Raw genomic sequence first — 576,716 nt, 5'->3', positions numbered from 1 at the left:
GCAGAATCAAATTAGTAATAGGAAAATGTAAGTGGTAAAAAAAACTCCAATGAGAAGGCAAAGATTATTAGGTTGTATTTAAGAAAATAAGACTCAACTGTATCCTATTTACAAGAGACAAACTTTAAATATAAGAATATAGATAGGGAGAAGGTTAAAGATAGGGAGAAGGTTAAAGAATAAATATATACTAAGACATATTAACTCACAGAGACTATACTCATATCAGAAAATTTAGACTTTAAGGCCAAAGATTATTTCATAATGAAAAGAAGAAAATATAATTCTAAAATTATGTGCAGATAGTAACAAAGTTTTAAGTTGTATTAATCAAAAATTGGCAGAAATATTAGAAGAAATAGACAAATTCACAATCAGAGTTTGAGATACGGCAAGTAGAAAAAATTAGTAAAGATATACATAATTTGAACAAATAACCTGACATGATTGACAAGGAAGAAGACATAAATTTTTTAAGTGGCCATGCAACATTAAACAAAAGATAGTTTATACTGAGCTATAAAGATAATCTTTGGAAATATTAAAGGATTGAAAACATAACAAACTATGTTCCCTTGTCATATGGAAATAAGTTATAAATCAATATAAGAAATACAGCTAGAAAATCTCCCCAAATCTGGCAATTTCAAATTTTGAAGCAGTACATTTCAATATAACTCACTGAGCCAAATGGTAAAATCTCAATTGAAATGATAAAATATTCTGAACTGAATAATAATGAAAATATAATATATTGAAATGTATAGGGCATAGAGAAAACAGTCTTTAAAGGGAAAATATAAGCTTTGAATGTATATATTAGAAGGATAGTTGACAATCTATGATCAAACTTTTATTTTAAGGAGTAGAAAAATAACCGCAAACAAGAAAGAGAGAGGAAGGATATGTGAACAGAAAAAGAAAAATAACTGACTTGGAAAGCAAAGGCACAATCAAGAATATTGACAAAGCCAGAAGTCATATGATGACAATTAACGTGTCAACTGGACCGCAGGGTGCCCAGATACTTGGGTAAACATTATTTTGGGTGTGTCTGTGAGGGATGTTTTTGGAAGAGATTAACATTTGAATCAGTAGACTAAATAAAGCAGATTGCCTTTCCCGAAGTGGGTGGGCCTTTAATTTTGTAAAGGCCTTAATAGAACAAAAAGGTTGAATAATAGCGTATCATTTCTCTCTCTGAGTCTTCAAGCTGGGGATATCCTGCCTTCACATTTGAACTCAAACTGGAACTTTCATCATAAGTTCTGTTTCTCAGGTTTTTGGACTAAGACTGGAAATATGACACCAAGTCTCTTTGATCTCCAGGTTTGTAACTGCAAATAATTGGACTTCCCAGCCTCCATAATTGTGTGAGCCATTTTCTACCAGTTCTGTTTCTCTGGAGAACCCTTACTAGATTTTGATACCAAGAGTGGTCTTCTTGGGATTCCTCAGCCTCTGTAATCCTGTAAGCCAATTCCTTATGATAAATCTCTTTATTTACATTCCTTATTTATTCTGTATTACTGGAGAACCCTGTTTCTCAAGTTGCATATTTGAATATTTCTGTAAAATTTTATTAACATCTAGAAAAATTGATCAAGAAATAAAATAATTATTACTAAAAATAAAAAATTTGTCATCACATATTTATGATATATGAAGTTAACTAAAAATATAATAAAGTATATTTTGTACAACATTAAGAATAGGTGTAAAACTTTAAATGAAAAATTATATTGAAAAACATAACTCACCACAAATGACATAAGAAGTAATTGAACCATCTCAAGGCTTTTTATTTATTAAAAGAAACTGAATTCTTCTTGTAAAGAAAACTCCATTAAGAAGACAACCTGACTGGGAAATTCTTCCAAATATTTAAAGAAGAAAAAAGTATCAACCAAACATAAACTCTTTAAGAGATTCCAAAAAGAGACAACAGTTCTTGCTTCATGAGTCCAATATAATCCCAACACCAAAACCTAAAAATAACATTAAAAGGAGGTAAAATTAGAGGCTTATATCTCTTATGAAAATAAATGTGAATTCTTAAACATAAGATTAGCAAATTGAATCCAGTAAATATGAAAAGGGTAATAAATCATGACTGAATAAGGTTTATCCAAGGAATGCAAGGTCAGCTGACATTAAAAAAAAAAATCAAACAATAAAACTCAATTTAATTCATTTCATTAACAGAAAGGGAAAATAATGTCATTGCAATATATATAGAAAAGCATTTGATAAAATTCAACCCATATTCATAAGAAGTACTCACAGAAAACTGGGAGTAGAAAGGAGCATCCTTGACCTGATAAAGAGCACATATAAAAAATATACAGCTAAGCTCATAAGTAGTGTTAAATATTGAATGTCTCCTCTCTCCTTGAGTTTGGGAAAAAGAATGTCCACTATCACCATTTCTACTCTATTCAACATTATTCTGGAGGTTATATCCAGGACAAAAGAGCAAGAGAAAGAAATTAAAGTGTAAATATTAGAAATAAAGAAACAAAATTGCTTTTAAGAAGACATGAATATATATACAGAAAATCCAAAAGAATCTACAAACTGTCATATTTAATATTTGAATTTAGCAAAGCCTTTTCAATATAAAATTATTTGTTATAAAATAAATATACACACTTTTAATATATTTCCAGTACCAAATAGTAAACAAATAGTATCAAAATCATACAAATTTCTAGGAATAAGGAATTTGAAACTAAGGAAGATAAATTATCTGGAATAATATTTAATTTTCATGGAATGCATGAAATTCATTATGCATGTATGAAATCAATGTCTTTAATGTAATTGTTGGAGGAAATCAAAATGTCAGAGTTGGAGGATGCAGAACTCACCTTCCCTTACAAATGTGTCAAAAATATACCTACAAGTGGAACAGTTCTCACTGAAAACTGGAGACTGGCAGAAAGATTCCTGCACAAATGAGGTTGTAAGAGAGATTCACACGGGATCAGGTAGGAAGGAAAGAAAAATGATCAGGTTGGGATCTGCATCTCAGGGAGGGAGCTCAGAGAAAAAGGGAGATTAAATGGGGAGAGATCTTGCTGGGGGTGTGAGCAGTTTGAAAGACATATTGGGCATCCCAGTCCTGGGGTCCTGGATGGGAAAGACAAGCCCCCTTGGCTGACTGGAAGGCTGGTGAGCCTAACAGGAGGACTTTTAGGAACAGCTAACAGTAGGAAGACTAGACTTCATTCAGGAGGAGTGTGTGTACCCTCGCTTGCTCCTGAGGCAAGGTGGAGAGGGGGTAGTAGAACTGTGAGGATCGCTGACTGGTTTTCCTCAAATGCCCCAGTGTGTGTCCCAGTCTGAGCTGAGGGAACACTCCAGTCCCTGTTTCTTCATTTTGCAGCTCTGTGCTGGAGCCAGGGCTGCCATGACTGAGGAAAGAGGGCTCAGCTGTGAGAAACGGAGGTAGCTTAGACCCCAAATGGCATCTGAGCAGGGTGCGGGCAATCCTTACTGGCACTTTCAGAAGAAGCCTCAAAGGCTTTCTCCAGCCAGACTCCCACAACCTGCACCCCATCACGTGCCAAAAGCTCATATAGGTGCTATTTGCTCTAGCACTGTTCCCCTCTGGGGTTAGAGTGTTGGTGCTGGGATGAGAAGAGCTCACGCTTAAAGAAAAAAACACAGGACGCATCTGACCCTCAGGGCTCTGCTCTAGCTACTTGAGACCACCCCACTCATCCCCTTGAGCCTGGTGACAGCCACTGAATGGGGGAAACCCGGCTTAACATCTGGTTCCTACCCTAGCTCACGCGTCTTCAGCCTCACTTGTTACCAAAGTGACTCGCTGCCAGCGTACACTGAGGTAAGCTGTGACTTGGGATCATGTAAAACCCAGCTCTCCCCCTAAAGCCACTCGGCACATGCAGAATGTATAGGATGCTCCCACATGAGATTACGTCAAGATTGCAAAAGATTGTTGTTTCATCTAATTTCAGAGAGACAGAGAAAGTTGAGCAAAATGAGAAGACAGAGGAATTGGTCCCAACTGAAAGCCAAGAGAATACCTATGAAAAAACAACCATTGAAACAGAAACAATTTATTTGGTAAAGAATTAGTAATAAGAATGCTAACTGAGGACTTCCCTGGTGGCTCAGACAGTAAAGCGTCTGTCTACAATGCAGAAGACCTGGGTTCGATCCCTGGGTTGGGAAGATTTCCTGGAGAGGGAAATGGCAACCCACTCCAGTACCCTTGCCTAGAAAGTCCCATGGATGGAGAAGCCTGGTGTCCATGGGGTCGCAAAGAGTCGGACACAACTGAGTGACTTCACATGCTAGCTGAATTAGGGAAAAGATTAGATGAACACAGAATTTTCACAAGGCTAGGAAAAAAAAAAGAACTAGTCTATTTTGGAACTTGAGAACATGATAACTAAAGTGAAAAACACACTAGAAAGAATCAAGAGCAGACTAGGTGATACAGCAGAATACATAAGTGATCTGGAAGACAGAATAACAAAAATCACCCAATCAAAACCATACTGTTGTTTTTCAGTCACCCAGTTGGGTCCAACTCTTTGCAATCCCATGGACTGTAGCAATTAAGGCTTCGCTGTCCCTCACCATCTCCCGGACTTTGCCCAAGTTCATGTCCATTGCATCGGTGATGCCATCCAGCCATCTCATCCTCTGATGCCCTCTTCTCCTTCTGTTCTCAATCTTTTCTAGCACCAGGGTTTTTTCCAATGAGTTGGCTATTCACATCAGGTAACCAAAATATTGGAGCTTCAGCATCAGTCCTTCCAATGAGTATTCAGGGTTGATTTCCTTTAAGACTGACAGGTTTGATCTCCTTGCTGTCAGAGGGACTCTCCAGCACCACACTTCAAACGCATCAGTTCTTTGGTGCTCTGCCTTCTTTACAGTCCAGCTCTCACAGCAATACAGGATTATTGGAAAGATCATAGCTTTGACCATATGGACATTTGTCGGCAAAGTGATGTCTTTGGTTTTCAATTCACTGTCTAGGTTTGTCATAGCTTTCCTGCAAAGAAGCAATGGTCTTCTAATTTTATATGCAGACACTATCTGTATGATTTTAGAGCTTAAGAGGAAATCTGTCACTGCTTCCACCTTTTCTCCCTCTATTTGCCATGAAGTTATGGGGCTGAATGCCATGATCTTTTTTTTTTTTTTTTTTTTTAATATTTAGTCTTAAGCCAGCTTTCTCACTCTCTTCCTTCACCCTCATCAAGAGGCTCTTTAGTTCATCTTCACTTTCTGCCATTAGAATGGTAACGTCGGCCTATGTAAGGTTGTTGATCTTTCTCCTGCCAATCTTGATTTCAGCTTGTAACTCATCCAGCCTGTCATTTCTCATGATTTGCTCAGTGTCTAATTTAAATAAACAGGGTGACAACAAGCAGCCTTGTTGTACTTGCTTCTCAATCCTGAACCAGTCAATTGCTCCATACAGGATACTAACTGTTGCTTCCCGACTCACATGCAGGTTTCTCAGGAGACAGGTAAGATGGTCTGGTATTCCCATCTTTTCGAGAGCTCTCCACAGTTTATGTTCCACATAGTCAAAGATTTAGTGTAGTTGAGGAAACAGAGGTAGATGTTTTCTGGAATCCCCTTGCTTTCTCTGTGATCCAGCAAATGTTGGAAATTTGATCACTGGTTCCTCTGTGCCTTTTCTAAACCCAGCTTGGATGGCTGGAAGTTCTCAGTTCACATTATGCTGAAACCTAGCCTGTAGGATTTTGAGCATCACCTTACTAGCAATGGAGATAAGTGTGACTGTCCGGTGGTTGGAACATTCTTTAACACTGCCCTTCTTGGGAATTAGGATGATTGACCTTTTTCGGTCCTGTGGCCATTGCTGGGTTTTCCAGATTTGCTGACATATTGAGTGCAGCACTCTGATAAAATCTTTTAGAATTTTAAATAGCTCTACTGGAATTCCATCACATCCACTAGCTTTATTGACAGCTGTGTTTCCTAAGGCTCACTTGACTTCACACTCCAGAATGTCTGGCTGTGGGTGACTGACCACACCATCGTGATTATCCAGGTCACTAAGAACTATTTTGTACAGTTCTTCTGGGTATGATTTCCATCTCTTCTTGATCTCTTTTGCTTCTACTAGATCTATAGAGTCTGAAATGCAGTACTTGGGTGCAACCTCAAAATGACAGAATGATCTTGGTGTGTTTCCAAGGCAATCAAAACTATAGAAAAAGACAAATTTAAAAAAAATTAAAACATTTCAATGGCACCCCACTCCAGTACTTTTGCATGGAAAATCCCATGGACGGAGGAGCCTGGTGGGCCGCAGTCCGTGGGGTCGCTAACAGTCGGACACGACTGAGCGACTTCACTTTCACTTTTCACTTTCATGTACTGGATAAGGAAATGGCAACCCACTCCAGTGTTCTTCCTGGAGAATCCCAGGGACAGGGAAGCCTGGTGGGCTGCCGTCTATGGGGTTGCACAGAGTCGGACACAACTGAAGTGACTTAGCAGCAGCAGCAGCGAGAGGTCTGTGGGAAAACATTAAATGTACCAACATTTACATTATAGCTGTCTCAGAAGGAGAAAAGAGAGAAATGGCCAAAAATCTGTTTGAAGAGATTATGGCTGAAATTTTTCCAAAGCTGAAGAAGGATACAGAAACCCAGGTGCAGAAAGTACAGAGGGTCTCAAACAACGGGGACAGAAACAGTCCCACACCAAGACATACCATAATTAAAATGACTATAGTTAAATATTAGGAGGAAATTCTAAAGGCAGCAAGAGAAAAACAGGGTCAGTTGACAAAGGAACCCGCATAAAGTTATCAGCTGAATTTTTTCAGAGCTAGGACACACACAGACAGAAAGTGAGGGGATGGAAAAAGTATTTCATGCAAACAGAAGCAACAAGACTGCAAGGGTAGCAATATTGATATCAGAAAAAATAGACTTTAAGTAAAACAATAACAAAAGACAGAGAATGTCATTATATAATGATAAAGGGATCAACACCAGAAGAGGATATTATACTTATTAACATATATACATTCAACACAGGAACACCTAAATTCATAAATCAAATTAACAGACATAAAGAGAATTGATAACATTACAACTAGTAGGGGAATTTAACACCCGACTTTTATCAATGGACAAGTCATCCATAGAGAAAATCAATATGAGTGGTCCTAAATGATGCAAAAGGCCACTTGGACTTAATAGATTTATCTACAGGACATTCCACTCTAAAACGGCAGAATACCTTTTTTTTTTTTTTAAGTGTGCATGTAACTCTAGGATAAATCAGATTTTAAGCCAAAAAAGCAAGTCTTGAAAAGTTTAACAGGATAGAAATTATGCCAATTAGTTTTTCCAAACACAACACTATGAAACAAGAAATTGGTTAAAGAAAAATGGGAAAAGCACAAACACACGGAGACTAAATAACACGCTACTAAAAAACCCCAATTGATGAACAATGAAGACAGAGAGGATATGAGAAAATACCTTGAGACAAATGAAAATGGAAACACAGTTTTCCAAAATGTATGGTATGCAACAAAAGCAGCTGTAAGAGGGAAGCTTACAGCAATTTAGGCTGACCTAAAGAAACAAGAATAATTTCAAATAAACAATCTATAGGAATTAGAAAAAGAAGAACAAACAAAGCCCAAATTCAGCAGAAGGAAGGAAATAATAAAGATCCAAGAGAAAATAAATAAAATAGAGGCCATAAAAATGGAAAAGATCAAGAAAACCAAGGGTAGATGAAGATAAAGATATTTTTAAAGATAAAATTAATAAATCTTTACCTAGGCTAATCAAGATGAAAAGAGACATGACAAAAATAAATAAGAAATGAAATAAAATATCAACCAATATCACAGAAATATGAAAACTCATAAAAGAATACTACAGTTACATGGCAACAATTGGACAACCTAGATTAAATGGACAAATTTCTAGAAACACAGAAACTTCCAAGGCTGAATCAGGATTAAATAGATAATCTGAACAGACTGTTCACTAGTACTGAAATTGAATTTGTAATAAAAAATGTAATTAAAAAAAAAACTCTCAGCAGACAAAACTCTAGTACTGTATGGCTTTACAGGGGAATTCTATCAAACATATAAAGGAGACCTAATACCTATCCTCAAACTATTCCAAGAAGTTTAAGAAGTTGGAAACCTTAAATGTAATCTATGAGGCCATAATTACCCTGATACCAGAATCATACAAAAATATTACAAAAATGAATATTACAGGCCAATATCTCTGGTGAACATAGATGCAAAAATCCTCAAAATTTTTACCAAAACAAATTCAGCAGTATATAAAAATGATCATACACCATGATCAACTGGAATTTATTCCAAGTATGCAAAATTGTTTAACATTCACAAATCAATCAACATGATATACCACACTAACAAAAAGAAGGATAAAATCACATGATCTCAATAAATGCAGAAAAAGCAATTAACAAAATCCAACATCCATTCATGATAAAAACTCTCATCAAAGTAGGCATAAAGGGAATATATCTCAACATAATAAGGGCCATTTATGATAAACTCAACAGCTATCATCATGCTCAATGGTGAAAAACTGAAAGCCTTTCCTCTACAATCAGGAATAATACAACGATACCCACTCTCACCACTTTCATTTAACAAAGTATAATACTATGTTAAATACTAAGTATTTAACTTCTATCAGAAGTCTCAGCCTTAGCAATAAAGCTAGAAAAGAAATACACATCAAAATTGGAGGAGAAGAAGTAAAATGGTCACTAATTGCAGATCACACAATACTGTATAAAACTATAAAATCACCACCAAAAAACCTGTTAGAATAAATGAATTCAGCAAAGTTGTAGGATAAAAGATTAATACACATAAATCTGTTGCTTTTCTATACAATAATAATGAACTATCAGTAAGAGTAAGCCAGAAAACAGTGCAGTTTAAAATTGTTTAAAAAACTGGAGCCTATTATACAGAGTGAAGTAAGCCAGAAAGAAAAACACCAATACAGTATACTAACGCATATATATGGAATTTAGAAAGATGGTAACAATAACCCTGTATCAGATCAGATCAGATCAGTCGCTGAGTCGTGTCTGACTCTGTGACCCCATGAATCGCAGCACGCCAGGCCTCCCTGTCCATCACCAACTCCCGGAGTTCACCCAGACTCACATCCATCGAGTCAGTGATGCCATCCAGACATCTCATCCTATGTCGTCCCCTTCTCCTCCTGCCCCCAATCCCTCCCAGCATCACAGTCTTTTCCAATGAGTCAACTCTTCGCATGAGGTGGCCAAAGTACTGGAGTTTCAGCTTTAGCATCATTCCTTCCAAAGAAATCCCAGGGCTGATCTCCTTCAGAATGGACTGGTTGGATCTCCTTGCAGTCCAAGGGACTCGCAAGAGTCTTCTCCAATACCACAGTTCAAAAGCATCAATTCTTCGGTGCTCAGCCTTCTTCACAGTCCAACTCTCACATCCATACATGACCACAGGAAAAACCATAGCCTTGACTAGACAAACCTTTGTTGGCAAAGTAATGTCTCTGCTTTTCAATATGCTATCTAGGTTGGTCATGACTTTCTTTCCAAGGAGTAAGCGTCTTTTAATTTCATGGCTGCAGTCACCATCTGCAGTGATTTTGGAGCCCCCCAAAATAAAGTCTGACACTGTTTCCACTGTTTCCCCATCTATTTGCCATGAAGTGGTGGGACCGGATGCCATGATCTTCGTTTTCTGAATGTTGAGCTTTAAGCCAACTTTTTCACTCTCCACTTTCACTTTCATCAAGAGGCTTTTTAGTTCCTCTTCACTTTCTGCCATAACGGTGGTGTCATCTGCATATCTGAGGTTATTGATATTTCTCCTGGCAATCTTGATTCCAGTTTGTGTTTCTTCCAGCCCAGCGTTTGTCATAATGTACTCTGCATATAAGTTAAATAAACAGGGTGACAATATACAGCCTTGATGAACTCCTTTTCCTATTTGGAACCAGTCTGTTGTTCCATGTCCAGTTCTAACTGTTGCTTCCTGACCTGCATACAAATTTCTCAAGAGACAGATCAGGTGGTCTGGTATTCCCATCTCTTTCAGAATTTTCCACAGTTTATTGTGATCGACACAGTCAAAGGCTTTGGCATAGTCAATAAAGCAGAAATAGATGTTTTTCTGGAATCTCTTGCTTTTTCTATGATCCAGCAAATGTTGGCAATTTGATCTCTGGTTCCTCTGCCTTTTCTAAAACCAGCTTGAACAGCAGCAAGTTCATGGTTCACATATTGCTGAAGCCTGGCTTGGAGAATTTTGAGCATTACTCTACCAGCGTGTGAGATGACTGCAATTGTGCGGTAGTTTGAGCATTCTTTGGCATTGCCTTTCTTTAGGATTGGAATGAAAACTGACCTTTTCAGTCCTGTGGCCACTGCTGAGTCTTCCAAATTTGCTTGAATATTGAGTGCAGAACTTTCACAGCATATACGAGACAGCAAAAGAGACACTGATGTATAGAACAGTCTTTTGGACTCCATGGGAGAGGGTGAGGGTGGGATGATTTGGGAGAATGGCATTGAAACATGTATATTATCATATGTGAAACGAATCACCAGTCCAGGTTTGATGCATGATACAGGGTGCTCAGGGCTGGTGCACTGGGATGACCTAGAGGGAGGGGATGGGGATGGAGCTGGGAGGGGGGTTCAGGATGGGGAACACATGTACACCCATGGCGGATTCATGTTGATGTATGACAAAACCAATACAATATTGTAAAGTAATTAGCTTCCAATTAAAATAAATAAATTAAAAAAAATAAAATTGTTTCAAAAATAGCAAAATATCTAGAAATAAACTTAACCAAGGAAGTGAATGACATATCCTCTAAAAACTATAAAACAATGATGATAGAATTTGCAAATGATATAAACAAATAGAAAGATATTTCATGTTATTTACTGGAAGAATTAATATTATTAAAATATCCATACTACCAAAAGCAATCTGGAAATTTAATCCAAATCTAATGAAAATATCCATGACCTTTTTTTTAAGAACTTGAACAAAGTAGCCTAAAATTTGTATGGAATTATAATATACCCCAAATTGCCAAAGCAATCTTGAGAAAAAAGGACAGTGATGGAGGTGTTACATTTCCTGATTTCAGAGTATACATACTATGCATTTATAGTTATCAAAACAGTATGGTGCTGGCAAATAAAGGAGACACAGATCATAGGAACAAGATAGGGAGCCCAGAAATAAGCCCACACAGCTATGGTCAACTAATCTATGACAGGCAAGGAAAGTATATATGATGGAAATAAGACTCTTTCTTCAACAGTTGGTGCTGGGAAAACTTTACAGTTACCTATAACACAGTGAGATTACAACATCTCATACCATATGCAAAATAAATGTAAAATAGGTTAAAGGCCTAAATTTAAAAACTGAAACCATAAAACTCCTAGATGAAGATATAGGTAGAAGATTCTTCGATTAGTATACTTTTATCAGAGTATACAATATACTTTTTGATATATACTTTTTGATCTGTCTTCTGAGGCAAAAGAAATAAAGCAAAAAGAAACAAATGGGGCCTAATTAAACTTAGAAGATTTTGCACAACAAAGAACACAATCAACAAAATAAAAAGACAATTTACCGAATGTGAAAAAATATTTTCAAATAGTATGGACAAAAAAGGGTTAATATCCAAAAATATATAAATAGAACATACAACTCATTATAAAGAAAAGAAATAACCTGATCAAAAATTGGGCATAAGATCATAATAGAAACTTTTCCAAAGAAGACATACAGATGGCTAACATGCGAACTAAAAGATGTTAACATCACTAGTCATCAGAAAAATGAAAATCAAAGCCAAAATGAAACACCACCTCACATTTGTCAGAATGGCTATCATAAAATTCTTCAAATAACAATTGTTGACCAGGGTGTGGGGAAAAGGGACCCTTATACACTGTTGGTGCAGATATAGATTAGTGCAGACACTGTGGAAAACAGTGTGGAAAAGCGTGTGGTAGTTCTATTTTTAGTTTTCTAAAAAAATCATATTTTCCAGCAATTCCACCTCTGGGTATTCTTCTGATGAAAACGAAAACTCTAATTTGAAAAAGATATGTGCACCCCGATCTTCACAGTGGCATTATTTACAATAGCCAAGATACAGAAAACACTTAAGTGTCTATCAAAAGATGAATGGATACAGAAGATGTGAAAGCTGTTATCTATAATGCAATATTATTTAGCCATCAGTTCAGTTGCTCAGTCATGTCCGACTCTTTGCAACCCCATGGACTGCAGCACACCAGGCTTTCCTGTCTATCACCAACTCCCAGAGCTTACTGAAACTCATGTCTATCAAGTTGGTGATGCCATCCAACCATCTCATCCTCTGTTGTCTCCTTCTCCTCCTGCCTTCAATCTTTCCCAGCATCAGGTTTTTTTCCAATGAGTCAGTTCTTCTCATCAGGTGACCAAAGTATTGGAGCTTCAGCTTCAGCTTCCAGTGAATATTCAGGACTGATTTTCTTTGGGATGGACTGGTTGGATCTCCTTGCAGTCCAAGGGACTCTCAAGAGTCTTCTCCAATACCACAGCTTGAAAGCATCAATTCTTTGGCACTCAGCTTTCTTATAGTCCAACTCTCACATCCATACATGACTACTGGAAAAATCATAGCTTTAATTAGATGGATCTTTCTTGGCAAAGTAATGTCTCTGCTTTTTAATATGCTGTCATGTCTAGGTTGGTCATAACTTTTCTTCCAAGGAGCAAGCATCTTTTAATTTCATGGCTGCAGTCACTATCTGCAGTGATTTTGGAGCCCAAATAGATAAAGTCTATCACTGTTTCCATTGTTTCCCCATCCATTTGCCATAAAGTGATGGGACTGGATGCCATGATCTTAGTTTTATTTAGCCATAAAAATTAAATGAAATTCTGCCATTTGCAATAATGAGCCTAGAGAATATTATGCTTAGTGAAATAGACAAAGATAAATACTCTGTTATCACATATCTGGAACTTAAAAAATAAAAGAAACAAATGTATCACAGCAAGAGATTCACAGATACAGTGAATAAACTAGTGAATATCCATAGGGAGAGGGAAGTTGGGAGGGGTAAAATAGGCATATGGGATATGGAATAGATAAGCAACAAGGATACACTGCATATCACAGGAAAATATAGCCATTGTTTTATAATAATGTTTATATGCAGTATAATCTATAAAAACATTAAATCACTTTGCTGTGCACCTCAAAGTAATACAGTATTGTAAATCACCTATGCTGTGCTGTGCTGAGTCGCTCAGTCATGTTAGACCCTGATGACCCCATGGACTGTAGCTGGCCAGGCTCCTCTTTCCATGGGGATTCTTCAGGCAAAAATACTACAGTGGGTTGCCATCCTCCAGGGGATCTTCCCAACCCAGGGATTGAACCCAAGTCTCCTGCATTGCAGGAGGATTCTTTACCATCTGATCTACTAGGGAAGCCCATGAATACTGGAGTGGGTAGTCTATTCCTTCTCCAGGGGATCTTCCTGGACCAGGCACCAAACCAGTGTCTCCTGCATTGCAGGCAGATTATTTACCACCTGAGCTACCAGGGAATTAGAAAAAAAAAAGTCCATTTTCCCCAGGTAGGCAATTTTTAAGGAATAAAACAAAATTTAAGAATTTATGCACTACTAGATATCAAGACTTACTAAAAAGATACTAAGCATGTGATATTTACCCAAGGATAGAAAGTTGTCCAATTGTAAAAAATACAGACTGCAGAAAAGTTCTATCCCCATACGGTCACCTGATTTGCTACAAGGATATTTGCTATTTCCTCTTGCTATTTCAGGAGGAAAAGAATGGTCTTTTCCATAAATGATCATGGAACAATTAGATATGTATATGGAAAAAATAAACTTTGATCCCTTACAAAGAATTCTGTTCAAGGTGGATCAAAGCTCTCAGTATAAATGACAAAATAAAAAGCATGCAGAAGGAAAGTGAAAGTCGCTCAGTTGTATCTGACTCTTTGTGACCCCATGGACTATAGTCTTTCCCTTCTCTAGGGGATCTTCCCAACCCAGGGATTGAACCCAAGGCTCCTACATTGCAGGCGGATTCTTTACCAGCTGAGCCACTAGGGAAGCCCAAGAATACTGGAGTGGGTAGCCTATCCCTTCTCCAGCGAATCTTCCTAACCCAGGAATCAAACCAATGTCTCCTGCATTGCAGGCAGATTCTTTCCCAACTGAGCTATTGTGGTTTTATTAAATAGGATACAAAAAAGCATGAACTGTATAATAAAAGATTGGTAAATTGATAAATTGAACTTCATTAAAATCAAAGACTTCTGTTTTTCAAAATATCATTGAAAGAGGGAAAAGGGAAGCCACACACTGGGAGAAGATATTCATAATACATATATCCAAAATGGCAAGAACCTTGAATACACAAAGAGTATTTTAATCATTAATTAAAAGACAGATAATCTCTTTACAAAATGGACAAAGGCTTTAAATAGGCACTTCATAAAACTGACTTTAGAAAGACAACAAGGGCACAAAATAAAGCTCAACATCATTACTTACCAAGGAAATGCAAACCAAAACCAAATGAGATGCAGTTTCACATATACCTGAATGGCCAAATTAAAAAGACTGTCAATTAGTACCACATATGGACTAGAAAATGAGACAAGTAGAACCTACATGTTTTCTTTGTGAAAATATAATTTAGTACAACAACCTATTTGGAAAACTATTTTGCAGCAGCTAAATCTGTATACCTCATGGCCCAGTAGTTCTCACCATGGTGTATACCCAGGGGAATTGATTGTGTGTATCTACCAAAAGACACATGAAACAATGCATCTTTTAACAGCTTTATTTACAATAGTCTCAAGGTGAAAAGATCTGAATTTTTAAGTAAATTGTAGAACACCCATGTATGAAAAGCAATGAAAAGATGGAATTATTTCCACTCCCTACAATATAATTGAATTCATAATTGCAACACTGAGTAAAAATAGAAAACAATGAGTTTTCTTTATATAAGCATTTACATGATGTTCAAGAATAATCAAAATTAATCTGAGGTGACAGATATCAGAGGAATGATCTAGGGATGGAGTGAGGGAGCAGTTTGTATTGTTGGCAAAAGGGTACATGAAATCCTTTTCAGATGTTGTTAATATCTTGTGTCTTGATCTGGAAGGTATATGCTTATCCAAAATTTTATCCAGCAGTACACATAAGATTTGTGCATTTTACTATATCTCAATGTTAAAAAAAAAGTAAATGGGAAATTCTCAGAAAAACTAATACAAATGGCCAATAAAGGGAAATATGCTCAAATATATAAACAAGGAAATGTATGTTAAAGTAATAGTGAACATCATTAAGACTGCCAAAAAGTTGAAAAGAAGGGAGTACATTGCTGGTAGGAATGTGAATTATCACCATAGCTTAGGATGCAACCTGGCAAGACCTATTAAAACTATAAACACATATACTTTTGACCAAAGATATCATATCTGAGAATCTCTTTCAATGCAATAAAAACTCTAGTTCTTAGTTGATATTTATAAAAGTTACAACAATAAAGGGTAAAGATGGAAATAAAGTTAATGTACAAATAGAGTTACTGATTTTAAAAATTTTGATAATACACATGATGTCATAGTAAATAATTAAATGGGGTTAGTTAGAACTATATAAGTTGACTTGGAGTGATATAGTGAGAAATGGAAGAAAAAGAGACATGGATGTATTTTTATTGCATATTGGCAAAAAAATTAGAACAATTCATATACATGTATATTTGTACGGAATTGTATTTTTATGCATAGTTATACATGTCTCCTGCCTCTTGAGAAACCTGTATGCAAGTCAGGAAGCAACAGTTAGAACTGGACATGGAACAACAGACTGGTTCCAAATAGGAAAAGGAGTACATCAAGGCTGTATATTGTCACCCTGCTTATTTAACTTATATGCAGAGTACATCATGAGAAACGCTGGGCTGGAAGAAGCACAAGCTGGAATCAAGACTGCCGGGAGAAATATCAATAACCTCAGTATGCAGATGACACCACCGTTATGGCAGAAAGTGAAGAGGAACTAAAAAGCCTCTTGATGAAAGTGAAAGAGGAGAACGAAAAAGTTGGCTTAAAGCTCAATATTCAGAAAACTAAGATCATGGTATCCGGTCCCATCACTTCATGGCAAATAGATGCGGAAACAATGTCAGACTTTATTTTGGGGGGCTCCAAAATCACTGCAGATGGTGATTGCAGCCATGAAATTAAAAGATGCTTACTCCTTGGAAGGAAAGTTAATGACCAACCTAGACAGCATATTAAAAAGCCAGAGGGAGGGTAGGGGAGGGAGGAGGGAGAAGGGTTCAGGATGGGGAACGCGGGTATACCTGTGGCGGATTCATTTCGATATTTGGCAAAACTAATACAATATTGTAAAGTTTAAAAATAAAATAAAATTAAAAAAAAAAAAAGCAGAGACATTGCTTTGTCAACAAAGGTCCATCTAGTCAAGGCTATGGTTTTTCAGTGGTTATGTATGGATGTGAGATTTGGACTATAAAGAAAGCTGAGCGCCGAAAGAATTGATGCTTTTGAACTGTGGTGTTGGAGAAGACTCTTGAGAATCCCTTGGACTGCAAGGAGACCCAACCAGTCCATCCTAAAGGAGATCAGTCCTGGGTGTTCATTGGAAGGACTGATGTTGAAGCTGAAACTCCAATACTTTGTCCACCTCATGCGAAGAACTGACTCATTTGAAAAGACCCTGATGCTGGGAAAGATTGAGGGCAGGAGAAGGGGACAACAGAGGATGAGATGGTTGGATGGCATCACCGACTTGATGGACATGGGTTTGGGTAGACTCTGGGATTGGTGATGGACAGGGAGGCCTGGTGTGCTGCGGTTCATGGGGTGGCAAAGAGTTAGACACGACTGAGCGACTGAACTGAACTGTGTTATAAGAACATGGAAAAAAGGAAAAATATACTAGATTTTAAAACATGGATAAGATGGTGAGATGGGTGATGGGGGTTTGGAAATGTTGACTAGGAAGGTAAATAAAACAATAAATAAGAGTGCACAGAAAATTCCCATTGAATGTGGATTGGACTATATTTACACATTTATGTCAAAGTATTTATACATGTACATATGTAAAAAGAAATTTAAAACTGGCATTTACTTATAAAAATTACCATTAATTAAACCCATAATTATTTCACTTGATATAAGTATTTTTTATAAATCTATTGCTGTCATTGTACAACTGTGCATTTTAACAAAATTTTATTTGTAAATACTTCTTTGTATATCTATGAGATCTATATAAAGACCTCATAGATCTTTGTATTTCTATGGTATTTATAATAAATAAAGATTTAGTATGCAATCTTTAATAAATCATAATAAATACACAATTTATTATGAGCCAATAAATTGCTTCATATTTCCTTCTAGAAAATATATCATAATTTACCAATTTTCAAATGCCAAATCACACACATTTTAAAAATCAAGGCTATATTAACATTCTTGTCATAACCGTTTTTGTATATACATTTTCCCTTTGTTTTTTAAAAACAATTTCATTACAGTAGTTTAAATTCAGGCTTCCCTGGTGACTCAGTGGGTAAAGCGTCTGCCTACAATGTGGGAGACCCGGGTTCAATCCCTGAGTTGGGAAGATCCCCTGGAGAAGGAAATGGCAACCCACTCCAGTACTCTTGCCTGGAAAATCCCATGGACGGAGAAGCCTGGTAAATTCCTGGGTATGTGGTTATTAGGTCAAAGGTTATGAACATTTTTATGACTCTTGAAGCATGCTGCCAGATTTTATCCTCAAAGAAGGAAACAATGGATATTAATGGATATTATGGATATTAATGGATATTAATACCAGAAATTTGTATCTCCAATTTTTCAAATTATCCTCTAAAATTTTTTAACATCAAGATATTAAAGGCACATTTTATTGCTTTAGAGATAAAGCTTGATTGTTTTTCAATACTGAGATAATCTTATCATTTCATTTTTGTTGATGCCTTTGAACTACATTTCCCCCTGGACTTTGGCATTGCTCTTTTATAAATTGACATTTAAAATGTATTTTAGATAATTACTCTTTTGAGAGCATATGGGAATTTTATGAAGAATAAAGGGATTTGATTTGTGCGAATGGAGTCTTGCCTGGACATTCAGAGTTAGGGACATATAGAAGACACTGAAAAATTAAGGGGAGAGGGAATTCCGTAAGGAAAAGTGCTCGATAGTTGAGTAGCTACGTTTGGAGATGATTATGTTGCAGCGTATTGTCCTTTGCCTCTCTAGTGTTCAATAATCCTGTAAGACTCAGTTTCAATGTTGCTCCGAGGAGGAGGAGGCTGTTTAGATACTTCCATATTTAAACATCCATGCTCACACAGAACCTAGGAATGTCCCTGTCATCTTCACTTAACATTCTGTTTTATTACATTTGGGTTATTCATCTCCTCATTGAACTTGAAAACTATGAAGACTGAAACTGTCACCTAATAGGGTAGTTAACATGTAGTAGGCTGTCAAAAAATAATGAATGAAGCAATTTATCTCAAGTAGGAAGTAAATGTCTTATATGGGATTGTTGATAATTAAGCTCATTCTTATTAGCAGGAATGAACATGATTGTTCTTTTATTACCCACAAAAATTATAAATTTGGGAGGAATCTCAAATGATACATCCACACAGACAGATAACTATATATATAATTCTTCAGTGAAGGGGTTTTTATACCTTGATGTAATAGTCCATTCCAATGTGTAACCAGTGAAGTAGTATAAGTAATTTGTCAAAAAGTCTGTTGCAGTTGACCATGTGATTCTATGAGAAAATTATATAAAGTAAGCTATTTATCATTTCCTGCTGCTGCTACTGCTAAGTCACTTCAGTTGTGTCCGACTCTGTGCGACCCCATAGACGGCAGCCCACCAGGCGCCCCCGTCCCTGGGATTCTCCAGGCAAGAACACTGGAGTGGGCTGCCATTTCCTTTTCCAATGCATGAAAGTGAAAAGTGAAAGTGAAGTCGCTCAGTCGTGTCCGACTCTTAGCGACTCCATGGACTGCAGCCCACCAGGCTCCTCCGTCCATGGGATTTTCCAGGCAAGAGTACTGGAGTGGGGTGCCATCGCCTTCTCCCTTATCATTTCCTAAAGTGATATAATCCTTTAAATAGTTTGTCTTCATATTTTAGTGGTTTTTAGCCTTATATCTACTATAGCTCTATAACTGATATCCTGGGCCCTAACCAAAAAATTATGAATAGAATATCACTGAGAGAGAGCACATAAACACAGCAATCACCATAGAAGGGATACCAGCTATTTACATATCGGACCTGGAACAAAAACAATAGTAAAAGCTAATGTTTACCCTGTATGTATTAATACATGCATTATATGCCAGGCATTGTTCTAAAGGTTTTATTAATACTTTTAAATCCATTTAATTTTCACAAAACCCTAAGAGGTGTTATAATTATGTGTTGGCACTCCAAAATAGCCTGGTGTGAACATAGTTAAGTCAGGATACTCAATCACATGGAGCTTATGCGATTACAATTACATAGTCAATGTACCAGGAGGGTCAATGCTTGGTCTCAGACTTCCTAAATAGTATAATTTAGGTCTATTTTCCTTCCACTGATCATTTTCAGATATTTGGATTTTAAGTTTTAAACAAAAAAAAGGAGAGCTAACATGATGTTGAAAACTTTTTTCTTAATCCAAGTAAGGTAATTAAAAACCAGTGTCTTTTTTTTTTAATAATAGCAATAGCAAAAAAGGAAAAAAAGAAGTTAAAACCTACAAAAAGCAATGAACAATAACAATAATCTTACATAACATCTATTAACTTTTTTGCTATTACCCAGACACTGTGCCAAGTTTTACATGGATTATCCTGTTTAATCTTCACACAATCCCACAAAGTTAAGTACCATTATTTTCATTTTCCTTTATCCTTTCACAGGAGAAAGTATATTTTCTTAAAAAAATAGGTAGAAAGGCCATGACTTTAGAATAAAATTTAGACTTTTCAATGGAATAAAATTTAGCTTTTTGAAAATGAACAGTGTGTGTGTGTGTATTTTTGGGTTGCTTGTTTTTCTGTAATCTATAAAACTAATCCATGGGATGATGATGTAATAATGGATACCTGTCATTACATGTATAACCAAAGCCATAGAGCGTACAAGACCAAGAGTAAACCCTACAGTTAACTATGGACTCTGGATAACTGTGGTGAGTCAGTGGACATTCATCAGCGGTAACAAGCATAGGGGATGTTGATCATGGGGGCGGCCATGCCTGTGTGGGGGCAGAGAATATATGGGAAATATCTGTACCTTCCACTCAATTTTGCTGTTAACCTAAAGCCTCTCTAAAAAAACTATCAAGTCTTGGGAATTTCCTGGTGTTCCAGTGGCGGCTAATACTGTGCTCCCCATGCAGGCGGCCTGCGTTTGATCCCTGGTCAGGGAAATAGTTCCCACATGGCTTGACTAAGAGTTCACCTGACTCAGCCAAGACCTGGTGCAGCCAAATAAATAAATGAAAATTAAATATTAAAATAAGTAAGTTATAAAATCTTAAAACACAAAAGAAATATCCTTAACCATGGATCAGTATCGGCTAGCCTTGGCCTTAATGCTATATTGCTTGCTCCTAACAAAAAACAGAAAAACTTTAGCAGCTATTTGGAAAACTGAAGCAAGAAATGACTGTAGGTTCCAGAAGAAGAAATGCTCACTTGACATCCTGAAATACAATGTAAAGCCTTGCTGTGTAGTTAAGATATTCTGAGTATAGCAGCAGCCAAAAGACCCACTTGGCAGTGAGTAAATCCATGTAGCTCTTTTAGAGCAAAGACATCAGTAACCCATTGAGCAAAGAGACAGAGTCATGAGAAATGATTTGTTCTAAAATGGTCTCTAGAGCTACAAAAATAAGACAGTCCTCCAGTACATCTGCCCATGTGGCAAGATTGTTAGTCTCTCTCTGAGATTTTTAACCTTATCCATATATATGGCAAACAACCCCATTAGTAGAGTTATCTGTGACTGCAAACTACAACAATACATTATATATGTGCACTAACATATTTGCTGAATTTTAAAGTATGCAGCAATGTGAGAGCTGGAGTAAGGCTGTTGTTTATAATGTATATCATGAAATGGAGAACAGATGATCTAAGAATGAACATTTGTTGGAGTGATCTCTCTGGGCTTAAATATTTATTTTACTTCCTCTACCCCTCCCTTTTTGACAAAGTACTATGTTTTCCAAAATCTACAGTATGAAACCATGGAAAGTTTATGATAAAATCACCTCAAATTGCTACCATAAATTATTACCTCCTACATAGTCTTTTTTCCTGCGATGTGTAATTAATCAAGGAAGCAACTTATTCATTCTAATTAAAAAGTTGGTTCTCAGAGTTTTATTTTAGGTGTGAGAGGGGGTCTTGATTTCTGGGGGAAAAATACATGGTTGTTCAATAGTATATTCTGTATTTTCCCTTCGAGCTTGAGGGTTTTGTATACAAGCCCAAGGAAAGGATGCCCCTTGTCCTATTCCTCAGGGCAAGTGGGAACCCAGCACTATAAAAGTTTAAGGTTGGGAAGGCAGTCTTGAAGGCAACAATGTCTTAATAGGCAGTTTACACAGAAGATTTTTGGGAGACACACTCACAAGAGTTGGTTAAGATCAATTTCTAGAGCTCATTAGAGAGGATGAAGATTTATTTTCTATGTTAACTCCTGCAGGGTGTGGTGAGAATCTCATTGCTTATTTCCTAGGTTTTTAAAAAATTTGTTCTGATAAATTATTTTACCCAGAGCTCATTTATCCTTGTGGTGTGATGATTTATCAGTTTACTCATCCATCTGTCTGTTCATCCTTCTGTCCATGAATCCATCCAACCATCTTCTAACCAACTAATACATCAGTGCATCTGTATTGGGCACCTGCCAGATACATACAGTGTAAGTCTTGACAATCCAAATATGAATTAACTGATCTCTGCCTTTGAAAAATGCCAAGGTCAATATAGGCATGCAATACCATTTGCTTCACTCCTTGAATTAATTTTCTAAAACTGGATCATGATAAGATACTTCAAGGGGTCTATCTTGTTATCAGAATAAAACTAGCCAGTGCACAATTTGAGGTCTTACCTGAATTCATCCTTAATTACTGTTAAAGCCACCCTGTTACCACTTTTCCTTTTCAAGGCCCACACTTTGGCCCAGGCACCTACTTCCCTTATTTATTTTGTCCTTGTATTTTCCTGTCTCCTGAACCTTATTTGCATTGTTCCATTAGTCCTGAATGGGATTTTTCCAATTCCAGGGCTAAGCTCAAATTCTTCCTCCTTGAGGAATTTATTCTATTTTCTTTTTTATAATCCAGCTGTATATTGTACCTCTTTTGAGGGCCTCCAGCTGTATTCTCCTACAACTAATTATCAGAATGTTCTCTTAAAGCATCAACTTGATCCCGTCACTCCATTTTAAACCAAGTAATGATTTTCTGTGGCTCCTGTAAGATGAAGTTCCAGGTTTTCAGCAAGGCATCTGAGATCCTTTATGGTTTGACTCCAGCCCCAGCCAATCAGGATTGTGTGACATTCCTTGAGCATAGCACATTCTCCTGTGTGTGCAATCCTTTGCACAAATTATCTTCTTTTCCTGAATTGCATCCATTTCCCTTTTTTACCTGATAATCTCCTGATTTTCTTTCAGCTTCCAATTTTGATGTCACTTCCTTCAGAAAATCTTCTTGATTCTTGAAGATTGGGTCAGGTGTCTCTTATGTGTTCCTTTAGTGTCTTGCATTTCCCTACAAAGCACATCAGGTACCTTGTCACATTGACATGCAGTAGGTACTAGCAATAGGTATTCAGCGAATGTTTGCTTAGTTGAGAATATTGAGTTGAGCCACCATAATTTCCCTTAGGAAATGTGCAAGCTGGAAATTGACAGTAATGTTCCACCACATGGCCAGACAGCATGCGAGAACTGGTGGGAAGCAGGTGAGCACTGAGGTTAAATATTCCCACCCCAATACACATACACTAAAGTTTCTTATACAACTTGGTCTGAAACATAGTTTCCACAAGGATAGCAATTTTCTGTCTAAAATACAGCAGTTATGGATTCAAAGAGTCAAATCACTAAGAGCTGCAAAACCAATTAGCATATGGGGTTCAAGCAGTTCTTTTTTGATTTCATTTGTTCTTGGGGAGTGGATATATTTCCTTGTACCTCAAGAAACCACTAAACTCTAGGTTAATCAACAGAACTCCTCCTTGTAGGCTATGTAAACAGTGAGCATGGCCCTGGGGAGAGGGTCATTTCTGCAGTATATTCCAGTTCCAGTAATTACTGGAAAAGGTACCCAAGTGTCAACTACAGACTGGCACTTGCCATCTACCTCTGCAAGGATTAAATCATGTGCTGCTGCAGCTGATTTTCAACACCCCCAAAAAGAGTTCAGAATGGAGAGCAGAAATGAGGCACTCTGTGCTGGGGCAGGGTGGGGGTAACTGGCAGAACAGGTCTTTGGATAGTTATTTTCAGGAGCTGATTTTATGAGCCCAACACTTTCATCTCCTCATATTTAGAAGTGAAAGTGAAGTCGCTCAGTCGTGTCCAACTCTTTGCGACCCCATGGACTGCTGCCTCCCAGGCTCCTCCGCCCATGGGATTTTCCAGGCAAGAATACTGGAGTGGGTTGCACTAAAATCCTTCATGGTGATGACTGCTCCTCATGATTAGCAGAATCCTGCAAAAAATATGTGCTTCACTGTATGCATCCCCTCTTCACCAAAATCACATACATACTGACCTTTCTCCTCTGTCTCTTTGGAGAAGTTTCTCAGAGCTATCATAGGTGTTGTTTTCCAGGCTGCTGTCCTCATTTTGCCCCAAATAAAACTTAACTTGCCACTCTCACAGTGTGTGTTTTTTTGTGTTAACACAAGGGAGCCTAGATCATCCAGACAGGCTCTCTGGAAGTCACCCATTGTGGAAATCTGTAGTGAATGTGTCTGAGTTACAAACCAGAATAAACAAACCTAGGGATTCTTCATAATTTGTGTATGTGTGGGGTAGGAGAGAACTGTTATGACTCTCAGGATGTGGTAATTAGTGTCCCATTGGAACTGGTTCACTGGATTTTAAAGGTGATGCCGGTAAATTTCATAATTACAGATTGGGGAAGACTGGGGGCTTCTGAGTCATATATCATTAATTAAGCCATACCAACTTACCCCTTCTTTTTCAAATAATCCATAGTTTTCACATTTAAAAAGTGAATTAATATAAACCCATGGAGCATAGGATCTTAAAAAATTATGCATTGATTTCTCTGTCTCTAAGCAGGTCCTCACTATAGGAGTTGCTTGACTCTTTAAAAATCTTCAAAGGGAAAGGTTCCATAACTACTTTTGGTAGTTCTTTGTCTTCCTTAAAGTAATTTAGTTTATTTCTATAATAGTCCTTCCTGCAACAATTTAAAATCCTGTTTTCTTTTTGCTGGTCTTGACTTACAATGACAGCATTGCTTAGTGTGCTATGATAAATGAAGCAAACTTTCAATTATCTGTGCTAATGGGGTGGGCAAGTGAAGAAGAGCATGGATAAATGAAATTTAGCATAGTCTCCAAACCTCATTTTGGCTATTAGTTTTGACATTTTCTCCAACTAACCTTTCAAAGGGTCTACTGAATTTCAAGCCTTTTCTTTTTTTACCTTCTTATCTGGTGGAGATGATAATGATCATTGAGATCCCCAAAGGAGAAGGAGACAGTGGGAGAGGGAGGAATCAGGGATGTGGATAAATTGGAGGCTACATTCATGCATTTGTAAAAAGGTTTAGGGTTCTGGCTTACCAATCTGCTTTCTCCAATTGCTCTATAACTTCATTTAGCATTGTAAGTCGTGAAATCATTGTGCATGCATGTCATTTAGGATGGGCAAAATGTGCACTTGAACAATATTCTGCACTGAGCAATGGTAATGTATCCAGTCTGAGCTCAAAATCCATGAACAACCAGGTGCTACGTAGGAGAATGCACTCACCGTTTTATAAAAATAAAACAATAAAATAATCAATGCTCCTTAGTAATTAAAAACACAGCCAATTAAAGGCATGTACGTTTCCATAAATGTAAGAACCTTAAGTTTTGCATTTCCTAACTGATAGGATTAAACTTCCAAAGAAAGTGTGAATTAAGGCAAATGTTAACATGGCATCTCCTAAATCCTTTTCTACTTTTACCGCCAGGAACAGAATATAGAAAAGTAAAAACACATAATGAGAGGCCAGTCTCTGCTGGTTTTGTCATTTACCCAAGGAATACCAAGCGTGCTTAGAAACTGTGGAGGAAAAGGGGAGGGGAGGGATAAATTGGGAGACTGGGATTGACATACACACAGTACTATATAGAAAATAGATAACGAATAAGGTATAACACAGAAAACTCTACTCAGTACTCTGTAATGACCAATATGGACCGATATGGGAAAAGAATCTAAAAAAGGAGTAGTTATATGTATATGTATAACTGATTCTGGAGAAGGCAATGGCACCCCACTCCAGTACTCTTGCCTGGAAAATCCCATGGATGGAGGAGCCTGGAAGGCTGCAGTTCACTCTACTGTACACTTGAAACTAACACAATGATGTAAATCAACGATACTACAATAAAAATTAAAAAAAGAAACTGTGGAATATTTAGCAAGATTTCAGGTAGCAAACATGTATAGAGATTATATCTATGTCTATCAGTTTCTAGATCTATATGGTTATTGGTGTTATTCAGTAGCTAAGCTGTGTCTGACTCTGCATCACATGGACTGCAGCACACCAGGCTTCCCTGTCCTTCACTATCTTGAAGTTTGCCCAAATTCATGTCCGTTGAGTTCGTGATACTATCTAACCATGTCATCCTCTATTGCCTATTTCTTTTGTCTTCAACTTTCCCAGCATCAGGGTCTTTTCCAATGAGATGTCTCATCACATTAGGTGGCCAAAGTATTGGAGCTTCATCAGTCCTTCCAAGTGAATAATGATGGTTTATTTCCTTTAAAATAAACAAGTTTGATCTCCTTGCTGTCCACGGGACTCTCAGTCTTCTCTGGGACCACAATTTGAAAGCATTGGTTCTTCAGCACTCAGCCCTTTTTATGGTCCAACTCATCCATACATTACTACTGGAAAAACCATAGCTTTGACTATATGGATCTTTGTCTTTAAGTGGTATCTTTGCTTTTTAATACTGCTGTCTAGGTTTTTCATAGCTTTCCTTCCAAGGAACAAGCGTCTTAATTTCATCACTGCTGTCACTGTCCACAGTGATTTTGGAGACCAAAAAAGTAAAATCTGTCACTGTTTCCACTTTTTCGCCTTCTATTTGCCATGAAGTAATGGGACTGGATACCATGATCTATGTGGATCACAATAAACTGTGGAAAATTCTGAAAGAAATGGGAATACCAGACCACCTGACCTGCCTCTTGAGAAACCTGTATGCAGGTCAGGAAGCAACAGTTAGAACTGGACATGGAACAACAGACTGGTTCCAAAAAGGAAAAGGAGTATGTCAAGGCTGTATATTGTCACCCTGCTTATTTAACTTATATGCAGAGTACACCATGAGAAACACTGGGCTGGAAGAAGCACAAGCTGGAATCAAGACTGCCGGGAGAAATATCAATAACCTCAGATATGTAGATGACACCACCCTTATGGCAGAAAGTGAAGAAGAACTAAAGAGCCTCTTGATGAAAGTGAAAGAGGAGAGTGAAAAAGTTGGCTTAAAGCTCAACATTCAGAAAACTAAGATCATGGCATCTGGTCCCATCACTTCATGGGAAATAGATGGGGAAACAGTGGAAAGAGTGGCTGATTTTATTTTTGGGGGCTCCAAAATCACTGCAGATGGTGATTGCATCCATGAAATTAAAAGATGCTTACTCCTTGGAAGGAAAGTTATGACCAACCTAGACAGCATATTAAAAAGCAGAGACATTGCTTTGTCAACAAAGGCCCATCTAGTCAAGGCTATGGTTTTTCCAGTAGTCATGTATGGATGTGAGAGTTGGGTTGTAAAGGAAGCTGAGCCCCAAAGAATTGATGTTTTTGAACTGTGGTGCTGGAGAAGACTCTTGAGAATCCCTTGGACTGCAAGGATATTCAACCAGTCCATCCTAAAGGAGATCAGTCCTGGGTGCTCTTTGGAAGGACTGATGCTGAAGCTGAAACTCCAATACTCTGGCCACCTGATGTGAAGAGCTGACTCATTTGAAAAGCCCCTGATGCTGGGAAATATTGAAGACAGGAAGAGAAGCGGACGACAGAGGATGAGATAGTTGGATGGCATCACCAACTCAATGGACATGAGTTTGGGTGAAGTCTGGGAGTTGGTGATGGACAGGGAGGCCTGGCGTGCTGTGCTTCATGGGGTTGCAAAGAGTCGGACACAACTGAGTGACTGAATGGGACGGGATGCCATGATGTTAGTGAGACCTAATTTCATCTGGTATATCCGTGCTGTTCAGACTCCCTGATAAGAAACTCCTGACTAGCTTTATCTTTTCAGAGGCTGTCATCTTTAGTGGTCCCATTCCTTAAGTGAGATCTTCCTCTTTATTATCTATAGCAGCCTTTCTAGGATGGTTGCCTTCTTGTCCTCTGTCCCCAGCAAAGAATTTGTTTCCTTCTTTGTTCCTCTGCTTGTTACCTTTCTAGTGGGACCTAGGTTCTATGATGGTGGTCTATTTTCTTTAGACATAGCCTTCTATGTCCAGTCTTCTTTCCAACTGTACCCCTTACTCATCACCCTGGGCTGGGGAAATCCAGGTCTCCACAGGGTTGCCTTTACATGCCTATGACCCTGTAAGGTCAAGCATGTTGCCAAAAATATTATCCCTATTGAACCTCAAGCTCCGCAGTGTTAGGTTTATGGTTACATTTATGGCTGTGCCAATGAAAGTACTTAGGACAATTGAATATTGGAGTCTGGATTGATCTTTATTTACCAGATTTGCTTTGGAGATGGTTGTAAGATACTACATGCTAAAAGATCTCTGTTTTCTTTGTTTTGCATGGTTGACACTGCTTAATAAACATTCATGTGTATTTCTTCTCATCATTACCTACTCACTTATTGAATATCTCACTGAAATTAAATATTTTGTAACCGGCAATTGCAAAAGCTTATGCTTATTTTTATGAAGATTCATTTAAAATATAATTTCTAGAAGTGTTCTGCATTGTAAAAGCTGGAATCCTCTGTCAAAGATAAATGCCTACCTGCTCAACCAAAGATATAGAAAATACAGTGTTTGAAAAATGAGTTTCCATAAGACCACAAGTTACAATGACCCATAAAATACAGTTCTTTGAACGCCATCATGTGCAAAGTCTTCATTCAGTTTCAAATAACTTTCAAAGAGTTTCTGCAGCCCATCCTCTCCTGACAATCAATATATTTAATATTTTTATTTCTCACAGATGAAAATCATTTGTGCAAATCGAGGTTTTATGGTTCAGGCATGTTGGGATGATTTACTGCGGAAAAGAAGCTGTGGTTCATTGCCTTGTGGTTCATGGCTTCTTTCCCTTTTAAGGTGCTGAGGGGTGTGTCTCACTAGAGTCTTAGAACCTCCAGCCAATCAGAAATGGATCTCTGGTTGTACTCTCCTCTTAAGGATGTGAATTTGAGGTCAGAGATGACTCAGTCTAGCTGATTATGTAACAGTGAAGAACAAAATCTAACACCATGTTGGATTTATTTCTTTAACATTTGCTTTCCATTGCTTTTGTTGCTATAAAGACTAAAAGGACGCTGTCTATAGCTATCAGTTCAGTCACTCGGTCATGTCTGACTGGGACCCCATGGACTGCAGCACACCAGGCTTTCTTGTCCTTCACTATCTCCCGGAGCTTGCTCAAACTCATATCCATAGAGTCAGTGATGCCATCCAACTATCTCATCCTCTGTCATACCCTTCTCCTCCTGTCTTCAATATTTCCCAGCATCAGGGTGTTTTCTAAGGAGTCAATTCTTTGCATCAGGTGGCCAAATTATTAGAGTTTCAGCTTCAGCCTCAGTCCTTCCAATGAATATTCAGGACTGATTTCCTTTAGGATGGCCTGGTTGGATCTTCTTGCAGTCCAAGGGACTCTCGAGAGTCTTCTCCAACACCACAATTCAAAAGCATCAATTCTGTGGGGCTCAGCTTTCTTTATAGTCCAACTCTTACATCTGTACATGGCTACTGGAAAAATCATAGCTTTTACTAGATGGACCATTATCAGCAAAGTAATGTTTCTGCTTTTTAATATGCTGTCTAGGTTGGTCATGGCTTTTCTCCCAAGGAGCAATTGCTTTTTAATTTCATGGCTACAGTCACTAACTGCAGTGATTTTGGAGCCCCCAAAATAAAGTCTGTCAATGTTGCCATTGTTTCCCCATCTATTTGCCATGAAGTGATGGGACCAGATGCCATCATCTTAATTTTCTGAATGTTGAGTTTTTAGACAGCTTTTTCACTCTTCTCTTTCAAGTTCCTCAAGAGGCTTTTTAGTTCTTCTTTGCTCTCTGCCATAAGGGTGGTGTCATCTGCATACCGGAGGTTATTGACAATCTTGATTTCAGTTTGTTCTTCATTCAGCCCAGCATTTCTCATGGTGTACTCTGCATAAAATTTAAATAAGCAGCGTGACAATATACAGCCTTGATGTACTCCTTTAACAATCTGGAACCAGTCTGTTGTTCCATGTCCAGTTCTAACTGTTGCTTCTTGACCTGAGTACAGATTTCTCAGGAGACAGGTAAGGTAGCCTGGTATTCCCACATCTTGAAGAATTTTCCACAGTTTGCTGTGATCCACATAGTCAAAGGCTTTGGTGTTGTCAATAAAGTAGAAGTAGATGTTTTTCTGGAATGCTGTTGCTTTTTCATTGATCCAATGAATGTTGGCAATTTGATCTCTGCTTCCTCTGCCTTTTCTAAATCCAGCTTGAACATCTGGAAGTTCACGGTTCAGGTACTGTTGAAGCCTGGCTTGGAGAATTTTTATCAATACTTTGCTAGCGTGTGAGATGACTGCAATTGTGCAGGAGTTTGAGCATTTTTTGGCATTGTCTTTCTTTGGGACTGGAATGAAAACTGACCTTTTCCTGTCCTGTAGCCACTGCTGAGTTTTCCAAATTTGCTGGCATATAGAGTGCAGCACTTTCACAGCAGCATCTTTTAGGATTTGAAATAGCTCAGCTGGAGTAGCTATAAGCATGCATAATGGCCTGTCTCAGGGAACCCTGCACCTTGCCTGAATGTTAGAGTGCCTTTGTTCAGCTCACAGGGAAAGTCCCTGACACTGCCCACCTGTGAACAGCTGGAAGAAAGAAGAAATTAATACTCCCACTCCCCATCGCTGCTCCAAGGCTGGCCAAACCAGAAGACATTTCACAAGACTTATGGCCTTTTAACTTTATTTCCTCACCTCCTCCCCCTCTCTGTTCTATAAAAGAAACTAGCCTCAAGACCCTAATAAGATGGTTCTCTAGGACTCCAGTCTACCATCTTCTTGGGCTATTTGGCATTCTGAATCACGTTGCTATTCCTTGCCTCAACACCTTGTTTCCAGATTTTTGGCATGTTGTGTGGCAAGCAAACGAAACTTGGACTTGTAACAGTGAGAGGTGAGGAAGAGCAGTCTGGAATCTCAGGATTCAACTCCCATCTTATTTTTCACCAACACAGCCCTGCATTTTATGGTTTGTTTTTAAAGTTCATGATTGAATTCAGAGGAAGTTTCCTGTTATTGTCCAGAAGGCACTTTGGGTTTTGAAAATTACATTGTTTTAATTTTTTTTAACTCTAAATGAGCCATTTTTTAACATCTCTAGGGTATTTTAAACTTGCTCCCATACCATAGTCCTCTCTGCTTTAAGACAAAGCCAATGTCCCCTGATTTCCTCTCAGATTTTTCCCAAGAGGTTTTTGTGGGCTCCACAAATATTCTGGTAAATTCCTAGGTGGAATGTTAGCGGAATCTATTTCCACCAAATTTCTTTTGCTCAGAAGCTTCCCATCCAAACGAGCCTTGTCCCAGGTTGGGCTCTCCAGAAACAGATGCTGAGTCAGAGACTGGAGTGAAGCATGTTCAGTTCAGTTCAGTCACTCAGTCATGTCCGACTCTTTGCAACCCCATGAATTGCAGCACGCCAGGCCTCCCTGTCCATCACCAACTCCCGGAGTTCACTCAGACTCACGTCCATCGAGTCAATGATGCCATCCAGCCATCTCATCCTCTGTCGTCCCCTTCTCCTCCTGCCCCCAATCCCTCCCAGCATCAGAGTCTTTTCCAATGAGTCAACTCTTCACATGAGGTGGCCAAAGTACTGGAGTTTCGGCTTTAGCATCATTCCTTCCCAAGAAATCCCAGGGCTGATCTCCTTCAGAATGGACTGGTTGGATCTCCTTGCAGTCCAAGGGACTCTCAAGAGTCTTCTCCAACACCACAGTTCAAAAGCATCAATTCTAAGTGTGGAAGGAAGTAGATATGGGCAGAGGGCAAAGTTGAATTGAAATGCTGGCCAGACCTCTCAGGAGATCTCTGGCATTTCTACTACCAGAGTTGTCTCTTGGGGAGCTTTATGGGGCCTTTATGTGGCTGCCGCAAGCAGTCTTTGGATGTGGTCCACTCTTGGAAGAGCCTGGCCTTGGCTGAGGAGGGTCTCTGCCACTGAGGCAAATCTTGAAGAAGCTGGCAACTAAGAGTCCTTTGCTGATAGCATTCCCAGCGACTAGGACATTGCTTTTCAATGTGTCCCTTTACAATCGTTAGCAGGTGCTTCTCCCTGTCAGTGGTTTGTGATTCTTCCTCAGAATTATCAAATCCCATTAAACTGACAGGTATTATGAAGTGTGTTAGGTGCCCTGGATGTCAGACTGATACAAAACACCTATTCAAGTTCTTGAGCCTAAAGTACTGCCAGTATAGTGACTGTTCAAGAGGTGTGAAGTTTACAACAAATCTCTTTGACGACTTCTCTGAGAACTCGCCATAAGCTCTCTCTGTACCTTCTTTACTCACTTGACCCGTTTCTCCCCACCACTGACAACTACCAGTCTGCTCTCTGTAGAGATCAGGTGTTTTCCTTTCTTTAGATTCCACCTGTAAGTGAGATCACGTGGTGTTTGTCTTCCTCTGACTGGTTGCATTTTGTGTAATACCCTACAGATCCATCCACATTGTCACAAATGGCCAGATTTCATTATTTTTATGGCTAACATTTCTGTGTGTATCTCAGTTTCTTTACTCCTCTGTCCACAGACATTTCTGTTTTGCGTATGTTGGCGATCACACACAATGCAGCAGGGAGCATGGCTGTGCCCATATCTTTTCAGCTTAGAGTTTTCACCTTCTTCTGATGAATATCCAGAACTGGAATTGTTGTATCATGGCGTAGCTCTATTTTTAATTTTTGAGGAACCCCCATACTGTTTTCACAGCAGCTGCACCAGTTTGTATTCCCACCAACATTACACTGGGCTCTCTTTTCTCTACATCCTCACCAGCACATGTTACTTCTTGTCTTTTTGGTGTTCACTGTTCTAACATGTGTGAGCCGATAGGCACAGCATGGTGACTGTAGTTAATAATGCACTACTGCATATTTGAAAGTTACTAAGAAATTAAATCTTAAGAGTTCTCATCACAAGAAAAAAAAATTTGTAACTGTGAATGGTGACATGTTCACTAGACTAATTGTGGTGTCCATTTTGAAATATATACAAATATCAAATCATTATTTTGTATACTTGAAATGAATATAACGTTGTATGTTGATTATATCTGTATTAAAAAATTTAAAAATCACTCTGAATATCAAAACGTGTTTTCATTGCTTCAATATGACACTCTGTTATAGCTGACCCACAGTAGGAGTCACACATGTTCTCATTCATGGAGAAAGCAGGCAGCTCCCCAAAGAGAAAGGGATCCAGCCTACACATCTCCCCAGTGCTTTGTTGGACATGTTTTTCCAGAGGGATTGGTTTGTGTCCCAGCTTGGTGGCCACACCTCTTGGGAAGTTATTATAAGCACTACTCAAAAGTAGAAAGTCAAGAGATTCCTGGAGTAATAGGCAAACTTGGCCTTGGAATATGGAATGAAGCAGGGCAAAGGCTAACAGAGTTTTGCCAAGAGAATGCACTGGTCATAGCAAACACCCTCTTCCAACAACACAAGAGAAAACTCTACACATGAACATCACCAAGTGTTGAATACCAAAATCAGACTGATTATATTCTTTGCAGCCGAAGAAGGAGAAGCTCTATACAGTCAGCAAAAACAAGACTGGGAGCTGACTGTGGCTCAGATCATGAACTCCTTATTGCCAAATTCAGACTGAAATTGAAGAAAGTAGGACAAACCAGTAGACCATTCAGGTATGACCCAAATCAAATCCCTTACAATTACACAGTGGAAGTGACAAATAGATTCAAGGGATTAGACCTGATAGAGTGCCTAAACTATGCCTAAACTATGGACAGAGTCATGATGTTGTATAGGACGCAGGGATCAAGACCATCCCAAAGAAAAAGAAATGCAAAAAGGCAAAATGGTTGTCTGAGGAGGCCTTACACATAGCTGTGAAAAGAAGAGACACAAAAGGCAAAGGAGAAAGGAAAGTTATACCCATTTGAATGCAGAGTTTCAAAGAATAGCAAGGAGAGATAAGAAAGCCTTCCTCAGTGATCAATGCAAAGAAATAGAGGAAAACAATAGACTGGGAAAGACGAGAGATCTCTTCAAGAAAATTAGAGATACCAAGGGAATATTTCATGCAAAGATGGGCTCAATAAAGGTCAGAAATGGTATGGACCTAACAGAAGCAAAAGAGATTAGAAAGAGGTGGCAAGAATATACAGAAGAACTGTACAAAAAAGATCTTCATGACCCACATAATCACGATGGTGTGATCACTCACCTAGAGCCAGACTTCCTGGAATGCAAAGTCAAGTGGGCCTTAGGAAGCATCACTACGAACAAAGCTAGTGAAGGTGATGGAATTCCAGTTGAGCTATTTCAAATCTTAAAAGATGACGGTGAGAAAGTGCTGCACTCAATATGCCAGCAAATTTGGAAAACTTAGCAGTGCCCACAGGACTGAACAAAGTCAGTTTTCATTCCAATCCCAAAGAAAGGAAATGCCAAAGAATGTTCAAACTGCTGCACAATTGTACTCATCTCACATGCTAGCAAAGTATCGCTAAAAATTCTCCAAGGCAGGCTTCAACAGTACCTGAACTGTGAACTTTCAAATGTTCAAGTTGGATTCAGAAAAGGCAGAGGAAGCAGAGATCAAATTGCCAACGTCCGTTGGATCATTGAAAAAGCAACAGCATTCCAGAAAAACATGTACTTCTGCTTTATTGACTATGCCAAAGCCTTTGACTGTGTGGATCACAACAAACTATGGAAATTTCTTTAAGAGATGGGAACACCAGACCACCTTACCTGCCTCCTGAGAAATCTATATGTAGGTTAAGAATCAACAATTAGAACTGGACATGGAACAACAGACTGGTTCAAAGTTGGGAAAGGAGTATGTCAAGGCTGTATATTGTCACCCTGCTTATTTAACTTTTATGCAGAATATATCATGTGAAATGCTAAGCTGAATGAAGCACAAGCTGGAATCAAGATTGCAGGGAGAAATACCAATAACCTCATTTACCCAGATTACACCACCCTTATGGCAGAAAGTGAAGAAGAACTAAAGAGCCTCTTGATGAAAGTGAAAGAGGAGAGTGAAAAAGCTGGCTGAAAAACTCAAATGTTCAGAAAACTAAGATCATGGCATTTGGTGTTATCCCTTCATGGCAAATAGGTGGAGAAACAGTGGAGATGATAACAGACTTTATTTTTGGGGGCTCCAAAATCACTGCAGATGGTGACTGCAGCCATGAAATTATAAGACGCTTGCTCCTTGGAACAGAAGCAATGAAAAAATCTAGTTCAGCTCAGTTCAGTCACTCAGTCATGTCTGACTCTTTGCAACCCCATAAATTGCAGCACACCAGGCCTCCCTGTCCAGCACCAACTCCCGGAGTTCACCCAGACTCACGTCCATCGTGTCAGTGATGTCATCCAGCCATCTCATCCTCTGTCATCCCCTTATCCTCCTGCCCTCAATCCCTCCCAGCATCAGAGTTTTTTCCAATGAGTCAACTCTTCGCATGAGGTGGCCAAAGTACTGGAGTTTCAGCTTTAGCATCAGTCCTTCCAAAGAAATCCCAGGGCTGATCTCCTTTAGGATGGACTGGTTGGATCTCCTTGCAGTCCAAGGGACTCTCAAGAGTCTTCTCCAACACCACAGTTCAAAAGCATCAATTCTTCGGCACTCAGCCTTCTTCACAGTCCAACTCTCACACCCATACATGACCACAGGAAAAACCATAGCCTTGACTAGACAGACTTTTGTTGGCAAAGTAACGTCTCTGCTTTTGAAAATGCTATCTAGGTTGGTCCTAACTTTCCTTCCAAGGAGTAAGTGCCTTTTAATTTCATGGCTGCAGTCACCATCTGCAGTGATTTTGGAGCCCCCCCAAAAAAAGTCTGACACTGTTTCCACTGTTTCCCCATCTATTTCTCATGAAGTGATGGGACCGGATGCCATGATCTTCGTTTTCTGAATGTTGAGCTTTAAGCCAACTTTTTCACCCTCCACTTTCACTTTCATCAAGAGGATTTTTAGTTCCTCTTCACTTTCTGCCATAACGGTGGTGTCATCTGCATATCTGAGGTTATTGATATTTCTCCCAGCAATCTTGATTCCAGCTTGTGTTTCTTCCAGTCCAGCGTTTGTCATGATGTACTCTGCATAGAAGTTATATAAGCAGGGTGACAATATACAGTCTTGACATACTCCTTTTCCTATTTGGAACCAGTATGTTGTTCCATGTCCAGTTCTAACTCTTGCTTCCTGACCTGCGTACAAATTTCTCAAGAGGCAGGTCAGGTGGTCTGGTATTCCTATGTCTTTCAGAATTTTCCACAGTTTATTGTGATTCACACAGTCAAAGGTTTTGGCGTAGTCAATAAAGCAGAAATAGATGTTTTTCTGGAACTCTCTTGCTTTTTCCATGATCCAGTGGATGTTGGCAATTTGATCTCTGGTTTCTCTGCCTTTTCTAAAACCAGCTTGAACATCTGGAAGTTCACGGTTCACATATTGCTGAATCCTGGCTTAGAGAATTTTGAGCATTACTTTACTAGTGTGAAAAATCTAGACAGGATATTAAAAAGCAGAGAGATTACTTTGCTGACAAAAGTGATCTGTGGTGTTGGAGAAGACTTGAGATTCCTTGGACTTCAAGGAGATCAATCCAGTCAGTCCTAAAGGAAATCAATCGTGAATATTCATTGGACTGATGCTGAAGCTGATACTCCATTACTTTTGGCCATCTGATGGGAAGAACTTACTCTTTGGAAAGACCCTGTTGCTGGGAAAGATTGAAAGCAGGAGGAGAAGTTGGACGACAGAAGATGAGATGGTTGGATGGCATCAGTGACTCGATGGATATGTGTTTGGGTCAGCTTGGGAGTTGGTGATGGACAGGAAGCCTGTCGTGTTGCAGTCCATGGGGTCCCAAAGAGTTGAATACAACTGAGCGACTGAACTGAAAAGTTTCATTATTATTTTTGGATTAGAAAGTGTCCACAGATTGAAAAATAAAGTTTGTGAATCCAGAAAGATATATGTAAAATTAGAACATTTTTCACTTAGAGCAATAAAATAAGTTTTTCCCTCTCTATGATTGAGTTGCTAAATATGGAATCTGAACAAGTATTGGTTGGATGATCCAATCAACTGATAAGACTGATGATCTAATCAGCTGTGTCCAACTCTTTTTCAACCCCATGGACTGTAGCCATCAGGCTCCTCATTTCATGGAATTCTCCAGGCACGACTACTGCAGTGGGTAGCCGTTCCCTTCTCCAGGGGATCTTCCCAACCCAGGGATTGAACCTGAGTCTCTGGCATTGCAGGAAAACTTTTACCATCCGAGCCACCAGGAAAGCACTCTCATCAGCTAGTGACCTGCAACCATTATGGCCTGATTTTGCCGTGCTTGTCATATTCTTGGGACAGTGCAATGCTGGTGACATTCCTCAACTCCTTTCCAACAGATACCTTTTATTTATTTATTATTTATTATTTTATTTTTTGACCATGCTGCAAGGCATGTGGGATCTTAGTTCCCCAGTCAGGGGTTGCATCTCTGCCCCCTGCAGTGGAAGCATCAGTCTTTAACACTGGATGCCCAACAGACACCTTTTACACTGAGCCATTGAAAGCCCATTCGGAAATGGTGAAAACCTTTTTCAAAGATGCTTCCCCAAAAGGGAAAATATATTTTGTAAAATATTTTAATAATATTTATAAGGATTTGTATTAATAACATTGTCAAATGTTATTCCACTTTTTGTTTGGAATATTTTCTTAAAAGACCAAGGTTATGTTGATTATATTTTGAGTTCTGAACCTCTCAATCTCCTGCACTGTGTCATTCCGAGGGTCATTCTATTTTAACATGTTCTATAACATATAACAATTTGGAGAAGGCAATGGCGCCCCACTCCAGTACTCTTGCCTGGAAAATCCCACGGACGGAGGAGCCTAGAAGGCTGCAGTCCATGGGGTTGCTGAGGGTCGGGCACGACTGAGCAACTTCACTTTCACTTTTCACTTTCCTGCATTGGAGAAGGAAATGGCAACCCACTCAGGTGTTCTTGCCTGGAGAATCCCAGGGCCAGGGGAGCCTGGTGGGCTGCCGTCTATGGGGTCGCACAGAGTCGGACACGACTGAAGCGACTTAGCATAACATATAACATATTTAAAAAGGCCATATATTCTAAATATTTTACTCAGTGGGTTTTCACAAAATGAAAATACCCAGTGGAACTAGCACTGGATCAAGAAACAAAATTTTCAATACCTAGGAAACTACCTCACCACACCCTGAGGCGCATGCCCCCTTCCACTCTCTAACTATTCATCAAAGAGTAAACACTATTCTGACTTCTGTAGCACAGAATCGTTGTGTTGAGGTTGGGACACTTTGTATCATCAGAATTTTGTTTATAGGTGGTTGTGTTGATTTCAACCTTGTCGTTGCCCATATCCTGCATATAGATAGGAAATTACTGGAGGAAGGGCTACCCAAACTGAACTGCTCCAACCGCGTGATGTACTCTGGGCAGTGATTACAGGTCGACAATGGAAACTGGGAGGCAGTGGGCACCATGGTAGAAGGACTAGAAAAATAAGACAGGCAGAGGTCAAAGAAAACGCTTCCTGTCTTCACACCTCTGCTTTGGAAAATCTCTAGGGAACAGAGTTCTCATTTCTCTTTGCAACTTTTCTCTGGAGACCTATGTACGGTTTTCACTGTTGACTTCGCCATTTGTGCTTGTAAAGATCAAGTGTTATTTTTAGTACCAGACAACTTGGTGAGTATTAAAGACATAAATACTGAGATTTATAAGAACATTCTGCTTATACGAGTATTTTATTTTCGTGCATTTTCAGGGAATGTCTTTCTCAGGGCTGAATAGGACCGTATTTTCAATTCACCAGCACATAGTAGTTACTAACAAGAGGTACAAAGATCAGTCAAAGCATAGGCTTGCATTATTGATGAGAGGGTAGAGGGTGAGCAGAAACTGATGTCTTCAGGGGTGGGTTTCTAGTGACTAGTAAGAACTACTGAGGAAAAATAAAACACTGAGGAACTTCCAGAAATACCCATCAGCACTCATATGCTAAGGGTTGAGGCAGTTCTTTATTTCCCTCTTTAAGGAACATCAGTCATGAGCACCCCTTACTGAAGATGAGAGAAGGCAGTGGCGGTGTGTATTATCCTGAGAGCAGGACCTTTTCTAATTCCCAGCATTATTCTTGGAAGGTCTGCTTCCTGGAAGAGGATGGCTCAAAGAAACACCTTAATAGCCCTGGGTGCTTCCTTTTCTTTTATTTGAAACAGACCCCACCCTTCCAAATGCAACAGTGATTTCAGTTGTAAGAACATGTGACACGTGACTTACTAAGGCATCTTAAGGGCCTTAGTTGCTTTTCTTTCTGATCTACTTTTATATGGTCCCCTGGTAGCTCAGCTGGTAAAGAATCTGACTGCAATTCAGGAGACTGTGGTGTGATTCCTGGGTCGGGAAGTTCCCCTGGAGAAGGGACAGGCTACCCACTTCAATATTCTTGGGCTTCCCTTGTGCTCAGCTGGTAAAGAATCTGCCCACAATGCAGGAGACCTGGGTTGGATCCCGGGGTTGGGAAGATCCCCTGGAGGAGGACATGGCCACCCACTCTAGTATCCTTGCCTGGAGAATCCTCATGAATAGAGGAACCTGGTGGGCTGCAGTCCATGAAGTCACAAAGAGTCGGACACGACTGAGTGACTAAGCACAGCACAGTGTTATTTCCGACAGAGTTAGCACTTGAACTGGAGTCAAGAGAGACGCAGAGCTAGGCAAGCCTGGAGAGTCACTAATCTGTTCCCCTGCACACGCCAGAGCAGCCGCACCTGCCAGCTGGAAGGGGTTTGTATATCCTGTGAAGTCTTGGTAGTCAGTAGGCTGGGAATAAAAGACCCCTAAGTGTTAGGTCTGGGGCTCTCCTTTCAGGTTCATTCTGAGCCCTAGGAATCTCACTGAGACCCACATAAAAAGAATTCTCTGAAGTCCGTCCTTATTTACAGCTTCCTTTCTGCCATGCTTTCTTCTCCAGTCTCAGTTCTCTTTGCCTTCTGATTTTGATCTCTGTGTCATTTTCCCCCTATTTGTCTCCCTCTCAAATTCCTCTCTTATGCTCAGTAGGTTTCTTTTGACTTCTGCTCTGATTCTGTTCATCTGGTATTCAATTTAGCTCCCACTTTGTGCAACTGGGTCTACCAAGGTGAAACTTTGATGAATCCTGGTTTCTATGTTCTAGTTATTTTCAAGAAGGACAGCTCAAGCTGTGGTTTGGTGCAGGCCTCTCCCTCTGCCTTTACTGCCCCTCCTCACTTCTTTCATTTTTCCATCCATGCCAACTTAATTCATTTATAATGAGAAATACAAATGTCGAATTTATTGCAGTGCTTGTATTGTTAGACTGCTTTAATTTTTTCCCTATAGGTAAAAGAAATCTTGCTTAGCAAACATGGCATCTAATGTAGGGTAGTCAATCATTATTTGATTGTTTAATCATCTTCAAAACAGGAAAATACTTTCCATCCCATGCTTGTGCTTAGGACTGTGTCTGCCATGTTAGGTGATACCAGTATTATATGTGGGAAATTCTCCTTCTCCAGGCTCCAATGCAGGCAGCTTATATGGCTAAAAGTTTGGCCTTTAAAGTGCTTTTAACTTCTCAGTATCTCCTTCCTTTCTGCTTTCTTTTTCTGCTGCTTTAATATTTCATTTCTACACTTCTCTTTTTCCTTAATTTTCCTATCTTTTGTTTCTTTTAAAAAATGATTACTCTGTTTATTTACTGGAGCATAATTGCTTTACAATGTTGCATTTCCCAATGGACTGAGTATGTTTGCATATATCTCCTCCCTCCTGAGCCTCTTTCCCAGCCTCACATCCAATCCCACCCATCTGGGTCACCACAGAGCACCAGGCTGAGCCCCCGGTGCTGTACAGCAGGCCCCATTAGCAATTTGCTTCACACATGGTCATGCATATATGTCAATCCTAATCTCCCAATTTGTCCCACCCTCCCTTTCCCCCACTGTGTCCACATGTTTGTTCTTTACCTCCGTCTCTATTCCTACTCTGCAAATAGGTTCATCTGTACCATTTGTTTTTCTAGATTCCACATATATGTGTTAATATAGTAATATAACATTTGTTTTTCTCTGACTTATTTCACTTTGTATGACAGTCTCTAGGTTCATCTACATCTTTACAAATGCCCCTATTTCATTCCTTTTCATGGCTGAGTAATATTCAGAAGGAAATGGCAACACACTTCAGTATTCTTGCCCGGAAAATTCCATGGACAGGAGCCTGGTGGGCTACAGTCCATGGGGTCACAAAGAGTCAGACACGACTGAGTGACTCAACAACAACAAACCACATCTTCTTTACCCATTCATCAATTTATGGACATTTAGGTTGCTTCCATGTCCTGACTATTGTAAGTAGTGCTGCAATTAGCATGAGTGTACAAGTGGCTTTCTCCATTATGTTTTTCTCAGGGCATATGCCCAGTAGTGGGATTGCTGGGGCATATGGTAGTTCTCTGTCTAGGTTTTGAAAGAAACTCCATACTGTTTTCCATAATGGCTGTATCAGTTTACATCCCAACAACAGTTCAAGAGGGCAGATGAAGCAACTGACAAGGGATTAATCTCTAAAATACATAAACAGCTCATGCAACTCAATATCAAAACAATCAATGACCCAATTAAAATATGGGCAGAAGATCTAAATAGACATTTCTTGAAAGAAGACATACAGATGGCCAAGAGACACATGAAAAGATGTTCAACATCACTAATTATTAGAGAAAAGCAAATCAAAACTACAATGAGGGATCACCTCACACTGGTCAGAATGGCCATCGTAAAAAAAAAATTAAAAAAAAAAGAAAATCTACAAGAAATCAATGCCGGAGAGGATGTGGAGAAAAGGGAACCATACCTTTTGTTTCTTTCCCCAGAAAGCACTCTCTCTTGTGGCATCCTATGCCTTCCTGCATGCTCCTGTCATTAAGTATATCTCTCTGTCCTCCTGGCCTCTGCTTCTATTCATTTACCACAGAAAACAAGATCATCATTGGTGACTAAAGACAGATACCTGCAAAATTCATGTATCTTTACACTCCCTGGAAATAGGAAAGCACAATCACCATTCATTCTTATTTCTCTAGCTTCAGCAATGTGGTAGGGACCAAGGCACACCAAAGGTTTTTGGACAACCTCAACTATTAATAATCGTCAATCATGGTAGTGACCCATGAAAATACTACTTTGGCGCTTTTGATGCATTATATTTATAGTGAGTGTTATGTCATAATATTTACCTTAACAATTTTGTTGTTTATCTATCTTACCAGGTTGGGTGGAGTGGGAGTGGCTCATCTTAGAATCTGTTCTGAATTAGTTACTTTAGGACTTCTTAGCAGTATTTTTCTCTCTGTGTGTATGCTTTTCCTGAGTAAATGAGTAAATATGTGAGGGAATTATCAAACTTGATGGGAAAATGAACCCAAGAAGAATTGAAGATAGGTAAAGATATCATTTTCTTTTGCTTTTAGTGGTCAAAATTCCACATATTCATTAACTAAAATGACGGCACTAGAAATGAATGAAATTAGAATTAAAGTGGGATAAAGTAAGAGTATTTCTAAAGAAAATCTTTTTGTTTTCATTTTTTGACAATGTGAATGAACTCCACTTATTCGCTTACAGCACATTACCACGTAGAACTCCTACCAAAACTGTTTTAATGAACAGCAAAGACTCATTTGTAAGTAGTTATTTTTTTCTCCAATGATATTGTGAAAATATGTTTTTTTCTTGGTTTGCTCTTCCCTGTACAATTTGGCTTATACTGATTTTCTCAGATCCTTGCTACTCAAAGTACTTTTGTGCACTGGGAGCAAAGAACAAGCAGTGTGTGAAAGTCACTCAGTTGTGTCTGACTCTTTGTGACCCCATGGACTATACAGTCCATGGGATTCTCCAGGCCAGAATTCTGCAGTGGGTAGCCGTTTCCTCCAGGGGATCTTCCCAAACCAGGGATTGAACCCAGGTCTCCTGCACTGCAGGCAGATTCTTTACCAGCTGAGCCACCAGGGAAGCCCCGAAGGACCGGCAGGGAGTCAGTAAAAACGCAGACACTCAGGGCCCCACCCCAGAGCTGTTGGAATGCATTTAACAAAATCCCCAGATGATTCCTATGAACATTAACACTGAGAAATATTGACCTAGAAGATCGTTCTCCCCAAATTAAAGAGCTAACTTTAGTTTATTTTCAATGAGATTATCTGAAATTCTGAATTAACAGAGTCAAAATTAATCAACTTTTATTAGATTTCACTTCTAGTGTTTATAGACTGAATTTTATCATTTGATTTTACTTAAAATTTTATTGTCTAATAGCTTATTTCATAGGCTCATATTATCTACTTTAGAGAAAAACATCTATTAAAACCTGGAGTCATCTTCTTTCAATGCTCTTTCAATCTATTCAGCATAGATGGGCTATAGCCTTAAAATTCTGTTTGAAGGAGCATTTCCTTTTCTGGAGCATTGCATTCTTTCCTCTAATGGTGTACTGGACAATTTCCTCAGTAGCAACCTATGTTTCATGTTTATTCTCTGAATTAAGAACTCTCAACAAACTTAGAGAAGTCTCCTGATATATGTTAAACTGACAATATTTGGAACCTAGTTGATGAGTTAGAGATTTCTCAAATTCTATAAAACATTCAAAGGTTAAGTTTCAGCTTTTGGTTCAAATAGGAGGAAATTCGCAGAATGTCAGGGCAAACCTCTACTTATGTTATACACTTTGCTTTTCTCCATTATCTTTGTGCTTCAAACAACAGCTCTAAGTGGCCTAAACATGTGCAAGCCAAAAACTATAAGGCCAAATAAAAACAGTACAAGTCACATTTCCCTGATATCACTTTAAAAGGAAAATTTATTGATCTATCTGAGAATCCATATTTTCTTTTAAAGACAGATAATACTGTAGCTATCTGAATGGCATCCTTTATCCTTTGCCACTTTATTAAAAAATAATTTTAGACAGTAATTTGTTTGCAGATGACTCTCAAATGATTGTAAAACTAAGATATAAAGTCTCTGGAGGCAGTATTTTTCTCTGATGTATCTTCTAGCACCTAGGACAGTGCCCCACAGAAGGTTTATGATGAACTCTTGCTGATAGGATGAATACATGAATTACAAGATTAAAAAGAGGAAAAATGTAAAGTCTCTTCAGAATTAAACAATTTAGATTCATTTCTTACTGGAGCATTTTGCCAAAAATATATCTTTGAGTAAGAGTCTCCCTGGAAACAAGATCTTATCTAAACAACTAAATAAGGGAAGCCAAAGATAATTGTGATTCTTGAAAGGACTGTGTAGGAATGGTCCCAACAATACTCTCAGTGTACCTACAGCTCATTATTTCACAGCTTTTATCTATGATGGTATCACAGCTAAAGTGCTTTTCTTTTAAAGCACCTCCTCTTCCTATCACTTGACTTCTGGTAACAAAATTGTTCAGAGGAACTTCCTTTCTACTTCACACTCATCACCTTCCTGGACCTGAGACAGAGCCATTTTTTTCCTTTTAAGCTTGACTTTGATGCCCTTCTCTTTATATGGCTGGCTGGTGATATGGCTCTCTGATAAATTTATCTGATAGGCTTATGACCCCCAATTTACCTCCTTTTTCCTTATGGAAGAACATACTCTATGCTAATGGTAGGGTGGGTAGACAGGCAGGTAGGGAATAATGGCATGGTTATTTTCCCTCTTGGGGGCTTTGTGGTCAGAATAACTTCTATCCTCTCCAATTTCATGTGTATGTCCTATATCCCCCTGCACCCCCACAGAAGATACCTGGCCTTCCTACAGCCCTGTTGAGTTCCATAGCATTTCAACAGGGCTCATTATTTTTAAAATATATTTTATAATTTTAAAAGAAAAAGCCAACTCTGTTGTTTTCTACTTAATTTTACTGCTAAAAATGTGATGAGCAATTCCACATGTTTTGTGGACTGGCCCAGGAAACTTAATTCCTCCAGGGAAATACATTACATTAAAAAGCCATGATTTGCTAGTGAACTTTCATAAGCTGGGAACTGTAATATACAATAAAGTAGGCTTACAATCCAAAATCATAAAAGATCTTGAAAGGATTATTTAATGATTATAATTCCTTAAGCATTGTAAAAGCAAACAATTATCCATCCGATTGGTAAAAACAATGTGTAGTCTTTATCATAAGAGGTGCATTCACAAGCAAAGTGTGTATGTAGAGCTAACATATTAAGGATGGCCAACGGATGTGGGCTCTATAGTCAGAATCCCACTTCTCTTACTTACAAGTTCTTTGTGATCAGCAGGTTACTTTTCCTGTTGGTGTCCCAGTTTTCTCATCTATAGTAAGAGACATAATAATATGACTTATTTCTAGAATTTTTGTAAAGACTAAATAAAATACTGTATGTATAGTATTAAGATACTGTACGTACAGTGATTATCATGCATTAAAGTGAAAGTGAAAGTGAAGTCGCTCAGTCGTGTCCAATTCTTTGCGACCCCATGGACACCAGGCTCCTCCATCCCTGGGATTTTCTAGGCAAGAGTACTGGAGTGTGTTGCCATTTCCTTCTGCAGGGAACGCACCGACCCAGGGATCGAACCCAGGTCTGCCACATTGTAGACAGACGCTTTACTGTCTGAGCCACTAGGGAAGTCTTAGAGCAGTGCTAATAGACTTTTTGTCCTTGTTCAGTTACTTAATTGTGTATGACTTTGTGATCCCATGAACTGCAGCATGCCAGGCTCCTCTGTCCTTCACTATCTCCTGGAGTTTGCTCAAATTCATGTTCATTGAGTAGATGATTTTATGTTTATCTTTGAAAATTCAACTGCCTTTGAATGAATCTAAAACTCAATGGCAAGTTAAGACATTCTGAGAGTTTTACATCATGTGCTCTATTAAAAACATGGTATAAGAGTGAGTTGATTAGCTGGAGAGGGAGCTTAGCTCACTTTGGCATCCACATTTTGTGTGCTTCACCCTTTTCCATTTGATCCCAGATGCAAATGATGGCTCTGGAAAGGAAGCCAGGTACTTCTGTTGGTGACAGTATTGGAAAATTTGAAGATACATGGACATGTTCTATATAAGAGCTAATAGTCTATTTGCTATATTTGTTATTCCTTAAAAATATAAGCTGCTAATATCATTATTTTGAAAATAAAATTCAAGTCAAATAGTTCACAATATATGACTATACTACATCAGTGGCGGATCAAATATTACAATTCAGACATTTTTGTTCATGTTACAGAGGCAGATTCCAATGACAGCTGAGCGCTTCAAGGCACAGAACTAGCTGAGACATAATTCAGGCAAATATGCCTGTTTGAGCCAGGCCTGTAATAAGAGGGTGCATCAAAAGAAGGAATCACATTGTTTCCCCCCCCCAACCCCGACAGTGAGAATTTAACATAAAGAATTGTTAATTAATGATTGAAGAATTGACAAGGCTAAAAGACAACCTGAAGTTATCTCCAAGGTAACAACTGCAGGGAGCAGCCATCAACCCTGAGGCTGAGAGAGGTTGAGAACATAAAGGGAGGAGTCTGAGCTGTTACAACTTAAAGCTTGGAGGAGGGGGCTGGTCAGAGGAGGGACCCTGTGGACCTGGGACCTGAATGACTAAAGAGAAAATACAAGCTGCTGCTGGTGTCTCTGAGCGGGCAAATAAAATTGGGGGAAAAAAAACCCAACAACCCGCAAACTAGGTTTGCTATTAATTGGGATTAACTGCCAGTGTGAAGCAGACGCATGGTTGATCAATGCTGTCAGGAACAGAAAGCCCATGGAGAGTGAGCAGGAAGCAGGAGACTCTCTCCCTTTCTCCAGGCCTGTAGTCTCCTCCAGCAGCCCTATTGGAAGAGTCTAACAGAGCCAGCCGGATAAGGCAATGGCACCCCACTCCAGTACTCTTGCCTGGAGAATCCCATGGATGGAGGAGCCTGGTAGGCTGCAGTCCATGGGGTCGCTGAGGGTTAGACATGACTGAGCGACTTCACTTTCACTTTTCACTTTCATGCATTGGAGAAGGAAATGGCAACCCACTCCAGTGTTCTTGCCTGGAGAATCCCAGGGACAGGGGAGCCTGGTGGGCTGCCGTCTATAGGATCGCACAGAGTTGGACACGACTGAAGTGACGCAGCAGCAGCAGCAGCAGCAACAGAGCCAGCCAGCAAAACAGAAATGCAGGCTGCAGAGTCCTAGTCTCAGCATCACAAAGCAGAGAAGAGAAGGGCGGGTTTGAAGCTGATGGACCATAGCATGGGGTCTGCAGGGTAGTGACTTGAATAGTCGGAGGAACAAGGCAGGATCAGTGGTCCCATGAGATCGATCTGTCCTTCCTAGGGCAAATGGGGTACTATCAGATAGGATAGCCTAGTGGGGGGGGGGCGTGAGTCATAAGTGATGCTGAGGCAGTCTTGGGGGCATGTCCCTAGAACTTAATGTTTTGGCTGCTGGTCTTGCGGCAGTATGCCATAGCCTGCTAAGTGTTAGGCTGAAGCTGTTGCAATTATTGTTGCCCTTGTCAAAATGACTCAGAAGCTGCTGCAGATCTGAGGCTGTAAAAGAGGATCATCAAGTGACTACTGTGGTGGTGAAGGAGCCAATGTAAGGAAAGAGGATTGAGAACCCAAGTTAGTGCTTAAAATACCCCATGGAGACAAAAGCCAATACTCCCATAAGCAGACAGGAAATACTTGTTTTGAGTTTGCAGCAAGTGAGTTGTGAGAGAAACAGAGAGAGAGGATGGGAGAGAGTGCTTTTTACTATTGTGTCTATTGACTAAAAAAGGTAAGTGGTCCTCAGGACACTATAGAACTGATCATGGAAAACTCACATTCATTCAGTCTCCCAAGATTCTCGACCAATTGGAGAGTCCATGATGAGGGATGATGTGGTCCCAGAGCAAGTCAGTCCTTAATTGCCTTAAGCTGGCATTCATGCTCTATAATTTGACCCTTTCTCATGTCTCTAGGGCTGCCCACTCCCATTCCCTGCCAACATTCCCTGTCAATCAGCCATGGAACACTGCCGATAATACTGGCGCTGTATCTCTCCCAGACCAATTAAGCAAGACTATTTGGAGATGGGACAGGGTCACTGGCATTTTTTAAAAGTTCCCCATGAAATTCTAATGTCAGCCAAACTAATGAACTATGTGTTTGAGAATCTAATGCCCCAACTAATCTGTTTTTCAATTTAATTTCCCAGGCAATATTCTTGGTGCTGGAGACACAAATGAGACAAGATAAATATCTTAGGATTCAATAGGAGAGATCAAGATATATATATATATATATATATATATATATATATGATTTAATTTGGTAAGTTTTATGAATAATTAGCTATTGAAAAGGATGATAATTAATTCTACCTGGGTATGTCCGAAGAGAAAAGATGTGGAAACCCTCGCATCACAAAGGAAAATATGCATCTAGAATGTAGAAGATTAGTCTATAACTGAGTTAATTCTTGGAGGATGAATAGGCTTTTAACAGAGCTTAGAGTATGAAACAGCATGCCTTGTTCAGTCATGATGAATAGTCTATATGACTAGAAAATTGGGTGAATTGGGTGAAAAGTTGGAGATGAGACAGAAAAGGAGAGTGAAAACCACATTGTAAATCATTTTGAATTCAATGTCAATTGAACATCCATGAGAATCCTAGTACTCAGCTAGGTTCTGAAGGTACAAAAATGAATAGAAATCAGTGCCTATTTTTAAGATGCTCTCAGTTATATGGATGAGTCAAGTACAAGGGGCAGCAGGGCAGGAAGAGAGAACTATATGGACAAAAACACAGGCTTGACCACGCCTGTGATCTCAGTGATAATGGGTGATAGAGACGGAATCTTACAAGCCAGAGTGAATGAGGTTGGAAAGCACTCTGCACTGTGTTTATTTATTATTTTTAACATTTCTTATTGGAGTGTAGTTGTTGAATAGTATGAAAGTTCTGTGAAAAACTAATACGAGACCTACCCTATGGCCCAGCAATCCCACTACTGGTCACAGGCTCAGATAAAATTGTAATTCAAAAAGATACATGCACTCTAATGTTCATCGTAGTAGCGTTTACAATAGCCAAGACACGGAAGCAACCTACATGTCCACCAACAGAGGCATGGGTAAGAAGGTGTGTACTGTATTGAGGAGTTTGGATTTTATGCTGTGACTTGACAAGGGAGTGCGAGGATTTTAAAGTGAAGATTGACATGGTTCGTATCTGATTTATAATTGATAATTTAGGTTGCACCACACAATTTTTGACTTTGCAGAAAGGTGGAAAGGAGACATTAGAGAACAAAAGACCAGGTAAATACTATATAAAGTAGTCCAGATAAGAGATTTTCTGACTTAAGGCAGCTAGGTTTTGTCATGAATGGGTTGAATTTTATGGGCTTAGGAAGATAGGGAAGGGGAATTTTTTTTCTTTGCATACTTTTTGGTGAGAAGAAAGAGGATACCTGGAGTCTGAGGTTTCTGGGTTATCCAGGTGGAGCAGGGGACAGTTGAGAATACACCTCTAGAGCATAGACTAATATAGCCTGGAAATGGCTACATGGTGTCAGCAGCTTGTGGGGGCTGGATGAAGCTAAGTAAACAGTCAGACATGAACTGACTCTTGGGGAAAGTCAACATTTAGAGATGAACAAAAGAAAGATGCAGAAGGAGACTAGGAAAAATGGGAGGGCATCAGGAGGGATGACTATTTCAGAGGTCTCATTTCTCTCTAGATATTAACATTAGGGAGAAGATCCTTCCAAGAGGAATGGATTGAGCAACAGTGTCAATTTTTGACTGAAAAGAAGTCAAATAGGATAAAAAACTGAGGAAAAAACACTTTCAGACAAAATTCCATGAACAAAGGGACCATACGTGTCTTTGATACATATTAGGTACCTAATGTTTGTGGAATGAATGAAGGGATTTATATTTTGGATTTACCTTAAGGGAGATTACTGCTACTGTTCTCCAATTTTCTCTTGCTTGTATATAAGATAACCTATATTTCAAACTATAACCCATATTAGATACGAATATTTCTCTGATTTTCAAAGAAAGGAGATAGAATTAACCTAAAAGGAATATAGCCACATTTTTCTAGTTAAAAATTGGCATTATTTTGCACAAAAAAGGATCTTCCTCTCATTTTCAGATAAATGATATATTAGGTATTAAACAATAGAAGATGAACTAGCACATATTTAATTTCCTTGGTCATTAACAGTATGTTCCTTTTGACCTTTACAAGTTAAATTCAAAAGTGAATTCAATTTTCTGACTAAAGGCTATTAAGGTTCCGAAGCAAGGATTTAGGTTGGATTCAGAAAGATTTTAATGAGTTGGAAGTGGGTCAAAAAACATTTACTACTCATTTTCAAAACTGCTCCTATTTATCATGACTTTTTCTCTCTTTTCATAGTGTGTCCTCTATCAAAATTAAATCCTATTAGGTGATCAACTGCTATATTAATTTGAAATGAGCCAAATGTCTTTCAAGGGACCTAATGAAATAATTTGTAGACTATTTAAAAAATACATCACTTGAAAGGAATTTGACTTAATTTTTTTTCAGTGAAGAAGTTTCAAAACTGCTGCAAACCTAAATATTATTTTACATCTTATTTGTACTCTTCTAACTTTCCATTTATATTCACATTCACTAGGATGATGTTTAGTTTTAGATTCTCTTTGAGGGAGAGGTTTATGAAGGTGATTAACAGATTATGTGAAATTTTAGTTGGTTAATATAAACCAATTCAGAATAATTCTGTTTTTGAGCATTGCATGTACACATAGATGACTCATTATAGATTGGTAAGGAATGCAGATGGCATGGTTTTATTAGTGGTTTGAGCTACTACCTTAGCTTAGTTTTTCCAGAAACAGCCTCAGAGAAGAAGATTTGGGGCCAGGTGATTTATGAAGGAGGTACTTTCAGGAGAAAGTAGAGAGACAGGGCAGGGAAGGAGGCAGGCCAAGCAAGGGTGGGGGTTCAGGCAGGGTCCTTCTTGGCCTCACCTTGAACCCAAAGGACAGATCTGGGGCATTTGAATACTCTGAGTGCCTTATCCTAGGCAAAAAACCTGGACTGTCTAGTTTGGTATCAACTAGACATTTGCTTAGTGCTATGGGCTTCTCTAGTGGGTTCAAATAGTAAAGAATCTGCCTGCAGTGCAGGAGACCTAGATTTCTTCATTGGGTTGGGAAGATCCCCTGGAGAAGGGACTGCCTACCCACTTCCCTGGGTAGATACAATGGACAGAGGAGCCTCACAGGCCCACGGGGTCGCAGAGTCAGACACGCCGGAGTGACTGACACATTTTACACAATGAAGGTGGAGGAAGACAGGGGAGCACACTCCCAGAACTTTCTTCTACTTTATTTGGCAAAGCAGCGCTTTCAGTAGCCTGAGGACAGACCCTGAAGGAGAGTCTGTGGCACTGGCCATTGAAGTCAAAATAGGTAAGGGTAGGCTGTGAGGGCTGAGTAGGGGGTAAGAAATGATAGAAGTGGTATGCAGTGATCTCAGCGATGCAAAAACAATATGCTTTATATAGTCAAAACCTAATTTGTTTGAAGATATTACAACTTTTACATTCCTTTAATTTCACTGTAGTTCTTGATTCAAAAGTCCATACCAACAAGGTTTTATGTAACTACTTAGAGCGGGTTGGTTGCTGAGTTAAAAATGTCCACTCTTTTTTATAGATAAAACCAGGTGGAAATGCATTTAGAGACATGCTAGCTGGCTAAAGGAAATGTTCTTTATTGCTCTATTTGTTGTTTGGAGAGGCTCTTTTCTGATCCTAGAACAAACTATTCCACATGACATTCTTCGATATTAGAAATAGGTACCTGATTCACCAAGGTATCTTCCACATCACATTTGACAAATGACTATTTTTCTCATTAAGCAGGTTTTTTTTTTTTTTTTTTACAGATCCACATGAAATTTGTTTTGCTTTTGTTATGGGGAGTCACTTTTCTCATCTTAGTTTGGCAAAGATTTTTTTTTTGGTCCAAGGATAAAGAAACCATATAAAAGCATATGATGATGTTTTTTTAGCTCAAAAGCACTTCACAAAAATCTCTAAGTCATTAGTTTTTCTTTCCTGAGCGTATGAGAAGTTAGTTGGTACAAAAGTTCCTTCATGGTTTGCAGTAACTGCTGGGAAGATTAAGAAAAGTAGTTTGAAACATATGCTTGCTTTGCTTTTGCAAAGAGTGATGTTCTAAGCTCCATTGTCCTCTGGAAAGATTCAGATTTTGATGGAAGAAAATATGACAGAGATCTTAAGACCGTAACTACTACTTCTTGTAGATTCAAATATTTCATTATAGTGTTGACAAACCACAGACAATAGGCAATCCAGGTCAGAGTTTACGCCCTGCCTTCTCTTTTGTAGGGGACTGAGAGAGGAAGATGCCTCAAACTGAGGGTGAGAGGGTAATCCAATCTCTGTTCGTCCATCTTGGCTGCAGGTGGAAATTGAATCTTTGTCTTTTGAAAGTGGATTTGATTTTTAAAAACAGCCCATAGAGGGGATCCAACCAAGATGGCAGAATAGCAGGACAGGAAACTCACCTCCTCCCATAAATACATCAAAGATACATCTTCAAAAAGAAAAATTCTCACAGAACATGTATAGAATATCAGCAGAAGACCTCACATACCTGAAAGGACAGGAAAGGTCTCTATGTAACTTGATGGGACAATAGGAAAAAAATGAAAGTGGAAGCAGGATGAGACCTGTGCCCCTGGGAGGGAGCTAAAAAAGAAGAAAAGTTTACAGCCTGGAAAGCCCCCTCACTGGTGTGAAGATCATGCAAGACAGAAAAGAAGTATCACAGGATCAGAGGAGAGCACAACAACTCTTTGTGACGGGCAGAATGGGGAAAGACCTGCGCAGAGAGTCCGTGCCAGCACCTGGTTCCTCCAGCCTGAGATGTGCAACTGCTGGTGTGGGTAGGGGCTTGGTGACGGAACTCAGGGTTCAGAGGACTGACGCAGGGAGAGGACTGCTGCTGGCTGTAAGGAGACAGTTGAAGGGACTGGAATATGGTACTGCAGCAACCAGAGGTGTTTGTCAAAGAAGCCCTGGGCCCACCATAGAAGCAAAGCTCCATCATTAAGAGCACCTAAAGGGAGGGGTGAAGCCACCATTACAGCCTTTGCTCTGTGAATTGGCCCCTGCCTCCACCAGCTTTGGGAGGACAATCCTAGCTGCCACTTTGGCCGGTTCCTCCTTGGGCAGGCTTTGTAAATTTAGTGCCTTCAGGACATCTGAATGGACATTAGGACCCGTGTGGCCATAGCAGCTGTGGGCTTTGTGAGCATGTGCATGTTGGGGCTGCGCTGAGCCACCTCCAAAGCTCCTAGAGCAGGTCCGGGCATGCAACTACTACAGTCTTAGGACCTGACTTCTGCGGATTTGCACTGATGACTTTGTGAAAACAATGCCTGAGGGATACCAGGGCTGATTATCAGCATTCCCAAGGTTGAGAAAGGGTCAAGGGCAGTGCAAACAACAGTGCAGTTTGTGAGCCCACGCAACAGGTGATAGGTGACAAAACAGTACAGTCAACGGTGAACAGCTCTGGCAGAGAAATGCTCAGTGGCTCTTCTCCCAGTGGAAGAGCTCCAATCCCGCCAGTTTCACACCACAGATCAGAAACACAGCACAAAAATGGATCTCAAGGGCTAGGGAACAGACCTTGTCCCTGACAGGACTGTGAGAACCAACCAGCAAAGAAGAAGCCCTGCTCATTTCAGTGCAGGCTCTGGCCACCACAATACCAATTACACCACCTATCAAGGGGGACATGGCCAGCATACGCTGAGAAGAGAGGTGGCGGGCATCCATAATAAAAACAGCCCTTGTGCCAAAAATATTAAACCCACACAGGCTATATGGGGATGTTCCCACATAAAGATAGCCCTCCAAGACCACAGTAGATAATTGTTTCTCCTAAACTCATAGAACAAGAGAAATAAAAGTAAAATGAAGAAGCAGAGGAACCATTCCCAATTAAAAGATCAAGAAAATTCCCCTGAACAAGTGAACAATGAAACAGACCTCCTCAGTCTAACAGACACCACTTTAAAAAGGAGAGAATGAAAATACTGAAATTAAGAAAGACTATCAACAGAAATGCAAATTACTCTTAAAAAGAGCTAGAAACTATAAAGAGGACCCAAGAAAAATTAGAAAATTCATTTGCAGAGATGAAAGCTGAACTAAAGGCAATGAATAGCAGGATGAATAATGCAGAAGAACGAATAAGTGATCTGAAAGACAGAATAATGGAAATCACCCAATCAGAACAGCAGATACAATACCAAACCAAAAAAAAGAGAAAACAATATAAGAAACCTATGGGATAATATAAAGTGTGCCAATCTATGCATAACAGGGATTCCAGAAGGAGAAGAAAGAGAAAAGGGGATTGAAAATATAATTGAAGAAATTATGACTGAAAAGTTCCCAATTAAGGAAGGAAAATGATATCCAGGTACAGGAAGACAGAGCATCCCAAATAGATAAACTCAAATATACCTACACCAAGACATATAATAATAAAAATGGCAATAAAGGCAGCAAGAGGAAAACAAAGAATTAATTATGAGGGAACCACCATAAGGTTATCAGCTGATTTCTCTACAGAAAGATTGCAGGCCAAAAGGGAGTGACAAGATATATTCGGAGTCCTGAAAGAGAAAAGCCTATAACCTGAGATATTCTACCCAGCAAGATTACAATTTAGAATAGAAGGAAAGATAAAGAGTTTTTCAGAAAAGCAAAAGCTAAAAGAATACAGCACTACTAAGTCTATTCTACGGAGAAGGCAATGGCAATCTACTCCAGTACTCTTGCCTGGAAAATCCCATGGATGGAGGAGCCTGGCAGGCTGCAGTCCATGGGGTCGCGAAGAGTAGGACATGACTGAGCATGTCCCTTTCACTTTTCACTTTCATGCATTGGAGAAGGAAGTGGCAACCCACTCCAGTGTTCTTGCCTAGAGAATCCCAGAGGCAGGGGAGCCTGGTGGGCTGCCGTCCATGGGGTCACACAGAGTTGGACATGACTGAAGCAACTTAGCAGCAGCAGCAACAACAAGCCTATTCTAAGGTAACTATTGAAAAGTCTTCTCTAGATAGAAAAAGAGTAAGACTCTAGCAAATAGAAAACCACAACTGGAAAGTAAATCACTTAAATATGCCAGTACACAGATCAAAAAAAATATAAAAAATAAACTTATGTGAAAGTGATGATAACCACAATGAGCAGCAAGAGGATGAACATCAAGATGTAAAATATAAAATAATAAAATGTGGGTGAAAAGAGTAAGAAAATGTAGTTTTTTTCCCCTAGAATGTGTTTGAGCCTATATGACTACCAGTCTAAGGCAAGAAGATATAAGAAGGTGTTACTACACTTGAAAAATAGGTTAACCACAAACCAAAAATATACAATAGATTCACAAAAACCAAAAACAATAGAACATAAGCATAATACAAAAGAAAACTTTCAAACCACAAAAGGAAAAAGAAAAAGAAAGGAACAAAGAAGAAATATAAAATCAGAGGGAAAAAAAAAAGGTTTGAAATAGAAATAAATACATATCTAACAATAATTTCCTTAAATGTCAATGGGCTAAATACTCCAATCAAAAGACACACAGTGGCAGGTTAGATAAAAGAAAAAGAGCCTACAATATGCTGCCTATAAGAGATCCACTTTAGGGCAAAAGGTACATATAGATTGCAAGTGAGGGGATGGAAAAAGATATTTCATGCAAACATAAATGATAAGAAAGCAGGGATCACAATACTCATATAAGACAAAATGGAGTTCTAAACAAAGGCTGTAAAGAATTAGAGGAGGGTCAATACAAGGAAAGGATATTACACACATCAACATATATGTTCCCAATATAGGACTGCTCAAATACATAAAATAAATACTAACAGACATAAAAGGAGAAACTGGTAGGAATACAATAATAGTAGGAGACTTTAACAATCCGCTAACATCAGTGGACAGATCTTTAAAACAGAAAATCAATAAGGCAACAGAGATCCTAAATGATACAATAGTACAGCTAGACTTACTTGATATTTTCAGGACATTACATGGCACAAAAGTAGAATACACATTTTTTCAATTGTACATGAAATATTCTCTAGGACTGACAACATAGAGGGCACAAAACAACCCTCAAAAATTTAAGAGTATAATAATTATTTCAAGCATCTTTCCTGACCACAAGGTTATGAAATTAAAGATCAACCACAGAAAAAGAAATTAAAAAATAACAACAACAACAACAATTACATGGAGACTAAACAACATGCTACTAAAAAAGCCAGTGGGTCAATGGTGAATCAAAGAAGAAATTTAAAAATACAAAAAACCTCGAATAGCCAAAGCGATCTTGAGAAAGAAGAATGGAACTGGAGGAATCAACCTACCCGACTTCAGGCTCTACTACAAAGCCACAGTTATCAAGACAGTATGGTACTGGCACAAAGACAGAAATATTGATCAATGGAATAAAATAGAAAGCCCAGAGATAAATCCACGCACATATGGACACCTTATCTTTGACAAAGGAGGCAAGAATATACAATGGATTAAAGACAATCTCTTTAACAAGTGGTGCTGGGAAATCTGGTCAACCACTTGTAAAAGAATGAAACTGGACCACTTTCTAACACCATACACAAAAATAAACTCAAAATGGATTAAAGATCTAAACGTAAGACCAGAAACTATAAAACTCCTAGAGGAGAACATAGGCAAAACACTCTCCGACATACATCACAGCAGGATCCTCTATGACCCACCTCCCAGAATATTGGAAATAAAAGCAAAAATAAACAAATGGGACCTAATTAACCTTAAAAGCTTCTGCACATCAAAGGAAACTATTAGCAAGGTGAAAAGACAGCCTTCAGAATGGGAGAAAATAATAGCAAATGAAGCAACTGACAAACAACTAATCTCAAAAATATACAAGCAACTCCTACAGCTCAACTCCAGAAAAATAAATGACCCAATCAAAAAATGGGCCAAAGATCTAAATAGACATTTCTCCAAAGAAGACATACAGATGGCTAACAAACACATGAAAAGATGCTCAACATCACTCATTATCAGAGAAATGCAAATCAAAACCAATATGAGGTACCATTTCACACCAGTCAGAACGGCTGCGATCCAAAAGTCTACAAATAATAAATGCTGGAGAGGATGTGGAGAAAAGGGAACCCTCTTACACTGTTGGTGGGAATGCAAACTAGTACAGCCACTATGGAGAACAGTGTGGAGATTCCTTAAAAAACTGGAAATAGAACTGCCTTATGATCCAGCAACCCCACTGCTGGGCATACACACTGAGGAAACCAGAAGGGAAAGAGACACGTGTACCCCAATGTTCATCGCAGCACTGTTTATAATAGCCAAGACATGGAAGCAACCTAGATGTCCATCAGCAGATGAATGGATAAGAAAGCTGTGGTACATATACACAATGGAGTATTACTCAGCCATTAAAAAGAATACATTTGAATCAGTTCTAATGAGGTGGATGAAACTGGAGCCTATTATACAGAGTGAAGTAAGCCAGAAGGAAAAACATAAATACAATATACTAACGCATATATATGGAATTTAGAAAGATGGTAACAATAACCTGGTGTACGAGACAGCAAAAGAGACACTGATGTATAGAACAGTCTTATGGACTCTGTGGGAGAGGGAGAGGGTGGGAAGATTTGGGAGAATGGCAATGAAACATGTAAAATATCATGTAGGAAACGAGTTGCCAGTCCAGGTTCGATGCACGATGCTGGATGCTTGGGGCTGGTGCACTGGGACGGCCCAGAGGGATGGTATGGGGAGGGAGGAGGGAGGAGGGTTCGGGATGGGGAACACATGTATACCTGTGGTGGATTCATTTTGATATTTGGCAAAACTAATACAATTATGTAAAGTTTAAAAATAAAATAAAATTAGAAAAAAAAAAAATACCTTGAGGCAAATGACAATGAAAACGCACCATACTAAATCTATGGGAGGCAGCCCAAGCAGTTCTTAGAGGGAAGTTCATAGCAAAATAGGCCTTCTTTAAGAAATAAGGAAAATCTCAAATAAATAATCTAACCCACCACATAAAAGAATTAGAAAAATAACAACCAAAATTTAAAATCAGCAGAAGGTAGGAGATAATAAAGATCAGACAGGAAATAGATATTTTAAAAATCAATGGAAAAAAAAATCAATAAAATTAAGAGCTGGTTATTTGATAGGGTAAACAAAATTGAGAAAGCTCTGGCCAGGCTTATTAAGAAGAAAAGAGAGAAAACACAAATAAATAAAATAAAAAATGAAGGAGAAGAAATCACAACTGACAGTACAGAAATGCAAAATGAACAGAAGAGAATACCGTGAACAATTATATGGCAACAGATTTGACAGCCAAGGAAAGATGGACAAGTTTCTAGAAACATACGGCCCATCAAAACTGAATCAAAAGTAAACAGGTAACTTGAACAGACCAGTCACTGGAAGTGAAGTACAATCTGTAATTTAAAATATAACTCCACACAGACAAAAGCCCAGGACCAGAGGGTGTTCCAGGAAATTTTACAGACGTAGAAAGAAGAAGAAGAACTTAAACTGATCCTACTCAAACTCTTCCCAAAGGTTAGAGGAGGAAACATCTCCGAAGACATTATCACCTCAATACCAAAATCAAAAACACTTCCAAAAAAGAAAATTGCAGGCCAATATCTTTGATGAATGAATATAGATACAATAATTCTCAATATTAGCAAACTGAATCCAACAACACATTAAAAAAGTTCATACACCATGACCAAGTTGGATTCACCCAGGGTCACATGGATGTTTCAACATATGCAAATCAATCAGTGTGATACACCACATGAACAAAAGAAAAGATACAATCATCTTAATAGCATTTGATAAGATCAGCCCTGGGAATTCTTTGGAAGGAATGATGCTAAAGCTGAAACTCCAGTACTTTGGCCACCTCATGTGAAGAGTTGACTCATTGGAAAAGACTCTGATGCTGGGAGGGATTGGGGGCAGGAGGAGAAGGGGACGACAGAGGATGAGATGGCTGGATGGCATCACCGACTCGATGGACATGAGTTTGAGTGAACTCCTGGAGATGGTGATGGACAGGGAGGCCTGGCGTGCTGCGATTTATGGGGTCGCAAAGAGTCGGACACGACTGAGCAACTGAACTGAACTGAAGATTCAACATCTGTTCATGATAAAAAACTATTTAAAAAGTGGGTATAGAGGGAATGTATCTCAACATAATAAAAGCTACTTATGACAAATGCACAGTCAATATAATACTCAACAGTGTAAAGCTGAAAGCCTTTCCACTGAAACCAGAAACAAGACAAGAATTACCACTCTAGTGACTTCTATTTAACATACTGCTAAAAGTCTTAGTCACAAAAATCAGACAAGACAAAGAAATAAAAGGTATTCAAATCGGTAGGGAAGAGATTGTATATAGAAATGGGTTGCATTTCTTTACACTGACAAGGAAATATCAGAAAATGGGCACACACAAGACCCGTTTAAAAATTACATCAGAAAAGACAAAATACTCAGGAATAAACCTTGCCAAAGAGGTGAGACTTATATGCTGAGAACAATAAAACATTCATAAATGAAACTGAAGATGATTCAAAGAAATGGAAAGATACTCCATGCTCTTAGAAGAATTAGTATTTTTAAAATGGCCATACTACCCAGAGAAATCTGCAGATACCATGCATTACCTATTCAAATTTGCATGACATTTTTCACAGGACTAGAGTATATAATCCAAAAATTTATATAAAAGCATGAGAGACCCCAAATTGCCAAGGCAATTCCGAGGAAAAAGAACAAAGGAAGAGGCATAAACCCCCCAGACTTCAGGCCGTACTACAAAGCTACAGGAGTCAAATGTGTGGATTGGCACAAAAATAGGCATAAAAAGGATGAATGGATAGAGAGCCCAGAAAGAAACCCATATACCTATGGAAAATTAAATCTTCAGCAAAGGAGGCAAGAATATACAATGAGAAAAAGAATCTCTTCCGCAAGTGATGTCGGGAATGGCGGACAACCACATGTAAATCAGTGAAGCTAGGACACACCCGCATATCAGACCCCAAATTAAACTCAAATGGCTTCAACTCTTCAAGACAAAACACCATAAAGCTCCTAGGAGAAACATTGTCTGACATAAATCGTACCAATGTTTTCTTATGTCAATCTCCCAAAGCAATAAAAATAAGCAAATGGGACCTAACCAAATTTAAAAGCTTTTGCAAGGTGAAGGAAATCATAAATAAGACAAAAAGACAACCTACAGGCTGGGAGAAAAAATTGCAAATGATGCAGACTGGCAAGGGATTGATTCCCCAAATATACAGAGAGCCCATACAATTCAGTATCAGAAGAAAGCAATCAAAAAATGAGCAGAAGACGTAAATAAGACATTTCTCCAAAGAAGACATACAAACAGCTAGCGGGCTTATGAAACTATGTAGAAATGCAAATCAAAACAATAATGAGCTGCCACCTCACACCAGTCGGTATGTGCTGTGCTATGCTCTGCTCAGTTGCTTCAGTCGTGTCTGACTCTTTACGACCCCATGGACTGTAGCCCACCAGGCTCCTCTTTCCATGGGATTCTCTAGGCAAGAATACTGGAGTGGGTTGCCATTTCCTTCTCCACCAGTCAGTATGGTCATCATTAAAATGTCTACAAATAATAAATGATAGAGAAGGTGCAGAGAAAAGAGAACTCTCTTATACTGTTGGTAGGAATGCAAAGTGGTACAGCTACTATGGAAAATGGTATGGAGGTTCCTCAAAAAACTATAAAGAGTTGCCATATGATCCAGTAATACCACACCTGAGCATATACTCAGACAAAACCATAATTCAAAAAAATACTTGTACTCCTATGTTCATAGTAGCACTACTCACAATAACCAAGACATGGAAACAACATAACGTCCTTGACAGATGAATGGATAAAGATATGGTATATACATGCATATATATGTCAACATGTGTGTGTGTGTGTACACACCCACATATCAAACACAAAATTATGATAGGATATTATTACACATTCACACACAACAGAATATTACCCAGTCATAAAAAAGAATGAAATAATGCTTTTTGCAGTAACATGAATGGACCTAGAGAGTGATATTATTATTAAGTGAGGTAAGTCAGAAAGAGAAAGACAAATATGGTATGAGATCATTTATGTGTGGAATCCAAAATATAACACATACGAACATATCTGCAAAACAAACATAGACAGATATAGAGAATGGAGGTGTGGTTGCCAAGTAAGAGGGTAAATGGAGGGGAGGATTGGGAGTCTGTGACTAGCGGATGCAAACTATTATATATATGATGGATAACAACAAGGTCCTACTGTAATACACAGGGAACTATATTCAATATCTTATTGAATATTGAATAGGTCATAATGGAAAAGAATATGAAAAGAATATATGTATGTAATAACTGAGTCCAGGCAAGAATGTTGGAGTGTGTTGCCATTTCCTTCTCCAGGGGATCTTCCCAGCCCAAGGATTGAACCTGCATGCATTCCTTGCATTTGTGGGTGAATTCTTTACCACTGAACCACCAGGGAAGCCCAGTTTAAGCTTACTTGGACCAGTAAGGTTTATTTCTTCTTTGTTTACTATTTTTTCCACATCCTCAGATATTAGGAAAAATGACTCTAAAAACACTTATACATATACTCTTCCTATTGCCAAAAATGTAATGCAGAGTAAGGTCTAAATGGATAGGGCACAATGGAGTTGATTGCAAAGCAGCAGAGGAAGCAGGGAGAAAAATTTCCTGGACACTTGAAATGAGTGGTTCACCCACACTAGGAGACATCACTTAACTTCAAATTTGTTATCAAAGCAAAAGAAAACGTATTTTGATTTCTCTCTTCCTTTGCCATCAATCTCAGATCACTTTGACTTGAATGGGCCACAAGCTAGAAGAAACGTGGCTCAGTTTATCCCCACCAATTCTGTCCTTTTTTTCCCAAATTCCCATCAGGAATCATGAATTTCAGAGGATGATATTCCATGTGAAACTAAACACTGGAAAAATGAGGTCCAGAAGTGACGTGACGACTGAAGAATGTATGACGTAATGGAAATGAACTTAGACGTCACCCCTTGCCTTGCCACTGGACTGCTATATTTCCTATCATTGTGCTTTCAGTGTGGAGTGAAAATGATGTTAGAAGGAACAGCAGCTATTCTGTCCTCTGAAACCATGGTGGCTGCCAGGCTGAGGTCACCATTCCACTTCTGTCTCACTCTTCATTCCTTTTGATCTCACTATCTTCTCACTAGTTTGAATGGACATGCTTTGGGTCCTGCAGTATCTACATCTGTGGCCAAACTGCAGTTTGACAGGAGGCAAATCATTGTTCCTGTTGAGTTATCCATTTTCATCACTTAAAAGCAAGGGAGTTGGTCCTTGTCTTCCTTACCTCCTAAGAATTTGAGGAGGAGGAATAAGGAAGTGTGTACAGAATGTTCTAGACATGCAGGGTACAGGTACTACATATCACAGGTTATCTACCTATCTCACAGGGATGTTATAAGCTAAGCGAGATCATATGTGAAATATATTGAGTTCCATGGAACGTAAGCAGCATATGCATTGGAGCTGTTATGATTTATGTTCTATGTAGCTATGACAGTATATTACTTAATATGTTTATTCATTTCTTTATTAATTCTATACCAGACTCTACATGGGCAGTGATTCAATAGTGGGAAAAAAGATTGCATTTTTTAAAATTCCCAAGGAAGTATACAGTTATCCAATAAATATTGCAGGTCCTGTCTACATACCACCACTGAGCTGTCTATTGTGATTTATATTTTCATTTCAATGAGGAGGGAGGTGGAAGGGATGGTAATGAAGGGAGAGAACAAAGAGAATATGATGTCAGAGAGGTTTATATTCAAGTAATTCTAGCTCTCCTAACACTCAGCATGCTGAAAGAGCCTCCAAGTATTAAGACATTAAAATGTCTTTTTGGGAATAACTGATCAGTAGAATGGACTTGAATTTCTCTGTTTGCTACAGGATAAAAAGTTTTTATTAAAAAACAAAACAAAAAATACTTTCACGGAAATCTGTTTTAAGAAATATAGGTCATCCAGATCAACCCCCTCCATAGACCATTCACATTTCAAAGCACCATGAAAAATGTCTGCTTACTGCTTGTTTAGAGTATTATAATTAGCATATTATTTAGACAGGCTAACAGAAAACAACACAGATTAATTTGAGCAACACAGTCTTTAGGAGGGGAAGCCAGGTGGCCCACACAGTATAAGAAAGACCTAAACCAGCAGACTTTGAGGAAGGCAGGAACATCCGCTTCCGCCATCTGAAGAGCAGGAATTCAGGGCTCTCTCCTTTGGTTGGAGCCATCACTCAAATCAGTATCTGTGTTCTGCTCAAGATTCAACTCCGTGTGAGAAAGTATAATTAAATTAGTTTGGATCAAGTGCCCATCTTGGTGGTGGTGGTGAAGGGTTCAGTACATTGGCAGCCCTGCCAAAAAACATGGACCTTTCCCCAAAAGGAAAGGCCGTCGGTGGACCAAAATCCAAGACATCTACTACTTCAAAACTATACTATATACTAAATTGGTTTTTTGAGAGGCTAGTCTGCCAACTTCTCAGTCTGCTAGCTTTCTGATTAAAATCATTATTCCTTGTTCCAAGAACTCATCTCCCAATTTATCGGCCTGTTGTGAGATTTAACTTCTCTCTCAGCTCCTGACTATCAAACATCCCATATCCAAACCCTACTCAGAAAAACAAAGGGCCTCAGTCAACAAGATTCAACCCTCCTAGAAGGCATAAACGCGCCGGCTGCGATGGACCATGCAGAAGCATGGCTGAGAGGAGCTATCCCTCGCCCAAGGTCAGGGGCGGTGACCGAGAGTGCCAGGATGTGAAGGCGCAGGAGCGGCTGAGAGGAGCTACCCCTCGTCCAAGGAGCGGCGGCTGCGTGTGCATGGGATAGCCCTAGAGGAGCTATTCCATGTTCAAGATCAGGAGGGGTGGTCCTGAGGAGATACCCCCGGCCAAAGGTAAGGAGCAGAGGCTGCGCTTTGCTGGAGCAGCCATGAAGAGATACCCCACGTCCAAGGTAAGATAAACCCAAGTAAGACGGTAGGTGTTCCAAGAGGGCATCAGAGGGCAGACACACTGAAACCATAATCACAGAAGACTAGCCAATCTAATCACACGGACCACAGCCTCGTCTAACTCGATGAAACTAAGCCATGCTCTGTGGGGCCACCCAAGATGGGCAGGTCATGGTGGAGAGGTCTCGCAGAATGTGGTCCACTGGAGAAGGGAATGGCAAACCACTTTAGTATTCTTGCCTTGAGAACCCCATAAACAGTATGAAAAGGCAAAATGATAGGATACTGAAAGAGGAACTCCCCAGGTCGGTAAGTGCCCAACATGCTACTGGAGATCAGTGGAGAAATAACTCCAGAAAGAATGAAGGGATGGGGCCAAAGCAAAAACAATACTCAGTTGTGGATTTGACTGGTGATAGAAGCAAGGTCCGATCCTGTAAGAGCAATATTGCATACGAACCTGGAATATTAGGTCCATGAATCAAGGCAAATTGGAAGTGGTCAAACAGGTAATGGCAACAGTGAACATAGACATTCTAGGAATCAGCGAACTAAAATGGACTGGAATGGGTGAATTTAACTCAGATGATTATTATATCTACTACCGTGGGCAGGAATCCCTTAGGAGAAATGGAGTAGCCATCACAGTCAACAAGAGTCCAAAATTCAATACTTGGGTGCAATCTCAAAAACGACAGAATGATCTCTGTTCGTTTCCAAGGCAAACCATTCAATATCACAGTAATCCAAGCCTATGCCCCAACCAGTAATGCTGAAGAAGCTGAAGTTGAATGGACACCCCAAAAAGATGTCCTTTTCATTATAGGGGACTGGAATGCAAAAGTAGGAAGTTAAGAAACATCTGGAGTAACAGGCAAATTTGGCCTTGGAGTACGGAATGAAGCAGGGCAAAGGCTAATAGAGTTTTGCCAAGAAAATGCACTGGTCATAGCAAACACCCTCTTCCAACAACACTAGAGAAGACTCTACACATGGACATCATCAGATGCTCAACACCGAAATCAGACTGATTATATTCTTTGCGGCCAAAGATGGAGAAGCTCTATACAGTCAGCAAAAACAAGACCAGGAGCTAACTGTGGCTCAGATCACGAACTCATTGCCAAATTCAGAGTTAAATTGAAGAAAGTAGGGAAAACCACTAGACCATTCAGGTATGACCTAAATCAAATCCCTTATGATTATACAATGGAAGTGAGAAATAGATTTAAGGGACTAGATCTGATAGATAGAGTGCCTGATGAACTGTGGATAGAGGTTCGTGACACTGTAGAGGAGACAGATATCAAGACCATCCCCAAGAAAAAGAAATGCAAAAAAGCAAAATGGCTGTATGAGGAGGCCTTACAAATAGCTGTGAAAAGAAGAGAAGTGAAAAGCAAAGGAGAAAAGGAAATATAAGCATCTGAATGCAGAGTTCCAAAGAATAGCAAGAAGAGATAAGAAAGCCTTCCTCAGCGATCAATGCAAAGAAATAGAGGAAAACAACAGAATGGGAAAGACTAGAGCTCTCTTCAAGAAAATCAGAGATACCAAGGGAACATTTCATGCAAAGATGGGCTCGATAAAAGACAGAAGCAGAAGATATTAAGAAGAGGTGGCAAGAATACACAGAAGAACTGTACAAAAAAGATCTTCACGACCCAGATAATCATGATAGTGTGATCACTCACCTAGAGCCCGACATCCTGGAACGTGAGGTCAAGGGGGCCTTAGAAAGCATCACTACGAACAAAGCTAGTGGAGGGGATGGAATTCCAGTTGAGCTATTTCAAATCCTGAAAGATGATGCTGTGAAGGTGCTGCACTCAATATGCCAGCAAATTTGGAAAACCCAGCAGTGGCCACAGGACTGGAAAATGTCAGTTTTCATTCCAATCCCAACGAAAGGCAATGCCAAAGAATGCTCAAACTACTGCACAATTGCACTCATCTCACATGCTAGTAAAGTAATGCTCAAAATTCTCCAAGCCAGACTTCAGCAATACATGAACTGTGAACTTCCAGATGTCCAAGCTGGCTTTAGAAAAGGCAGAGGAACCAGAGATCAAACTGCCAACATCTGCTGGATCATGAAAAAGCAAGAGAGTTTCAGAAAAACATCTATTTCTGCTTTATTGACTACGCTAAAGCCTTTGACTGTGTGGATCACACTAAACTGTGGAAAATTCTGAAAGAGATAGGCATACCAGACCACCTGACCTGCCTCTTGAGAAACCTATATGCAGGTCTGGAAGCAACAGTTAGAACTGGACATGGAACAACATACTGGTTCCAAATAGGAAAAGGAATACATCAAGGCTGTATATTGTCACCCTGCTTATTTAACTTAAATGCAGAGTACATCATGAGAAACACTGGGCTGGAAGAAGCACAAGCTAGAATCAAGATTGCTGGGAGAAATATCAATAACCTCAGATATGCATATGACACCACCCTTATGGCAGAAAGTGAAGAGGAACTAAAAAACCTCTTGATGAAAGTGAAAGAGGAGAGTGAAAAAGTTGGCTTAAAGGTCAACATTCATAAAATGAAGATAATGGCATCAGGTCCCATCACTTCATGGGAAATAGATGGGGAAACAGTGGAAACAGTGTCAGACTTTATTTTTTGGGGCTCCCAAATCACTGCAGATGGTGATTGCAGTCATGAAATTAAAAGATGCTTACTCCTTGGAAGGAAAGTTATGACCAACCTAGAGAGCATATTCAAAAGCAGAGACATTACTTTGCCAACAAAGGTTCGTCTAGTCAAGGCTATGGTTTTTCCTGTGGTCAGGTATGGATGTGAGAGTTGGACTGTGAAGAAGGCTGAGCACCAAAGAATTGATGCTCTTGAACTATGGTGTTGGAAGAGACTCTTGAGAGTCCCTTTGACTGCAAGGAGATCCAACCAGTCCATTCTAAAGGAGATCAGTCCTGGGTGTTCATTGGAAGGACTGATGTTAAAGCTGAAACCCTAATACTTTGGACACCTTATGCAAAGAGTTTACTCATTGGAAAAGACCCTGATGCTAGGAGGGATTAGGGGCAGGAGGAGAAGGGGACGACAGAGGATGAGATGGCTGGATGGCATCACCGACTCGATGAACATGAGTATGAGTAAACTCTGGGAGTTGGTGCTGGACAGGGAGACCTGGCGTGCTGCGATTCTTGGGGTCACAAAGAGTCAGACATGACTGAGCGACTGAACTGAAGCTGATTTGGAAAAATATGCAATAGAGGAATAGATGGTTGGATGGCGTCAGCAACTCAGTGGACAACATGAGTTTCAGCAAACTCTGGGAGATAGTGAAGGTCAGGGAAGCCTGGTGTGCTGCAGTCCATGGGATCACAAGGAGTCAGAAATGACTAAGTGACTGAACAACAACATTTTATAGTGCATTGGAGTCCTGACAGATTTTATACTTGCATAAAATCTTTAAATTTATGTAAGGGGATACAAGGGGTGATGTGGTCTATATACCTGGGTTTGCCTTGGTATGGCCACTAACTAGCAGTTGTACCTGGGTAGGGACCTTAATCTCTTAGGGTCTCAGTTTTCAGAATTGAAAATGAGGGCATTTATAGATCTATCACTTTTTCCATATATTTTTGTTCTTGCCATTGATCTGAGTTATAGGATTATTAATTATTTACCCCAGTTTTCTGGGCTCCAAAATCACTGCAGATGGTGACTGCAGCTATGAAATTAAAAGACGCTTACTCCTTGGAAGGAAAGTTATGACCAACCTAGAGAGCATATTCAAAAGCAGAGACATTACTTTGCCAACAAAGGTTCGTCTAGTCAAGGCTATGGTTTTTCCTGTGGTCATGTATGGATGTGAGAGTTGGACTGTGAAGAAGGCTGAGCACCGAAGAATTGATGCTTTTGAACTGTGGTGTTGGAGAAGACTCTTGAGAGTGCCTTGGACTGCAAGGAGATCCAACCAGTCCATTCTGAAGGAGATCAGCCCTGGGATTTCTTGGGAAGGAAAGATGCTAAAGCTGAAACTCCAGTACTTTGGCCACCTCATGCGAAGAGTTGACTCATTGGAAAAGACTCTGATGCTGGGAGGGATTGGGAGCAGGAGGAGAAGGGGATGACAGAGGATGAGATGGCTGGGTGGCATCACTGACTTGATGGACGTGAGTCTGAGTGAACTCCAGGAGTTGGTGATGGACAGGGAGGCTTGGTGTGCTGCGATTCATGGGGTCGCAAAGAGTCGGACACGACTGAGCGACTGATCTGATAGCACCCTATCACATTCTTCTAAGCAAGATGCCTTTCTAGTTTTATTTTATTTTCTACTTTATCCTTAATCTCCATTCTTTTCATTCCATATATAACCAATCCAATTATTTCAATACATATTCTGGTATATGTAAATATACAGCGTTTTTGCTATGTGTTTGTATATGTGTTCATATACAAATTCATTATATATACATATTTAAGCTGGTTATAAATAGTATTAGCTGTTTGTACTTATCATCAGTAATTAGCTACTGATCTTTCTGTTTTTTAATAGTGTTTTCATGCAACATTATGGTTTTTAAAGCTATCCACATTGACCCAGGTATGTCTAATGCATTGTTTCTAACTGCTTTATAGCATTTATTATATGTGCCACTAGTGAAATGACTGAGCGACTTCACTTTCACTTTTCACTTTCATGCATTGTAGAAGGAAATGGCAACCCACTCCAGTGTTGTTGCCTGGAGAATCCCAGGGATGGGGGAGCCTGGTGGGCTGCTGTCTCTGGGGTCGCACAGAGTCAGACACGACTGAAGCGACTTAGCAGCAGCAGCAGCAGCAGCAGTGAAACCAGTAGTGAGACCATGAGTGTACCACTAGTGATAAACACACAAAGCATTACTAAATCCCACTAGCAAACTGCTTGCTTTTACCTGTCAAGAATTTCTGTGGAATATTCCTATGGTAGTAAGATTAAGATATAAAATTTATAATTTCACTAAATATAGTAAAACCACTTTTCCATCAGTTTAGGCATAAAATCTCTTTGTCTATATTCTCTTAAGGCATTATCCAACTTTACAAATACATGTACATACAGAAATATTGACATATGTTTATATACATATTTGTATATATACATATTTTGCCCACAATCAGCAAGACATTCACCTATACTTTCTCCTATTTGCTTTATCATTTTAAGTTTCATACTCAAATCTTTAGTCCATTGAAATACATCTTTGCTTTTCTTTATTTGGTTGTTTTTGGCTGTGCTGGGTCTTTGTTGCAGTGTGGGCTTTCCTTTAGTTGCCACAAGCAGGAGCTAACTTCTAGTTGCGGTGTTCAGGCTTCTCTCACTGCAGTGGCTTCTCTCATTGCAGAGGATGGGCTCTAGGGTACACCAGGCTTCAGTAGTTTCAGTACATGGGCGCAGCAGTTGTGGCTCCTGGGCTCTCAAGCACAGGCTCGACAGCTGCAGCACATAGGCCAAGTTGATCTGTGGCATGTGGGATCCTCCGAATCAGCGATCAAGCCCTTGTCTCCCGCACTGGCAGGTGGATTCTTCACCACTGAGCCACTTGGAAGCCCATAAATCTTTGTGTTTCACTTTTACTTTCTCCATGTAAACTAATTTTTCCAGATCATCTATTAAATAAGCCTTATTTCATCTTTTCTCACATATTTTGGTGTCAACTTTATATTAGTATAGCAAATAATATATAAATATTAGCTTACTTCAAGCACTCTGCTTTGTTCCATTGATCAGTCTGTTTATTTTTATACCTATACCACATTGCCTCAAATTATTGCAGCGTGTGGCATACCTTAATATCTGAGAGATTAAGTCCCTGTTCTTTGTTTCCCTTTTTCCCAAAATTGACCAAAACTGACTAGCTATTCATATGGAAAAAGAAAAATATGACCTATTGTCAAAAGTTAACTCCAGACAAATAAGGGCTTAGAAATAATTTTAAAACTTGGCTAGATATCTATGAGCATAAACACAGAATGGATGGATTACTGAGATCTTCCTAGTGAAACTGGAAATCCAGAGGCTATACAATAGAAGATAGAAATATTTGACTATGTAGAAAATTAAAACTTTTTTAATGGCAAAACATCCCATAGAATATCAATAGACAATGATGGAACAAGAAAAATACATTTGTAACTCAGATAAAAAAAAGTATTAATTTCTATATTATTCAAAGGTAAACCACTCAACTAAAAATATGGATAATTCAGAAAATGACAATTTAAATGGCCAAATATGAACAGAAGTACACAAGATGACAGAGAACTTCATATTAAAGAACTATTAAATGAAATAGTCTCCTCATTGGACATGGATATAGAGGAAAGGACAGTATGATAAATATTGGTGGTGAGACTGTTAAGATGTATAGCATTTTGGTAAAGAAATTAGTTAATATCTACTAAAACTAAAAATACACTGTCTCTTGGTCAACTAACATTTGACAAAAGAGCAAAGAATATTCAAAAGAGCAAAGACAGTCTTCAATAAATGGTGCTGGGAGAAATTGGACATTCACATGCAAAAGAATGAAAACTTGATCCCTATATTACCTCACTCAGAGAAATTAAATCAGAATCAAAGATTTAAAGGTAAGATCTGAAACCATGAAACTATTAGAAGAAAATAAAGGAAAAAATCTTCCTCATGAGGTCTTGGTAGTGAATTTTTGGAAAACATACCTGACGGCCTCTTCAATAAGTGGTGCTGCAAAAGCTGGACAGCCATGTGTAAAAGAATGAAACTAGAACAGTTCCCAACACCACACACAATAAAATGAACTCAAAATGATTAAAGGCTTAAATGTAAGGCCAGAAACTATAAAGTGCTTAGCAGAAAACATAGGCAGTATACTCTTTGACCTAAATCACAGTAAGATCTTCTTTGACCCACTTCCTAGAATAATGGAAATAAAAACAAAAGTAAACAAATGGGACCTAATTAAACTTAGAAGTTTTGTACAGCAAAGAATAACAAACAAGATTAAGAGACAACCCTCAGAATGGGAGAAAATAATTGCAAACAAAGCAACTAACAGAGGATTAATCTCCAAAATATATAAGCAGCTCATACAGCTCAATATTAGAAAACCAAACAGCCCAGTCAAAAAATGAGCAGATCTAAACAGACATTTCTTCAAAGAAGACACAGAGATGGCCAAGAAACACATGAAAAGATGCTCAACCTTATTATTAGAGAAATGCAAAGAAAAAGTACAAGGACCTCACAGCAGTAACAATGGCCATCATCAAAAAAATCTACAAACAGTGAACACTGGAGAGGAGGTAGAGAAAAGGGAACCCGACTGCATGGTTAGTGGGAATGTAAATTGATACAGATACAGCCACTATGGAGAATACTATGGAGATTCCTTAAAAAACTAGGAATAAATATATTGCATAACCCAGTAATATGGTATATACTGGGCATATACCCTGAGAAAATCATAACTGAAAAAGACATGTATCCCAATACTCATAGCAGCACTATTTTCAATATCTAGGACATGGAAGCAACCTAGATGCCCATCAATGGATGAATGGATAAAGATGTGATACATATGTACAATGGAATATAACTTGGCCATAAAAAGAATACATTTGAGTCAGTTCTAGTGAGATAGATGAACCTAGAGCCTGTTAAAAGAGTGAGGTAAGTCAGAAAAAGGAAAACAAAAGTCATATATTAACATACATACGTTGGAGGCCCAAGAGGGAGGTGTTATATGTATAATTATGATTGACTTGCAATGTTGTATGGCAGAAACCAACACAACATTGTAAAGCAATTTTCCTCCAATTACAAAATAAATTAAAAAAAAAACACACCTGAAACACAAGTAATAAAATAAAAAACGAACAACTAGGACTATATCAAACTAAAAAGCTTGCACAGAAAAAGAAATCAATAGAGTGAAAATGCAACCTACAGAATGGAAAAAAAGTATTTGCAAACCATATATCTGGTAAGGGACAATATCCAAAATATATACAGCTCATACAATAGCAAAAATTTCCCCACATAATCCTTTTAGAAATGGGCAGAGGCTCTGAACAGACATTTTCCAAAGAAGATATATTAGTGGCCAATAGGTACATGAGAAGTTATTCAACATCACCCGTACTTAGGGAAATGCAAATTCAAACAACAATAAGGTATCACTTTATGTTTGTAAGAACAGCTATTATCAAAATGACAAGACATAGCAAATGTTGGGTGGATGCAGAGCAAAGGGAACCCTGGGCATTGCGATAAGATTACAAATTGGCATAGACACGTTGGAAAACAATATAGAGGATCCTAAACAAATTAAAATAGTATCATATGATACAGCAATCTCAATTCTGAGAAAGTAATAAAACAATAAAGAAAACAATAAAGATACCAACTCAGAAAAATATCTGTACCCCTCTGTTCGTAGAAGCTTTATTTATAATAGCCAAGATATGGCAACAAGCTGTCTGTTGATGGATGAATAGATAAAGTTGTGATTTATACATACAATGGAATATTATTCAGCCTTAAAATGAGAAAATTCTACAATCTGTGACAACATGGATGAACCTCAAAGACATTATGCTAAATGAAATAAGTCAGACAAAGACAAAAACTGCCTGATCTCATTTACATGTGGAATCTATAAAACAACCCCAAAACTCAGAACACCAAACTCTTAAAAAAGAGATCAGATTTGTGGTTATCAGAAGTAAGGGTGGTGTTAGGGGGAGTTGAAAGTGATCAAAACATATCAAGTTCTAGTTACAAGATAAATAAGTACTAGGAATATAGTAATATTCAGCATAATGACTATAGCTAACACTGCTGTATGATATATAGTGAAGCTGTTAACAGAGTAGAACTGAGTTCTCATCACAAGGAGAAATCTTTTCCTTTCCTTTTATTGTACATACATGAGATGAATGTTAACTAAATCTATCGTGATAGCCACTTTAAAACATGTCAATCAAACCATCATGCTTTACACTTTAAACTTAAAATGTGATGCATGTCAATTATTTCTCAATAAAACTGGAAAAATACATATTCTCTTCTACTCAATGATTCTATTCCCAAAACCTCTATTATAGAAATAAAAACATAAATCTTGTCCACAAAAATAAAAGTACACATTTGTATGAATCTACAAATTACAAGGACATTTATTGCAGCATTCTTTATACTGACCAAAAACTAAGCAAAGAATATGACTAAAGAGATGAACATAATTATGGTTCAAGCTCTATATAATACTTAAAGCCATGAAAATCAGAACATATATGTTATGTGTAGGACATATGATTACGGGAAAAAATACAATGTTAGCTTGAAATTGAGGATCACAGTGGAGCAAAATATCCATGATATGACACCTATATAAAATTATATATGTATACCTATGCATAAGTAACACAACAATGAATGATTTTAGAATATTATAGGTGAGTATCACAGGGTGGTGAAATTTCAAATATCTTTACATTTTTAGATATTATTCAAATTGTTTTTACAGTGACTATGTTTGTATAATCAGAAGAAGATAAAAATATTTTCATTATGGGAAGAAGTTTACAAAAATGCAAAACAAATACAAAATAAAATTGAAAATTATTTATGAAGATTTATTCTTCTGTGTCATATTAGGAAAAGTTTCTCAAGCTTACAAATAATTCCTACTGACATCTTTATTTCCATTAAGTTGAATTCAGGAAAAATTCTTTGCAGATTTTATATCTTTATAATATTACATTGTATTTTAAATTTATTTCTAATTTTTTAATCCTTAAGAGTTTAAACTTTTTCTCTATAAAGGTCTTTTTTACCTTTTATTAGGATGGTTCCTAAATGCATTATTATTTTTATTGCTATTTAAAATGTTTTCTTCTTTTCTATTTTATTTTGAGGTATAGAAGAATCTTTTTCACATCAATAAGTTGATCTTATAGTTATGCTGATTTATGAATTCACATTTATTTTTAAATTAAAGCTATTATATTAGGGTGAAATACAGCATAAAAAGTACTATCATATGCAACTGACAAGGGGTTAATATCCAAAATATACAAACAACTCATACAACTCAATATAAGAAAAAAAACAAGCAACCCGATCAAAAAATGGATAGAAGACCTAAATAGACATTTCTCCAAAGAGGACAGACAGATGCCAATAAACAGGTGAAAAAACACTCAACATCACTAATTTTGACTTTTGGTTTCACTGAGTATTCCTCTTCAGAAAGTCTGTTTTTCTCGGCTGTGATCTACTATTATAATACTGGAACCCTCCTGGTATCATTGTAGTGGACAGGGGTGGGTGAGTGTTCCGGAATACTCCAAGTAAGTTTCCGTCTTTCGGTGAGCCATAGTGTCGGGTTTGTGACCTTCACCAGCAGTTCTTCTGGTGTAACTCCCCCACTCCTCTTAGGTCAGAGAGGGAGACCGGAGAGGACCGGAGTGAAAGGAACATCCTTCCCACTACAAATATTGCACAGGCTCTGGTAAAGTATTTCTTTTTTTTTTTTTTAAAGTATAATAGGCTTTTTATTATAAGTTTATCCTCAGTCCACCATGTTTCACATATTAAATTTACTTTTTTTTCTTAAATTTTATTTTATTTTTAAACTTTACATAATTGTATTAGTTTTGCCAAATATCAAAATTCTTCCTGGAAAGTAGGCCTTTATTTTAAATAGAAAAGTCTCTGGGCATATTTACCAAGGATTACCAAGGTTAGGTCCACGATTCAAGGTAAACTGGAAGTGGTCAAATAGGAGATGGCAAGAATGAACATTGACATTTCAGGAGTCAGTGAATTAAAATGGACTGGAATGGGTGAATTTAATTCAGATGACCATTGTATCTGTTACTGTGGGCAAGAATCCCTTAGAAGAAATGGAGTAGCTCTTCTAGTTAAAAAAAAAAAAAAAAGAGTCCAAAATGCAGTACTTGAGTTCAGTCTCAAAAACAACAGAATGATCTGTTTGTTTCCAAGGCAAATCATTCAATGTCACAGTAACCAAAGTCTATGCCCCAACCAGCAATGCTGAGGAAGCTGAAGACCTATGAAGACCTACAAGACCTTCTAGAACTAACACCTGAAAAAGATGTCATTTTCATCATAGGGGACTGGAATGTAAAACTAAAAAGTCAAGAGATACTTGGAGTAACAGGCAAGTTTGGCCTTGGAGTACAGAATGAAGCAGGGCAAAGGCTAACAGAGTTTTGCCAAGAGAACACACTGATCATAGCAAACACCCTCTTCCAACAACACAAGAGAATACTCAACACATAGACATCGCCAAATGATCAATACTGAAATGAGACTGATTATATTCTTTGCAGCTAAAGATGGAGAAGCTCTATACAGTCAGCAAAAACAAGACCGGGAGCTGGCTGTGGCTCAGATCATGAACTCCTTATTGCCAAATTCAGACTTAAATTGAAAAAAGTAGGGAAAACCACTAGACCATTCAGGTATGACCTAAATTAAATCCCTTAAGATTATACAGTGGAAGTGAGAAATAGATTCAAGGGATTAGATCTGAGAAACAGAGTGCCTGAAGAACTGTGGATGGAGGTTTCTGACATTGTACAGGAGGCAGTGATCAAGACCATCCTGAAGAAAAGGAAACACAAAAAGGCAAAATGGTTGTCTGAGGAGACCTTAAAAATAGCTGAGAAAAGAAGAGAAACTAAAGGCAAAGGAAAGATATATGCATCTGAATGCAGAGCTCCAAAGAACAGCAAGGAGAGATAAGAAAGCCTTCCTCAGTGATCAATGCAAAGAAAGAGAGGAAAACAACAGAATGGGAAAGACGAAAGATCTCTTCAAGAAAATTAGAGATACCAAGGGAACATTTCATGCAAAGATGGGCACAATAAAGGACAGAAATGGTATAGACCAAGCACAAGAGACTAGAAAGAGGTGGCAAGAATACCCAGAAGAATTGTACAAAACAATCTTTATAACCCAGATAACCACAACGGTGTGATCATGCACCTGGAGCCAGACATCCTGGAACGGGAAGTCAAGTGGGCCCTAGGAAGCATCTCTACAAACAAAGCTAGTGGAGGTGATGGAATTCCAGTTGAGCTATTTCAAATCCAAAAAGATGATTCTGTGAAAGTGCTACACTCCCTATGGCAGCAAATTTGGAAAACTCAGCAGTGGCCACAGGACTGAAAAGGTCAGTTTTCATTCCAATCCCAAAGAAGGGAAATGTCAAAGAATGTTCAAAAGTTAGTCAAGTTACTTAGTTGTGTCCAACTCTCTGCGACCCCGTGGACTGTAGCCTACCATGTTCCTCTGTCCATGGGATTTTCCAGGCAAGAATACTGGAGTAGATTGCCATTTCCTTCTCCAGGAGATCTTCCCTACCCAGGGATTGAACCTGGGTCTCCCACATTGTAGGCAGACGCTTTTACCATCTGAAACCACCACACAATTGCATTCATCTCACACACTAGCAAAGCAATGCTCAAAATTCTCCAAGCCAGACTTCAACAGTATGTGAACCATGAACTTCCAGATGTTCAAGTGTATTTAGAAAAGATAGAGGAAGCAGAGATCAAATTGCCAACATCCGTGGAATAACTGAAAAAGCAAGAGCATTCCAGAAAAATATCTATTTCTGCTTTATTGACTATGCCAAAGCCTTTGACTGTGTGGATCACAGTAAACTGTGGAAAATTCTTCAAGAGATAGGAATACCAGACCACCTAACCTGCCTGCTGAGGAATCTGTATGCAGGTCAAGAAGCAACAGTTAGAACTGGACATGGAACAATGGACTGGTTTCAAATTGGGAAAGGAGTACGTCAAGGCTGTATATTGTCATCCTGCTTATTTAACTTCTATGCAGAGAACATCATGAGAAACGCTGGGCTGGAAGAACACAAGCTGGAATCAAGATTGCTGGGAGAAATATCAATAACCTCAGGTACACAGATGACACCACCTTTATGGCAGAAAGCGAAGAATTAAAGGGTCTCTTGATGAAAGTGAAAGAGGAGGGTGAAAAAGTTGGCTTAAAACTCAACATTCAGAAAACTAAGATCATGACATCCCGTCCCATCACTTCATGGCAAACAGACGGGGAAAGAGTGAAAAGAGTGAGAGACTTTATTTTTCTGGGCTCCAAAATCACTGCAGATGTGACTGCAGCCATGGAATTAAAAGACGCTTGCTCCTTGGAAGGAAAGCTATGACAAATCTAGACAACATATTAAAAAGCAGAGACATTGCTTTGCCAACAAGGTCCATCTAGTCAGTTATGGCTTTTCCCATTACTCGTATATGGATGTGAGAGGTGGACTATATAGAAAGCTGAGCACCAAAAAATTGATGTTTTTGAACTGTGGTGTTGGAGAAGACTCTTGAGAGTCCCTTGGACTGCAAGGAGATCCAACCAGTCCATCCTAAAGGAGATCAGTCCTGAATATTCATTGAAAGGACTTAGGCTCAAACCGAAACTCCAATACTTTGGCCACCTGATGCGAAGAACTGACTCATTCGACCAAACCCTGATGTTGGGACAGATTGAAGGCAGGAAGAGAAAAGGATGACAGAGGACAAGATGGTTGGATGGAATCACCAGCTCTATGGACATGAGTTTGAGCAAGCTCTGGGAGTTGGTGATGGACAGGGAAGCCTGGCGTGCTGCAGTCCATGGGGTCGCAAAGAGTCAGACACGACTGAGTGACTGAACTGACTCCTCATCTTGACTCCTCCTAGAGCCACAGTGGGAACTTCCTTGGATCTTTACCCTGAGAACCTCATGGGGTTCCTGAAGATAAGGACAAAATGACCCTTGGATTTTCACTTTTAATACATATTCATCTCCCAGAAAGTAATCAAAATTGTCATTGAAGTATTCCTACCATTGTGTGGCTTCCAAGGCTTCTGAGCAGATGTTGGCTGTAACTCTCTGGGTTTGTCTATATTTCCAGAGTTTGAGATGGTAGTTAGTCCTGCAGACTCAGTTCTGATTTGTTCAAGAAAAGTTATTGATTTTCTTTTTGCTCAGCTTGTTTTTGTGAGAAAAGGACTTGCATATTGAAGCTGAAACAAAATTCAGCTCACTGCTTACATCTTTGTTTAATGCGTCCACCCATTTCATTGTTTTCAGCTTTTCTATATTCTCCTCTTAGTATGTCTCTCATGTTGGATGCATTGCTGGATAGTGCCCTTTTTAGTGCAATCTAAAAGTCTTCATCTGTGTAGTTAAAAATTACATGTGAAGTGAAGTGAAGTGAAGTTGCTCAGTCATGTCCGACTCTTTGCGACCCCATGGATGGTAGCCTACCAGGCTCCGCAGTCCATGAGATTCTCCAGGCAAGAACACTCTTGGAGTGGGCTGCCATTTGCTTCTCCAGGGGATCTTCCCAACCCAGGGATTGAACCTGGGTCTCCCGCATTGCAGATAGACGCTTTACGTCTGAGCCACCAGGGAAGTCAGACAAAGCAAAACGGCCATCAAAAATCACAACACAGAACACAGAGTTAAAACACACACATATAAACCTGGCAGTCCTCATCGCACACTCCTTAAATACAATACAGTCCCTCAGAAAACCTCCTATAGAGACACAGAACTTCAGCAAAAGGAGGAAAGGAAGCCAGGTTGAAAGAAGAAGGGGGAGGAGGCGGGAGAGGGGGTGAAAGGGGGGGCCTTACAGATGTCTCCTGCCACTTACAGATACCCAGGCGTTACGGGACTTTTCCCTGGGCCTCCAGAGAAGGGAGGACTGGAACTCGGCCCAACCAGAAATCAGACCAGACCAGTAATATGTATTGTAGTTACTGCTAAAGTACACATTTTTCAACTTAAATATCTTGTATTTTCTGTTTGCTTCTTGTATGTTTCTTTTCCTGTATTCTATCTATTGCATTTTCCTGACTTTAAAGTTATGCCTTTGTTTTTAGTTTTTGGGAGACTCCTCTTAAGCTATAAAAGCTCACACCTAAATTTCTGTTCCTTATTCATTTTGAAGTTTCTTTATCCTATCTTCCTCCTGAACCACATGAATACTTCTGCGCCCCTACAGCCACTCTCATTCTTCATTAGCAACGCTCTGTACTCTTCCTTAATACTGTATGTTGGTATTTCTCCGGGTTTAAGTTCAGGTGAAAGAGCCATCAACCATGCTACTTGCCACTGTATTAAGTGCTGAAAAATCGTTGCTCTAACATTTCATGGGTCAAAGTCCCAACTGCTACTCCATGTTTCACTTGGTAGGGGCAGTAAGGATGTACTTTGTCTTATGAAATGAGAATCATACAATTTGTGTCCATAAATTGACCTTAGAGATCATTTAGTATAATTATTGAGCATATAAAAAGTTGAGCATATAAAAAGTCATTTTCTTGTGGCTTTCTAAGCTGGTTGCTCCCATTGTCTTCATGTTGTGCAAAGGAATACAGTTAATTACAAAACTTAGCTACTCTACACAGTATGTTTAGCATTACTCTCACCTCTAAATGAGCTTCTAGAAAATTTCAGATAAAAGACAAGTGTCACTTTAGTGTAATAAGGGATACCTGACTTAGTTTAGTTGCATGCTTTTCAGAGAAATCAATGTAAAACTAGGTAGATGAGGTGACTGTGGTCCAGCTCATGTAACATTGTAGAAGAAGAGCCAAGGCTGGGTCCTGGGCTCTGACACCTGTTCCAGTGCCTAGTCCCTGCAACCTTAATGGCTCCTATTTAGATTCTATTTTGTGTCGGTGCATATGAGGAAATAGCTACATGTGCGTACATGAAAATTCCGTATCACAATACAATGCTGTGTTAGAAGGAGAAAGTAATTTTCATTATAAGCCACTCCTTTCTGTTGTTCAAAGCCTTCTGAAATAATCTCTTTTAGATATAAATTATCCTATCCTTGAAAAATGTCTGGTCAAAGCCCAGAGGTAATTTTACTTTGAAGAATTTGGGCTGACTCTTTTGAGATACATAAGATTACTGGACAGTTAGAGAAGAAAGGAATTAGTGAAGACTCACTCTTCTTAGCTTTTATTCAATGCCCAACTTGCTGAATTCTTAACTGTCTTCAAATTATTCATTTAATTGGAAGAAAAGCACAAAATAGTTGACTAGTTAAAATTTTAGGCCAGTTAACTTTTAATTAATGGAAAATACCAATAAGCACCATGATCCTTATTTTTCTTGCCTTTAAAACAAAAATGACACTAGCTGAAACATATACACACACTAACAGGACCACCCACAGAAAGTTGTATGTAGGTAAGTTGTTTGAACACTGTAATGTCAGTTTTCAAAATGAAGTTTCTTTATGAAATAAAGCTCAAACTCAGTATTTATTGCTATTTCCTATTTCTTGCTAAAACTTAGCTAGGCATTTTTGCACTGATTGAAAGGGATAGAGACCTGTCCTAACAAGCCAAGCAATGGGGGCTTTTGGGGAGAATGCATGTGGTCTGAAGCTAGAAGAGGAAACCCACTGAAAACTGAACTGCTTTTTCTTGATTTCACTCACTGAGTTTTAGTTTCTCTCTAGGTGTCTTTTTTGCTCTTTTCTTTATTCTGGCAGATTCTTTTGTTTATTTAAATCTTTCACTCCCTCCTGACTTCAATGTGTCATTGCAGACTCTCTGGCCTTCCTATATATACATCATGAGTATTCATCTCCACATGATCCTTGGGGAACAGAAAACATCCACCCACAGGTCGCAGTGATGTTCACCTTGATGCACTTGGTTTCAGGTGGATGCAGTGAGGTCATGTAATACAAGCTATGGCTGCAGAGTTCCTCACATCTCCAGCACAAATAGGTACTTATGTACATATTTAACCAGGAATGACAAATGGATATATATACATTACCATGTCCAGCTTGTCATCATAAATTACAGTTATTGGGGACCTCAGTAAATTACTCCAAGATGTCAAAAGTGATACTATATATAGGGTACAACTGTGTAAGATAGTTTCCCAAGATACTTATTATTAATCTCTTAGCTGGATATTACTTCAGTATTTTAGGTAATTCACACACATTTCATGAATTGTGACATATACAGTGGCTACACATCATCATATCTCAGGAGCTTCTATTTCTAGTTTTATTGAGGTGAGGGAAAAGGGGATAGAGAATACATGGACTTTTTAAAAAACGGAAAAGTAAACTCAAATTGTCAAGTTTTTTTGCTTTGATCAATGCATATATACAAAGGTAGAAATATTTGGTGGTTACCTTTGGGACCACGGGTTCCTCCCCAGACTATTTTTAGCAGACTTTTCTTTGCAATATCCTTTTCTTCACTAAGTGTTTTCAGTTGACTGTATTTGAATCCCTAGGAAAAGGCAGCCTGAACAGCGAGTTTATCCTTGGTACAATTATGACCTTTCACGGCAATTCATGGATCATGCTGTTCCAAGCAGGTTGTAGGAAATGGAGAAAATTTATTCCAAAAGCTAGTTCTTTGAAAAGATAAAAAATACTGACAAACCTTTGGCCCCACTCATCAAGAGATAAAGGAGAGGAACCAAATCAACAAAATCTGAAAAAGTTACAATTGACACCACAGAAATACAAAAAACCTTAAGAGACTACTACAAGCAACTCTGTGTCAATAAAATGGACAATCTAGAATAAATGGATAAGTTCTTAGAAAGGTACAATTTCCCAAGTCTGAACCAGGAAGAACTAGAAAATATGAACAGACCAATTGCAACTGCTGAAATTGAATATACAGTTTAAAATCTCCCACCAAACCAAAGTCCAAGAGCAGATGGCTTCACAAGTGAATTCTATCAAACATTTAGAGAAGAGTTAACACCAATTCTTCTGAAACTGTTCCAAGAAATTGCAGATAAAGGAACACTTTCAAATTCATTCTATGAGGCCACTATTACCCTGACATCAAAACCAGACAAAGATACTACAAAAAAGAAAATTATAGGCTAATATCACTGATGGTAAAGTGTCTGTCTGCAATGCGGGAGACCCTGGGTTGGGAAGATCTCCTGGAGAAGGAAATGGCAACCCACTCCAATATTCTTGCCTGGAGAATCTCACAGATGGAGGGGCCTGGTGGGCTACAGTCCATGGGGTGGCAGAGTCAGACACCACTGAGCGACTTCACTTTCACTGTCATCACTGATGAACATAGACTAAAAAATCCAACAAAATACTAGCAAACTGAATGCAATACATTATATACAATACAGTGTGTTAAAAGGATATCATGATCAAATTGGATTTATTGAATGGATACAAAGATATTTCAATAGCTGCAAATCAATCAGTGTAATACACCACATTAACACAATGAAAAATAAAAGACATATGATCATCTCAGCAGATTATAAAAAGTTTTTAATAAAATTCAACATCTATTTATGATAAAAACTCTCCAGAAAGTAGACATAGAGGGAACCTACCTCAATATAATGAAGGTCATATATGACAAACTTGTAGCTAACATCATACTCAATGGTGAAAAGCTGAAAGTCCCCTTCTTCTCCTCCTGCCCCCAATCCCTCCCAGCATCAGAGTCTTTTCCAATGAGTCAACTCTTCGCATGAGGTGGTCAAAGTATTGGAGTTTCAGCTTTAGCATCAGTCCTTCCAATGAACACCCAGGACTGATCTCCTTTAGGATGGACTGGTTGAATCTCCTTGCAGCAGTCCAAGGGACTCTCAAGAGTCTTCTCCAACACCACAGTTCAAAAGCATCAATTCTTCAGTGCTGAGCTTTCTTCACAGTCCAACTCTCACATCCATACATGACCACTGGAAAAGCCATAGCCTTAACTAGATGGACCTTTGTTGGCAAAGTAACGTCTCTGCTTTTGAATATGCTACCTAGGTTGGTCATAACTTTTCTTCCAAGGAGTAAGCATCTTTTAATTTCATGGCTGCAGTCACCATCTGCAGTGATTTTGGAGCCCAGAAAAATAAAGTCTGACACTGTTTCCACTGTTTCCCCATTTATTTCCCATGATGGGACCGGATGCCATGATCTTCATTTTCTGAATGTTGAGTTTTAAGCCAACTTTGTCACTCTCCTCTTTCACTTTCATCAAGAGGCTTTTTAGTTCCTCTTCACTTTCTGCCATAAGAGTGGTGTCATCTGCATATCTCAGGTTATTGATATTTCTCCCAGCAATCTTGATTCCAGCTTGTGCTTCTTCCAGCCCAGCGTTTCTCATGATGTACTCTGCATATAAGTTAAATAAGCAGGGTGACAATACACATATAATAAAATATTACTCGGACATAAAAAAGAAGGAAATAATTAAATCTGGCACAAACAGACATACCTAGAGGTTATCATACTAAGTGAAGTAAGATAGAAAAAGACAAATATCTTATGTCACATGTGGTATCTAAAAAAATTTTACAAATAAACTTATTTACAAAACAGATGCCAGTCCAGGTTCAGTGCACGATGCTGGATGCTTGGGGCTGGTGCGCTGGGAAGGCCCAGGGGGATGGTATGGGGAGGTTGGGAGGGAGGAGGGTTCAGGATCGGGAGCATGTTTTTTAAATTTAAAAAAAAAAAAAAAAAAAAAGATACATTTATTACAAAAAAAAAAAACAAAACAAAACAGCAAGTTGACTCACAGACTCAGAAAACAAATTTATGGTACCGAAGGGGAAAGGGGGACTAGAGGAAGGGATAAATTAGGATGTTGGGATTAACAAATACATAATACTAAATATAAAATAAACATGGACCTACTGTATAGCACAGAGAACTATACTCAGTATTTATATATAATAATTTATAAAAAGCTATATATATATAGACAGAGAGAGAGAGAGAGAGAGGCTTCCCAGGTGGTGCTAGTGGTAAAGAACCCACCTGCCAGTAGAGGAGATTGTAAGAGACATGGGTATAATTGTTAGGTTGGGAAGATGCCCTGGAGGAGGGCACGGCAACTGACCCCAGTATTCTTGCCTGGAAATCCCATGGACAGAGGAGCCTGCTGGGCTACAGGTCATGGGTTGCAAAGAGTAAGACATGACTTAGCAAAAAAACCCAAAAAACCAAAAAAAAAAAAAAAAAAACCCACAGGAAAGCCTACTTATAAGTTATCAGAATGCAGGTAACCAAGAAGAGAAAAAGTAACGTGATCAATGACAATAATTTGAAAATGAATAAATACATTAGATCAGATTAGTCGCTCAGTCGTGTCCGACTTTTTGCGACCCCATGAATCACAGCATGCCAGGCCTCCCTGTCCAACACCAACTCCTGGAGTTCACTGAGACTCACGTCCATCGAGTCAGTAATGCCATCCAGCCATCTCATCCTCTGTCGTCCCCTCATCCTCCTGCCCCCAATCCCTCCCAGCATCAGAGTCTTTTCCAATGAGTCAACTCTTTGAATTACTTTGCTGTAAGAATCGGATATGACTTAAATTACTTAGCACACACACATATTGTTGTTGTTGTTCAGTCGTTCAGTTGTGGCCGACCCTTTTCGACCCCATGGACTACAGCACACCAGGCTTCCCTGTCCTTCACATCTCCTGGAGTTTGCTCAAATTCATGTCCATTAAGTCAGTGATGCCATCCAACCATCTCATCTTCTGTTGCCCCCTTCTCCTCCTGTCTTTAGTCTTTCTCAGCATCAGGGTCTTTTCCAATGAGTTGGCTCTTCACATCAGGTGGCCAAAGTATTGGAGCTTCAACCTCAGTATCAGTCCTTTTACTGAATATTCAGGATTGATTTCCTTTGGGATCGACTGGTTTCATTTCCTTGCAGTCCCAGGGACTCTCAAGAGTCTTCTCCAGCACCACAGTTTGAAGGCATCAGTTCTTCAGCACTCAGTTTTGTTACTGTCCAGCTCTCACATCTGTACATGACTACTGGAAAAAAAAATGTAGCTTTGGCTATATGGAACTTTGTCAGCAGTATCTCTGCTTTTTAATATGCTGTTGAGGTTTGCCATTGCTTTTCTTCCAAGGAACAGGCGTCTTTCAATTTCATGGCTGCAATCACTGTCTGCAGTAATTTTGGCGCCCAAGAAAACAGTCTGTCACTCTTTCCATTGTTTCCCCATCTATTTGCCATGGAGTGATGGGACCAGATGCCATAATCTTCATTTTCTGAATGTTGAGTTTTAAGCCAGCTTTTTCACTCTCCTCTTTCACTTTCATCAAGAGGTTCTTTAGTAGTTCTTTCTATCAGATATCTGAGGTTATTGATATTTCTCCCCACAACCTTGATTCCAGCTTGGGCTTCATCTATCCTGGCATTTTACATGATGTACTCTGCATATAAGTTAAATAAGCAGGGCGACAAGATATACTCCTTTCCCAATTTTGAACCAGTCCATTGACCTGCATACAGGTTTGGCAGGAGGTAGGTAAGGTGGTCTGGTATTCCCATCTCTTTAAGAATTTTCCAGTTTGTTGTGGTATACACAGTCAAAGGCTTTTAGCATAGTCAATGAAGCAGAAGTATATGCTTTTCTGGAATTCTCTAGATATTATTTCTATGATTCAATGGATGTTGACAATTTGATCTCTGGTTCCTCTGCCTTTTCTAATTCAGCTTGTACTTCTGGAAGTTCTTAGTTCACATACTGTTGAAGCCTAGCTTGAACAATTTTGAGCATTACTTAGACAGCATGTGACATGCATGCAACATGTGGTAGTTTGAGCATTCTTTGGCATTGCCTTTCTTTGGGATTGGAATGAAAGCTGACCTTTTCCAGTCCTGTGGTCACAGCTGAGTTCTCCAAATATGCTGGCATATTGAGTGCAGCACTTTCACAGCATCATCTTTTAGGATATGAAACAGCTCAGCTGGAATTCCATCACCTCAACTATCTTTGTTTGTAGTGATGCTTTCTAAGGCCCAGTTGACTTCACATTCCAGATGTCTGGCTCTAGGTGAGTGATCACGCCATCATGGCTATTTGTTTGTTTGTTTTTTGTATAATTCGTCTATGTATTCTTACCACCTCTTCTTAATATCTTCTTCTTATAATCATATATATATATGTGTGTGTGTGTGTGTGTGTGTGTGTATAATTGAACTACTCTGCTATACACTGGAAAATAACCTGATATTGTAAATCAACTATACTTCTATAATTTAAGGTAAGTCTGTCCTCACCACTCTGGTCTTTAAAGTCCCAAAACTGCATAAGAAGTAGGAAAAGTAGAAAGATTCAGCAAGAGGCCAAGCTCCTTCTGGAATAGTGGCATCTATGGATGGATAGGTAGGGATCAGGGATCCAGATGATCAAGTCCCACTCTACTCTCTACTTGCTTTCAAGTTCCTGCAGGCTGTCTGATTAACCAAGTGGTTCATGGGAAAACCATTAATAGTCTGGTTTGCAAAAGCTCTACTGAAGTGCTGATCTTGTGTTTATGTGCATGCATCTGGTATTTGTGAATCTTCTGCAACAGCAGAGGCTCTGACCAGAGCACATTTCCTTAGCAGGAAGATTCACTGTGGTGTAATGGAAAAAAGCCTGGAATAAGAATTGAGGCATTAGAACCTGGATTTGTCCTCATGAGCTGTTTGAACTTTGGCCTTTATGGGACTGGGTTCTTCATCTGAAAAATGCAGGTGCTTTTTAAAAATTATTAAACAGTGAAACACCCACCCGACTTTTCCTTAAAATGAAATCGTAAATAGAAATTTAGTATGTTCAACATTTTATGCTGAGTGGCAATACTCATCAAGCTTTCTTTTCACTCTTAGAGAAGTCCCTGAACATCTACTGCAGAGTCTTAGGACTCAGAAAAGAGTCACATATGATCAGATTATCTTAGTGCTTCCTGGGCTGTGCTCCCAAAGATTCTAATTCAGAAGTGTTGGGGGAATTGCCTAGGAATCTGAATTTTTCATGTCCCTCCCTCACCAAGTGATTCTGACATGGGTCAGGATTTTTGAGGGTCTCTTGGTCTGTTACTTTTGTGAAATTTCACTTAGATAATCTGTACTTATAAAGATTAAAACAGTACCTTACTTCAAAGGGGTTTTTTTTTGTGAAAATCACACGAGACAATGTATGCAAAATTATGAATTTTAAAAAGACATCTGTTGAAAGGTGATTTAAATACCTGACAGACTATAGAATACTATACTCTACTAAAAATAGCTTCATGTAAAAATGCAATCCAGATAGTGTAAGAAGGAAGCTTTAATTCCAAAACTTCTATATGAAGATCTTCTAGAAAGAACAACTCTATTTGGGTGGTGGTTTTTTCTAACAACAACAAAAAAAGTTATATGTACTATCTGAGTAATTAAAGTGAAACAGTTCTTAAAAGAATAGCACTTTTTACAAGTTTTCTTTTAGGAATTTCTGTGTAACAGGGGTATATAAAGAGACTCTTAGCTATTAAATTGATGCTCATTCCAAACAGACCTTTAATTTGACAAGAGGTAGAGGGTCTCTGGCTAATTTTCACTGCATATAAAGAGCATTCCTTTTTTTTTTTTGGATGAAAACACACTTGTACACATTCGAAGAAGTTCAGCTCTGGGATATATTATGTTCAGTTTGACACTAAAACACTTATTCATTTCAAAAGTCTTCAGACTGTATTCCCACATCTCTAACATAAGAACCCAGGGACTTCCCTGGTGGTCCAATGGTTAAGAGCATGCTTCTGCTGCAAGTGGTATGGCTTCGACTCCTGGTCTGGGAACTAACATCCCACATGCCCCATGACCAAAAAATTAAAAACAAGCAACCAGATCACCTCTAGGTCCTTCAACCTAAGTGTAAGCCTTTGCAGTGTGTAAAGAGCACTCTGGAGGGGATAAATTACTTCAAGACATCCATATAAGAGGGTGAGGCTATTGTTTAAGTCTTCAATTTTTGCAGTAGCTGATATTTCTTAAGATTCTGTAGAATTTCCTTATTTAACTAACAGTGACTGTCCATTAGCCTGGGCTTCCCTGGTGGCTCAGTGATAAAGAATCCACCTGCCAATGCAGGAAACTCAGGTTCAATTCCTGGGTCAAGAAGATCTCCTGGAGAAGAAAACAGCAACTCACTCCTGTATTCTTGCCTGGAAAATCCAATGGAAAGAGGAGCCTAGGGGGCTACAGTCCATGGGGTCTCAGAGAGTCAAACATGACCTAGCAACTTAACAATTCGTTAGCCTATAACCAGGAAAGCAACAGTTCATTAGCCTAGAACTGGAAGGTACGCTTAGCCTTTGCTTCTGACACAGGCTCCTCTCAGACCTAGTGAAGAGTAGAATTGGAATGATTGATATTTTCAAAGTGGGTCTTTCTGAAGCAAGATACAGCATATCTTGCTGCAATATATAGACCATTTGCAGCAAGAGCCATCTGAACTTTCATCACATTATCATGCCAAGTTTCTCTTTCCAATGAAAATTTCCTTTTGATTGAATTGTTATAAAATATAGGCTTTCTTATAGCTTTATAGTTATGGAGAATAATAAAAGCATGCAAATAAGTTGGGCCATATTATATTTCCAAATAGAATCAAATGAAAACGCTTTCAGGAATTTAGTCAATATGCCTTCCTGAGCCCTCACTGCTTTATACACATGCAAACATGTATTTCTCTACAGTTTCCCACTGACACCATGTGATGCATGCTGAGGGCTCAGTTATTTCTCCTCAACTCCAGAATTTCTTTGTAGATGAAGGGGAAAGCTATTTCAAAGGAAGTAGAATAGAAAAGTGTGGAGTATTAAAAAGTTGCTCTTGAAAGAATTTATGATAAATCAATAACTCTTTCTATCTCTGGCATATCCTGATGTACGGCTTTCAGTAGATTTTTTATAATTGCCTTTGAATATCTTCTGTGTTTCCTCCTACAGCCTGGACATCTTCCTTGCACCTGTGTTTTCTCTTAACAACTGGCATAGAAAATGTTTTCCTTTGGTTGTGTGACAGCTGGTAACCTTAACTTTTCACCTCATTGTATTCTTCTGAGCTCATTGTTTTGATTACCCCACTCTTCTAAATATGGTACAGATATGTATCATACCATGGGTCCTCTGCAGAGTTCTTCAGGCCTAATCAGTAATATGACCAAGTGAATGAGCACATACATGATGAATACTCGATGATGACAAAATGTCCCATTCATGTATCTCATACATGTTATCATAGGAATTCTAGCAGAAAGTTTCAATCTGAAATCTTGAATTATGACTTTTTATAGCTGACTATCTTAGGGATTCTGTTAGCAAAAACAAGCTCACTCAAGCCAGCATGAATAAAGGGGTTGTCTCACATCTTCTCACTGCAAACTAGGAAGTTAGATTATTCCTCTTTTCCCCTCTTCTTGTCACTGTGGATGTAATGTCTTCAGCTAGTGTCTCTAGTTGTCGATTCCCAGAAGAGAGAACCAGATGGGCTCAGGTGTTATGTAATCTCAGTGTTGGAAATTGGTGGGGAGCAGAAAATATAAGAAGAGGCATGGAAACTGGGCAGAAATGATAGTTCTGGTAAATACCAATGCTACTTACTGAATTTTGGTTGTAATATCTACTATACATCTTTTTTTTTTCCTAATATACTTCCTAATATACTAATATATTAAAGCATTTTAATAACCAGATGAATTCAGTTCACTAGGATCCTTGTTCTGTTATTATTACTATTATTATTTTCTGATGCTATGCTGATCTTGTGCCAAACTGCCCCCATATTGTTCCCTTCTCTTGCTCTGGTCCCTGTGGTCCCATTGCCTGCTTCCTACAGTAGTTAGGATTAGCTAATAAATGGTACCCACAAGACCAGGGTAGGTGGAAGGGAGATGCATGGGTCTTCTTTCCTCTTTTCCCTACTTCGGCATCATTTTTTTGGTGTTAGCACCTTCTCGGTGTCCCCAGCTCCTATGGGCCTCAGTGGTTCCAGCTCCCTCTCTGCCCCAGCCTCTGGCTCTCATAAGGCCTCTCTCCCTTTGTCTTTCAGCTTTAAGGGTAGATGTTGCTTCCTGCCATTGCAAATCAAGTTGCCCTCACTGTCTGCACCCTCTCTGATTCTCATCTTCCACCTCACCTATGTAATTAGGCCTTGTTCTTAAATTCCCTCTGGTTTAAATAATGAACAGTGGTTTCTGTTTTATTATCTATCCCCTCCCACTCTCAGTGTTAGTAGTTTGCATTAATATGGTACGTATGATGACTGCATGCCTGGGTGCTCAGTTGTTAAGCTGTGCCCAACTCTTTTCAACCCCATGGACTGTAGCCCGCCAGGCTCCTCTGTCCATGGGGTTCTCCAGGCAGGAATACTGGAGTGGGCTGCATGCCCTCCTGCAGGGGATCGTCCCAGCTCAGGGACTGAACCTGCATCCCCTGCGTCTTCTGCACTGTTGGGTGGACTCTTCACCTCGCAGTCACCTGAGAACTCACATTTGATAAGACTGATGAACAGGCAGTGATTTATTATTATTAACTAAGTCCATAGCTTACTTTAGGGCTCACTCTTCATATTATGCATTCTAAATGCTTTGATAAATATATAATGATATATATCCACCAATATAGTATCATAGAGGAATCTTCTGTGTTCCACCTATTTATCCTTCACTTCTTTCTTCCTTCTCCATCCTGCTGGTAACTCCAGGCTTTTTACTATCGCTATAGTTCACCTTTCAGAATGCCATATAGTTGGAATATACAGCATTTTCAGACTGGCTTCTTTTTACGTAGTAAATATACATTTAAGTTTCTTCCCTATATTTTTGTGGCTTGATAGCTAATTTTTTTATTTCTGAATAAATCTCCATTCATACCACCTTAGCTGCCTCCAAAGAAACCTCTGTGAAGGTCAAGAAGCAATAGTTAGTACTGGACATGGAACAATGGATTAGTGGTTCAAAATTGGGAAAGGAGTACATCAAAGCTGTATATTGTCACCCTGATTATTTAACTTCTATGCAGAATACAACATGCAAAATGCCAGGCTGGATGAAGCAGAAGCTGGAATCAAGATTGTCAGCAGAAACATCAATACCTCAGATATGCAGATGACACCACCCTAATGGAAGAAAGTGAAGAGGAACTAAAGAGCTTCTTGATGAAGGTGAAAGAGGAGATTGAAAAAGCTGGCTTAAAACTCAACATTCAAAAAATGAAGATGGTGGCATCCAGTCCCATCACTTCACGGCAAATAAATGGGGAATCAATGGAAACAATGACAGACTTTATTTTGGGGGGCTCTAAAATCACTGCAGATGGTGACTGCAGCCATGAAATTAAAAAAAAAAAATTTGCTCCTTGGAAGAAAAGCTATGACCAACCTAGATAGCATATTAAAAACCAGAGACATTACCTTGCCAACAAATGTCTGTCTAGTCAAAGCTATGGTTTTTCCAGTAGTCATGTATGGATGTGAGAGTTGGACTATCAAGAAAGCTGAGCACCGAAGAATTGATGCTTTTGAACGGTGGTGTTGGAGAAGACTCTTGAGAATCCCTTGGACTGCAAGGAGATCAAACCAGGCAATCCTAAAGGAAATCAGTCCTGAATATTCATTGGAAGGACTGATGCTAAAGCTCCAATACTCTGGCTACCTGATGTGAAGAACTGACTCATTGGAAAAGACCCTGATGCTGGGAAAGATTGAAGGCAGGAGTAGGGGATGACAGAGAACGAGATGATTGGATGGCATCACCGACATGATAGACATGAGTTTGAGCAAATTCCAGGAGATGTGAAGGACAGGGAAGCCTGGCATGCTGCAGTCCATGGGGTCACAAAGAGTCAGACACAACTGAGTGACTGAACAACAGCAGAGCTCCTCATGGACTTCCCCGGTAGCCCAGTGAGTGGCACAGAATATACCTGCCAGTGAAAGAGACATGGGCTTGATCTCTGGGTTGGGAAGACCCCCTGGAGGAAGAAATGGCAGCCCACTCCAGTAATCTTGCCTGGGAAATCCCATGGACAGAGGAGCCTGGTGGGCTGCAGTCCATGGGGTCACAAAGAGTTGAACATGTCTTTGGAACTAAACACCAACAATGCTCCATTATATGGATACACTTCAGCTTGTTTATCTATTTACATATTGAAAGATATCTTGGTTGCTTTTGAGTTTGGCACTTATGAATAAAAGTGCTATAAACATTTGGGTACAGACTTTTGTGGACATGTAAATTTTTGACTCACCTGAGTATCTAATTTCTGGGTGATATGGTAAGAGTGTATTTAGTTTGGTAAGAAATTCTCAGGCTATCTTCCAAAGTTGGTGTGCCATTTCACATTCCCACCAGCAATAAATGAGAGTTCCTTTTTGCTCCATGTCCTTGCCAGCTTTTCAGGGTTTCAAATTTTAGCTGTTTTAACCACATTTTTTGTTTGTTTGTTTGGCTATCAGTGTTAACTTAATCTTTTTTTCTTTTGTGGCATAAAAAATTTAGCTCAATGGCTATGTCATGTCTGTTGGTAAGATGCTTTGTTAATTATTACTATTTCTTAAGGACTTATATGTTTTGAAACATCTGTTATGTATTTGCTTCTTTTGGGTCTCATTGCTTCTTTGGTCACAGTTAGTTTTGTGTTTCATTTCTTAATTGGTAGTAAAATCCAGAAATCAAGGATGCGTGTTTGTGTGTGTGTGTACATTTCCTTGTGTGTTGTAGTGTGCACCAACATATCCACATCCAAGGCAAGAGAACAAGACATATTTCCTATATTTTCTGTGACAACTATCCTGATCCATGCTTTCTTTGTTAAATATGTAGACCAGTAAGCCTAAATCATTATTTTCTATGGCAGTCTATAGCTCACAAAAGAGGAACAAGGTTGTATTTTTCCATTATGATTTTGGAAAATATTCTAGGGCTTAACCTATTTTTGCTGCATCTCTCATGTTCATTTCCAATACTCCAACCTCAGTTCTAGCCTCCTTATCACTTGGTTCACACCAGTAATCCTCCAAGTGACATTTCTGTGGCACATTCTCATTCATTTACTCCACGACTACATACAAGGTCATAACAAATCTACTACAGGTCAACATTATGCTAATCATTGGGGATAGAGAGACCAGTGAGATACGACCTCTGCCATCTAAAATATTATATTGTAATATTATATTGCCATACAGTAGGAGAGAAAATTAGGTAATGACATAATCAGAACAGAATTTAGTAGGTCAGACAATACAGATATCACACAATAACAACATACTTACTCATGAATATGCCCAGGTAATTAGTTCTGGATGGAAGTTATTGGTTACTATGCCAATAACTCCAACAAGAAAAAAATGAAGAGGACCTTGACCTTAATGTTAAAGGCTTTGCCCATGACCTCCTCATGGGCAAAGCCTTTAAGATCATCTGGGAATTTAGCCACATAAAGTACCGTGTGGATCTTGGTCATTCAAAAATCCTTCAGTGGATTCAAACTTACTTTTAAACTAAAACCAAATGCCTTAGCTTGAAAATTAAGGCCATTCATGTCTAGACCTTTGCCTCCCTCTCCAACCCTGTCATATTTTACTTCTGCAAACCTTTTGTACATATAGTCAAACTAGGCTGTTCTCTGTCTTCTGCAGAACCCCATGTCATACTCTGCTCATATCATTCAACCTATAAAATTCCCTCCTCACCTCTACCTGTCAAAAATTTTACCTACTGTTCCAGTTCAAATAACAGGATACTTGTAAATATACTGGGATCTCTCCAAACACATTCAATCTCCTGATTTCCTCAATCATTTATAACACATATATTTTTCTCTTTGTGTCTTACCAGAATGTGAATCTTTGCATTATTTGCATAGTTATCTAGTGTTCTTTAATAGATTAGAGGTCTCTTGAGGGGTTTTTTGACCCATAAAGAATATAGCACAGGGCTGTGACCATAACATGATCTCAAGAAATATTTGTTGAAGGAGTGAGAGCTTGAGTTCTCCCTCTCTGTGAATGTCAGCTGAGTCTTTAGATGTGCAGTTTGAGAAGCTTTAACTCTTAGGGAAGCATAAATCTCATTGTCTTTCCAACCGAGAGGTTCAGATTTAACTGAGCAATAAAAAACATACTCTCTGTTCTACAGAAAAAAAGCAAGTGTCTGTTTAGAACATTGCTTGTTCTTCTTACAAGTTTCCATTAAGGTAGTATATAACACTATAAATATCTTGCATCTGGACCTGCAATAGAGCTATAGTTGTTTTCCCCTCTGGCTCTGACTGTTCTAGCCTGTGTCTAGAAATTTTGGGTTGTATGCAGGGGCAAGTCAGAAGTCTTCCCTGTAAAGGGGATAGCAGAGAGAGGTTCATCTCTAGGGGTATCCATAGAAAGGGAACATCAAGCGTGTGGAGTCACCACATGGAAATGGCAAAACCATACCCACATGCGTGTGCATGATCAACCAACCCACAAAACTGTTCCTCATATCTCTAAAAATATGAGTTGTTAGTGAACAGTCTAGGTGTGTGGTAAAACACTAGGCTCTTTTGCATCTATGATTACTTTGAAATAAACAGGCTACCAAATTTGTCAGCAAAGAGATGGCTTGATGAGAGTAGTGTTGGGGAGAGGTGGTCAGTGTACTGATGAGTGCAGAGAAGGGGTCCTTGCCAAGAAGCTTATGTTTGAAGCGCAAGGTAATAGGGAGGCCTTGAAGAAGGAAGGAAAACTAATAAGAGCAGTACTTTAGGAAGTTTGCACAGCAGTGTTTCCCCCAACCCAGAGAAGTTGACAGGAGAGTTGGACCTTTGCAAAGAGGGCTTGTGTTTGCAATGAGCTCAGAGGTTGCCCTCTGGTCCTCACCTCTGTGTTCTCTGGAGAATGTTGTAGCCCTGCCCTGTCTGGCTTTTTTTGGTGTGTCCTCTGCCCTTCCAGTTTGGAGGTCCACTCAGCTCTGAAGGTGGGGGTGAAGGTGTCAGAAGCACACATGTAGCAGTTGATCCCTAAGAGGGAATCTGGTCAAATGAAGAGGCAGGACTCAAGGACTCAACCTTGGGGGAGAGAAAGGAAAAGGAGTCAGCAAAGAATCAGAGGCCTTTTTAACAGATCCTGAGATGAACACTGGATCAGGCTATACAACCAGCAAAACCAAGTGAGTTTCAAGAAGAAAGGACTCTTCTTTGGGATCAAGGGCAGTGAGTCTGTGAAGCATCTAGGAAACCTGTACTATGACCCTGGTTAAAATGAATTACTCTCTCATCTCTGCATACCCTGAACAGCTCTTATTTTTGGAGGCTCAGATATATAATTGAGTCCATGACCTTTTGTACACGTTACTTAATTATAGGTTTATGAAATAAATATCTTTATCATCATCGTTATTTTCTGGTTGACTGCAGATGAGGAAACTAAACTCAGAAAGGTGAAATAACCTATTTAGGTTTATGCAGCTGGTCAGTCGACCTGGGATTAAAACTCAGGTCTGTTTGTGTCCAGCGTCTGAGTTTTCAGTACTAGTGGTTATTGGTGGCACTCGAGTTTTGGTTTGTGTGTCTGCCACCCCCCAAAATTAAGACCCTTTTTCAACTGCTTCTTTGATCTTCACCACCTCATGCACACAGTAAACATACAATGCAGATTAAATGGGTAAGAGAGAAATGGAATGAAAAAGAACAGGCTGTCAGCACTGGTGACAGTGACATAGTAATCGGTACCTCATGAAATCAGACTGCAAAGGAGTTACCTCTGACCTAAGCTAGATTTGCTATTCCCTCTCCTGGGTAGTCTGGATGCATGTCCAGATTCCCATTTCCATTTATCTGACTGGGCTAAGAGTTACCCTGCAGTCATCCCATAACCATAATTGTTAAGGGTCAGGTTCTAAAACTAGAAATAACGTTTGACTCACTGGCCCTTACCATGTCCTGAACATGCTGTCTAACAACACTTATTTGCATAGAATTTTCTATTTTTTTTTTAATAGCCTACAAAGGCTAATCTTGGTAAGAGAAAACTCAAGGACCACTGAGTGAAATTGAAGTACTTTTGCTCACTTTGAATATAACATTGGATTTGCCCTTCCTTGTCATCTGAAAAAGAGGTTACCTACATGACTCATCAATGGAACAGCAACAAAATTGAGTGAAGAAGGACTGCAGATCCTTGGATAAACACGATCTACAAAAGATCTGAGTGACCCTATTTAGAGATAGCCCTTTGCAAATTAGAGTTGGATTTTCCCCTAGATGAATGAATGTTAAATTGGTGTGGTATACTGCCTTTTTGGAGAAGGCAATGGCACCCCACTCCAGTACTCTTGCCTGGAAAATCCCATGGATGGAGGAGCCTGGTGGGCTGCAGTCCATGGGGTCGCTAAGAGTCGGACACGACTGAATGACTTCACCTTCACTTTTTACTTTCATGCATTGGAGAAGGAAATGGCAACCCACTCCAGTGTTCTTGCCTGGTGGATCCCAGGGACAGGGGAGCCTGGTGGGCTGCCGTCTCTGGGGTCGCACAGAGTCGGACACGACTGAAGCAACAGCAGCAGCAGCAGCAGCAACTGCCTTTTTATTTAAAAATGTGTGTATGCTGGAAGTTTGCATTTGAATGAAACACAGGGATCACTAGATTCACATTGGCTCACACAGATGAGAAAACTGAAATTAGCCAACTGGTTTTAAAAATCCCAAAACTAAGAAGGTGGGGAGTACACCAGGACACTTGCCCTATCCCGTTTCTGGTTACCATGGCAAACTGCCACCCAGCAACCCTGTGGCCTCGTCCTCTCAACTCCCTGGAGACAAAATTCTGAGCTTTTCAAACGTTTTTTATCTGGGGCCATACAATTTATTTTAGAATGTTAATCCCAGCACCCACTTTTTGATGCATATATTATACAATAATTAGGGGGACTTTTTAAAAGAGTCACGTTAATTCAGCAACTTAAGAAATGTTTACTGAACTTCTGCCATGTGCCTGCCAGGCACTGTGCTGAAACCAAGGGACACAATGGTGAGCAAGGTGTGGGCCCTCGACTCCAGATGCCTCAATGAGAGTAAAACTGGCTTCGTGTTCTGCTATTTGGGAGCTTAACCTTGGGTTAATTACCTAACCTCTTGGATTTTCAATTTTCCTTATCGTACAAGGGAATGATATCTCATAGGGCTTTGTATAAAAGTACACATGAAAATCCTAACATACAGGAGCTCAGCAAATGGAGCTATTATTAGAGGCTCATTTTATAAGCAAGGAAGCTATGGTCCAGGAAGGCCGAGCTATTTGTGGAAGGTCACACAGTTGTGGGCCATCTGATTCATCATCCGGCCCTGATTAAATGGCCGGGACTTTCTGAGCATGCTCAGCAAAGAACCCTTCATTTACATTTTGCTGAATAATATCTCATGCAACAATTGCTTTCTCTGGTATTTTGTTACACTGAAATCTGTTTGAATGTTGAAGTGGATTACAAAATAGCCAATGATTATTTAGCAGGTGTTAAGGGGGATAAAAGCGATATTCTTGACTTGAGTTCTTCAGTCTCTTATAATGAAAGAAATCTCAGAGGTCATTCAGATAAATACTTTGTATGTATAGGTACTAGCTTTCTTAAAACCTGTCTGGTGTTAATTTTCAAGGATACTTATTAAGTATCAGATAATCATCTTATCAAAGCATGCTTAGTGTGAAAGAGCTCTCCAGTTTAGAAAACCATACATTTTCAAATACTGTTTCCTTTTCAGACCATCATGGTAGGTTTGTTTCTGTGTAAATTAAGTTGAAGAGGTTACCTGGTGGCCATGCAGTAGTTCAAATAGTTTAAGAAAGGTTTAAATTTCAGGGCAAACACAATTTTAATAAGTAGTCATATGTTCTGCTATCCTATACCACATTTCATTTTACCCAAAAAAAAAAAAAAAAAATGTTGTTACCTTTTTCGGGACTGAATTTGAGTGAGCTCACTCTGGGACCAAGGTTGGGAAGGGTCATCCTCAGGAATGGACCTCCACCTCTCTTCTGCTCCTCAGCCACCATCTCTTCCCCAGGGTGTCTCGGGATCTCTGGGAGCTTGTTATAAATGTAGATTCATCCAGACCAACTAAAGCTGATCCTCTGGGGGAGGTGCAGGGTGGGTTTGAGAAAACACAACTTTAACAAGCTCTCCAGGTGGCTTTACCTCCTAATAAAGTTTGAGAACAACTTCAGGTGTGTCTGTTTATTGTCTCACTCTGGCTCCTGTGTGAAAACGGTGGTTCTCAAACCAGGTTGCCTGGAAGAACCACCTGCCAGAGCCACCCCTAGTGATCCTGGAATAGCTGGCTTGGGATGGAGCCCAGCCATCGTTGTTTTCTCCAGGGGATTCTCACATGAAGTTGAGAACTACAGCAGTCCTTCTGGGCTCCCCCCGCCCCCAGGCCTCTCTCACACCCTCCCTCGCTCCCAGTACTGTGCTTTCTTCCACCACTTTCCAATTTGCTGCTTCCTTTACTTGCTTTGTACATCCCTCATTCCTGACAGATGGGATTCACAGACCGCTTGGCCTATGAAAAAGAATACTGTAAAACATGGAAAGCAGGAAGTCACTCCATATTTAACATCCGTATTGCTTACTTGTAACCTCCAGGAAGGTTGTGTTCTACGCACCATCCTATAATCCAAATGGTGCCCTTTGCACCCGGCTCTGCGATTCTGATTATGAGGTGACACGCCTTAAAAATAAAACTGCAGAAAAAAGGAAGGATTGATCCTATTGCTGCTGATGTTTCCATTTGCTATTGTGACATGGGGGAGTGCTGGGACACTTTTCATTGGGCCATATGCTATATTGCCTGTAACCTTTGGAGACCCAGTTTGAAGACTAAAGTTGTTCCACTTCTTTCATTCCATGACATGTGGAGATTTACTTCCTCTTCCGGATCTTAGCGATCGTTGTTTTGTGCATTATCTTCATTTATAAATATTTATTGGATGCAGGCCCTACTGGGATGAGAATGACCTACAACCACATGCAACAATATGGATGATTCTTCCTAACATAATGCTGAACAAAAGAATTAGACCCAAAAGCAAACGTACTGTATGATTTATGTAAAGTAAAAGCAAGCACAAAACTAATCTATGCTGTGATAAATCAGGATTATCATTACCCACTGGGATGTATTGACCAGTAGAGGCACAATAGGGGGCTTCACTGGATCGTGTTCTATTTCTTAATCTAGGTAATGTGCTGCTTTTGATTTATGGTAATTTATTGAGCTTTTAACTTATGATGTGGGCATGATTTGTAGCTATTTTATATTCCGATAAAAGTTTAGAAACAATGTGAAAAAGTATTTATTTCATGGGCACTGCAGGACACTAGGGATTTGATGGCAAATCAGTCAGACTTGTACCCTGCCCTCCGAGTATTTTTTTACAGTCATGTGGAGAATGCAGGAATGTTAGAGCAAATAAGGTTTAGGGAGAAAATGAGAGCTAAGGGGTTTGAAGTGTGAACAGGAGTTGGCTAGTATAAATGGTAAGGGAAGGACAGATGTTTACAGTAGCAAGAGCATATGACCATGGTTCAGAGGATGAGCAAGCATGGAGGGATGGAGGAGCAGAATGACTTGGTGGGATGGGAATATAGTGAATAAAGGAAAGCAATGGAGGATGAGACTAGATAGATACACTGGGGCCAGAGCAGACCTTTATAAATAATTTAAGGGGCTGTATGCCAAAGCCTTTGACTATGTGGATCACAACAAACTGGAAAATTTGTGAAGAAATGGGAATACGAGGCCAACTGACCTGCCTCCTGAGAAATCTGTATGCAGGTCCAGAAGGAACAGTTAGAACTGGACATGGAACAACAGACTGATTCCAAATCGGGAAAGGAGTACATCAAGGGTGTATATTGTCACCCTGCTTATTTAACTTATATACAGAGTACACCATGAGAAATGCCGGACTGGAAGAAGCACAAGCTGGAATCAAGATTTATGGGAGAAATATCAATAACCTCAGATATGCAGATGACACCACCCTTATGGCAGAAAGTGAAGAGGAACTAAAGAGCCTCTTGATGAGTGTGAAAGAGGAGAGTGAAAAAGTTGGCTTAAAATCCAACATTCAGAAAACAAAGATCATGGCATCCGGTCCCATCACTTCATGGCTAATAGATGGGGAAACAATGGAAACAGTGTCAGACTTTATTTTTTTGGGCTCCAAAATCACTGCAGATGGTGACTGCACCCATGAAATTAAAAGACGTTTGCTCTTTGGAAGAAAAGCTATGACCAACCTATATTGGAGTATAGTTGATTACTCCAACTATATGCTGGAATGTTAGGAAAGACAAGGCAAATAGAGAAGAGGGTGGCAGAGGATGGATGGTTAGATAGCATCATTGACTTAATGGACATGAACTTGAGCAAACTCTGGGAGATAGTGGAGGCCTGAGAAGCCTGGCATGCTGCAGTCTGTGGGATCACAAAGAGTCAGACAAGACCTAGGGACTGAACAACAACAATAGTTGATTAACTATGTCGTGTTAGTTTCAGGCACACATCAAAGTGATTAAGCGATGCATATACACCTATCTCGGAGAAGGCACTGGTGACCCACTCCAGTACTCTTGCCTGGAAAATTCCATGGACGGAGGAGCCTGGTGGGCTGCAGTCCATGAGATCGCTAAGAGTCAGACATGACTGAACGACTTCACTTTCACTTTTCAGTTTCATGCATTGGAGAAGGAACTGGCAACCCACTCCAGTGTTCTTGCCTGGAGAATCCCAGGGACGGGGGAGCCTGGTGGGCTGCGGTCTATGGGGTCACACAGAGTCGGACACGACTGACGTGACTTAGCAGCAGCAGCATACACCTATCTATTCTTTCTCAACTTCTTTCTCATTTGGGTTACCACAGAACTCCCTGTTCTGTACAGTATGTCCTTGTTGCTTATTTTTAACATGGTAGTGCAGTGCAGCCGTGTGTACACGTGTTAATTCTAGCTGGGAACTCTCTTACAAAGCTGAGCTTTCTGGTCAGCTTCCAGTCCTCCCTAAGGGTGAGGGCTATTTCAAAACAATGGCATTAATGGTGAAATGAAAAGAAGTTGTTAGATCCATCCATGGGGCAGCGTAAGGCAAGTCTCTTAACCTGAGATTTCTCAGCTTCTTTCCCTGTAAAATGATGATGACTAGCAAGCCCCACCGACCCCAGGGAAGACGAGAAGGTAAAGTGAAATCCTAACTGTCATCACCCTATACCTAGATGCAAGGAGTTACCCTTACTATTTCACCCTAGTAGGTCTTAGAGAGCCTTTCCCAGTGTTTCCTTCAGGACTCTTGTTGCTGCTGCTGCTGCTGCTAAGTTGCTTCAGTCGTGTCCGACTCTGTGTGACCCCAGAGACGGCAGCCCACCAGGCTCCCCCGTCCCTGGGATTCTCCAGGCAATAACACTGGAGTGGGTTGCCATTTCCTTCTCCAATGCATGAAAGTGGAAAGTGAAAAGTGAAATTGAAGTCGCTCAGTCGTGTCCGACCCTCAGCGACCCCATGAACTGCAGCCCACCAGGCTCCTCTGTCCATGGGATTTTCCAGGCAAGAGTACTGGAATGGGGTGCCATTGCCTTCTCTGCAGGACTCTTGTTAGATGATATCAAATGCCTATGTTTTGGCTTCATGTTCCTAGGAAAGGTGTTGCTGATATGTGTGTGTGGGTTGCTCAGTCATGACTGATTCTTTCTGACTCCATGGACTCTAGCCCACCAGGCTCCTCTGTCTATGGGATTCTTCAGTCAAGAATACTGAAGTGGGTTGCCATTTCCTCCTCCAGGGGATCTTGCTGGCCCAGGGATCGGACCTACATCTCCTGCACTGGCAGGTAGATTCTTTACAAACTGCACCGCCTGTGTTTCTGATATTCCTGGAAAAAGGACTGGAATCACCCATCCTCATTTTTACCCTTGAGGTGGATCTTTCTGTCCCTGTCTTGGTCATGTTGGCATTTTGGTTCATTCTGTGTTCTGACAAGCTGCTTCTGAAGCATGTGAACCTCCTGGATCTTCTGGAAGCATGTTTTAGTTCTACAAGTGGCCCCACCATCCCACAGGTGGCATGTGCAGCCTTGGGCAGGAACCAGAAAATGGAAAAACCTCCACCTCACAGACTAAAAGACAAAATCACTGCTCTCCAACTGCCTGCTTCCTGCTCACCAGTGAAGAAATCATAGGTGTCACATTATAACTACTATCACAAGGACAGAATGAACTAGGTTCATTTCCAGGGCAAACCATTCAACATCACAGTAATCCAAGTCTATGCCCCAACCACGAATGCTGAAGAAGCTGAAGTTGAATGCTTCTGTGAAGACCTACAAGACCTTCTAGAATTAAAACCAAAAAAGATGTCTTTTCATCATGGTGGACTGGAATGCCAAAGTAGAAAGTCAAGAGATACCCTGAAAAACAGGAAAGTTTGGGCTTATAGAACAAAATGAAGCAGGGCACAGGCCAACAGAGTTTTGTCAAGAGAACACTAGTCACAGCAAACACCCCCCTTTCAACAAAAGAGAAGACTCTACACATGGACATCACCAGAAGGCCAACACTGAAATTAGATTGATTATATTCTTTGCAGCTGAAGATGGAGCAGCTCTATACAAGTCTGGGAGCTGATTTGGCTCAGATTATTAGCTATTTATTGCAAAATTCAGACTTAAGTTGAAGAAAGTAGGGAAAACCACTAAGCAATTCACATATGACCTAAATCAGATCCTTTATGATTATATAGTGGAGGTGATGAACAGATTCAAGGGATTAGACATGGTAGAGTGCCTGAAGAACTATGGACAGAGATTCATATCATTGTACAGGAGGTGGTGACCAAAACCATCCCAAAGAAAAACAAATGCAAGAAGGCAGTGTGATTGTCTGAGGAGGCCTTACAAATAGCTGAGAAAAGAAGAGAAGTAAAAGGCAAAGGAGAAAAGGCAAGGTATATACAACTGAATGCAGAGCTCCAGAGAAGAGCAAGGAGAGATGGGAAAGCCTTCTTAAGTGGACAAAGAAACAGAGGGAAAAAAATAGGATGCGAAAGACTAGCAATCTCTTCAAGACAATTGGAGATGCAAAGGGAACATACCATGCAATTATGGGCACAATAAAAGACAGAAACAGTATGGACCTAACAGAAGCAGAAAGGATTAGAAAGAAGTGGCAAGAATACACAGAAGAATTATTCAAAAAAGATCTTCATGACCCAGATAACCACCATGGTGTGATCACTCATCCAGAGCCATACATCCTAAAGTGTGAAGTCAAGTGGTCCTTAGGAAGCGTTACTAAGAACAAAGTTAGTGGAGGTGATGAAATTCAGCTGAACTATTACAAGTCCTAAAAGATGATGCTGTTAAAGTGCAGCATTCAATATGCCAGCAAATTTGGAAACCTCAGCAGTGGTCACAGGACTGGAAAAGGTCAGTTTTCATTCCAGTCCCAAAGAAAGGCCATGCCAAATAATGTTTAAACTACCATGCAATAGGGCTCATTTTGCATGCTAGGAAGGTAATGCTCAAAATCCTTCAAGCTAGGCTTCAACAGTACTTGAACTGAGAAATTCCAGATAAACAAACTGGATTTAGAAAAAGCAGAGGAGCCAGAGATCAAACTGCCAACATCCACTGAATCATAGAAAAAGCAAGCAAATTCCAGAAATACATCTGCTTTATTAACTACACTAAAACCTTTGACTTTATGGATCACAACAAACTGTGGGAAATTCTTAAAGATATGGGAATACAAGACCACATTACTTGTCTCCTGAGAAACCTGTATGCAGGTCAAGAAGTAACAGTAGAACTGAACATGAAACATGGACTGGTTCAAATTTGGGAAAGGAGTACGTCAAGGCTGTATATTGCCACCTGCTATTTAACTTATATGCAGAGTACATGATGTGAAATACCAGGGTGGATGACTCACAAGCTGGAATCAAGATTGTTGGGAGAAACATCAATAACTTCAGATATGCAGATGATGTAACTCTAATGGCAGAAAGCAAAGAAGAACTAAAGAACTTCTTGATGAACGTGAAAGAGGAGAGTGAAAAAGCTGACTTAAAACTCAACATTCAAAAAACTAAGATGATGGCAACTGGTCCCATCACTTCATGGCAAATAAAAGGGGAAAAAGTGGAAGCAGTGACATATTTTATTTTCTTGGGCTCCAAAATCACTGCAGATGGTGACTGCAGCCATGAAATTAAAATACACGTGCTCCTTGGGGAAAAAAGCTATGACAAACCTAGACAGTGTATTAAAAGGCAGAGACATTACTTTTCTGACAAAGGTCCATATAGTCAAAGCTATCATTTTCCCAGGAGTTATTTATGGATTTGAGAGTTGAACTGGAAAGAAAGCTGAGCACTGAAGAATTGATGCTTTCAAATTACAGTGCTGGAGAAGACTCTTGAGAGTCCCTTGGACAGCAAAGAGATCAAACCAGTCAATCCTAAAGGAAATCAACTCTGAATATTCATTGGAAGAACTGATGCTGAAGCTGAAGCTCCAATACTTTGGCCACCTGATGTGAAGAGCTGACTCACTAGAAAAGACTGATGCTGGGAAAGATTGAGAGCAGGAGGAGAAGGGGACGACAGAGGATGAGATGGCTGGATGGCATCACTGGCTCAATGGACATGAGTTTGAGAATCTCTGGAAGACAGTGAAGGACAGGGAAGCTCGGTGTGCTGCAGTCCTTGCAGTTACAAGGAGACAGACACAACTTAGTAACCGAACAACAGTAACAATGTCTAAGAAGATACGTGAAAATCCTTTTAATATGCAGGTTTGAAAACTGCTCCAGTATGAAAGTTTGGATTTATGTAATCATGTTTTATTCACAATTTAAACCATAAATCACAAAGTTATATGTTACTTGTATGGCTAACTACTGTTTCTAAGTATCGTTTGGTGTGTGGTATTTTTGAATGGAGTATCTGTCTTAACTATGTATCCTCCCTAGTTTCAGAAGAACATTTGGAAACATTATTTACCACTATGAAAGTTCATCATTTAAGAAAAATGTTTGTTATTTTTAAATATTTTTAGTCTGTGCTGTGTGACATGTGAGATCTTAGTTTCCCAACCGTGGGTCAAACCTATGATCCCTGCATTGGGAGTGTGGAATCTTGACCACTGGACTGCCAGGGAAGTCCCCATGATTTTTAATATTAGACAAAACATGAACAACTATATCATAAATATTAGTCACAATAATCAATTTGTATAGTTCTAAGATACAATAAATAACTTGAGATATGTTGAATTCATAGTATTACATGGTATTATAAAACAATTGAGCACTGAAGAATCGATGTTTTTGAATTCTGGTGTTGGAGAAGACCCTTAAGAGTCCCTGGGACTGCAAGGAGATCAAAGAAGTCAATCTTAAAGGAAATCAACCCTGAATATTCATTGGAAGGACTGATGCTGAAGCTGAAGCTCCAATACTTTGGCCACCTGATGCAAAGAGCCGACTCATTAGAAAAGACCATGATGCTGGGAAAGATTGAAGGCAGGTGGAGAAGGGGATGACAGAGGATGAGATGGATGGATGGCATCACTGACTCAATGGACGTGAGTTTGAGCAAGTTCTGGGAGATAGTGAAGGACAGAGAAGCCTGGTGTGCTGCAGTCCATGGGGTTGCGAAGAGTCAGACATGACTGAGCAACTGTACAACAGAAAACAGTTAATCTGACTGAAGTATTTATTACACATTTAATTTACTTTTAGTATATGTGCATCCAGCTACATTCCTAAGTACTGAACTTGCATAGTGATCTTTAATCCCAGAGCTTCTGGATATAGTTGAGATATATTATTTTAGATTCCAGATACATTATTTTCTTTCTCATGTCTGTCTTCCAACGCACCCTTTCATTCCCTGTGCTGTGCTTTGCTTAGTTGCTCAGTCGTGTCCGATTCTTTGTGACCCCATGGACTGTCACCTACCAGGCTCCTCTGTCCATGGGGATTCTCCAGGCAAGAATATTGGAGTGGCTTGCCATGCCCTCCTCCAGGGGATCTTCCCAGCCCAGGACTCGAACCCAGGTCTCCCGCATTGCAGGTGGATTCTTTACCATCTGAGCCACCAGGGAAGTGCAAGAATACTGGAGTGGGTAGCCTGTCCCTTCTCCAGAGGATCTTCCTGACCCAGGAATTGAACTGGGATCTCCTGCATTTCAGGTGGATTCTTTACCAGCTGAGCTACCAGGGAAGCCCAATTCTTTCCTTACTTGGGCCTAGACTATTTTTTAATCCATCCACTAAGATTTTTATTTCACTGATTATTTATGTTTGGTTGCTTTTCAAACCTGCTTGTCTTGTCTTTGTTTCTCTGAACACTGAAAACCATCTCAGGTTGCTTTTTACCTGTAACTCTTAGGTTGTGAACTATGCTGTTTGTTGAGGTTCTTTTCTGGGGTGGTTGTTCCCATCTGTAATGTTTGACTCTTCCATGCAAACTCCACTACATGCCCTGCCTAGGTGACTCAACATTCCGTGGGTCCCAGTTTCCCCCAACACTGACTTTCTCGTACCTTCCTCTTATCAGTTTTGCCTTCTCCTCTTCCTCCAGATGGAGAAGGCAATGGCACCCTACTCCAGTACTCTTGCCTGGAGAGTCCCATGGACAGAGGAGCCTGGTGGGCTGCAGTCCATGGGGTCGCTATGAGTCGGACACGACTGAGCAACTTCACTTTCACTTTTCACTTTCATGCATTGGAGAAGGAAATGGCAACCCACTCCAGTGTTCTTGCCTGGAGAATGCCAGGGACGGGGGAGCCTGGTGGGCTGCCGTCTATGGGGTCGCACAGAATCAGACATGACTGAAGCGACTTAGCAGCTACCTCCAGAAATGCCTGCTGTCACTGATTTCCGAACAAGTGTACAAGTGAGCTGTATTCTTCTATTTGCGTTTCATCCACAGAGTTGTGGATAAGAAAAAGCCATAGTTGAAAGCTTTAGTTAAGAACATTTTAAAACACTATCATGAAGAACATGAATTATGGGTATTAATTAAAAATATAAACATTTATTACATATTAGGTGCCAGACCCCTTCTGGTTATTGGAGACACAGAGCTGAGCAGAGCTTATCTAGGTAGGAGATTGACAAGCAAACAATTATTACATGATTTGATAAACACTATTAGAGAATCATGACAAAGTGTTCTGGGAGAACAAGTGATAACGATTACAGCAGCCGTCGGTGGATACTTTGTGCCAGGGACTGTGCTAAACATTTAACTTTGTAGTGACTGAACACCACACACACACACACACACACACACACACACACACAAATAACCCTGCGAGGCAGCTGACAGTGACACACACATGTTTATATGCTTGTTTTACAAAGGAGAAAACAGGGGTCATCCTATGAACAGGAGTTATACCCCTAATAACTGGCAGAACTGTTTGTCTTTTTTTTCCCAAGCATATCTTTGACTCTGAGACACTCCTTGTCAGGAGAAATTGGAGAGACTGCAAAGAGGAGTCAGCGACTGATCTGAGTCCTGGATAGGTAGATGGTAGCCAGCCGGGAACGTTCTTGGAAGAGAGAAGTCGTAACAGCATGTGGAGGATCTGGGAGTGGGGGGCTGCTTGCTGAAATGCGGACATAGAGAATGTGGAAGCACTGTGGGAACGGGGTAGAAGATGAGTCTGGAAAGGTAGACTGGGGACCAGATGCTGAGGATATCACAGCCACTATTGTCTCTATCAGTGACCAGCTCCAGCACATCCTTGGGATTGGAGGGAAATTAGGGATTAGGGGAGGGGTTAGGGTGACGGGTAAAGTATACAACTGGTGTGTATTTCAATAAGGAAAACCTAAAATTAAGATCCTGGCTGCTGCTGCTGCTAAGTTGCTTCAGTTGTGTCTGACTCTGTGCGACCCCATATACAGCAGCCCACCAGGCTCCCCATCCCTGGGATTCTCCAGGTGAGAACACAGGAGTGGGTTGCTATTTCCTTTTCCAATGCATGAAAGTGAAAAGTGAAAGTGAAGTCGCTCAGTCCTGTCCGACTCTTCGCGACCCCATGGACTGCAGCCTACCAGGCTCCTCCGTCCATGGGATTTTCCAGGTGAGAGTACTGGAGTGGGGTGCCATCACCTTCCCCACATTGCATATAAATTCCCAGCTCCCGTTTGCCGTGTGTATAAAAGCACCACGGAGCTACCGTCCAAGGAGCGGGTGCAGCCACCATCCTGATGCTGTCTTTAGCCTCACCGCGCCGTCCTTCCCTCACTGCAGAGCATCTGTTGCGGTTTATTACTGGACTCCACCTCAGCGGTTTCAACTACCAAACTTTTTTTTTTTTTAATGGTGTGCTGTGGTTGAAACTTTGCAAAGAAGAAAACAAAATTCCCCCTCTTTCAACTGTGTTCTGGAGAGCATATGCTCTATTTAATGACTTCAGACAATCAAATTAAGAACACAATAATAGTAACTGGTGATGTTTACAGGAGGGACAGTGACCTAGGGCTTTTTGCCCTCTGGTTGGCACGTGGTCATCACATAGGTAGAAATGTCTCTCTGGTAATGAACATCACTCAGGGAATGTGCTACATTTGGGCCTTTTTTTTCCAACGATACAGAGAGAGTTTTACCAATCTGCAGGACAAATAATTTTTTGAGGCATTTTTTTCTGTATTCACAACAACATTCCTTTGCTTTACTAGTGGATATTGTAGAGAAAGTGTAGACATGAAGTGTTGTTACTTACTGTGGCCCTTTTCCTGTATAAAAATTTCCTTCTCAGGTACATGCACAGTGACTAAATAGAAATGCTCTGAGTGATTTGAGCACATTATTTTATTTGAAATCCCAATTAAAGTGTCTTATAATTATCACAGGTTTAGCTGAACTGTGTTCTTGGCTTGTGCTGTCAGCCGTTCTTTTTATTTCAGTGCTGGATCATCACTAAATTCTTGTATTTATTTCCATTTTGCCAATTAGCTTAAGTTGTTAGTGCAAATTTATATGTCCTGGTTCTTCTAAGTCCTTGCCAATTACTTTGGAACATTGAACACTTAACTGCACTTGCTCTGGGGTACTAGCAATGAAACAGTAATTAACTGAGATATTTGCCTCTTTTCCTTAAAAGCTGGAGAATAGGATTATACTCCAATAAACAAGCTTAGAGCAACATGATGGTAACTCTTTTGATAACAAGTTTTTAATCATCGTTTACATGCAATTTTTTTTGCATTAGTTAAACACTACAGAAATGAAAACAAACCAAATTAGGGTTTGTCAGATATAATAAAATGCTCACAGATCAAATCTGGCTTGGCTCAGCAATGCTCTACAATTTACATGACGTTTTAAATAAATCATAAAATGTTAATCATGCAGAAATCTTGACCTAATCCAAATAATCGGATTCAGTTCTGCTATAGATGGGAAGCCAGTGGGATTTTCATTTCTAATTACATTTTTATGTAATTTTTTACATTTTTTATCTTTTAAAAATCCATTTATGGTTATTGAGACTTTGAAATAATTTTTAAAGTACTACTTTAAAATTAAACTCTTTCATCACCTTCAACAATTTGGTCATTTTCCAGTGGAGAAAAGCAAAATGGGGATTAAATGATTTCAAATGTTGTGTTAATAGTTAAGCTGAATTTCAGACACACTGAGGGACAATCAATAGATTGGCAACTTTTGCTGAGTCTCTACTGATGCATCTAGATAAGGATGCTGCTAAGGATCTGAAAAGATACTAAGGAACATGTGTGTGTATTGAAATGTATATATGTATAAAAACATATACATCTATATGTATATATGTATACACACATACACACACAACCCACTGTAATTTTATAAACTGCTTACTTCCTACGGATCTAGGACTTTAGAAGCATAAAATCCAGAGATAATATATGAAAGGATTATTTTGTGTTGCGTGACCTTCAGATACTTGGCTTGGGGTAAAGACTGATGCAGATGAGAGATCTGAGTTGGGAAGTTCTGAAAGTGACACAGAAGAAGAGATGCTCTGTCTAAACAAAGGTGTAGTGTTAAATGGGAGGACCAACCACTTACTCCAACACTTCTTAAAAGTCTTTGGTCTACTGGGAGATCATTTTTTAAAAGTCAATATACAGTCAATTGGATAAATTAAAAACATTTAGCGAAAATACTTTATAACCATTTCCTAGATAGTATGTGGGTTTCATAAAGTCAGAGATTCTTATGAAGCATTTTACAACTTTCTCCTAAATTCAATGCCATTGGTTCTGTAGTGGGAGATGTCACTGTCCACAGATGACAGTCTTTAGTTGGAGCTTCTTGCTTTCAGATCTAGGTTTCAGGGCAATAGGAATTTGCACAACCAGGGAAAACTAGCTTGTTTTAGGCTTCCAAATCCCCAAGGAAGTATATTTCTTCTTGCTGTGAAACCTCTCCATGTAGCTTACATTTTACGTTTTTCTCTTTTAAGATCCAAGTGTCTATTTCCTATGAAGTTTATTACATCTCTGAAAGTAAGACTTAATACTACTATTCGTATATGGACATGTCATGACAAGACACAAAGATTTCAACTTCATTTATATCAAAACCTAAGCTCTTCCTTAGAAGGTAATGGTTCATTAGGACATCCGTATCTTTGTTTCTCTTTCAATTCAGTTCAGTTCAGTCGCTCAGTCGTGTCCGACTCTTTGTGACCCCATGAATCGCAGCACGCCAGGCCTCCCTGTCCATCACCAACTCCCGGAGTTCACTCAGACTCACGTCCATCGAGTCAGTGATGCCATCCAGCCATCTCATCCTCTGTCATCCCCTTCTCGTCCTGCCCCCAATCCCTCCCAGCATTAGAGTCTTTTCCAATGAGTCAACTCTTTGCATGAGGTGGCCAAAGTACTGGAGTTTCAGCTTTAGCATCATTCCTTCCAAAGAACACCCAGGACTGATCTCCTTCAGAATGGACTGGTTGGATCTCCTTGCAGTCCAAGGGACTCTCAAGTAGAGGTTTCAAATTTCCCCTTCAACCTCTGAATGAGTATCAAGAACCGTTTTCCCACTCCATCTTAATATAATGCAGAATCAAGTGGATCATCAGATGTTCATTTCTAATAGACATTTCTTTCTTGGCATATCCCAAACTGAACTTCTGATCTCCAACCTTCAGCTCACATGCCCCATGACCCTCCCCTCATACAACTTGCTCTTGCCTCCATCTTCCTAATATCATTTGATGACCACACCATCCTTCTTAGTCACTTAGTAAAAAAACTTTGGTGCAATTCCCCACCCTGCCTTAATCACCCCATCCTGGTCTACTTTTCCCTCTTACCACACTCCACTTTTTCTTTTACTCACAGCACGTACCATTTTCTAATACACTGTAATGATGTACTCATGTATAATGTGTATCATCTAGTATCAATAGTATCTAGACAGATACTATTCTCTCCAGATTAGAATATAAGATTCACAAAGGCATGAGGACAAGAATCTTTGACCCAAGGGCCTAAAATAGTGCCTTTCTAGATGAAACTCAGGAAATATTTGTGAGTAAGTGACAAAATAAGCTATGAACAAATTCCGAAAGAGATTCTTGAGTTAGCTATTTTTATTGCCTAGATGTAGCTAAACGTACCCAATATCAAGGAATCTCCTGCTGACTCTCTAATTTAGAACAGTCCCAGAATTGCTAGGATTTGACTTTCAAAGTAAGACTGAGCTGGGTTAGGTTGGTTTCTAGAGACACCCTGAAAGTGAAATTAATGTGAAAGATGGGAAGAATGATCTCTAATCTTACTGATATCTGATTTTCGATAGATAATTTGTACATAACTTTTTTAGAACTGAAGGGTGTAGGCAAAGACATTGACTATGGTCTTGAGAAAAACCCAGCTTATATTTTGCTGTTCTTGCAATTTAGCATGATCACTTTATTTAAAGAGCCTAGCTTTAATTCTGACAACACTCTCAGTAAATTTGGATGATTAAATTCTTTCTATTTAAACTGACTCAACCTAGCTGGGCGCTTAGATAGTTTTGTACTTATTTCTGTCCTCAATCAAGAAAATACATTTAATTAGTTTTCTTTCAAAAATTTCCGAGAATAGGGAAAAAGCAATAATAAGAATAAAAAGTTCAGAATATATTTCATTTTCTTCTCAGATAATTAAGATAAAAGGCTATTGTTGACCAGATAAATTGTGTAGATAATTTGTGAGATATAAAAGTTGAATTTTTATAGTTATTACTATTTTGGTTTTTTTCCAGAAGGACTGGCTTTTATTTAATGTACTTGATTAAAATATCTGAATCCTACTTAGTTGTGAGTAATATCAATTCGATGGAATTTTGACTAGCAGACATCAGGTGATTTACCTACCCAGAGGTTCCTTACCACATAGTTAGTCAATGTCAGAGCCATCCATGGAACCCAGGACTGAGGACTGCCAGGTCAGAACTTTTTCCCAATGTATATGCAGATTGCTTTATATATTTCTTTCCTTCTTGATTTAAGCTTCATTTTATTACTGCTGTTACCACTGGAATATAACTTCTGTTGTGTTTAAGACCAAAAGGTAACTAAAAAGCCAGGCTAGTGTGGAATGGCATACACTCTGCCTTGGGGTATAAACTTGCCCTTTTGGCACCTGATCAATCCTTTTACATATGTAATCAGTTAAATGCGATTTTCTGATTCTTCCAAATTTTTCATAAACAGCACATGCTATTTTACAATGGAAACTTAATTTTAAAAAACATTATTGAAGTAAAAATATTTTTCATGTGTAATAACAAAGTAAATATATCAATACAGTAAATATAATAATCTAGACTAAAGTAGATTCCAATTTATTTGTATCTTTAAGGAATAAATTATGTCATGTTTAGAAAGTTGTTTATTACTTTTCATGTTTAGGAAAAAAAGCATACTAAAGTAAGCTTTGTGAGTACTCATCCTTTCTTTTTCTGATTCCTTTTGTATAAATAGTACTTATCTAAATATATCTGCTTGTTCTTCAAATATTTAAAACAAACTTTTCAAGGATTGGATATATGGGAAATAGGGAAACAGTGGAAACAGTGTCAGACTTTATTTTTTTGGGCTCCAAAATCACTGCAGATGGTGACTGCAGCGATGAAATTAAAAGATGCTTACTTCTTGGAAGGGAAGTTATGACCAACCTAGAGAGCATATTCAAAAGCAGAGACATTACTTTGCCAACAAAGGTCCATCTAGTCAAGGCTATGGTTTTTCCAGTGGTCATGTATGGATGTGAGAGTTGGACTGTGAAGAAAGCTGAGCGCCAAAGAATTGATGCTTTTGAACTGTGGTGTTGGAGAAGACTCCAGAGAGTCCCTTGGACTGCAAGGAGATCCAACAGGTCCATTCTAAAGGAGATCAGCCCTGGGTGTTCTTTGGAAGGAATGATGCTAAAGCTGAAACTCCAGTACTTTGGCCACCTCATGCGAAGAGTTGACTCATTGGAAAAGACCCTGATGCTGGGAGGGATTAGGGGCAGAAGGAGAAGGGGACGACAGAGGATGAGATGGCTGGATGGCATCACCGACTTGATGGACATGAGTTTGAGTAGACTCCAGGAGTTGGTGATGGACAGGGAGCCTGGTGTGCTGTGATTCATGGGGTCACAAAGAGTCGGACAGGACTGAGCGACTGAACTGAACTGAACAGTTTACTGTATTCACTTTTCCATTTGTGGTTAAATGTAATCTATGGTAGTTACACTTGACTTACCCAGTCAGGCACGGCTTTTCTTGATACTGTCTCTATGTACAATCAAAGGACAGCAGAGGTTTAAACTATATTTAGGTTCTCTAGTGGTTTTCATTTTAATTTTCCAGAAGCTGAATTTTGAGCTTAAATTAGCTGGCTACCTTGGAACTTGACCTGACCTTCCAGTTTAGTTTTGTGGAAGAGAGCCTTCTTATTATATAGAGAGAATTCCTACCAGGCAGCAATTTGTATCTAAGAACTATCATGTTTCAAATACCATTAGGAGAAGCCTTTAGCAGTACTGATCCATTTGGATAAATCTGGAAGAGAAGACAGAAATCTGTAAATCATTATCAGAAATGGAGTCTACAGATTGGTTGAAGGAGGAAAAAAAAAAAAAAAGACCAAAAGAGGAAGGAACTGATATTCTGGATAAGACAGTATGGGAGAGCGAAAAATGCACTAAACTGCTAAGGTATCCTGCTACCTCTCGAAAGGAATATGGTATGGGGTAAAATGGCCTTGGATGGAGAATAAGTGGAATTAAAGCTCCTCAGTCCAGGGGGCCTGGATTGATGAGTCCAACAGTCACGGAGAGGAGAGATGACAGTTGACCTGGAATCAAGTTGACCTTGGTTCCAGAACTTGGTGGGTGCCGACTACAAGGACATAGCTTAAAGATGGAATTTCTTGCATCCAGAATTTGTCTTGAGGGGGAGTCAGGATATGATACATACATAGTATGAGGAAACATCGGAATCTGTTCAGCCTAAACAGAGGAGCAAACATAAATTTAGATCTCATCAGTTAGTCCCTGGAGGGACATAGCACCAGAGGGTGTAGGGGAGGTAAACTGACTTTGATATACTAAGTAATCCCTGGGTTTTTCCTGTCTAGACATTTTCTATGTAGTGAGTATTAAAACGTGTTCATGATGGCATGTTATTTGTACTTTGTCTATGGTCAGTCCCTCCTGCTCTGTTCCTCTCTTCTTCATGAGATTCTGCTTGATTCTTTTGAGGAGGGACCACGTACTGTCCATTGTTTTATACCTCCACTATTGTTTTATACCACTAACAATGCAGCCCCATTGCCACCCATGATCCAGTATCCCCAACCTCTCTAGCCTGCCCCATTTTCATCTCCTTGGATTTATCATGATCTAACATGCTATATCATGTACTATATATTATGTCTAAGTTAATATCTGTTTCCTCTTCTGGAATGTAAACCCCACGAGGACTGATTGTTGTCTCTTCTCTTAGTTGTTTTCCAAAAGCCTAGAAAAGTGCCCCGGGGGTTAGGAAGTACTGAGTAACTAAATGTTGTTTAAACTGTTGCGTTCCTTGTTAAATATCTTGGTTAGTGGCATGTATCTTATGATTATGCTATTCTCCTCTTGTAAGTAGAGCTGCAAAGCTTAAATCAGCAGAGTCTCTCCTATTTTTCTGTAAGGTGGGAGCAATTATAATAGATGTTGACCTGAAAGGAGAGACAGGGCATCAGTTAAGGTGGGACTGACCCTGGGACCTGGAGAGACAGATGCTCAATGAAGAGCACTTCTGCTGCAGCCTATCCTGATTCTAAGAGGCTCAGGACTGCCTTCAGTGCCCGGAGTTCCTACCTAGGCCAGCTTGGCTCTAGGTTCGTTCTGTCACTAATTTACCAGGTGACATTGAACAAGTCACTGTCTTGGTCTCACTGTCTATAATATGGGAATAATAATAGTCTGCTATTTTTGTTTCACAGTTTTTCGAGTTAACCCTGTATACGACATGTTTAAATAGTTTTAAAAGTTTGCTGTTATTTTAGTCTCTCAGTCACATCTAACTCTTTTGTGACCCCATGGACTGTAGCCTGTCCATGGGATTCTCCATGGAGTGGACTGCCATTCCCTTCTCCAGCTTAAGATGCTATATATTTGTAAAAACATTTGTTATTATTACTATTACTGTTATTATTATTGAAGTTTTTATTTTTTAAAATACTTTCCCTAAGATATCATATCTCTACGTACAGAATAAGATTTGAAGGTACAATATACAATTTGTTTAGGTGATATTATTTGTTTAATATCCATATGAGATATTTCCCGGTTTTGAATATCAATCATTTTTGTAAGGCATGATTTTTTTTGGTATTTTCTTCATTTTGATAAGAATATAAGTTACTCTGTAGACAATCAGACAACGAAGTTTGGTTCTTTGTGATTTTGGCTGAGAAGGTGGTGGATTTGAAGTGGAGGTTATAAGGCAGGCTCGTGAGGAAGGCTGAGGTGGCTCGTGAGTGCACATGAGGATTACCTGTGTCAGGAGCCAGCTCATCAGGCGCATGGGTCATAAAACGAGGGCAGGAGGGACACGGTGTTCCCAGTGACAGTAGTAAATCCGTTTCAAATAAAGTGAAATGTTTGCTTAAACTTTCCTATGTTCTGTCAGACCTCTGGCACTGAGAACCAACTCAATATAGAAATTAGCTCACCCAGAGGCTGCAGGGCAGAAAGACTCAAAGGACAGACTGTTGCATCAAAATTGTGTTTAGAAACACAAAGTTCTCATGAAATATATGGTGTGTTGCTTTTTAGAACTTTCTAGTTTGAACAGATTTACCATTTCTTATATTACTGCTCTTTAAGTATAACATTTGCAACAAAGTACTTACCTGATGAATATATATATATATATATATATATATATATATATATTCAGGTCTTTGACAAATCTATGCTCTTTAAAATTTTTATTAAAATTATACAAGGAAAATTACTTAGCATCCCAAGAGGAATTGACTGTACTGATTCTCATGGATATTTCATTAAAAAAAAAATTATGTGGACTCTTTTCAACTCCGGTTTCTCCAGTGAAGATTGTTTCAAATAAAGCTGTCTGATATAGAAAGACATGGTTGCTAGGGAGCCAGAGTCACGACGGCTGATGTTACTAGGGAGGATACAGAGGTGAGTCCCTGATTATAGAAGAGAACCATTTTTCATTCTCCTTGAAAGTGAGTCTTCTTTATACACAGATGACAAGCTCACTAACTCGGTAGGAGTAATACTTCAGAAAGAAATATGAAATTTTAATATGTTTCCTCAGAGTAACGTAAATCTAAAGCTATTTCTTCAGGATGAATACAGTTTATGCCCACCTGTACCTTAATGGATGGTGGAAATGCTTTTGGCAGTTCCACGTGGTGCAAATCTTTTGGCAAGCTCTCTAAGGCCTTGCTACCTGAGTGGAATGAGGAATCTCTGTCTAATATTTCTTCCATCTTCATATTGGTTGAGTATAGGCCAATAAACATTTATTGAAATCTACTATGTGCTAGGCATTTTATGAGGGACTTTTATCCCATTTTCTCATTTAATCCTATAATCCTGATGCAAGTTATTATCATTTCAGTAAACACTAGGAAATATTAATATTCTTTGTCAGTTAAATGGTAGGATCTGAACCCCATTTGGTGTCATGAAGTTCTCTCTTTTCAAATGTCTCATGTTAAGGAAGAACAGGAAGGATGAGATGGTTGCATGATATCACTGACTCTATAGACATGAGTTTGAGCAAGCTGTAGGAGTTGGTGATGGGCAGAGGAGCCTGGTGTAATGCAGCCCATGGGGTTGCAGCCCACTCCACATAGAGTCAGACATGACTGAGTGGCTGAACTGAACTGAAAGAAGAATAAATACATAAGTATATTCATGTACTTTTTCTGTTAGTTTTACCAGAGTTTTTAAAAATTTATATGTGGGAATGTTTAGTGAAAGACTTTCAGGAGATTATCCTGACTATTGAAAACAAAATGTGGTGAGCAGTGCTTAGTTTTACCATTTGATAGTGCCTTGTTGTTTGGGCTCCCTGTGGGATATTAATAAACACAATAGAACTCAACTTAAAAAAACAAACAACTTAGTGAGTAGATTCTTTGTATAGAATATTGTGTGAGGAAGGGTAAGACTATCATTATGAGGCTTTCACTATAATGCTGTGAGAATATTACCAGATGGTAAAAGGAAAGCACCCTGAGTAGAAATCTTAAATGCTCCTGCAATAATTGAGCTTTGCAAAGAGGGAGTCCTATCAATGATATGTTACTCTGCAACTTTAGATACCTTCAGTCTTCAACGCGCTAGAACTTTTTCATGGAGTCACAAGGTCAAAGCCAAAGAGTGTCTGCAACTTCTTCCAAGATGATGGAATTTTCACTTATGGAAGCTGAAGGAAGGCAGATGGGATCGACTGCTACCCTTTAAGAAAAGGTTGTGAGTGTTTGGGTTCACAGGTGACCACGGCATGAGCCAAGCTGAAGACTAGAAAGGGCACCCTGCTAGCCTGAGAAGCCACATCTTATAGCCCAGAATATCTTTTAGAAAGCAAAAGTGGATTAAAAAAAGAGAAAGCAATGTTCTTGGAGAGCAAGCTGTGTGGCCTGAGTGAGATTTATGGAGGTAATTATTGTGTCTGGGTCTTCAAAAGTGCTGGAAAATTTTATGACCACCACCAGGTCCTTGTAGCCTGGCCAGTGGAGACTGAAGAGAAAGGTTATTCAATGTTTCTGAATATGGGTTTATTGCCCATGGGAATTAAAATTGAGAGTCTTTCCCATGTAGTGCTTTTTCTTATGCTATATTATTTTTAAAAGTAGTTTTTTAAAAAAAGAGAAAGGTCTCTTCCTCTGAAATACCTCTTTGTTGATTACTATTAGGGGCAGGATATTTGATTAGATAGACGAGAGCACGTACAGCAAATGCCACCCTACTTGAGTAGAGGTTGCTAAGAAACATAGTGTTTGGGAACTACTACCTTAATGGTTATCTACAAATTTAACACCACCAATTTCTTATCTCACAGAGGGCGTGGGCAAACTAAATGACTCCAATTTTAGAGATCGTGGCACTGTGCATTAGGCATCAGCTTTTGCAGCAGACCTGGGCCTTGGACGTGGACTGAGATAAGAGATATACGTGAAAGACAAGACTTGTTTGTCAAACCACTGGCTGCTCATAAAACATGACAATCAGATAGAGTGGTACGAGTCTTAAACATAGGAAAGAGGAGGCTGTATTCTTCCACACACTCTGTGATTTTTTATCTATAAGCCGGCTTTCCAGGAAAAACCTTATGAACAGTTGTAATAAGATGACGTATCAATGCAAGTTGTTAAGGGAAACAGCAATGTTAAAATCATCTGTAGGACTGCATTGTTCATAAATGAGCCAGTTGGTTTTGAAGCATTTGATTGATCCAGTGAGTCAGAATAGCCAAAATATTTGTATATATTACCTGTATTGATATAACTAGGGATTATATATATATGCAATTCACAAAGCATTCAGATATTAGTAGAAAGTCTTGAATGTAGTCTAATGTTGGCCTCTCTATAATTCAGAAAAAGATACATTCAATTTACTACTAATGTATCTGCTGAATCCTTATTTTATGTCAGGCATTGCAGATGTGATTATGGACTAGATATGGGGAAAATTGTACTTCTACAAAGAAGAATATTTGCTGAAGCCAACATTGCTATTGAGACAGATTGTGGCATACAAAACAGGACTATTTGACCTTGGTTGTCATGTCAGTCAAAACTGACTGTTCTAGAGGATATTGGTCCATCATAGCAAAGACCAAAAAGACCTGCATATTTTAGGTTATAATCACATGAAATTTAAAAAATCTGCTTCATAAACATTTAAAGTCTTCTTTGTTCTTTAGACATACACAAATGATCGCTGCTACATTTCTACTCTTTCCCCTATTTTAACAGGCAGTGGCCACAATTGATTCAGCACTACTTCACCAGACTAGGCAAAAGTCTATTTGCCTTGCATGATATTATTAACAAATTAAATCTGAGAAATGACTTAAATTTTAATGCTTCACATTTAAAAGTTCATCTGTGCTAATACTTAAATAACACAACACCCTATCTTTCAGACTCAGATTCCATACCTTGGTCTTCTTTGGTTTTAGGCTTTTGTTGGAAGCTCTAAATTTATTTAATCTTTCTCTTTTCCAGAAAGGTGAGAGTATTGCTCTAAATTTTGTTCCACTGAAAAAATTGTGCAAATCTTACTTCAGATTCATTCACTGAGGTATTTATTTTACTAGGTTAGATCAAGACTTAGTCACAAAGGCAAATAATATAAAGTAATATTACCTATAATATTCTTTTAGTATATTTGAGGAGAAGGCAATGGCACCCCACTCCAGTGCTCTTGCCTGGAAAACCCCATGGATGCAGGAGCCTGGTAGGCTGCAGTCCATGGGGTCACGAAGAGTCGGACCTGACTGAGCGACTTCACTTTCACTTTTCACCTCCATGCATTGGAGAAGCAAATGGCAACCCACTCCAGTGTTCTGCCTGGAGAATCCCAGGGACGGGGGAGCCTGGTGGGCTGCCGTCTATGGGGTCGCACAGAGTCAGACACGACTGAAGCGACTTAGTAGCAGCAGTATATTTGATAGAAGTGTAGAGTGACCACATCATCAAATGTACGCCTATAAAGAAATTTGTCTCATTTCATTTCTCACTGATTTGAATTACTTCTTTCCCCAAATCACTGAAGATGAAGCAATCCTTCTAGGATTTCTATATAAATATAGGCAGTTTTTCACTTTGCATATATCAGATGAACCAGTAGACTGTAAATACATTTTCCTTTCCAATTTTCCCCTACTTTATATTGGAATATATTGTTGCCAAACTGCCTCCCTCCATTTTTGTGAAGGTCTCTATGTATATGCTTGCTGTCTCCCCACACTCAGACACAGACACACAGGTACACTCACTTTGCCTCATGAGAAGAGACAGTGTGAGAAAAAAATTCAAGACCATAACACTATTCTTTCCATCAAATGGGTAAGTTTCTAAACCTCAAAGAACTTTAGTTTCTTTATTTACAAAATGGAGTCAATCAAACCTACCTTTTTGGCGTTTTATGAAGATTAAATGAATATGCAAAACAAATAGATTCTGACAAATTATGGGCAATAAAAATGTATCTCTTTTCTTCTTATTGCTAATTGTTGAATGCATTAGCAAGGCAAAATACGCTACTCTTTACTTTTTTCCGCTAAGATCCAGGAGACAAGGTAAGATTATATTTTACTTTTCAAAATGTATAAAGTTGCCAATCAGAAGAAGTAAGATTTAGTACTAGGTGAAATAATTTAGTATTAGGAGATAAACAATAATGATATTGTTTCATGTATTTCCTTAGAAGAAATATATTCATATGAAATTTTATTAACCATAGAAACTATTCTATAGTTTGACAAATTATTTCAATGAATTAGGCTGTTTTTAAATTTTGTGTGCTTTTTTTTTGGAAAAGCTTGTATACACTCCAACCATTTTTTTCACCATGCCAATTCAATTTACAATTATGCCAGAAGGACATCGTGAAGAGTTTAACAACACAATGCTCAGATGTAGCAGTTCACACCTAATCTTTTAAAGATTCTTTAAGGTTTAGGCATTTGTGATAGATAGTATCCAGCAATGGCCACTACCAATTTCTTCCTTCTCTGAATATGTATGTTGCCCCTCATGTCAAGTTCAGTTCAATTCAGTCGCTCAGTCGTGTCCAGCTCTTTGCGACCCCATGGATCGCAGCACGCCAGGCCTCCCTGTCCACCACCAACTCCCGGAGTTCACCCAAACTCATGTCCATCAAGTCAGTCATGCTATCCTGCCATCTCATCCTCTGTCCCCTTCTCTTCCTGCCCCTAATCCCTCCCAGCATCAGAGTCTTTTCCAATGAGTCAACTCTTCTCATGAGGTGGCCAAATATTGGAGTTTAAGCTTTAGCATCAGTCCTTCCAATGAACACCCAGGACTGATCTCCTTTAGAATGGACTGGTTGGATCTCCTTGCAGTCCAAGGGACTCTCAAGAGTCTTCTCCAACACCATAGTTCAAAAGCATCAATTCTTCAGTGCTCAGCTTTCTTCACAGTCCAACTCTCACATCCATACATGACGACTGGAAAAACCATAGCCTTGACTAGACGGATATTTGTTGGCAAAGTAGTGTCTCTGCTTTTGAATATGCTATCTAGGTTGGTCATAACTTCCCTTCCAAGGAGTAAACGTCTTTTAATTTCATGGCTGCAGTCACCATCTGCAGTGATTTTGGAGCCCAAAAATATAAAGTCTGATACTGTTTCCCCATCTATTTCCCATGAAGTGATGGGACCAGATGGAGTCTAATTTCCATAACCTTGTGTCTGGGCTGGCCTTAGTGACCAGTGTAACCAACAAAGTGGGTCAGGAGTGATGCTCTATAGCCTCTGAGTCCATGCTATCTGAAGTTTCATATCTTCTTTGTTGATCTTTTGGGATATTTCCTCACAGGATCAATCAGCCTTGCTGTAAGAAGTCCAAGACACATAGAGAAGACTTGCAGGAGCTCCCGCTGACAGCCGAGCTTAGCCCCAGTTGCTAGCCATTATTAGTGACCAGCAATGGGAATAAGCCATCTTGGATGTCTAGCCCAGCAAGGATTCACATGACTCTAGTCCCAGCAGCCACTGGACTACAACCACACAAGAAAACACAAGTTAGAACCAGTCAACCTACAGAACCATAAGAGAAAATAGTAAATTGTTGTTTTAAGCCACCACATGCTGGGTAGTTTGCAAAAATATAGACAACCAGAGCAGCATTATAAGCAGAAAATGTGATTCTCAAACAAACATGTTCATATAAAGATGGGGCATCTGTTATGTTAAACCTCAAAATATTAAGCAATTTGTGCCCTTAATTAGGCTTCAAATCCTGTTTCTGATTTCAGTGTCATCAGACTTTAAGAAATATTGTGAGTGTATGGTGTTAGATTTGAGGGGGAGAATTGAAATATAGCATTTTGGAGCTCTGAGCTTCATATGTATCCATCCATTCATTTAAATATTGATTATGCAAAGCAATATGCCAGGTGCTGTGGGGGATAAAGGCATGAGTCAGAAAGCTGTACCCATATTAGCATTTTGGAAGACCCTCCCTTTTCCCTCTGAAGACAATTAACACAGTGTTCAAGTTGCCTGCTGGGTTTTCATTTGGTGTTCTCTTGAGTTTTCTGTCTTCCATTTTTTGGGGCCATTTCCTACCCAGATTGTTTGTTTTTTGAGTGTTTGGAAATTATAAAAAGAAAACAAAGACTCTTAATTTGAAAGAAAACCAGTTACATATCTAAGGACTTGATAATATTTAAAAAACAAGCAAACTAGTAATACTAATAAGCAAGCTAGAATTTTGGATTTTTATTTCTCGCTCCAATTTCTATTGATCCCATAATATTATAGTTCTCTCAGTGAGATTTAAGTTCATAATCTGGTATAAATGACAGGATGGATAACAGAATTCCTATGTAGCCCAGATGCTTTAAATGTGATAAACCAACTATTAATCGCTTTCAAGTGCTGTGACTTTGCTAAGAACAGGAGATTTGAAGGGAGAAAAACTGAACTCTGACAGTATTCTTTCTTTACTTTAGGTAATTCTGAAAATACTCTAAGCCTGTTGCATTTTCTATAAAGTGAGTGTAAAAGGGGTCTTGATATCCAAAGCTATTGTGAGATTAGCTGCAGTTATGTATATAAAGTACTTGAAAGACTCTAGTGTATAGTAAGAGAATCAACGTTTTTCTGAGATCATGGTCATGGGAATTATATTTTCTATGGTGTAAAAAAATGGTGATGCTGAGAGTTCAATGCGATTTTATTTAGGTTCCTCAGGCAGTGGGGCAATTAAAAATTATCTGGATCTACTTACTTTTGGGGCTTCCCTGGTGGCTCAGTGGTAAAGAACATGGCTGCCAATGCAGGAGACATAAGAGATGTTGGTTAAATCCCTGGGTCAGGGACAATCCCCTGGAGAAGGAAACAGCAACCTACTCGTCTTGCCTGGAGAAGTCTTGTTTTGTCTTGTCCATGGTAAATCCCATGGACAGGGGAGCCTGGCAGGGGGCTACAGTTCATAGGGTTGCAGGGGAATCAGGCAAGACTTAGTGATGAAACATTTACTTTTTCCAAGTAGTTTTAAGTTTTTAAAGGATCATTTAGAAAGCAGTGCAAACTTTCTTTAAATGAAATCCCACATAGGTGGACCATTTGTTTGGTTGAAATTGGGACGGGGACTAGTCTCCCTTTCTGCGGGGGTTCTCATGACAAAAACCTAATGGTTTAGTAAAGTTTACTTTAAAAACAACTGCACTAGTTATTTTTCCTACGCTGGCAGCTCTATTTCTTCCTAGTCCTGCTCTGCCATATGTTGTAAGCACTTGAAACTGTATATTATCCTAAATGTCCTGTGTCATTTCTTGCTTTCCTATAGGGGTTACAATTTCTTACTCTTGTCTGCCTAGGTCTAATCTGTACTATTGCAATACAGGTTCAGCCTCCTTGCACCAGCTCGGAGGTGAAAGTATATAAAGGGAATATTATTAAGGTTATAAAAACAAAAACTTTAAGATGCATTAATTTGCTATTGCAAATGTTTTACCCCAATTGCAAAATGAAATCAAGTATGTTTCACCGTAATTGCTTAAGCCAGCTGAGCAACATTTTCATCCCATAGCTTGAAGTTTTATAATTTGGGATTTCTCCAAATACACTCTAGGGAAGTTGGTAAAGGCAGCTGGTGAACACAGATGTTATTTCATTAACATATTTAGCCAAATCTTGATAAATCATAATATACATTTCGTTAAACCGGGAAATTCCTTTCCTTGAGTACCTTTTCTGACTTCCAGAGATTTTCAGGGTTGGTGACCTGTATTCATGAGATTTACCTGGTTTTAGTTCTTTTTACAGTGACCACTTAAGTCCAGTCCAAATTTCATAGACCTTTGATTTGCTCCTGGGTTCTCATGCCACTCAAGGCTGTGCCTCTGCTGTCACTGTGAGGCTGGGTGTCCCTTATATTAAGCACAGTGGGGAGGTCTGAGAGCCTGCTGTTGAACCTGTAAAGTGTGAATAAGAACATCTCTTATGTATACCAATATAGGGAGGAGCTTAATGTTTGCATGAACACAGAAGTACTTGAGTAGCAGGTGACAGCTTTTTTAATTAAGCAAAAATCAAATTATAAAAATAAAATGTTTATTTTAAAATTTGAAACAACAGAGATACATGTAGATAAAAGGGGGGATCTCCCATTGTTTGTTCATTTTGTTCAAGCATTCTGTAAGTTTCTACTTTTTTGTTTGTTTCTATATTTATTTTTTTATCAGCATTCTTAGACAGAAAGGAGAGAAAATGAGGCAGAGGCAATATAGCAACTTTGTTTTTATTAATGTTTTATGATATATCTTTACCCAGGCTTTCATTTTCAAACTTCCTCTTTCTTCTGTTATAATTAATAAAGTTGGAATTTTTAAAAGGTAGTCTAAAATTTTTTTGTCCTTTAACTACAACATGTAATGTATTGAGGTTTAGTATTTCAAATTGTTTCAAATATTTCAAATTGTCCTGTGTTTTTAGAACTGATTAATTTTTTTTATTATTCCCTTCTCCTACTTTGGAAGTTGTATATTCTGTTTCCTTTCTTTTAGTGGTTTCCCTAGAAATTATAATGTGACTAATTAACACATCAAAGTCTAATGGAAAAACTTTACCTCTCTCCTAGACAATATAAATCTTAAAAAACCTCTAATTCCATTTACTCGCCTTCTGATTTGTATGATTTTGCTAGGAATTATAATTGTATATTTTTATACTTCCTGATATATTACTACCATTATTGATTTTATATTGTCAAAACTCAGGTTTACTCAAAAACTTATTCATTTCTTTGCTATTTATTCCTTCTTATATCTCAGGCTTTCCATTGGGATCACTTTTCTTACACCTGAGGAATATCCTCTAGAATTTTACTACATAAGGTCTGCTAATGACTTTCTGAATTTTTGTTTATAAGGAAATTCCACTGTTTTTCCATTTTTAAAAGTGATATTTTCTCTGCATATAGAATTCTAGATAGACAGTCACTTGTTTTCAGCACACTGAATGTATCATTCCATTGGCTTTGGTTTCACTGAATCTGTTGAGAAACAAAATGTCAGCCTGTTCCTTTATTGAAGGAATCCTCTCCCCTCCTCTTCTGCCAAGCCCTGGTTTCTTTTTACACCATCCGTCTTTGGTGTTGTGCTGGTTTACTATTAATATAAAGTGAGATTTCTTTGATGGGGACTGATTAGGTTCCTTAAATCTGTGGATTGATGTCTCACCATTTCTGGAATATTTTCAGGCATTGTCTTCCTAAATATTGTATCTGCATCATTCTGTCCTTTCTTCCATCTGAAGCTTTGACAGAAAATTTGATAACATGCTAACTCTATGTGCAATCAGTATTAACTTTCATTTTTTCACTACTTTCTTCATATTACTTTGTAGATAGTTTTCTTCTAATCTATTTTAGAGTTCTTAATTTTTTCTTCAGCTGTGTTTAGTTTGCTCACAAACACATCAGTTGAGTTCTTAAATTTAAGTACATGTATTTGTTATTTCTAAAGTATCTCTGTTTTTAGGTTCGTGGGTCATTTTTAATAGTGTTCACAGGTTAATTCTTCTCTTTAATAGGCATTTCATAATTTAGTGCTAACTATTCAAATATTTGAAAACTCATTTTGTTTTAGCTTTTCAGTTGTTTTCATAATGCCTTGATTTGATGTGTACACATAAGTTTTAATCCTGAGTTGCTTGTTTTCTCTGGGAAATTATTTACAGGAATTTTTGAGTCCCTGGATGATGACGAGCTCCTCTAAATATCTGGGGGGGTAGTTTTGCTTGTTTCTGTCCTATACCTGAGAGAATTATGTCTAGGAAAACTTTAAAATGAATTTATAGTCTGAAGTCTCTGAACACACAAATGATATGGATTTGAGCTACAAATGTATATAAAAGCTCATTTAAAATTATGACATCTCAGGGAAAATGTATCCTTTTTCTTTCCTTAATATCAAAGCAAATTTTCCTGTCGCTTCCTGAAGGTGGGGAGGGAGGAATGAGCTTATTTTTTATTCATTCTCACTGAGCATTTGGCCAACTGGAGTCCCAGATTATTGGTTGGCAAGACTCTCTTATAGACGCTCTAACTTGGGTTAACCTTTGTTTTCAATCCCTACTATGCTATAAGGCTGTAAAATTGCAATTCAAGTTTTTAAGTTTAGAAAATGCCCAGTGGTAAAAGTAACTTAGTTGTCTGCTAATCTTAGGATTCTCTTTTCCACTTAGCTTTTTATTAGCAATAATTTACTATTTTTGTTATATCATAAATATTTTTAATATGACATTTTCATATTTAATCCAGTATTTTTAGTTGTTTTCAGGAATATATTAATAATCAATCCTTCCAAATCCCTAAGCACCATAACATATGAAGCAGAAATCTCCATTTCTGTCTATATCAAGTATGGCTATCATTCAGTCATATGGAGACTTTGAGACTCCATATGTGGAATCATATGGAGACTCTTTCTTTGTTACTAATAATGATTGGGTTATATACCATTTTATTTGTAGGTGCCATCATTTCAACTGCATTATAAATGCCTTAAGACAACTTTGTTGTGATCTGCAGGGTTCCCAAATAATGGGGTTACATTACTGGTCCCCAGAATATATTGGCTGATTGAAAGACTAGGGTACACTTTCTTCATTCAAGGAATATTCTGATTTTTATCCATCAGTATGGCAGCACTGATCCGCTGGCAGTAAGTCATGCTCTTTAAGTTCTTTTCTCCATCAATACTGATTAATTTATGCTGATCTATCTCTACTCTCTGAGCAGGAATATTTGTCTCCAGGGCCTTGAATTCATGAAGACAGAGGAGGCTAGGAAATACACAGGCAGACTTCTTCTAAGTGTGTGTAATATAGCAATGACAGAGATGGTTAATTTTCTTCCAATATCTACTTCTGCGTTTCTCCCATTATAATAAGATTGTTTTAGCTAGATACATGACTTTCTAGGGCTTCCCTGTTGGCTCAGATGGTAAAGAATCTGCCAGTAATACGGGAGACTGGGCTTTGATCCCTGGGTGGGAAGATTCCCTGGACAAGGGAATGGCTATCCACTCCAGTATTCTTGCCTGGAGAATTCCATGGACAGAGGAGCGCGGTGGGGTCACAGTCAGACATGACTGAGTGACTAACACTTTCACTTACATTTTCCTAGAATAATAGAATATACTGGCCAGCTTTCTTTGTAGGAAGCATGACATATAACTATGTTCTGGTCAAAGGGGTGTAAAAATAAATACCTGTGATGGCTTCCGGGACCCTTCCATATGAGACAATTGGCATGGACTCAATGAGCCTTCTTATCTCTTTTCCCTAACATGCTGCCTGTACTTTATATGATGGCTGTAATTCCATCTCAGTCCATGAGTGAAGACCATGACCAAAGGATGACAGAGTGGAAAGGTAGAAGGAATCTGGGTCCCTCTGGGCTTTGTGGAATAAGGCTGCCTCACCATCCCTCTGAAATGTTTACCTCTTTTTCCCTGAGAGACAAATTAACTTCTAGTTTATTTAAACCATTATTAGTTTAGGTTTCTGTTATTCACATCTGAACACTATCTGAACTAACCTAGTGAGTAACCATTTAATAAGAGAAATGATGTAGTCAGGGGTTTGTTTATAAATATCTGGGATCCATGACATAACATCTAGTTACACTAATTAATGGCTTTTGTCAATCCTTAGAGGTGGGATTGGATAGTAAATAGCATAACCTAAATATATGATATCTATTTTATGTGGTGTGCTGCAAATCATGGGGTCGCAAAGAGTCGGACACAACTGAGCAACTGAATTGAACTGAACTGAACTTCATAGCTTTCAATACGTTTCGAGTTCCATTTTTCTATAATGTCTATACCAGGGCTTAGAATTGGTAGGTTTTTCAACTCGTTGGAAGATAGACTGAATGGCAAAATTCCTCTTGATTCCAGAAAAAGATAACCTCCAAATGATTCACTTATGGAAACAGAAGCAAAAGAAGTAAGTAAAATAAAAGCAAACGGAAGCAGTCACCACACATCATAACCAAGGTGGTTTATTTCCAGGTTTGCCACTGTTTTTCAACATTAGGAAACTTTCCAGTGTGATTCATCCTATCAGTAAATTAAAAGTGTGTGTATGAAGGAAATCAATCAGAAGATACTGAAAAATTGTTCCTACTGGTAAAATCTCTTAGCAATATAGAAACAAAATCTTTTAACCATAAATAGTGTATTTCTAGAAGACGTAAAGCATCAGATCAGATCAGATCAGTCGCTCAGTCGTGTCCGACTCTTTGCGACCTTGACTAGATGAACCTTTGTTGGCAAAGTAATGTCTCTGCTTTTGAACATGCTATCTAGGTTGGTCGTAACTTTCCTTCCAAGGAGTAAACGTCTTTTAATTTCATGGCTGCAGTCACCATCTGCAGTGATTTTGGAGCCAAGAAAAACGAAGTCTGACACTGTTTCCCCATCTATTTCCCATGAAGTGGTGGGACCGGATGCCATGATCTTCGTTTTCTGAATGTTGAGCTGACGTAAAGCATAGGCTTTACTTAATGGTAAAATACTCACATCAGAGCCAAGCGTGAGGTAAAATATTCACTAAAACTGGTAGCACTCCACATTAGATGAGAAATCCTGTTCAATTCAATTAATTAAAAATTTTATATTATGTAGAAATCATATACATTTATCTTTTATCATACTATTTATAGTATACAATGGATATATTATTTCATAGTACTTATATAATACATGATTATATAAATAATACACAAATATTTCTCTGTATATAATATCATATATATATAATAAATATAAATGTAATACTCTTGATGCAAAAGAAATTACTAGACCATGGGGACTCTAACAGAATCTCCAAATAATGCATATAAACATAAGAATTTAATATATATAATAAAGGTGAGTTTGAGGAATGCCTTCCTAAATAAGGCAGAAAATCTAGAATCTAAAAAGGAAAAATAACAGAGATTTGATTTTTATAAGCCCAAAGAAACCGACAAAAAAAAAACCTGAGTATGTTAAAGGGTAAACAAATTTAAAAGGCAAGAAGTAGATTAGAATAAAAAATGTATGTAAGTGCATATAATAAAAATATTGCTTTAGCAAAAACCTGTATATATAAAAAAATTTTTAAAAAGCCAATAAAAATTTAAATTGCCCAATAAAAAGACAGGCAAAGCCTATGAAATAAAAATAAGTGAATGAACTTTTGAAATAACACTAACTCTGCTATAAAAATCAAGGAAATGAAATTAGAACTATTGTGATAAACATATATTGCCCCCAAATAAGAGAAGGGTAAAAAAAGGCTTGGTGAATTAGTCAGGAAATGCTGACTGAAAACACTCTTTGTTGGGAAATAAATTGGTTAAGCCTCTTTGAAGGTCCTTTGAACATTTTTATCAAAATTAAAAAATAAATTTAACATGAGCCAAATTTTAACCTTTATACATATAGGGACAGACTTATCTACTTAGATAATCACCTAATCAAAGTTTGTAATTAAGAATGATTGAGATTTTCCTAAATGTAATTTAATAGTGGAATGGTTAATATCCCAGAAAGTCAAAGTTTTTCCCTGAGAAACAACACAAACTTAAATTGGGAATTACTAAAATTCAGTGTGACACTGTTGAGACCTTTCTAATTCATGGTGAAAGAGAAGTGAAGAACTTTAAAAAAGGAAACATTTTTTTGGTTATTTGATCTTAGAGGAAGGCAAAACATTTCTTCTTTTATGAAGAAATAAATTTATTGATGTCCTTTGGGAAGGACATATGATCTATGAGAGGCAGTGAGAGAAGAGCCTAGGGAAAGTGAAAGGGGATATTTACTTGGTAACCTACATATTTTTGTCTTATTTGAATTTCCTTAAAAAACTACACCCTTGTGGCAGAAAGTGACAGGAGCTAAAAAGCCTCTTGATGAAAGTGAAAGTGGAGAATGAAAAAGTTGGCTTAAAGCTCAACATTCAGAAAATGAAGATCATGGCATCTGGTTTCATCACTTCATGGGAAATAGATGGGGAAACAGTGTCAGACTTTATTTTTGGGGTTCCAAAATCACTGCAGATGGTGACTGTAGCCAGGAAATTAAAAGACGCTTATTCCTTGGAAGGAAAGTTATGGCCAACCTAGATAGCATATTCAAAAGCAGAGACATTACTTTGCCAACAAAGGTCCATTTAGTCAAGGCTATGGTTTTTCCAGTGCTCATGTATGGATGTGAGAGTTGGACTGTGAAGAAAGCTGAGTGGCGAAGAATTGATGCTTTTGAACTGTGGTGTTAGAAAAGACTCTTGAGAGTCCCTTGGACTGCAAGGAGGTCCAACCAGTCCATTCTAAAGGAGATCAGTCCTGGGTGTTCATTGGAAGGACTGATGCTAAAGCTGAAACTCCAATACTTTGGCCACCTCATGCGAAGAGTTGACTCATTGGAAAAGACTCTGATGCTGGGAGGGACTGGGGCCAGAGGAAAAGGTTGGGGGCGGGAGGTGAAGGGGACAACAGAGGATGAGATGGCTGGATGGCATCACCGACTTAATAGACATGAGTTTGAGTGAACTCTGGGAGTTGGTGATGGACAGGGAGGCCTGGCGTGCTGCTATTCATAGGGTCGCAGAGTCGGACACAACTAAGTGACTGAACTGAACTGAACTGAATGGATTTTAAAACAATTACAAAGACCCAAGATTCTTCTTTCTAGTTGGGGTTACTCCTGTATGAAATGCTTCATTTGCAAGTCCTATAACATTCCACATAGCCATTTTAAGGAAACCCCGATTGATCATTAGGAATTAAGTATACATACAAAATAGTTCTGCAGGGATAAAAATGGTATAAAATTTTAGCTATTGTTACAATACATGTATATTGTTATAATAAATGTATATGTGGACAGTGGTTTCACATATGGTAGGTATATACGTTCTAACAATGCCATTTGTTTGGAAGTAAATACAATTTTTAGATAGTGAAGACTTGGGCATAGAGAGTGCATTTCTATTTCTTTTGAGATAATCTTAAAGAGCTTGAAAATTAGAGAAAAAAAAATTCAGTGAAAATTGGTACTGGAGTTGTTTCTAGAGCGTTTCATGTTCTGCTAGCTCTAAAAATCCCCTTTCACCTATTACCTGTTCCATGTGTTTTCATGGGTTAGGAAGAGGTGACTTCATCGAGTCCTTCTCAAGGAATCCTGTATCTTACTTGTAGCCACTGGAATGCCTATCATGCTTTCACTACTTAGTAGAAGCACATATTTGTCACATGAATAGGAATGATGGTGATTTTTTAATTTTGACATCATCAATATCCTAGAAAGTCAAGTTTTTCACTTGAGAAATAATGCAGAATTAAATTGGGAATTGATAATACCCAGTGTGATACTGTTGAGACCTCTCTAATTTATGATGAAAGAGAGGTGAAGAACTTTAAAATAAGGGAAAATGTTCTAGGTTATTTGACGTTAAGTAAATGTGAAAGTGTTAGTCACTCAGTTGTGTTTGACTCTTCACAACCCCAAGGACTGCAGCCCACCAGGCTCCTCTGTCCATGGGATTCTCCAGGCAGGAATACTGGAGTGAGTAGCCATTCCCTTCTCCAGGGTATTATCTCAACCCAGGGATCGAACCCTGGTCTCCCTCAATGCAGCCAGATTCTTTATCATCTGAGTCACCAGTGAAGTCCTTCCTATTTGATATCAGAGGAAGGCAAAACGTTTCTCCTTTTATGGTTGGAGAAAACGAATGAAACAAGTGTACCAATTATATTTTCATTAGTTATTGCTGACATATTCAACTTCATATTGATTCTATTTACGAAACCTGATTTTCTCTTTTGTGACTCAATTAAAAGCTCTGCCAGTGGACCGTGGGTCAAGCAACAGAGTGAGAGACAAGTTAGTGTGCAGAGTGCTTATCAACTGCAGAAGACCTAAATTTTCAAAGTACTGTTGAAATGCCAAGATCTATGGAAACTGCAGCCAGAGAGGCGGCACTAAAGTTTACTGTAAAGTCCCAAGGTAGGAAGAGGTTCACTGAGGAAAGGCCTCAATAAAGTAGAGGAAACTGAAAGCTTAGCAAGCAAAAATGCACATCTGGGTAATATGATTAATCTGGGATTTCAGAGGACGAGTGTGTGAAAGAATGAAATGCAGCCTTAGAGAAGAAACCAAGAGCAAGGGACGTCATGAAGCAAAAGTTCCACTCTTACTTTGTGTCTTGTTTCATTTCTTGGTACATCAAGAGCAACCTTCTGTTCTGGTTCTATCTACAGCTCTTTCTACTACATCCAGTTCCTATTTTTTTCTTGGGAAGAGGAAGCCTTTTCTCGAAAACAGCACTAAAGCAAGTCAACAATATAATCTCTAAGGATAGAAACATGAGGGGTAGTAAGGAGATTGGTAATTAAACATGTTGATCAGCCAAGAGTGGTAAGTGATTAGCCAGAGTATATTTGGAGGTAGAATGTGGTTAAGAAAACTTCTTTTCTGGAATTGGGTGAAATACAACTTTAAAAGCCACATCAACCAATATCAGACTAAATTGGAATTGTATACTAATTGAAATGCAAATATTTCTGGTGCTGATTCTACGTATGTAGAAGTGATTTTCCTTATTGAGAATAATGGCTGCTTAAATAATCATCTGTGCTTCTGTTTGGATAGTTTGATTGTTAGGAAGCCATTAAAGATATCCCTGGCTATGTTCGATGTAAAGCTTGGGTTCAGATTATATTTGGCATTCTCTTTTGACAATCTTTGTCAAAAGCATTTCTTCCACCTTAATTTCCATTGTGGGTGTTTGAACCTAATTACTTAGTTAATTCATTAACAGGTTCATCGTAAATTTACTGAGAGTACATTCTGTACCAGACACTATGCTGTGGCTAGAGTGGTGAATAAGGTAATAATGGTTCCTGTCATTATAGAGTTTTCAACTGAGTGGATTTTAGTAGAACTGGACAATGTCCCCTTATTGGGATTTTTAGATAAATTTTTATACTCTGTATAAAATTAATGCACAGACTTAATGCAAAGTATTAAGGAAATTAATGCAAAGGAAAAGATAAGAATGCACAGGATAGACGAAAAAATGGTATCTCTTACTCCCATATCTTACAGATAACAACTGCTAAAGTTCTGATATACTGCTTTTGTATTATTTTTCTAAGATGTGGAGATCTGTGTATTAATGCCTTTATACTTTTACCTATTTGTCATCTATTAATCTTTCTATCCCTCAACATGAATATACAGGTGCCTGAGCACACACAGACACATATACAACCATTTTGTTAACTGAATAAAATTAAAAGACTACAAAGAGTATTCTTTGCTTAGTAAACATTTTATATAAATTTAAATTATAAGGGCTGCCCTTGTGGCTTAGCTAGAAAAGAAACTGCTTGCAATGCGAGAGACCTGGGTTCGATCCCTGGGTTGGGAAGATCCCTAGAGAAGGGAACAGCTACCCACTCCAGTATTCTGGCCTAGAGAATTCCATGGACTGTATAGTCCATGGGGTTGCAAAGAGTTGGACACGACTGAGCAACTTTCATTTTCAAACTATAATAATGTATTTCTTTTTGAAAAAAGATTCACATTCAGCTTCTAAAAATGCTTGGGGCTGGTGCACTGGGACGACCCAGAGAGATGGTATGGGGAGGGAGGAGGGAGGTGGGTTCAGGATGGGGAACACATGTACACCTGTGGCGGATTCATTTTGATATATGGCAAAACCAATACAATGTTGCAAAGTTAAAAAATTAAATTAAATTAAAAAAAATAAAAATGAGTAATCTAAATAAAAACTTCAATTGTCCACTGAAATCAAATCTTTCTACATTCAACCTATTTTTTTCTCTTTATCTTTCTTTATTGAACTATAATTGACATACATTAGTTTCAGATGTACAACATAATGATTTGACATTTGTATAAGGATATTCATACCTAGTAGTTCTCAACCTGTAAGCTTTAGGCTCTATACAGAGGTTTCTGAGAATAACATATGCATGGGGTTCACCTCAGACATTCTGATTAACCTGGGCTAGAGAGGGGGCCTGGCAACAGTGTTTCTAGAAGTTCCCTACATGATTCCAAGGTGCAGCCAGAGTTTTAAAAAGTCCCACTACCCAGGCTGTACCCTAGATATCCCACATCAGGTAAATCAGAATCTTTGGATGAAGCCCAAACACACGTTTTTTTTGTTGTTGTTGTTGTTTTATTAAAAGTGCTCAGGTGATTCCTATGTTCCCTGGTGATTCCTATGTTACTCAAAATTGAAAACCAATGGTTGAGAACCACCAAGTTGCTTGACTTAAGGCTTAAGCATGTCAACTGGTCTTTTTCAAAAAAACATTCTTCCTGAACCAAAATCAGTTCGAGATAATCACTGTAATAAACCAGTAAAGAATTCTAAGCTTTATCCACTCTGATAGTACCTTATTCAAGGAATTTCTCCTCAATTTTTCTATAAATGCAAAAGAAGCAGAAGAAAGATATGGAAATCACAAGAGAAATATTTCAAAATACTTTTAGCACAGTAATCCATACCATGCTGCTGTATCAGGCTCTAATTCACAGTGAAGAACAAAACTGAAAGCAGAATTGACTTTGGTTGAGGCTATAATGTTAAGGGGAGCACAGCTTAGAAGGTAATCATAGCATCTTCCAGTGAATTCTAGGGCAACAAATATAATAATTAAAGTAATTTTCCCGTGACTCTTTAACAGTTCAAGATGCCAATGTAAACCATATTCTTATATCAGTTTCAAAGAATGCTAGAAAATACATTTAAAATAGTGAATTTAAGAGAATTTCTGCTCAGAGACCAACTAAAACATATAGTTAAATTGCACATATTTTATGTATAAGATATATATCTTTTGTATTTAAATTTTTTTCAAATATTCTAATGATCACGTGAAAAAGACATCCCCCCTCCCATCTTTTTTTTTTCATTACTTACCCTAAGGAAAGAAGGCCCCAGGAATCAAACTCCACACTTTTCACAATTACAAATGGCAACTAATGGGAGAAATCTGGGATACTACACTTCTTTAGGCTTCCACACACGTCTGTTTGAAACACTTAAAACAGATACAAAATTTGTATTAACAGCACTGTGGCATTTCTCTGCCACATCACTTTTAGTACCCATATTAAACAAGCACAGCAAAATTCATATTTACCACATAGACAAATGTATATCTATCTTTCAGTTCAATATATATCTATCTGACTTTCAGTTCAGTATATATTTGCATTATAGCTCCATTACGGGCTTCAGGGGTGGCTCAGTGGTAAAAGAATCCACCTGCAATGCAGGCAGGCGACAGAGAGGAGACCAGGACTAGATCCTTGGGTGGTGACTATCTCTTGGAGAAGGAAACAGCAACCCAATCCCAGTATTCTTGACCAGAGAATTCCATGGACAGAGGAACCTGACGGGCTATATATAGTCTATGGTGTGGTAAAAGAGACAGCACTTAGGGACTAAAGAACAACAATAACAAGTTTATTGCTCAAGAAGTTCCATTCAGCAGAAGAAAAATACGGAAGAATTAAATCTATGAGTTTTGCCTTTCACCATATGACTGCTACTCTTCACCGGAAAAAAGTCAGCTGTTCCAAGAGAGTCACTTCACACCTGCACTGGGCCTCCCGGAAGGTGAAAGCGAAGTGGAGGCAGCCAATCAGCGGCCGAAGAGGGCGAGCTCCAGCTCCGCCCCAACCACTCGAGCAGGCGCAGAACTTGGGGTGAGCAGGCTGCAAGTCCTGCCTGGCTGGAGAGCCGTCATATCCGCACAGCCATCCAGACCAGAGGCATCGTCCAGCCTGTAAGGGCGCAGGGCCCTGAAGCTCAGCCTTGTGTCAGCCTCCTGAGGCTCTCCTCCTGCCCTGGTGCTCTCCGACCACCCGTCCAACCTATTTCTGACCCACGTGACCCAAGGGCCCACAGGAGGAAGGTGAGCTTGATTTTTCTTGACCAAAATTCACTCCTTTGCCTGCTCTTGGATTCCCCATTATTTGAACAAGGGAGGGTACATGAGAGGAAAAGAGACAAAGTCTTCAGTTCAGTTCAGTTGCTCAGTTTTTTCTGACTCTTTGAGACCCCATGGCCTGCAGCACGCCAGGCTTCCCTGTCTGTCACCAACTCCTGGAGTTTGCACAGACTCATGTCCGTCGAGTCAGTGATGCCATTCAACCATCTCATCCTCTGTCGTCCCCTTCTCCTCTCGCCTTCAATCTTTCCCAGCATCAGGGTCTTTTCAAATGAGTCTGTTCTTCGCACCAGGTGGCCAAAGTACTGGAGTTTCAGCTTCAACAACAGTCCTTCCAATGAATATTCAGGACTGATTTCCTTTAGGATGGACCTGTTTGATTTCCTTGCAGTCCAAGGGACTCTCAAGAGTCTTCTCCAACACCACAGTTCAAAAGCATCAATTCTTTGGTGCTCAACTTTCTTTATAGTCCAACTCTCACATGCATACATGACTATGGGAAAAACCATATCCTTGACTAGACCGACCTTTGTTGGAAAAGTAGTATCTCTGCTTTTTTTGTCTGGTGGTTCTATGGTGGGATTAATGGTGACCTCCTCCAAGAGGGCTTATGCCATGCCCAGGTCTGCTGCACCCAGAGCCGCTGCGGCAGGCCACTGCTGAGTCGTCCCTTCCCAGGAGACACTCAAACACAGTTTGGCTCAGTGTCTGTGGGGTCTCTGGGTCCTGGTGTGCATAAGGTTTGTTTGAGCTCTCTGGCAGGTAAGTTTGATTCTAAATTCGATTTCACCCCTCCTACCATCTTGCTGGGGCTTCTCCTTTGCCCTTGGGATCTTGGCAGGATCCAACATACTCCAGTTGACAGTCACTCAGCTGTGAATTGTAGTTTTGGAGTTCTTGCAGGAGAAGGGAGTGCATGTCCTACGCCACCGTATTTCTGGGATGGCTTAACACTAAGACAATGTCTTAGCACTGTTTTTTATTTTTAAGAGTCAGTTTGCGTTGTATGTGGAGAAGGCAATGGCACCCCACTCCAGTACTCTTGCCTGGAAAATCCCATGGATGGAGGAGCCTGGTAGGCTGCAGTCCATGGGGTCGCTAAGAATCGGACACGACTGAGCGACTTCACTTTCAGTTTTCACTTTCATGCGTTGGAGAAGGAAATGGCAACCCACACCAGTGTTCTTGCCTGGAGAATCTCAGGGACGGAGGGGGGGCCTGGTGGGCTGCCATCTATGGGGTCGCACAGAGTGGGACACAACTGAAGTGAGTTAGCAGCAGCAGCGGCAGCGTTGCATGCACACGCACACACACAGAGTTGTGCTCCATCTAGACTGTTTCCTCAAACAGATGTTTCTCTAACTTCTTCACATGTCCTTCCTTACTGCACCAAGAGTTCTCACTGTCTCTCGGATGGGGCACATCCTTCATTCCACTTAGCCCTCTGGAATCTTGAACATGCTGGCCTCGCTATGAAGTTGAAGTACCAGCTGCTCCTTACAACTGTCCTTGATCCTTACCTTACTAACTCAGATGGCTCCAGCCCATTGCCTGCTGTCAGACTGAGCAGCAGTTTGCGGTCTCCCCAGATTCCAAGAGCCTCTGTCAGGACTGTCACTTAATTTCAGTTTATTTCGGGCTTGGGGCACATGAGTGATGCCAGTGTCTCCATTTTGTGGCTGTTCTATTCCTCTATGAATGTTTCTTTTTGGAGCCTTTGAGAGAGGGTTTGAAGGGAAGGGAAAATGCCACTACACTCTCTGTGAATTTGCCTAATCCTCTCTCTTAAAGGGGCTCTTTTATCCACTTTTGCACTTTAGACTTCACTTAAGTAGGTTAGAGGTGGTGGTGGGGGTGATAGTGAGCTTCTGGACCTGCTCTTCTCTTTTCACCCAACCTCCATAGATGGGTCTAGCATCTTTCTTTAGAATGTGCAGTTATTTATAACCCATTGTTCTCAGTTTTGGAGCTTCAGCCAAAATTCTAAGACAACAGGAAGAGTCCTATTGAAATTCTTATTTTATACATGTGTATATGACACTCACACACACACACAACACAGTCGATTTCACATGGCTTGCCCAGTGCTTTCTTACTTTTCTAAACTTAAAATTATATCATGTGCATTTCATCTTGTCATTGCATCTCTTTGGAAGTGTTTCATATTATTTCATCTAATAAAAGTGTCATAATTTATTTCCCTTTTTAATTGTTTAAAATATTGTTTTTTTTCTATTTGATTATAGCAGTAATACTCATTAAAGATATTTATAAAATACAGAAAAGTACCAAGAAGACAACAATGTCATTTGTAATTGCTTGAAAAAGAACTGCCTATATTTTTATATGTTCCCTTCTAGGTTTTCTCCCTCTGCATATATATAATTAGTTATATGGATACATAGAAGTAGCTGTATCTCTGTGTGTATGTGTGTGTGTGTGTATATATATATATATATGCGTATCTATCTATATGCATTTTTAATCTCAACACATATTATCATACATCTACATTTAAAAATGAATGAGGTTTCTACTGTATACAGTTTTATATCCTGTTTTCACTTTCAATTATATTTTACTCTTTCTTCATATTTGGAGTATTTTAAAAACCTAACTTTTTATTACCATAAAATCACATGCATCAATAATAGAGAATTTAGAAAATATAGATTAGCCAAAAAGAAAGTAGTCATAATAATATTAACTTTTGTTATTTAACCATTTTGAATCTGTCAAACAGCTTTTAGATAGGAAAAGGAGCTCATAGTAATATGACTAGTCAGATCTCACTAGCGCTTCTGTGGAGTTTTCTCTCTGGTCCCCACCCTCTCTGGTTATTTGTGGGCACTCCTCGCGTTTCAATGCTAGCCATTCTGCTGCTGCCACTGCGTGCATCTGTGGGTCGGTAGCCACTGTATGTGGATGAGAGCATCTGGGAGGCTGTGGCCGGAGCTCCTGGTGGGTGGGGTGTGCTGTCAGCTAGCATGCTTTAGGCTCTGGAACCATGACTTTCTGCCCACCTGGGAGCTCAATCCAGGTTGTTTTCAGTGAGCTCCCTCCCTCCCTCGGATTCTCTCCAGGGCCCTTATAGATCTGCCCTAAAATCTGTCCTTGTACTATCGTTCTTCCATCTCCCATGGTCTGAGAGTTTTGTCTGCATATATACGGAATTTAATTGTAGATATAATTCAAAAACGTACTCCTCCCCAGGGACTGCAGCAGCCCTGCTATAATTCATTAGAGTTGTTAGCAGGGGAAGTTGACACTGGCAGTATGTGGTTACACACACATGCATACACTTTTATAATTATGAGATAATTTTGATAAAATGCATGAAATTGTATACGATGTGCTTTTCTTGGTGTGTTTATCATGAAATCCTTTATGTATTTAAATATTTTTTATCTGTATATGTCTGTGTACATGGTGGTTTCAAAGACGGGTCTATGGATACTCCAACACTCCTAGTCAAGAGGTGCAGCTTAATTACCCTAAACTTTCAATGCTGTTGATCTCAGTGACTTGCTCCTAGTGGTAGGACATCAGTTATAATGTTAGACTATAACAAACTGTGCGTCTATCTCAAGCTCACCCCTCCACCGATCTCTTGAATCTGACTTGAATAAACTGGAGAGAAAAAAAATGATTACTGTTTTAAGCTGCTTGCTGCTGCTGCTAAGTTGCCTCAGTCGTGTCTGACTCTGTGCAACCCCATAGATGGCAGTCCACCAGGCTCCCCCGTCCCTGGGATTCTCCAGGCAAGAACACTGGAGTGGGTTGCCATTTCCTTCTCAAATATTAATAACCTCAGATATGCAGATAACACCACCCTTATGGCAGAAAGTGAAGAGGAACTAAAAAGCCTCTTGATGAAAGTGAAAGTGGAGAGTGAAAAAGTTGGCTTAAAGCTCAACATTCAGAAAACGAAGATTATGGCATCTGGTCCCATCATTCCATGGGAAATAGATGGGGAAACAGTGGAAACAGTGTCGGACTTTCTTTTTGGGGGCTCCAAAATCACTGCAGACGGTGACTGCAGCCATGAAATTAAAAGGCACTTTACTCCTTGGAAGGAAAGTTATGACCAACCTAGAGAGCATATTCGAAAGCAGAGACATTCCTTTGCCAACAAAGGTCCGTCTAGTCAAGGCTATGGTTTTTCCTGTGGTCATGTATGGATGTGAGAATTGGACTGTGAAGAAAGCTGAGCGCCAAAGAACTGATGCTTTTGAACTGTGGTGTTGGAGAAGACTCTTGAGAGTCCCTTGGACTGCAAGGAGATCCAACCAGTCCATTCTGAAGGAGATCAGCCCTGGGTTTTCTTTGGAAGGAATGATGCTAAAGCTGAAACTCCAGTACTTTGGCCACCTCATGTGAAGAGTTGACTCATTGGAAAAGACTGTGATGCTGGGAGGGATTGGGGGCAGGAGGAGAAGGGGAAGACAGAGGATGAGATGGCTGGATGGCATCACTGACTCGATGGACGTGAGTCTGAGTGAACTCTGGGAGTTGGTGATGGACAGGGAGGCCTGGCGTGCTGTGATTCATGGGATCGCAAAGAGTGGGACATGACTGAAGGACTGAACTGAACTGAAGGGTAGGAAAGAAGAGAGAACTTAAATATACAAACACAGGAGAGGAAACAACACACTGTTGCAGTCCTCTTTGTAACTGGTCATGAGACTGAAAGTTAGCAATTAAGCCTTTTCTCTTCCACTGTTCATTTCAGGTGTCTTTTAAAAAATTTAGCCAATATCTTAGATGTTCAAGGTTCTTTACCTGGTGTGGTGTCTCAAATCTTCATTCTTGAGAAATCTGAGCCTTTGTTTGCTTTTCCTACATAGATGCAACGGTCTTCCAATTCATTTCTTCAGTGAGCAAATCAGACCAGGAAACGCTCCAGGGCATTCTTTGAGTTCCGTCAATATTTCTTACTTTTCCTGTTTGTGCAGCAGCAGTTCTAATCCCGCTTGACAATCAAGATCAATCTCAAAAGGCAACACCGTAATTCCCTTTATCGCCTGTTTGCTTAGTGCATGAAGAGCTTGAATTGGGGGGCTGGTATTGTCAGCTTACCGATTAATGACTCCCTTGTTGGATCTTCTGAAGCATTCCAACCTTGGTTACTAGGACAACCAAACCAGTAGCACCCAGAGTTTCATGGATGGAAAGCTACATTTTGAGAATGCCTCTGTTTTGTGCACGGACTTTTGAAATCTAGGGATTTTTCCCCCCTTTTTGATTAATTGATCATAGACACCTCTCCATGATAGCTGAGGCAAAAATAAAAGTGTGCACGTTCAGTTGTACCTGACTCTTTTGTTACGCCTATAGACTGTAGACCTCCAGGCTCCTCTGTCAATGGGATTTTTTTTCAGACAAGAATACTGGAGTGGGTTGCCATTTTGCCCTCCAGGGGATCTTCCCCACCTAGGGATTGAACCCATATCTCCTGCATTGGCAGGCAGATTCTTTACCACTGAGCCACCTGATAAGAGATAAAAATCCAAGTAGAAATTAGTAATGGGGCTCCAAAGCTCATTTGTGCTTTCAGAACCTAATCAAATCTAGTTCTATACATCCATTTCCATTTGTTGATGGAGCACTTTGGAGCACATCTGACTTCATAGTGAAGTGAAATTGTTCAGTTGTGTCCGACTGTTTGTGACCCTATGGACTGTAGCCCTGTAGCCCGCCAGGCTCCTCTGTCCATGGGATTTTCCAGGCAAGAATACTGCAGTGGGTTGCCATTTTCTTCTCCAGGGGGTCTTCCCAACTCAGGGATTGAACTTGGGTCTTCCACATTGCAGACAGACTCTTTACCCTCTAAACCACGAGGGAATAGGTGAATTAATACATAAATTCTTAATGTGACATTTCTTGTCCCATGGTCACATGTTTAGTTGTAGACTAGTACCAGAGACAAGCCAGGATCTATCATTCAAAATAAGCACAGACACTTGAAAAAAGGGTAATTGCTTTACCCACAAATCTTAACAATTTCTGCTGTGATTCTCCTATTGGGCTGGCTGCCAACCTAACCATTAGATTTCCTGGGTAAAAAGCAAACTAGTGAAGCTGCTTCCAGAAGTGTCTGGTCATCTGAAGAGCCTTCTTTTCCTCTGGGATCGTACTTGAAACTGACACCCTTTAATATGTCTTGTAAATGCTCAGATAGCATACTAAAAAGCAGTTATGTTTTCTCTCCTAAAACAAAAATGGCCCAAGTGCCATGACCTTTTGTAGTGGATAAAAAATATTGTATCTTATCATCTATTTTGGTGGAAGAGCCCAGGTTGCCTGGAAATGTCTTTTAAAGAAGTTAATATTAGGCTTCTATAGTTTTGTTTTTAAGCTTCTTTATTTTATCTTTTGTCTTAATCTTTTTGCTTTTATTTTGTTTTTATCTCCTATTTTCTGAAAAATGTATATTTTACTCAGGTATATTTTAGTAAGGCCTAAGGGTCTTACTATTTCCCATGAACTAGAATGTCTGTAAGATAATGAGACAATCCACTTCTCTAAAGGGAGTCCAGCTTATCTCTTACCAAGACTCATAAGATATGGGATTCCCCATATACTAGAGTCTCAGGAAAATGACAAATGTCCACTGCAATAATGAGTGATCCCCATAAGGTCCAAATTTGCAATTAAGGAAGATTAACAACTCAATTGAATGAGACTGAGCAATACATGAAATTAAAAGACGCTTACTCCTTGGAAGGAAAGTTATGACCAACCTAGACAGCATATTCAAAAGCAGAGACATTACTTTGCCAACAAAGGTCTGTCTAGTCAAGGCTATGGTTTTTCCAGTGGTCATGTATGGATGTTAGAGTTGGACTATAAAGAAAGCTGAGTGCTGAAGAATTGATGCTATTGAACTGTGGTGTTGGAGAAGACTCTTGAGAGTCCCTTGGACTGCAAGGAGGTCCAACCAGTCCATCCTAAAGGAGATCAGCCCTGGGATTTCTTTGGAAGGACTGATGCTGAAACTCCAATACTTTGGCCACCTGATGCGAAGAGCTGACTCATTTAAAAAGACCCTGATGCTGGGAAAGATTGAGAGCAGGAGGAGAAGGGGATGACAGAGGATGAAATGGTTGGATGGTGACACCGACTCAATGGACATGGGTTTGGGTGAACTCTGGAAGTTGGTGATGGACAGGGAGGCCTGGTGTGCTGCAGTTCATGGGGTTGCAAAGAGTCAGACACGACTGAGCGACTGAACTGAACTGAGCAATACAAGTATTATACTTGACAACCAGGCTCTTGAAGACCATTAGTTAAGTGCATCTTTCGAACATAAAACTCCATGGACTCCTTCTAGTCAGTTTTACCGCACCTTGATCCTATGAGCAAAACGTCCTTCAAAATTTTTAGTTTGTGTTGTCTTAATGTGGAAAATGTGAATTTTTTTCATGGATATATTCAAATTTTCTGAACAGCACTGAGCTCCTGTGGTTATTTGTCCTGGGGAAAAAATGAATAAATAGGATTGAACCATAATGGGCAAGAAGCACCCACTATACCAAAGCTATCATGCTTTTCTCCCCTTTTTAAAAACAGAAAAGGGGATAGTTCCAATGTGCAGAGGTGGGGAAATGCTACCAGAATTGTTAGTTTGTCCAGCCTTTGTTAAAAATCACCTGCTTTTTCCTGTTCATTCACCAAATCGTCCATCTTTTTCTAATTTTCCCAACATAGTCATTTGGAATTTATCTCTCTTTATACATATTTCCCTGAAGACATTCCAAGGATAATTACATAAGCATAGCTTTTAATTACTAAGAGATAACACTTAGGGAATGCCATATTTAAAACATTTTTAATTCCAATTAAGTGACAATTTTACTACAGGTCACAGGCATTTCAATTTATTAATAATATCATATGGGTGAATATTAGATCAGTTCATATTATGCTTATAAGATACATACTGCACATGTCTATGATTATTTTTGTAAATGAAATTTCTGGATCAGAGGGAGTACATGTTCATAAGTCTGTCTTGAACAGACTTGCCCCCAAGAAAAAGATGAATTAATTTGTAATTCTATCAATAAGTGTACAAAGAACTTATTTCTTTATACCTTTGCTAACCTTAGATATTACAAGTAAACACAGTTTTTGACATTTTGTTAGATAAAAAATATTGTATCCATTAAAAAATGCACAAATCACATATTTTTATAGGTTTCTTGTAATAATTTTTGCCATTTTTTAAATTGAAGTTTTTGTTTTCTTGATTTCTTTCTTTCTTTTTTTTTCCCCTCAGTCAGGTTTATTTTCCTCTAATGAGACAGTTTCAGCATTTCAAAGTTGGGCATTCTACACTCTTACAAACTTCAGTTATTAGCATCAGGAACATAAAAACATTGCAAGACCTCAAAACACAAATAAATACCAAATAAAACCACACACGATATACAGTAAACAAAAATATCAAGCATAATAATGCTATCAGGAATTAAGAATATTAAGCATATAATTGCCATTTATACCTAAAATATTTTCTCCAGTTTTTTTTTTTTATTCAATTTTAATTTAAAAAAAATTATACATGTGTTCCCCATCCTGAACCCTCCTCCCTCCTCCCTCCCCATACCATCCCTCTGGGTCGTCCCAGTGCACCAGCCCCAAGCATCCAGCATCGTGCATTGAACCTGGACTGGCATCTCGTTTCATACATGACATTTCACATGTTTCAATGCCATTTTCCCAAATCTTCCCACCCTCTCCCTCTCCCACAGAGTCCATAAGCCTGTTCTATACATCAGTGTCTCTTTTGCTGTCTCGTATACAGGGTTATCGTTACCATCTTTCTAAATTCCATATATATGCGTTAGTATACTGTATTGGTGTTTGTCCTTCTGGCTTACTTCACTCTGTATAATAGGCTCCAGTTTCATCCACCTCATTAGAACTGATTCAAATGTATGTAGCTTAAGGTAGAAGAAATACAAGTTTTAAGTATTGTTGTTGTTCTTCAGTCTCTAATTTGTGTCTGACTCTTTTGCGACCCCATGGACTGTAGCCCTCCAAGCTCTTCGTCCATGGAATGTCCCAGACAAGAATACTGGAGTGGGTTGCCATTTCCTTCTCCAGGGATTCTTCTCATCCTAGGGATAAAAACTTCACCTCCTGCATTGGCAGGTGAATTCTTTACCACTGACCCACCAGGGAAGCTCAGTTTTAATTATATATGTGATAAATTTTATCCAACTCAAGGCTTGTACCTGGACTTTCTCTGTACTTTACATTTCAGTCATGCTCAATCTTACTTCAGTTTGATGTATGTTATTCCCTTCTCTAATTTAATAGAGGCCATGCTTTCAGGAAATTTCCAATAACATGATGCTTTGTTATAATTCTTCCACACCTTGAGTGTATCTTTTCCTTTTTTCCCCAAGGAAGGATCTCTTCAAATTTTCCATTATTTAGAGTTTATAATTACCTGTTCTTGAATAAAAGAGATTAATTCAAGCTCAATGTTTGTCATTAAGCCACTTAGCTACTTGTGTTTAGATGTCTTTTGTTGGGTCTTCAGCTAGTATTTGGATGATGTACACAGTTATAAATTACCGAGTATTGAGCAGAGCTCCTGTGCTATACAGTAGGTCCTTATTAGTTCTCTCTTTTATATATAGGAGTGTGTATATGTCAGTCCCCCAAATTTAAATCTGACAGATGTTACAGATTACTGAAGTTGTTGTTCATTAATAGGAGAAAAGGAGATGAGTGTCAGAGAGGGATGAGCAGAAGTGGGGCATTCTCTTGAGTGCTGGCAAGGAAATTTGATGTGAACATTTATCAGTATTCAGAATATTACTGTTGCAACTTTACATCTCTGTGGTGTGTGGGCAGGCACAGTGTTCTCAGAAGAAAGAACATGTATGACGGCCAATAGATAGGAGCGCCCCAAGTAAGCACGTTGTGTGAATGGACTGCATATAGAAAAGGACTAGAGGAAATGAGGCTGAGGATAAGGCTGAGGGATTCATCATGTATATACCTGCCTGTGGAGTTTAACGTTATCTCAAAGGATACTGAAATGTTTAAAGCACGTGTGGAAACATGCTGGGACAGAAAGGTCACTTTGGCAATAATTTGATTGGAGCAGGAGGAGCTTCCTGATGGAGAGAATGCATAGGAAGTCATTTCAATGGTCCCAGCAGGAGAAAGGGAGCATCCTTTGCCTGTTTCATTTACTATTATTTTCTCCATTCTGAGGGTTGTCTTTTCACCTTGTTTATTGTTTCCGGTGCTATGCAAAAGCTTTTAGGTTTAATTAGATCCCACTTGTTTATTTTTGCTTTTATTTCCATTACTCTAGGGGGTGGGTCATAGAGCATCTTGCTGTGATTTGTGTCATAGAGTATTCTGCCTGTGTTTTCCTCTAAGAGTTTTATACATCCTTTGAGATAAAGTTAAAATCCATAGACAGTAAGACCCTGGAGAGAAAATGAAAAGACTTTGTGACTGGAATATAAGACAAGGAAAAAAGGGAGGAATTCAGATGATTCTTACGCATTTGGTTCAGATTATAGAGTCAGTGAGTGTGACTTTCACTAAAATAAACTGGTCTGTTTGTACTGCAGTATGGTGTGATAATGAACTCATTTTTGGTATTTCCTTAATGATTTTAGATAGAAATCACTATCAGAAATTTTCTACATAGGCAATTTTAAGTTTAGTGGAACAAACAAACTTAAAATGTTGCCAAGAATAAAATGAATTAAATTTTTTAACATATATGTATGCAGCCTATCTCTGGTGGCTCAGCAGTAAAGAATCCGCCTTCAATGCAGGAGATGCAGATTCGATCCTGATTCGATTGGGAAGATCCCCTGGAGTAGGAAATAGCAACCCACTCCAGTATTCTTGCGTGGGAAATCTCATGGACAGGAGAGCCTGGCAGACTACAGTGCATGGGGTTGAAAAAGAGTCAGACACGACTTAGTGACTAAAAACAAGCAAACAAACAAAATTGCCTATTTCAACTATTTGGATTGTGATATATTGCTGTTAAGGCTAATAAAATGGGAGAAAATAACCAGCAAGATCAGTATTCAAATCAGGTTTGAGTTGGCAGCATGAGGGAGTGAGAAGGAGCTTATACTTTGGAAGACAGGAAATTAATATCCTTGAATGGAGTTTGCTCATTAACAGTGGAATTTGGGGCAAGGCACTTAGTCATTTGCTTCCTCAGTTCCCTATTTGTAAAAGATAGATAATATCACCTTTCAAATTTTTTCAGAGTCTTAAGCTTTGAACTAGATAGCTGATATGAAATTGCTTCCATATGCTGGTTTCATACCTGGAATGTTAAGAAACAAAGTTATTAGGTATTTACTGAAAATCGGCATTAGCACAGACATTTTCTAGTGAATTGCCCTATGAGGTAAATAAGACAAGGCATGTGTGCATTTTAATGCTACCTTTGACAAAAAATATATATTTAATCCATTTTTTAAAACATAATGATTTAGAGGCTAGGACATTGCAAATGTAAATTATGACACATTAAAAATGAAATCGAGCTAAAATGGCAGTACTTAGCACCAGGGAGGATATTTTGGTGATCAATTTTTTGATTACCATTTTCCTTTATTAAAAATACAAGAAAGAGAAAAGAAAATGGTTTTGCCTTCAATATTAATATAAGTTTCAACTCCTGGCTGTGGTTACACCATATATATCACAGCCAAACTTCTTACAGAAGTAAATACGGAGCATTTCATATTCTTTCAAATAAGTTCACATAATTAAGAAAGTGTTTTTTAAATGAAATAGAATTATCTCATTTACTCTGCTGTATTTACATATGTCTTTCATGAAGAGCTATTTGGCAGTAAATCTAGTTGTTCTTTAAATAAACATACCAAAATACTTCTTCAGAGTCTAAAGTTCTGCTAAGAGGAAAAAAATCCACACCAGTGTTGCCTCTGTAAAGATATTATCACTGCTCTTTTTTTTGGTCTAGAGACAAAATATTGGAGAAAATGGAATTTTACCAAAAGCAAGTTATGAATTCCCCTTCTACAGAATCTTATCCTTCAGTATTTTATGAACCAAAAAAAGTTAATAGATTATTTTTTTAAAGTACTTATTTGCTCGAAGTATGTCAGAATAAAGAAACTGATAATTATTTACCTAGTTTCAATCCTAGGTAAGCTCTCCTTGGGCAGAAGTCCAAATGAAAGGCTTATCCATTGCAGCTTGTGTTTGTCAGATGAAGCCCTACACATTTAAAACTCAAAACTTACAGGCCCCACATCTGATTGATAGGTGTTTTTAGCTAGTGTCCATTCAGCACCGTGGCTTTCATTACCAAGTTGACATTTTGGGGTGTGTTATCTTTCAGAGATTCTATTTTAACTCTGTTGTAAAAAATGAGGGGGGAGATATTTTAACAGTTGAATAATGTTGAGAATCACTTTCCAACTTGTATCTGAGTGTTGAGCATATTCGTGTTGATGCCAGGGCCTCAGTCCAGTTCAGAACTGATCTTTGCAGTCAGGCTACTTGGGTTCAAATCCTGGCTTGGCCTCATAGTATCTGTGACTTGAAACACTTTGCCTTCCTTTGCTGTGCCTTTCAGTTCAGTTCAGTTCAGTCACTCAGTCGTGTCCGACTCTTTGCAACCCCATGAATCACAGCACGTCAGGCCTCCCTGTCCATCACTAACTCCCGGAGTTCACTCAAACTCACATCCATCAAGTTGGTGCTGCCACCCAGCCATCTCATCCTCTGTCGTTCCCTTCTCCTCCTGCCCCCAATCCCTCCCAGCATCAGGGTCTTTTCCAATGAGTCAACTCTTCGCATCAGGTGGCCAAAGGATTGGAGTTTCAGCTTCAGCATCAGTCCTTCCAATGAACACCCAGAACTGATCTTCTTTAGGATGGACTGGTTGGATCTCCTTGCAGTCCAAGGGACTCTCAAGAGTCTTCTCCAACACGACAGTTCAAAAGCATCAATTCTTTGGCACTCAGCCTTCTTCACAGTCCAACTCTCACATCCATACATGACCACTGGAAAAACCATAGCCTTGACTAGACATTTGTTGGCAAAGTAATGTCTCTGTTTTTGAATATGCTGTCTAGGTTGGTCATAACTTTCCTTCCAAGGAGTAAGCGTCTTTTAATTTCATGACTGCAATCACCATCTGCAGTGATTTTGGAGCCCCCAAAAATAAAGTCTGACACTGTTTCCACTGTTTCCCCACCTATTTGCCATGAAGTGATGGGACCAGTGCCTTAGTTTCCCTAATTAAAAAAATGGGAAAAATAATAGGACCTATTTCATCGCTGTTGAGAGCATTACATTGGTAAACACATAAAGTATTCTTGACACCTAGTTCATGCTCAGTAATGAAAAGCTATTGTTGTTATTATGAACTCAGAATTGTTATTATAATACGAAGATAATAAACAATGAAAAGGAAAAGATTAGGCTCTTCAACTGGTACTCTTGACATTGTGGGCTTCCCTTCTGGCTCAGGCAGGCAGCGGGTAAAACATCTGGCTGCAGTGCCAGAGATCTGGGTTCAGTTCTTGGGTTGGGAAGATCCTTTGGAGAAGGGAACAGCAACCTATTCCTGTATTCTTGCCTGGAGAATCCCATGGACAGAGGAGCCTGGTGGGCTACAGTCCATGGGGTCACAAAGAGTTGGACACGACTGAGTGACTTTCACTCTCATTTTTCACTTGACATTGCAGGGATTTGGGGAAGGAGGAATATATCAGAAGGGGGCTCTGCACCCAGAGACGCCCCCTCTTCCTAATGCCTGTGATCAATCTTGGAATATCAAGAGAAGGGGGAGTGTATCATTACATCCCTAAAATGCTGGTGACCTAATCGGAACCTTCAGTTCTCTTCTTATTGGTAAAATTCATTCCCAAATAAATCCCTTCTCTCCTCCCTGCCCCCGCAAACTTGCAAAACCCACATGCCTCATTTGAGAAATACATGTGCCAAGTTTGAAATTTTAAAATTCAGACTCCTCTAATTTTTTTGCATACACATAAATTCTGGCAAATTTCAGTGCTGGTTAAAAAAACACGTTTTTGCTTGTTGGAATGCTATTATCGCTCCAAACGATTGAACAGATTTCTTCAGCCTTTCTGAATGTAGTTCATTTCTGAGAAGACAATAAGGATGAAGAATTTCTTCCTCAAGGGTCATGTTGGGGGAGGCTTAGAAAGTACTAAGTTGCTGCATATAATACCCAGAAAAAGTTTCCTCTCATCTTTAGCTGGTTATTTCACGTATTTCTCTCTTTTTTTTTTTCAAACTTCCCAGTGAGACAACATAGCCTTGACAAAATGAAAGATGAGTTTCAGTTGCAATCTATAATCCTCACATAACCCATTATGATGGATAGTCTGTTGGCAAGTCTGGTGGGCTGTAGTATCTACTTTTTCAATCCCATGCTCATCTAGGTCTTGCTATGAAGTGATTTTGTAGAAGTGCTTAATATCTGCGATCAGTTGACTTTAAGTAAAAAAGATGATCCTTGATAATGTGGGTGAGGCTTATCAAATTGGTTGAAAGACCTAAGAGCAAAACTGAGATGTCCTAAAGAAGAAATTCCATCTGAGATCTGCTTTGTCAGCTCCTGCACCAGTTTCCAGCCTATCGGCCTGCTCTACTAATTTTGAACTTTGCTCCCATCTCATAACACAATAACTTGACATTAATAAATCTCTTTATCTACCTACTTACCTACCTATGTTTCTTTATATTTATCTGTCTATCACTGGCTCTATCCCTTTCTCTGGTGGAACCCTGACTGATAAAATCTTCATCTCAATTGTGATATAAAATGCAAAGTACCCATTTCACTGGCCCAAGACTTTTTATTTCAATTGCTTAAACAATTTATTTTAAAAAGCATTTAAGCAACTGATATAGCTGTTTTTTAATGTTTTATTGAAATATTTTACACACATATACACAGAGAACACAAATCCAATTGAACACATTTGTGTAATCAACTCTCAGATCAAGAAACAACATAATCTGCACACAAGAAGATGCCTTGGTGCTCCTTATCATCATGCCCCACAATCCTCCTTCCACATTAGCTGAAAGGTGGATCCTTAGGAAATGAAGCCACGAGAAGACTCTGAAGTCCCTGTGTATACTCTCTCAAGTCCGGCCTCCTTCCAGCTCCCTGTTACAGCCTCTCTTCCCTTAGTCAGTCTGAGGGCTCAGTCCCATTGCTCACTTGGACAGCATTACTCATATCTAAATATACACATTCTCCAAATCCCTTAGGTTATAAAAATTTTCATGGCAATTGGTTTAGTGATGTGGAAAAAAAGAAATGGATAAGAGAAATGGAAAACCCTTTCAAATAGCTTGACTGCTGTGCTGATGAGAACAAAATTAGATTAACCTGGCTGTTAAGGGTTTGCACATGGATAAAATATATGTATTTGTGTCACAGTTATGGGCTTCCCAGGTGGCGCTAGTGGTAAAGAACCCTCCTGGTAATGCAGGAAACATAAAAGATTTGGGTTCAATCCTTGGATCGGGAAGACCCCTGGAGGAGGGCATGGCAACCCAGTCCAGTATGCTTGCCTGGAGGACCCCATGGACAAAGAAGCCTGGCAGCTACAGACCATAGGGTTGCAAAGTCTGACATGACTGAATCGACTTAGCATGACTTAGCATGCATGCATATCACAGTTTATACAGGTTCATATCTTATCTCTTCTAATACGTTGCAAACTCCTTAAGATATCTTCCCAGTAGAGCTTAGCGATGCCCCGACACTGCCTAGGGCAGATGCTCAGCCAGCACCTGTTACATGGATTAAAAACAATAATCGTTATTCAGTTTTTAGTACAGACCCATTAAAATTAGAGCAGATTATGCATTTTGAGGATGGCCATTGTTTATCCTCCAAAAGAAATTTAGATTTCCTAATGGTTTCTTAATCTACTAAAGCAGGAATACATGGAACAAATCTAAATAAAGCCTTGATAGATCAACACCTGGGATGCTGCAAAATACTCCGATTTTGTCCTCTTGAGAAACAAGATCAACAGAAGTAATCAAGGGGATGGTTTTCCTTATAGTAAATGATCAAGGAAACTGTGAAAGACCTATAACAAGGATGTGAACAAATACTATGAAATTCTTGATGTCATTTCTTCTTTTAGTTATCAACCTTTCCTTTCCCTGGTGGCTCAAACTGTAAAGGACGGGCCTGCAGAAGACCTGGGTTTGATCTCTGGGTCAGGAAGATCCCCTGGAGGAGGAAATGGCAACCCACTCCAATATTTCTTGCCTGGAGAATCCCCATGGACAGAGGAGCCTGATGGGCTACCGTCCAGAGTGTCACAAAGAGTCGGACATGACTGAGCAACTTCCACTTTCTTTTTTTTTTTTTTTTAATTTTATTTTTAAACTTTAGAATATTGTATTAGTTTTGCCCAACATCGAAATGAATCTGGCACAGGTATACCCATGGCTCCCCGTCCTGAACCCGCCTCCCTCCTCCCTCCCCATACCCTCCCTCTGGGCTGTCCCAGTGCACCAGCCCCAAGCATCCAGCATCGTGCATCGAACCTGGACTGGCAGCTCGTCTCATACATGATATTACACATGTTTCAATGCCATTCTCCCAAGTCTCCCCACCCTCTCCCTCTCCCACAGAGTCCACAAGACTGATCTATACATCAGTGTCTCTCCACTTTCACTTTTCACTGTCTTTCCCAACAGAACTCCTTGAAAAGCGTATCCATTCTGTTTGGACCTAATTTCTCTTCTCCTTACTCCCTCAAGCCCTCCTCAACCTACTTTTTGCCTGTACCAAACCTACCAAGACTCACCTCGAGGGGCCACAGAGCTCAGGCCTCCTAGGACAGGACCATTTGACGAAACTGGCCACTCCCTCTTTTGTGAAATTCTTGGCGTGGCTTCCAGGACACACTCTGGAGAATGCTCTTCTGCCTACTCCTATGGGAGGTTTGTGTTGATCCCCCCTGAGCTCCCAGACACCTTGTGCCCAGAACCAGGTCTTGCCTCTTCTCTCTGTCTGCACCCTCTCTTCAGTCTCATTTCCTGCATCACCTTCTGTGTGTTGATGACTCTCAGGTCTAGAGTCTCGGGTTCCGCTCTGGCAAGGCTCCCAGTTCTAGCTACCTGGTCAACATCTTTAAAAGATCTCTACAGTGCACTGTCAATGGTAACACGTCCAAACTGGCCTCTGTCTTCTCCCAAACTTCCCCTGATCTTTCACCACAAGCTTGTTTCTCATGTGTTTTTTCTAATTTCAGGCCAGAATCTCATCTTTGATTTTGGTCTTTCACACTCTGCTTCCAATCCCTCAACAAATGCTATGGTTCTCTCTTAAAATTGTTTTCAGAACTTAACATGACTTTCCACCACTAACATCACCTGTTACATGCATGCATGTGCTCAGTGGCCAAGTTGTTTCCAACTCTTTGCAAACCCCATGGACTATAGCCAGGCTCCTCTGTCCAGGAATTCTTCAGGCAAGAATACTGGAGTGGGTTGCTATTCTCTTCTCCAGGGGATCTTCCCAGCCCAGGGATCGAACCCAGGTCTCCTGTATTGGCAGCTATGTTCTTTACTACTGAGCCAAGCCACCAGGGAAGCCCCATATCTCACAGAGATAGTTAACAATTGTCTCCTGACATAGCCTATCTGCTATAGTTTCTCCTGCGTCTGGTCTTTTCTCAGTAGAGCAGCAAGAGTGATCCTGTTGAAAAGTATGTCAGATCATGTTACTCATCTGCTAAAAACCTTCTGCTGGCTTTCCAACACACTCAGAGCGAAATCTAAAGTCCTTCTTATCTAGGCCTGCAAGAGCTAATGTGATCTGGCAACCTCATTTCTTACCACTCTTTTCTTCTCCTGCTCGCCATACTGGCCTTCCTGCATATGCTCAAAGTTCCTGCATTTGCTGTTTCCTCTGCCTAAAACACCCTTCCACAGATAGCAGGCCCTCGTTTTCATCCAATGAGCTTCTCCTGTGGACTTTCTATCTCTATTATATTTGAAATTGCAGCCACCTCCACACTCTTTGTCTCACTTTCCTGCGTAATTTTTGTCCAAAGTACTTATGAACACGTTGTGTATTATATATTTTGCTTATTTAAGATGTAGAATGAACGTTCTAGGAAGGCAAAGGGCTTGTGTGTGTGTGTGTGTGTGTGTTTTCTCCAATAAATCCTATCACCTTGAAATTTAAGTACTCAAATTATTTGTTGAACGATTTTGCTTCTTCCCTTCTCTCCTCTCCTCTTCCCCCGTTCCCTTCGCCTCTCTTCCCCTTTTCTCTTGCCATTTCTGCTAGATGTATTCTTTTGATGATCTCCCCAGTTGCACGGCTTTAGTTACCACAAGGAGTATAATCCCAAACTTAAAAAAACTTATTGCAATGTAAAATATATTTAGAGCCATCTGCTCCTATTGAGAAAAAGAGCTAAGCAACATAGAACTAAAATGTTGTTTCAAATAGTTGGTAATTACCATATGGGACTTATTTCTACTACCAACAAGTTTACTCAGTATCTTACCATTTCTGCTTGGATTATTAGAATAGCCTCTTAGTAACTCGTGTGAACTCATGTGTGAATGCTTCTAACTCATGTGTGAACTGTGTGTAACTTCTGTGTGAAAGCCTCTGCTTTTCAGTCATCAGAGTAATCATATCACACATATTTAAACATATTTCATTCGTTTCCTGGGAAATAGGAGGAGGATAAAAGTGATAATGATGATAAAGGTGTAGAATCATGTATTTTGAAAAACCAGATGAATTTGTTCTTTCACTCAAAGTCAAATATATGTTTCTGTATGAATTAACTAACCCTAAGGAGACATTTCAAAGAATGCCTGGATTATATGTGTATATAATATTTCCATTTCTTGAATGACTCTGCTTAGTTGAGTCAGAAGACCTATATTGCAACTAGAACTTTTAAACATTTGGTTCTTTTAAAGATAGTAGAGTTAAAGCTAGGGGCTTCCCTGGTGGCTCAGACAGTAAAGAATCTGCCTGCAATGTAGGACACCCCAGTTCTATACCTGGATTGAGAAGATCCCCTGGAGAAGGGAATGGCTATCCTGAGGAACATGATGTGTTCCTGTAATGCTGTGGATTATTGCTCATCATTGGGCCCCAATTTGGGTTGGGTCGGCATCTTCTTTGCTAAGAAAGTCATCCACAAAATCCATTTTAGATAGATCCATTTCTTTGTTAAGTTACATGGTATTTGAGTGGTGCAGAGTGTGGATCAGTTTTCTTGTAGGAAACACAGAAGTAGAAGTGTTTTCCAAATCTTTCTTTACTTGAGTGACATTCTTCACTGGTCCAAACTTCTTTGGCTAATTGATTTTGCAAACAAGACCTTAGCCAACCTTCAGAGCAGCTGTTTCTGGAATAACGGAGACTGGCAAGGGAGGGAATAACTGTGGCTTTAACAGGCATGCATTCGCTTTCCACCACATTCTAAATTGCCGTCTCTGAAAGGATTGCTTTTGATGACCAAATGCATCTTGTTTTCTCTTTGTTAAAAAAAAAAAGAAAGAACCTACAGCCCTGTTTTTTAGATGATGATAACACAAAGGAGTCACTGGAAAAATTGGCAAGAGTGAACTGGGTTCCTAATAGGCTGGCCACTGTGACCTGGGGTATTTTTATGAGAAACCCAGTAATGCCCGTTTCATTTTGGAATAGATTCCTTTTCCCCAGTGGCACCCCAGGAGCCTCACCGTCTGTTTCAATTATAAATCCCCTGTCTTTTCATCACAGGCTCAGGGCTATAACTGACTTCTGGCAATGTATGATCAAGCCTAAAGGCATTTAGGGAGCGAATTGTACCATTTGTTGAACATGTAAAAGTCTCTGATACTTGGCGATGAAATTAAAATGTCATTTAGTAAATTAATATGTTAATGGCCAGGAAATCACTTAAGAGGGATAAGCAGTGTCTTCCAACCCTGGAATTTTAGAGCTGGGAGGAAACTTCGGGATCATTTAGTTTAACTCTTGATTTTACCTATGAGGCCAAGGGAGATTAAGTAGTTGGTTTAAGGTCATATCTGACTTAAATAGGTTATCACCTAATTCCCTTCAATTGCCTATTTTGTGACCCACAGTTTTGTTCTCACTGTAATAAGGCTTTGGTGAAAGAGCAAAATTGTAAACCAGACCAAAGATCTTATGTGCTTATTTTCATTTGTTGACAGTCTTCTTTTTACTAGCACCATAGGGCAAGTATAATCGCATACTAGGCTTGGGCTAGGGGACAACTGTGAAAGTGGAGAGGCATCTTTGCTTGTAATTCAGTTGCTAAGTCGCATCTGACTCTTTGCGACCTGATGGACTGCAATGTGCCAGGCTTTGCCATCCTTCACCATCTCCTGGAGCTTGCTCAAACTCATGTCCACTGAGTCAGTGATGCCATCCAACCATCTCATCCTCTGTCGTCGCCTTCTCCTCCTGCCTTCAACTTTCCCAGCATCAGGGTCTTTTCCAATGATTTGGCTCTTCACATCAGGTGGCCAAAGTTTTGGGGCTTCAGGTTCAACCTCAGTCCTTCCAATGAACACCCAGGACTGGTCTCCTTTAGGATGGACTGGTTGGATCTCCTTGCAGTCCAAGGGACTCTCAAGAGTCTTCTCCAACACCACAGTTCAAAAGCATTAATTCTTCTTTATGGTCCAGCTCTCACATCCATACATGACTGGAAAAGCCATAGCTTTCACTATATGGACCTTTGTTGATAAGGTAATGTCTCTGCTTTTTAAAATGCTGTTTAGGTTTGTCATAGCTTTTGTTCCAGGGAGCAGGCATCTTTTAATTTCATGGCTGCAGTCACCACCTGCAGTGATTTTGGAGCCCAAGGAAATAAAGTCTGGCACTCTTTCCATTGTTTCCCCATCTATTTGCCATGAAGTGATGGGACCGGATGCCATGATCTTCGTTTTTTGAATGTTGAATTTTAAGCCAGATTTTTCGCTTTCCTCTTTCTCTTTCATCAAGACACTCTTTAGTTCCTATTTGCTTTCTGCCATAAGGGAAGTGTCATCTGCATTTCTGAGGTTATTGATATTTCTCCCAGCAATCTTAATTCCAGCTTGTGTTTCATCCGGCCTGGCATTTCACATGAGGTACTCTCAATAGAAGTTAAATAAGCAGGGTGACAATATACAGCATTAGCATTCTCCTTTCCCAATTTGGAGCCAGTTTGTTGTTCCATATCCAGTTCTAATTGTTGCTTCTTGACCTGCATACAGATTTCTCAGGAGGCAGGTAAGATGGTCTCTGGTATTCTCATCTCTCTATAAGAATTTTCCACAGTTTGTTGTGACCCACACAATCAAAGGATTTAGCTAAGTTGATGAAGCAGAAGTAGATGTTTTCTGGAATTCTCTTGCTTACTCTATGATCCAACATATGTTGGGAATTTGAGAGACATATGAGTCAATATTATTTCGGGGTGTTATTGTTGATGGCTGAGTGAAACAGGATGGTTATCAAATTATCTTTCATAGAAATAGCTACAAGTAGATAACAGTTTTGGGGTCTAATAGTCGAAGACACAAGGGTGTTTTGGATTGTTGTTTTAGTTAGTGTGAACACACTGCATCACTGTCAAGCATTCCTCAGTGTCTCATATTCTGGATTTTCAGTTATTTTTGGTTATTGGGCAGCCACTATCCGAAAGCACGAACCTGAAAAACAAACTTAGAAGACCCTTTGGAATGCCCAGAGAGACGGAATTTAACATTTATGGCTGAGACACTGAAGTTTTGTAGAAAGACTTGCTAGAAAGTGAGAGTTTTTGTTAGGCCTTCAGAATTGTCTGATGCAGAATCAGTCTATTAAAATGGTCCCTGTGGAGAATGGATGAACCCAGAGATACTGCAATATGCTATTGAAGATCGTGGGGACCCTAGAAATGTTTTAGGATTTGAATTTCCCTTTAGTTGGCAATGAGGCAGGCTCTGTACTATCTTCTAGAATAAACATTTTTTCCCCTAACTAGTCCTGAACATTCACATTTGATTATGTGATACTCATATCTTAATTATCAGGGTATCAACAGTGTCTGCCTCATGGTAGATACTCAAGTATTTTTCAGGTGAATGTAAAAGGATTATGAATTGGATTTAATTCAGAGAAGGACAGGAAGCCAGTGAAGGGTTGCAACTTGAGTGTGGTTGTGTATTCAAGGCTGGACAAAATACGCCAGCTGTCTAGATCCTATCACCCAGAGGTTCATGGGAGTTGCTTGTTCCTTTATTTTTTTCCATCCAGTTTAGGGAGAAAAAGAAAAATTACCCACCCATCTGTAAAATAATGATCAACAGCCTTCTGTGGTGGCCTGTGACTGTTCTGATATATGTAAGGACTATAAAGAAAGTGAAATTGTTAACAGTCAACAAATACCAATTTCTAATAATTTGATATTAGTATTAACATCTAATAAGTTAATAGATTTAATTTTTCTCAGCAAGCATTTGTCTATACCTTGCTATTTGTGAAATGTGTGGCTTCCATAGATATAGAAGACCCCAGATATTCCATGTAAAGAAGTTCAAATTATAGTCTCTATTAAACTTTATTTTAAATTGAAGATTTATTTGAAAAGAGACAAGCAAACCTGACTTCTTAGTACTTTCACCAACTGTATATAAAGCAATAAATTGGCTCATTGTTACTATTGTACTTTGAGCAATTCTTCCTAACTGACTGATTACATTAATATGATATTTGGAAATACCTTGGCTCCAGTATTTTTTTTTTTTTTTTTGTATTTCTTTTCCATGGGGATGGTCTTGATCCCTATCTCCTGTACAATGTCATGAACCTCAGTCCATAGTTCATCAGGCACTCTATCTATCAGATCTAGTCCCTTAAATCTATTTCTCACTTCCACTGTATAATCATAAGGGATTTGATTTAGGTCATACCTGAATGGTCTAGTGGTTTTTCCTACTTTCTGCAATTTAACTCTGAATTTGGCAATAAGGAGTTCATGATCTGAGGCATAGTCAGCTCCTGGTCTTATTTTTGTTGACTGTATAGAGCTTCTCCATCTTTGGCTGCAAAGAATATAATCAATCTGATTTTGGTGTTGACCATCTGGTGATGTCCATGTGTAGAGTCTTCTCTTGTGTTGTTGGAAGAGGGTATTTGCTAGGACCAATGCATTTTCTTGGCAAAACTGTATTAATCTTTGCCCTGCTTCATTCTGTATTCCAAGGCTAAATTTGCCTATTACTCCAGGTGTTTCTTGACTTCCTACTTTTGCATTCCAGTCCTCTATAATGAAAAGGACATGTTTTTTTGGGTGTTAGTTACAAAAGGTCTTGTAGATCTTCATAGAACTGTTCAACTTCAGCTTCTTCAGCGTTACTGGTTGGGGCATAGACTTGGATTACTGTGATATTGAATGGTTTGCCTTGGAAACGAACAGAGATCATTCTGTCATTTTTGAGATTGCATCCAAGTACTGCATTTTGGATTCTTTGTTGACCATGATGGCTACTCTGTTTCTTTTGAGGGATTCCTGCCCACAGTAGTAGATATAATGGTCATCTGAGTTAAATTCACCCATTCTAGTCCATTTTAGTTTGCTGATTCCTAGAATGTCGACATTCACTCTTGCCATCTCTTGTTTGACCACTCCCAATTTGCCTTGATTCATGGACCTGACATTCCAGGTTCCTATGCAATATTGCTCTTTACAGCATTGGACCTTGCTTCTATCACTAGTCACATCCACAACTGGGTATTGTTTTTGCTTTGGCTCCATCCCTTCATTCTTTCTGGAGTTATTTCTCCACTGATTTCCAGTAGCATATTGGGCATCTACTGACCTGGGGAGTTCCTCTTTCAGTATCCTGTCATTTTGCCTTTTCATACTGTTCATGGGGTTCTCTGGAGAAGGCAATGGCACCCCACTCCAGTACTCTAGCCTGGAAAATCCCATGGACAGAGGAGCCTGGTGGGCTGTAGTCCATGGGGTCGCTATGAGTCGGACACTACTGAGTGACTTCACCTTCACTTTCATGCATTGGAGAAGGAAATGGCAACCCACTCCAGTGTTCTTGCCTGGAGAATCCCAGGGACGGGGGAGCCTGGTGGGCTGCCATCTATGGGGTCGCACAGAGTCGGACAGGACTGAAGCGACTTTAGTTCTCAAGGCAAGAATACTGAAGTGGTTTGCCATCTTTTACAAATAGCTGTGAAAAGAAGAGAAGTGAAAAGCAAAGTAGAAAATAAAAGATATAAGCATCTAATGCAGAGTTCCAAAGAATAAGAAGAAGAGATAAGAAAGCCTTCCTCAGCGATCAATGCAAAGAAATAGAGGAAAACAACAGAATGGGAAGGACTAGAGATCTCTTCAAGAAAATTAGAGATACCAAGGGGACATTTCATGCAAAGATGGGCTCAATAAAGGACAGAAATGGTATGGACCTAACAGAAGCAGAAGATATTAAGAAGAGGTGGCAGAAGCAGAAGATATTAAGAAGAGGTGGCAAGAATACACAGAAGAACTGTACAAAAAAGATCTTCACAATCCAGATAATCACAATGGTGTGATCACTCACCTAGAGCCAGACATCCTGGAATGTGAAGTCAAGCGGCCTTAGGAAGCATCACTACGAACAAAGCTAGTGAAGGTGATGGAATTCCAGTTGAGCTATTTCAAATCCTGAAAGATGATGCTGTGAAGGTGCTGCACTCAATATGCCAGCAAATTTGGAAAACTCAGCAGTGGCCACAGGACTGGAAAAGGTCAGTTTTCATTCCAATCCCAAAGAAAGGCAATGCCAAAGAATGCTCAAACTACCACACAATTGCACTCATCTCACATGCTAGTAAAGTAATGCTCAAAATTCTCCAAGCCAGGTTTCAGCAATACATGAACTGTGAACTTCTAGATGTTGAAGCTGGTTTTAGAAAAGGCAGAGGAACCAGAGATGAAATTGCCAACATCTGCTGGATCATCAAAAAAGCAAGAGAGTTCCAGAAAAGCATCTATTTCTGCTTTATTGACTATGCCAAAGCCTTTGACTGTGTGGATCACAATAAACTGTGGAAAATTCTGAAAGAGATGGGAATACCAGACCACCTGACCTGCCTCTTGAGAAACCTATATGCAGGTCAGGAAGCAACAGTTAGAACTGGACATAGAACAACAGACTGGTTCCAAATAGGAAAAGGAGTACGTCAAGGCTGTTTATGGTCATCCTGCTTATTTAATTTATATGCAGAGTACATCATGAGAAATGCTGGGCTGGAAGAAGCACAAGCTGGAATCAAGATTGCTAGGAGAAATATCAATAACCTCAGATATGCAGATGACACCACCCTTATGGCAGAAAGTGAAGAGGAACTTAAAAGCCTCTTGATGAAAGTGAAAGAGTAGAGTGAAAAAGTTGGCTTAAAGCTCAACATTCAGAAAACTAAGATCATGGCATCCTGTCCCATCACTTCATGGGAAGTAGATGGGGAAACAGTGGATCAGTGTCAGACTTTATTTTTTTGGGCTCCAAAATCACTGCAGATGGTGACTGCAGCCATGAAATTAAAAGACATTTACTTCTTGGAAGAAAAGTTATGACCAACCTAGATAGCATATTGAAGAGCAGAGAGAATACTTTGCCAACAAAGGTCCGTCTAGTCAAGGCTATGGTTTTTCCATTGGTCATGTATGGATGTGACAGTTGGACTGTGAAGAAAGCTGAGTGCCGAAGAATTGATACTTTTGAAGTGTGGTGTTGGAGAAGACTCTTGAGAGTCCCTTGGACTGCAAGGAGATCCAACCAGTCCATTGTGAAGGAGATCAGCCCTGGGATTTCTTTGGAAGGAATGATGCTAAAGCTGAAACTCCAGTACTTTGGCCACCTCATGCAAAGAGTTGACTCATTGGAAAAGACTCTGATGCTGGGAGGGATTGAGGGCAGGAGGAGAAGGGGACGACAGAGGATGAGATGGCTGGATGGCATCACTGACTCTATGAATGTGAGTCTGAGTGAACTCAGAGAGTTGGTGATGGACAGGGAGGCCTGGCGTGCTGCAATTCATGGGGTCGCAAAGAGTCGGACATGACTGAGCGACTGGACTGAACTGAACTGGCTCCAAGTATGTTAGTTTCAGTGTTTTTGAAGGATTTCATGTAGCATATAAATGCAGGATTCAATGTATATAATTTATGTCATATAACGGGGCTTTCCTGGTGGCTTAGATGGTGAAGAATCCGCCTGAAGTAAAGGAGACCCAGGTTGGATCCCTGGGTTGGGAAGATCTCCTAGAGAAGGAAATGGTTACCCACTCCAGTACTTTTTCCTAGAGAATTCCATCGATAGGGGAGCCTGGTGGGCTATGGTCCCAGGGGTCACAAAAAATCAGACACGACTGAGTGACTAACACACACAATGTAAATGAATTCAGCATTTAAAGAGTTGATTTTTTGAAACATCTGATCTCACTAGAAGGAAGTGCTGATAATGTTAAAAGGGTTTTCAAAGTGGAGAGGTATCAAGTTCAGTAACACCTCATTAGCTGCGAGTGCTTTGTCTGCAGAGAAGAGAAATTAATGATATCTCCACATCTTGTAACATTTGTCTTCCTAGTTCAGCAGCACAAAGATCCTATTCCTATAATGAAATTTTCAGTAAATGTATCTTTTCCTGGGCCGCAATTTTTAATCTTCTGTTAAAAATCTAATGTTCTGAAAGTGAAAATGTTAGTCTCTCAGTCATGCCTAACTCTTTGCGACCCCACGGACTGCAGTTCACCATGTTCCTCTATCCATAGAATTCTCCAGGCAAGAATAATAGAGTGGTTAGCCATTCCCTTCTCCAGATCTTCCTGACTTAGAGATTGAACTTGGGTCTCTCGGATTGTAGGCAGATTCTTTATTATCTGAGCCACTAGGGAAGCCCAATCTTTTGTTCAGATCAGATCAGATCATTCGCTCAGTCGTGTCCGACTCTTTGCGACCCCATGAATCGCAGCACGCCAGGCCTCCCTGTCCATCACCAACTCTCTGAGTTCACTCAGACTCATTTCCATCAAGTCAGTGATGCCATCCAGCCATCTCATCCTCTGTTGTCCCCTTCTCCTCCTGCCCCCAATCCCTCCCAGCATCAGAATCTTTTCCAATGAGTCAACTCTTCTCATGAGGTGGCCAAAGTACTGGAGTTTCAGCTTTAGCATCATTCCTTCCCAAGAAATCCCAGGGCTGATTTCCTTCAGAATGGACTGGTTAGATCTCCTTGCAGTCCAAGGGACTCTCAAGAGTCTTCTCCAACACCACAGTTCAAAAGCATCAATTGTTCGGCGCTCAGCCTTCTTCACAGTCCAACTCTCACATCCATACATGACCATAGGAAAAACCATAGCCTTGACTAGACGAACCTTTGTTGGCAAAGTAATGTCTCTGCTTTTGAATATGCTATCTAGGTTGGTCATAACTTTCCTTCCAAGGAGTAAGCGTCTTTCAATTTCATGGCTGCAGTCACCATCTGTAGTGATTTTGGAGCCCAGAAAAATAAAGTCTGACACTGATCCACTGTTTCCCCATCTATTTCCCATGAAGTGGTGGGACCGGATGCCATGATCTTCGTTTTCTGAATGTTGAGCTGTAAGCCAAGTTTTTCACTCTCCACTCTCACTTTCATCAAGAGGCTTTTGAGTTCCTCTTCCCTTTCTGCCATAAGGGTGGTGTCATCTGCATATCTGAGGTTATTGATATTTCTCTGTTAGGGGGGTTCATTTCAAAATTGAAAATTAGGAGTCATGTTGAAATATTGCCAGGTCTACATGGTTGGTTATTGAGGAGTATAGATGGAGGGTATTGAGTGAGCAGAGTCAACTGGGCTGGGTAAGGAGGTTGGGGGATGAGGGTAGTCACTGGGAATCTAAGGATACAAAGGGTCTTTTTGAAAACAAACAAATCAAAGTATTCTGTCTAGTAAAACTAATGATTTATGTATGGCAAAAACTAAACAGATGTGGTGCTGAACTTTTCAAATCCTTGGAAAACTTCTGAAATAGCTATGGGTATAAAAATTTTTTGAGGAATGTCCTTAAAAAGAAAAAAAAAAAAAAAACTAGAAAAAAATTTAAACTAAACAACCATTATATGGATAGACAGGAGGGTGAACCAGCACAGTTTCTTGGATCCTCTCCCAAATGAATCCCCAAATTCCAGAAAAGATACAGGGAGATTTATGGAACTGGTAGGTAGCATCAGACACTAAGCTAAATTCTTCAATAAACCTGTGGGGAGGCAGAAGATAGTCGGGTCTTGGCATGAAGGTGAAAAATGCTGGTGGGAGAGACAGTCAGGGCTCTTAAGGAGGAGAGAGAATTTTCTGGCTGTGCCCTTTGCTGTTCTTCATGTTGCCTTGGGCAAGGCACTGTCCTGCCGTGTTCTAACTGTGGGACAGGAGAGCCACCATGCAAGTCGGGCAGAGGCGACATCAAGGCCATGGCAGTGCTTGGGCCTGGCTGGGTGCGGTGTGGGCTTCACGGGTTGGCGGCGGAGGCACATTTCCTGTTTGCCACACCAGCCAACTGCCTGTGACTGTGCAACCGTAAGAAAAGCTGCAGCTGCCACGCAGATAGTTTCAAAAATTTGAAGAGAAGAATCATAAAAATTGACTGGTGTACCTCAAATGTACTATTAATTAAAAATATACACAGGTACATTTATTAACGTATATAATAATACAAGTTGAGGGCTTTTCCTTTCAGTATAGGTTTCTAAATTGAAGTTCTATTGTCTTTGTAACATAAACCACATGACTATGAATATCTGTCATTTCAAATTTTGATTCTTTAAATTGGAATTAAAATTGTAAGACATCTGAGAAGCATTCTGAAAGAGACTCCTGGATTTTTGTGATAATCCCCCTTATGAAAAATAGTTATATTCCCTATGTTTACTTTGTGTGAAGTATTTTTGAGTAAAACTCCAAATTATTGATCTGTATTCCCCAGTCTTATTTTCATAGGAGTAAGTTTTTCTTTTTTCTGTCGTCATTTGCATTTCATTGACTTACATATTATTTAACTAGGCTGTGATCAGTAATGACAGCAACTGACATAAGTAGGTTGGGCACAAATCTAGCTAATCGGAGTTACTGTCTTCAGTGCTGAGAGTAACGGTTCATGGGCACGAGAGTAGCCTACTAGTTTGGAGGATTCATCATGTTGTTGCGTTTTCAGAGGAAATAGATGGAGTTAGTTTTTTCAGTTTTTTTGTTTAAGTATTGGCTTTTATATTAGCCAATTTATGTGCTGGTCTCAAGAAAATAAAAGATGAATGCATAGTAAAAAATAATAAGGCTAAAGTGGAGAACAAGCGTTAATTAAAAAAAGGCAACACACAGAAAACCTGTAACAAGAAGTAAAAATAATGGAATATATAAAATAAAAATATAGAATGTAAACTTAATATCGTGAGGGGGGTAAGGAAGAATAGTAAATACAGAAAAAAGAATTGTGTAAAATAAACAAATGGAGATATTAGATATAAAATATTTGTTAATATAAACAAAAGATGATTAATAGACTGTATACAGATTAATTAATACAGTGTCGCTCAGTCGTGTCCGACTTATAGCGATCCCATGGACTGCAGCCTACCAGGCTCCTCCAGCCATGGGATTTTCTAGGCAAGAGTACTGGAGTGGCTTGCCATTGCCTTCTCCGAGATACTTAAAGTATTGATAAAGAATGAAGAGATAGTAGAATAAGAGAAAAGCTAACAAATGAGGAAGATAAAATTTTCCACATATATCAAATGAAAGAAGAATAAATAAAAGGGAAACTAATTGAAAAATAATGACCCTTATTTTCTTAGAAATAAAGCAAGTCATAAAACGTTGGATAGAAAAGGCACTTAGAGTGCTAAGCAGAAAAGATGTGGGAAAAAAATCTCTACATATTATAGTAAACTTTTATACCATGAAACAAACAATATTTCCAGAGAAACACAGCAGATCACCTGCTGCTGCTAAGTTGTGTCTGAGTCTGTGCTACCCCATAGACGGCAGCCCACAAGGCTCCCACGTCCCTGGGATTCTCCAGGCAAGAACACTGGAGTGGGTTGGCATTTCCTTCTCCAGTGCATGAAAGTGAAAAGTAAAAGTGAAATCACTCAGTCGTGTCCGACTCTTCGTGACCCCATGGACTGCAGCCCACAAGGCTCCTCTGGCCACGGGATTCTCTAGGCAAGAATACTGGAGTGGGTTGCCATTTCCTTCTCCAGCAGATCATCTACAAAGTCATAAGAATCACATTGACATCAAGCTTCTCAACAGCATTATTGGAAACAGGAGCAACATCTTGAAGGAGAGGCATTTGGAATTTCAAACTTCTACAACCAAATCAACTATTATTTAACTATTAAGCTGAAATTAACATATCCTCAGACATGTATGGTTTTAGGTTGTTTTAGGAGGTGATTCACCTCCTAGAGATACTTAAAGGCTTAGTTCAGTTCAGTTGCTTAGTCATGGCCAACTCTTTGTGACCCCATGGACTGAAGCACTCCAGGCCTCCCTGTCCATCACCAACTCCCGGAGCCCACCCAAACATGTCTATTGAGTTGGTGATGCCATCAAGCTATCTCATCCTCTGTTGTCCCCTTCTCCTCCTCCCCACAATCCTTCCCAGCATCAGGGTCTTTTCAAATGAGTCAACTCTTCGCATGAGGTGGCCAAAGTATTGGAGTTTCAGCTTTAGCATCATTCCTTCCAAAGAAATCCCAGGGCTGATCTCCTTCAGAATGGACTGGTTGGATCTCCTTGCAGTCCAAGGGACTCTCAAGAGTCTTCTCCAACACCACAGTTCAAAAGCATCAATTCTCTGGCACTCAGCCTTCTTCACAGTCCAACTCTCACATCCATACATGACCACAGGAAAAACCATAGCCTTGACTAGACGGACCTTTGTTGGCAAAGTAATGTCTCTGCTTTTGAATATGCTATCTAGGTTGGTCATAACTTTCCTTCCAAGGAGTAAGCGTCTTTTAATTTCATGGCTGCAGTTACCATCTGTAGTGGTTTTGGAGCCCAGAAAAATGAAGTCTGACAGTGTTTCCACTGTTTCCCCATCTATTTCCCATGGAGTGTTGGGACAGGATGCCATGATCTTCGTTTTCTGAATGTTGAGCTTTAAGCTAACTTTTTCACTCTCCACTTTCACCTTCATAAAGAGGCTTTTTAGTTCCTCTTCACTTTCTGCCATAAGGGTGATGTCATCTGCATATCTGAGGTTATTGATATTTCTCCCGGCAATCTTGATTCCAGTTTGTGTTTCTTCCAGTCCAGTGTTTCTCATGATGTACTCGGCATATAAGTTAAATAAGCAGGGTGACAATATACAGCCTTGACGAACTCCTTTTCCTATTTGGAACCAGTCTGTTGTTCCATGTCCAGTTCTAACTGCTGCTTCCTCACCTGCATACAGATTTCTCAACAGGCAGATCAGGTGGTCTGGTATTCCCATCTCTTTCAGAATTTTCCACAGTTTATTGTGATCCACACAGTCAAAGGCTTTGGCATAGTCAATAAAGCAGAAATAGATGCTTTTCTGGAACTCTCTTGCTTTTTCGATGATCCAACGGATGTTGGCAATTTGATCTCTGGTTCCTCTGCCTTTTCCAAAACCAGCTTGAACATCAGGAAGTTCACGGTTCACATATTGCTGAAGCCTGGCTTGGAGAATTTTGAGCATTACTTTACTAGCATGTGAGATGAGTGCAATTGTGCGGTAGTTTGAGCATTCTTTGGCATTGCCTTTCTTTGGGATTGGAATGAAAACTGACCTTTTCCAGTCCTGTGGCCACTGCTGAGTTTTCCAAATTTTCTGGCATATTGAGTGCAGCACCTTCACAGCATCATCTTTCAGGATTTGGAGTAGTTCAACTGGAATTCCATCACTTCCACTAGCTTTGTTCATAGTGATGCTTTCTAAGGCCCCCTTGACTTCCCATTCCAGGATATCTGGCTCTAGATGAGTGATCACACCATCATGATTATCTGGGTCATGAAGATCTTTTTTGTGCAGTTCTTCTGTGTATTCTTGCCATCTCTTCTTAATATCTTCTGCTTCTGTTAGGTCCATACCATTTCTGTCCTTTATCGAGGCCATCTTTGCATGAAATGTTCCTTTGGTATCTCTGATTTTCTTGAAGAGATCCCTAGTCTTTCCCATTCTGTTGTTTTCCTCTATTTCTTTGCATTGATTGCTGAAGAAGGCTTTCTTATCTCTTCTTGCTATTCTTTGGAACTCTGCATTCAGATGTTTATATCTTCCCTTTTCTCCTTTGTAGGGAAATGAGTATGTTATTGGGAATAGGTCAGAAGCAGGTCTGAGGTTGTAGAAGTTTTTCTCTTGTTTGTGCCTAAGACATTTATTTATAAACATCAGCAAAACTGAGGAGAAAAAACTTAATGAGTTTTATATAATGAGTGCCCTTCAGAAGAATAAAAATAGGATAGGATATATAACTATTAACACAGGAGAAGAAAATTTGATTTACCCATTGGAAAGTAATAAATAGAAAAATAAATGAAGTAAAATTCTTGTGAAATAAAAAAATAATGGTATAAATAAAACCTAATTTATTAGTAATTACAGTAAATACACATGGGTTAAAATCACAATTCACCATTCAAAAACAAAGATTCAGATTAATTTATCAAAATATACCAAAATCTAGGAATATATTGCCTAAAAAGAAAAAAAAATTAAAACAATAGGGTGCATAAAAAGGTGAATATGAATAAAAAGAAAGTTGGGTAGCAATTTTAGAAATGGCAAATATTATTTAAAGATTAAAATGTAAAAGGAAATAAAAGGAATGTTAATGCAGAAGATATAATAATAAAGATGTATACATCTGTTAATATAGCCTCAAAGTACAAAAAGCAAGAAAGTGAAAAATAAAGATATGGTTACAATAATAATTATGTTTGGGTAGTTAACTGATCCAGAATTGGAAAAATATCATAGAAGATTGCAATAATAGTATCATATTCTATGTGAATTTACATATATACATATAATTTTCACCTCCCCGAAAGAGAATACTTTGTTTCTGAGCACACATGACTCATTCACAAATATCAACTGAGTGCTGATCAAAAAATTAAGCTTAATGCATTCCTGAAAGTTAATCCTACAGAACAAAGTTTAAAATTTATAACAAAAAGATAGCTAAAATGTTTAGTGTATTTGAAATGATAAACATACTTTATATGTTACGTTATATTAGCTCTTGATGCAAGAAGAAAATCATTTAGAGAATTATTAATTTAGCTGTTAAAAAAGCACATATCAAAATTTGTGGGATGGAGTTAGATCATTCTCAGAAGTTATTTCTGACAGCAGATATATTTATCAAAAAGCAAACAGCAATGACAGCAAAGAAACAAAAGCAAAGGAGCTAAATATTCAACTCAAACAGCTTTATAATGAGCACCAAAGTAAATTCAGAGAAACAGAGAAGCAATAGACAAGGGAAGAAATCAATAAAATGGGAATAGCAAAAACAATACTACCATAAAAGTTATAAAAAGGAAACAAGGTTTTTAAAAAAAGATTGATAAAATATGTTGTGAAAACCAGTCAGGAGAAAGATAAATTGCAAATTTATAATATGGAAAATAATTAGTTATAATTTATATTTAGAAAATATATAATTATTTTCTAATTTATCATTAGAAAATAATTTTAAAACAGAAGTTTTAAAAATTGGGAATCAGTGTATAGAACACTGAACTATGAATTATGAAAACTGACTGTGTGTGTAATTCAGAAATCCTAGATAAAGTATATAAAATATATGACTTTATGATTTTCATATGCAATTTAAGAATTTTATGTTTTGAAAAACTTAGAGAGATGTTTGCCTTGGTTGGACATGCCAAAGAATTTTTTCACTTTGATCAAAAACCATGGTAATTTGGCAAGCCTGCTTTGGGGAGTGATGTAGTTCAGCCTTAGGGTCATATCCTTAATCTCTCAGGGTTTACAAGAGAAGACAGATGGCCTTACTATGTTAAAGCAGCTCCTAGTTAAATACTGTCTCCAGAGGATACTAAGCAGTGATGATAAATAAATGAGAAAGTGAATTATATTATTATGGAACAAATCACAAACAAAAGCTCCAATGTCCTTGATGGGCAAAAACTCATCATCAAGGAAGCAATGTTAATTCAGAGTAACCCGATCATGTATGGTTATCTCATGCTTAGTGGGCTGTGTTGTTTTGTTAATTTTTAAGTAGACTCAGGAAAATGTGTGTGGGCACTCAACTTGAGAGCAGTGTTGATTTTCTGTGGGACCCTGTGAACCACGCTTTCCTGAATCCATCTCATCCTTTAGTCACACGATTTACTCTGTCGTTTCAAGCCCTCTAGCTTTGATACTCAGAGTTCTGAGTGACTTTCTCCAGGTAGCAGTAGCTTGGCTTGACTACCAAGGATTTCTCTGTGGAAGTGGTAAAATGTATAATTTCCTCAGTACTTTTTTATGCTTTAGAGAATTGAAGGGGATATTTTATACCAGGGTAAAATGGTAACATTTCTGAAAAAGATTGGCATTTAGTACTTCTTTCTAGATAGCATATTCAAAAGCAGAGACATTACTTTGCCAACAAAGGTTCATCTAGTCAAGGCTTTGGTTTTTCCTGTGGTCATGTATGGATGTGAGAGTTGGACTGTGAAGAAGGCTGAGGGCCGAAGAATTGATGCTTTTGAAGTGTGGTGTTGGAGAAGACTCTTGAGAGTCCCTTGAACTGCAAGGAGATCCAACCAGTCCATTCTGAAGGAGATCAGCCCTGGGATTTCTTTGGAAGGAATGATGCTAAAGCTGAAACTCCAGTACTTTGGCCACCTCATGCGAAGAGTTGACTCATTAGAAAAGACTCTGATGCTGGGAGGGATTGGGGGCAGGAGGAGAAGGGGACGACAGAGGATGAGATGGCTGGATGGCATCACTGACTCGATGGACATGAGTGTGAGTGAACTCCGGGAGTTGGTGATGGACAGGGAGGCCTGGCGCAATTCATGGGGTTGCAAAGAGTCAGACACGACTTAACTGAACTGAACTTCTTTCTGTCCTTATTATTCAGAAGCAAAGGAAAGCTTTAGTCTTGGATCAGAGAATGGAGGGGTTCGAGCTTGTGCCCTAGAGGACGTTATTTCCCCCTCAAAGCCGTCACTGGGGCTGCTTTATAGGGCTCTTTCCAGCAGGGAGGGGCGAGGGCGGGGTTCTTGCAGGTCAGGTGGGGCAGCTGTGTTCCTGCTGCAGCTCCCAGTGCAGGCACAGGGTCTCTGAACACTGGCCCGCTACTTCTGTCTTGGTTGCAGAACTTCTGCACACAGCCCCAGAGCCAAGGTGTCAGCACCCACAGGTGGGACTCGGGTAGAGGCAGAGCACAGCGGCCAGGTAGAGAAAGACCTCTTAAAAGGAACAATTCCTCTCCCTCCCTGCCAAAGCTCATTGTGATAGTTTCATAAGCACTTCTCACCTTGAGAGTACAGCTGAAGTACCATTTCCACCTTCCTAAGACTGGAACAAGAAAAGGTCTAAAATGATGTAGCTATTTGTACTCTCCCCTTTTCTGTTCAGTTAGACCAGTGCAATTGCAAGGGCGAGAAAAGATACATACTATAGCTAAATGCAATCTGCTTCCACAAAATGCCTCAGATCTTACAAGAACCACAGACTTTCCGTTAATGCCCTGGCTAAAGTTGCAGACTTGTAATATAAAGAGTGGGTCAGGTGTGAGTATTGTCAGCATTGTACTGGTGACAGAATTTGTGAGGCATAAAAAGAAAAATCAGCTTTAGAACGTTTCAAGTGTTTCGGCTGAACAGACATAAACAAAAAGATTGGCATTCTTATAGCTGTAACTTATGTTTTCAGAAGTCCCTTCCTATCCCTGGGGAAAAAAAGAGTTCATAATGTATTTATGAAAAACAAAATTAGCTGTTCATAAAAATCAAAGGCAATATGTTTTGCTTATATCAACTGGTAAAATTAATACATTTTTTCCTATAATAGTTCATTTGGTCTGACATGATTTTGAATATTGGAACAAAATGTCAAGAAGAGTTATAAATTGAAATAAGAGATAAAATTCTTCAAGTGAATTATTTTCTCTGTAGAGTCATAGGAATCAATTATTTATTATTCAGAAGAAATGTTACACTTCTAACTTATACAGGGGCTTTCCATCTTTACTTATTGATTCACCTATAGGGCATGCCCCTATTGTAAACATCAAGGTACATTGTTATTATTGCTGGCACTACCTATTAATAACTGGATATTGGAGCTGTGCTTCCAGTGACATGCTTAATCTGCTTTTGATTAAACCGAGCCTTCAAATCTTCTTAGATAATATTGCCTTGAATCATACTTTTGAATATTCGGAGCAACAAACTTTCTCTTCTTCCTCTCATGTTCTTTTAAATGTGTCCCTGTTTTGTAAAAATGACTGGTGATGTATTAAAACTGCCTCATGGTCAATCTTGCAGACATCAGTGTTCTCTTCCCCGAACAGGTAGTGATGGAACAGGCAGCTTCCTACATACAAGACAGCACTTGGTAGGATTATTCAATTTTCAAACTTGCTGCTGCTACCAAGGCTGTTAATTGGTGCCAGCTATGACAGCTTGTAGCATGATTGGACTCTTGTTCAACACAAATAATCATTAGCTGCTAATGATTTTAAATCACTGTGAACAAGGCAGAAATTGACCCTATGACCTAAATGTTCCAGGGGATACTCAGGAGTTATGTGGTCTCCTGAAATGCATAAAGTTAGTTGTCTGGATTGAGAGCTGAATTTTTTTTTTTTTTTTTTTTTTGAAATTCAGGCAAGGCTTTATTGGGACCCCTGCTGCAGGAGGGAGAAGCTAGAACAAACACCAGGTTCCCTTGCTTGCTCCCTCCCCGTGGGGTGTGGTGAGCTGTTTCCTTGAATAGGGCGAGGGTAGGGGTGTGTCCGGGGTCAGGCTGGAGGGGCCTTAGGTGTTTTGCCCAGCCCCGCGGTGATGTGTGAGAGGAGCATGTTCCGTGCCTCGCTTTTGCTCCTGACACCATGTTTTTGCTCCAAGTCCTTCAGAAGTGGCTGTTGGGCTTTTTGGACTCTTGGTATCTTTTGTTTCTAATTTTCCCCAACTGCACATGCACGCAGTTATTTTTAGTTCCATACAGTTTCTTTGTATTTTGTTGCTAGAAGAGAGGTGTGTTCAGGTGTTAGCATTATGGCTCTGCAGTCAAGGGTCCCATATCCCTGCCTGTTTCATTCCACCCTGTTTTTATTTTTTTGTTAGGCACGGAAGTAGTTTCCTTAAATAAGTAATGTATGATATTGAGGTCTCAATTTAGTTAATTTAAAAAATGAATGTTTAATCTGATGTTGTATGTTATGTGTGTAAAATTAGTTGCATACAAAAAAGCCACATAGGAAATGAAGTAATTCTTGCAGATTTTGTTTGCATGTTTTTAAGCTTTAGGAATGTCACTTTTATTTTTCTTTCCATCATGATTACCATCGTTAGTTCTCCCATAATCTCTAGATAATGGGTCACTTAAGATTTGCTTGGCTGAAAAAGGAATGAATCAATGGAAAAAGAAAGATGACTCCATCAAGTCATTTTGAAAGATTAACAAAAGGATGAATTGGTGGTGTAGTTTTTCAAATATATTTTGGATATATTTACTGTTTTGTAAACAGATACTGGGGTTACACATGCTAACAGAAGCAGAAGACATTAAGAAGAGGTGGCAAGAATACACAGAAGAACTATGCAAAAAAGATCTTCATGACCCAAATAATCACGATGGTGTGATCACTCATCTAGAGCCAGATATCCTGGAATGGGAAGTCAAGGGGGCCTTAGAAAGCATCACTGTGAACAAAGCTAGTGGAGGTGATGGAGTTCCAGTTGAGCTATTTCAAATCCTAAAAGATGATGCTGTGAAAGTGCTGCACTCAATATGCCAGCAAATTTGGAAAACTCAGCATTGGCTACAAGACTGGAAAAGGTCAGTTTTCATTCCAATCCCAAAGAAAGGCAATGCCAAAGAATGCTCAAACTACTGCACAATTGCACTCATCTCACATGCTAGCAAAGCAATGCTCAGCGTGAACCATGAACTTCCAGATGTCCAAGCTGGATTTAGAAAACGCATAGGAACCAGAGATCAAATTGCCAACTGTTGGATCATCAAAAAAGCAAGAGAGTTCCAGAAAACATCTATTTCTGCTTTATTGACTATGCCAAAGCCTTTGACTGTGTGGATCATAACAAACTGGAAAATTCTGAAAGAGATGGGAATACCAGACCACCTGACTTGCCTCCTGAGAAATCTGTATGTGGGTCAGGAAGCAACAGAACTGGATATGAAACAACAGACTGGCTCCAAATCAGGAAAGATGTATGTCAAGCCTCTATATTGTCACCCTGCTTATTTAACTTATATGCAGAGTACATCATGAGAAATGCTAGACTGGATGAAGCACAAACTGGAATCAAGATTGCTGGGAGAAATATCAATAACCTCAGATATGGAGATGTCACCACCCTTATGGCAGAAAGCGAAGAACTAAAGAGCCTCTTGATGAAAGTGAAAGAGGAGGGTGAAAAAGTTGGCTTAAAACTCAACATTCAGAAAATGAAGATCATGGCATCTGGTCCCATCACTTCATGGGAAATAGATGGGGTAACAGTGGAAACAGTGTCAGACTTTATTTTTTTGGGCTCCAAAATCACTGCAGATGGTGACTGCAGCCATGTAATTAAAAGATGCTTGCTCCTTGGAAGAAAAGCTATGACCAACCTAGACAGCATATTAAAAAGCAGAGACATTACTTTACTGACAAAGGTTTGTCTAGTCAAAGCTATGGTTTTACCAGTAGTCATGTATGGATGGGAGAGTTGGACTATAAAGAAATCTGAGCAGTGAAGAATTGATGTTTTTGAACTGTGGTATTGGATAAGACTCTTGAGAGTCCCTTGGTCTGGAAGGAGATCCAACCAGTGCATCCTAAAGGAAATCAGTCCTGAATATTCATTGGAAGGACTGATGCTGAAGCTGAAACTTCAATACTTTGGCCACCTAATGTGAAGAATTGACTCATTTGAAAAGACCCTGATGCTGGGAAAGATTGAGGGCAGGAGGAGAAGGGGACAACAGAGGATGAGATGGTTGGATGGCATCACCGACTCAATGAACATGAGTTTGAGTAAGCTCCAGGAATTGGTAATGGACAGGGAAGCCTGGAGTGCTGCAGGCCATGGGTCGCAAAGAGTCAGACAGGACTGAGCGACTGAACTGAAACGGTTACTGAATTTATATGTATTACTATATCTAGAGACAGACCTAAGAATGATCTTAAACCATACTAGAATTAAATAAAGATTTAACAAAAAATTTTAATGTAGCATAGGGGATATGAGAAATAAGAATGTAAGAAATATAAAAGTGTAATAATGAATAAAGTATTTGAGACCTCCCAATGGTATTGCTAAATAACTTATTATAGCATTACTCTATGCTTTAACTTCTAAACAGAGCGTTAGAGCATATGAATTGGTATGGGTTGGGAGTAGAGTTTTGGGTTGTAATTTTATTTGCTACTTGCTTATGAAAAGTGAAAGTGTTAGTGGCTCAGTTGTGTACGACTCTTTGTGACCCCATGGACTGTAGCCCACCAGGCTCCTCTCTCTGTGGAATTCTCCCGGCAAGAATATTGGACTAGGTAGCCATTCGCTTTTGCAGGAGGTCTTCTTGACCCATGGATTGAACCCCGGTCTCCTGCATTGCAGGCAGATTCTTTACCATCTGAGCCATCAGGGAAGCCCCACGTGTTGCATAACAGCATCTAAAACAGTCAGTGCACAGAACCCCTCAAAGGTGGGCGATTATTGCCACTCTCCCAGTGGTGACACTGAAGACACAGAGTTGTCATCACACTTGTCAATAGCCAGTGAGTGGTATTCACAGACACCAAACATGACATATTTTCCAAAATAGAGTTTTACTTTTAAACAAGCACAATTGCTACTTTTTTTTTAAGATTCCCTATAAACTTGTATGCATTTCTTAAGAGATTATTATATATGGGATTGATTAAACAATTATTAGTCTCATCTGGCAGATAATGTGGAACAAATCAAAATGGAATGACTTAGAAATCTGCCTGGTTTCTTTTGGAATGACAGTGTAGGGAGAGTTACAGATGGGAAGTAGGAATTCTCAAGTTTTTCAGAATTGAATTCAGTGACGTCCATATTCTTAGATGAAGGTGAGGTTTAGAATTTTTATGGTAACATTGCGTGTTCTCAGTGTGTGTTTTATTCTAACTGGCTCAACCAACTTGTAACTTTTCCATACCAACTGGGTAAATTTTATGACAAGAAGATGCTTAGTTTAGCAGTAAAAACTTTTATTTATTGGTTGTCTGCCATGTCCCAAGAATTCGGCTAGGTACTTTCACATATATTATCTCATTTTCACAAAACACATTCCAAATTGATGGAGAAATTAAAAGCCAAATGTAAATGCATCTCAACTCTCAAGAAGCATGGGGTTGGTTCTTGGCAAAGTTGTCTCTATTTATCTCTGGTCCTTCCAGTCTCCCTTTTTTTGCATCCTTTCCTAAATCCTTGCCCCATGAATACCTGCTCTAAAGAAAGAATATGATATTGGCCATTTGCATCTTATGAATATTTAAGAAACATCGATGACAAAAACCCAAGAAGTTTTAATGTTAATATATAAATAAGAACAATAGCTTATTTTAGGATAAAGCCCTGGGTGCTCCTGAGGGCATTAGAATCTGGAATTCTCTGAGATCCTGAGACTGACAGTCACAGATCTTAAGACTGCTGTTGGGTCTGGGGAAAGAAATCAGAGTTTCCTCAGTTGAGGGTAAAATCATAGAACCATGATCCCAGAAAGGTTCTGCAGAGGAACTTTATTATTATTTATCACAAGCCCCAGGACCCAAAGTATCAATGTCTAAATTAGAGGGACAATCAAAGAGCAAAAGCACTTCCAGATTTTTTTTTCTTTTATCATTAAGAAACTCTAAATATGTGTATTCTTGAGTGTGTGTACACGTGCTTGTGTGTGTGTGTGTTCTAATGTCTATATGCCCACATCTTTGAGCTTATGTTTGTGCAATGGTGTGTACACGCATGATTTCTCAGAAAGAAACATCATGCACAATGCAGAACACCATGCTGGTTTGTCACTGAGTGATCATACCGCAGCGAAACAGAAAGAAATTTTATTAAACTTTATCCCTTTTGCAGATAAATCTACATCAGGTTAGATTCATAGGAGAAAAATGAAGCAACAGATGAAGTTATGGTTGTGAAAGACAGAGGATGGAAAACAAAGGAAAGAATCATTCTAAAATTGTCAGCTTCAAGCCAGGGAAATTTAATCAGAGCCATAAAAAAGTCTAAGATGTGACAAAGCCAGGAGTCTAACTGGATAACCGGGTGCTTGAAAAATCTAGCTGGACCATCTTTCTATCTGTAAATTGAGGATAATCTTTGGAGAGAAACGTGGGCCTCTGGCTGCTTAGATTCTTCTTCTAGGCTCAGCACTATAATCCAGGTCAATTAAAGGAAATTGGCAGAGGTTCTGTGGTGAAAACAAAAGCAGGTTTTTAATGCAACATGTGCTGTAGGTTAAATAATGAGCCCCTGGCTTCTTGGGACAGGATGTACCACTGGATGTGTACTGGGTTCATTACAAAGAGAGCTTGAAGCGTCCACCAGGGTTACAATCAACAGTTATTAAATCCATTTCCGACTGAGACTACAGCTCGCTCAGGTTCTTCACAGGCCTCCTTCCTGAACTGACCTGATTCTCCTGCCATGAAGGTATGGTGTGACTTGCAAAGCTTCGCTCAGGATAGTAACAGTACCTTCTTTTCATGATAGTCTTTTCCTCTAGGGCTGGGCGTTTTTCCCATCTGGCTCTTATGTGACTCTTGAGAAATCGAATCCTGTCCTGGCTCTGTGTAAATCACCCTAATGTTTTTGTGTTTCATTATTATTCTTTAATATTTATGGATGTGACATCATAATCATTGTGTGCCCTCTGCCAACTTCTGTAACCTCATTTTGACAGTCTGTGCCCACAGGGCTGTAGATGCTCTGTGACAAAAAAAGGTGCAGCTTTGAGAGCACACTTCAGTGAGGTATCTTAGTGATAGCTTGCGAATTATAATTATCGTGTTTTCTCTACATTTTGTTGGGTGGCTTCAATCTTTTTATTTCAGCTTTTCTGCATATTATTTATTTATTCATATATTTGCCTCTTCAGACCACATCATCAAATTTTACTTTGTGTAACTACCTCTGAAAAGAAAATATCCGTCATTTTCCCCAGTAATTAAATGGGGCTATTTCATTGCTAATTTACTATCTGGTAAAATCTCAGAGTTTTCTTGAGCATTATTCTCAAACCTAGCCCATACGACATGTTATCACAGATATTTAAAGTTTTGTGATGAACCTAATGAGATCTCATGATAGTTTTGGTGATACCATATTAAAAATCCCTGCAGTATAATTAAGTCCCACCATCCTGCTTTTAATTGAGGGGAGGAAATTCTGAACTGTAAAGTCAACAGCTGCAACCACTTTACGAAAATGTTAAGACAGTTAGCAAAGCCAAAACAGATACAGATTACTATTATGTAAATTTTAAATTTACGCACACATTCACATATGCACACATGCACAATAATATACACATCTGCAGGAGATGAGACTTTGCCTTGAAATGAAGATATAAGTTACTGAAATTTACATCTACGTTAACATCAAGTCATGTATAAATCAGCACCTTCTGCTTGGCCCTCTCCCCTTTCCTCTGCTACACAGGTCCATGGGAACTCACCCTTCATTAGTATTCTCACTTCTGATTGACACTGGAAGTCTTGCCCTGCCCCGTCACAATTCCTGGAACTTCTTTCCCCCATGTTTGAAGTCACAAGGCTATAAAACCTGCTCTAGAGTGTGGTAGGGCAGCAGTAGCCCACCTACCCTTAAGTCCAAACCACTAGATATGGAACCAGCTTCTGAAACCTGGTTCTCTCTCTACTCGTGCACCAGAAACATGCTCCATAACAGCCAGGGATGTATTCTGCCTTAGATCCTCTAGGTCTCCAGAGGTTTTCATCTGTTGGTGAAATAAAATAATAATAAAGTAAAATAATAAGTAATGAAGTCTCTGGATATAATTTTTAATTGAGATTTTTGAAATGAATGTAGATTCACATGCAGTTAAAAGTCAGGGCTTCCCAGGTGGCTCAGTGGTAAAGAATCCGCCTGTCAATGCAGGAGATGCAGGTTCGATCCCTGGCTCAGGAAGATACCCTGGAGGAGGAAATGGCAACCCACTCTAGTATTCTTGCCTGGAGAATCCCATATACAAAGGAGCCTGGTGGACTATCGTCCATGGGGTTGCAAAGAGTCGGATACGACTCTAAATGTAGATTCACATACAGTTATAAGTTATAAATAATACAGAGAGATCCTTTGTACACTTTGACCAGTTTCCCCCATAGTAACATTTGTAAAACTACAGTATAAAATTACAATCAGGGTATTGATATTGTAATAAGCCACCAATCTTAGATTTCCTTAGTTTTTTTTTTACTCATATGTGTGCATTAAGTTCTATAAATTGATCACCTGTGCAGGTGTGTGTATCCATCCATGGTTTAGAGATTGACTCTTCTTGTCCTTTTACAATCATCTCCACCACCTTCTTCGTCATACCTCATTTCCTAACTCCTGGCAACCACTAAACTATCCTCCATTTCTAAAATTTTGTTTTTTCAAAACTGTTATATACATTGAATGATACAATATGAAACCTTTGAGGACTGGAAATTTTTATTCTATTCATAATATTCCCTGGAGATTCATCTTTATGGTACTGTAGCAAGAATGTGTTCCTTTTTGTTTCTGAGTAGTATTCCATTGTATGTATTTACAGTAGTTTGTTTAACTCTTCATTTATTGAAGAGCATCTGGGCTGTCTTTAGTTTTGACTGTTACAAATAAAGCTACTATGAACATTTATGTAAAAGTTTTTGTTAACATACGTTACATTTCTCTGGGATAGAAGTTCAGTAATGCAATTACTGTGTTATATAGTAAATGCATCTTGATTTTTAAAGAAACTGTCAAGTTGTCTTCTAAGGGGCCAGACCATCTTACCAGCCATGTATGAGTGATCCCATTTCTCCAATATCATCATATCCTTGCCAGCAATTGGTTTTGTCAACTATTTTGTTTTAGCCTTTCTCATAGGTATATATAGATACTTCACCGTGGCATTAATTTACATTTCCCTAGAGGCTGTGGATAGTAAATATCTTTTCTTGTATTTATTTACCACCTGTGTACCTTCAGTGAAATGTCTGTTCGTGTATTTTGCCCACTTTTTAATTGGATTTTTTGTTTCTTTACTGTTGAATTTTGGGACTTCTTTAGATACTAGTTCTTTGTCAGATTACGTCGTTTTCAAATAATTCCTCCCAGTCTATAGCTTGTCTTTTCTACCTCTTCATGTTTACTTTCACAGAGAAAAAGTATTAAATTTCTGGACATCATTGTAACAGTGCTGCGAACAAGGCCAGAGGGAAAACATTGGTGTCTATTATTTAAAGACCATCATTAAGATGTAAATGAAACCACAAAGTCTATAATAGTCCCATATCTAGTTCAGTATAAAGATAATAACAGCCAGTGGCAAAATACAATATTTGAGGGCCTGTTGTGATAAATAACTCTCTATGAATTCATGTATTCATTCACTGAATAAATATTAAGTGAGGCTTATGTGTTAGGCCCTATGCTGGTGATGCAGTAGTAACATACTGCAAGGATGGAAAACCAGAGCTGAGGTGAGAAGTCCACAGTAATGGGATATTGTATAATGAAAGTGTTTAACAGAGGAACTGAAATGCATTTTCAGAAGTAATGCCTGGGTTGAGAGTTGAAGGATGAGTAAGAGTTAACTGGGTGAGGAGCAGAGGAGAAAGATCCTCAGTGGGCCTGAGATGGGGAGCTGGATTGTACTCAGAGGGGCACCTCAAGTGCAGAGACCCTCCAGTGGGAGGGGGCACTGAATGCTGAGGAGTGAACAGGGCAGCTGTCGGGTATAGCGAGTGAGAGGACAAGATGGGGCTGGCCTTGGTCTCCATTCCAAAGGTGGTTCAAAGGCTTGATGACATTTACAAGGTAGAAGCGAGCAACGAGATCAAACCTGCATTCTGAAAATAATACCTCCACATTGTATATAATGGAGGGCACAGGCATTGACTCTCGTCACAAAGTTAAGAGGCTTCTGTGGTTGTCCCCATGGATTCCAGTGGTGGTTTGAACTGAGATGCTTCCAATGTGCTCTTGTTAAAATTTTCTAAGATTTCACAACCAGCCTCGGACAGAGGAATTTCAGACAAGATTTGGACTGCATTTGTTCTGAGGATTTGGTGGACTGTTTTCGAACACACAGTGAATGGACCGCTGCAGGGGCAGTTGCTTCTTTAAGAAAAGACAAAGACAATTTACTCACCCTTGAGGGCTGAAGCTAGAGCTCTGAATGCTTTGTCTGGTGGCTGAGGGCTAGGTGACACTATTCTAACCAATTTTGCGATATTTTGGTTCAACCAATCCTAAACCATTCTGTAGATCTAGGACCCCAAATACAAATGTACCAAATAGCTCTCCTAAGACCTAGTGGTAAGAAGAGCAGTATGCTAAAAAAAAGGGGGGGCAGGGGACGGGGGCGGGGAGGGGAGAAAGGATAAGAAAACGTAAGATAATAAGAGAAAAAAAAAAGGAAGTGAGTCAGGGAAATATAGAGTCTGTGACAAATAAGAATGAGGAAAGAAAGGCGTACATGTAGGGAGTGCCATTCCATGATTAGTTGGCATATTCTCACCAGCAGAGGTTCCTACGTGTGTTGTTCCCTTTTTCCAGGCATGATTGGTGGTGGGGTTGCTATTTTGTGGAAGAAGAGTGTAGCAACCCTAAGAGCTAAATTGGAGCCATCTATGGGGTAGTCTTAGTTGCTGGAAAGGGTCCATGTAAAAAGCAGCAATTTTGTTATAGAAGCTGTGAGAGGGGTGGGGCAGGAGTGGGTGTAGGTACATCTGTAATATAAACCAAGGACAAAATTTTACTCTAAATTCAGAGTCAGGTTTCCAAGTCTACTTGAAACATTTGGTGTCTGTGCTTGTTTATACTTGGCAAATCATAGTTTCCTCTGCGTGTATGTTTTAATAAAGAGCTTGAAGAGAAAAGAAATACTTCTAAAGCTTTTGGATGACAAATAGAGCTTCCAAACCTTTTTTTTTTTTTTAATAACCTAAGTGTAAGTGATTCAAAAGCATGTAGATGGAATCTCTCAAAATATTAAGCAAAAGAAAAATATGTAACTAGCACAAATGTATTTTTCTTACCAAACATTTCAGAATTTCTCATTAATATGCAAAAGGTCTGTGCCCCAGTCATGTTTACCTGTCTCAAGGTTAAAAGGGAAAGGAAGGACATCTCTATGAACTAAGAGGCAAATGAAATCTAATTTACTTTGGATATAGGTTAATAAATATGTATCCTGGATGTCAAATTAGTTCTAGTAACTTAATCACTGCTAAGTATAGTTGCTCACAGAGAAACTATCTAGTTACTCAGTGAGTTCAGATAAACTCATTTTGATATTGTTGGCTTTTAGAAAAACTACTTTTTTCCCCCCATTATTCTTTCAGCAACCATATTCACATTCTAATTTTAGCATATGGGAAAGGGGGGCCATGCTGGTGGTTTGGGCCTTGGGGCAGTAGGGGCAGCTGGCATCACGAGAAGAGAAGTCCAGGAATGCTCAGGACGGCCCTGAAGAAGTAAGCGCAGTTGTTGATGGCTGTCTCGGGCAGCGTCACCACAGCTTTGCCTCCATGAAAATGACCCCTCCTTTTTTGTGCTTGGAAAACTCAGGAAGAATTGCTTATGTTCCACCTCAGATAACTGCATTTTGCACACTTCCTTTTGATATTCTACTGAGGCAGATCCAGTTGCAAACTGTGCCCTGAAAGACATCCACAGACTAGTACTTGCCAAGTGGTCACGCGCATTAGCTATTCCATCTGTAGGCTGTTGTCAGATCATACTCCCTCTTTTGTCCCTTTGAATGAAAGAAAGAGAAAAATATCAGAAAGATCAGAAAATCTCAGGAAAGAAAAGGATGAACCAGTTATATTTTCTACGTCATTTTACCTATCTCTTTGAGACAATGTTAGATTAGGAATGATTTTATTGTTTGAACTCAGATTGCTTTTTTTTTTTTTTATAATACTGTTTCACCTTGGGAGTTCTTGTCTATTTTGTGAAGAGCCATCTCCATTGGGGGAATTTTCTGAAAGCACAGAATCCTCTCTTTCTTAGTTGCTGCCAAATTTTCAAAAAAGATGATTGTGTTGTGCTGCCCAAAGAGTCAGGTGAATACATTTACCTCACAGAAACTTTATCCATATGGGGGAACTTCGTGGATAAAGGATCCCAAGAGTTGATTCTCTATACAGTTGGAAATCACTCAGATGAGCTTGAGGAAAACGAGAGCCAACTGGGTGGGCCAGACAATGAGAAAGGGATGGAGAGACTCAGGGAAGTAACTGTACTAGATAAGGCTGAAGAGCCTGCCCGACGTCTGTGTTGTGAAGGAAGTCCCAAAGGACTCTCCATTTATCAAAGCAGTAAGGAATGTGTTGTTGCTAGGCACCAGCATCATGGAGAAGCTCCACGGTGGCTCTGCTCCATAGGCCAGAGTTGGACAGTAGGAGTTGCCTTAACAGAACTGGACTCTCTGACAACAAGGAAGAAAGGATCCTAAAATAATGACTACAATGTCCTACACCTGCTTTCCATTGCTGGGGCGTTCAGATCTGCCCTGAGCCACCACCATGGAGTAGAAAGGAATCCCTCTATTCTGTTGGACTATTACATGCAAAATGGTGAGAACCTTTGTTGATACCCTCCAAACCTGAAGTGAAAGCTGCTTTCCTCCCTTCTGTGCAGTGATTAAATTACTGTTTTTGTAGTAGTAAATCAAGAACAATTTTACCTCTCATTTGGACTTTTGAAGTTAGCTTCTGTTTTGAATTGTAAGATCTAGATTTGGTTTTATCCATTACTTTTAGAAGGCTTCCCAGAAGCTATAACCTGAAGTGTGTACCTATATTCTGCTGCTGCTACTGCTGCTAAGTCGCTTCAGTTGTATCCCACTCTGTGCGACCCCATAGACGGCAGCCCACCAGGCTCCCCCGTCCCTGGGATTCTCCAGGCAAGAACACTGGAGTGGGTTGCCATTTCCTTCTCCAATGCATGAAAGTGATAAGTGAAAGTAAAGTCGCTCAGTCGTGTCTGACTCCTAGCGACCCCATGGGCTGCAGCCCACCAGGCTCCTCCATCCATGGGATTTTCCAGGCAAGAGTGCTGGAGTGGGGTGCCATTGCCTTCTCCGACCTATATTCTAAAGGTTGCTAAACCCCAGATAAATGGGGAAAGGCATTAGTATTTACCAAATATCTATAGTATGTCTGCCATTATGGTTGACCTGTCCTTATTCATTTACTTTTCACACCCATCATGTATTTTAATTATTATTTTTATGTAATTATTCCCATTATATAAAAAATGTGAAAGATAAAGTGACCTGACCAAAGTCAGCTCATGAACTGCCAGTAATCAAGGATAGAATCCAATCAAGGATAGAATACATGTTCTAAATCTAAGTTTAAAGCTCTTTCCACAGCTAATTTGACTGCACTTTATGACTAAAGCCCAATTTCTCTTCTTGACATGTTTTTAAGGTCTTAAAATTATATCATGCTTACCTGTAATATTGTGATTTTACAGAGAATTAGACATTGTTAAAATATTATTTCATTTTCCAAAAATCACAGAGAAATTTCTGAGATAATTTCAGAAAAATTATCTCACTTTTTTGCCTCTGAAAGCCATAGACTATATCATTATTCTTTTTAATTCTCTGGTCTCAATTTGGATAATATTTCACTTGTAAGAATGATAATTTTATAAAATACAATTGTGGTTTGTATATGTAAACGTGTAAGTTTGTGCTTGTGTGTGTATTTAATTTGTGTGACATATATCATTGCCTCCTGGAAGTGAATTAATGACTGTTAGAGTGGTTTGGAAATATTTCATGTGTTTTGGGGATGATTCTCTGTCTACCTCACCAGTGGTTTTAAAGGGTGCCAGGGTGATTGGCTTCCCTGGTAGCTCAGAAGTTAAAGCATCTGCCTGCAATGCAGGAGAGCTGGGATCGATCCCTGGATTGGGAAGATCCCCGGGATGAAGGAAATGGCAACCCAGTCCAGTATTCTTGCCTGGAAAATCCCATGGACAGAGGAGCCTGATGGGCTATACTCCACAAGGTAGCAAAGAGTTGGACACAACTGAGCGACTTCACTTTCTTGGAGAAGGAAATGCCAACCCACTCCAGTGTTCTTGCCTGGAGAATCCTAGGGATGGGGGAGCCTGGTGGGCTTCCGTCTATGGGGTTGCACAGAGTTGGACACGACTGAAGCGACTTAGCAGCAGCAGTAGCAGGGTGATGGGATAAAGTGGTAGTTTCCCTAAATAGATAAGAAACCAATGACCCTGAATGTCCCAGATAGTGACTATAAAGGATGATATATTCTCTGTACGTTAGATACAGTTGTGTAGTGCATGTGTGTGTGCTCAGTCATGTCTGACCCTTTGTGACTCCATGGACTGTAGACCACCAGGCTCCTCTCTTCGTGGGATTCTCCAGGCAAGAATACTCGAATGGGTTGCCATTTCCTCCTCCAGGGGATCTTCCTGACCCAGGGATCAAACCCATGTCCCTTGTGTCTCCTGCATTGGCAGACAGGTTCTTTACCACTGAGGCACCTGGGAAGCCCTAGCTATAGTTGACCCTGCTAATATGTATAATTATCAAAGGAATGACTTTAGGAAGTAAGTCCTTCTGCTTTATCATTTTAGTTAGAAGAAACCCTTTGAAAGAACTAGCAGAGTATAATAGCCTAGCATAGCATGGAGAGATAAATAAATGATGCCAGACAGCATTAAAAAATACTTGAATGCATCTCCTTAAGTCAACAGCAGAATTTGTAACACACATCTCAATTTTCTCTCTACTCTGGAGAGGAAAACCAGGGAGTGCAATATATCATTTATGTCAGTACAACAAGAACAATTCTTACTGGTTCAGGGTCTGGAGCAGTGACTCAAAGGTTTATGGGACTGCTGTTCATCTCTGAGCATATTCTGCTTATTGTTTCTGATGCTTCATTTTGGAATCTTAGGGTCAGTGTGTTTTCATGTGGAAAACCCTAGACTGCCCAATAGAGTCTGTTTTGACACTGACTCAAGAGAGTTCCCTGGTGGCTCAGACGGTAAAGCATCTACCTACAAAGCTGGAGACCCGGGTTCAATCCCTGAGTTGGGAAGATCTCCTGGAGAAGGAAATGACAACCCACTCCAGTCTCCAGTATTCTTGCCCGGAAAATCCCATGGATGGAGGAGCCTGGGAGGCTACAGTCCATGGGGTCGCAAAGAGTCGGACACAACTGAGCGACTTCACTTCACTTCAAGAGAGTTACAAAAGAACCCAATTCAGTGCTTGCACAAATGGTTAATCTTACTTAACACTGCAGTAGTTCTATAAGCACAAACCCTTTGGTTTAGTTATGAAATTACACCCAATGACTATTACACCCAATGAAAGTTCTGATGACCTGCAGTTAAACTACTGGAGCGATAATAATTCGTCCTTATGTGTTTATTTTATAATTTCTAAGGTGTTCCGTTTCATTTGAGGTCTTGAATGTTTAATATGACTAATTGCTGCTTGCTCTGGAAATAAGCTTGTTCTTTGATAAATTGTGTGAGTGTTCAGGCATATAAATTGAAAAGATTTAGATTTCTTGACACTGCATAGAGCATGTAAGTTGATGAAGGGAACCTCATGATTACATGCCAAACAGGTTCTTCAACATTATATATTTCCAGAAAGACTGCTGAAAATTAACATAGAGTTAGGAAAGGTAACTTCCTTTCATTGCAAGGTTTTTGTTTTAAGCTAGAAACTGTTGAACCATCCTTGAACAGGCGAAAAAGTCTTAAAGGTTTACCTAACATATAATGCAGACACATACACGTACAACCAGCCATTAAATATTATGTGTTTTCTGAAACATGTGAGAAGGCCAAGAGTAGACCTTGGAATAACTATAGATGGTGGTGGGCGGGGGAATAGAACAACAATGCCACCAATTACCTTCATCAGCCATGTCATCTTATTATGTAACTCATAGAGATAATGTGGATGTAATTTGATAGATTGGCTTTGGTTTATCTCTCGAGACAGATGTTATCATCTGAACTGAACCCGGTACATCATACATTCATAAAAGCCAGATGGGTGACATGCCTGCAGTGAGTTTAGTGCCTGTCTATAAAGACCAGATGGGTGCCGCTTCACAGAAAGGTTTATGTCGATCAGCTGTGGCTGCCTTCCAGAGAGTGAGGAAATGCTCTCCATTCTCCAGAGGGTTTCTCCATTCTTTGTTCTCTATTGTAATTGTCTGCAGAACCTTTCAGGACCAAGACTTCTCATTGATAGAATCATATGCATCCTGTGTCGAAAGACAGTTGTGCTTTTGGTACATAAAGAAGACAAGGCCCTCGGTAACCACTCTAGCCAGAGAAAATAAACCAGTCCTTGCAAGATGATTTTATGCTGGCCTTTTCTCTCACTTACAAATGGCTTTGAGTCCTATAGATGTAGCTGAAAATATGCAAATGTACAAGAGACTTCTTGGATGGAAAACACCCAAAATCTAGTCTCTTCACTTATATTAACACACAGGATTCCAGAACCTTGTGGTGAGTGAAAATCAAGCCAATGTTGAATGGAGACTGATTTGATATTCCATCTCTATGTGGTTTCCTCATAAAACATTTATTTTTTGTGACTTGTTCTCTTTGTGACTGGTGCTGACTTGGTGACTAAATTGTTCATGCTTGGTTTCTTCAATTTTCAGTCTTATAAATAGTTTGCTCATGGTATAATATTATGATGTTTAAATCTTGGATATATAACCAACTCTTGAAATTCAAGAGAAAGCCATCGCAAGGCTTCATAAATATTCAGATGTATAAATATCACAAGAACAAATTATTTTCCCCATGAAACTTTTTATATTCTAAGACCCATGACTTTCTTAGATCATTTTGCATTCTCTTTCATTTCTTCTACTAGCAATATCAATTCTTTCTCATGTGAGGATGTTTTTCTTCACAGGATGGATTTGTATCATCTTCTGATTTTTACTGTGTAATGGCAACAAGTAAAGATAACAGATCTTCCAGCTTGCAGCATGTTCAACCCAAATTCTTCAGGGTTACTCACTATGGGTAAAACAATGGATATTGTATCTGTGAATGCTATGCCAACTCTGTTACCTAACCCAGGGTATCTGTGCATGGCAAAACCCTTAAGGATTTGGAGATACGTGAGATACATGACTATTTATTGTGCCTAGCAGAGTAAAGAAGCATTTGATACAGGAGACGGAAAGTATGGATTCCTTGCCAGCACTGGGGTCTTTGTTGTCTTCAGATTTCTCCAAGTATTTCTATGTAGCTTCTCTTCACATAAAGCTTGAAAAACACTTAGCTAGACAATGAATTGAAGGTTCCCTCAACTTTCAGGTGTCTGGAGCCAAGGATTCAGAGGATTTAAATTGTTTGGTGAGAAAGCTAAGAGAAAAGAAGGCCATAAGGCACAACCAGTTCACACTGCTCACGGGCCAACAAGCCAAAGAGATGGTTCATCAAACATCCCCCACACTTGGCTCTTCCAGCTTTCAAAGCAGTAGGGTTTCTTCACAGGTATTATGGGGTTGTTGAAAAGTGAACATGGCTCTATTGCTGTTCCCCATCAGAAAGTAGAACTGACAGCCTGAATAGTAATTCCTCAGGAGTCTTGGACTCCTGAGTCTGCTGTGGTCTAAAGAGTGACAGGCTGGAGCCCCAGCACCACCATGTTGGCAGGACCCTGTTTATCTGTAGTGCTCAGGGTGAAGCAGGAGAGATGAATGAGATCTCTGGGAATATGGGAATCTGATCTCCTTAAAGATCATTTACAGTTAGAAATAAAGTACTGTGAAAATTAGAAATTGCCATGTCCACTGTTACAGACGTTTTTTTTCAATTAAAAGGAATCAGCATTATAAATAAAATAATAGATCTTTTAAGATCATTTATAAAGTGTTGTTACTAATTGCACTAATACCTGTTGCTATTATAATCCAGTTGCTTTGGGAAATTTTATAATTAATAGTAAGTCCTTAATTGGAGTGATAACATTTTCTGTGTTACATTTAATGTTACTTTTAATGAGACTGCTGCTTCAAAAATTTATAACAGATTTGGCTACACTGGAAAGGACTCAGAGTTATATAATAAGAGGGTTTGAAATGAATTTTGGGACGAATTGAAACTAGGGTTTTATGTTTGTTTTTTGTTTTGTTGTAGTTCGAGGAAGATAAACTGTGATTATATTAATATTTATTATTCAAATATCTAGATTAAAGTGATACTATTTGGAAAGCATCATATTTTGTCTGTAATAATCTGAATATTTACATCCCAAAGTAGACTCTGAAAGATGGTTCTAAAGTACCAGAACTATAGAGATAATTCTTGTAATAGCAAGATTAAAATAGGTACTTGCTTTTTCTTGCTTGATTTGCATCAGTTTTTATTTCTCTAGACTGTGTATAAACTTAAGGAAAGCAAATACTCATTTTTGGGGGCCAATTCTTATTCGATCTTACTGGATTTTAACCACACAGTCAGAACAAAACCAAACTTTAACGACTTGTTTACATTTGGTTTACACATTTCTAGACTTTTCCAAATGGTCTAAATAATTTTTGGTAGTTTACTTTTGTAACTGAAGCAGATGTATGACATTGACAGAAACACTAAAGAAAGGTTTCAGTTTATTAATTAGAATGTTTATGACTTCTTCAAGGCTGGTATCTAAATGCAAGGTAAGGCACTGGTCTGTGAATTCGTCTCTGTTTTCAAGATAGAGCTGCTATGGACATTTAAGCAAGATTTAACTGAAAGAGAAAGTTCTCTGGCTAAATCAAAGCATTATAACATTTTAGTGAGGTTTACATTTTGTTTCACTTTCCAAACTTGCAAATGAGTTCCCCCAAGCATGAAAGGCAGAAATAAGAAGCTTGGGAAGAATTCAGTCCCTGTATTACGAAGCTCAGTCCCTGATTTCTGTATAACCACCCCATTCCATTTTGATTTATTTCCAAAGTTTGATTGGGATTTCTTTTGTGGTCATCTGCAACTAAAAATGTTGAACTGATAACAAACAACTGTTAAGTTTTCCTTCCAATAGTTAGGCGACAGATAACCCATTCTGACTTAATCGAATGCAGGGAACTTGAAGATGGAACCAAGGCAATTCCTTTTCCATAGTTTTGTTCCAAGAAGATCAGTCAAGATTGAACTTGAAATAGATCACTGGCACTTTCCAAAGTGGTCTCAGAAAATGGTCCCTAATAGGGTCAGTCACTCACTCTCTGACCAGATCTGGTCTAGATCACTTCCATCAGAGAGGTAGAGAGATAATGAAAGATGATCTAGGCTAGATCTCCAGTGTAGTTACAGCAGTTTTCTCTTTCATCTTTGGTAGTGTGACAGCCGTGGTTAAAGTCAAGTTGGTGTTACCATTTGTACTACTCCTTCCTCAAGGAAAGCTCCCTGGTAAGCAAGGTGTGCTGAAAGACAGAACAAGACGCAGTAGGCACTTTTGAAGGTCCCTGGCCACCCAACACTTTTCTATAATATGTGCTCCATTTCTTGCCAATCTTAGTACTTAACACTTTGCTCAGCCTGAAAATGAATGCTTTGTCAGTTTAATAAAACTTTAAGTTAAATCTTTAAAACTGATAGGAAATATATAGCAGATAAGAACTTAGTTACTGGAGAATAAAAATATAAAGAGAGAGAGATGACCTTGAGCCATAACAGATGCAAGTTTCCATGTATAATACTCATTGAATATGACCTTGGAAAACATTAGTGATTTCTAATTTTGTGCTCCCAGGTGAAATGATACTAGATTTGAGAGGAATCCTGCAGCAAAACCACCCTCAAAGATACACAATGTGAGGAAAATTGGTCTGAGCTTTCAGTACATCCTCATTAGAGATCTTACAGTGATGGCTTTATAAAAGTATTTAAAATTAACATGGAAGAATTAGAAAATGTTTATATTCTTTTTGATGGATTAATGCAACTTCTGAGAAAACCAATAAATCTAAAAAAATTCATGAATATGGTTCTTAGATCTATAACTCTCTTTATTTCAGGTTCTAGAGGATCAAGTCTGTGATAAAACTGGGGTGCTCAGGTATTATTGATAGGCATAACCCCAGAGCAGGTCCAAGGCAAAAAGGCAAGTGAGACGAGAAGAAGGAATGTAAACATGAAAAGATACATAACCAGGCTGGCCTCAGCTTTGTAAGAAACCTAACTGATGAACTTGGTTCACAGAGCTTTCCAAGCAGGTCCTGCCTCAGAGCAAGCCTTTGTGGCAGGGGTCCACATACTTTCTCTATAAAGGGTCGGATAGTAAACAGTATTTCAGACTTTGCAGGGCACATATCTCTGTGACAATTATTCTACTCTGTTTTGTTGTGAAGATTATCATAGACAATAAGTAAATGAATGGGCATGGCTATGAATGGGCAGGTTCCAATAAAGCTTTATTTACAAAAAGAGGAGGCAGGCCAGATTGGCTGTTTAACTATAGTTTGACAGCCTCTGTCTTGGAAAAGGGAGACGAATTTACTTGACCTTTCTTTCTCTTTTAAAAAATGTGCTTATTTGGCTGTGGGCACTCTGGTTTTGGTAGTTGCAGCATATGGGCTTCGTTGCTCCGAGGCACATGGGATCTTAGTTCCCTGACAAGGGATCGAACCTGCATCCCTCGCATTGCAAGGCAGATTCTTAACCACTGGACCAGCAGTCTCTGACCTTTCTTGTTTCTTCTTTCTCATTGGTCAAAGTTTACTTCACTTCAGTTGCTCAGTTGTGTCTGACTCTTTGCGACCCAGGGCACTACAGCACGCCAGGCCTCCCTGTCTATCATGAACTCCCAGAGCCCACCCAAACCCACGTCCATTGAGTCGGTGATGCCATCCAACCATCTCATCCTCTGTCATCCCCTTCTCCTCCTGCTCTCAATCTTTCTCAGCATCAGGGGCTTTTCAAATGAGTCAGCTCTTTGCATCAAGTGGCCAAAGTATCACTTCATGGGGTGGTAATACTTCTGGACTCTGTTACCTGCCCCGCCAGGTGGTCACTGAGGAAACAGACATCAGACATCACAGTGTGGTGCATCATTTGGCGTTGGAAATGGAGGAGGAGGAGTTACAGCCTTTGCGAGTCCATTCAGACTGTACTGCTTCCACCAGTCACTGTGGCTGCCTCCCCATTGGCAGAGGCTCAGATGCTGATGCTGAGGGGATAAGGGCCCGTGGTGGAAGCTCAGGCTGCCCACTTGAACACCCAGCCATGGCCTGGGGGCTGGGACTCTGGTGGGGCTGATCCAAGCTGAGGAACCACCGAAACCAAGCCTGGCAATGTATCCTAGTCAAATAAGAATGAAAGGTCTCCATAAAGGAGACAGAAGTGAGAAGAGATGATTGAAGTGTATCCGACCTATGCATTTTGCTTTAGTTTGTTAAAGTACCACCACTGTAAAACTGATGGTGCTTCCCTCATTTTTAAATATTTGATCATCTTTTTAAAAACTTCATTTTTAATTGAAGGATAGTTGCTTTATACTATTGTGTTGGTTTCTGCCATATGACAACATGAATCAGCTATAACTATACATACACCCTGTCCCTCGTGACTGAGCCTTAGATGATTACTGAGAAAATTGGGATATAGCCAACATTTGAAGATAATATCCATGAAGACTTCAGTTGTCCTCCCATATGCCCTAGGAGGCTCCTGTAATCAGCAGAATAGGTAGCTGAGGAGATGGCTACAGGAGGTCTGGCCCTATATGTCACAACAGTAGGCGTGACCCAGTTATAGGTGTCAGATAGTCTGGGTTCAAATCCTGGTTTTGTCTCATGGAGGAAGGTGACTCAGGGAAAGTTACCTAATCCCTCTGTGACCCCATTTCCTTGTTTATAAAATAGGAAAACAATACCTAATGCCGTGAGGCTTAAGAACGTAGTAAGTTAACTGACAACCATAATGCTTGGCACACAAAGGCATTCAGTGAGTGGAAAGGATCAGCTACTTTTGTGTAGACTTCATAAAGCTACTGTTATATTCCGCGTGAGCCTCTTGAGAGGAAGCTTCCTGTGGATGACGTATTTGGTTTACTGTTCCCTTATTTATCATGCATTTTTCTTGTAAACATTCATCATGAGTGACTGCAACTCTGAGCTTCAGTTTTTCTGTTCATCAAAGGAGTTTTTTTTATACCTAACTTCATACTTTTATTGGGAGCATAAGTGATTTAATATGCATGTGTATGAAGTACCTAGCACAGTGTTTGACATATAGTAGGAGTCAGCTCAATGATAGTTACTATTGTTACAATTATTATAATTCAGAATTCCTCTCATACAATAAATAAATCATTCACTGTTTAGGGTCTGTTGTTTCTCCATAGCCTCTTCCTATAAAGAAGCATAGTGGGTCGTGAACAAAGTAGCTGTATCGGTGAATTTATTATGCTTCTATTTTAATCATTATTAGAGTTGTCTGATAACATCAGTCCTGCCAGGAGCATTGTGCTCTGTGGTGGGCTAAACACCAGTTGGAAATGATGCCACTGTGACCTGTAGATGCTGGGATTGTGGGAAAGGAGAGTGGAAGCTCCCTTGTTTTGAACACCAGCTACTTCCCAGTCACTCCGCTGGTTTGCTTTACATATAGTTAATCACCAGCACAGTCCTATGGGTGTGTGTGTGCGCTAAGTCGCTTCAGTCATGTCTGACTCTTTGCACCTCTGTAGTCTGTAGCCCGCCAGGCTCCTCTGTCCATGGGGTTCCCCAGAAAAGAATGCTGGGGTGAGTTGCCATGCGCTTCCCCAGGGGCTGTTCCCATCTCAGGGACTGAACCTGTATCTCTTATGTCTCCTACATTGGCAGGCAAGTTCTTTACCACTAGTGCTACCTGGGAATCACCAACACAGCCCTATGGGTGGGTGTTCTTATTATCATTCCCAGTTTCCTGATGCCTGGAGAGTCCATGGAGCTTCCCCAAAGCTATAGGGCTATCCTGTGACCCAGCCAAGACCCCAGATTGTCTGGTGCCAAAGCCCTTGTCTTTCAGCTATTCTCCTGCTAAATTTCTGTGTGAGAATAGAAATGACATCTCCAGTTCTTCCTGGGCTATAAACTCAGCTTGTGACTTTGAACAAACCATATCCATTTCTAGGCCTCAGTTTCCTAATCTTTAAAATGAGGTGGTTGTACAAAATGAAGTGGTTGTATTTAAATTCCCTTCAGATCTACAATTCTGTGCATAGTGATTAGAAGAAATGTACATAATAATGATAAGTGTGTCTGTGGCGGATGGGGGGCAGATATTGCTGGAGATGGGACAGGCAAGGTATGCACCCCTCCCTTTCATCCTTGCCCCTGTAGCTAAAGGTGCAGATGCCCTCAGCAAGCTGTTGCCTTTCAAACGTGAGCTGGATCCGTCGCTCCAGTATCTCTGTCTCTCCAAGTGAGACCCCCTCTAGTGGCCTATGAGTCTCCCGCTGCTCTTCCTGTCCCCTTTGTCTCTCTGACCCCATCACTCTGGCCCTTGCTCACTCCTCTCCACCAGGTTGGCCTCCTTGCTGTCCCTGAAACACACCATGCATGCTCCTGGCACAGACCATCTCACCTGCTGCTTTCCCGCCTGGATACCCTCAAGACTTGGCCCCAGGACTTGCCTGGTGGTCCAGTGGTTAAGAATCCACCTTCCAGTGCAGGGGATGTGGGTTAGATCTCTGGTCCAAAAACGAAGATCCCACGTGCCGCAGGACAACTAAGCCTACGCAGCACAACTACTGAGCCTGCACACTGCAACAGAAGGTCCCGTGTGCTGCAGTTAAGACCCAGCACAGCCAAATGAATAAAACTAAAGCTGGGACAGTGTTGTTTAAAAAAATGTACCGGACCCCCACCTCCTCGGGGTCGTTGATGTGATGGCGCTTGTCCCGTGAGGGCTTCCTAGGCCACTTGTTTAAAATCACAGACCCCTTCTCCTCCAGCACTCCAGCTACCAGTCCCTTGTTTCATTGTCTGCATAGCACTTATGTCGTTCATTTAATGAATGACACTTGGATTTCGTTATTTGTATCAGTTGCCTGTCTCTCCTCCTGTAGAGTAGGCAAAGATGTCTCTATTGGTTGCCGTTGGATCCCCTATGCCTTGAACAATCCTAGCACATTTTTACATGAGGGGAAATTAGAAATAAGGCCATATAGCATTATATATAGTTTATTTCAAGTGTGTGTGTGTGTATATATATATATATATATATATATATAAAATTATACATATGACCCGGAGAAGGCAATGGCAACCCACTCCAGTACTCTTGTCCAACACATCCCATGAACAGAGAAGCCTGGTAGGCTGCAGTCCATGGGGTCGCTAGGAGTTGGACATGACTGAGTGACTTCACTTTCACTTTTCACTTTCATGTATTGGAGAAGGAAATGGCAACCGACTCCAGTATTCTTGCCTGGAGAATCCCAGGGGCGGGGAGCCTGGTGGGCTGCTGCCTATGGGGTCGCACAGAGTCGGACACGACTGAAATGACTTAGCAGCAGCAGCAGCATACATAGGACTTAGTGACTGAATAACTGAACAACAACAATACATGTGACTTGTAGACATCATTTAAAAATTCATCGTTGCTGTTATTCAGTTGCTAAATCGGGGCTGACACTTTGCAACCCCATGGACTGCAGCAGGCCAGGTATCCCTGCCCTTCACTACCTCCTGGAGTTTGCTGAAACACATGTCCATTGAATCAGTGTTAAACATTCATATTCATTAAGAAGGAGTTAGTTAACTTTTAATTTTATATAATATCTACCTTAATTTACTACCAATCTGTAATGTGTATCCAAAATTTGAGGGAAGGATGAAAGGCTTTAAAAATTAAGAATTCCCTGCAGATTTCAATTTTTCTAGCAACAACGCTCAAGACTAATAATTTATGTACAAATAAGTGATTAAAATTTTGAGTTTACGTATTCAGTGAAAGTTGTATATTGTGGCTATCAAAATCATTAAAACATCTTTAAATGAATTAACATATATTATAAATTAACTTCATATTACAAAAAGAAAATATCATCAAAAATTTTGGAGGTTAAAGTGCATTGAAATGATGCTGATTTGTTGCCAGGACCAGGACTCAGAAGCTACCTTGTTATGATTTCGAGTAGAATTACTGACTATTTTAAAAATTACTGTGTCTCAAACTTTAATATGTAGATTAATCACCCCAGATCTTATTAAAATGCAGATTCTAATTCAAAAGGTCAGGGGCAGGACCTGAGATTTCTTCATACCTAGAGGACAGAAAGGTGATACTGATGCTGGTCCTTAGACCATCTGAAGTGGAACCAAATTCCTAGTGAATCTGCCTCCTCCTTATAATATCATTATGAGGTCAGGTGAACTTGAAGTAGAAGAGACATTTTCTCCAGAAGAAGCTTCGTTGAGCCATTGACCAACTGGTGTCACTTAGTGCTGGAACTTAACGCTGTCCTGGTGGCTCAGATGGTAAAGAATCCACCTGCGATGAGGGAGACCTGGGTTCAAACCCTGGGTTTTTTCCCTGGGCTGGGAAGATTCCCCTGGAGGAGGGCATGGCAACCCACTTCAGTATTCTTACCTGGAGAATCCCATGGACAGAGGTGCCTGGCAGGCTACAGTCCATGGGATCACAAAAAGCTGGACATGACTGAGCGACTAAGCACAGTGCTGGAATGAAATAGACACTTGCTATTACAGATATCACATCAGCTGGGAGAGGACCAGATCTCAGGCTTAAGGTGTATCTGACACCTAAAGGGATGCAGTGAGGCATCCTGACCCTTCTCTATGAGTAGAACTAATTTCATTCTCATATCCCAGCCTCAAACTGGGTTTTCAAAACTCTAATATTTAAAAACGCATTCTCTTATTTTCTAATAACACAGCAGAGATGGGAAGAGAACTGAACGCTTTAATCCCTAAAATATGCAGTGAAATTGAATAAGGGGTTGCGGAGGGGAAGAACAACCACAAATTTAATATTTAACCACAGCAAACTTAGAAATTGCACAGAAAATAACAGGCTTGCCTCTTTTTGCCCCTGTTCTCATTTGGCACGGCTCAGGGAACCTTGGGGAAGAGGGTGTATTCAAGTGACTTGATGCATGTGAGGCTTAGTTTTGCAGGTGGAGTGCAGCACAAGGGTGGAGTGACCTATCTTACTACAGTAATTCTGCTGGATAAACACCGGCCCCTGGGCCCCTCCCTGGAAGCAGTTCTGTTTGTTTGAAGTGGTCATACCAGAGCTTCTTTGGTAGTGATTATTGACAGTACCCAGAAACCTTTTCTCAGCTTGACTGTGGATTGGCTGGAAAATATATGTTCAGGAAACTCCATTGCTGACATTCTGAAGGGGGTTGCTCTTTCAAGTACATCTCCATACTACTCTGAAGCTTGTTGAAAAAGAAGAAGGCTGAAAAATCCTTGAAGAGTTTCTTGTTTGTTTGAATTCAGCTAGAAATTCTTTTTGAAAATGTTTTAATTTATTTAAAAAATGGAAGTGTAACTGCTTCACTGTATTATGCTAGTTTCTGCTGTACAACATGAATCAGCCGTATGTGTACATACATCCCCTGTCTCTTGAGCTTCCCTCCTGCCCCTCATCCCACCGCTCTAGGTCACCACAGAACACTGAGCTGAGCTCCTTGTGCTCACAGCAGCCTCCCACGAGCTCTGTTTTACATATGGCAGTGTATATATTACAGTCCTACTCCCAATTATTCCACCCTCTCCTTCCTCCTCTGTGCCCACAAGTCCATTCTCTATGTCTGTGTCTCTATTCCTGCCCTGCCGAAAGGTTCGTTTGTACCATTTTTTCTAGATTCTGTATAAATGCTTTGCTGCTGCTGCTAAGTCACGTCAGTCATGTCCGACTCTGTGCGACCCCATAGACGGCAGTCCACCAAGCTCCCCAGTCCCTGGGATTCTCCAGGCAAGAACACTGGAGTGGGTTGCCATTTCCTTCTCCAATGCACGAAAGTGAAAAGTGAAAGTGAAGTTGCTCAGTTGTGTCCGACTCTTAGCGACCCATGGACTGCAGCCCACCAGGCTCCTCCACCCATGAGATTTCCCAGGCAAGAGCACTGGAGTGGGTTGCCATTGCCTTCTCCGATATATGCATTAATATACGATATTTGTTTTTCTCTTTTTAACTTACTTCAGCTGAGAACTTTAATCAAGTTACTCTCTATCTTGACTTCCTCTTGATTTCTAGGACATGCTTTTGAGCCAGTCAAAAGCAATTAACCAAGTTGTTATGGTCACGAGAGGTAAGATGTGATGTCCCTATCTGCTTCTGGATTGGGTGGCACAAATGTCATCCTGAGTTACTCTCTTCACTGTCTCAAATCCCTCCCTTCTCTCTGCCCAGTGAATAGAGGGAAATGGTCTCCACTTGCTAGTGTAGCCAGAATGACATTCAACAGCTTGGGGCTTTCTGTGAGAATACAGGAATCTCAGACTTTCCCACCTCTGCAGTCATGAAGCCAGCTCCTCATTCAGAAGATCCCTGAGATCTAACTTTTATTTGCTGTCTTAAGCAACCTCAGAGCCAAGACAAGTTAGGTCCTCTGTATTTTCACATGCAACACTCACCAAGTGATGAATGTGACATTATAGTTTTTCCTCAGTAGAGCCAATCCTGGGTCAGTGTTAAACATTACACAGTTTGGTATATTTCTTCAAGTAGTTTTATTTTTCTAGGGTCATAACAAGTAAGCCAACAGTGTCTTGTTCTCATCCATTTTCTCCTGAGTATATAGGTTTTCTACTTGTTTACTGTGAAGAACCAGGACTGCAGGAGGATTTATGATTTTGATACCCTAAACAATGTTACTATCTTCCTATGGAATTTTTTTTCTGAGTTTGGTCAAATAGTAATAATTATAATAATAATAATTAATACTTACTGGGTTTTCCTGGTGGTTCAGACAGTAAATAATCTGCCTGCAATGTGGGAGATCAGGAAGATCCCCTGGAGGAGGGCATGGCAACCCATTCCAGCATTCTTGCCTAGAGAATTTTATGGATGGAGGAGTCCCATGTGGTCACAAAGAGGCAGACATGACTGACTAAGCACACAACACTAATGCAACATTGGAGGGATTTTAAGTTTATTAAATCATTTAAACATTAAAGCCTCTCTGTAATGCAGATTCTATTTTAAATCCACTTTCTAGATGAGAAAGCTGAGTCACAGAGAAATTGAGTAACTAGTCCAAGGTCACACAGCTAGTACTAGTCCTAGAGCTAGGATCTGAACCAGGCAACCTAGTACCTTAGTACATTCTCTTACCCTCTGAGTTATAACATTTTATTACCAACTAAAACAGACTCATGTATTATAACTATTGCTGCTGCTGCTGCTAAGTCGCTTCAGTCATGTCCGACTCTGTGCGACCCCATAGACGGCAGCCCATCAGGCTCCCCCGTTCCTGGGATTCTCCAGGCAAGAACACTGGAGTGGGTTGCCATTTCCTTCTCCAATAACTATTGCTACTTTCTATTAATTACTTTATTCTTTCCTGAGTCTTATTTGGTTATATAAGTTCTGTGATTAAGTGGTCTAATTGAGTGATTTTTCAGATATACCAACTGCCTTAATTTTTTTAATTTATATTTTATTGAAGAATAATTGCTTTACAGAATTTTGCTGTTTTCTGTCAAACCTCAACATAATCAGCCATAGATATACATCTATCCCCTCCCTTTTGAAACTTCCTCCCATCTCCCTCCCCATCCCACCCCTATAGGTTGATAAAGAGCCCTTGTTTGAGTTTCCTGAGTCATACAGCAAATTCCTGATGGCTATCTATTTTACTTATGGTAATGTAAGTTTCCATGTTACTCTTTCCATACATCTCACCCTCTCCTCCCCTCTCCGCATGTCCATATGTCTCTTCTCTATGTCTGTTTCTCCGTTGCTGCCCTGTAAATAAATTCTTCAGTACCATTTTTCTAGATCCCATATATATGAATTCGAATATGGTATTTATCATTCTCTTTCTGACTCACTTCACTCTGTATAATAGGTTCTGTGTTCATCCACCTCATTAGAACGGACTCAAATGCATTCCTTTTTATGGCTGTGTAATATTCCATTCTGTATCTGTACCACAACTTCTTTATCCATTCATCTGTCGATGAACATCTAGGTTGCTTCCAAGTTCTAGCTATTGTAACTAGTGCTGCAGTGAACAATGGGACACATGTGTCTGTTTCAATTTTGGTTTCCTCAGGGTATATGCCTAGGAGTGGGAATACTGGGTCATATGGTGGTTTTATTCCTAGTGTTTTAAGGAATCTCCATACCATCTTCCTTAGTGGCTGTATCAATTTACATTCCCACCAATAGTCCAAGAGCATTCCCTTTTCTCCACACCCTCTCCAGCATTTATTGTTTGTATACTTTTTGATGAGGGCCATTCTGACTGGTGTGAGGTGATATCTCATTGTAGCTTTGATTTGCATTTCTCTAATAATGAGCGATGTTGAGCATCTTTTCATGCTTGTTTGTTAGTCATCTGTATGTCTTCTTTGGAGAAATGTCTGTTTAGGTCTTTTTCCCACTTTTTGATTGGGTTGTTTGTTTTTCTGGCATTGAGTTGTATGAGCTGCTTGTATATTTTGGAAATTAATCCTTTGTCACTTGTTTCAGTTCCTATTATTTTCTCCCATTCTGAGAGTTGTCTTTTCATCTTGCTTATAGTTTCCTTTGCTGTGCAAAGGCTTTTAAGTTTAATCAGGTCCCACTTGTTTACTTTTGTATTTATTTCCATTACTCTAGGGGGTGGGTCATAGGGGATCTTGATTTATCGAATGTTCTGCCTATGTTTTCCTCTAAGGGTTTTATAGTTTCTGGTGCAACATTTAGGTCTTTAATCTGTTTTGAGTTTATCTTTGTGTATGGTGTTAGGAAGTGTTCTAATTTCATTCTTTTACATGTAGCTGTCCAGTTTTCCCAGCACCATTTATTGAAGAGGCTGTCTTTGCCCCATTGTATATTCTTGCCTCCTTCATCAAAAATAAGGTACCCATAGGGGCATAGGTTTATTTCTGAGCTTTCTATCTTGTTCCATTGGTCTGTATTTCTGTTTTTGTGCCAGTACCATACTGTCTTGATGACTGTGGCTTTGTAGTATAATCTGAAGTCAGGAAGGTCGATTCTTCCAGCTCCATTCTTCTTTCTCAAGACTGCTTTGGCTATTCTGGGTCTTTTGTGCATCCATATGAATTGTGAAATTTTTTCTTCTAGTTCTGTGAAAAATGCCATTGATAATTTGATAGGGATCTCATTAAATCTGTAGATTCCATTTGGTAGTATAGTCATTTTCACAATATTGATTCTTCCTACTCAGGAACATGGAATATCTCTCCATCTGTTTATGTCATCTTTGATTATTTTTATTAGTTTCTTATAATTTTCTGTGTACAGTTGTTTTGTCTCCTTAGGTAAGTTTTTTCCTAGATATTTAATTCTTTTTGTTGCAATGGTGAATGGGATTGATTCCTTAATTTCTCTTTCTGATTTTTCATTGTTAGTATATAGAAATGCACGTGATTTCTGTGTATTGATTTTGTATCCTGCAACCTTGCTAAATACACTGATTAGCTCTAGTAATTTTCTGATACCATCTTTAGGATTTTCTATGTTCAGTATCATGTCATCTGCAAACAGTGAGAGCTTTACTTCTTCTTTTTTTTGATCTGGATTCCTTTTATTTCTTTTTCTTCTCTGATTGCTGTAGCTAGGGCTTCCAGAACTGTTGACTAGTACTGGTGAAAGTGGACACCCTTGTCCTGATCTTAAGGGGAATGCTTTAAGTTTTTCACCATTGAGAATAATGTTTGCTGTAGGCTTATCATATATCAGATCAGATCAGATCAGTCGCTCAGTTGGGTCCGACTCTTTGCGACCCCATAAATTGCAGCACGCCAGGCCTCCCTGTCCATCACCGACTCCCGGAGTTCACTCAGACTCACGTCCATCAAGTCAGTGATGCCATCCAGTCATCTCATCCTCTGTCGTCCCCTTCTCCTCTTGCCCCCAGTCCCTTCCAGCATCAGAGTCTTTTCCAATGAGCCATCTCTTCACATGAGGTGGCCAAAGTACTGGGGTTCGGCTTTAGCATCATGCCTTCCAAAGAAATCCCAGGGCTGATCTCCTTCAAAATGGACTGGTTGGATCTCCTTGCAGTCCAAGGGACTCTCAAGAGTCTTCTCCAACACCACAGTTCAAAAGCATCAATTCTTCGGCGCTCAGCCTTCTTCACAGTCCAACTCTCACATCCATACATGACCACAGGAAAAACCATAGCCATGACTAGACGAAACTTTGCTGGCAAAGTAATGTCTCTGCTTTTGAATATGCTATCTAGGTTGGTTGTAACTTTCCTCCCAAGAAGTAAGCATCTTTTAATTTCATGGCTGCAGTCACCATCTGCAGTGATTTTGGAGCCCAGAAAAATAAAGTCTGACACTGTTTCCACTGTTTCCCCATCTATTTCCCATGGAGTGATGGGACCGGATGACATGATCTTTGTTTTCTGAATGTTGAGCTTTAAGCCAACTTTTTCACTCTCCACTTTCACTTTCATCAAGAGCCGTTTTAGTTCCTCTTCACTTTCTGCCATCAGGGTGGTGTCATCTGCATATCTGAGGTTATTGATATTTCTCCCAGCAATCTGGATTCCAGCTTGTGTTTCTTCCAGTCCAGCATTTCTCATGATGTACTCTGCATATAAGTTAAATAAACAGGGTGACAATATACAGCCTTGATGTACTCCTTTTCCTATTTGGAAGCAGTCTGTTGTTCCATGTCCAGTTCTAACTGTTGCTTCCTGACCTGCATACAAATTTCTCAAGAGGCAGATCAGGTGGTCTGGTATTCCCATCTCTTTCAGAATTTTCCACAGTTTATTGTGATCCACACAGTCAAAGGCTTTGGCATGATCAATAAAGCAGAAATAGATGCTTTTCTGGAACTCTCTTGCTTTTTCGATGATCCAGCAGATGTTGGCAATTTGATTTCTGGTTCCTCTGCCTTTTCTAAAACCAGCCTGAACATCAGGAAGTTCACGGTTCACATATTGCTGAAGCCTGGCTTGGAGAATTTTGAGCATTACTTTATTAGCATGTGAGATGAGTGCAATTGTGTGGTAGTTTGAGCATTCTTTGGCATTGCCCTTCTTTGGGATTGGAATGAAAACTGACCTTTTCCAGTCCTGTGGCCACTGCTGAGTTTTCCAAATTTGCTGGCATATTGAGTGCAGCACTTTCACAGCATCATCTTTCAGAATTTGGAATAGCTCAACTGGATTCTATCACCTCCACTAGCTTTGTTTGTAGTGATGCTTTCCAAGGCACACTGGACTTCACATTCCAGGATGTCTGGCTCTAGGTGAGTGATCACACCATTGTGATTATCTGGGTCGTGAAGATCTTTTTTTGTACAGTTCTTCTGTGTATTCTTGCCATCTCTTCTTAATATCTTCTGCTTCTATTAGGTCCATACCATTTCTGTCCTTTATCAAGCCCATCTTTGCATGAAATGTTCCTTTGGTATCTCTGATTTTCTTGAAGACATCCCTAGTCTTTCCCATTCTGTTGTTTTCCTCTATTTCTTTGCATTGATCTCTGAAGAAGGCTTTCTTATCTCTTCTTGCTATTCTTTGGAACTCTGCATTCAGATGCTTATATCTTTCCTTTTCGCTTCTTCTTTTCACAGCTATTTGTAAGGCCTCCCCAGACTTTGCTATGTTGAGGTTGGTTCCTTGAATGCCCATTTTTTGAAGAGTTTTAATCATAAATGGGTGCTGAATTTTGTCAAAGGCTTTTTCTGCATCTATTGAGATTATCATATGGTTTTTGTCTTTTAATTTGTTAATGTGGTGTATCACATTGATTGATTTGCATATATTGAAGAATCCTTGCATCCAAATAAACCCAACTTGATCATGGTGTATGAGATTTTTGATGTGTTGCTGAATTCTGTTTGCTAAAATTTTGTTGAGGATTTTTGCATCTATTTCATCAGTGATATTGGCTTATAGTTTTCTTTTTTGTGTTGTCTCTGTCTGGTTTTGGTATCAGGGTGACAGTGGCCTTGTAGAATGAATTTGGAAGTGTTCCTTCCTCTGCAATTTTTTTGGAAAGACTTTTAGAAAGATAGACATTAGCTCTTCTCTAAATGTTTGACAGAATTTTCCTGTGAAACCATCTTGTCCTTGGCTTTTGTTTTTGGGGAGATTTTTGATCACTGCTTCAATTCCAGTGCTTGTAATTGGGCGCTCATAATTTCTATTTCTTCCTGGTTCAGTCTTGGAAGACTGAACTTTTCTAAGAATTCTGTCTATTTCTTCCAGGTTATCTATTTTATTGTCATGTAGTTGCTCATAATAGTCTCATATAATCCTTTGTATATCTGTTTTTTTTCTTGATGAGTCTGGCTAAAGGTTTGTCAATTTTGTTTATCTTCTCAAAGAACCAGCTTTTAGTTTTATTAATCTTTACTAATGTTTCTTTCATTTCTTTTTCATTTACTTCTGCTCAGATCTTCATCATTTCTTTCCTTCTACTAATTTTGGGGTTTTTTGGTTCTTCTTTCTCCAGTTGTTTTAGGTGTAAAGTTAGGTTGTCCATTCAGTGTTTTTCTTGTTTCTTGAGGTAGGATTGTGTTGCTATAAACTTCCCTCTTAGAATTGCTTTTGATGCATCCCATAGGTTTTGAGTTGTCCTGTTTTCACTGTCATTTGTTTCTAAAATTTTTTTGATTGCCCTTTTGATTTCTTTAGTAACGTGTTGGTTATTTAGAAATGTGTTGTTTAATCTCCATATGTTTGTGTTTCTTACCATTGTTTTCTTGTAATTGACATCTACTCTCATAGCATTGTGGTCAGAGAAAATGCTTGATATGATTTCAGTTTTCTTAAATTTACTGAGGTTTGATTTGTCACCCAAGATATGGTCTATCCTGGAGAATGTTCCATGTGCATTTGAGAAGATGATGTATTTTTCTGCATTTGGATGGAATGTCCTGAAGATATCAATGAGATCCGTCTCATCTAAGACTTATGTAAGTCTTATTTAAGACTTACATAAGTCTTAAGTCTGCATCATTTAAGACTTCTGTTTCCTTATTGTCTGTTTTGATGATCTGTCCATTGGTGTGAGTGGGGTATTAAAGACTCCTACTATTATTGAGTTACTGTCAATTTCTCCTTTTACATCTGTTAGTGTTTGTCTTATGTATTGAGGTGCTCCTATGTTGGGTGCATAGATATTTACAATTCTTAAGTCTTCCTCTTGGATTGATCCTTTGATCATTATGTAGTGTCCGTCCTTATCTCTTGTAATCTTCTTTAAGGTCTATTTTGCCTGATATGAGGATTGCTACTCCAGCTTTCTTTTGCTTCTCATTTGCATGGAATATATTTTTCTATCCTCTCACTTTCAGTCTATGTGTCTTTAGCTCTGAAGTGAGTTTCTTGTAGACAACACATATATGGGTCTTGTTTTTGTATCCATTCAGCCAGTTTGTGTCTTTTGGTTGGAGCATTTAATCCGTGTACATTTAAACTAATTATTGATATATATGTGCCTATTGCCATTTTCTTAATTGTTTGTGGTTGATTTTGTAGGTCTTTCTTCTTATGTTGTATTTATTGACTATGTAAGTCCCTTTAATATTTGTTGTAAGGCTGGTTTGGTGGTATCGAATTTTCTTAATTTTGTTTGTCTGAAAAGCTGTTTATTTCTCCATCAATTTTGAATGAGATCCTTGCTGGGTATAGTAATCTTGGTTGTAGATTTTTCCCTTTCAGTACTTAGAATGTATCCTGCCATTCCCTTTTGGCCTGCAGAGTTTCTGCTGAAAGATCAGCTGTTAAGCTTATGGGGTTTCCCTTGTTTGTTACTTGTTTCTTCTCCCTTGCTGCTTTTAATATTCTTTCTTTTATTTAGTCTTTGTTAGTTTGATTAGTATATGTCTTGACATGTTTCTCCTTGGGTTTATATTATATGGGACTCTTTGTGCCTCTTGGACTTAATTGACTGTTTCCTTTTCCATGTTGGGGAAATTTTCAACTATAATCTCTTCGAAAATTTTCTCATACCTTTTCTTTTTCTCTTCTTCTTTTGGGACCCCTATAATTCGAATGCTGGTGTATTTGATATGGTCCCAGAGGTCTCTGAGACTGTCCTCAGCTCTTTCATTCTTTTTACTTTATTCTACTCTTCAGAAGTTATTTCCATCATTTGATCTTCCAGCTCATTGATTCGTTCTTCTGTTTCAGATATTCTGCTATTGATTTTTTCTAGAGTATTTTTAATTTCAGTAATTGTGTTGTTTGTATGTTTCGTTCTTCTAGGTCTGTGTTAATTGATTCTTGTACTTTCTCCATTTTGTTTTCAAGGTTTTTGGTCATCTTTACTATCATTATTCTGGATTTTTTTTCAGGTAGTTTACCTATTTCCTCTTCATTTATTTTGACTTCTGTGTTTCTAGTCTTCCTTCATTTGTGCAGTATTTCTCTGCCTTTTCATTATTTTTTTTAAAGTTACTGTGTTCGAGGTCTCCTTTTCCCAGGCTTCAAGGAAAGTTGAATTCTTTCCTTGAAGAAGGTTGAATTCTTTCTTCCTTTTGGTTTCTGCCTTCCGAAGGTTGGGCCAGTGGTTTGTGTGAGATTTGTGCTGAGTTTTTGTTTGTTTGTTTTTCCTCTGATGGGCAAGAGAAGGAAATGGAAACCCACTCCAGTATTCCTGCCTGGAGAATCCGATAAACAGAGGAGCCTGGCAGGCTACAGTCCATGGGGTTGCAAGAGTTGGACAGGACTTAGTGCACTGTCTGTCTCTCTGATGGGCAAAGCTGTGTGAGGTAGTAATCCTGTGTGCTGATGATTGGGTTTGTATTTTTGTTTTGTTTTTTTTTTGTTTAGGGGAAGTGTTCTGCACAGGGTGCTACTGGTGGTTGGGTGATGCTGGGTCTTGTATTCAAGTGGTCTCCTTTGTGTGAGTCCTCACTATCTGACACTCCCTAGGGTTAGCTCTCTGGTAGTCTAGGGTCTTGGAGTCAGTTCTCCTACTCCAAAGGCTCAGGGCTTGATTTCTGGTCAGGAACAAAGATTCCATAAGTGGTTTGTTATGGCATTAAGAGAGATTAAAACAAATATCCAAAAACAAGAAACCAAAGATGAACCCCAGATAAATGGCAGCTACAAAATCAGGCAAATAATAAAAATAATGGAATATACCTATATACATATACACCCATGAGCAAAGTCAAAATAGTCCAACAAAAATACAGTAGATTGACTTGGCGAACAAAGGAAATCAAAACTTATATTTACCAGTTAAGAAAAAAACTAACTTAAGCACAAACTGGAAACTAAAACTAAAGCAAAGTGCCCAGTGGATAATAAAACGATGAAAACAAATCTAACAAATATATTGAGAGGAAAGGAAAGAAAGAAAAGAAAGAATAGACATGCAAAGTTACCCAGAGGTAGATGAAGAAGATTTATATACATTAAAGATTAACTGCAAGGGGAAAAGAACTGTAGGAAAGACAAACAAAGGAAATGTATAAAATATATAATTGGCTTAAAAAAATTAAAATTATAAAGGAGAGAAAAGAAAAAAGAAAAACAGAAGAAGAGAGAAAAAAGGGGGAAAAAAAAAAAGGAAAGCTCCACAGAACTCCTAAGGCCCAACATAGAGGCAGAGGTTTATAACAACAATAAAAAGTGTGACTGAATATACACATATATGTATACACCCATAAGCAAAATTGAAACAGCCTGACAAAAGTAAAGTACGATAGATTGACTGGGTGAACAAATGAAACCAAGAATTATATCTACCAGAACAAAGCTGACTAAAGCAGAAACTGGAAAACAAAATTAAAGCAAAGTGCCAACTGGGGAATAAAGCAATGACAATAAAACTAACAAATATGTTGCGAGGAAAGGAGAGAATTAAAAGAAAGAATAGATGTGCAAAGTTAAACAGAGGTAGATAAAGATTTATATACATTAAAGATTAACTGAAAGGGGAAAAGAGCAGTAGGAAAAGCAAACAAAGGATAAATGTAGAAAAAATAATAATAGGTATAAAAAATTAAAGTTAAAAAAAGAGGAAAAATCCACAGAACTGCAGAAGCCCAATGTAGAGGCAGAGGTTTATGTGACTGAGGCAAAAAAAGCTCAAAAGCTTAATTGGATTTCTTAGTGCCAATAAAATCAACAACTACAACAGAGGTGGAAAGAAAGGAAAAGATAAAAGAAAAAAAATCCAAAAGAATCTATAGAACAAGTCAAAAAATAAGAATAATAAGTGTTTTTCTTGAGTCACTGCCGTCGGAGTCCTTTCCCTCCCTGGGAGTCAGTCCACCTTACCTCCCTAGGATGCCCTCCAACACTGTGCTGATCTCTGGACCTGCAGTGGGGGCAGCTCAGGTTCTAATCTGGTCCTACTCCTGTGTGTTCTTGCCTCCAATGTCCACAACTATCAGAACTAGTGCATTTTCTTTTGTAGGTGCTCTCAATGGCCTTTTATATATTTCATAGACACAGTCTGCTTAGTTGATTTAATCTGCAGCTGTACAGCTGATGGGAAGGTTTTGGATCTTCTTCCTTAGCCACACTGCCCCTGGGTTTCAATTGCGGTTTTATTTCCATCTCTACATGTGGGTTGTCCACTGGGGTTTAGTTTCCGAGGCTGCCCTGGAGGGCTTGGGTTTGCCCCTGTGAGGGCCAGGTGGAGGTGGTGCTTGGGGTCACAGGAGTTCTGGCAGCACCAGGTATTCAGGGGAGCTGGCGGCTAGGGAGCAGGAAATACAGTGGTCTAGAAGGGGATGGCAACCTGTATTGGCCAATATACTCCAGTATTCTTGCCTGGAGAACCCCCTTTCTGACAGAGAAGTCTGGCAGGCCCCAGTCTACAGGGTCACAGAGTCGGACACGACCGAAGCAACCCTGCGTGCATAGATGCGAAACTTTTTTTGCCTGTGGCAGCTCTGCCCCAGTGAGAATCTAGCGTGAAGGTGTTGCAGCTGCTTGGCTTTTGGGGGCCCTGGTGGCGACAAGTGTGCAGGGACACGCACTGCCTCTGCCTCAGGAGTTATGGCTCTAGCAGAGTCTTTTTTCCAGTGTCTTGTAGCTGGCGACCAGAAAGCCTCTTTGGCCAGTCTTTCTCCATAGCACTACTGGTTCAGGCACTTAGAGGACTCCCTTCCCTGGAGTCTTTCTCTGTTGTTCAGAACATCAGGCACATAGAGGGGCCCCCCTGGCTTGGGTCCTACTCTGTAGTTTGGTGCGTCAGTCACTGAAAGGAGCTCCCTGGGTGGGGTCCTGCTCTGTAGTTGAGTGCATCAGGCATTTGATGGACCGGCCTCTCTATTGCTCAGCTGCCCGAGCTGGCGTGTTGGGGGAGAGAGGCTATGGTGATGGCTCCACCCACTAGCATGACTCAGCAGTGTTGCCTTGCTTCCATGGCTGCCTGGTTTTCCTCCACCAGCATTTCCCACCACAATCTCCTCCCTGACATCACCTCAATCCATCTCTCCACAGTCAACAGCAGCCCTTGCCCTAGGATTGCTCCGCAATCCCTAAACTCCAGCTCTCAGCCACTGTGCCTTCCCAGAGACTAGCTTTTCTGTCCGTGGTATGTATGGCTGCAAGGACTATCTGATTCTCATTCCATTTACTCTGCCACAGGTCAGCTGTTTCACTGTCAGCCTTAAATGTTTCTCCTCTGACTCAGACAGTTGCCCCACTGTGGGGATTGGACCCCTGCTTCAGTTTCCCCGCCCACTGAGGGCAGGTCCAATCCTAATAACACTCCTGTTTTTCCTCCTAGTTCCTTCATCCTACCGAGTTCTGCGTGGTTCTATATGTTCTTTTCCTCTGGTCGGGTCCTCCTGTCTGCTCTGAGCTGGTGTTCTACATGCACTTCTGTGTCTGAAGGTGTGTTCCTGATGTATCCGTGGAGAGAGAGGCACTCCACGTCCACCTCCTCCTCCACCATCTTGTTCTCTCTCTGCCTTATCTTTTTGATACATTTAGATTTTGGTATTGATGTTGTCTCAGATTTTCCCATAATTCTTAATTTAAAAAATGTCTCAGTGAAAATACTTTTATTTCTTAACTTGCTAACAGATTTCATGACCACACAATGACAAATATAGTAATCTTAAAGACGACCATAAAAAACTTATCCCGGTGTGTTTTAGCTTTTGAAAGTAGTCAAATCATGCAAAATGGGCAAGATGTGAATTGAAGACTACCACTTTACAAGTCTTAAAAGCAATCTGTGTATTAGAAATCCCATTTTCCTTTTATAGGTAGGCAGTGGGCACACAAGCCTCATATGACTTAGGAATATATTTGCTTAATGACTTACCAGATCAAGCACCAGTTCTGGTTTGTGATCACGGCCCTGTCTATTGCTATGTAGATGATGGATTGTAATAAGTGTGTTCAAGGACATGGGATCATATCTGCAGAGAAATTCAGAGAATATCTTCTATAGAGTGTTGAAGAAAGAGAAAGCTAAGAGAAAGCTTTCTAGCTAAAAGAAAGCTAATTTTTCGTGAAGGTATTACTTCATCTTTCTATATATTAATCTATGTAAAATTATACAATCAATTCTTTTATCATATTTCTTTCAAACCTACTACATGAATCTTGGAATATAAGTAGATATCATTGGATGATAGCTGTTTGATTTCACTTCATAGCCTTGAGTTTCTTTCATTTTCATCAAGGCAACATATTGAATGAATGTATTTTACAAACAGGAGTTGTTGAATTCCAGTGTGTGTGTGTGTGTGTGTAGTACATCTAGGAACAAACATGTTTCAGGGTGGACCCTCGACATTGCAAGTTTCAGTCAGAATTATTTTTTTAAGACTTTAGTTATCAACCTACAAAACATGGCCTTATAATGTAAATGCTGACATAACCTTTAGATATACCTGGCTATAAATCAAGGTACTGTAAAGCACCATATTTGAAAAGTCAAGCAAGATAAAGTACTGAGTTAATGTTCATTGGGAGAAAGAGAACACTCAACTAGTTAAATACTTCCAGTTTCAGCTTCGAATGAAATATAGGCCCTTTTGCGTCTTTAGTAACAAAATCAAATGTATTAAAATGATTCTCATATACAAGTGAAATGAATGTCAAAAAAGATTCTCTATGGGGAAAAGAAAGATACTTCAATTAGGGCTTTACTGTTTTCCAGTCCATAACCAAATCTATAGATGCATTCAGTTACTTCCCTAAGGAGTTAAATTTCTGTCCTGCAGGTTTTGCTGGAGGTTGAAAAGGGATTCAGTCCTTCCTGAGTGCTGAGGAAGACCAAAGAGCACGAGCTGTCAAATGGGATATCGTGCCAGCAGAATTCTCATTGAACACTTGATGTCATATGTCATCTGACACTGGCTTTTCATTCAGGTCATTTCAGGATAAGGTAGGACTGCAAACACAGAACCAACTTAGTGGGTGTATTGCTACCAAGTTTCAGGGGTTTGGCTGGCATTCCAGAGTTTATTTGAATTAATCTTCATTCTCACTGGCCTGCGGAGCTCAGGCTTTTCAGCCAACGCTTTCATTGCTTCCTGATTGTGCTGATATCAGAAACACCACAAGAAAAGCACTTGAGAGATTTTTAAAGGAATAGTTTGCTTCAGAGAAGGATGAACTTTCTGCCAGAAGGTACAAAGACTATCTGTTTATTGTTTATTTGGGACACATGGCAACTAGCCTCCTGTTTACTAAAGCCAGTCTTGTGGGTGTGCTGACAATTTATTTCTGGGGACTATTTAGAATTTACACTTTCTCCAGTAGGTTGCAAAGAATTTTCATTGATTGATTCAACAGGTAGAATTTACCAACAGATACAATCAATTCTATCTGTGAATCTGTAGAAATTCTAGTTGTATTTTTGAACCTAATAGATGATGATTGAACTGAGAAAGTATTAAGCTAAATAAAAACACCATATTTTTCTGAGTTTTAAGGTCTTAGGGTTAAAAGACATTATGAATTATATGATGATCCTCACACTGCCATATATTCTCACAGTTTCCAGTGAAGACACTTGGAGTCTTTCCTGAAAATAATTTCTATACACTTATAAAATCCTGTTTATGCTTTAGTAATGTTATGGATGGACATGAGTCTGAGTGAACTCCGGGAGTTGGTGATGGACAGGGAGGCCTGGCGTGCTGCGATTCATGGGGTCACAAAGAGTCGGACACGACTAAGCAATTGAACTGAACTGAATGTTATGGAAAACATGTGTTCTGTTCAAACCTCTCTGAGTAAGTGTGCCACTTTTGATTGGGTTTTGTTTGAGGTTTTGAGTGTACATATAAATATAATAAAACTAAGTGGGTGGGAGGGAGGTTCAGGATGGGGAACACATGTATACCCATGACTGAATCATGTGAATGTATGGCAAAAACCATCACAATATTGTAAAGTAATTAGCCTCCAATTAAAAAAAAAAATAGGAAAGGAAGAACTATCTTGATTAATGGCAGGGTGAATAGAAGCACTCATATTGTTGGGCTTTCTTCAAAGATACATTTGGTCCAGTGGTTAAGACTTTACCTTCCAATGCAGGTGATGCAAATTCAATCCCTGGTCAGACAGCTAAGGTCCCACATGCTTTGCTGCCAGAAAACCAAAATATAAAACAGAAGCAATACTGTAACAAATTCAGTATTTTAAAAATAGGCCCAAATTAAAAAAAAAAAAAAAATCTTAACAAAAGGAAAAGGTGTGAGAACACAGTTTAATACGGAAGTCTAGATGAGGCCTCTGGCTTCCTCTGAAGGAAGTCTCAGTCCCTATGGCTGTCACCCGTGCAGTGCGACAAAGGCTGGCCGACCATGCCTACCTGTGCCGGGGAGAAGGGTGGGGAGCAGCACGTGCAGCCCCTCTCCACTCTGGGCTGTTTATCCACTGCCAGGCTTGACTGACCTTCTGAAGCCAAAATTTAAAGAGAAAGTGGGAGTGATGTGCTCTGAGTAGACACAGGAAATGAGAGAGGGAAGCAGGACACGCCAGGTCTTTCTCAAAACACAGTAACACTACCCTCTGTTAAAATAGGCTCCAGAGATGCGGGCTTCCGTCCAATCAGATGAGAACGTTCTCCGTCCGTGGGGCGGTGGGAGGGGTTAAAGCAGGGGCTGCTGTCTGCTTCCCTAGGAGCAGAGATGGCCGTGCAGGGCAAGGGGTGGGGTGTTCTTCTTCCCCAACACCACACATCCCTCCTGACAGTGATTCCCACCCTCGATGACTCCCCAAACTTGCTTGAATACCCTCAGAAGCTGAACGTTGCCTCTAGGAACCCGTTGTGATTGACGAACATGGTAAGAAGTTCTCATACAGAGCTCAACCCGCCCCATGTCTTCCATTAGATCCTTTATTGAGTTTTTGGAACGGCAAGGAGCAGGTCTAATCGTGCAACTGATTTTCAGTTATTTGAGTCTGTTATCTCTCTGCACACCCCTGTCCTTCAAACACCACATCTAACCATGAAATCCAAATGCATTCCGTTGAAAAAAATTATTTATTTTAATTGGAGGCTAATTACTTTACAATGTTGTGGTGGTTTTTGCCATACATTGACATGAATTAGCCATGGGTGTGCATGTGTTCCCCATCCTGAACACCCCTCCCACCTCCCTCCCCATCCCATTCCTCTTAGCATCAGTTTGCTTCCCCCTCCTCCTCCTCAGGACTGGGAAGTTCAGGTGAGAGCCTGTGGGACAGGTGGCATTGACCGGCAGGGCCCCTGGCACATGAGCGGAGCGGGGGCAGTGGCTCTTCTCTCCTCTCCCTGAGTGGTGGTGAGGGCTCCTGCCCGCCTCTGCCTGTCTGCTTTTGCCTATGCTCTCAAAAGTGAAACGCTGCACCGTCGGGAGGACTGGTGCAGAGAGTTAAGACACGTAGAGCCAAGAAAATAAAGAGTCAGATGTCCCGGCAGCTTTCAGTGCGTCCTGATTCTCACCACCCCCAGAGCAACCATGAAAGTAGGAGGGACCAGATGAAGACATTTAGAAATTGGTTCCGCTCCACAGCGATCCGGAGCAGGCTGGGACTCGGCTGCTTTGAGGTGGCTTGAGAGCCTCCTCTCTGGTGTCAGAACATTCACGTGGCAATGCCGCTCCCTTTTGAAACCTCTCTGACTCACCCTAACCTTGAGGTAGGGAGACGGAAATTTTTCTTTAAAAAAAAAAAACAACACATTGAACCTACAATCGAATGAAACCAAATTCCATGGAAATCCAACAGAAGTGTGTAATCAGCATAGCCATGGCCAACTTCTGGTCTTGAGTACGGATCCCTGTCGGAGGGAAGTGTGTGGGTGTTTGTGTCGGGTCTGCAGTGAGACCTGCGCTAGTGAGCTGAGAATTCCATTTTACTTAGAAGTTGCAAGGGGAGAAAGAAAGTGCACTTAGGGTGCAGTGTTCAAAAAGCAAAAGGAAACAAAACAAGATCCATACAATGGGAAGGCCCACACTTTTCAAACTGTACCAGCTGTTGGAGAGTTGATTACATGAACTTAGACCTTTCTCTGAGATGGGTCTAAGGTAACATGAACGTATGTTATTGCATGGTTGCAAATGTAGCGACTATTCTGGTGCATGGCGACTTAAAAACATTCATAGAAAAGCACAAGTGTGACATGAAATGTGGGCAAAGAGCCAGACATGACTGAAGCGACTTAGCACGCACAATGTGAAAAGTGTAGGAAGCAAACTTATTATGCCTGCTTGCCTGCTAAGTCACTTCAGTTGTGTCCGACTCTCTGTGACCCTGTGGACTGTAGCCTGCCAGGCTCCTCTGTCCATGGGGATTCTCCAGGCAAGAATACTGGAGTGGGTTGTCTTGCCCTCCTCCAGTGAATTTTCCTGACCCAGAGATCGAACCCATGTCTCAGGCATCTCTTATGTCTCCTGCATTGGCAGGTGGGTTTTTTGTTGTTTTTTTAAATACCACTAGCGCCAGCTGGGGAAACTTACTCTAGCCACCTGCATATGACTTGGCAAAGAGTGAGCCCCTGGAATCACCTTGTAGAAATCTAAAATCTTCCAAGTTGTTTAGTGACCTTGGGAATTCATTAAGAGCATCAGGGTCTCTCATGAGGTAAGTGTTGAGTGGCTAAGGTTGAAGGAGCAGTAGATTAAACTTTATTTCCTTCTCATTACATCACACAAATGTCTGTGTTCCTAGCCAAATACATTATGGCAAAAAAATAAAAGGAAACTCTAAATAATGATTGATAATATGCCAAGCAACTTCAGAACTTTGTTGACATTTGCTCTCTTGAATTGTATCTTAATGACTATATAACATGTAACTCTAAAGAAATGTAACCTAAAAAAAAAAAAACAAAAAAACCTCACCACATACTAGAATAAATAAATATTTATTATTTCCTTTGAAGCCGTCATTCTGGAATGCTAGCTCTTAACCCAATAATTCTGAAGTTATTCAAAACTATTTTTGTATTGTCTTTCTGCAAGCATCTTCAGTTCCGTGTACTTTATTTTGAATGGCTTACGGTGGGCCTTACAGTCTGGCACATACATCTTGTCTAGCATCCTTGTTTTATGGAGAAAGTTGATCTGGAAATTTCAAGTGATTTGTCCCAAGTCACATAAAGCTGGGACCAGAACCAAGATCTGTTTTCCAGGAGAGCATTTTTGCCACAGCATCCTTCTGCCTTTTTCCTTCGTGGGTGGACTTAATTTTTTGGAAAAAAAAAATTTTAAGTTATTCACAGCCAAATCTAGTGAATAAGATGGATGATCAACTCAGTGCAATGCGGTAAACCTTCATTGGGTACCCACTATATACAAGGTATCCTAACAAGTGCTGCAAAAGAGACAAAAGACTTTAAGGCATAGGACTTGATCTTAAATTAACTGTAATAAGAGAATTAAAAAAATAGCTGTTATTACAGTAGAATTGAGAGGAGAGTTATTTCCTTGAGTTCCTGATTTTGTATTATATGCCTTCAATCAATAGGCAAAGCCCCTACTTTGGTTAAGTACCTGTTTGTCGTGACCTTCTTTCAAATTCACAATGACAGGATTGGAGTGAACAAAATTGTTAGCTTATGAAAGGATTATGAGTCTTTAAAATGAAAATGTGACCTAACATTTTAGGGAAGGGTGCAATTATTATTTTCTGTAAAAAAATAAAACTGTTAGAATTTTCAGAATATTTGTGTACTGCCAAGTTGCTATGTGGATACTTTTGGGGAAATGAAATCAACATATCCAATCTGTGGTGACAGACCTTTAATCAATCCTGTGCTATTCTGGAGTCTTTCAAAATATGGTCAGCACTTAATTCTGCTGCCTTTTAAAATACTGAAGTAAAGATAATAAATACCTTGCTAATCTATGCTCTCAATTAATTTATATGATGGTAACATAACTTGCCTAGAAACGTAGGATCAGCTTCATCTTTTCTTAATGTTTATGTAATAAAAACAAATACTTTTTTATAAGAATATCTTGCTGCTGTTGCTCAGTTGCTTCAGTCATGTCTGACTCTTTGCGACCCTATGGACTCTAGCCCACCAGACTCCTGTGTCCAAGGGATTCTCCAGGCAAGAATATCTTACTATTGATTTATCATAGATAACAGTTTTGAGTTAGTGTTCTAGTAATAATTTTCACTTGGAAGGTTAACACTTGTTGAACATACATTAAATGTCTGGCACATTTCATAAAACTTTTTTTGTTACTTTTTATTAGAGTGTAGTTGTTTTACAATGTTGTGTTAGTTTCTACTGTACCGCAAAGTGAATCAGTTATATGTACACATATATCCTCTCTTTTTTGGATTTCCTTCCCATTTAGGTCACCACAGAACACTGAGTAGAGTTCCCTGTGCTATCCAGCAGGTTCTCACTGGTTATTTATTTTATACACAGTATCAGTAGTGTACTTTGCACTTTTTATGAAAAGATGGCACAATAAAGGACAGAAATGGTATGCACCTAACAGAAGCAGAAGATATTAAGAAGAGGTGACAAGACTACACAGACGAACTATATGAAAAAGATCTTTACAACCTAGATAATCAAAATGGTGTGATCACTCACCTAGAGCCAGACATCCTGGAATGTGAAGTCAAGTGGGCCTTAGAAAGCATCACTACGAACAAAGCTAGCGGAGGTGATAGAATTCCAGTTGAGCTGTTTCAAATCCTGAAAGGTGATGCTGTGAAAGTGCTGCACTCAATATGCCAGCACATTTGGAAAACTCAGCAGTGGCCACAGACTGGAAAAGGTCAGTTTTCATTCTAATCCCAAAGAAAGGCAATGCCAAAGAATGCTCAAATTTCTGCACAATTGCACTCATCTCACATGCTGGTAAAGTAATACTCAAAATTCTCCCAGCCAGACTTCAACAGTACCTGAACTATGAGCTTCCAGATGTCCAAGCTGGATTTAGAAAAGGCAGAGGAACCAGAGATCGAATTGCCAACATCCACTGGATCATCGAAAAAGCAAGAGAGTTCCAGAAAAACATCTACTTCTGCTTTATTGACTATGCCAAAGCCTTTGACAGTGTGGATCACAATAAACTGTGGAAAATTCTGAAAGAGATGGGAATACCAGACCACCTGACCTGCCTCCTGAGAAATCTGTATGCAGGTCAAGAAGCAACAGTTAGAACTGGACATGGAACAACAGACTGGTTCCAAAACAGGAAAGGAGTATGTCAAGGCTGTATATTGTCACCTTACTTATTTAACTTGTATGCAGAGTAGATCATGAGAAATGCTGGACTGGATGAAGCACAAGCTGGAATCAAGATTGATGGGAGAAATATCAATAACCTCAGATATGCAGATGACACCACCCTTAAGGCAGAAAGTGAAGAAGCACTTAAGGGCCTCTTGATGATAGTGAAAGAGGAGAGTTAAAAGGTTGGCTTAAAGCTCAACATTCAGAAAACTAAGATCATGGCATCCTGTCCCATCACTTCATGGCAAATAGATGGGGAAACAGTAGAAATAGTGACAGGCTTTACTTTTTTGGGCTCCAAAATCACTTCAGTTGGTGACTGCAGCTATGAAATTAAAAGATGCTTGCTTCTTGGAAAAAAGTTATGACCAACCTAGACAGCTTATTAAAAAGCAGAAACATTACTTTGCCAACAAAGGTCCATTTAGTCAAGGCTATGATTTTTCCATTAGTCATGTATGCATGTGCAACTTGGACTGTAAAGAAAACTGAGCGCCAAAGAATTGATGCTTTTGAACTGTGGTGTTGGAGAAGACTCTTGAGAGTCCCTTGGACTGCAAGGAGATCCAACCAGTCCATTCTGAAGGAGATCAGTCCTGAATATTCATTGGAAGGACTGATGCTGAAGCTGAGAGTCCTGTTCTTTGGCCACCTGATGGGAAGAACTGACTCATTTGAAAGACCCTGATGCTGGGAAAAATTGCAGGCAGGAGGAGAAGGGGATGACAGAAAATGAGATGGTTGGATGACATCACCAACTCAATGCACATGAGTTTGAGTAAACTCCGGGAATTGGTGATGGACAGGGAGGGCCAGCGTGCTGCAGTCAATGGGGTCGGAGATCGTTGGACATCACTGAGTGACTGAACTGAACTGACTGATCAGTAGTGTGTATGTGTTAATCCCAATCTCCTAATTCTTCCCACTCCGTCCCCACCACTGCCTTACCCCTTGTCATCCATATGTTTGTTCTCTACATCTGTGTCTCTATTTCTGCTTTGCATATAAGATCATCTATACCATTTTTATAAAGTGTTAATTGTTTCACTTAGACATTTAATCCTATTAATAAATTCCTGAGTTAATTGTTACAAATTCAATAAGGAAACCAACACTCAGTCTAACTAAACACATTACCAAAATTCATAGATTGAGGAAGTAACTGTGCTAAGATTCAAACTCAGATCTGTGGATTGCTAAACTGCATTCTTTTTATTGCATTGTCTGTACTTGGTTCTTTAAGTCATAGTGCTATGTGACTTCCCCTATTATAATCAAGGACATATACTACGAGATATCTGGCCTTTAGGGAGGACAGAGTTTGGAGTAAGTGGTTGCTGCTGCTGCTGCTGCTAAGTCACTTCAGTTGTGTCCGACTCTGTGCGACCCCGTAGATGGCAGCCCACCAGGCTCCCCCGTCCCTGGGATTCTCCAGGCAAGAACACTGGAGTGGGTTGTCATTTCCTTCTCCAATGCATGAAAGTGAGAAGTGAAAGTGAAGTTGCTCAGTCATGTCCGACTCTTAGTGACCCCATGAACTGCAGCCCACCAGGCTCCTCTGTCCCTGGGATTTTCCAGGCAAGAGTACTGGAGTGGGGTGCCATTGCCTTCTCCAGGAGTAAGTGGTTGAGAAACAATAATTGGCTAGATGGTATATGAATTCTGAAACCTAGCCCTTGCCCTGCCACACTTTCCTAAACAAATTCTGATGGATATATATGCATAGAAGATCAGGTCTGGCACTTTATCAACATCTGTACTTTTTTTTGCACGTTATGTTGTTCATTTTCTTGGAGATCAAGCAAGGCCTTGTGGAGAATCTCTGAACTCTTGCATAGGCCAGGTGCTGCCCAAATCACCTTTTCCCTCTGCTTTCTGTTGTTCCCCCTTGTCTTCTAAGGGAAAATGGAGTAGAGAGGAAGGCACTTTTTCTTAAATGAGGGCAAGACCTGGTTCTATTTCACCAGGCTCTGCCGTCCCTGGGATTCTCCAGGCAAGAACACTGGAGTGGGTTACCATTTCCTTTTCCAATGCATGAAAGTGAAAAGTGAAAGTAAAGTTGCTCAGTCGTGTCTGACTCTTAGTGACCCCATGGACTGCAGCCTACTAGGCTCCTCCACCCATGGGATTTTCCAGGCAAGAGTACTAGAGTGGGGTGCCATTGCCTTCTCTAATGTAGGGAAGAAGCAAATCCAAAGACACACTTGTTTTTGTTCTTTCTATAAAAGTAAGTCCTGGAGCTCTGTGTCCCTTAATCCTTACCTTCTAGCACACTAAAGGTTTTACTCATATCCAACCTTGAGACAGGGAGGCCTGGTGTGCTGCGATTCATGGGGTTGCAAAGAGTTGGACACGACTGAGCAACTGAACTGCACTGAACTGAACCTTGAGATAATTATTAGCCCAGGGGCCAATGAATATTCTTGTCTTTTGAAACAGCCACAATGGATAGATTAAGGAGAGTGGAAAGGGAAGTAGGGTAGTACAGAGGTGGGTGGGGAAGCTGTTATTTTCCCTTGCTATCAGGGAGCAGTTTGCATTGACACATGGACAAACCCAATTCATGATGCTGTCTTTACTCATCCAGGGCACTCATCTGAGTTAACTTGCCTCAATCTACTTTAGCATTGGATGAAATCATTTCAATAGAAACAGGATAAAAGAAATGTACCATTATCACTTCTGACCATACCCTTTATGCATTGCTGTGGAAATGGCTTTATGTGCAATTGGAGATTGAATATCTTCAGAGACATCACTCATAAAACACCTGCAACAAATCTTTTCTAAATATGTGGTTAATGGAAACAATAATTATGGTAATTCCAACTTTCTTCCTCCCAAACCTGTCACTAAGGCCATGTCAAACTTCTAAACACATACATCAAAACTAACTGATTAGCCCATAAGGATAGTTTCTGATCTGTATGGTATAATCAGGGCTTTAAATGCATGTGGTTCTATGAAGTTAGGTCCTTGTGTTGTTTTCTGTATATTGTTCTCATCATAAGTATGTGTAAACAGTCCTAAAAATATCTTGATAATTTGAAATATTATGGAATACAACACCCATCTGAGCCCCAAGAAATAAATATAGTATTTTATTACCACAGAAATGATTTTACTTCTTATATTTTACTTCCTGTTGGTATAATATTCAAGAGTGTGTTTAATATTTTTATTTTGCGAAATCTAAGTGTGGCATATGCTATGACTTGACTGTCCAAAAGCTATAGTCTCTCTCTGGCTAACAAAATCCCAAGTTTTTTAGGTAGGCCATGTACCATCTCCAGGAAATGAATCATAATTGGACCAGTTATTAAAATCCTTTCTGGTTTATCACATTCTTGCTTTCTCAAACTTCCTTGTGAGGGAAGCCATAGGACAAGTGTTGGCCCATGAGGCACATGAAGAATTCTGAGGGGCTATCTTTCCCCTCTTCAGTTAAAACGTAGTAACCCTTCTCCACCTGCTGCCTTCTTCCTTTTCGTTTGAGACACTGAAATGAGTATGTGGTTCCTTCTGAAGATGAACATCTACTCACTGTGGATGGCAGAGCAGGAGGGCTGAGCTGGTGCATTTGACGTGGAACTACAGTCCTCCAGAAAAAGAGATCCATCCCTGTTAGTGAGAGTGGGGGTGCAGACAATGGTGATATGCTTACGTATACCATACAGAGGATGCCTGAGGGACTAAGAACAGGAAAAGGGATACCCGTCTCAGAATTCCAACAGATGGAGCAGGTAGCTCAGGAGTTATTCAGATCAAGGTAGGTAGGGGAAAAAAAACCTTGTAAGGAAGAATCCAAGAGAATAGCAGCATGTGCAAAGGTGGAGCAATGGCAGAGAATGTGACGCGGTTGCTGAATTCTGGTCGGTAGTTTAGGAAAGATGCAGCAAGTGCCAAAGGGTCAGTGGTATGGTTAGAGAGGGGATATCATCCTGATCCTAAGAAGACTTGTATGCTAGACTGAGGATTTTGCACTCTATTCTGATGATAGAGTACTATGACAGATATTATATATTATTACATATTATGCATTATATTCTAGAAGTTCCAGAACTTGGAAACAAAAGAGATAAGATGGGATGAAGGAGAACACAAAGAATGTTTTGAGTTTTAAATTTTCTAATAAAAATGTCCACACTTCATTGACTGTGTCTTAGGGCTAGTGATGTTTTAGGAGAAAGTCCTACTGGTATCCATGGGAAATTTTCATACAGACAGATTAGAGGGTCATGTATCTGGGTATGAAACCCATGAAATGGGATCTTAAGCCAAAGTGTCCATATAAGCCAAGAGCAGGGCCTTTTCTGAGAAACAGCAGCTTCCCGCTAGATCCAGGCAAATTTCACAGTGCATGTCAGGCATCTAACAAGGAGGCCCTTCTGGATCCTCTCAGTTGCTGACTCTGTTTTCAAGGGCCATTGATAAGCAGGAATAGCGTAACCACAGGAATGCCTTCTGATAACAGTAGAGTAGGCTGCTGCATTCCTGAGCCATAGCTGATGTCTCTCCATCTACTGCCAAGCTGTAGAAAAAGAGTCAAATGCATCACATCTAAAGACTGACCTATTTGGGTTGGCCACTCTTAGGGAAAGAGTTGTGGTGCATGCATATGAATGTGTATATGAAAGGGCCAGGATAGGAGAAAGAGAGAGAGAGAGAGAAGACAGATCAGGAGCCAGCCAGGCAGAGGCACAGATCCTTCCCTTAGGTAGAGGTGTGGCACTGCAGTAAATGCCCTGTCTCCCACCCTCCAGAAAATATCATTTGACTGGTTGGTCACCCCTGCATCAGAAGTGGAGTCTGTCGATGCTTGCCTTCTAGTACTTTGCCTCCAGCATTTGGAAAGAGTCATGGTAAAGCTGCTCGCTAAGCACCTGGGCTCCTCCTGTTCCATCCTCCTCCTTGCCACTTCTCTGGAACCAAACTACCTATGGTTACATGAGCATAGGCCTGCTTTGCACATGCCCTCCCCTATTCCTCCTTCCTTTTCTGCTTGGCAGAATTCTATTTATCTTTCAAGCCAGCTCATCAGTCACTCTGTGCAAGAAAGAGATTCCCTCTTCCCCCAGAACAACATGTATATGAGAGCATTTCCCTGATAGATATGCTGAACATTTTTTCATAGCTTGTTGGTAGTTTTTATATCATCTTTGGAGCAATGTCTATTCATGTCCTTAGCCCTTTATTGAATTGAATGGTTTCCTTTTTATTGTTGAGATGAAGAAGTTCTTTGTATGTTCTGGATGTTAACTCATCATCAGATATACAACTTGCACGTATTTTCTCCCATTCCATAGTCTGTGTATTCTGTTGGTTGATTGTGTCCTTTGATGCACAGAAGGCTTAATCTTGATATAGTCCCACTTGTCTGTGTTTGATTTTGTTGTCTGTGCTTTTAGAGACACATCCAAGAAAACATTGCCAAATGCGATATCACAAAACCCTTCTTGTGTGTTTTCTTGTAGAACTTTTACTGTTTCAGGTCTTACATTCAGGCATTCTATTCATTTTGAGTTAATTTTTATATATGGAATAAGGTAAGGATCCACATTCATTCTTTGATATGTGGATATCCAGTTTTCCTACCAACATTTGTTAAGGATACTGTTCTTTCCCACTGAGTGGGCTTGTCATATTCTTGTCATGTATTATTTGACAATATACATTAGTGTTTATTTCTGGGTTCCCTATTCTATTCCATTGGTCTATATGTCTGTCTTTATGCCAGTACCATACTATTCTGAATACTATAGTTTTGTAATATGTTTTAAAACACAGGAAATTTGAGACTTCAAACTGTTCTTTTTCAACTTTTTTTTTTTTTTTTTTTTTTACTATTTAGGGCCCCTTTGAGATTCCATATGGATTTTAAGATGGGTTTCTCTCTTTCAACCAAAAAAAAAAAAAAATGTCATTGAATTAGGGATTGCATTGAATATATAGATCACTTTGGGAACTGTAATGACTGAACTGTGTCTTCCCCAAATTCGTGTATTATAGCCCTAACTCCCATTGTAACTGAACTTGGAGTTAAGGCCTTTAAAGAGGACAAATTAGATCAGATGAGATCAGTCGCTTAGTCATGTCCGACTCTTTGCAACCCCATGAATTGCAGCATGCCAGGCCTCCCTGTCCATCAACAACTCCTGGAGTTCACTCACACTCACGTCCATCGAGTCGGTGATGCCATCTAGCCATCTCATCCTCTGTCGTCCCCTTCTCCTCTTGCCCCCAATCCCTCCCAGCATCAGAGTCTTTTCCAATGAGTCAATTCTTTGCGTAAGGTGGCCAAAGTACTGGAGTTTCAGCTTTAGCATCATTCCTTCCAAAGAAATCCCAGGGCTGATCTCCTTCAGAATGGACTGGTTGGATCTCCTTGCAGTCCAAGGGACTCTCAAGAGTCTTCTCCAACACCACACTTTAAAAGCATCAATTCTTCGATCAGCTTTCTTCACAGTCCATCTCTCATATCCATACATGACCACAGGAAAAACCATAGCCTTGACTAGCTGGACCTTTCTTTGTTGGCAAAGTAATGTCTCTGCTTTTGAATATGCTATCTAGGTTGGTCATAACTTTCCTTCCAAAGAGTAAGCGTCTTTTAATTTCATGGCTGTAGTCACCATCTGTAGTGATTTTGGAGCCCAGAAAAATAAAGTCTGACACTGTTTCCCCATTTATTTGCCATGAAGTGATGGGACCGGATCCCATGATCTTCATTTTCTGAATGTTGAGCTTTAAGCCAACTTTTTCACTCTCCACTTTCACTTTCATCAAGAGTCTTTTTAGTTCCTCTTCACTTTCTGCCATAAGGATGGTGTCATCTGCATATCTGAGGTTATTGATATTTCTCCCGGCAGTCTGAATTCCAGCTTGTGCTTCTTCCAGTCCAGTGTTTCTCATGATGTACTCTGCATATAAGTTAAATAAACAGGGTGACAATATACAGCCTTGACAAACTCCTTTTCCTATTTGGAAGCAGTCTGTTGTTCCATGTCCAGTTCTAACTGTTGCTTCCTGACCTGCATACAAATTTCTCAAGAGGCAAGTCAGGTGGTCTGGTATTCCCATCTCTTTCAGTTTATTGTGATCCACACAGTCAAAGGCTTTGGCATAGTCAATAAAGCAGAAATAGATGTTTTCTGGAACTTTCTTGCTTTTTTCATGATCCAGCGGATGTTGGCAATTTGATATCTGGTACCTCTGCATTTTCTAAAACCAGCTTGAACATCAGGAATTTCAAGGTTCACATACTGCTGAAGCTTGGCTTGGAGAATTTTGAGCATTACTTTACTAGCATGTGAGATGAGTGCAATTGTGCGGTAGTTTGGGCATTCTTTGGCATTGCCTTTCTTTGGGATCGGAATGAAAACTGACCTTTTCCAGTCCTGTGGCCACTGCTGAGTTTTCCAAATTTGCTAGCATATTGAGTGCAGCACTTTCACAGCATCATCTTTCAGGATTTGGAATAGCTCAACTGGAATTCCATCACCTCCACTAGCTTTGTTCGTAGTGATGCTTTCTAAGGCCCACTTGACTTCACATTCCAGGATGTCTGGCTCTAGGTCAGTGATCACACCATTGTGATTATCTAGGTCGTGAAGATCTTTTTTGTACAGGTCTTCTGTGTATTCTTGCCATCTCTTCTTAATATCTTCTGCTTCTGTTAGGTCCATACCATTTCTGTCCTTTATCGAGGCCATCTTTGCATGAAATGTTCCTTTGGTATCTCTGATTTTCTTAAAGAGATCCCTAGTCTTTCCCATTCTGTTGTTTTCCTCTATTTTTTGCATTGATCGCTGAAGAATGCTTTCTTATCTCTTCTTGCTATTCTTTGGAACTCTGCATTCTGATGCTTATATCTTTCCTTTTCTCCTTTGCTTTTCGCTTCTCTTCTTTTAACGGCTATTTGTAAGGCCTCCCCAGACAGCCATTTTGCTTTTTTGCATTTCTTTTCCATGGGGATGGTCTTGATCCCTGTCTCCTGTACAGTGTCATGAACCTCATTCCATAGTTCATCAGGCACTCTATCTATCAGATCTAGGCCCTTAAATCTATCTCTCACTTCCACTGTATAATCATAAGGGATTTGATTTAGGTCATACCTGAATAGTCTAGTGGTTTTCCCTACTTTCTTCAATTTAAGTCTGAATTTGGCAATAAGGAGTTCATGGTCTGAGCCACAGTCAGCTCCTGGTCTTGTTTTTGCTGACTGTATAGAGCTTCTCCATCTTTGGCTGCAAAGAATATAATCAATCTGATTTTGGTGTTGAGCATCTGGTGATATCCATGTATAGAGTCTTCTCTTGTGTTGTTGGAAGAGGGTGTTTGCTATGACCAGTGCATTTTCTTGGCAAAACTCTATTAACCTTTGCCCTGCTTCATTCCGTACTCAAGGCCAAATTTGCCTGTTACTCCAGGTGTTTCTTGACTTCCAACTTTTGCATTCGAGTCCCCTATAATGAAAAGGACATCTTTTTTGGGTGTTAGTTCTAAAAGGTCTTGTAGGTCTTCATAGAACCGTTCAACTTCAGCTTCTTCAGCATTACTGGTTGGGGCATAAACTTGGATTACTGTGATATTGAATGCTTTGCCTTGGAAACAAACAGAGATCATTCTGTGGTTTTTGAGATTGCATCCAAGTACTGCATTTCGGACTCTTTCATGGACCATGATGGCCACTCCATTTCTTCTGAGGGATTCCTGCCCGCAGTAGTAGATATAATGGTCATCTGAGTTAAATTCACCCATTCCAGTCCATTTCAGTTCGCTGATTCCTAGAATGTCGACATTCACTCTTGCCATCTCTTTTTTGACCACTTCCAATTTCCCTTGATTCATGGACCTGACATTCCAGGTTCCTATTCAATATTGCTCTTTACAGCATTGGACCTTGCTTCTATCACCAGTCACATCCACAGCTGGGTATTGTTTTTGCTTTGGCTTCATTCCTTCATTCTTTCTGGAGTTATTTCTCCACTGATCTCCAGTAGCATATTAGGCACCTACTGACCTGGGAAGTTTCTCTTTAAGTATCCTATCATTTTGCCTTTTCACACTGTTCATGGGGTTCTCAAGGCAAGAATACTGAAGTGGTTTGCCATTCCCTTCTCCAGTGGACCACATTCTGTCAGATCTCTCCACCATGATCCGCCGGTCTTGGGTTGCCCAACGGGCATGGCTTAGTTTCATTGAGTTAGACAAGGCTGTGGTCCTAGTGTGATTAGATTGACTAGTTTTCTGTGAATATGGTTTCAGTGTGTTTGCCCTCTGATGCCCTCTTGCAACACCTACCGTCTTACTTGGGTTTCTCTTACCTTGGGTGTGGGGTATCTCTTCACGGCTGCTCCAGCAAAGCGCAGCCATTGCTCCTTACCTTGGATGAGGGGTATCTCCTCACTGCCGCCCTTCCTGACCTTCAACGTGGGATAGCTCCTCTAGGCCCTCCTGTGCCTGCTCAGCAAAGGTTAAATGAGATGACAGTGGTGAAGTCCTACTCAGATATGACTAATGTCCTTTAAAGAAAGGATGTACAGTCTACGAAAAAGGCCATTTGAGGACACAGCAAGAAGGTGGCCATCTGCAAGCCAAGGAGAGAGGCCTTGAGAAACCAAACCTGCTGACACCTTCATCTTGGACTTCCAGCCTCCAAAACTGGGGGAAAATAAATTTTTGTTGTTTAAGTCACATAGTCTGTGTTACTTTGTTATGGCAGCCCCACCAAACTGATACAAGTAGTATTGACATCTTAACAATGTTAAGTATTCTAGCCTGTAAACAAAGACTATCTTTCTATTTGTTTGTGTCTTTATTTCTTTCAGCAATGCTTTGTAGTTTTTAGTGTACAGATCTTTTATTTCTTTAGTTAAGTTTATTGCACAGTATTTTACTCTTTTTGATGCTATTATAAAAGATCTCATTTTATTAGTTTCCTTTTAGGGATTATTCATTGTTAGTATAAAGAAACACGATTTGTGAGTGTTGATTTTGTATTCTGCAACTTTGCTGAATTTGTTTATTATTTCTAACAGGTTTTTAAAATAGAATCTTCAAGATTTTCTGTGTCTTAAATCTTGCCATCTGTGAAGAGATAATTTCATTTATTTCTTTCCAATATGGATACCTTTTATTTCTTTTTTTCCCCCAAAAAATTGCTGTGGAAAGGGCTTCCTGTACTGTGTTGAGTAGAAGTGGTGAGAGCAGACCTTATTTATGTTTTCACAAGTTTCTCTGTTGCTAGGCTGGATCAAGGGCTCTTAAGAGTAGGAATGAATCTTTTTTTATGTGTATAGCTTAAGTGTCTGGCATTGACTAGTATATATTCCATGGATTTTCCTAGTGAAAATTAAAGAATGCATGGATTTTGGGAGAAAATAAGTTATTTTGAGACTGCCTCAGAAATATCTTTATAGTGATTTTATGAATACAAATATAACAATTGGTTTAAAACATTCCATAAAATAAAGAGCGCTTAGTTCAAGTCACACAGGTGATCTAGGTTAGCATCAATGGTGATGTCGTATTGACAGTAAGTTTTCTTCATATATCCTGATGAGAATGATGCATCACCTCGGTGGTCTTTGGTCTTCCTCCTCCAAACCCCAGGCTAATCATGAGAAAAACCTTAGACACATTCTAATTGAGGAACATTCTATAGACGATCTGACCACTGCTCCTCAAAACTCTAAGTAATCATCAAAATCAAGGAAATTCTGAGAACCTATCACAGCCAAGAAATAAGGAGACATAGCAAAATATCATGACAACAACAACAAAAAGGATCCTGGAACAGAGAAAGGTGTTTGAGAAAACTGGGTAAGTCTGCACAAAGTATAAACTTTATCCATAAATGCTGGTTCACTAGTTGTAAAAATGGTGCATGCAAATGTAAGGTATTGATAATATGGGAAACTGACTGGAAGATCTATGGGTACTCTACTTTTTTTTACAACTTTCCTGTAATTCCTAAATTCCTCTTAAAAAACCCGTTAAAAGGGTACATCTCATGTTAAGTGCTCTTACCTCAATAATAGTAAAAAAGAGGAGTTCAAGTAAGCTGTTGGAACACGAGAAGATCAGAAGGCTTGAAAAGAGAAGATCCTGAATGTAAAAAATTTGAATAATTAGCTGTAAGTTTATGTTTCTTCAAAGAAATGTAGATTACTGTCATCATTCTCATAGGCTCTCTCCCATTCTCCCCCCGCCCCTCTCTCTCTCACACACACACACACACACCATAGTTTGTCTACACAGAAGTGTGTGCAAGGAGCAAATGCTGTTGACATGCATGGGTAAAAGCAACCGACTGAGGGAGAGAGCAGGGAGCAGGACAAAGCGTGACGCGAGAGAAATATCATTAAGGTGCCAGAGCACCTTGCCTCCAACTGGAGTGAATAGTGACCTAGGTTAGGATACTGGCCTGATTTATTCTATTTTTTTTATTAAATGAAAAATATATAAATTAATATTTGCATAAGATCTTTTGAAGTGGCACAGGGCAGGGAGACCTTTCCTTTGGCCTGGTTGATTGCACTATCATATAAGCTTGATTAAATCAGAGAGCTTCTTTCTGGTGTACTGCTGTAATCCTAATACTTGGGACAATGTCTGGCATACAGCAGGCACTCAATAAAGGCTTACTCACAAATGAATAGATAACAGGCATCTGTGTGACACTGTGCTGATGACAAGAAGCTCCATGGTCATACTTGTGTCTCTTGAGAACTCTTGAACCCAGCTCTGTTTGAGTGCAGATGTCATGTTCTTTCAGGCCTGTCATGTAGCTTTAATCCCTTTTCTTCCACATTAAAAAATTTTTTTAAAATATTTTTAATTTGAGAATTATTGCTTTACAGTGTTGCATTGATTTCTGCCATACAACAATGTGAATCAGCCATAAGAATCCCCTTTTTGTGTCCTTAATGCTTTGTAAGTAACAGATAGCCTATAAGCTTTTGTTCAGTGAATGCCTTCTTTTCAAAATGTTATGTCTGAGCATTTAGTAGGTAATTTGTTTCAGCCTTTTTTCATCACCCCCACAGCAAGTGTTTGTAGCTATAGTATTCTGAAATATTTCCTCATAATGATTGATGAACAAATGGTTTTGGTTAAAAGTGGTGTGCTATGCTTAAGTCACTCAGTTGTGTCTGACTCTTTGTGACCCCATGGACTGTAGCTGGCCAGGCTCCTCTGTCCATGGGCATTCTCCAGGCAGGAACACTGGAGTGGGTTGCCATGCCTTCCTCCAGGAGACCTTCCCAAACAGGGATCAAACCCAGGTCTCCCACACTGCAGGCAGATTCTTTACTGTCTGAGCGACCAGGGGAGCTCAAATGGTTGTTCAGTATAAATCAGTTAGGCCAACCGAGTCTTCTTGAAGTGAAGTGTTAGTTGCTCAGTCATATCCAACTCTTTGTGGCCCCCTGGACTGTGACCCCGTGGACTGTTCAGTATAAATCAATTAGGCCAACCGAGTCTTCTTGAAGTGAAGTGTTAGTTGCTCAGTCATATCCAACTCTTTGTGACCCCGTGGACTGTAGCCTGTCCATGTATGATAGTTCAAAGAAATGAATAGCTGTAGATGGAAATACACTCACATAGCTAAGAGCAGTAGTGAGCCTAATCAACAATTTTGGCTATATGAGTATATTTCCATCTGAAGCTATTCATTACTTTGAACTGTCCTACTCACTCCACACTTTATTATATATGAGTAAGTGAGTGAGTGAAGTCGTCCAGTCGTGTCCGACTCTTTGTGACCCCATGGACTGTAGCCTAACCAGGTTCCTCTGTCCATGGAATTTTCCAGGCGAGAATACTGGAGTGGGTTGCCATTTCCTGGGACTTAGCATATTTATAAGTCCCTGGTGGCTTAGTTGGCAAAGAATCTACCTGTAATGCAAGAGATTGAGGTTCAGTCCCTGGGTTGGGAAGATTCCCTGGAGAAGGGAATAACAACCCACTCTGGTATTCTTGCCTGGAGAATTCCATGGACATAGGAGCCTGATGGGCTACAGTCCATGAGGTTACAAAGAGTTGGACATGACTGAGCGACTTTCACTAGTATATATAATATGAGCCTGTATATAATAGGTGCTTCCCTAGTGGCTCATATGGTAAAGAATCTGATCACAATGCAAGAGACCTGGGTTTGATCCTTGGGTCAGAAAGATGCCCTGGAGAAGGGAACAGCAAACCACTCCAATATTCTTGCCTGGGAAATCCTATGGACAGAAGAGCTTGGAAGGCCACAGTCCATGAAGTCACAAAGAGTCAGACATGACTGAGTAACTAACACTTTCTTTCACTTTGTATGTAATATGTATGTCTAAAATATACATATGTGTGTGCTTATACATATATACACACACACACACATATATATATATACATACACACATACATGTGTGTATATATATGTATATGTACACACACACACACACAGGCTTCCCTGGTGGCTCAGATGGTAAAGAATCACATGCATATCTATGTGTATATACATAGATTTATTTATATATATATGATATATAAATAAACTAGGTTTTAATCCCTGGAAAGAAGATCCTCTGGAGGAGGGCATGGCAACCTACTCCATTATTCTTGCCTGCAGAATTCCATGGACAGAGGAGCCTTTCAGGCTACAGTCCATAGGGTCACAGAGAGTCGGACATGACTGAGCTACTAACACCTCCATGTCTCACTTTATTGGACCAGTGGGCTGTCATTCCTTCAGGAGATTATACGATTGTAAATTGATTTTGTTTTGGTTTTGTGTGGATGTGTGCTAAAGCTCAAGGAATGAGCTTTGTATGTATAAAGACAATAGACAGAGCTGCTGTAAAGTCTACATTCTTGGTCTGAAAGATGGGCCTGGGGCCACTTTGAGAAAGGAAAAGAGCTAGTAGGGGGCAGAACAGATTTTAGCAGGGACTCCAGTCTCCTCAGACAGATCACTTGCCAGTGGCTCTGGTTCCCCAGATACTGTGGCTCTGGAAACAAGGCATGCCGTTGCCTGGGACTTTGATGTTTCCATAGAGGGCGTCAGGAACCGGTTGTGTCAGGGTGCCTGAGGCGGGGGTGGGAACACAGGAACATGAGCAGACATGTTCCAAGTACTCAGAAGAAACCATCATGAGATACTGAGGAATAACTGGAGGTAGGGTGAGGGTGTGCTAAGTCCTACAGTTATGAAGATAGGGGCATAGAGCTGCTGTGATTTGGATGGTAATGTGACTAAGACTTCATATAGGAAGGATGCCTGGAAGTACTCAGTTTACAGGGATAGCAACCAAACTGTGGTTAGTATACACAAAATTGAATATGGAAATAAGGAAATGGCCAAGTAGGAAAGCAACAAACACCAGGCTCCTTTGACACAAGGAGAAGAAACTCTTGTGGAGTAAGAAGTGAGGCATTGCCGTATTCCTGGCTGGTTTTGGCTTACTGAAAGTTAAAGGGGTGGGTGTGAAGCTTGTCCCTTCATTTTCTTGTTTCGTAGCTGATAACCAGCATTAGCAAGACTGTTTTGTCATAGATTTCAGTTCTAAGGAAACAGCAACCACCATTATTTTAGAATAGTGATGGTTTCTATTGGTTAGGAGTACAAGCAAATTGTGGATGGCTCTGTTACCCTTCTTTTTCAAGTGGACATGGAGAAAAGTTGTCTTGAATTTGTCTTCTTCCCAGACCTTACAAACCAAGCACCGTGACTGGCTGGTGGTCACTTACAGCCCAGGCCAAGAGGTTTGAGAAAAGAAGCTTTAGTGAGAGGCATAGGACCGAAAGGAAAAACAAAACAGACATTTAGTACATTTAAAGAATTATTTCTCATTATTTTGAAATCCTCTTTGAATGGAAAGTATGATAGATGAACCGAGCTTTAGGGAAGTGAAGTAGTCTTCAACTTAGAGCTTTATAAAGCCTCAATTTTTGCAGTGAAAATTTTAGACACTTTAATCAAACTGACTCACTTATCACTAAGCTAAAAGTAACAACTTTAATAATTTTCTGATTATTTCTGACGTCTTTGTTCTGATAAAATATTTCATTCGTGGCTTCCAATGACTTTTTCCCTTCTCCGCTGAAGTGTTCCAAAATAAAGATCTTTGTCACATCTTTATGTAGTTCCCATCGCTTTACATGTAGAGTAGGAGCTTGGGGTATGCGTCTGCCTATCATCATAGGTCTGTTTGCACATGGTAGGAACTCTGTAACTGAGGAAGTAGCAGTGCTTGCCTCATAGACGGCAAAATTCTGTTGCAGTTTTCTCTTTTCTTTTCAATGTTTGATATCTATGCACCTTTGAAATACAGTAATTGAATTTTATTAGTGGAAATACTAGGATACAGTCAACAAACTTTGGAATCGCTTAAATTTAGCTAACTAAGTCACAAGTAATTGCCTTGAAAATCAAGAATACTTTTTCTGTCACTCAACTTCTAGAATAGGTAAAGCAGCCTCCATAAGATTTTGTATTTTTAATTCCAGGAATGTAAAGAGACTAAAATAGAAGCAGCAGTAACCATGGAGCACATCTTTTAGTACTTAACTAAGGGAAGTTGGATACTATTTTGAAAAAAAAAAAAAAAAAAAACTGCATCAAAAGTGTTTAAAAAAAAAAGTGCCCATTGGCATTGTTGTATGGTCCTTGACTTGTTATCTCAGCTCTCCTGCTCACAGTGCATTGACAAGGAAATGTTTTTCCAAATTTCTATATCACTCTCAAAATAGTCCTGGAAACAAGTTAATCATGATTTTGGGATAAAACTGAAATTCGTTTTACTCTTGAGGACCAGGAGAGAACAGATGAAACCCAGAAAGTGTAATGTGCTTCCTTTATGGCTGGGAGTCCAATACCGAGCCAATCGTGTTTTGGCATCTGAAATTAAACTCTATTGTTCCTATTTGTAATACTGTTTTCTCTCCTATACTGCCTCTGTGCCTTGAATAAATGAGGGCTCTCACAGCTGAACTGATTACTATGGTTACAGGCAATCTGTGTTACATCTCCTGGAAGTGAAAAAAAAGAGGGTAGTTTAAGGTAAACATTACCCTTCTTTTATGGAGAACAGTTCTTTCGGGACTGCACCCCCGACTCAGGCTCCCACTGAAAACTCGGGAGGGATGTTTGAAGGTCCAGGCTTTAGTTCACCCTCATGCCCCACTCACAGATGGACACCCCTGATGCCCCCTGTTATTTTTGCCAGACGACCGGCTAGCTTGATTTCTGGTGTTTGGAAGTTGGGAGCAGGTTTAGAGTTACAGATAGAAAGAAATCTGTGAGTCCCATAAAGTTATATTTATTATTATAACATGTTTGGTAAGCACTGGTATTGTCATTGGCGCCAGACAGTGAGCCCTAAGACTTCGATGTTGCAATAGCTTGCAGTTAACAGCAGTGGTGCTGACAGAAGGCATGCCTTTCTCCCCAGACCCAAGGGGCGATGGGTCTTCAGGCTTTATTGGGTGAAGGGCTGGTCTGCAGTCAGGTTTATTTAGTTGAGTCCATCTCCCTAGCATCGATTGAGCCCACTGTTTGCCAAGCGCTCTCCTAGGTTCTGGAAATACAAAGATGAATTGGTCTCTGCCCTCTTGGGGAGTTGAGTCACAATCAGTATCTTTCCAAGGATGAGAGACTTAACCTATGAAATAAGACTCCTTTAGACATTTTATTTAGATTTTCCAAAGAATTTGACTGTGGCTGAGATTTAATTTTTTGTTAAGAGAAAGGATTCAGGTGTGAGAAATGATTGTTTCTAGATGTTTCAGTGATTTAGAGGCTGGAACTAGAATCTTATTTCTTTCTCTATATGTTTTTCTATATATTTTAAACTGTACCTCATGTGTCCTTGTGTCTTCTTTTAGTTCGTTTTTCCCTTATGTTCTTCTTTTATCCTCATGACAATGTATTTGTAGATGATTTTTTAACCACCTATGTCTCTGGCCCTTATTTTAAGATAATTCCCTTGGTAATTACAACTCTGTTGAACCTGGAATTGAAACAGGGAAGTTAATGTTGTAATTCATTACTAGTGTGTTCATGCTTTTCTTTGCATAAGAAAGATATTCACAGCATGAACTAAGCTGACTGGTTCACTCTCTGAAGAGGTTTTTTTTTTTCTTGGTTACAAATCCAGCTTTTGAACAAAGGTTGCTATTTTGTACAAAGCACATTTTAAACCTGATTTTGTTGTTGTGCAGGAAGCGATCCAAAGAAAGCTCAGGGTTTTAGATAAACTGGTCAGTACCAGATCTTGATGGAGATGTATTCATTCTCTTTCTGTTGTTTTAGAGTGGTTTGGTCAGACCTGCAGCAATATGTCAATCTCCAGGCTGGAACATGGGCAGGAAACCTTGCTGTCCTGACAGTAAAGGAAGAGAAGCCATTGAGAACTGTACACATATTCCAACAATTCAGCTTCCATTTCAGAACTCAGAGATTTAAAAAAAAAGAACTAGGAGAATTTTAATACGATGTAGTGTTCTCAACATTCATGCCAGTTGCTTTGCTTTGCCCTGGTGGGATAGTTTTTATTTTGTCCAAAATAACACATTGTTCAATATTGAGACTGCTCAGATAGGTTTGCCTCTTTGGTTTCAGAAGGGTCCTTCTGCCTTTCTGCCTTTTCAGTTCATCCTGCTATTATACAGGTTACTTTACTTTCTGGAAGCATGTAAAAAGTGTAAGTGCTGAGTAAAACTGGCCTGCTTTTTTTCATTCTTTCTTTCTTTTTTTTTGCCATTTTAGGTTGCAGTGACTGGGCTCCTCTGTTTGCTTGTGACAGTAATACACCTACTAACTTAGAATTGGACATGAGCCAGAGTACGAAGGGGGTGGACCCATTCATGGAAGGGAGAAAAATCTGAATTGTGAGAGTTTTGGCTGAATTATTAAAAGTGCATTCTTTTTGCAAAACCACTCTGGATTGCAATATTTATAGCTGTAACATGTTGCTATGTTAGTCTCCTTACTCATTGAGGATAATTATTGTGAAAGGTGTTAATCAACTTCAGAAAGGGAAATACTGGAAGCTAGTAGGCCTCTCAGGGCTTTATGAAGCAGGCAGTTGTGCCTTTGAGACCCCGCCTTCACACACACACACACACACACACACACACACACACACACACTCTGTTCTATCAAGCCTCAGGCAGTTGTGCCTTTGACACCCCACCTTCACACACACACACACATACACACATACTGTTCTATCAAGCCTCTCTGAAGCAACCCTGTATGAAATTTATTCCTGGCAGGCCAAAGGAACAGGAAATAATTGTCAGGGTTTCACCTCCAAGGAAGCTTTAAAGAGATGTTCAGCTTCCTTGGAAAACATTCTCAGAGAGTTTAATGGAAATGATAGAAGATTAGGCATGATGACTTGGTATTGAGACATTTCATGTAGAATGAATAATAATGTAGCATTTAACAAGCACCAAACAAAGAAGACTCTTGAGAGTCCCTTGGACTGCAAGGAGATCCAACCAGTCCATTTGGAAGGAGATCAGCCCTGGGATTTCTTGGGAAGGAATGATGCTAAAGCTGAAACTCCAGTACTTTGGCCACCTCATGTGAAGAGTTGACTCACTGGAAAAGACTCAGATGCTGGGAGGGATTGGGGGCAGGAGGAGAAGGGGATGACAAAGGATGAGATGGCTGGATGGCATCACTGACTCGATGGACGTGAGTGTGATGAACTCCGGGACTTGGTGATGGACGGGGAGGCCTGGTGTGCTGCGATTCATGGGGTCGCAAAGAGTCGGACACGACTGAGCGACTGAACTGAACTGAAACAACAATACAAGAGTAATATATATTAAGAGCTTTAAGTTGTTACCCATAGTACAGCTTCCAAAATGGACTCTTGAACTGTGTCCTACCTATTTTTTAAAATTAAAATAGAAATAGTGCATCTCTTCATCCTTATTTCATTGCTCAGGCCAAGAGGACTTAGATGCCTTTTCCAAATATGGAGTTCTTTCCAACACTCTGACAAACAAATTGAGGGAGATTATGGGTTTGGTGTGCTGGCTAGGCAACCAGCTGCATCCTCTATGGGTTCTCTTAAATAGTTTGTTTTTCTTCAGAGTTTTTATTTCTGACTCTCAATTTGTAATGTGGACATTGGCTAGGTACCCCAAGATTCAGAGTAGGTAGCTGAAATACTCCCAAACAGGTAAACATGAAAAGAAGTCTGAGTTGTTTTGTTTATTGGTTGGAAAGGGAATTGTTTTATGTTTTCCACCAAACATGTCTCCACCCTCATTCACCTGCCTCAGAGTAACTGTGAAGAGTGACATGTAATAGAATGCTCCCCATGCATTGAAATCTTTGTCTTTAAACTTAACAAAAAGCTACTGCAAACTAGGCTTTTTCTTCCTCATCCTGTATATTTACTCTTTCTTTATTCTTTACTTTCTGGCTTCCCTTACCTCTGTAATCCTTTACCTCTGTAAGAGGATGACATGGTTGGATGGTATCGCCGACTCAATGGGCGTATCTTGAGCAAACTCCAGGAGACAGCGAGGGACAGGGAAGCCTGGCGTGCTGCAGTCCACAGGGTCTCAAAGAGTCGGACACCACTTAGCGACTGAACAACAATAACAGCCTCAGCAGTCATTTATAAAACCAGAATCCCATTTAATTATTGACAGTGTCATTTTGACAAAAGTACAGAGCCCTATATTTTAGGCAGCTATTCTTAAGCTATTTTTAAGAGCTAAGTCTCCAAGAAATTACATTCATAGAAGAAACATGGTGCTGTTAAATGATACTTAGACTCCAGTCCATAGGTATAAATTCTAGAATTACTTCCAATGGGTGTCTGACAAGATGGTAAACTTTCCCAGGCCTCCATTTTCTCATTGTGACAGATAAGAATGTTATAATAGATGTTTATCCATTTTTAAAACCCTAATATTCTATGGTTTGGGAATTTATCATCCATCAGTTCAGTTCAGTCGCTCAGTCATGTCTGACTCTTTGCGACCCCATGAATCACAGCACACCAGGCCTCCCTGTCCATCACCAACTCCCGGAGTTCACTCAAATTCATGTCCATCGAGTCGGTGATGCCGTCAGCCATCTCATCCTCTGTTGTCCCCTTCTCCTCCTGCCCCAATCCCTCCCAGCATCAGAGTCTTTTTCCAATGAGTCAACTCTTCGCATGAGGTGGCCAAAGTACTGGAGTTTCAGCTTTAGCATCAGTCCTTCCAATGAACACCCAGGGCTGATCTCCTTTAGAATGGACTGGTTGGATCTCCTTGCAGTCCAAGGGACTCTCAAGAGTCTTCTCCAACACCACAGTTCAAAAGCATCAATTCTTCGGCGCTCAGCTTTCTTCACAGTCCAACTCTCACATCCATACATGACCACAGGAAAAACCGTAGCCTTGACTAGACGGACGTTTGTTGGCAAAGTAGTGTCTCTGCTTTTGAATATGCTATCTAGGTTGGTCATAACTTTCCTTCCAAGGAGTAAATGTCTTTTAATTTCATGGCTGCAATCGCCATCTGCAGTGATTTTGGAGCCCGAAAAAATAAAGTCTGACACTGTTTCCACTGTTTCCCCATCTATTTCCCATAAAGTGATGGGACCAGATGCCATGATCTTACTTTTCTGAATGTTGAGCTTTAAGCCAACCTTTTCACTCTCCTCTTTCACTTTCATCAAGAGGCTTTTTAGTTCCTCTTCACTTTCTGCCATAAGGGTGGTGTCATCTGTATATCTGAGGTTATTGATATTTCTCCTGGGAATCTTCATTCCAGCTTGTGCTTCTTCCAGCCCAGTGTTTCTCATGATGTGCTTTGCATATAAGTTAAATAAGCAGGGTGACAATATACAGCCTTGACGTACTCCTTTTCCTATTTGGAACGAGTCTGTTGTTCCATGTCCAGTTCTAACTGTTGCTTCCTGACCTGCATATAGATTTCTCAAGAGGCAGGTCAGGTGGTCTGGTATGCCCATCTCTTTCAGAATTTTCCACAGTTTATTGTGATCCACACAGGCAAAGGCTTTGGCATAGTCAATAAAGCAAAAATAGATGTTTTTCTGAAACTCTCTTGCTTTTTCGATGATCCAGCGGATGTTGGCAATTTGATCTCTGGCTCCTCTGCCTTTTCTGAAACCAGCTTGAACATCTGGAATTTCACAGTTCACATATTGCTGAAGTGCTAACTTTATATTAACTAGGTTATTAGAGGGGCTTCCCTGGTAGCTCAGCTGGTAAGAATCTACCTGAAATGCAGGAGACCCTGGTTTGATTCCTGGGTTGTGAAGATACCCTGGAGAAGGAAATGGCTACCCACTCCAGTATTCTTGGGCTTCCCTGGTAGCTCAGATGGTAAAGAATCTGCCTGCAATGCAGGAGACCTGGGTTCAATCCCTGGGTTGGGAAGATCCCCTGGAGGAGAGCGTGGCAACCCACTGCAGTATTCCTGCCTGGAGAATCCACATGGACAGAGGGGCCTGGTGGGCTACAGTCCGGGAGACTGCAGAGAGTCAGACATGACTGAGAGACTGAACTGGACTCTTTGGGCTTAGTGCAAGTGCAGGAATCTTTAGTTGTGGCCCGTGGGATCTAGTTCCCTGGCCAAGGACCAAACCCTTGGATTGGAAGCATGGAGTCTTAACCACTGGGCCACTAGCAAAGTCCCATTATAAACTTTTTTAAAAGAAAAAAATAAGAGGTATAATTATTAAAAGAGAACATTACTAAAAGAACTCTCAAAGGATGATAGTAAGATAAATTTTCTGTATTTTCTAGAATAAAATCCCGTGAGTGATTACAATATTGGGGAAAAAGTCTGATTTAGTTAAAAGTTCATAGTCCTATTCAAAAAGTGTTGATTTAGAACCTACAGTATTCCAGGAACTCTGGCAGTTGCTTTATTTTTCACCTAGTTTAATCCCCACAGTGATACCATAAAAAATACTATTTTCTTTTCAGATGATGAAAGCAAGCCTCAGTAAGCTAGAGCTTCCTTGCCCAAGAATTTAAGGCTCCTGGCTCCACATTTCAAGGAAAAAAGCATCATCTGAATCCTGTTTTCCCCTAGTAATTAAATTATTCAGTTCTCACAGTCACTAATAGTATGCTAACCAAGTGTTGTCTATGGGAACATTTACATTAAAAAGACAAATGATTTGGAAGTAATGTATCCAAACAGCCAGCTCATGCATTGCAATTATGTAATTTGTATATAAATGGATTTGCTTAGGTAAGCATTCTCCTTATGGGTTTGCCCTGCCATAGTAATTTGCTTAGCTAGCCCTTTTTTCAGGAGATAGCTCAAAGGTAAACATCAACCCATGTCTCAGCAATTATCTAATTAATGAAGTCCCTATCAATTTAGATTTATCTTCTTGCCATTATATGAATATACTATAATTATTATAGTTTGATGTAGTTATACTAGAAGAGATCAGTTTGTCTTGGGTTTTGAAGGTTGTGTAACACTACATCTGTGTCTTGGAAAGTGGTAAACATTATGGAAAACACATTTGCTCATTTTTCGTGGTTCAAAATAAGGTAGCACTTTTGGTATTAAACTGTTTACATCAAAAAGTTAATAAAGCTTTACAATTTTTAATACCCTTTAACACTCAGAGAATTAAGCAATCAATGCTGAAGTTCCTGTTTTAATATCCGAAAGAAGGGACCTCAGATTGGTTGAAAAGCAAGCCACACTTTTTGCCTCGCTTTAAACCTGTTTGATTGATTAATGAAATCTTTTCAAAGAGAGGAAGGTCTTGCTGTGTAGTTCCTTGGACCATGCCTGGAGGAAGTAAAGCTTAGAGGGAGCGGTTTCTTTGGAAGAAAGATGAGACTTTTATTAGCACTGTGTCTACAGTTCAACATCTTCTTGCTTGCAGGAACCCACATGCTGGGAAGGCCTGGATGGGGACATGCAGTGTCATAGGCTCAGTGTCCAGTGAGAGGGGAATGGTCCTTTCCCCTTCATCCTCATGCAGAGAGGCATGGACCAAAACCATGATGCATAGATCAGGCTGCAATTTAAAAAGCTAAACAGATACCTAATTAAGCATGAGTTAATGGAACCAAATTCATGTTCATTGACACACTGTAATTGTAGCTAATTTCCATGCCAGTGAGAACACTGATCTCAAGCAAATTCTAGCCACTGAAGATCAGGTCTGCTCTTATTCTGGATGGAAATGAAACATATCCATCTAAAAACCCAGCTAAGGGGCTTACCTTCCATGTTCTCAAATCTCACTCTGATACTTCACGGAGTGTCTTCTTCATAAAAGTTTGATGTTCTACACATACATTTCTCTGTCCCCAAAGACTGCAGGAAAGAAAAAAGAACCAAGACATAGGTTACTTTCATTGAAACCTTGACGGGAAAGATGAGAAGGTATACTACTCTTTCAGGTTATTTCAAAGGAATAAAAAGAAAGGAAGAAAACAAAAACACATACCTTTAGGTCAAGTCATTCTGTTCTCCTGTATAAATCTCTGATTATGACCTTGCTGATCTATCCTATTTCCCAGGAAACACCTGCCTCTCCAGTTGGCCCTTTGTTGCTTAATGACAGTGCGTCAAGGGGAAATCGCATTTCCTCAGTGTTAGATGTTTCTTTGTTAAGAGCTGTATCACATTCAGGCATTTTTCTTTCCTTTCTTTGATGGATGAAAAATGCAGGATGATGAGAAAGCCCTGACTGACATCACCAGATTACCTTTGAATTATAATGCATTCCATTCAGATCACTAAGGCTTGAATATGCCTTAGGCTCAGAGACCTAATTGGAGTTTTCTTTTGCAGTTCCATTTTCCTCCGAAGGGTTACAGAATTACAGCTAATAGGTGGAGAAAGGGTATTCCAGAACATTATATTTAATTTGGTGGGATTGTCCATTTTGTAATATCCGTGTCTCAGTCCCTTTATGCACTTCCTGTGTTGATGCTTCAATTGCCTTCCTTTTTTAAGGTGCATAATTCCATTATCAAATATGCTTTCTTTCCCCTGTAATGTCTTTTCCATTGGAGTTGTAGGAAATTGTTCTCATTTTGGTTTTTAAAATAAATAATCAGTGACTTTTTGGTAATAATACTTATGATTACCTTTTGAAATGTAGTAAAATTTTGAAAGTGGTTCCCCACCAAAATTCTTAAGACCATGGGAATAAAGGTTTATAACCAGTAGGTTCCTTTTCATGCCTTTATTTCCCCAACTTTCAGTTAACATTTGAAGTTTCCTTGCTTATATTTGGTAATCAGGTTGCTCATAGCTTGACCCTTCCTGTTCTCCCTCTACTCTAGGTTCTGTGGTTATCATGTTTCCACACCCAGAAATCAGAAATTGTTCTGATGTGAAGCAGTAACTTGCAGAAATTCCAAGGGGATGAAAAGCCCAAGTGAGAATTAGTGTATCTAGGTCAATACAATGTAACAAATAGTTTTTTAAAATGAGGCAAAAATATTTTCCACAAAAACAAATTGAGGCAAAATGTCAGAGGGGTCAAAATAGAACATTCATGACTTGGCCTGGAAAACACAAAGAAGACCTAAGGAGTGAATCTTGAACCTAAACTCCTTTGACCAAGATTCAAGCAGTCAGGAGACCTAAACTGCTTGAACCCTGGTTAACTGATTAATTCTTAACCCTGCTGAGTACTGGTGAAAGCTGTAAAAATGACGGACCTGAGCCCTGAACTCATGGAACTTACAGTCTATTGGGGGAACATAGTATGATTCAAGTAATTACAGTTACTTACATTCAAGTGTGAACAGGGCCACAATGGAAATGAGTGGCTTTTACATTTTTTAATCATTGAAAAAGTTATGAAGAATGTTCTGTGACATGTAAAAATTATATAAAATTCCAAGTTTCATTTAAAAATTTTATTTAAGTATAGTTACTTTACAGTGTCGTGTTAGTTTCTACTGTGCAACAAAGTAAATCAGCTATACATATACATATATCCCCTCTTTTTTGGATTTCCTTCCCATTTAGGTCACCGCAGAGCACTGAGTTGAGTTCCCTGTGCTATACAGTAGCTTCTCATTAATTTTCTATTTTATACATTTATCAATAGTGTGCATGTCAATCCCAATATCCCAATTCATCTCACCCTCCCCTTACCCCCTTAGTATCCATACATTTGTTCTCTATATCTTTGTCTCTATTTCAGTGTCCGTAATTATAGTTTTATTGGCACACAGTCACACTCACTTGCTTGTGTATTGTCTAGGGCTACTTTTTCACTACAATCACAGAGTTGAAGAGTTGTGACTGAGCCCATACTGAATACAAAGCCTAAGATATTTACTATCTGACCTTTTACAGAAAAACTTTACAGACTCTGGTTCTGAGGGAATGAGTTTTAAAGTTTATTTTGTTCCCTTGGTAAAGGAAAGCATTGGTTGTAGCACTTCTAAAAAGAGTACTTAGAAGTTGTAGACCTTCTTTCTGTAGAAATTGCAATTATTACTGGGACTGAATAAATGGAAATACAAGAAAATCAAGGGAGTTTTACAGAGAAAGCTGTTTTTTTCAGAAGAGAAGCCAAGACTGTGTGTTTGTATTATTTTAATGAATTTTCTGTTTTTCTCCTAAACTATTCCTTTCTAGCTCATAATATATTTATATATATTTGATTGAGAATAATTTTGTCTTTTTTTCTCACTTACCAGGTTCAAATTACAGGAAATGAAATTGGTTGGCAGCTGGTGTATATTACAGTTTCACTGAATCATTATTTTATTTAAATAAGAACATGTTTATGCTGTGTGTTGATTTTAATTTAATGAAGGGAAACTATGAGAAAACTGGAGAAAATGATGGAAAAGTGAAGAGTAAGATGATGAAGACATGGGTTTTGGAGTCGTGGGATTAAGGAACTATAAGCACGTTGTCAAACCTCTTTTAACTTTAGTTCCATTACTCTAAAACCAGTATATCAGTACCTCTTTTATATTGTTATGAGGATTAGGTCAGATTATACATCCAAAATGTTTGACATAGTGCCTAATCAGATCAGATCAGATCAGTCGCTCGGTCGTGTATGACTCTTTGTGACCCCATGAATCGCAGCACACCAGGCCTCCCTGTCCATCACCAACTCTTAAATGTGTAATTTTTTATTACTATTATTATTATTTTTAAGCTTCTTGAAGTAAGGAACGCGCTATATTTGTCTTTAAGATACTATGGGCTGTCATATAGTAGGGGCTCACATTTGTTTGGTAAATATATAAGATGTAGATATCCTCACATTTCAAAACTTCTGTAAAACAATTTTTTTTTTAAATACTAGTATTTGAATTCTAAGTAACAGGAGTAATATTACTTTAGTTCATGGCAATATTTGTGGAGAAATAATATATTAGAGGGGTCATATGTTAAAATAATGCATTAGAGAGGTTAGAGAAAATGTAAAAAGTGAGTTAAAATCCACATTACAGTCAAATAAATACAGAATTAATGCTTAGACAAGTCAAATCAGTGATGCAGAGAAAAGTTGTGAGAGGCCCCCTGGTGCATGTTTTTATGCAAAGAAATGAGAATGGTGAGGTCAAGATAATAAACATAAAAGCACATCTGTAAATGGATAATCCCTGAAGTAGAGAACAAAACAAATGGGAATGAAACACTAATCAAAGATGTACTGTAAGAAAATTTTTCTGAACTGAAGAAATTCTGTTTAGCTTGCTTTTTTCTGTTTCTTGATTCTTTCTGTAGCAATCATATCTTTGCATACCTTTGTACAATTAAACAAAATTCCTGGGGCTTCATGTGGATTATTAGTAATGCAGGAAGAGGAGAGCATTTATAATTTGGAATAGTCAAGATGCTTTTAAATCTTATTTGTGTAAAAGCCAAGCAAAGTTTAAACACAGATGTCTAAAACCTCATCTAGGTTGATTTACAAATTTGAACTAAAGTACTAGATAATGCATTGATTTATTAAACATTGTGATGAAAGTTTGTGTCCCATAAAGGAACCTAAAATATTAGCCATGGAGGTGATCAGTTATTTAGGCTTAGTGAAGTGAAAGAAGCTTAGTCGTGTCTGACTCTTTGCAACCCCATGGACTGTCCATGGAATTCTCCAGGCCAGAATACTGGAGTGGGTAGCCTCTCCCTTCTCCAGGGGATCTTCCCAACCCAGGGATCGAACCCAGGTCTCCTGCATTGCAGGCAGATTCTTTACCAACTGAGCTATGAGGGAAGCCCTATTTAGACTTAATAACATATATAAGTTCAATAATGTATATATTTATTAGCACTCTTTCTGGCTTGGGAAAGAGTAGACTATAAATGTAAATAACATCAAATTCTTGCTATCAAAGAAACTGGTAACCTGGTTGAAGGGGAAAACTATGCAGAAAAAATAAAGAAATGGACAAAGAAAAGATCATTAAAAGTATAAAGCATGGTTTGACTAAGGAATCAAGAAGCTTCAAATTTTCATATTAGACCATGGGTTATATAAAAGGGGCAATTTCAAAGTATGCGTCAGAATTATGATTGATTTGAAATCAGGTTCTAGATGTTGGAAATCACTTTCCTAGAGCTGTTTTAAGCATCATCACAGTGGCACAAGTTGTTTTTGGATCTTTCTACCTGTCTCGAAATGGAGCCATTTGATCTGCCTCTCCTCTCACATTCTACCTCTCTGGGCCTGCTCTTCCTCCTCTTCCTTCTTATCATAATAAGAGCTGTCATTTGTTAGACATTTTAAAAGTGACAGTTAATATTCGCACATGATGTAGTCTGTGCCAGATACTGTCTCAGTGTATTACTTAGTAATCAACATGCGTTATTCAGCAAACTTCCTAACGCATTTATGAGGTAGATACTATCTTTATTCCCCTTTTACAGTTAGGGGGCCTGAAGCAAAGGGAATTTGAGTAGTTTGTCCAAGGTTACAACTTTTAAATGTCAGGGCTGGGATTTGAATCCATGATCTATCCTCAACTCTGGGTGCTCTTAATTGCTATGCTACACTGACTGTGACAAAACCCTACAGTTGGTGTTATAATTATTTTCAAAAGATCTGCAAGAACCTTCCAGGACATTATTATCTTCATTTTCATATGATAAAACTGAAGATTAATTAACTCGTCCAAAGTCACAGTTAGGGCTCAAACCCAGGTTTGAATGAAAACAGATACCTGTTTTCATTACACAGCACTATCTCTATGGGCTTTCCAGGTGGCACTGGCAGTAAAGAACCTCACCTGCCATTGCAGGAGACTCAGGAGTCTTGGGTTCAATCCCTGGGTCAGGAAGATCCTCTGAAGGAGGGCATGGCAACCCACTCCAGTCTTCTTGCCTAGAGAATCCCTTGGACAGAGGAGCCTGATGGGCTACAGTCCTTAGGGTTGCAAAGAGTCAGACATGACTGAAGACACTTAGCACGTACATACTGTCTCTTATGGAATTTTAGATAAGATATCCTCTAAGAAAAATTTTCAGTCTGAACCAAAAAAAATTCATATACTATGAATATGTAATACATTTTAGATAGATGATTTTACTTTTAGAAGGCCTGTTTTTAAACAGATTTCAAAAGTAGATTTTTAGGGGGATAGGAATACATCTAAATGCTTAGTCACAAAGCCTTTTATTTATAAATACAGGATTGGAAAAGTTACATATTGCTTAGTTTTCTCTCAGAAATATTGAGGACAATAAAAAAGTCATCTCAATAAAAGCATGCTAAACTTATAATCTATAGCAATTTTAGAGCAAATTAACTGTTAGATTTCTTATGATTATACTTTGTTATCAGGTATTAGAATGACATACACAAATATAGGAAATTAGCATTTACATCACTATATCAAGTCTAACAAATTCATTTATTGCTAAATGTGTTTTCCAGGAAGAATACAGAGTTGGATCAAAAAGATAATTGGACCAGTGTTCTTGAATGTGGTTTAGATGGTATGTAGAAGAAGCCTTCATGTAGACTTGAAGCTAATGACCTAGTAAGGTATGTGCTTTGAGTTTTCCCAGAGACATGAAGTATTTTTAAGCTGTCTCTATTCTCATTTGGATGCTTCTTATATCACAGACTACCAGTTTGTATGACAGCTGCAGCAGCTGCTGCTAAGTCACTTAGGCATGTCCGACTCTGTGCAACCCCATAGACGGAAGCCCACCAGGCTCCTCTGTCCCTGGGGTTCTGCAGGCAAGAACACTGGAGTGGGTTGCCATTTCCTTCTCCAATGCCTGGAAGTGAAAAGTGAAAGGGAAGTCACTCAGTCGTGTCAGACTCTTCGCGACCCCATGGACTGCAGCCTACCAGGCTCCTCCGTCCATGGGATTTTCCAGGCAAGAGGACTGGAGTGGGGTGTCATTGCCTTCTCTGGTATGAGAACTAGCTGACACTACAATATCTGTGGCAAGCTGGGTGAAGCCAACTGGTCTACCATATATAATCGTCTTCTAGCTTCACATTTCTTGTCATCATTTTTATGACTGATCTATCTTATAAAGATTATCCTCCCATTTGGTTTATTCATCTTGGCTATTCGTGTGATTCTGAATAAATTTTTCAGTTTCAGCCCTTTGTATGCATAAACTTAAGAAAGCAACAGACTGCCTTCACTTATTTTGTATCTTTGAATAGTAATTTGAATTAACACACTATTTTGGTGAATTGTCAGGTAAAAATTTTAACAAAAAGATATTTTTAAGAAAGCATACAAGTTTCAGTCAACTGAAGTTCTCTTTGGGTAAAAGCTGACTCAAAATGTTTAAAGTTCCTATCTTGAAAGAAGCATATAAAGGCAGGAAATTTAAGGCCACCTAGTGATTTTTAATATCACAGGGAAAAGTTTTATTTACTTTTGGTATCTTTTTCCCTTTAGAAAAGTAGATTTAAAATGCTAATAAAGACCACTCCAACTTCCTTTGAAAATGAAAAAGGAGCTCAGTTGAGTTCAGTTAAGTCGCTCAGTCATGTCCGAGTCTTTGCGACCCCATGAATCGCAGCACGCCAAGCCTCCCTGTCCATCACCAACTCCCAGAGTTCACTCAGACTCACGTCCATCGAGTCAGTGATGCCATCCAGCCACCTCATCCTCTGTCGTCCCCTCCTCCTCCTGTCCCCAATCTCTCCCAGCATCAGAGTCTTTTCCAACGAGTCACCTCTTCGTGTGAGGTGGCCAAAGTACTGGAGTTTCAGCTTTAGCATCATTCCTTCCAAAGAAATCCCAGGGCTGATCTCCTACAGAATGGACTGGTTGGATCTCCTTGCAGTCCAAGGGACTCGCAAGAGTCTTCTCCAACACCACAGTTCAAAAGCATCAATTTTTTGGTGCTCAGCTTTCTTCACAGTCCAACTCTCACATCCATACATGACCACTGGAAAAACCATAGCCCTGACTAGATGGACCTTTGTTGGCAAAATAATGTCTCTGCTTTTGAATATGCTATCTAGGTTGGTCATAACTTTCCTTCCCAGGAGTAAGCATCTTTTAATTTCATGGCTGCAGTCACCATCTGCAGTGATTTTGGAGCCCCCAAAAAATAAAGTCTGTCACTGTTTCCACTGTTTCTCAGTCTATTTCCCGTGAAGTGATGGGACCAGATGCCATGATCTTTGTCTTCTGAATGTTGAGCTTTAAGCCAACTTTTTCACTCTCTACTTTCACTTTCATCAAGAGACTTTTTAGTTCCTCTTCACTTTCTGCCATAAGGGTGGTGTCATCGGCATATCTGAGGTGATTGATATTTCTCCTGGCAATCTTCATTCCAGCTTGTGCTTCTTCCAGCCCAGTGTTTCTCATGATGTACTCTGAATGTAAGTTAAAGAAGCAGGGTGATGATATACAGCCTTGACGTACTCCTTTTCCTATTTGGAACGAGTCTGTTGTTCCATGTCCAGTTCTAACTGTTGCTTCCTGAGCTGCATATAGGTTTCTCAATAGGCAGGTCAGGTGGTCTGGTACGCCCATCTCTCTCAGAACTTTCCACAGTTTGTTGTGATCTACACAGTCAAAGGCTTTGGCATAGTCAATAACGCAGAAGTAGATGTTTTTCTGAAACTCTCTTGCTTTTTCCATGATCCAGCAGATGTTGGCAATTTGATCTCTGGTTCCTCTGCCTTTTCTAAAACCAGTTTGAACATCTGGAAGTTCACGGTTCACATATTGCTGAAGCAGGCAGGAATCCCTTAGAAGAAATGGAGTAGCCATCATGGTCAACAAGAGAGTCCGAAATGCAGTACTTGGATGCAATCTCAAAATGACAGAATGATCTCTGTTTGTTTCCAAGGCAAACCATTCAATAACACAGTAATCCACCTCTAGCCCCAACCAGTAACACTGAGGAAGCTGAAGTTGAATGGTTCTATGAAGACCTACAAGACCTTTTAGAACTAACACCCAAAAAAGATGTCCTTTTCATTATAGGGGACTGGAATGCAAAAGTAGGAAGTCAAGAAACACCTGGAGTAACAGGCAAATTTGGCCTTGGAATATGGAATGAAGCAGGGTAAAGATTAATAGAGTTTTGCCAAGAAAATGCATTGGTCATAGAAAACACCCTCTTCCAACAACACAGGAGAGGACTCTACACATGGACATCACCAGATGGTCAACACCGAAATCAGATTGATTATATTCTTTGCAGCCAAAGATGGAGAAGCTCTATACAGTCAACAAAAACAAGACCAGGAGCTGACTGTGGCTCAGATCATGAACTCCTTATTGCCAAATTCAGACTGAAATTGAAGAAAGTAGGGAAAACCACTGGACCATTCAGGTATGACCTAAATCAAATTCCTTATGATTATACAGCGGAAGTGAGAAATAGATTTAAGGGCCTAGATCTGATAGATAGAGTGCCTGATGAACTATGGACGGAGGTTCGTGACATTGTACAGGAGACAGGGATCAAGACCATCCCCATGGAAAAGAAAAAGGAGCTAGGGGTGCAGTATTCACTTAATGATGGGTGTATGAAAATGGCAGCATCCTAGGGAGGGAGTGCCATGGTGTACATATTTTTAAATGAGGATATTAAAGGTTTTTTCTTGACATACTCAAGACAACATATATAGAGAAGAGTTATAACAGTTGCAATTGGGTAAAAAGATAGAACTGGTCTGTTGGAGTATTGTTTTCACATATTTTGATATTTTTCCCTGAGAGGGCTCAAATAAATGATCAATTAAATATATGTCAAATCTCGCTTTTGAAAAAGCTGTGCATATTTTTATTTATCAGATGGTAATTTTCAAAGATTTTTTTTTTTTTTAATGTGCTTGAAAGTGAAAGTGAAAGTGAAGTCGCTCAGTCGTGTTGGACTCTTTGTGACCCCATGGACTGTAGCCTACCAGGTTCCACCATCCATGGGATTTTCCAGGCAAGAGTACTGGAGTGGGTTGCCATTTCCTTCTCCAGGAGATCTTCCTGACCCAGGGATTGAACCCGGGTCTCCCACATGGTAGGCATTGTAGGCAGACGCTTTACCGTCTGAGCCACCAGGGAAGATCTTATGTGCTTACTCTTCTCTGAAAACTCTACTTTATCTTCTTTCTTCCTTTCCTAGTATCCCAACTCTGCCATTGGCCTTATTTTCTCAGTCTTCAGTCATTTCAGTTGTTTGTGGTGCACAGAACACCGTGTTGCCCCCTGACCCCTCCATCCAACACAACACACAAGTGTCCAGACTGGACCTTTAGTTACTCAGAGTTCCTTCCCTAGAGCTCTACAGAGTTGCTCACAGCCGTTCGGGTAAAGTCTCTTGAGATCTATGTTATCTGAGCTGACCATCTCTTGTAATGTTTAAGAGTTTAAAACAAGTCAAGAGAAAAATTGAATTAAGATTCCTCTCTATACTAAGAAGTAAAAAGTAAAATGCCTTCCATATTCTTAAATTCTGTCTGAAAGCTTTTCTTTGAGAACTTGCTCTTAATTTCACTATACCTAAAAATTCCCTTAAGACCAACTCGTAGTTGTTAAGTTTAAATTTAAAAAAGATGATGACATAGTCCCCTTTTAAAAAAAATCAGGATATATTAAAAACAAAGTATTTAGGGGACTTCCTAGTGGTCCAGTGATTAAAACTCCTCACTTCCAATGCAGGGGGTGCAGGCTTGATCCCTGATCGGGGAACAAAGATCCCACATGCTGCGTGCCGGGGCCAAAAAATTTTTTTAAGTAAAATTTAAAAACATAACAAAACAAAACAGATCTCTGCACAAAATTGTAGTCTCACTTTGTCCTGTAATATGTGCCACATCCATTCTTGAGATGGTTTATTCAGTTTTAGAATAAAACTAAAACTGATACATGAGATGCTAACATTGATGGATGAGGTTAAAATTTCTGTGAGCCTTGGATGAGGGGCTCACAGAAGCCTACTTACGCTGGAGGAAACAGGAAATGGGGAAGAACTCCACCAGCAGGACAGTGCCCTGCTTATTCTTATGCACATTCACAATTTGTGATTGGAGGAGTGGCCAGATCCAGAGAGAGCTGTCGCCTGTTGTCCCATCCCTTCCTTTTACAGCAGATTATTTTAAAGGCTTAAACTTGCATTGTGGCAAAGTTCATTAATTGTTAATTCTAGCTGAATAGTTTTCTGCTTGACCCAGGGGTAAGCACATTAGAAGGGAAATGTGGCAGGGCATTAAAAGAAGAGCATCACCATTCTTTTAATTTACGTGGGTGTAATAATTATACACCTTGAGGGGAGAATTGGCAGAATATTAATATATCGCTTTGTGAGTTCAATTTCCTTACTTCTGTACGAGGTATACTCTTTCACCTTTGCAAAATTCAGTGTGACATCACCTTTCATCCTTAGCTTTCCTTTGGGATGTAATCATTAGCAGTTGAGAAAACTTTCACACAGTTTGCAAGTGGAAGAAAATCATTTAAGTAAGTTTAAGTACTCATTTTCACTAAATATTAAGAAAAAATGTCATCTCAGTACAAAGGGCTGTGTTTTAAATATTATCAATGAATGTTCATCTGTTGGCTAGAGAGATTCTTCCTGGCACGAGTCCATGCTTGTCTTCGTGAGTGAAAAGAGAACATTTTGTATTCTACCTGCCAGGTGAGAATCTGAGTCATACCTTCCAAACTGCTGTTTTTGGAGGCAGGGAGCCAAAGAGAAATTTAAACTGTAGCAGTCTTCCTTCTCAATATAATGCATAAAATATTGACAGAGCGTGTAAAATGGATGGTTTTTAATTTCCAGATCTGGTTATAATGTTCTAATGAACAATCTAGGAGAACACAAGTTAATTTAGAACGTAACTCTTAGAGGAGTGTGCTATGCCCCAGGGCTTTGGCTTAGGAGAGACCTTTGGTAATATTTAGCATTTCTCCATTAAGACTTTTAAGTAGCACAATCTAGGTAGCTTTAGGTTAGGATGTTTCATTTCCTTAGAATAGTTTTTCTCTTATTAGCATTTCCAGTTTTTTGAATATTTATAGAATATGATTGGATTAATAAAAGGTTTTCTAGGAGACAGCTCAACTCATTAATAGGATTTTTAGTATCAGAATTAGCATTTATAATATTATATTTTGAAACAATTGATGAATGAGTTAAATAGAGTGTGCATTTTTAAACTAATGTTTTGATTATGGTTCTGAAATTGAAAACTTCACATTTTTTGAAATAATAATGGGTTTGGTGATTCTGTTGTTTGAATTATTTCCTACTCTTACCCATGCTATGATCAAATTTTAACAGTTAAAAATATTCATATTGTTGTTCACCATTGGCGGTCTTAGATTCAGTAAACTGTTTAAATATTCACCTTTCTTGTGTTCCAATGTGGGGGTTTTCTAATACCACCAAGCAATTCACTGAATTCTGACACTGTCTACCCAGGGATGGGGTCAGAATCCACAGGTAAGGGCTCAGTCCTACAGCACTGACCCCCTGCCCCATTCCCCTGCCCCAATTTCAGCCACTGTTTTAAGTCCAGGTTGTCATCTCTGCTTCTGACTGACCAGTTACAGACTGGAGTTTCCAAGGACTCTGGCTCCTTGGGTTGGTTAATTTGCTAGAGTGGCTCACAGAACTTAGAGCAGTGGTCCTCAACCATTTTGACATCAGGGTCCAGTTTTGTGGAAGACAGTTTTTCCCTGGACTGGTGAGAGGGATGATTTCAGGATGATTCAGTCTCATTCCATTTATTGTGCACTTTCTTTCTATTATTATTACATTGTGATATGTAATGAAATAATGATACAATTCACCCTAATGCAGAATTGGATCATCAGGCATTAGCTTTTCATAAGGAGCATGCAACCTAGATCCTTCACTTGTATAGTTATAGCAGGGTTCCCGCTGCTATGAGAATCTAATGCTTCAGCTGATCTGATAGGAGGCGGAGCTTAGGTGGTGCTGCGTGATGGGGAGTGATGGGGAGTGGCTGTAAATACAGATTCACTAGCTTGCCACTAGCTTCACTAGCTCGCCACTCACCTCTTGGTGTGTGGCCTGGTTCATAAAATGCCAGGGACCATTATGAGAGTTAGGGACCCCTGACTAGAGACACATTTTACAACTAGATTACTGATAAAACTCAGGAACAGCTGGAAGGAAGATATGCCTTAGGCAAGGTCAGAGGAAAGGTCACAGAGCTTCCCTGCCCCCAGCCCCTCCACATGTCACCGACCTGGAAGATCTCTGAACCCCCATCCTTTTGGGTTTTGATGGAGTCTTCATAAACATGGTTGATTAAATCGTTGGCCATTGGTGACTGAACTCCATCTCTAGCCCCTTCTCTTCTACCCAGAGTTGGGGGTGGGATCATGGGAGTGGTTCTGACCCTCTAATAGCAGGGTTGGCTCCCTTGACAACCAGCCCCTATCCTTAGGAGGTCTCCAAAAGCTGCCTCATTAACATAACAGAGACACCTTTTTCCTCATTTCAAGATCAGGATGAAGACCTAATACACAGTATTTTTTTAATGGTCTGAAAATGGCTTTATGGTATTTTACATATTAAAAATAAGCTCCTGATTTTTGTCCTTAAAAAATAATATTCTGGTTAATCCCTTTTGAATTCATAGCATGGATCCTAATAGCACAAAATTATTTTAGAAATTTGATATTAAATGACTTCCTTTGGTTTTTTGTTTATTTTTTCTTTAATTTTTATTTTATATTGCATTATAGTTGATTAAAAATATTTGAGTTTCAGGTTTACAGCAAAGAGATTCAGTTATACATATACATGTATCTGTTCTTTTTAAAATTCTTTTTCTATTTAGGTTATTACAGAGTATTGAGTGGAGTTCCCTATGGATACATATTAATATAAATCACAGTGTCCCAGGTACTCTGGCCCACAATTGTTTAATCCTTTTTAGAAATCTTATTTCAACTCAAACATTACAGTCCAGTAATAATAGAAGTAATGTTTTCCATTGCCTATATCAATGATAGACAGTTTTTATTAAGTTCTGTATTTCTTGCCTTACTTAAATAAGCTTCTCATTGCCAATAGCTGCAGACCAGATATTAGCTTGTCCTTCAAAGACTTCTATTACATGACCTCACACTGCCCTTATGAACTTAACTCTCCTAATTATTCTATGGGAAACATACTTTCCACCAAGCAAGCTAATCACTTCCCCTACAATACCCTCTGTACATCTGTACTGGAGAGCCTTTTTTACATTTTCTCTAGCCTCTTTCCCTTTGCTGCTGCTGCTGCTAAGTCGCTTCAGTTGTGTCCGACTCTGTGCGACCCCATAGACGGCAGCCCACCAGGCTCCCCCGTCCCTGGGATTCTCCAGGCAAGAACACTGGAGTGGGTACATATTACCCACTCCAGTAATAAGTTCATTACCTTATTGTTGTTCAGTCATTAAGTTGTGTCCCACTCTTTGTGACCCCATGAACTGCAGCATGCCTGGCTTCCCTGTCCTTCACCATATCCCTGAGTTTGCCCAAGTTCATGTCCAATGAGACGGTGATACTGTCCAACTATTGCATCCTTTGTCACCATCTTATCATTTTGCCTTCTGTTTTTCCCAGCATAAGAGTCTTTTCCAGTGAGTCAGTTGTTCAAATCAGGTGGCTAAAGTGTTGGAGCTTTAGCTTTAGCATCAATCCTTCCAATAAATATTCAGGGTTGATTTCCTTTAGGATTGACTGGTTTGATCTCCTTGATGTCCAAGGGACTGAAAAGAGTCTTGTTCAGCACCTCAGTTTGAAAGCATGGATTGTTCAGTGCTCAGCCTTCTTTATGGTCAACTCTCATGTCCATACATGACTACTGGAAAGACCATAGCTTTGACTATTTGGACTTTTGTCAGCAAAGTGATGTTTCTACTTTTTAATAGGCTGTCTAGGTTTTGTTACTGCTTTTCTTCCAAGAAGCAAGTGTCTCCTAATTTCATGGCTGCAGTCTTCATCCACAGTGATTTTGGAGCCCAAGAAGAGAAAATCTATCACTGCTTCCACTTTTTCCACTTGTATTTGCTGTGAAATGATGGGACTGGCTGCCATGATCTTAGTTTTTTGAATGTTGAGTCTTAACATGTTTTCATTTTCCATTTTCACCCTCATCAAGAGGCTCCTTAGGTTCCTCTTTGCTTTCTGCCCTTGGAATGCTATCATCTGCATATCTGAGGTTGTTGCTATTTCTCCCAGCAGCCTTAATTCCAGCTTGTAACTCATCCATGCTGGCATTTTTCATGACGTTCTCTACATATAAGTTAAATAAACAGGGTGACAATATACAGCCTTGACGTACTCCTTTCCCAGTTTTAAGCCAGTCAGTTGTTCCATGTAAGGTTCTAACTGTTGCTTCTTGCCCTGCATACAGGTTTCACCGGAGACAGGTAATATGGTTGGGTATTCTCATCTCTTTAAGAGTTTTCTAGTTTGTTGTGATCCACACAATTAAAGGCTTTAGCATAGTCAATAAAGTAGAAGTAGGTGTTTTTCTGGAATTCCCTTGCTTTCTCTATAATCCAGTGAATGTTGGCAATTTGATCTCTGGTTCCTCTGCCTTTTCTAAAACCAGCTTGTACATCTGGAAGTTCTCGATTTGAGTACTGCTGAAGCCTAGCTTGAAGGATTTTGAGTATTGACCTTACTAGTAGGTGAAATGAGCACAATTATCCAGTTGTTTGAACATTCTTTAGCCCTGCCCTTCTTTGGGATTGGAATGAAAACTGACCTTTTCCAGACCTGTGGCCACTGCTGGATTTTCCAAATTTGTTGGCATATTGAGTGCAGCACTTTCACAGCATCATCTTTTAGGATTTGAAATAGCTCAACTGGAATTCCATCACCTCCAGTAGCTTTGTTCATAGTGATGCTTCTTAAGGCCCACTTGACTTCCCATTCCAGGATGTCTGGCTCTAGGTGAGTGACCTCACCATCATGGTTATTCAGGTCATTAAGACATTTTTAATATAGTTCTTCTATGTATTCTTGCCACCTCTTAATTTCTTCTGCCTCTGTTAGATCCTTACCATTTCTGTCCTTTCTCATGCCCATCCTTGAATAAAATGTTCCTTTGATATCCCCAATTTTATGGAAGAGATCTCTAGTCTTTCCCGTTTTGTTATTTTCATCTATTTCTTTGCATTTTTCATTGAAGAAGGCCTTCTTACCCTAATTTAAGAATCTCCACATAAATTCTCATAGCTCTTACACTCTCCTAAATTTGGATTTCAGTAGCATTCACTGTTTATTAGATACTGGTGGCTCAGAGGTTAAAGCGTCTGCCTCCAATGTGGGAGACCTGGGTTCAGTCCCTGGGTTGGGAAGATCCCCTGGAGAAGGAAATGGTAACCCACTCCAGTATTCTTGCCTGGAGAATCCCATGGACGGAGAAGCCTGGTAGGCTACAGTCCATGGGTTTGCAAAGAGTCGGACATGACTAAGCGACTTCACTATTCACCAGGCAAATGCATGAAAACTTTAAATGTGTTTATTTTATTTTATTGGAATGTAATAAGCTTAAGGGCAAAAATGGTCTTATCTGTCTTATTCATATACTGCATGTAATACCTACTCCATAGATGGTACTCAATGTTTACTGAAAAATAGTGAAGGAAGAATGGAAAGAAAGTAGGGAGGAAATGAAAGAAGAAGGAAGGGAGAGAGAAAGAGGTTGATTTATCTCCTGTACCAACAGAAATGTAAGTTTTTGAAAGATAATAGATATGTCTTTGGGTGAAAAAGAAACCATAAATTGGAGAATTGGAAATGCTTACATACATTCATTCAATGAGTATCTGTTAAGTGACTTCTTTTATGTGTCCATGAGGGACTTTTGCTCTTTTTGATCACAGAAAGCATATGACAGCTCTTAGCCTCATCATCCTCAGCATTTGGAAAAATAGCAGTCTTCTCTCATCAAGTTTTTTGGGAATATCTGCTTTCTATGTTTTCCATCTCTATATATGCATAAAAACAAATATTTTCTTTCATCTAATAAATAGATAATGATTATGGATGGGTCATTGTTAAAATAAGAACACAGATAAATAAAGCTTCAGAATAACTTTAATCTTTCTGATGATAAATACCTACTCTTTTAGTTCCAGAAAACAGCAATCTAAACCTCTTCCAAAGTATATTTATAAAGAATGTGTACTCTTATTTTTTGGCTGTGTTTTGTGGCATGTGGGATCTTAGTTCCCAGACCAGGGACCAAACCCACGCCCCCTGCAATAGAAACGTGGAGTCTTAACCACGGAACCCCAGGGAAATCCCAAGGATGTATATGTACTGTTATGTTAATGGGCTGGTTGTCTGTGTGCCTTCATTCCACATATATTTTCTTCCTCCATGGCCAGTGCACAAGGAAACAGGGCATGTATTCAGTTTTTGGTTTAATGTCATCTATTGCCAAAGTAGTGATGGATGTCCTAGTCAACTCTGCCTGTAAAAAAAGAGAATGGGTAGGTTGCTCTGGAATCTTTTCTACCAACACTGTATACCATATCCTATCAGTTAATATATACTTCATAGATTGTAATTAAACCCTTAGGCATTATGGTGACCAGCTTAGCAGCTGTGTGGTGGGTCCTTCCATCTTTCTGCACTGCTGGCCTGGCCAGGTGGACCAGCTCCTCTCCCTGCTGCTGAAGCCCCAGGCATCACATTCTACACATCAGTGGCAGAAAATTAAGAACAGTTTCTTCCTTGACATTAAAAAATATTAAAAATAAAGTCCTTCCCGCAAAGTGCTTTAATATTCTTCATGTTTTCTATTAATTTTATTCCCTCTACAAATAGAATCTAGGACTTTTGTGGACAGAGACATTCTGTTTTGTTCACTATGATTACCTTTTGTGTCTGCCATGTAGGTGCTCAGTAAATGTTCATGGAATGAATGGCTGAATATATGTATGCATGTCTTACTGGCTAAACTAGATTGCATGCTATTGCCAAATCCAGTCATAGACAAGGACGATGAGACCCTGTGATTGACTGTGATCCTTCAGAGTTTATCTGAGTTAAATGGGGAAGGGTAAACTCCAGGACAAATGGGGACCCTGGCAGCATGAAAAGGAGGCAAGTGGGTTGATAATTCACATGGTCTTCCCTAAATGTCAGAGCTGGAGATTGGGCGGGGCAGGGGGAGGGCAGGGGGAAGAAGTCAAAGTCAGCATTTGCAGTAGATTTTCAGTAAAGTAGGGTTACTAGAGACAGAAGCAAAATATGAGCTAAAAAGTAATGAAAACATAGACAATAAATGAAACAACATTGGATGCAGTAAGGTGATTGAGTCATGCAACTTGAGATTGCCCAACTGCTTTTATATTGTTATGTATTCTGTCTCCTTAAGGCCCAGTGTAGTGTTATATGCATGCTGCTGCTGCTAAGTCACTTCAGTCGTGTCTGACTCTGTGCGACCCCACAGACTGCAGCCTACCAGGCTCCGCCGTCCCTGGGATTCTCCAGGCAACAACACTGGAGTGGGTTGCCATTTCCTTCTCCAATGCATGAAAGTGGAAAGTGAAAGTGAAGTTGCTCAGTCGTGTCTGACTCTTAGTGACCCCATGGACTGCAGCCCACCAGGCTCCTCCGTCCATGGGATTTTCCGGGCAACAGTACTGGAGTGGGGTGCCATTGCCTTCTCCCGTTACATGCATACATATATTTAATTATACTTTATGGTAGAACTTTGTTTTGCTTGTCCCATTTTTTAGATATCAGGATTGCTAAATCATGTCATTTGGAATAGTATCCAAAGTTGTTGAAGACATAAAGTATCTCAGATATTTTAGTTTTATTTCTCTACATTAAATTTTATCTTTCTGGATTTAGGCCTGAATATCCTGTAGAAAACTTTAAATTTGGATTCTGCTACCTACTGGATATGCTGCAGTTTGCTGATAGAGATTCTTTTTGGAAATATTTGGACAGCTAACCAACAATCTTAGGTTGGATGGTGAGTCCTTCCCCAAACTCCATGTCATTGACCTTGTATTCTGTCTTGTATACCTCCCTCATGAGAATACTAAATACTTTAAAATTGCTAAGTAATTTTCTAGAAAATGGTAGTCAGAGACTTTGGCAACATCCAGATTCATCAATCCACCAAAAAGGAGGAGGAGGAGGAGAAAGAGGAAGTGGAGAAAGAGGAGAAGGAGTAGAAAGTTTCTCATCTTGAAATCTGTAGTTGTCTCTAGAGATCATTTTTTTTTTCAAATAATAAATGCTTTCAATAATCAGTCCTAGAATCTTTTTCATGTTTGATAAATACACCTAGATACGAATTTTCAAAATTTACTTTCTCCTCTTTGAATTTCAAATCTGTATTTGTCTGTTTCCTATTACCATGCATTCGTTTCATTCTCCATGATTTCTCAAAGGTTTCAAATTTCAATTCTTTGAGAACTTGTTGGTACTCTTTTAGAATATTTGGAAAGATGTCAAACACATTTCAAGGGACTAATTTTTCTTCCTTACTTTGGGCTTTAGGGCCTTTGCACCAATATTCTGCTTCCAACAATTTGAGAATTATGTTCCCTGGCAACTAAGCTAGAACCCAATGTGGACCAAGCAGTCCCACCCTCACTACCATGCATTACTAGGGCTCTGTCACTTCCGTCTGAAGATTTCTTCCTTGAACAGAATAAAATAGATGATATCCTGTGTGATGAGACATACGGGCTTCAGAGTGTGCCTGCCTTCGTCTGAGTCCTGGGTCTGCCACTTACTGGCCCTGTGATCTCTCTGAGTCTGTGTAATGGAGTAATGGGCTTCCCTGGTGGCTCAGGTGGTAAAGAATCTGCCTGCAATGTGGGAGACCTGGGTTCAATCCCTGGGTCAGAAAGATAGGGAATGGCTACCCACTCCAATATTCTTGCCTGAAGGATTTCCACGGACAGAGGATCAATCCTGGTGAGCTACCATCTATGAAGTCACAAAGAGTCAGACATGACTGAGCAACTAAATTTGGGGGGAGGTTTCCAACATATTTTAGGGATGCAGTGGTGCCGGGAAATTAAATATTCTGCCAAGGATCAAGGACTTACTTGCATGTGACATTTCATATTTGTTATATTTTGTGTATGGAACTTGCTATTAGATTCTACCACAGTCCTTTTAACACTCATGACAAAGGATGAATATAGCAATTTAGAGGGTGTGTAACCCCTAAAGAGCCAGTAAACTTATCTGAGCTTTGACCTTTGATTCCCGTAAGCACTTGGAAATTGTCAGTGTTTTTTTTTTTTTCTGTGAATTTTACCTCAGACGCCCTTTGGTGTGTCTAATATTTCAGGCACTACCCTTTGAGGCTTGCATTTTTCTCCTCCCATTCATCCCCTCCCTTTATAAACATGGAGTGTGGATCCTAGCTGTGTCTAAATGGGCTCGCTCCTTGTTGAGAGGTGTTAGATCCACTGATCTCCTGGATCTTGAAATCATCTGTGGCCCACTGTGTTCAAGTCCATGCTGCATGTTGTTTTATTTCCCTGTAGGGTTTGCCCAGCTGTGAACTCTGCCTCCTAACCTTGGAGATAGACAGTGAAATCTTTGTATCGTATTAGATGATGTGTTTATCAGTCTTTTTAGGGTAAGTGGTAAAAATAAACATGTCAGAATAATTTATGTACAAGGAGGTTTATTGCAGGTTTATTTGTGATGGTGAGAAATTGAAAACACACTATCAACCAGAAAATGGTTGACTCAATTATGGTACATTCATAAGATGGAATATGAGGTAGACATTAAAATAAATGAGGTATTAATATATTTGTATATATTTGTGTAAAAATGTTCTATTGAGTTGGCCAAAAAGAATATCATATGGAAAAATCTAAATAAGCTTTTTGGTTCAATCCAATATAATGTTAAGAGAAAATCAAAGGATATTTTATATAATATGACTTATTCTTTTGTATACAAACATATGTGCGTGTGTGCAAAATCAAAAAGGTCTACAAATTGTTTATTCTGGAGCAGTGGAGGCTGGGGGCATGTGAAGAATAAAACTATCACTTTTTAAAATAGACTTCTTTGATGTTTGAGTGATTCACAATAAGCATGAAATTTTATAATTCAAATATATAAAACTTATCAAGTAAAAACTGAGTTTTTACTTTATCTGCATTAATTATGTCATTTATTGATTTTTTAAAAAAAGTAAAAAAAAAATGAGAAATATTTCACATCTAGCCCTCCTCCCATCTGTAATCCTGGATCAGATGATAAAAATTAATGCAATGACCCTGGAATCATCGACTCAATTTGATACAAATTTGTACTTTAATATGCAAGATTAAAATAGTAACTAAATAATTTAATAACTGATGTTATCAATTTGTGTGAAATAAAGCTTTTTAAAAGAAAAATAAGGGGAAAATCTTTTCTTATACTATAGTTAATGTTTAAAGGGATATTTGTTTGAAGGGAAATATCTGAGAACCCAGTTGTATAACAAAAGACTCCATGGGCAAGGTATAAATTAAATATTGGAAAAGGGTATGGAAAAACCTGGTGCCTGGTATATCATTGCTGGGCTTACAAATGTTTTTTTTGTTATTATTTTAATAAAGGTAATCCTGGGTTGCCTAAGGACAAAGACGGAATATTTTAACTGTGTGTGTGTGTGTGTGTTAGGGGAAAGAAAGGAGGAGAGGGAGCGAAGGAAGCAGAGAGAGGAGAGAGAGTGAGAATCAACTAGAGAGAGAGACTGAAAAGGAATTGTCCTTACCTCTCTAAGTTCAGTTCTCCTTGCTTGTGGCCCTGTAGCCCTGTATTCTGGTATAAAGTTAGAAAAGGCAAGCTCTTACAAAACCTAGAATATGGAAAACGGTAAAATTTATCAAAAAGTAAAAACATGAGGCTTCCAATTTTCATCTAGCATGTAAGAAGCTTGGAAGTTGTTACTCTGCTCTCACAATAAGCAAATGGCTGAACAACCTGAAAAATTGACAACTTTCCTTAGATCCATAAGAGAAATGAGGTCACAGGAGAGACTGACAGGTGAACACACAGAATTACAGCTTACGAAAGCAGAAACCCATGAACTGAAGTCCCCTTGGACACCAGTGACTGGGTAGGAAAATCACAGCTGTAATTGGTGTCTCAGTGTGGACAATTTGAGAGTCAAATGCTCCAGGGAACCCAGCCATGGAGGTAGGAAGGCACTCATGCTCTTGAGAGTTCTGCTTCCTGGAGGTCTCCCAGGTTCTCAGAGTAAATATTTTTAAGAGAAATCCCCTTGTGATTCTGGCAGAGAGGAGAGAAGAGGAACCATTTTGAAATATGCCAGAAAATTCTTGTCCTCTTTAATAAGGGCTACCATTTGGAGAAACTAATTAACAAGAGATTAACCTACTGGGATTTAATCAGCACCTAACTGATATGGGGGGATGAAAATATCAACTCCAGCACCCTCTAGTCTTCCATGAGCAAGAAGGGAAATATCCAGTGTCGCCCAAGGCTAGCCATGCTTTCTCATCTAAAGGGGATCGGATGGGCACAACTGAAAAGTGCTTGTGAACTGCAGAGTCTAGAGGCACAGGCTTACCGAGACTGGAGCCTAATCATAGGAGTACAGAACACTTCCCCTTACCCTGAAACTGCAGTCAGTCGATTCAGTCACTCAGGCATGTCTGACTGCAGCCATGTAATTAAAAGACGCCTGTTCCTTGGAGGAAAATCTATGACCCACCTAGATAGCATAATAAAAGGCAGAGACATTAGTTTGCCAACAAAGGCCTGTCTAGTCAAAGCTGTGGTTTTTCCTGTAGTCATGTATGAATGTGAGAGATGGACTGTAAAAGAAGCTGAGCCCTGAAGAATTGATGCTTTTGACCTGTGGTGTTGGAGAAGACTCTTGAGAGTCCTTTGGACTGCAAGGATATCCAACCAGTCAATCCTAAAGGCACTCAGTCCTGAAAATTCATTAGAAGAATTGATGCTGAAGCTGAAACTCCAATACTTTGGCCACTTGATGGAAAGAACTGACTCATTTGAAAAGACCCTGATGCTGGGAAAGATTGAAGGTGGGCAGAGAAGGGGACGACAGAGGATGAGATGGTTGGATTGGCATCACCAACTCAATGGACATGCATTTGAGTAAGCTCCAGGAGTTGGTGATGGACAGGGAAGCCTGGCGTTTTGCAATCCATGGGATCACAAAGAATTGGACATGACTGAGCAACTGAACAGAACTGAACTGATCTGAAGGGGATTGATTCCATCTGAAGGTGGTGGTTTAGTCGCTAAGTCATATCCGAGTCTTGTGACCTCATGGGCTGTAGTCCCCAGGATCCTCTCTCTCTGTTACTTTCCAGGCAAGAATACTGGGGTGCTGTTGCCATTTCCTTCTCCAGGGGGTATTTCTGACCCAGGAATTGAACCCAGGTCTTCTGCATTGCAGTCAGATTCTTTACTGACTGAGCTATGAGGGAATGCCTTTGATTCTAGGACCCTCCACAAATACCAAAATTCTCAGATACTCAGGTCCCTTATGAAAAATGATATAGTATTTGCGTATAACATATACACACCTGCAGTCCTCCCATATACTTTAAATAATCTCTAGATTACTTATAAAATTAAATACAATGTAATGCATAGATAATTGCCCATGCACAGCAAATTCAAGTTTTGCTTTTTAGAACTTCCTGGAATTATAAAAAACACAATTCAACCCAAGTAGATTGCATTTTGGATGCAAAACCTGTGGATACAGAGGGCTGGTTTTATGAAAGACCTTTTTGTAGCAGTTGTTTTTACCCAACACATCATGCCTGATTTCAGGGAAAAATTACAAGATATACTAAAAGGCAAAATGACACAGTTGAAAGAGAAAGAGCAAACGTTGAAATCAGACACATTATGACAGCTGGAATTATCAGGAAATGAATTTAAAATATTTATGATAAGTATCCTAAAGATCCTAATGAATAAATTAAACTGCCTTCAGGAACAGATGGGCAGTGTAAGCAGAAAGTTGGAAATGCTAAGAAAAAAAAACAAAAACGAAAATCCTAGAGATCAAAACCACTATTACAGAAATGAAGAACGCCTTTGATAGGCTTGTTAGTAGACTTGACACAGCTGAACAAACACTCTCTTATCATGAGACTATCTCAGTGAAAGCCTTTAAAATATATAAGCCATAGAAAAGAGAATAACCACTGAAAAAAACACCCAGAATATCCAAAGACTGCAAGACATTTACAAAAAGTGTGATATATTTGTAAGGGGATTACTATAAGGAGAAGAAAGAGAGAAAAAATATAAGTATTTGAAGCAATAATGAATGATGATTTCCCCCAAATTAGAGTCAGACATCAACCCACAGACTCAGGAAGTCAGATAATCACAAGCAAGACAAATGCAAAGAAAGCTATAATTAGGCATATATTTTCAAACTATGGAAAGGCAAAGTTAAAGGAAAAAAATACTGAAAGTATCCAGAGTGAGGGAAACACCTAACTTACAGAGGAACAAAGATAAGAATTACATCTTTGACTCTTCTTAAAAACCTCATGAGCAAGAAAGTGGAATCAAATATCTGATGCTGAGAGAGAAAACAAAACAAGCAAACATAAGCAACCTAGGTTTCTATACCCTGTGAAAATCTCCTTTTAGAAAAGAAGAAATACTTTGCCAGACAAACCAAAACTGAAATAATTTGTTGCCTGTAGGACCAATTTGTGAGAAACATTAAAACATTAAAACATTCTCTCTTTAGAGAGAAGAAAAATGATATGGGTCAGAAACTCAGATTTACACACAGAAAAAAAAATCAGGAATTTGTATCCATCTGGTATTCCATGTTGGAAACCATCGGTCAGAAACCTTTTTCTGTAAAGGGCCAAAGAGTAAATGTGTTAGGTTTTGTGGACCAAATGATCTCCATTTCAACTTTTCAATTCTGCCATTATAGCGTGAAAGTAGCCATGAACAATACACAAATGAATGAGCATGGCTGTGTTCCAGTGAAATGTATTTAGAAAAACAGACTGTGACCGTATTTAGCATGTGGACCATAGTCTATCAACCCTTGCTGTAGACACATCATTCTCTACATTCTCTGTTAATAATTCTATTAAGCCGTTTTCTTTCCACATCTGTAAGTTTCATGTTTCTCATTTTAATACTAGATTTATTTAATAAGTCTAACACTTTTGGCACTAATAGAATCCTAGAGTTTAGCTTTGGAAACCAAGCATGCCCATAACTACTGTCAAGGGGAAAAGAGAGAATGTTCACAGAACTAGTGATCTCCCTGTCTCTCTCTACTGACCAGAGACCATCCTGAAGCATGAAATTCTGTTTGTGTTTCTTTTATTAAAACTGTCTTTGAAAGTGGTGGTTAAACAAAGGAGGCTTTGAACACTGAGACATCAGAATGACTGCTCTCTCTTGTAAAACATAACCTATGATCCCTAAGAAAGAAAGATCACTGGAGAAGGACTAAGTGAGGGTTAGAGAAAAACTTCTACTTTTCTTGATTGATCTAACAGATAACAGTTTGTTCAAAAATAATACCACAGTTGACTGTATGCTTATGTATATATGTGTATGCTCATGTGTAAGTGAAATGAATGAATGATGATAATATGAGACAGGAGGAATTATTTTGTTATTATAAGGCACTTGCATTGCCTGTGAAGTGGTATAGTGTTATTTGTTAGTGATCTGGATTCGTTGTAAATGTATATTACAAACTCTAGGGAAAGCATTATAAGAGAAATATAATTAAGATGCTAAAAAGAAGAGAAAACGAAGTCGTATAATGTGATCATTCAAAACCACAAAGAGCAAATAAGAATGGGAGACAAAACAGAAACAAAAAAACAAAGGCATCAAATAGAAAACAGCTGCAAATATGGTAGCTACCCTTCCAGCTCTATCAGTGATCACTTAGAACATCACTGGTCTCACTGCACCAGTTAAAAGATGGATCCAAAAGTGGATCCAAAAATAAGGCCCAACTCTATCTTGTCTATAAGAAATTCACTTTAAATATAAACATGTATATATTGAAAGTAAATGGGTAGATAAAGACACATCATGCTACCACTAACTATGGGAAAGAAGGAATAGCTATACTAATTTTAGACTGAACAGACTTCAGAGTAAGGGAAGCTTCCTGGAATAAAAAGGGATATTACATAATGCTAAAGGGGTCAATTCTCCAAGAAGACAAAATGACCCTTAATATGTATGTTTCTAACAACACAGCCTCAAACAATAGGGGGCAAAAACTAATAGGTGTACCAGTTGGAATAGATGAGTCCACTACTATAGCTGGAGGTTTCAGTATCCCTCTAAATCAGTAAACACACAGTTGGACTCAGAACACTATCAGTCAACTGACTATAATTGACATCTATAGACTAGTTCATCCATCAGTAGCAGAATACACATTTTTTTCCAACTCACATGGAACATTCATCACAATAACCCACATTTGGGGCCATAAAAAACACCTTAACAAATTTAAGAGAATAGCAATCATAGAATATACACTCATGCCACAGTGAAATTAAACTAGAAATCAATAACAGGAAGATAACGGGAAACCTCCCAAATATGTGGAGATTAAACAATACACTTCTAAATAGAATCTACCATACTACTGGGCATATACCCTGAGAAAACCACAATTCTAAATGACAAATGTATCCCAGTGTTTATTGCAACACTACTGACAATAGCCAGGACATGGAAGCAGCCTAGATGTCCACTGACAGATGAATGGATAAAGAAGATGTGGTACATATATACAATGGAATATGACTCAGCCATACAAAAGAATGAATAAGAATCAGTTCGAGTGAGGTGGATGAACCTTGAGCTGGTTATACAGAGTGAAGTAAGTCAGAAAAACAAATATCGTATTTTAACACATCTATATAGAATCTAGAAAAATGGTATTGATGAACCTATTTGCAGGGAAGGAATGGAGATGCAGATATAGAGTGTGGACTCATGGACACAGTAGGGGAAGGAGAGCATGGGATGAATGGAGAAGTAAAATTGACATATATATATATATATATATATATATATATATACACATGTACATACACGCACACACACACACACATATATACATATCATGTGTAAAATAGATAACTGGTGAGAAGTTCCTATATAACACAGGGGGACCTACTTGGTGCTCTGTGATTACCTAGAGGAGTGTGATGGGAGGAGGGGAAGGAGGCTCAAGTGGAGAGGGTATATGTGTAGTTATGGTTGACTCACATTGTTGTACAGCAGAAACCAATAGAACATTGTAAAGACATTTTCCTCGAATTAAAAATAAATTTAAAAATAGCATAAGAGGAAATCTCAAGATAGAATAAATTTTAAAATAAATGAAAACGCAACATCAAAATTTGTAGGATATAGCAAAACAACACTTAGAGGGAGAATTTATAACAGTGAATGCTTATATTAGAAAAGAAGAAAAAACTAAAATTGATAATCATAGTTTGACCTTAAAAGCTGGAAAAAGGAAAGTTAAATCCAAAGCAAGCAGAAGAGAAACTATTAATATTAGTGCAGAGATTGATGAAAACTTAAATAGGAAATCAATATAGAAAAGCAACAAAACCAAAGGTTTTGAAAAGACCAACAAAATGGGTAAGCCTCCTTATCCAAGCTAAGAAAAAAGGAGAGGACAAAAATTGTGTCCGAAATGAAAGAGGGATGTCATTACAGAGCCCATGGACATTAAAAGAATCATAAAGGAATAATATGAAGAGCTGTATGCCCACAAATTTGGTAACTTAGGTGAAATGGGCTAATTCCTGAAAAGACACAATCTGCTGAATCTCACACAGAAAAAATAAGCAATCTGAATAGACCTGTCCCTATTAAAGCATCTCATCAATAATTAATAACCTTGTGTAACAGAAAGCACCAGACCCAGCTGGGATCACTGATGAATTCTATCAAACATTTAAGGAAAAAAATTTTATCATGTGTCTGCATTTTCTTTCAGAAGATAGAAGCTGAGGGGAATGTTTCCTAACTAATTTTATGAGGTCAGTGTTGCCTTAATACCAAAAACCAGGCAGAAGCATAAGAATACCAGAGCCCCTTCTCTTTCTTAAATGTAGATGCAAAAAAATCCTTGGCTAAATATTAGCAAATTCAAAGCAGAAATATGTAAAAGAATTATACGCCATGACCAAGTTGGCCATAATTGGTTATGTATACCTTGATTATGACCAAGTTGGACATAATCAAGGTATACTAGGCTGTTTCAACATTTGATAATCCAATTAATGTTGATTTTAATTTCAATAGGCTAAAGAAAAAAGTTACATGACTATTTAAAAAATGCAGAAAAGTCACATGATAAAATCATTCTTGATTAAACCTCCTAATAAACTAGAAACATAAGGGAACTTCTTCAACTTGATAAAGATATCTGCATAAAAACTAATAGCTAAACATGATACTTAATGGGAGAAGCTTGAAGCTTTTCTAAGATCAAGAGCAAAGCAAGGATGTCCTTTCTCACCATCACTTTTCAGTATCATAATGGTAGTCCTACCTAAAGCAACAAGAACTTTAAATGAAATAAAATGTATACATATTGGGAAGGAAGAAATGATACTTTGTTCACAGATGACATGATCTTCTACATAGAAAATCTGAAAGAATCAATAAAAAATTTCTGGAACTAAAATATGCCTTTGGCCACCTCATGCAAAGAGTTGACTCATTGGAAAAGACTCTGATACTGGGAGGGATTGGGGGCAGGAGGAGAAGGGGACGACAGAGGATGAGATGGCTGGATGGCATCACTGACTGGATGGACCTGAGTCTGGGTGAACTCCGGGAGTTGGTGATGGACAGGGAGGCCTGGCATGCTGCAATTCATGGGGTCCAAAGAGTTGGACATGACTGAGTGACTGAACTGAACTGAAAAAATGATTATAGCAAGATTGTAGGATACAAGATTAATATATACAAGTCAGTCACTTTTGTATACAATAGCAATGAACAAGGGAAATTGGAAAACAAAAACTCAATAATACTTAAATTAGCACTCCCAAATGTAATACTTAGTTATAAATCTTAAAAAAAAAAAAAAGGCACATGATCTGTATAAGGAAAACAAAAAACTCTGAAGAAAAGTATCTAAGAAGAACTGAAAAATGGAGAACTATCCTAGGTTCATGGATAGGAAGACTCAATATTATTATATATTAGATTTTTCCAATTTGACCTATAGATTTGATGCAATCCCAATCAAAATCCCAGCCAGTTATCTATGAATATCATAAATGGATTCTAAAGTTTATATGGAGAGTCAAAAGTCCCAGAATAGGCAGCACATTATTGGAGAAGAACAGAATTGTTGGACTGATGAAACCAGATTTCAGACTTGCTATAAAGGTAAAATAATCAAAACAGTATGTTATTGTCAAGAGAGACCAGAAATAGAGCTTTTAATATAGTTCTCTGATTTTTGACAAAGGAGTAAACAGTACAAAAGAGCCAAAATACTGAGCATTCACATGCAAATAAATGAATTTTAACCTGGACCATACATCCTCAAAAAAATTAACTCAAAGTAGTCCACAGATCTAAATGAAAAGCACAAACCTATAAAACTTCGAGAAGATAATCTTGGAGGAAACCTAGATGACCTTGGGTATAGTGAGGACATTTCAGATCCAACATCAACAGCATGATTTCATGAAATAAATCATTGGTAAGCTGAATTTTGTTAAAACTTTAAAAATCTGTTCTATGAAAGACAGTGTCAAGAGAATAAAACAAGCCACAAACTAGGAGCAAATATTTGCAAAAGACATATAAAGGACTGCTATCCAAAATATATGAAAGAATATTAAAACAACTGGCTCAGATGGTAAAGTGTCTGCCTGCAATGCAGGAGACCTGGGTTCGATTCCTGGGTCGGGAAGATCCCCTGGAGAAGGAAATGGCAATCCACTCCAGCACTCTTGCCTGGAAAATCCCATGGACACAGGAGCCTGATAGGCTACAGTCCATGGGGTCGCAAAGAGTCGGACACGACTGAGCAACTAGTATTTATATTTATTTATAAGGAAACAACACAGTTTATAAATGGGCCAAAGACCTTCACGGATATCTCACCAAAGAAGATATATAGATGGCAAATAAGCACATGAAAAGATGCTCCACGTTGAATGTTATCAGGGAAATAAAAACAATGAGATACCATTACATACCTACTGTGCTGTGTTTAGTCGCTCAGTCGTGTCCAACTCTTTGGGGCTCCATGGACTGTTCCAGAGGATCAGACTCCTCTGTCCATGGGGATTCTCCAGGCAAGAATACTGGAGTGGGTTGCCATGTTCTCCTCCAGGGGATCTTCCCAACCCTGGGATCGAACCTGGGTCTCCCGCATTGCAGGATTCTGTACCATCTGAGCCACCAGGGAAGCCCACATACCTACTAAAACAGTGAAAATCCAGAACACTGACATCAAGTGCTGGGAAGGTTGTAGAGCAACAGAAGCTCTTGCTCATTACTGGTGAGAATACAGAATGCTATAGCCAATTTTAGAAGATAGTTTGGCAGTTTCTTACAAACGAAACATACTCTTACCATGTCATCCATTCATCTCACTCCTTGGTATTTACTCAAAGGATTTTAAAACTTTTTTAGGTCTGCACAAAAACATGCACACATGTTTATAGCAGCTTTATTTTTATGTGTCAAAGCTTGGAAGCAACCAAGATACCCTTCAGTAGGTGAATGGGTTAATAAATTGTGGTACATCCAGACCACAGAATAGTATTCAGCACTAAGAAGAAATGAGCTATCAGGTCATGAAAAGATATGGTGTGTGTTAGTCATTCAGTCGTGTCTGACTCTTTGTGACCCCATAGACTGTAGCCCACGAGGCTCCTCTCTCCATGGAATCCTCCAGGCAAGAATACTGGAGTGGGTTGCCATTCGCTTCTCCAGGGGATCTTCCTGATCCAGGGATCAAACCCTGGTCTCCTGCATTACCAATAGATTCTTTACCGTCTGAGCTACCAGGGAAGCCCCTGCAAAGATATGGAGAGAACATAAATGCATATTACTAAGTGAAAGAAGTCAATCTGAAAAGGCTATATATACAGAAGGATTCCATATGTATGACATTCCGGACAAGGGAAAACTATGAAGACAGTAAAAAAGATTAGTACTTGCCAAAAGCTGAGAGTAAAGAAGAGATAAAGTGGAACACACAGGATTTTTAGGGCAGTGAAACTCATCTGTATGATGCTATTAGATTCAGGTTATTATACCCTTCTCAAAACTGACAGCCTGCACAACACCAAGGGGGAACTGTAATAAGCTGTGGGCTTTGAGTAATAGTGATGTGTCATGTAGGTTCATCAGTTCTAACAAATGTAGCACTTCAGTGGAGACTGATAATGGTGAGGAGGTTGTGTATATGGGAAATCTCTGTACCTACTGCTCAGATTTGCTATGAATCTAAACCTGCTATATAAAATAAAGCCTATTTTAAAAAGTATAAACCTTGAGAATTGGAAAATTATTTGGTTATTTATTTTTCATTGAAGAAAAGATACTGGTAAAGTATCTTTAATTATACAGCCTCAATGAATGAATGGGAGAGACACAAAGGAACTTTTAGGTCTTCCAATCCAAATTTCTATCCATTAAAAATTGTTTCTATAATGTTTTTGATCATCACATTTCTATTTAAGCATTTCTTGAAGCAGGCAGTTCTTTATTTCATTTTCAGGCAGAATGTTCCCTAGCATGGACTAGTCCATGGGAAAAATAATGCCTATTCCAATCTCTGACATCAACTAGTAGGGTGAATTCTGGAAAGTCATTTAAGCTCTCCGTGCTTCATATTCTTCATCTGTATGGTGAGGCAATTAGTTCAGAGGCCAACAGTATCCTGCAATATCTTTAAAGAGCTATTTGAACTCCCATTCTGTGGATTTTATTTGGGGTAGGGATGTGGTGCGGGGCTTTCCATGCGGTGCTAGTGGTAAAGAACCTGCCTGTCAATGCAGGTGATGTAAGAAATGTGGGTTCAATTCCTGGGTCAGGAAGATTCCCTGCAGGTGGGCATGGTAACCCACTCCAGTATTCTTGTCCATGGGATTCTCGGCAAACCCCATAGACAGAGGAGCCTGGTGGGCTACCATCCATAGGGTGGCAAAGAGTTGTATGCATGCAGGGATATGGTGTAGCAGAGTAAACATGAGTTTTGGAGTGAGTAAACCTGGGTGTGAATATTGACTAATATTTTCTGGATGGGTTATCTTGGACAGATTACTTGATCTCTCAGTGTAACTTCTCATATTTTTAAATTAGAGATAATACCTAACTTGGAGAATTATTCTTATTGAAACATTATACTTATCGAAACATTGCTCTTAAAACACTTAGCATTATAGTTAGCAGATGATAGGTGTTCAACAAATGTTAATTCCTTCTTCCCTTCTCTTTATTTAAAACAGAAAATATTTGGATTAACATGAATCAAAAGTAAATGCTTACTAAACATTAAAAATATGGATTTGATGATTGCTGTTAAATGGGTAAAATTTGATCAAAGTTGTTTGGATAATTGTGCTTGAATCCAGAAAGACTAGGTTGTGTTGGAAATTTATTTCTCTGCTCTAATTAATAATTATTGCAATATAGAAGGGCTTCCCAGGTGGTGCTAGTGGTAAAGAACCCGCCTGCCAATGCAGGAGACATAAGAGACATGCATTCAATCTCTGGGTCAGGAAGATCCCCTGGAGGAGGAAATGGCGACCCACTCCAACATTTTTGCCTGGAGAATCCCATGGACAGAGGAGCCTGGTGGGCTATCGTCCATGGGGTCGCAAAGGGTTGGGCACACTGAATCAAGCAACTTAGCACACAGTATAGAATGTTAAATAATAATAATAATAATGTCATGGTATAACAATGTATATAACACTAACTAGTAATGTGGTATAATTGCAATGCAAAGCCTTTCTCATGGTCTATTCAAGTTATCGTTCTATAAGAATGCGTTTCTCAAAACAGTTCTGGAGGAAAGGGATCCCAATTCATCTTTGTACCCCCAACACACACCATAGTAGTAGACGTATATTTGGATCATTAAATACTTTAAGTTAAACATTAAATACAATTTATACCTTCAGAAACTTTAGAAGGAATGACTAACTGCTCCATACTGAATCCACTGATGGAACATATAAATTATTTCAGATCAGAAATTGGGGTCCAAAAGATTAAGAAAGCTTGCCAAATTAAAAAAATGGCATTCTTTATAAAATGAAGATTGTTGACTTATTAATGAATTAGATGACTCAGCTCTTCCGCTCCCTTCAATGTCCTTGAAACACAGCATAGAACACCGAAACCAACACAAGGAAAATAAATGAGCTCAAATGTAGGTCATATGAGGAAGTAATATAGCTCTAGATGTACTGTTAATGGCTACAGACTATGAGGTCACAAAGTGTTGGACATGACTTAGCAATTTAATAAAGAGACAAAACAAACATAAAAAATATTTAGACATAGCAAGGGAGGAGTAGAAGAAAGAAAATTACCTGAGATTAAATAACATTTTACCAACTAAATTATTTTAAAAAATAGAGTGAGTTGAGTAAAAGAATAGAGCCAACACTCAAGAACACGTGAGAAAAAAAGGAATATAGGGGGAAAATGGAGGGGACGGACTCACACTGTTTTCTGAGAAACAGAAAAGTGTTATGGAGTAAAATATCAAAGCTGGATTCATACCCCATGTAATTTACTGGAAAGTCTCTTCCGGAGTCATGCTGCACTCTACTGAGCATGGCATTCACCCAGAGATTCCAGACCTCTGAGATGTGCCTTTGTACCCATGTCACATTTGTACATTGCTTGTCAAAATTCTTCCATCGGCTGGTGATGAATGAGAATCAGAGCTAAATATAAATAGCCATGTAATAGTGCTCGCTACATTAAAAAGGCATTTCAGCTCAACATTCAAAACCAAAGGAAACTATGTTGGCAAATTTTTTTTTTTTTTTTTTACAAAATGAACATCTGTAAAATTAGGAAATTTGGCTGCCTTGAAGAAAACTGGTAAAAATTAACTTTCTGTGAATTTCCGTGGGACCAGGCTGAGAGAACTGTGTTCTTTGCAGACACATTGCAAAATTAATTCCTTCATAAGCAGTCTTAAAATCCTCATTGAAAAAGAAATAAATCCCTAATCATTGAAAAAGAGGAAATAAATGTGGGAAGTAGTAAGTTTGGGGGTAATTACTAGTTTCTTATATTAAAAGATTTCAAGATTATCCAGATGTTTGCACAGTTCCCCAGAGAAAACTGAAGGCCATTTCCTGCCAGGATGAAATAAATTATATGTTGTATATGTAACATTCATTCTGTCATTAAAAAAAAAAAAATCCCCAAGTTTATTCAATAACAATGAAACGTTGTTAATTCTTGGAAGATAGAAAAAGCCACCTGGGGCCTTTTGTAGTTAATTTATTTCACACAGAAGACTCCATTCATGGCTTACCTGACTTCTCTGCAATGCCTTTTCTTGCCCCTTAGGGCAGCTTTATGGGACTTCTGTTCTCCTAATCCAGCCAGTCTACATGGACTAGGTAGAGTGTTGGATTCAGATGGAAACTGGATCCCAAAAGCCAAACATTTGGGTAAAATCAGAAGGAAAATGAAATGGCATACAAAGAGTGACATTCAGATTTCATTCCAAGAAGCCTTATTCTTTAAAGAATTTCAGAAAATAATTTTGTAAGCATGTAACACTTGCTTCCAACAATGTATATGGAAAAGGTTTAGAGGCCAGCACATGACCCTTTTCCCTCCACATCTCATTAGACTTTAATGAGGTGATTATAACAGAGGAGATTGTCCTACATTTTGAAGCAGAGTCAGTGCTTCAAAATCCCTGTATAAGTAAGAATTTGAATAAAAATATGAAATTAAAGAAGCGTGAGTACATGTCCCTATAGCAAGGGCAAAATTCTCCCCAACAAATCACAGCGGTGATGTATATGTTACATTTACATATATTTACACCAAACATTTTATAGCTTACTTGTTATTGTTTTGAAAAAGGTAGTCTCACAATTTATACCCTCTGTTGTATATAATAATGTAATGAAATAAAAAAATAATATTAAAGATGGTGTTCAGGTCAAAATAAATATGTGGACTCAGTCTCAGGAAAGTGAAAACACTGGCCTAAACACAGTAAGCAGCCTGCTCTGGGACCTGACATAAAGGTGTGTTGACTATTTAAAGGTTCCAAATACGGTAACATTTTCTGAAATTCTCTACACAGTGTCTTTTTTTTTTGCTACCTAACTGAGAAAACTTAACGACTGTCAACAAACATTCTCAGAGTAAACCAAACCTTTTTAACATCTCTCTCATAGAAAAAAAGGAAAAATTAAAAATAATAGAAGAAAGAGAAAGAAAAGGGGAAAAAATTAAAAGCACACAAATTTTTACATGACAAGTTAGTCTGCAAATGTAATATAACTATACACATGTAATACCTGTGTGGCTCTATTCTTTAAAATGGCACAAAGCCAGGCTCAAGTGAAAACAAGCCTTCCTTCCCAGTCCCACCCACTTAAGAGACTTGGTGCATTTAGCGCTTGTAATGGTGCCTGTAAGAAATAAGTATGTTACCTTCATTTTAAAGACTAAGAATGATGGTAAATGTGTGGCTCTGAGACTCAAGGACAGTAGCTCCAACTTGAAGGCTTAGCCTCTTTATTTGAGACCTAGCGTTTCCCTTGAGATTTTGCTTAAGCAGAGTGATAGAAAGTAAATAGGAGAAAAGAGTGAGAAATTACTAGACATGCCAGCATGCCCAAGAGATTCACTCTCCACTGAGTGCAGTTTCTGCCTTCCCCACTCTGATTATTAGCATCTTTTCCTCCTGTCTTCTGCTTTGAAATGTTATTGGGATGCAGAAAGTGTAAGAAAGACAGGAATAGAAGTGCATCCAATTCACAAGTAGGGGAAAAGGCAGAAAGCTGAGAATGACTGAGGCTTTCCTTATGTTCATAACAAAGTGGGGGGATAAAAGGAAAGATTTCTGGGCTTTTAGCTGCTGTTGGTTCACTTGACAGCTCTCAATGCTTAACCTCAGTTTCTGTCACCTCTAAAACAAATGGAAATAGTCCCTTTCACAACATAAATAATATAAACACAGTGTGACATTAGAAAAATTATATTAATGACATCTCAAGATGTAATATTTCATGATTACACAAAATAGGCTCTATGCCTTCAGATATGTAAACATCTGTACGTGAAGCTGAAAAAGAATGGAGTAAATGATGTGTAGAGCCAACTGAAAATGTGTAGAGTCATGAAAGTTTGAAGTGTTTTAATCTATATTTGCACTATCCGGTAAATTCTAGGAGGAGGGTTAGTCTTGGAAAACAACAACAAAAAAGTCAGTCATTCAGGGAGTTGCCTGATCCTGACCCACTTCACAAAATAGTAGCTTCTATATATAGTACATTGAAGTTACACATTTTTCAGATTGAATAAAATTGTAAAATGGTTCCACCAGCATTTCACCCAACAAACTTTAATTTCACATGGAGTTTGCTTTTGATTCCTCCCCAAAGCTACCATTCTGCCTCTGGATGCTCACCTGCCCCTTCCTCTGATTCAAGGGTCTGGGGTCACCATTCGGCACAGGCAAACAGGGATCAAAATTCAGAGAACGTGACGTGAGTTAAATATGATGTCATATCAGTACAATCCCAGTTGCAATATTACTGAAATGTGAAGATAGTTTTTACATCTTTATGGAGTCAAGCAATGCATGACATCGTACTGGTTTTTATTATTTCATATTTCAGAATCCCAAAACCTGAAACCATCGATGTAACGTTGATTTTTATGTTAACTTTAAAATAGACCTATAGAATGTATTTATGGATTCTGAAAATTATTTTCTGAGAAACAGTTCAATCATAGGAGGAGATAATAAAATTTCATTCATTATTTTAGTGCGTTTCTGCTTTTCACAGAAATACACGGTAGATTTGGTATCCTATATTTGCTGTGTAGATTACAATGCTAATTAACATTTTTACATAATCATATATCAGTGAATTTATTCTTTGCCTTCTCTAAAATTAGAAGATAAATGTGAATGAATAAACATATATAAAATTATGTCTTTGAAGTTATTGAAAAAGAAAGTACCCTGTAGCACCTAAATTAATACTGTCACTTAAGGTTCTATTTGACTTGTAAAACTCCTTACTCACTGTCTATGATGCCGTAAAATCCCTGAGATCTTACTCATATTACTCATTGGATGCTGGTTTCATGTGACTGAATACTGTACAGGATGGAAACTCATACGTGATTTCCTTGGTAGCCATTCTAATAGATTTCATCATGATGACTCATTCTGGCACTGTGTGGCTATAATAAGTAATTCCATGGGAAGCCTAATGTAATGCAGTAGTAATTGAAGTCCTCTAAGCAGAAAAACATCCTGGCTGTGTCAAGATGCAGAAGGTAGTTGTCCATCATGGACTTAAAAATATAGTGTGATGTAAAAATGCAGAGAAAGCATGTGTGTAGAAGGACTTAGAAAGACACAAAGGACAGGTTAATCTTAAATCTCTTCAGAAGTTTGATTACTTGATTTCCACATAGAAAATGCTAGTGATAACAGCTACCATTTAGTGACTACTTAGGTGTTGAAGTGTTGTGCGTAATTATCTTGTTGGATTTTAGGAACAACCTTGAGACAAAGGTATTTAGTGCTTATTTTACAAAGACAAGGAAATGATACTCAGAGAGGTTAATTGATTTGTTCATAATCACACTCTTAGTGAGAGGCAGAACTGACATTAAAAAACCAGGCTTTCTGAACCCAAAGTCTTTCTCTCTCCCAAGCCACTATACTTCTATGAAGACCATGATTTCCTAGCATATGTCTAGTCCTCATTCAGAAAACCTTATGCTTGTAAATACTTTGGGGACATTTCTTCATGAGTTGTGATCACTTGGTGGTAGAAAAATGTGATTGCTCTGATTCAAAGGCAGTTAAAAACACACAGGCCATTAGCCTTGAAAAGAGATCTCTTCTAATCAGGCAGAGATGAGCCCAACTCAGGAGTATAATTTCCAAAGCCCAAACAAACGACCCTCTATCAAAGAAATAGAAAATTTGACAGAGTTTTGGGGGAGAAGGGGAAAGGAGAGTGAACTGGAGATTGAGGATTGAGGAAATAGGGAGTTGGAGACATGAGGTGAAATCTAAGACTTTAAGCTTCATTTATTACTTGTGAATCGTTTGAGAAAATGAGCCATGTTTTATTCTGTTTCTCTAGCCTCTAACCCAGTGCCTGGCAAACTAATCTTATCCCATTATTATTTGCTGAGTTTAATAGAGAGATTTTCTGGTCTTTTTATTGGAAATGATCTAGGAAGAAGGAAATAAAAGAGAATCTGAAAATCCTAGTTACTTGGGTTAGGTGTAAGACTTGGCTGGTAGTACTTTTCAGGATAAGGGCAAAATAAAAGAAGACTGGAAAAATAGAGTACAAATAGCAAAATAATAAAGTGACGCTATAATACACAGCAAGACTTTGAAATCAGGTAGAATTTCTCTTCTTCTGATAACCAGACAACCATGGGACCTTGTATAAATTATTTAATCTAGGTCTCATTTTCTCATCTCTAACGTGGGAACTGATAATTCATTCCATCAAGGCATCCATGCAGGCATTCATGCAGTTATTTAGAGGGTAGTTTAGGAATGAGATAATGCATGCAATATAGTACACTGCCTGAAACATGCAAAGCACTCAAAAATAATGGCTACTTTGTAATCATAATCCTCACTGCATCTCTGTGATATAGGTATTATCTCCACTTTAACAGATTAAATAATGCTGATTTAATTTGAGAGAATGATTACATTTCCCAAGATCATGCAACCAATAAGTGACGGTGGTTTTGTCGTAGGCTCTTGACCACCATACTATATTAATTATTTGTAAAGACAAACTTCAAAGCCTTTACAATAAGAGACAAGCCTGGCCTTGTTGTCTACTGAGCTACTGGCCATCGTACCCATTCATTCATGTAGTTTTAGTTAGCCCTGGTAGAAATTACTGAAAAAATATTTCAAATTTAGGAATAAACTTATTCAGACTTTGCATGTTTTATTGCGTGGTTCTTAAGTTCTTTCCTTGTGTTTCCCTTGCCTGCTAGAAAGAGGCTTAGACTTTGGCAAGAAACTGGCTTATCACCAGCCCCACATTATATGAATTTCTCTCCTTGCTTGCCAAGGCATTGGTTGATCCTTTGCTTTATTTGAGGCAGTTTAGTTTAATTTTTCATTATGACAGGTTTTCATCTCCAATTCTTTATTTAGAGCATGGTTCTCAAAACTTTTTCATTCTGTAATCCCTTTGAGGGTTTCCACAACCCTGAAACATACCTGGAACCACTTTGCTATCAAAATAAAAGTGTGGAAGAATTCAGCTGTTGGGAGGAGAAGCAGGTGACGTTTTTACTTTTCTGGACCCTGAAGAAGGGAGGGAGGCACTCAGGGGAAAGGTGGGAAGGGACTGGAATGTAGGGTGGGCAGGAAATCAGGCCTTCTGGTTCCAGAGTAAAAGAAGGAGGAGGAGGAGGGGGTGATGCAGAGGAAGAGGTTTTGCTGCAAATCTAAAGCCGCCCTTGCTGAACAGATGTTAGGTTTGCTGCAGCTCTGGTCCTGTGACTCTCTCGGAATATCCCTGGGGAAAGATGACATCCGTTCTGAAAAATACTGATTATAGAACAAGCAGCTTTTTCTGCCTTTGTCTCCATTCCCTGCCTTCCATTCAAAACCCTTTCCTCCCCCAACTCTCCCTTCTCTCCTCTCATCTGTGGCCTACCCTGGCCTCTCTGGTCCTCACTCATAGACTCCTACTCGGAGAAATCCAGCCATTCAGTCTATTTGATATACTTGTCTTTGGTTTTTAAAGTGGCCTCACTGAGAGCCCCACGGCCTCCCACAGCTAACACTGGCCTCCAACACAGAAAGCCTCCCTCATGGATTTAGCTTCCCTCTTTCAGACCGAGAAGCCAGAAGTACTGCTGAGGTTTTTATTTTTTCTTGGTGTGCAAAATTTAGCTCCCAGCAAATCAGAGGCGGCTTTCTCTTTCACTTGCTGCCTTTATTCATACCTGGCTTTCCTGAATTGATCTCATTGCAGCTGTTTTTCTAACTTCCTCCTTCAGTTTCAGTGAAAATAAACTACTTCCTGACTCCAGTGCCTGGCCATAGAGTAATGTCATTCTGAGAGAGTGGTTTAACTATAAACTCGAGAGGAAGTGAATTTTCAGTATTGTTGGCCTATTGAGTAAGGCATGTTTTTTGTTTTTCTTTGGAGATGAAGAACTTAATGAGCTTTTAAGGGCATCGGGTTCAGGTTTTGCCCCCATATGAAGATTGTGAGTGGTCACCGAAGGTTCAGCTGCCACCAAGCCTGAACATGATTGCGGCTGGCCCCCTGCCACTTGTTCACTCCAGTATCCTCCCCGATGTCTGGTTCTCATCTGGTCCTTCCTAAGGCCATTTGCTTTGTGATATGTCACTGGGATTTCTGTCATCACTTAATCAATAGCTTCCCACTCTAGTGGCAGCTATGAGCTCACGTTCAGTGAGTCTACATTACGATGAATCACCATTGTATCCACTTGACTGTCTTTTCATGTCTATATACAATTTGCAACTGTTTTTCCTGCTCATTGCAAAACTGTCTGTGGATCTGCAACACCCTCCATTTCTATCTACTTATATTGACTGCTTAGATATTACCATTTTTGATACCATCCTTTCCCTCTGCCCTTGTATGGTAAAGCATACTCTGAGTCTTCCGACTAAATCATCTATCCATATCCTTGTAGGGAACAAGACCAAAGCTCTTTTTTCCTCTTCGAACTTAACTTTTATCTTTCTTGGACAAAAGGAATGTATGATGTGAGAAACTCCTTATTCTTTGCCTGAAATTTAGTCTTTTTTTATTCCTCTTCCTTTCACTTTTCTCTTTTTACTTCCTTCAAAAAATTACTTCTAGCAATTTCCATCCTTATATGTACACATTAATCTTACAATGCAATCTAAAATCTTATAGGTAATTTTAAAATCTAAGTAAAAGGCAAAAGATTCATTCTATCTGAAGAGAAACCAGAGTAACCAACACAATACTGCAAAGTAATTATACTCCAATTAAAAATAAACTTAAAAATAAAGAGGAAAAAATAAAATCCAAGTTTTTAGTGACATAAACTAAGAAATTCAATATTAAGTGTATAAATAAAAATCATCATTAAATTAAATAATGTAAATAAATCATCATTAAAAAAATAACACAATTTACCATCTATAAACATCATGCCACAATTTGCATGATGTTTCCACTGAAAAATTATTTCCACTCATTTTCCAGTCACTGAGTTATCCTTAAAACTGATCAATATGCCAAGATTCTAGCCGACTTGTTTGGCATAAACCTTTCATGTGTGAATAGGTGATATATTCTCTAAAATATCAAACTAATACATTGTTAAGTGTACCTGGATGTTCTTTAACAGATGGAGTTAGGTACATAGAATATACAAATCACTCATTTTTCTCTTTATCCCTGAGATGATGCAGATTCTTGCCTCTGCCATTTCAAGATTACACAAAATGTGGTGCTTGTGATTTTACCACAAAGGCTTTTCCTGCCAAGGGCAGCTTGTGGGGACTTACTGATGTCCCCACAACATCTGAAGTGACAGCAGAAGCAGTAGAGGTTGAATATGATAATAAATATTTTTTGGATTAAACATGTTTGCATTCCCCCATGATATCTGGCTTTAAAATACGAAACACAAAGAAAACAGCTCTAATTTTTTTCTACAGGGGTTAAGAGCCTCTCTAGCAGATTTTCTCTTTTTTGTTCTGAATTCCCTTTATTGTTGCCTTAATCTTTTCTAAAGCAGTGATCACCTTTGGAGCAGAAGCATGGGAAAATCTGGGTTGTGAAGTCAGATGGAAGTGACAACCCTTTGTCTGTATCTACAGGAGTGATGTCACCTCTCTGGGCCTCATTTTCTCCTAAGTACAATGAAAATAATAATTCCTAACTTTCATCAGACAGTATGAACTATGACACTATGCTAAAGCCTTTAACTGTGTGGATCACAACAAACTGTGGAAAATTCTTAAAGAGATGGGAATACCAGGTCACCTTACCTGCCTCCTGAGAAATCTGTATTCAGGTGAAGAAACAATAGTTAGAATCAGAGATGGAACAATGGACTGGTTCAAAATTGGGAAAGGAGTACATCAAGGCTGTATATTGTCACCCTGCTTATTTAACTTCTATGCAGAGTACATCATGCAAAATGTCAGACCAGATGAAGCACAAACTGGAATCATGATTGCAGGGAAAAATATCAATAACCTCAGATATGCAGATGACACCACCCTTATGGCAGAAAGTAAAAAGGAACTAAAGAGCCTCTTGATGAAAGTGAGAGAGGAGAGTGAAAAAGCTGGCTTAAAACTCAACATTCAAAAAACTAAGATCATGGCATCTGGTCCCATCACTTTATGGCAAATAGATGAAGAAACAATGGAAACAGTGATAGACTTTATTTTGGGGGGCTCCAAAATCACTGCAGATGGTGATTGCAGCCATGAAATTAAAAGATGCTTGCTTCTTGGAAGAAAAGCTATGGCCAACCTAGACAGCATATTAAAAAGCAAAGATATTACTTGGTCAATAAAGGTCCATCTAGTCAAAGCTATGGTTTTTCCAGTAATCATGTATGGATGTGAGAGTTGGACTATAAAGAAAGCTGAGCACTGAAGAATTGATATTTTTGAACTGGGGTGTTCAAGAAGACTCTTGAGAGTCCCTTGGACAGCAAGAAGATCCAACAAGTCCATCCTAAAGGAAATCAGTCCTGAATATTCATTGGAAGGACTGATGCTGCAGCTGAAACTCCAGTATTTTGGCCACCTGATGGAAGGAATGGAGTCATTAGAAAAGACACGGATGCTGGGAAAGATTGAAGGCAGGAGGAGAAGGAGAAGGTGATGACAAATGAGATGGTTGGATGGCATCACTGACTCAATGGACATGAGTTTGAACAAACTCCAGGAGATGGTGATGACAGGGAAGCCTAGCGTGCTGCAGTCCATGGGGTCACAAAGAGTCGGACACAACTGAGCAACTGAACTGAATCGAACTTTCATCAGGGTTATGGGATTGACGATAAAGTGGAAACAACAAACAATGTCTGAAAGACGGAATGTGTGAATCACATATTGCTGCTGCTGCTAAGTCGCTTCAGTCGTGTCCGACTCTGTGCGACCCCATAGACGGCAGCCCACCAGGCTCCCCCGTCCCTGGGATTCTCAAGGGAAGAACACTGGAGTGGGTTGCCATTTCCTTCTCCAAAGCATGAAAGGGAAAAGTGAAAGTGAAGTTGCTCGGTCTTGTCCGACCCTCAGTGACACCATGGACTGCAGCCTTCCAGGCTCCTCCGTCCATGGGATTTTCCAGGCAAGAGTACTGGAGTGGGGTGCCATTGCCTTCTCCGGAATCATGTATTATGTTAGTGTATTAAGATGGACTATTTGCTTTACTCATCAGCTTTATAGGGTTAGGCCCGAGCAGATGGAACACTGCTTCCTTGATGTGATTTCTGGAGTCCTGGAAAGGTCCAGGAATGCTACTCCGTGGCTTGTGCTGGCCTGATGTCTCTACTTTCACCTTCCATGTGTTTTTCAGTTCATTGTTAAAATGTACATGCTATTAGGGGGATTACTACTTTGTTTCATCAGTGATTACCCTTGTGATGTGAGTGGATTTATCAGTGACTTTCCTTTTAATGGGATTTGATTAGAACAAAGTAAAGAGAGAAGTTTAAGGGATTCTGTAGCCTCAGGGGTTCGGAAAGAGTTGATGGAGGTGAGTTAAAAGAGTGAAGCCTTGAAGGATGCAGGGATAAAAAATTTATTTAAGATGTTTTCTTTTCACACTGGCTACTGAATTAAGACATCAACTTCCCCTTGCCCATCAGAATCACCTCGGAAATCTTCACAACATACCAACACAGGCCCCACAGCTCAGGGATGAAGATTTAATTGGTTTAATTTAGGTGGTTGAGGAGGGATCTTTCTTGTTTAAAAGCTCCTCGGGAAATTCGCACGTTTTGTAAAATGGAAGATCATGGAAGAAGAAGAAACAGGCACAGGAAGCACTTTTATCTGGCTCTCCCTAACCTACTCACAGGTTCTGTTTGATTTAAACCACTGAAAACCCAGTCTGTTAAAAAAGGATTTATTTCCTATTTCATATTGGTTCAGTTATTTTTAAGGCCTGATTTTAAAAAAGCAAATCCAATAAAATCGAATCGGTTGCCACATTTTGTTGAAGTACATACAGTTTTAGTAATAACTAAAAGATTCTACAATCAGCCCAGCGATCATCACTGCAAGGCAGGTTTCTGCATTGCTTTTGTTCATATAGTTCTTGCGTTTTGTAAACAAGCTTCTTGTTTTTCTCTTCATTTCTCTAAGAAAGACAATCATGATTGGATCTTCATGAAATTCCTGACAACAACTAGTTCAGTAATAACTGTTGTTTATTGCTTTTAGTCGGAGAAGGCGATGGCACCCCACTCCAGGACTTTTGCCTAGAAAATCCCATGGAAGGAGGAGCCTGGTAGGCTGCAATCCATGGGGTCGATAATAGTCGGACACGACTGAGCGACTTCACTTTCACTTTTCACTTTCATGCATTGGAGAAGGAAATGGCAACCCACTCCAGTGTTCTTGCCTGGAGAATCCCAGGGACGGGGGAGCCTGGTGGGCTGCCGTCTATGGGGTCGCATAGAGTCGGACACGACTGAAGCGACTTAGCAGCAGCAGCATTGCTTTTAGTAAAAGTTTGTTAGAATTTTTCCATAAGATATTACAGAAAAACTTGAACTAACTTTTTGGCCAACCCAATAATATTTTAATAAAATGGAGCTTTTTATATATCGTTATGACTGGGTAGATCTATTGTTATCACCGCCAACATTCCCATCCGTAGGTGATAGACAAAGGGTCAGAGGTCGACTTCTCAAAGTGACCTGCAGATTTAAGTGCAGAACTAGAATTTGACCCAGGGTTTTAATGTTAAAATTTGCATCCTTTCTCCAAGTTCATTGTTTTTAATTTCAATCTGTGTTTCTAGATATCTAACTGTACCTTGGTAATTTGAGGAGCTTTGACTATTTTCTCTGTACTTAGTAGGGATGCAAGGATTTTATCCCATAGAAAATCTCAGAGCTGAAATTTTTTCCCCATCTTTTTCATTTTAGATATACCAGAAATAAGAGTGTGCTAGCAAAAGGGTAACCCTAACTCCTGGTTCAACCATTGATGGTTTTTGTTTTTTATCCTAATAGCACTCCCTCCACTCTCCAAAGGGTCCCTATTAGGATGAGCTCAGATCTTCATTTTGTAGAAATATGTTATTTATTTGGTTGGTTTTCTTTCCACCAACATTTTTCATAGTTCCTTTTCCCCACCATGTTTTAATTAGCATGTCGCTGAGATATGAGCATGTGGAAGAATCATGGTGACACTATTAACAGTAATTTACATTTACTAACTTGACTTATCTAAGCACAAAGTCACATACTTTACATTGATTATGTCATTGAATCCTTACATAACTGGATGACATGGATACTAGTGTTGCCCTCATCTAACAGATAAGCAGACAGAAGTACAGAGATAATAAAGCACTTGTCCTAGGCTCACAGTTGATTAGCAGAACCAGGACTTTAGACTGCATTTAACTTCAAAGTCTAAGCTCCAGACCAACACAGTAAAACACACGGCCCTCTTCTCTTACCCATTCTACAGAGGCAGCTTCGTGTACAGCCACAGAACAATAGTTCTTGTCCCTGGTTATTTGTCAGATGAAGTAGGTAAAGGAGCATGAGAGAAGGAAAACATTATATTCAAAATGCTGTTGGAAACTTCAAATCTCCATGTACACTTGTGTCTATAGCAGCAGGGATAAGAGTAGAGAATACAAAAAAATTTAGCTTAAAATCTCAACCATGGCTCTTTTGTAGCCTAAATATCCAGAAGATTGATGTCTTATTCTTCATACATATGTTTTAAAATAGTTTGAACCACTTAAAGTTGGTGACTTGGCCAGCAGTTTTACAGCTTATAACATTTTGAGTTAATTGGAGCTAGATCTACCTTTAATTATTCACATGGATCTGCTATAAGAATGGGACCAAAGTTAGCCAAATAATTGTCACAAGCTTGAAACATTGTAGGTATACAAATATATAGCAGAGAGATGGATTTTCACTAAATTATTTGCTCTTTGGCAGAAGCTGGAGTATGGTGGAAGTTTTAACATTGCCGGGGGCAGGAGAGCCTCAAGTCTATCTGAGAAGTATTCTTCCCTGAAAAAGAATATCAAGAGTATGACCAAAATGGCATAGTAAATCCAATAATAATTTAGTGATCAAGCCGTTGGGCTCTTATTTGGTATTAGCAATTTAGGAATTACTGAATGTAAACTCTGACCTCATGGAGGTCAGAGTTGTAGTGGATCTGAAAGAAATGTGCTGTTGACTGTTTTGCAAAGCTTGAGGCATTGCTTTGGGGGAGGGAGTTGAGAAAACGTTCTGAGTGTTTGGAATTGAGTAGTGGTGGTGAACGTGAAGGGTGCTTGCTCTGTGCTCTAAAGGAATATGGTTGTATTTGGGAATAATGGGTCATTACTGTGTCAGTCATCAGAGGAAGGTGGCTTTGGGAGTTGTGCAGAGGGCCGCGCTGATGTTGGCAGTACAAAGGAAGATGAGCACAAAGGGAGCAGTCTCAAAATCAAAATTATGTGAGGCCAGCACTGGACTCTAAGCACTCAAGTGGGGAACGGTTGTGACGAGATCCATATGGTGAATATGATACATTCCTGTTGTAGGTGCTGAAGATTCTAAAGAGTTTGGAAAACAAACCAAAGGTATTACTTTAAGAGCCCTAGATTGAGAGTTTTGTTTTTTTTTTAAGAGGATGCTGTAGAAAGAGTATATAGAAGATGAATATGGAAGTGCCTGATACAGGGAACAAAGCAGAGGTGTAGTCTTTATATAAGTTAGCACAAATCTAACTCTACTTTTTACAGAGGAGAAATAGAAAGCAGATTTTCTTCCATTTGGCCAAACCAAACACTTAATATAATTGGCCAGCATGAATGCAGAAATAAATCATCCCAAACATGATTAATGTGCACATGGAACAGAGTTTCTGAAAGCAGGTACAAAGTATATTTTTTTCACCATCACATAAACTCTATACTGTTTCCATAATTTGAATTTCAAGAATAACAGAGAAAAACAAAAAACAAACAAACAAAAAAACCTCTAAATGTTGACTTCTTTGAAGAGCAGTGAGTATTGATATATTTGGCCAGAAAAAAAAAAAAAAATTAAGATTAGTTGAAAGTGAAAAAGAGCAATTTTTGAATTTAAATTTTTTAAATTGAAACTAATGTTTTTTAGAGTATTTACAGTAAAATTGGGAAAGTACAGAGATTTCTTATATAACCTGTATCTTTCCACATTATCAGCATCATCCCCCAGAGTGTTACATATATTATAATTGATGAATGTACACTGATACAGCATTATCACAAAAAGTCCATAGATTATGTCAAAGTTCACTCTTGGTGTTACACATTCCATGTATTTAGACAAATATATAAGGATAAGTCTCCACCATTATAGCATCAGACAGACCAGTTTCACACCCTAAAAATGCTGCGTTCTCCTCCTATTCATCCTTCTCCACCCTTTCAACCCTTGGTGACACTGATCTCTCTATTGTCTCTGTAAATTTTGCTTTTCCAGAATGTCTTATAAGTGGAAAGATGCAGTGTGTAGTCTTTCTGGATTGACTTCTTTCACTTTAGCAGTATGCATTTACATTTCTGCCTTGTCTTTTCATGGCTTGATAGCTCATTTCTTTAGAGCACTGAAGGATATTCCATTGTCTGGATGCGCCACAGTATACTTATCTATTTATGTACTGAGGGACACCTTGGTTGCTTCCAAGATTTAGCAATTATAAATAAAGCTTCTATAAATATCTATGTGCAAGTCTTTGTGTGAACATTCATTTTCAGCTTCTTGCAGTAAATGACAAGGAGCATGATTGCTGGATCATATGGTACAAGCATGTTTAGTTTATAAGAAACTGCTACCCTATCTCCCAAAGGGGCTGTACCATTTTGCTCTTCCACCAGCAGTTAATGAATGAGAATTCCTGTTGTCCCACACTCTCACCAGCACTTGGTATTGTCAGGGTCCTGGATTTTGGCAATTCTAATGGGTATACAGTGGTATCTCAGTTTAATTTGCATTTCTCTGATGACACATTGGGTGGGACATTTTTTCATTTGCTTATTTGCCATTTGTACATCTTTTTTGGTGAGGGGTCTGTCAAAGTCTTTGGCTCATTTTTTTTTTTTTTTTAATTTCATGGGATTCTGCAGCTGGGAGAACTTGCAAGGCTTTACACCCTTCTGGAGTCGGCTTTAAGGAACGGCTAAGGAGTGTAGGATTATGAAAGGCCAGCTGTCTTACCCTGGGTCAGAGACAACACTGAGGCAAACCTGCCCTTCAAGTTTCTCCTGTTGAATGCTTGGCCTCCCCCCTGTTGCTCTCTTGTCCCTTCATGGATAGCCCTTGGAAATGTATACATCTCTTTTACATAAATCCTTGGGCTCTCCTACCTGTGTTACTTGTTTTAGTGTTCTTTAAATTTTACCTATGATTACTGAAAACATGATGCTTTAGCCCAAAGGACTTAGTCTCTAGTGATGGAATAGCCTGATGCCTGTCAGGATGATGCCTGTGTAAGGCAGGTGTGTGTGTAAGCATGGACTTATAAATAGTGTCCTTAAACTCTGTAGGTGATCTGCTCATTGCCTACACATAGAGGTAAGAACTACATGATATCTTTACCAAGTTACTGATTTCCTCCTGTGTCAAATGGGATAAATCTCCTAATAACTTTCTCATGGGGTTCTTATGAAGTTGATGGTGGTTTAGTCACTAAGTCATGTCCAACTCTTGCGACCCCATTGACTGTAGGCCACTAGGCTCCTCTATCCATGGCATTCTCCAGGCAAGAATGCTGGAGTGGGTTGACATTTCCTTCTCCATATGAAGTTGAAATAAGATAATAAAATTACTTAGAGCATAACCTGTGCTTAACACATAATAATCATTCATTAACACTGGCTAATTTCTTAGAAATTAATTGTATGTGGGTGAAAATGAACAACTTTAAATCACTTGCAATAGATTCAAATTATGGCAGCTTACCATTTTATTAAAGTCTGACTTGAATAAGTACTTATATTTTCTAAATACCTTAGTTACCACTGTCTGTAGAATGAAAAATTCTCAAATCAGAGAAATTCAGTTTGAAATAGACCAATGAGTAGAACTATAGTAGCATATTGTAACAAAATATACATTAATTTTGTTTAAAGACTGAGGTCTTGAAATGTATGATCCACAAAATTTAGTAATTATTGGTGGTAAATATCAGTGTACATTTTATGGTACCATTTGATTAAGTTGGGAGCTACAAGTTAGACATTAGATACTCTGAGTTTATCTTTTGTTGTGTTTCTGTCTTAGGGCAATTGGTTAGCTTTATTCATAAAGACTTTAATGAGGCTAAGTTAATCCATTTGATCTCAGTGTGGGCCAATAAGCTTTTCTTTGTTTCATGATCACCAGACTGGACTCCTAATCCTTACCAGTCATTACGTGGATTTATAATGTTCAAAATGAGAATGCTGATGAAATTGGTCAGTATGAATGCAGCAGAGCAAATCCCAAAAGACCATTTATATACATGTGTGTGCCTTTATGTGTATTTATAACATGGGCTTCTCAGGAAGCACAGTGGTAAAGAATCTGCCTGCGAATGCAGGAGATGCAGGTTTAATCCTGGGTCAGGAAGATCTCCTGCAGTAGGAAATGGCAACCCACTCCAGTATTCTAGTCTGGAAAATCCCATGGACAGAGGAGCCTGGCATGCTATATAGACCATGGGATCGCAAAGAGTCAAACACAATTGAGTGACTGAGCATGCATGCAAGCATGTATAATTTGGAGAAGGCAATGGCAACCCACTCCAGTACTCTCGCCTGGAAAATCCCATGGACAGAGGAGCCTGGTAGGCTGCAGTCCATGGGGTCACGAAGAGTCAGACACGACTGAGCGACTTCCCTTTCACTTTTCACTTTCATGCATTGGAGAAGGAAATGGCAACCCTCTCCAGTGTTCTTGCATACAGCACATCAAACTAGATCCAGAGTATCCAAGAAAGAGTAGGTAAAGATGAGCGTGTTAGTATAGTAAGGAAATTCACTGTAAGTTCATGACAATGACTGAGGAAGAGCCTAAAAGTGCCTGTATAGTTTTATGTGAGAAGACTCATTTTCTGAAAAAAAAAAAAAAAAAAATAGCATGCTTTTTGCTTCATCTCCCTGGGCCTTAGTTCTTCATTATAAAAGAATAGTGGTACCTTTTTCTCATATGTTAAATAACACTATTTGTTTAAGGAGAAATGAAAAGAAAACCCTTTGGTTTTTTTAAAAGAAAGACACAATATTCAGTTAAGTGTGTCTATTAATTTTATTATTTTCTTCAGAAAACCCTTAAATATACATTAATTGAAAAACAGGGAAAGTATATTTTTCCCTAGGATGGCAAATCACAGAGATAGTCAAAGTTGATTTGAGAGTTCCCAAACATAGCTAAGAAAAGTCCATGTAACTCTTGGTACCTAAATAGGGTGAAACAAGAAGAACTCAAAGAGCATTCCAGCTGTACAATTCTATGACTCTGTGATTTCACAATTTCATACGTGGAGTGCATGTCTCAAGTAGCATTGATTAGGTCCTTTTTCTATAAATGAATCCATTTTCCTTAACTGCCTCCTTCTAATTCAATAGTTTTTTTTTTTTCATTTTTAATTACATTTTGTTTTTTTACTTTTACAAGCAATATATTTTCATTGCAGACAACTGGAAATACATGAAGCATGAACTAAAAAATAACAATCACCCATAATCCCCACTTGAGAGATAACCACGATTAGCATACACATGCATTTCCTCCCAGAGTCTACATATTCTTTTTTATAATTGAAGTATAATTGACCTACAACACTAGGTTAGTTCCAGGTGTACAACATAGTGATTCAGTATTTCTGTAGATTACAGAATGATCATCCTAGTAAGTCTAGTTACCATCTGTCAGTATGCAAAGATATTATAACACAATTGACTGTATTCTCCCTGCTGTATATTTCATCCATGTGACTCATTTATATTGTAGCTGGAGGTTTATATCTCTTGATAAAATTAGGTCTTGATCTTCATTGTTGACCCCCTCTATACATTCTTTTATATAAGATTTATAACTGTTCCTATGTTCTGAAACCATATCAACCATAATGTTCAGTTTGCTAGTAAATTGGAAACTATTTGTAGAAATAGTCCACTTGACTTTTTCTACTCTATTTCTTGAGTGCTCAGTGTTACTTGTCAGGAAGTATGGGTACCATGGGAAACCTAAAATTTCATCATTCTAAATGCAGTCAGGACAAGATCGTATACAATTAGAGAACAGGTTATTGGTCTTCTGAACTTTTGAAAGTTATGGGACATAAGATAGACTGGGAAAAATGATCAGAGATACTGGAAAAATCAAACACTGGTTGATGTTGCTTTTGGTTAGGTCAGCAAGCCCTAAAGGGAGCCAATATGTCAGGCGAAGTGAAAAGATTGACAGGTCACATACTTCAGAACTCCTCTTGCACTTTTCCTCACTGTATAAGTAATAACACTGTCATTAATGATTAACTATACTAAGAGAATATTCAGCTGAATCTCACTTCAAAATAGGCACTGTTTTCAGACAGTTGGTCTCATGCTAGGTGTGGCTGCACTTCTGAGAGAGAGCATTTTGAAACACAAAGCTAGGGATTTTCTCCATTATTCTTTCTTTTCTAAAATCAAATGTAGAGCTAGAGAAGAAAGAAGTTGACCCATGTCACATCACCCATGCTCTTGATACTATTGTGAAAAATGGGATACTCTTCAACAGAATACAGAAAGAAAAAAAATGGGGGGGGATGGTGGTTCTTATTTCTATTATCTTTATTTCTTTCTAGGTTGAAACATTTTTTGAATTTTAATTTAGAGATAGAAGCATACTTGCTTAGTTTAGTGGCGTTTCACTGGCCACAGCAGCAATCACAATTACCAAGTAACTGGAAGAAATGGTTTCTCAAATAGAAGAGAATGTTATTAATTCCCAACATAGAAGTGCGGTAAATTCGATGGATTTAGTTTGTAAATTTGACTTGGTAGTGAACCACTAAGGCAAAACAACAACAACAAAAAAAGTGCCAGAAATTTCCCTTAAATCCATAGCTAACATTGAATACTGAAATGCCATGACACTAAGTAGATGGTGGAAATATTAGTCAACTATATCATAGGACTTGACAAAGAGAGTCACAACTATTGAGACTTAGAAATACAGTCTTAGAATATAAATCCAGAAAAAATTCTTAATTTTTCTTTTTTTCTTGGAAATAAAGGCTTTTGTGTTTTGTCTGGAGAAAATTAAAATTAAACTTCAAGGGGAAAATATAGACTTAGAAGACTTAGAATATAAGTCCAGGAAATTAAAAAAACACCCTTAAAAATTGAAAATAAAGACTTTTGTATTTTGTCTAGAGAAAAAATTAAATTTCAAGGGGAAAAATCTATAAATCCCTGTTTGTAGCTCATATTTTTCTATCCAAAATCTATATCTTATTTGTAACCAGGGAATCTCACTTTCATGATGAGAAAAAAGAAACAGTGGTTAAGTTTAGAACAGGAAAAGAGACTACAGAAAAATATTTGGGTTGGCCAAAAAGTTCGTTCGTGTTCATCCATACTACTTTGAAGACCGTCTTGAACGAACTTTTTGGCTGAGACAATATGTAGAAGAGGCATTTGCAACTTTAAACCAATAGGACTTAGAGAGAAGAGAACAGTGTGGAAAAGGTCCACCAAGGGCCATTTTAGGATACTTAGTACTTGACTCTCAGAACATAATGATGATCATGATCATTTTTAGTGAAACAAAAGGAGTATACTGTAAACCTACATATAAAATTACACTTAGAAATATAAGTGAGGGGGGACTGCCCTGGTGGTCCAGTGGCTAAGACTCTGCACCCTGTACAGGGGCCCCGGGATCCATCCCTGATCAGGAAACTGGATCCCTCATGATGCAACTAAGAGTTTGCCTGTCACAACTAAAAGATCTCACATGCCACAGCTAAGACTTGGTGCAGTCAAATAAGTAAATTAAATATTAAAATATATATATAATCGAGGTTTTGTGATATGAAAATTAAATAACTTGTAGACTGAAACTATTATAGCTGGAAAATTAAGGTATGTGTGTATATATATATGTGTGTGTGTGTGTGTGTGTGTGTGTCATGATATATGTCATATACGGATCACCTGTCCCTTTTGAACAATTAAAGGTCTGATTCCCCAACCCTCCAACTATTTTCCTTCTTGATTATCCATTACCTGAAGAAATTTAACATGATCATCTGGCATTGAGGGCTCTTTGATACTATAATACCTTCTTTGTAGAGTTGAAAGGAAAATATAGCCTCTGTCCTCATGAGAGATAAACAAATATACAGTAGTAATTTCTCCTGTGGGTCATCTTATTGGTGATGACAGCTAAAAGCTCTTGTGTATGTTCTCTCTCTCTCTTTTGTCACTAAGCCGTGTCCAACTCTTGCAGCCACATGGATTGTAGCCTGCCAGGCTCCTCTGTCTTTGGGGTTCTCCAGGTGAGAATACTGGAGTGAGTTGCCATTTCCTTCTCCAGGGGATCTTCCTAACTCAGGAATCAAACCCAGGTCTCCTGCGCTGCAGGCAGATTCTTTACCAACTGAGCTACAAGGGAAGTTGCTTATGTTAGCTTGTTAGAAATATATGCCATTGCCATTCGACTGAGTAAAGAGAGTCCTTGTAAGGGAGATGGGATTGAACCTGCACTTTGCAGCAATAAGGGAAGTTATGTGGAAAGTCCTGTGACCTAGGAGAGCATGACTTTGGTAGAAGTATAAACCTGGAGTGGAAGCTGTGCTCAAAGGTGATCTACACGGACTTGGAGTGAAGATGGCGTGTTCTCAGGCAATGTGTAGATCCCTGCCAATTTATACTCAAAGCTTTTTAAGACAAGGGGACACTAGATTTCGAAGGCTCAGGGAACACTTCTCTCTTGGCCCCTTGCCCATCTAGCAGTTTGGGGTTGCCATTTCTGCACCAGATAAATTGTGAAATTGAGAGTTCCTTTTATATTTGACTGGTTTTATATGTGGTCACTAAGGTAAATGTTTAATAAGCGGTCATAGGTCAGTTATGGGTGCTGTTTCTTTTATATGGATGTCATCCTGTGCTGCTCTGTGAGAAAACAAAGCATATGCAAAGTGTTTCAAAGTGAGTTTTATGGTTTCATTAAAGTTTTTACAGCGTTTTCTCCCAACACCACTAACTCGATGAAATAAAAGGAGAGGCTGCCTTCAAAGAAGGATATAGTCTCTTTTGCTCCCCAGGAGTCTTTTTTAAGTGTCTAGTTCTTGTTAGCTATTCATGTTTTCTTCAAAAGCTGTAGCCTCTTGCTTTTTATATGTATTGTGTGATATCTGTTAGTTGAACTACATTAAACTAAGGGGTTATTTCACCCTGGATTAAAACAACAAAAATAGACAAGTGAACTTTCTGAGTTTTCAATTCCCATGCCCACCACTTTTTCTGATAACAAAAGATGGTATTCTCTCTCGAACAAGTTTGCATGTTTTTCTTTAAGATGTTGCCCCTTATTTCCCATAATTAACCACATTGGCTGGAGCTTATTTATTGTGGTTAGTTACTGAGTGATTAGGATTTTTTCTTTAATTTTTTTCTGCTCTTGGAGTCTATTCTTATTAAAATACATTCTACGTCATTTCACTTCCAGCAATACCAGTCATAAACCATTTTGTTCTTTATTCCACTTCACAAGTGGGCAATGATAAATGAACTATCAAAATAATGTGGTGGGATGTCTGTGACCTTGATTTTGTAGTTAACACTTCACATGGCCTATCTAAAATGTGGACTCCAGCACTTTCTCTTGGCTTTCGCATTACCTGCGTATATATGGGGCTTCCCAGGTGGCACTAGAGGTAAAGAACTCACCTGCCAATGCAGGAGACACAGGAGACATGGGTTTGATCCCTGGGTCAGGAAGATTCCCTTGGAGGAGGGCATGGCAACTCACTCCAGTATTCTTGCCTGGAGAATCCCATGGACAAAGGATTACATGGGATTATAAAGGATTACATGGTGGGCTACAGTCCTTGGGGTCACAAAGTCAGACATGACTGAGGTGACTTAGCATTCAGGCTTGTGTATTATTTTCTTTGTTTTCTTGTTCTTCCTCATTGAGATTAGGTCTTCTCTGTGAAGCACCCCACTGTTAAATACTAAAGCCTCGCAGGCTTAGTATCAACTAAACCTTAGATAATTGTGTAGTTCTCCCATTCTGAAATACATGCATAACTGTAAATAAAATTAACATATATGTAATATATACATGTGTGCATACATACATACTAAACAGTATGTAAGTATAGACTTTGCATATCTATTACGTCTCCCTACCAACCTACTTATCTATTCACCTATATATCTACATCTGCCTATCACCTATCTATCTAATTAAAGTATCTATTATCTGTCTCTTTAAAACAGAATTCAAATATGAGTATAGTTATCATTTACCTCTAAAGGAAGAAACAGTTTTCTTTTGGTGGGGAGGACATTTAAAATCCAGAATTAAGTTTTGAAAAGCTTGTCCTACCTCTCAAACAGCCTTCTAGAGGAGGGCTGCCAGGCTATGACGTGTTGCCCTGTGAGTCATCCCTGGGTAGCAGCTCTTGAGTGTGAAAGGACAGTCACAATCTAACAGTTATGCGTGTGTGCAGGATAATGTCATGAGGCTGAGAAAAAGGGAAATATAGCAATTTTATGTCACATTTGTCAGGAAGAGATTCATGGTGATCAAGGCCTTCCCACCAGCCACTGACCACCGGTTATCAACTTCCTTGGGCATGGCCTTCTCTCAGGCCACAAATCTCTATGATAAACCTAAATACATGATTTCTGTGGGGGGAGGGGGGTGGGGAGAAAAAAAGGAAAATTAGGTCAGTCCCAGAGACCTCCATTTTTACTTATAATATTTGTAATGCTCTGTCCTTTGTGGGAATGAGTTAACTGGTACAGGTATTTGGTGCCACTAATATCCATAACATGCTCACTGGTTCCTGTGCTCCAGAAACATACAGTAAGTCCCCTACATACAAATTTCAAGTTGTGAATTTTCAGCAATGCAAATGTGCATTCCCATGTCCGATTGCTTAAGGGGTGAGTGAAATTGCAGCTTGCCCTCTTATTGCTGTCAGTCCTCCAGCTCTGCCATCTCTCACCTCCTCTCCTTCCTCTAGTCAGTAACTCTTCTTGCCTGTTCACCCAGTGCCAACCCCTGTATGCCGGCTGTTTGTACTGTACTACTGTACTTTTCAAGGTACTGTTTTATAAAATTAAAAAGTGTTTGCTTTTTGTTTGTATGATTTTTATGTATTAGTCATGCAAAAAGTAGTATAAACCTATTACAGTTCCGTACTGTATAGCCAATTGTGTTAGTTGGGTACAAAGGCTAATTTTGTTGGACTTACAAACAAATTGGACTTAGGAACACAGTCTCGGGATGGGACATTTTTGTATGTAGGGAACTTACCATATTAATGAAAAATGAGAAGTTAAGCAGGCACAGCAATGCTTTCTGATATGGACACAGGAACTTATGGACTTATTAACACCCACATTATCTTGAGCAAAGAAATGGCCAGCCTGTCTGTGAGTCAGTAATGGACTAGGATTTTAAGTTTCTTCAGGTAGAGCCTGGTCTTTCTCAGGACCTTCACCAAGTCTACCCAATGTTGCAGTGACAGTTTCCTCTGTGCCAGGTATGGACTAGGTGCTTTAAATATCTTAATAGTTCATGTAATCCTTACAGTACACCTTGAAATAAGTCCTATAAATACCCCCATTTTACAGATGAAAAAACTAAGGCCCAGAGAGTTTCAACAATTTTCTCCAAAGTCACCAATGAAGTACTGTGCAGGATTTGAATCTAGGCATCTGGCTCCAGATGCTTTTCCCTTAACTGCTCTGAGGGATGGACCACACTGGAAGAAGGGTGAGTTGGGGAAGCTTCTTTCTCTCATCATCTCTTTATGGTTCTCTGGAAGAGGAATGAGCCTCCAAAGTAGCACTATGAAGCCCTGAGGACATCCCATGGACGAGGGTGGATTTCTGGTTCCAACACGGTAAATGCAGAGTATCAGCCCCTGGTGGTAACTTGTCCCTTGGTCGCTGGGATACGCACCAAGTGATCTAAGGGATATGAGTGCCTGACTGTGGAAAACCTCAAGTAGAATATTTCTCCCATATGTGTATAGCTTCTCTGAGAACAGACAGCCATGGTTGAAAGTTGGGGTGAGGTTGTTTGAAGATAGTGGTGCAATATTACTCATGAGAATTGTATCCATGTAGTCATATGCTTAAGGGAGAACTAACTTCTGGAAGGTTGTATAACATACCTTATATTTGGCCCCTGTAAAATCATGATAACATTTTGAGGGAATAATTTATATAAATATAAATAGTTACCAAAAGGAGAATACTAGGAAGAGAAGCAGAATAATATGTAACTTTTGCAAGAAAATTTTATATTATCTCACCTAATCTTGTTTATAGAGTAGGAAGCTGGACCTTACGGAGATTAGGTAACCCTGTCAAGGTCACAAATGTAATAAGGACAGAACTAGATTTGAAATCAAGTTTGTCTCACATGGAAGTCCTTGATCATTACACACCCCGTATTGTGTGTGTGTGTGCTGGAGGTGTGAAGAGTGTGCTGAATTAAGTGTAAAAAAAGAGTGGTTTCCTCTTTTAGTTATAATGAAAGCTGAACACTGTCACTCCTATACACACATAGAAGAGGTCATTGAGTTAGCAAATATTAAGAATATGTCTCATAGGGATTATGTGGAAAAATAATGCTGGAAACATTAAAGGATATAAAAGTCAGTGGTCTGCTCCACTTTGTGCCAGCTGGTGGCTGGAAATGTCCAGCTCAGTATCTCTGTATCACCTAGTTATTCCTTGTTTATTGCTTCCTTACTGCTTTTTTCTTCGAATCAGCTCACTTAATTCCATCAAGGTACTTCTTTTTCTTTCAAGTTCAGATGACAGTGGTCCTATACCAGAACGCACTCAGTGAGAATGTCTGAGTGACTGACTGCAAAGATATTGCTATTAATGCATCACTTTTCAGGAGACAGCTATTAATATCTATTATATACAATGCACTCAGAAGACACCGCTGCTAGTGGGGCTTAGGGCCAAAAGAATCATTGCAGCTATGGCCGAACTGGTCTTCACCTGGGAAGAAGAGGTTACCAGGCCTCTAGTAGGATCATTTCTATAAAATTTTTTTTCAGTAAAGGAGGAAATTCTGTTGATTCATATTGTGATTTGGCTGTGAGGTTTGGGTCTTACCCTGTAGCCACAGAGAATAATTGGTCTAGCCACATGTTTGGAATCCAAAAGTTTTCCTCATTAGCACTGTGGCCCACCAGAAGTCACACAGTTACATATTATGGAGTGCCTTTCTTGAGAAAGGAAGGGCCAACTTTTCGTACCCCTCCCCATGTGTATACCACACCCTTATTTAGTTCGAGAGTGCTTAACCAAGGAATAACTAAATGGGCAGTAACTAAATGGGCAGTAATAAGTCATGTTATCAATGTGATAGGGGAATGATAAGTACACATTGATTGTTCAATAAATCTCAACAGCTGGTCAATAAAAATAGGAGGGAAAGTACTTAAGATGAATCTGCACTCAGAGGAGGTGACCTGCAAGGGGGAAACAGTGGTAAACAGTTATGGTGCCCCCAGGAGTCTGAAAAGTCCTTACATTCCTTAGAACTCCAGTACCTCCCTCTGTAAGGAGAGCCATGGCATGATGCTGACACATACCTCCACCATGGAAAATTATGGTGATTGTTCAGATTAGCAATTAGAACCTCAGAGTGGCTTACAGAGAAGGAAGCCATGGCAGGCCTGCTGAGAGAGACCTAACCTGCTTGAGAAGGAAATACGATGAATAAATGAAGAATGAATGTGTGAGAAATGAAGACTGAGTCTTAGAAGGCTTAGTGAAAGTGAAGTCGCTCAGTCCTGTCCGACTCTTTGCAACCCCATGGACTCTGGCCTACCAGGCTCTTCCATCCATGGGATTTTCCAGGCAAGAGTACTGGAGTGGGCTGCCATTTCCAAGCTTGGGCTCCACTGCTAAGGCCAGACCAGTGCCAAGGTTTCTTCCTGTTTTAAAGCCCCTAGGTTTTAAACTTATATCATTTCAGAATCTACACAGAATTGACACAGGTGACACAGAATTGATCACCAGTGAAATGTTCAGCAGTGGCCACAGGACTGGAAAAAGTCAGTTTTCATTCCAGTCACAAAGAAAGGCAATGCCAAAGAATGTTCAAATGACCCCACAATTGCACTCATCTCACTTGCTAGCCAAGTAATGCTCAAAATTCTCTGAGCCATGCTTCAGTGGTACATGAACCAAGAACTTCCAGATGTTCAAGCTGGATTTAGAAAAGGCAGAGGATTCAGAGATCAAATTGCCAACATCCACTGGATTACAGAAAAATCAAGAGAGTTCCAGCAAAACATCTACTTCTGCTTCATTGACTAGGCTAAAGCCTTTGACTGCATGAATTACAACAAACTGAAAATTCTGAAAGAGATGGGGATACCAGACCACTTTGCCTGCCTCCTGAGAAATCTGTGTGCAGGGCAAGAAGCAACAGTTAGAACCAGACATGGAACAACAGACTGATTCCAAATAGGGAAAGGAGTACGTCAAGGCTGTATATTGTCACCCTGCTTGTTTAACTTATATGCAGAGTACATCATGCAAAATGCCAGACTGAATGAAGCACAAGCTGGAATCAAGATTGCTGGGAGAAATATCAATAACCTCAGATATGCAGATGACACCACCCTTATGGCAGAAAGTGAAGAAGAACTAAACAGCCTCTTGAAGAAGGTGAACGAGGAGAGTGAAAAAGCTGGCTTAAAGCTCAACATTAAAAAAAAACTAGGATCATGGACTTTGGTCCCATCACTTCATGCAAATAGATGGGGAAACAATGGAAACAGTGAGAGACTTTATTTTGGGGGACTCCAAAATCACTGCAGATGGTGACTGCAGCTGTGAAATTAAAAGACACTTGGTTCTTGGAATAAAAGCAATGACAAGCCTGGTGGTGGTGGTTTAGTCACTAAGTCGTGTCTGACTCTTGTGACCCCATGGACTGTAGCCTGCCAGGGTCCTTTGTCCATGGGATTCTCCAGGCATGAATACTAGACAGCATATTAAAAAGAAGAGACATTACTTTACCGACAAAGGTCCATCTAATCAAAGCTATTGTTTTTCCAGTAGTATGTATGGATGTGAGAGTTGGACTATAAAGAAAGCTGAGTGCTGAAGAATTGATGCATGTGAACTGTGGTGTTGGAAAATACTCTTGAGAGTCCCTTGGACTGCAAGGAGAGCCAACCAGTCATCCTAAAGGATATCAGTCCTGAATATTCATAGGAAGGACTGATGATGCTGAAGCTCCAGTACTTTGGCCACCCGATGCAAAGAATTGACTCATTGGAAAAGATCCTGATGCTGGGAAAGACTGAAGGTGGGAGGAGAAGGGGATGACAGAGGATTAGATGGTTGGATGGCATCACTGACTTGATGGACATGAGTTTGAGCAAGCTCCAGTAGTTAATGATGAACAGGGAGGCCTGGTCTGCTGCAGTCCATGGGATTACAGAGTTAGACATGACTGAGTGACTGAACTGAACTGAACTGAAATGCTAGATTGCTTGCTTGACCACAGCATCTCCCTGCCTGCTATGCAGTGCTTATAGAACCACTTTTTAAGCAGTCTAGTTAGTATTCTCTGGCATTACCGACTCGATGAACATGAGTTGGAGCAAGCTCCAGGAGATGTTGAATGACAGGGAAGCCTGGTGGGCTGCAGTCCATGGGGTTGCAAAGAGTCGGACATGACTGAGTGGCTGAACATCAATAACAGTATTCTCTGGCAGTGTCTATTTGTGTTTTCAATGATGTTGTTTGGGGGTAACTTTGTGTTTTGATATGATTTTAGATTTATGAAAAAGCTATGTCAATTGCATAAGAAATTCCAGTCATAACTTTTTCCAAATTCACTAACTCTTTACATTTTTGTTCATTTGCTTTATTATTCTCTTTGTGTGTATAGGTATATGTATATTGTATGTATTTATAGATAGAATACCATTTTAGAGTTTAAAACATTATAATCTGTTATTCTTAGTTTACTGCATAATTCTTAAGAACACAGGCATTCTCCAATATAACCATAATCCAATTATCAGAACCAGAAAATTTAGCATTATTTTAATCTAATGCATAGTCCATACTGAATTTTAATTAATTATGCTAATAATGTCCTTTATGGATGTTTCCCTTCATCCAGAATCCAGTCCAGAATCACTAATAGCCTTGAGCTGTGATGTCTCTTTAAATATGGGGCGGCTCCTCAACCTTCCTTTGTGTTTCTTCATCTTAATATGTTTGAAGAGTACAGGTCAATTATGTTGTAGAATGTCCTTCAAATTCAGTTTGTCTAATGTGTACTTATAATTAGATTCAGATTATATACTTTGAGGGGCAGTTATACTGCTGAAGTTATATACTGTCTTTCTCAGTGTATCATGTCAGGAGGCACATGATACTTATGCCTTTTCCCTTTTATAAAGGGAAATTTAATGCAATTTTAATTCACATTATGGAATTCTAATTATATATGCTTTAGACTGTTTGATATTCCTACTCTATTTTTTTCACTTTTTTGTGTAAAATTTAGATGATTTCAATTGACCTGTTGTCAGTGTTAACCTGTTATTCTTTTCACTGTTTCTAGTCTGTTGATAAGATGGTTATATAATTTTTTATCTAAGATATGTATTTTATTTCTAGCAATTTCTTTTGACTCTTCTTTTGTAATCGTTTCTACTGCTATGCCCAAATTATATGTTATGTACCTCTTTCAGGGTATCCTTTTATCAAAGCTATTGTAAATTCCCTGTCATATCATTTTAACTTCTGGGCCATCTCTGCTACTATTTCTTTAAAATTTTTATTCACGCATTTTGTAATTTTTGATTGTATATGGGACATTGCGTGTACTAGAAAACAAACAAACAAAAAAACAGTAGAGACTGAGGTAAATAATATATTTCCCCAGGAAAGGGAATACTCTTTTTTTCTGTCAGTAGTTCATCTAGGTCATAGTTGAGCTAGGACTGGAATTTATTGTTGTTTTAATTAAGTATAATTCACCATTAGGTTAATGATTCAGGGGTGAGTTAGGACTTTACCTTTGGCAGGGCAAGACCTTTTTGTACAAACAATCTCTAGCTTTTTGAATTAATTGGCATCTCATTTTGCTTTATAAATTGGCTTCCAGCTTTCCATGTTGCTATGGAGTCCCCTTTGCTCTTCAGTCCTGCCTTCCGGCTTTTTGTGGTTCCGGAGATCTTTTTCTGCTCTCCTGCCTTGTCCTTATCTTTGGATTGCTGAGAAGAGTGTTCAGTTGAACGCTCAGAGTGCCAGAAAGGGAGTTAGCAGGTTTGTCTGTGAAAGACTCTCAGGCTGTGGGCACCTCCTGCTCAAAGGGGTCTCTCCTGGCTCTCCTGTTTTTCCTCCGTCTGTGGGCAGCCTCTGAGAAGGATGGAATAAGGACCTACAGTGCCTAGAACAGTCTCTTTCATTTCTTTTGTCCTCCTCTCAGCATTTAGCAAAACTCCTGTGTTTTAGGGGTCCTGTCTCAGCCCTCTTGCTCTGCTCATGATCTTGCATGAACACTTAGTGAGGGCCTGTGAGAAAGATCTGATGAGTTGGTGTAGACAGAGCTCCTCAGAATTCTGAACATCACACCAACTCTCTTGTAGTCTTTAAAATTCTTACACAGTTCATTTTGTTTCTCCTTTAACCCGTTAACAGTGGCTTCCTCCTAGTCCCACTTCCCTATAAAAGATGGTGGAGGCTGTCGGGCATCTCTTATGAAGGGCTTGCCGCTTTCTAGCTTTCTAGATTTTAGTTCATTTTTGCTTTTTATCCTCAACTCTCTGATGAATTTACAAAAGACTATGACTGTAGGTTATTTAGCTTGTTTTTGGTCGAAGTGGAAGCAGAAGTTAGGATTTAATGTCCTTTTGATCTATTTCCAGCATTCTTGACTATTTTCTGAATTTCTCTATAACTAGATGTTCCAGGATTGTCTCTACAGTTTGTTTTTTTTTTTTTTTTAGAGAAGCCACTATTAATTAGAAGTCAATATAAGTACTACGTGTGCTCATTGTTATGGATGTCATTGCTTCTAGGTCTTCTCACATGAACAGAGCTGGGAAACTCTGTCTCTGTCTGTCTCTGTTTATGTCCGTTCATCTATTAAAATCTATGACTTCCAAGTGGTGCTTTTAATTACAGTCTAACAGTACCATGTTTATTCTGATCCTCTCTTTTCTGAATTTGTAGCTCTTCTACAACTATATGGTATCTCATTATCTTTAATATATTTACTTACTTGCTCAAGATTAGAATACACAGAAATTAGTTTAAGAATTGGTAACCCATTCCACTGTGAAAGGGACTTCCCAGGTAGCACTGGTGGTAAGGAACCTGCCTGCAGGAGATGTGAGTTTGATCCCTGGCTTGGGAAGATCCCTTGAAGGAGGGCACGGCAACCCTCTCCAGTATCTTGCTGGGATAATCCCATGAACAGACGAGCCTGGTGCCGAGCCTGGTGGGCTACAGTCCATGGGGCTGCAAAGATTCGGACATGACTGAGTGACTTGAGCACAGCACTGTGGAAGGGAAGAAAAGAAACCCACTAACCAGGCTTCAACTTTTGTTTACTGTTTATGAAGGTAAAATTTACATATAGTAAAATAATATTAAGTAAACAATTCAGTAAGTTTTTATAAATGCATATCTAGTATAATCCACAGCCTTAATAGAGATATTGAACATTTCTATCATCCCAACAATTTGCTCCTTGCAGTCAATTCTTCTCTCTCTTCTGCAGAGCCACCACAGTTCTGATTTTTTTCATAATATGTATGTTTTGCCTGTTCTACAACTTTACATTTATAATGGAATAACATAGCGTGTATTCTTCAGTGTTGGGATTCTTTTGCTCAGCATAATGTCTGGAAGAGTCACATGTGCTGTGCATATCAATAGTTTTTGTTTTGTTTTGCTTATTTGTTTGTTTGCTGAGAAGTGTCTCATTATAGACTCCACAATTTGTTTATCCATTCTCCTGTTGATGGACATTTGGGAAGTTTTTCACTCTTATGAATAAAGCTGCTATGAACATTCTTGCACAAGTCTTTGTGTGGACATATGTTTTCATTTTTCCTGGATATATAAAAATTGAGTTGCTGTGGCATGGTAGGTATACATGTGACTAGAAGAAGTTGCTCAATCTTTTTTCAACGTGTTCCTCCAATCTGTTATTTTACTACATTTTCACACCTTTCTTTTGTGACTAATGTGGGGCTTCATGACCTCCCCCACTGTATGAGCACTCTCCTTAGGAAGGTCTCTAGTTTTACACTGGTTTGAAGGCACACAGGGAGCTCTGAACTGCCTGGGAATAGACCAGTCAGGCTTCTAACTGAGCTTCAAGGAAGTAGAAGCAAATCTACATTCTCAACTCTAAGAGTCTCTGAAATACCTCACATTTCCCTTTCGCCTTTCACCTGGACAACTGGTCGATCCTTAACACTTTGTGGAGTTGTCACACTTCAGCTGGGCTGGCACATGTGAGGGGCATTATTTCCCCTCCCAGGACTCCATGAAACTGTATAATTTTGGAGTCCACCTTACCCTCTACTAGCCTGGGCTGTGATGCTGAAGAGTGGGTGCGTGGGCAGAGCCTCCCTGTTGGCTAACTTGACTCCTGTGTTCTCCTGGTCACCTTCTCGCTGAGCAATTGGAGGCAACTTCACAGCTGAAGCTGGCTTTAGTCTTTGTGATATCTGGATTTCGTGAGCTCTGTGTTTAGCTAAGAATTGTCAGAAACAAAATGACTAAGGTGTTTGAAACTCCACAGTGCCCTCAAATACAGTAGATCTCTACCCAAACCCAGCACTTACAGAACATGGAGGGTGGGCATGGGGTGGAAGATGCATTCCCTTCCTCTTTATCTCTGTGGCTGCTGCTGGATTTTCTTTCCCCACAGCAGTTCCTCCTCTTATCTCATTCCTTGTTCTGAATGCAGTATGAGCTACAGTTTTCTTATCAGATTCAGACACTTCTTTTCCCAACAACCTCCTTGCCTCCAGTCTCGTTTCTACTCTTTCTTTACAGGTTTAATGCTGTCATAGGGCTTTATCTTCTATTATTGCCTGGAATGTCTCCTTAAATGCAGGCGATGCTAAAACTTTGGTAATTGCGGTGCTTGCCTTGTGAAGGACTTTCATGATTAAAATGTTTTATCGTTGGTGGTTGTCCTGTGTGATATTTTTAATGTAGCTACTGTAATGTACATTTATACTGTAAATGGAGCTGTGATACTCATCTAAAAAGGGCAGTAAAGATGCATTTCCTGGAGAGTCAGTTCATTTTAGGTAACAAAGCAGGCCCTGGGTTCTAGTGCATGTAGCAGAGATGGAATGTTCACAGAATACATGTCAGAAGAACACGTCTGTTGATGATGAGAGGAGACAGGCACGTTTCTTTCGGGCAATGGAGAATGTGTCAGGAGCCCTGGTTCTCTTCAAAGAGGAAAACCATTGCCACTACTGATTTTGACTCTGCCTTCTTTCTACTTGCTGAGATGTGACATTCTTCTCAGGGAAATCTGGGGAAATCTGGGGACTATGTTGGTTCTTGTAACTCCACCCAAGATGCTCTTCACCCCTCTTGCCCAGGAAGGGCTATCTGAACTATTCTTTCTTGGTCATCCAAACAGGGACATTTAAATAGCACTTTATTTTATTTATTTTTTCTTATTTAGAGTTTTTGTTGTTGTTGTGGGCTATTTTTAAAGTCTTTATTGAATTTGTTACAATATTGCTTCTGCTTTTTTTTTTTTTTTTTTGGCCATGTGGCATGTGGGAGCTTAGTTTCCTGACCAGGGATTGAACTTGCATCCCGTAGATTGGAAGGCAAAGTCTTAACCATTGAATCCTCATGGAAGTCCCTTAAATAGCACTTGAAACAAAACATTCATCCTCCCACCAAACATTTATCAAATAATCAATCACTAATGTACTCAATAAATGTGTTAAACACAGTGGACAATTACATGTGAATAAAAAAAGATGCCTCTTACCTCCAAGAGATTATAGTTTAGAAGACATGGGGGGCCAAAAATGCCTGTTTATAAGTGGCTAGAATAAAAGTAGTGCTCAGTCGTTCAATCATGTCTGACTCTTTGTGATCCCATGGACTGTAGCCTGCCAGGCTCCTCTGTCCATGGGATTCTCCAGGCAAGAATACTGGAGTAGGTTGCTATTTCCTCCTCTAGGGAATCTTTCGCACCCAGGGATCAAACCTGTTTCTCCTGAATTGGCAGGCAGATTCTTTACCACTGCACCATCTGGGAAGCCCAGAGTAAAAGTAAGAAAATAATGAATTCCACTAAAAAGGTACGAACAGTTATGTCAGTTCAGAAGGTCGATCCCCACACTTTTTGTTTGTGCAGCCTATTAATGAAAATTTTGGCATGCCAGAAATACATGACATTTGTATATAAATTAGAGGCATGTACTCTGTACTAATATATTACAAATATTATAATCATATACACAATGAGAAATTTTAAAAATGTAAAGAGGAAATAGTATATTTGGAAATGATTTTAATTTTGCTGAACAATGGAGATTCTTCTTACTTTCTTAAATATACGACTAAAACATTTTTTTGGCAGTAGGGATGTGATTTATAGGTCAGATCTGATTTAACAGCCATTGTTTTTGCATCTAGTGTGATTAATGTGAAGCTCCTATTGGGAGACAGAGAATGTTATGTCTGTCATTTAATTATTGTTTGCTGGTGCTTACATTATAATATTATTTTTCAATTTTCAGGGACTTGTAGAAAGCATTTTGTAAGAGTAGATAGGACTATCCAAAAACCTGCATAAACTTCCATATGTCATAATATGCTGAAAATGAATGATGGATGTTCATCTCAACAAATGCCTCGTCATTATGGAACTCCAGACTTTTGAAACCTACTTTCCATAGCATCCATATGTAATGCATTGACCTAGTGAGGGTCCCAGTGTCAATATGTTTATTAAATAATAGTAGCCTTTAACTTCTTATTTTTAGAATTAATTATAATCAGTTCAGTTCAGTTCAGTTCAGTCACTCAGTCATGTCCGACTTTTTGCGACCCCATGAATCGCAGCATGACAGGCCTCCCTGTCCATCACCAACTCCCAGAGTTCACTCAGACTCATGTCCATTGAGTCAGTGATGCCATCCAGCCATCTCATCCTCTGTCGTCCCCTTCTCCTCCTGCCCCCAATCCCTCCCAGCATCAGAGTCTTTTCCAATGAGTCAACACTTCGTATGAGGTGCCCAAAGTACTGGAGTTTCAGCTTTAGCATCAGTCCTTCCAAAGAAATCCCAGGGCTGATCTCCTTCAGAATGGACTGCTTGGATCTCCTTGCAGTCCAAGGGACTCTCAAGAGTCTTCTCCAACACCACAGTTCAAAAGCATCAATTCTTCGATGCTCAGCTTTCTTTAGAGTCCAACTCTCACATCCATACATGACCACTGGAAATACCATAGCCTTGACTAGACAGACCTTTGTTGGAAAAGTAATGTCTCTGCTTTTGAATATTCTATCTAGGTTGGTCATAACTTTCCTTCCAAGGAGTAAGGGCGTTTTAATTTCATGGCTGCAATCACCATCTGCAATGATTTTGGAGCCCAAAAAGATAAAGTCTGACACTGTTTCCACTGTTTCCCCATCTATTTGCCATGAAGTGATGGGACCAGATCCCATGATCTTCATTTTCTGAATGTTGAGCTTTAAGCCAACTTTTTCACTCTCCACTTTCACTTTCATCAAGAGGCTTTTGAGTTCCTCTTCACTTTCTGCCATAAGGGTGGTGTTATCTGCATATCTGAGGTTATTGATATTTCTTCCGGCAAACTTGATTCCAGCTTGTGTTTCTTCCAGCCCAGTGTTTCTCATGATGTACTCTGCATAGAAGTTAAATAAGCAGGTGACAATATACAGCCTTGACGTACTCCTTTTCCTATTTGGAACCAGTCTGTTGTTCCATGTCCAGTTCTAACTGTGGCTTCCTGACCTGCATATAAGTTTCTCAAGAGGCAGGTCAGGTGGTCTGGTATTCCCATCTCTTTCAGAATTTTCCACAGTTTATTGTGATCCACACAGTCAAAGGCTTTGGCATAGTCAATAAAGCAGAAATAGATGTTTTTCTGGAACTCTCTTGCTTTTTAAATGATCCAGCAGATGTTGGCAATTTGATCTCTGGTTCCTCTGCCTTTTCTAAAACCAGCTTGAACATCTGGAAGTTCACGGTTCACGTATTGCTGAAGCCTGGCTTGGAGAATTTTGAGCATCACTTTACTAGTGTGTGAGATGAGTGCAATTGTGTGGTAGTTAGAGCATTCTTTGGCATTGCCTTTCTATGGGATTGGAATGAAAACACCTTTTCCAGTCCTGTGTCCACTGCTGAGTTTTCCAAATTTGCTGGCATATTGAGTGCAGCACCTTCACAGCATCATCTTTCAGGATTTGAAATAGCTCAACTGGAATTCCATCACCTCCACTAGCTTTGTTTGTAGTGATACTTTCTAAGGCCCACTTGACTTCACATTCCAGGATGTCTGGCTCTATGTGAGTGATCACACCATCGTGATTATCTGGGTCGTGAAGATCTTTTTTCTACAGTTCTTCTGTGTATTCTTGCCATCTCTTCTTAATATCTTCTGCTTCTGTTAGGTCCATACCATTTCTGTCCTTTATCGAGCCCATCTTTGCATGAAATATTCCCTTGGTATCTCTAATTTTCTTGAAGAGATCTCTAGTCTTTCCCATTCTATTGTTTTCCTCTATTTGTTTGCATTGATCGCTGAGGAAGGCTTTCTTATCTCTTCTTGCTATTCTTTGGAACTCTGCATTCAGATGCTTATATCTTTCCTTGTCTCCTTTGCTTTTCATTTCTCTTCTTTTAATAGCTATTTGTAAGGCCTCCCCAGACAGCCATTTTGCTTTTTTGCATTTCTTTTCAATGGGGATGGTATTGATCCCTGTATCCTGTACAATGTCACAAACCTCATTCCATAGTTCATCAGACACTCTATCTATCAAATCTAGGCCTTTAAATCTATTTCTCACTTCCACTGTATAATCATAAGGGATTTGATTTAGGTCATACCTGAATGGTCTAGTGGTTTTCCCTACTTCCTTCAATTTCAGTCTGAATTTGGCAATAAGGAGTTCATGGTCTGAGCCACAGTCAGCTCCTGGTCTTGTTTTTGTTGACTGTATAAAGCTTCTCCATCTTTGGCTGCAGAGAATATAATCAATCTGATTTCGGTGTTGACCATCTGGTGATATCCACGTGTAGAGTCTTCTCTTGTGTTGTTGGAAGAGGGTGTTTGCTATGATCAGTGCATTTTCTTGGCAAAACTCTATTAGTCTTTGCCTTGCTTCATTCCGTATTCCAAGGCCAAATTCGCCTGTTATTCCAGGTGTTTCTTGACTTCCTACTTTTGCATTCCAGTCCCCTATAATGAAAAGCACATCTTTTTTGGGTGTTAGTTCTAAAAGGTCTTGTAGGTCTTCATAGAATTGTTCAACTTCAGCTTCTTCAGCTGGTTGGGGCATAGACTTGGATTACTGTGATACTGAATGGTTTACTTTGGAAACGAACAGAGATATTCTGTTGTTTTTGAGATTGCATCCAAGTACTGCATTTCGGACTCTTTTGTTGACCATGATGGCCACTCCATTTCTCCTGAGGGATTCCTTCCGCAGTAGTAGATATAATGGTCATCTGAGTTAAATTCACCCATTCCAGTCCATTTTAGTTCGCTGATTCCTAGAATGTCAACTTTCACTCTTGCCATCTCTTGTTTGACCACTTCCAATTTGCCTTGCTTCATGGACCTGACATTCCAGGTTCCTATGCAATATTGCTCTTTATAGCATTGGACCTTGCTTCTATCACCAGTCACATGTTCAAATATTTTCTTTTGTCACGCGAGTGTATGTTCCTTGGTTCTATGTCTCGTCACAACAAAGATTTGGACCAACAGACATTAAAGCCCTCAGCGCATCACAGCTCTCGGGTCTTGAACAAACTGTGCTACAGCTCTTAGGCAAATCAGTGTTACAGCTCCATTTTATTTAGAAGATAGCAGGAGAATCCATCCTCGAAGTATGAGGGCATGCCAACCCAAAGACTCAAAGAGAAGAGAGTGGAGGAGTGTGTGGGGAGGGAGAGAGAGAGAGTGAGAGTGAGAGAGAGAGAGATAGAGAGCACTCACGTGGGGGAGAGAGAGAGAGAGAGTGCTTTGGCTCTTCCTTTTATATGTTTTTTCCTCCACCTGGGCCTGCCCTAGGGAAATTGGGCTTAGCCAGGAGTGCTGTTTGTTCTGCCTGAAGTCTTCACTCTGGTCCTCGGACCTTCCTTTGATCTTCCTTGTCTTTTAGCCACTGCCATTTTGGATTCCTTTTCCCTATTCTACCTACCTAACATTTCCATACTCCAATAGATGGTTTGCTCTTCTCTTGGGTTTGTGTATAGTAATTTGCAGACTCCTAGGGCTTCCCACGCAGAAGGCAATGGCACCCTACTCCAGTACTCTTGCCTGGAAAATCCCATGGATGGAGGAGCCTGGTGGGCTACAGTCCATGGGGTCGCTAAGAGTCAGACACGACTGAGCGACTTCACTTTCACTTTTCACTTTCATGCACTGGAGAAGGAAATGGCAACCCACTCCAGTGTTCTTGCCTGGAGAATCCTAGGAACAGGGGAGCCTGGCCGGCTGCAGACCATGGGTTGAAGAGAGTCGGACACGACCGAGCACACACCACATGCTCAGGCAAGAGGATGGTTTGGACGAGTCCCTTATGTCTGAAAATATTAGAAAAAGCTTCACACAATAACTTCAAATTGAATGATGAATAGAAACTAGAGGAGAGGAAACATTTGGAAAAAAGTGTATGACAATTGTGCTGCTATGAAAGCACCGGATTTATGGAAGGAATAATAAAATGTCCATGTTTTTAGAATGTCAAAGGAAAAATGTTGGGAAATTAGCACCAGAATGTGGAAGGCATTGAATACCTTTCCTAGTGTAAGAATTTGAACTTTGTTCAGCTTTGGAAGGCATCAGACATATATAAATTTGAGAATTGTTATGGGAAACAACTTTTCCTTTAACATCTGTCTTCTTTATCTCTATGGAAGTGCCTCTCTCCTTATCTGCCTTCTCTTCTCTACACAGTTTGTTATTGGAAATAGCAGTCTAGCAGCACAGGGGCTGAGATTGAAAGGGTGGTGGGAGAGAAATTCAATAAATTAAGGTCCTTTTTACATAATTATCAATGAACAGTTTAAGTCAGAGGTCATGAAGACAAAGTGGAAATTTTAGTGATGGAAGAGAAAAACTGTATGTCTGTTTATAAAGTTTCCAGCTTGGCTAACCAGGAGTTTGGGGGTCAATAAAAATTGAGATACCTGGAGAAGAAGCAGATTTGAAGGAGTCATTAATGATGTGGAGGGATATTTAGGTAGAGGTACCTGAAGTAAGGCTGAGAACCTGGATATGTAGGATAGGACTAGAAATAATCCACACAGAGGAGGCATTAAAGGGATTAATGATTCACGAGTGGACCTGGTCAAAAGCTGAAGAGGATCTAAGACCGTGTTGGAGAAACATGTCTGAACATTTTAACCCAGGAGCTCCCCTTGGATCTGGGGCTGGGGAAATCTTGACTCTTTATCTTTTAATCCAATTATTCATGTCTTTGGTGATTGTTGCTACTACATAGATTCTTTTATGTCAGTTAAGTAAAGTTAACATGTTTTAGAAATCAGGTTTTAGTAATCTTAGGTAGCTAGTTTAAAAAACAAAAAAATCTGTCTGCTAAAAGAACTTAAGGAAACAAACCATCCAAAAGAGCGAAGCATACTTAAACATAAGGAATGGTGAAAAAAAAAAAAAAAGAGAGAGAGAGGTTTCTGTATACAGAACTACATTTGAAATGGAAATAAAGCAGAATATTATCATGGCTAGATTTAAGGCTTACTGGCTTAAGTGATCTTGGCAATAGAGACCAAACTGCACTAAACATGTAGTTTGAATTTTTTTTTCTCAGTCAGTTGTCCAGTTTGACTGAATTGATGAATTGCTTTGATATCATTAAAAAAGAAAAATAAAAGAGAATTTTAAAAAGAAATATAGGGAATTGGTGAAGTTTTTAGGATAACAAAACATCTGAGATTGGTTTTAGGAAGTGATTTGGGGGAAAAAAAATAAAGCAAGGCAAAAATGCATTTCTGGCAAATTATCAGCAGTATTATACATAGTGGAAGAAGAGGATAGTAATGGATAAATATGTATTTTTATGAGCTGAACTGTGTCCCCCTCAAAATTCATATGTTGAAATCCTAACTCCCAGTATCTCAGAATGTAACCATATTTGAAGACAGGATTTTATCGAGGTGATTACAATTTAATGAGGTCACTGGAGTGGGTCCTAATTCAACACAATTTGTGTCCTTATAAAAAGAGATTAGGACGCAAATATGCATAGATGGGCAATCATGTGAAGATGCAAGGAGAAGACGGCCATGTATAATCCAAGGAGAGAGGCCTCAATAGATAGCAGCCTGCCTTGATCTTGGATTTCTAGCCTCCAGAACTATGATAAAACAAATTTGTTTAAGCCATCCAGCCTGTGGTACTTCGTTACGGCAGCCCTAGCAGACTAATACACTTTTTAAAGTTCATAGTAGGTGACCAGAATTAAAGCTTTTCTTTTTTCTTTCAAACTTGGACAAGTAACTGAATACTCAAGATGAAAAGAACCTTGTTAGACTCATTTATTATGACTTTAGGGTTTGAAAGACTTGATGCTATCTGTTTTGACTTTAACCTATTTAATATTATATTCAATAGGAAAGCCTCATCATTTTATTAAGGAATACAATTACAGCCATCCTAGGGAAGTTCACTGGACTGAGGACCAAACTCAGCACATGGTTATGAAAATACACGCTGACTTAGGAGAGGGGCTGGTACGATTGGGACAAAACAGTCAGTGATCTAGAAAAGAAAAAAAGAAACATACTCATTCAATTTACTGATGATAATAGTGTACATCTTAGAGGATAAGGTTAGCAATATGAATGTATATTTCTTACTAATGTGAACAAATGACAGTGCTGAAATTCACAGAGAATTTCAACTAAGAGTGTCAGGTAGCTAAAAAGAGAATCTTGCTCTGTAATCTTCTGTAGTCTGATTGATGGATATTTTAGGGATGATTATCAGGCAATGATGCTAGACAGTCTCCCTGTAAGGAGTATAGTCATCTCAAGGAGAGGCAGGGGCAGGACTATGAGGGGAGCAGAACTCAGGAACTGTGTTCTGAGTTCTGAGAACTGTGTTCTGTGTTCTGAGAACTGGAACTGTTCTCAGAACAGTTATGCCTTCCAGTTATGCCTGCTACTAGCCAGACAGTCCCCAGGTCCAATTTTTAAGCTCTAGATTCTTCACTAAAGGATGTAGAGGACTTGGAAAGTATTTAGTAGTGAAGATAAAATAATTAGGGAATCAGGTCTTTGAGTATAAGTTAAAATAACTATGATTAGTCGAACTAAGCAAGAGAGGCCTGGGTTATTTAACAGTTCTTCTTTTTTTTTTTTTTTCTTAAGAATGGTTTAGTCATAACTGAACATAATTGACTATTCTTCATTTATACATCAGGGGTCAAAACAAGAGGAAATGAGCCCCAACTGCAATGTGTGGGATTTAGATTAAACCTAGGGCAGAACTGGCTGAGTGGGATGCATTACTATGGAAGAATATGGAATTTCATATGGGGTAGATCTTTAAAAATAGTCTCTCAAGTGTCAAGGCTAATTTAAAAATTAAATCCTGTCTGAACAGTAAGTCTGGAAACTGATGAATTGGGAGGTGTAGGATTACATCATAAGAGATCTTCTAATCTTAAAATATATTGATTATCTTGAAAATAATACTAGTTATGAGTTAAGATATTAGAAAATCAGGGAGAGCTAATATCTGTGTTACGCCTTATTATTTTATCTCCCCCCCCCCCATTAATCTGGGCATCAGTTTGGGCATTTGCCAAGTAAATTATAATTATCTATTGTTGAGATTTAAATCTCTTGATTATACCACAAGCACTCAGAAAGGCTGGATAGACAGGTTGGGAAATTTCTGTTTTAAGGAACAGCAGTAACAACAGATTCTACTGCCCCTGAAATGTTTCACTTTATCAGTTTTATTCTCTTAGTACCTTCTGGATGCTTACTAGCTGAACTAGATGCTATGGGAATCAAGAAAGGGAAAAGGTCATGGTTTCTAACCCTTAAGAGTGTGTGTGACATCTATGGGGTTATTGAATAAATCCTTGTGAAAAATTACTGTGCAGTATCAGCCAAAATTACTGAATAATGTGATAAGGGCAGTTTATGCTGGAAGAGTTGGATGGTGGTTTTATAGGTTGAAAGTATCACAGAGGAGATAGGTTTTAAAGGATGGGAAACAGTTAAGGGAAAGTAGGGAGGGAGAAAGGACATGTCTGGTAGCATGTGAGCAGAGGGATGGAAGTGAGGGTGTGTGTGCGAAGGTCGTATTCTGACCCACTGAAGAGCCCCACGTAGTTACAGCCTTTAGGACAGATTCACAGCTGTTCATATGTCTCACAAAGCTGCTATGACTTGCTTTTGCTGACATCTGTGATCTTATCTCATCCTAACTTTTTGTTCTCTCCCACTCCCTTTTCTTGTCACAAAGTAGAGTCTGTTTGCAGAGAAGGCAATGGCACCCCACTCCAGTACTCTTGCCTGGAAAATCCCATGGATGGAGGAGCCTGGAAGGCTGCAGTCCATGGGGTTGCTGAGGGTCGGACACGACTGAGTGACTTCACTTTCACTTTTCACTTTCATGCATTGGAGAAGGAAATGGCAACCCACTCCAGTGTTCTTGCCTGGAGAATCCCAGGGATGGGGGAGCCTGGTGGGCTGCCGTCTGTGGGGTCGCACAGAGTCGGACACGACTGAAGTGACTTAGCAGCAGCAGCAGCAGCAGCAGCAGAGTCTGTTTGAGTTCAAATTCCACTTCTGCCACTTTCTAACTCTATGACCTTGAATCTTGGTTCACATCAAAATGGAGATAATAATAGCACCTATTTCAAGGAGTTGTGAGGGTTAAATAAGTTAATAGATGTAAAGTCCTTAGAATAATACCTGGCACCAGTAAAATATTATGTATTCTAAGTATTATTAACAATATACATGTAAATAAATTATTGTAAATATTAAAGAGATAAATTTATTAGATAATTTATAAAGAGAATTTATAAGAAACAATAAAATATTATCTATTTTTATAAATACTGAATTCAATCCTTTAAGCCTTCTCTTCCTGGTAGCCTGTCCTTTCTTCAGCTTTTTATTTTATATTGGAGCATAGCCAGTTAAAAATGTTGTAATAGTTTCAGGTGGACAGCAAAGGGATTCAGCCATGCATATACATGTATTCATTCTCCCTCAAACTCCCCTCCCATCCAGGCTGGCAGAGTTCCTCTTGCTATATAGTAGGTTCTTGCTGGTTATCCATTTTAAATATAGCAGTGTGTACATGTTGATCCCAGTCTCCTGAACTGTCCCTTCCTCCCACCCCAGTTGTAAATATTTAATTCGATCCTTTAAGCCATCTCCTCCTAGTAGCCTGTCCTTTGCTACGCAGCTTGCATTTACATCATCCCATGTCCTTGCTGTCCCTTGTTCTTACCTGGCTCACAGCACGTCCTGTTCTACACTGTAATCCTAGTTGACATGTTCATCTCATCCTAGATTGTAGAGTCTGGAACCAGCCATGTCTTGTTCATTTCTGTATCCTAAAGCCTACAGCCAGGAGGCCAATATGTATTGAATAATTAGGTGAGTGAATGAATAATTGACAGAAACATACAAGCTGTGGATTCACATGTTATGCTCTCTATCCACCTCCATCTTGTTTACTTATTAATGCTAAAAAGTTGTATCAGCCCCCACCCCCCTGCAAAGTCAGTGGAATATGTAATGAAGGTGTATGGGTCAAAATTCAATGATTTGAAATTAAATATAAAATAAAAAATGTTTAAATTGAGAAAATTCATCCATTGTCTTATTGTTTTTAGAATAAAAATCCATACATTTTGCCATGGCCTACAAATATAAAATCAGTGATTTGTTATGATTGGTCTCAGTTATACTCAAGAAATCTTTACAAAGTGGGTTTGCATTTATATTTCAAAATGGAAAGGCTAATACTAACTATACAGTCTTATTAATCATGCTGTACCTTCAAGATAGATTCAGTGTAATCAAGACATGAAACATTTCTATAATCTAATTGTGATGTATACTTTCTGATGTTTTTCTTTGTAAATTCTTAGGCTCTGGAAGTGTAGGTGATACATAGCTAGGAATCAGGAGATCTACAATGAACTCGTCTGGTCTTCAGATCCTCTCCTTTGAGAGTTTGAACTAAATGGCCTGACTCAGTTCTCTTAGCTCAGGAAATCTGTGCTGCAGCAGCGATTATCAGCCAGATTCCCTGAATGAAGACTAGTGGTCTATTCAGTGAGATCATACAGATTTATTAGTCACACAACCAGTCACTTTCTAATTGTTTATTATTTTTTTTTATTTGTACAGAAGCTCTAACAGATAAAATTTTAGTCATGGAGACTGTTTATGTCTTAATGAAAAATAAAATGGTAAACTTAGAATGCTTTATGTGAAAACAAGTAAAACTCTCTAAACTATTAGTTAATAATAATAATGCTATTACTTGTTAGTTATCAGTATGACAATTTAAGGAACTCTGGTGCACAAAGTAATCACTTTTAAACACAATTTTTGTTACATACTTTTATATTTATATATAAAGATAAATATATATTTATCTCAATTAGAGAATCCGTTATTAGAAAATGTATCTATTAAAAAATCAGATAGGCTTGTTGTATGTGCTTTCATCTTAGATCTGGCTCTTTTTGAGGATGTGGCATTTGAAGGCTATAAATGTAATGTTGAAGTAGCTTCACACACAGTATCCTAGGCATCTTAACAGCCATGTGGGTTAGATCAGATCATATGTGGTGGATCAGATCAAGTACTAAAGAATCAACAGGTGGTGATGAAATTAGCCATGGCAGATTCAGTCTGTAACTCTTATCTATTAATTGGATTGTATAGTGGCTAATCTGAATATAAATCTCTACCATTTAGCAACTGGAGTTCATTAACACAGCTAGTCTGACTCTACTATGCTCTGATTAACCGAGACATAGATGTGGCCGCTGCTGTCCAGGTTCAGACAGACAGCAAAAATAGGATGAGGCAGGCGTTTATCTGGGAAGATGATCAGACTGCAAATAGCCATTTCAGTCTTGCCATCCACACTCCAGCACTCCAAGGAAAGTGTTTCCATTCCTACTTTTTTCTACTGGTCATTTGTAAAGTTGCATTATTTATTTTCGAAATATATAAAACAGACTTTTCCACTTTCCTTACAACATTCCCTCTCTGGTGGTCTGTCTCTTTTTCTCTCTCTAGGCTAGGCAGTGAATAATATTGCAAGCATTCTGGTGGTATAACATAATAGCCAAAACCTTTACAGTTAGGTGGGCCTGGATTGATCTTCTTTTCTGCAATGGAAATTACAATATCTACTTTCTAAGGTTGAGGGGGTTAAAGGCTACTAAGAACAGGAAATCCTTAGCACATAGTGAGTGATACATACTGATTTATCAACTAATGTTCACTCTTGTTTCCAAGTAGTAATAGATGATAGTCGCTAGAAGTAGATAGCCATTTTTGTCCTTTTCCCATCATCACTTGATGGAAAGTTTTGCTTACCTTTTACCAGGTTAACTGTTGCCTGAAATGGAAAATGACACCCCAAAGATGAGTGGCAACCCAGAAAAGTATAGTGTTTAGAAGAAACATAATTTATTTTCCTCTTTCATCATATAATTATCAGTTGGTATTAGTAAACAGAGAAACAACCAAAACATTCGCCAGCTAAATGAAATACTGGCTCTAAGGTATACATCTCATTACTTAAATGTAGTTTAAATGCAGACATAAGGTGAGTGAATCGTTCTAATCTTTTGACAGACACCTTCATTGTGAAGTAGAGTGCGGTAGATAGAAGGAAAAACTGAGTCGAAAGATTTCATCCAGCTTTGGCTTCTACAACTGAGGGGAAATACAGATAATATGTGGAAGGTTTGGAGAAAAGACACAGAGATGCCAAGGGGCGGCAAGGTGAAGCCTGGGAGGAAATGCTAGAGGGGTGATAATTATAAAGCCTGGAGTGAAGCTTGGATAAAAATGGCCTAAACTTATAAAAAGAGTTGAAACTCAGCGGTGCATTGTGGTGGCCTGTGTGCAGACAAAGCCAGGCCAGACTAAGACAAGGTAGAATAGAACCCTCTTATCCTTTGTGGTCTTTAATCTTACCCCCATGAAAAGGAAGTCCCTTTCCATAGGTCCATCTTTCTTCTCTCTCTCTCTTTTTTTTTTTTTTTTTGGCTGTACTGAGTCTTGTGGTACGCAAGCTCTCCTGATCAGGGATCGAACCTGTGTCCCCTGCATTGCAGTGGTGGTTTAGTTGCTAAGTTGCGTCTGACTCTGTGCAACCTCATGAACTGTAGCCCGCCGGGCTCCTCTGTCCATGAGGCTAGGTTCTTAGCCGCTGGACCACCACGGAAGTCCCCTTCTGCTCTTTCTTCCTTACACCCTGTCTGCCTCTACTGCTGCTTCTCTCCAGTGTGTCTGTGGAAATAATATAATATTTGTACCTAGAAGTTCTGAATATGAAATTGCAGCTGGTAATTTGATTAGATATATGAACTTGAGCCAGTTCTCAATTTTACTTTTAGAAAAAAAAAATTAATAAATGTCTCCTAAGGTGTAAAAGAAAGGGAATAATTTCAGCCTCATAGGGTTGCTGAGAGGACAAAATAAAATAACTGGTCCTAAAGTCATTCTGTAACTTCTGCAGCTAAGTTGCTTCAGTAGTGTCCGACTCTGTGCGACCCCATAGACAGCAGCCCAGCAGGCTCCCTCGTCACTGGGATTCTCCAGGCAAGAACATTGGAGTGGGTTGCCATTTCCTTCTCCAATGCATGAAAGTGAAAAGTGAAAGTGAAGTCGTTCAGTCCTGTCCGACTATTAGCGACCCCATAGACTACAGCCTACCAGGCTCCTCTATCCATGGGATTTTCCAGGCAAGAGTACTGGAGTGGGGTGCCATTGCCTTCTCCCATTCTGTAACACGTAGAGTAAATATGAATGTGGATTTTTAGTATAATCAATGTGTTTCCCCACTCTTTACATCTTTCCTCTCTCCCTTGCAATTCCAAGTAGCAAACATCAGAGAAAACAGATAGAAAATTGCCTTCTCACCTTTCTTTATAAAGTAGCTTCTTATCTTTAAGCAAAGACTTAGTAATAGAGGAATAGGTCTTAGTCTCTCTGAGGCTTTTTTCTAGTCTTATGATTTCATGACAAATAAGCCTTTACATATTTCCTTTGTGGAATTGTTTATTTTTTCTTCAGGGCCCAGAGCAATAACAGTTCCCTTCTATGTTTATACTTGGAGGCTCTGGACATGTCCTAAGGAGAAACCTAAGGAAAAAACCCATTTCCAAGGCATGGTTATATTGGTATGGATGGTGCAGCCAGCGCATTCCAGGTTTACCAGCACCAAACCTTGCTTAATGCTTCCTGCAGCCAATGTGACTTTAAGCCTGCCGTGTTTGTATCTTGGAGAAGGAGACCAGAGTCCGAGCCCCTCTGCATTGGCCATTGTTTCCATGGTAATCCCAACAGAGGCCAGACCTCTGCATCCTGCTCTTTGAACTGTGCTACCCAAATGACACGGGCTGAGTCCTAGAGCGCTCTCATTATCCTGGCTTTTCCAAAATCACAAGCACCGACTTAGCTCTACAGTGCTGGCCTACCATGCACTAGATTTCTTCATAGTAAGACCTGGGTTCTGCTGAGTGGAAGCTACCACTTTGTGCAGTTTCCTCATAGTCAAATCCAGGGCTTCACAGGAAGGTAGAGAATCATGTTTGTTTTGTCCTTCATCTGTTGCTGTCATAGAGACTGTGTTAGTTTCCTACGGCTAGCATAACAGAGCATCACAACTGAGTAGCCTGAGCAGCAGAAATGTGTTGCTTTGCAGTTCTGCAGGTTGGAAACCTGAAATCGAGGATGGCACTATCGATTCCTTCTGAACTGTGGGGAGAGTCTGCTTCAGGCTTCTCGCCTATCTTCTTGACTTCTGCATCACCCTGATCTCTTCCTTCATTTTCACGTGGCATTCTTTCTCCCTATGTGCATGTCTGTGCCTAAATTTCCCCTTTTTATAAAAACACCAGTCATATTGGATTAGAGCTCACCTTAGTTCAGTATGACCTCAAAGAATTACCTCTGCAACAACCCTTTCCCAAGTAAGGTTACATTCTAAGGTGCTGAGAGTTAAAATTTCAACATATGACTATTGCTGGGACACAGTTCTACCCATAAGAGGGACACATATATCTTAATTATATCTTGATATAGAGTATATTGAGTACTCAAACTGTGTAAAACATTCTTCTGGGTACTATAGGCATTACTTAAAGACAAAAGTTATGAATAATCCCTGTTACTAAGAATTTACCTTTTGGTCGGAAGTCAATGAATTGATAAAGAAGTTGTGGTTCATATACACCATAGCATAATATTCAGCTCTAAAAAGGAATGCATTTGAGTCAGTTCTAGTGAGGTGGATGACCCTAGAGCCTGTACAAAGTGAAGTAAGTTAGAGAAAGACAAATATCATATTCTAACCCATATATATGGAATCTAGAAAGTTGATACTGAAGAACCTATTTGCAGGGCAGCAATGGAGATGCCGACATAGAGAACAGACTTTTGGACACAGTGGTGGAAGGAGAAGGTGGGATGATTGGAGAGACTAGCGTGGAAACATATCCATCACCATATGTAAAGTAGATAGCCAGTGGGAATTTGCTGTACGGCACAGGGAACCCAAAGCCTGTGACCACCTGGGAGGTGGGGAGGGGAGGAAGGTGGAAGGGAGGTTTTAGAGGGAGAGGATATATGTATACTTATGCCTTATTCATCTTGATATATGAGAGAAACCATTATAATATTGTTAAATAATTACCATCCAATTAAAAATTTAAAAAATTTGAAAAGAAGCCTCCCTTGTGGCTGAGAAAAATTAAACAAATATATAGAAAGAATCTGACCAAAATTAATAGTAGATCTCCAACATTTTTAAGCCACAGAAAAGTATTTGAGATTGGAAACCTAATATAGAAAATAGAGAAAGCATATTTGCTTTGATTCAAATGAAGCAGAAATTTACAGTGACTTCTGCCCATGTCTTTTCATGGCAGCCTTTGAGTCTTTTCATGGAAGAAATATAATCCAAGCAGAACTCCATAGAAGAGTTGGATCTGGAAAGGCAGAGCTGAGGAAACGGGGTGTTCAGGAATGGAGCTCATAGTATGTGAGCAATATATGGAGGCAGGGGTCATCAGAAACTACAGATTTGAGCTTTTTGGAACAGTGGAAGCAAATACAGAAAAGATTGGCATCCTGGGGTGGAGGGTTTCATCATAGCTTGAATGAATTCAGATCCTTGAAAGGAATTCCAGAGGACTGAAAACTACGCTCGTTCCCCTGTGACCTCCATATACTTTGAGTCATCTTATTTCCTTGCCTATATCTTATCCTCATTTTGATGGTTCCTAGATTCCTTTTTTTTTTTCTTAGAAAAACAGTACTGAAACAATCTTAGGATTGAGAAAGAACCACATAGTTTGCTTTTTCTAATAGAACTCCTATAGGGTCTTCAGGAAGATAGAATTGTTTCAGTTCTATTGATATCAGCCCCATAGCTCTGTGTCCCCAGGCTCTGTCCCAGACACTAAAATGTGCAACTGTCTGTCATCCACATAGATATTTTCTTAGAAGTTTGCCAAGGCACCATTCTCCACTTTTTTTCACCACCAGTAGCTCTTTTTGTATACCTTTTAGGACTAAAAAGCAAAATGAAAAGAGAGCGCAAAATGGGCAGGTATAAAATGAAGATGGAAGTGCCCCATTATTTCATGGACTCAAAGAGCCGTAAATGGAGGTAGATCAGGAAAAGCCCTGATAGGAAGACAAACTTCAAATTAGATTATTCCGTAGATTCCAATTGCTCTAAGTGACACAGAATTCGAGAGTAGAAGATCAGCACATCCATACTGCGTAATGGCTAGGAAGATAGAGGATTGGAGCTAAAAGTTAGGTACATACTTTTGCCCTTCAGATGGACATATGCGCCTGGGAGTCTACTCACCCAAAATGAAAAGGAAATGGAGGTGGGATAATTTGGATAGTGGATGACTTCTTAGAGAAGCAAACAAACAAAAAAGAATGTTATGTAGTACAGTATATGGAAGTAGAATAACATTTCAGTAGTTTATAATTAAGTGAATAGAACCCATAAAGTGAGTTTCTGCAGGGGAAAATAAGAAAATTTAATACAAATTTAACAAAATCACCCAGTTATTGGACAAACACCTAGTTTATAAGAAGTTAAAAGTCTAATGATACAGAAGCAAAAGTTATCCCGAGAAATAGTGCTATAAAAATAAACATTGGGAGTGGGATTTAATTTTTTGAAACCACCACAAACCTAAGCATGTGATGACAGAGGAAAGTCTGCTGGTAAAGGGAAGAATTAATGTTGCAGAAAACCAAATGCGTAATGTCAAGGGTGAGTAGGTAAGTGCCCCAGCATGCAGAGGTAAGATGGAGAAGTGACAGTAATAGGAGAGAAGATAGCAGATAGTGAAGACAGAACAAAGATCCAATGTAAAAATTATGAGTGAACTTAAGGAAAATGCCAAACAATGGGAGCAGTGTGATAAGCAAAGACAAATTGAACAGTAGTGTCTTCACTGAAGAAAAACAAACAACAACAACAACAAAACCTGGAGTATATGGAGTGAAAAACTTTATAATGTTGCAAAAAATTATGAAAAGAGATTCTATGCCAGCTATATCTTAGCCAATCTTATGAATAATCAGTGACAGCAGTGTCCCTACACAAAATAGGTGGGCACTCAAATTAGGTTAAAAATAAATGAGAATTTATATTCAGGAAGACTAATTACCAATGAGTGAGTGAGATGTAGGAGAACCAAACGGAATAATGTAAGAGCCCAGGGCTTTCTCAGCCAGCTGCCACTACCCATAGGCCCAAAGGGAAAAGAAGACGGAGAGAGGTGTGGTTGGATCCAAACTGTGAATGTGTTATGTAAAGCAGACCACGTTGAGGTGATCGGTGACTTTCTGTTAAAAAATATACTAACTTGAGGTGAACTGTGGAATATTCCTAAAGAGATGGGAATACCAGGCCACCTTACCTGCCTCCTGAGAAACCTGCATGCAGGTCAAGAAGCAGCAGTTAGAACTGGACAGGGAACAATGCACTGGTTCAAAATTGGGAAAGGAGTTCATCAAGGCTAAATATTATCACCCTGCTTATTTAAATTATATGCAGAGTACACCATGAGAAATGCTGGGTTGTATGACTCAATAGCTGGAATCAAGTTGGCTGGGAGAAATATCAACAACCTCAGATATGCAGATGATATCACTTTAATGGCAGAAAATGAAGAGGAATTCAAGAGCCTCTTGATGAAGGTGAATGAGGAGCATGAAAAAGCTGTCTTAAAACTCAACATTCAAAAAATGAAGATTGTGGCATCTGGTCCCATCATTTCATGGCAAATAAATGAGAAAAAAGTGGAAACATTGTCAGATTTCATTTTCTTGGGCTCCAAAATCACTGTGGACGGTGACTGCGGCCACAAAATGAAAAGATGCCTACTCCATGGAAGGAAAGTTATGACAAATCCAGACAGTGTATTAAAAAACAGAGACATCGCTTTGCCAAAGAAGGTCTATCTAGTCAAAGCTATGGTTTTTCTAGTAGTCATGTATGGATGTGAAAGTTGGACCATGAAGAAGGCTGAGCACTGAAGAATTGATGGTTTTGAACCGTGGTGCTAGAGAAGACTCTTGAGAGTCCCCTGGACAGTCAATCGAAATCAACCCTGAATATTCATTGAAGGACTGAAGCTGAAGCTCTAATACTTTGGCCACCTGATGGGAAGAGCTGATCAACTGGAAAAGACCTCAATCCTGGAAAAGATTGAGGGCAAGAGGAGAAGGAGGTGACAGAGGATGAGAGGGTTGGATAGCATCACTGACCCAATAGACAGGAGTCTCAGCAAACTCCAGGAGATAGTGAAGGACAGGGAAGCCTGGCGTGCTGTAGCTCATGGGGATGCAGAGTCAGACAGGATTTAGCTACTGAACAACAACAACTTGAGGCAACTTCCTGAGGGCAAAATATATGTTAATCTTATTCTCTTTTCTCCTCCAAACTCTTGGCCCCATAAGCTAAATGCAACAGAAAACACAGAGCAGGAATCCCAGTGATGTAAGATATTCAAACCAACCCCTCACTGCAGAGAAAAGCATGGAAAAGGGATGTGATGAATAGATGAAAGATACTTGGCACAGCAATCCATCCTCCCTACACACACACAAAAATCATATATTTCATAATGGAAGGAATTAAACAGGACAAATGAATGGAATGAATAATAACAGAGTAGCAGGCTTAGTAAATATTTATGTATTTATGATCATTAATATATCTTAAAACTAAATGCATGTTATTTGATAGAGAACATATGTAATATAAAATAATTAATGATTATGGCCTATGTTTCAAGACCACAGCTTTAGAATAAGATAGGATGGATAAATTGATTAATTTCTGATCTTATAAGGTATATGGGAAAGATAAGAAGCATTATTTTATTTTTCTCCCTGATAATTAGAAAAAATATATATTTGTGTTTAGAAAACTTAAAGGTTAATTCAGGTAGGTAAAAAGTATACTTTTTAGTTGACTGGAGAAAGTTTAAATTCAACCTAGCAAAAGGTAGAGTCTTTAAAAAGACAAAATAAGAGGACTGGAGTAAGACAAACATATTTTTACAATAATTACATGTTCTAATCTTAATAAAGGCTGAAGATATTCAGATTAGATTTGAGAAACCCAATAGTGTGCTGCTTTACAAAATACAATAAACTAAATGGAAAAGAAATAAAAATGATATTACTCACTATGATATATAATAATTGTTCTCATACTTTTTGATCTAAGGATATCTTTATCCTCTAAAAAGTTATTGAGAATCCAAAGTCTTTATTCTTGTAATTATATTTATCTCTATAGATTGCATTTCAAACTAAAACTGAATTATTTTTAGTCATTTTAATTGATCTATATACATTAAAATTAGCCCTTCCATGAGCAGGTCTATGAATTTTGACAAATCTCTGGACTCGTGTATCCACCAATACAATTAAGACACAGGATGCTTTCATGACCTTTTGATGTGAAATCCCTCTTTCTATTCCCAGCCTTGTTTTATGGCCCTATATTGGCAGACACCATATAAATGGAGTTATATATCATACAGCCTGTGGAGTCTGGATTCCTTCACTTAGATGATGGTTTTGGGATTCATCTATGTTACTATACGCATCAGCAGTTTGGTCCTTTTGATTCCTGTGTACTGTTCCCCTACATAGTTGCACCACGATTTCTTAACTGATTCACTAGTCACTGGGTATTTGGGATTTTCAAACTTTTGGTTATTAGAAATAAAGATGCTGTGAACAGTTTTGTATAGATTTTTGTGTGGCTATATGTCTCCATTTCTCTGGTAAAATCTCAGGAGTGGGATTGTTACGACACACAGTAAGTGTAAGAAACAACTTTATAAAAAACAGTTCCAAAGTGGAGCATGTTTGCATTCTAATGAGTTCCACATACCCAGTATTCCTGCTGAGACTTGACTTTTGCCAGTTAAAAACTTTTTAGTTCAGATGTTCTAATAGAAGTGTAGTATTATCCTATTGTGATTTTAGTTTGCATTTTCCTAATGACTAATGATGTTGAAGATGTTTTTAGTGCTTGCTTGCTTTCTGTGTATCTTCGGTAATGTGTCTATTCAAATCTTTTACCCATTGAGTTATTTAATTTTTATTTAATCTTAAGAGTTCTTGATATCTTCTAGATACTAGTCCTTTATTATATTTATGTTTTTCAAAATATTTTCTTCTATTCTGTGGCTTGTCTTTTCTCTAACAGTGTTTTTCTAAGAGCTGAAATTTAAAATTTTGATCAAGTCCAATTTATCAATTTTTATTTTATGGTTGACTCTTTTGTATCCTGTCTAAGAAAACTTTGCCTAACTCAAGGTCACTGGACTTTCTCTTATGTTTCCTCTAGATATTTTATAAAAGCTGAGAAAAATTTAAAGCACAAAATACACAAACTTACATACTGTTAGCAATCAGAGTGAGATGTATGTATGGATCAGAGCCATTTGTGGATTGGAAAGTTTCACTGTACAATCCTGAGAGAATGAAAATGAAGAAGGAAAATAATATCTAGAATTACTCTGAAAATGTTGAACTCATGAGCTTTCTGAAAGGTTCTCAAGGACTGACAGGAGAAACATTGATCTAGAATGTGAAGATGATCAAACACAAATTATGAGTGCCAATGTTAAATTACAAATGAAGTAAACGTGAAGGCAATACATTATAAAAGACAGAAGGATGTTTTCTTATTGACATATTCTCCTTTACCCAATGAAATTATGATAGCTTTAAGTTTTATATGTAATAACACAGATATCAAATATATTTTAAAAGTTTGGAAATATAAGAACACATTAAAATCTTTTTGCAGTTATATTTAAAGAAATTATTATACCTTTTTATTTGCTTAGCAGATAAAGAGCACAGTAATAGAGATACACAAATTTTAAAAATAAAGAATTATTTTAATTGTATGAAACTTTATATACATTTCCTAGAGTAATGGACATAAAAACAAAAATAAACATGTGGGACCTAATTAAACTTAAAAGCTTTTGCATAGCAAAAGAAACTATTAACAAGGTGAAAAGACACTCTCAGAATGGGAGAAAATAATAGCAAATTAAACAACTGACAAAGGATTAATTTCTAAAATACAGAAGCAACACATTCAACTCAATGATAGAAAAGCAATCAAAAAGTGAGCAGAAGACCTAAACAGACATTTCTCCAAAGAAGACATAGAGATGGCTAATAAACACATGAAGAGATGCTCACGATCACTCATTATTAGAGAAATGCAAGTCAAAACTACAGTGAGACATTACCTCACACCAGTCAGAATGGCCGTCATCAAAAATCTACAAACAATAAATGCTGGAGAGGCTGTGGAGAAACGGAAACCCTCTTGCACTATTGGTGGTAATGTAAATTGATACAGCCACTGTGGAAGACATTATGGAGGTTCCCTAAAAAAACTAGGAGTAAACCTACCATATGACCCAACAATCCCACTACTGGGCATATACCCTGAGTACACCATAATTGAAAAAGACACTTGTACCCCAATGTTCATTGCAGCACTATGTCCCATAGCTTGGGCATGGAAGCAACCTCAATGTCCAGCAGCAGAAGAAGGAATAAAGAATCTGTGGTGTATATATATATAATGGAATATTACTCAGTGATAAAAAGGAACCCATTTGAGTCAATTCTAATGAGGTGGATTAACCTAGAGCCTATTATACAGAGTGAAGTAAATCAGAAAGAGAAAATTATCATACATTACTGCTTATATATGGAATCTAGAAAAATGGTACTGATGAACATATCTCAGGGCAGAAATTGAGACACAGACATAGAAAAAACAGGTGCCAACAGGTGGGGGAGGGACCATATGTAAAATAGATAGCCAGTAGAAATTTCTGCATGACTCAGGGAACTCAAACTAGAACTCTGCAACAACCTAGAGGAATGGGATGGGGTGGGATGTGGGAGGGAGGTTCAAGAAGAAGAGGACATATATATACCTATGCCTTAATCATGCTGATGTATGGCAGAAACAACACACTCTTATAAAGCAATTATCCTTCAGTTTAAAAAAAATGAAAAGGAGAAATAGCAACCAATATCCCAGAAATACAAAAACTCATAAAACAATACTACAGTTATACCATATAACTGTTATATGGTATACAGTTATTTGGTATAACTGTAGTATTTGTTCACTCTAGGTTATCCAATTTGTTTGCAAATTGGATAACCTAGAGTGAACAGACAAATTTCTAGAAATATCTAATCTTTCAAGACTGAATCAATACCCCATATACGAGACAGCAAAAGAGACACTGATGTATAGAACAGTCTTTTGGACTCTGTGGGAGAGAAAGAGGGTGGGATGATTTGGGAGAATGGCATTGAAACATGTATAATATCATATATGAAACGAGTTGCCAGTCCAGGTTCGATGCACGATACTGGATGCTTGGGGCTGGTGCACTGGGACGACCCAGAGGGATGGTACGGGGAGGGAGGAGGGAGGAGGGTTCAGGATGGGGAACACATGTATACCTGTGGTGGATTCATGTTGATATATGGCAAAACCAATACAATATTGTAAAGTTAAAAAAAAAAAAGACTGAATCAAGAAGGAGTAGACAGTTTGAACAGACCAATCGCTAGCAGTGAAACTGAGTTTGTAAAAAAAAAAAAACAAAAAAAACACAAAAAACCTCCCAGGAAACAAAAGTCCAGTAATAGCTTCACAGGGAAATTCTACCAAACATATAAAAACAGTAATACCTATCCTCAAGCTATTCCAAAGATGAAGGAGACGGACAACTCCACAGTTCGTTCTGCGAGGTTACTATTACCTTGATAGCAAAACCAAAGGCACTACAAAAATTTGATATATCTGATAAATATATTTAGATCAAAATATTATCAAACAATTCAACAATGTATAAAAATGATCATAAACCATGATCAAGTGGAATTTACTTCAGGGAAGCAAGGATGTTTCAGTATTTGCAAATCAGTCAATGTGATACACCACATTAAAAAAAGGAAGGATAAAAATTACATGGTCATCTCGATAGATGTCGAAAAAGCAATTGACAAAATTCAACATCGATTTATGATTAAAAACTCTTATCAAAGTGGTTGTAGAAGGAACATATCTCAACATAATAAAAACTTTTTATGAGAAACATACAGCTAACATCATAGTTATCGGTGAAAAGCTGAAAATCTTTCCTCTAAATTCATGAACAAGACAAGGATGCCCACTCTTACCATTTTAACATAGCACAATAAGACAAGAAAAAGAAATAAAAGGCATACAAATTGGAAGGGAAGAAGTAACACTGCCATTATTTGTAGATGCTGCTGCTGCTAAGTCACTTAAGTCATGTCCAACTCTGTGCGACCCCATAGACGGCAGCCCACCAGGCTCCCCCGTCCCCAGGATTCTCCAGGCAAGAACACTGGAGTGGGTTGCCATTTCCCTCTCCAACATGCCACTATATACAGAAAACTCTATAAAGTCTCCAACAGAAAATTATTAACTAGTAAATGGGTTCAGCAGAGTTGCAGGATTAAAGACTAATATACAGGAATATATTGCTTTTATATACACTATTAATGAAATATAAGAAAAAGAATGCAAGAAAACAACCCAATTTAATTGCATTAAAAAGTATAAAATATCTAGGAATAGACTACTAAGGAGGTGAAAAACCTATACTCTGAAAAGTATAAAGCGTTGGTGAAGAAATTTAAAAATGATACCTAGAAATGGAAAGGTCACCTATGTTCTTGCATTGGAAGAATTAATATTGTTAATATGACCATTTTCCCCAAAGTAATCTACAGATTTAATACAATCCCTATGAAAATACACATGACTTTTTCACAGAATTAGAACAAATAATCCCCAAATTTATATGAAACCCCAAAAGCCTCCAAATTGCCAAAGCAATCTTGAGGAACAAAAAAGATGGATGTCTCAGCTCCCTGACTTCAGATTATCCACAAAGATACACTAATCAAAACAGCATGGTACTGGCACAGATACAGATACATAGATCAACAGAACATAATAGAGAGCCCAGAAATAAATCCATACACTTCTGATCAATTAATCTATGACAAGGGGGCAAGAATATACAATGAAGAAAAGGCCATGTCTTCAATAAGTTGTGCTGGAAAAACTGGACAGCTACATGTAAAACAATGTAATTAGAACATTTGCTCACACCATGTTTAAAAAAAAATGAACTAAAAATGAGTTAGAGACCTAAATGTAAGATCTGAAGTCATAAAACTAGAAGAGGACATAAAAACAGTCTTTGACATAAGTCTTAGAAATATTTTTTGGATTTTTCTCCTAAGGCAAAAGAAATAAAAGCAATAAGAAACAAATGGGATCTAATTAAACTTAAAAGCTTTTGCACAGCAAAGGAATTCATTGACAAAATAAGACAATCTACTGAAAAATACAAAATACTTGCAAGTGATATGATCAATAAGAGGATGATATCCAAAATACTTAAATAGTTTATATAATTCAGTATCAAAAACCCCACAAAACTTGATTTGAAAATTGGGCAGAAGACCTGAATAGACATTTTCCCAAAGAAGACATACAGATGACCAAGAAGCACATGAAAAATAAATGCTCAACATCAGATAAATGTAAATCAAAACCACAATGAGATATCACCTCACACCTCTCAAAATGGCTATCATCAAAAGACCACAAATAATAAATGTTGGTGAGCATGCAAAGAAAAAGGGACCCCGGTACACTGTTGATGGGAATGTAAATTAGTGTAGCCACTATGGAAAATAGTATGGCGTTTCTTCACAAAACTAACAATAGAGTTATTATATGATCCAGCAGTCCTGCTCTTGGGCATGTATCTTGAAAAGATGAAAATTCTAACTTGAAAAGATACCCCCAACTATAATAGCAGTACTATTTATAATGGCTAGAAATGAGACATAGAAACAGCCTAAAGGTCCACTGACAGGCGAATGGATAAAGAAGATGTGGTGTATACACAATGGGATATTAATCCACTGTAAAAAAGGATGAAATTCTGTCATTTGCTACAATGAGGATGGATCTAGAGGGTATTACACTTTGTTAAATGTCAGACGGATAAAGACAATACTGTACAATATCACTTGTATGTGGAATCTAAAAAGTAAAGCTGGTGAATATAGCAAAAAAGAAAGGGACTCACAGATAAAGAGAACAAACCGTGGTTATCAGTCTGGGGAGGGGAGGGGACGGGCCTGATAGGGGTAAGAGATTAAAAGATACCAAGTACTATGTATAAAATAAACTAGCAACAAGAATATTTAGTACTGTACATAGAAATATGGCTGTGGTTTTATAATCACTTTAAATGGAATATGACTATAACAAAATCATTGAATCATTATGTTGTATACCTAAACTTGATATAATATTGTAAATCAGCTATACTTCAAGTAAAAACATAAATGAGATGCCGGGTGCTAAACAAACTTATTGTAGTTTCATAACAGTAAGTCAACCATTATTTTGTACATTTAAATGTATACAGTGGTGTATGTCAATTATATCTCAATAAACCTAGAAAAAATTAAAATGTGAGATAAAAATGCTAATAAAATATTGTAAATAAAAAATAAAATATTGTAAATAAAAGTGAATACAAGAAGTGACAAAATTTTTAAATATTAAGTGTATATATATATGTATGCAATTTTCCTATTAATTAAAAAATCCTAATGACATAGATACTCTTTTGATAAAAGAATTTCCAAAAGAATGGACTAAGAAACCAAAATATATGAAGAATACAAAACCAAATATTTAAGTAAGCATAAAGAAATTGAAAAATTTATGTAATAATCATCAACAAAAATCACTAACACTAGTGGATTTCACAGGAGCATCCCTTCAAAGTTTCAAAGAAAAATTACATGCTTTCTATTTAAATTGTTTCTGAGAACAATAAAAGATGGCTTAATTTTGTTAAGCTAGCATAAAACTTAACACCAAATACAAAGCAAAAGAAAACTATGCTCTCTTCAAAATGTTAAACACTCAAATGTTCTGTTGAAAGTTTTAGCTATTCTATACAGAAAGCATTCTATATATGTAGCCAAATAAATGTAATATACCATGATAAAACAAATATTAACAGTATTTTAGTATAGGACATCTTAGGATCTATAATATACTGAAATACATTATAAGCTTATGAAATTTACTTGACAACAAGAAACACCTTCCCTTTTTCCTTCTTTACCACATTGTACACCTAATAATTATTCCCAATGTTTGACCACCTAGAATGAAGAATGCTCAAGTTCTCAGATACCAGAGTGATGTCAGAGGGTCAGAGGTCAACGTCCCTGGTTAACATACATGTTGAAATCTTTAATAGCAGAGATAACTGACCTTTGTCAGGGTATTCACAGAATCATTCATCATTGTCCTGTAGATTTTATCCTAAGAATGCAAGATTGATTTACTACCATGAAAGGCATTAATAAACACTTTAAAAGGTTATGTTTACAAATATGATCATTTAAACCAATAGCCCAATGGGCTCTTATAAAACAAAAGAGAGGACTATATTCCTTTATAGAATTGATAAAGATGGGGAAAGCCAGGTTACCAAGCTGGCGAGCAAGCCACTAGGTGGACTAGCTCAGGCCCTGCTGGTGAGAAGGTTACTTTGCACAATCCTTCTGGGGGACAATCTGGTGACATGTGTATTTATTCTGGAGTAATTCATTAAAAATTAAAGCTTCTTAGAAAACTTAGATTCTAAGAGATTTGACGAGAAAAGGACGGAAGGAGACCGAGAGGGAAAGAAAGAAATTAACAGAGGCAAGTGCTTGGTTAATAGTGTCTTTAATTTATATACTCGCTGTAGACCTTTACAACAAGTTATCCTACCCTCTCCTTCCTGAGTCTAACCCCCAGAGTCAAGAGGCTTTTGTTGTTATTCAGTCGCTCAGTCATGTCTGACTCTTTGTGACCCTTTGGACTGCAGCACACCAGGCTTCCCTGTCCTTCACCATCTCCCAGAGCTTGCTCAAACTCATGTCCATTGAGAAGGTGATGCCATCCAACCATCTTATCTTCTGTTATCCCCTTCTCCTCCAGCCTTCAATCTTTCCCAGCATCAGGGTCTTTTCTAATGAGTCGGCTCTTTGCATCAGGTGGCCAAAGTATTGGAGCTTCAGCTGCAGCAACAGTCCTACCAATGAATATTCAGGGTTGATTTCCTTTAGGATGGACTGGTTTGATCTTCTTGAAGTCCAAGGGGCTCTCAAGAGTCTTCTCCAATACCACAGTTCAAAAGCATCAATTCTTCAGCACTCAGCTTTCTTTGACTATATGAACTTTGTTGGCAAATAAGTGTCTCTGCTTTTTAATATACTGTCTCGGTTTGTCTAGGTTTGTCACAGTTTTTTTTCCAAGAAGCAAGCATCTTTTAATTTCATGGCTGCAGTCACCTGCAGTGATTTTGCAGCCCAAAAGGATAAAGTCTCTCACTATTTCCATTGTTTCCCCATCTATTTGCTGTGGGATTGGATGCCATGATCTTCGCTTTTTGAATATTGAGCTTTAAGGCAGCTTTTCCACTCCTCTCTTTCACTTTCATCAAGAGGCACTTTAGTTTCTCTTTGCTTTCTGCCATATGGGTGCTGTCATCTGCATATCTGTGGTTATTGATATTTCTTCCAGCAATCTTGATTCCAGCTTGTGCTTCATCCGGCCCAGCATTTCTCATGATGTACTCTGCGAATAAGTTAAATAAGCAGGGTGACAATATACAACTTTGATGTATTCCTTTCCCAGTTTTGAACCAGTCTGTTTTTCCATGTCCAGTTCTAACTGATACTTCTTGACCTGCATACAAGTTTCTCAGGAGGCAGGTAAGCTGGTCTGGTATTCCCATCGCTTGAAGAATTTTCCACAGTTTGTTGTGATCCACACAGTCAAAGGCTTTAGCATAGTCAATGAAGCAGAAGTAGATGTTTTTCTGGAAGTCTTTTGCTTTTTTTATGACCCAACAGATGTTGGCAATTTGATCTCTGGTTCCTCTGCCTTTTTTAAATCCAATTGAAACATCTGGAAGTTCTTGGTTCACTGTTGAAACCTAGCTTGGAGAATTTTCAGCGTAATTGTGCTCTTATGTGAAATGAGTGCAATTGTGTGATAGTTTGAACATTCTTTGGCATTGCCTTTCTTTGGGATTGGAATGAAAACTGACATTTTCCATTCCTGTGGCCACTGCTGAGTTTTCCAAATTTGCTGACATATTGAGCACAGCACTTTAACAGCATCATCTTTTAGGATTTGAAATAGCTCAGCCAAAATTCCATCACTTCCATTAGCTTTGTTCATAGCGTTGTTTCCTAAAGCCCACTTGACTTCGGACCCCAAAATGTCTGGCTCTAGGTCAGTGATCATGCCATCGTGGTTATCTGGGTCATTAAGACCTTTTTTGTATAGTTCTTCTGCATTTTCTTGCCACCTCTTCTTTATCTTCTGCTTCTGTTAGGTCCCTACCATTTCTGTCCTTTGTTGTGGTCATATTTGCATGAAATGTTCCCTTGGTATCTCTAATTCTCTTGAGATTTCTAGTCTTTCCCATTCTATTGTTTTCCTCTATTTCTTTTCATTGTTTTCTTATGAAGGCTTTCTTATCTCTCCTTGCTATTTTTTAGAACTCTCTATTCAGGATAGGTATGTCTTTCCTTTTCTCCTTTGCCTTTTGCTTCAGTGTTAAGAAGCATTAGTGTTAAGGAAAATGAAATTAGCTCTCAAAGTAAAAATCATTGCTGACCTCCAAGTAAATGGCATGTAAATGGTTATCTGCAATTGTGGGTTAAAATGTTACTGAGGTTCTCAGGCCATATCAGGAAGACCATCTCTGGCTTCGTCAGCTGGACTGCAGCAGCCAGGGTTTCCTCGAACAGTAATAACTTGAATTACTCTATCGCCCAGTTTCCTGAGAACTGGAAGTGTAAGGACAGGCCAGTTTACCAGCTGCTTCCTTGAAAGTCCGGAGGGACACCCGACAGGGACAGCTGTGGTTCTTCTTCATTCAGTACTTTCTTCCTTTGGGATTCTTAACGCAGATTGGGAAATTTAAAAATGCATTTTGTTATCCATTGGCTCCCTGCCTCCAAGTGTCAGCCAAAGTTATAATGCAGCATTATCCAAGGGCTGGGTTTTGGTTCCCCTGCAATCCTGTAGCCACAGTGCCAGGCTAATGCATCTCCTGCAGGATCACAGAGAGCTCATAATGCGGGCAGTGGAGGGGCCAGGGTGACTTTGACACCTATCTGTTACCTTCAGGTTCAGCAAAGATACAGCTGGAAAACACAGAGGCTGTAACCTAAATCCCGCCTACTCACAAAATCTTGTCTCTTGATTAGGTCATTTGAATAAAACATGATATGGAATCTCACATTAGATATTCACACATGCTTATTTTAAAAATCTGGGTTTGGGGGGATATACTAGATTTTAAAAAGTTTCTCTATTTCTGTTTTACCAGTTTCTCTGAACTGGTTTACCAGTTACATATTTTGCTTCTTGTTTTTATAGACTTCTGAGAGCAACAGCAAATATATTCAATACTGAGAATATTTCATTTGTATTGAACACAATGAGAAGGTGGATAAATGTATAAGTACAAAAAATCCTGTAAACTTGTGTGTGTGTGTGTGTGTGCACATGTATGTTAACTGTGTACATATTTCCATGGCAACAACTGGAGAGAAATGGAGCAATTAACAAAATTTTACAAATTATTTTAACCAACCCTTTGCTATTTTGAAATTTACCAGGATATGTATTTACTTAGATTTTTCCTTTTTCGACCACACTTTTAGGACTTGATGCTGATCGCAAAGAAGAGTCAATTAAATATTTAAAAACATTGCAAAGCAGCTTTGTCACCGCTCTAGCAATTTTATGATAAATTTTTCAATTGGCCCTCATTGCAAGCCTAAAGCAAATTTTATTTTGTGAGGAAGAGTGAGTGATTGAAGATTTCTATTGCAAAGACTATATTAAAATAGAATATTCTGAAGCCCACAATTTAAAGAATGCAATTTTATGCTGCTAGTATGATTTAATAATGTCATTTACACTAAGCTTGATGGAATGGCAGCCCCAGAAGAATGGCACCCACTAGAAAGTCATTAAGCTAAATATTTAAAATGTTGTTTTATACTTTTAGGCGTATAAATAATTTATAGTATGGAACTGACTATCTGGATGAGAAACAGGGAATGGGTACAAAGTGTCCATAGTCAGTGTAAATGTGAGATTGGACTCATTTTGACGTATAATCCTGTGGTTCATTTATGGTGTATTGAGGTAAATAACGCTAAAGGAATAAAAAATATACTTAGTTTAGTTGAAGGGTCACCAGACATTCACTTGGGCCAGTCACTTCAACCTCTCGGTTCCTCAGTATTATAATCTGTAAAATGGGCTCATTTGCATGATGACATGAGAAGGGAGATTCACAGGTACTTTGAGAGTACGGCTGTAAGAGTATAACAGTAATATAATAGTAGGAAGGAAAGCAAAGGAGGCGGAGTGGACCATGCCAGGTTAACCACATCTCTTTGTTGTTAATGCTTAAGAGGGTAAAATGTGGTACAGATTCCAAAACTCAAAATTGCATTTATTTGTTTATTTAAAGAATGAAACCTTTTATTGTTTTTTTGACCATACCACTTGGCATGTGGGTTCCCTGCCATGGATAGAGCCCATATCTTCTGCAATAGAAGAAAGTGCAAAGTCTTAACCACCAGACCACAAGGGAAGTTCAACAAAACTGTATTTTTAAAAGCTCTTTAAGGAGCATGGTTTGCTGCTTCTTGCATATCTGTTACATTTTTTTTTTCACCTTTAACTGACTTTTTTCCTCAATTAAAACTTCCTTTCCTCCGTACTTTTACCTTGTATATGTCTCATCATATATTTTAATTCTTATCATATCTTGCTTATTTTATTTCCTTAGTGTTTCTTAGCTCAAATTTTGGAGAAAGGAAACTTATCAGTCTAGTTTATTTTTCACTGCCAAGCCATGGATCATGTATCACTGGCCAGTAGGAAGATTGTTATTAAGATGGTGCCAGTCCTGGCCAGTGGGGGTAAAAGGTTATATGGAAAAAACATTGCTGTGGCAGTAAAAGACTCGAGGCATGGAAATTTCACTAAGAGGGGCCTGCAGACAAGTAGGTGCTGATGGAAATCTTATGTTCATCTTGACTTTCTGAACTACTTCCAGCTTCCTGAAAGTGATATGATCTTTCTTTTCTCTGGATCTTTGTAGATACTGATTTTTTCCTATTCTGTAATGGATTTTGGACTTCGCTTCACAAGTAAGCCTACTCCCTTGATTTGAACCTCCGGTGCCCCTTTCAATATGGAACTCTGTCTTGGCATTTGCCCATCCATGCTTTCAATGAGCTGTGCTCCTTGTGAATTGGGGAAGTAGAATCTTAACAAGTGGGATGGAGAAAAACGACATGGAAAATGTATAAATACTTTCTTTGGGTAAAAACTGTCTCAGCGACATCATGCTACTCTGCAGATATTTCTTCCACTTTTTGATTTGTGACACACAAAAACAAGCAAATAAATATGACACTCATATTCTGGGACCGAGGAAGTTGAAAAGGTCAAAACAGAGGTTATCTCTTTGATTAGGATGCAAAGTGTGGGAAAGGTAAATAGGCTGAAGAAGCCAAATCTTCCCTGCACAAGCTGTGCAGGGAAACTGTGCTGGAACAAGTGTGACATTGGAGAAGAAACTGCTGAGAAGTGATTTTGACTGTCTGAAGAGGAAGAAGTAGTGAGGACTCTTAGGCTTGACCTTCAGTTTTTCTCTTTTCAAAAGTGTATCTGAAACATTAATATGTTCTGCTATAACAGTTAATGTGGTTTAAGTTGCTTTATAACATATTTGGGAGCAAAAAGGAAATAAAGTCTACTTACTTCTATGTTAAGCAAATTAACAGGTAATTGAAAGCCTTCCAATTCAGGTCATGTGACTGCCACTCTTCTGCCCCCTTTGGGAAGCTCATCTGCCTTGTACCTCCCTCTGTTTGGGTCATATTAAACTCAGCTCATGAACTACAAAATTAAAGATAGTAATCGTAATGTGAAAAGGGATAGAGGCAGTAATGAATGTGATAATGAAAAGGGTTAGGACTTCTTCTACTTTTGAAAAAAGAAAAGAATTACAATCATTAGCTTTCATGTCTGAGAGGGCTGAATTAAACCCCAGTTTTAGGATCTACCCTTTATATAATCTCAAAAAACTTTCTTCAGTCATTCATTCATTCATCCTTCAGAAATAAACTGAGTACATAAAATGAGTGCTTACTGTGTGCCCATAACTGTGCTAGATACTAAATGTGATGGTGGCAAAACAGAACCCGTGTCCTCCAGAAACCTAATTTGGAGACTACCATCAACTTGTATTTTAAATATGGATAAAGTTCTTTTTTTTTTTTAAGTTGAGAGAAACATGGTGAAGTATAGTTTAATTCTCCCCCCTAAATTTGAAGTGCCATTATGAAAATGAGATACTTTATAGTACTTGGTAAAAAGGTTTCACACATTGTAAATATTCATAATATGTAGTATTTATTATTTCCATTGTCTTTGAAAATGGTTAGTATGGGATTATAGTGGTACTAGTAATAAATAAACTGATGGTAAGAATAGAATTAAGTGAAATTTTTATATTCCTTAAGTCAAAGAGATAAGTACAGTGGGGTGAGATACAATTTTTGTTGTATGTAAGAAGAACACTTTTTTTTCCCAGTGATCATATATGCCATAAATTCTCTTTTTGGAAGCCTTTGGGAAATAAGGTATAAAATATATAATATTAATTGTTTCAGAAAGACCTTATGGAAAATAGGCTTTATGAGCTATTTACGTAAGAGGAGGGAGAAAAGTAGATGAGTTTGGATAAGGAGGCTGTTCTGAGCTTAGAGTGCAGCTTGGGAGAAGGTTTGGCTGTAGGTGGAAGTGAAATGCAAATAAGAAGAAGGCTATTTGCACATGTACGTAGAGAAGCAGGGTGAAGCTCCATAGCAGACTAAAGGAATCTAAGGGGAATGAAAGATAAAGGAGCAATGATTAAATAGAGTCGTCCGAATCCAAAGTGTAGTAGATGGTTCCATAGCGAAGTGGTGTGCCCCGTGGTTAAAATGCTGGGCGCAGTGGAGGGAAAGTACTCTGCTGGATTGCGAGAGAGGCTGACTTCCTAGAGGTTGAAAGAAAGACGCAAGTGGGCTACTACGAATGGAGAAGAGTACCACTTCTTAGGAATACTGCCTGGAATTACAAACATTTGCTGCTTGTTTTATTTTAACTGTGACAAAATGCATACAACATAAAAATGTTAAATGTACATTTCAGTACAGTTAAGTATATTTGCATTTGTGTGAAGTGGATCTCCAGAACCTCTTCATCTTGCAGAATGGAGAAACTGTATGCCTATGACGTAGCAGCTGCTCCTTTCACCCTCGCTCCCCAGCCCGGGCACACACTTTGTTTCCATGGCTTAGACTGCTGTCGGCCCCTCATAGAGCACAACCATAAAATAGCTGTCTTTTTTGTGACTAGTTTATTTCACTCAGCGTCGTGTCTTCAAGTTTACATGCCTCTTCTAAACCCCTGGGAGAAACATGACTAATCAGAGAAGATACCTTGGTGATGGGGATGAGTATAAACTTTCTTCCTGGAACCTTGAGAGAATCAAATCTTAACCAGGGCTGTAGGAACTGGGGACAGAGCAAAGGATAAAGAGATGGAGGAGAAATAGCTTAGACAGAAAAGAGTAATATGGATGAAGTTTGTAAAGCAAATAGTGCCTGAAAATGTAACCAGAAGCCACCAAAGGACATAGTAAGTGGGAACCTTTTATAGTGTGACCTAAACTGATCCCTAGGTCTCTGGAGTGAATAGGAAGCCCTGATATGGGCAGTCTAGTTTAGGCTTTGACACTGGACAAGGAATATGGAGAGCATGTCTTTCCAACAGGCCCTGTAAAAAACAATCCAAGCTTTTATCCAGGCAAAGACTAATTTCTAATAAGTCCTAAGGAGGAGTCTGAAAGAAGAGTGGACCAGATGATGTGGCAAATGAATCAACTGCCTGGGATTGTGTGCTTTTTGGAGTCTTTCATATGTCACTGTCTATGTCATCTTTCATTCAAATATAGACTGAAGAATTGGCATAAAAGTGTGGCCATATTTTCCAAGATGATCTCAATTCATGTATGTTCATGGGACAATCTAAGATTATTCTACACAATGTCAAAGTATAGCTGAGTAGGCAAATTTTATATCACACAGCACTAGCTCTTATTACTTGAATTGTGTAAGTAAGTTGTTTCTGAAGGTTTCATACTTCCTCGAGGTTGTTCCTGGGATTCCTAGCACCCTAAGTTATGAGTAGACCAGATGGACACTTGTAGTGTTCTTTAGTTCATTTATGTTTAAATCCATTCTACAGTTCTTTATTAAGTACCTACTGTTTGCTAGGTTATATTCTAGGTGTTGGAAAAATAGAGAAAGATAAAGCTTCTGCTGTCATGGAATTGGCATTCCAGTGTTCGTGAACAAAGAGTAGAAAATAAGAAGAAATAGGTTATTGAACACATAGGATAATTTTAAGTCATGATATGTGTGATATAGAAATAAAATAGGAAGACGTGATAAAAAGTCATGAGGTGCTGTGAGGCTTAGGTAATCATGAAAGGCTTCTCTGGGGTGATGACAGTGGAGTTGAGACCCTAAAGACAAGAAAGAAGTCAGCTGGCAGCAGGGAGCGGGGTGTGAAGGGTGGCTGATGGATGAACAGATGCAAAGGCCTAAAGCAGAAATGAGTTTGATGGGGTCTCTGAGGTGGGAAGAGTATATGATGGGGGAGAGAAGAGTGGAAGGAGATCAGTTGGAGAGAAAGACCTGGCCTGGTCATGCAGCCCATGGCATGGCACAGAATGAGAATTTTATTCTTAGTGTAGTGGGATGCTCTTTGCACAAAAGCAACTGTTTTTAAAGAGTGAAGTTTGGAAGGACTGTTGCTAAAGCTGAAAGAGCCTACATAAAGACCCTGATGCTGGGAAAGATTTTAAGGACAGGAGGAGAAAGGGTTGACAGAAGATGAAATGGTTGGATGCCATCATTGACTCAGTGGACGTGAGTCTGAGCAAACTCTGGGAGGTAGTAAAGGACAGAGAAGCCTGGCGTGCTGCAGTCCATGGGGTCGTGTCTTGGACATGACTGAGCAACTGAACAAAACAACAATCAACTTTCTTACTGTTAAGAGTGATATTGGAGAACGTGACCAAAGAATCACTTTATTGATAAAATTTATATTTGTTGGAATGTATCTAAACTATTTACTTTCTTGTTAGAGAACAAATACTGGAGAATGAATGTTATATCTGTGGACATGTGGGTTATCTATCCCTATAAGACAGATGGGGGAAGAAAGCAGAAAGGGCATGCTGGAAGGTCATCCATCCTAAAGGGCTCACTGGAGGAACTTAAGTAAGAACTGGCTCTGGGTACTGGCGATCCAAACAACAGTTTCAGCCCTCAGAGATCTTCTAGTTTTATGGTGGAAATGACAACTTAACTAGAGAAGCTGGAGATTTGAACCAGTGGAGTTTCTTTGAGGGGAAAAAAAATTCATGTGTAAGAAAATTCTTAAATTGATTTTTTAAATTCCAATGGACTGTTTTAAATTATAAAACATAAAGTCTCTTGGGGGTAGTATGACGGTAGAGACTTAAACAGAAAAGCAAAACTGAACTAGGAAATAAAATGTTGGGAGTTGAAGGTGTTTATATTGGTCCCCAGGACTTGGAGTAAAGCAGGGAGAGAAGTGGAAAGGATTTCAGAAGCAGTTCAGTTCAGTTCAGTCACTCAGTCATGGCTGACTCTGTGACCGCATGGACTGTAGCACACCAGGACTCCCTGTCCATCAAAATACCTGAGTTTCCTCAAACTCACACCCATTTAGTAGGTGATGCCATCCAACCATCTCATCCTCTGTCATCCCCTTCTCCTCCTGCTGTCAATCTTTCCCAGCATCAGGGTCTTTTCCAATAAGTCATTTCTTCATGTCAGGTGGCCAAAGTATTGGGGCTTCATCTTTATAATCAGTCCTTCCAAAGAGTATTCAGGACCGATTTCCTTTAGGATGGACTGGTTGGATCTCCTTGCTGTCCAAGAGATTCTCAAGAGTCTTCTCCAACAACACAGTTCAAAAGCATCAATTCTTTGGTGCTCAGCTTTCTTTATAGTCCAACTCTCACATCCATATGTGACTACTGGAAAAACCATAGCCTTGACTAGATGGACATTTGTTGGCAAAGTAATGTCTCTGCTTTTTAATAGACTGTCTAGGTTGGTCATAACTTTTCTTCCAAGGAGCAAGCATCTTTTAATTTCATGGCTGCAGTCACCAACTGCTGTGATTTGGGAGCTGCCAAAAATAAAAGGCAAAATGATAGGATACTGAAAGAGAAAGGTCAGTAGGTGCCCAATATGCTCCTGGAGATCAGTGGAGAAATAACTCCAGAAAGAATGAAGGGATGGAGCCAAAGCAAAAAGAATACCCAGCTGTGGATGTGACTGGTGATAGAAGCAAGGTCCAATGCTGTAAAGAGCAATATTGAATAGGAACCTGGAATGTCAGGTCCATGAATCAGGGCAAATTGGAAGTGGTCAAACAAGAGATGGCAAGAGTGAATGTCGACATTCTAGGAATCAGCGAACTGAAATGGACTGGAATGGGTGAATTTAACTCAGATGACCATTATATCTACTACTGCGGGCAGGACTCCCTCAGAAGAAATGGAGTAGCCATCATGGTCAACAAAAGAGTCCGAAATGCAGTACTTGGATGCAATCTCAAAAACCACAGAATGATCTCTGTTCGTTTCCAAGGCAAACCATTCAATATCACAGTAATCCAAGTCTATGCCCCAACCAGTAACACTGAAGAAGCTGAAGTTGAGTGGTTCTATGAAGACCTACAAGACCTTTTAGAACTAACACCCAAAAAAGATGTCCTTTTCATTATAGGGGACAGGAATGCAAAAGTAGGAAGTCAAGAAACACCTGGAATAACAGGCAAATTTGGCCTTGGAATACGGAATGAAGCAGGGCAAAGACTAATAGAGTTTTGCCAAGAAAATGCACTGGTCATAGCAAACACCCTCTTCCAACAATACAAGAGAAGACTCTATACATGGACATCACCAGATGGTCAACACTAAAATCAGATTGATTATATTCTTTGCAGCCAAAGATGGAGAAGCTCTATATAGTCAGCAAAAACAAGACCAGGAGCTGACTGTAGCTCAGACCATGAACTCCTTATTGCCAAATTCAGACTTAAATTGAAGAAAGTAGGGAAAACCACTAGACCATTCAGGTATGACCTAAATCAAATCCCTTATGATTATACAGTGGAAGTAAGAAATAGATTTAAGGGCCTAGATCTGATAGATAGAGTGCCTGATGAACTATGGACTGAGGTTCATGACATTGTACAGGAGACAGGGATCAAGACCATCCCCATGGAAAAGAAATACAGAATGGGAAAGACTAGAGATCTCTTCAAGAAAATCAGAGATATCAAAGGAACATTTCATGCAAAGATGGGCTCGATAAAGGACAGAAATGGCATGGATCTAACAGAAGCAGAAGATATTAAGAAGAGATGGCAAGAATACACAGAAGAACTGTACAAAAAAGATCTTCATGACCCAGATAATCACGATGGTGTGATCACTGACCTAGAGCCGGACATCCTGGAATGTGAAGTCAAGTGGGCCTTAGGAAGCATCACTACGAACAAAGCTAGTGGAGGTGATGGAATTCCAGTTGAGCTATTCCAAATCCTGAAAGATGATGCTGTGAAAGTGCTGCACTCAATATGCTAGCAAATTTGGAAAACTCAGCAGTGGCCACAGGACTGGAAAAGGTCACTTTTCATTCCAATCCCAAAGAAAGGAAATGCCAAAGAATGCTCAAACTACCGCACAATTGCACTCATCTCACACGCTAGTAAAGTAATGCTCAAAATTCTCCAAGCCAGGCTTCAGCAATATGTGAACCGTGAACATCCTAATGTTCAAGCTGATTTTAGAAAAGGCAGAGGAACCAGAGATCAAATTGCCAACATCCGCTGGATCATGGAAAAAACAAGACAGTTTCAGAAAAACATCTATTTCTGCTTTATTGACTATGCCAAAGCCTTTGACTGTGTGGATCACAATCAACTGTGGAAAATTCTGAAAGAGATGGGAATACCAGACCACCTGACCTTTCTCTTGAGAAATTTGTATGCAGGTCAGGAAGCAACAGTTAGAACTGGACATGGAACAACAGACTGGTTCCAAATAGGAAAAGGAGTACGTCAAGGCTGTATATTGTCACCCTGTTTATTTAACTTATATGCAGAGTACATCATGAGAAATGATGGGCTGGAAGAAACACAAGCTGGAATCAAGATTGCCGGGAGAAATATCAATAACCTCAGATATGAAGATGACACCATCCTTATGGCAGAAAGTGAAGAGGAACTAAAAAGCCTCTTGATGAAAGTGAAAGTGGAGAGTGAAAAAGTTGGCTTAAAGCTCAACATTCAGAAAACGAAGATCATAGCATCTGGTCCCATCACTTCATGGGAAATAGATGGGGAAACAGTGGAAAGAGTGTCAGACTTTATTTTTCTGGGCTCCAAAATCACTGCAGATGGTGACTGCAGCCATGAAATTAAAAGACGCTTACTCCTGGGAAGGAAAGTTATGACCAACCTAGATAGCATATTCAAAAGCAGAGATATTACTTTGCCAACAAAGGTTCATCTAGTCAAGGCTATGGTTTTTCCTGTGGTCATGTATGGATGTGAGAGTTGGACTGTGAAGAAGGCTGAGCACTGAAGAATTGATGCTTTTGAATTGTGGTGTTGGAGAAGACTCTTGAGAGTCCCTTGGACTGCAAGGAGATCCAACCAGTCCATTCTGAAGGAGATCAGCCCTGGGATTTCTTTGGAAGGAATGATGCTAAAGCTGAAACTCCAGTATTTTGGCCACCTCATGTGAAGTGTTCACTCATTGGAAAAGACTCTGATGCTGGGAGGGATTGGGGGCAAGAGGAGAAGGGGATGACAGAGGATGAGATGGCTGGATGGCATCACTGACTGGATGGACATGAGTCTGAGTGAACTCTGGGAGTTGGTGATGGACAGGGAGGCCTGGCGTGCTGCGATTCATGTGGTCGCAAAGAATCGGACACGACTGAGCGACTGACTGATCTGATCTGATCTGATCTGAAAAATAAAACCTCTCACTGTTTGCACTGTTTCTCCATCTATTTGCCATGAATTGATGGGACCAGATGCCATGATGATAGTTTTCTGAATGTTGAGCTTTAAGGCAACTTTTTCACTCTCCTCTTTCACTTTCATCAAGAGGCTCTTTAGTTCCTCTTCACTTTCTGCCATCTGCATATCTGAGGTTATTGATACTGCTCCCAGCAATCTTGATTCCAGCTTGTGCTTCATCTGGCCCAGAGTTTCTCATGATGTGCTCTGCATATAAGTTAAATAAGCAGGATTACAATATATAGCCTTGACATACTCCTTTCCTGATTTGGAACCAGTCTGTTCCATGTCCAGTTCTAACTGTTGCTTCCTTACCTGCATACAGATTTCTCAAGAGGCAGATCAGATGGTCTGGTATTCCCAACTGTCTCAGAATTTTCCACAGTTTGTTGTGATCCACACAGTCAAAGACTTTGGCATAATCAATAAAGCAGAAGTAGATGTTTTTCTGGAACTGTCTTGCTTTTTCGATGATCCAACGGATGTTGGCAATTTGATCTCTGGTTCCTCTGCCTTTTCTAAATCCACCTTGAACATCTGGAAGTTCACGGTTCATGTATTATTGAAGCCTGGCTTGCAGAAGTTCGAGCATTACTTTATTAGCATGTGAGATGAGTGCAATTGTGCAGAAATTTGAGCATTCTTTGGCATTGCCTTTCTTTGGGATTGGAATGAAATCTGACCTTTTCCAGTCCTGTGGCCACTGCTGAGTTTTCCAAATGTGCTGGCATATTGAGTGAAGCACTTTCACAGCATCATCTTTTAAGTGTTGCAATAGCTCAACTGGAATTCCGTCACCTCCACTAGCTTTGTTCATAGTGAGGCTTCCTAAGGCCCACTTGACTTCACATTCCAGGATGTCTGGTCTAGGTGAGTGATCACACCATCGTGGTTATCTGGGTCATGAAGATCTTTTGTATAGTTTGCCACCTCTTCTTAATATCTTCTGCTTCTGTTAGGTCCATACCATTTCTGTCCTTTATCGAGCCCATCTTTGCATGAACTGTTCCCTTGGTATCTCTAATTTTCTTGAAGAGCTCTCTAGTCTTTCCCATTCTATTGTTTCCCTCTATTTCTTTGCATTGATCACTGAGGAAGGCTTGCTCTTCTCCCCTTGCTATTCTTTGGAATTCTGCGTTCAAGTGGGTACATCTTTCCTTTTCTCCTTTGCCTTTAGCTTCTCTTCTTTTCACGGCTATTTCTAAGGCCTCCTGAGACAACCATTTAGCATTTTTGCATTTCTTTTTCTTGTGTTAGGTCTTGATCCCTGTCTCCTGTACAATGTCATGAACCTCTGTCCATAGTTCTTCAGGGACTCTGTCTATCAGGTCTAATCCCTTGAATTTATTTGTCACTTCCACTGTAAAATCAATCATAAGGGATTTGATTTAGGTCATAACTGAATGGTCTATTGGTCTATTCATACTTTCTTCAATTTAAGCCTAAATTTTGCAATAAGGAGTTCATGATCTGAGCCGCAGTCAGCTCTTGGTCTTGTTTTTGCTGACTGTATAGAGCTTCTCCATCTTTGGCTGCAAAGAATATAATCAATCTGATTTCGGTGTTGACCATCTGGTGATGTCCATGTATAGAGTCTTCTCTTGTGTTGTTGGAAGAGGGTGTTTGCTATGACCAGTGCATTTTCTTGGGGCCCAGTGTGGCAGCATGCAGCTGACTGGGTTCCCAGGAGAGACTGACCAGCTTTAAGGAACTGGAATAAAAAGTTATTTCCTACTTTGGGCTACCGTTCAGTTCAGTTCAGTCGCTCAGTCGTGTCCAACTCTTCGTGACCCCATGAATCACAGCATGCCAGGCCTCCCTGTCCATCACCAACTCCCAGAGTTCACTCACACTCACGTCCATCGAGTCAGTGATGCCATCCAGCCATCTCATCCTCTGTCGTCCCCTTCTCCTCCTGCCCCCAATCTCTCCCAGCATCAGAATCTTTTCCAATGAGTCAACTCTTCACATGAGGTGGCCAAAATACTGGAGTTTCAGCTTCAGCATCATTCCTTCCAAAGAAATCCCAGGGCTGATCTCCTTCAGAATGGACTGGTTGGATCTCCTTGCAGTCCAAGGGACTCTCAAGAGTCTTCTCCAACACCACAGTTCAAAAGCATCAATTGTTCGGTGCTCAGCCTTCTTCACAGTCCAACTCTCACATCCATACATGACCACAGGAAAAACCTTAGCCTTGACTAGCCGGACCTTTGTTGGCAAAGTAATGTCTCTGCTTTTGAATAAGCTATCTAAGTTGGTCATAACTTTCCTTCCCAGGAGTAAGCGTCTTTTAATTTCATGGCTGCAGTCACCATCTGCAGTGATTCTGGAGCCCAGAAAAATAAAGTCTGACACTGTTTCCACTGTTTCCCCATCTATTTCCCATGAAGTGATGGGGCCGGATGCCATGATCTTTGTTTTCTGAATGTTGAGCTTTTAGCCAACTTTTTCACTCTCCACTTTCACTTTCATCAAGAGGCTTTTGGGCTACAATGAACTCTTATTATTTATGACATTATTTTGGAAAGTCTGGTATGTACAAGAGCCTTATATTCCTGGTAAAAAGGAGGAACACAGAAGGAAGGGGAATGTCTGTTCTGGGGTGGGGGGTGGGTTCAAATGCTGGAAAGAGAAGAGTTAAATCTGAGGTCTGACAGTGAAAAGAAGCAGGAAATTAATAACAGTGGTGGGCACTCAGCCCCTTTTAAATACAGGCAAATAGGGGAGGTTGTGGAGGTCTTTCCACCTGAGCCATCTAACTCAGGTATTAAAGGGAGAAAGTGCTACTCCAGAGGGATTGAGGACTTGGGAACTCTTGGGTGGCAAATATTCGAGTTACAGCGAAAATTGTAGCATAGAATGATAAATTTGCATAGACTTGATCAACTTTGCACAGAAGCCTGGGGTTTAGGGAGAGTTCCCCAAGAAGGGCAATGAGAGCTAGCTGTGAAGCTGAGGGTGGGGAAGGGAGGTGGCTTCCCAGGTCAAGGAAGGTGCAGAAGCCCAGAGCTGTTCAGGCAATTGCAAGTTCGTTTCTAGCACCTGAAAAATCAAACTGAAGTTGGTGACACTAGAAGGCTGGTGAGCAGGACCAGGAGACTCACCCCAAAGAAATTTCTTTTCTTCTGCCTTCCTTTTTTTTTTCTTTTGGACACTTAACCAATAAGAGTTTATTTTCTCACAGTTCTGAAGGCTAGAGGTCTGAGATCAAGGTGGGGACAAGGTTGGTTTCTCTGAGGTACTCTCTCCTTGGCTTGAAGATAAACATTTTCTTTCACTTTCTTCACCTGGTCTCCTCTCTGTATCTGGATCATAACTGCTTCTTTTTATCACACATTATCTTATGAAGATTACTGGGTTCCCATAGTTCATACTTAAAAACGGCTCCTTCCTGGAAGAAAATATATACAGATTTCCATCCCAGAGAGTCCTATGAAACATAATTGTATACTTTATAAAGGTAAATTTTATAGTGTGTGAATTATGTCTCATATTTAAAAAAATAAGCAAATAGGACATAGAAGAAAAATATGGGATTATTTTTTAACAGACACACTCTTATGGGCTGAATTGTCTCAAAGAGCTAAGCTGTGCCCTTGGCCCCATTCTGACGGTAGTTGGGGAGTCAGGGGAGGGGGTTTTCTGAAGGATTCTGCCAAGAAATGCCACTTAAGACATTTTTTTTTTGTAAGTATAGTTGATTTACAATGTTACATTATCCTTAGGTGTACAACATAATTATTTGATACTTTTATAGATTATACCCCATTTAAATTTATTACAAAATAATGGCTATATTTTCCTGTTGTTTAATCGCTAAGTCGTGTCTGACTTTTTGCAACCCAATTTACTGTAGCCCTCCAGGCTCCTCTGTCCATGGGGATTCTCCAGGCAAGAATACTGGAGTGAGTTACCATTTCCTTCTCCAATATTTTTTTGTGCCGGTCAATATATCCTTGTAGCTTTTTTATTTTATACATAGTAATTCATATCTCTTAATTCCATACTCCTATCTTGCCCCTTTCCCCATTGGTAATCAATCAGTAATTTGTTATCTGTAAGTCTGTTTCTGCTTTGTTATACTTATTAATTTTTGCTACATTTTAGATTCCACATATAAGTGATAACATCTTTTTTAATTTTATTTTTTTATTGGGGTATAATTGCTTTACAATGTTGTGTTAGTTTCTGCTGTACAACGAAGTGAATCAGGTCTGTGTATGTATATGTATGAAGGGTGGAAGGAGAGGGTGGGAGGGAGATTCATGAGGGAGGTGATAATATCTTGTAAGCTGTGTTTATGCACATGACAACTTAAGTCCTATTTAGAGTTGGCTAGGAAAGGGCTGCCAGAGAAGGCGATGGCACCCCACTCCAGTACTCTTGCCTGGAAAATCCCATAGGCGGAGGAACCTGGTAGGCTGCAGTCCATGGGGTCGCTAAGAGTCGGACACGACTGGGTGACTTCACTTTCACTTTTCACTTTCATGCATTGGAGAAGGAAATGGCAACCCACTCCAGTGTTCTTGCCTGGAGAATCCCAGGGACGGCAGAGCCTGGTAGGCTGCTGTCTATGGGGTCACACAGAGTTGGACATGACTGAAGTGACTTAGCAGCAGCAGCAGAAACAGGAAAGGGCTGCAGGCTTCTATGGAGGCTCTTCCCACCTCTTTGCCCTCCTGCTGTAACTTCTGATCATCTCAGACTCTCAGACCACATCCTAGGGCCAGGATGTCCTCCTACCCCTTGGGGCATCCTGTGACCTGGTCTGGTCTTCCTGTTCTCTCTTCTTTTCCTTATCACAGATCCTTTGTCACTGTCTGGAGGCCTTGTTCTTTGTTCTGTCAAAGAAGAACTGGTGAAGCCCATGCTCCTTCTGAGGAGCATCTTCTCAGCAGGGCCCAGGGGAGGTGAACTTGCACTGACTCTTCACCTTCAGCCAGCCACAGTCTCTGCTTCAACTCCAGCATCTGGCCTGCGACACAATATTAGACCAACACAAAAATCTACCTAATCATTGCAACCACTTCTATATTATTCCAATTTACAGATGAAGAAATTAAACTCCAGATGATTATTGATCTTATATGAGGTCACATCCTTGCAGAGTGGCCCACTGAGGATTTAAAGGGAGGGGGTCTCATTCTTTTACAAGTGGTTGACCAGATTTCCCAGCACCACTTGTTAAAGAGATTGTCTTTAATCCATTGTATATTCTTGCCTCCTTTGTCAAAGATAAGGTGTCCATATGTGCGTGGATTTATCTCTGGGCTTTCTATTTTGTTCCATTGATCTATATTTCTGTCTTTGTGCCAGTACCATACTGTCTTGATAACTGTGGCTTTGTAGTAGAGCCTGAAGTCAGGTAGGTTGATTCCTCCAGTTCCATTCTTCTTTCTCAGGATGGCTTTGGCTATTTGAGGTTTTTTTGTATTTCCATACAAATTGTGAAATTATTTGTTCTAGCTCTGTGAAGAATACTGTTGGTAGCTTGATAGGGATTGCATTGAATCTATAAATTGCTTTGGGTAGTATACTCATTTTCACTATATTGATTCTTCCAATCCATGAACATGGTATATTTCTCCATCTATTAGTGTCCTCTTTGATTTCTTTCACCAGTGTTTTATAGTTTTCTATATATAGGTCTTTAGTTTCTTTAGGTAGATATATTCCCAAGTATTTTATTCTTTCCATTGCAATGGTGAATGGAATTGTTTCCTTAATTTCTCTTTCTGTTTTCTCATTATTAGTGTATAGGAATGCAAGGGATTTCTGTGTGTTGATTTTATATCCTGCAACTTTACTATAGTCATTGATTAGTTCTACTAATTTTCTGGTGGAGTCTTTAGGGTTTTCTATGTAGAGGATCATGTCATCTGCAAATAGTGAGAGTTTTACTTCTTCTTTTCCAATTTGGATTCCTTTTATTTCTTTTTCTGCTCTGATTGCTATGGCCAAAACTTCCAAAACTATGTTGAATAGTAATGGTGAAAGTGGGCACCCTTGTCTTGTTCCTGACTTTAGAGGAAATGCTTTCAATTTTTCACCATTGAGGATAATGTTTGCTGTGGGTTTGTCATATATAGCTTTTATTATGTTGAGGTATGTTCCTTCTATTCCTGCTTTCTGGAGAGTTTTTATCATAAATGGGTGTTGAATTTTGTCAAAGGCTTTCTCTGCATCTATTGAGATAATCATATGGTTTTTATTTTTCAATTTGTTAATGTGGTGTATTACATTGATTGATTTGCAGATATTGAAGAATCCTTGCATCCCTGGGATAAAGCCCACTTGGTCAGGGTGTATGATTTTTTTAATGTGTTGTTGGATTCTGATTGCTAGAATTTTGTTAAGGATTTTTGCATCTATGTTCATAAGTGATATTGGCCTGTAATTTTCTTTTTTTGTGGGATCTTTGTCAGGTTTTGGTATTAGGGTGATTGTGGCCTCATAGAATGAGTTTGGAAGTTTACCTTCCTCTGCAATTTTCTGGAAGAGTTTGAGCAGGATAGGTGTTAACTCTTCTCTAAATTTTTGGTAGAATTCAGCTGTGAAGCCATCTGGACCTGGGCTTTTGTTTGCTGGAAGATTTTTGATTACAGTTTCAATTTCCGTGCTTGTGATGGGTCTGTTAAGATTTTCTATTTCTTCCTGGTCCAGTTTTGGAAAGTTGTACTTTTCTAAGAATTTGTCCATTTCTTCCACGTTGTCCATTTTATTAACATTTTCTAACACCATACACAAAAATAAACTCAAAATGGATTAAAGATCTAAACATAAGACCAGAAACTATAAAACTCCTAGAGGAGAACATAGGCAAAACACTCTCTGACATACATCACAGCAGGATCCTCTATGACCCACCTCCCAGAATATTGGAAATAATAGAAAAAATAAACAAATGGGACCTAATTAACCTTAAAAGCTTCTGCACATCAAAGGAAACTATTAGCAAGGTGAAAAGACAGCCTTCAGAATGGGAGAAAATAATAGCAAATGAAGCAACTGACAAACAACTAATCTCAAAAATATACAAGCAACTCCTACAAGCTCAACTCCAGAAAAATAAATGACCCAATCAAAAAATGGGCCAAAGAACTAAATAGACATTTCTCCAAAGAAGACATACAGATGGCTAACACACACATGAAAAGATGCTCAACATCACTCATTATCAGAGAAATGCAAATCAAAACCACTATGAGGTACCATTTCACACCAGTCAGAATGGCTGCGATCCAAAAGTCTACAAATAATAAATGCTGGAGAGGGTGTGGAGAAAAGGGAACCCTCTTACACTGTTGGTGGGAATGCAAACTAGTACAGCCACTATGGAGAACAGTGTGGAGATTCCTTAAAAAACTGAAAATAGAACTGCCTTATGATCCAGCAATCCCACTGCTGGGCATACACACTGAGGAAACCAGAAGGGAAAGAGACACGTGTACCCCAATGTTCATCGCAGCACTGTTTATAATAGCCAGGACATGGAAGCAACCTAGATGCCCATCAGCAGATGAATGGATAAGAAAGCTGTGGTACATATACACAATGGAGTATTACTCAGCCATTAAAAACAAAACATTTGAATCAGTTCTAATGAGGTGGATGAAACTGGAGCCTATTATACAGAGTGAAGTAAGCCAGAAGGAAAAACACCAATACAGTATACTAACGCATATATATGGAATTTAGAAAGATGGTAACAATAACCCTGTGTACGAGACAGCAAAAGAGACAGTGATGTATAGAACAATCTTATGGACTCTGTGGGAGAGGGAGAGGGTGGGAAGATTTGAGAGAATGGCATTGAAACATGTAAAATATCATGTATGAAATGAGATGCCAGTCCAGTTTCAATGCACGATACTGGATGCTTGGGGCTAGTGCACTGGGACGACCCAGAGGGATGGTATGGGGAGGGAGGAGGGAGGAGGGTTTAGGATGGGGAACACATGTATACCTGTGGTGGATTCATTTTTATATTTGGCAAAACTAATACAATTATGCAAAGTTTAAAATTAAAAAAAAATAAAATAAAATAAAAAATAAAGGGAGGGGGGTCATCCTCATGACCATGGTTGACATGAACTTCAAAAAAGAAAACAGCAGTGTGTGTCAGTTCCATATTCTGGTATTTTGATGGAGAAATATGATTGGACTAGGATAATTAAATGGATACATAACTTGTTGAACAACCATATATAAAGACACTGATGGATGAGTTGAGGTGGGCCTGGAGCAAGATGCCTCATGGCTAGCTCAGTGTTAAGTTCTCAATCATGTCCTCCTCAGCAATTTTATGACTGGAACAAAGATATATGGGTAATATTTAATATTTAATTTGTAGTCATACAAATGCTGGAAGGATAACAAAACTGACAGACTCATCATTCAAAATGGTCTTAACAAGCCAAAATATTGGGCTGAATTTTCTCCAACTTTTTAATAAAAATTCCATACATGAAAAAAGATTTAAGGAATACCATTAATGGACACTCAGGTACTGAGTACTTATATTAAACCATGGTTAATATTTTGTCAATTTCTTTACCTCTCTTTCTAAATATTCTTCTTACAATTTGAAAGAAAGTTGCAGACCTCATAAAATTTGACTGCTAAATACTTCTCTGTCTTCTAAAAATACATCCTTTTATATCTAATTCTAATATCTAAAAAAAATAGCAATTCCCCAAGATCATAATATCCAGTCTATATTCAAAATTTTTTGGTTTTTTTATTCTGGTAAAATATTTGTAACATAAGCAACATACCTTTTTGATCATTAAGCAACCAGTTCAGGGGCATTAAATACATTCACATTGTTATACAACCATCCCTGCCATTCATCTCTAGAACTTTTTCATCATCAGCATCACCTCAATTATTGACTCACTGAAGTTGATTTGAGATTTTGTAGGAACAGTGCAAATAACACTTGGATGTAAAAGCCAGCTTCATAAGCACACGGCTGAGGACATAGGAACATACGTGTAGCATGAATATAATAGAGCTAGAGATTTTAGTCTACAAGTTCAGTAAGTTTGTGAATGTCAAGAAGTGCAGAATTAGGCTGAAGTATAGTCCTGGACTCAGAGAAGAGAGAAGTCTGTTTTCTGCACTGCTCAGGCCCTATTGGGAATATTGTGTCCAGTTCTGGGCTCCATACCATTAGGGAGTCATAAAACTGCTGTCTGGAAGATGAGGGGGTTTTAAAAAGACATCATCTGAGAAAGACAGGAAGAAACTGGATATTTGGGGCTTGTGAAAAAAATAAACATTGATACCTTAAATAAGAGATGTCATTTTAACTGCCTTGGAATATTTAAAGAACTCCCATTTGGAAAGTATATTTGTCTAAGGGGTAGATCCAAGGCTAATAAGAGGAAGGTGCCATGGGAAAAGCTTCAATTCAGACTAATAATTTAATCAGAATGGCTGGAGTTGATTGAAAGTGTTGCCTTAGGAAGTAGTTTGTTCCCTGTCACAAGTGGCATTCATTGTAATACTTGGCAGAGGAAACCCAAGCTTTGAGCAGCTTTTGGGATGAAATGACTTTTGGATCTCTTCTGGACTATATTTTGTTTAGGATTCTTTTATTGGCCTGGCCAAAAATTTGATTTGGGTTTTCTATAACAGCACATGGAAAAACCGGAACGACCAACCCATAGTTGCAAGAAACAGACCCCAAAAGTACCTTCTTAGGTAAAAGAAAAATCTCTTGAAAGAATGCTTGAACTGTTGTGTATGAGCCGTGGCATGGACGAACACTGAAACTCAAGTAGGGCAGACCACTCTTGTCTCTCTGTCTCTTTTTTCCTCCCTCCCATCTGTCCCCATCTCTGACTTGCTCTGTTCTCTTGCTCACTCTTTTTCCTCTCTCTCTCTCGAGCTCTGGCCTCAATCTTTCTCATTGATTTGGCAGCAGCCTGGTTAGAGAAAAAGGCTGCTGACTGTTTCTGAATCTTAAGATGTTTGGTTGAAAACTCCTAGAGAAAGACTGTGTGACCAGTCAACTCTGGCCAGGGCGGGGTGGGGGAAGGTGAGGACGAACAAACTGGCTTGAACCGTCAGGTTGTGAACTCTCCCAGGTAACAAGGCACTCTATGATGAAAGTTCAAACGCTTCAGAGGACAGGGGTGAGCATTAAGACCCTGTCCTGTCTTAAATGACATAAACGGCCAGTCCTGAAGGAAAATCACACAGTCTGCAGAGTCCTTCGTGGCGACCTCAAGCCACCCTGGAGGAGAAGCTGCTGGGAGGTCACCTGGATGGGCCACATGAAATGTTGAAACATACTTGGGGGCTGCTAGGAAATCCCTGACACCCACAGGGCGGCCAGGAATGCAGCAAGTCAAGTAAGGCTTTCTTTTCTAAGAAAGTAGCGGGGAGCCATGGGACAAGGGCAATGGTGCACGCCCGGCTTAGGCTCTGCAAACATTTGCTTGGTGGCTGAAAGCCAGGGGCGAGGCCTGGGACCAGGGGACCAGAGGATGGTAGCCGCTATCCAAGCATTTTAGTGGAAAAGTCCATTCTTCCTTGTCATGTAGGAGAACTGAAGTTCCAAATAATCTTGAACTTGGGAATTATCTGACTCCTGATATTTCGTCTCTTCTCTAGATCAGCAGTCCCCAAAGTTTTTGGTACTAATTTCATGGAAGATGATTTTCCCACAGACCAGCCTGGAGAGGGGATGGTTTGGGGATGATTCAAGTGCATTACATTTATTGGGCACATTATATTTATTATTATTACATCAGCTCCACCTCAGGTCATCAGGCATTAGATCCTGGCAGTTAGGGACCCCCGCTGTATACACCATCCTGTGTCTGAGAAATGACCTTTACAAAAGACTGCCTGACTTCCTAGGCATCTATGGTTTCAGCAGGACCTGGACTTGGCTCCCAGAGGGAGGGACAAATGTCCCCAAGCACCAGCTTATGCGGTCATAGAAAGGACACTAACTGAAGAACTTTCCATTTTAATTTTTGTACTAGTTGTTTTTAATTTGCTGACTATCATGTGCATGCACACTCATTGTGCTATGAAATTATTCATTTGTGGGCAAATTCTATTAATATAAGTCATAGCGGGGAATTCAGAGACACATAAACACATAACATGTCCCTGGAGTGAAGTCCCCTCCCTGGGCTACTGTGTACCTTCTGGCTTTTCATGGCCTATCTCTGTTTCTCCCTCTCCCTCTAAGGCTGACCTGCAACAGGACCATTTCAGGAGTGGAGAAAGGCTTCGGAATGAATGGCTGTTAGTGCAGATACTCTGGCTTTTGTCTAATCCACTGTGGAAGTGGGAGGAGAGTGATGATGATGGTGGTGCTGATGACAACAAGGATGAAAATAGGTTTCAGGTGGATCTGCTTAGCTGTTCCCAGAATGTCGTACAAATGCCAGGGTAACCAATGAAATAAAAGGTAAAGTCAGAACACACCGCTGCTTCTCTGAAAACCCATAATGGGAATGTCAACGGTTTGAATGTTTCATTACATTTTATTTTTTATAAGATGCTTCAGGGTATAGAAAGAATCAAAAGTAATGGTTAAAACATGGAGGAGCAGGAGTGATGAGTCCTGGAATTGAAAATAATCATCACCCTTGGTTACTGTGGGTAAATAATATACTATAAAAACCTTGGGAAGAAAAAGGCAATGCCTGAAAATAGTAGCCCCGACATAGATCTAAACAGGTCTACAAAAACCAGTTAGGACGAGAGAGAGAGACGACCTGACTTTCTCTTCCCAGACACTGATGCCAGGAAATAGAACAGGGATGCCATTTGGGGGAATTTGCTACAGAATGTCACAGTGGCTGCAGTGACAGCAAACATGCTCTGGTGTCACAGTGAGTTGTGGACGGGACCTGTGTCTCTGACAAATGTGCCTTGTGTGAAAGCTACAGCATGTGAAAATACATGGCTTTTCCCCTCCCTGCATCTCTTGATATGGAACACATAATCTGTGGAAGACGTACGCATGTTCATGAGCAGAATAAATCAAGAGTGAGCCCAGCCGGCTTGGGATGGGAAACACAGGCCAAGAAGAGGGCCCACTGCTTTTCTGCTATGGCAATCTGTTAGCCTCCAAAAAGTTCATGGCCATCGGTGAGCTTCTAGAGGATCCCTGGAAGAGGGAATGGCTCCCCACTCCAGTATTCTTGTCTGGAGAATTCCATGGACAGAGGAGCCTGGTAGGCTACAGTCCATGGTATTGCAAAGAGTCAGACATGACTGAGCTATTAACACACTTTCTAGAGGGTGGCCATGTGCCTTTTTGATTCAGTCAGCAACACACTTTTAAAAGTGACTACCTGGATGTTGGAACTTAGGCAGTATGTGGGAAAATGGTACAAATTTCCTCCATTGAATAGTGTTTTAAACACCAAAGGCTACTTGTTAGACAATTTGAGCACTGTTTATGTGAAGAGCATGGCCACAGGTACCTCAGGGAGGCTAATGTGGATCATGTGCAACTTGTCAAGCAAGACTTTCAGCTTTGCTGGCTGTGACCAACTCTTAACACATTTTACATTGAAAATGCATTATACGCACATGCAAAGAAACACACACACACGATTTTATGAAACAATAATGAGCCTAGCAATGGGCATTGCTCTCTAATTTTCCCATTCTATTCTATTTCCTCCCTTCCTCTTTCTCTTTCTTTCTTTTACATATTAAATTGGTTATGGCTTACTGTTTAAACAGCTCTGCATTAAAGGGCAGAGAGATGCAGCAGAGCATCTGTGCTGTAGCCAACAGGCTGATCATAAGCCCTAGGAGAGAAGAGGCATCCTTGACACCTAGCACAGGCATAAATGTATCACTACCTGTAAAAAGCTGTTAAAGATGTGTACTTCTGGGTATCTCTGTGAGAATGAAAGGATCTAGAACAGTGCTTGACACATACTTGGCCATCCTTTTTATTGGTAATATTATGACTAAAGGCTCAGTGGCAGTTTCTGTAAAGCACAGCCAATTTACTTGTCCATTCTTTTACTCATTTACTTCTGTAATGCTTCATAAATTTTCTGAACAATGCCAAGCATTTGACATTCATTACTGGTGGCTCAGTCAGGAAAGAATCCGCCTGCAGTGAAGGAGACTACCTGCAATGCAGGAAACTTGGTTTTGATCCCTGGGTTGGGAAGCTCCCCTGGAGGAGGAAATGGCAACCCACTCCAGTATTCTTGCCTGAGAAATCCCATGGACAGAAGAGCCTGGTGGGCTGTAGTCCATGGGGTTGCACAGAGTCGGACATGACTTAGTGACTAAACTAACTGCTATTGTTATCTTCTTAGCAACTCTATGCTGCTGCTGCTGCTGCTGCTAAGTCACTTCAGTTGTGTCCGACTCTTAGCGACCCCATGGACTTCAGCCTACCAGGCTCCTCCGTCCATGGGATTTTCCAGACAAGCAACTCTATGAGACAGGGACTATTAGTCTCAGTTTATAGATGAGGCTATAAAGCTGAGCTACCTGCTGAACATCTAGTCTTTGACATCAAAGTCTAAAGTATCATATGGAGGGAAGTGGAGTTGAATATAAGGTATTTTAGACAGATAAATTGGCAGTTGCAGAAGTTTAGGGAACGATCCTAACACTTTATTTCATATATATTGTTTCCCTTCTCACTTTTGTGAACACTGTGAATTGGATAAGTGTAAAGAAGGTAGACAAGATACACATCATTTGTGACATAAGAAAGGAATAAGAGAAGTATGGTTTACTTCAAGTTCCCACACAACTACTTTCTTTCAGAAGCTTCTTCTCAGTCCTACGTATGTGATTCCATTGTAGTGGGCAGATTGGAATCATCCAGAAGTGACTGAAGCTCCAAATTGAGAGAGGTCAAGGAAATGTGACAAGAGGTAGATTATCTGTAAAGCAGGAACAAGAGGCAGCCAAAGTCAAATGGGAAAATTTGAGACAAGGAGGACCAAGTAAATAAGAACATTTAAATGGATAAGGTATTGTCAATTATCTGGATCTGGTATTGTCAGGGAGTACAGGCTGGATGGGCAGTGATTAATTTCCTAGGATGGGTTTTCTCAGCCCAGATGCAACTTTTGAAGGACTGGGGCTATCCCATCTTTGACCTAAGTCTTTTACGTTCAATAAGGGTGGACATTATAGCCACCAAGTTCAAGAGCTGGTGGCTCTTCCTTTACATAGAATTTCACTCCTTATTAATTATGACTTAAACTGCTTCTTGAAAATTGCTTTTCCAATTTATATCCTCTGTGAAGTGAGGCACATTTCCATATATCATATGAAAATATTTCACATTTACTGGGCTTCCTGTTTGGTTCTCCAAGATGAGATTTGAAAAGCAATCCGCTCTTGCTTGTCTTGAAGGAGACCAAAGATTATTGATTGATCATTTAGTTTGGGGTCACAGGAAAATAAGTTGCACTTAATGCTACATGGCCTATCCCTGAAGGAGATGTTTAAGGTGTTCGTAATTTGTTAATTTAGTTTTGGCTGTGCTGTATCTGCACTGCCGGTCTTAGGCTTTCTCTAGTTTTGAGTGGGGCCCACTCTCTAGCTGTGGTGGGCAGGCTTCTCATTGTGGTAGCGTCTCTTGTTGAGGATCATAGGCTCTAGGGGAGTGGACTTCAGGAGTTTTGTCTCATAGCTTCAGTAGTTGTAACACACGGACTCAGTTGTTGTGGCACATGGGCTTAGTAGCACCACAGAATGTGGGATCTTCCCGAATCAAACCCATGTCTGCTTCACTGGCAGGCAGATTCTTAACCAGTGGACCACCAGGGAAGTCCCTATAATTTATTAACTGGACTAATTGCAAAGTGAGAACCCATCTCTTGTGGAATGTGATGGGAATTTCCTTGCTAAGAATGTTCTTGTTACAAGCTTTCACTCTTCTCTGACTTTCCTGTGAAGTTTGCTGCACATTTTTTGCTGATACATCCTTGACCCATCTTAAGTCATGTCTTCCCTACTTGGGGCCTTCTCTAACACCAGAGAGCTCCACTATTATCAACCTCCCTTTCCATTTCTAGGAAGCCTCTCAGCAGTCTCATCTAACTACCAATTATACCCACACGTACATGTGTGCACATCTTTAAATTATTAAACCTGGTACACCATGAGCCATGGGTACTGGCCTTAACAGACCACTTGCTATTGACTGATGAATAGTCTGGCTCATTAGTCTTTCACACTGGCATTCCAAATCACACATATCTAGGTAAAGGGAGATGTTCCTTAGTACGCCCTGTTGGTAGAAATGGGAGGTTTTCAATCAGAATTCCTAGACTGTCCTTTGAATCACATGCTCTGACCTGACACTTCCCTTCTGCTGATGGCACTTCTTGTTTTGCTGGGAACTCATGGCCTCCCATCTGCTCTTCTTTGTCCACTGCTCATTGTTACTGCCAGCAGTTTTATTCTGTTAGTTTCTCTGAGCTGATGTCTTTACCAGTGAAGTGTCCTTACCTCCTTTATTGTCCCTTTTTCTGCTGAACTCTAGTATGTGTGTGTATGTGTGTATGTGCACGAGTATGCATGTATGTGTGCGTGTGTGTGTATGTGTGCGTGTGTGTGTATGTGTGTGTGTGTGTGTTAGTCACTCTGTCCTGTCTGACTCTTTGTGACCCCATATACTGTGGCCCGCCAGGCTCCTCTGTCCATGGGATTTCCCAGGCAAGAATACGGGAGTGTGTTGCCCTTCCCTTTTCCAGGGGATCCTCCCGACTCAGGGATTGAACCCATGTCTCCCACATTGCAGGAAAGTTCTTTGCCATCTGAGTCACTAGAGAAGCTGAAGCTCTAGTATATCACCAAACGGACTTGCGTGGGAATATATGTTTACTGAAAAGCTAGGGAAGTGAAATAACACGGCAGCGACTCCGCAAGTCTGTGTGCAATTCTTTAGACCCAATATTTACCACTCATGTTCGTGCTTAGTCGCTTAGTCATTTCTGACTCTTTGCAACTCCATGGGGTCACAGGCTCCTCTGTCCATGAGATTTTCCAGGCAAGAATTCTGGACTGGGTTGCCATTGCCTTCTCCAGGGGATCTTCCCAACCCAGGAATTGAACCAGGGTCTCCTGCATTGCAGGTGGATTCTTTACCAGCTGAACTACCAGGGAAGCCCAACATTTACCACATCCCTACCCATTTTCTAGGGGAAAAGTACTCAGAAGTTAAACTCTTCAGAGAAATTTCTCTCTAGTGGGGTTTCTCAATGTTGGCGCCATTGACATTTTGCACGAGACAGCCCTTTGTTGTGGGCTTGTCCTATGCATTGTAGGATGGTTAGCAGCATCTTCGATTCTATCCACTGGATGCCAATAGCACTTTTCTATTGATAGCACTTTTGGTCATTTTGATGACCAAAAATGTCTCCAGACCTTACCACATGTCCCTGGGGAGCCAGTATCATCTCTGGTTGAGGACCAGTGCTCTCAACAGACTTGCTCTTCAAAATGTGGTCTATAAAGGAGTAGCAGGATCATTACCCAGGACTTTGTTAGAAATGCAGACTCTGTCTTGCCCCAGGTATACTTCATCAGAGTCTGCATCCTGACATGATTTCCTTCTTTTGACCTTAACCATTTTGAAGCCCTGCTCTAGAGAATGTCTCCTATTTCTGCTCCATGGTCAGATCCATCTTTTTCTCAGATCTCCTAATAGTTCCTGGATACATTTCCACCTTTTTGGAAATTCTTCAAGCTGCTCATAGGCATTTGTGCTAACTCAAGAGCCATGGCTGGCCCACTTCCTTCCAGCAGTTCTTCCCCTCAGTTCTGAGTTATTAATGCTATAACAATGCCTCAGAGACTCTAGTTCTAGAATAATATTCCAGAAGACAAGCCTGGGCTGGAGAGGGTAGGAGGAATTTGGGTCAATAAGCCTGTAAGGATAGCTCAGATGGGTACTGATGTTCCATGTCTGTCCGCTTTGAAATTTCCTTGCTTGTGGGATTTGAAATTAAGCCTAGACTGATTCCATAGATAAGGCTGTTATCCATCATCTACTTATAATATACTTGGTAATCCATGAAATTCATAATCTATGAATTGGCAGTAGGAAACACGGCCAGTCTATCAGCCTTTTACCAATGACTCTCCTCATTTTCAGCAGTCCTTAAGAGTACAATATCATGGTTTAACACTCCTTCCCAATAAATTAGTTTAAATACTTGAATACTGTACCAGCAGGGCTCATAGGCTTTTCTTATTTTGACACCTAATATCCAGTTTCTTTTAAAATTGTTGTTTTGTCATCTATTTTAATTTTATTGAAATTTAGAACTGGGACATACACATACTTTCAAATATTTATAATCTTTGAATTTCAATTCATAGGTCATTTCTAAGCAATTAAGACAACTAACAAAATGCACATACATACATACATACATACATGTACACATGTGTTAGTTGCTTGGAGACAGTGTGAATGTTGGGAGCCATCTAATTTTAGATTTGACAAGGTTGTGTGTCATGTAAGGCAATAAACTTATTTAGGGCACAAATACTGTCTCCCAGGTTCCTCCAAGTGCTGACTCTGGTTCTCGCCTTGAGACCCGGTATCTCCATTCTGTGAGTATCTTGCTTTCTTCCAGGGTAACTTCTGTGTCATCAAAGTCATGGATAACAACTGGTGTCTCTATTGTTTCAAGATTTTTGCTATTTTCCTCCCACAGTTTTCCTAGTCTCAACCCCTGGCCTTTTAATTTCATGAATTTGGGCCATCCTGATTTCCTATCTCCAACGAAGATAACTCTAGTAACTTGAAGATTAGGGAAAATATGATTCAGAAGGCCAGGCTTAGAACTTCATTTCCCAGGTTCATTATCCCCATATGTTAATCATCAATTTGTTGCTTTCTCAATCCAAACCCAGTCTTCTGTGTACTGTTTTATTTTATTTTTTAATATTTCTGGTAGGTAGCTAGTATGTAAAGCTGTTTCTTTTTTATCGTTTAATTTATTTTGTTTATTTATTTTTGGCTGTGCTGCCTCTTCATTGCTGCACGCGGGTTTCTCTAGCTGTGGCATGTGAGTTCAGTTAGTTGCAGCTCAGGTCAGTAGCTGTAGCACATGGGCTTAGTTGCTCCATGGCATGTGGGATCTTGCAGCCATGAAATTAAAAGGTGCTTACTCCTTGGAAGGAAAGTTATAACCAACCTAGATAGCATATTCAAAAGCAGAGACATTACTTTGCCAACAAAGGTCCGTCTAGTCAAGGCTATGGTTTTTTCCAGTGGTCATGTATGGATGTGAGAGTTGGACTGTGAAGAAGGCTGAGCGCCAAAGAATTGATGCTTTTGAACTGTGGTGTTGGAGAAGACTCTTGAGAGTCCCTTGGACTGCAAGGAGATCCAACCAGTCCAGATCTACCTGAAGGAGATCAGCCCTGGGATTTCTTTGGAAGGAATGATGCTAAAGCTAAAACTCCAGGACTTTGGCCACCTCATGCAAAGAGTTGACTCATTGGAAAAGACTCTGATGCTGGGAGGGATTGGGGGCAGGAGGAGAAGGGGACGACAGAGGATGAGATGGCTGGATGGCATCACTGACTCAATGGGCGTGAGTCTGAGTGAACTCCGGGAGTTGGTGATAGACAGGGAGACCTGGTGTGCTGCAATTCATGGGGTCACAAAGAGTCGGACATGATTGAGCCACTGAACTGATCTGATCTGATCTGATGTGGGATCTTCCTGGATCAGGGATCGAACCCACGCCTCCTGCATTGGCAGCTGGCTTCTTTACCGCTGACCCACCAGGGAAGCCCTGTAATGTTTTTTGATACTGAATCTAGATCCTGTACAAATTTCTCTTTTGCCAACTTGCTTCACGTTAAGCTTTTTCAGTAGAGGATGCTAGAGGAACTCTATGCACATCCTGGTGCTCTTGCTTTTCTTCTTGCTTCTTCAGTGCAGTGGCCAGCAGGCACCTTCATGTAAGAAATCAAGTGATATACATTCTCCAGCAAGTTTTTCTGGCACTTTGGCCAGCATCTCCTCAGTGAGTTTTGCAGACACCCCAGCAAGTGGCTTTTCAGTGAGCACCAGCACTCCAGTGGGCAACTTCCTTGGCAGGGCAGCCCAGGAGACCCACACATGTTTACCCACATCAGGCCCACCCCTAGCGAGTTTCTCCAGCACTCCAGCCGGTTGTTTTCTGCTTGACAGTTTCAGCTGATGCTACCTCCATGCACTTCCGTGTTACCCAGTGGGTTGCAGCCACACCCTCTCCACCAGCCTAAATCTCAGCCTTAAGGGGAGAGGGATAGGGACTTCTTAGTTTATTTCTTGCTTGTGAATTGTCTCTCATTTCTAGAAGTAGCAGCTGGTCCCTTCATCTGCTCTTTCAGTAATCTTTAGGATTCTTTTTACCCCTTCTAGTATTATGATTCTTTTGTCTATTTAATAATTCTGTATGTTAAAGTTTTCTGTTCAGTTTGGTGGGTGTGGTTTCTCCTGATTGGACTCACCCACCAGTCCAAAATAAAGGATTTCCAAAACCTGAACCTACGCTGCTTTCAGAGGGCACCTACAAGAGAGACAGGACCCGTAAAAGGACCCTCACCCATTTCCTTGCAGATAGATTAGAAATGGCAGTACTGAGTGGAACTGCCTGGGAGTAATGAGGGGTTCACTAAAGGTGGTGTTTACCCGTAAGTTTTTGCTACTTCAGCTTATCCTTCTGGGTCCTTCCTTGTTCACCTTCTTCCCATCTCTAGTTAACTGTACTATCTGTGTGGATTCTATCTGCAAACATTTGATTAAGCCTTAGGCTTTACCTGAAATTATCTATCTACCTACCTCAGGGAAATACATAAATAAATATCTATATATTTGTATGTATATATTGTAATGTGCTTAGTTGCTCAGTTGTGTCCACCTCTTTCTGGTCCCATGGACTGTAGCCCACCAGGCTCACCTGTCCATGGAATTCTCCAGGTAAGAATACTGGAACGGGTTGCCATGCACTCCTCCAGGGGATCTTCCCAACAAAGGGATCAAACCCAGGTCTCCTATATTGCAGGCAGATTCTTTTTCATCTGAGCCACCAGGGAAAGCCCAAGAATACTGGAGTGGATATAGCCTATCCCTTCTCCAGGGGTCTTCCCAACCCAGGATTCGAACTGGGGTCTCCTGCATTTCAGGTGGATTCTTTACCAGCTGAGCTACCTGGGAAGCCCATATATTATAATATATATATTTATATGTACATAGAGATAGGTATGTCATGGAAAGCCTAAATTATATATATGGCTAAATTATATGTATATTAATAATATATTATATATATAGATAGATAGATAGATGCCATGCCATGCTAATTTGCTTTAGTAGTATCTAACTGTGCAACCCTATGGACTGTGGCCTGCCAGGCTCCTCTGTCCATGGGGTTCTCCAGGCAAGAACCCTGGAGTGGTTTGCTATGCCCTTCTCCAGGGGATCTTCCCAACCCAGGGATCAAACCCAAGTCTCTTGTATCTCCTGTATTAGCAGGCAGGTTCTTTACCACTAGTGCCACCTGGGAAGCATATATATAATACATATATATATATATGTATATTCACATATATAATATATATTTATATATATAATATATAAGGCTAAATTATATATATATATATAAATAATACATAAGGGTAAATTATATATATACAAGGCTAAATTATATATATGGCTCCCCAGGTGGGACAGTGGTAAAGAATACACCTGCCAATACAGGAGACACAGACACTTGGGTTAAATCCCTGGGTTGGGAAGATCCCCTAGAGAATGAAAGGTCAACCCACTCTGGTATTCTTGCCTGGGAAATCCCAAGGACAGAGGAGCTTGGCAGGCTACTGTCCATGGGGTTGCAAATAATCGGATGACTAAGTGACTGAGTGTGCACGTGTGCACACACACACACACATATACACACACACACACACACAAAGTCAAGGTCTTCCTAGAAAAATTAGGGTTTCCCTAGAGGAAATCATAGAATCTAACTTTTGTTTATTTTCCTAATATAATCTAATTTTTATTTTCCTTTTGACAGTACAGAGTCACTGGAATTGCCATTGTCCATGGTTTGCTGCTCTTAATGGAGAGTCTTTCTGAATAAGTTCTTGTGTGTATCCAGTAATAATTTTTTCATGAGTAACCATTCTGAGAATAATTGACTAACTATTCTTATATTCCTTCTGAGATTTAATGGGAAAATATAAGATTTTCTCATTTTTCAGTTATGATTTTCTTGCTCATTGGGTCAAGGGGCCATCTAATTTATAGAAAGAGTTTTTGAATACTTTCACAGGACTCTGATTAAAGTGATTGGCTTGAAATATGCATTGTCTTTACCATGTCCTTAATTCTGAGTTTGGATGCAGTTAAAGAGATGCTGATATACCTTAGTTTACATGCTTAGAAATAGGTCTCATATTTAATATGCATATTTATGAAAAATAAGCTATAATCAGCATTTGGGCCAATGGCCTCATCCCAGATTTATAGCAGTAAAATACTGCAATGCTGACTTCTGATTGATAACCTTCATAAGTGGACCACACACCTTCCAATATGTTCTCATTTTATTTTCCTGTGAATAAAATTGGCATAGAATTACATTTTGGGGGGAACTATATACTGGAATCAAGATTGCCGGGAGAAATATCAATAACCTCAAATATGCAGATGATACCACCCTTATGGCAGAAAGTGAAGAGGAACTCAAAAGCCTCTTGATAAAAGTGAAAGTGGAGAGTGAAAAAGTTGGCTTAAATCTCAACATTGAGAAAACAAAGATCATGGCATCCCGTCCCATCACTTCATGGGAAATAGATGGGGAAACAGTGGAAACAGTGTCAGACTTTATTTTTCTGGGCTCCAAAATCACTGCAGATGGTGACTGCAGCTATGAAATTAAAAGACGCTTACTCCTGGGAAGGAAAGTTATGACCAACCTAGATAGTATATTCAAAAGCAGAGACATTACTTTGCCAACAAAGGTCCGTCTAGTCAAGGCTAAGGTTTTTCCTGTGGTCATGTATGGATGTGAGAGTTGGACTGTGAAGAAGGCTGAGCGCCAAAGAATTGATGCTTTTGAACTGTGGTGTTGGAGAAGACTCTTGAGAGTCCCTTGGACTGCAAGGAGATCCAACCAGTCCATTCTGAAGGAGATCAGCCCTGGGATTTCTTTGGAAGGAATGATGCTAAAGCTGAAACTCCAGGACTTTGGCCACCTCATGTGAAGAGTTGACTCAATGGAAAAGACTCTGATGCTGGGAGGGATTGAGGGCAAGAGGAGAAGGGGACGACAGAGGATGAGATGGCTGGATGGCATCACTGACTCGATGGACATGAGTTTGGGTGAACTCCGGGAGTTGGTGATGGACAGGGAGGCCTGGCTTGCTGTGATTCTTGGGGTCACAAAGAGTCCGACACGACTGAGCGACTAATTTGATCTGATCTGATCTGATACATTGGCTGCATGTATATTAAATGCAAAATATTTTTACTTATTAATGGATTCACTGAGGTGGGAGGATTGGCAATTATCTAAACTCATACACTGACCTTAACATAAGCGCTCAAGTAAATATTTGTTTTTAACAAAGTGGCTTTTGCAATCTACTATATTTCTTCCATGAGCAGTTGCATTTGTACCTTGAGGACTGTATGTCAGGATCTTAGAGAAGCCTATGCTGTCTGTCACTATTACACTGTCACACCAGGAAAAGACAAAGGTTCCATATAGAATTATTTGATACAGATATTGGAAGATTTAAGGAAAAGTTTTCTTACCATTTTTAAAGTCTTTACTGAATTTTTTACAATCCTGGTTCTATTTTGCATTTTGGTTTTTTTGACTGGGAAGCATGTGGGACCTACACTCCCTGACCAGGGATGGAACCTGCATGCCCTGCACTGGAAGGCAAAGTCTTAACCACTTATCGGAAGTCTTTTATTGGAAAAAAGAATTTAAAGATAATAGTGCATCATTTCTAGAGTGTGGAATGGCAACCCACTGCAGTACTCTTGCCTGGAAAATCCCACGGATGGGGGAGCGTGATAGGCTACAGTCCATGGGGTCACAAAGAGTCAGACATGACTGAGCGACTTGACTTTCACTTTCTAAAGTGTGAAGATGTAAAACAGAGGCAAAATTGAGTTTTCTCCATCTTTGTGGTCAGCAGCTTCATTCACTGATTTTGCATCTTAGTTATACTTTAGTGTGAAACAACCATAAAAATTTCCATGTCAAATAAAAACAGCCTCAAAAATGATGCTTCCTGCTTATGGCATTAGTGCTATTATGGAACACAATTCCTGTGTTTTGAAAAACAACAGAGTTTGTTACGAAAATGAGCTTCCCCAGAGAGTGCCATATGACTGTGGGCTATTAATTATACAGTTTTATTGCAATCTTTTATTCAGAACAATAGTGCTCTTGAGGTCCTGTGGAACTTTTCTCCCATGCGATCATGTCGAGTTTTGATTAAACATCATTATACACAGTTCATTAACAATGTATCTTAAAATGAGTTTTTGATTGAACATTTTTATTGGTCATTTAGTGTAATTGATGGATTCTGTTGAAATTTCACATAGAAAATTTGCCAGGAGAGTTATAGTATTTTTCATTATGTATCATTATGCCCTTTTCCCCTAAAATTTTAGAACCCATGTTTCTTTTTAAAAATTAACTTCCAAAAATTAGATATTGATCTATAACCAGGGCAGTTGCTCCCTCCATAGCTCAGTTAGGAAAGAAGCAGAAACTGGCAATGTTGAATAGGAATAAGAAAAATTTGGGAATTTAAATAATCCTATTAGCTTAGCCCTCTTTTCCCTAGAGCCCAAGTCATACTTTGGGAGAGAAAATGAACTTTTGAAGTGGATAAGGGTCCTTTTAATGCATCACTAAATAATCAGTTTCACTGGATTCTTCAATATTATTTATTATAGTGTTAGTCTTAGTGTTGACACCTTCTGTTCTTACATTAATCACAGGGTTAAAAATAGTTTGGTGATGGGTCAATTAATTACTTTTTCTAATGCCTTTATATTTAGAGAATATTAAGAATCTCTTAGACATTATTCAATGTGTTAGTAAAAACAGCCTTGAAATTTTTTAATAGTAAATTTATTGTCACCGGAGATGTTCAAGCAAAATGCTTGACAGCTTAACACTGGGAAGGAGAAAATGGTAAAAAAATTAAAAAAGCATCATTAATATTTCTTCCAACTCTAACCTTTCATAAATTACTCACATGATAATAGCAAAGACGTAGGAGAAAGGCAGAAAAAAAAAGAGGAGGAGGAGTTTGAAGATTGATACTGTCTGCTTTCAGGCAGGTTACTTAAATTCTCTGGGTTTCTGTTACCTTATCTCAGAAAATAAGAAAATTGAATTAGATGATGTTATAAGTTCTTTCCTCTCAAAGCATTCCTTGATTCTGTATTTTCTTGCTGCTGCGGCTGCTGCTAAGTCACTTCAGTCGTGTCCGACTCTGTGCGACCCCATAGACGGCAGCTCACCAGGCTCCCCAGTCCCTGGGATTCTCCAGGCAAGAACACTGGGGTGGATTGCTGTTTCCTTCTCCAATGCATGAAAGTGAAAAGTGAAAGGGAAGTCGCTCAGTCGTGTTCGACTCTTAGCGACCCCATGGACTGCAGCCTACCAGGCTCCTCCGTCCATGGGATTCTCCAGGCAAAAGTACTGGAGTGGGATGCCATCGCCTTCTCCATTTGTGAGCTAATAGTCCTAATATTCAGAGAAGGCGATGGCACCCCACTCCAGTACTCTTGCCTGGAGAATCCCATGGATGGAGGAGCCTGGTGGGCTGCAGTCCATGGGGTCGCGAACAGTCGGACATGACTGAGAGACTTCCCTTTCACTTTTCACTTTCATGCATTGGAGAAAGAAATGGCAACCCACTCCAGTATTCCTGCCTGGAGAATCCCAGGGACAAGGGAGCCTGGTGGGCTACCGTCTATGGGGTCACACAGAGTCGGACACGACTGAAGTGACTTAACGGCAGCAGCAGCAGCAGCAGCTCACAGATATACTTCTAACTCTGGTGAAATCATATAGATTGAACAGTTAGAATTTAGTCAACTACCCAGACATTTTGAGGTACCACAAGTGGTCAATCTTCTGAAACTTGAAAGAAAAAGAACCCTGAATACCAAGTCCATATTTTATCTGCTATAGAACTCTCTTCCTCCTCTTTCTGTTTCTTTGTCCTAAAGATAGATAGATAGATGACAGTCCACCCCAGTATTCTTGATGGGAGAATTCCATGGACCGAGGAGCCAGTTAGGCTACGTTCTATGGGATCACAGAGTTGGACACGACTCAAGCGACTTAGCATGATGTATATACACATACATATACATACATACACTAAACTATTCAGTAGGTGGTGTTTAGAGTTGCACCTATATGTGTGTGTGTGTGTGTGTGTGTGTGTTTCCCATGGTTTGTTGCTTAATATTGTATTCTCTGTGTAGAAAGAACAGATTATGAAAGTAGAGTTCAATAATCTAACCTAGAAATAGGATGGGAAGAATGAAGTGTCTTTATGCCAATAAAAAGATCTCCTGGGAAAAGCATAGTGAAGTGAAGTGAAGTGAAAGTCACTTAATAGTTAATAATCCTAGACTCTAACCTTCAGTCTGTCTTGACCAAATAGGACAAACCTAGACAAGCTAACTCATCTCTGTCAACTTCACTCTCTTAGCCAGCCTGTGGGCAGAGAATGGAAACATCCTTGGAAATCTCTGGCAGGGTATCTGGCAGCCAGCAGGCACAGGAAGTAGTCATGGGTTCTGAATCTTTCTCTGTTTTTTCATCCATGAAGCGAGGGGTTTGATCTATAACACAATCATTAAATTAAAAGACGCTTGCTCCTTGAAAGAAAAGCTATGACAAACCTAGACAGCATATTCAAAAGCATAGATATCACTTTGCCAACAAAAGTCCATATAGTCAAAGCTATAGTTTTCCCAGTAGTCATGTAGAGATGTGAGAGTTGGACCATAAAGAAAGCTGAGCACCAAAGAGTTGATGCTTTTGAACTGTGGCATTGGAGAAGACTCTTGAGAGTTCCTTGGACTGCAAGGAGATCAAACCAGTCCATCCTAAAGGAAGTCAGTCCTGAATATTCATTAGAAGGACTGATGTTGAAGCTGAAGCTCCAATATTTTGGCCACCTGATGTGAAGAACAGACTCATTGGAAAAGACCCTGATGCTGGGAAAGGTTGAAGGCAGGAGGAGAAGGGGACGACAGAGGATGAGATGGTTGGATGGCATCACCAATTCAATGGACGTGAGTTTGAGCAAACTCTGGGAGATGGTGAAGGACAAGACAGCCTGGCGTGCTGTGGTCCATGGGGTCAAAAAGAGTCAGATACAACTGAGTGACTGAACAAAAACAACAGCAATTATTGTCAAGGTTTTCTTTTTTTTTTGAAGCTGTATAAAAGCTTTTGAATAACTGCAAATTTTACATGGCATTGCAGTGCATTAAACAGATAAAGCTAAACTGTTCTGATTGGAGTAAAAGTAGAAAGCCTAAAACTATCTTTACTGGTCTTTTGTGTTTATTTCGCCGAAGGTTTGATGTATATCTAAGCTTTTGATTGATGCATGTGTACAGGAACATGAGCACATATACATATGCACAAGCACACAATCACAAATCTATTCAGTGCCTTAAATCATTAACTGTTTCTTGGTCAATACACATTCCATGTGAATTACACATGACAGTGGTCTCTAGAGTTCTACCTTCTGTTCCCCTTTGGTAATTCTTCCGACAGCTTATGATTAAAGGGGGTTAATACTGATGTGGTGAATGATCACAATCCTTTGAAACTGTGTTGGAGGTCATCCTTCTGTAAATAAAGAGTGCCCCCCTGACTGCAGACAAGCTTGACTCGGACAGAGTTCAATAACGGATGTCATCTATCTGTGCCACTGACTGCGGGTGCTGGAATTTTTACTAAAATTACCATTTGGGGTCCACCCTGCTCAGATATCTATTTTTAACAATATATGAAAAATTTATTTTAATTCAAGACTGCTTCTGCTGCTGCTAAGTCACTTCAGTCGTGTCAGACTCTGTGCGACCCCATAGACGGCAGCCCACCAGGCTCCCCCGTCCCTGGGATTCTCCAGGCAAGAACACTGGAGTGGGTTGCCATTTCCTTCTCCAATGCAGGAAAGTGAAAAGTCAAAGTGAAGTCGCTCAGTTGTGTCCAACTCTTAGCGACCCCATGGACTGCAGCCTACCAGGCTCCTCCGTCCATGGGATTTTCCAGCAAGAGTACTGGAGTGGGGTGCCATTGCCTTCTCCAAATTCAAGGCAATAGAAATACAAAGGAACCATGCAGTTTAGCATAAATCAGAGTGTCATAATGACTGTATGTATTTTACTAAATATTTAACTTACTGAAACGATATCTATACTTAGCAGCATGGCATAGTTGCGAGAGCCATCAGACTCAGACAAAACTAATTTCAAATCCTGGTTCTTTCACTTATTAGTTTTGTGACCTTGAGCAATTATTTTATCCTTGCTAGGCCATGATTTCCTCATGAAACCATGAGTTCATGAGGAAATAAGAGTTCATTCCTTGTTTGGGTTGCTGTTTGATTTAAAAGACAAAAATCTATTCTGGAGGCCAGCATTGGACCAAACTCATAGAAGATGTCCTTTGTGTTAATCGCTCAGTCGTGTCCAACTCTTTGTGACCCCATGGACTGTAGCCTGCCAGGCTCCTCGGTCCATGGAATTCTCCAGCAAGAATATTGGAGTGGGTTGCCATTCTCTTCATCAGGGGATCTTCCAGACCCAAGGGTCGACCCCAGGTGTTCTGTATTGCAGGCAGATTCTTTACCATCTGAGCCACCAGGGTAGTCCTAAGCCCTTTGGCTGAAGTGCTGCACCGGTACAGCTTGGTTCCTTATCTTACTTTACTCTTTTCTCTCTCTACTTCTGTGTCAGTTACTTGTCATTGCCAGAGTCTTGAGCTGATTTTCTTTTTTAAATTGGAGTATAATTGCTTTACAGTATTGTGTTGGTTTCTGCCACACAACAATGCAAATCAGCCATAATTATGCATATATCCCTTCCTTCTTGAGCCTCCCTCCCCTCTGGGTCATCACGGAGCACTGTGCTGTCCATTTTACACATGATAGTGTATATGTCTCGAGCTGATTTTTATGCTAACTCACAGAGATGCTCAGATTCTGTGTTGTTAGTTGTTAAATATTTACATACCACAAAGAATAAATGTCTGCCTTAAGTGCATGCCTGCCATCCTCTCAGCTACTAATGCTGTAGCACAGATTCATGCAGTTAGCATAAGAAACCAGGTTTCTTTCAAAATGTGTTCTGCAAAGTACCTGCTATTGTCACAGGTTTACCTAGAAATGTGCCATCTCCCTCCCTCTTGTTAGATATTTTTTAGGTAGTTATGACTCCAGTTTATATACCACGTGAAAGTTCAGGCTCTTCTGTGCCAAAAGCACTAAGTCTCGAATTAAACTCTCACAAATTTAATGTGGAGACAAGACACTTGGGGATCTTACTAAAAATGCAGAGTCTGGTTCAGTAGGTCTGGGGTAGGGCCTGAGCTTTTGTGTTTCTCACAAGTTCCCTGATGTTCATGCAGCTGATCTGCAATCCTCAGCTTGGGTAGCAAGACTCCAGGTCCATCCTGGGTCACATTGTCAGTCATTCCCGTGGCTCTTCCACCGTCTCTTCTGCCCACCTGGTTAGAATAAGCATCTTTGGTTTTGTGTTTATTTTTGTTTATTTACATATTCCATCTTGGCCATGTTTGAAATACCAGCAAATCCAAGAAAACCTTATTGCCAACTTTGAAATTTTTAGCTGTTTTTTTCCCAAAAAGTTATCTTCTAAAAGAAAAAAAGCAAACAAAAACAAGCCCACAACTTTTTGTCAATTTTAAATGCTGACCTCGCTTTATATAACTGCCTTCTTTGAAAATTTAATCTTTTTTGACGATCTTATAGGTTGATTTTCTAACCAAAAAGAAAGTAAACATTTATCATCTCATGGAAAAAGCCCATTATTATGATTTTTAATAAAACGATATCAGTGTGTGACTATGGCCAGCCCCCTGTAGGGCAGGCATTTGTAATAACACACTTTCTTCCTAACTTGCATTAGACAGTGAGCTGTCTGTAAGCTCTCTTTAATCAATGAGAATGATTCAGATGCGATGACTCTTCATGGATTTATTCATTCCTCAGTAGCCACATTAAAGGTCTATCAGGTAGCTGTTGGGCTTTCTCCACATCTCCCCTCCTGCCCCTAATCCTAAACCATGAGAATATTCAGAAATGTCATAAACTTCATTATCTTAAGAGCTGTTTCTTAAGAAAACTCTGGGCCAAGCATTTTAGAATATATTATCGCTTAAACACAGATTCTCATTGACAACATTCTGTGGGCATCCATTTAATATTAATATTAAGCCAAGGAAATAATGGTCCTTGTTTCTTTCCCTTAAAATGACAGGAATAGTGGGTACTTGTTCCTTCTGAAAAACAGGAAATATCTAAGCCAGCAGCATTCACACTGGTGTCATTACTTGCCTTACTTCAGTTATCGATTGAACCTTGCCAAATTCTTCACGATGCATCTGTCTACCAGGGTGGGAGAGGCTTGTCTGAGAGATTGACTTGTAAAGGTTATCTCAGGATCAAATGATGTGCTGCTCCCTGTCTTTTAAAAAGTCTTGAAACCCCAGGAGACCAGGTAGTCCAGACAGACAATGGGGCACCTGGCTATAATTTTCTAAAATTATTAATATGTTAATATAGTTGGTACAGAATTTGGACTTAGTTCTTCAGAAGGGATGCACCAGCCAAGTACGTGCTCATCAGTACTGTTTTCTGTTCCCTTGAAGCAATTGAAATCTGAGTATTTTCCAGGGTTAGAACTCAAGAGTCCCTGGGAGTTTCCTGGATCCTGGAAGTTCTTACCTACCTGGTCATTTACCTGGTCATTTGCAGGGTAGGAGGGAAGGGGACAGAGCAGCCAGGATTGGAGGTCTTGGATGAGTTTATCTGTGAATCTCATAGAGGTTTCTTATTGGTCCTTTTTCCAGCATTTTAATGGGTTGTATTTTATTTTGTCCCTTCTGTTGAATCTAGACTGACAGTACCCCAAAAAATCTTGCCCTGGGGTCTGCCCATCTGTAAACACAAAAAAAGGGGTTGTGGAGGCCTCAGTTTGTTCTGTCAATTTGGAGAATTCTTCCTTGCCAGTTTTTATTGCCCCAAATTTCCCCTTGTCCTTTTTTCCCCTTGCTTTTGGGGATCAGTGCCATATGCATCCAATCTCTCTCTTCATCTCTCAGAGGAAAAAATTCTAAATGGTGAATGATTACATTTTACCAGCAATACATTTCAAGCTGGAGGAAAGAAGTCCCCAAACTCATATGATTGACTCCAGGTCCCCCTTTACCTGCCACATAGTGTAGAGTACAGGGCTTCAGGCTTCGTTTGGACAGACTTGGCTGTTGTTTTCCTGGTCTTGGCAGAGGCTTCTGTATACATTTGTTCTCATGGCTGTATGCCAACCTAGGATATTTCTTTCTGGGTGCCTGTTCCCCTTTCTGTTTGCATGGATGTGCAAGCAAGGGTTTGTAAACACATATGCAAGTGAAATAGATTCACAGTGGATGGCTTCTGTATGAGAGAGAAGGATATTTATTTTAAAGGATCAAAATAGAAATTTGATAAACTCAAACAAGGATGAAACAGAAGCCCCACCACAGAACAACACTGCGATACTTTGATAATTGGGTTCTCCCTGTGTTCCTCATTTCTCTCTGGAACACCACCTTATGTTGTACAAGCCTTTCTTTAGGCCAACAATTAGACAACCAGTAGGTGACAGAGACCCGCCCTGAACAAAAAGATATTTGGAAGAAATTTTCTTTTATCTCCCATGGACTGAAGATGAGTTTCGTTTATTTATTCTGCTGCAAGAAGACCTAGCAGCAAGCATGAAGTTACTCAGATATAGTCTCTATTCCCACTTAAGATGTCCTTAGATATCCCTGAATCTTTTTCTTCCCTTTATCCCCGGAACTAACTTTCAGAAAAGCAAGAAAGTAAAAAGAATATATTCTCAAAATAAAAGGGAATTTGTATAAAGCACTTTTCCTAAGGAAAAGGAACAAAAGCTCTTGCTTATTCTACCACTGCAAACTACTCTTGGCTCTCAAGAATAAATTACTACTACTGGAGTCAGCTCTTCACTTCCAGAATTTGCTCTGAAAACTGTTGTGACTCCATGGGGACCCTGTCCTCTGCAAATCTGTGACTCCTTTCTGGACTCTGATCTCACTTCAGGGGAGGGACCATTCCCTTCTACTTGAGAAGAAATGCAGTTGGTCTTGGTTCCCATCCAGAGTTTATTTTTATATTAGGAACAGCACTTCTTCCGTGATTGATCAATGACTTATCCAAACTGGATAATGGCTAAAAAGAGGTACAATGAACAGGGTAGTCCCTATCTGGTTGTTCATTTCCCTCTAGTTTTAGGCAAAGAAAATTCAAGTCTTTCAGATGGATCCAAGAACTCCCTAAGAATGAACAGACATGATGTCACTTCATTTTAGCTTCTGATATTTGATCTTGGTCCTGAATATTAATTAGAAGGAATTATACTGAAACTGAAGCTCTAATACTTTGGCCACCTAATGCAAAGAGCTGACTCATTAGAAAAGACCCTGATGCTGGGAAAGATTGAGGGCAGGTCGAGATGGGGGCAACAAAGGATGAGAGGTTGGATGGCATCACTGACTCAATGGACATGAGTTTGAGCAAGCTCCAGGAGAAGGTGAAGGACAGGGAAGCCTGGCATCTGCAGTCCATGGGGGTACAAAGAGGCAGACACAACTGAGCAACTGAACAACAGAAAACTGGATTCACATGAGGCATGATATTGATCCACACTCCAGCCTCACGTTTAGCCCTCTCCTCCATGACTGACAGTTCCCACCCTGTGCTGAGACACCATCTGTCTCCTCAGTTCGCCCCCACAAGGATGGAGTTGTCATTGATGCGGCAGCCAGGAATGCAGCAACAGACACTGATGCCAGACGACACAGGTGGTTGGGAGCATTGAGAGTCACGAGAGAGGCTCAGAAAAGACCAGCACTTTCATTATTGGGATGAGATGCAATTAGAGGCACGGTGGCACTGTCCTGATCTAAAAAAAACTGAACCAAGTAGTTGACACTGACTCCCTAAATATGTCCATTACATTCAGAGATGGTAACAAACAAATCGTATCAGTTATCATTCAATAAAAATTTACTATAAGACTTCAGTGTAAACCACCAGACTTAATGCTTCCTTTTATCTGTGGAGCTAGGATGGGATGAAGAATGTGTTTTCTGGTGGTCAATGTCTTTAACTGTAGAGTTCACAGTATAATCATAAAAAAGGTACAGAAATTTTCCAACTATTTTCTCCCAAGATGACCTGTTGGATGACTATTCAGATGCTAAGAAACCATTTCCCAGAGGCGATGATATTGTTGGCTATACTAAACTATCTCAGGTAATTGAATCTGTTTATTATTTCTTGTTTAAAAGAATGAAGAGACGTAATATCTAATGATCTAAGAGAGCTTAAGAGATATATGACTGTAAGGAAATTATATAACACTTATACAACTTGATTCATTATCTTTCCTTTCTAATACTGAGTCAAACTCTGATGAGAATACTCAGCATAATCCTTATCCTTCATTTGCTTCTTCAATCATACACAATTCACCCCAGTGGAGTCCTCTTGATCCTTTAGGGTCTATCTTTCTCTTTATTCCCATTGTACAATCTCAGTTCTTCATCTCATCATACCTGCCATGAATGCTATAGTGGAATCTTGTAACCTTATCTACAGTCTGTCTCTAATCTCTTCAAATAATTCAGAAGATTTATTTTAAAACAAATCTGATCACCATGGATGTGAGAGTTGGACCATAAAGAAAGCTGAGCACCGAAGAATTGATGCTTTTGAACTATGGTGTTGGAGAAGACTCTTGAGAGTCCCTTGGACTGCAAGGAGATCAAAACCAGTCAATCCTAAAGGAGATCAGTCCTGGGTGTTCATTGGAAGGACCGATGCTGAAGCTGAAGCTCCAATACTTTGGCCACCTGATGGGAAGAGCTGACTCATTTGAAAAGACTAATGCTGGGAGAAGGCGATGGCACCCCACTCCAGTACTCTTGCCTGGAAAATCCCATGGACAGAGGAGCTTGGTGGGCTGCAGTCCATGGGGTCTCGAAGAGTCGGACATGACTGAGTGACTTCACTTTCACTTTTTCACTTTCATGCATTGGAGAAGGAAATGGCAACCCACTCCAGTGTTCTGGCCTGGGGAATTCCAGGGACAGGGGAGCCTGGTAGGCTGCCGTCTGTGGCAGAGTCCGACATGACTGAAGCGACTTACCAGCACCAGCACCAGGTGCTGGGAAAGATTGAGGGCAGGAGGAGAAGGGGATGACAGAGGATGAGATGGCATCACTGACTTGACGGACATGAGTTTGAGCAAGCTTTAGGAGTTGGTGTTGGACAGGAAAGCCTGGTGTGTTGCAGTCCATGGGGTTGCAAAGAGTTGGACATGACTGAGCAACTGAACTGAACTGAACTGAATCACTGTGCTCTTTCCTGTTTTATTCTTCTCCCTAGCACTTATCGCCTTTAAATTTACTACATACACTTATTTATTTTGCTTATTATCTTCCATTCCCCTTGAAATCAGGAGCTCTTTTCTGTTTCTTTATGGCTATAAATGTTGGGTCTAGAATATACCTGGCAGATTCTAGGTGCTCAATAAGTGCATTTGAATGTTTTAAATCTTCTGCTTAAAAATCTGTCTCGCCTTTCTGTTTCCTCCAGAATGTAGTATAAACACATTAACACTGGACTTAAGAGATTTTGATGCTGGTCTCAACCTGATCTTCCACCTCCTTTCCTTGCATCTTCCTCTGTGCACACCTTTTGTTCAGGTAACCTGAGTATCTTATCATTCCTTAAGCTTGCCTTCTTTTGTCCTGTCTTTCCATTTGCAAATGCTATTCTTCTCATCTAGAAAACCCTTCCCAAGGCTCCCTAGAACACAGCTGGTGTTGATAATTGTCTCTTCAGTCATCCTGTCAAAATTCTTCATTCATCCATTTATTCTTTCATTACTTGACCAACCTCTATACATTCTTGAAGACCCAGGTGAATTTTTGTCATTCCTATGAAGGCTTCCTAAACTCCCTGAATAGGGATTGGTCACATTGCCTCGGTGCTTTCATAGTACTTTATGGAACTATCTATTTGGTTCCTATCACATTGAGTTGTAATTTATCTTATATGCTTTCTTTGTCCTCCTGTGGACTATGAGATACTCCACAGTAAGTAGTGAGTCATTTATCAACTTGTCCCAGTATATTTTACAGTGCTTGGAATGTAATGGGTACGCAATAAATGCTTAGTGAATAAATGAGTAGCTAAGCTATTTGGAATAGATACATGGTTGGGGCAGAAGGGGTCATTGTTCTAGACTGAGGATTCAGCAGATGAACTCCATAACATTCTATCTATCTAGATACTTGAAAACTCTCAAGGAGTTTATTTTGCATTTTTATATGATATACATATTTAAATATTACTAAATAATAGTTTACTTTGTGTGAAATTCTTAAAAAGCAAAGAAATAACAGAGAGATCTTAGAGCTATGCACCAAATAATATAATAATGAATTATATATACTGAGTAAAGAATAGTGAAGTCTGTGGGAAAATGTTTAGAGTTTTTTAAGTCTCAATGATCTGTACCTAATTGTCTAGGAAGCCACTGAAAATGATGAATGATTAAGAGGACAATACTTGGTTTCCTGAGCAGAGAAGTTAACCATTTAAAAACAACAGCAAAAAAAGTACTACACAAATGTGATGATTATCCTTTTTTTTTAAAGTGATGAATATACCAAAAAGTAATTATTTAAATCTAAATATAATTTGGTTTGAAAGTAGGTACTCTTGTGTTTCCTGAATGCCAAAAAAGAAGAATTGCCCAGCCATTTTGTTTTTTAATCTGTCATTCATGCCTCAAATCCATGTTTGTTTTTTTTTATTGCTTATTTTTGTTTCTTTTCCAACCTCAAACTGCCCACAGAGAAAACAAAAAAAGATTTTTTTAAAGGACATTGTGAATGGGCAGATAACAGGGCTTTCCCTAAGAAAGGGTACTTCTTAAATGAACTGACAATTTTATTTGGCGGTATAAGTGAAAAACTAGTGTAAAAATCTCCCCTAAGCATCACTATTACTGTTTCATGAAAATGGAGACTGGCTTAGACATATTTCTGTGTGCCTATCTTCATCCTCCAGGACTGAGGATTCCAAGCAAATTGCTGAACCTGCCGTGTTTGGCTATTTATCTGTCTTCCATCTGCACGTAATATAGACCTCACATTGTTCATTTGGGAGGCCCTGTGATTGTCCAAATGTCTATTACAAAGTAGGGTGTCTTAGTCCTCTAGGGTAACTGGCCATGGTACCAATAGACACAGATGGTAAATAAATGCACTAATATGCTCTGTTCATGGTGGAAATTGCACAGAAATAATATATTAACTTGCAAGACTTTCTTCCCATCTTTGTTAGAGTATTTTTTGAGGCCATGTCTGTAAACACAAAATGAAGTAGAGATTTAAGACAATTACCTGGGTAATATTTGGGGGGGGGGATGAAATTACAGTTAATTATTAATAAAAAATGTTATTAATTTTAATCTGAACCTGATCAACCAGGAGACTTTCCTGATGGATTTCACCCAAATTATTTTTCAATTTACTCTGCCATGTTTTCTGTGTAGTCAAAATACTAGTATACTTGGGTGCTTGAAATCCAGAGCTGTGTTTCCTGGTCCATGAGGAGAAAGAAGAAAATAAATGGCAATGCTTTCACTATAACTCAACTGTTATTTATAGGATGTTAAATAAGAGCTTAAGTTTATTTATAAGTTGGGAGCACAGTGTCTAGCCCCACATAAGAACAGGACTGTGATGAAAGCAGTTTGTAAGTTTACATATGTAATGCAATTCCCTGGTGGTCTGCTGGTTATGACTCTGAGCTTCCACTGCAGATAAAATGCTGTTACATATATTTTCAGATGGAGCAAGAATGATGATAAGGGATAACTAAAGAGCTCTAGATGTATATGAAATTTTCAGCTGGAAATGAATCGTGTCTTTCATTAATCAGATCCTGACAGCCTGGAGGTCATTTTCACATGTTATAACATTTCTATACACATATACGGTAAGGCAAGGACCTCTGTTTGGTATTCATTCACGTTCAGTACATGAGTGTTGGCTGATCTTGCAGGAGAAGGCAACACACGTGGGAGACATGTCTGCTTCCTTTTTGCCTTCAGATTCTTTTAACCCCAGCTTCTTGCCTTTGCCTATTTTGCTGCCCCTTTTGCTGACTTTTAGTGTAATTTTTTCTCGTTTTGGTTTTTTCTTTAGCAAATTTCCCTCAGAAATTGTAAGAGTAATTCATGTTTCTTAAAATTAATTAAATAATGTAAATATACATAAGGAAAGATAATTAAGAATCTTCCCCTAGCTGCTTACCCTGCACCCCTTTTCTTCATGACCATATCCCATATCAACTTCCAGTAAGTGGTGATGTTAATAACTTGTGTGATCTTTACATTTTCTTTTATACTACACATCTATATGTATAGAAAAATGTGTATGCACGTGTACATTTTTGGCTGTTTTTATTCCTATGAAACTTGGATTATACTAAACATATCATGCTCCAATCTACTTTTGTTACTTTAAAAATCATTATGGATTCAGAGGACAGTCAAGATGAAACCATATAAACTTCCTCAATTAACCTTCTTCAAGGAATACACCAACTTCCCAAGTGGTGCTAGTGGTAAAGAACCCACCTGCCAATGCAGGAGACATAAGAGAAGTGGGCTTGATCCCTGGTTCAGGAAGATGCCCTGGAGGAGAAAATGGCAACCCACTCTAATATTCTTGCCTGGAGGATCCCATGGACAGAGGAGCCTGGCGGGCTACAGTCCATAGGGTCACAAAGAATCAAACACGACTGAACATGCTGAAGTACACAGAATACACCAAAGCTATAGCTATGTATGGAACAATTGTCACTGGAAAAGAACTGATAACTGACTGGACACATCCTCTACAACAAGGAGTAAAAGGGACACATGAAGATAGCTTAGTGAGTCAGAAACATCTTGCCAAAAAACTGAGCCATGGTGCTATAGGATTGACCCACGATAGGGAAGAATTTCACAAGATGGAACTGCTCCTTTGGAAATGAGGGCTTTGTGCCCTACACTGAGTGCATTAACATTTGGGACCTGTGCTGAAGAAATAAGGCCCCCCAAATATCTAACTTTGGAAACCAACAAGGTTTATGCCTATAGGTCTTAAGGGGCACATACAAACACAGCCTTGCCAAAATCATGGGCATGCCCTTACCCTGCTCCCAATGCTCTTCCCTGTGTCATGAAAACAGCGGGCATGCCCCAACCTCAGCATGCTCCCACAGCCTCGCTAGAGCCAGTTGATGAGCACAGTCAACACAAGGGAAGCCCCTTGATCGCCTGGCCCTGGTGGCCAGAAATACTTGTGTTCCTGGGCTCCATAGAACTCAGGAGAAGAATGGATACACACATTGACAACTTCATAAAAGAGACAATATGAGAAAGTAACAGAAACCAAAGAACTGACAAATAAAGTAACAAAACATACACTAGAAGGATCCAAGAGCAGATTAGATAAAGCAGAAGAATGAACCAGCAGCCTGGAAGTCAGGGTAGTGAAAAGCATCCAAACAGAGCAGCAAAAAGGAAAAAGTAGAGATGGCCTAAAGGACTTACAACATCAAGGGGAATAGCATTTGCATTGCAGAGTCCCAGGAAGAGAAGAGGAAGAGATAAATGGGCTGGAAAATTAGTTAAAGAAATAATGGCTGAAAACTTCCCTAATTGGGGAAGCAAATAGTTATCCAGGTTCAGGAAGGGCGGAAAGTTCCAAATAAGAACCCAAACAGATCCAAACCAGAACACATTATAGTTAAAATATCAAAAGTTAAGGATAAGTCAAAAATTCTTAAAAATTTCAGGAGAAAAACAATTTGTTATGTACAAGGGAACCCCATAAAATGGTCAGCTGGTTTTTCATCAGAGAGTTTGAAGGTCAGAAGGATGGGGCATGATATATTCAAAGTTACTAAGAGAAAAATTTCCAACAAATACTCAGCAATGTTATCATTTGGAATTGAAGGAGAGAGAAGCTAAAGGAGTTCATCAACACTATCAGATCAGATCAGATCAGTTGCTCAGTCGTGTCCGACTCTGCAACCCCATGAGTCGCAGCACGCCAGGCCTCCCTGTCCATCACCAACTCCCGGAGTTCACCCAGACTCACGTCCATCGAGTCAGTGATGCCATCCAGCCATCTCATCCTCTGTTGTCCCCTTCTCCTCCTGCCCCCAATCCCTCCCAGCATCAGAGTCTTTTCCAATGAGTCAACTCTTCGCATGAGGTGGCCAAAGTACTGGAGTCTCAGCTTTAGCATCATTCCACTATACCAGCTTTATAATAAATATTAAAGGAACTTTTTGAGCTGAAAAGAAAAAAAAACACTGACTAGCAACAAGAACACATATGAAAATAAAAATCTCATTGGCAAATACATAGTAAAGGTAGTGGATTTACCACTTATAAAGCTAGTATAAGGTTAAAAGATGAAAGTAAAATCAATTATAACTCCAATGATTAATTCAGGGATACACAAAATAAAAAGATGTAAAATATGATATCGAAACACAAAAATATAGGGGAAAGTGTAAAAATATAGAGTTCTTAGAATGCTTTCAAATTTAGGTTGCTATCAACTTAAAATAGACTGTTGTATATATAGGCCATTAAGTGCGAACCTCACTGTAAGCACAAAGCAAAACCCTCCAAGCTGGAGTCAAGATTGCTGGGAGAAATCTCAGTAACCTCCCATAAGCAGATGACACCACCCTAATGGCATAAAGTGAAGAGGAGCAATAGAGCCTCTTGATGAAGGTAAAAGAGGAGAGTGAAAAACCTGGCTTAAAACTCAACATTCAGACGATGAAGATCATGGCATCCAGTGCCATCACTTCATGGCAAATAGATGGGAAGAAATGAAAACGGTGATGGACTTTATTTTCTTGGACTTCATATCATTGCAGGTGGTGACTACACCCATGAAATGAAAAGACACTTGCTCCTTGGAAGAAAAGCTATGACAAACCTGACATCTTATTAAAATGCAGAGACATCACTTTGCCGACAAAGGTCCATCTAGTCAACGCTATGGTTTTACCAGTAGTCATGTATGGATGTGAGAGTTGGACTCCAAAGAAGGTTGAGCACCAAAGAATTGATGCTTCTGAACAGTGGTGCTGGAGAAGATTCTTGAGAATCCCTTACACAGCAAGGAAATCAAAGCAGTGGGAATCAAGTCTGAATATTCATTGGAAGGACTGATGCTAAAGCTGAAGTTCCACTAGTTTGGCCACCTGATGTGAAGAGCTAGCCTATTGGAAAAGACCCTGATGCTGGGAAAGACTGAGAGCAAGAAGCAACAGAGGACGAGATGATTACATGGTATCATTGACTCAATAGACATGAGTTTGAGCATTCAATATGTCAGCAAATCTGGAAGACCCAAGAGTGGCCACAGGACTGGAAAAGGTCAATACTCATCTCAATTCCCTAGAAGGGTAATACTAAAGAATATGCTAACCATTGGATAATTGCACTCATTTCCCATGCTAGTAAGGTCATGCTTAAAATCTTGTATGCTAGGCTTTAGCATAATGTGAAACAAGAACTTTCATATGTCCAAGCTGGGTTTAGAAAAGGAAGAGGTACAAGAAATCAAATTGCCAACATTCACTGGATAATAGAGAAAGCTAGGGAATTCCAAAAATAATCTACCTCTGCTTCATTGATTATGCCAAAGCTTTTGATTGTGCAGATCATAATAAACTGTGGAAAGCTCTTAAAAGATATGGGAATACCAGACCATCTTCCATGCCTCCTGAAGGAACTAGAACAAAACCCAAATTAGAAGGAAGGAACTAATAAAGGTCAGAGAGGAAATAAATGAAATAGAGTATAAAAATGCAACAGAAAATATTAATGAAATTAATAGCTGTTTTTTGAAAAAAATAAGCAAAGCTGACAAATGTTTGCTGGACTCACCAAAAGAAAAAAGAGAGGGCTCAAGTATATAAAATCAGAATTGAAAGAGGAGAAATTACAATTAATATCACACAAGTTCAAAGGACCAGGGAGATTGCTATGAAAAACTATATAGCAACAAATTGGACAACCTAGAAGAAATGGATAAATTCCTCGAAGCATGCAATTTTCCAACACTGAATCATGGAGGTATAGAAAATGTGAACAGACCAGTTACAGTAAAAATAACATGTCAGTGATTCAAAACAAAAACAAAAGCTGCCAATAAACAAAAGCCCAGAACCAGACAGTTTTACTAGTGAATTCTACCAAAGATTCAAAGAAAAATTTCTACAATCATCCCTCAGTATCTGCAGGGCATTGCTTCCAGAACTCTCTTTGGATATACCCAAATCTACTCACACTCAAATCCCTTATATAAAATGGATGTCGTGCATATAGTTGTCCATGTTCGTGAGTTCCATATTCACAGATTAAACCAACTCTGTTTTGAACTTTATTCATGGTTGGTTGAGCCTGTGAATGTGACACCCAGGAGTAAGGAAAGTCAACTGAATTATCCTTCTCAAACCCTTGCAATAAAAGGAAAGGGGAGGAACACTTCCAAACTCATTTTAGGAGGTCAGCATTATCCTGACACCAAAACTAGACAAAGATACCACAACAAAAGAGAAAATTTCAGGCCAATATCCCTGACAAACATAGGTGCAAAAATTCTCAACAAAATTTTAGCGAACTGAGTTCAATAATACATTAAAAGAATCATACCCCATGGTCAAGTGGGATTTATTCCAGGGTTACAAGGACAGTTTAACATTGCAAAATAATCAACATGATGCACCGCAATTAAAAAATAATCAGTATCATATGATCATTTCAATAGATGTAGAAAAAGTGATGAAATTCAACCTCTTTATGATAAAAACTCTCAATAATGTGAGTATAGAGAGAATGCACCTCAACACAACAAAGTCCATATGTTATAAAACCATAACTAACATCATACTCAGTGGACACCATATGAAAAGTTTTACTCAAAATGGATTAAAGAGTTGAATTTAAGACCTGAAACCACAAAACTCCTAGAAGAAAACATAGAAAGTAAGCTCTGTTACATTGGTCTTGGCACTGAGCTTTTGGATCTGACTCTAAAAGCAAAGACAGCAAAACCGAAAATATACAAGTAAGACTGTATCAGACTGAGAGGCTTCTGAACAATAAAGGAAACCATCTAAATGAAAATGCAGCTTCCTAAATAGAAGAAGCTATTTGCAAATCATACATCAGAACATATAAGAACTGAAACAACTCAATAGTAAAACAAAACAAAACAAAAAACAGTTCTATTAAAAAATGGCTAGATGATCTAAGTAGATAATTTTTTAAAGACATGCAGATGGCCAGTAGGAACTTGTGAATATGTTTAAAATCATTAATTGTCAGAGGAATGCAAATCAAAACCCCCACTGAGATATCACCTGTTAGAATGACTGTTATCCAAAAGACAAAAATAGTAAGTGTTGGCAAAGATATGGAAACCTTCATTCACTATTGGTGGGAATGTAAATTGGTATAGCCACTCTGGAAAACGAAATGGTGTTTCTTCAAAAAAAAAAAAAAATAGAAATATCATATGATCCCACTTTTGGATATTTATCCCAAGGATATGAAAACACTAATGCAAATAGATATATGCACCCTCAGCATTATTTAAAATAACAAAGATATGAAAACAAGCTGAATAGCCATTGATGGGTGGATGAATGGATAAAGATGATATGGCGCGCACGCACGCACGCACACCCACTCCCACACACCAATGGCACACTACTCAGCCATGTAGAAGAAGGGAATCTCATCATTTGTGACAACAAGTTTGGACCTTGAAGGTATTATATACTAAGTGAATAAGTCAGAAAAAGACAAGTATTGTTTTATTTCACTTATACGAGGGAGAAAACTGAGGAAGAAACAAAACAAGAAAATAAATTCATAGATACAAAGAAATGACTAACGGTTACCAGAAAAAAAGCATCTTGGCAGGGGATAAAATGAGTGTAGGAGGTCAGCTGTATGGTGATGGATGGTAACTAGACTTATTATGGTGATTGTTTTTAGTGTATACAAATATCAAATTATTATGTTGTATACTTGAAATTAGTATAATGCAATATATAAATTTTACCTCAATTTTTAAAAGGGGAAAGAACTGGCATTACATAATATAGAGATGAATAGTAAAATTCACGTTAATTAACTTTTACAGTTTTTTAGTTAGGATTACACTGAATAGTAAATAATAGCAAATAGCAAGCAAATAAACAACTCAGGAGACTGGAAACAAAGCAATAGCTTTACATCGGTGGTATCTTTAATAATGCTTCCCCCCCCCCGCTTTTTGAACAAGAAGCCCCACATTTTTGGTTTACACTAGACTCTGCAAATTATATAATAAGCCCTGATTATCAACATACCTTATGAGTACATAGAGTTGGAGCCTGAGGAAGGCTCCAAAGCGGAATCTTAAGAGACTATTGGGAACAAGCTTGGAACAGTGAGTTAAGGGAAATGGAGGAAGATGTTCCAGGCAGAGGGCATAAGATGCACCAAGGCCTATAGTCTAGAGAGAGCATGACTCCTGTAGAAAACTAGGAAGTGTTTGGTTTATCTGAATCTTGAGTTGGAGCAGTAGGGTTGAGGGATCTGGCAGGAAGTGAATCTGAATAATACAAGACAAGCCAGATCATGATGGTGCTGGTGCATGCTCCTTAAGTGATGGGAAAGCAATGGAGGGTTCTAAACCAGCGTGTTATCAGAGAGGGTGCATTGGAGAAACATCTTTAGTGCCAGGTTTGATTTTAAGGGTCTCATGCACAGAGCTTTGCTGTTGCCCTTTGAGTCCTACATTGTCCAAGCTCCTGGCCACTGATTTATCCTTTCACACAAATGTTATACTCCCAGTTGTCAAGCAGAGTACTGTACACTGGTTAGCAATCCCAGGAGAGGACTCTAAATATTTCTACCTATTGCATTCTTTAATTTGAGTCAGCAAGGAAAACACAACTCAGTCAAGCAGTGGGTGGAGAAATGCCTTCCTTACCTTCAGACAGAGCAAGGTCTGCCTCAATCATGGACATTAGTTCCCCTTAGCAAACGGGTCTCTCTCAACAACCAGATCAGGGCAATTTGCTTGTGTGCACCCCTCTGTGCCACAGTGGGACCTCACAAAGGATACATACAGTGAAAAGTGAGGTGAAAGTGAAAGTTGCTCAGTTGTGTCAGACTCTCTGCGACTCCATGGGCTATACACTCCATGGAATTCTCCAGGCCAGAATACTGGAGTGGGTAGCCCACAGAAGGTCATAAAAACAGCACAGGCTGGGTGGGTTCTTTAGTGATTCAACAGGCCCAAGGCCTGTTCTTCAGTGGTTATATGGGAGTTAAAAGCTACTGGTGAGAGACTGCCTTTACCTACACTTCAAAGTGCAGTTCAAATGCCATCTGTCCCTTGACTCTTTCAGGATTGTCCTAAAAGCTGTAAAGGAAATTCACCGGAGAAAGTATAATCTTTCCAACAAATAGTGAAAGTGAATTATTGCATCAGCAAAGGAAATAGGCTTTGATCCATACCTTGTACCAAACATAAAATTAAATAAAATGGATCTTAAATATGAACCCTAAAACTAAGAATTCTGAAAGAGGACATAGGAGAAATCTTCATGACCTTGAGTTAGGCAAAAATGACTTAGATATGACACTGAAATATGCTCCATGAAACAACTACAAATTAGATATTACTAAAATCAAATATTTTTAGTCTTCAAAAATCATTGTTAAGAGAATGGAAAGACAAGCCATAGACTGGAAGAAATATTTGTGAAGTATATATCTGATAACTTAAATTCAAATATATAAAGTCCTATACAAATAAATACCAAGAAAATAAAAAACCCAACTTTAAAAAAATGAGCAAAAAACTTAAATATACACTACCTGTTCACCTTACAAAGGCCCATATAGTCAACGCTGTAGTTTTTCCAGCAGTCATGTATAATTGTGACAGCTGAACCATAGAAAAGGCTGAGTGCTGAAGAACTGCTGCTTGTGAACATTGTGATGCTAGAGAAGATTCTTGAGAGTCCCTTGGACTGCAAGGAGATCAAACCAGTCAGTCCTAAAGGAAATCAGCTCCTCATTGGGAGGACTGAAGCTGAAGCTAAAGTGCCAAAATACTTTGGCCACTTCATGTGAAGAGCTGTGGAAAAGACCCTGATGTTGGGAAATATTGAAGACAAAAGGAGAGGAGGGTGCCAGAGGATGAGATGTTTAGATAGCATCACCATCTCAATGGACATGAGTATCTGGGAGATATTGGAGGACACAGGAGCCTGGCATCTGCAATCCATGGGGTTGCAAAGAGTTGGACATGACTTAGCAACTGAGGAATGTATAGTTCACCAAGAAAGATAGATATCAAATAAACACATGAAAGATACTCAACATAATTATACTTTCAAGTACATTTATGAGTATTTTTATTGAAGTGTAGTTGATTTATAATGTGCTAATTTCTACCATAACAGCAAAATGATTCAGTTATATATATATATACATATTCTTTTTTATATTCTTTTCTATTATAGTTTCTCATAGGATTTTGAATATAGTGTTTTTTGTATAATTTTAATTATAAAATTGAAAATAAAGATCTCAATTAGATATAACTACCTAACAATGCAAAGAAATAGAGGAAAACAACAGTATGGGAAAGACTAGAGATCTCTTCAAGAAAATTAGAGATACCAAGGGAACATTTCATGCAAAGATGGGCTCGATAAAGGACAGAAATGGTATGGACCTAACAGAAGCAGAAGATATTCAGAAGAGGTGGCAAGAATACACAGAAGAACTGTACAAAAAAGATCTTCACAACCAGATAATCACGATGGTGTGATCACTCACCTAGAGCCAGACATCCTGGAATGTGAAGTCAAGTGGGCCTTAGAAAGCATCACTATGAACAAAGCTAGTGGAGATGATAGAATCCCAGTTGAGCTATTTCAAATCCTGAAAGATGATGCTGTGAAAGTGCTGCACTCAATATGTCAGCAAATTTGGAAACCTCAGCAGTGGCCACAGGACTGGAAAAGGTCAGTTTTCATTCCAATCCCAAAGAAAGGCAATGCCAAAGAATGCTCAAACTACCGCACAGTTGCACTCATCTCACACGCTAGTAAAGTAATGCTCAAAATTCTCCAAGCCAGGCTTCAGCAATATGTGAACCATGAACTTCTAGACGTTCAAGCTAGTTTTAGAAAAGGCAGAGGAACCAGAGATCAAATTGCCAACATCCACTGGATCATGGAAAAAGCAAGAGAGTTCCAGAAAAACATCTATTTCTGCTTTATTGACTATGCCAAAGCCTTTGACTGTGTGGATCACAATAAACTGTGGAAAATTCTGAAAGAGATGGGAATACCAGACCACCTTACCTGCTTATTGAGAAACTTATATGCAGGTCAGGAAGCAACAGTTAGAACTGGACATGGAACAACAGACTTGTTCCAAATAAGAAAAGGAGTATGTCAAAGCTATATGTTGTTACCCTGCTTATTTAACTTATATGCAGAGTACATCATGAGAAACGCTGGACTGAAAGAAACACAAGCTGGAATCAAGATTGCCGGGAGAAATATCAATAACCTCAGAAATGCAGATGACACCCACCCTTATGGCAGAAAGTGAAGAGGAACTAAAAAGCTCTTGAGGAAAATGAAAGTGGAGAGTGAAAAAGTTGACTTAAAGCTCAACATTCAGAAAACTAAGATCATGGCATCTGGTCCCATCACTTCATGGGAAATAGATGGGGAAACTGTGGACACAGTGTCAGACTTTATCTTTTTGGGCTCTAAAATCACTGCAGATGTTGATTGTAGCCATGAAATCAAAAGATGCTTATTCCTTGGAAGGAAAGTTATGACCAACTTAGATAGCATATTCAAAAGCGGAGACATTACTTTGCCAACAAAGGTCCGTCTAGTCAAGGCTATGGTTTTTCCAGTGGTCATGTATGGATGTGAGAGTTGGACTGTGAAGAAAGCTGAGCGCCAAAGAATCGACGGTTTTGAACTGTGGTGTTGGAGAAGACTCTTGAGAGTCCCTTGGACTGCAAGGAGATCCAACCAGTCCATCCTAAAGGAGATCAGTCCTGGGTGTTCATTGGAAGGACTGATGTTGAAGCTGAAACTCCAATACTTTGGCCACCTCATGCAAAGAATTGACTCATTGGAAAAGACTCTGATGCTGGGAGGGACTGGGGGCAGGAGAAGAAGGGGATACAGAGGATGAGATGGCTGGATGGCATCACCAACTCGGTGGACATGAGTTTGAGTGAACCTGGGGAGTTGGTGATGGACAGGGAGGCCTGGCATGCTGCAATTCATGGGGTCATAAAGAGTCGGACACAACTGAGCGACTGAACTGAACTGAACCTATCTATTGGGCTTCCCTGCTGGTTCAACAGTAAAGAATCTGCCTGCAGTGCAGGAGACCCAGATTTGATCTCTGGGGTGGGAATATCCCCTGAAGAAGGGAATGGCAACCTACCCCAGTATTTGCCTGGAGCTTCGCATGGAACCTGGTGGGCTACAGTACAAGGGGTCTCAGAGTCAGACACAGCTGAGCAACTAACACTTCCATTTATCATTTTTATTTAGCAGAATGGCTAATGCTTTAAAAACATATGAAGTGTTGGGAAGGATTTGGAAGACTAAAACTCTTGTATACAGCTAGTGGGAATGTAATATTCAGCAACTACCTCAGAAGACAGTTTGGCAGTTTCTTAACATGTGAAACATGCACTTATAATGTGATCCAGTTATTCCACTGCAGGATTTACTCAAAGGAAAAGACAGCATATGACCCCACAGCACTGGTACACACATTTTTTCATGTTTATTTGTAATGGCCAAAAGCTAGAAACAATGCAAATATTCACCACTAGGTGAACAGATAAACAACTTTGGTGTATCTGCTGAGTGGAATACTACTCATCAGTGAAAAGGGAATGGCCCACTGATACCCGAGACAACATGGATGAGTTCTCAGCGTAATTATGCCGAGAGAAAGAAATTAGAAACTAAAGAATGCATAAAGATTCCATTTATATAAGCCTCTTGAAAATGCAAGCAAATTTGCAGTGACAGAAAGCAGATGGTAGCTGCCTGCAGACAGGGAGAAGGGAGGTGGAAAAGAGTTTGTGGGGAGTTACCCAAGGGAGAGATTACAAAGAAGCATGAGAAAAATTGGGGTGTGTGAAAGATATGTTCATTAACTTGATTGTGTTGATGGATTCACAATTGTCTGTGTATATCAAACTTTTCAAATTGTGCACTTTAAACATGTGCAAGTTATTCCACATCAATTACATATCAGTAAAGCTTCAAAAAATCATTTTGGACAGTTTTCCTGGCTAATAATGCATTCTTTTAATGACTCTCTATTATCCCACCAGGATATACCACTTTTTGTTCAACCCTTTCAGGCCATATATAGTTTTTTTGTTTGTTTGTTTAAACCACCAGAAAATTATGCTGTATTTAACAAACTTGTTCATATATACCTATTACTTAGATATGTTATTATTTATTATATATTCTTATTTTATATAAATATTGCATGTTTATACATGTTACATTAGAAAAAATGATGTAGGTTAGAGAATGTGTATTTATGCTTTTCACATATTTATGTGCAGCTTTTAGTTTTAAAGCCTTTTACCAGAAAAGTTTCCAAAATGGTTTACAGCAATTCACATTCCCATCAAAATGAGAGTGCCTCAAATGAACTTATTTGCAAAACAGAAATAGAATCAAAGATGTAGAAAACAAACTTACAGTTATCAAGGGGAAAACGAGGTAGGGAGGGATTAGTTGTGAGACTCGGACTGACATATACCCACTACTACATATAGAATAGATCACTACTAAGAGAGCACTGTATAGCGCTGGGAACTCTGCTCAGTACTCTGTAATGGCCTATGTGGGGAAGGGATGAAAGAGTGGACACATGTATACACTTCACTATGTGACAGAAAGTAGCACAACATTGGAAATCAGCTGTTCTCCAGTAATAATTATTTTTTTAAAGCACTGAATTTAATCGCTCAATCATTTTGCCAATGTGTAACATCAAAAACGTTACCTCATTCTTTGTTAAGGCGGTACTTCTCTGTAATTCAGAAAGGTTTCACACGTGTATTGGTCCTTTCCCTCCTACTTCGCTGATTGTTCTTATCCCTTTAACAAAACAAGGGTGCTGTGTTAGAGAGGGTCTTAAGAAATACTAGTTGAATGAATAAATAAAGATGTCTCATAATTAGACTTTTCTTTATCAGTTGATAGGAACTCTTTGTATACTGGGCTGTTATAATTTTCCTACTATCTGAATTGTTTTCTGTTTCTTGTTTGTCTCTTGATATGGTTTATGCCATGTATTGAAGCCCACAAGAGAGCTTTCGGTACATGATGAGTACAGAGCTGATAAAATCTGTAAAACACTCCGTAAGTCTCGGTGTGTCCAGTAATCGTGTTGCTGCCCCATGTCTAATCACATTCAGTGCGTCCATTACCGTGTCTCCAGGATAGTTCACTGACTCGAGGGCAAGGCCTCTCATATCACCTGTGGGTCTTATTTTCCCAAATCAGGAAGCAAGACACAAGCAAAAGAATAGCCTTTCCAGCCCTACAGACAGACTGGAAATAAGAGAGTGACTGTTAGCCAAAATGTGGGCAGGGCATATCTTTTAGGATGTTTAGAATGAGTAGTTAAGGAACATAAGTTTGACATAATCCTAAAGATAAACTTGGACTTCCCAGGTGGCACTAGGGGTAAAGAACCACCTACCAGTGCTGGAGACATAAGAGACCTGGGTTTGATCCCTGGGTCAGGAAGATCCCCTGGAGAAGAAACTGGAACCCACTCCAGTATTTTTGCCTGAAGAATCCCATGGACAGAGGAGCCTGGAAGGCTACAGTCCACAGGGTCGCAAGGAGTCAGACATGACTGAAGTGATTTATCACAGCACAGCAAAGATAAGTTTGGTTTCTCTATATAATAAAGTTCATATTTTTTCACTGATGATTTAATTTCACTTATATGATGTTCTGTTCTCAAAAGAACTTAAGAAAAAGGTAAGCTCAAATATTGACATTTAAGATTGCTACTAACTGAATTGTCTTCAGATTCCTGACTCACTTTGAGTTGAGATTTATAAAGCAACAGAGCCGTACATAGTAAATACTAGTTGAAGGAATGACTAGAGGAATCTCAGAAATTAGAATTTTAGAAATGCAAGGAAACTTTATGCAGTCAGATTACCTCATTTTCAAGTGAAGAATGAGATCAAGGAGAGTGCGTGACTTGCTGGGTTCAGCCAGTGAGTTTGGGTAGGGTCGGGATAGATACTCTGCTTTAGGACATCCTACCTAACACCCTTAGTTAATTCAATACTTAATAAAATGTATCCACTCCTGGGCATATATCCAGACAAAACCATACTTTAAAAAGATTCATGCACTTCAGTGTTCACTGCAGCACTATTTACAATAGCCAGGACATGGAAGCAACCTGAATGTCCATCAACAGAGGAATGGATAAAGAAGACGGGGTACATGTATACAATGGAATACCGTGTCTGTGCTTGCTCAGTGGTTTGCAGGTCTTTGTGACCCCATGGACTGTAGCCCACCAGGCTCCTCTGTCCATGGCATTTTTCAGGCACGAACACTGGAGTGGGTTGCCACTTCCTCCTCCAGGAGATCTTCCCAACACAGGGATTGAATTTACATCTTCTGTTGCTCCTGAGTTAGCAGGTGGATTCTTTACCACTTGTGCCACCTGGGAAGCCTGCAATGTAATATTATTCAGCCAGAAAAAAGAACAAAGTAATGCCATTTGCAGCAACATGGATGGACCTGGAGATTATCATACTGAGTGAAGTAAGTCAGACAGAGGAAGACAAATACGGTATCCCTTCTATAAAGAACCTATTTATATAAGGTGTAGAAAATAAACTTATGATTCCTGAAGGGGAAATGGGGGGCATAAATTGGGATATTGGAATTGACATATATATATATATATAATTCTATATATAAAAGAGATAACTAATAAGAACCCACAGTATATCACAGGGAACGCTACTCAATACGCTATAATGACCTAGATGGGAAAAGAATCTAGAAAAACAGTGGCTATGTGTATATGTATAACTGATTCACTTTGCATGTGAAACTAACATAACGTAAATCAACTGTGCTCCCCCCACAAAAAAGAAAGTAAAAAAGCCCAAACAACAACAACAAAAACCCTTATTTACCTGTCTCTAACCAAGCATTGGACAAATAGGTGGAGAAGCTTGGTTTTCCTTTGTGTTTAATGGGAAGAACATACCCCTGCTTTTGCAGTTGATTCTTGGATAACTAAAGTGTTCTTACTTGTTCCCAGCAGCTCAACTCAGCAGAAGAGGAAAGCTGGGCTGAGGGATGCTAAGACACTGGTCCAGTCACTTAGGACCTGAATTGGGTCTTGAGGGTCCACTTTTGATTCTTACACTGTTTGTAGAAGGCAGCCTCAGGAGGAAGTTCAGTTCCATACAGTTCAGTCTCTCAGTCGTGTCTGACTCTTTGCGACCCCATGAATCGCAGCACGCCAGGCCTCCCAGTCCATCACCAACTTCCGGAATTCACTCAAACTCATGTCCATCAAGTCAGTGATGCCATCCAGCCATCTCATCCTCTGCTGTCCCCTTCTCCTCCTGCCCCCAATCCCTCCCAACATCAGAGTCTTTTCCAATGTGTCAACACTTCACATGAGGTGGCCAAAGTCCTGGAGTTTCAGCTTTAGCATCATTCCTTCCAAAGAACATCCAGGACTGATCTCCTTCAGAATGGACTGGTTGGATCTCCTTGCAGTCCAAGGGACTCTCAAGAGTCTCTTCCAACATCACAGTTCAAAAGCATCAATTCTTCAGCACTCAGCTTTCTTCACAGTCCAACTCTCACATCCATACATGACCACAGGAAAAGCTATAGCCTTGACTAGATGGACCTTTGTTGGCAAAGTAATGTCTCTGCTTTTCAATATGCTATCTAGGTTGGTCATAACTTTCCTTCCAAGGAGTAAGCGTCTTTTAATTTCATGGCTGCAGTCACCATCTGCAGTGATTTTAGAGCCCCCCAAAATAAAATCTGACACTGTTTCCACTGTTTCCCCATCTATTTCCCATGAAGTGATGGGACCAGATGCCAGGATAAAGACACTAAGAAAAATGTGACATATCTACTTTCTTATTTTGCAGTATACTAGTTGTTACTATGTTTTATGAGTGAAATAGACCTCTGACATAGATATGACTATGTTGTCACAGTGTTCACCTCAGATAACATGGTCAGATATCTTACATGATATGAAGCTCAGTAGTGACATACACCCAACTTGAACATTGACCTGAAATCATTTCTGAGATTTTTTATAAGATTTTTATCCACCTTATAAAATGTATGTGCTCCCCATTCCTGGCACGTCTTAGATGCCTCATCCATGTTGCCAACTTCATGAGCAAAGCAGTCATGGACTTCCTTTCTCCCATGGCCTTCAGAACTCCCAGAAACTTAGAATTCCTTGTGAGAAGAGGCAGCTACTGTAGGGACATTCTATCTGAATTCTTTAAACATAAGCGATATAAGTCACTTCCTTTTTACTTTGTTTTAGTTCATTTTAATAATAATACATTTGAGTGGGTCAAAGACATTCAAAAGTAAATAAGAGAAAGTATATAGGGAAAAATTTTTCCTTGTGTCTTTATCCTTGTCAACTAGTCCTCCTTTTAGGCAAATTAGGTTTTGGGTACATTCTTCCAGAGTTATTTTATACATATACAAGTGTATAGGTGTGTGGGTTCATAGATGTGTACTTATATTTATCTACCTTTTCAAGAATGATTTCCTTCTATACACGACATTCTGTACTATGAGTTTTTCAGTTTATAGTATAGCCTGGAACTTTCTCCATGTAAGTATGTAGAATAGTTCTTTATTCTTTTTATAGCTGCAGAGTATTCCATTGTGTGGATATAGCATAATTTGCCAACTTCATGAGCAAAGCATGAAATTTAACCAGTTTAACCAGTCTTCTACTAATAAACACTAAGGTATTCTTTTCTATGCTTGTTGTTGCAGAAAAAGTTGAAATAATGCTATACATTGATTATTTTATTAACCTGTGAAAGTAATTTTGAATTGGATAAATTTCAAGCAGTGGAATTTCTGGGTCATGGCATAAAATACACTTATTTTGATGAACACTGCCAAATTTCCCTGCATATGAATGTTAGAACTATATAGAATCTTCTTGTTTTCTTATGACCCCGTGAGTCTAATATATATGTCTTTGTTGTTTTGGGTTAGGAAGCCAATTTTTTATAAAGTTAAGGAAGAGAAACAGAGTAAAGCTTGTGTGCTTAGTCACTCAGTCATGTCGTCTCTTTGGGACCCATGGATGTAGCCCGCCAGGCTCCTCTGTCCATGGAATTCTCCAGGCAAGAATACTGGCGTGGGTAGCCATTTCCTTCTCCAAGGGATCTTCCAACCAATCTGAGCTTCCAGGAAGCTATTACTATTGAGTAATGCCAGTAGCAAGTATAATATTTCCATGACATTAATATGTGCCAGGTGTTGTTTCTAGGAGCTTTACATTGATCCGTGGGTGAATATTTTCTCCACTACCTCCTTCATTTCTCCAAAGAAGAATTCTGTACACTCAGCTGAAAATATTTTCTTGTAATTATATAATTAAACATAAAAATTGAGGAGGGTTTTTCTTTCAACTTTTTAACCTTCTAATCTGTTATCATGTGATTGTTGGAAAGAATACCAATTTCTTCCTAATTTATAGCCTGCTTCCCACTTCATTTTTGCCATCTTTTCCCTTGAAATAGATGGGGAAACAGTGTCAGACTTTATTTTTTTGGGCTCCAAAATCACTGCAGATGGTGACTGCAGCCATGACATTAAAAGACGCTTACTCCCTGGAAGGAAAGTTATGACCAACCTAGATAGCATATTGAAAAGCAGAGACATTACTTTGCCAACAAAGGTCCATCTAGTCAAGGCTGTGGCTTTTCCTGTCATCATGTATGGATATGAGAGTTGGATTGTGAAGAAGGCTGAGCACTGAAGAATTGATGCTTTTGAACTGTGGTGTTGGAGAAGACTCTTGAGAGTCCCTTGGACTGCAAGGAGATCCAACCAGTCCATTCTGAAGGAGATCAGCCCTGGGATTTCTTTGGAAGGAATGATGCTAAAGCTGAAACTCCAGGACTTTGGCCACCTCATGCGAAGAGTTGACTCATTGGAAAAGACTCTGATGCTGGGAGGGATTGGGGGCAGGAGGAGAAGGGGATGACAGAGGATAAGATGGCTAGATGGCATCACTGACTCGATGGACGTGAGTCTGGGTGAACTCCGAGAATTGGTGATGGACAGGGAGGCCTGGCGTGCTGCGATTCATGGGGTCGCAAAGAGTCGGACACGACTGAGTGACTGAAGTGAACTGAACTGAACCTTCCTCCCACATGCAGACTTCTCTGCATACCCTCACAGCACATCACTGTGTAGGGGCAGGTTCTAATAGAATATCATGAGTAGTTTCTTATTTCCATGTAAAATATGTAATGGACTTGTTCCTCTCTTAGGATGGGCAGCGGCTGTTTTCTTTGTCCTCTTTAGTTTATCCAGGATTTCTTTTTTACTCACCAAGAATGAGTCATTTTCCAATATCTTAATTTTTCTTTTTGATTGCCAGCACATTTCATTGACTGTCTGTTTAGAGCTTGTTTTCTCAATCAAAAGTGAAATGAAGTTGCTCAGTTGTGTCCCATTCTTTGCGACCCCGTGGACTGCAGCCCACCAGGCTCCTCTGTCCATGGGATTCTCCAGGCAAGAATACTGGAGTGGGGTGCCATTTCCTTCTCCAATCAAACAGAGCTCTAATTTCTCAGTGGTTTACTCTGGGGGACAAGCAGCAGCAAACAAGAACAGGAAGCACTTTGCAGAGCCTGCCACGTGCTGGGCTCTGTGCTAAGGACTTCCACACTGCCCTTGGGGTGCAGAGCTTATGTGCCTTCTCCCATTCCTCAACTACATTTTTCACTTGCAACATGTGCCTCACTCCTTCATTCTGAGACCTGGCTAAGGCATGGGTGTGGCTTTCAGGGTGTCTCCCAAGGATAAGGCTATTGGTAGAATAAGGCTGGACCAGTGGCATTCAGGTGGTGCAAAGGGCCAGAAAGGTGAATCCCCCTCCATGGTCTCAATTGTGGATGGCTGTGAAGTCCACACAGCCCAGCTCTTCTTTGGCAAGCCTCCCATAGAAACCCCACTAAAGTCCCCTGTGTTCAGAGACCTGGCCACGAGCTGGGTCTTCTCGCCTTTTGTGGGAGAGCCAACATAGCAGGAGTCGTGCTGCTTGTGTCAAATCACTTGTCTCATTTTCCCTTTACCCTCATAGTTGCTGCCCTAGGCTTGTTGCAACCACTTGAACTATCCTGACCATAATGTTTGCCTCTGGATCTTCTTTGCGGGGGACCCTGGCTCAGATTTATACATCAACTTATTTAGTCCTCACAGGAACTCTACTAGGTAGATACCGTTCTTCCCCATTTCAAAGATGATGAGACTGAGACACAGGGGCTTCATTGACTTATCCAAGGTTGCAGTTACTTTGTGCCAGCACTGGATTTCAGTACACCTTACCTGTAGTCCTGATGCTCTTAACCATTGCTCTCAGCTGCCTTCTAGTATAAAGCCTCTTGGAGCTGAGATGTGGAGCAACTCTAGGCTTGCTCACTAGCTAAGTGACTTGTTCCTGAGCAACTTCTTTCCATCATAGGATTCAAATTTGAACTTCAGCAAAATGATCATTTGTTATATGTCGTGGACCTTGGGAGGACCTTTGAAACTGAATTCCCAGGGATTGTTGTGAGTATGGAATGCTTCACCTACATTTTTCTGAGAATTTGGCACATACTTGCAACCCATATGCTAATCATATTTTCTGGTCTAAGCCTGATATATGTGGCACCTCAGTTCTTCCATGCTGGATGACAAGTGACCCCGGAAATCTGAAACACACGGTTAAAACACATAAACATGATACATTTAAAGCTAGTGGACACAGGGGAAAGATTGGGAACAAATTTTTTTATATAGAACTTTCTGTTAGGATAACATTATCCTCCCTTCCACATTTGACCGTCAACTCCCAGGAAACCTGGACTTAACTGCTTTGATTCACTCTCATGATAAGGTGACTGAGTAAGGCTGACTTTATGAGTCCTGTCCTTGAATGCTGATGGAGAATGCTGTAATAAGAGAGTTAGAAGGCCTCCACCAGGCAGCTCAGTGATAAAGAATCTGCCTGCCAATGCAGGAGACACAGGAGACGTGGGTTTGACCCCTGTGTTGGGAAGATACCCTGGAGGAGGTCATGGCAACCCACTCCAGTATTCTTCCTGGGAAAATCCCATGGACAGAGGAGCCTGATGGGCTATAGTTCATGGAGTTGCAGAGAGTCAGGCATGACTTAGGGACTGAGCACACACATATGCACTCTAAAAGAGGTCACTGGAAAAGAATCAGAGACAGCATGAATAATGGTTTAAACATCAGAAGCCTGTCTGTAGAACAGACAGAGAACATTGAACATCATATCTCTTGGGGTTTGGTGCAGATGTTTTGAGGTAAATATAGTTTGCATTGTTGCTATCCCTGTCAAAAATTAATCTCTTTGAGACCAATCTCTGAAACCCTGTCCTGTGATTAAATGAAGAGACTCTGGAGAAGCTTCAAATGTTACTGAGTGAGATGCAGCGGACTGTAATTAGGGCTTGTCAGAGCTGTGTCACGACCCTGAATGACCACTTCCTGGTGTCAAAGTTCAAAATGACTGTCTTGTTCCAGAACCATATATCTTAAACAAAAGGGAGTGACATTAAAGTGGAGCCCAGCTAGAGATTGTCTTGACTCCATAGCTCGGTCCTCACCAGCCACTGAGGAGGGCAGGAAGTCTCTGATGTGTGTCTGGAGTTTGTTGGGTATGAGAGGAGCATTAGCCATTGGGTCTCCAAGCACAACATTACGTGGACATGTATGTCAGTTACTGGCCACCTAGGAACAGGTGTGGGCTTTGTAAAGCTAGCGGCTCTCCTTAACATCCAGATTCCTCCCAGGCTCTGTGGGCTTGCCAGAGCTATTATTTGTCATTTGTTCAGTTTTCATCTTTTTGAGATAATATGGCAATGCATAAGACCACAGACGTGCCCTTCCCCAAATCCTTTCCTATTTAGACTCGGTTTTTGTCCGATGAAGAGAAATTTACCATAAAACACAGTGTCTTCTGGGTATGACTGGCCGAGCCAAATAGGATGGGGATATCACCTGACTTTTAAAGAAGCTTCAATTCTGAAAGGCTAGTTTGCAAGCCTCACACATTTTGTCACTGACACCAAGCTGGGAAAGAAGCTAAAATATTTTGATCACTGGGTATGGGCCTTTGTGGCAGATGGTCTCTTCAGCAGTATTCCATTTCAGGGGTCAGTGGGGGAGAGAGGAAGATATCCAAATAGAATATATAAAGTCAAGGAGATGCAAACTTGGCCTCATTTTACAAGGTTTTGTGCCAAACTTTGGAACACCCGCGTGTCTCCAGTCCGGCAGGTAGAGGTTCCCTGTCTGAGCAATGTGACAAGGATGACAGTTCATTTAAACAGTCTGCTGGGAGGATTTGCTGGGGTGGGAACCCAGGGGCCAGGGAGCTTGGACAGGATGGGAAAATGTGTATGCCTGCACCATGGGGCAGGTAGGGGAGGGGTGCTTGCATTTCTGCTTGCACAAACCATTGGTAGGAAGAAGGTTGTCAGAGGCATGTGTTTAAGTAAAAAGCTTTGAGAAATGCAGCAGAGAAAAGAGCTGAATCATCTTAGGCGACTTTGCACAGGACTGAAACCCCCAGCACAACTCCTCGTCCCAGGACCTGGGTGCTGCTGGCTGAGCGCAGGCTGGCAGGGGTCCAGAGACTGAGTTTGCCCAGCAGATTTGACCCCACCCCTACTCTCACCAAATAACCATTATGATAATGCAAATGCACTCAGAAAAAAGCATAGGACATTACAAGCTACCAAGCAGAACCTGGGCTCTTAGAGGTCAACAGGACTCTGCCAATTCCAGCTCTCTAAGTTTTCTGTCTTGATATTATTTATTTGTTTGCCTGGAAACTGAAGCTTTTGTGTGAAAACTCTTATGCAGAGCAAGAAAATCATTTGGGGGAGAGGGGAGACCATTTTCTCCAAAGGCCCAGTGGGTACAGAATTGACAGACGGAAGACCAGAGAATGATATCAGTGTGCATTATAATTACCATTGCCCACTGAGCCCCGGGTTGAAGATATCTTTCCTGGTCGGCTTTAGTCCTTGGTGGATTTGTGCTTGGACTAACTTTTGTTGTCTCAGAGAGCAGAGGCCATTTTGAGGACTCTCACAAGGGCGGCTGGTGAGCCATCACACGCTGGTGCCTACCTGATGGCCCCTCAGGCAGTGGTGAGCTCCGGGGATCGTATTACTGATCAGTAGCTGTGCTTTCTGAGAAGGCAATGGCAACCCACTCCAGTACTCTTGCCAGGAAAATCCCTTGGACGGAGGAGCCTGGTAGGCTGCAGTCCATGGGGTTGGGAAGAGTCGGATACGACTGAGCGACTTCACTTTCACTTTTCACTTTCATGCATTGGAGAAGGAAATGGCAACTCACTCCAGTGTTCTTGCCTGGAGAATCCCAGGGACGGGGGAGCCTGGTGGGCTGCTGTCTGTGGGGTCCCACAGAGTCGGACACGACTGAAGCGACTTAGCTGCAGCAGCAGCTGTGCTTTAAGACTTGTTCCACTCTTAGGGGAAGAGAGGAGAGGAAGTTGGCCCACAGGGAGCACACTGCTTATAACTTACATAAATCGTATGATTTGATTCTTTTTCTCTTGCCATAAAAAAAGACCAACTGAAGCTTCAAGGTAATTACTCAGAACTAGCAGTTTAAGACAGGGGACCCCAACCTGCAGAATCTAATGCCTGATTATCTGAGGTGTAGCTGATGTAATAAGAATAGAAATACAGTGCACAGTAACTGTAATGGGCTTGAATCATCCTCAAACTACCCTCTCCCATCCATGGGAAAAATGGTCTTCCACAAAATGGAAGAGTTGGGGGTCATTTGTTTAGGACACCTGGTCTCTGCTACCTTCCCTTAACTAGCCATAAGAAGTGGGAGCAAGAGGAGTCAGAGGATGAGTTTTCTTTCTTTGACGTACTCATAGAAATACGTGATAACATACGAAGTGCTTCCCGTTCACGTTTAGATTTTATCTTGGCAATAACAAGCACGGGTGCCTCTAGTCTACAGATACGGAAAATGAGTTTAAAAAGGTCAAGTGATTCGCACAAAGCAAGGCAACTCATTAACAGAGAGCTGGGACAAAAAGGCACAAACTTGGGATTTCTGACACAAAGCCTGGCACTCCTCTTCCTTTTACATAACTGCCTCACTTTTGGAGAGCGAGAGCTAAGTGAGTGCATCACTGTGAAACCTGTAGATCTTTGGGGAACTTTTAAATGGAAATAGCCTAGTATAAAATGAGGCTAATTTTCCCTCTTTGCAGGAGAGATTAGCTCCGGAAAAGCTGTAGCAGCAGCCAGGATGAGTCTGATGAGTCTGATCAGAACAGGAAACATCCTTTCGGCTCCCCCATCTCCCCCACCCTCTGCTTCTCCCCACCATCCCCCACCCCACCTTCTGGAGTAGAGAGATGACTGGATTTTGTTGTTGTTGTTGCAATTTTTGCATATCTCTGGCACGTGTTGCTAATCAACTTTCAACCCTTGCTATGGTTGTACAGTTTAGGTCCTGGGTAGAAGGTAAGACTGGAACTTTGAGTTTCTCTGTGCTTCCTGAAACTTCCAACAGCAGCTGCTAGAAAACTGAAAAGGGGAGTGTAAGATGTTTGTTTCTCTCCTATTTTTACTCTCAACTTTTTATATAACTTCAGACATACAGAAAAGTTACCCACATGATATATAGAACTCTAATATACAGTTCACCCAATTACTAACATTTTATTTTCCTTCTCTTTCTTTTTTTCTATGCATGTACAGATATATCTATATCTATTAATATATCTATCTATTTCAATGCATAATTTTTCTGAATTTCATCAGAGCTGCTGATACAGTACCTTTTATCTCTAAATGCTTCACTGTGTGCTTCCTAAAACTCAGGACATTCTCTTACATAACCAAAATGTAAATAGTAAGCTTAGGTAACAAGGTCACAATAATGCTACCTATAGACCTTCTTGATTGCCGGGAGAAATATCAATAACCTCAGATATGCAGAAGACACCACCCTTATGGCAGAAAGTGAAGAGGAACTCAAAAGCCTCTTGAGGAAAGTGAAAGAGGAGAGTGAAAAAGTTGGCTTAAAGCTCAACATTCAGAAAACTAAGATCATGGCATCTGGTCCCATCACTTCATGGGAAATAGATAGGGAAACAGTGGGAACAGTGTCAGACTTTATTTTTCTGGGCTCCAAAATCACTGCAGATGGTAATGGCAGCCATGAAATTTAAAGACGCTTACTCCTTGGAAGGACAGTTATGACCAACCTAGATAGCATATTGAAAAGCAGAGACATTACTTTGCCAACAAGGGTCCATCTAGTCAAGGCTATGGTTTTTCCAGTAGTCATGAATGGATGTGAGAGTTGGACTGTGAAGAAAGCTGAGCGTCGAAGAATTGATGCTTTTGAACTGTGGTATTGGAGAAGACTCCTGAGAGTCCCTTGGACTGCAAGGAGATCCAACCAGTCCATTCTGAAGGAGATCAGTCCTGGGTGTTCTTTGGAAGGAATGATGCTGAAGCTGAAACTCCAGGACTTTGGCCACCTCACGCGAAGAGCTGACTCATTGGAAAAGACTCTGATGCTGGGAGGGATTGGGGGCAGGAGAAGGGGATGACAGAGGATGAGATGGCTGGATGGCATCACAGACTCAATGGATGTGAGTTTGGGTGAACTCCGGAAGTTGGTGATGGACAGAGAGTCCTGGCGTGCTGCGATTCATGGGGTCGCAAAGAGTCGGACACGACTGAGCGACTGAACTGAACTGAACTGATAGACCTTCTTACCTTGGGCTCGTTGTCCCGGTATTATCATGTGTACAAAAGAAACTATTAGATTGTGCTTTGCATTCAAGAGTCATATCGCTCTAGTTGTCTTTGATCTGGACATTTCTCAGTCTTTCTTTCACTCTGATGGGCTTGACACTTTTGAAGATGACAAGTCCGTTATTTTGTAGACTGTCTTTGAGTTCAGGTTTGTCTGCTGATTCATTCTGGTTGGATTCTAGAAGTGAAGAAAAAAATGTCAATAATAAAAGCACAAATAAATATCCCAGGTTAAAATGGTTGTTTCTTTTCTCTTTTTTTCCTCCCATTCTACTGTTTTCCATCACTTAGTACCAATTTTCTTTAGACCAAGGACACTATGTTTAAGTGCTCATTTTTTAACTAATTAGGAAATGGCGATCCACTCCAGTACTCTTGCCTGGAAAATTCCATGGATGGAGGAGCCTGGTAGGCTACAGTTCATGGGATCGCAAAGAGTCGGATATGACTGAGCAACTTCACTTCACTGACATTTTATTAATCCCACTTCATTGCTCTTTTTGTGGTAGGTATGATGACTTTTTTATTGTACTTAATTTAATTTATTTATTTACATATACATGTACCTGTTCTTTTTTAAGATCTTTTCCCATTTGAGTTGTTACATAATATTGAGCAGAGTTCCAGGTCCTTGTTGGTTATCTGTTTTAAATATAGCAGTATTTACATGTCCACCCAAACTCCCTAACTATCCCTTTCCCCCTTCTCCCATTTGTACGTTTCTGTTTTGTAAATGCTCATTTGAATAATTTTTAAATATTCTGCTTATAAGCTCTTTTAAAAATTTCTCACCATTCTCTCCTTTTTTGAAGTATAATGTGTTTGCTCCTTTGTCTCCTTTTCATTGGTTTCTTACACATATCCAAGAAGTCGTGTGTGTGTCCGGTGTCCCTAGATGTATAAATCATATACCTTTCATTATGGACATCCCTGAGTCCCTTTTGTCCCATGCTTCAAACACTCTTTTGTTTCAGGTGATTGCTTCTCATTTGGTTAGTGAAGTGACCCTCAGGGCAGGAATCCATGTGGTATTTAGCAAAGTGTGTAAGCATGACAAGATCTCTTGAAAACAAGCTCTGAAAGTCTGAGAGTCATTAGCAGAGGCCGGGCAGGGTGGGCTGGACAGAAGATGCAGTGTGAAACAAGTAGGCTGTTGTCATTTTGAAGTGAAGCACTTTCTGTTTCTTTGTAATGCTGAGTTGAAGGTGGCTAGATGGAGGAGCCTGGTGGGCTGCAGTCCATGGGGTCGCTAAGAGTTGGACACAACTGAGCAACTTCCCATTCACTTTTCACTTTCATGCATTGGAGAAGGAAATGGCAACCCACTCCAGTGTTCTTGCCTGGAGAATCCCAGGGACGGCGGAGCCTGGTGGACTGCTGTCTATGGGGTCGCACAGAGTCGGACACGACTGAAGCGACTTAGCAGCAGCAGCGGCAGCAGAGAGGAACTGGGAGCAACTTGCTGGGTGCTTTCCATGTCTCCTTCCTCTCTACCAGCTCATCATACTCACCCCATCACACAGCAGAGTTAATACAAAGGAGGGAGAGGAACTATCAGGGACATGTTCTGAAATTACTGGAGAAAGAGCAACTCCCGTCTGGAGAGTAGGAAAAAATAGAATACAAATATATCCATTCTGTTCTTACTATTTTATTGTGGGATGCTGGTCAGGGACAGTTCCAAAAGAGAGTGAGGTTGTGGAAGTGACGATTTCCTGTAGAAAGAAAGGGAACTGTGGAAAAAATACAGTAGTTAAAAATGAAGTGTGTATTTCCTATGCCCCCACAGACTTGGAAATGCTTCCTAGTGGTGTCATGCGGAGTGAATTTTGTGGCTTGTCTCTGATTCATGCCAGTCCTCCTGGGTACATACTCCTGGAGATGATGTATCAGAAGGCAGGTCAACATGACTTAGGTTGATTAAAGGGCTGTTATCTAAAGGTTATTGTAACTATTTCTATAGAGCCCAAGTTTCATTCCTTCCTTTGTATTTTTAATTCAAAATTTAGACTTTGTGATTTGCAAGGAAACACAAGAAGTGGGTGATGGAGACCCTGTAAAAATGCAGAATCCCTTCATTTATGTACCTGAGTTCTTCATACTAGATGTGTTTGCCTGCACATAAGTCAGAGAGCAAAGACATAACTCGATGATGTTAAAGTATTCAGCTTTTAAACGCCCAAGACATAGAACCAAATTGTGGTTGCAAAAAGAAGAAACTAAAATACTTTACATGAATAAAAATGTTAATTGCTGGGGACTTGCCTGGAGGCCAGTGGTTAAGACTTTGCCTTCCAATGCACAGGGAGTGGGTTCCATCCTTGGTTGGGGAGCGAGGATCCCACATGCCTCATGGCCAAAAAACTAAAGCATAATACAATGTTGTAAGAAATTCAATAAAATAAAATAAAAATAAAAAATGTAAAAATGGTCCACATAAAAAAACCTTATAAAAATGTTATTTGCGCTCTTACTCTATAATAAACTCTTTCTCTTTTTATTCTCCACCCTCTATATGTTTATACTGATCTTTATTAGTTTTAGGGCAGGGTCATGTGAACTTTCAAAGTTTTAATGTTTTCACATACTTAAGAATTCAATTCAATTCACACTGACTTAGCCTCTAGTATGCCTAAGATGGGCTTCCCAGGTGGCTCATTGGTAAAGAATCCTCTTGTCAATGCAGGAGATGTAGGAGACTTGGGTTAGATCCCTGGGGCAGGAAGATGCCCTGGAGGAGGAAATGGCAACCCACTCCAGTATTCTTACCTGGAGAATTCTATTGACAGAGGAGCCTGGCGGGCTATAGTCCATGGGGTCGCAAAGAGTCAGACACGGCCGAGCATGCACACACACGTGCCTAAGACATTGGGCCAGGTGGGATGAGACTGCCAATTAAAACCAAAACATGGCCTCAGCTCTAAGAGTGTCCTCTTTCAGCATAGGGAGAGCAAGCTAGAGATCTTGGAAATGAGCAAACATAACAAAGTAAGAAAACTCAGAGGAAGTCAGCATGACCTCCTCACATTCAGAGGCAAAGTCCCAGTGGAAAATGCTCCCAGGTCTTTCCAAGTCCTGCTTCTCCTGGAACACTGTACACTCGCAGCCTGTCTTTCCGTCTGCAAAACAAGAAGAGAGGCGAGGAGGTTTTACTGATGAAACAGGACATGGTGGGTCAAGTCATCAGTTTGGTGTTTCTAGAACTAGGAAATCTAAGGCAAATCGGGCAGCTCCAACCTGACTTGTCTCCAGCAGTGCTGCCTGGCGTACGGACACTCAGGCGTCTGGCCCTTAGAATGTAAGGTATGCAGGTTGCCCTCTTGGCTGCTGCTTCTCTGTCTACTCTGCTATCTCCAATTTCTTCTTTCTTGTGTCAGGCAATCACAAATTGACCAAAAAGTTAGCTATCCAAATGCCAACTCCCCCTTCTTGAAGAAACCCCTCATTGTCTCAAATGATTCATCTGATGCTCATTTAGTCTGTTTGGGCTGCTGTAACAAAACCCCACAGACTGGGTGACTTACAGGTGGCAGAATTTTATTTCTCACCATTCTCGGGGCTGAAAAGACCAAGATCAAGGCACCTGTAAATCTGGTGTCTGGTGAGGGTCATAGACTCTGTCTTTTCACTGCGTCCTCCTGTGCTAGAATGGGTGAAGTAACTCTCTGGATCTTTTTTATAAGGGCACTAATCCCATTTGTGACCTGTTCAACTCCCGAGAGCTCCACTTCCAAATAACATTGCACTAGGGATTAGGTTTCAACATACGAGTGTTGGGGGAACACAACATTCATAGCGTGCCCCATCTACCTAACCCTCCCCCAACTTAGTTAAAACTCCTGTCCAGCTCTTTGCAACCCCATGGACTGTAGGCTGCCAGGCTCCTCTGTCCATGGGATTCTCCAGGCAAGAACACTACAGTGGGTTGCCATTTCCTCCTCCAGAGAGTGTTCCTGACCCAAGGACTGAACTCACAGCTCCTGTGTCTCCTGCATTGGCAGGTAGATTCCTTACCTCCCAGTCACCTGGGAAGCCCCAAACCCCTTGGTGGGAGAAACAAAAACCCAACGTCATGCCACGCCCCCTCCCCGAAATGAGCTGACAACTCTACTGAAAGATTCCCTTGTCTTTTTTTCCTACCTATCTTTTGCTTGTATAGACTATAGTTTATAGATGGTCTAGGAAAGTGTTTCCCAAACCTTTTTCCTCTTTTAATTTTTACTGGAGTGTAGTTGCTTTACAATGTCATGTTAGTTCCTACTCTCCAGCAAAATGGATCAGCTATATGTATAAATGTATCCCTTCTTTTTTGAGTTTCCTTTCCATTTAGGTCACCACAGAGCACTGAGTAGGATTCCTTGAGCTATACAGTAGATCCTCATGAGTTATCTATTTTATACACAATGTCAGTAGTGTATTTATGTCAATCCCAATTTTCCAATTTAGCTCATCCCCCTTTCCCCCCTCAGTATCCATACGTTTGTTTTCTATATCTGTGCTTTATAAGTAAGATCATCTATACCAATTTTTTTTCAGATTTCTCAAACTTTAATATGCACAGGAGACGAGTCACCCAGGGAACTTATTAAATTGACAGTTTTGAACTCTATAAGTCTGGGGTATGACCTGAGATTCTGCATTTCGAACAGATTTCCAGGTGAGGCTGATGCTACTGGTTTCTGAACCACATGTTGATTAACAAAGGCCTAGTTATTATGATTGATTGCAGTCAGAGTGTTTTTGCTCCTTTTTGGTAGGCCCTGCAGGACTCTGTAGCCCTGACTGCTGACTGCACCCCTATGAATATGGGTCTAAGTTCTGGTCCTTGTATTGGGGCCCCATTGTCCACTTCAGTTGACCCAAAAGTTTTTCTGGGTGTGTTCTTTCATAGGTATTAGTACTACTTCAGTTCATCTTCACATAAACATCAGTGTTATTTTCTCTGTTTTGTAATTGAAGAAACAAACTGTGAAAAGTTAAATGGCTCATTCAATCTTACACAGCTATGCACCACATTGGCCAAAAAGTTAATTCAGAGTTTTCCATAACATCTTATAGAAAAACCCAGTTGAACTTTTTGGACAGCCCAATATATAAAGCCAGTAAAAAAAAAAAAAAAAAAAAAAAACTTCTGTCTCATTTGTCTTCAACCCTTTTCCCCAAGGGTTATTCTTAGACGAATAGTACCTCACAATTTTCCCAAAGATTGGCATAGAGTTTCTTTGAGGTAATAAGAAGAAGAAAAAGAAGAAGACGAACTGAAGGTTATTAAGTGTTTCTAAGTACCAAGCCCAGTGCTGAGGACTTTACTTTCAATATCTTGTTAATTTTCACATCTACCCAAAGAGGTTGCTACTAGTATGATTTAGACTTAAAGAAGTTAAGACAGTAAGGAAGCTGAGATTAGAACTATAAGCTGCTTCAGTCCAAAGCCCAAACTGTTAACTGTAACACTGTGTCATGGTATATATTGCTACAGAAATATCTTTTAGGTTTTAATCCCAGAAAAAGAGAATTCCAGTAGGATGCAGAAAGAAGTAAGGCTAGAGAAGTGGATATTAGTAAGACAATTCTGCCCGTTATAATGAAGAGATTTGCCCTGGTTATTTGGAGTTTTCTATAAACTTGCAATGGACATTCACAGAGACACAATGATCACTTTTTAAGATCTGAACTATTGCACAGACTTAAGTGTTTGTCATTTCATGAGCTGGTGTTCTTGGAACTACACATTTCTGGATCTCCTATTAATTTGTAGTATGAGTAGGGGTTTGTCATTTATAAAATTATGAGGTCTTTTTCCTCACTTGTAAATTGTATAAAATCCTCATCAAATTGAAGACCAGATATTCCAATAGCCTGGGAATGTGAGGTGCAGAGAATTTAAGTGACTCTTCTAGGGTGACCAAGAGATAATTAATCATGGGGCTTAACTCAGAATCCAGGTCTCCTAGTGTGCACTTCTGGTATTATTCAACCAGCCTGTGGAATATCTCCCTTTGCACATGCTTTTGGGAAAATGTGCTGGTTCAGAACCTGATCACTAGGACCTGTTAGACATCCTTCAAGGGGAATACGTCTCTACTCTGCAGTTTGTGCAACTTTTGCTCTCTGAGGCTGACTCTTTGCCAATATGTGACTTCTTGAGAGACATTAGGGGCCCTCGGCACTGGGCACAGCCACTCCTGGAAACATGAAACACGAGCCTGCTCTTACTGTGTACCTATAACTTGTGTTCGGGCATCCTTTTGCCTTTAATGAGATTTTGCAGTGACAGGATTGGAACAGATTGCTGGCATTATGGCAGCCAGGATATTGTCAGGAGGAACTTGGCAGTGCTCGTAGGTGTTATGATGCTGGCTCTTTGCTCAAGGGCAAGAATATCGAAGGGAAAATTAGAAATGAGACAGAGAGTGAGAGGTAATGTCAGAAAAGTTCAGAAGATGATACTGGTAGCAGTGAATACACTGGAAATTTTGTGAGGTTTACATACTTTGAATCCTTGGTGACTGAAGACATAGCCAAGAATTGCTTCAGTGATATTCCCTCATAAATCTGCATAATAATCTCTCAGCGGGGATTTGGTGAAATTACAAGTATTCATTTACTAAATTGGGTTCAGTGTCTGTATCATGCACACCATATGAATATTCAGTTCAGTGAATGCTTCCCAAGCTATGTTGAAGTTAACACATAAGCTGAATATAACTCAAGTAGAACTCAAAATTGCGAGCTTATTTTAATCTAACAGAGGTCCTAGTGTCTTAAAGAATTGGACCCATCCCCAACCCCAAAATGTCCATTAATACTCAATCTAATAAAACAAAATGTTAAGTCTTTTCAGTATTTGTATCTGATTTTTGGCATAAAGTATTTTTCTTTATAATAGAGGATTAGGATAATAATGCCCAGGGCTATGAATGGTTCCTTAGAACACAGTGGCAGCTGCCAGGCAGATTCAGGAAGAATGTTTAATTACAATGCTCAGTAATAACAACAAAGGAAAAGTTCAATGAGAAGAAATAACTGTTATGAGACCGAGGTCTGTGCTGAGAAGAGGAGGTATAGTAGAGCACTTTTCCGGACCATAGACATTGGTTTTAGCTGAAGTTGTCTTGGCAGCTGATGGGCCATTTACCTTCAAATGTGACCATTTTTCTTCTTAAAGCAGCTCAGTTGACTTTCTGAGTTAAGGATTCAGAATTACTTGTATTTCCCCAAAAAAATGTGTTGGGTTTTTTTTTCCCCCTAAATGAGAAGTAGGACTAATTCTCAGAGAAGAGTTGATCACCTCTCATTCTGTATAAGAAAAGCACACTTAGCTAGAAGTCAGTTACTCTGAGTTCCTGTCCAAGACTGTAACAAACCTACCGTGAGGCCTCAAACAGCTGATTCATCTCCCTGCCTGCCTGTGTGCTCAGTCACTTCCGTCGTGTCCAACTCTGCGGCCCCATGGGCTGCAGCCCGCCTGGCTCCTCTGTCCATGAGATTCTCCAGGTAAGAATACTGGAGTGGGTTGCCATGCCCTCCTCCAGGGGATCCTCCCAGTGCAGGGAAAGAACCCCTGAATTGGCCAGGAGACCTTTACCACTAGTGCCACCTGGGAAGCCCTAATTCGTCTCTCTGAGCTGCTTTCAACTATGAAGTTTTCCATGATATTCTGATTATTAACATAGACATATTAAGAAAATTCCTTTTGGAACATTCTTGGTCATAATATTTTATTTAACCCTAAAATATAATCTGATTTTAGATCCATAGTAGATGCTCAAATGCAGTATGTGAAATTCTATTGGTAGTTTTTATACTTATTTTATGGAGGGTATTATACTAAATATGCTTCATATGCAAAATAGCAGTATATAAGATAGATTTATTTATTTTATTTTTTATTTAAAAAAGATTTTTCCCCCTTGATCTGTTCTCTATATCTATGAGCTTGTTTGTTTTTTAAAGATTCCACTTAATGAGAGATTATGTAATGTTGTTTGTCTTTCTCTGACTTATTTCACTTAGCATAATGCCCTTAAGGTTTATCCATGTTGTTGTAAATAGCAATAGGATAGCTTTATTATTGGGCTTCCCCTGTGGTTCAGACAGTGAAGAGTCTTCCTGCAATGCAGGAGACCTGGGTGTGATCCCTGGGTTGGGAAGATTCCCCGGAGAAGGAAATGACAACCCACTCCAGTATTCTTGCCTGAATAATCCCATGGACAGAGGAGCCTGGCAGGCTACAGTCCATGTGTTTGCAAAGAGTCACACAAGGCTGAGTGACTAATATTTTCACTTTCAGCTTTATTATTATCTTCACTTTATAGATGGAGAAATTGAAGGACAGAATGCTTAAGTTGTTTGCACAATACTTAAGTAACAAAACAGATTCAAACTTGACTTTCTCTGACACCAACAACTATGCATTCAGCATTCTTATCTCCTTCCTTTAAGATAACTTCTGGATACAGAATAAGCTTCCCGGGTCCATCACTAGTATGTTCTGAAAGAGTTAGCCTGGGTTCTGAATTGAATGTGTTACTCATGGAAAGGTGTCTAGAGCGAGAGATGGGAGGAGAATGTTGTTTAAAGGACAAAGCCTTGAATTTTAGAGGAGCTAAAAGAAGGAGATGCAATGTAATTCAATATCACTATGCTTAGCAGTAATGAACAATTAGTGAGGTCAGTTTGCCTATCTCTGAGGTTGTTACTTTCATGTCTCTATGGCTATGGGGCAAATATGAAAGACAGAAACACACAAGTATGCAAATGGCACTTGGGAAGATAGTACATGAAAGTGGGTTGCACATACAAGGCAGAATGTAACTTCACTTGTATCTGTCGTGTCACTTGGGGAAAGCTTCGGAAAGATAATGCAAGGATTTGGGGAAGGAACTAAATGTTAAATCCAAGAGATTTATTTTAGCAGAGATAGTATGTACTGATTAGAAGACATAGAGGTTGCAGCTAGAGAATTGGGTGTGGAGTTGTCTTGCTGTAAGACAAGCCAAGTCTGAGGAAAAGAATTTAGTGGCAGTTATCAAGAGACATGAATAAATGTCTGAAAAAAGATTCATCAATCTGAGGTGGTGAGGTGTCAAGCTGCAGTGCCCCTCATAGGGATGCCTCCCAATGGGAATGTTTGTACTTGGACAGGTGCCAGACAGGAAATTGTGTGCTGAACTTACCTTAAGGTTATAGCAACTTATGTAGAAAATAAAACAAAATTCCCCAAGCATGAAATTAGAGGAAATATATTTTTCGGTAAAGAAGTTCAAATTTAGATCCTATCAAACATGATAATCAGTTATGAAGAAATAGCTATGACTTGCCAAAGCAAACTATATAAGAAGAAGAATAAAAAGGTCTCCTATAATTAGTGAGAATACTCAAGAATATTTTGATGGGAATTTTCAGGGGGTCCAGTAGCCGGCACTCCATGCTCCTAAAGCAGGGGGCCCAGGTTTGATATCTGGTCAGGGAACTAGATCACACATGCTAAAACTAAGAACCAGTGAAGCCAAATAAACAAATATATTTTTAAAGAGTATTTTGAAGAGGTAGGTGGTGAGATTTAAGTAGAAAGACTATAGAGTATTATCATATTGGAAAGCAAGCTATGGCAATCGGCATGAAAGGTCTAGGAGACACTAAAATTGTCAGGGGCGAATTGAGTTGACATAAGCTTCTCCTTGATCCCTGGGTTTGGAAAATTCCCTGGAGGAGGACGCACTCCAGTATTCTTGCCTGGAGAATCCCATGGACAGAGGAGCCTGGTGGGCCACAGAAAGAGCCAGACAAGACTGCAGCTGCTGAGCATACACAAGCTTCTCCTTGGATATTTTTTACTAATGTACTTCATTGGGAAAATTGTCATTGTTAAGCTACCACAAAGATGAAACTGATTCTTTTAAATTCTTAAATTTATAAAATGCAAGTCCAGAATTAGAAGGAAGGTCTTTCTGCATTCATAGGGCAGATAGAGAATCATGTGCAAATGAAGTTGTCCATCTCATGCTATTTACAAGCAAAATCTATTCTTAAATAAAAACAATCTGATTCTAACATCTTCATTTTGTTAAAACTGTGAATGGTATTATGGTAAAGTAAGTAGATGTCAATGTAAATCAGGGAAGAAAGCATAAAGGGATCATTGGAAAAAGTTCTAAGTATAGCATTATACTGATGAAAAAGCCATTTCTAAAGCCAGAGGACAGAAAAGGGGATACTCCTTTCGTATTTTGGTGAGCCTCATAAGCATGAATGCAGGTAGAAATCATTGGAAGTGTACATACCCAGGGTTAGATGGGCCTTCACTATGCTCTGCTTAGCCAGCTAACAGAGCATGGAGCTCAGCTCCAGTGAGGTCAGGAAGCTATTTATGGTCCTTGGTGACTTTACTTGGATTACAAATGAAGCATCCTCATTTCGGGAAACAACATTCAATAGGAGGTCTGACCTTGTGCAAAAAAAAAAAAAAAAAAGGAATGAACCTGGGAAAATGCCCCCTTAGACCAGAACATTTTCAAGCAAGTTGATTTAGTTTTTGTTTCAGCCAAAGTTTTTGGTTCATCTATAAAACAAATGATTAAAAAATACTTTGAAAAATAACAACCAACAAACAAAACAAAGCAAACGAGATTTTTTTAGGTTTCTTCTCTGGAATTGTCTCTTTTGGTAAGGTCACTTTTTCTGTGGGTATAATCATCAGGTCAGTAAGCTGCAGCCATGAAAGATTGCAAAAACAAACGGAATTGTCTGATTTAAAAGTCAAAGGTAGTTCATCTTTATTTCATACATTTTGTTTATAATATATTGAATTTAGTGTTTATAAACAATTTGAGGTAACAATGTCTAGACAAAATCATTTTCCATGTTACAGTCTTTCAAATGGAAAGGGCTAGGTGGCATTCCCTTGCCAGCATTCAGTAATCCTTTTAATTGTTCTAAAGTGGCTACAGCTTTGAGTCAGAGACCTACACTGACTTCAGACTTTACAGCAAATGCCTTTCTTGGGTTCCAGTTGACTTCAACAGAACTTATTTAGCACTGGTTTAACAGCAACTGGCCATATTGAATGACCTTGGAATAGGTGGAACAATTTATCTGAACATTTTCATTTAAAGTGTAGTAAACAGAAGTTAGGGGCTTCCCTGGTAGCTCAACTAGTAAAGAATTTGCCTGCAATGCAGAAGACCTTGGTTCAATTCCTGGGTTGGGAAGTTCTGCAGGAGAATGGATAGGCTACCCACCCCAGCATTTTTGGGCTTCCCTGTTGGCTCAAATGGTAAAGAATCCACCTGCAATGCAGGAGACTTGGGTTCGATCCCTGGGTTGGGAACATTCCCTGGAGGAAGGCATGGCAACCCACGCCAGTGTTCTTGCCTGGAGAATCCCCATGGACAGAGGAGCCTGGTGGGGTACAGTCCATGGGGTCATAAAAAGTTGGACACTACTGAGCACAGCACAGCAAGCAGAAGTTAGATGCTTTATGAAGGAAACTAAATTACAATAGAAAATTAAAATTTTAAGAAAAAAGAGGTTGCATATGTTGTGACTAGTTGGAAAAAGAATAATGGATTTGATCCTGAGTTTCAAATTTACCTGACTTGGTGATTTACTGAATATTATATATTTGGGGGCTTCCCAGGTGGTTCAGTAGGTAAAGAATCTGCCTGCAATGCAGGAGACCCAGGTTCAATCTCTGGGTCAGGAAGATCCCCTGGAGAAGGGAATGGCAACCCACTCCAGTGTTCTTGCCTGGGAAATCTCATGGACAGAGGAGCCTGGTGGGCTAGTCATATTTACAGGTATTTATTTCAGTGTCTGTAATATGGGAACAATAATTCCATCCTGCCCTATGTTGGAACACAAATGTAAATGGACATTAGGATCATGAGATTAAAAATGCTACATGTATACCTGTGGTGGATTGATTTTGATATTTGGCAAAACTAATACAATTATGTAAAGTTTAAAAATAAAATACAATTTAAAAAATGCTATATAAATATGAATGACCCAGTCATTTACATTGAACCCAAATGAAATTTTATTTTTATTTATTTATTTTTTTTTGAAATTTTACTTTTAAAACAGGATTTTATATACAAATTGAACTGAATTTCAGTTGAAAATTTAAAAACCATATAACAACATACTCTGACGGAAACATTTTGGGGAAGCTGGACTTTAATGACTGAAAAAAAAGAGAAAAATCAGCTGATTAATTTTCATCTAAGACATGATTCTGTTATATCTAAATCCCAAGTGAGAACCAGTATTTCTAGAAATTTTAAATGACTGTTGATATGTGGGAAGAATTCTACAATTAAGTACATAATATTGTTATTCATTCCTCCATTTTAAAAAAGCACTCATTATGTGCCTCATATCTGGTCCCATCACTTCATGGGAAATAGACGGGGAAACAGTGGAAACAGTGTCAGACTTTATTTTTTGGGGCTCCAAAATCACTGCAGATGGTGACTGCAGCCATGAAATTAAAAGACGCTTACTCCTTGGAAGGAAAGTTATGACAAGCTAGATAGCATATTCGGAAGCAGAGACATTACTTTGCCAACAAAGGTCTGTGTAGTCAAGGCTATGGTTTTTCCTGTGGTCATGTATGGATGTGAGAGTTGGACTGTGAAGAAAGCTGAGCCCCGAAGAATTGATGCTTTTGAAATATGACATTGGAGAAAACTCTTGAGAGTCCTTTGGACTGCAAAAAAGATCCAACCAGTCCATTCTAAAGGAGATCAGTCCTGGGTGTTCTTTGGAAGGAATGATGCTAAAGCTGAAACTCCAGTACTTTGGCCACCTCATGTGAAGAGTTGATTCATTGGAAAAGACTCTGATGCTTGGAGGGATTGGGGGCAGGAGAAAAAGGGGATGACAGAGGATGAGATAGCTGGATAGCATCATGACTCAATGGACTTGAGTTTGAGTGAATTCCAGGAGTTGGTGATGGACAGGGAGGCCTGGCGTGCTGTGATTCATGGGGTCACAAAGAGTCAGACATGACTGAGTGACTGAACTGAACTGAACTGACTTGCTAAACACCCTGCTAGATACTGGAGATACCATTGGGAGGAGAAAGGAGATGGTCTTGGACTAGCCATTTGGAGTTCTGACTTGAGTCTCTACTTTCCATGGCAGCAAGAAGACATCAAAATACCAGTGATGAATGTATCATGAGAGGACACAACATCATCATATAAAAAGTTACCCAGACTTTAATGGTGAGTTCTAGACTGTGGACTCAAGGTAAGATGTAGAGTGTGGCCACTGGAAAATTATGGAGCTTATTGTTACTGCCTTTTTGTTAGTTGGTTGGCTAGTTGTTTTTTCCCAGCTGTCTTCAACCCTTAGAACTCTAATGCTGAGAATAGTATAGAGATGAAAAGTCTGAGTTGTTCTGTAACTGATTATATTACTATAAATAGCTTCTAATCTTGGAGGATTTTGGAAGCTTTAAAAATAATTTTTCAGATCCTCCATCTGAAACATGAAATTAATTAGAGGGGACTGAAAGCCAAGCACTGAAGAATTGATGCTTTTGAGCTGTGGTGTTGGAGAAGACTCTTGAGAGTCCCTTGGACTGTAAGGAGATCCAACCAGTCCATTCTGAAGGAGATCAGCTCTGGGTGTTCTTTGGAAGGAATGATGCTAAAGCTGAAACTCCAGTACTTTGGCCACCTCATGTGAAGAGTTGACTCACTGGAAAAGACTCTGATGCTGGGAGGGACTGGGGGCAAGAGAAGAAGGGGATGACAGAGGATGAGATGGCTGGATGGCATCACCAACTTGATGGACATGAGTTTGAGTGAACTCCGGGAGATGGTGATGGACAAGGAGGCCTGGCACGCTGCGATTCATGGGGTCGCAAAGAGTCGGACACTACTGAGCGACTGAACTGAACTAAAGATCACAGAGAGGATCTTCCACCCTCAATTGAGGGAGGCAATCATGTCTACTTCCAGTAAAATGAGAAGACGCATGTGTACAGTTATAATGATCTTCTCTCCTGAGATTAGATTGGGGGTCTAATGTGGAGGTGGGTGTGATAAATGCATAGTCTGTTGTTGTTCAGTTGCTAAGTCATGTCCGGCTCTGTGCGACCCCATGGATTGTAGCACATCAGGCTTCTGTCCTTCTCCATCTCCGGGAGTTTGCTCAAACTCATGTCCATTGAATCGGTGTTGCCATCCAAATATCTCATCCTCTGTCTAGATCACAGACAATTTGCCTCTGCTTCTTATCTTACTTCAAAGTAGGCAACTTTTAGCTTGTTTTCCTATTTGAAATTTGGGGGAGGTGAGTATGGGGGGTTATTTTCTCTAATGTCTTCTGGTTGTTAGGAGCTTCACGTTTGTTCTCATCTCAGGTAATCCCGAGTCCTTTCGGAGGAGACTGAGAGATTTACAGAGAGTAAGAAAGAGCTCTCACGTGCCCATTATGTGCTGACAGGGCTTCACAATGGGCTGCTTAGAGTTAGTGAAGTTGTATAATCTTGCTTGGGTTTTCTTGCCGGTTAATCCTAGTACAATTTACCTCATTAATTTGATCTTAATGAGTTCATCAGCAATGATTTAATACAACTTTGAGGAACAGCTTTCTTTAGTCTTTAATTCGCGACAGTTCCCCTTCTATTTGGCAGTACATTAATGGAAATGGAAAATTGCCTCATTCGAAATGTCAGAATAATACTGCACCAAAAACAATTCAGTCATGTCTTTCAAACCACGCACATATGGTTCATCACCAAATGTCCCTGTTCTTCCCCCCTCCCTCCCAGGCCCCCTTCCCGCCTGTACCTTCCCTCCATATTTTCTTTCTGTTCTCCTGTCTCTGGTGATCATTGTTTGGATTAAGTTTCTAAGATCTTTGCATAAGCTTCGCGTCTCCTGTTGTCCAGGAACCACTGCTCATTGCACTGGTTTTTCCCAGATCCTTGAAGTTGGCAGAGTTCACAGATCAGGTGAAAGCTATTGCTTTTAGTATAGCAAATGTCTTTCATCTGCTCTCAAACTTGAAAGGAAAAAAAGAAGTTTATGTGAAGTGTCTTTGAAATAATTTTTGTGCATAATTTTGAGCTGTTTTGTCAAGTTCTCTAAGTAAAGCTATATTCTTCACTCTGTCTACACCAGAGCGTCCTTTTCTTTTCTTTTTCCCCCTAGCACTGTGTTCAAGGAAGTTACTCTGTAGAATAAGTGCCTTTTTTAATGAGTATTTTAGTTGTGGTTTGTTGGGTAAATTCATAATGAGGACCCAGCACAATTTCTCTTGCATTTAAAGATACAAATTTTAAATTGTAATTCATAATTCACTAACACTTAAAGGACATTTAATGAATTTAAAAAATTAGTCTGTAAACTAAGCTACCTAAAGTCTCTCCTTTTTTTTTTTTTTTTTGGTAAAGAGAAAGCTGAAAGGTAAAGCAATTTCCAAAGTTATTGATCAAGCATCAACTTTCATGGGTTAACCTCTAAAGAGTATTTTAAATGATAGAATGATAGTATTTTTCTTTCTGTAAAGGACCCCTTCTTCAGATAATACTTGAAGGAAAATGAAACAGTAAAGCAAAAACAATCTCTGCTTGCAATTGTGCATATTTATATCTGTAGACTTATAGTACTTGTCTGAACCTAGATTTTAGAATTTTAATTAATTTATTGGTTTTGATTTTCTTTCCATCAGCAAGCTGACTCATCTATGAAATTATTTTAATTCAAGTAAATGTTTTCTACAGATGGAGTTTCACTTGCTGAGGGGATCAGAAGGTCCTCAGAGGCTGACCTGTAGTTTTGCTTTAGAGGTCAGATCAGAAAGTGAAAAGGATATCACTAGATTTCTCCTGTGTTTCTTTTCTTCTATCTGGTGGAAGATATTTAAGAAATTTGCCAGTTTTCCTCTGTAGAGACTGTATCATTACTATCATAGAAATATATATATTTTCAAGATTTATTTTGCATCCACTTTGTGATGGGTCCTTTACAGAGGTTATTTAATCTAATTTCCCTGAAAACAGTAAAGCAGATTTGAAAATAGTTTTCATCGAGGTTTAAAGAGCTGACATTACAGAGATGGTATATATGTGGGATACAAGCTTTTCTGATTCCATGATTTTTCTACTGTCTGTGCTATTTACTTTAGAGGAGGAAAAAACATAAAGAATCTATTATCCATGCTCCTTCATTGGCAATAGTCAACCAGCCCTTAGGAGCGGCTAGAGATCCTCACCCCACTCCAATACTCTTGCCTGGAAAATCCCATGGATGGAGGAGCGTGGTGGGCTGCAGTCTATGGGGTTGCGAAGAGTGGGACATGACTGAGTGACTTCCCTTTCACTTTTCACTTTCCTGCATTGGAGAAGGAAATGGCAACCCACTCCAGTGTTCTTGCCTGGAGAATCCTAGGGACAGGGGAGCCTGGAGGGCTGCTGTCTATGGGGTCACACAGAGTTGGACACGACTGAGGTGACTTAGCAGCAGCAGCAGCAGAGATCCTCACGTCCTGAGGTTGGCTGATTATTGCTGAACATTGCCACTGATAAAATATGATTCATTATATTATAACTGAACCATGTCCTGTACTTTTGCCCATTGTCTTCTATATTCTCTAATAATACAATTAGTCAAATCTTCCTCCATATTATGCCTTCAACTGGTTGAAGACACTACTGACACCCTAAATTGATGTCTCCTCTGGGCAAAAACTTTCCAATTCCTTGCTTCAGGGTCTTTCATAATGAAGTCACTATAGGACACAATAGACCTTATAAAATATGAACCAGTAGAGAAGAAAAGAGTACTTAATTTTGGCATTATATTTTTTTACATGTAGACTCAGATGACTGTGTGTGTGTGTGTGTGCACGCGCCTGCATTATATAAGTTTAGGATCAAGTGAAAAATAAATGGCAACATAAATTTCTAGGAGCTGAATCACTATCCTGCCTTTTTGAACCCTATATAAAACTTTACATTCTTTGTATAAGTTTGTACACGCCAACCTGGCCCATCACTGTAACTTTCAATTTGCTTCTATCATTTGGTGCTTGAATCCTCTCTTTTCCCCCACAGCTTTCTGATATCATCACATTTCATAGAATTTTTTTTTTCCGTCTTGTAAGTGAGATAACTGATGCAAATGTCAAACTAGAGAATACTTAACAAATTGTCTGAAGAAGGGGTCCTGTAAACAAGTTTCTAGAACTTAACTCCATGGCCTTTCCCATCCAAGTCAGCCCCTCTGATTGGCTTTCATTTAGGTTCCCTGATCACTTGAGCCTTCCCCCAAAATGAGGACTGTCCCCAAGGACTCTGCCTCTATTTTCAGGTACCATTTAAGCCATTAAGCCTTCTTTTTCTTGTGATCTTTGCTTAGCTTTTTTGTTTTGTTTCTAAATTCATATCTGGATGTTAGACTTCATGCCGCCATTCTGACATATGCTTTGTTTTAGGTTCTTTGTGTGTGATATTTATCTTTGGTTTTACAGCCCATTTATTCACATATTATTAATTCATAGGTTACATAAAGTGCACAAAAAATACTCATTTACTGGGGACTTTCTATGTGTAGTCAAAAATGCAGGCCCAGTACTCTGCACACTTATAAATATACCAAAGTTTTGCTCCCTGGGGTTTCTTTTTAAAGCTGAGTTCAGTCAGTTGTATCATGAGTAGACACAAAGAATCTTCAGATTCCTCTCTCTATTTTTCTCAAAGAGATTCTAACAGTTTTCTAAACTGTGGCCCAGGGCTCTTTCACCCACTGTTTTGTTCATTAAAGGTGCTCAATACACAGGCTGTGGATCTCAACCTCACTGAATTCTGGTCAGTTCTGATTATCTTCTTTAGAACTTAACATCTAAACCGTTATATCCATCTAATTTCTTCCTTTACAGAATTGCTACCTTTGGGAAGACACTTGCTTTCTTTCCTTATTTCTTGTAAAATCTTGTGTTTTACAAACTGGGGTTCATTTTGCTTGGTTTGATACTCCTTTTCATTGTGATTCTCACACCCAGGGCGACCCCATCATGTCCACAGATTCTCACCACTTCCACATCACCAATTCATTCTGGATGCTCAAAATCAAGGACAATTGTGAATAAACTCAACATCTTCAAGATATGATAGTTTCAACCACATCCATATTAACTAATACCAGAAAGCAAATGAGTGATTAAATTCAAAGGGGCTGTTCTGAATGCTAATTTTCTTTTTTAATCCAGAAAAAAACAGCTCTAACACTTCTCGAGTACCTCTTCTCTGCCAGGCACAGTCATGGCTGTGTTCCTATAAGTTATCTTTAAAGTATGTGAAAGACAATCTGGTCATCTATTGTTTTAAGCAAATTGCTTTGTTTGTACAAGCTAATTAGGGAGATGAATGGTAGATCATAAATATTTGGCACCCGTGGAATGAAATTGAACTCTCCTTTTGAATGTTTCAATAAATTTGATTGACTTAAAATTTAAGTAAATGTTACTTATATAAATACATGCACATGATGAGTGCCCAGTAATATTAAATGATGCCAAAGGTTAGAAAGAACAAACTTTGTTTCCTGGTTTTTGCTGTGACCAGAAGAGCATGTACCAAAATAAAACTATAACATGTCTCGTGATTGTTGTTAACTGGCTGAAACCAGCATATATCAGAGGGCAGAAGCTTATCCTTATATGCAGTTTTAAGAGCAAAGAATCTCAGGTTACATCACCAATTCTTAAGTACTTACCCACAATGCAGACCTTAGACCTTCTGAGAAGTTTTTCTTGTTAGGGAAGTTCTCTGGCTGTAAATAGTAAGGAGGTGTGGACAGAAAGCTACCCTGAGAGTCAGGTGAAATAGATTCTGCTGCTGCTGCTGCTGCTGCTAAGTCGCTTCAGTCATGTCCAACTCTGTGCGACCCCATAGACGGCAGCCCACCAGGCTCCCCCGTCCCTGGGGCTCTCTAAGCAAGAACACTGGAGAGGGTTGCCATTTCCTTCTCCAATGCATGAAAGTAAAAAGTGAAAGTGAAGTCGCTTAGTCGTGTCTGACTCTTAGTGACCCCATGCACTGTAGCCTACCAGGCTCCTCTGCCCGCGGGATTTTCCAGGCAAGAGTACTGGAGTGGGGTGCCATTGCCTTCTCCAGAAATAGATTATAGTAATTTTTAAATTAATTATTGATAGAGTATAGTTGCTTTACAATGCTATAGTGGCTTTACAATGTGTTAGTTAATGCTGTACAGCAAAATGAATCATATGTATATGTATACATACCTACATGTATACATATATCCCCTCTTTTTTTATTTCCTTCCCAGTTAGGTCACCACAGAGCATTGAGTAAGTTCCCTGTGCTATCCAGTATGTTCTTATTAATTATCTATTTTATCCACAGTACCAATAATGTATACATGTCAATCCTAATCTCCCAATTATCTCACCACCCGTCTTTTCCCCTTGGCGTCCATGTTTATTCTCTACACTTTTATTTCTGTTTTGCAAGTGCAATCATCTATACCATTTTTTCTAGGAATATCACAGATGGCTTCCACTGGAGGGTGTGTTGGATTCATTACGATAGACCAGGGGAGAAGGGCATAGGAGTCAGGTCCACCAGGACTAAACTTGCTGGGCAAAGGCCTGATAGCTAACGTACAATATCTGCCTTAGTTTCTGCCTTAGCTTCCCTGGTGGCTCAGACAGTAAGGCATCTGCCTGCAACAAGGAGACCCCGGTTCGATCCCTGGGTCAGGAAGATCCCCTGGAATAGGAAATGGAAACCCACTCCAGTACTCTTGCCTGGAAAATCCCATGGATGGAGGACCCTGGTGGGCTACATTCCATGGGGTCGCAACGAGTTGGACACGACTGAGCGACTTCACTTTAATTCTTTCTTTCTTAGTTTCACAGTGTTGTGACTAATGACCACAAACTTGGTGTTCAAGTAGCAGAAATGTACTCTCACATAGTTCTGGAGGTTAGAAGTCCAGAATCAAGCTGCCAGCAGGGCCATGGACCCACTGAAGGCCTTAAGAAGGCCTTGCCTGCATTTCTAGTTTCTGGTGGCCCCAGGCTCATGGCTAAACTGTGTTACTCCCATCTTGCTCTCCCAGTCAGTACTTCTGTCTTCACAGGACTTTCTCTCTGTCTCTGAGTGTCCTTTCTATCTCTTATAAAGGCATCCTCATTGGATTTGAGGCCCTCCTTAATCTAATATGATATCATCTCAGTTCTTAAGTATGTTTGCAAAGACTGCATTCCCAAATAGTGTTACAAAATTCTATTTCCAAACTCTGGGTTATAGGTGTGTGTGAACTAGGTGGACACTATTCGACTAACCACAGTATTTAAAGATACTTGGTAACCCTTGATTTAGACCAATTTGAAGTTGTTTATTGATCCATGGTTCATTTAGGTAATAAAGATTTATTGAAAACCTGGGCTATGGCAGACCAGGGCCAGGAATGAGGAAGCTGCCCACCAACACGAACCATACCTTCATGGAGCTTACAGTCTAGACACATCCATGGGGGTCCACTCAGGTAGATGGGACTCTTCTGTACATGGTTTTAAAGTGTTTCTCTCCCAATTAACTTGATCATGCACATGGTTTTCAGCATACACTTCTAATGGAAATTTCTGTATTTATTTATTACATTATTACATGAGCTACTCTACTAGTACATACGTATATTACAGGGCATCATAACATGACTTTAAAAAGAATCACTATAATAAATATAAATAGGGATTAAAGTTCTAATATTGTCCTTCAGATCTCATCAGTTATTTTATGCGAGTCATCCTCTTTTGCAAGAATGCTGTCTAGATGGCTGTTACACTGCAGGTCTTGGGAGCAGTGTCATGGTTCTAGATGTGTCTTTTTGTTTGGAGCAACACTCCATCCAAAACTGAGGATCCAAGTGGCAAGTAGTAGCCTCTGAGATGTTGGGTTTGACAAGTAATTTTCCAGGTCTTGGCACTGCCTCTCAACCCTCAAAGGCATACTGAGGCTCAGGCCAGAAGGAATGAGATGCAAATAAAGGCAGAGGCCAGCTGTAAGGATTTAATAATCATGACAAAGGTTGGGAGAAATCTGAAGTTTATTGGTCTGCTAGGCAAGTGGTACTTGGATTCTGGACAGAGGTCCCAATGGGCTGTCAGCGTCAGTTAGGGATGGCTTAACTGGATGGTGTAAGTTAATCTGGATGAGGCTGAACTTGAGGAGTGAATTTCTCTGTGTTTGAAACTGGGAAGACAGGGAAATGCAAGGGGACACTGCTTCAGCTTCCGAGTAACTTGATGACTTGTAAAAAAAATTTAATCTCATAAACCTTATTTATCCCAGTAAAATGAAGGTAATTGTTGGTCAGTCGCAAAGTCATGTCCTACTCTTTGTGACCCCATGAACTGCAGAGAGTGAAAAAGTTGGCTTAAAGCTCACCATTCAGAAAACTAAGATCATGGCATCCAGTCCCATAACTTCATGGGAAATAGATGGGGAAACAGTGGAAACACTGTCAGACTTTATTTTTTTGGACTCCAAAATCACTGCATATGGTGACTGCAGCCATGACATTAAAAGACGCTTACTCCTTGGAAGAAAAGTTATGACCAACCTAGATAGCATATTCAAAAGCAGAAACATTACTTTGCCAACAAAGGTCTGTGTAGTCAAGGCTATGGTTTTTCCAGTGGTCATGTATGGATGTGAGAGTTCGACTATGAAGAAAGCTGAGTGCTGAAGAATTGATGCTTTTGAACTGTGGTGTTGGAGAAGACTGTTGAGAGTCCCTTGGACTGCAAGGAGATCCAACCAGTCCATTCTAAAGGAAATCAGCCCTGGTATTTCTTTGGAAGGAATGATGCTAAAGCTGAAACTCCAGTACTTTGGCCACCTTATGCAAAGACTTGACTTATTGGGAAAGACTCTGATGGTGGGAGGGATTGGGGCCAGGAGGAGAAGGGGACGACAGAGGATGAGATGGCTGGATGGCATCACTGACTCGATGGACGTGAGTCTGAGTGAACTCCGGGAGTTGGTGATGGACAGGGAGGCCTGGCGTGCTGCGCTTCATGGGGTCGCAAAGAGTCGGACACGACTGAATAACTGATCTGAACTGAACTGAAGTGAACTGAACTGCAGCATACCAGGCTCCCCCATCCTTCATTGTCTCTTGGAGTTTGCTCAGATTCATGTCCACTGAGTTGGTGATGCTATCTAACTATCTCATCCTGTTCCCCCCTTCTCCTTTTGCCTTCAATCTTTCCCAGCATCAGGGTCTTTTCCAATGAGTTAGCTCTTCACATCTAGTGGCCAAGGTATTACCAAAATTTAACAACACTTAAACTATTTGAAATCAGGGTCTTGGATCAGGAAATCTTTTGACATCTCTTCCAGAAATAAGACAAACCGTTGTAAGATCCCAGTGTCATTCAGTAAGTTAAATGTTTGCAAGAGAAGGGACTGTTGACTTTTCTAAGAAAAGTTAAAATTTCATACCCCGAGTTGAAGAAGAATCATTTTAGGGGTAAATATATTTATTCATGGACTCAGGAGTATCAAGGAAAACATTAAGCTGTGGAATGTTTGCCTAAAGAGGTGTGGTTGATTCATAAGTGAGTATCTTTGAAGGAACTTGACAGAACAAACAGATATAATTGCTGCCTTCACGAATGTTGTGCTGTCTGAGAGCGATGCTGGACAGTCCTTCATGTTCAGAGGGGAAGGAGATTTGTTGAGAATAGAGGTAACCAATAGAGTTTATTAAAAATAGACACCAGGGGAATGAATACTGATTTAGTGTTTAGAAGACTTTGATTCTCATCTGTTATTGAGGCTACCCATTCCGGTATACCTTTGAAAGTATTTTCTGCTCATTTTTAACTATTGTGTTAAGCCTTTAAAAACTATCAAAAGAAATTCAACTGTAATATCATATTATTTGTGAGGCTTATTTTTCAAAATCATTAATTTATTGACTTTTGACTGTGTTGGGTCTTTGTTGCTTTGCATGGGCTTTCTCTAGTTGCAGCAAGTGGGGGCTACTCTTCACTGAGCTGTGCGGCTTCTTATTTTGGTGGTTCTTCTTGTTATAGTCCATGGGGTCACAAAGAGTTAGATGCAGCTTAGTGCCTAAACCAGAGAAGGCAATGGCACCCCACTCCAGTACTCTTGCCTGGAAAATCCCATGGACGGAGGAGCCTGGTAGGCTGCAGTCCACGGGGTCGCTAGAGTCAGACACGACTGAGCAACTTCACTTTCACTTTTCACTTTCATGCACTGGAGAAGGAAATGGCAACCCCCTCCAGTGTTCTTGCCTGGAGAATCCCAGGGACAGGGGAGCCTGGTGGGCTGCCATCTATGGGCTCGCACAGAGTTGGACACGACTAAAGTGACTTAGCAGCAGCAGCAGTGCCTAAACAACAGTAACTTGTTGCAGAGCACAGGCTCTAGGTGCGTGGGCTTGAAGAGTTTCAGCTCATGGGCTCAAGAGCGCAGGCTCAGCAGCTGCAGCACACAGGCTTAGTTGCTCCACAGCGGGTGGAACCTTTCCAGACTAGGGATTGAACCCATGTCCCCTGCATTGGCAGACCGATTCCCATCTACTGTGCCACCCCCCAGGGAAGTGCTGTGCTGCTTATTTTAGATAAGAAGTGAAATGCCTGCATACTTCTGAGTGATTTTATTTGACAAAAATTACAGAATCACTCAAATTGAGTGATCAGTGGATTGAACATCAGAAGGCCTGATTCTGCCCATAGGTCTGCTATTCATTAGATTTTTACCTTCTGTTTGTGAAGTTAAGTCCTTTTCCCTCTCTGAGGCTGTTTTCCTCTTTTATAAGATAAAGAAACTATAATGGTTATCTCTTGGTTTCCTAATGAGATGCTCCCTAATTCTGAGTTACTGCTATGCTCTCAGGATTCCACTAACAGCTTCCAGCCCTCATCTGCCTGGCTCAGACAGTTCACATTCCATTAATGCTTTCCTAACTAGTCTTTACCTCTGAGAGAGGCAACTGTTCTCTTTTTAGTAACTTCACTTGATGCTCTGTGTTATTGTACCATGCCATGTGGATCAGTTTGGGTTCAGTGCAAGATAGAAAAGGCCAGTGATTTCAAGCAGTGTTTCAATCAGGTAGTTGGATTGAACTTAGAAAGCCCTACTGGACTATTGATTTAGGTCATACTTGAATGGTCTAGTGGTTTTCCCTACTTTTTTCAATTTAAGTCTGAATTGGCAATAAGGAGTTCATGATCTGAGCCACAGTCAGCTCCTTTGACTGTGTGGATCACAATAAACTGTGGAAAATTCTGAAAGAGATGGGAATACCAGACCACCTAACCTGCCTCTTGAGAAACTTATATGCAGGTCAGGAAGCCACAGTTAGAACTGGACATGGAACAGACTGATTCCAAATAGGAAAAGGAAGACTTCAAGGCTGTGTATTGTCACCCTTCTTATTTAACTTCTATGCAGAGTACATCATGAGAAACGCTGGGCTGGAAGAAGCACAAGCTGGAATCAAGATTGCCGGGAGAAATATCAATAACCTCAGATATGCAGGTGACATCACCCTTATGGCAGAAAATGAAGAGGAACTAAAAAGCCTCTTGATGAAAGTGAAAGAGGAGAGTGAAAAAGTTGCCTTAAAGCTCAACATTCAGAAAACTAAGATCATGGCATCCGGTCCCATCACTTCATGGGAAATAGATGGGGGAACAGTGCAAACAGAGTCAGACTTTATTTTTTTGGGCTCCAAAATCACTGCAGATGGTGATTGCAGCCATGAAATTAAAAGACGCTTACTCCTTGGAAGGAAAGTTATGACCAACCTAGATAGCATATTCAAAAGCAGAGACATTACTTTGCCAACAAGGGTCCATCTAGTCAAGGCTATGGTTTTTCCAGTGGTCATGTACGGATGTGAGAGTTGGACTGTGAAGAAAGCTGAGCACTGAAGAATCGAAGCTTTTGAACTGTGGTGTTGGAGAAGACTCTTGAGAGTCTCTTGGACTGCAAGGAGATCCAACCAGTCCATCCGAAAGGAGATCAGTCCTGGGTGTTCATTGAAAGGAGTGATGCTGAAGCTGAAAATCCAATACTTTGGCCACCTCATGCAAAGAACTGACTCATTGGAAAAGACCCTGATGCTGGGAGGGATTGGGGACAGGAGGAGAAGGGGATGGCAGAGGATGAGATGGCTGGATGGCATCACCAACTCGATTGACATGAGTTTGAGTGAACTCCAGGAGATGGTGATGGACAGGGAGTCCTGGCGTGCTGTGATTCACGGGGTTGCATAGAGCTGGACACGACTGAGCGACTGAACTGAACTGAACTGTTGATGTGAAGTTCATACCACCTAAGCTCGTACCCAGAGGTCAGAAACGTGCTGCTGCCACACCTATTCCGATGGCCATAAGGCTGGTAACTGGGCTCTGCAGCATGGAGTCCAGTCACCACAAACATCTGTAATCTTGCTTAGCAGTATCAATAGTGGCAGCAAGATGGTTGTCACTTCATGTTCATTTATAAACTATCATTCAAGTACATCAGGTGAGTCCTGTTTCAGACGTGGAGACTTAGCTTCAAGTGCACATGGGAAACGCAGGGACCACATTTTCAGTCTCTTTACAGAGAAGGTGGGTGGGACTGTGGTTAGGAAGGCTAACCCAAATGTCTACCATAGTATGTAAAAGGCTTGACATGTTGAACTCATTTATTTTACATGTATGTTTCTACAGACTGTAAGCTCTCCAAGGGCAGGGACCACATCTTAGTAATACATATACCAATAAATTAGGGAGAACAGATGTTCAAAGGATTACAACCCATTCAGAAAATGTGTATCAACATTAAACAATGAGAAAAAACTAAACAAAGCTATATGATGGGCTAACAAAGTCTAATTGAGAGACAATTCAGGGCTGGAGTGGCTGAAAATCTTTAAAAAAAATACAAATCACAATAAGAGTTTGAAGAATGGCAGAATTTGGATGGACTCAAAGACAAAGATAAGAAAGATGTTCTTAAGTTGTGGTACCTATAGACAATGAAATATTAGTCAGCTATTAAAAAGAATGAAATAATGGCATTTGCAACAACATGGATGGTCCTCAAGATTATTACACTAAGTAAGTCAGACAGAGAAAGAAGACGATAGGATGATATCACTTGTATGTGGAATCTAAAAAGAAAGCATGATACAGATGAACTTATCACAAAACAGAAACAGACTCACAGACTTAGAGAATGAACGTAATGGTTACCAGAGGAGAAACATGGGGGCAAGGGATAGTTAAGGAGCTTAGGGTTGACAAAAAGGTTTTAAATCCCTTGTATACCTGTAGTTTATATAGTATTATATATCAGCTATACATCAATTTAAAAAATGGAATAAAAAAAAGGATATGATGTTCCCATTAGGAGAATCCAATAGTTGGTTCCATGGGTGCCTACTGCTACCTCTTCTGAGTCAGGAAGTTTCTCACATACAAAAATTGTTTTCATGTATTCATTAATTCATTTAGCAGATTTTTATTAAGTGGCTATTATTGATAGATATGTCATCTATTTCTTAAGGGGCTAGAGCTCTAATGAGGAGTACAGCACAATAAAAACATAACCAGACAAGTACTAAACCTTAGAAGATACAGCAAATATTTTCAGAAGTTGTCTGAAACTCGCTCTTATATTTTGGAATGGTTTGTGTGAATAATTCTCCCCATTTTTTCTGACATGTGTCATTTGAATGGTTTCTAGTATGTTTGGCAGTGTAAACATTTTCCTATTGCTCTACCAGATGACCTCATTGTCTCCATGTTTAATAGTTGCTTTACACTAGTCCATGGGGTCACAAAGAGTTGGCCATGACTAAGCAACTTTCACTTTCCACTATAATAGACGTTAACACAGTTGTGGAGAGGAGGGTAATGATAAGACTTTAAGTAAGGGATATAGAGTGTAGTTGGTCTGTGTATTCTGCTTCATCCCCTATCTTTTGGAAGCATGGGTTAAACAAAAATATAGTAAGTACAAATGATACTAAATTTGCGGCTTTGTATGTGTGTTAGTTGCTCAGTCATGTCCAACTCTCTGCAACCCCATAGACTGCAGCCCACCAGGCCCCTCCGCCCATGGGATTGTCCAGGCAAGAACACTGGAGAGGGTTGCCATTTTCCTCTCCAAAAGGAACTATAGAAAGAAAGAAAGTGAAGTCGCTCAGTCGTGTCTGACTCTTTGCAACCCCCTGGACTGTATGTAGCCTACCAGGTTCCTCCATCCATGGAATTCTCCATACTGGAGTGGGTTGCCATTTCCTACTCCAATTTGGAGCTTTAGGTAAAGATAATGTTCAGAGTGAAAATAAATCTTTTTAGAGCCTGTTAATGAGTTCAGACTCATACCTGTCTTCTATAAATATTGGCTGATCTGTTCATGTATTGGTATAGCAAGCTCAAATGCAGCACCCCGACTTAATCAGTGCTCCAGGCCTGCAGACTGCACGTTTCCTCAACGGCAGTGACTGTGTCGGTCTTGGGAATGCCGCCTCCACTTCCCTTTCCTTTGCCCACCCTGGGAGTCATTGGTCACGCTTTCTGCCACTGTCACGCTATTGTGTGATCGTTCTACAAATTCTTCCCACCACTTTGCTGTTTTATTTCTATTGTGCCAACTATTCTGAACCATCTACAGTTGAAAAATGTCCTCCTACATTCCTAAGCATTTATACAAGTGATGAAAAAGAATTGTTTTTAGGGAAAATTCCTGAGTGAAAGACTGTTTATTTATCCAATCAGAGGAGTGACATTTACTTTAACCTTTAGAAAGAACAATCCCAGAAGGGTGCATATATGTATATTTTATATTCTTTTGTTACAAAGTGTTTGAAGCAGATTGGTTAGAAAAATACTAATTGAGCTCATATTTATTATTGCTTCTAATGTATAATCTGCCTTTATTTTATAATGTTTATAATGTAAAAAACATGCAAGATAAAGAAAAATTAAATTATCATAAAGTCCAAACTACAAAGATAAACCATGTTATTACTAAAATGTATTTCTTTCTATTTGTCTCATATAGCTATGACATAAAAGAAATAGCTATGTGTATCCTTTTTTTATTGATGTATAGTTACCTTACAGTTGTGCGTTAGTTTCTGATGTACCATAAAATAAATCAGCTATACGTATACATATACCACCTCTTTTTTGAATTTCCTTCCCATTTAGTCACCACAGAGTATTGAGTAGAGTTCCCTGAGGAGTACAGTAGTTACACCTCATTAGTTATCTATTTTATACATAGTAGTGTGTGTATATATATATATATATTAATCCCAATTTCCCAATTCATACTCTCCTCCTTGGTATCCATACATTTGTTCTCTTCTGCTGTATCTCTATTTCTGCTTTGCAAATATGTTCATCTCTATATGTATTCTTATAGCATTTTTTTAGATTAGTTGTAAATGGTGCCTTTCCTCCAGTAGGTTATTTTTAAACATTCTACCTTTCTCGTGTGGATCCCACTCAAAGCTGTTTCTGGTTTATATAGTAATTGGGGTCATCACTGCAGACTTTCTGCTCTGAGAGGATCCATAATTCAATGGAGAGCAAATTCCTGAAACTTTTGGGGAATAACTGGTAGAAAAGAGGAGATATGTAATCCCAAATGGGGGTGAAAATTACCTGAGACACTCCTACGGTGACATTCAGCAGATGGATTTTGAATGTGTTAAGGGATCTCAGGAAAGGCAGAACTTCAGGTTCCTTTGGTTAACACTTTTTTTTTTTTTTCTCAGTCCTTAAGTTTCAGATTGTCATTTTGGGAAAGAATCTTCTTTTCCCTCCATAGTGCCCTTGATACTGCTTTCGATCTATTTCAGTTGAATATGTTTAAGGGCATGTTTGTACAGAGGAGACATGTCAAATATTGCTTTCTATTGATTGTATTTATGTGCTGCTAAGTGTGGGTTCGATTCTATCAGTTACAGATTCTAACAGTTGAACACTCCTCTTCAGCACTCCCCAGAGCTCTGTCTGGTGATGTTCACACAATGGAAGTGTGACCTTGAGTTATCTACTCAGCTTCAGGCCCTGTGGCCATCTCTACCAAGTTGTATAATGTGGCAACCAATTCAATACCTGAAGTTTTCCTGAAGACCTGAGACTTATCTCTGATTTGTCACTCAGTTTGTTACACATGTGAGCATTTTCTAATGTTAGAACTATAATTATTAGCTTCTGTGGTAGGTTGTTTGCTATTGTTGTTGTTCAGGCATTAAGTCATGTCTGACGCTTTGCAACTCCAAGGACTGTAGCACACCAGACTTCTCTGTCCTTTACTATCTCCTGGAGTTTGTTCAAACTCATATCCATCGAGTCAGTGATGCCATCCGACAATCTTGTCCTCTGTCATCCCCTTCTCCTCCTGCTTTCAATCTCTTTCAGCATCAGAGTCTTTTCCAATTAGTCAACTCTTCACATCAGGTGGCCAAAATATTGGAGTTTCAGCATCAGTCCTTCCAGTGAATATTTAGGGTTGAAATATTCAGGGTTGATTTCCTTTAAGACTGACTGATCTGATCTCCTTGCTGTCCAAGGGACTCTCGAGAGTCTTCTCCAGCACCACAGTTCACCACAGAAACCATCAATTTTTTGGTGCTTAGCCCTCTTTATGGTCCAACTCTCACATCCATACATGACTACTGGAAAAACCATAGTTTTTACTATACAGACGTTTGTTGGCAAAGTAATGTCTCTGCTTTTGAATATGCTGTCTAGGTTTGTCATAAACTTTCTTCCAAGGATCAAGTCTCTTTTAATTTCATGGCTGCAGTCACTGTCTGCAGTGATTTTGGAACCCAAGTAGATAAAATCTGTCACTGTTTCCATTTTCCCCCCATCTATTTGCCATGAAGTAATGGGACCAATGGCCATGATCTTCATTTATTGAATGTTGAGTTTTAAGCCAGCCTTTTCACTCTCCTCTTTCACCTTCATCAAGAGGCTCTTTGGTTCCTCTTTGTTTGCTGCCATTAGGATTCTTCTCATTCTTTAAGTGCACCCCTTTGCAATTCCAACTTGGTTTGGAGACCTCCCATTAAGCTACAGAAATTACTTCTCCTTACCCCTGCCCGTGGACTTGGCTTGTGACTTCCTTTGGCTAATAGGATATTCCAAAGTCGTGCAAACAGAGGTTTGAAAAATGTTTGCACGCTGTGGTATTCCTTCTTTTCCTGTGCTGGGAAAGCTGTTGCCATGTGAGCAAGCTGGATTCTCCTCTTTGAGTGTGAGAGAGAAAGTGGAGACAGGCCCAGCTCTCAGGTCAGCTTAGCCCCAGGAATCCAAGGCAGCTCATCCTAGACTCTCCAGCCTTCAGTGAGGCTGTCCCAACCAGAACGATCCAGTCAACCCACAGAAGCCTGATCAGCAAATGTTTGTTTTCTTCTCACTGGTTTCTTATGGGCATGGTTTATTATGCAGTAAAATTGAACTGATAAAGAAATGGGTACCAGAAGTGACAGGCTGCTGTAACAAAATTCTAAAAATGTAGCAATGCCTTTGGGATGAGCTAGCAAGTGAAGGCTGAAAAAGCAGCGAGGGGAAAAAATGGCAAACGATCTGTTAGTACAAGGCTAGGAAAATGTTGAGGAAGCAACAAAAGCTGGCTGAAAAAATGGTAATCTATGCTTCGTAGCCACAAAACAATTGACAAAACTGTCCCAGGATGGAAAAAAATGTACCCAATAAACTTGTTGTTATGCCTAAGATAATTTTATGGCCAATGGTTTAAGCGTCCATTGGCTTTTCCTGCTATGATATTGCAAGAAAAAGATGAGCTAAAGAAAGAATGATTTGGCAAGCAGAATTTAGCGATGTACAGGGAAGCCAAATTTTCTGGGTTGGAAAATAAACCTGATTTTCATCTCTAGTCTCTCCACAGAGCAAAAAGATTCTCAAAAAAAGAAATAGCTTCTCAGTAAAGGGTAAATTGAGGATATGGCAATTATATCCATTTGAAAGTCCTATGAAGATGTAAGGTAGTGTCCAGTAGAATCTCTCAGATAGACAAAAGGACTTCTAGTCATTGTAAGAACACTTTTCCATGTCAATCTGACATGGTGCCCAAAGACAGAGATGTATGTTTCCAAAGAAACTGTAGATACTACTTTGGGACCATGGGATGGATGTCATTTGGCTTCCTGGGAGGAACTCATTAAGCTTGAGAAAGCAATGCAAGATCGTTACAAAAAAAAAACAGAAATAGTTCAAAACCAAAAAGGAGGCCTCCGAGCTGCAATTTTCTATGGACAGGACTTGGGATTCTAAGGAAATTAGAGATATCAAGGGAACATTTCATACTACAATGGGCTCAATAAAGGACAGAAATGGTATGGACCTAAACAGAAGCAGAAGATATTAAGAAGAGGTGGCAAGAATTCACAGAAGAACTGTACAAAATGATCTTCATGATCCAGATAACCACAATGATGTGATCACTCAGCTAGAGCCAGGTTCTGGAAAGCAAAGTCAAGTGGGCCTCCTAAAAGATGATGCTGTGAAAGTGCTGCACTCAATATGCCAGCAAATTTGGAAAACTCAGCAGTGGCCACAGGACTGGAAAAGGTCAGTTTTCATTCCAATCCCAAAGAAGGGCAATGTGAAAAAATGTCCAAACTATCACACAATTGCACTCATTTCACATGCTAGAAAAGTAATGCTCAAAATTCTCCAAGCCAGGCTTCAACAGTCCATGAAGTGTGAAATTCCAGATGTCCAAGCTGGATTTAGAAAAGGCAGAGGAAGCAGAGATCAAATTGTTAGTATCCATCAGATCACAGAAAAAGGAAGAGAGTTCCAGAAAATCATCAAGCTCTGCTTCATTGACTATACTAAAGCCTTTGACTGTATGGATCACAACAAACTTTGAAAAAACTGAAAAGGGAATACCAGACCACCTGACCTGCCTCCTGGGAAATCTGTGTGCAGGTCAGGAAGCAACAGTTAGAACTGGACATGGAACAACAGACTGGTTCCAAATAGGAAAAGGAGTATGTCAAGGCTGTATATTGTCACCCTGCTTATTTAACTTATATGCAGAGTACATTGTCAGGGAATGTTTAACAGTAGGTTTCCTATGTGCTGTTTCTCATAAGTTCTTTGTTTCTTTTTAAGCGGGATAGCACACTGGTCCCAGGAACTGGGGTCATTTTGTGAGACAGGCTTGAATCTCCTTTAATAAACATTCTCTTTACGACAAAACTGCTTAGTCTCGATCCCCTTTCTTGAGATTTGGATTGTCTCCTGACCTTGTGACCATCATCATCCCTTGTTCCTTTGGTAACAGTTACTGTACATTTGGTTTTCTGATCTTTATCATTGATGAAAGAAACTTCTTGTACTACAGCCTATATAGACTCACAGAAAAATCATTAAAGCACCTTTGCTCCATCAGAGCTTGGGTCCTGTGTCTTTCTTTCTTTCTTTCTCTCTCTCTCACTCTCCTCGGCTGATTTCTTGGAGCACAGAGACCCGTCTTGCTCACTCTCCTGCCTGGGCTTCTAAGACTCTCTCGAGAAGGTGCCCTGTGCCTTCACCCCCTGAGAGAGGGCACCCGGTGCCTTCGTGAGAGACGCAAATCCTGTGTCAAGGACTTTATTGGTTTTCTGCATAAACCAGGGAGTATCAACCTCTTTCTCTCTTTTACTTTCTTATCATTGCCTCTGAACTGCCAGGTCCTGGCCATTAAAGGACTCCAACAGTACATCATGAGAAATACTGGACTGGATGAAGCATAAGCTGGAATCAAGATTGCTGGGAGAAATATTAATAACTTCAGATATGCAGATGACACCACCCTTGTGGCAGATCGAAGAGGAACTGAAGAGCCTCTTGATGAAAGTGAAAGAGGAGAGTGAAAAAGTTGGCTTAAAACTCAACAATCAAAAAAACTAAGATCACAGCATCCAGTCCCATCACTTCATGACAAATAGTTGGGAAAACAATGGAAAGAGCGACAGACTTTATTTTCTTGGGCTCCAAAATCACTGCAGATGGTGACTGCAGCCATGAAATTAAAGGACTCTTGCTCCTTGGAAGAAAAGCAATGACGGCACATTAAAAAGCAGAGACATTACTTTGCCAACAAATATCCATCTAGTCAAAGCTATGGCTTTTCAAGTAGTCATGTACGGATGTGAGAGTTGGACCATAAAGAAGGCTGAGTGCTAAAGCACTGATGATTTTGAACTGTGGTGTTGGAGAAGACTCTTGACAGTCCTTTGGACTGTAAGAATATCAAACCAGTCAATCCTAAAGGAAATCAGTCCTGAATATAATTCATTAGAAGGATTGATGCTGAAGCTGAAGCTCCAGTACTTTGACCATCTGATGCATAATGCCAACTTATTAGAAAATACCCTGATGCTTGGAAAGAGTGAAGACTGGAGGAGAAGGGGGCTACAGAGGATGAGATGGTTGGATGGCATCACCGACTCAATGACATGAGTTTGAGCAAACTCTGGGGGATGATGAAGGACAGGGAAGCCTGGTGTGCTTCAGTCCACAGGGTCATAAAGAATCAGACACAACTTAGCAACTGAACAATTCCCTTGAAGTATTAGATGTTGTGTGTATGTGTACGTGTGAAGTAAATGGAGAATTTTAGTGTATAAGTCTTTGAATAAAGGGCTTCCCTGGTCGCTCAGATGGTAAAGAATCTGCCTGCAATGCAGGAGACCCTGGTTTGATCCCTGGGTCGCAAAGATCTCCTGGAGAAGTGAATTGCTATCCACTCTAGTGTTCTTACCTGTAGAAGTCTTGCCTGGACAGAGGAGACTGGTGAATTCCATGGGGTCACAAAGAGTCAGACATGACTGAGCAACTAACACTTTCATACTGTGAATAAAGGGCCATACCTGAGGAGCAGCACCTGAAGATCTTCATCTCTATCTGGATCTGAATTTGATGAAGATCTTATACTTCAAGGCTGACATCATAATGAGATATGACTTTTGGGAATGTATTTTGCATGTGGGCAGAAAGTTTATTTTGTGACCAGAGGGCAACCTGTGGCTTGTTTGCAGAAATGGCTACAATAATTTCTACTATCTTTACACATTTCTTAGTATTGTGACTTGGTCATTACTTCCCAAGTGATGGAATCTGGTTCTTGTTCTTTTGAATGTGGGTATAGCCAAGTGAATTGTTTTAGCCAAAGGGACATGAAGAAATAAGACAAAAGTTCAGGTTCGTAAATGGTTGCACATTTAAGATGTGCTGTCTGTGGCTGCACACACTGTCCTCAAACAAGGATTAAAAGACCTGTGCTAGCTGCTGGAGGGCCACATGGAGGAGAACCAGGGAGAAGCAGCTCAGATTTCCAGGCTGATGTGTGAGGCCATCGTGAGCATCTAGCTCCAGCTGAGCATCTACTCATGGCAGCTACTTGACTGAGACCCAGAGAAGACCAGCTTCACAGCCCAACTGATCCCAGCCAATCAACCACATCATAATCTATCAAGGGACTGTTGCTCTAAGTAGCTAAGTTTTGAAGTGGTCTGTTAGGTAGCACCAGCTAATTGATTGTCTCTATCCATTCATCTGTTGATGAACATCTGGGTCGCTTCCATGTCTTGGGTATTGTAAACAGTGCTGCAGTGAACACTGGGGTGCATATGTCTTTCTGCATTATGGTTTTCTCAGGATATATGCTCAAGAGTGGGGTAGATCTATTTGTAGTTTTTTAAGCAACCTTCATACTTTCTCCATAAAGGATGCACCAATTTACATTTCCATCAACAGTCCAAGAGGGTTCCCTTGATGTATGTACACAGCCATGTGTAAAATAGATAGCTATTGGGAAACTGCTGCATAGCACAGGAAGCTCAGCTCAGTGCTCTGTGGTGATCTAGATGTGTGGGATGTGGAGGGGGGAAAGGAGGGCCACAAGCGAGTGGATATATGTGTACATATAACTAATTTACTTCATTGTATAACATTGTAAATGAACATGTAAATGTACCCCAATTATTAAAAAAAATAATTGATCCAGATTCTCTATTAAAATACAATTTAAAGTGGGAGAGCTCCATAAAATAAAAAAAAAATCTTTTTAAAGTTAAATACTAAGACAAAAAAATTCCTTTTTTTTTTTTTGCTTTTGCCTTCGTATCTTGACTATACTTGAATTTCAAGTAGTTTAGCTAATACCCTACCTGCTTTCCTTTCTTTGAAGACTTTAGTGTTTGATTTTGGATTCCCTTGCAAGGTACCCTGGTAATTAATCAGTTTTGACCTGTTTAATTTTGTTTAAATTTGACCTGTCACATTTATAGGACTCCCAATTTTCTTCCTGGAAAATTCTTTTCCTCCTTAAAAACATTCTTTGCCCTCACCTTCTCCTTTTTTAAAACAGCCTTCTTTCCTTCTTTCCTTTGCCATTTAAGCATTTAGTGTTTATTTTCAAATTCCTGTTCTTTTTGGGCTGAGTCAAACATTTTCCCTGAGTTTCCAATAAGCTGTTCTTAAACTGTCTCCAGGCTTCTTCATGGTTATTTACTTTCAAAACTATTTCTTTCAGATTTTTTCCCCTAAGAAAAGCCCACATTTTGTCATAGTTCCCTTTTCTAAAACTAACTTCATGAGGAATATTTCTGGTTTCCTTTCTAGCCAGGATGCTGAACTTAATCACATGGTAATTGCTGCTAACCAGGCACTCCCTGGGGACAGTATCTCTCTTATGAACTTTCCTATGAATGAACAGTCTATTCACACTGTTCATGGGATCGAGAATACTGGAGTGGTTTGCCATCCCTTCCTCCAGTGAACCACGTTTTGTAAGAACTCTTCACTATGACCCATCTGTTTTGGGTGGCCCTGCACGTCATGGCTCATAGCTTCATTGAGTTATGCAAGCCCCTTCACCATGCCCCTGTAATATTGAACGCTGGTAGAGGATGAGATTGTAGGATAGCATCACCAACTCAGTGGACATGAACTGAGCGAACTCCAGGACAGAGTGAAGGACAGGGAAGCCTGGTGTGCTGCAGTCCATAGGGTTGCAAAGAGCTGGACACGACTTAGGGAACAACACAATAGAATGGATAAGCAGGCACCATTGCCTGTCTTCTGAGATGGCTGAAAACCAAGGCTTGTCCATTTACGTAAAGTGTATCCCCGAGGATACACTATTCAGGTGGAAATGAAGTAGAAGGGAAAATTCTATTTGGTTATTTCCTTTGGCCCTTTTCTGACTCCTCAGCCCCATTTTCTGAGGACATGCCATTTTAGCATTTCTGTTACAGTTATTTGTAGAATCATTTTAGCTTCCAGCCCAGACTCAAGATATTTAATAGGGTCTAGGTTTCAGCCATCTTTTTACCTCTTGGAGTGAACCTAGCAGCTGGGCAGTAGGTTATAATATTATAAATGTTACATTATAAATATCTGAGTAAATGAACAATTAATAAATTAATTGATGAATGAAAACAAGCTATGAGCTAGGTCAAGAATGGCTTTGGTAGGAAAAAAGGGAAGGTTGTGCCAGATAAGTGGTCTTTCTGAATGAACTTTGTGCCTCTCCATGGTTGTCTAGTCTTGCCCTCCTCTCTTACTATGCCTCCCTTAAAGGAAAGAGACTGGGTTGAAGACATAGAAGCTCCACAGCAACAAATATTCTTCTTCCTCACCTCTGCCTGTATCTACAACAGAGCTATTGTGTATTGCTTAAAGGGAATTTGGACTTGCTGTACCTGGATCTGCTGATATCCTTAAAAGCTAGAGGAAATATGGAAGATGCCACTCCAGGTGGCATAGATTTTGGATCTTTTTTATTACCCATTAAAATAAACAAAGCAATGACTATAACAAAACCAAGGATCCATATACAGGCATACCTTGGAGATAATGCTGGTTCAAATCAAGGCTGCCACAATAAGGCAAGTAACACAAATATTTTGGTTTTCCAGTATATATAAAAGTTATGTTTAGTATACTATATTAGGTGTGTAAATAAGATTATATTAATATATAAAAATGCACAAACCTTAATTAAAAATATATTACCAGGATATAAAAATATATAACCATCCTCAGAGCCTTCAGTGATTGCTAATCTTTTTGCTGGTGGAGGGTCTTATCTGGGTGTTGATGGCTGCTGACTAATCAAGGTGGTGGTACTGAATGAAGGTTGGGGTGGGTTGTGGCAGTTTCTTAAAAAAAGACAACAATGAAATTTATCACATCAATTGACTCTTCTTTTTACAAACAATTTCTCTGTAGTATGCAATGCTGTTTGATAGCATTTTGCTCTCAGTAGAATTTCTTTCAAAATTGGAGTTAATCCTTTCAAACCCTCTCATTGTTTTCTCAACTAAGTTTATGTAATATTATAAATCCTTTGTTGTCATTTCAACAATCTGTATAGCATCTTCACCAGGAATAGTTTCTATCATAAGAAACCACTTTCTTTGTTCATTTATAAGAAGCAACTCCTGCTCATTCAAGTTTTACCATGAAAAGGCAGCAAGCCAGTCAAATCATCAGGCTCCATTTCTAATTTTAATCCTTTTGCCATTTCCACCAGGTCTTCAGTTACTTCCTCTACTGAAGGCTTAAACCCCTCAAAGTCATCCATGAGGGCTGAAATCAACTTTTTCCATACTCCTTTTAATGGTGATGTTTTGACCTTTTACCATGAATATCGAATGTTTTTAATGACATGTAGAATAGTAAATCCTTTCAGGGGTTTTCAATTGACTTTGCCCAGATCCATCAGAGAAATCACTATCTATGGCAGCTATAGTTTTACAAAACATATTTCTTAACTAATAAGACTTTAACATTGAAATTGCTCCTTAATCCAGGGGCTGCAAAATAAGCGTTACATTAACAGGCATGAAAACTACATTAATTTCATTGTCTATCTCCATCAGAGCTCTTGAGTGACTAGATGTGTTGTCAATGAGCAGTCATGTTTTGAAAGGAATCTTTTATTCAGAGCAGTATGTCTCAACAATGGGCTTAAAATATTAAGTAAACTGTGTTGTAAATAGGTGTATTGTCATCCCGGCTTTGTTGTTCCACTCTAAAGAGCTTGTCCTTTGATGCTGTGAAGTCAGGCTCAACTTCTTCTCTCTTGACATCAAGATATCCTTGACGGCATCTTCTTCTCATAAAGGCTATTTTGTTTACAGTGAGAATCTGTTCTTTGGTATATCCACCCTTATTAATTATCGTAACTAGATCTTCTAGATAACTTGCTGCAATTTCTATGTCAACACTTGCTGCTTCACCTTGCATTTCTATGTTATAGACTTGGTATCTTTCCTTGAACCTCATGAACCAACCCCTGTAAGCTTCAAACTTTTCTTCTGCAGCTTCCTCGCCTCTCTCAGCCTTCACGGAATTAAAGAGTGAGGGTCTTGCTCTGTATGAATCTTTGGCTTATGGGAATGTTGTGGCTGGTTTGTCCTATCCAGACCACTAAAGCTTTCTCCATATCAGAAAGAAAGCTGTTTTGCTTTCTTATCATTAATGTGTTCACTGAAGTAGTGATATAGAGGTTCATAGACAAGGTTCAACATGTTTATCATAGGAGTCCTTATATGAAAAATATGTCACGGAAACAAAATATACTTATATTGTCATCGGAGTTTTCAACAGCAAAACTTTATAGATAGAGTAACGTTTTGCTGTTGTTGCTATCTCATTGTTCAGTCATTTCCAACTTGTTTGTGATCCCATAATCTGTAGCTCACCAGGCTCCTCTGTCTATGGGATTCTCCAGGCAAGATTACTGGAGTGGATTCCCATTTCCTCCTCCAGGGGATCTTCCTGATCCAGGGATCAAACCCCCATCTCTATAGAAAGAAAATGTTAGCCACATTTCTTATGTAGAGAAACTGTCAACATAAAGACTGCAAACAAATAGTTATGAACCTGTAGTAATTCATAAAATATTTTTCCTATGAGCTTTATCTGAATAATTTGTTAAAGAATGAGCTTCAGCTATCCAAAAGATTAGAAAGACATTGACTGTAATGCTTATGCTTTCTGCCAATATAGACATGGGAAAATGATCAAAAATGAGAAGAGACTAGGGAGAATTTATGAAAAAAAGAATAAACTTGCGATTGCTTTATGGGTATTAACTGGGAGTAAAAATGTGTTACTCCATGTAGGATATTGTGCAAAAAGGGAAGGGAGAAGGAAAGGTCACTAGCTAATTTCAATATAGCCCACAGTGGGGAATCAATAAACAATAGCCAAAATAAAATTAAGGGTAGTATAAAAAGATAGTAATACATATTATAAGGTTCAAGTTTAGTGTGTTTATGTATGCATATATATATATACCTATTTATTTATGTATGTAATGGAACTAAGGCAAAACATATTGATGTATCAATCATGTCAATAAATTAAAATATGCTAAATAACTATTAAATTAAAATACAGACTAATAACAATAACCCTGTGTACGAGACAGCAAAAGAGACACTGATGTATAGGTCAGTCTTATGGACTCTGTGGGAGAGGGAGAGGGAGAAGGTGGGGAGATTTGGGAGAATGGCATTGAAATACGTATAATATCATATATGGAACGAGTCACCAGTCCAGGTTCGATGCACGATACTGGATGCTTGGGGCTGGTGCACTGGGATGACCCAGAGGGAGGGTATGGGGAGGGAGGAGGGAGGAGGGTTCAGGATGGGGAACACAGGTATACCTGCGGCAGATTCATTTCAATATTTGGCAAAACTAATACAATATTGTAAAGTTTAAAAATAAAATAAAATTAAAAAAAAAACAAATTACAAATTGAACACTATGTTTAACACTAGATATCTAAGGACAATGCATTAAAAAATACAAGATGAAACTTTATAGCACTATTGGCTACAATGTATCCAATAGCATATACCGACTTTCATAAAGCAGAAACTATGCCAATAGGGAAATCTTTGAGACCCTTCTCTAAACCTAAGTCAAGCCAACTGGACAAGATATTGGTAAGGCTATAGAAAAGCAGTGTATTCAATAAAGTAGATCTTAGCAATTCATACCAAAATCAATCTCAGTAATGGAAGAAATGCTTTCTATGAAGTACACATGGGACACTTATGAAAGTTGACTGTGGATGTACAGAAAAAGAACTCAATAAATTCCAAATACTAGGAATAATATAAACAATATTTTAGACCATAGTAAACACAAACTAAAAATTAACAACAAAATAATAAAACCCCAAATTGCTTCTATTTAGATTTTGAAAATCCTATAAAGCAACTAATGGGAAGTGAAAAATTAAATTACAAAATTTCATTAAAATTATGATTTAAAGTGTGACATATATGAATCTTCGGGAAACAAAGACATTATTAGAGAAAATTTATAGAATTAGCTATTACCTAAATAGCAATGTGAACATCCCACCTCAAAATCTTAGAAAAAAGGAAAGCAAACTCACAAACAAAAAGCAAAACAAAGTGGAAAAGAATTAATGAAGACAAAAACAAAGTTGCTGAATTAAAGAGACTTCTCTGGTGGCTTAGACAGTAAAGAATCTGCCCACAATGGTGGGGACCTAGGTTTGATCCCTGGGTCGAGAAGATCCCCTGGAGACGAGAATGACTGTCCACTCCAGTATTCTTGCCTGGAGAATTCCAGGGACAGAGGAGTCCGGCAGACTACAATCCATGGAGTCATGAAAGAAGTAGAATTATTAAATAACCTCAGCAAAATGGGCAAGTCATTGTATAATGTAAGAGCAAAAGGGAGAAATTACAAAATGATAGCCATAACAAAAGACATTTAAAATGACTTATGAGAAACTACTTGTATTACTTTATGAAATAAGCTTTAAAACTTTGAGCAAAGTTCTGTAAACTGTAGGCTGTGAGCCTATTGACAAAATATTGATCAGTAGTCTAAAAAAGAAATAGAAAATTTTTTTTCAAGCCACACTGAGGATTGTAGCCTGGAAGACAGTCTCTTGGAGAGCTCTGAGAACTGTTACAAATAAATAAGGGGGAAGGTCAGTATATATATGATTTTAACAAAAGAGGTACATACAGTCAAACATACATCTGCACAGGAGGTTGCTGCTTGATGCAGGCAACAGACATCTTATTTAATGACTTTAGTGCTTTTCTAAACATGGGAAGGTGCAAGAATTTCATTAAAAACATTTTCTCCTGAAAATAACTATCTGAGAACCAGTTTTGCCACTTTTTCCAGCGCACAGGGTGCCTCATCCTGATCTTCACTTTGAATTCCTTTCTGGGTGTATTGTGGTCAGCTCCCACAGTGGCCAATGACTTGATTCTTGTAGAACTGGATGATGGGCAACATTCTTTGTTTTAGGATCCCCTCCCTTGCAGTCTCAATTTTCACCAAGGTTTTGGATACATTTCATGACTGATTTGTCCCACGGGGCTAGGAATGCTCATTCCCAGGGAGAATTTTGGTGATAGACCACTCAGTGTGCAGTTACTGGACTAGACCCTGTTAACAGCAACCAAAATCCTCTGGGCCACCTGTCTTCAGTTCAGTGCAGTTCAGTTTCTCAATGGTGTCTAGCTCTTTGCAACCCCATGGACAGCAGCATGCCAGGCCTCCCTGTCCATCACCAACTCCCAGAATTTACTCAAACTCATGTCCATTGAGTCATTGATGTCATACAACCATCTCATCCTCTGTCATCCCCTTCTCCTCTGGCCTTCAATCTTTCCCAGCATCAGGGTCTTTTCCAATGAGTCAGTTCTTTGCATTAGGTGGCCAAAGTATTAGAGTTTCACCTTCAGCATCAGTCCTTCCAATGAATATTCAGGACTGATTTCCTTTAGGATGGACCAGTTGGCTCTCCTTGCAGTCCAAGGGACTCTCAAGAGTCTTCTCCAACACCAAGTTCAAAAGCATCAATTCTTCGGTGCTCAGCTTTCTTTATCTCTCACATCCATACATGACTAGCAGAAAAATCATAGCTTTGACTAGATGGACCTTTGTTGGCAAAGGTCACCTGTCTTACTAGTCTGTTACTTTCCAGAAAAAGTTTCTGTCTTGTTGCTTCTTCCCATATCTAGAGTTGTGCTATTACACTTATTGATGTTATAGAACTATATATTAGGTCAATTGTTTCAAGTTACCTTATCATTTATTTCATCTGAGATTCAATCAATACATTTATCGATGCAAAAAACAATAATCTTGAAAACAGGCAAAAAAAAAAAGTAATATAGTTAGTAACGTTAATAAGGCCATAAGAGACTATTAAGCCAAGAACTTCTATTCAGTTCAGTTCAGTTCAGTTGCTCAGTTGTGTCCAACTCTTTGCGACCCTATAAATTGCAGAACGCCAGGCCTCCCTGTCCATCACCAACTCCCAGAGTTCACTCAAACCCACGTCCATCGAGTCAGTGATGCCATCCAGCCATCTCATCCTCTGTCATCCCCTTCTTCTCCTGCCCCCAATCCCTCCCAGCATCAGAGTCTTTTCCAATGAGTCAACTCTTCACATGAGGTGGCCAAAGTACTGGAGTTTCAGCTTTAGCATCATTCCTTCCAAAGAACACCCAGGACTGATCTCCTTTAGAATGGAGTGGTTGGATCTCCTTGAACTTCTATCAGGTTGCATCTATTACATACAACCAGTATCTCCCCCAGGTTGTCCAACCATCTGTTTGTACCAGTTACTGTCTTCAAAGGAAATGCTGTCTTCAAAGGAAATGCTGTCTTCAAAGGAAATCCTACAGGAAATCAGTCCTGAATATTTATTGGAAGAACTGATGCTGAAGCTGAGATTCCAATACTTTGTCCACCTGATGTGAAGAACTAACTCACTGGAAAAGACCCTGATGCTGGGAAAGATTGAAGGAGGGAAGAGAAATGGATGACAGAGGATGAGATGGTTGGATGGCATCACTGACTCGATGGACATGAGTTTGAGTAAGCTCCAGGAGTTGGTTATGGACAGAGAAGCTTGGTGTGCTGCAGTCCATGGGGTCACAAAGAGTTGGACATGACTGAGCGACTGAACTGAACTAAACTGAAAGGAAATGATATGTTGGCACTAAACATAAAGCTCACTAAAAATATCTGCATGTACAAGATGAGTGGTAGGTCACTGTGGCTATTTACAGGATTGAGAAAGGAATGTTATCTTGTGAGGTGTAACATGGCTTGTGCCGGAAGAAGAAATATTGATCTTTGTGGTAAAACAGATACTTCTGCCACTGGGGAGGTCTTGTTGACGCATAATGCAGATACATAGTGCACGCTATAGGGGAGGGAGGAGGTCAAAGGTGAGAGAATGGGTTTTATGTGTACATTTTTCTTGTCTTGCCTTAAAATGTGAATTTTTATTTCATCAAACCAAAGTTGGCCAGTTGCTTGTTTTTCCAAGTAAAGTCTTATTGACACACATCTATTTTTTTATACATTATATATGGTTGCTTTTGCTAAAATGGTAAAGATGAGTAGTTGTAAGAAAAACTTTATTGTCTGTAAAAACAAAATATTTACTATCATAACATTTACAGAAAAAAATGGGGGACCCCTTGACCTTGAGAAACAGTAGTTTTCTTTTGGAAAAAATAAACTTCTAAATGACCTTTTTTTTTTTTTTTTAACAAAATGTCACTGATTTAGAAAGTAGTTAAAACATTATTACACATCCTTCCTGTCCCACTGAGACACCAGGAGACCAGTGGGGTATCAACCAGGATGATCCACAACTAGTTCTCAGCCCATGAAAACTTTTTATCTGCTTTCCTGACCTGAGACTCCTCTTCACTACCAAGAGACCTGGGGCTGCTAGGCAGCCTCATAAGTTGATCCCATCACAAGCAGACTGGAAGCCTATTTAATCTCTGTGAACTAGAGACTCTCTTCCCCTACCTAGTGGCACCAGTGTCTAGCCCAGCCCTCAAGAGCTCCTCCTGTCTCCTCAAGCAGCACCCTCAGAGACTAGTGTCATCCTCATAGTATTAAATAAATCAAGCAGATCAAAATAGCACTTCAAAGCTTCTGGAGATGATATTGTTGGAACCACAGACTATAAATGTAGGTCAGGATCTGCTTGCTGAACCTAAACACCATGGCAATCTCTTATAATAAAAGATCTAAATAGGTCCCAGAGACTTCTAACCTAATAGCCAAAATGTCCAGCATTCTAGTGAAAATCTCCCATCAGACCAAGAATCAGGAATTCACAAGATGAATGTGATTACCAATTGTTGCCAACATAGTGAATTGGATACTAGGATTATCTGGTAAGGACTTGAAAGCAGCCATTATAAAAACATGTAAAGCAATTGTAAAAATCCTTGAAACAAACTGAAAAATTAGGAATTCTTATAAAGGAAACAGAAATTATAAAACAGAACAAAGTTAAAAGTGGAACTGAAAAATACAACAGAAAAGTAGATTTGAACATTTGGAAAGATATTACATTTCCCTGAATTGAAAGCCTCAACATCCATAAAGATATCAGTTTTACCTAATATATAAATTTAATGAACTTCTACTGAGGAAATGTGAATGTTGACTGGATGTTTAATTTTACTGTGAAATAATTATCACTTTTTTAAAGTATGGTCATCAATTGGTAGTTATAATTTATGAGAATGAGTTTTTATCTCTTAGAGATAAGTAGTGAAATATAGAATAACCAATAGAATGTTTGAGATATGCTTCAAGATAATGAAAGAGTGTGGTGAGTGTGAGTCGGGATGAAACACGACCGTGCTTAGTTGTTCTGTCTTTTCCACCCTCTGGACTATAGCCCACCAGGCTCCTCTGTCCAAGGGATTCTCCAGACAAGACTGGAATGGTGTTCCATTTCTTCCTCCAGAGGATCTTTCTAACCCTATGTCTCCTACATTGCAAGTGGATTCTTTACCTGTTGATCCATCACGGAAGCCTCAGCAATATATTAATTTATTGATAACTGTTGAAACTGAATGACAGGTACGTTGAGCCTGTTACGCTGTTTTCTCTATTCTATGTGTTTGAGATTCCCCCGCCCCCCACCAAAAAAAAAAAAAACAAAACACAAAGTTTTAATGTCCTCAAGATCTAGTGATTTGCTGATATCTTGTTTTGGTGAAAATAAATAAAAGTGAAATAGAAGAGGCTGGAATCTGAATGAGATGGGATGGAAGAATATGACCAAATAAGAAGAAGAGTAATTATAGAAGCCTGAAGAGGAATTATCCCAGATAACTCCAGCTGAAGTATCTAGAATCCACCATTGTCTAAGACTATAACTTTAAGAATAATGACCCTCCCAGTCTTCCCTATTTAAAAAAAAAAAAAAGGTTTCTGAAAGAAAACAGACACAAACAAAATAATACCAAAATCCCCTGAAATATTCTGAACTCTTTCAAAATTACCCTTAATATTTTCTTCTTATACTTAAAAAAATTCTTTTATCTAACTAATTGGTCTTTTTCTTTGGACACATAAAAGTAAAGAGATAAACATTTTAGAGTACTTTACTGGTTTTCTCTTTTGTTTGATTACTTCTGTTGGACAATAGTATCATTTTTGGATTTTTTTTTTAGTATAAATTAGTTGAATACTTGTGGGTTAGAACCTTTTTTCTGAAGACAGATTGTGTAGACTTGAATCCAGCCTCCATCGTTTATGAGCTGGGAGATGCTGGGCAGATTGCTGAATCATTCTTGGTCTCAATTTCCTAATGTATAGAATGGAGAAAGGCTAGTACCTAAGACTGTGGTTGGGATCAATGATATCATACACTTGTTATGGAGCTGAGAGAATGTAAGAAACTATTCCTATATCTATGGCCTTTGGTTAAGCTCAACACAGAAAAGATGTGAGTGATTTATTTCCTTAACTAATCTGGGGCTTAGGACTGAGCATGTGAAGCTTTGGTGTTGATTCTATAATCCTCCAGCGTTCATCAGCATTGGTTTCCAACAGCTACTGTAACAAATTACTCAGCTTGGTAGCTTAATACAGAAATCTTTTCTCTCAGTTCTGGAGGCCATAATCTCAAACCAAAGTACAGGCAGAGCCATCCTCCTTGCAGAGATTTTGGGAAAGAATCCTTCCTTGCCTCTTCAAGCCTCTGTTGGCCCAGGTATCTCCTGGCTTTAACTGAGCTGTATTGCTCCACTCTCCACAGAATGAAGCAGGGCAAAGGCTAATAGAGTTTTGCCAAGAGAACGCACTGGTCATAGCAAACACCCTCTTTCAACAACAAGAGAAGGCTCTACACATGGATATCACCAGATGGTCAATACCAAAATGAGACTGATTATATTCTTTGCAGCCAAAGATGGAGAAGCTCTATACATTCAGCAAAAACAAGACTGGGAGCTGACTGTGGCTCAGATCATGAACTCCTTATTGCCAAATTCAGACTTAAATTAAAGAAAGTGGGAAAAACCACTAGACCATTCAGGTATGACCTAAATCAAATCCTTTTTATGATTATACAGTGGAAGTGAGAAATAGATTTAAGGGACTAGATTTGATAGACAGAGTGCCTGATGAACTATGGATGGAAGTTCATGACATTGTACAGGAGACAGGGATGAAGACCATCCCCAAGGAAAGGAAATGCAAAAAAGCAAAATGCTTGTCTGAGGAGGCCTTACAAATAGCTGTGAAAAGAAGAGAAGTGAAAATCAAAGGAGAAAAGGAAAGATATACCCATTTGAATGCAGAGTTCCAAATAGCAAGGAGAGATAAGAAAGCCTTCCTCAGTGATCAGTGCAAGAAATAGAGGAAAACAACAGAATGGGAAAGACCTCCATCTCGATCTCCAAGAAAATTAGAGATACCAAAGGAACATTAGATGCAAAGATGGGCTCAATAAAGGACAGAAATGGTATGGACCTAACAGAAGCAGAAGATATTAAGAAGAGGTGGCAAGAATACACAGAAGAACTGTACAAAAAAGAGCTTCACGACCCAGATAATCACGATGGTATGATCACTCACTTAGAGCCAGACATTTTGGAATTTGAAGTCAAGTGGGCCTTAGGAAGCGTCACTACTAACAAAGCTAGTGGAGGGGATGGAATTCCAGTTGAGCTATTTCAAATCCTAAAAGACGATGCTGTGAAAGTGCTGCACTCAATATGCCAGCAAATTTGGAAAACTCAGCAGTGGTTCCAGGACTGGAAAAGGTCACTTTTCATTCCAATCCCAAAGAAAGACAATGCCAAAGAATGCTCAAAGTACTGCACAATTGCACTCATCTCACACGCTGGTAAAGTAATACTCAAAATTCTCCAAGCCAAGCTTCAGCAATACGTGAACCGTGAACTTCCAGATTTACAAGCTGGTTTTAGAAAAGGCAGAAGAACCAGAGATCAAATTGCCAACATCTGGTGGATAATTAAAAAAGCAAGAGCGTTCTACAAAAACATCTATTTCTGCTTTATTGACTATGCTAAAGCCTTTGACTGTGTGGATCACAATAAACTGTGGATAATTCTGAAAGAGATGGGAATACCAGACTACCTGACCTGCCTCTTGAGAAACCTCTATGCAGGTCAGGAAGCAACAGTTAGAACTGGACATGGAACAACAGACTGGTTCCAAATAGGAAAAGGAGTACGTCAAGGCTGTATATTGTCACCCTGCTTATTTAACTTATATGCAGAGTACATCATGAGAAATGCTGGGCTGGAAGAAGCACAAGCTGGAATCAAGATTGCCGGGAGAAATATCAATAACCTCAGATATGCAGATGACACCACCCTTATGGCAGAAAGTGAAAAAGAACTAAAGAGCTTCTTGATGAAAGTGAAAGAGGAGAGTGAAAAAGTTGGCTTAAAGCTCAACATTCAGAAAACAAGATCATGGCATCTGGTCCCATCACTTCATGGCAAATAGATGGGGAAACAGTGGAAACAGTGGCTGTCTTTCATTTTTTTCACTCCCAAATCACTGCAGATGGTGATTGCACCCATGAAATTAAAAGACACTTACTCCTTGGAAGGAAAGTTATAACCAACCTAGACAGCATATTCAAAAGCAGAGACATTATTTTGTCAACAAAGGTCCATCTAGTCAAGGCTATGGTTTTTCCAGGGGTCATGTATGGATATGAGATTTGAACTATAAAGAAGGCTGAGCAGCAAAGAATTGATGCTTTTGAGCTGTGGTGTTGGAGAAGACTCTTGAGAGTCCCTTGGACTGCAAGGAGATCCAACCAGTCCATCCTAAAGGAGATCAGTCCTGAGTGTTCATTGGAAGGACTGATGCTAAAGCTGAAACTCCAAAACTTTGGCCACCTGATGCGAAGAGGTGACTCATTTGAAGAGACCCTGATGCTGGGAGGGATTGGGGGCAGGAGGAGAAGGGGATGACAGAGGATGAGATGGCTGGATGGCATCACTGACTCGATGGACATGAGTTTGAGTGAACTCCGGGAGTTGGTGATGGACAGGGAGGCCTGGTGTGCTGCGATTCATGGGGTCGCAAAAAGTCGGACACGACTGAGCAACTGAACTGAACTGAACTACTCCACTCTCTTATCCACAGCTGCCTTCACTTGACCTATTTCTCTGTCTCTTTGCATCCTTTTCTGTCTCTTATGACAACAGTCTCATTGAATTTAGTGCTCACCCTAATTCAGTACGATCTCATCCGAATTCTTACCGTAAATGGATTTCCAAATAAAGCCATATTCTAGCGGTCCACGTAGATATAAAATTTGGGGTGGGGGACATTATCCAACCTCCGACAACATCTAGCTTTGCACAGGAAATATTTTGGTTTGGCTTCCTTGGCTTGTGGTCCTAACCCTCCAATCTCTGCCTCCGTTTTTATAACACCTCCTCTTCTGTCTTTGTCTTCTCCGCTGTGTGTTTTGTCCCCCAAATGCCCTTTTCTCTTTCTTATAAGGATAAACGTGATTGTATCTAGGTCTCAAGAAGATAATTCTAGACAGGCATCTTCCCTCAAGAACGTTAACTTAATCACCTGTTTTTTACCTCTTAATTACTGCCATGTGAGGTAATATTCTCAAGTTCTGGGGATTGGGATATGTATATGTCATATACATATGCCCCCATACATATATGGGGCACGCCATTCAGCTCACTATGCAATCTGAAGAAGACACTCCTGTCAGAAGCAGCTAATGAGGAGCATGTGTAAACACAGATGAAGATTCAGATTCAGAGGCATCAACTTTGGAAACAGATTGAAGATGCTGCCGAATTGCTCAGGAAACTGCCAGTGTTTGTTACCCACCACACCAGGCTGGGACAACCCTGGGTTCAGAAAATGTTGCTGTTTTAAATTTTCATTGCCAGGGTCAAGGTTCACTGAAAGAATGCTACAACCAAGAACGGGCTTCCTTACCTTTGTTTGGCTACCAGACTTCAAGGTGCCCCGGCCTGCCCGACCACATTCCTGACTTACTCTGGATGACTGGAGCACTAGTTAGATGAATGGTCATGGCATTTTTATATTATTTTATTTTAATTCCAAAAGTAACCCACAGATTTCGTGTTAAAACTTGAAACAATTTGGACATATATAAGTAAAAGGTGAAAAATCTTAATTCCCTCTTTTCTAATTACTTTTCTTACCCCCATTACCACTACATTAATCTCGTTATCATCAGTTTAAAGTTTGTCTTTTCACACCTTTTCATGTGGATTGGATCCCTGGGTTGGGAAGATCCCCTGGTGTAGGAAATGGCAACTTGCTCCAGTATTTTTGCCTGGGAAATCCCATGGACAGAGGAGCCTGGTGGGATACAATCTGTGGGGTCTCAAAGAGTCAAACACAACCGAGAAATTGAGCACAGCACACATGTATAGGTAAATGCAGATAACCAAAATAAACTCATACTATGCATATTATTCTGGAGAAGGTAAATGGCAACCCACTCCAGTATTCTTACCTAGAGAATCCCAGGGACAGAGGAGCCTGGTGGGCTGCCGTCTATGGGGTCGCACAGAGTCGGACACAACTGAAGCGACTTAGCATGCGTGCATGCATTGGAGAAGGAAATGGCAACCCACTCCAGTATTCTTGCCTGGAGAATCCCAGGGACAGAGGAGCCTGGTGGGCTTCTGTCTACGGGATCGCACAGAGTCGGACACGACTGATGCGACTTGGCAGCAACAGGCAGCATGCATATTATTCTGTAACTTTTTTTCAGCTATAATGTCTTTAACCTTTATAAATAGTAGAGTCTGATTTTCCAGAAAATGATATTGTTTTGAAAACTAAATTACCACTTCTAATATTATCCACCTACTGTAAAAATCCAGATAAGAAATGATAGTGGAGACTGTTAGCTATAATAGAGCTATGAAAAATGGCCAAATAATGGAGATCTGGATGCTTACTGTGATCCAAATACTCAATGTACAATATTTTTTAACTTGAAAACTAAATTGCTACTTCTAATATCAACTGTCTATTGTTAACAAGCCAGGTGAGAGATGATAGTGGATCATGTTAGCAATAGAGTTATGAGAATTGGCCAAATAATGGTGATCCAGATGCTTACTGAAACCCAAACACTCAGTCCCTAATATTCTTTGAAACACTTTTGTAAATTGGCAGTTGAATTGAGTTGATTTATTGGTTTCTATGTATTACTTAGGAAACCAAGTACATTTTCTTTGCTTTGACAGGAAACCTTCACCTACTTTTCTTCCAGTTTAAAATGATCTATTATAACCACTAAGATAAACTCTACAGCCTTCCCACTTTCATTAAATAGCTCCAGCTCTGTTATCACACACATATGATTTAAGAATGAAATGTTCATCAATAGCAATTTCATGTTGTTTCTTTGTCATGAAAATATTGATTCACTATTACTGTCTTTCAGCACCATTTCCACTGTTATTTTGTTAACAGCATATGCCCTTAGTAAGGTTTGAGATCTCCGTGGCACTGTGCTGAGAGGTACAAAGAGATGTGAAGTATTCACCCTTTTCTTAAGGAAGTGAATATCTGGATGGGGAAATAGAATATACAGTAGTTTGAGTATCACAAATTGGTGAGTTATTTCATTCATCCAGTATTTTTGAATATTGTATGTTAAATAATTATATATCAGGCACTGTTCTAGACTCTCAGATAAAACACTCAATCAAAGATGTTTGCCCTTGTGAGTTTTATAGTCTAGAAGGAGTGCAAGGTAATCGATAAGAAAAATATGAAGTTATTAGAAGATTATCAACATTACAGAGAAAAATAAAAGAGGGTAATAAAGATGCAGGGTTGTTGTTGTTCAGTCACTAAATTCTGTCCGACTCTTTGTGACCCCATGGACTATAAAGTTCACCAAGCTTCTCCGTCCATGGGATTTCCCAGGCAAGAATACTAGAGTGGGTTACCATTTCCTTCTCCAGAATATCTTCCCAACCCAGGGATAAAACTCAAGTCTCCTGCATCGGCAGACAGATTCTTTAATGCTGAGCCACCAGGGAACACCTAAGATGCTGGAAGTTATATATGTGTAACTTTAAATTGGAAAGGCAGGATGGATCTCACTGAAGATGTGATATTTGAGCAAACTTGAAGGAAGTATGGGAGTAAGCCAGGCCAGTGTCTGGGGTAAGAATATTTCATGCAGACAGGATAGCACAAAATTCCTGAGGCAGGCCATATCTGATGGTTTCAAGTAACAGGAAGGTGGTCAGTGTGACAGAGTAGGTATACAAAGGCGTGGAGGAGAAGACATAAGCGTGGTCCAAGGGGGTCAGTACCTTGGTTTTGACTTTGTTGGACATAGGGAGATATTGAAGGTTTCAAACAGATGAGTAATGTACTGGGTTGAGAACTGACTCAAGCATGAGCTATATGAAGTTCAGCGGTCAGTTAGGACACTGGCAATAATTCATGTGAGGGGTGATAGTGGCTTGGACTAGGGTTGGTGGCAGTAGAAAAGTCATCAGGAGATATACTTTGAAGGTAGAGGCAGCGAGATTTTTCTAATGAATTGGTGGTAAACTGTCAAATAAGAGGATTACTTCACTGGTGTGAGGAACCGGAATAATGGAGTCGCTGTCGACTGTATGGCATCAATGTTAGGCATTTAGTTTGACACATGGGAAGTTCAAGATGTCTGATATACAGACAAGCGGAGATGTCCATTATACAGACAAGAGGAGATGTCCATAGGCAACTGGATACAGAAGCTAGAGTTCAGAAAAAGGGTTAGCTGGAGATGAAACTCTTATAGTCTTCAGAATAGTTTTCCCAGTGGTGATTCTGAGGGATGGCAAGAAGAGACAGAAGATCAAGGTAGAGAACTGGTCAGAGGACTGTGCCCTGGGGCCCTCCTATGTAAATCTGAGAAGAGGAGAAACCTGAAAAAGAACCAGCAGTGGTCAAGGAGGTAGAAGGAAATCTCAGGGAGTCATGAAAAATTGGTTCAAGGAAGAGTGATCAGTTTTGTTGTGTTTTGTTGATAGAATAAGAAAGAGAAGAGAAACAGATACATGTAACTATGAAAGCTCTTTATAGGAAAGCAAAAGGGGCAGAAATATGGGAAAGGAGCTGGGGGCAGGGAAGGGGAGCCAAGGACTTAAAAAAAATTATGTATTAATTGTCTGGGCTGCAAGTCATGCAGGATCTTAGTTCCCCAAACCAAGGAACCAGGGATCAGACGTGTACCCCTTGCAGTGGAAGCACAGAATTTTAAGCACTGAGTGACTTGGGAAGTCCCAAGCCAAGGACTTATTTCTGAAGATGGGAGAATTAGCACTGCAGATGAGACTTTATGTTTAGTCTACCCTGTTCTTAAAAATTTTTGAATTTTAATGTGTGGGAGAGGAGAGGAGAGGAGAATTTTCTTTCTCTACCCATCCTACATTTATTGACTGGGGCCCTGTAAATTAGACTGACAAACAGTTAATAACAGAAAAACAGAAGTTTATTAAGATGTGATCTCATATACACATAGGAGTACCCAGTGATGAGGAACTCAAAAGTGAAAGTGAAGTCGCTCAGTCCTGTCCAACTCTTTGCAACCCCGTGGACTGTAGCCTACCAGGCTCCTCTGTCCATGGGATTCTCCAGGCAAGAATACTGGAGTGGGCTGCCATTTCCTTCTCCAGGGGATCTTCCCAACACAGGGATCAAACCCAGGTCTCCTGCATTGCAGGCAGACGCTTTAACCTCTGAGCCACCAAGGAAGCCTAAAGGGGTGTTTAAAAGTTGGGATTATCTTAAAGACAAAGCAATAGTTTTTAGAAAAGTGATGAAATGAAAGAAAAGCATTTTGTTTCTATGGTGGAAAATTGTGGGAAGGTAAATACATGAAGGAACTAATGAAAGACAAGAGCAAGGTGTAAAATTCGTCATATCAATTCTTCTAGTGTTGTCCTTGGTCTGCTAGAGGTCAAGAGTTATCTCTGATGAGTAACTTCTGTCTTCTTACAAGAGCAGGGAGGGGAAGCACCTTCACAAATTTATGTCCTGTGTTGGGGCTTCCCAGGTGGCTGAGTGGTAAAGAATCCGCCTGCCAGTTTGATCCCTGGGTCCAGAAGATTCTCTGGAGACGGGTATGGCAACCCACTCCAGTATTCTTGCCTGGAGAATCCCGTGCACAGAGGAGCCTGGCGGGCTACTGTCCATAGAGTCGCAAAGAGTCAGACATGACTGAGCACATGTGCAAGTATACATACCGTCCTGCTTTTAGGCAAATATCCACTTCTTTTCAATTGCTTTTAGCTCAAAATAATCCTTATGCCAAAATGGAGTATTTTGGGGTGGCATATTCTACCACCCTTCAAATGCCTTTGAAAGAGCATACTGTCTTCAGTTCTCCACACTCATCACTATCTCTATCTAATCCCTATAGGTATTCAGCTTTGAAACTCCTACAGAAAACTGTGCCATTGTGGATTTAATATTGCAGTTATAGTATTTGTAAATAACCCTGAAAGACATGTAAGCATTCACACCTATAGTGAGTCAATTTTTGTTGATTTTTTAAAAATATAAAATAATCATTTTTTTTATTCTTTAGAAAGATATAAAATGGAAATTGGTTTATGGTATATAATTTTAAAAATATGTAAAAGCAGAAAAGGGAAATAAGTATTAATCACAATCTACCATCAGAGATAATCTCCTTTTTACACTTGGGTATATATACTTATATCCAATTTTTTTTTTTAATGAAACTGTATTTAAGAGAAATGGAGTCATACTGTAAATAATGTATAATTTACTTTTTACATTCAACATAGCATAAAGTCTTTATAAATCATTGTGTATTCTTGAATCTTTTTAGTAGTGATCTACAGTATAAGTCCTGGAGAAGGAAATAGCAACCCACTCCAGTATTCTTGCCTAGGGAATCCCGTGGACAAAGGAGCCTGGTAGTTTCCTAGTCCATGGGGTTGCAAAAGTCAGATACGACTTAGCGACTAAACCACCACCACCACCACAGTATAATTTTTATAAAGACATAGATTTTATTGCAGGGATGGATCAAAGTTTAATTGATCACTTGTTTAGATATTTAATTATCTATTTACTTATTTTGAATAAAAGAATGTGACATTGAGCATCCTCGTAGCAAATTCCTGCATGCATTTATTCCTAAAAGAGAATCCTTAGTGCCCCAAGACTGGCATGGAAGTGAACCGCTTGGCTGGAGCGGGAGCTAAGCAACTGCCTCGTGCAGGACTCCATAAAGATCTGTTGTCTAATTAAAATAGGCTGTCTCATTCAGTCTTTACCAAATAAAGTATAATAAATACTGTAAAATGTTGCTTTTGAAAAATGAGTAAAGTTTGGGAAGTCACATGTGTACTGAGGTGAAAACCTCAGATGTAAGAAAACATCAATGATCCAAACAAGAAGTATGCATTCCATGCAACGTTTCTGAGTTTTTCTTTAGAGTTTGTAAATAAATACACCATGTCTAACTGGGTCCTTTCACACATCAAGTCTTTAGTGACAATTTATTTCAAGGTGTTTTTTTTTTTGTTTTTTCCTGCCCAGAGTTGAAGCTCATCCTTTTTTTTAATTTAAGCTATTAGCATCAGTATAAGCTACTGCATATTTTGGCTTGGCTTTTTAGTGCAACTTCTTACACCCATTATCTGTTTAATTAGGTGAGTTGATTACTCTGCCATCTCAACTTTTTTCAATGATGGCATAAATTTCCTTTGACCTTTAATTGAAGTATTAGATTCTTCCACACTAAATTCTATCAGACTTTTGAACTTTGTAGATCCCTTGTATAATTTCATGTAGTCAGTGCCCATCTTTTCTTTGTAAATTCCACGTGAAGCCCCTTGTTCAAAGACAGTAAAAAAAAAAATGCCATTAAAGATTCTAAAATATAAAGCTTTTTTCCTTTTTTGCAACAGAATTCCTCTCAAGTTGTTATGACACTTTTTATTTGCTACGTAATGTCATTCTAAGTAAAGAAAAATTAACATGTAAATTATTAGTGTGAACATTACTGGTCATTTTTATATTTGCAATGTCAATTTTAAAGGCAAATATAAAAACAGTGGACTTTATGTGTAATCACTGAAATTGCATAATTCCTACTTTGTGGCTCATATGTGTAAAGGCATTTTGTCCTTAGCACAGCAGTAGAAAAGCCACATAGTTAAAACTAACTCAGCTGGTCTCTTTTCTCACTTTGTGATACATACATTTTCTCTACTTTGGGGTTACTCATGAGTAAGGAGGGGCCGAAAAGGAAAAGTAACTATCAGTTGCTTTATCTTTTCCTTTCCTGTTCCTCCATCAATTTCAGCCTAAATGGTTGGCTAATACAAGGAAGCAATGCAGCACAGAAAGGTACAATGAACTTGCTTGGCCTTTTGTGCTTCCTGGAATGCCACTGCCTTCTTCCACGTTTAAAGCATTTTCTGTTGCACCAGAAAGCCTGGCCTGTCTGGGCTGTGAGCTTACTCAGTGATGACTGAACATGCTTACCTTGTAGCTGCTTTCAGTTTCCCTGCACGCCTACCCATTGTGAGTCCACTAGCCTTGTGTGTTCATGGCCATCATACACTCTGTATGTGAGTGAGGTGGCAAGGAGTAGCTAATCCACATAGGGTACCTATCCTCCTCTGCTCACAGTGATGCTACATTGTTCTATCAGCCTTCACTTTCCAAACACAAGTCCAGAAAGTTGGTAAAAATTTCAAGACCACGATCACAGGGCAGAAAACCAAGCCTGAGGTCATTCTGACCACTGGGCCCTATGTGAGTGCCAGATCACATGCCTATAGACCTGATTCAGGTTCCAGTCTTTTCAAATGACTTCTTGATCTTGACAGTGCAAAAATATTAGGAAATTGGGTGCTCTTCTCCCCTCATGATAAACTCTCTTGCCTGAAAACTACATCTCTCATCAAAGCTGCAATTATCACCTCTCGGTTATTGATTGACACCCATTCCCTGTATCTTCAGCCTCTACTGCCCTTCTGAATCACAGAACCACATATCAAACTGTCCATCTGACATCTCTACCTGGATGTCTCAAAGGAACCTCAGACTTCAAGTGGCTAAAACAAAATGCACACATTTTCTTCCCACTACTCCCCTTCTTTCCATCTTGCCCCTAGCACATCTAGATTTTATCCTCTTCCAGTGCCTCGGGTCTCAGTGAAAGAGACCACCATCCAATCTGTTACTCAAGTCAGAATTTAGGAGGTCATCCTTGTACTTCCTTCTTAAGGTCAGTGCAGATTCATCACAATTTCTGGTCAGCTTTATCTCCCGAATATCTTCCTTTCTTTACTTTTCTCTTTGCTGCCACCACTTGTTATTATGTGCATGCTAAGCTGCTTCAGTCGTGTCCAACTCTTTGCTACCCCATGGACTGTAGCCCACCAGGTTCCTTTGTCGATGGGATTCTCCAGACAAGAATATTGGAGTGGGTTGCCATTTCCTTCTCCAGGGGGTCTTCCTGATCCAGGATTGAACCTGCATCTCTTGCATCTCCTGCATCGGCAGGTGAGTTTTTTTTTTTTTTTTGTATCACTGGCGCCATGGAGGAAGCCCTACCTGTTATTACAATAGCCTCCTAATTGCACTTGTGGGATTCACTCTTGCCACATCTAGTCTGTTTTTCATGTTGCATCAAGAATACTTCTTTGTTTAAACACAAATCTGATTTTCCTACCTGCTTGAGACTCTTAATTTCATAGTATAAAAAGAAAAACTTTTAATGTGACATGCAAGGTCATTTGTAGACTGACCCCAGTCACAACTTTGTCACGTTGCAGCTCCATCTTCCTTGTCATTCTGTATTTCATGAACACCACCCTTTTAAAGATTCTTAAATACTCCTTGTTTCCCAGCCCAACTTTTGGGGTTTTTAAACATGGTTCCCTCTGTCCTAAAATCATTTTCCCTCCTACTTACATATTTAAATCCTACTCTTCCTTTAAATCTCCACTCAATTTTACATTTTCTAGTATAGAATTCCATAACCCCCAATTGAGTCAGTTCCTTTTGTTATATAATGCCATAGATGTCACATGTATGGTACTTTTATATATGTACATTTATATACAACGATTTATAATATATCTTTTGTAATGTATAATTTTTATTGGAGTATATTTGCTTTACAATGTTGTGCAACAAAGTGAATTAGCTATGTGTATACATATATCCCCTACTTCTTGGCCCTCCTTCCCACAAGACATGAAAGCAACCTAAATGTCCATCAACTGATGAATGGATAAAGAAGATGGTACATATATACAATGGAGCATTACTCAACTATAAAAGGAATGAAACTGGGTCATTTGTAGAGATGTAGATAGACCTAGAGTCTGTTAAACAGAGTGAAATAAGTCAGAAAGAGAAAAACAGATGCCATATATTAATGCATGTAGGAGGGATCTAGAAAAATGTAATGTGTTTTTGGTAAAAATCGATCTCCTTCCTTCGATCCAACCAGTCCATCCTAAAGGAGATCATTCCTGAGTGTTCACTGGGAGGACTGATGTTGAAGCTGAAACTCCAAAACTTTGGCCACCTGATGTGAAGAGCTGACTCATTTGAAAAGACCTTGATGCTGGGAAAGATTGAGGGCAGGAGGAGAAGGAGGTGACAGAGGATGAGATGATTGGATGGCATCACTGACTCAGTGAAGATGAGTTTGAGTAGACTCCGGCCGTTGGTGATGGACAAGGAGGCCTGGCATGCTGTGGTTCATGGGGTTGTGAAGAGTCGGACACTACTGAGCAACTGAACTGAACTATCTCCTTCCTTAATGAGTAGTCTCTTTCAAGTCAGAGAGTATGTCTGGCTCACTAAGCTTGGTTCCTTGCTTAGTACCTGACTTGTACAGGAGATTCAGTGAATATCTGACACATTAGTGAATGAACACTTACTTTGTTCCAGGCACAGCGCTTGGCACTTTGCATGTTTTATCCCATTTAATCTTCTAACTATCATATGAAGCAGACTCTGTAATCTCAGTTTTATGGAATTTGAGATTTACAAGCTTAAACTATTTGCATGAGGTCACATAGACTGTAAGTAGCAGAAACAGAATTTGAACGCAAGCAGTTCACTCTCTTGAATTGTAATGAAGGAGACAATTTAAAACTAGATTTAAGAGGGGTGAGAAAAACAAGGGGCTGAAATGAGTCAGCATTATGGAATGAACCATATATGGTTTATTAAAAAAATCTATTACCACTTCAAATAATAAAGAAATGAAACTATGATTCGGTGTCCATAGCCAACTCTTTCTACCAAGATTTTGTGACTCACTTAGGCAGGACTGACAGAGGAAAGTGTGTCTGCAAGGCTCTCGAACAGACATTTTCTCTCTGTGTCTCCTCCTTTTCTGAGACTTTGATAAAATGTGTCTCAGCCAGATGTCTCTCACCTTTTTCGTGTTTCCTGCTTCGTAGATCCACTGCTCGGAGGACTGAGTATCCATCAACAGTTGCTCAAGAATCAGGCTTTAAAGTATTCATCAACCACAGTCTTCCAGCTGTAGCTGTTTCTCTTACTGAACAAATGCTGAGCCTGGATGAGTCCAGCTCTCCTCCAGAGCTTGCCCTGCCAAATATGTCTGGCAAAGCTGCCTGGGAATATCCTCTTGGTCTGCACACAGAAGTAATGGCAGTGATTTCAAATATCCTCTTAACTTTTTGCCAGGAGAATGAAACATCTATGCTGAGTGCCACCTCAACAGGTCTTCTGAGACCACATAAAATACCATTGTTTTCCTCCCAGGCTTCAGTCTTCAGCAGTTTCTTTGTCAGTATCAGGACAATGAAAGCTGTCACTAGCAGCCTGACTTAGGGTTTGTGCTTTAACCATTTCATGACTATTTTTGGTGCGCATTTGGGAGGGGTTCTGGAGAAGGAAATGGCAACACACTCCAGTACTTTGCTTAGATAATTCCATGGACGGAGGAGCTGGGCAGACTACAGTCCATGGGATTGCAAAAAGTCATACATGGCTATGAAACTAACTTTCACTGTAAATGTAGTAATTGTCTAAAATATGATTTTCTTTGGCTCTTTAAAATATTGGTCACTGGTATAGCCTCTCTTTCTCCTTCCCTAAATAATTATGATTATCCATATTGCCTGCTTTGCCCAGTCATTACACAGATCTTACAATCTGGAAAGTTCATGACAAAACTCATAATATTATATAGAAGCTTTTTTTTGAGAATGGGTTTGGAAAATAAAGAGGCAAACAAGGAGGTTCAGAAATAAGTGAGGGAATAAGGTTGGCTTCAATGGGTGTACACATATATATCAGTCAGTTCAGTTCAATTCAGTCGCTCAGTTGTGTCTGACTCTTTCGCGACCCCATGAATCACAGCACGCCAGGCCTCCCTGTCCATCACCAACTTCTGGAGTTCACCCAAACCCATGTCCATTGAGTCGGTGATGCCATCCAACCATCTCATCCTCTGTTGTCCCCTTCTCCTCCTGCTCTCAATCTTTCCCAGCATCAGAGTCTTCCAATGAGTCAACTCTTTGCATCAGGTGGCCAAAGTATTGGAGTTTCAGCTTCAACATCAGTCCTTCCAGTGAATACTCAGGAATGATCTCCTTTAGGACGGACTGGTTGAATCTCCTTGCAGTCCAAGGGACTCTCAAGCGTCTTCTACAACACCACACTTCAAAAGCATCAATTCTTCTGCACTCAGCTTTCTTTATAGTCCAACTCTCACATCCATACATGAGTACTGGAAAAACACAGCCTTGATTAGATGGACCTTTGTTGACAAAGTAATGTCTCTGCTTTTTAATATGCTGTCTAGGTTGGTAATAACTTTCCTTCCAAGGAGTAAGCATGTTTTAATTTCATGGCTGCCATCACCATCTGTAGTGATTTGGGAGCCCCCCCCAAAATAAAAAAGTTAGCCACTGTTTCCCATCTATTTGCCATGAAGTGGTGGGACCAAATGCCATGATCTTAGTTATCTGAATGTTGAGCTTTAAGCCAACTTTTTCACTCTCCTCTTTCACTTTAATCAAAAGGCTCTTTAGTTCCTCTTCACTTTCTGTCATAAGGGTGGTGGCATCTGCATATCTGAGGTTATTGATATTTCTCCTGGCAATCTTGATTCCAGCTTGTGCTTCTTCCAGCCCAGCTTTTCTCATGATGTACTCTGCATACATATAGTATAGTTACTCACAAAATACAGTTTTAGGGACTTTCCTGGCAGTCCAGTGGTCAAGACTCTGTGCTTCCAATGCAAGGGGTGTGAGTTCAATCTCTGCTCAGGAAACTAAGATCTCACATGCTGTGCAGCATGGCCAAGAAAATTTAAAAAATAAAATAAAATGCTAAAAAGAGCTGTTTGTTTTAAATACATACATACATATATATATATGCGTGTGTTTATATGCATATGTGTGTATATATATATATATATATAAAATTTTTTTTAATTTCAAAGGCAGTAGAATCCTCATGAGTAGACTTGGGAGGTGGTGATGATACAGCAGTTAAATACTTTGTTATCAAACTAAACTTGCCAAAAATGAATTTAGAAGTTGGAAAGCCAGGGGTTAAAAAAAAAAAAAGCGACACAATAAGCAGGGAGTAGGAACTAAGATGAGGCACTGCTGCTTGCAATAGCCTTTTAAATAAATATTTAAATATTCCTTTTATGAAATTTGAGATGTGGTGAGACACATACTGCTTTGACACTGACACCTTGCGGCATTGATAATGCCATTTATAGTCTATAAACGAATAAACAGTTTCTGATCCATCCTTTTAGTGTTGGCATTAACGTACAGGGAAATAGTCAAGGCAAAACAAAAACACAAAGGAGCTACAGTAAAAATATTGTATTATTTGGATCCAATCACCATCAGTCTTGCCAAATCCCCGCAGATTCACATTGTCCTGCATAGCAAGAATAAAGGAAAATACAGAGGTAAGTGCCAAAGTGTTTTAAATGGAATGTTTTCCAATCTTTTTTCTTGAGATGGCATTAGTTCTTTAAAACTCAGTTATAGGTTCGGTCATATTTTTATTTTCCCCTCATGTACTTAAGAAATACATACACTTTAGACTCCGTCTTAGTTTATTTTAGTCATCATTCGCAAGGAACTGATTTCATTTGGGAATATGCTGAAACCCCAAAGAATGGAAAAGAACAAACACTGGTGTGAAAATGATGCTTGAAATGCATGATTGCCAGACAGGAAAAGCTCTTGGATTTTTTCTATATTTAATCAATTGGCTTGTCTAATCCATTTGGCTGTGGAGGGCTGGCCTGACATGAATTCAGATGACTTTAATAGGGATTAAGGTGGCATGAAGTGTATAACATCATGCATTTGCAAGTACAAACATGCTTAGAAATTCATTTGTCTTTGGGGGGAAGCTGGTTCAAACTCCAGCTATATTTACAAACAGATTCTAGCCACAGCCGAGCAGTTTGGAGCTGGGGAAAGTAACTACACCTGCTTCTCCTTAAACTCACAGGGCCTTTGATTCCTGCCCAAGTTAAGCTGGCCTTTGGCATTCAGCTGTCTTAGCTGGCAAGATGTCTGCATAATGTCTGCAGAATTTAGAATGGCCAGGAGGAGCAGGTCAAAGACAGCCAAATTATGATATCATAGCCATAAAACCTCATCAATGGTGACATACAGAAAACACTCAGTGAATTGCTTTCATTAACTTACCCTTATTAAGAAATTTGAAGCAGTGTCTTTATTCTTTGGCAGGTTTCAGACTGCCCTTTCCTCTTCCTTCATTCATTGCTTTTCCTTTAAAAGAACAGGCTTCCATGGCCCCTGATTGACAGTAGCTGAAGAAATGTAGCTTAGAGGGAGTCTAGGATACTCAGACAGCCCAGGGAGGAATGTATTATACATGCTTTGTTTTCCTCTGGGAAAGTCAGAAAACTTTCCAGAATCTTCTGGGATAGGTTAGGACAAGAGCTGTTCTTGCAGTGAAGTAAAAGAAAGCCGGACTACAGAGAAAATTCTGTGTCTGTTCTCTGGGGCCCAGGATAGGATTCCTGCTATCCCACCTGACCAGCCCCTAGCCTTGTGCTGGGCTGCAGTGACCAGACTCTTCTGGAAAGAGGAAGTGGGGATGGTTGTCAAGCTGTCAGGACAGACATGGAATTGGGGTGAGGGGTGGGGATATGCAGTTGAATGCAAGCCTAGTTTTTCTTCAAGTCACTCATGTTTCTAAAGCTGAAAATCTGGCTAGTCTACAAAAATGACATACATCAGAAGGAACTGAGAGATGTGAGTAGAACCAATGGGAAATATTTCCCAGTAGCAGGCTGACCCTGTTGGGAGTTGAGAGGGTCATATATGTGGGGGCAGATATTCAGAAGACTAAGATGCCCTGTCTGCCTCATTGAGACCTGGGAATCTTGACCTGAAAGCCTTACTTGTGGTGCAGAATTTATAAGCTATCACTATGCCACGTGGCAGAGAACTTTTCTATGAAGATATGCAGTAAGAGAAGGAGAGTGCAAGAAAGCCAAGACCAAGGGAGACAGAAATGAGGAAAGAAGACTTATCACGGGATGCTTAAGATCGGAACAAATGGAGAAGACCTTCTGAATATAACAGAGAGGAGGAAAGATACTGCATTGTTTGGCAGGCAAATTTTAAAATAGTAAAGATAATCTTTATGTACTGCAAGTGAATCCCTGTTCTTTTGTGGTTTTTCCTTATTGTGCTAAATTGTATTTCTCAGATTCTATACTTTGAAAATTTAAGTTCTTAAATATATTTAAATTCCTTAAGGTATAATAAGAACTAACTGAACTGTGGGGGCATTTTGAATAGTTGAAAAGTATTCTTTTACTATAACCTTGCTAGTCAATGGCATTCTTAAAGATTTCCACGTTGAATAAGCGTATCCGATGGACACATGTCAACGATGGCCATTGATGTACACCGTGGAAGCAGGCCAGTACCAAGCTAATGAAGACACAGTCAGGACTCTCATCCCGATTCAAAATGAATGAACCCAGTTAGAAGTATGCTCTGATTTCTAAGGATGTCAGAGTCTTGACTGTTTTTGACACTACCACATGAAGACTTACACACATCCATGATAATTCCATCCAGGTAAAGAGTCCTGCTGTTCAGTAATGGGAGGTTAAGACCAAGGGATGAAGAATGGACACAGCTATTTAGTACAGAACAAAGCAAACAAATATAAGTACCTGAGAGAAAGGCACCCTGGTGACCCCAAGTCTGGGAATTCAAGTCTTCTAGGGCAAACTCCGCCGCTGAACAGATGAAGAGAAAGGGAATAACTGACCTCTAGGTTCCCTTCCAACTCTGCATTTTTGTGATCCTGATTCAGCTTCCTAAGAAATACGGTTACATCTCAAGAGCACTGAGCAACAGTGATGAGTAATTGAATCTGGTATCTTTTAGTGATGGAAAAGATCTGCAATTCTGTATAAAGATTTATTTGGGTTTACTTCTGTGCCTACAACTATTATTTTACTATCTTGAAGACTAAGCTTGTTTTATTATATTTGGAAAGTTCAAATGTAAGATGATTATACTGCTTAGGTGTTTTTCTTTTTTTTTTCAAGTATGAATGATGACTCTACTTCCTGGTAACAGCCCATCTTATTTCTTCACTCTAACCAGTTAGAACTGGTGTCAGGTCAGTTGAAGAGATGTGATCTAATTTAGTTAGTATGTTGAGATTTGTGGCCTCTTCCTTTGACAAACAAATGAAAATCCATGCAAGTTTGTGAGAGCCTGTATAACAACACTTTGGGTTTCAGTATTCCTATTTTTCTCCCTGGTTATAGGGAAAAACAGAGAACTCTGGGTCAAAGGCCCTCAGATTTTTACAACTAGTAAGTTTATTCTGTTCAGCTGTTTAAGAACATTTAAGTAAAATGAAAAGAAATGAAAATGAATTATAGGCTAAAAGCCAGCTCTCAGCTTTCAGGAGTCTCTGGGCTGCTGATTCCAGGCAGCTCTGAAATAGAAACACTGGGAGAGATAATAAACATGAACCAGTGCCTAACTGCAGTTCCTGCCTCCCAAGAATAAGGTATTAATAAAACGGTCTTGCTCTTGTTGATGTATACATGTGTAAAATAGCAACCACAAAGCACTTTACCTTTCAATATCCTTGGACAGTTCTCTATGTTGATTGAAAAGAGAATTTGAATATATTCTCTTTTATATATCTATAAAAGAGAAAATATTAAAAAAATAGCAGCTTCTCACCACTCGAGATAGAGAAGTGTAAAAATAAAAACAATGTGCTTATATACATGTGTGTGGGTGTGTGCTTGTATGTACCCATAGGTGTTGGGGAGAGATGAGGAGATGTTCACTTGTAGGTTCTCTTGGTGTGAGTCAGGAGGCTAATACTGGCCCTTCTGAAGTTTGGAAGAGCTCCCATCTCCAGAAGAAACAGAAGCAATATCCAACACTGTTTTGTCCCTGTTTATCACTCCACAGGTTCTCCAGTCAGTGTGATCTGTTTAATAAGGCTTCTCTCCTCTCTAGATGACTTGTTCTTGGAGGGCTTTCTCAAGGTACTGCCCTAAAGCTCCATATTTATTTAGATAACACTCCTGGGATTCTGATTGATTGTACTGTCTGAAGGTGGCACAACGTATCATTTTGTCCTTGTCTGCATTTAGCTTTTAAATCTAGGATTTCTCCCATTCTTTGGTTTGGACCCAAGAGATGAGAGAGGGAGCTGGCTGTGCTTTGTAAAAACCACTATGTCAAGTCCCAGACTCCCAGATGAATATACCCGGGCTTGGAGAAAAATTCATTAAAGACCTAATCAAGCAGGCTTCATTGACTCATAGGCTGCTGTACTCTTGCTAGTGTTCTTTTTTTTTTTCCCCTCTCAGTCTTTTATTATTTCCTTGGCACCTCTATCGTGGTGTTGAAGATCATCTGAGACTGAGACAGGATGATGTGTGATGTGAGGAAATTGGAACGGAATATATTTACTGTACTGGCACATGTACCATGCATTTTTGAAGCTGACAGTCTTATCTGAATAGCCTATCATTCTAGGTCAGAACATATTCCTTTAACCTCTGGATGCCTACCCTTCCCTTCTCCCAAAGCAAGAATGTCAGAGGAACTTAAAGGACCTACCTTAGCAGTTGTGTTCATTCTGATCAGATTGAATATCAGTGGTGGCTTTCAACAGGAGCAAGCACACCAGGTATAAAACATTGAATTGTTTAGAACAGACTATGTAAATGAGAGATTAAGATATTGTCTGAGGTATTCGGGAAAAAAGCAGAGCAACTCAAAACAGAGCTAAATGTGCACTGTGCGTGCATGGGTGCTTGCTCGGTTGTGTCACAGTCTTTGTGACTCCATGAACTGTAGCCCTCCAGGCTCCCCTGTCCAACCAGAAGGTCATAATTCTAATCTCTTTTACTCTCTTGCACAACTTTTCTGGTTTGGGGAATGTGGGTGTCATCTGCACCTTTTCCAGAAATATATCATAACACTGGGTTTAGGTGAAATGATGTGAGATTGGATATAGTGGCATAAGTCTCCAATCAACTCTGGTGTGCTGGAGGGTTAAATTACATAAGAGTGTCAGCCACTCTTTAGAGTTTTGTCCAAAACTGCTAAGAAGAAGCTAGAAGTATAAAACATTTTTTCTATGTAGACAAAATTTTGGGCACGTGTTCCCTGATTGACACTGCAAAGGCGAAGAGAACAGCATATCTTGTAAGACTGAATAACCTGGAGCTCTTTCCAATTCCTGACTTTAAACAGATTAATCAAAACATTCATTTTTAAATGAGGAAGGCAGGCATTGCTTGAGTAAATGACATTTGAGGGCCTGAATGGCAAAGAAACTAAGAAGTTGACAGCAGAAAGCGATGAGTGGAAGAAAGATTATATATTAAGAAAGAAAAGTATATATATGAAATTATTTGGGTCTCTTCCTTGATTGCCAAACCACAAACCAAAAGGGACTTGGAAAGTAAACCAAGGTGACCCCTCTTACATGGGGTAACCTCAGTTTCTTCTTATGCAGAGGTGGGTCAGCTGGCATTCTAGAAAAATCATCAGTGGATTGGCTGGATTGACGTCCTGGGAATTTGCCCATCCTGTGCCAGACAATTTGTTCAATCCCATTCATGTGTCCAAATGCGTGATTAAGGACTTGTAGTAACCACCCATGTTCACACATCTATCACTCAGACACAAAACAAAATATAAAACACCAAATGCCTCTAGAGTTGAGCCAGATCTTTGAACAATCAAAACTTCTAAAAGCCTCAGGGAACTGAAATGATTTATGAATGTTCAGAGTTGCTAAACTTTTGACGATTGTTCATATGAAAACAAAACAGTCTACATTGTCTTGTATTACCATACTGATTTTGACCAAAAAGATTTTTTTTTCCAAAAAAGGTTTCTTTCTCTTGTTATTTTCCCCCTTATATTTAGACATTGCATTAAGGGGCGGGCCGGGGGGAAGACAACAACTTGCTTTGGTTCTTTTTTCCTGAAACTATTCTTAGTAAGAGTGTCTGGAGAAACAGAATCTACTCAATCCTGTGTTGGGAACATTTCTTTCCTGGTCTGGGCTGAGCACTGCACCCTGTCACCAGGCTGATCAAATAGACATTTACAACCTCTTCAACTACCAGGGGAAATTGTAGCTCCTACAATATGTGGATTTAGACCTGGCAAAAAGAACAAGTTGATTAAACAGCCAATGGCAACCCACTCCAGTGTTCTTGCCTGGAGAATCCCGGGGACGGGGGAGCCTGGGGGGCTGCCGTCTATGGGGTCGCACAGAGTCGGACACAACTGAAGCGACTTAGCAGCAGCAGCAGCAGCAGGCAACTCTTATCATGGAAGCTCCAGAGCCTTGCTACCCTTTCTTTTCCTGCTGTGGATGTGTTCATATGGCAGTTAAGAGAGTATCACTCATGTTTGTGCCCATGGATAAAATCGCAAGATAATCTAGTATTTTCTAAAACATTCATTTATGGATAATTAGTTGGCTTATAAAGTGTTTCATTTGCCTCTTTGAATCATGTGATTTCTGAAGAATGTTCAGTTGTTAGGTTTTTGGCCCTGGTTTAGAGCCTGGGAGACGAGAGTGTTTACAGAAGTGAACTGCAATGAGAAAGAATTACGATTTATATCCTCTTCACTCAAATCTAAGGTAAATCCAAAAGGTGGCGAATGTGGTAAACTAAAGACAGAACTGATCCATTGTGGTTAAAGACAAACTTTTTCCTTTCCTCCTCAGCATTCGTTGTGTGGTATGGTTTCATTCTTTGTGAGACATTGAGGATTAACAGATAATTATGTTTCATTAACCTCTGATGAGCATCTTCTCAGTCTCAGACCACAGAATGTAGACACCTGAAAGATCTCTGGACCAAAGTTAATATGATTGCTAACAGCACCATTCTTTCAGATTTCAGTTACAATAGTCAGTGTCTTTAGACATTCTTGTCCAGGGATATTGGGATCATATATTGGTGCAAGAATTTTGAAAATAACTTGGCAATATGCTGTAAGAATCTTAAAAACATATCCTTTGAGCTAACCATTACTTTTCTTAAAATATAATAAGGAAAAGTATCAGATATAGAATAAATAGATCAATTTGTTGATTTTTATGTAACCTGAGGATCCCCAGGTCCTCCAACTATCTGGGATGATTTTTTTTTTAATTTTAATATCCAAGTACATGAGTCACCCACATTAACTTCAGAAGGTCTAATGACTTCCTAAAATGTCTAAGAATAGGGCGTTGGGGTAGGGTCCAGCTTGACTTGTATTACCTTGGTTTTCCTTATGCCTTCTCCAGACTCCTGTACCAGGCCTTTACTGAATCCCTGGGGTATCTCTTCTCTGCCTTCCCTGTCACTAAAGTCTTACTGGTCCATTTCATGACATTTCCATCATTCTTTCCAGCATTCCTAAGATGCTCAAGTTGAAGAATGGTAGAAAGGACCTACAGTACAAGATAGGAAATGACTTAAACAATGGATCTGGGTGATGTTGTATTGTTAAAGCTAGCTGGCCACCCTGGAGAGCCCCTTCCTGACTGGCTCTCAGGCGCTAGCCTTCACCCTGTTGCTGGCACTAATGCCTCCTTTCAAAGCAGCCTCCTTCTCATTTCCTGTCTCTCTGAGTCCTGCCAACCCAGACTCCTGTCGCTCCTCCTCATCTCCGTCAACCTCAACTCCTTTCTCTGAACATCATACAAAGATGCTTCAAACCCCCTTTTTTTTCTCCCCTCCCATGTTCCCTTGTGGCTCGGATGGTAAAATATCTGCCTGCAATGAGGGACACCCAGGAGATCCAGGTTCGATCCCTGAGTTGGGAAGATCCCCTGGAGAAGGTAATGGCAAACCACTCCAATATTCTGGCCTGGAGAATCCCATGGACAAAGGAGCCTTGGGGGCTACAGCCCACGGAGTCACAAAGATCGAGACATGATTGAGCGACTACACTTTCTTTCAAACCATTTTTAAATCTCAAAACCATTTTCCCTCAGAGGAAATACACTTTTACTTTATTTTGCAGAGCAGTTTAGTTTCCGTAATCTTGACATCCCTGTTCTAAACTTTGCCTAGGGCCTATCTTAACTTTTAAACCAAAGGGTCTGTTAAATGTTTTTTGTCAAATACAAGAGCAATCTTTTTCTAAAGTTGGGCTCTGTTCTCATTTTCCCCAGCAAATTCATGAAAAAGAACTTCTTTTTGATGTTGATGAACTGGTTAATTGATAATACAAAAATTAATGCCCCTCAAAAGGAACATGAATGAGCAAATTATAGCAAATCCATACAGTAAATAATATACTTATGAATTATACTGACAAATAATTTTTTAGTTTTATACGTCACTATTTTAAATGACACAAAGGACACCACATTGAATAAACAATATCATTTTGACCACGTAAAAATCCTTAAATAAACAAAAGGAAATGTAGTAGTAGTAGTAGTGTTAGTCGCTCAGTCATGTCCAACTTTTTGTGATTCCATGGACTGGAGCCTGCCGGGCTCCTCTGTCCATGGGATTCTCCAGGCAAGAATACTGGAGTGGGTTGCCATTCCCTTCTCCAGAGGATCTTCCCAATGCAGGGGTCAAACCCGGGTCTCCTGCATTGCAGGCGGATTCTTTACCACTTGAGCTACAGAGAAGACCAAGAGGGAATATACTAAAATATAAAGAGCATCTATTCTGAGTGGTAGGTTTGTGGGTGATTTTTATTTTCCTTTAAACATTTTTTAATAGTTTCCAGTTTGTCTACAGTAAGCATATAGTACCTTTAAATATATTTAAATAAAGTTCTCAAGAGTTTGAACTTTTAAAAGTGTATTTTCTTTTTTCCTTTCTCCTGACACTGTTCATAGCAATAAAGTTGTTCATGAGCCGTATGGACTCTATTACGATTTATCTGGGGTGTAGGGGCAATAATCAAAGAACTCAGATTAATAATGGTTCAGTTTAATAGGAAAATTTTTAAAAAGATGTTCTCTAGGGACATCCATTTTGAAAAATCTTTGGAAAGAATATTAGCCAATTAGCTACCAAGAAGTATCGTCTATATATAATTTTCCAAATTGCTAACCTGTCCCCAAGTTACAAACCAATTACAATAATTTAACAGACTAGTCACTTCTGTTCATGAGAATACAACTCTTCCACAGCTTCAGTTCAGTTCAGTTCAGTCACTCAGTCACGTCCAACTCTTTGCGACCCCATGAATCACAGCACGCCAGGCCTCACTGTCCAGCACCAACTCCCAGAGTTCACTCAAACTCATGTCCATCGAGTCCGTGATGCCATCCAGCCATCTCATCCTCTGTCGTCCCCATCTCCTCCTGCCCCCAATCCCTCCCAGCATCAGAGTCTTTTCCAATGAGTCAACTCTTCGCATGAGGTGGCCAAAGTACTGGAGTTTCAGCTTCAGCATCATTCCCTCCAAAGAAATCCCAGGGCTGATCTCCTTCAGAATGGACTGATTGTATCTCCTTGCAGTCCAAGGGACTCTCAACAGTCTTCTCCAACACCACAGTTCAAAAGCATCAATTCTTCAGTGCTCAGCCTTCTTCACAGTCCAACTTTCACATCCATACATGACCACAGGAAAAACCATAGCCTTGACTAGATGGACCATTTTTGGCAAAGTAATGTCTCTGCTTTTGAATATGTTATCTAGGTTGGTCATAACTTTCCTTCCAAGGAGTAAGCATCTTTTAATTTCATGGCTGCAGTCACCATCTGCAGTGATTTTGGAGCCTAAAAAAATAAAGTCTGACACTGTTTCCACTGTTTCCCCATTTATTTCCCATGACGTGATGGGACCGGATGATATGACCTTTGTTTTCTGAATGTTGAACTTTAAGCCAACTTTTTCACTCTCCACTTTCACTTTCCTCAAGAGGCTTTTGAGTTCCTCTTCATTTTCTGCCATAAGGGTGGTGTCATCTGCATGTCTGAGGTTATTGATATTTCTCCCAGCAATCTTGATTCCAGCTTGTGTTTCTTCCAGTCCAGCGTTTCTAATGATGTACTCTGCATATAAGTTAAATAAACAGGGTGACAATATACAGCCTTGATGTACTCCTTTTCCTATTTAGAACCAGTCTGTTGTTCCATGTCCAGTTCTAACTGTTGCTTCCTGACCTGCATACAGATTTCTCAAGAGGCAGGTCAGGTGATCTGGTATTCCCATCTCTTTCAGAATTTTCCACAGTTTATTGTGATCCACACAGTCAAAGCCTTTGGCATAGTCAATAAAGCAGGAATAGATGTTTTTCTGGAACTCTCTTGCTTTTTCCATGATCCAGAGGATGTTGGCAATTTGATCTCTGGATCCTCTGCCTTTTCTAAAACCAGCTTGAACATCTGGAAGTTCACGGTTCACATATTGCTGAAGCCTGGCTTGGAGAATTTTGAGCATTACTTTACTCGTGTGTGAGATGAGTGCAATTGTGCGGTAGTTTGAGCATTCCACTGCTTACTCATATGTAAACTAGGACCCCTGAATTTTGTATGATGCAAGCCATCTCTTGTGATTAAGTTGTCGCTCTCCTGACATTTCAGGCTGCTGTGCAACTGCATGCTTCAAGTTCCACCAGGTTTATGTTGAAAAGCCCCACTGAGAACTGAGAACAAATCTATTGAGGCTTTTGTAGGCTGCTCAGTCTTATGAAATGCTCTGAAACTGTTCTCATAGCCTCTATGATGCAGCTGCAAAAACATTCTCACAGTTCAATGTCTTTCTTCCTAAGATCAGGCATTGCATCTGATGATATTCTCAATAAGCCAAGTAATATCAAAATCAGTGATACAGGTGACCTATTGCTCAAGGGGCCAGCATGTGTTCAGACATACTGTAGCACCAGAACACCTTACAAGAGTAGGCACCCCTCACAAGCAACTACATCCTCTTTATATGGCTGTTTCTTTGTGATATATTCAAATTGACCTATTATTAGATAATAGATGTGTACTATTTCCCCCATTATTCAAATGTCCTTAGCAATAAATAATCTAAAACATGGAGTCCTTTGTTTGTTTCTTTGTTTTTTGCAGTAAGAAAAAAGCCTTCCATCAAACATAGGATATCTAATTTGAAATGATGTGTCTCTTATCCTTCTATCTTGGATCCACAGGTTTGAGGAACAAAACAGTAAAGAGACTTTCTAATAACACATATTTGACAACTTACTTCAACTCAGTTTGTGATAGCTTGCCTTCTGCATTACGAGTTATGCCTGATGTCTGACGGTCACAAAGAAAAATAATCTTTAGCTCTGGGTAAGCCAAGATAACACCAACTTTAAGGAAATTTATATCATGAAGGAACCAAGATTGTTTTAGGAAGGAAGTAAAATTTTAAACTGAACACAGGAAAAGTGTATGTCAAGATTTATTTTGCAAAAATATTTGTTAAGTTTTTTTAATAGACACGGTAACATAACTGAAGTGTACCTCAATAATTAAAGTCAGTGTTCAGTAAGAAGAAGAAACTTTCTAAAAGGTCAAATATATGTACCAAATCTTTAAAACCCTATTTGACAAAAATAAAAATAATGGACTTGATTGCACATTGGGCTAATTTTAATATGTGTGATAGCTGGGTAGCTGTCAGACAATGACATGAGGTCCTCTTGGATAATGGTTAAGGGCAAAGACTCTGGAGTTAGATGGCCTGAGTTCACATCCAGATTCTAGAATCAACTAAGTGAGTGACTTTGGGCTTATTATTTAATCTCTGTAAGCATCAATTTCTTTGCATTGATCACTGAGGAAGGCTTTCTTATCTCTCCTTGCTTTTATTTGAAACTCTGCATTCAGATGGGTATATCTTTCCTTTTCTCCTTTGCCTTTAGCCTCTCTTCTTTTCTCAGCTATTTGTAAGGCCTCCCCAGATGATCATTTTGCCTTTTTGCATTTTTTTTTTCTTGGGGATGGTCTTGATCACTGCCTCCTGTACAATGTCATGAACCTTTATCCATAGTTCTTTGGCACTCTGTCTATCAAGATATAATGCCTTGAATCTATTTGTCATTTCCACTGTATAATTATAAGGGATTTGATTTAGGTATAACTGAATGGTCTAGTGGTTTTCCCTACTTTCTTCCATTTAAGTCTGAATTGGACAGTAAGGAGTTCATTATCTGAGCCTCAGTGAGCTGGGTCTTGCTTTTGCTGACTGTATAGAACTTCTCTTTTCCATCTTCGGCTGCAAAAATATACTCAGTCTGACTTCGGTATTGGCCATCTGGTGATGTTCATGTGTAGAGTCTTCTCTTGTGTTGTTGGAAGAGGGTGTTTGCTATGACCAGTGTGTTCTCTTGGCAAAGCTCTGTTAGCCTTTGCCCTGCTTCATTTTGTACTCCAAGGCCAAATTTATCTGTTATTCCAGGTATCTCTTGACTTTCTACTTTTGTATTCCAGTCCCCCATAATGAAAAGGACATCTTTTTTTTGGTGTTAGTTCTAGAAGGTCTTGGAGAAGGCAATGGCACCCCACTCCAGTACTATTGCCTGGAAAATCCCATGGACAGAGGAGCCTGGTAGGCTGCAGTCCATGGGGTTGCTAAAAGTCAGACACGAATGAGCACCTTCACTTTCACTTTTAACTTTTATGCATTGGAGAAGGAAATGGCAACCCACTCCAGTGATCTTGCCTGGAGAATCCTGGGGACCAGAGGAGCCTGGTGGGCTGCCATCTATGGGGTCGCACAGAGTCAGACACGACTGAAGCGACTTAGCAGCAGCAGCTAGAAGGTCTTGTAGGTCTTTATAGAACCGCTCAACTTCAGCTTCTTCAGCATTACTGGTTGGGGCATAGACTTGGATTACCATGATATTGAATGGTTTGCCTTGGAAACGAACAGAGATCATTCTGTCGTTTTTGAGGTTGCACCCAAGTACTGCATTTCAGACTGTTTTGTTGACTATGATGGCTACTCCATTTCTTCTAAAGGATTCTTGCCCACAGTAGTACATATAATGGTCATCTGAATTAAATTCACCCATTCCAGTCCATTTTAGTTCACTGATTCCTAAAGTGTCGACAGTCACTCTTAACATCTCTTGTTTGACCACTTCCAATTTACCTTGATTCATGGGCCTAACATACTAGGTTCCTATGCAATATTGTTCTTTACAGCATCAGACTTACTTCCATCACCAGTCATACCCACCACTGGGAGTTATTTTTGCTTTGGCTCCATCTCTTCATTCTTTCTGGAGTTATTTCTCCACTGATCTCCAGTAGCACATTGGGCACCTACCAGTCTGGGGAGTTCATCTTTCAGTGTCCTATCTTTTTGCCTTTTCATACTGTTCATGGGGTTCTCAAGGCAAGAATACTGAAGTGGTTTGCCATTCCTTTTTCCAGTGGACCACATTTTGTCAGAACTCTCCACCATGACCCATTTATCCCTACATGACATGGTTCATAGTTTCCTTGAGTTAGACAAGGTTGTGGTCCATGTGATCAGTTTGATTAGTTTTCTATGATTGTAGTTTTCATTCTGTCTGCCCTCTTATAAGGATAAGAGGCTTATGGAAGCTTCCTAATGGGACAGACTGACTGTGGAGGAAACAGGTCTTGTTCCAATGGGCAGGGTCATGCCCAGTAAATTTTTAATCCAATTTTCTTTTGAAGGGCTGGGCAGAGTTCCCTCCCTGTTGTTTGACCTGAGACCAAACTCCACCTCAGGTGGAGGTGATAAAGATAATGGTGACCTCCTTCAAAAGGCCCCGTCCACGCACTGCCACGCTCAGTGCCCCCAATCCTGCAGCAGGCCACCACTGAGCCACGTCTTCACCAGAGACTCTTGGACACTCACAGACAAGTCTGGGTCAGTCTCTTTTGGGGTTACTGCTCCTTTCTCCTGGGTCCTAGTGAGCACAAGGTTTTGAGCAATGTAAAGAAATAGAGGAAAACAATGGAATGGGAAGACTAGAGATCTCTTCAAGAAAATTAGAGATACCAAGGGAACATTTCATCCCAAAATGGGTACAATAAATGACAGAAATGGTATGGACCTAACAGAAGCAGGCAATATTAAGAAGTGGCAAGACTACACAGAAGAACTATACAAAAAAGATCTTCATGACCCAGATAACCGTGATGCTGTGATCACTCACTTAGAGCCACACATCCTGGAATGTGGTCAAGTGGGCCTTAGGAAGCATCACTACAAACAAAGCTAGTGGAGGTGATGGAATTCTAGTTGAGCTGTTGCAAATCCTAAGAAATGATGCTTCGAAGGTGCTGCACTCAATATGCCAGCAAATTTGGAAAACTCAGCAGTGGCCACAGAACTGGAAAAGGTCACTTTTCATTCCAATCCCAAAAAAAGGTAATGCCAAAGAATGCTCAGAGTACTGCACAATTGCAGTCATCTCACATGCTAGTAAAGTAATGCTCAAAATTCTCCAAGCCAGGCTTCAGCAATACGTGAACCATGAACTTCCAGATGTTCAAGCTGGTTTTAGAAAAGGCAGAGGAACCAGAGATCAAATTGCCAGCATCTGCTGGATCATGGAAAAAGCAAGAGAGTTCCAGAAAAACATCTATTTCTGTTTTATTGACTATGCCAAAGCCTTTGACTGTATGGATCATGACAAACTGTGGGAAAACCCTCAAGAAATGCAAATACCAGATCTCTTTACCTGCATCCTGAGAAATCTGTATGTAGATCAGAAGCAACAGTTAGAACCAAACATGGAACAACAGACTGGTTCCAAATTGGGAAAAGAGTACGTCAAGGCTGTTTATTATCACCCTGCTTATTAACTTATATGGAGAGTATGTCATGTGAAATGCCAGGCTACTGGATGAAGCACAAGCTGGAATCAAGATTTCCAGAAGAAATATCCGTAACCTCAGATACATATATGACACCACCCTTATGGCAGAAAGCAAAGAAGAACTGAAAAGCTTCTTGATGAAAGTGAAAAAGGAGGGTGAAAAGTTGGCTTAAAACTCAACATGCAGAAAAATAAGATCATGGCATCTGTTCCCATCATTTCATGGAAAATAGATAGGGAAACAGTGAGAGACTTTATTTTTTTGTGTTCCAAAATCACTGCAGATGGTGACTGCAGCCATGAAATTAAAAAGACACTTGATCTTTGGAAGAAAAGCTATGACCAACCTATTCAGCATATTAAAAAGCTGAGACATTACTTTGCTGACAAAGGTCCATCTAGTCAAAGCTATGGTTTTTCCAGTAGTCATGTATGGATGTGAGAGTTGGACCATAAAGAAAGCTGAGCACCAAAGAATTAATGCTTTTGAACTGTGGTGTTGGAGAAGACTCTTGAGAGTCCCTTGGACTACAAGGAGATCCTACCAGTCCATCCTAAAGGAAATCAGTCCTGGGTGTTCATTGGAAGGACTGATGCTGAAGCTGAAGCTCCAATACTTTGGTCACATGATGCAAAGAACTGATTTATTGGAAAAAAACCCTGATACTGGGAAAGATTGAAGGCAGGAGGAGAAGGAGATGACAGAGGATGAGATGGTTGGATGGCATCACCCACTCGATGGACATGAGTTTGAGCAAGCTCCAGTAGTTGGTGATGGCCAGGGAAGCCTGGCATGCTGCAGTCCATGAGGTGTCAAGGAGTTAGACATAACTGGGCAACTGAACTGAAGCATCAATTTCCTCAGGGACGAAATAAGAGCTATGACACAATGTACTTCACTATGAGGATTGTGAGGATTGAAGGAAAGCTATTATGCATAGAGTACTGATAATAGCGCTTGAAAGTGTTAGTCACTCAGTCATGTCCAAATCATGACCCCGTGGACTCTAGCCCACTAGGGTCCTCTGTCCATGAGATTTCCCATGCATGAATACTGGAGTGGGTAGACATTTCCTTCTCCAACAGTGCTTGGATGATTGTAAATGCTCATTAGAGTAAATGTTCATTAACTTGTGGCTCTTAACCACCATGATTTCCAAGGTTATATGTGTGAGGGGGAATCTGAAGCTGCATATGCCATAAAAGCTGACTCCTGTTTCCCACAGCCATATGACTGTTTTTCTTTCATTTGTAAATATTCCCTATGAGCATCTTACTCTAAGTACTTTGATGTTCTCTCTGTGGTTAATAAAGTAAATTCTTTTCTTATTTAAAAATATAAGTAAGAGAAATCAAATCAGGAAGTCCAGTAAGAAATGCATATGTGTTGTTCCTTCAGAAAACACCAGCTGTTGTCATCTGCAGAATATCAACTGCCCACTATATCAATGTATCAAGAAACAATGACAAAATATATCCTTTACCAGGGTCTCAGGGATACAAAATAAATAATACAAGCATCCTGTCCTCAAGGAGTTTTACTTCTTTAGGTGAAATGGAACAAATTTCAACTCAATCCACTGTAAAGCAGAAAGTAATAAGTAAGTTTCTGAAACACAGGAATAAACTGTGTTGGGAGTTTAGAGGACCATATCATTCCTTGAATCTATTGATTAAAGAAAAACTCATGGCAGTGAGAGCTTTTGAAGTGGGCTTTGAGAGATATCAAGATTTGGATGCTATCATGAAGAAAATGCTTCCCAGGTGGCTCCGTGGTAAAGAGTACGCCTGCAATGCAGGAGACGCGGGTTCGATCCCTGGGTCAGGAAGATACCCTGGTGAAGGAAATGGCCACCCATTCCAGTATTCTCACCTGGGAAATCCCATGGACAGAGGAGCCTGGTGGACTACCATCCATGGGGTTGTGAAAGAGATATGACTGAGCGACTGAACAATAACATGAAAATGTAGCAGTGACAGCAATTATTTCAGTATATTTTTAGCTTTGATTTTTTAGAGAGAGGTTTGTGTAGCAAGTTATTTACTACATGTGTTTTACTTATTAAATAACTCAACAATTGAAACAATTTTAGATTCACCGTTCTGCAATTTGTGGAGAGATTTATGGATGAATGGTTTCTTACTGCAACCACCTCACTTCAAACTTCACTCAAAATGGGTCACGAATAGACACACAAAAGTTAAAACTATAAAATTCCTAGAAAACCTCGGAGAATACTTGACAACCCACGGGTAGATTTATCAATATTTATACATTACACAAATTAAACATTTTTGCTATCAGAAGAAACCATTGAGAAAATCAGACAAGGAGAAACATATATGTATTCTGAATGTAGAAAAAAATTCTTGCAATCTGATATAGACAGTCCAATTTAAGAAAGGACAAAGACTTCAACATTTTTATACCAAAGTTATATGAGTGGCCAATAAGCATATGAATCAATGTTCAACATCATTAGTCAAGACAAGGAAAATACAACTTCAGTGAATGACAACTGACTAAAATTATAAAGAAGGATCACACGAAGTGTTGATGACGATGTGGAATAACTTAAAATCTTGTACATTGCTAGTAGGAATGCAAAATGGTGTCACCAAATGGGAAAAACAATATGGCAGTTTCTTATAAAGCTAACCACATCTTATATATGACCCAGCAATTCTACTCTTAGGTATTTAGCCCAAGGAAATGAAAACATAAGTCTACAAAAAACTTGAACAGGAATATACAATAGGTTTTATATAGCAAATATATTTAAAAATGACTTACAAGAATAGAGAACGCATATTTTTTCAGGTACAAACAGAGCATTTGTAAAAATTAATTATGTATTATGTAAACATGCCAGTCACAACACAATTTCAGGAATGGATTTCATATAGATTACATTCTCTGATCACTAGAAACCAACACTAAAAAGTGTCTCTGTCAACCCACACATATTTAATAATTCAAACACCCATTGATGGGTTAAAGAGTGAGATATGATGAAAACTAGGAAATGTTTTGACTATAAAACTATTACATTTTAAAACTGCAGGGATGTACTTCAAGCCATACTTACAGATTAATGTACAGCTTTAAATTTATTCATTAAAAAAGAAAAAGAAATAAGAAAAGTTAAACTTTCAATTTAAGAAGCTAAAAAGAGAACATCAGAATAAATCAAAAGAAACTGAACGAAGAAAATAAAGAGCAGATTTTAATAAAGTAGAGAAAAAAGAAATAACAGCAAGCAGCAACATAGTTGCTGAAGCATAATTGCTTAAAAAGATGACTAAATAGACAAACTTGAAGCAAGCCTAATTTAAAATAGGCAAAAATAAGATTAGGAATGGACAAGAGACTACAAGTGCAAATGTACTGAGCCTTAAAAGTCCTAAGAAAATATCATGGACAACTTATTTCAAATTTATTGAAAACAGAAGAAATGAGAAATTTTCTAGAAAAAAAATTGTGTGTGTGTGTGTTTTAAAGAAGTAGCCCGTGTGTGTTAATCACTCAGTCACGTCCAACTCTGTGTGACCCCATGAACTGTAGCCCCCCAGGCTCCTCTGTCCATGGAATTCTCCAAGCAAGAATACTGGAGTGGGTTGCCATTCCCTTCTCCAGGGGATCTTCCCAACCCAGGGATCGAACCCAGGTCTCCCACTTTGCAGGCAGATTCTTTACGGTCTGAGCTGCAAGGGAAGATCCAATGGAGCAGTACATGATGTTAATTTAAATATAGACTCACGGACTTCCCCAGCAGTTCAATGGTTAAGACTATGCCTTCCAATGCAGGGGGCATGGGTTTGATCTCCCATCTGGGATGTAAGGCCCCACATGCTGCAGAGTGTGGCCAGAAGTAATTTCTTTAATGTAGACTCAATATTGTAATGACAGAAATTGTATGCAAAGGAATCAGTATATTGCAATAAAAATCTCATCAGGGTATTTCATGGAACTAGACAAGCTGCTTCTAAAAGTTAACGAAGAGGAGCAAAAGGCAAAAAAGCAGGAATAAGGCAAATTTGAAGAAGAATACGGTGGAGAGGGGCAGATGCAACTAGGAAGCAAAACTTAGAAAGTTATAGAAATGACAGTGTATATGAATCCAGAGACAAACAAACCAAGGAACAGATTAGAGACCCAGAAACAGAATCACTTATATGGAAACCTGATATATGACAGAGGTGACATTATAAACCAGTGAACTAATCAATGAAGATGGGAAAATTGGTAATCCACATGTTGTAGTAATAATGATGGGTTCCTCGATCAAACCATATCCAAGAGGAAAAATTATTCCTGATCAAAACATTCAAGGTAAAACTTTAAATTTTTTTAAAGAAAATAAATGATGCTAGCATTATGATCCTGAGGTAGTCACAGATTTTTTTTTAAACAAAGCAAAATATTAATGGGTTTGACTATATTAAACATTTTTAAGAAAAGAACAAAATCTTCATTCAAAGAAATACTATAAACAAAGTGGAAAGGGAAATTGGGATTTTTTTAATGGATCAAATCAAAACAGGATTAAGAAAGAATAAGGAATGGTCTCAGGAGTCTAACACCCAGATTTCACCACTGATTAGCTGGATGATCTTGGGGAAGTTACTTCATATCTATGTGCCTCAGCTCCCTATATACAAAATGGGGATAATAAATTTCTCCACCTCTCAGCTCTGCTGTAAAGATCAAATGAGTTGTTCATTGTTCAGTCGCTAAGTTGTGTCTGATTCTTTGTGACCCCATAGGCTGCAGCACACCAGGCTTCCCTGTCCTTCATTGTCTCCTGGAGTTTGCTCAAACTCATGTCCATTGTGCAGATGATGCTATCTACACATCTGTTATCTACACACCTGTCTACACCTACACCTAGGCTATCTACACATCTGTTGCTCCTTCTCTTCCTGCCTTCAATTTTTCCCAGAAACAGGGTATTTTCCAATGAGTTGGCTCTTCACAATTAGGTGGCCCCAAAGTATTGGAGCTTCAGCATCAGCACCAGTTAAATGAGTTAGCTAAACAATATAAGATTGCCTAAATAGGACCAAGCATAGCATAAGCATTCAATACATTTTAGCAATCATTTTAAAGGATTACTACTAAAATATAGTGAAAGTCACTCTTGCCCCACTCTTTGCAGCCCCATGGACTATAGCCCAACAGGCTTCTCTGCCCATGAAATTTTCCAAGCAAGAATACTGGAGTGGGGTGCCATTTCCTACTCCAGGGGATCTTCCCAACCCAGGGATCAAACCCACATCTCTTGCACTGGCAGGTAGGTTCTTTACCACTAGCGCCCCACAGAAGCCCATGGAGCTAGTGGTAAAGGGCTAAATCCTTTAAAGGATTAGTATTAAAATATAGAGAGATTCTTAAAATACGTAAGAAAAAGACAATCTAACAGAAAAAATGGGCTAATGTTTGTATTTCAGGAGTACACACAAATGTCCAACATGCATTAGTAAAGGTGATCAACTCAGTAGCAATTCAGTTCAGTTCAGTTCAGTCGCTCAGTCGTGTCCAACTCTTTGTGACTCCATGGATCACAGCACGCCAGGCCTCCCTGTCCATCACCAACTCCCGGAGTTCACTCAAACTCATGTCCATTGAGTTGGTGATGCCATTCAGCCATCTCATTCTCTGTCATCCCCTTCTCCTCCTGCCCCCAATACCCCCCAGCATCAGGGTCTTTTCCAATGAGTCAACTCTTCACATGAGGTGGCCAAAGGATTGGAGTTTCAGGTTCAGCATCAGTCCTTCCAAAGAAATCCAAGCACTGGTCTCCTTTAGGATGGACTGGTTGGATCTCCTTGCAGTCCAAGGGACTCTCAAGAGTCTTCTCCAACACCACAGTTCAAAAGCATCAATTCTTCGGCACTCAGCTTTCTTCACAGTCCAACTCTCACATCCATACATGACCACTGGAAAAACCATAGCCTTGACTAGATGAACCTTTGTTGGCAAAGTAATATCTCTGCTTTTTAATATGCTATCTATGTTGGTCATAACTTACTTTCCAAGGAGTAAGCATCTTTTAATTTCATGGCTGCAATCACCATTTGCAGTGATTTTGGAGCCCAAAAAAGCAAAGTCTGACACTGTTTCCACTGTTTCCCCATCTATTTCCCATGAAGTGATGGGACCGTATGCCATGATCTTCGTTTTCTGAATGTTGAGCTTTAAGCCAACTTTTCACTCTCCTCTTTCACTTTCATCAAGACGGTTTTTAGTTCCTCTTCACTTTCTGCCATAAGGGTGGGGTCATCTGCATATCTGAGGTTATTGATATTTCTCCTGGCAATCTTGATTCCAGCTTTTGTTTCTTCCAGCCCAGCGTTTCTCATGATGTACTCTGCATAGAATTTAAATAAGCAGGGTGACAATATACAACTTTGACGTACTCCTTTTCCTATTTGGAGCCAGACTGTTGTTCCATGTCCAGTTCTAACTGTTGCTTCCTGACCTGCATATAGGTTTCTCAAGAGGCAGGTCAGGTGGTCTGGTATTCCCATCTCTTTCAGAATATTCCACAGTTTGTTGTGATCCACACATTCAACGGCTTTGGCATAGTCAATAAAGCAGGAATAGATGTTTTACTGGAACTCTCTTGCTTTTTCCATGATGCAGCGGATGCTGGCAATTTGATCTCTGGTTCCTCTGCCTTTTCTAAAACCAGCTTGAACATCAGGAAGTTCATGGTTCACGTATTGCTGAAGCCTGGCTTGGAGAATTTTGAGCATTACTTTACTAGCGTGTGAGATGGGTGCAGTTGTGCGGTAGTTTGAGCATTCTTTGGCATTGCCTTTCTTTGGGATTGGAATGAAAACTGACCTTTTCCAGTCCTGGAACCACTGCTGAATTTTCCAAATTTGCTGGCATATTGAGTGCAGCACTTTCACAGCATCATCTTCCAGGATTTGAAGTAGCTCAACTGAAATTCCATCACCTCCACTTGCTTTGTTCGTAGTGATGCTTTCTAAGGCCCACTTGACTTCATATTCCAGGATGTCTGGCTCTAGGTGAGTGAGCACACCATTGTGATTATCTGGGTTGTGAAGCTCTTTTTTGTACAGTTCTTCTGTGTATTCTTGCCACCTCTTCTTAATATCTTCTGCTTCTGTTAGTTCCATAACATTTCTGTCCTGTATCAAGCCCATCTGTGCATGAAATGTTCCCTTGGTATCTCTAATTTTCTTGAAGAGATCTCTAGTTTTTCCCATTCTGTTATTTCCCCCTATTTGTTTGCATTGATCGCTAAGGAGGGCTTTCTTATCTGTCCTTGCTATTCTTTGGAACTCTGCATTCAGATGCTTATATCTTTCCTTTTCTCCTTTGCTTTTCATTTCTTTTCTTTTCACAGCTATTTGTAAGGCCTCCTCAGAAAGCCATTTTGCTTGTTTGCATTTCTTTTCAATGGGGATGGTCTTGATCCCTGTCACAGGCACTCTGTCTATCAGATCTAGTCTCTTAAATCTATTTCTCACTTTCACTGTATCATCATAAGGGATTTGATTTAGGTCATACCTGAATGGTCTAGTGGTTTTCCCCACTTTCTTCAATTTAAGTCTGAATTTGGCAATAAGGAGTTCATGATCTGAGCCACAGTCAGCTCCCAGTCTTGTTTTTGCTGACTCTATAGAGTTTCTCCATATTTGGCTGCAAAGAATATGATCAATCTGATTTCAGTGTTGACCATCTGGTGATGTCCATGTGTAGAGTCTTCTCTTGTGTTGTTGGAAGAGGGTGTTTGCTATGACCAGTGTGTTCTCTTAGCAAAACTCTATTAGCTTTTGCCCTGCTTCATTCCATCTGCCAAGGCCAAATTTGCGTTACTCCAGGTGTTTCTTGACTTCCTACTTTTGCATTCCAGTCCCCTATAATGAAAAGGACATATTTTTGGGGTGTTAGTTCTAAAAGTTCTTGTAATTCTTCATAGAACTGTTCAACTTCAGCTTCTTCAGCGTTACTGGTTGGGACATAGACTTGGATTACCGTGATATTGAATGGTTTGCCTTGGAAAGGAACAGAGATCATTCTGTCATTTTTGAGATTGCATCCAAGAGCAATTAGAGAAATACAGTTTAAAACTACAATGAGATTCCATTTCTTGCTTATTAGATTGGCAAATTTTCAAGTGTAGGGCCATGGAGCAGTAGAAACTACAAACTAACAGTAAGATTGTAAATTGCTACAACCAATATGGAGAGTAATTGGCATTATCAAAGGACATTGATAATGATCATATCAGGTTATATAGCCATTGTACTGAAATATAAACCCTAGGGAAATTTTAATAAAGGTGCTCCAAAACCATGTACAAAACTACAATATTGTTCATAATACTAAGTAGAAACAACTAAATATCTTTCAGTAGAAGAATGGATAAATAATACTGTATTATAGTCATATAAAGAAATAGTACTCATAGTTAACATAGGTACAATGACTGAACAAGAGCTACATCGATTACCATGGACAAATATTAAAACATTAATCACAATTTGTAAATTAGACCCCAACTATTTTTGCACACTCAAACAGCCCCACTCTAAGAATTTTTCTCTCTTGCGTAAGCAAATTTTCCATTTCTACTGGAAAATTACCATGAGCGTGCAACTTGCTATCCTTATTCATTCTTTTTTTTTTTTTAAGATTATTTACTTATTTTTGGTTGTGCTGGGTCTTTGTTGCTGCGTGTGGACTTTCTCCAGTTGGGGCCAGCCAGGGCTACTCTTCCCTGAGGTGCCTGGGCTTCTCACTGTGGTGGCTTCTCGGTCATGGGGCGCAGGCTCTGGGCAAGCAAGCTTCAATAGCAGCAGCACTCAGGCTCGGTAGCTGCAGCTCAGGGGCTCTAGAGTGCTGGCTCAGAAGTTGTGGCAGGCTTAGTTGCTCCTTGGCATGTGAAATCTTCCTGGGCCAGGGCTGAACCCCTGCACTACCAGGCAAGTTTTCCTCACTCATTCTTACATCCCCTTGCAGCTATTCTCCTATTCATGCTGCTTTATAGCAGAATCCTTTGAAAGGGTTGATTATACTCGACTTCTACAAATCCTCTGCCTGCTTTTTTCTTAACCTTTCTAAATTCTCCTACACATTTCAACAGTAGAGGCCTTAAAGTATTATTCACAAGTTTTGTATTTGCTTCTTTTATCATTTTTATATTTTCAATAGATAATAGAGTCAAAAAATTCAGAGCCTTTTAAAAAAACAAATATTCTTTATGTAGTGAAAGCACTCTCTTTCCCAGTCTTTTTTTCTCCACTATTTCTACTCTCTCCCATTATTTTTTTCTTGTGTATTATTCAGCTTTTTGTGTACACATGAGCAAATGCAAATTTATTTATACTGACTACTGCAGAATTCTTCACTTGATGTATTTTAGAGGCTATTTCATATCATAGAGATTGTATTGAATCTGTAAATTGCTTTGTACATTTTAATAATATTAATTCTTCCAGTCCATGAACACAGGATATCCTTTCTTTTATTTGTATCATCTTCAATTTCCTTTCTCAATACCTTATAGATTTCAGAGGTCTTTGACCTCCTTGGTTAAATTTATTCCTAGGTATTTTATTCTTTTTGTTTTGATTCTTTTCTTGACTGCAGCTTCTGGTAGTTTGTTATTAGTATATAGAAATGCAGTGCATTTATTTATATTAATATTGTATCCTGAAATTACTAAATTTATTCATGAGTTCCAATAGACTTTTGATAGTGTTTTCAGGATCTTCTATATATAGTATTGTGTCATTTATAAGCAGTGACGATTTTACTTCTTCCCTTCCTATTTGGAGGCCTTTTATTTCTTTTTTCTGGTCTTGTTGATGTGGCTAGGTCTTCCAATACTATGGTAAATAGAGGTGGTAAGAATAAGCATACTTATCTTAGAGGAAAAGCGTGCAGCTTCTCATCACTGAATATGATGTTAGCTGTGGGTTTGTCATATATGTCCTGGCTCAGCAATGTAGCCTGCAATGCAGGAGACATGGTAGACACAGGTTCAATCCCTGGGCCAGGAAATCCCATGAAAAAGGGAAAGGCAACCCACTCCACTATTCTTGCCTGGAGAATCCCATGGACAGAGGAGCCTGGAGGCCTGCAGTCCATGGGGTCACAAAGAGTTGGACACAAAAGGAGACTTAGCATGCATGTTCCCTCTATACCCCCTTTGTTGAGAGTTTTTGTAAGAATGGAAGTTGAATTTTGTCAAATGCTTTTTCTGCATCTATTAAGATAATCATGTGATTTTTACCCTTCCTTTTGTTAATACCGTGCTAATGGTATTAACCGTGCTAAGTCACTTCAGTCGTGTCTGACTCTGTGTGACCCCACAGACGGCAGCCCACCAGGCTCCCCTGTCCCTGGGATTCTCCAGGCAAGAACACTGGAGTGGGTTGCCATTTCCTTCTCCAATGCATGAAAGTGAAAAGTGAAAGTGAAGTTGCTCAGTCGTGTCTCTCTTAGCGTGACTCTTAGATGCCCCATGGACTGCAGCCTACCAGGCTCCTCTGTCCATGGGATTTTCCAGGCAAGAGTACTGGAGTGGAGTGCCATTGCCTTCTCCTGTTAATACCGTATATCACACTGATTTGTAGATGTTGGAGCATCCTTGGACCCCTGGAATAAATTCCACTTAATCATGGTTTATGATCCTTTTATGAATTATTGAATCAATTTAAATTCAGTTTTTCATTGAAAATTTTTACATCTGTGTTCATCACAGGTATTGGCCTGTAATTTATTTTTTTGTTACTCTCTGTCTATTTTTGGTGTCAGGGTAGTGTTGACCTCATAGAATGAGTGTTGAAGTTTTTCCTCCTCTTCAATTCTTTTGAATAGTTTGAGAAGAGTAGGTATTAGATTTTCTTTAAATGTTTGCTAGAATGCTTCTGTGAAGTCGTCTGGTTCTAGACTTTTGCTTGTTGGGAGTTTTTTTTTTTTTTTTTTGTAATTACTTATGCAATTTCACTACTAGTAATTGGCCTGTTAAGATTTTCTGTTTCTTTGTGATTCATTCTTGGTAAACTGTATATTTCTAGGAACTTAACCATTTCTTCTAGGTTGTCTAATTTGTTGGCATATAACTGTGGTATTGTTTTATAGTTGTTATTTCTGTGGTATTGATTACAACTTGCCTCTGTCATTTCTAATTTGTCTGGGTCCTTTATTTTTTTAAAATAAATCTAACTAAAGGTTTAATAGTTTTGTTTACCTTTTCAAAACACAGCTCTTAGCTTCATTCATTTTTTCTACTGTCTTTTAGAAGTAGAAAACAGTTTAAAAAAAAAAGTAGAAAAAAGACATGTTTTTCTACTATCTTTTATTTCAGCTCTGATATTTATTATTTCCTTTCTTCTGTTGACTTTGGGCTTTGTTCTTTTTCTGTTTCCTTTAAATAGAAAATCATAAGGATTCTTTTAGATTTTTCTTGTCTCCAGAGGTAGGCTTGTACCACCATTAAATTCCCTCTTAGAAACATTTTTTTCTGCATGCCATAGATTTTGGAAAGATATGTTTGTATTTTCATTCATCTCAAGATTTTTAAATATTCTTCCTTGATTTTGTCACTATCCCTTTTGTTTCTTAGTAGCATATTGTTTAATCTCTACATTTCTCATTTTTCCAGTTTTCTTTCTGCAGTTGATTCTAGTTTCATACCTTTGTGGTTGGAGAATATGCTTGATGTATATTGTTGATTTTATCGGTTGGTTAGAAAACTGGCATCATTTCAAGGTTTTAAAGGAATATCCCTAAGATTTTCTCTAGTGCTTTAATTGACTCATTGTTTAAAAAAATTTAAATATTTTGATCCCTTACATACTAGATCCCATACATACATAGTATGTATGATCCCATACGTACTAGAATATTGTATGAACATAAATCAATCTTAGGGCTTCCCAGGTGGTGCTAACGGTAATGGATTTGCCTGCCAATGCAGGAGACGTGAGAGATGTAGGTTAGATCCCTGGGTCAGGAAGGTCCCCTGGAGGAGGGCGCAACAACCCACTCCAGTATTCTTGCCTGGAGAATCCCATGGAAAATGGTGACTGCTGAGCTATGATCCATAGGGACACAAAGAGATGGACATGGCTGAAGTGGCTTAGCACACATAAATCAATTTTATTTTTTAAAGATGGCAGCAAAATTATTCCATTTATTTAATATTCTACCTTTTAAAATACCAACCTAAGACTATTTCTACATTTCCTTATTCTTATATAATGGTCCATTTGTCTATTTACGTACCAGTATCACACTGTTTTAACTGCAGCTTGGAAGCTTTAAATACATGGTTTTAATATCTAATCAAGCTAATCCTTCCATTATTGCTCTTTTTTTTTTTTTTTTCAGAATTTCTTTCCTGTTTTTGCTTTTTTTTCCACATGAGCATAGCATCCACTTTTCTAGTGCTTCAAACCCCATTGGCATTTTTATTGGAAACTCATTACATTTACAAATTAACTTATAAATTAACTTCAAGGAAATTGACATACTTATAACACTGAGGCTCTAACCCAGGCTCTTAGTAAGTTATTCATTTAAGCAGCATTTCTTTCATATGGTTTTGCATGTTTTTCTGGCATGTTTCTTCATATAATCTTACATATTTCTTTTGATTCCTAGATATTTTATTTTTCTTTATTGCTTATGAAAAATTAATCTTTTAAATTATAGTTCTAAACTGTTTAATGTTAGTTTACATGAAATCTATATTTTACATATTAATTTATATCATCTGTTGGAATGATCTTTTTTGTATTAGTTTTCAGTGATTTGGTTTTTTACAGGTATACAAATAAAACATCTGCAAAAAGTAATAATTTAGCCTCTCCAAATTTTATGTCCCTGTAATTCCTCTTCTGTCATTATGTTAATGATGAAGGTGAGCGATTGTTTCCTCTTTTTTGAAATATTTTCTTTAATTTCATCCCAGGACAGCATTCTGTGTTTTCCTCCTACCTCATTGGCTAATTCTTCTCAATTTCCTTTGCTGATTCTTCCTTATTTCCCTAAGCTCTAAACACTAAACACACTAGAGCTGCATTCTGAAGCCTTTTCTCCTTTCTCTCTTCACTTCCTTCTTAGATGATATGTGATATGTTTTTATTTCCACTGCACTCTCCCACCTGGATGCTAAACAGACATATCAAAATTAGTAAATCCAAGTACAAACTCCATCTCTTCATCCTGAAATGTGGCTCTTTTTCTTCATACTCTTCCCCATCTCAATTAATAAAAGAATCCTCCTTACAGTTGTTTAAGTACCAACTTGGAGTAATTCTTGACACCACTGTTTCTTACACTCCATATCCAACCATCACCAGTTTTTTTCAGCTCTTCTTTAAAAATATATCCAGAATCTGAACACTTCTCACCAGCCACAAACATCATAGCATGTGTCAAGCTGATCTCCTTGCTTTGGCCATTTTTCTTTTGGTTTCTGTGCAGCCAAACTGATACAAGTTTAATATGCTATCGCATTAATTTTCTCTTCAAAATTCTTCAAAAGTTGTCCGCTTCACTCAGAGCAAAAGGCATGTCCTTTAAGTGACTGTAAGCTGCTTCATAATATCGCTTCCTGCTCCAAGTAGAGTATCTCTTTGTGCTCTGTCAACCGTTCCAGGAAATTCCTTACCTCAAGGCCTTTGCACTCGATGTACTCTTTACCTAGAATTTTACTTCACCTTTTGCCATCTAGGCTCATACTGTCATAACCTTCAGGTTGTGCTAATATCTCCTTATCATTAAAGCCTTTTGATAAATCTCCATATAAAATAAAAACTGGTGGATCAACCTACACCCTGGTTGCTGTGTATTTCCTTTTTTATTTTTTTCTTGTAGTACCCATTATTAATATCATTTGACATAGTAGTTGTCTGTATCCTTATTTGTTCATTTTCTGCCTACCCTTTTAAAATATAGTATTTATTGAAATATAGTAGATTTACAATATTGTGTTAAGTTTCTTTTGTACAGCAAAGTGAATCACCTACATATCTATATACGTATATCTACTTTTTTAGATTCTTTTCCCATATAAGTCATTACAATATACAGGATAGCCCATTCTTATTCCCTGTGCTATACCATAGCCTCTTATTAGTTATCTATTTTATGTATAGTAGTATATATATGTAAATCCCAATCTCCCAATTTATCCCTCCCCTTCTTCGCTGCCAGTAACCATAAATTTGTTTTCTATTCCTGTGACTCTACTTCTGCTTTGTAAATGAGTTCATTTGTAACTTTTTTTAGAGTCCGCATAAAGCCATATCATTCAATATTTGTCTCCCCCGTCTGACTTCCTCACTCAGAGTGACAGTCTCCAGGTTTTCTGCCCCTTTTTGAATGTGTCACAAGGCAGAGATTATTGGTGTTATTACTCACTATGCTTTCAGTGCCCTGTTCAGTCCATAATTGACTAAACAAGGTTTAGGTCAATAAATGTTAGTTAAATAACTAAGTTAAGTAAGTGGGCAATAAGTATAAATACCCACTATATATGTATATATTACTGTTATATTATTTATATGGAGGTTTAGATCTGCAAAATTGTAATCTGTAGTGCTTACAGAACAAACGATGTGGAGAAATTATAAAAACTATAGGATATTAGAAAGGCAGAGAAGTCACTGGTTAGGTACATAGAAACCCTCAATTACATGCATGATGTTTAACTTCTCAAAAATTATGAAAAATAAATGTCACATAATGTTAAGGTTTTATAAAACTGGGTGGTCGGCACACTAGTGTTTTACTTATTCTCACTTTTGTTGATGCATTGGAAATATTTCATTTTATTTTTTAAGAAGGAAAAACAGATTAATCTCTTTAGCGAAAATACAGCAAATATATAGAATATAAAGAACCCATGGACTTGTAATAGGAAAGAACAAACCTGACTCCATATTGGATCTGCTTTTACTTTAACCTTTGTATTCTACTGCTTTTGCTACAAGCTAAGAGTGTTGCCTACAGCCTGAAATATACAGGTTAGCCCAATCTCAAGGCTCTGACTTTTAAAGGTATAACACTTTTTTGTTCATATAGAAAGTTTCAGAATAGAGAATAACATTTCTATTATTGAAGGTTTGTGGGAACATTGTGGACAGATATAAGAACGAAGGATTCTGGCACCAAGAAGTTTGCAGTAACCAACAACATCCCCTCCTCTTTTAGTATAACAGAAGCCTGAATCCTAACTCAGGTGAGATGGTTTTTTTGAGATACTAGTCCATCATCTTTCAGGTTTGCTGGCTTTCAAAGTGAAGCCGCTCTGTCTTGCCCCAACAACTCGTCTCTCAATGCATTAGCCAGTTGTGCAGCGAACAGTATGGTATAGAATTAACACAGACCTATTGTGCCCAAGAACTGATTGAAGTGATTGGTGATTAAAATCCACCTATGTTTAAACAAATCTGAGGATAAAAGAATTGTACCGGAATCCTTATGTCATTGGATGCCTAGTAAAGTAAGTAATGACTCAAGATGTGTTGATGTCATCCAGAAAAGTCTAGAAAAGTCTATTGTTTCATTGACAATTGAACCTGATTAGTTTTAAAACCACATATGCACAATAAATACATAACAATTTTTCTATCAATAAGACTTATGCTAGTTACTAGGACTGCAGAGACGAATAAGATGAAATGGGGGAGAAAATCTGGCTTCAAAGAGTTTGCAGTCTAGTGGGGAAGTTGGACAAATAAAGAGTTATAAAACAATGTGCCATAATAGTGCTATAATAGCGATGTGTGGGGTGCCACGGGGGCAGAGAGCTGTGAGAATGAACCTCCCATATGTCAATAGAGATCTGTGCTCACAGAGAAACTTTACCCAGAGCCATGCTGTCAGCAACTATGCTCCAAAATCTACCATAATTATTAGTCCTAACAGCCAAATCCAGGGCCTCCCACTAGAATTTATTATACTCCAGGTTTTGTGATTTTTTTTTTTAAGTAATAAGGCATTTGTTAAATTCAACACATTCTTGGGAATTTTTTATACTCCAATTTAAGTGTCGTGCGGCTAACATAATCAGGTTTTCCTCCCTGCTTCGAAAATGTCCTTATCAAAACAACAACCAGCAAGTGAGGACCTCATAAATCAGAAAGTAGGGCATTCAGAAAAAAATTTTCCTCTCAATAAACTAGTGATAAGAGGTATAAGAAAAACCTCTCCCAGGAGAAAGTACTGAAATGATTTTCTCAACCAAAAACCAATTTGTTAGGTATTAACTGGCTCCATCTGATGATGCTATGAGTTTAGTTTGGGGTAAAAGCAAGTATAGCGACAGCTATGATGAGAATTAAGAGGAAGACAAATCTAAAATTGTCCATCCAAAGGGTGGCATTAAACAGAAATAGTCTAAATATTAGCAGATCAATATTAGGGGTTTGTTTCTGAACTACTGTTCACTAGCGTAATATTGTGCCTGTATTTAAGGAGCTGTCTTCCTCTTGGATTTATATCTGTCCTCAAAAAAAGGCACCATGGGGAAAAATCCTCCTGGTTAAGATGATTTATATTTTGGCACTGACATTATTGCTCCAAGCCTTCTGGTCTCCTGCCACCAGGTAAATAGATTTTATAAAGGTAAGACGGCTTCTACATTGGAAACTGCAATAGAGAAAACTTGTATCCCTTTTGGGAAGCACTGCCATCTGCATTTCTTGGGGTAGCTGAATTAAAATAGAAAGTAATAAATTGCTATTCTGTGAACCTGGAAACTCACAGATGAATGGTATCTGTATTTAGAGATTATTTCCCTTTAATTAATTAATTAATATAGCAGTCAGCATCTCCCTTATTTTAGCCACAATGTTTCCCCTACCCCCCAGTTAGGTCCTAAAACCTTCAAGTTGAGAAAAGCAATTTCCTAAAACCAATGTTTAATTTAAGCAAATCATGCTATTGCTAAGAGGAAAAGTGACCAATCATAATATTTACATGTAGAACCCAATCGTATGTACATTATGGAAGAGGAATTTTAGTAATTAGGTGTAAATTCCAGAGAAAATAAAGTTCTACCTGAGAATATCCCTGGACTCTCTGCTTGTAAGAAGTAGAAATGACATCAAGTTCTAGTTTATAGAGTTGAATGATTGCCTCCGTTTTCTGAATTGGATTTTAGCTAACAGTTCTGTAGGATAATTTAGGCCTATTGGAAGATAACATATCTAGGGGGGAAATGTATATAACATTTAATCAATTTCATTCCTCTTGCTAAGACAGTCTTTTGATACAATTAGCTTCATGTCTCAGTGTCTGCTGAAAACAGTTAAATAGGGCCTTATTGTTTGTAGAATAACGTCAGAACGCCTAAACGGCACGATGAGGGGCATTCATCGTCTGGCCCACACTAGTCCTCCACTCTTTCCCCTATTAACTTCTTAAGCATTGTGTTTTCTGTCTATATTTGCCTCTTGGAATTTCCCTCAATACTCTGCTTTACCCTTCTGAGTGGCCCCGTCCTTCCCCATTATCTCTCTCTTCTTGTCACACCGTTGCTTCAAAACAGAACTCAAATATGCCTTTATGAAGCCTTCCCTGATCCTTCTGGTTAAATGCGACCCATTGCATTTTGAACTTGATACTTTTCTTCAGAGATTTCATACAATCAATTCTTCTATGTCTGTGTGTGTGTTAGTCACTCAGTCGTGTCCAACTCTTTGGGACCCCATGGACTGTAGCCCATGAGGCTCCTCTGTCCATGGAATTCTCCAGGCAAGAATACTGGAGTGGGTTGCCACTTCCTTCTCCAGGAAAATTCTTCTATAAATTTTATAAAATATATATATATATATATATATTTTTTTTTTTCCCCTCATTTCAAAGATATTCCTTGGGCACCTATCATAGGCCAGGCACAGTCCTGGTACTAGAACATGACAGAGGATAGACAATAAAAGGACACAGCTTCCTCCTTGCTCTTTCTCTTTGGGGCACTCACTGTGGGAAGCCAGCCACCCCACTGTGAGGAAGCCCGAATTACCTTCTGTGGAGAGACCACATGCAGAGACCCAGAGGGAGAGAACTGAGACATCGAGCCCCCAGCCAGCATCAAACACCCAACGTGCAAATGAATCGGATGGCTGTGGCTTCCAGCCTGTCCCTGTAATGAAGCCCTGATCCACAGAATCTATGGGCATTAAAAAAAAATAGGTGTTTTATGCAACTAAAGTTTGGAAATAATTTGTTTTTAGCAATAGATACAGTAGGTGGTAACAGATAAGGTGACAAGAAGGCAAATTCATGATACATTTTGGCAATAGAATCTATAAGATTTGCTGGTGAAATGATGTACAGGTAAGAGGGAATAAAGGATGACTCCTGAATATTTGACTTTAGTAACAAATAGTAAATAGCTCCATATACTGAGGTCAAGAACACAGGGGGGTTCAGATGCCGTATTTGGAGGGGGCAAAGCTGATCTTTCCTACTAGATTTTAAGCTCTTTGAGAGCAGAAAAGATTTTTACCTATTTCCTCCGTGGCACAAAGCACAGCATCTTTTGTACGTAAGTGCAATAAAAATCCCCTAAACTGAACTGGGAAGGAGCCCACAACTGCCCCAATGAAATCATCTCTGCTGAAAGCATTTATCTACAGTATATATGGATATAAATGAAGATGCATTTTTAACATTTGCATAAAAGGAATTGACATATTACATCAATTAATCACACTTGGCAAGGGAAGTGTACATAAATTAACTTGCTGTTTCAGACTTTTGGCTGCACACAGCCAAATGATATAAGGAACTGGAAAATGTATGGTTAATTTGGCTCATGGAGACCTGCATGTTTTAAAATGGGTCACATCAGTCACGAAAATGAGAAATTGTTGTTCCTCATTGTGTTCTGTAAACAAAACCTCCATGCTTCTTGCTTCTTGCTAACTGTAGCTTGTGCTTGCATGACCTTGGTCTTTTCTTTACAACCTGGTTACTTAGATGTGTATGAGCTAAGGTTTCTTTATAAATTGAATGTAGTCACTCCAGAACTTCTGGGAACTCTCCTGATGGGTCCAGGACTCTAAATAGATCCAGTATCAGAGGAAGCAGCAGAACCGCAGTGGCAGGGAGGGCTCCTCTGCAGGGAATTCTCCGGAGTCACACCTAAGTGGTAGCTGTGTCTTTTCTGAACTCCTGCTGTTTCTGTAGCATCCAAGGGGAAAAGCCATTCCACCTGCATTCTTGGTGTTTGACACTGTGATTTATGCAAACTTGCCCACTTTGTAAATACCTTCACAGGATCTGGTTTGCCTTTTTCTTTCTGGCACCTAAGTTAAGAATTTATCCCTCTTAAAATATTTGCCAATCTCATTTATATTCAAAGGCAAATATGAACTCTGGAGACATCTCTTTTGACCACATTATTTGCTTCTGAGTTTCTGGGGAGGGTGAGGAGAGCTGGGCGTGGAGCGGCGGAAGTCTGGAGAATATGCCCCACAGGCCTGGCCGCTGAATACACAGACACTTTTTCTAAACCACCCCTAGCTATCTCAGGAAAAACGGTTTAGCTCTTCAGGATAAAGATGCCTAAGGACAAAGATAGCCCTCTCTTGATGATTTTCGTTTGAAAAGGAAGTTCACATAATCAACTAATTTGGCTTGCCTGTGAAAAAATGATGGTCCTAGGTAAGTTTGCAGTGTTTATCCCTTATTAAATGCTTATTCTAATTAAGCAAACTCTCCACCTTGAACAAGAAAATTGATTTTCTGTTGAAGATTTTTGTCAATAAACTCATGGTGATTAGTGAGCTTGCAGTTAGTTAGTAAGTCTTAATATATAGTGATAACTTAAAGACCAACATTTTTCAAATAATGTTCAATGACCCATCAGGTTTCCTGAGGTCTTTTGAGTTTTCACTGCTGATAATCCTCTACTGTGATCAGAGGATTATGAGGTACTCCAGGGAGCAAGTTCCAGTGACCAAATAAATTTTTATTTCCAACAATGCGAGGAGATTTCATAAAGGATTGAATAATTCTACCACTACTGCCCTTCAGAGTATCCCAAGCCCAGTGAGTATAACAGCCCCAGGATGTTTTTTTCTCTTCCTTTCTTTTCTTCTCTTTACATTTGTTTTTAGAAAGAAGATGGATCTTTTTTTTTTTTTTTTTTTAAATCTTCTCAGTATAAGTTGGAGAAAGCTTGGTATCAGAGCAGAGGAGGGAGACAGATGCTTCAGGTAATACCTGCTTTTACTCATCAGAGCCACTCAGCTGCATCTTTGACTTAGCAGCTGGAGGCTTTAGAAATTAAGGAAACTTATTTTTTAAGTTTCTTCTAAATTTACAAAACGACTTTTGTTCATTGCAGACATTTGAAACAACATCAAGGTATATACCGTGTCTTCACCACGATGGAGCCCCTGTTCTTCCTGCCCTACTTAGAGCTAGTCACTGTTATTGGGTAATGCGTGTCTTTTCAGTCCTTTTTTTTCTATGAACACCTACAGGCACACATGTACATTCGTATACACCACACGTATTCATGTGTACCACAAAGACACATGAGTGGCTGTGCCATTTGTGTTGTTGTTTTTATGGTCATAATGAAATCATGCAATTCAGGATCCCAGCAACTTTTTCACCAATGTATCATGGACACACCGCATGTTAATATACTAGACATTACCAAAAATATTTAAGGAAAACTGATTTATTTGAGGGGCTTCCCTTGTGGCTCAGATGTTGAAGAATCTGCCTGCAATGCAGGAAACCCAGGTTTGATCTCTGGGTCAGGAAGATCCCCTGGAGGAAATGACAATCCACTCCAGTATTATTGCCTGGAGAACTCCATGGACAGAGGAGCCTGGCGGGCTAAGGTCCATGGGGTCACAAAGAGTCGGACACAACTGAGCGACTATCACTCACTCACTCAATCAGCATCCAAAATTTTTGTTCCCCTTACACTAATTCCTCTGGAAGTCTAGGTAAACTCTTTCTACAATGCTACCATATTTTCAAGTCATTTTATCTTTTTGACCCAATTTTAGAGCCAGGTTAGACAGTCCATCTCTTTGCTTTGGGACCTCAGAGCAAATGGGGCCTGAATTTTTTGTTTTACATATATTACTTTTTTTTTTTTTTAATAGAGCCCATTTCCGCAGGGAGAGTTCAACTTTTCAGGGGACGTGTGTGTGCCACCCATGATATGTCAGCTTGTTGACAAAGGAAGCAGGAAATAAAATACTTGTGAAGTCCTTTTAGGGAGCCTCCGTTGACCAGGTTCTTGCCTCAAGATGAAGGCAAAATCCATCAGTGTTTGCTGCATCATCTGGAAGAGTTACAAGTTATTTCCATTCCTTTTTTCCACTTATTTAAAGTATTTTATTCATTCTGCTGAATAACTTGTTAAGGGAGGTGTCAGATATTCATTTTAAATCTAAAATAAATTAAAAAAAAATGTTCTACAGTTTTCAGTTGAAAATTTTACAGGCTTAGTTTTGGACTAAGGACAAATCTAAACACTCTCTTGTTACAACCTCGCTCTGCTTCCCTATTTTCTGCATTATCTTTTGAGTCTTATTTATTCATTACTCAAAAGTAAAAGCAAACTAGTGCAGTGAATAAGGAGCCATTTTCTTTTGTGGGTGTTTCATTTTTGGCCTCTTAGAACGCTGCAGGGCCAATGCTAATTAGTTGCCATTGTTTGTTTTAATTCTCTGCCCGAGGTGGGTGGATAGAAGACCAGCTTTTCCATTGCTGTTTTTTATTTATTATTTTCTTACTTTTCCTTAGGTTGAAAAGCCCTGTCTCTGCTGGTTTACTCATGGTGACAAAAATGGGATTAATTAAACGGAAGAGTTTATATATGTTTCAGCAAGTGCTTTTTAGTACAGAAGCTCCTATCTGGCTAAAAGGACGGAAGCCTTCCCTTCCAACTCCTTCTGCATTTAAAGAAAACAAAAATAATTGGTGATACTGCTGGTGTCCAAATGTGTATGTAACTGGAGGCATAAATGTGTGTTACAACAAAAAGTTAAATTCTCCTGTTTATTTTGAAATCTCATGCATGCTTGAAGAAATGTTAACTCAAGAAGGTATTTTATAAAGATATTATTCCATTATATATACATAGAGCTATTGATATCAAGAACAATGATATTGAAGACATTGGAGACATATTCTTTAGAAAATAGTATATAATGGCAAGCTCTGACAACATTAAATGTTAATGAAAGAAAATGTTGAAAATTATTTAGTGGAAATATAGGTTTTATGGTTTGCTTACGGAATTTTCTTTCAACATTTGAATTTTAAATGCAAAGTTGAGTAACTGATCCCCAAGGTTTTAGGTCCCTGGCCCTTGCCTCCTGCCTCCCTCTCCAGCCCTGTCTCCCTGCAAGACAACACTTCTATCCTTTACCCCAGGCTACAAGATACAAATTGCCATTCAGCTTCTCCACTCTATTTTTCTTTATTCCACCATTGTCTCAAATTCTCTATACTTCTCACATTCTTTCCTGCTTTAAGACACTTCTCCTTGTCCATAACCTTACAATTTTATGATTGACAGATAAAGATAATTGATTTTTCATGATTTATAGTGCCTATAAAGTATCCTTTTCACTACAACTGAGAAACTGGTTTGTGACCAGTTCATTAGAACACTTCATTTGGATTGGAAGAGTTCTTATGGGGAGAGATTGGCGTAATATTCTAGCGGAGAAGCCCACTCCAAAATGTACAGTTAATGACTCTTGCAGTGGAATTAGTTTATGTAAGTTTATTTGCTCTAAATCAATACCTGACAATGACCATTTCAACAGATGGTATGAATAAAATGCCTCAGATGTAAAAACCTCATCTCAAAAACAAAAAAGGAGAAAGACCACAAGTTTGTTCCTTGATTGCTTACACAAATGTTACTCAAAACAAACAAAAGAAGGATTGTATCTTAATGGGTCTCTACTTTGATAGAGATTGTACAATGATTACGGAACACTGGTAAAGCCTGTACACACCGGAAGCATGAGATTATCTCCTTGCTCTCACACAAGCTGATCTTTCTCCAGTCACAGGGGACAGTATTCAAATTGCTTGATGATATTTCAGGTCACTCTGCCTTCAACATACAGTGCCTTCTGCCTAAAGTGTCCTTCTCCATTTCTTCCTCTTATTAGATTCAACTCATCTATCAAGATACGTGTCTGATAGCACCTCCTTAAGAAAGCACTCTCTGTCCCCCTCCATCCTCAATCATTATTGTGCCCCACTCTGAGCTCAGATAGCATTCTGCATGAGTATTTATCATAGGAATAGTGTGCTGTTATAATTTTGATTTATTGTTTCTCTTTTGGACCACAGGCTATTTTCAGGAGAAGAGCATATCTTTTTCAGCTTTGTATGCCTAATACTTAGCAAAGAGTCTTTCATAGCAGGGGTGCTAATACTAATTTGTTGAATGAATGAACCTGCTAATGCCTTTGACTTATACCGTTTCAGACACTTGTTGGCCAAAGAAGTCAATCAATATAATGAGATGGAGTTCACAGTGTTTTTATCGAAAATAAATCTGATCTCAGAAGTCCACTTATATTACACTTTTCAAAATGAAAAATCATGAAATTAATTTCTCTGGTTTTCATTTACAAATTTTATATTGAATAATCAGATCGTACTGTTTAGTTAAGGGAAACCTTAGTTCCTAGACTTATGCTTTAATAAAATTATTTCTTTGGTTAGTTTTAACATTTTAAAACCTCATATTCTCGCTGGTTATTCAGCAAATATTTATTGATAACTCCTTATGGGTCAGACCCTCCCAGTTTCAGGCACTAAAGACTGAGCAGAAAATGAAGTCCCTGCTCTCATGGAATTTACATTTAAAGGGGGATAGACAGGTATTAAACCAAACACATATACAGGGAGACTTTCTCTTTAAAGACATGCATTTCATGAACTTCAGGTTTAACTTGAAACTAACTACTAGGAAGAAGCTATCATTGAAAAGAAGAAGTAGCTGCTAAAATACTGAGACACCTCATTCAGACCACAGACTCCTGTTTGCTTCTCTTGGGGATGCTTAACTGCAAAATGTGGGAGAGGCATCATAACCAGAAAGACTGAGACTTCTTTTTCTATGAGAAAACAAACATGGATGTTTTGAATTCTTTATTATAAAATAGACCTGTGTGGTTCTGAATACGGTCGCCAAATTTTTGGCTGTGTGAATCCACAGCACTATAAAATTAAGCTTTCTGGTAAAAAGACTGTTTTTTTAACCTTAAAAAATGGAAAAGGGTATTTTTCTTTTTTTCCACTGTCATAGCCCCTCTTCTCCCCACCTTGTCTTTGGTGCTCTTGGCAACAAGCCCAATTACTACACAGGTTTTCCCACAGGTTGTATATATTATTTTTAACCTCATTAATGGCTTACTTATGAACCAGTTAGTTTAAATCATTAAAAAAGGAATGATTCATATTCATTAAAGTGTATTCTGATAAATTTGTCTATTCATATAAAGCAGAGAGAGGTATATAATGAGGCAATTGGAGGATACAGAACTCATTAATCCATGAGGTGGCAGTGATTCCAAACAGAGACAGGCAGACATGTGTCTTAGGTCTCTTATGGGCAAAGTAATTATGTCTTTAAAAGATCTGCAGTTTGTGTATGTTTGTTACTCTTGGGGGAATCCCCCTTCAGAACTTTAGAGAAAGAAAATTCTCTGAGGAGCTAATCCAGACTCATGAGTTATCATGGTTTATAGCATCCATTTTATTGCCCAACCCCTGTTAGATGTCACTCCTGAGGATGTGGCAGTTCCTTCCCTACCCTTGGATTCAGGCAGGAGAGCTGCCCAGAAGCAAGAAGAAACATCTAAGACAGCCCTCACTAGCTCCAGTAAGGACTTAGCGATGTCTTAGATCTTGACTCTGTACACAGGTTTGGATTGTTGGAGACTCTTTCTCATTAATTTCAGAGAATGGAAACAATACGATCAAGTCAAAACTCTGTTTGTTTAGCAAAAGGATGTTTGTTATATGGAAGAGCTCTTGACAGAAGCCATGAACTCATCAGACCATTTTTCCAAAATCTGTTCTCTGTGCAATTCAATCTCAAAGCAAAATATAATAAAATAAAATTGGTGATTTAAGTCAGACTATTGGTTTAACTAAATTTTTTTTCAGTCTGAATTGGTTTATCTTCTAAAGAAATTTAAAGGTCATGAGAGTTGATCTGGTCACATGGATAAGGGAAGTTATAGATAGGGACCCAGATGTCAATTTTTTCCCCCCAAAGAACCTCTTTTGGAAGAATGTAGATTTACTCAGGTGACTGAGGCACAAAGAGATAAGGAAGTTATCATCTTACTGTATCCAGAATTTCAGTTATATTTTGACTTTCAATAAGCATCTATATAATTCAAATAATACTTGATTCAAGATAAACTTTAGTTATCTCTAAAGCAGAGATAGTCTTAAATTCATAACATAAACAGAAATATATATAAGGGAATGAATCAGGAATGATATTATAAATAATTCCTGAAAATAACTTCTGTGTACTATTTTTCTGGGCCATCCAAATTCATACATCTGTGATAACTGACATTGTATACTCAGTGATTTGGAGAATTCATTTAAAGTGTCCTCAGAAAATAAAACCTTCAATCATGTACATTTTCATTTATGTGCAAAATTTGAAAGAATCATAACATTTATGAAAACTTTCTTTGAAGGAGTCGATTAGACTAATGTAGACATAAGAATATATAATAAACATTTATCCATATTTAAAAAGTATATAAGAGATAGTACTTGCTCTATTGAAGAAACAATTTTCAAGAATTACTGGCTTATTTTCACCAACAACTGTGTCTAGAGAAAATTCCATATGTGAGCAGACTGACTAGAAAGTGAGAAGAAAGCTAGATAGTTCCAGCCTCAAGAAACCACTTCTTACCCCCTTCATCCTTAGCACCCTCCCATCTCACAGAAATAGAGTTAATGTGGTCGTGTGTGTCTTCTCCTCTGTCCAATGTAGTGGAGATTCAAACCTGAAGCTGCAAGAACGTAAAATCCTAAAAATAAATCATCCCCTTTCAGATATTTGCAAATCACCTCCATGTTTTCAACTAAACAAAATTTTACTAGCTTGTTGGAAAGCCTTGTAGGAAGCATAGAGTCAAAAATATTGGAAAGTCAGAGGTCTGATAAAGCCTTAAAACCGTGGACCATCTCTTCCTGATAGCTCTTTTTCCTTCCTTCCCTCCTGCCAACTTTGCTGAGAAAATATAAGTGAAGAGATTTAGATGTGGGTTGTCTTGCTTCTTATTGTTGCCCATCAGTGGGTAAGTTACTAAACTGGATATTTCAAAGGATATTGGCTTAGATAACAGCAAAGCAAAAGTAAAGATAGTGGCAGCACCCAGAGTGGCTCTGTTAACAATTCCGAGCTTAGTCTACTTGCTGAATAATGGACCAGTAACCTGGAGATCAGGTGTTGAGGTGATGAGGTGTTCCTTAGAATAGTGATTTCATTTAGAAAGCCTGGCATCCAAGAAGAAGGTGGACTGCAGTCCTAGGGTACAATCTTATTGGGATCTGGATGCCAGTTTCTTTTATAGAACAGAAAGGGGGATGGAGTGAGGAAGTCAAGCAAAGAGGCAATAAGTCTTGCAAAATATCTTCTGGTTTGGCCAGCCTTAGGGAGAGGATGTATGAGATTCTTCTTTTCTGCAGCTACTCACGGTGGGGCAGGGGCACGGTGTTTCCCTGTGAGCAGAACAGAGGTGCAGCAGTTTAACATTCAGGCAGAGGGGCACGGTTCCCTGAGGCCAGTCATTATGTATGTTTACAGCTATAGAAAGCTTCCTTTTAGAAATTATAGTTTAAAGAAGAAGAAGAAAAGCAAAGGGTAAAATAAAAGAGATCCAACATGGAGTCAGCTTTTGTTCTTCCCTAGCTTACTCCTTGGAAGAAAAGTTATGACCAACCTAGATAGCATATTCAAAAGCAGAGACATTACTTTGCCAACAAAGGTCCATTTAGTCAAGGTTATGGTTTTTCCAGTGGTCACGTATGGATGTGAGAGTTGGACTGTGAAGAAGGCTGGGTGCCGAAGAATTGATGCTTTTGAACTGTGGTGTTGGAGAAGACTCTTGAGAGTCCCTTGGACTGCAAGGAGATCCAACCAGTCCATTCTGAAGGAGATCAGTCCTGGGTGTTCTTTGGAAGAAATGATGCTAAAGCTGAAACTCCAGTACTTTGGCCACCTCATGTGAAGAGTTGACTCATTGGAAAAGACCCTGATGCTGGGAGGGATTGGGGGCAAGAGGAGAAGGGGACGACAGAGGATGAGATGGCTGGATGGCACCACCGACTTGATGGACGTGAGTCTGGGTGAACTCCGGGAGTTGGTGATGGACAGGGAGGCCTTGTGTGCTGCGATTCCTGGGGTTGCAAAGAGTCGGACACGACTGAGTGACTGAACTGAACTGAATATTTGATTACCCTAGGCCTTAAAAATAGCTGTGAAAAGAAAAGAAGCAAAAAGCAAAGGAGAAAAGGAAAGACATAAACATCTGAATTCAGAGTTCCAAAGAATAGCAAGAAGAGATAAGAAAGCCTTCTTCAGCGATCAATGTAAAGAAATAGAGGAAAACAACAGAATGGGAAAGACTAAGGATCTCTTCAAGAAAATCAGAGACACCAAAGGAACATTTCATGCAAAGATGGGCTTCATAAAGGACAGAAATGGTATGGACTTAACAGAAGCAGAAGATATTTAAAAGAGACGGCAAGAATACACAGAAGAACTGTACAAAAAACATCTTCATGACCCAGATAATCACAATGCTGTGATCACTCACCTAGAGCCAGACATCCTGGAATGTGAAGTCAAGTGGGCCTTAGAAAGCATCACTATGAACAAAGCTAGTGGAGGTGATGGAATTCCAGTTGAGCTATTCCAAATCCTGAAAGATGATGCTGTGAAAGTGCTGCACTCAATATGCCAGCAAATTTGGAAAACTCAGCAGTGGCCACAGGACTGGAAAAAGTCAGTTTTCATTCCAATCCCAAAGAAAGGCAATGCCAAAGAATGCTCAAACTACCGCACAATTGCACTCATCTCACACGCTAGTAATGTTCAAAATTCTCCAAGCCAAGCTTCAGCAATACGTGAACCGTGAACTTCCTGATGTTCAAGCTGGTTTTAGAAAAGGCAGAGGAACCAGAGATCAAATTGCCAGCATCCTCTGGATCATGGAAAAAGCAAGAGAGTTCCAGAAAAGCATCTATTTCTGCTTTATTGACTATGCCAAAGCCTTTGACTGTGTGGATCACAATAAACAGTGGAAAATTCTGAAAGACATGGGAATACCAGACCACCTGACCTGCCTCTTGAGAAATCTGTATGCAGGTCAGGAAGCAACAGTTAGAACTGGACATGGAACAACAGACTGGTTCTAAATAGGAAAAGGAGTACATCAAGGCTGTATATTGTCACCCTGTTTATTTAACTTATATGCAGAGTACATCATGAGAAACGCTGGACTGGAAGAAACAAAAGCTGGAATCCAGATTGCCAGGAGAAATATCAATCACCTCAGATATGCAGATGACACCACCCTTATGGCAGAAAGTGAAGAGGAACTCAAAAGCCTCTTGATGAAAGTGAAAGTGGAGAGTGAAAAAGTTGGCTTAAAGCTCAACATTCAGAAAACAAAGATCATGGCATCTGGTCCCATCACTTCATGGGAAATAGATGGGGAAACAGGGGAAACAGTGGAAACAGTGTCAGACTTAATTTTTCTGGCCTCCAAAATCGCTGCAGATGGTGACTGCAGTCATGAAATTAAAAGACACTTACTCTTTGGAAGGAAAGTTATGACCAACCTAGATAGCATATTCAAAGCAGAGACATTACTTTGCCAACAAAGGTCTGTCTAGTCAAGGCTATGGTTTTTCCTGTGGTCATGTATGGATGTGACAGTTGGACTGTGAAGAAGGCTGAGCGCCGAAGAATTGATGCTTTTGAACTGTGGTGTTGGAGGAGACTCTTGAGAGCCCCTTGGACTGCAAGGAGACCCAACCAGTCCATTGTGAAGGAGATCAGCCCTGGGATTTCTTTCGAAGGAATGATGTTAAAGCTGAAACTCCAGTACTTTGGCCACCTCATGTGAAGAGTTGACTCATTGGAAAAGACTCTGATGCTGGGAGGGATTGGGGGCAAAAGGAGAAGGGGACGACAGAGGATGAGATGGCTGGATGGCATCACCGACTTGAGGGATGTGAGTCTGGGTGAACTCCGGGAGTTGGTGATGGACAGGGAGGCCTGGCGTGCTGTGATTCATGGGGTCGCAAAGAGTCGGACACGACTGAGCGACTGATCTGATCTGATCTGATCTGATAGCTTGATGGCAAATTTAGGGTTACCTGTCACATCAATAATTTCTTCATCCTTGATTTTTTTTCCTGTCAATATTATGTAAAGTGTTATTTCAAGAAGCTACAGGCTCCCTCTTCCAATCAGCTTTCTCCTGTACAGAAATATTGGACCTAGAAATTTATCAGCTTCTGAGATTTTGAAAGAAAATATTAGGGATCATTGGGGTTTTGTTTGAATTGAATAAATAAAGTATTCAATAATTTATCAGCCATGCATGAGGATGCAGCAAGGGAATCTCATGATGGTGTTAAAATATGCATTGTATATCTGAAAATTTTTTCTCCTCAGCAGGCTATGTCAGCACACAAATGTGCTTTTGATATCCAATGCAAAAATGATCATGCTGTAGACTGATGAGAATTCTGAAGAAGACTGAGACCACGTATTAATCTGGCAAACCTTGTCCGCAGTCAAGGATTCTCATTAGCACCTCAAATCTGAGACTTTGTATTATTTATTCAGAAACCATACAAATACAATATCCAATCATCAAGCAAGAAAATTAAAGAATTCAGTCAGAATTAAGTAGGACAATGAGGAAATAGTCACCAAACTTTGATACTTCATGTGAATCAGTTTCAAACCAAACAGAGGAAAAAAGAAAGGTTCTAACATCACTGTATATGTGATATTATTGTTTAGTCACTAAGTCGAATCTGACTCTTGAGACCACTTGGACTGTAGCCCACTGGGCTTCTGTATCAATGGGATTTCCCAGGCAAGAGTACTGGAGTGGGTTGCCATTTCCTTCTCTGGGGGATCTTCCTGACTCAAGGATTGAACCCATGTCTCCTGCATTGGCAGTCAGATTCTTTACTGCTGAGCCACCAGGGAAGCCCATATCTGAGAATAAACCCACATTAATCTGGATAGGAAATTGTGATGATTTTTTTTTCCTTGCTGTTTCAACCTAGCTAAGACACCACCCTTATGGCAGAAAGTGAAGAGGAACTAAAAAGCCTCTTAATAAAAGTGAAAGTGGAGAGTGAAAAAGTTGGCTTAAAGTGCAACATTCAGAAAATGAAGATCATGGCATCCGGTCCCATCACTTCATGGGAAATAGATGGGGAAACAGTGGAAAGAGTGTCAGACTTTATTTTTTTGGGCTCCAAAATCACTGCAGATGGTGACTGCAGCCATGAAATTAAAAGACGCTTACTCCTTGGAAGGAAAGTTATGACCAACCTAGATAGCATATTCAAAAGCGGAGACATTACTTTGCCAACAAAGGTCTGTCTAGTCAAGGCTATGGTTTTTCCTGTGTTCATGTATAGATGTGAGAGTTGGACTGTGAAGAAGGCTGATTGCCGAAGAATTGATGCTTTTGAAGTATGGTGTTGGAGAAGACTCTTGAGAGTCCCTTGGACTGCAAGGAGACCCAACCAGTCCATTCTGAAGGAGATCAGCCCTGGGATTTCTTTGGAAGGAATGATGCTAAAGCTGAAACTCCAGTACTTTGGCCACCTCATGTGAAGAGTTGACTCATTGGAAAAGACTCATGCTGGGAGGGATTGGGGGCAGGAGGAGAAGGAGATGACAGAGGATGAGATGGCTGGATGGCATCACTGACTCGATGGACGTGAGTCTGGGTGAACTCCGGGAGTTTGTGATGGACAGGGAGGCATGGCATGCTGCGATTCATGGGGTCGCAAAGAGTCAGACACGTCTGAGCGAGTGAACTGAACTGAAGACTATGTTTTCCTGAATTCTCTTCCTTGTGTGGTTCAGGTTAGGGTAGGTCACAAGAGAATTTTGTATGCGATTGAAAAGGTGGATGCGTCCCTTAGCCCTAAATGTTTGTGTGGGCCTGGGTACTGGCAGAGGGTGAGGATGCATTCTGTCACTATCTACTGGCTCACTGGGAGGGCCTGGAGAAGCAATGCGGCTTGCAGCTGCTCCAGCTGTTGTCCAAGCTCTTTCTGTAACTCTTCAAGTTCTGGACTAGGAGCCAAGTATGGTTTATGGAAAAAGATATTGGCTTCTTCGTTGGGTAACTTGCATTTACAGAGTTTACTGTCTGAGGAAATCCGTCAGCCTCTCTCTGAAAAACTTGCATCAGCATCCCCTGTGAAACTTGCTTATCTGGGGACTCTGGATCCCCTTCCAAAACTAGCTCAACCATCTCCCTTTGCTTTCAGAATCCAGTCTTGGCAGGCTTTAGGGCCACCCATAAAGGTAAACAAAATTATTACCCAGAAAACAAACTGGCAAAATTATTGCCCATAAAGCAAAACGAATACAAGTTGTTTTCACCTTATATGGAAATACCTGGAAAAGTTTGTTAGGGAATCCTAGGGTGTATAGGATAAAGGTGGAAAAATATATTAGAATAAAATTTTTTTATATAGGTGTACTTGAGGGGCGAGGGATAAATTGGGAGGTTGGGATTGACATGTACACATTACTATATTTGAAATTGATAATATTACTCTATAGCACAAGGAACACTCTCAGCATTCTCTAATAGCCTAAATGGGAAAAGAATTTTAAAAAGAATGCTATGCTGTGCTAAGTCGCTTCAGTCAAGTCTAACTCTGTGCGACCCCATAGATGGCAGCCCACCAGGCTCCCCCGTCCCTGGGATTCTCCAGGCAAGAACACTGGAGTGGGTTGCCATTTCCTTCTCCAAGGCATGAAAGTGAAAAGCGAAAGGGAAGTCTCAGTCATGTCCGACTCTTAGCGACCCCATGGATTGCAGCCTAACAGGCTCCTCTGTCCATGAGATTTTCCAGGCAGGAGTACTGGAGTGGGGTGCCATTGAATAGATACATGTATATGTATAACTGAATCTCTTTGCTGTACACCTAAAACTAACACAGCACTATTAACTGACGATACTCCAAAATAAAATAAGTTCTTTAAAGAGATTCTAGATTCAGCATTTTACTGACTGTGACACTCATCTTGGTTAGATGATTAGATTTTCTTTGTACCCTGGAGATATGGTACTCAACCAGAGTTGGACTCCTAGAAAAGAATTTCTGTCTACTCACCACTCACACACTATGTCTGGAGGACATCTTCCTCATTAGAGCTTTGCAGCATATATTATGTGAGGGAGTTCTAAGGTGGATGTCTTCTGAGGTCCAGAAATAGCCATGGGAACTGCTATAATCAAGCTCAGTTCAGTTCAGTTGCTCAGTCATGTGCCACTCTTTGCAACCCCATGGACTGCAGCACGCCAGGCCTCCCTGTCCATCACCAACTCCTGGAGCATGCTCATACTCATGTATATCGAGTCAGTGATGCCATCCAACCATCTCATCCTCTTTCATCCCCTTCTCCTCCTGCCTTCAATCTTTCCTAGCATCAGAATCTTTTCTAATGAGTTAGTTCTTAGAATGAGGTGGCCAAAGTATTGGAATTTCAGCTTCAGCATCAGTCCTTCCAATGTCTATTCAGGACTGATTTCCTATAGGATTGACTGGTTGGATCTCTTTGCAGTCCAAGGGACTCTCAAGAGTCTTCTCCAACACCACAGTTCAAAAGCATCAACTCTTCAGCAGTCAGCTTTCTTTATGGTCCAACTGTCAAGGTGCTTGCTCCTTGACAGAAAGCTATGACAAACCTAGACAGCATATTTAAAAGCAGAGACATCATTTTGCCAACAAAGGTCCGTTTTTGGAAAAAAAAAACATAGCTTTGACTAGACGGGCCTTTGTTGGCAAAATGATGTCTCTGCTTTTTAATATGCTGTCTAGGTTTGTCATAGCTTTCTGTCAAGGAACAAGTGCCTTTTAATTTCATGGCTTCAGTCACCACCTGCAGTGATTTTGGAGCTCAAGTAGCTAGACTCCACGAATGCAATGCCGACAATGAGATCTGACAGTGGCAGGGACCATGTGGTGACAGTACATGGCCAAAAACAAGGTAGTTTTGTCAACAAAGAATTTGGGGTTGGCCAAAGCGTTCCTGGTAAAGAAATAGGTCAAATAGGATTATAGTGTTACTTGATATGTGTAAGTGGTAAAGATCTTTTCTGGCAAATGGAAGTCTAGCTTTAATCATTATAATGGTCATGCCTCTCAACCATTTCCCAGAACTGAGTTTATTTATTGATACAAACCTAAAGTCCCTTGAATGAAGCATAGGTCAGGTCATCCATGAGGAAAGATCCTGCCTTATAACTGAAATTTTACACTGTAAATGTTCTTCTCTGGCTTTTCCCCAAAAGGATTTGTAGCCATTTGTCAAGGCAATTGTGCATTTCACAAAGAGAAATAACCCACACATTTTGGGACTTGTTGGTCACTGGCTCTGAACTGACCTTAATTCCAGAGACACAAAATATTGCTATAGTCCACCAGTCAGAGTAAATATTGTGAATGTCAGGTGAGCAGTTATAGTTCTCGTTCATCTCAGGGGGTCCATTGTGTGCCAAAACCCATGCCGGGGTTATTGTACCAGTAATGAATACAGAGATGGAGTAGTATAATTATGGTAGACTCCCCATACTGATTCTCTAACTTGTGCAGCTAGAGCTATTATGATAGGATTGGTCAAGAGAAAGTCACTGGAAGTGATTCTAGCTATCAAAATGCCAAACCAAAACCAATATAGCTTTGTGGAGAGATTGCAAAAATCATTACCAATGTAGAATTCTTGAAAGACACAGAGATCATGATTCCTACCGCACCCCCATTCAAGTTGCCTATTTAACCAGTGCAGAAGACAACTAGATGTTTCTTACAACTTAGTATGTAGGGGATACCCACAAAATCAGGTATCAGCTGTTATTCCAGCTGCTATTCCAAAGTTGTTGTTGTTTTTTTTTCCTGGAGAAAATCAGCATCAGGTATGTGGCTATTATTCTGACAAGTAATTTTTTCCTCTATGCCTTTTAGCAAAGATCTCAGAAGCAGTTTGCTTTCTCTTCTGGAAAACCAAACGATTCTAACAAGTACCACTCCCAATCAAACCAACTGAAAGCAGCACTCAGTGAAAAGTGTCCAGAATTAGTCAATAGAAAACACATAATCTTCCATCAGGATGATGTAAGACCGCATGTTTCTTTGATGACCAGACAAAAACTGTTATAGCTTGGTTGGGAAGTTCTGATTCATTTACCATATTCACCAGACATTGTACCTTCAGATTTCCATTTATTTTGGTCTTTACAAAATTCTCTTAATGGAAAATATTTCAATTCCTTAGAAGCCTGTAAAAGGCACCTGGAACTGTTATTCGCTCAAAAAGATTTTTTAAAAAATTGGGGAAAATGGAATTATGAAGTTGCCTGAAAAATGACAGAAAGTAGTAGAACAAATGGAGAAGGAAATGGCACCCCACTCCAGTACTCTTGCCTGGAAAATCCCATGGACAGAGGAGCCTGGTAGGCTGCAGTCCATGGGGTCGATAGGAGTCGGACATGACTGAGTGACTTCACTCTCACTTTTCATTTTCATGCATTGGAGAAGGAAATGGCAACCCACTCCAGTGTTCTTGCCTGGAGAATCCCAGGGACAGGGGAGCCTGGTGGGCTGCCATCTCTGGGGTTGCACAGAGTCGGACACGACTGAAGCGACTTAGCAGCAGCAGCAGCAGCAGCAGAACAAAACGGTGAAGTTGTTGTTCAATAAAGTTTGGTGAAAATGAAAAATGTGTCTCATTTTTACCTAAAAACTGAAGGAACACGTTGGCCATTTCAATATCTTTACTAACTGACCTCAAGGCTCTACCAGCTCTTCAATACTATATCATAATCTAGTCCAGAGAGGTATTATTTGTTTCGTCTTTCCAAAGAACTTCCTAGTAGACCGTTGCCTTGGTGATGTAATGTTGATTGAATCTGGTAGCAGAAGTAGCAGCTTCTCCAAATACCTGGGTAGAAAGATGCATGCCAGAAATCCCACAAAAATTAGGGCCTGCCACCCTTAGAAATACCTAGGGGAACAGAGGTCGGAAGCACAGTGGGATGGATATTCCTTCCAAATTTAGGAAAGAATTGCTGCATCTAATATTTCCTACAACTAAAAAAGATACACAGTACCAACTGAATCTCTTTGGATTTTGGAGGCATCACATGCCTCATTTGGGTGTGCTTCTTAAATTCATTTATCAAATAACTTCAAAAGGATGTCAGCTGTGTGTGGGTCCTAGAAAAAGGGACTTCTCTGCAACAGGTCCAGGCTGACATGCAGACTGCTAGTGCACGTGGACTATATCACTTGGGTGATCTTATGATGCTTGAAGTGGCTTTGAGGGACAGGACAATGTCTAGTGCCTTTAGCAGGCATTTATAGGTAAATGTATGGATGTGACAGTTGGACTGTGAAGAAGGCTGAGCACCGAAGAATCGATGCTTTTGAACTGTGGTGTTGGAGAAGACTCTTGAGAGTCCCTTGGACTGCAAGGAGATCCAACCAGTCCATTCTGAAGGAGATCAGCCCTGGGATTTCTTTGGAAGGAATGATGCTAAAGCTGAAACTCTAGTACTTTGGCCACCTCATGTGAAGAGTTGACTAATTGGAAAAGACTCTGATGCTGGGAGGGATTGGAGGCAGGAGGAGAAGGGGACGACAGAGGATGAGATGGCTGCATGGCATCACTGACTCGATGGACGTGAGTCTGAGTGAACTCTGGGAGTTGGTGATGGACAGGGAGGCCTTGTGTGCTGCGATTCATGGGGTCGCAAAGAGTCGGACACAACTGAGCGACTGAACTGAACTAAACTGACTATGCAGAGCTTCAGTGTTTTGGGAAAAAAAAAAAAAATGATGTCATGATCACAGATATCACTTCTCCCTTAAGAAGCGGTTTCTGATTTGCTACCAGGCCCCAGTAGAGATTGAATTCTAGACTCCAGATCATTCATTTGCCATGTTGCCTGAGATACCCAGCATGAACTGGGTGCTGTCTGACCACCAAACTCTGAAGCTGGATATGCACAGAAACACTCCCTCACCCAGCGGAAGTGGTATATATGAGTCTAACTTGAGCAGGAGGCACGAGTAAGTTTCAGGAGCTAGTTGCCACGCCCAGGTGTTCATGGCCCATCCACCCATTACATATCCTCCTCCTTGTCAAACATAGTTATGGCCTCTTGGAGAGTTCCTATAATCATAACAGAAAAAGACAACATTTGAGTCTATTTCACCAAAGAGCCTACGATATATTCTGGCACCACCATTCTCCAGAGGGATCAGCCATTTGTGTGCCGGCAAATTGATTACCCCAGACTATTTCCATCATGTAAGGGAATAGACACCTGGATGGGACATGGATTTTCCTTCATGACACACGTTTATTCTGCTAAAAGTATCATCTGTTAATGCTTTACTCACATCATGATACTCAACATAGCATAACTTCTGAAAAAGGAAGATTTGGAAGACTTTGCTATAACCTCAACTCGGTAGCCACTTCTGGTAGCACCAGGATCCTGTTCTCTGAGATGTAGTATTAACCCCAAGTGAAAGAAAGTAAAAGTGTTAGTCACTCAGTCACGTCTGACTCTTTGCAACCATGGAACTGGGAGCCCAACAGGCTCCTCTGTCCATGGGATTTTCCATGGCAAGAATACTGGAGTGACTATCCATTCCCTTCTCCAGGGGGTCTTCCCAACCCAGAGATTGAACTCGAATCTCCTGCACTGCAAGCAGATTCTGTACCATCTGAGCCACCAGGAAAGCCCAATTAACCCCAAACCAGGAACCAAATCATGGTGCTCTTTCTCCCACAACATAATCAAAGAATGGGAACTAGAGTGGCTCCTCTATTACCCCAAAGGATCACCCAGCAGAGCTTTTGTTTCCATGCCTAAAAGTTTGGACTCTGTTGCTCGAGGTGTCTCCTTTACCAAGAGAAGCAGGTTTCTGCCAGGACACACAGTAATGGTTTTCATTAAACTGGAAATGGAGGCTGCCTCCTGGAAATGGATACCAGCGAACCAACAGGTAAATAAGTCTGCCATGCCAAAGGCTATGGCATTTGATCCTAACTCCAAGGGAGAATTGAGTTTCCATCATAGAGTGGGCATAAGAAGTGAGCACATCTGGAATGTAGGTCATCTAGGGGCCCTCTTAGTAGTCCTTTATACTGTGCTAAAAACTTAATGGAAAAGTATAATAACCCAGTAAAGACAAGACTTCCGATGGCTCAGATACTCCATGAGGCATGGAATCACAGACAGGTGAGGTGAAGATGACATGGGAGTGGAGGAATGAAGTTGTCAATACAAGCCTTGACCATGTTTCCAGCAAGAGGAATGAGAACTGTAATAGTTATGCACATTTCTTCCTTACTTCATACGTGTGTGTGTGTGTGTGTGTGTGTGCATGCTTGTAGGTGTTAACCAATTCTTTTGTCCCCTCTCCTGTTTTCCTACCATCTAATACAAGGCATACTGATTGGTTAAACTCAATTCACTAATTTCATTTATTTATTTTTAATTGTAGGATAATTGCTTTACAATATTGTGTTGGTTTCTGTTATACATCAGCGTGAATAAGCCATATGCATGCATATGTCCCCTTGCTCTTGAACCTCCCTCCTACCCCGTCCTACCTCTCTAGGTTGTCACGGAGCACCAAGTTTGAGCTTCCTATCTCAGACAGTTAGTTCCTACCGGCTGTTTATTTTCCATGTGATAATGTATCTGTTTCAATGCTACTCTATTTGTCTACTGTGTCCACAAGTTTGTTCTCTGTCTCCATTGCTGCCTTGCAAATAGATTAATCAGCACCACTTTTCTAGATTCCATATATATGAGTTAATGTATGATATTTGTTTTTCTCTTTCTGACTTAATTCACTTTATATAATAGTCTCTAGTTTCATCCACCTCATTAGAAATGACTCAAATGTATTCCTTTTTATGGCTGAGTAATATTCCCTTATATATATGTGCCACAACTTCTTTTCCATGGTTCACTATTTAAGTCACAAAATATCAAGAGAGAGTGTGACTCAACTGGAAAAAGAATGAACATAAAGCAAAGATGGATAAGGTGGCATAAGTGACTGTTACACAGAGGCAGTTAGTGTGGTTTTGAGTGTACAAAGGATAGTTGCATCATGTTCTATTGTATTTATCTGGAAGCAAAACATGCTTAAAATAGAAATGTAGTGATACCAAGCTGGATACAGCAGGGACGACTCATGTTCAGTGACAACTTAATTGAGCTGGAAATACAGTTTTGAGAATGCTCTTGTCTTTATGAGCCCAGACTAGGACTGGTCACAAGAGGAGTTTGCACAAGATTTTGGAAGGTGGAAATGAAGCAGTAGCCATTACCCTCTGAAGAATGATGTAGGGGCCAAGTGTCCCAGCAGTTCATGCACATGGTCACTGATCTGCTGGATCTTCTTGGCAGGGGACAGCAGCTAAGCTTACAGCCCTTTCAGCTTCAACTGCAGCTTCTCCAAGTCCTGAGCTAGACGTCTGTGTGGGTCTGTGGGATCAGGTATGAGCTCCCTCTGTAATAGGTCACTTATATCATTGGGGGTTATGGTGATGAGAGTTAGATGTGAGGTTCAATTCTTCCTTGTGGATTCCAGTTGGTCTTTGCCATCCTCTGCTTCACATGGAGCATTTCACCCTAACAGACTGCCAGTCCTGACGACCTGCAGCAACTTCAGGACCACAAACCAATGCAGCAGCAACAACTTCCCACAGGCTTTTCAATCAGTTCCAACAATTAGGTGTAATCTAGCCCCTTTAATCTGGAGAAGGAAATGGCAACCCACTCCAGTATTCCTTCTGGAGAATCCCATGGACAGAGGAACCTGGCGGGCTACAGTCCATGCGGTTGCCAGAGTTGGACATAACTTAGTGACTAAACCACCAGCCCCTTTAATAAAATCATACTGCTATGTCACTCATGCTTTTTGAATTAAACCCCAATTCATAGAAGCCACTAACAATGTAATTCAGTATTGTCTCCTTTTAGGAAAAAAAAATTACAATGTACACACCATTAGGAATCATCTTGCTTAAGTTATCCTTATCATTGTTTTAAACAAGATCTCTTTAATTAATCTCCTGCTCGCTGACCTCAGCAGGAGATAATTTTTGATAGTTTTTTCTTTCATACTTTTACAGTTCCTAATGTTTCTTTTGAAAATATTTTAATAGAATTGCAATTCTCAGAATGCCACGTGCTGTGCTGTGCTAAGTTGCTTCAGTTGTATCCAACTGTTTGTGACCCTATGGACAATAGCCCTCCAGTCTCCTCTGTCCATGGGATTCTCCAGGCAAGAATCCTGGAGTGGGTTGCCATTTCCTCCTCCAGGGGATCTTCCTGACTCAGGGATCAAACCCACTTCTCTTATGTCTCCTGCATTGGCAGCTGGCTTCTTTACCACTAGGACCACCTGGGAAGGCATCAGAATACTATAATGACTTCCTTATATTTTAAAAATACTGGGTTGGCCAAAAGTTCATTTGGTTTTTCCATATGCTGTTACAGGGTTTCGAACTCTTTGGCCAACCAATATATAACAAAAATCAAGCAGCAAGGTATAATTCATGAACGTGCCCGTAAAAGTTCTATATGTTTACAAAGTGGTACAAGTTCTACCTTGAACGTGTGTATGTGTGTATGTGTTTATATGAAGTAGAGAAAGAGAGAGAATAATCTTTCCCTCTAATAAAGTAGAAAAGAAAAACAGAGCAGAAATTCCTTTCCTTACAATGCTTAAGGATAGAGCTTCAACATTGTAGCCAGATCTAAATATTTATTCCAGAAATAATCCTGCTATCCTAGGTCTGAGCTTCAAATTTGAAGATCACAAATGGTCCAGAGATGGAATAAATATGTTTTCAAAAGAGACCCACCTTAGGTGAATAGAACTTATTCTAAGACTGATCCATATCTAATTGGAAATAAATCTGTTTTCCCCACTTATGTTGATCGCATACTCAGCAATCAGGTTATTATTTCACCAGGGACTGGAATCATGGGGAGTCAGTATTGCAACTCCGATCCCAACAGTGAGGGCTTGGAACCAATTATGGAGTCAGTAAATGGAGAGTTGAAATATCAGATTTTTCCCTTTTTTTTTACTGATAAAGGCAGGCTGGATAAGATGAATGTTTTAAAGCATGTGGGAGGATAAGTGTCAGGATGAGCTTGCTAATATTTTACCTATAAAATGGACAGACTCGCCCATATGGTCACAGATAGCTGAGGATGGCAGCCGGGCCAATTAAGGTAGCTACATTGCAGTCCATTATTTTCAGACAAAAGGGGATAGTAATTTTTGCCCTTGCTGTTTTGCTATGCAATTAGCTGCCTATTGAATACATTCAGACTCTCTGCTTGCCTTTGTTAAGTACCTCCTGCGGGATTCTGGCAGACTTACCTGGTGATGTGACCCAAACCCTCAGTTTTGGGAAGTCTGAGCCCCTGGTCACCATGATTTTTCTCATTATTGTCCGTGATGGGTGATATTTTATATAGCATTGCTTTATTCTCTACGCATATATGGTATTTCCCTGAACTGACTCTATTTCTCTTGTTCAGTCATTAAGTAGTATCTGAGTCTTTGCAACCCCGTGGGCTACAGCACACCAGTCTTCCCAGTACTTCACTATCTCCCGGAGTTTGCTCAAAACTCATGTCCATTGAGACTCATGTCCACTGAGTCATGAATTGACTGCAAATCCTTTATAAGTAGGGTCCATATTTTATGCTTTTATTCTGCCTCACTGCGTTTACCACAATGCTGGGAGGACAGTAGTTCTTCAAATTAAAAAATATATATTGAAGCGAGGGGAGCAATAAATTAGGAGTTTGGGATTAGCAGATACACACTGCTATATATAAAACAGATAAACAGAAGGGACCTGCTCTCTAGCACAGGGAACTATATGCAATATCTTGTAAAAACTTATAAGGGGACAGAATCTGAAAACTTATAAGGGAAAAAGAATCTGAAAAGAATCTGAAAATATGAATCACCTTGCTATACACCGGAAACTATACAACATATAAACCAACTGTACTTCAGCTATAAGAAATGAGGGAATGATGCAGGTAAGTTGTCTTTCCCAGGAAGTAGACTCTAAGAAAGAGATCAATGTGCAGAAAGTTTATTAGGGACTGCTGCTTACAGGACCAACCTCTGTGCCAAAAATAAAAGGGTAGCAAGATGGGGTAAAAGGAGAAGGTGGGCTCTGTTGCAGTCTCAACAAAGCTGTCAGCTAAACCCATAAAGAGCTCTAAAGCTGGAATGGACCTTCAAGTTACCCTAGCTTGGGAGAGGCAATTAGGCCTTTAACTGTAGTATGAACCACTCATCGAAGGCCGGCTTCTCCCAGGAAGGGGTGTGACCTTGGCAAGGTACCTCTCCAGGTAAAGGCATTTCCTACAAAAGCTGGCAGCCGGGATCTGTCATCCTGAAACACTCCCAGAAGCTTGAGCATTATGTCCTTTATCACTGAAGGAAGATCCAGATGGTACCTTAGAACATCCCCCACAGACCACCCCTTGCGATGCTCAGACACACTGCTTTATATAAATTTTGAGAGAAGCTCCTCAAAGATTCATGAAAGCGAAAGTGCAGTCGCTCAGTCGGGTCTGACTCTTTGTGACCCCATGGATTGTAGCCTCAAGTATTTATAGTGGGCCTTTTGTCCCAAGAGAAATTTCTAAGGTGTATGGGACAAAATACAGCCTCCCAACACCTGTGATTGTCTTTAAGCCATACCTCTTACTCATCAGCTTCTTCCTCTAAGTCTCGCAGGTTGCAAGATGAAAATGGCATTACCACATAAGAGGCAGAGAACATTTTGTTAGTTTTAAAGGAGTATACTTTAGAAAGCTCTGTGCTCTCTATAAGACCTAGTAGATCTTTCCTGTAGCTCAAATGGTAAAGAATCTGCCTGTAACACAGGAGACATGGGTTTGATCCCTGGGTCGGGAAGGTCCTCTGGAGAAGGAAGTGGCAACCCATTCCAGTATTCTTGCCTGGAGAATCCCATGGACAGAGGAGTCTGGCGGGCTACACAATCCATGGGGTCACAAAGAGTGGGACACAACTGAGCGACTAACACTACTATGAGATCTAGAGAAATTTGTCGTTATCATATGATTGAGAATATAAGACTACAAGTAATATTAAAAAATGAGTGAAGTAAGAAAACAGTATGAAAACATCAATAAAATACAATTTCCCCAAATTAAAATCAGATTTAGAACTAAGGTAGAAGTGACACTGTAGAAAAAAGAATTCATGTTGCAAAAGACAAACTAGAAAAGCTCTCCTAAGATGCAGTAACTGCAAAGAGACCAAACAGGAACAAAGATGGTAGATACAATGGTCAGGATATTAAGATCCAACATACAGATCACAAGTAAGCATGATTAGACCAAAACTTTTAAAACACAAAAGAAAATTTCCTGGGAGAAAAAACTCTGTGGCTAAGAATGACACTCTGCACAAGAAAAATTTGGTTATGCTTAAGTTCAGGCGCTCAGTCATGTCTGACTCTTTGCGACCCCATGAATCACAGCACACCAGGCCTCCCTGTCCATCACCAACTCCCGGAGGTCACTCAGACTCATGTCCATCGAGTCAGTGATGCCATCCAGCCATCTCATCCTCTGTCGTCCCCTTCTCCTCCTCCCCCCAATCCCTCCCAGCATCAGAGTCTTTTCCAATGAGTCAACTCTTCGCATGAGGTGGCCAAAGTACTGGAGTTTCAGCTTTAGCATCATTCCTTCCAAAGAAATCCCAGGGCTGATCTCCTTCAGAATGGACTGGTTGTATCTCCTTGCAGTCCAAGGGACTCTCAAGAGTCCTCTCCAACACCAAAGTTCAAAAGCATCAATTCTTCGGTGCTCAGCTTTCTTCACAGTCCAACATGACCACAGGAAAAGTCATAGCCTTGACTAGACGGACCTTTGTTGGCAAAGTAATGTCTCTGCTTTTGAATATGCTATCTAGGTTGGACATAACTTTCCTTCCAAGGAGTAAGTGTCTTTTAATTTCATGGCCGCAGTCACCATCTGCAGTGATTTTGGAGCCCCCAAAAGCAAAGTCTGACACTGTTCCCACTGTTTCCCCATCTATTTCCCATGAAGTGATGGGACGGGATGCCATGATCTTCGTTTTCTGAATGTTGAGCTTTAAGCCAACTTTTTCACTCTCCACTTTCACTTTCATCAAGAGGCTTTTTAGTTCCTCTTCACTTTCTGCCATAAGGGTGGTGTTATCTGCATATCTGAGCTTATTGATATTTCTCCTGGCAATCTTGATTCCAGCTTGTGTTTCTTCCAGTCCAGCGTTTCTCATGATGTACTCTGCATGTAAGTTAAATAAGCAGGATGACAATATATACCCTTTGTATATGGTTATGCTTAGTGAGTACCTAAACAGATCCTGGTAGTATTTTCAAATAAAACAAATTGGTGATAACATTTTACAGAGTTTAACTAAATAATTCCAGGAACAAGTGAGAAATAAAAACTAAATGTACAGAATATTTAAAGATTAATAGCATTTCTATATAAACAAACGAAATGTAAACAAAGTAGTTTAAGAGAAAATTTGTGAATCTGGTTGTTTTGATTGAGAAAAATACAGAAACTACTCTTAGAGAAAAGAAATAATTTACATATTCAACCAAATACATTTAAAGGAAACAGCAGTGGCAGAGTAAATTATAAGAAAATATCTTCATCACCTTCAAGGCTAGGAAGGATTTGTCTTACAAGACCCAAAGCATTTTCATAAGGGAACAATTGACAACTCTGATTACATTCATATTAAAATCTTATGTACATTACAAAGCATTATTTTAAAAACATACACAAAAGATAAAACACAATCACGCAGGCTTAGAAAAGTTTTTGTTTGTTTGTTTTCTTCTAATGTGTATGACCAAGTCAATAGAAGGAAATTCCAGAAATGTAAAGAACTCAGTATCAGTAATAAAAGACATCTTAGAGAAAACAGGAAAAACAAACAGACAATGCAAGAAACTAAGAGCTAAACATATAATACTTAGGGAAAGTGAAGGGAAAGTGTTAGTTGCTCAATTTTGTCTAACTCTTTGCGACCCCATGAACTGTAGCCCACCAGGCTCCTCTTTCCATGAGATTTTTCTAGACAGGAATACTGGAGCAGGTAGCCATTCCCTTCTCCAGGGGATCTTCCCGACCTAGGGATTGAACCTGGGTCTCCTTCATTAAATACGAAAACACTTTCAATCTCACTAATAATCATGAAAATGCGGATTTTTATTAAAAAAAAAAAGAAAAAGAATTACATGGACAAAAACTAAGAAATCTGACAACAGTAAAGCAAGGATGTGGAACAAGAGGAGCTGAATTTTCTGCAGTTGGAGGGGCAGTTTAGCACACATACCTTGCTGCTATACCTAAGTTGACAATTTAGCAAGATTGTTGGTAGCTCAGTTGGTAAAAAAATTTGTCTGCAATGCAGGATTAAAATTGTCAATTTTGATCAATTTTAATAAGTTGATTGATCAATTTTAATAAGTATGAGCATTTCAGTAAACTTGATAATTTATTCACGGCAATAAACCTAACTCAAATACCTCCGTGTTTTACTGGCCCTCTGAGATCTAGATACTCAGCTGGAATGACCTAGTCTACATCTGAGGACAGCTCCAAACTCTTCCAAACACTCTGAATATGTCTAGGTCACTCAAGTTCTCTGGTCCCCTCTGTCTCTGGGTTCTCTGCTCACTCTCTTTGCTATGTTGACCCATACATGAAATACCCCTCCTCAGTTTCTGCCCCCAAATTAAAATCACTCATAGGTGTCTTAAAGGAGTGAAGATTTTACTAAAAAATGGATGTTAAATATCTCCAAACAAAACAATATACATAAATGTCATTTGGCCACCAATCAGTGGGGAGATGCCCTGACCTGTTTTCCCATCAGAGCCCTCACTTCCCGCCAGCTCTTTGGCTCATCTCTCTTAGCTCTTTCTTCCCTGAACTGTGCTTTCTTCTCTCTTTTCACTGCACAGGACAGTGATAATTCCTCTGATTTCTCATACGTATTACGAATGTTTTTTTAGTACCTGCTAACACTGAAGCCTTCTGGGTCTTATATTGTATGCCAATGGCTCATCAAGGTATTTCCCCAATAGACTATAGATTGTCTCTAAAATGAACTCAAGCGACAGATGCTAACATATTACATTTTTCACTGCCTCAATGATAATTGCCAAACTATCCTTAAGAAGTTGTAAAACAGTATGGACAATATTGTCTCAAATATGAAATATGCTTATTACATATACACACACATTCACACACACACACACACACTCACACACAGGCACATGAATATCACAAGGCATTTGCTGAGATATTGGCTATCAATCACTGATATTCTTTTTCTATTTTTAATGTTATTTAAATAATTGGAATAATTACATTAAAATAGATAAAAGTATAGGAATAGTATTCCTTAAAGAAAGAAAGCAAAATATTTATGTTTTCTCAAGGACAGTTTCCATCGCATATCTGGGACAAATAGTGATTAGTCCACCATACTGCCTCCAGGCAAGGTTTCTCTGACTTAGCTTCCTGGGACTTAGGTGGAGGCAGGCACTGAACAGGGCCCTGTTCAGCCAGTCTAGTCCCTATCCTATTCCTCCACAAGCCTTAAGCACATTTCCCTGTATCCCCAGTGCTGGTCTGCTGTGTTTTGTAGAAACTGTACTTTTGCTGTAGTTGAATTTCTGTCCTTTGGGAAGTTGCCTTGTTTCCTATTTATTCCCCAGAATGTCTTGCAGTGTTCTGCCCTGAAGTCAATAGCCTGCAGAAACAAGTGTGCATGCCCCAATATGCATGCATTAAACAGAGAGACAGTAACAGCGGTTCTGGACTGACACCCCGGAACTGTGGCAAGGAATAAACTCCAGGTCTCTTTCTATATGCCATATATGTCCCTGTCTCTATAGTAGTCACCCTCCCTTTCAATTACTGAAAGTCACATTTTCTCCTGGAAGCCTTCCTAAAACCCTGGGCGAGCATAGCATCCCTGTAGTGGATTCTCATAGCAATCTTCACTTAACCTTTTGTAAAAACTGTTCCCATAAAGTTTAAGCTCCATGACAGCAGGATGATATTTCTTCTGTTTAATTCTCTATTTCTGGACTGTTGTAATTGCTTAGTCAATAAGTGAAGAGATAGTGATTAAGTGAGAGGATGGGCAGATGGATGGATGGATGGCCAGAATTTCTGAAAATTTTCTGTCTCATCTTTAATTCTATTCATGGTTCGTGCAGCACAGAATCAGTTCAGCCAGTGTTCTCACCAAAATAAACTTAGTCTCCTGTGGGAAAGACCTAAAGGAAATGAAAAGTATCACAATAAAATCAAGGTGGCAATTTAATAGGGATTTAATACCCAATTTAAAAATATTTCAACCAAAGACTTTCCCTTCATTCTCTTACATCCTGATTTGCTATTGTCAGAAACCCAGGCTCAAGGAAGAACGTGAGCCCTATTGTTACTCTTAATGACTTCATTTTAGATTCTTTCATCTGGTGATACGTATGCAAATTTCTATCTACTTTATACTGATGGCTGAACACCTGTGTGCCTCTTCCCTGGACCGTCACACAGCCCTGTTCCCAACATGAATGCTTCCAATGAACATTGGAACATGAAGTGTTCCAATGAACGCTTCCTCTTTGAATATGCCAAGGGTCACATTTTCTCATCAAATTTATGAATCTGGTTTTCCATGTTCCTGTGGTCACTCAATTCTTTAAGCCATTATCTAAAATATCTTCACCCTAATGGGGGCAGGCTATGCTTCCTATCTTGGAATCCATGGCACTTATGTTCATTCTTTGAAATAGCTCTTGATCAAAGGAATATTTCTTTGAATAAACTGTCCCCTGTGTGTGCTCTTTCCTCTTCATCTCCCTCACCCTTGGTCTCCTTACACCCAGGCTGCTCCTAAGGCTATCCTGCATAATATTTATTTCATGGCTAATTTGCCTTAGTCATCATTCTATGAGGCCCTTCTTTTTGAAGTCTCCCAAAGCTTCATATTGTCTCAGAACCTATAAATATAAAATTCTCCCTATCTAACTAGACACATCATAGTGGAGTTGCAGTATCCATCTACAACCTCTTTCCCTCCAATCTTTACACTGACTCTTGACTACAGTCATTTTGCTGGCCCCACTCCTACCTTCCTGAATTTACTTCTTCTGCTATTGCCCTTTTCAGAATGGCCCTCCATTCTGCCATCCTCTCATCCAAATCCTGTTAACTTGGATCAGATCAATTTCCATGTACTTCATGAAGCCTTCATTTGATTTAGTCCATACCAATGCTTGTTTCTTTTTTTTTATTTTTTTTTATTTTTAAACTTTACATAATTGTATTAGTTTTGCCAAATATCAAAATGAATCCATCACAGGTATACATGTGCTCCCCATCCTGAACCCTCCTCCCTCCTCCCTCCCCATACCATCCCTCTGGGTCGTCCCAGTGTACCAGCCCCAAGCATCCAGTATCGTGCATCGAACCTGGACTGGCATCTCGTTTCATACATGATATTCTACATGTTTCAATGCCATTCTCCCAAATCTTCCCACCCTCTCCCTCTCCCACAGAGTCCATAAGACTGTTCCATACATCAGTGTCTCTTTTGCTGTCTCGTACACAGGGTTATTGTTATCATCTTTCTAAATTCCATATATATGCGTTAGTATACTGCATTGGTGTTTTTCTTTCTGGCTTACTTCACTCTGTATAATAGGCTCCAGTTTCATCCACCTCATTAGAACTGATTCAAATGAATTCTGCCTTATGATCCAATGCTTGTTTCTCTGAACTTGTCTTTTATTCTGTATTTGACATCAGGTCATTAATCGAAATGTTTCATGTGTGCTGGATCTACCTCACAAATTTGACTCTATGTTTCCTTGTGAAAATATACAGATTAGACTTCCTGTGTATCACCTATTGTACCCACAACAATGCTGCAGCTGTAGCAAAACCTAGTAAGTATAGTGTTGACTGCAAAATAAGTATACCTCCCTTACCCTGGTTGAATTGTTGCAAGCGGATACTGTAAGAAGAGAAAAGAATTGTTAGGAAGATGGTAGGGAAATCAGTTCAGTTCAGTTCAGTCGCTCAGTCGTGTCTGACTCTTTGTGACCCCATGAATCGCAGCACACCAGGCCTCCCTGTCCATCACCAACTCCCGGAGTTCACCCAAACTCATGTCCATTGAGTCAACCATCTCACCCTCTGTCATCCCCTTCTCCTCCTGCTCCCAACCCCTCCCTGCATCAGGGTCTTTTCCAATGAGTCAACTCTTCTCATGAGGTAGCCAAAGTACTGGAGTTTCAGCTTTAATATCATTCCTTCCAAAGAAATCCCAGGGCTGATAGTGCGGAGTAAATGGACGAGGCAGATCTGAAGACCAGACTTTTGAAAACTATTTCAAGCCTGCACCAGTGTCACCATGACCAAGCTCGTCCACAGCGGCAAGTGAAGTGGCTCCCACCCGCTGTGGGAAGGAAGCATGTGGAGCTCCAAGAGACTGAGTGGTAGCTTCGCATAACACTTTTTGAAAAAGCACTAAACACCTCGACATTTATTAATACATTTTTGAGAGCCCCTAGCTGCTTTCTGGGCAGCCTTCCGTGGCAACCTGTGAAGGAATGTGAGGCTAGGGCTTGTGAGCACTTTTACAGAAGAAGAGAGACACAGAGAGAAAGGCTTTGCCAAATCTCTAACAGTGATACAACTGGGAATAGAAAGCAGGTCCCATGCCTCACCATCTGGTGTTCTACCAGCCAGACCACACTGTCTCTCTAAATTGCCAACCTGGATTAATAACTGTGCATGTGACATCATTCTGGTCTTCTGCTGTTGAGGATGAGACATCTATTCCATTGGGCATGGTGGAAAGTTTTGTCTATCCACACAAATTTATAATTTATGTATGACTTCTGTCTACACAGCAGGACAAAGATAAAAACATTCATTTCAATGCTATAAGAACATTAAGAAACTCTTGGTGTGAGATAGGGAGATATTAAATCACAAACTATTAAAAGGAATGTATTTTGAAGGCTGGCTAACCTTTCAGATTAACTTGTACACATGTGTCTTTCTGCAAAAGTCTCAGGACCTCAACAAAGCAGGATTCTGTGCACACAGGACTTGTGTAGCTTCATGTTTGTGCCAAACCACAATTATAGAAATAAGAGTTCTGGGTTCTTTCCATCCATTCCTCTAGCCACGTGGTATATATAATACTTGGTCACATGTACACTCACATATTTTGTTCATCATGATTCAGACATTTGCAACTCAGACAGACTGAGATGAATATTTTCTATTCAATGTAAGGAAAATAAAAGTTCTGATGAGGTAAAATGTACTTCTTTGCTTAGTTACGATAAAGCCAGGAGTCTATCTGGTACTGTAAAATGGAAGCAACACTTGCCTCATTAATATTTCAACCTTTGCTTATATATCAGTCCTAAAGGAAATCAGTCCTGAATTTTCATTGGAAGGACTGATGCTGAAGCTGAAGCTCCAATACTTTGGCCACCTGATGTGTGAAGAACTGACTCACTGGAGAAGACCCTGATGCTGGGAAAGATTGAGGGCAGGAGGAGAAGGGGGCAACAGAGGATGAGACGGTTGGATGGCATCACTGACTTGATGGACATGAGTTTGAGTAAACTCCAGGAGTTGGTGATGGACAGGGAATCCTGGCATGCGTGGGCTTTTCTTAATCCCAAACTCCTAACGTATCCCTCTCTCCTCTCTGGGAACCATATGTTTGTCTCCTATGTTTGTGAATCTGTTTCTGTTTTGCAAATAAGTTCATTTGTATCTTTGTTTAATATCCACATATAAGTCATAGCAAGTGATATTTGTCTTTCTCATATGACTTACCTCCCTTAGTACCATAATCTCTAGTTTCATCCACATTGTTGCGAATGGCAGCATTTCATTATGACTGAGGAGTATTCCATTGTGTGTGTGTATACCACAAATTCCATGTCTAGAGAAATAAAATTATGCCTGCTGATGAGTAGCAGAGAGACTGGGTCAGTTCCCTAAAAATATTTCTCATCTATAGTATAGTCTTTCCTTTACACCTTCATGAAGTGTCTGAATTATCAACCAGAATAAAGAGAGATCGCAGAAAACAAATTCTTCACTTGACAGGAATCAAAGGTTGACACGATGTGGTGTGATTGAGAAGAGATATCATAACACAGAGATCAAGGAAGACGTTACAGCAAGCACCAGGAAGTGGCAGAGAGCAGAAGAGAGAAGAAAGAACAGGATCCAGGGAGCTTATCTCTGTGCAACCTCCAGGAAGCAACAGCGTCGCTACCCCTTTGGCTCACTGATGCCCTGATTTGCAAACATGCTTCACCTTAAACCAGTTCTTAGAGGAGAAGGTAAGGTTTTTAAACTTCTTTCAACAGTGAATTTGAATTAGACATAAAACACAAAACTCTGAGAACTATTTCAGCCCCTGAATTAATTCACTGAAGTGTAAAATGGGGTGGCAGTGATCCAAATAGAAAAGACATCTGAAAAGAAAAGAAATACATATTTTATATACACATATAATCTCATTTAGGAATATAAAGCTATTCAAGAGAAGCTATGGTAAGATGGGGTGGGTGAGAAGAAAAGGGTAAGTGTACTTGGTAAATAAAAAATAATCATAAAATCTGTAGATCTTAGAAGTTAGTATAAAGAATGATTGGGAGAAAAGCAAATTATAGAGTAAATGGATGAATACAGGAAGAGAATGTTTGTAAAATCTTAGTAAGCACACAACAGGAAGAGAAAGACACATTTGAGATACAAGAGAATAGTGTTCCAGGGAACAGAGCCTATCCATATGTTTAGGCTATTGGAAAAAGCCTAACCATGTCAAGATCCTTAACATAGAAGCAGAGAAAGATCTCACCTGGCTTTTAAACATGCTGGCCATTTTAATATTCTTTAAAAGCTTTAATGGAATATAGCTGCTTTACAATGTTGTGTTAGTTTCAGGCTATACAGAAGGTCCTTATTAGTTATAAGACTGGATATAAAATGGGCTTCCCCGGTGGCTCAGTGGTAAAGAATCTGCCAGCCAGTGCAGGAACTGCAGGAGATGATGATTCAATCCTTGGGTCAGGAAGATCTGCTGGAGAGGGAAATGGCAACCCACTCAAGTATTCTTGCTTGGAAAAGTCCATGGACAGAGGAGCCTCATGGGTTACAGTCCATAGGGGCACAAAGAGTTGGAAATGACTGAGCATGTATGCATGCAGAGATAAGATAAAATGCTGAGGGAAATTTGGGGGAAGGGCAGCAAACACAATCCTCATCATGCCCGCTGCCCCCAGACCTCCCCTCTGGGCTCACCCACAGAGCCTGCTCAGCTTCCCTGGAATGAAGCACAGAAAGCTTGACAGGCATTCCAGCTTCTTCCCTCTCCCCACCTCTCTCCCCTGCCTACCTCTTTTAATTTTCATCCAGATTGACTGATTCACTGGCTGCCTGCTTCTGGGGAGCTCACCACCACTCCCTCACCTTCCTCAGGGCTTTCTCCTCAATAGAAATAGCTTTCTTTCTCCTTCCTTTGATCTCATGTCATAACTTTATTTCTAAAACTAGACTATAAAGCATAGACTGTATTTCTAAATAGTCACAATAATGCAAGAGATGGTGTTTGCTATGTTATGCAGAACATCCAATGGGATATACTTTTCATAGGGTGAATTTTTATTTTACTATTTTATTCTGATGAATCACTTTTTCATGTCATGTGTTGTATTTCACAAACTAAGATTGTAATAAGAAGTTGAGTGCAGAATCCCTTTGGCACTACACAGACTTTCCAGATTTGACTAAATCAGTGATAAATAGTGATAGCTGAGAGGTGAGATTTCATAAATGTCTGTTGTTTCATTAATAAGAAGGATAGCTATCATTGACCCCTTGTCATATGCCAGATTTGGGACTAGATACTTGAGTTCTCTAAGAATCATCATAAGAATCATTATTATCATAATACCTTTCCTTTCCTTTTTTCTTCTTTCTTTCTTCCTTCCCCCTTCTTTCCTTCCTCCCTTCTCTCCTTCCTTCCTTTTCCTTTTCTATTTTCCTGACAAGAGAAAACTTAGTAAAATCCACCATTTCTCTCTATTGCTTTATATAAATCAAGGTCTGCTGCTGCTGCTGCTGCTAAGTCGCTTCAGTCGTGTCCGACTCTGTGCAACCCCACAGATGGCAGCCCACCAGGCTCCACCATCCCCGGGATTCTCCAGGCAAGAACACTGGAGTGGGTTGCCATTTCCTTCTCCAATGCATGAAAGTGAAAAGTGAAAGTGAAGTCGCTCAGTCGTGTCCGACTCTAGCGACCCCATGGACTGCAGCCCACCAGGCTCCTCCGTCCATGGGATTTTCCAGGCAAGAGTACTGGAGTGGGGTGCCATTGCCTTCTCCGTAAATCCAGGTCAAACTGATGCAGATTTTAGGCTTATACAAGGTGGGTAGGAACTTGATCTATAGGATACTTTTAAATAAAATTATTCAAGTACTAAATATGTGTTAAACCTATCAATTTAAACATCTACATCAGATTAGAGAGTTTGGACTTCTTTCCAGTCAAACTAAAACCTTGCAAGTCAGCAGATAACTCAGAATAATTCACTAAGCTGGATCCCAAGCTCAATTGTCATTGACTTCAGAATATTATTCAGAAATGTTTGGTGAACAGTTAATAACCACAGATTCTGCTCTGCTTGTAAGCTCTGCTTCCTTTCAGGTATCTACTCTTACTGTAGAGTATGGGTCCCACATATGCGATCTCCATGACCCTGAGAAAAATCACTAAATAAAATCTGGACTCCTCATTTGTGCTTCAAGTCTGACTAAGTATTTTCATAGCATGATACTCACAGGCCAGTTGTATTTATAGCCCCTGGGTCAGGCATGAGCTCAGTGTTTTCACATCTTTATTATGGCTAGTTGATAATTCTTGGCATGCTAAACATTTTCGCTTCATTATTCAAATTCTCTTGGAGATTAGCTAATATTATTTTTTATTTTTAACAACAAATAACATGTAATGATCAGCTATCTAGTTTCAAGAGGCAAACTCTTCAATTGCTTTCATATTTTAAATTTTTTCTCATTTCCTGAGATTAATTTAGCATTCATCAGTACATTCTTCTAGTTTTAAAGATTTAGTTTTAACATTTAATTCTGATAATCCAGTGCAGATTATACCCATCTATCTTTCTGATGAAAAGTAAAAACACAATTTATTTTCCCCCAAGTGCCAGTAATGCTGAAGAAGCTGAACGGTTCTATGAAGACCTAAAAGACCTTCTAGAACTAACACCCAAAAAAGATGTCCTTTTCATTATAGGGGACTGGAATGCAAAAGTAGGAAGTCAAGAGATACTTGGAGTAACAGGCAAATTTGGTCTCAGAGTACAAAATTAAGCAGGTCAAAGGTTAAGAGAGCTTTGCCAAAAGAACACACTGGTCATAGCAAACACCCTCTTCCAACAACGCAAGAGAAGACTCTACACATGGACATCACCAGGTGGTCAATACCTGAATCAGATTGATTATATTCTTTGCAGTCAACGATGGAGAAGCTGTGCACAGTCAGCAAAAACAAGACTGGGAGCTGACTGTGGCTCAGATCATGAACTCCTTATTGCCAAACTCAGACTTACATTGAAGAAAGTAGGGAAAACCTCTAGACCATTCAGGTATGCCCTAAATCAAATCCCTTATGATTATACAGTGGAAGTGAGATATAGATTTAAGGGATTAGATCTGATAGACAGAATGCCTGAAGAACTATGGACGAAGGTTCCTGACATTGTACAAGAGGCAGTGATCAAGACCACCCTCAAGAGAAAGAAATGCAAAAAGGCAAAATGATTGTCTGAGGAGGCCTTACAAATAGCTAAGAAAAGAAGAGAAGCTAAAGGCAAAGGAGGAAAGGAAAGATATACCCATTTGAATGCAGAGTTCCAAAGAATAGCAAGGAGAGATAAGAAAGCCTTCCTCAGTGATCAGTGCAAAGAAATAAAGGAAAACAATAGAATGGGAAAGACTAGAGAACACTTCTAGAAAATTCGAGATAGCAAGGGAACATTTCATGCAAAGATGGGCTAAATAAAGGACAGAAATGGTATGGACCTAAGGGAAGCAGGAGATTTTAAGATGAGGTGGCAGGAATACACAGAAGAACTGTACAAAAAAGATCTTCTTGACCCAGATAACAACGATGGTGTTATCACCCACCTAGAGCCAGACATCCTGGAATGTGAAGTGAAGTGGGCCTTAGGAAGCATTACTATGAACATGGAGGTGATGGCATTCCAGTTGAGCTATTTCAAATCCTAAAAGATGATGCTGTGAAAGTGCTGCACTCAATATGCCAGCAAATTTGGAAAACTCAGCAGTGGCCCCAGGACTGCTTTCATTCCACAGTTTTCATTCCAATCCCAAAGAAAGGCAATGCTAAAGAATGCTCAAACCACGACACAATTGCACTCATCTCACACGCTAGCAAATTAATGCTTAAAATTCTCCAAGTCAGGCTTCAACAGTATGCAAATCAAACTGCAAACATCCATTGGATCATCGAAAAAGCAATAGAGTTCAAGAAAATCACCTACTTCTGCTTTATTGATGACACCAAAGCCTTTGACTGTGTGGATCACAACAAACTGGAGAATTCTTAAAGAGATGGGAATACCAAACCACCTTACCTGCTTCCTGAGAAATCTCTGTGCACTTCAAGAAGCCAGAGTTAGAACCGAACATGGAAAAAACAGACTGATTTCAAATAGGGATAGGAGTATGTCAAGGCTGTGTATTGTCACTCTGCTTATTTAACTTATATGCAGAGTACATCATGTGAAAGTCTGGGCTGGATAAAGCATAAGCTGTAATCAAAATTGCCAGCAGAAATATCAATAACCTCAGATATGCAGATGACACCACCCTTATGGCAGAAAGTCAAGAATTAAACAGCTTCTCGATGACAGAGAAAGAGGAGAGTGAAAATGTTAGCTTACAACTCAACATTCATAAAACTAAGATCATAGCATATGGTCCCATCAGTTCAGTTCAGTTCAGTTCAGTCACTCAGTTGTGTCCGACCCATCACTTCATGGCAAATAGATGAGGAAACAATGGAAACAATGAGAGACTTTATTTTGGGGGGCTCCAAAATCATTGCCGATGTAGACTGCAGCCATGAAATTAAAAGATGCTTCCTCCTTGGAATAAAAGGTTATGACCATCTTAGACAGCATAGTAAAAAGCAGAGACATTACATTGCCAACAAAAGTCCATCTAATTAAAGCTATGGTTTTTCAGTAGTCATGTATGGATGTGAGAGTTGAACTATAAAGAAAGCTGAGGACCAAAGAATTGATGCTTTTGAACTATGGTGTTGGAGAAGACTCTTGAGAGTCCCCTGGACTGCAAGGAGATCCAAGCAATCAATCCTAAAGGAAATCAGCTCAGAATATTCATTGGAAGGACTGATGCTGAAGCTGAAACTCCAATACTTTGGCCACCTGGTGCAAGAATTGGCTCATTGGAAAAACCCGAATGCTGGGAAAGATTGAAGGCAGGAGGAGAGGGAATGACAGAGGATGTGATGTTTGGATGGCATCACCGACTTGATGGACCTGAGTTTGAGTAAGCTCTGGGAGTTGGTAATGGATAGGGAAGCCTGGCATGCTGTAGTCCATGGTGTTGGAAAGATTCGGACATGACTGAGCAACTGAACTGAACTGAATAGTTTGCAGTATTTTCTGACTCTTAAATTCCAGAATCTGTTTTAAGGTTATCTGTTCTGTTCTCTTGATTCTTATGCTAATATCACACTGTTTTAAAATTACTGGATCTTATAATAAAATGTGTATTATTTCAGTATTTAATTCATTTTCATTATTTTGGACAGTTCCTCACTGTTCATTTTTTTCGAATATATTTTTGAATAAATTTTTGAAGTTATGAAACAAATTCCACATGGATTTTATTTAGGGATTACATCTCGGAAATACAAATGAATTTGGGAAGAATTGCATGGTTACATTATTAACATTCCCAAAGGGTTCATCTAGACTTTGTGTCTATGAAATGTGAAACCTGTTTCCTTTTTGATATTATTATTTTGAGAAAAAGTGACTGTGGATGATCTCAAATTTTGCTATAGTGCTTGTCAGGTTTATGGATGAGCACGCTCTTCAGTTCTTTTGTATCTCACAGCCTGCTTGCTCAGGATGGAACTTACTTTTGAGATTTACAGGAAATCAAAGGTGAACCCAGTTCAAGAGTCCCAGGTATAGGCTTGGTCAAGAAGGGAGCTGACACACCTCGACATGAAGTGACTCCCCTAGGTCTGGCCAAAGGTCTGTCTGCCCACGAGGTCACTAAGCATGCCCATTCTTTCGCTTTTTAAAAAAGTTTTATTGGAGTATAGTTGATTTACAATGTTGTATTAGTTTCAGGGGTACAGCAAAGTGAATCAGTTAAACATATGCACATATTGCCTCTTTTTAAGATTCTTTTCCCATCTAGGTCATTACAGAGAATTAGGTCGAGTTCCCTGTGCTATACAACAAGTCCTTATTAGTATCTGTTGTATATATAGTAGTGTGTACCGGTCAATCTCAATCTCCTAAATCATTCCTTCTTCCCCCCTTTACCCTCAGGAAAATAGACAAGAAAGAACAGATATGGAGGTGATGCCTGTTCTTTGTCTCATTTCCTGCTCTCTTGTGGCTGCGAGACAGCCTCCATCTCCCGTATCCACCCAGCACACTGGCTCAGTGCACACCTACACTGAATTCAGGTGCCAAAGAAAGCTTAGCTTTGGGGCTTCATGGTTGGCTTTTCCTCATTAAGGAAAGACCACACCAGAAGGAGGGACTCAAAAATAAACTTAGGGTCTAGTTTGAAATTCTTGGGCTGCAAAATCACTGCAGATGGTGACTGCAGCCATGAAATTAAAAGACACTTGCTCCTTGGAATAAAAGCTATGACAAACCTAGACAGTGTATTAAAAAGCAGAGACATCATTTTTCTGTCTGTATAGTCAAAGCTACAGTTTTTCCAGTAGTCATGTACAGATGTGAGAGCTGGACCATAAAGAAGGCTGAGCACCAAAGAATTGATCCCTTCAAACAGTGGTGCTGGAGAAGACTCTTGAGAGTCCCTTGGACAGAAAGGAAATCAAATGAGTCAATCCTAAAGGAAATCAACCCTGAATATTCAATGGAAGGACTGATGCTAAAGCCAAAGCTCCAATATTTTGGCCAACTGATATGAAAGGCTGACTTATTGGAAAAGACTGATGCTGAGAAAGATCGGTGGCAGGAGAAGGGGGTGACAGAGGATGAGATGGTTGGATGGCATCATCAACTCAGTGAACATGAGATTCAGCAAACCCCAGGAGACAGTGAAGGACAGGGAAGCCTGGTGTGCTGTAGTCCACGGGGTTGCAAAGATTTGGACATGATTGAGTGACTGGACAACAAGTTTGGAGGGAAATGGCATGCCTTTCATAACTTTTTTAGAATTTAGAAGAGACTTCATTGCCTCTTCATTGCCTTCTTTGTCAAAACCCTCTGATCCACCTATCTCTTTTGTTAGATTAAATTGTTTTTTTAAAGAAAAACACTTGCAACACTTCCCACCAGTCACCTCGTGCTCCCTGTAAGCACTGAACACTTTCTCCTTTCTGATGAAAATAATTTCATTTCAAGGAGACAGCTGGAAAGATACAAGCTCAATCCTCAACAGATTGCGGGCCTTGTGGTTGAAGAGGTTGAGAGGTCTGTGGCTTCCATTTCTTTCCTCCCACAGCTCCATCAGTTGATGGTAATATATGTGATGTCACCAGTCTCTGGTGTCATCCCACGAGGCTATGGGAAATAGATTTGAAAGGGCAAGTTTGGGATTCAGAGGCCCAGCAGATCCATGCGTGGGGGTTGTTTTATATGGTTCTTTCCTATTATGCCTGGTTATTCTACTCTCTGATATCTCTTCCATGTTTTTGCTAATCCCAAGTTGTCCTTGAAAACTGTTTGGAAATTTGCAATGAAGCAATATTACAGACATGGATCCCTTTCCTTCAATGGTGGCATTTATTTCTTTTTTATTATTTTCAAAATTATTCTTATGTGGCCATTTTTAGAATCTTTTATTGAATTTATTACAATATCACTTCTGTTTTATGTTTTGGTTTTTTGACGGGAAGCATGTAGGATCTTAGCTTCACCATCAGGGGTCGAACCCATCCCCCTTGCATTGGAAGGTGAAGTCTTAACCACTGGACCAGCAGAGAAGTCCCCAATGGTTGCATTTAAAATATCCATTGATATATGATTCATATCCCTATTTTAAATGTTTGTATATGTCATGTTTATAATAGAAAATCAGCACTGTATTTTCATACAGCTATAAATATCCCATATCTTTCAAACTGAAAATGAGTTAATAAAATCTAGGATTGGGCTTTTGACAAGAAATAGCAAGGGAGAGAAGAGAGAGTGAGATGTGGAATTGGTATGCTCCTTAATCTGAGCTGGTATTAGTTTCCTTAGAGTGACTCTCAAAATCGAGAGGCCAAGTCAAGTTACCTAAGTATCAGGGCTGCCCAGTGCAGACCAACCCAGGAGTACGTGCTTTGTAAATGGGGATCGTGCAACCTGGCAGCCAGCCAAGGATGGCTTTTCCGAGCAGTCCTCAGTTACACGTTGACTATTGTCTAACCAATCTGCTTACTATTCCAAAAGTGTTGCCCTAGTCTCTTTGGAAGCCTCCTGTTCTCTTGCATTTTCACAACCTTCTCCAGCCACTGCTTGTTTTAGATCTATTTTTCATGACAGGATGATAGCTTTTTCTCCTTGCTGTGGCTTCAGAAAGGCTGTGAAAAATGTTTCATAAGGTTTTCTTTTTTTTCCCTCTTTTTAATTTTTTTTTTGTTTGCCCTTTGAGAAAGCCCTGTAGATGCCTTTCACATGCAGCATGAGATTAGATTTTTCTTTCTTTTTTTTTTTTTAGAAATTACACTGCATTTCAGTTATGTATTAGAGCAATCTGTCATCTTCACATTAGAAGCCGTGGATGCGTCTCCAGCAGCTGGTTCTCTAGGACTTATATTTCAGAAAGTGTGGCAAAGGGTGTTAGGAGAGCAGTGTCAGCAGGCCGTTATTCTTAATATGATGTTCTAAATTATAAATATTACCAGACGTCCCCGTGCAGCATGAGGAGATGATTCTGTGGTTACAACAGGAGAACCTTCACACAACGACCAGGCAGAAGCAAATGGAAAGAGTAAAAATATATTGCTTCTATTAGTTTTAAAAGCTGACTTGGATAGCAGCAGCAACTTGGTCGTATATAGCCATAGTTTAGGGCTCTGTTTAGTATTTTCTCCTTCCATTTGCCCCTCAAGGTGGGTCGGTGTTCAGCTTGCGCAGTTACCACAATGGAAGTTGATAATTCTTGCTAGACCTTTACTAAAGGTGGGAGCCCAGTGGTGGCTTTACAATAGTATCTATTATTAACGCACATCCATTTTGCAAGAAGGATCCATGCCAGGAAGCACTCCAAAAGACCCAGTCACATTTTATCTTAAGGAGGCTGGTGTTTAAAACGTCAAAATAAAATAGCTCACACAGCCACAGGGAAAAAACGGTAAAAAAGCAGGCCCTTGAGCAGTGCCAGCCAACTTCAGCTTTGCTAACCCAAGGGTTTCTTGCTCTTAGATGCTGGGTGCCATTCAGGAACCTGTTCTTTCTGCAGCAATCTGGATTGCCGGATAAGTGACTATGGAGTTATGAAGACGTCAGGTTGTAAAATTAGCCTCGTTCCTTTATTCTTCCCTGTTTCTTGCCCACAGATAATTACAGATGCAAATAGTAGAGGTCCTTCATTAGATACAGACACACGGTGCCATCATCTCATGGGGATCTGTTAGCACAGCTGGCATTCACACTGTGTTAAATATTCAAAACACTTCAGAGGATCACAAGTGAAGGCTACGGTTATCTTGCTCAGGTGGCCATATTCTTTTTTAATCCAGGAACGTTATTTAAAATAAACATATGTGCTGAAATTCTGTCATGACATACTTGATCATCAGTTAATAGATAATTGCATATGAAGGATTTTCTAAAACATACACCTCTCTCTCTTATATACTTATTATAATATATTATGCATATATATATAAACAGATGCATATATATATATATATATAACCGAATCACTGTACTATACACCTGAAACCAACACAACATTGTAAATCAGCCATACTTCAATTAAAAAAAAAGAAAAACTGGTAATGACATCTGTCAATGGAAAGTCTTTAAAATCTGATGTTTTACAAGCATTGGGGTAAACATGAAAGTGGAATCCAACCCACATATGCCCAGGCAATACAAGATTCTTCTGTCTATAAAGTATATTTCTCTTACTATTAATTCACAATCTTAATATCTTCTCTTCCTTATTTTTTGATGTGACTTTTCTATGCTTTGAAATATTTGAACATATCTTTCCCTCACACTGTAGAGAAGCAAGCATACAAATTTGGGGGCTGTGATAAAAACTGTTTGAAAAACTGCCTCTTGTTTATACCATTCATTTGTTACCTTTCAGTAACAAAATTACAGAACTATGAAATTTTTTATTTCCTATATGCCTAGGTAGGTTTAGAAGACAATTGTGAATTTCAGGTATCTTCATGGTAAAATTTGAAAATGAACTACATGCCATTTGGCATTTATACAATATCTTGATTCTAACTTGAGCTCTTGGGCATTGATGTTCACAGAACTAGTTATGTTTTTTCCAGATATCTATTTGCAGAGCTATCAATGCATTGATAACACCATTTTCTACATCATGGAAGCAGTCAATCATTTCTTGGTATCCATCCATCAACCTTAATTGGTATTTACTTATTCTTACCATACTGGGAATAGAGAATCATGCTAAGTGTGTGGAATGGTTTAGCTTTAATTAAACAATTTGATTCACTAATATTGCATACATGTATACACACACATCAACCTAATGGAATCTGTATATAGTATGCTGCTAAGCTAAGTCACGTCAGTGGTGTCCGACTCTGTGCGACCCCAGAGATGGCAGCCCACCAGGCTCCCCCGTCCCTGGGATTCTCCAGGCAAGAACACTGGAGTGGGTTGCCATTTCCTTCTCCAATGCATGAAAGTGAAAAGTGAAAGTCAAGTTGCTCAGTCGTGTCTGACTCTTAGCGACCCCATGGACTGCAGCCCACCAGGCTCCTCCATCCATGGGATTTTCCAGGCAAGAGTACTGGAGTGGGGTGCCATAGGCCTAATCTATTAGTTCAACATTCGCTGGGGTGCAGAGCGTCTTCTGTTTATCAGTGAACATGAAAAAATGGTATTTGGCAAGCACAGACACTTTTCTACCAATTTTTACTATATTTTGGCATTTATGCCATTAAATCAGAAGGGTACAGGGATTGTTTAGCTGTTTATTTTCAGAGGTCATGTATCAGTTTCATATACTTTGCTAAATTTTTAGAATTCAGTAACTACAACCTCTTAAACCTCCAAAGGATTAAAATAGATTCTTTTTTTCTTATCTTAAAGCAGAATATAATTTTAATGTATTCACAAGATTTTGTAATTTGGGATATTAAGAATATTTATCAGTCCACCCTGGATGTCTCACAGAAGGTATGCTGCTTCTTCACGGAACTGTCAGTGACTATTTTTATTTATTCTTTCAGTGACTCCATCTGTTGGCATGAAAGACATTCCTATTAAATCTATATAGTTGTTTCCAGAATTTAAGAGGCAGAATACAGCGACCTATGGAAGAACAAAGGAAATATTAAAGAATAATTGCCACATTGAAAATACTTCTTGGGCTTCCCTGGTGGCTCAGTGGTAAAGAATCTGCCTGCCAGTGCGGGGGGCACAGGTTCTATCCCTGGCCCGGGAAGATCCCACATGCCACGGAACAACTAAGCCCATGTGCCACGGCTACTGAAGCCCATGCTCTGCAACAGGAGAAACCACTGCAGTGAGAAGGCCATGCACCACAGTTAAAGCTTAGCCCTAGCTCACCACAAGTGCAGAAAGCATGTGCAAAGCAGCAAAGATCCAGTGCAGCCATATGTAAATAAATAAATAAGTCAATCTTTAAAGAAGAAAAAGCAAATACTTCTCCTCCTCAGTCCCCATCCTTGTTTATATATAACCAAGAACCCGAGGAAGATTTAGGTAAGTACATTTAGCTGTTAAACAGATGGATGTCTTTGAAATTCATTAGCAGTTGTCATGTGGTTAATAATTTATATTCCTGACCCTGTAGCCCAGCCCAGGCTTTAAATCTTCACCTTTGTGTTTAACCTTTTATATCAAGTTAAATGTAGTGATGAATAAGAAATAGGGGGAAAAAATCTAATAATTTGGAGTTGGGGAAGAGAGGAAGAAGAGGGGCATCCCAAGAGAGAATAATTGGAAATCAGAAAAGATGGTGCGGGGACTCCCCTGGCAGTCCAGTAGTTAAGGCTTCATCTTCCAATGCAGGGGGTGTGGGTTCAATGCCTGGTGGGGGACCTAAGATCCCGGTTACCTCATACCAGAACAAAAGCAACAGAAGCAATATTGTAATGAATTCAACAAAGACTTAAAAAATGGCCCAAGTTTAAAAAAAAAAAACTTTTTTAAAAAAGAAAAAACAAATTGTGAGCAGATGACTCAGTTCTGATATTCATGTCCTTTTGATTTTTTTATTAATGTTAAGTAACCTGAAGTATACTTTAGCTAAAAATTTATGCAGAACATATCTCCCTCGGGCCTAGGAATACTTTTGATTTACCTTTTCAAGCAGGAAAAAATTCCACTTTTGCTAGTTCATAGGTGTGCTGCATTTTTGTTCTCTTCAAATAAACCAAGAAACACAGATAAACAAATGTACAAAAAAAAAAAAGCCTCCCTTTATAGAATGAAAAAAAATTTTTTTCCAGTTTGGACTTTAAAACTTGTTTTGTGATTCTGCCATTAAATCAAGATAATAAAAAATAGCTATGATTAATACATGAACTAAATGGAGTGGATTAACCTTGGCTTTAAGGTTAAAATCATGCACGGAAAATAGTTCTTGAAAGAACAAAACATAAAACAACGCATTTTTGTGCTAAGGGACTGCTTGAGAACCTCTGAAATTGGTTCAACCTTGGAAAAAAAAAAAAGTGGTAGGTGGTATTCCACTCTATGAAAGAAACAGTAAATAGCATTTCTACCACCTCTGAATACCTGCTATGCAGGCCACTGTCTGTCTGCTCTGAACTCTTCGAAACAGAAGGGCTTTTTGTTTACTGATGTTTGTTTTACTGTTCCTGAGTTTCAGTGCAGTGATGGATTTTGAATCCATCAACCTATTACCAATCTTTCCCCAGTAATGCAGATGTTATCAAAGGAATAGCTGACCAGGGATAAATTCAGGAGGGGCTGCAGAAACTCCCGCCGGTCTGTTCACGCATTCTGGGAGAAGAGTCAACGCACGTCTGCCAGCCTTCCCACCCCACACTACCCAACCACACAGCGAGGGAAGCTCCGGTCTCAGGCCTTCTGGAACCTGGGTGTCTTCCTTCCTTGTCATCTGGTGTCGTGGAGCCTTGCCAGGCCAGCTTTAAGTTGTCGGTACACACAGGAATGGCGACTCATTTCTGCGTTGTTTGCCTCCCCACCTTTCTTTTTCCCCCTTAGAACTAGCGCTTTGTCTCTGATTCTCCTTCAGCCCTCAGCCCTGGCCTTCATCTTTCTTGACTGACACATTTGTCTTCCTCTGCCTGCTTCTCTCCCCTCGTTCTCCTCCAGCTTGGGGACTCAGTTTGGGTGGGATGGGGAGAAGAAGCACCAGAACCAAGACTCCATCTGCTCTCCCTCATGGACCCCAGAGAAGGGGGTAGGCAAAGGAGGTGACCCCCCATCTGAGGTCATTCCCCAAACTGAGGAAGAATGAGACTTCTAGGGCCTGAGCTCTGACCTCTCCTCTTTTCCCCTGTCCCCAGATCAGGGTCACTTCTTGGTGGGGTGGCAGGTTCTAGCTCGGCTCACACTGATAATGAAAGGACTACAAACAAAAAGTTTTGTGTCTTAAAAAAAAATAAACCCCTAAGATCACAGACTAGAAAGAGGACCAGAAACAAGGGCTGCTGATCACAAAGTTGAGCTTGTTTCAGATTAGGTTGGCAGGGAGAATGTGTGTGAGTGGCCTCCTGAAGGTCAAGTTCTTTCTGTCCGTGGCGAAGTGGTATGTTCAGAGCCAGAAGAAGGGATAAATAAACCAGAAGAACCAGCACTGAGCACGAAAACGTCACTGAGGCCACTGACACACGACTGAAAATGCTGGGAGTGGAGCAAATGGCCTTTTCCGAAACTCCTCACAGAGGGAACTGCAGATGACTGAAGAAAGGCCAGTGATAGCGAGCATGCTAACCCTTGGAGCCTCGGCCAAGCGGGTGCCTGAAACGAAGTAGGTGTTAAATAATATTCATGAAAGAACGTGCATGAACCAGAAATGATGGGAAGCATGACCTCCAGGAGGCGGGTTCAAGGAGGAAATGTTCACTTGATGGTCTCTAAAATGTTCTCTAAAAAGGGGTCCCACTAAGGAATATTTCTTTTCTTTTTTGTTCCTTGAGGGGGATACAAACTAAGTGACTCTAAGCATTCAAGTCGAGGCTAATTTCTGAACCGTTTTGCTCTTGCCCTCCCAGTGTTCCACCTGTCTCCTAACAGATGTTTGTATCCAAAGAATATCACTTTGAAGAAACATCAGCTTTTCAATTATCTCTGTGTGTCCACATGTCTCAGTTTAGCTCTGCAAGTGACACTATGGCTTTGAACTTGCTGGTAGTGATATTGCCTTGGAATTCTAGCCTTAGTTCTGTTAGTATATTCATCGTGTCTGAACAAAAAGCACTGTCCAGATTCATGACTCAGTGGCTCATTTTGTTCCAGGGAAAGCTCTCCCCGTTTTCCTCTCCTCCAACCCACACACAAGTATCTGCAAGGGGTTGGAGCTGGCTGCACCGTTTCCAATGCAGCAATAGATAGAGGTTGTTTAAGGCAGTATGGAGGAAACTTTTATTTAAATTCATCAGAGATTAATGCAAACTGTAAAATGTCTGATTCATGAATTTATGTCAGGACATCAGATATTTTTAACCTGATGAGTAGAATGGTTGAACAGTATGTATACTTAGAAACAATATGTATGTTTGCATGATTTTATTGCAATGCTTTAAAACAAGTGGTACCCAGTAAAATATCTTTACTTTAGCAAACCATAAATTACACACAGGATGACCAAAAGAGTGCTCAGTGGTGATCTATTAATATATACCCCTGCTTTGTGAAAGCATTCGGCCAACAGGACATCCAGTGGGGTGTACCATCACTATATATATCAGACTATAGAAAATTTCTCTACAATAATCCCAGAGATTAGATTTAACATTGAATGGTTTAAAAAATAAAACACGAGGAAATTCCCAGCTAGTCCTGTGTTTAGGAATCGGGACTTTCCTAGCTGAGGGCCCAGGTTCAGTCCTTGGTCAGGGAACCAGGATCCCGCAAGTGTGCAGCCTGGCCAAAAATTAAAAATAAAAAATAAAGAAAATTTTACAAACTCTGATGCTTTAACATGGTTCTTTGGTTTGGAATATTTCTTCTGATGGAATTCCTGTGCAAATTATCTTCTATTGTATAATCAGAAACCATGATACAGGCATAACTCATTTTACTGAGTTTTACATTATTGCACTTGGCAGACACTGTATTTTTTACAAATCGAAGGTTTGTGGCAGTCTTGCATTAGCAAGCTTGTGTGTGCTCAGTCAGTCATGTCCAACTCTTTGTGGCCCCATGGACAGGCTCCTCTGTCCATAATATTTTCCAGGCAAGAATACTAGAGTGGGTTGCCATTTCCTGCTCCAGGGCATCTTCTCAACCCGGAGATGAAACCCATGTCTCTTGAGTTTCCTGCATTAGCAGGTAGATTCTTTACCACTGCAACATTAGCAAGCCTACTGACACCATTTTTCCAAAACCATAGGCTCACTTCATGTCTCTGTGTCACATTTTGGTCATTCTTGCAATATTTCAAACTTTCTCATTATTATTATATTTGTTCTGCTGATCTGTAATCAGAGATCTTTGATGTTACTTTTTCAAAAACTTGCAACTTGCTGAAGGCTCAGATGATGGTTAGTACATTTTTACAATAAAATATTTTTTATTAAGGTATGTACATTGTTGTTTTAGACATAATACTATTGCACACTTAATAGACTACTCTATAGTGTAAATATGATTTTTTATGCACTGGAAAACCAAAAAAAAAAATGTTCATGTGACTCACTTTATTGCTATGTTCAATTTATTTCCCTGGTCTGGAACTGAACATGCAATATCTCTGAGGTATTTATTAAGGAAACACCAAAGACTCAAATATAGCTAAACTCTAATTCATATAAAAATATCTTGTTGGTGAAATTCGGCTCACAGTGCTTTTTCCTTCAGTGCCAGAGTATCTAACATTTATGAAAAGGGATTAGTTAAACCCTTCATTGAAATGCTAGAGTGTCTGATTTCCTTGAATTTTCTTTCTGGATTACCAATTTTAAAAACCTCTGACAATTCAAGAAAGAATGGGAAGCAAAAAGCCTATTATACAACAAGTTGAGTCAGATAAGGACCAATTTTCAAACTTAATCAAATAAACAAACAGACAAAACCCTGAATATCTTTCTTTAATTAAATACAATGTATGTACATTGGGAATACTGAGACATTTTTTGTTGTTGTTGTTAACTTTTAATTTATTTTCTGGAGCATCCAAATTGCAAAAGCCCAATGCTATGGAAAGACACAAAGACATGATTCTGATGGTAAATGTATGAAAATTGTTTTTGTTGTTCCAGTGTTCAACTTGGAAAACAACAAAAAAAAATTTACAGGAACCTCTGTTATTTTCTGTTTCCCCTTGAGAGTCAAGGTTTATTAACAGCATCATTTTGGATCAAGAAAAATCACAATACATAATATTATTGATATTCAGCAACGCATGGAAATGGCTTCCAAGCTTTTCCTCTACCTTCCTACTCTTTACCCCAGTGGCCCCCAACCATTCTGGCACCAGGGGCCACTTTCAGGGAAGATGGTTTTCCATGAACTGGAGGAGGGAGGTGGGGGATGGTTTGGGGGTGATTCAAGTGCTTTACATTTATTATGCTCTTGCTGATCTGACGGGAGGCAGAGCTCAAGGGGTAACATGAGTGATGGGGAGTGACTGTAAATACAGATGAACCTTCGCTCGCTCACCTGCTGCTCGCCTCCTGCTGTGCAGCCTGGTTCCTAACATGCCATGGACCACTACCTGTCCATAGCCCAGGGGTTGGGGACCCCTGGTTTACTCTATAAGCCTCGTTTCAGGAAAACACTTCCGCCAGAGAACTGTCTGATGGCGGTCACTACTGATGAACGTACTACTCAGCAGTTTGTAGTTAGCGACGGCGAATTCTAAGACTGAGTCAGGGGCTGTTAAGAGGTGAGAGAAGTACAGAGTCCGCAGCGTGGGGAGGCAACACCTCAACTCTGCTGCAGGAACTATGTGTCTCTTAGCTGGAGCAATTTTTAGCCTTTGACTCCTGATGCCACTTCCCCTGCACTGAATAGTCTGTTGGTCTGTTTTGTCAGCTCTCAAAGTTCACCTAGTTGTCTATGAGACTCTATAAAAAAACATTAAAATGTCTGACTATAGACATCACATATATACTTATGTGTTCATGTGGACCTACAATTTTTAATATTTTAAAACCCAGCTAAAGCAGGTAAAAGTCACCTCTATCACATACAGTAATCACTTTCAATATTTTTACATTTGTCTATTGGCAAGAATTTGTCTACGCATAGATGTAATTTTTGTTTTAATAGCCAAAATTCATTAAAGTATGTGTAAATATTTTCTCATGTCATTTTTAATGTCTTGTGTAATATTTCTTCCCACAAATGTACCATATTTTAACCAGTGCGTATTGTTGGACATTTACATAGTTTTTAATTTCATTTTATAATAAACAATCATGCTACAGACATTTTAGGAAATCATCAAGTACATCCACAACACTTTTCTAAGGATAAACGCTGGAAAGTAGACTTTTTAATCAGCATAGCAATACTTGATCTTGGTATTTCCATGACTTGGAGCTGTGTTACTCAGGATAAGCTCATTGCTCTAATAACACCAAACTCTCAGACTTTTAATGGAACAAGGAAGTTTTTGCTCACACAGTTTCATGAGGATGTCTCCAGTCAGTGGTTCTCCTGGGTGGCTCTCCTTCAAGCAGCAAATTCAAAATGCAGGCTCTTTCCACTATAACATTTCCACCATTAAGGAGTCAATGGGAACTGTCCAGAGATGACTCAAATGTTTCACGGCTGTATCTGAAACAGGATATGTCACTTCAGCTCACACTGAATTGCTTATAATAATTCAGAACCATAACTCAATCTATCTAGATCTTTCTAGCTGTAGATTGTGACTCCATTTATGTATTGGGTTGGCCAAACATTTCATTCAGGTTTTTCCATAACATCGTACAGAAAAACCCAAATGAAGTTTTAGGCCAACCCGATCTCTGAAAGCGTGTGTGTATGTGTGTTGGGGCTGATGATGATTGTAAAGAAGTCTTTTCTTTGTGCCCAAGAGGAAGATCAAATGTTGGTGGTGACCATAGAAAAGTTTCTGTGCCTGGATCATTTTTCTTAACTTGATTAGGATGTTTCTGTACCTAGAAACAGCATTAGTTTGTCTTTCTTCCCAATATGATTGTTAAGAACACCTCTCTCTTTCTCAAAAGTATTCTGGTCTATATGATAAATTATGTGGTCATCCTAGCTATGACTCCCTAATACGTAAGACCCTGCAGTACCCTGAGTCCCTGTTCCTCAGATCTGGGTGTCCCTCTGCTCCCTGCACCATCTGCTGAGGTCTGCACTGCCTTCTCAATTCTGACCAGATGGGTTTCTCTGAATCAGGAGACTGAAAACAGCTCCCAGGTAAGAGAGACCAGTGCTGAGACTTTTGTTTTTCCCCCCAAAACACAAGCTACAAGAAGTTAACTTTTAATAAGATATAAAGAAGACATTTCTATAATTAACATCATCAAAAAAAATTTAACATGATACTTCCAAGGTAGCAAGGCTTTTGTCCTTGGAATAGTCCAAATGGAGGTGAGATTATAATTTATCAGAGTTTTTATATAATGGATTCTTGAATTGGGTAGAAAGTTGGAATGTGCATGCATGCTGAGTCACTTTCAGTCCTGTCCGACTCTCTGCCAACCTATGGATGATAGTCCGCCAGGCTCCTCTGTCCTTGGGATTTCCCAGGCAAGAATATTGGAGAGGGTAGCCGTGCCCTCCTCCAGGGATCTTCCTGACCCAGGGATTTCACCTGCATCTCTTATGCCTCCTGCATTTGCAGGCAGGTTCTTTACCACTAGCACCCCCTGGGAAGCCTCAGAAAGTTGGAATAGATGAGTTTAAATCTGATAATTCTTTGATTCTCTGAATTTAAATCACTTGGTCCACTTGGAACAGGGCCAACTGGGTCTTTTCTAGGGACTACCCATTGCTGTCAAATGTATGAAGTTGACACAGCTTAAGATATTTATAATTTGGACTAGATTTTAGATGAAGGGCTCGACCATAATTTCTAAAATGGATTAATCCTGGAGCTATTTTCAATACTTAAAAAAGTGGAATTTCCTCTCTGCCTCTGGGAATTACAACTCTTCTTAGAGACAGTCTCTCTAAATGTGCTAGTCTCTCTACAATTCTGGTCGTGTTCGCTACTAGTGAAGGAAAGGAAACTCTGTGATGCGTTACACTCACATAAAGAGTGACTACTAGCTCTGTGTTTTTCTCTTGTGTTCTCTTGCAAAATAAGATAATTTTTTTGCTTCTAAAGCCATATAAATGTTTTTTATTTTCACTATAAAATTAAGACATAGAGTTCAGAGAGCTAGAGGGAGAGACAAGGAGAGAGAGCAGGAGAGGGAGGGAGAAACAGAGATATGGAAGGGGAGTAAAGACAGAAACAGAAAGTAACACAAAGGAGAGAAAGGTACAAAAGGATCTCAGGCAAAGTGATATAACTGCTTTGCTTTCAAATCACACATTGGAAGAATTGCCTAGTGAAGGAATAGTTAAAAATATGCTATAAAATATGTCTATTGTCAGACAAATTAGAGAAGAATAGTATAATTTCAGAAAACAAAACTATCATTAGGGACACTGAGAAATGTGAATAGAGAAAGTGAATAGAGAATATGGTTATGCTTCTATTTTGACTTCACTCAGTATGAAGATTAGTTTAAAATAGCATATTTTCAAATTTGAAAATGAGGAGTCTGATATGCTTACAATCATCTATTATTTTTCTTCTACTCCAATTTCTTTCCTTCTTTGAGGCACAGACTGAACTGAGACCCACAGACTTTAGCTTCTTGTTTAATGTGTTAGTCACTTAGTTGTGTCTGACTCTTTGTGACCCCACGGACTGTAGCCCATCAGGCTTCTCTGTCAATGAAACTCTCCAGACAAGAATACTGGAGGGGGTTGCTGTTTCCTTCTCCAGGGGATCTTCCCAACCCAAGGACTGAACCCAGGTCTCCCATATTGCAGGCAGACTCTACCGTCTGAGACACCAAGGAAGCTAGGGACTTCAATTAAAGATAAACTAGACCACTTGAAGTTCTTGCACATCTCAATAATTAGCTTTTCATTATTATGTATTCCTTTTTCTCTTTAGTTTATTTTGCATAGTTTCTTTTGCTATGGCTTCAAGTTCACTAGTCTTTTTTTCTATAATGTCAAATCTGCCATTAATCCCATCCAGTGTAATTTTTATGTCTGACACAGTAGTTTTTAGCTCTAGAACTTTTATTCGAGTCCTTTTTAATTTTCTGTGTCTCTATAACTTTTAGAACATATGGGATACAGTTAAAATAACTGTGTTAATGCCTTTGTCTCATAATTCTAACATCTGTGTCTATCTTGGTTGGTTTAGATTGATTGCTTTTTCTCCTCTTTATGGGTTATTGTAAATTTTAACTTGTTGGGTGCTGGATTTATTTTATTCTTGGGAGTATTCTGGAAATTTGCTCTGGGACAGTCACTTGAAAATAATTTGATCCTTTCGAAATCTGCTTTTAAGATGTGCTAAGTCTAGACCAATGCTCAGCCAAGGGCTTATTAATCCCAGCTAGTAGGGCAAGACCTTTCTGAGTAATCTACCTATGACCTATGAATCATGAGGGTTTTCTCAACCTGGTTACTGGAGGCACACACTTCTTTTGCCCTATGTGAGTTTCAAGTACGCTTCAAGTGGTTCTTTCCCCAGCCTTGGATAATTTCCTCACCTACATGTGCTGATCTGCACTTTGCTAAATACTTTAATGTTTGGTGTCAAGTGTCTTTAAAACAGTTTTTTCAGTTATTTTTCCAATGTGTTTTTTCTTTTAGATGAAAGGTAAATCCAGCCCTTGCTACTTCATCTTGCTTGGAATTAGAAGCCCTGTATTTCCAACACTGACCTTTTTCTTGAACGCCAACTACTCACTCAAGGTTTGAATTTGAATATCTAACAAATGCATGCGTTCCAAATGTATCACGAATACAGATAAACTGTTTACTCCTTGCAAAAGCTGCTTTTAAATTCTTCTCTGTACTCTAGATCCTCAGTCTAGAATCATCCTTTGTCATTTCACTTATACCTCCCACAATCTGTTCTGTGCTTAGTTGCTCAGTTGTGTCCAACTCGTTGAGACCCCATGGTCTGCAGGCCGCCAGGCTCCTTGGTCCATGGGTTTCTCCAGGTAAGAATACTGGAATGGGTTGTAGTGCCCTCCTCTAGGGGATCTTCCCAACCCAGGTATCAAACCAGCATCTCCTGCATTGCAGGCAGATTCTTTACCATCTGAGCCAGCAGGGAAGCCCCTCCCACAATCTAGCCATCATCAAATACCACTAATTCTACTATGAAATTCTACATTTCAAATCCAGTTCTTTTTACCATAACTGAGACCACTCTACAACATCAGATTACTGTAATATTCCAGTATCTGGCAGAGGTCTGGCATGGATGAAAGATAGTATACTCAAACTTATTAATCAAGAGAGAATATAAATACAGAGATTATTCTAAAAGTCTGGGTTAGAGAACACAATGGAGATAAATTTATATTTATTTAATAATATTTATCTAGTATATTTAGCTAGAAATAATGGGGAATCATGTCCACTCAAAGGCCTGAATGGATAAAGGGAGGGAGCAACAACCAAAATCAGAGAAATTAGGGGCTGCTTGACAGTAGCTCTTGGTAAAGAGATGTGGTCAAACTTCAGATACTTTGCAAGGAGGAAGCTGATGAATTACAGAAAATATTTCACTCCTCTCGGTTTTCTCTTGGTGGCTCCCACTGGCTGAACCCAACCAGAAGCCAGAGGTCAAAGCCATTTGTGATGCAGCAGAGAAGGTCAGATTCCATGGACTCAGGATCAAGAAAGGTAGGGTGGATCTGGAGGACAATCCCCTACATGGTCTCCTCACTTCTGTGTGCCTCCTTCTACTTGCTAGTCAGAGCAGCCAAAGGGAGCCATTGAAAATATAAATCTGTTTATGTCATTCTAGTACTTAAAATGCTGAAGTGGCTTTCCGTGACACTTAGAATAAAATTTAAAATCCTGAATGTGATCTAAAGTTCCTACATGATCTCATCTTTGGCTACTTTTCCAATGCAATCTCTAATTACTCTTCTGATCTCTTATTCTGCTCCAGTCACCATGGCCTTCCTGCTTCTCCTTCGCACTCCAAATTCCTTCCTGCTATATATTTGCTGTCCTATCTGAAAGCTCTTTTACATTCCCTCACTGTATTGTCTTTGAGACATCTCAGAATTTCTTCCTAAAACAGTAGCCTCTCTCTCTCCTTACCTTATTTTACTTTTTTATTAAAAATTTTTTTTGACGTGGACCTTTTTAATGTCTTTATTGAATTTGTCACAATATTGCTTCTGTTGTTTATGTTCTGCATTTTTTTTGGCCATGAGGCATGTGGGATCTTAGTTCCCCAACCAGAGATTGAATCCACACCCCTGCACTGGAAGGCAAAATCTTAACCACTGGACTACCAAGAAAGTCCTTTCCAGCCCTACTTTATGTTACACTTCTTCATAACAGTTATTTCCATCTATTAATTATCTCCCTCCATTATATTACTAGAAGCTCCATGAAGGCCAGAGCTTTCATGGTACCCAATAGGCAGTTAGGCACCATGTCTCTGCAGTTAGAACAGAACCTGCCATATTATAAACAATCAATATAAATTAAACAAGTCCAAGAATAACAAATACTTCTCTCCCTCTTTTTCTAACCCAGGGGAAAATTTTAATGCCCCTTCCAATCATCTCACCTCACTGTGCAATACTCTAGTTTCCCCATTTTCTTTCCTTAAACATTTACAGAGAGTGTATTTACTTGCTGGGGCTGCTGTAACAATAAACCAGACTCTAAGTGAATTTAACAACAAAAATGTATTTTCTCACAATTCTGGAGGCTAGAAGTCTGAGATCAACGTGTTGACAGGGTTGGTTCTTTCTGAGGTCTGTGAGGAAGGATCTGTCCGATGCCTTCTGCTCCTCCTTTCTAATGGTTTGCTGGCAACCATTGACTTTCCTTGGTTTATAGAAGCATGGTCTCAATCTGTATCCTTATCTTCATCTGGCATTCTCCCTGTGTGCATGTCTATCTCCAGATTTCCTCTTTTTTACAGGGACTCTAACCATGTTGGATTAGAAGACCACCCTACTGCAGTACGGACTTCCCAGGTGGCACTAGTGGTAAAGAATCTGCCTGCCAACGCAGGAGATGCAAGAGATGCGTGTTTGATCCCTGGGTCAGGAAGATTCCCCTGGAGGAGGGCATGGCAACCCACTCTAGTATTCTTGCCTGGAGAATCCCACAGACAGAGGAGATGGACAGGCTACAGTCCATGGTCACAAAGAGTTGGACACGACTGACCACACAGCATTACTGCAGTACCACCTCATCCTGACTCAAGTGATTGCATTTTCAAGGACCCTGTTTCCAAACAAGGCCACATTCAGAGGTACTGAGGATTGTGACCTCAATATGAGTTTTTTGGACACAAAATTTAACCCACAACAGCAGATTATTATATTAATCAAAAAGATAACATAGAGAAGCATCAGTTCAGTTCAGTCCAGTTCAGTCGCTCAGTCGTGTCTGACTCTTTGCGACCCCATGAACTGCAGCATGCCAGGCCTCCCTGTCCATCACAAACTCCCAGAGTTCACTCAAACTCACGTCCATCGAGTCAGTGATGCCATCCAGCCATCTCATCCTCTGTCGTGCCCTTCTCCTCCTGCCCCTAATCCCTCCCAGCATCAGCGTCTTTTCCAATGAGTCAACTCTTTGCATGAGGTGGCCTAAGGACTGGAGTTTCAGCTTTAGCATCATTCCTTCCAAAGAAATCCCAGGGCTGATCTCCTTCAGAATGGACTGGTTGGATCTCCTTGCAGTCCAAGGGACTCGCAAGAGTCTTCTCCAACACCACAGTTCAAAAGCATAAATTCTTCGGCGCTCAAGTAATTAAAATAATATTTTAAATGTTTTAACAATAATTTTAAGTAATTTTATGTTTCCGAAAAGTTATAACAATGGTACAAAGAACTGCTGTATCCCCTTCAGTCAGACTCTTCAGCTAACACTCTATCATATTTGTCACCTTTTTTCTCTGCCTCCCTCTTTCTCACCCAGTCATTTGTTATTATGCTTTTCCTGAGCTATTTGAGAGCAAGTTACAGTCATAATACCTCTGACCCCCTAAATACTGTGGTGTATAAATCACCAAAACGTGGCTGTAGAGACCTGATGACACTTACATAACCACAGTGCAACCATCCAGATCAGCAAAGCAATATTGATGTAATTGACTCATTGAGTCAATGAAACACATTAAAATGTTTCTAAATTCTTCCAATGACATCTCTTTTTCCAAGATTCAGTAGAAAATCACATAGTACATTTACTTGTGACCTGTGTTTAGTCTCTTCTAATCTGGAATGTTCAGAGTTATTATCCTTTTACATTTTCTGATATAAAAAATAAAATACAGGAAACACATGGATGGTCTATAATATATATTCTTCCTTGAACTTTTTAGGAAACTTTCTAATTTTCCCAGTAGAAAATACTTATATAGTATCAATAGGCATTTATTGATAACCCCCAGATTTTTGTAGTTTTCCAATTTCCTGTGAAATATACATTCCGTTTTTAGATTCAAATTTATGCTGAATCCCTATGATATGTGAGATGCTCATGTTATATTATTTTTAATCCTCATGACAGTTCTGTGTATTACGTATCATTATCCACATTTTATAGATAAGTAATTGCATTTGTTACTGCTGTGTATCAATTACCACCAAATGTAGTGGCTTGAAACAACACTTACTATCTCATAATCAAGACAAGACAAGATAAAATACATGGCTGACCTGGTCTAGAAGTAGAGAATCGAGATAAATTTTGTAGGTGGTCTTGGCAAGATGTGTTGAGGTATTAAATATGGGGTAAGTAAGGAAGTGGAAGGGCTCAAATGTGACTCCAAAATTTGCATTTAATAACTAGATACCTTTTACTAAAATGAAGAGGAGTAGAAATAGGTTGGTTGGAAAGAATAAGAGGTTTACTTTGGACATATTAAGTCTGAAGCACCCAGGAGACAGCCAAATAGAGATATCGAGGATGAGACAGGCCTTAGAGATACAAAGTTCAGAGGAGAGGTCTAGACTAGAGATTGCTCTTGGCCAAGAAATACTGGCTTTAGTAGCTAAAATTTGGGCACTAAATCTCAATGCAATTTGATAATGAGCTAGTCTCGATACATCCTGGAGACTAGAAAAGAGGCAAGAGAAAGAGCAGGTCAGAAAGTTTCCTCTCTCAATGTCTAGTTCAGAGCTCGCTCAATCTCTTGCCTTGGACTTTATTATTATTATGTTATCATTATCACTGGGCTTCCCAGGTAGCACTAGTGGTAAAGAACTTGCCTGCCAATGCAGGAGACCTAAGAGACTTGGGTTCAATCCCTGGGTCAGGAAGATCCCCTAGAGGAGGGCATAGCAGCCCACTGCAGTATTCTTGCTGGGAGAATCCCATGGACAGGGAACCTGGTGGGTTACAGTCCATGGAGTTGCAGAGTTGGACATGACTGAAGCACAGGCACACACGTTATCCACACCAATGTTTTGGGGGACTGATCAGGAGGCATGCATCTCTCAGATGCTGGCAAAGAAACAGAATACTTTGAGGGAGAGAGAACCCAGATTCCAAGAGCTGTCCCTGCAAGGACTCTGGAAATCATCAGGACATGGATTAGCCGAAACACAGTGCTGGGAGAGATGCCCAAGAGCTAACAGATCTGCAATCTTGCCTTATGTCTCTTGAAGCATGGGAGAAGTTCAAAGACAGAAAAGGAAAGAAATATTGACCCTCTTTCCAGCTCCCTGCTGTTGTACTTTAAGGTATTATCTTCACATTGTAAAACTTTCTACCCACTGATACAGCCTCTGTAAAAAAAAATATATATATATATATATATATGTATATATATATATATTCTTTATTCTGAACAATTCAGAGCTGCATTTCTTGGGCCTGGGGAAAACTGGGAGATAAGCCTTCCAGATCTTTTTCCTGAATACCTCAGTGGTGGTCCATGGGCTGGCGGGGAGCATCCAGGTTGTCACAGACATACAGTGGTACTCTAGCTTTTTCTGATCAGGAGCCCTCAGAGAACGGAAAGACAGGGCTTATTACTAAGATCTCCGAGAGTCATCTCTCCATTACTATCCCTAACAAAAAAAATTCACCTGTTTTCCATTAAATATTTCATTCTCCATGAGCAGGGATCCTGGCTACTGGGTTTCTCTCACTCTTTTAGCCTGAAGTTCATATGCCCTTCTGAAACTACAGTATCAGTCATAGATAGAAAAATAAAGCTGTGTTGACAATGCATCTGTGGCTTGGTTCCCTTTAGATTGTGATCACGTATAGCTGTCTTTCCTCAGTGACTCTTGAGCTTACAATAAAGAGAAAGTAGAGAATGTGATTTTTATATATTACAAAGCAATGCAACTGTGAAACTACAAATGCAATTTTTATGTCAAGCTTACTCCCTTCAATTTTTTTTTTTTTTAATGAGGGTAGGTGTTAATTGAACTGTATTGGTGCTGATTACATCGTCTAAGAGCTGTCCCTGAGAGGGCTCTTCAGATGTACTGATTTGTTTTCTCTTTCTGCTTTGCAAGATATGAGTTCTCTCTTTTTATTGAAATACAGCTTCAGTGAAAACTAGTATACTGCCTATGAATTATTTCTACAAACATGGTCAACGAGACGTTCAGCCTGTTTGTCAAACTAAAAATCCAAGAAGCAGAGATCACACAGACTTGTCCTCTGGTGGTGGTGGTGATTTAGTAGCTAAGTCTTATCTGACTCTTTGCAACCACATGGACTGTAGCCCGCCAGGCTCCTCTGTCCATGGGATTCTCCAGGCGAGAATACTCGAGTGGGTTGCCATTTCCTTCTCCAGTGGATCTTTCAGACCCAGACGTGAACCCATGTCTCCTGCATTGGTAGGCGGATTCTCTACCTCTGAGCCACCAGGGAAGTCCCAATTGTCCAGTATATATCAACAACTGCTCCAATTATCAGTGGATGACTGATGTTACTAAAGCCTATCCAAACTGGACTTTCTTTCTCAGTCTCTTCTGTCTTACCCACTTTTTTTTTTTTTTTTTTAGCATAGTCAATGCTCTGATGGCATTGTTCCACCATCCCCTGGTATTTTGCATCCTTTTCCTCTCCTGGCCGCAGCACTAATCAAATTCATTCTCAGAATGTTCCTGCTTTTGGCACACAGCTCATCCACAAATAAGTTCCTTACTTCCTTCACTTCATTTTGAAGTGACAATAGATGTCTATGTCACTGGTATAGAAAATAATGGTAAAATATTTTTCTCTTGTGAATTCCTTTTCCCGGAGTTTGGTGTGTGTCTTTAACTTCCCTCAGAGGCCTTGTTGTTACAACACTTTTCTCCTGAAGAATGTCAAGATTCAGGCCATCTACATGGCTCGGAGTTTAAAAATCTCAATCTGGTCGTGTACTTTGATTTACTTTTTCCGTCTGGACTCCCACTCTGTTCTCAGCACATACCCTGAACAGTCTTTCAAATTCATCAACAGCTTGCCCCATTGAGTGGTTCTTTATATAGCCTCTTAGGGGCCCAGAGCTGTCAAAGTTTCTCTGCAATATTTGTTTTGTATTCAAAGCTTACCTGATGGATGTCCTTTAAGCCATTTGCTGGTGATGGATAATAATGGCGGCAGCAGTCCAACCGCCATGTTGTCCTTCGTAATCCAAGCTGGCAGTGCAAATATGGGGCTGTCTGTTTTTCCACTTGTGAGAAACCTCTTACAGACAGGCTGTAAACAGCTTGGGTGGTATTGGCATGACACTGTCTAACTTTTCTGCCGACTCTTTTTAGATTTTCTGCTTGTTAATTTGCTCACGTGTAGGCATGTGCCTAAATATGTTACTGAGGCCCTGGAAGATAGTTTTAAATCAACGTCTACATCATCAATTTAAAAACTTTAGGTAACATTTGCATACAGAGAAACGTGTGCATCCTATTATACAATTCAATGAATTCCAACAAATTAAACACTCCAGTCAAGATATAAAATATTTTCATCTCTCCAAAATGTTCCTTCTACTTTTAGCCAAGAATTCCACACACCTAAGTGACAACTGTTTTGATTTCCATCTTCACATTCTTGAGCTTTACATAAATTTAATCAAACAATATCTACTCTTTTGTGTCTGGCTTCTATCTGTTGTGACAATTTTGACATTCATCAATGTTATTTGGTATATTGGTGGCTTATTTTTTTTTTATGGTTGAGAAGGATTTATTGTATGAATATATCATCATTTGTTTATCCATTCTCCTGTTGATGGACTTTTTGGGTTGTTTCCAGTTTGGGGCTATTATAAATAAACATTCATATAGAAGTCTCTTCTGGACCTTTACTTTAAACTGTTTTGAGTAAATATATAAGGGCATAATTGCTAGGTCATGGCTAAGTGTATATTTAATTTCATAAGAAACCAGCAAAGAATTTTCCAAAAATTTAATATTCCTAACGGCAATGTAGTGAAAGCTCTAGTTTTCCCACATTCTCACTATCATTTGGTATAATCTCTCTTTAAGTCTCCCTCTTGGAGCAGGTGTGCAGAATGTGAATATCACAGGAGTGATATTCATTTGCATTTCCCTTTTAATTCTGAGAACTTTTTTGTGTACATTTTCCAGCACTCAAATGTCTTCTTTTGAAAAATGTCTGAATCTTTGGTCCATCTTTTGATTCTGTTCTTTTTCTTTTGTATTTGTAAAAAGTCTTGGTATATTCTGGATAAAACTGCTTTCTCATCTCTCCATGTATTCCCAGTCAGTGGTTTGTCTCTTTGTGGTTCTGATGTTGTCTTTTGATGAGCAGAAGGTTTACATCTTCATAATCTAATTGATCGTTTTTCTCTTTTATGGTTATTAGATTCTTCCGGTTCCCTACTTGTCTGTACCAATACTGTGAAGCTATTTGCCAGTGTTTTTTTTAAGAACTTTAAATTATGATCTTTAATCCTTCTTGACTTAATTTTTGGTTATTATGGGATTTAAAGTTTGTGTTTTATTGCTTTCTATATGCTTTCTCCACTTTAGAGCACTATTTGTTAAAAATATTTTTTTTAACCCCACAAAGCCTTTGACTGTGTGCATCACAATAAACTGTGGAAAATTCTGAAAGAGATGGGAATACCAGACCACCTGACCTGTTTCTTGAGAAACCTGTATGCAGGTCAGGAAGCAACAGTTAGAACTGGACATGGAACAACAGACTGGTTCCAAATAGGAAAAGGAATACGTCAAGGCTGTATATTGTCACCCTGCTTATTTAACTTCTATGCAGAGTACATCATGAGAAACGCTGGGCTGGAAGAAGCACAAGCTGGAATCAAGATTGCCAGGAGAAATATCAATCACCTCAGATATGCAGATGACACCACCCTTATGGCAGAAAGTGAAGAGGAACTCAAAAGCCTCTTGATGAAAGTGAAAGTGGAGAGTGAAAAAGTTGGCTTAAAGCTCAACATTCAGAAAACCAAAATCATGGCATCTGGTCCCATCACTTCATGGCAAATAGATGGACAAACAGTGGAAACAGTGTCAAACTTTGTTTTTTTGGGCTCCAAAATCACTGCAGATGGTGACTGCAACCATGAAATTAAAAGACGCTTACTCCTTGGAAGGAAAGTTGTGACCAAACTAGATAGCATATTGAAAAGCAGAGACATTACTTTGCCAACAAAGGTCCTTCTAGTCAAGGCTATGGTTTTTCCAGTGGTCACGTATGGATGTGAGAGTTGGACTGTGAAGAAAGCTGAGCGCCGAAGAATTGATGCTTTTGAACTGTGGTGTTGGAGAAGACTCTTGAGAGTCCCTTGGACTGCAAGGAGATCCAACCAGTCCATTCTAAAGGAGATCGGTCCTGGGTGTTCATTGGAAGGACTGATGCTGAAGCTGAAACTCCAGTATTTTGGCCACCTCATGCGAAGAGTTGACTCATTGGAAAAGACCCTGATGATGGGAGGGATTAGAGGCAGGAGGAGAAAGGGATGACAGAGGATGAGATGGCTGGATGGCATCACCAACTCGATGGACATGAGTTTGAGTGAACTCTGGGAGTTGGTGATGGACAGGGAGGCCTGGCGTCTTATGATTCATGGGGTTGCAAAGAGTCAGACACGACTGAGCGACTGAGCTGAACTGAGTACCCTGATACAGAAAAGATTTACTGCCCAGGTGTGAGTCTATCTTTGACCTTTCTTTTCAGTCCAATGATCCATTAGCCTCCATATATATCAATACCACACTTTCTCGATTACTGTAACTTTAGAATAAATCTTGAAATCAGGTAGCATAAATCTTTCAGCTTTTTTTTTTTCTCAAATTTGTCTTGGTTATTCAAGCATCTACATTTCCATATACATTTTCAGAACTTGCTTGTCAGTTTCCTTTCATTGAGAATAAGCCTGCTGGGATTTTGACTGATATTTTATTTTAATAAAAAGTAAGCTTCCCTGTTGGCTCAGATGGTAAAGAATCTGCCTGCAATGCAGGAGACCTGGGTTCAATCCATGGGTCATGAAGATCCCCTGGAGAAGGGAATGTCAACCCACTCCATTATTCTTGCCTGGAGAATTCCATGGACAGAGGCGCTTGGCAGGCTACAATTCATGGGGCTGCACAGAGTCGAACATGATGGAGTAACTAATCACTGAAACTTAAGGGTAGAATTTTGTTAAATATTTTTCTGTATCTATCCAAGATGATCATATTTTTTTCCTTCTATTTTGTAAATTTGACAAACTACATTGTTTTTCAAATATTAAACCAATCTTGCATTTCTAGAATTAACCTTGCCTGATCATGATGTATAATCATCATCATATCTTTTTTGTATACTGCTGGAATCAATGGCTGATAATTTATTTATCAATACTTGAAAAGATACATTGACCTGTAATTTTTATGTAATGTTTGTGTAAGGTTTTGGTATCACAGCTACATTGGCCTCATAAAACCAGTTCGGGAAATAATCACTGTCCATTTTCTGAAAGAATTTGTATAAGAATGGTATTGCTTTTTGCTAAAAGTTTTGATAAAACTTACTCATCAAACTATTTGTGTCTGGATTTGGGAGACAGGAGGAAGGAAGTTTTTTTTATTACTTTTTTGTAAATGCAGGGATATCTAAATCCTTGTTCACATATTTTGATCATTTGTATTTTCAGGAAATGTTTCTTTGTCTAAGTTGTATAGTGTATTAGAATTAAGTCCCTCATCATATTTCCTTATTACATTTATCATTCTACTAAAAGCACCTAATTTCTATTATACTTTATTTTAAATTTTAAATTATTTGGAAGTTGTGGTTAATTTATAATCGTGGGCTTTCTAGAAATGTTAATGTTGCTGATATGTAATTTAATTCTACTCTTGTCAGAAAACATATTCTTTAAAATTTTAATATTTTTAATTAATTAAGAGGGGTTTTATGGGCCAGCATATGGTCTATCTTGGTGAATTGCTCATGTTCACTTAAAAATAATGTGTGCTCTTCTGTTGTTGGATGGAGTGTTCTATGAATGTTAATTAAGTTGAGGTGGCTCATGCATGTGCATGCTAAATCTCTTTAGTCGTGTTGGACTCTTTGCAAACATTTGTACTGTAGCCCATTAGGCTCCTCTGTCCATGGGATTATTCAGGCAAGAATACTGGAGTGGCTTGCATGCCCTCCTCCCCGGGATTTTCCTGACCCAGGGACCAGACCCATATCTCTTATGTCTCCTGCATGGACAGGCAGGTCCTTTACCACTAACACATACTGTTGTTCAAATCTTTTCTTTTCTTGCTAATTTATGCCTACCTGTTCTATCAGTTGTTAAGAGGAGGGCATTAAAATTCGTGATGATAATTAGGTATTTATCTATTTCTCCCTTTAGTTTTGTCAGCTTTTTGTTCATGTATTTTGAAACTCTTATATGTAGTGTGTACACATATATGATATTATATCTTCCTAAGGAGGTGGTTGGAGAAGGAAATGGCAACCTGCTCTAGTATTCTTGCCTGGAAAATTCCACAGACAGAGGAGCCTGGTGGCTACAGTCCTTGGGATCACAAAGAGTCGGACAGGACAGAGCGATTGAGCACACACGGCACAATGAGATGGTCCTTTTCTCGTTTCTAAGTGTCTCTTTTTATTTCTGGTAACATAGTTTGTCTTGAGGTCTGTTTTAATCTACACACATCACCTTTCTTTTTCTTATAAAACTGTATACCTTTCTCAATTTTCTTAGTCTGTTCAAGCTTCCAAAACAAAATGCCATAGACTGGGGATTCAACAACAACAAAAAAATGTCCTGGGAACTGAAAGTCCAAGGTTAAGGTCCCATAGTGTCGGTTTCTGCTGATAACTTTCTTCCTGGTTTGTAAATACCATCTTGCTGTGACTTCCTGTGGCAGAGGGAGAGAGTCTGGTGTCTCTTCATTTTTTAATAAGGCCATAGTTATATTGGACCAACGCTCCATGCCTGAGCCCTTATTTAATCTCAACTACCTCTTTAAAGAAACTCCAATACAGTCACATGATGGGTTAGGGCTTTAACATATAAATTTAGCAAAGGGATGGGAAACAATTCACAGCCTGAATGTTTTGCTTTCAAACTATTTATTTCTCTATAGGTAAAGCATGTTGCTTGTGTATAGCATGTAATTAGATTCTGATTTTTATTCAGTATGACAATATTTGCTTTTCAAATGGAGTGTTTAGTCTATTTGTATATAATAAAGCTGTCATTTTTGGCCAGATTTAATTCTACTGTATTTCTCTCTGTTTTCCTTTTTTCCCCGCCTCTATTTTCTTCCTATCTTGCCTTCTTAGCTATCAGACCACACAAAAACAGGCTGTGAGCTGGATTTTGCCCATGGGCTGTGGAATTTACCTGCTTCTCCTCTAGTCAGTCAGTTGTCTTAAAAAATAACATAAGAATTAAGAAGATAAATTTTTTATATTTATCACATTCAATGCTCTTTTTCCATTCCTACCAATATGAATTGAATTTGGCATTATTTGCTTTCAGCCTGAATAACTTCCTTTAACGTTTCTTGTAGTACAGGTCCTATGAATTCTTCCTGCTTTTAGTTATCTGAACAGGTTTTCTATTTTACCTTCTTTTCAAAGGATATATTGCTGAATAGGGAAATCTGGGTTACTTTATTTTTTCTTTTCTTCCTTTCTATGTTTAAAGTATTCTTTTATTGTGTACTGTCATACATTGTTCTGATAAGAAATCAGGCATAATTGTTCACCTTTATGTAAAGTTTCTTTTCTCTCTGCTCCTTGTGGTGTGGTAGAATGCTGCAGTACCACCTTCCCACCAAGACTTGCTGCTCTGATTCTTGGGATTGTGAATATGATGAGATACTGTGCCATGATGATGTTATGTGTATGTGTTCAGTTATTCAGTTGTGTCCAACTCTTTGAGACCCTATGGACTGTCACCCACCAGGCTCCTCTCTCCTCGGGATTTTCCAGGCAAGGATACTTGAGTGTGTTGCCGTGTCCTCCTCCAGGAGATATTCCTGACCTATGGGTTGAGCTTGCATCACTTATGTCTCCTGCATTGGTGCTCTGTTTCTTCAGTCATGTCTGACTCTTTGCAGCCCCATGGACTATAGCCTGCCAGGCTCCTCTCTCCATCAGTTCAGTTCAATTCAGCCGCTCAGTCATGTCCATCTCTTTGCGACCCCATGAATCACAGCACACAAGACCTCCCTGTCCATCACCAACTCCCGGAGTTCACTCAGACTCATGTCCATTGAGTCAGTGATGCCATCCAGCCATCTCATCCTCTGTCGTCCCCTTCTCCTCCTGCCCCCAATCCCTCCCAGCATCGGGTCTTCTCCAATGAGTCAACTCTTCCCATGAGGTGGTCAAAGTACTGGAGTTTCAGCTTCAGCATCAGTCTTTCCAATGAACACCCAGGACCGATCTCCTTTAGAATGGACTGGTTGGATCTTCTTGCAGTCCAAGGGACTCTCAAGAATCTTCTCCAACACCACAGTTCAAAAGCATCAGTTCTTTGGCACTCAGCTTTCTTCACAGTCCAACTGTCACATCCATACATGACCACTGGAAAAACCATAGCCTTGACTAGACAGACATTTGTTGGCAAAGTAATATCTCTGCTTTTGAATATGCTACTTAGGTTGGTCACAACTTTCCTTCCAAGGAGTAAGCGTCTTTTAATTTCATGGTTGCAGTCACCATCTGCAATGATTTTGGAGCCCCCCAAAAATAAAGTCTGACACTGTTTCCACTGTTTGTCCATCTATTTGCCATGAAGTGATGGGACCAAATGTCATGATCTTAGTTTTCTGAATGTTGAGCTTTATGCCAACTTTTTCACTCTCCTCTTCTCCATGGACTATGTTGTATTACAAGGCAAAAGGGATTTTGCAGATATAATTAAGGTTACTGATCAGTTGACTTTAAGTTAATAAAAAAGGGGGTGATCTAGGTGAACCTGATGTAAATATGTGAGACCTTAACAGCAGAGATTCTCCACCTGGGACTGAAGAGGAAGAGAGAGTCAATTGAGAAGGAGGTAATGTGTCATTGCTGGTACTGAAGGTGGAAAGGAACACATGAGAACAAGTGCAGGTGGCTTTTAGGAGCAGACAGTATCCTCAGCTTCACAGTTCTAAAGGAAGCAGACCTAAACCTGTTTCCTGTTAGGACCTCAGACCTAAACCACAAAGAACTGTACTTTGCCAACAATCTGAATAAACTTGGAGTGAATTCTTCCCCAGAGCTTTCAGATAGGAGCCCAGTCCAGCCAACACCTTGATTTCAAACCTGTCAGATCCAAAGAACACTGTGGGGAGCCCACCTGGATTTCTGACCCAAAGAACTGTGAGATAATAAACGGGTGTTGCTTTAAACCTCTATGTGGTGATTTGTTATACAGAATTGGAAACCTGATCCACTCCTATCGAGACGTTTTTCCTTATTTTCAGTATTCGGGTGTTGGACTGTGATATATTTAAGTGTGGTTTTCATAGTATTTTCTTGTTTGACATCCACTGAAATTTTTGAATTTGTAGGTTTATGTTTTTCATAAAATTTGTGAAATTTTCAGCCATTGTTATTCGAAGGAACTTTTCCCCACACTCCTTTCTGCTTCTTTAAGATTCCAGTTGGATGTGTACTAGACTGCTTGATGTCTCACAGACCTCTAAGGCTCTTTTTTTCTTTCTTTTTTCAATCTTTTTCCTGTTTTTCAAATGTGATTTTCTGTATTAATCTCCCTTCAAGTTCATTAACCATTTTTTCTGCCATCTATAATCTGGTAATCCCATTCAATGAAATTTTCATTTTAGATACTGTACTTTTAAGCTGTAGAATTTCCTTTTGGCATTTAAAAAATATGTTCCATTTTTCTGCTGACATTACTTATCTATTCACACATTATGTCCATCATTTTTCTTTAAGTCCTTGCGTTTTTCTTTAAGTCTCATTTATCAAAGGCCTTATTTGCTAATCTCTGGGTCATCTTGTTGTCTGTTTGCATTAACTACACTTTCTGATTGTGAGTCTGATTTTTCTCCTTTTTCATTTATATAGAACCTTTTCTTCTTTAAAGATTTATTGTTGTAACTGCTATATAAAAAGTTTTATGAATTTAATGTATACATTTAGATAAATTCGGACATACACAAGCAACCATGATATTATCACCACAATCAAGATACTAAATATTATATATTCATCACTTCCAAAAAATTCCTTGTGTTATTTTGTGTTTGTGTGTCTGTGGTGAGAGCACTTACCATAATATCTATCCTCTTAACATATCTTAAAGTGTGCAGGACTGTTTTGTTAACTAATGATACTGCAAGTCTCTAGAATATATTCATCTTGCAGAACTAAAATTTTATAGCTATTAAATAACAATTCCTCATTTTCCCCTTTCTCCATAACCTGAACTCAAATATCCATTGACAGATGAATGCATTTTAAAAATGTGTTATATACATACAATGAAATAGTACTCAGCCTTAGAAAAGAATGAAACCTTGTCATTTGTGACAACAAATGAACCTGGAAGAGATTAGGGCAACTGGAGTAAGCCAGTCACAGAAGGACAAATATTGCATAAGTCCACTTTTATGAGATATCTAAAATGGTCAAATTCATAGAAGTAGAGAATATATAGTAATTTTAAATTTTTATCCTGGATATTATGAAAAATGCATTGGAGGAAGTCTGGATTATGCTGTCTTCTTAAAGAATGCTGAATTTGTTCTGGCAGGCGTTTAAATATAACAGTATGTGTATATGTAACTGTAACTATAATTAACAATACTGTATTGTATATTTGAAAGTTGCTAAGATGGTAGATCTTAGAAGTTCTCTTCACAAGAAAAAAATTAAACAATGTGAGGTGATGGATGTTAACTAAATTTATTGTGGTAATTGTTTTGATTATTAGCTATGGCACCCCACTCCAGTACTCTTGCCTGGAAAATCCCATGGACGGAGGAGCCTGGTAGGCTGCAGTCCATGGGGTCGCGAAGAGTCGGACACTACTGAGCGACTTCACTTTCACTTTTCACTTTCATGCATTGGAGAAGGAAATGGCAACCCACTCCAGTGTTCTTGCCTGGAGAATCCCGGGGACGGGGGAGCCGGGTGGGCTGCCATCAATGGGGTCGCACAGAGTCGGACACTACTGAAGCTACTTAGCAGCAGTTAGCATAGTCTCTTCTAGCTTCATCCACATTGTCAGAAATGAAAACTGATTATATACTGTGATATACAACAATTGTTTTGATATATATATCAAAATAATTACCACAACAAATTCAGTTAACATCCACCACCTCACAATGTTTTATATATATATATGGTCATTGCATTGTACACTTTACACTAATGTAAATGTTAAATGTCAATTACATTACAATTAAACTGGAAAAATATTTTTAAATGACTACTGTAGCATTTACATTCCCTCAGGCTTGGCTTTATTATTCGTTCAGGTGAGATACTTTAGGTTTTGTTCTTAGTCCAAGGGTGCATCTCTTTCTCAAGGGTGTAGTTTTTATTCTTAAGATATGCCATTTCAGATATAAAATTAATGACTGTGGAGCTCAGGATAGTTTCTGTTCTCTGATTGGGCTGCACTGTCCAATGTTTCCTAGACTTGCATTCCCTCTGCTATTTGTTCTACCTTTTATACCTCAGTGGTCTCTGTTCAGTTCTCAGCCTCAGAGCAACTACTCTCTCCTGAGTCTAAAGTATTTCCTGGACTTCTACATGCACAACCAAGCCTTTGGTCAAAGATTCACCTGTTGCAAAGAGCTGACTAATTGGAAAAGACCCTGATGTTGGGAAAGATTGAGACAGAAGGAGAAGGTGGCAACAGAGGATGAGATGGTTGGATGGCATCACTGAGTTAATGGACATGAATTTGAGCAAACTCTGGGAGATGGTGAAGGACAGGGAGGCCTGGCGTGCTGCAGTCCATGGGGTTGCAGATTCAGACACGTCTGAACGACAGAACAACCGCAAGGAGGCCCCATATGGATTTGAAATACCTTCCACATGGCTCCCCAAATCCTGGTGCCCTTTCCCACACACCTTTGATACCTTAGGAGCTATGAACTCTGACTTTTCTTCTTTAATTAGAGTATAATTGTTTCACAATGTTGCCTTAGTTTCTGCTGTAGAATAACATGAATCAGCCATATGTCTATGTATATCCCTCCCTTTCAAGCCTCTCTCCCACCCTGTCCCCCACTTTCCCACCTTCTAGGCCATCACAGAGCACCAAACTGAGCTCCCTGTTGCATACAGCAGCCTCCCAGTGGCTATCTATTTTACACGGGACGGTGTATATATGTCAGTCCTACTCTCTCAATTCGTCCTGCTCTCCCATTCCCCTTTTGTCTACATGTCCTCTGAACTCTGACTTTTGACCCACCCTTCTTGCTTTGGACTACTTCTCCAAATAGTAGACCCAGGCAAAAAGCCAAGACAACCATGAGATTTTGATTCCTTCCTTTTCTAAAGGATTACAGTCCCAGCTGCCTATTATCCAGTTCCCAAATAAAGCTTTTTTTTTTTTTTTTTTTCCATGCAATTTTTCCGGCTTTATAGCTGTTTGTGGCGAGAAAGCAAGTCTGGTACCAGTTATTCAATCATGGCTAGAAGCAAAAGTTGTTATACTTGTTTTAATAGTCTTTGAGGCCCTCTGAGAATATTGCCTATGGATTTGGAGTACCCAAACTTCAGGTCAGGACTTGTGGATTTTCTAGTGACTGAATAAAGAAAATGTATTACCCTGTTTGCCAGCCTTCTCCACCCTGAAGTTATTCTTTCCCCCCTCTTCATACTGGGCTCTTTAGAAGGAAATCTTTAGGTTCAGCCAACACTTAAGAAGTGTAGAGTCACCTCGTTAGAAGCAATGTAACTATACAAAGTATTTGGAATTCTTCTGTGTGAGAGATTTGTCTTTCCCCATTTATTGCTAAACCCAATCATTGATGATTAGGAACCCTTTTTTTCTCTTTGAAAGACACATAACGTAGACAAAGGGGCTTTAGGTATGTACTCATATGTTTGGTTTGACCTAGCTTGCCCATGTGATTGTTCTGTGGCTTATGGGATTTCTTCCATGTTATTAATGCTCTATTTCTTCATATGTGAAGTGGGGATAATAATATTCACTGCATATAGTATCATAAATTTAAAGAATAAATGGGGAAAAGACCTTTAAAAATCTTACACTCTTGTCTTCCTGTGTCCCCTCTGGATAAAGAGGAAGTGCATGCATGCTTGCGCGGTTGCTAAGTCATATCAGACTCTTGCAATTGCATGGACTATATAGTGCGCTGAGCTCCTCTGTCCATGTTATTCTCTGGGTAAGAATACGGGAGTGAGTTGCCATGCCCTTCTCTAGGGGACTCGACCCAAGGACCAAACCTGTGTCTTCCATGTCTCCTGCGTTGGCAGGCAGATTCTTTTCCACTGAGCACCTGGGAAGCCCAAAGAGGATGGTTTAAAGAAATAACACCTGAAAAGCAATAGTGAAAGTTATGTCTGAGAAAATAGTCAGATAAAAAATAAAGGAATAAATTATCGAAATGTGTGTATGTGTGTGTGTCTGTGGATGTGTGGATGATATCTGTAACAAACATTTATACTGTTGGAAAAATCCAGATCATTTATTTAATTTTTACTTTTCAAAATTTTGGCACTACTCACAGTTGAAGCCAGAGAGATTATTAGTCCTCTTTGCTCATTTAGTATCAACCATAAACTTGAAGGTGATTATTAATTTATCTCTTAGTCCTGTCATTTCTAAGATAAAGCGAGTACAATTTTTTAAAAATATTTTACCATATCCTATATTGAAATTCTTTGGTAAATATTCTTAAAACACACCCAAACATTCAAATTTTATAAATCTCTCTAGTATTTGAAGTCTGACATTGACATGCTTTTCTCATAGGAGTCTAACAGAAAGAAAATGTATTTACCGAGAATGGTATATATAACTTGGATTTACAAAGATTGTCAACAACCAAAATAAAATCTAGTCTGAGAAGAGCTGAAAGTGAAAGTTAGTCACTCAGTCTTGTCCGATTCTTTGTGACCCATTGTACTATAGCTCGCCAGGCCGCTCTGTCCATGGGATTCTCCAGGCAAGAATACTGGAGTAGGTAGCCATTCCCTTCTCCTGGGGATCTTCCCGACCCAGGAAGTGAGCCTGGGTCTCCTGCATTTCAGGCAAATTCTTTACTGTCTAAACCAGCAGGGAATCCCCTGAGAAGAGTTAGAGAACGATTATTATCCCAACACTGTTGATCTGCTCAGTTTTGATTAAAATACGAAATAGGATGAGAAATCAAGAGGTTGTAAAATTTCTTTTTGAAGGACAGTGAAATATTTTGAACAATTACATCCCAGAGGGTTGTTCTGGTAAAGAAAGAAAAACACAAAATTAAGCAGTAAGGACACTATCGTTTCCCTTAGAAGGACAAGAGAGGCCCCTGTTTTAGGTCTCCATATTCACCAGACCCCAACTCTGGTTGCCCTTTGCCTACACTGAACTATGCCAAGCAGTTTGAAGGGTCACTAGAATGTGCCCAGTCAGAAGCAACATGTGCCCCATGCACCAAGTTCTGCTTGGCTGGGATTCTGAAATGTGATGAGCAACAATTATAGGCCAGCTTCCTCCACTGGAGCAGACCTCTTGCCTAGGTCTGGGAGTCCAAAGGCAGATTCCGTCTCTGGGAAGTGCTCACCCAGACCTTAGAACTGGCCAAGGGTATATGAAGAGTGTAAACAGGACTTGGACACGCCTGAACATGCAGACTGTATTGTCCAGCAGTATGCCTCGGAGGCCTGGCATGGTGTGGGATGGAGCTGGGAATGAAAAAATGGTGGTGGGCTGCAGAACAGGGGCAGCATGCTAGAGGCTAGGTCTTTGCGTGTCCTCTGAGGAGCCTAAGAACTGAGAACTTCATTCAAACAGAATGTTTCAGGTTATGACGAAGTATATTTGTCAGAGTAGAAGTAAACAACATATTTTAATCACGCTTGATTAATAACATTTAAGCGTATGTGTCATGTAGGTTCCACTGTTACCCTTGCTTTGAATCCAGAATACATTAGAGACAGCCTGGAACTGACCCACACTTTTTTCTGGTCCTTCCACCAATTAGCATCTGCTTGAGCATATAACTTAAAATCTTAGGATCCCGTGTTTTATATTTGTAAAAGTAAGTGGCTGATTTAGTTTCAGTATTATTTCTATCACTTATTAACCATGTAACATTGAACACATTGCACTAAACTCTGCCTCTCAGTCTTTTCATCTGTCAGATTTAAGGTTTAAATCAGGCAACTATATGGTCTGTTTTAGTTCTACTCTAAGAAGACAATTTTTATTAGACATTTATTAGACATAAGGCAGTTTTTGTGTAGATATTTTGTTAAAAGAAGGAAGCACATTAGAATAATAGCTAAAGTTGATAAAAGTTACCTTGCATTAAATCAGTTTTTTTCCTGCCTGCTGTGTCCTCTTCACTGGTTCATAGTTACCTGAGAGCTCAGTTTTGTTTCAAGTTAAAATTACAATTGAAAAATGCGGCTCAAGGTCAAAAATCAATTAAGTGGAAATTAGAGTTATTTGTTTTAAAAGTTCAGGTAATATTTTACATCATGAATCTGTTGGATGACAGTTGATGGGGATTAATCAGCAACCTGCTTTCTCTTTGATCA

The 576,716-nt window shown here is 39.5% G+C and overlaps 3 long non-coding RNA genes across 18 annotated transcripts; 1 reads left to right on the top strand and 2 right to left on the bottom strand.

Annotated features, from left to right (window-relative positions):
- Positions 1–1,777: 1,777 nt before the first annotated feature.
- Positions 1,778–98,594, bottom strand: LOC147354996 (uncharacterized). 2 transcript variants are annotated; one of them, XR_015144124.1, is made up of 4 exons: positions 98,065–98,594; positions 45,286–45,339; positions 14,650–14,696; positions 1,778–1,988 (listed from the first exon to the last, which is right to left on the bottom strand). It is a non-coding gene; the product is annotated as an uncharacterized LOC147354996 (long non-coding RNA). The 2 variants fall into 2 exon arrangements; XR_015144123.1 differs by lacking the exons at positions 1,778–1,988; positions 14,650–14,696; positions 45,286–45,339 and adding an exon at positions 82,504–83,476.
- A 37,601-nt stretch (positions 98,595–136,195) lies between these two features.
- On the top strand, positions 136,196–534,768 carry LOC147354994 (uncharacterized). 15 transcript variants are annotated; one of them, XR_015143922.1, is made up of 6 exons: positions 136,199–136,891; positions 212,753–212,916; positions 213,605–213,769; positions 248,093–248,203; positions 250,629–250,980; positions 260,484–260,890. It is a non-coding gene; the product is annotated as an uncharacterized LOC147354994 (long non-coding RNA). The 15 variants fall into 15 exon arrangements; XR_015143919.1 differs by lacking the exon at positions 213,605–213,769 and adding an exon at positions 298,952–299,094 and having other exon boundaries at positions 136,214–136,891; positions 260,484–260,607; XR_015143918.1 differs by lacking the exon at positions 213,605–213,769 and adding an exon at positions 261,536–263,020 and having other exon boundaries at positions 136,214–136,891; positions 260,484–260,607.
- Positions 409,234–427,419, bottom strand: LOC147354995 (uncharacterized). Its single transcript, XR_015143931.1, has 3 exons — positions 427,173–427,419; positions 418,722–418,885; positions 409,234–411,554 (listed from the first exon to the last, which is right to left on the bottom strand). It is a non-coding gene; the product is annotated as an uncharacterized LOC147354995 (long non-coding RNA).
- Positions 534,769–576,716: the final 41,948 nt, after the last annotated feature.

The sequence above is a fragment of the Bos grunniens genome, chromosome 17 (genome assembly GCF_055505025.1).
Source record: "Bos grunniens cultivar Pamir isolate PY7600 chromosome 17, Bosgru_T2T1.0, whole genome shotgun sequence".
NCBI lineage: Eukaryota > Metazoa > Chordata > Mammalia > Artiodactyla > Bovidae > Bos > Bos grunniens.
Note: the sequence above shows the minus strand (reverse complement) of the source record. Positions and strands in the feature narration are given on the sequence as shown.